The following is a 576,716-nucleotide window of genomic DNA, read 5'->3' on the forward strand; positions in this document are numbered from 1 at the left end:
CTAACATGATTTGTTGGGAACATTGCTTTAATGCAGCTACAGAGGCACGTGGTTCACAGCATAGGTGGAGAAAGCTTAAGTCTGTGTGCCAAGGCCATGTAGACCATATAGCTTCTTGAGAAGTGGCTTTTGTTCCCGAAAAGCTTTCACTTAACATTTTTGTTTACGTTTCTACTGCATAATTTTTAGAACATTCAGAAAAGAGAGGCAGAATTTTTTGTCAGAGAACCACAGGATGGCTGAGGTTGGAAGGGACCCCTAGAGACCACCTGGTCTGAGCCCCTGCTTAAAGCAGGGTCAGCTAGAGCAGGTTGCTCAGGGCCGTGTCTAGATAGTTTTTGAATATCTCCAGGGATGGAGAATCTTTGGAGTCATAACTCTCAACTTTCTAAGCTCAAAAAAAGGATTTGGTGACTGTCTGAAATACCTCTCTGACAAATAGTAGTAACATGGTTGTTTCCAGTCTTCCAAATTGTTCTGCAGGAATTGCTAGAGGCAGCCAAATCTGGTGGACTAGGAGGCCTGGGGAACCCTCCTGTCCCTGCTCAGTGCGTGAGAAGCTGCTGTGGCTCCCTGTCCCCAGCAGCGAGGTACTCCCAGTACGTGCACACAAGGCTAACGTGACTGTGGCCACACAGACCACCATGAGAATGGTGCCTGTACTGGCACCCAAAAGTGCACACAGCCCTCACATAAACATGAGTCTCACAAACAGTCTGAACCTGTTCCTCCCCTCCATGATCAGGACAGACAAACCTGCCGACCAGCTATCTGTTCACACGAAAATGGTGTTGTCATGTTTCCTCTGTATTTTCCCATGTGTGTTCCTCCCCAGTTCGCCTTGGTCACCTTCCTTCCCCATCTTCAGTCCTTCCCTTAAGCATCCCATAAAAAATTTTGAACATTCCCACAATTCACTTGAAACATCCCATAATAACTTTTACACAGTCCACAAATCCTCTCCCCTGCTCCCTCCTGTAATAAATCCTGTATCCTTGTAGGCAATAATCTCCTTTTAGTTCGAAGGCCTGTGAGAGAGAGAGTTTCTGCTGTTGACTCATCTCAGTGGTTTTCACACCAGGGACAATAATTTTCTCTTGATAGTCATAGGAGCAGTTGAATCAGTGTGCTTTAATTTTCACTGATTAAGTTTTCACTGATTATGTTACTACAGTTCCTCCACTCATCACTGTTCCTCAGATCCTTGCTGGGTCTTTCTGTTTAATTTTCTTATCCTTTCATCAGAGAGTCTACCAGGAAACTTGCTTTTAAAGGAAGCAAATGTGTAACTTTTAAAAGAACGGAAAGAAAATTTCAGGTTTTCCTTTCACCAGCCAGCTCTACCTATTTAAGCAAGAAGTTACCCATTTTGACAACTGACATAATAATGTATCCCCATCTTTTCATTCAGGAAGGATAGTGTGGGGAGTTCAGCTTCTTTCAGGTTTTCTCTAATCTGTACCAGAGAAGCAACGACTGCTATTAAATTCATGTCTTTATGTTCAGTGTCGCTGGATTTGTGCACTCAATTCCCTGACGGTCCCAAGTTGATCAGATATAACACCGTTGCATTTCTGTTCACAAAGACCAATACAGTTTTATGCAGGCTTTCTGCAAGCCGTGGAACGGGTGATATGTGATCTGGAATAATGTCTATATGGAAAAAAGTTTGCTCTTCAAAATTTTGGAATCCTTTTGAACTGACAAAGTGAATTTTTCAAGTTTTGTCTCGTACAACTGACTTATTTTACTTCCATCTTTGGTACCTTTCTACTTAATATCAGATTGACTGTTTCATGGAACCATAGTATGAGCTGTAGATCTGGAGAGTGAAAGTGGGTAGGAGGAATGGGTAGAAGAAGTAGCTGCTCTTAGGGAGTGGGAGAAACTATAAAAAAAGAATATTAAAAGCCAGTAATTTGTATTTAAAGAACAAATAAGTATACTTCATCTGCTTTCCATTGATATATAGCTCAATATTTAGTGCTATATAGTTTGCAGATAAATTAATTCCTCCACTTCAAAGTAATAGGATGTTAAGCAGGACTTAGAAAGGCAGTTTATGTTCCACTTTAACCATTGAGTTGCCACTTACACTTTTTGATTAAACACGTCTATGAATTTATCAAAGGTCACTCATTGACTGATCTCGTTAATTTGTAATGCTCTTCAGGAGCACGGCTCCTGGAATTTGATTTGTTTATTCATTATGGGTTGTGACTTTTGAAATGTCCCCTATTTGACCTTTATATTTGTCACTGGTAAAAAATGATACAAGTTTGCTACTTATCCTGGACCTGAAACCTTCTACTTGGAAAATAAAGGTCACCCTAGGGCATTAATTATAGTTGCTATATGTTAGTGAGGAAAATGTACATAAATAAGTTTCAATGGGTAAGTAGCTGAAATTAGCATCATTTTTTAAGTTAGAAGATGCTGATTAAGGGATTACAGGGTGCCTGTCATTTCTTGCTCTTTTGAAATTCATCTAATTTCACTGACTTCAGACCCTTTGTAATTTCTCATGGACAGTTTGATGTTTCATGAAGCTAGCAGTTAGATCACAGGACTGAAACAGAGAAAGGGAACTTCATCTTCTAGAAAACCATTGTGTCATCATTATTGGTGTTACACAGGCAGAAATATATTACTGTGATACTAATATATCTTACTCACCAGTTCTACATATTCTAAGGTATGGAAAAATTGCTTCATTTCACTCCTATTATATATTATAAACTATACACTATACTTCAAATATGGTGAAGTTTAAAGGATCTTGTTAGTGCTTCAAATCATTCTCTTTGTTATAATAGGACAAACAGCCAAAGGCAAGCAAGTACCTTGCAGATGCTATAAGTAAAATAACATTGACTAAAAAGATGGTCTGTAATAGCATATATGCTCCCAGTTAAAAAAAAGAAAAGTTGCTTCCTAGTTGATATAGCGCAATGCATTAAAAAGAGTCCATGTAAGTTAAAGGAAAGTGATTACGGTTTTAAAACCTAGACAACCTTAATTTGTTTCCTTATTATCACCAGTTAGTAGTGTGTTAGCATTATGTTTTATGGGAAGAAACAGAGCTGTGTTTTCTGTAAACCCTTTGCCGGCTCTGTTATACATAGCAGAAGACTGTCTATACTAATAATATTAGAAAGACAGAGAACTGCAGGAAAAGAGAGGCCAGTTTCCCAGTGCTGCTTTTTGGAAGTGAATTCTATCCTTCGTTCTGCTTCAGAGCTCCTACATGGTCCTGTAAAAAGTGTCTTCAAAGACTTATAACTTAGTTGTATATGAATGAGGTTCATGGGGGATTTGAAAGATGCATCCATGGCACGAAGACTTTTGGTTACCCGTTACCAGCATCACCAGTATGTTGATGCATTAGATGACAATATGGTCTCATTGTATCTACTGTGTGTGTATTGTGTGTGTTTCTGTTCTGCAACTAAAAGCTTTGCAATTCAAAGAAATCTTTTGAATTTTGTTTAACAGATTCTATCAATCATGATTACTCCTCTTGAATTGTACAGAGCATCCTTAAATGGAATTTACAGAGTATCGTTTGTCTTTATTGGAGACCTGATGTAGCTGGGAAACTGAAGCTCATGTCTCCTCTGTATCTCAACCTTTTGTGACACCTGGCAAATTAATACTTGATGGAAAGCTTCTGATTTAGCTGCCTGATTCTGTCCTTTTCCTGTGTTACCTTTGTGTGGCTTTGAGATCTTTTTACTGGCTAGGTGGAAATCCTTCACTTTGCTGGTAGTCAAAAATGGTCTGTTTACAGGGTGGCGCTTGCGCACAGCAGAAAAACAGGAAAACTTTAAAAGAGTCTTAAAAACAATTAGGAAAACTTGAAAGAGTCCTATGCTTTGAATCAGAGGGCCCATGAGTTGCCCAGTTTAGCAATGTGTTGTTTAGTAGATCTGAATGTCTATCTGGACTATATTAAAACATCATTCTGAAATGACACCTGATTTGCATATATTATGAAGATGTCCCCTACTAGTCCATGGTAAAAATTAATTGAGTTTTTCCAGGGCTTCACATTCTCTGCTATTTCATAAAAGAGGCCAGGCTAAAAGGAGCCCTGGTTGAGGAAATGGAGACTAAAGAGTCATAGTCAGCAAACATTTTGGAAATTTTCATTTTGATGAGTTAGTATGTGAAAAGGTTTTTAGAGTTATCAGACCAAAACTCCAGACAGTACAGAGACGGTTTTTCAGAAAACTCAAACTGAAATTTATGATATAACGTTGTACCAAACAAAGACTTGGTGAGATTTATAAGCACAACTCACTTACAGGAGTGAGTTACGGGATCACTTTTTCAATATAGCTAAACAATTAAATAAAGTAACCTGATATTAAAGGAATGATTATTTCTGAATTTAATTGTACATATTAAAATGAAAAAGAAGCATAATTCTTTTTGAGTGCAATACATAACTCTTAGTAAACCATTATTTTAAAAGGATTATAACATACGTTTTCTGTAGTCATTTCTGTGATGAAACTGTAGCTGATGACTGAAATGTTAAATTAGTTGTCATTGAGGGAAAATGATTTTCAAAGAAAATTTAATGTTGCTTTATAGGAAGCATGAACACTTCTAACTGCCTGTGTTACTATAACACAACTTTGTGAATTTTATGTGTGTGGAATTGATAAATAGATTTTTCATTTAAAATTTATCTCTACAGAAATGGTGGATTACCAAAGAAAAGTTTAACAGTTAAACAATTAGTACTGTTATAAAATTATTTATAATTATACTATCATCACACTTTCTTAAGAAACTAGGTACTTATTTACTATTGCTTATTTTTAAAATGACCATTATTAAAATTATCATTTTTTTTGTAAAATAACCTTCACCAAAATGTCTGTTACAATTTTAGCAGTAGCAGAAGCAAAGCTGAACTGTCCACCTTCAAATGGCTGGCAACTAAATTCTGCATTGATACATAAATACCTAAATGTTCCTCCCTAAAATATAATTTGAACATGTAAATACCAAAAATGAGTGACTGCAAATATTCAAGCTTATAGTTTGGGATAGTGCTGCACACAAGGCAAGTACTAAAGGCTGTTTATTGGAGTTTTCCTCCGATAACTGACCAATACCTCTCATATCAGTCTATACTGTAAAATTGTATTACTTTTTTATGATTGGTCTCTTTTCAATATGGACATTGCTAAAATTGTAGCTACAAGTTATTCTGGTAGGGTGATGGTCGCTCCTATCTGCCCTGGATACCAGAGGTGATAGCATTCTGCTATTTGACATCTGCATATTATATCAGTGGTTTACAGAACAGTGTTATTGCATGCTAGCATGCCAACAGAAGAAACACAGTAGTAAATAGTGCCTTTACACTATTGTATGCAGCACTGTAAAGCTTTCAGTGAGCTGTTTTCAGTCAGTGCAAAGGACAGCTACTGAAATTTGGAAGGGATGTTATTATATTGTATAGGCATTGTACTTTTTTCATTCCTCCTGCTATTTAGGAACAGTAGGAACTTTGGCTTGTAGCTACCAGTTCTCAGCTAGCTCCTCTCAGAGCAGGTATTTCAATGAGGTACTGGTTTTCTTCCTACCTAATTTTTGGATGTGTATATATATACATATAAAGAGCACATAAAAAAGGTTCTTAGGGTTCTGCTGGTGTTGCCTGGTCCCGTTTCAGGCTTTCAAATGCTTTTGCAACAGGGATATCCTGAAATACAGCAGCATAAACACGTAGATCTGTGAATCAGGCTCCCTCTCTGAAATGATGGGGTATGACAAAAAATACTGTAGGAAAGGATGTCGCCAGAGAAGGCTTGCTGATAAGATTTGTGGTAGTGCTGATACTGGCTATGTTTAACATAGCATGACAGACCTTCACAAGCTCTGTTGTAATAACACTGCAATTCAGTTTTAGACAGAAAACCATGAAAAGAAATAAAATAGCTGATCAGTCTATTTCTATATTTATAAGCTTCACCACTTACATTTAATGGCAAGAATACAAAAAACGTAAGAAAATGCTTTATCTAGGAAAGAGTTTAGACATCTCAAATCTTCTTAATTCCCATGTCAGGTCCTCAAATCCAAACTATAACCTAAAAAATTATTTTAGTTTCCATGTAACACACAAGCTATAGATTTCAAAGCTTACCACTGTTGCAAGCTGTGAAAGAGGCAAGTTTGCACTGAGAGTAAAAAATGTTCTACAGTGATGGTGGCCATGTCAGGACTGTAGCTTTTGGTCTCTTTGTTTGCCAAGAGCTTTCTCAATCTGATACCCTTGGTGGGCACCTATTTACCATTAAGTCCAAGTGATATTCAGGTGACAGACCAATGACGACCCCAGACCAAGGTGTGTTTGGAGCATGCTGAAACCATGAAAATGAGGTCTGCACAGAATATGGTGTTATGATAGCTGCTTTTTGGTGTCAGATATCCTTTTCTAAGTGTTAAGTTAGAAATCAAAATCCCCTAGATGCTCACTGATCTGAGTGTAAATGGATACTGAGTCCTTTAGGTTGCATACTCAAAGCAGCCAAATGTGGTACAAGCCGTATTATTCTCACAGTTCCAAAAATTACAGGAAATAGTGTGTTTCAGCTCCACATCTGAGGGATCCCTGTACTTGGTGAAGCCTTTATCTTGACCTATATGTCCAGCAAAGTAATGCATGAACTTCATGCACTATTAACTTACTGGGTTGTCAGATTCATATTTTTTGAAGAAAGATTACTGTCTCTTGCTTTCCAGCACTTTCCAGTAGAAGTGACTTTGCATAAATAAGATTAAAAAAAAATAGTCTTTCATTGCCTTGGTAGAAACAACCCTAAAATCCTCAAATTCTGGCTAACGACTTTTGTCAAGAGACTAGCAATAACACTCGCAATAACATTATTAAAATTTCACTGCTTATCACTTTAGTTTAAACTACCAACTCCACATACAACAAGTGCATTTGATGAGTAGTCAATTTTATTCCAAATAACTGGTCATAACTGTTGGCTTAAAAATAAATGAAACCCAACCCAAAGTTGTCTTGCCAGACTCAGCGGAGTAAGTATGATGAACAAAATCACTTCAAAATAAAAGACTTGGTTCCACAGGTCAAGACAGATCTAAAATGTGCAATACTGACTTTGGCAAAATAGCTAATTTTTAATCTCCATTATTTTGGCAGAATAATTAGCTGGGGTATAGAGTTTTAACCCCAATTCTTACTGCTCATGGTTTGAGGAGTAAGTACAGGCAAACTAACGTTACTGGAATCTTCAAATCTTACAAATAATAAAATATCACGAACACAGCATTCTGGGAAGGAAAGACCACCTTTTGTATTTATCTTTTCTTTGCCTTGTCCTAATTCACATACCATACTATTTACTGTTTACTGTGGCTTAATCTCAGGAAACATCAGTCTGAAAAAAAAAATGTTAATTTTGATATACTTTATGTCTACAGACATGTTAATTGGTAGTTGCAGATACTTTTTTTTTTTTTTCTTTGATACAGTAGTGCTTAACTTGCCTTACTTTCTGGAATGAAAGTTAATCTTTTGTGTGAAATAACAATAGCAAATAGAAAGACAGGTAATTATTTCCAAAAACATGAACTGATTTGTTTGAAACTGAACATCTATGGACTAAGCTATATGAAATTTAGAGACTGCTTCTGAAAATTATGGATGTACAGTAAATCAGTACCCCGAGGGCACGCAAAGCCCGAAAGACCAAAAGCGATGTCCCATTTTAACTGTAACAATCTGCTATAAACGATTTTGTAAAATGTAGCAGTATTTTCGAATGTGGGAAGAATAAGTAGTGCCTGGCATACCTTATGTGCAGTGCAGAATTCTTTATCAATTGCCTTAATAGGAAAGAAGGTAATTCTTTGTGAAAAGACTGTCATTTGTAAAAGTGAAATGGTTAAAATGTTACAAAGTGGATGATTATTCTTAATTTTTGGATTACTCTAATTTGGCGGCTCTTTTATCTAGCAAATCCATATGCAAAAGACAACTGACCAGAATATTAAATATAACCTCCACCTGGATAAGAGGAGCCCTCAGCTCCATAGATGGTTTTTTACGACTACTAGAGCTAAAATAAATCTCAATTAGTGAGCAAAAAGCTTTCTCAGGATTTTCAGATTCTGAATTGTAATAGAATGTGAATTCAGTGAGGATTAAGGCCAAGTTCTGCAAACGGCTTTAGGAGTAGGAACAACATATCCTGAAATCTCACTTTCTCCTGGATTTAACCGTCTGTGTGAAGTTGGAATTCACAGCTTCAAACCGGACTTAGGCATATTAATTGTTCTTCCAGGTGCCAAGAAACTATTGGCATTTTTCCTCTAACGCGTGGTGCAAAGCAGCAGGCTGTGGTCTGTGCAAAGAAAAGACCGGCTGCTGAGGGCAGAGGGCAGAGGTGGGGTGCACCCAGCTTGCAGAGAGCTTCCTCAAATGGGGGAGCCCTCACTGTGCTGCCTCCTTGCAAAGGGATGAACTAACGGGCGTAAAGCTATGGTGGTATCAGGTGGGCGACAGACTCTCCACCTAAATGCATTTGTGCATTAGTCACCAGATACAGTGGAGACACAGGATCTGAAGCAAAACTTGGAACCCAGTCCCCCTTATTGAGACCCGAAGGTTTTCCCTTCTGTGTTCACACAAATATAGAATCCTCTGCTGCATCACGACACAGCTTTAACACGAGGAGTGCAAAACGTACCTGCCAAATGTAGCCAACAGACTGGTGGGCTGAAACCCTTTCTCTTGGCTACAGAGAAGGGATTTAACTTAGACTCCATTAAGTGACTGTAGTTTGGAGGTATGAGTCTGGGCTGAAAGACTTTAAGTAGTTTTCAGGAGACCTTGTGGTAGTGATAAAACTAATATGTAGTAATTTCTATTCTAAGCTTTAAAACTGGAGACACGTTAAACGGTTATTGTATCACGAAGAAGAGAAAATGAATCTGTAGCTATTGACTAAAGTGTCTGTAGACACAAAAAAGAATTATAAAAGTAATTTTTTTTTTTTTTTTTATGAAACCTTTGTCCTGTTAAATGACAGGAATCTACATTCAGCTAGCATAGTGTGATTTATGCTTATGGTAACAAGAAAACTTGAGGCAGAAACTAATTTTCCGCATCCACTGAACTTGCATTCATGTGAAAAAATCTAATGATTGTAATAGAACTACCTGTGGAAGTAAAATTTACTGCACAGTATGAAATGTCCAAGAAGGTTTAACATATGCTATATAATATTATACAGGTGTTATGCAGGGTTCATCCTATGAGGTGCTGTCTCCTTTCTCGATAGCTCCCTGGCTCCTTAGTTCCATTGAAGCTTACAAAGTTTTCAAGCTTTTGTAGAGTTTTAACCTCTGTGTGCTCAGTTCAGAAAAGAATCAAAGGCTACAACTTTTTTCTTCTGTTAGTAGGTACATTCAGAGGTGCATTAAGGACATTTGAATGCAATTTTAAAAAAATATTGGCTTTACTTTTTAGTTAAAAAGAAGTGAGCTTGAATTCCTTTTTTTCCTAGGAGTCTAGCTCTAGCTATCTAGAACTTCTGTTATACTTCACATGAAGTTACTTAGTGCTTACATGATCCCTTCCAATAGCTCTGCTGTGACGGCAGTAATCTTCAGAAGGATGGAGGAGGTCTTTATTGCTGTTTCCAATGCATGTACATCTTAAAGCAGCCAGTTTATTGATTTAATCATCCTTAAATATTAACATCGACTGTAAGCCAAATCCTGTCTGTCTGACATGCATATGGAAGTTGCACTGTTCTAGAGAACTTTATGGAAGTAACAGGATTCAGCCCTTTCTAGTTTTAAAACATTTGAGCTTTTCTATGCTATACATCTATTTATCTATCCTTGTTATATTTTAAATATGTGTGAAATTGATTCAGTTGACTATAACAGCTACAATGCCACTGTTGTACAAATTAAATGGGGGTAACTCTATGAGCAGACTTCTCATTTGCAAGCCAGTCATTTTTGCCTTAGACATATAAGAACTTCTGATATGATATTTTGAAAATGTCACAGAATGGAATATGTAACTGGTATAATATTTAATGAGTATTTTTTTATCAAAATGTTTATGTATCTTTTATAATTATTTTTATATTATATATAAAAACAGTGTGTATGCTGCAGAAAAAGTTTCTGTTGAGCATATTCCTTGTCCGCCTACTGAAGCCAGGTATTGTTAGTGGTTGCTGAATCCAGTAGCCTGATAGAGGTGAGACTGCTGCAGCTTCTTTTCCCGAGGTTCATCTGGTAACGAGCATGCATTCCTAATAGGCACACATACTCACAAACCATGTATTTATATTTAGACACGTCCAGCCACACAGATCAAAACAAACAGAAACATTCAGCACTCATGCAAAAACAAACAGCACATGTGACCTCATCCTGTTACCCCCCGTGGCTGATCAGGATGAAGATCCATTAATGGGAATTGTATATACATCTGCACAAGGTGGATCCCTCCAGCAGCTGGGCTCAGACACTCAGTCTGCGCAGTAGCTACCACTGGATCCCAGTCTCCGCAGTTGCTGGCACCTGGGCGTGCAACCTCCAAGGTGGGTACAGATCCCCAGGTCCCCTTGTGCACACGCAGACACAGAGACACACAGACACCCACACTTGGATCCCCCCAGTTACCAGTCCTAGACACTCAGTCTACCCAGTGACCGGCTTGTGCATCTTTGCAGACGACACCAAGTTGGGCGGGAGTGTTGATCTGCTGGAGGGTAGGAAGGCTCTGCAGAGGGACCTGGACAGGCTGGATCGATGGGCTGAGGCCAACTGTATGAGGTTCAACAAGACCAAGTGCCGGGTCCTGCACTTCGGCCACAACAACCCCAGGCAACGCTACAGGCTTGGGGAAGAGTGGCTGGAAAGCTGCCCAGAGGAAAAGGACCTGGGGGTACTGGTTGACAGCCGGCTGAACATGAGCCGGCAGTGTGCTCAGGCGGCCAAGAAGGCCAAGGGCATCCTGGCCTGTATCAGAAATAGTGTGGCCAGCAGGAATAGGGAGGTGATCGTGCCCCTGTACTCGGCACTGGTGAGGCCGCACCTCGAATACTGTGTTCAGTTTTGGGCCCCTCACTACAAGAAAGACATGGAGGTGCTGGAGCGCGTCCAGAGGAGGGCAACGAAGCTGGTGAAGGGCCTGGAGCACAAGTCTTATGAGGAGCGGCTGAGGGAACTGGGGTTGTTTAGCCTGGAGAAGAGGAGGCTGAGGGGAGACCTCATCGCGCTCTACAACTACCTGAAAGGAGGTTGTAGCGAGGTGGGTGTTGGTCTCTTCTCCCAAGTAACTAGCGATAGGACAAGAGGAAATGGCTTCAAGTTGCGCCAAGGGAGGTTTAGATTGGACATTAGGAAAAATTTCTTTACTGAAAGAGTGGTTAGGCCTTGGAACAGGCTGCCCAGGGAAGTGGTGGAGTCACCATCCCTGGACGTATTTAAAAGACGTGTAGATGAGGCCCTTAGGGACATGGTGTAGTGGGCATGGTGGTGTTGGGTTGACGGTTGGACACGATGATCTTAGAGGTCTTTTCCAACCTGTATGATTCTATGATTCTATGATTCTATCTTGTCCCTGGCTGTCACACACACGCGCACACACACTCTCTCTCTCAGTCCGTCCCTGGTCTCTCTGGCAGTCGGCCTGGACCTCCAGGCCCCTTCAGTAGCCATCTCCCTCACAGAGGTGCACACACATATCCACCCCAGACTTATGGCCACTGCCGTACCTGGCTCCCAAGGCACGTATCCTACTCCCTGAGTAGTTCAGCTTGATATTTGCTGGTGATTACATGGTGACTCACATACAGTCGCAGTGTACACTCAGTCTGGTCTCTCCAGTTACTGGCACCACAGACGCACAGTCCCTCTGACCCATGGACTGACTCAGTGGCTGGCACTCAGATCCCCCCCGCCTCCCAAGCACACACGAGTCCCTCACTAAGATAAAGAGCTAGAAATGGAATTTAATAAGAAGACAGGACAGACTGCGGTGACGGGCACAGGGCATGGCCAGGCAAGCAGACTGACCAGCTGGAATATGGATACATAGATACCACTGTTTACATGTGACCATCCCCTTTTATCACCTTATTCGTCTATTTTCCCATGCTTGTTCCTCCCCAAAACACTTTGATCCCTCCTTTTGGCTCCTCCCTTAAACTTCTCATAATAACTCTTGTGCAATGTCAAGAAGGTCCTCCTCTGCATCCCATCACAAATCCTGCACCCCGCTCAGTCTGAGGGGTGTCACCCCCAGCCCACGGGGTTGAAGCTCCCCTGGGACACCCCAGGTTGAGGTGGGGAGCAGATGGGGGCTCGTGTCTCTGAGGGGGTTATTGAGGTTCCCCTCAATATTGAGGCCTGACCCTGTGTCTCACATATCTGTGTGTGGGGAGAGGAGCCTTTTTTTTCAGATAAACTAACAGATACGTAGAGGTGAACTTGCATCCTTCTCACATTGGTTCTGAATGTGACAACAGCTTATTTCAAATAGCAGAACAGCAAAGAGACAAATGAAAAAAACAGGGTAGAATCTGTATACTAAATTTTCCAGCAGCAATGCATGTCAGTGGCTGAGCTCTAACACCCCCACCTCCCCACGCCTCTTGGCAATAACAGCTCTCTTGGTGCAGCTGACAGACCTGTGGCCACAGCAGTGCTAATGGGGTACAACTATAATTCACAGGTAGTGTTCATGGGATATAATCTAGTGTGACACTATACTAAGTAGTGCATATTCCCCGCTCAGGAAAATGCCAGTTGCATCCCCTTCCACGTAGTAATTTCAGCATCTCTGTTTCTGAAGATAATTTGAAAAGTAGAAGGAATCATCTTTTTTTTATACATTAAAAACCGCTTATCTGTAGGAAGCTGAAAGTCAGTTTGCAGGACAAAGGTAGGAACGCATTACAAGGTTTCTTAACAGATTTCTATAGTCACAGTATTTGCTTAAAAATATCTGTGGTGAATCTGAAGGAGCTGTTTGAGAAAAAGCAAACATATTTTATGCTGTGCATCTGCTCAGCATTACACCTGGAACCTCCCAGTACCTAAAAATAGATAAACTTGGAACATTGTTATCTACATAATTAAAAAAAAATTCAGGATTATAAAATTATCAGCTAAGAGGATGAAAACGTTGTATAAGTTGCATTTTTTTTGCGCAGTCCCTTTGGAAAAGTTTTCAAACAGATTTTGATATAAATCCAGTTAGAGGACTTATGAGAAAGAACAAACAGAAATGAATACTGTTCAGACCTTTAAACTTAGTGATAATATTTTTCTGAAGAGTGGCAATAAAAACATGATGACATATCGTAAAAGGAATGAAAAGAAGCAGAAATATCTAGTGTTTTTAAGAATAGGTCTTTTGGCTCCAAAGGACTTGTGGATGAGGCAAAGACAATGGTGATGGCAAGAAGCAACTATAGACTATTTGATGTGAATTCTGGATCTTCTGGTGAATGTGATCACTATTCTGTCACCAAAATTTTAGGCCACCTTGTATGTTTTTAAATAGTAGTGTACTTCTGGATTTTCAGGGGATAATATTTACTTATGATACTTTTATATTGTTACTGTAAGTAGCTAATGAAAGGGCAATGGAAATGACTTAAACACTTTCAAATCATCTTGTTTAAGTCTTTGCGGTATGCTGTATCCAGGGTCATTAGAATATTTAGGTGCTTCATTGAGTGTAGAATACACTTGACTGCTGGTTTAATCAAAGGACTGATATTAGAGCATCTCATACAAGTTTAAGGGTGCAGTCTAAATCTTCTGAATTTAGGAGCTGGCTCCTTAAATGACAGCTGCTGAAATCAGGCTGAAACATTCATATAGATTCTTCCTGGATGTAATGGCTTGAGAAGTGAAGCCAGAAGAAATAGAAATTCAAACATATGTTGTGAAGTTACGGAATTTTCTCTTTCTGTGGTCTGTCAGAGCCTGAGCAGACAGCTTTAGAGGCTAGAATAAGACTCGTATTTTTGACCAGACTTTTTCTTTATGTAAACCTGAATCATAGAGTTGCGTCACATTTTAGTGGGTGGGATAATAAACGTGGGAGTAGTTCCCTCTTTCTGACCAGCTCTCACCTGATGTGGACAACTCTGGTTGACACTCCAGAAAGCACAGCAAATTATTAAATAATTATAGAACTCTTTCTTTAATTCATGTACCTCCCTGTTTTAGAGGCACTTAGTCCTTGATTAGATAGCTAAACTGCTGTTATTCCATGGGTGCACCCTCAGCATTTTGACTTGAAGCAGTAGATCTGTTGTGAAGTTAATCCTCCAATCAATTGCACTTATTACACATTGCTTTGGTTCAAAGGGAAATTTTGGTACATGCAAACCAGCTGTCTGTTAGAGGAAATTAAACTGGGAGCTCCACTCCAGCTGTGCACTTCATCACCATAAAAGTTCAAGCTAGTGATTGATCCTTCATAACATATATATGGTGATGATGTTTGGTCCAGGGGACCAGATTAAAGCCAGTCTGAAGTAAAATCACAGACCATGCAGGGTGTTGCTGCTGGGTCTCATCACCAGCTGTTTTGATCTACTGGTCTTCCTCTGTTTTGCTAAATGACTTACTGTTATAAACTATGTCAATCAATACCTTTAAATATATATAATAGAATAGAATAGAATATGCAGAAGCATTGTATTTGTCTAAAAAACAATGTTTGTTTTATAATATTACTTTTTGAAATGTTGTTTTTGTTCATAGAAGCCATGTAAAAAGCTATTTGGCAAGGTTTTTCTCCCAGCATATGAACATGGAGATGAAGATATTGAAAGCAAAGCCCTATGTGTTTGATCTTTCCTGACCTAATCTGTAGTTCTTTTGGCAGTTGTAGGGATGATGGGCAATCTTTGATGAATTTGTTCCTGTCTCACTGAGATAGAAAGTCAATCCAATTCTCCATTTCTCAAATCTATGTGATAACAATTAGTGCCAATGTTTTGTCAACAGTATTCTCATGCAGGTCTTTATATGGCAATCAGTATACATTGAATGGAAACCGTATACAAGAGGAAGGTAGATAACAATTGTGTCGATATTTTAGGATCAAGTGCATTAGGATTCAGTGTCAAACAAAGCACAAAAGTGAATATTAAGTAATTTTTTTCCTTAAGAATATAGAAGTGGTCTATTTGAATGCTATATGAAGGTCATGCTGATCTAGCAACATTTTAAATGATCATCATAAAATTATTCTTGGATATTAAAATGTAGGGTAGAGTACATGTTTTGAAGTTTTATCACTGGGTACATGTGACATACAGTTAACCTACTGAATATAATCTATAAGCACATTCACGAGGAAGATGCTACAGAATGCAAGCTCTTTAATTTAGCTGCAAAGGTATAATGAGATCCAGGGATGTTACTTCAAGGTGAAGCTAGATAAATTCAAGGTTGGAAAAGAAAGTACATATTTCTAAAAGTAAAAGTAATTAATCTTTATAAAATCTTGTCTAGGGAAGTGGTGGATTTTTCACTGCCTGAAAACTTTAAATAAATCCAGTGACTTACAAAAAGACGTTCTAGCTAAAAAAGGAGCTATGGGCTTATATGGCTTATAATGGAGAAATTATTGGGGAAATTTCTATAGTGTGTGAATGTATGAGGCTAGACTGGATGATTGTCATGGTTCCTAGGACTCAAAGGCTACCAGCTTGTCTGCTTGTAACTTAATCAAGGTTTGTGTTCTAAAAGGGAGAAAAAAAGAATTTATCACTTTGTGTCTTAATAGGCAAGGATTTAAAGTGATAGAAGCTCCCAGTTTCAAATCACAGTGCTTTTGTAGGCAAATGTTCTGAATTAGCAAAGCTGAGATAAGCAGTGACAGGTTGCTATAATACTTTGAATTCATGAACAAAGTGTCACCAAATATTTGGTGGATTTTTCTGATGTAGATAAAAGTATCAAGTTTCTATAATAGTTTGAATTAACGAACAAATGTGGTTTAACCCCAACTGGCAACTAAGCATCACACTCCCCCCCGCGGTGGGATGGGGGAGAGAATCAGAAGGGTAAAAGTGAGAAAACTCATGGGTTGAGACAAAGAGAGTTTAATAGGTAAAGCAAAAGCCGCGCACGCAATCAAAGCAAAACAAGGAATTCATTCACTACTTCCCATTGGCAGGCAGGTGTTCAGCCATCTCCAGGTAAGCAGGGCTTCATCACATGTAACAGTTACTTGGGAAGACAAACGCCATCACTCCGAACGTCCCCCACTTCCTTCTTCTTCCCCTAGCTTTATATGCTGAGCATGATGTCATATGGTATGGAATACCCAGTTGGCCAGCCAGGCCAGCTGTCCCAGCTATGCTCCCTCCCAGCCTCCCATGCTCAGTTGGTAGAGCATAGAAGTTGTCCTTTACTAGCTGGGTACTTAGAAACAACTGAAAACGTCAGTGTGTTATCAACATTCTTATACTAAATCCAAAACACAGCACTAGGTAGAAATTTAACTCTATCCCAGCCGAAATGAGGACAAAGATATTCTTTGCTAGTGGCTTTAGGCAGAGGCTAACATTGGAAAAAGTCGGATTTTAAACTGTATGAATATCTTTCACACAGATAGTGTGTGATATAGTCATATATAGTTTAACAGAACACCAGATATTACATCCAATAGTGGTCAATACTATACATTTGTACTAAGTATTGATTACAAGCATAGTTAAGCAATATAAAACATCAAATATGTCTCATTGGTTTTTAGACCTTTTTTACAAGATAAAAATGTATAAATTATTCTGGGATTTATAATTTTTTCACAATTATTTGATTACTTCAAAAAGATGTGATTGCTAGGCAAAGTCAAGGCAAATTTTGACAAAGTTGCCAAACGCGGGATCCTAGAAAGAATTTAAGTACTTGAAGTGGAAGAGCAGCATATTTTGAAGTCTTAGTCTAAACCTGTGAGGTCCAGAGCTCCCGCGGAGCTCTTTTTTATATTTGACAGGTCTGTAATCTGTAAGCACTTCAGTTCTTGACCTTAAAGTTGCCCAGATGCTTAAAACGCTGTTACTGCAGTTGTCAGAAGTGTCTCAATCCTGGTAGTTCAGCAATTCAGCCTTAACTCAGGGACCCAGAAATGAGTCACCTACTGCCTTCCTCCTTTGAGGGGTATGATCTGCTAAGCTTCCTCAGACTTACTGATTACTGAGCATGCAATGATAGCTGCTGCTTTCTTTTAAAGCATAGCTAAAGGATAAATGTCCCTTTTCACTTAGAGATTTGGTTATTTTAATATGACAGTGTGAACCTAGGTTCATTTCTGCCTTTCCTGAAAAAAAAAACCCAAAAAGTCTTATGTTTCTTATCTCTTTAGACTCACCAATTTGGTTTAGACTCCATGAACCTCAGTGCATATATTTGTGAGCACAAATGCTTTCCATCTTAAATACTAAACCATCATATGCCTCTATGATGAATTCCTGAATCAAAGGAGCTAGAAAAATGAAAAGCAAGGAGGGAAGTTTTGTACGTTTTATCCAATGATGATATGATGTCAAACAAATGTGGGTAAGTCACTAGGACCATATCGCACTCAGTGATGAGTTTTGAATGAACTCAGATAGGAAATTGCTGAATTTCTGGTGAACTTGTGTGAACTGTCTACTACAAACAGCCACTCTGCCAAAGGACTGCCAGGTTGCCAGCATAACTTCTACCTAAAAAAAAGGACTTTAAAGGAAATCCTGGGAACTACGAGATGACTCTGACTTCCATTCCTTGCAAAATGATGATCTACAATAAAGAAGGACATAACGAAGCACAGGTGTAATCTCATTGTGTTAGGAGCCAGGCAACATGGAGTTCGGTGAGAGTGTGAGTGAGCAGGTGGGTAAAGGAGAGGCAGAAGACATAATATGTATGAATTTGGAAAGTAAAATCCTTGAGCAGCTTCTATACCAAGGCTCTTAAAGAAATTAAGTTGCTATGGGTTTGGAGGAAAGGTGCTTTAATGGCTTTACAGGATAGGAAGATAAAGGATAGGCTACAACTTATTCTTCAGTAACTTACCTTTAGATCTGTTTTCAGGGGGAAGAAGAGTATGGATCCTCATGGATCAGCAATAGGTTCATTTTTATTCAGCATTTTCACAGATGACCTTGGAACAGGGAATGTGTAATCAAATATTCAAGTTTGCAGATGTTACTGAAGTCTTTCAGGCAGTTAAATGTGACACTGATGGTGAGAAATCCCAGGAGGACATCACAAAACTGAAGTATTGAGCAAAGAAATGCCAGATGATGCATTATGTGAGTGAATGGGAGGTAATGCAACGTAAATCATGCTTACATAGTGGTGAGCTTGGGAGTGGAAGTCACAATTCAGGAAGGAAATCTTGGACTCCTCACTGGCAGTTCTCTGAAATCATCACCTCAGTGTGCACTTTGTTCTCAAGAACAAACAAAATACTGGGCATCATCAGAAAAAATATTGAGACTAAACCAGAAACCAACTTTTTTTTTCTCTGAAAAACATTGATGCACTGGATTACTTGATACAATGCTTTTCCTTGCATCTCCAAAAAAGATATAATGTAGTTAAAAATGACGCAGAAGTGGCAACTGAAATAATTATGGGAATGAAATACTGTTTTAAAATAAAAGATTAAAATGCTTGAACGTTTCCATTTGGGGAAGAAAAGCCTGGAGAGAGAGAGGTGATAAATATTGGCAAAGTCATGAAGACAGTAGATAAGGCAAATACACTGTTATTATTCATCAAATCCTGCAGTACTAGAATAAGAAGACACTCACTGAAACTAGCAGGATGCGAGTTTAAGACAGATAAATGAAAGTACTGCCTTACACAGTGGTTAGTGAATTTTTGGCATGTGTTGCCACAGAAGTTTGTGGAGATAAATAATACCAAGCAGCTTCACAAATGGATTAATCAAGTTCCTGGGCAACAGGTTGATAAACAGATACTAGAATCAGGGATGTACTCCCTGCAATTCCTACTGTGATGTTGGGAGAAGGTGAGGAGAATGGACAGCAGATAGCGGAAGGGCTTGTGTGTGCTCCCTGAACAACATCTGCTGCTGCTGGAGAGAAAATACTGGGCTATGTTACTGTTTATTAAGCTTCCTTAGGATGACTATTGAAATGGTTATACCAGTGGCTCACCAAGGTTAATATGGTCGGCCCAGGGAAAATGTAATGAGGGATCACAGGAACCTGAAATGCCTTATTCTCCATGATCAATGAAGAATAATAGTGGAAGAACAGTTTGAGGTAACTTAATGATATAAAACTTGAGAGATTTTTATAAAAAAATAAGTAAGCAGGCTAAATTTAAGTTCTAGAGAGATACACTTTCCAGCTGATCTATACTCCAAATTTTACATATTAGAAGAAAATAATCTGAAGTAGATGGTTTAATTGATAATATATTTTTGTTATATATTTAATCAGTGGGGGAAAAACAGTCTTAATGAAGCTTCCTGTTATTTCTACTTATTTCTTGCATGGAGGATATATTTCAGTTAATTCTTAGGGAAAGATTCAGATTTGGAAGGATGACTCCAGCTGTCTTCTGAAGTCACACCTATTTTAACATCAGTAACTTAATAATCTCTCTAAAGTTTCCATGTTTTCTTCCTAATTATTTCCATATGAAACCCAGGTCTCTCGTTGATTTCATTCCTTCCTCTTCTCACCTTCATTTAAAGTTGTTTTTTTTTTTTGACAAACCCGTTCTCTTATGACTCATTAAATTTTAAAGCATTAAATTCAAACTGTATATGTATAAAACATTTGTCTCTGTAAATTTCTTCATATAGACTTCAAAATAAATGAATTGAAATTTACATTTTAGGTGCTAAAAAGCACAACTGGATAGGAGGAATGGAGGAATCCTAGCTTTTTTTTGACATAACAGTATAAAACAAATCCATTTTTATGCCAAAAAATCTAGTGTGCCTATGATTATTTGCTGCCTAGCTGCAGTCTGTTTTCAAAATGTCTTAACTTTATCTGGTCAAATCTAACGAAGAAGGCAAAGTTCTGAGTGCAGTCAACCATGCCAAAAAAGCTGAAGAAATATCATTTAATGTGGCATCTTTTTTCAGCAAACTTATTAACTTGACTTCATCTCTGGACCCACAGAATGAATCAGAGGTTTAAAACAAGCAGCCATGAAGAAATTTGTTTTGAGAACTCTTTTTAATATCAGTATGGTATTAGACCTTTTTAAAAATACAAAAATGATGTCTATGATACCGGTAAAGGTAGCATATAATTTCTTTCCTGTAAGTTACTGTGACCATATTGGGAAAAATTCATAGGTTAAATTGCTTGTTTTCACTGCAGAGGAAATATGCTCAGACTAAACATCACATATGAGAAATGATGAATCAGGAGCAACACATAATGAGAAGAAACACACACACACACTTCTGTAAGTAACATAAGGAGCAAAAGGAAGGCTAGGGAAAATGTGGGCCTGCTGCTGAATGGGGCAGGGGATCTGGTGATACAGGACACGGAAAAGCCAAGGTGAATACTGCCTTCAGAATACAAGCAGGACTGGCCTTCAGAAATCTAAGGGTCCAGACCAGGGGGAAAGGCTGGAGCAAGGAAGATGTACTCTTGGTGGAAGAGGATAAGGTCAGGGAATACTTAAGCGCACTGGACATACATAAATCCATGCACCCTGGTAGGATGCACCCATGAGGGAGCTCGCTCATGTCATTATGAGGCCACTCTCAATAATCTTTGAACAACCATGGTGATTGGAAGAGGTCCCTGAGGACTGTAGGAAAGCAAATGTCACTCCTATCTTCAAGAAGGGCAAGAAGGAGGACCCAGAGAACTATGATGAAATGACTCTCTTGGTAGATGAGGTGAGAGCAGTGGATATTGCCTACCTTGACATCAGCAAGGCTGTTGACACTGTCTCCCATAAGATCCTCGTAGAGAAACTGATGAAGTAGGGGCTGGAAGAGCAGACAGTGAGGTAGGTGGATTGAGAACTGGCTGAATGACCAGGCCCAGAGGGTGGTGATCAGTGGTACGAAGTCCGGCCGGAGGCCAGTAACTGGTAGTGTCACTGGTAGTGACCCTGGGGGTCAGTACTGGCTCTAATCTTGTTCAACATCTTTATTAATGATCTGGGTGATGGGGTAGAGTGTACCCTCAGCAAGTCTGCTGATGATACGAAAAGGGGATGAGTGGCTGATAGGCTAGAGGGTTGTGCTGCCATTCAGAGTGACCTTGACAGGCTGGAGAAATAGGCTGACAGAAATCTCATGAAATTCAGCAAAGGGAAAGGCCAAGTCCTGCACCTGGGGAGGCAGAACCCCAGGCACCAGTATACAATGGGGGCTGGAAAACATCTTTGCAGAGAAGGACCTGGGGGTCCTGGTGGACAGCAAGTTGAACATGAGCCAGCAATGTGACCTTGCAGCAAAGGCAGCTAATGGTATCCTGGGCTGAATTAAAGGAACTATTGCCAGCAGGTTGAGGGAGGTGATCCTTCCCCTTTATTCAGCACTGGTGAAACCACATGTGGAATTCTGTGTCCAGTTCTGGGCTCACCAGTACAACAGACAGATAGAATTACTGGAGAGAGCCCAGTGAAGGGCCACAAAGATGATTAAAGAGCTGGAGCATCTGTCATATGAGGAAAAGCTGAGAGAGCTGGGATTGTTTAGCCCGGAGAAAAGAAGGCTCAGGGGCAATCTTATCAACATATATGAATATCTGAAGGGAGGGTGTAAAGAAGACAGAGCCAGACTCTTTTCAGTGCGGTCCAACAAAGTTACAAGAGGCAATGGGCACAAACTGAAATACAGGAAATTCTGCTTAAACGTGAAGAAAAAAAATGTTACTGTGAGGGTGACTGACCTCTTGAACAGGTTGCCCAGGGAGGTTGTGGAGTCACCCTCCTTGAAGATATTCAAAAGCTGTCTGGAGATGGCCCTGATCAACTGGTTTTAGGTGACGTTGCTTGAGCAGGTGCATTAGCCAAGATAATCGTCAGAGGTCCCTTCCAGCCTCAACCATTCTGTGATTCTGTGATATATAAATATACATTTGCATCTGAGTTTTCTGCAGAGATACATTTAATTAATCTGAGTTTCAGAAATATCTTTGAACCAATCATCTGAACATTAGACTCCTTTGAATTTGGACACAAAATGCGGTCACTCAGTATTTTAAAAAGTGTCTTCCTCTTTCCTTAGTGCAGAGGATCCTGTAGGATTGATGTAGGATTACTGTAATAATTGATTACCTCTACCTCCATGAATTGTTTTCCAGTTCCTGATAATACAGTAGAGGTAGTAAAAAAAGGACCTCAAATTATTATTAATGATATCTCAGATATACAAATTCAGCCAGTTTGAGGAGGTGTTGGAGAAAATATGCTGTCATTCTTTTTACTTTGTGAGTTTTATAAAGATTCAAGCTCTGGATCTTCTTTCTTTTAGTTTCACTCAAGTAATCATTGGTTTTGTATCCCTACTGTGTACTGCACTAGGATCAATAGACCATTTGGAAAGTCTTTTGTAATTTATTCATTGAGTATTTCATGCATACTGAAGGCATATTATATACAAGAAAGGAAAGCCTGTATCAGTATTGATCCATATTTTGTAATGATATCCAGCCTATTAAGAAATCAAATAACACAGATTTTGTGAAACAGGGTTCATCACAGAAGAAATAGTGCAAAAATGAAATCCTAATGAAGCATAAATCCAAACATGCATGGTGTGAATTATTAAGAAAAATTACGTTTTTTACATGTATGAACAAAATTCCAAAATGCATTTTATCTCCCTCCAGCTTAGGAAGAGATTTCCTATTTTGATCCTGGATTAAACTGGTACAAAAGATTTAGTTATATGTCCAGAAGGGTTCCTTGTATCCTCCATGGTTAGGTCCACTATCCAGGGAGTGTTTTGTACTTGAAAATGAAGGGACATCCAGTGATAAAAGAATTAAGTTTATCCATAGAATATCTAAGTTTAGTTCTTGTCTCTATCACAGACTTTTTGTGCGACTTGGAGAAATGCAATTGTTCTGTGCTACAATACCTCATCTCTAGTCTTCAGAAGGAAGAATGTGTCTGCCTTGTCTGTAAAGGCTTTGAAGCAGTGACTGTCTCCTCGAAAGTATTTTCTAGCGTAAAGTACAATGGAACCCCTGATTTGTGTTAGGGCCTTTCAGTGTTACTGTGATACGAATAAATAATAATTAGTAACAGATGTTTTGTCTGCTTTCTTTATAAAGGATAAGTCCTTTATAAGAAAGCTAACTTTTCCCTGTAAGTTGAAAAGAACTTCAAAGGTCAAATTTTATCTATTATTCTAATGAAAAATGAGATGCTTCTAAAGGCGTTGATAAAGAGTATAGTTTCATAAACTTCTCCTATTTCCTTTAAGCTGTATTAGAGTTCTTACTGTGATTTTAAAGTTTGAGCACACCAAAATATTAAAAGACCCCACCGCTTGCATTTTTTTCCCTTTAGCTATACTGTGAAGGTGGCATCAAAACCTTTCCCAGAGCCTCCAACCACCCTTATTGTTATAATAAATCAAAAAAGAGGAAGATTTATGAAAATGTCAGTGAGATACTTATGCTGTGAGAAATATTAACTAGTATCTATCAAACATAATCTCTGTCAGCAACAGTGTTTTGCAGAAAGTCAGTCAAATTAAGGCATATTACATTTATTTTTATGTTGGCAATGCTCTAGTACATAGACCTCACTTTTTTTAAGCAAGAAGGAAACTTAGTTTGAATTAATTCCATGTCTCACCATATCTAAGGAATTCTTCCTGTGTGTAGATGGAATCAAGAATAGAAAAACCAAAATTATTAGGGTAGTGTTTTATTTACAGCTCAGTGAATTGAAGGAAGGAAACTTCTGTCTCCAGTGATATCACCTCTTGCCTTATCAAGTTTTTATTGTCTCTTGAAATTCTCAGCTCATCAAGAGAAATAAAGGGCTAAGGATTAAAATAAATATATGTTCAGATACTTTCTAAACTGCTTTATTATATATATGTTTTAGAGTTAGAAATAAAATTTAATATATTTAACAATGAAATAGAAATGAAGCTCAAGAGAAGAATTTTAGAGTAATTCATAAAGTAATTCTGATGGTTTGAGGTACACACAGACAGTTGAGAATTGTCAGGGAACTGCTTTAACATTTAACTGATTCTCATCTCCTCATTTGCTGTACTGCATAATGCCTCATATTAATAGTAACTTTGGAAATGAATGACAGGAGGGACTTAGAATCCTCTTCCCTAGGCCAGCAAACATACAGGCAGGAATAAGTTGTGTCCTTTGAATATATACAGCAGCTAAATTTATACTGAGTTAGAATTATTCCCTGAATTTCTCCTGCAGTTCTGTGATATCCCAGGACCCTTAACGGGAGAAGTAAAGCATTTGGCTATTTCCATGGGTGTTAAAGGAAAGGCAAATTAGAAATAAAGATTAAAACCAACAGCAGGTTATTAGATGAAATGGCTCTGACCCCTCCTATCATACTTCTTATGATTAAAGTCGTCTTATTTTGTCTTTTGGCTTCTTGCTTTCAGCATTCTGGCTGCTTCTCTGCTTCTCTGTTATCTACTTTAAAACCTTTAACATGTCTGCTAAATTAGTGAGTGTAGGATATCTCTACTTCACATCCTTCCACATGCTAATACTTTCCCCAACACTCCTTTATGTTTTCCCACCATTCCCATTAATGGTAATTGCTAGTTCACTTTTCCTTCCTTAAACTTGAATGCTTGCTGTGAGAAGCATGCTTTAAATGTCAGCACATTTCCTTGATTCAGCCTCATTTTCTTATGCTGTTTGCCAGTTACGCTTATATGAGAACTGTTGCATCTAATGCTCAAAAGCTCTCTTAGACAGATCCTCCTCAAATGTAAATTTACTTAACCTCGTTGGAAACGTTGGAGCTGAAAAGTTGTCTTTCCATGCCTTTCAGATTGTAATAGCTGCATAAAATGCAGAATCAGAGTGTTGCTGAGGTTGGAAGAGACCTCTGGAAATCATCTTGTGCAACCCACCTGCTCCAAGCAGGGTCAACTAGAGCTGATTGATCAAGGCCATGTCCAGACAGCTTTTGAATTTCTCCAGGGATGGGGACTGCACAGCCTCAGTGGGCAACCTGTTCTGATGTTCAACCATCCTCACAGTAAAAAACTTTTTTCTTATGCTTAAATAGAATTTCCTGTGTTTCAGTTGTGGCCATTTACTCTTGTCCATTCCCTGAGTAGCAAGGAGGAGAGCCCGGCTCCGTCTTCTTTACTCCCTCCTGTCAGCTACTGATACACGTTGATAAGATCCCCTGGGCCTTCTCCAGGCTGAACAGTCGCAGCTCTCTCACCTTTTCCTCATAGGACAGATAGTCCCTTAATCATCTTAGTGGCCTCTCGCTGGACTCTCCAGTAGCTCCATGTCTCCCTTATACTCGGGAGCCCAGAGCTGCATAGTACTCCGGGTATGTCCTCACCAGTGCTGAACAGAGGGGAAGAATCACCTCCTTCGATGTGCTGGCAACGCTCCTCCTAATGCAGTACAGGAAGCTGTCGGCTTTCTTTGCTTTAAGGGTACATGGCTGACTCATGTTCAACTTGCTGTCCACCAAGGCCCTGCTCCAGTCACTTGGTCCCTGTACTTGCCCATGGGGTTCTTCCCTCCCAAGTGTGGGACTTGGCCTTTCCCTTTGCTGAATTTCATAAGATGCTCATTGGCCCATTTCTCCAACTTCTCGAATTCCTCTGAATGACAGCATAACCTTTTGGTGTATCAGCTACTCTTCCCAGTCTTGTGTAATTTGCAGACTTGCTGAGGGTACACTCTGTCCCATCATCTATGTCATTAATAAAGATGTTACACAGTGTTGGCCCCAGTATTGACCCATTGGGTATATCATGAGTGGCTGGCCTCCAGCTGGACTTCATGCTCTGATGACAAGCCTTTGAACCTAGCAGATCAGCCAGTTTTCAGTTCATCTTACTGTTCATTTATCAAGCACATATTTCATCAGTTAGTCTATGAGAATATCTTAGGAGACTGAAGTCAAGATAAACAATATCTACTGCTCTGTCCTTGTCCACTGAGCTAGTAATTTCACAGTCATCAGGCCCCTTGTAAATCCATGCTGGCTGAACCCCAGTCACCTTTCTGTCCTCCATATGTCTGAAAATGGCTTCCAGATTTAACCCTTCATCTTCCTGGACCCCTCTTTTCTCCAGGACTGTTGCCCACAGTACTCTTTCAAGGAGATCCCTGAACTGTAAAATATTATCTCCCCTGCCTGGAGAAGCATATATTCTGTAGTTACTCCTGTAGGCTAGGCTTACAGACCCTATTTTATCAAGTCTATATTCAAATACTGTTCATCTTTTATACCAGTGCTGCTGATAATATTTTAATTGAGTCTTCATGTTAAAGAATATAAAGTCTAAAAATGCTCAAAATCTTACTATATCAAGTTTCTGCTCTGTAAAATAATTGAAAACAGTATTTATTATTTATTTTTCCATGCCGCAAAGAGGCACTGATTAAGATGAGATTGAAGCTGTGTTGTGTTGGGCATGGTATAAACACAAGTTAAAAGAGAACTTGCAGTCTAACCCTTAGAAAGTTCATAATCTAAGCCAATAAGACAGTCAGACGGCAGGAGAGCAAGAATAGTTAAAGCATCTTGTCTGCACTCACGCAAGATGACAGCAGCTTACATTTAGATTCGAATCCAGCTCTCCAGATTGCCAAATTCGCTCTGTATTCAGTAAATCATGTTTCCTCTATTAGGTATTTTCTGTGTTAATATATTTCCTGTTGAGTTCTAAATGCCACAAGTGCCAGAATTTATAGTTTCTATTGTTTCCTATTTGTTCTATTGCTTTGTAGAGCTCACTGCCAGCAAACTCTTTAGACATTCTTTTTGTTGTTGTTTTTTTTCTTACTTTCTTAAACAGATTCCATAGTGTTTCATTACATCCTCTTTGATCATTCTATATAATTCTTCCCTATCTTTTGCACCTTCTCGTACTCTAGTTGGTGCCTCCTTACACTGCTCAGACAAGTGAAGCATAAATAATATTTTTAAAATTAATTCTGTATTTGGTGTGGTCTACATATTCCGTGAATTGTGGAACAGCTTTTCTTTTAGGATACAAGAACTATTTTAAATTTGGGGTTTATAAAAGCATAACAACAGTTGAATTGGCTGTGGTGTTATGAATGAAAGTTATAAAGACCTCCTGTCTCATTAACTGATCTGACCCTAGTTAGAGTGTCCTCATGTTTTCTTCCAAATTTTAAGGCTTCTTCCTACTTCCCTCTGAGCTGCCAAAGTGACTGTAAGAAATCCATTATGTATACTATAGTGACAGATTCAAAAACCTATTGAGCTGTAAAAAAATACACATTGAAAGATAGTCCCTGCTTCAAAACCCTCCTTGTTTGTTATTGGTTCTCAAATGGTGTGGTACTAGCAGTAAAACCCATCATCCCTCCTTATCACATTTTCTGTCCTCACACAAAGGAGGCAGTGTAACATCCTGGTACTTTGATCAAGTTGCTTACTATGATACTATGACAGATTATGTCCCCTTCCACATATGGGTGTGCTTCTTAGTTGCTGGGTCCATTCCTCTTTGTCCATGGATGGACAATCAAGTCATAACAATCTCTAAACTAGCTTTTCTCATTACTACACTTTTCTATCTGTAGCTATATTTAGAACACATACATGTTCTGTGGTGTCTGATGACATCTACTTTTAGGGTCCTCAGATTGCAGTTTTGGTTTCTACCAATAATTTCATATGCTGTTATCTACTCAAGAAAAGAAACACATTTCTGCAGTACAAGTTTATAGCTCTCCTGGTTATATACAATAAGGTGGGTATTTTCACAATAATCAGATTAGACTATCATGCTCTTCTGTCCACATAATGTTTTTACATTGCAGAGTAGTTCACTGTTTTCCGGCAAAAGTTACCTAAAGTTGATTTGTGTGAACCTTCATGATGAAATGGGTTTCCTAAGCCTGTTTTCTAGCCTTGCTAATACCAGAGCATCCTTTTACTGTCACCTCATTATCCTTATCTTTTCCCTCAACAGAATTTAAAAACAAAAATGTGGCTTCAGCTCAACTTTAAGAACTAGCAGTGCTTATCTTCACATGATGATAGCAATATAATTTACTGATTATATATTACTGCATTTACTTAGTACTTAGAAATTTGGTTTTGTGGATCTGTAATCTCTTGTTATGCAATTGTAAATATATGACAAAAAAAATTATTCTGGTCCTAAGGACCTTTATTTAGTAACACTGTACTAAGCTTGCCATTTTATGTTTTCCCTAATGATTTATGTCACCTTTCATAACAAAAAGTTAGTTATTTTTCTTTATTTTTGATAGAAATCACATCTGAAGCCAACCTATTTCACATTGTTAGACATTCTTTCTCATTTTTTGGCCAAGGTAGTAGACATGAACATAATAAAGTGTATTTAGTATTAGTCTGACATATTGACTGTGCCATAAAATTAAATAATGCAGTTTGAGTAGATTGTTATATTCACAGATCTGTTAGAGATATTGTATACATAACTGGGGGAGAGGGAAGGATAAATAAAGTTGTGATGCATCTTTTATTGACTGACTATGAAATAGTGCATTCCAGGATGCCTACAGTAACATTAGCAAAGCTGAAGTAAAACATATCACTATATTATTGATTTAGACATTTAAGTTTTATTAGTAGGACAGAGTATATTTTTCAAGTGATAATGAGAATTGGCTCTGTACCGTTTTGATCCTAGTTACAATTATCATAACAATGCATTGTTATTGCACTACTCAGAAATTTAACTATTCTTTTCCATGAAAATAGATTTATTTGAAATCTCTGCCTTCAGTAATAAGAAAAAATATTTTAAAACCGTCCAATGTTTTATTTTTAATAATGCTTTATTTTTTCAAGTAAAAGAGTATTTCATCTGTTGTGATGGGAATCCAGTCAAATTTATACTAGCATTTTCAGATTAGGCTACTGCAAGTGTTGTGCCAGGAACTGAAGGTAAAAGCCATGACATGCTAGTGAATAGACCATGTTAGAGGCAAAAAAGGGTAAACTAAAGTGTCTCTCCTGGCTTTCTGTCCAGCCTTATCTTAAAATGAAACTAAACTTTAAAGTTATCATTGCCCTCTGACCATGCTAGAGCTGTTAGAATTCAGTGTAAAAATGCTCTCTGATGAGAGTCTTATAATTGTCTTTTTAGAGCAGTGAAGAAAGTGTTGAAGGAAAAAAAAAAAGGATTATTCTACAAAACACATCTGGGCGCTAGACCAAGGCCTGACAATGTAAGTTCTATTCCTGCCTCTGACCAGCTGACTGTGCTTAGTAAGTCATATAACCATTTTAATTATCAGCTATTATCTATTTTATTTACTTAAAGTGACAAATGATTGGATCAGGGACTGTTTTGTAATGTGTATGCTCAATGCCTTTGAAATAGGATCCCAGTTTTAGTCGAGGCTTCTCTCCCCTACTCCAAAGCAATAATCACAAGAACTGCCTATGAAGCATTTTGTGTTATATTTCACAGATGAAAACTAAAGCAGCGTTCATACCAACTTTGATTATGTGCTAAAGCAATTAATATATCATTCCAAATCCTGGGGAGAAAAAAAGGGAATTTTAAATACTTTCCTGTAGACTTTTTTTAATCTCTTCTAACAGTTACACTGAACATAACTGAGTTTGCTATTGACTGAGGTACCCTGGTGACATGGGTGACCACAGCTTCAGGTAACCCACAATTCCTTCTTGCTGTTTCCTATAAGAGATGAATAGAGAAACCTGACTCAATCTAATGAGCGATAATGAATGTTTAATTTCTGAGGGAAAGAAAAATAATGTAATCCTTATTTCCTTATACGTGCAGGGAAGATTGTAATTAATACAATTCTTGAAGGTGTAATTGTAGAATGGAAGTGTGTGCAGTTTGGATGTTTCCCGTGTTGGCTAGTTATTCCACTTTTTTCGTTATTTGTACTTGCTGAATTGGTTAAAAAAGAATGATCAGCAAACATAACTGAACAAATTGCACTTCCCTCAGCTGAACTGTATCAAAGACCCCAGAGACAAACCAAACAAGCCTAGCATGGTCCCACAGGAACCTAGAAATTCGGCTGGCCTTTTTAAGACTGTCTTCTCTGGGGAACAATCCCTGCAGCTGCTTTTAAAAGTTGAGGGTTAAAAGCATTTTTGTTGCTGAGAATGCACATTGGAGCATATGTAATGCTTTAATGTGCATTTTAAAGTGAAAATACAATACAGCTTTTCAGAACCTTTGGAAAGAATCATAGACTTGCTTCTGAGATTGAATGAATTCAGAAAGGTACTTTCAGGCAGAGCTGACAGACACTCTGAATTTCCCTTCTGGAAGAAATGTTGATATTTCAAGAAAGTTTTCATTTTGAATGAGAATGAATATAAGAACTTCTTCCATTTTCCCTTCACTGGAAAAATAACTGTGGAAAAATGGAAATGCTTTATTCTTGTTCTGTGGTTTTTGTTGGTTTTTTTTCTAAAGAAATTTGTTAATTTCTACACTTAAAAGACTCTTTCTTGCGTTGTTGCTTGCTATAAGAAGAACCCAAGCAATTCCCAGAATCCAAAGGAATCAATTATCATTGAGGAAAGACTCTGAAAAATGAAGAATTAGAAATGGATAAAGTTTTGATTTTGCATGATGTTACAGTGAAAAAGAAAAAAAATCAAAATCATGTTATCAGCACATTCCATGATATTAAACCTTTCAGAAAAAGGGTGATGGAGTTCTGGGAGACTATGGAGAGCAGGTAAGCTCTCTCTCTTCAGTGACGCATTTTCCCCACTCTACAATTGATCTTGCCTTGCTGAATGCCTAAAGGCAGTTTTTGATTGATTTCACGTCACAGGGAAGATTTCAGTAGAATGTGTTGCTGGAAGCTCTGGGACTGTCTTTTTATCACCCACCCTGAAACTCACATTCATGAACATCCTATACCAACCAACTTGTCTCCCTCAACCACTCCTCTCTTGGAGCCCACTGTCCCTGCAGTGAAGCTGCATGTATACAAGCTCTTTTTAGCTTTGATATTTTGCTGCAGACAGCAAGGAGAGCTGCTGACTGAGGTGCCAGTGAAGGCAAAAGAGAGCTCATTTCATACCTACTCCATAATACTCCTGCAACACAGCTCCAGATTGCTGCAGGCCTGGAATTGAGAAGTGGGAAGGGTGGAGGCAGAGTCTCAGGAGGTTTGGGCTGCTAGGGTAGGAGTGAAGTAGATAAAAGACTTGGGCCGCAGATACAGTGATATCGGAATAGAATTAGTACTGAGGAATATTAGTATCTGTTACCTGTAAAACTGTGAAACTACTATGGTACTGATATGTTGCCCATCACTATTTAGGATCAGTGAAGATCTTTCACATTCTTTCCTGCACTGTGGCTCACCTTCAGCAAGTGAGTGACACTTGTAATGAACAGTGCTAGGGAGCAGCTTAATTCTGAAAAGACTCTTCTGTGAAAGTGGAGCTGCACTCAGAAGAACCTTGGCATCTTATTTCCTGGCATGCGCTTCAGTGAATGAGCAGTGTTGAAAAATAGAGGTTGTTTGTCCTCCTTTACTTGTTGTGTATCTTAAAAAAGGGGCTAAAAATTTGTAATCCCATATGGATCAACTGTGTGTCCTGAGCCAAGTGCCCATCCAGACACTTGAACCTTATGTTTCTTATTTTCTTTCTCTAGACAGACCCTCACTAAGCATGGGAAAGTGATGAATTATCCCACAGAGGCACTTATATCCCTTTTGTGAGGTTACAGAAGAGACCTTCATTTAGGTTCTCTTGTATATGCCTCTTGAATAGTACCTGTCTTTGCATAGTGTAGCTTTATTGCAGGTGCTCTGAAATATTTTGCCTAATTTGTATTCCTACCACAGCTGGCCTGAATATAGATAAACAACCTGAAATACCCCATTCAATTCTGTAAAGTAGCAGTATTCTAGAAAAAATTCAAAATAATGTATTTTGGAACATATGAGAGTTTTAAATTCTGTTCTAAGAATGGGGAATATGAACATTATAAGTCTATTTTTGAAGCAGTAATCGTAGTTAATGATGCAAATCATAACTCATTTTCACCAAAATGGTAGGGGTAATCTGAGTAGGTATAATGTATCACTCCTCAGAGAGTGAAGTAATACTGAATATAGTGATCTATTCACTTAGCCGTATTCTCTGTATCGGAGGCATATCAAATTTCCAATATATTTCAGGCGGGATTTTGATGGTTGTTGTCCACAATAACCTGCTAACTTTAGCTGTCAAAAAAATAGGCATCAGGTCTAACCAAATAGTTATGCTCCCTGAGTATGGTTGTAGAAAGCCATCTACCAAACCTACAGACCCTTCCCCTAGGCCTTTGGAGTGGCTGTAGGGAGCCTATACAATGAATGTAGGTATCTGTATAATTTATATTAAATTAGATTAATTTATATGAAATTATATTATATTAAATATTAGGTAAAACCATTTCAGCTCTATGCTGTGATGATATAGACTTTCTCCTTTTCCATTTTTTGTGTATCTTATATACCAATGTCCCCGGGATTCAGAATTTTGCAACTCAACTATGTGCTATAAAGTGAAGGGTTTTCCTTCCAATTAGTAATAAATATGTTGCCCCTAAATTGTAATTTACTTTCATATTAAGTAGTATGATAATAAATAACATACATATAATCATTATTATATTACAATAATACCGGCTCCAGCATGGGTTCATCTGCAGGCCACAGTCCCTCTTGGGAAGTACCTGCTCTGATGTAGGACCTCTGTACCCTGTACTTCAAGGAGTGTACCTGCGCTGTCATGGGTCCTTCATGAGCTTCAGTCCCTTTGGGGGGAAGGGGTGGGGTGCATGTACTTGCTCCACCATGGAGCATCTCCCCCTCCTTTGACCTTGGTGTTCCCTCTCTTTGTTCCCTCCTCCTCTCTCTCACTTTCTGCCCTTACCTAAACATGTTTTCACAGAGCCACCACCAACCTGGCTGATGGGCTCAGCTTTGGCCTGCAGTGGATCTGTTGTGGAAGTGGCATGAACTGGCTATGTCTGGCACAGGGCAGCCCCTGATCTCTTCTCACAGAAGCCACCCTTGCAGCCCGCCTTGTATCAAGACCTTGCTGCCTACACCCAATACATTAAAAAAGGGCACAAATCAGTTGCCTGAGCGCTGGCCTCCGGTGTCATCTGACATATCCTAAGGTACCTTGTATGTACATATGGAGACAGCAAATACGGCACAGAACCTACAGGAGACCCACTAAAACAGCAGCTGAGGGTCAGGGCACATGTGTAGACAACTGAATTGCACTCCTGAAGTCCTTGACCAGATCATTTAAATATCCTTTTACTAATTTGCAGAAATCAGGTGTTCCAACATCTAATTCTGAATGCCTATAAATTTCCGATATTTCTAGCCTAGAAAGATGCAAAGTAACACAAGTTTTTGCACTGTGTAAGACCTTGGCTATAGAGAATAGAAAAATATCTTATGCTGAAAGGGAAAGTGTTGGGCTGTAAGTAGGTTACTAGTGGAGTTCCTCAAAGCTTGGTTCAGAATTGATGTCACTTAATATATTCATTTATGACCCTGGCACAAAAAGCAAAAATGTTTTAATGAATTTTGCTGATGGCATAAAGGTGAGAGGAACTATAAATACAAAGCAGCACTTGAATATTGTGCAGAGTTAAGAGACCTTGAGGACTAGAGTAATAGAATTGGAATAAGATTTAATAGTACAAAATAAAAGGTCACAGAATTTGGCCTTTTCATCTTACCCATCATTAACTGTCTAAAACTTAGAGGCTTACTTTAAACTGTTCACCTGAACTCCTTCAAATAATCATAGAGAAATGCCTCTACAAGGACACTTATCATATGCTAAAATAGTTATCTAAGATAGATAGGTTGTACTGGTTTTTAGAGGTGCTTTTCTCACTACATTGCTTTTGGAGGAGAGCTAGATGTCTGCTTAGACTAGATCCCCATGAATCCCAGCTTCAGGCTTAATGTGAATGCTTGCTATAAGCTTGTAACTCTTCAGGTGGAAAGAGAAAAATCCATTAACAACCGCCATATCATGAGAAGCCATCAACGTAATGCAGCTTTAGAGAATGCAAATATGGTCCTTGGATACATCAAGCTTAATATTTCTGGGAAACAAAAGGAAAGGATGAATATCCCCATACAAATTCCTTGTGGAATGTCTTCTAAGACCTTCACCATTAAACTTCAAGAAATAGAAATGAATTGAAAGAGATACAAAGAGTAATGAGGGAAAATAATTTTACAAGTCAAACCTACAGGAATATTTTTCATATAGCAGATTGGACATCAGAGATTCATGAATTTGTGCTGATTTGAACCAATATATGCACCAAACACAACTGTTACATGTGTCATAACACCGATAGAAAGTAGGGTTAAAAAGCATAAGAGCTATATTAATGCAAGACTGTGCCTCTTAGCAAGGCTTGGTTGGCTTGGACAAAACATGCCACTAGCTGAGGTGACTCTCTTGTTTCTAAAGTAGGCATGGCAGTAGCCAGTGGCAACATGTAGCCAGTAGCCAGTAGCAGCAATCTTAGTCTTCATCGTACAGTATAGGTTGAATCAAAATATGCTGGGTTAAATTAGCCTTGAGAAAAGCAGATTAAGCTTGTAAGTGATTTTAAAATTTATCAGACATTTTTCAAAAATATGCAAAGCTATTTTCAAAAATCTTCCTTCAGTGTCATGCCCACTATTTATGTATGTATTCCAGCACTTGCAGTAGACTAAAGGTGTTAATACAAGTATCAGTCCTTGACTAGTCCTGTTTAGAAGCAAAGCCACCCCCACAACATGAAGTTGGCTGGAGTGCTGTACTGGTATGGGTGTGGGCAGAAGTTACTGCTTTTCAAGCAGTTAGGTGTTTTGGGTAGCACAGCTTCTGTAGGTGTTCTTTAGAACATTATAATTGCCATAATTTCAAAGATTCCCATTTTCCTTCAAAAAATGTTATGCTTGCAGACACTTCTGATTATTCCAAAACCTTTCAGATTATTTCTGCCTGTCTAATTCACTATAATTTTCCAGCTTATGATTTCATTACAGTAACAGTATTAAAAATACAAGAAGTGTTACTTTGAATATTACCTGAGAAGGGAACAACAAAATACACAGTCTGAAAAAGTCCCAAGACGGTGTAAATCACTCCCTTAGCTGGGAATAGAACTAGCTAGGACTTGGAAGGGCTTTTCTGACTTACACTCGCCAAAGATCTGACCCATACTTATTATCAAAACACTGTGCTGTAATCTGCAAAAATATACGAGAGAGAACTTTGTCTGGCTGACAAAAGCATGTTTCTTTAGAAAAGCTGTTTAACTCATAAGTTCAGGTAACTTTGCATATTTCTAATAACCCATGGATGACATCTGAAAATTAAGTCTGACCTGAAAGTTGTGGGAGAAGTGCTCTTAAAATAGATTAGATTTATTGCAGAGGTGGGAAATGAACAGTGCTGCCAACTAAGACAAATATCTGTTTAACTCTGTCTTGTGTTAAGATGCTACCTTGAACTTGCAGATTGAGGAGAAATAATAATGTGTCTTGGAAATATACTATTTTGATGAATGCCATCTACTGGAAAAGAGCCAGTTGTATTTGCTTTCTTTCTGTTTGTTGTCAGCGTCTCAACACTCAACATGAACTCTACCATGGCAAACTGTTGGAATAAGTTATTTCTAGTCTGTAATGAATGCCTTTATCATATGTTATTATTGAAAATAACAGGTCTCAAATGTGTATGGTATACAATTAATTTTCTTTTTCACCGAAGTACAGACTTTTTTAAAGTTAGAATGAGCGGGAACACCTCTCTAGCACTACTTTTACCAAAAAAGACAGAAGATAAAAGTGTCTCTATAAGAACTAGACAAATTCTGTCCATATGTGTACATATGCTTTACAATTGATATTTTGAAAGAAGTGGGACACAATTTTCCAATAAATAATAAAGATAAATTTTACAGAGATTAAATTATCTGAAAATTTAGTCAAGTAAAATGAATAATATTGTCAAGAAAAAAAATTAGAGAAATATTTAGACAATTGAAATCTTATGCAACAGAAACTTTTAGAAAATAACATTTAATGAAAATAGAAAAATGTAAAACTTAGATTTAGTTAAGTACGTTTAATTGCCTAGACTAAAAAGAAAAAAAGAAAATGAGCTAAAAATTTGTACAAGCTTAAGCAAATAGATTGTGTGTGAGTTTGAATGAAACATTTTGTGTTCACACAATTTCTTTTTCATTTTCCCCCAGTTTTCCGAATATTTCTTTGCCAGCATGTTTTACCTTTTCTCCTTCAATTACTGTGCTTCCTTCTCCCTCTTTGTATACTGGATGGAACATTCCATATTTTGTAATTTTTTTTCTAAAGAAAATTAACTTTTTGAAAAAAATACTGTTTACCAGTATGAATAAACATTGTCTCTATTATTTTACAACTGATTTAACATTAATTAAAACATAAAAATGATTTAGTAATGAGGGGAGAGCTATTTGGATATTTGCTTTTTAAATTTGACTTTCTAGGTATTAGACAAGTAGGCTAGTTGATTGAACTTCCATAGTTTATACAGCAAGACATACATTCTAGTCTGTACCTCTCTGGTAGTTGTTTCACAGTAAGATGAATTTCTTTCTGAAAGTGGTTGTTTCTCTCCATGGAGAGGTACATTAGGACTGTTAGGTTCTCCTCAGTGCTAGTGTTTTCTTGAACATAGGTAAGGCTCTTGGAATTTTATTTGATTATGATGAAGTCATGACACCAGCTCATGGCAACCTGATAATCTCGGCAAGCACTGCAGATCTCATGCAGTATCTTCCCAGGCCAAGCCTGTCTCTTGGGCTTAGAGCCTCTGGCTGGACAAGGGCAAAGCAGGTGCAGCAACAAACTGTATAATGTAGATGTAGGGTCCTCAGCACCAATTTTTTTTCTCTCCTGATCTATTCCTATAATACTGAATTACTTACTAATGCAAGCACAGCCTAAGATGATCATATTATTCCACATATAAAGCTCCACAGTTTTGACTTGCTGTTTTATAAAACTGTCATAACTGCTAAAGCAACTAATCCCCAAATATGCTTGGCTTTTAATTTGTATTGATAATGAAAAGAAAAGACGTTTCAGACATTTATTAAAAAAATATCCTGAAGGAGTGAAAATGTGGATGCCATTTGCAGTAGAGTATTAAGACCTGTGTGTTGAAGAGACAGGGTGCTGCTGTATCTGAGAATCATTTACTCTAAGTGCATACATGTTCCTTAAGGCTTCACAAAGAAATAGTGCTCAAAGTAAAAAAAAAAGAAAAGTACAATATGACTCCGTTTTCTGTGGAATATCATAAAAAGGCAGGGAGAGGAGAGATCTATTTGGCAATGCACAATGTAAAGCAGTTTATCCAGCAATTTGTAAATATTCTGATGTATATTTTGTTAGTCCATGCTGTCTCACATCCAACCACTCAACACATGCAATCACATTCCGTTTGGTTTGCTCCATACATGAAAATCACCACAAAATATTAATTTTTAACTGTTCAAATTCTAAAACCAAGGCAGGATTTCTCTATAAAAGTTCTAGAGATAAGAGTTCAGAGATAAAGAACTAACTGAGTCATGACACCAGAGAAATAGAAATATTCACCAAGACTAATTCCTATTCCTCCTCTGTAGCAGATGATTGGAGATCAGAGCAGGTATAGACTAACATCGAAAATCCCACTACTGACTAGCAATGATGGCTAAAGACTGATGAAAACAGTAACATATCAACTTTTGAAACTGGAACATCACAGCGGATTGTTATCTTCAGTGAGCTTGAAAATTTACTTCAGCCTCTTGCTTGCAAAGTTAAGACATCAGAAAATAGATCCAGTTCAGGGAAGCTTGTCAATGGCAGAGAAGGTTTTGTCTCTCTCCGAAAATATGCCTGCAGATCTTTCCAGGTCTTGAGGGCTACTCTTTCTTCCTACAGATCTTCAAAAGTCAACACTGAGTGAAGAGACTGATACTTCTCATTTGCAGCTCCCCTACAGCATCTTTTGTTGCTATATCATGCCATCCTTCTAAACTGCATTCTCTAACTCACTGTTGTTTGACTGTGATACGAAATCACAGAAAATAGAAGCACCATGAGGGATTAAAAGGAACTATGAGGTGAAGAGTGAGAAGACTTGAAAAGGAATGGCTCCTCTGAACTCTAGTCCTTTGTTTTGCACCATTCCTCTCCACTAGTGTCCTCTGCCTTCAAAAGAAATATGTACCATCTGATCTTTTTTGAGTCTCTACCATACTCTAATAATTCCTTGACTTACTACATGATTCACCACATCCTCTCACTTTGGAGTCTACATAAAACCATTTGTACAGTACAAGTAACTTTGGAGATTATCTAGAAAGCTATATGACTATCTTTAGGATAGTCGTCTTCTAAAGCTTTGAAAGAGACTCACATTAATGATAGTTTCTGGAAGAATTTTTAGAGATTCATCCAGTGTCCTTGGAACTAGAAATATACACATTTCATAGGAAACCCTTCTGCCACTTGAACATGTTATACATGAGTATATAGCATGTAGTTTCTATGTACTGGCATCATACATTTGATTTCTTTTCTCGAGCAGATGGGTTACTGAGCTAAGCAGTCTAAATCCTAACAAAGTAACAACAAGTCATTGACTCAGTGTTATGCTGCCTATTTTGTGATTTTACTTTTGTATGTTAATGACATCATTTCAATCTTTTATTTTTCAGTGTAATACTAATTTTTAAGAACTAAATACAAGCTACAGAAAACCTGACATTAACAGAGCTAAGGGAGCTAATCCACAGCAGAATTTGATTATAATAATGGTTGTATCCCAAATAAGCAGTTTTGGAAACATGCTATCTGTACTTCATTTGCACTGCAGGTTATTTATTTGGCTTGAGGAATCCTAATACAATTTGCAAGATATGCAGTTTCCTGATTACAGGGGAAGCTTCAGACAACTACTTGTTTAATTCCAAATGTGAACATTAGATTGGGTATTTTCAAAGTTGTTTTCTCTCCATCATGTACCACTACTTCTACCTGCCAACATTTTATCAACATGTCTTCAATAGGAAATTCATTTCATACTTGCTGCTGGAGTTTATTCTAACAGCTGAATAGCCTGAACATCTTCAACATGAGAGGTCAGAAGGTGCCACTGTGTAGAGCTGTGATAAGGGAAAAAAGAAAACCTCCAAGAAAGTCAGTTTTGACTTGTTTCTTCTGGTATGTAACAGCCAGCACTTTTTCCTATCACTGTTTCCCAAGTGTTATAGTTGGAAATGTAACATTTAGCTTTATAAGGGTCTTCCTTATTTCAGTCAGAGATTCCTATTTCTGTTTAAGAGCATACTACTAATGTATTTAATTGGAGAAATATGAATAGTTGGCATTCTGCAAAGTAGTGAACTACTACAAAGTATTCTGGATTTTACAGCCTGTTAAGAACCGTGCCTATATAGAAGCCATATTGGCAAAGCATATTCATGTTGTTGGAATGTAAAATCAAGGAGCTAATCTTGCAGTCTTCACTTAGTCAAAAGTCTTACTGAAATGAGTAGAAATATTTCCTAAGAGATTGATGTGTTTTGTACCTTTGCATATTACAAAAACCCAAACAAAACCACAAATAAAAACCTGAAACTGTCATCTTAATTTAGAAATACTTAGAATAAGTCCATATATCCCTCTCATTACTTTGATTGTACTGGTGAAAAGCTAAGAAGACAGTAATGTGAGGCAAAGTTAGGCTTTAATAGGAAGGTAAATTGCATTATTATTCATTGCAGAGCATTATATTCCTTAGAATATCTTAAGGAATTTCTCCTTATTTTCTTTAGAATACAGAGATTTGAATGGGATAAAATATTTGAGCAATGATGTTCCCAAATTTTTATATCACTTATTAAATCTTCCTAGATCATAATTTATCATATGATACTGGTCACTTCAGTATTTATTTTAACTAGTGTCCATTTGTCCAAAATCACATTTCTTTTAGTGTTTGTAAATAGGAGTACATTCATTACAATAACTACTTTTAACCTTGAAGATAAACCAAATAAATAGAACACTAAGGTTTTATTATCATTGTCAAAGTAAAGAATTTTCCTATATTTGTTTAGTAAAAATGGAAACAGTTCACTTAGTTGGGCAAAAGTCTTTGGGTTATACTAAACCAATTGAAATTTTTCAGTTATTATTAACCTTATTCACAATAGAAAAAATTTTGATAGCCAGAATAAAATAATGTCAACATTTAAAACTTAAAAAACCCCCAAACTTCAACATTCGAACATATTTTGCAATTCTGAACTCTTCTTTAGGGATTTCCATTTTGGTGAAAATGTCATTTGATCAACATACACCACCATTTTATTTCTCTTCCTCCTTTGACTTCACAACTCCATTTTAATGAGAATAAAGCACTTCAAGAAGGAAGTCTTCCAGCTTCCTTTTAAATTTCCTGTGATTTGAAATAAATGTTTTTCCAATTTATCCCTGGAAATAATATGGAGAACAGTCTACAGATAGTAGGAAAAGAATGTTAACTTTAATTGACTAAAGGCCTGCATTTTTCTGAGGCCTGCATTTCCAGAGGCCTGCATTTTTCTGAAAATATAATTTTTCAGTATTACTGAAGTAACACCAGTTTGGAATTCCAGTTGGTAGAAATTTTTCAGATTTTTTGTTTAGGCTTCGCTCTGATGGAAATTTTGAGAAGAATGAATTTTTCTATGAACTGGAAACTCTAAAGTTTTTTCCAGCTATATTCTACAGAGGAGTGAGGGAAGTTAGTTTCAGTCTCATGCAGGAGAAAATTTAACCAGGATCTGCCATGGAGGAGATTTTCTGCATCACTGCATTTTGTGCCTAGACAGTTCTAGTAAATATAAGAAGATGAGGTTTCCTGCAGTGAAATCGAATGGAGATGTAGGTGATATAATGCACAGCTTCAGGATCAGGTAGGAAGTAGATGGTCAATGGCCCAGCTATCTCAAGACAGAGGTGTTCCTGAATATGACCAGAGAGCTACGTCTCTCAAATGACAGAGAAAACCAAGAAAGGATGCTTATTGATGGCATTCCTGGCTTCATATAGAAACTGGACTTGCTAAATAAGCTGCTTTTGATTACAGCTCAAATTCCAATGTGAATACAGTCCAGTTTTAAGTATTCAGGAAACAAGTTCATTAAGACTTTCAAGAGGCTTATTGTTGTGAGTCTCTCCCTGCTGAAAGTCTGTAGCCAAGGGGCAAGTTTGCAAGAGGAGATTGACTTCTCCAGCTAGCTTAAAAACAGAGGTAAAATGTCCCTAAGGCAAAGTGTTTTAGGAAGAAAGGCATCAGCTAATTAAACTTAATTGGGTTAGCCAGGGTAGTCTGATTAGCATAATTAATTTCGGCCTCTGAGTAGGCCTGAGGGGTGTGTGGTTTTTTTAGGGATCCTGTGAGGGAGGCGTTTGGGACTCTGAAGTGAGAAGAGTAGTTAATTCTCTAGGTCAAGGGAGAGGCACTATAGATGATTGGGAAAGACAACGTGCAGAAATGCAGAGGATTTAGCATCGTTGAAGGCTATGTACTCTTTTGAAACTGGTAATGGTTAAGGAAAAAAACAGATGGGTTGGTTATAAGATTTTCATCCACCTGGAAAGGATGGGGAGGCAGCCTAGTCAGCCTGTTACTCTAGTTCTTGACAATGCTGTGATATAAATAAAAATATGGAGTCCAGTGAATAGTGGATAGGATTAAAAACAGACTGTATAGCAAAGTGGTAGAATCCTCCAGTCTGGGGAAGTTGGAATGATTTGGGCTCAGCTGTAAGAAAAGTTGTTGTTGTAAAAAGTGAATGAAATACTGGTTTAAACTGTTTTCTGAGAGCTTTGTGTACTGTACCCTTAGCACATGGATAACAATCCTTAAGAAATAAAAGTCTGCCAACATAAAAGATTTTTCTCAAATGACAGAGAAAAACAAAAATTATGATCACTTAATGGCACTCTTGGTTTTACAAAGTAAGTGGACTTGCAAATATGCATATCCCATCTTTGATCGCAGCATTACTTCAGTGGGGTAGATTGTGTAGTTGTTTATTCCTATATGAAATTATTATGCCACAGTTTTATTGGGCCTAAAAAGTGGCTTATCTGAACAGTCTTCAGACTTCAAGGCTCAGTTTAAAAGTTTTGTGAATGTATTTATTTTTTGCTAAGCATTTAATTTTCAACATCACCGTGGGTGATGCAGTAGTCAAATGAACCTTTGTTGCCCTCTGTTTTTATCCAATAAATGTTCTGAGTGCCAGGCAGATACCTTACTTTCTCAGCCAAATAGGAAGAGGTTATCTCTATTGTTAAACTTACACCACCGCTGATTGGTAAGAAATGTAGTTGGGAATCCCCAAGGGGAAAAAAATTGTTCTGCAGTACATTATGCTTTGCCTACATACTCCTGTGGGTTCCTTTTATTACCCTCAGATCTACACTTCAAATCACTGCTGATTCAACTGCAAGATAAAAGTAAAAAGTAGGAATTTTACCCTGAAAAACCCTACAGTAAGTCCGTATACATATTTGCGACTATAGATTACTGTTAAAAAACAGATGTGAGGATTTTTCATTATTTACCTGAATGACCACTAATATATGAAGCTAATGAAGGGTATTTGGCATATGGTTTTGTGAGCAAAGATTCTCTTGAGACCTTATGATTTTTGACTGAATATGATAAGATGTTGTCTGCAATAAGGAAATATAGTGATAAAATGTTAAAAAGAAATATGTAATTTATCCAAATGAATTATGCAAATTGAAATATTGTTTTTTTTGTAACTAAAGTTTGAATTGCTTTTTACTTAAACTTAACTTCATTTAGATTTTTTTTAGCTTACTTTTCATATCCATCCAAACTATCAAGCATTCATCAAAGTAAAGTTTCATGTCCTAAATAATGATGGATGTTTTAGTTGATGGTTCAGAGGATAATCACAAAATGTGTGAAGGCAACTATAAATTAAGCTGGTTATATTGTAAGATCATGTTATGTGATAGCCTTTGGGAAACTTCTTGGTTTTGTTCTCACTTGAAATATTACGAAAACAGTTTTACAATGCATTATTTTTTTCTAGTGCTAGCTGGATCTGGATGACAGCAGAAGGCATGAAAATTAGAATCAAAGCAAAGTTGATGTATTAGAACCAAGACAAATAAATAAATCCCCAAGTTTTCCTTTTTTAATCGTTAAAAAGATTTATGTTTAGGTCAATTCTTGCCCAGTTCTGCTTCAGAGCCATTCAGATGAGATTTTACAATAGTAAGGAAGGAGAAACATTGCCAAATTGCTTTGAGAAAGGCTAGCCACTCAACATGAATAAACTATGGATTACTGCACGACATATATATATGACATGTTGAAAAATGTTTTAATGAAGTAGCGAAGGTCTGCTAGAGAGTGAGTTAAAAAGAAACATGTAGCAGTGTAGTACACTTTGAAAAGACAGATGGATTCTTTTCTTCTTTTATATTTAGAGAAGAATTGAAACCGTAGTGTTTCATGTCTTTGTTTTAAGCTCTGTGGCAACTCCATATTGTTCAAAATACATACTCCAAATTTCAGGTTTGGCACCTGTATTATGTGAGGTATAATTGCATTTACTCTATGCAATTAGAATTTAAATTTGTGCTTCTGAAGCAGGATAGTGTTGTTTTTTTTTTTCCTGGGAGGTAGTGTTAAGCAGTCTGTTTTGTGCTCGGAAAATTTGCCATGACAGTGCTTCATAAAAGAACCAATTATCAGGAATGCTGTTACACATAGCCTTCCAGACCCCAATTTAAACAGAAACGAGTGACAATTCCTTCTGTGAAACAGTTTCCATAAATCAGCCATATGTGAAGACCTACATGCTTATTGAGGATAAAACAAGAAATATGAAATTCTGTTAAATAAATATGTGTTTTGAAGGTGTTCTGATTAACTTTCAAACTAAAGGGAAGCAGCAGATATTAACAGCACCTTCCAAAACTGCTTTCCATGTGTCTTTAATAGGTATCAGAAGTATTTAATTCTTTCACATTTCATTTTTAAAAAGCAAAGATCCCACTTCCAAATGCTTTAAAATAGATACTGTCTACTTTCAGCACAATAGGGGACACTACAACTGATCCTGCTATGTTTAACATTCTTGTTTTGTATGAAATGACATAGCTGTTTGTTAATCTTTATTTTTAATGGGCACCCTCAATTAAAATACACAAAACTGAATGGCTAACCCCCCTTTTTGATGCAGAATTAATCTATCTTTTCTTTCCTGAGGCTTCACTTTGTTAAAATGATCCAAAAGAAAGCCAGCTCATCCTCAGATACACTTGGGAACTTTTAGGTGTAATGCTTAGGACAGCCTATTAGTTATGCAATGCTTACAAAAACCGTGCCCTTTAGCATTAAACTATCTAGCTTTGAACACAAATATCCAAATTCTGGCTTAGATGCCAAGTTTAGTCTTGCATACACTGGTTGTAAGTGTTTCTAAGGTATACAATGATACACGGGAACACAGAAACTTCAGTTTTCTGTTTCATTACTCCTGCTCTTTTATTTTGGATGTGTTTCTTTACACATGTGATTATGTGGGTGTTTTTATACTGTATTATAATTACATGCCACTTGAAGATTTTCTCAAAAGGCAGCCTATGCAATAAGCAATTAAGAATAGCAAGAATAGTGTTTTTCTAGAAAAAAATAGAAAATAACAGCAACTTGGGCAACAAAAAGCAAATTGAACAGTTGCAGACACTATTTTACTGCCTAAAATTTCAAAATATAGTAAAATTTTATTTAAATAATAATGCATTTTTATTTAAAGTAGAAATCTTGCTGAAGTTTTTGCTATGTTTTTAAGTTGCCCTGACTGGTTTGCCTACTGGAAATAGATGGGAACAGAGAGTTTGAAAATGTAGGAAACTATCTTGTCTGGAAACTTTCTTTTTCTAAATTTTCTTAGCCAAAAAACCCAAACACTGTAATTAAAATTAATAGTTTCCTAAAGAGAACATGCAGTTTTAAATAAACTAGATTTACTAATGGAAATTCCAAAATTATTTATTTTTAATTCACTCTGCCTTTGGTTTTATGTATGACCAGTCACTAGGTCAAAGTTACATTAAAAGTTCTGCAGAAGAGTTAGGACACCCCTGTCTTCAGTTCTCTGCTTTCTGTTCAGGGAATTCAATGAAAGGAATAAAGTCTTGGCCTTCTGACTCCCAATCTGTTTTCATACAGGGAACCATACCCCGCTGCTGCAGCGCTGGCAAGCATAACTCAGCATCACGCAATGCTCAGCAAGACTCAACATAATTCAAGATCATGCAAACACACTTGCAAGGTTTTCTCATGATACATTTGAAAGCAAAGGAACTATGAAATCAGCTGTGATTGAATGGGTGAAAAATAAGGAAAATGGACTGTTTCAACACTGTTTTTTTCACTATTATAAGAGGCAGCTTTGCAGCTAAGGACTTTGTTCTGCTTGTGAACTCCTTTTTCCATTCAGCCAATAAAGTAGTTGAGATTATCAGACTGGATCTTGGGCAATGCAAATAACAGATTCTTCGGTTTGCTAGAAGAAAAATAACTATATAAATCTCATTTTGGGTCTACCTTAAAAGAAAAAAAAAAAAAGAGAGAAGGTAATAAAAGTTAAAAACATTTTTAATCAAATCTTTCATTGACTTAAAATATTTCTCCCATTTCAAAATTTTCTTCTTCTTTTTTTTTTTTAAATATATGGGATATTTGGAAATAAAACACCATGAAAAATGAGTATTTTCACATTTTCTAGGTTTAGTTGGCTTTTAGTTCTTTTGCTCTTTGTTACAGAATAATTTACCAAAATATGTGTGTATTGCTTCTTTTACTCTAAAACTACCTTTTGTGTATGTGGTAGTGGTGGTGGTAAGTTCACTCCAAATGTTTGCTAGTCTACTAAGAAACTATGATGGTAGAAACAATGTGCATTTGTTTCTTTGCCACTGGTAAATTAAAGCCTTATGAAGACTTATTATTTATGTGCTTTAAATTTGAAATGTGGAATAAATATTAACTAGGTCTAGCTTTCCAAAACATATTAAGCATTGTGGTTGTTTAAAGCAGAGACACATGTCAGAAAACTCTGCATCTGCATCTCAGAGTATGCTGGTTTTTAGTTTATAAGTCTTAGTTTGTGCAAATGTATAGTTTTCCATCTATACAGAAACAATAATTTTATGTTTTTTCTGTTGTTCACCTACTTAAAAGGAGGTATTGCTGCTGTCTAACACTGCCTAACTGCAGAAATGTCTCAGTATTTTAACATAACATTTGCCAACTTAGAAAAGGGATGTCTTGGGTTATAATCATCAGATCAAGATTGCTGGAAGCTTAGATTCACACATTGTTGATTCAATAAATTCTTCTTCTGAAGCAGACACTTTTACTTCCAAGAAGCTCACTCTCTTTGTGGTTTTGTATTGTTATCATTCCAAGAAATATTGAGAATGAAGACTTTGCTTTCTATTACCATTTCCTTGTTGAGGGGGCACAGAGAGAAGGAATAAAATTTGCACGATTTTTCAGTTACCTAGAAATAAATTTTCTTTTCCATGTTTTTAGGCAACATGCTGCTGTGTGCAGGCTTCCCACTTAGCTTTTACTCTGTTTTACCTTGCATGTAGTTTCATTTTAGAAGTGTCATAAGTATATAATAATTTTTAAAATATTTTAAAGTATTTGGATGGAAAAGTGCTCGTACAACAAGGAGTGATCTGAAGCTCATTAAAATAAGAGGGAAACTTTTGATAGTCTACCATCTGGGCTTCTAACCAGATCCTGAAATTTTTCTTTTTTCTCCTTTAAAAAAATTCTCAATTCAGAAGCTGTTCTGGAGATAAAATAAAAGAATGATTAAAAAATTGTTTGGAATTTCATACTCCAAAATGATAGAGATATATGTTCTGCCTTTGAAATCATCACAAGTTCAAATGGATAGTGCCAGGTTTTCCTACTGACTGCTAAATAAATAGATAATTAAAATGTGTTTTGCTTTCTTGACAACCCCTCATGACATTGACCACATCATTCTCCCTCCCCATACATCTGACCTTTTTGCATTTATTACTTTTAAATGAATCTTACTAACAAACTGTGGTGGGTTGACCCCGGCTGGACACCAGGTGCCCATGAAAGCTGCTCTATCGCTACCCTCCTCAGCTGGACAGGGGAGAGAAAATATGATGAAAGGCTCGTGGGTCTGGATAAGGACAGGGAGATCACTCAACAATTACCATCACGGTCAAAACAGACTCAACTTGGGGAAATTAATTTAATTTTATTACTAATCAAAATCAGAGTAGGGTAATGAGAAATAAAAACTAAATCTTAAAACATCTTCCCCCCACCCCTCCTTTCTTCCCAGGCTCAACGTCACTCCCGAATTCTCTACCTCCTCCCTCTGCAGAGGCACAGGGGGACAGGGATGGGGATTGTGGTCAGTTCATCACACGTTGTCTCTGCTGTTCCTTCCTCCTCAGGGGAAGGACTCCTCGTCACACTCTTCCCCTGCTCCAGCGTGGGGGCCCTCCCATGGGAGACAGTTCTCCATGAACTTCTCCAACGTGAGTCCTTCCCATGGGCTGCAGTTCTTCACGAACTGCTCCAGCGTGAGTACCTTCCACAGGGTGCAGTCCTTCAGGAACAGACTGCTTCAACGTGAGTCCTCCACGGGTCACAAGTCCTGCCAGCAAACCTGCTCCAGCGTGGGCTCCTCACTCTCCGCAGGTCCTGCCAGGAGCCTGCTCCAACACGGGCTTACCACGGGGTCACAGCCTCCTTCAGGCATCCACCTGCTTTGGCATGGGGTCCTCCACAGGCTGCAGATGGGTATCTGCTCCACCATGGACCTCCATGGGCTGCAGTGGGACAGCTTGCCTCACCATGGTCTTTACCACAGGCTGCAGGGGAATCTCTTCTCCGGCGCCTGGAGCACCTCCTCCTCCTCCTTCTTCACTGACCTTGGTGTCTGCAGGGTTGTTTCTCTCACATATTCTCACTCTTCTCCCAGGCTGCAGTTGCTGCTGCACAGCAAGTTTTTCCCCTTCTTAACTATGTTATCGCAGAGGCGCTACCACCGTTGCTGATGGGCTCGGCCTTGGCCAGCGGCGGGTCCATCTTGGAGCTGGCTGGCACTGGCTCTGTCGGACACAGGGGAAGCCTCCAGCAGCTTCTCACAGAAGCCACCCCAGTAGCCCCCTGCAACCAAAACCTTGCCACGCAAACCCAATACACAACCCAAACATTTAATTTGAAGTTAGTAAACCGTTAGAACATTGTTGTATAATATGTTATCAATTTGGCAACAGGCAAAGCATTCAGTATTGATAGGATTCTTCAAAGGATCTAATCGTGCAGAAACTAATGTGGTGATCATTCTCTGGTGAGTATTGGAAAGGATGTGCTTTTCTTCTCCAATACATGGTCCACACAGGTCACTAGAGGCATGTTGCGCGCTGAATTCCTTCAATGCCTTGCCTTAGTGAGAGCATTTTTTTTCACATTAGCTGCTGGGCTTTTCCCAGCAGCTAGTTCTCTTATCCATACCTGCTTCTAATACCTTTGATGTCCTACTCGGTCTCTGAATGGCCTCCTGACTACTCTTCTTTCTTATTACTATTTGAACCATTGCTTCTCTTTTTATGCCTTCAAAATTTTATGATGTGAGGGACAAAAACTGTGCTCAGTGTGGTAGAAAGCTTTTGCCTTTACTGCCCTGAAGAGCAACAAATAACACCTAGGTATTTCATTTGTTAGCCTTTAAAATAGGGTCAAAAAGGAATAGACAAAGGCATCTTAGCTGGAGACTGGAAGAATGTTTGGAGGATATGACCTCTATGCTTGCCCTGCTCCTATGCTTCCCTGTGCCTCCACTCTGGCCACCACTGAGCTAGGTCACTGGGTTAGGTAGCCCTTGATATCAATCACTAAGCCTTTTCTGTGTGTTTGCAGGAACTATCTTTAAACTGGACCAGTGAATTTTACAAAAATGAGGGATGTATGTAGCATGAACCTTCTTTGCATTAGTTCTATCAGAATTCATTTAGTGGTGATTTCAGCCATACAGTCTTCTGTGGAGGAATTTTCTGCTTTCTCTCACCCTGTTGCTGGCACTTCTCCAAAGTGTTTGATTAGAGGTTATGTCTGCAGTCAGTGCCTAACAGAATGAAATACTGCTTTGCAGAGTGTTTCTTGTGTCCTCCGTTCATCAATTTGTATTGTGTGTTGTTCTTTTGATGGGGGTACTTAAAACTGGCGAGTAGTTTGCCTGCAGGTTTGCAGGATTTTACTCTTCTATACTATTTTCACTTCTCAATCCTAATTATAATTTTAAGCTACCTGTATTTGAAGATAATCATGTAGCAATCATATGCATTTATAGGAAGGATACAAACTGTTGATTACACCTTTCTATTATATTTTCACTTGCTTGTTTTTTTATTGTTAGGCAAGTAGGTACTGCATACAGGGATGCTTTCATTCAAAGCTTTTTTGTCTGATGAGTGAAAGAAACATCTAATATCTTGAAAACTCATTTTTCTTTTCCCCATAGTTTTTCTGCCTACACAACAAAACCAAATCCTGTAGCTGACGGAGCATTGTGCTGAGGAGACCATGACAACTTTTTTTGTATTTACACCAGCACCTCTGATCAAATCAAAACACCCGGAGTTATTAGACTTGTTTGAGCAGCCCCACATTGCATTCTCTAGGCAAGTTTCCTTCAAAAACTCATAAAAATAGAAATTCATAAGAGGAAGAACATTACACTAGTGATGCTGAATGGGAAAGAATCGCTTGGCCAGCAGTCCAAACATCGGAATGGGTATTTTTACAATATCTTATATGAAACTCATCAATTTACATTGAGTGCAGCTGGAAAATTGCAACTACAGCAAAGACAAGAAAGTCAACACATTACAATAATGCATTTCAGAACTCACTGTCAGTTTCTCAGCTAGACCTCAGATCCTGTTGTATGGATTGCCCATTCTCAAATATTGGCTCTACTTAATAATTATAGATGAGGTGAAATTTGGGAATAAATCTCCAAAGGACTTTTAGCTATAGGTGTGATTTTTCACAGGCAAGCAACAGTGTAATCTATTTCACAACTGATATAGCAAATGATGGTCATTTATGTAACATCCTTTTTAGAAAGAGAATATGTGATGTGGAGTAATTCAGAGTGTTAAATATCGAAATGCAGATAGTTTCTTAGAATATTATACAAATATATATGTTGTATTATACTACTGTAAAGGCATAATTATTTATGCTGAATTGATAGGAGTGTGTCCCGTTCTTCAAACATAGGCAGCCCTTTAATTTTAACAGTTCAAAAACACATCAGAAAGAATATAATTTTATTATTTTTGTTATAATGACCTTTTCTTTGATCTCAAGACTAAACAGAAATAATACAAAGAAAAGAATAACCAATAAATTTAGAAGAATATTATTGTTCTAGAGACACGATTTCTGAGACCAATAACAACATATTGTGCCAGTGTTAGGGTCCATATTGAAAAGTGATAATTAAAATTAGAAAAAAAAATTCTGGAAAGAAATGCAAGAATCTTTAAATTTTTGGAAATTTGTTTTAAAGTTATAAACTCAATATATTTAGCTTTCAAATAGAGCGACTGACCTGATAATGCTGTGTAAATGACCATATAGAGAGATTTCTGATGGTAAAGGAATGGTAAACATAGACCAAAAATCTTATACTTTTTAAAACAACAGTCCTGGAAACTTAGTAGGTGGTCTGCCATTTAAATCAGGAGGGGGTGCCTTTTTGAAACACATGTTGACTGACTTTACCAGCTGGACTTAGCAGAAAGGGAATCAGCTGGAGAATATGCATGAATTATGTCCATCAGGACTTTGATGGTTGTGAACACGATGATCAGGAATAGCTTAAAGCACTCAAAAATCTTTACCAGAAGAAATTTGAGTCGGTGGGGCCTCAAGCATTCATGTCATTATCAGGTAAATATATGCCTGAGCAGTATTCAGCATCCTATTGTAGATCCAGACCTCTGAGTGGAGGGCCCTACTAATGGAAATGTGAATCCCAAGCAGGACTTGTAACCAAACTGTATGGACAGTGGGGTTTGAAGGTATGCGCCCTTGCCAAGATAAAATATAGATACACTTAGAGCTAGTTCAGCTACTGGAATCATCTATAGTGCTTTAAATGTGTGTTTCATTAACTTGCCAAGTCAGGAATGAACTGAGAAATTATCTTTTAGATAGAAGGTTAGACTTCAAATCAAGAGATATCTGTTCATTTCCTGGAACCACTCTCTAGTGGCTTTGTCTGGGTAACTACATTTTCTGTATTTTTGTTTTCTGTGTGTGAAATGGGAGCAATAATTACTTCCTGAACTGGAAAGTTGTTGAGACGTTTCAAGGCACGCAATTCTGAATGAGGGGAAACAAAACTGAATGAATAGAAATGCGATTAGAAGGGGAATGAGAGCAGACCTTGATCTGCTTGCAGGGAAAAGGAAGAGAGGTGCAGAGTATTGAAGGTTTTTATGCAGGTAGTATAAAATAATTTATATTTGCACCTGAAATATTTTTGGTGTGCAACTGTCAGGTAATGCTGGAGGCCTCAAAAAGTACCTATCTGTATTTAAATTAGGAAAAAAAAAAGGAAAAGTATTCACTTTCAAACTATACTGTAAGAAGGATTTACGTTTTCTATTTTTAGATCAATACAGTTCCTAAATCTAAATGGAAACTTTATAGGAATCAGAGTGGAAAACTAGGGTTGCGCCATGTTGATGCATGTTAATGCACATGTATGCTACCATGTGAAGTTCCCTGAGAACCAGAATTCCCTATTCATAACACTTACCTTCTTTCTGTTAGTTTTTCTGTCCCATCCTTTATCACCAGAACAGAGTGTCAGACGAAGTTCGGACCTATCAAGATGGGGTACTGAAAAGTTTACATATGAGCATCTCATGAGCAATAAAAAGCTGGACTTGATCTTGCAGTGTTCTATGTACCTTTTCTGAGCTTTTAAGTATTCCTAATTTCTATAGAAGTCAAAGGGAACAGAGGATGTTATCAACATGAGGTAATTGAGATGCAGATTAGTAAGACATTCAGGGAACAAGCAGCTTATGCTGTAAAGTTCTTAAGTCTTATAGTGAAGACAGATATTTAAAAACATTGATTAATGAGAAATTAATAATTGCTCTAAGGAAAAACATGAAATATTTAACACCATCAAGGGCTGAGCACGGACCATAGTCAATGTATTTAGTGTAAACAAAACAATCAAATTGTAAAAGTAAATAAAAGCATTATCTCAGGCAAAGCTGTAAAAGTAACTGAATAAATACAGCATGAGAAGTAGGCAATTGATTTTTCAAATAATATTTTGTAACATTTCAGACCCATATTCCCTTAGTAGAATCATAAATACTTTTGGAAGGTAGTACAACATTACAGTTATAAAATATAACATCTTTTTACCCTTTGATTTTATTCCACAAAGAGCATCATACAAATATAGGGATAGAAATGACTGAAATACTTTTCTTTAAATAATTCTAATATTTCCTAGAACTGGATAGAAAATAATACTTTTCTTCTGTGGGAAATTCTGGTATTTAAAAGTGTGCTTTTGTTCTGTACTTTAATGAAAAATAGATTTTTGCAGTGTAAAATTCCAGAATACTTAAATGTGGAAATGTCAAAGTAAACTTTTAGAAAACATTGACATATTTCTTTTTGTGATAGTAAAAAATAAATTATAAAAGTCATTTTGTTCTGGTATTGAACAGAGTTTTCTTATTGCCTTTTTTTTTTTCTTTTTTTTTATGAAGGTAGTAAAGTGTAGAACCAGATGTTCCACTGCCATTTAGAAGCATAAAGATCAAACTTCTGGTTTTATAGCAAAACTTTAGGTTTTCTTGGAAATTCTACAAACACAGAAAGAAGTCTAGTCCAATCATTATGAAATGAGATCAATGATGTCTACGGAGAAAAACATGTATTTGTTGCTTTTGCAGCCTCTGTCAAGAAACTGGAGAAGATACATTGTAGATTTCCAGGACATGGATATATTTGGTCAGCAAATCCTAAACTTTGTTTCAGAAAAGATATATGTGGGTTTATAAAATGTACACAAATATACAATATAAACATTGAGCTTTCAAATAGTACAACACTACAAATAATACATTTCCAAATCCAATGAAGAATTTAAGTCTGATATTCAACATGATTAATGATTATGAATATTTAAAAAAGAAAGAATTCCTTGAAATCTTTATTAAAAAGTTGCTTAGAAGAGAACTTCGGCAATCTCAAGATGATGTTTGTAAGTAAATGCACACATCAGTGTTCTGCAAAAGCTGAGAAGAAGAAAAATAAAAATAAATCAAAATTATGTCAACTGTGAGTGAAAAGTAGCAACCAGATTGTGAGCTAACATTACAGACATATATGAAAAGGCTTAAATGTTCTGAATTTCTCTCCAGCTATGCCAGAACTGTACCAAGAGAGAGAAAAATACATGTTTTCTACACCCTGCCTTTCATTCTGAAGATTCTGCAATCTGAGTCACAGATAAGCAATATAAGTATATTAAACCTGAATGCTCAGTCCTCAAGTTGTGTTCACTTCTCTTTTTTTTTCATATCTGAATTATAAACAGAGTGACTTGCTGTGGTTGATGGAAGAAATGTGTATTAAAGTGTTGAACTAAGAGTAAGAAGACATTTGCATGAACAGCAGAAGGAGAAAAGGAGAAAAGGTGCTGAGATGACAAGTAGCTGTTCCATACGCATTAGGATTAGGCATAGTCAGTTCTATTTTGTCCACTGGTGAATGGTATTAAAACCAGAAGTGACAGAAGAGAGTGCTGGGCATAAATTGAAACAAACTGACATATCTGTATTACCTGTATTGTCTGATAAGGCGTGGAAAAACAAGATATGGCCATAAATCACTCCCGAGTCATAACAGAATATATCATTTAAAGTGTACAGGAACTAAAAATAGTGTACACTAGCACAAGAACATGTCATAGTGCATGAAAGGGACAAACGTAGACACCAGTCTTGTGAATAAAAACTAATCATATGGAAAGCAGATAAAAGAAATAATATCTATAAGTAATTATAACATGAGGAATGATCTTTCTACTTTATTTATCTGAATGCATAACTGCTTATTGACAGGTATGGTACAGTATATTTCTTGTGGTGCTTTTGTTGATGAGGAAGGCTCTTAACTACTTGATCTATATATGTTTTCCTTCATTTCTTGAAGGCTCTGTGTTAGCCATAGTGGCATTTTGCATAAATTTAGAAGACATAAACATTCCCAGGCTGTAATTAATGTTATGGGACAAAGCAGATGGCTCTAATAACACCAGTAAAGGGCCTGTGTGATGAGATCCTCCTAAAAAGAGATAATTATTGCAGAGTTTTAAAGCTATATTAACATTGTAATTAAATTTGTAAGTGGGGATGCTTTTCTAACAAATGACATAATTAAGAGAATTATATAGTAGTATCCCTTTAAACTTTTGAGAGTTTCCAAAAGCTAAGTGTGAGCAAGCCTCTATATGAGACAAGAATTTTTTCGTCATAGTATTTGGAATAGGTAGCAGCACTCACTGGGCAATGTGTAAAAGCAGTTATATTTTCCTTATTCTTGGCTGACAAGTGGTTGACTGAAGATGAACTTATTACCCTTGTATGGATGGATGCTATAGAAATGAATACTCTCGCATTCCTATTTCACTATTATTCCCCCTTGTATAAAAATGACTGTTTAAAACAACAGACAGAAAAAACTTGAGAAAGTAACACAAAGTTTGGCAAACGAGCCCAGTATTCAAGATCAATCTATCTTCTTGTGAAAAATATTGGGTAGGTCTTGATGGTTAGGAACTCAACTCTCAATCCAAAGTCATACATAACATGCCTGCTAACATGCAAAATGCATCCACATTTGATGTATTTGAACTGAAAAAGAATAACAACCTTTTTGTTGCCCCAGGCTGTAATTATTCTGTTTTCCCTTCCTTTATGTGCAGACTGTTGCGTGTTCTAGCTATGCCACTTAACTTTGCTGCGGTAGGGAACAGAAGAAAAAACAGTCACACCTTGTGCCGTGGTCTCAGCTGGAAAGCAGACACCAACAGCTGTGAGACTACTGTGAGACGTCCCCCTTGTCTGAGCAATGCCTGACTGTGAGAGAGCTTCTTCTTGACTTCATGTCAGTGCAACATTGAAGCCTCAGCTTCCAGCTGTTTTCTCTGAATGGAGGTGTGGAGAGCCTTATCTAAGCAGACTTCCTTGCTTATCTATTAAATTGCTCCCTTCTGTAATAAAGATGCCTGAAGAGTGAGTGTTTTCTTCCAGCAAAAGATATGAAAGGGCTAAATGAAGCTGTTCAACTTTACAGTAGAATGAAGCAGAAAAGAAGCAACTCTCACTTTTAGCATCAGTCTCAGCTTTAAGGTGATGACCAACATTTGAAAAGAGCATGATAAGTACCTACAGGCTCTCAGTAGAATTGGATACCTGTTTACATGATCTTCTTACCTGCTCCATCCCAGTGAAAACCATTGCAATTTAATGCTTTTATGGGCCATTTTATTGGTTTGGATTGGCAGAAAAGCAAAGTGGGAAATTAGACCATATGAGAGGAATAATTAATTATAAACTTTACCACATGATGTAATTACACAAATAGTCAATTAAGCTTTTTTTCTTTCTCTAACCCAGAAGAGGTTATAGTTTACTCAGACTAGAAAGAATGATATTTTTATGATAGAACATTCAGGCAAAAGTAAAAATTAAATTTTTAGTAGTTGCTTAAAATTTGCTTTAACAGAAACATTCAACATTTTAAAATGGATACAGTTTTCCAAAACAACTGTGAGGAATTCCTAATTGTGACTTTGAAAGTAGAAAATGCTGATTTATTTTCTGAAGTTGACGTTTTTCCTTTGGAAAATTCACAACTAACTCGTGTATGCATGTGGCTGTGTGTGGGCATACTCACATGTGCATATATGTCCTTACTCTTTGAATTATGAAATAAGAAGAAATGAGAAAAAGTCTTGACCTGAAAACACAGAACACAGAGTTACAAAACAAAGTAAGTAATTTTGTGAAAAAAGCTTTCTACACTCTTAGTATTCTGAAGTCTAGATATTGAATTCCCAGTTATATCCAAGATAGTTCTAGGGTAATTCCACTGACACTGGAGCTCTTCCATCTTTATACTAATGAGAAAGAGACAAATTCTGTCTCTAGACTCTTTCTCTGAAGTTACTAATTTCTAGAACTAAAATTATGTGACATTTACCCCTGCTCAGAAATTACCATGAGGTTGTTACCGAGCATCTTCATCATTATTCATTGGTGTTTGTCTTCTGCATTTTCTTGCATTCAACATGTTTTTGTGTTTTTTAGTTTCCTTACTACTTGTGAAATTTTTATTGAATCTATTATCCAGTATTCATCAATTTGTTAATCTCATGTCCTGTTGTTATAGGAAATGAGCAATCTCTAATGCCAACTTCTTACATATTCATATAGGTCATATTTGTAATCGAGGTCAGAATTTATACAAACAGCTATTGTCAGGAAGTAAATTTTGTAAATATTAATGAACGTAATATAGTCTGAATACTGATACCCTGGAACCAAACCGAGTGTCTTCTCCTCTGTAGTTTTCCTTCATTTCTCTAGTGTTAATACCATTAAATCCCTATCAGCTTGTTTTATGAAGGAATTGAAGTTAGAAAAAACAATAGCACATTAGCTAACTTTATTGCCTGGACATATGGTAAGCCATAGGATCATTAACAATAACACATTAGCCTCAATGATGTTTTTTGAAGGCTCACAGGGATTTCATCTGTTGTTCCATATTAAAGATACACATATTGTTTCCTGTCACCTTACAGATCATACTGAGTCTACAAAAATCACACTTACCCAAGTTTTATTCATCTGGAAACTTACATGGAACAGCTGCACATTATAAGCAGATAATTTCTGTCAAAATTTTCGTGATTTGTCCATTAGAAATATTCCTCCTTCCATAAGGTAAAGGCTGTTCATTCACTTTGAAACAAGAGAATGTGACTCTGCTCAGATCTAGCTATAGGGTGTTTCCATAATGAGATTTATTTGTATGAATAGATATCCATAAGGAATATTAGGTTATCGTATGGTAGTCATTCCAAAGAAACAATGTCAGGATTGATTCAGTGGTTTAACAGTATACGCTACTCTAACCATTAGATTGGGAAACAACTTTGCTGTTTGTCTGACTGACTGGTATTGCCAATGAGTTAGCTCAGCTCCTTGGCACTGTTTGGCCACGGTAGCACAGGCTAGATGAGTCCTGTATAGTTACTGCAGGTTGTTTATGGATAGCTCAAATATTTTTCTGCTACGTTGAGGTCTGCAGTGCCAACACATCCTAGGTATAATGGTTCAAACCCCCTAAAAATGGGTTAAATCTAAGGAGGAAATACGGGAAGTAATTAAACAAGAATGGAATTTATATAAAGAACCAATGTGGGAAAGGGAGAAAGACTGAAGACTGGGGAAAGATTAGAAAGGGCCAGTGAGTGACTGTTCCTGCTATAGAACATTCTTTCCCAGGGCTGGCCCCTAAATTTCTTCCTACATACTACTTAGTTGTCAAGTTATGTTTATCAACAGCAAGGTAATGTATGTGTATACAAGGTTTCACATACCTTTTCTTTCTGACAGACAATGTGAGACATTCTCTGATTTGGCTATTTATTCTACTCACATCCCTCTCCCCCTCCCTTCCTGTTTTGTTTTTTTTTTTTTTTAAACCAGGATCATGGCTTTGACTTTGTATACAATATATTTTTTCATATATACACATAAACACACACACACACAATATACTTATATACGTATTATATAAATAACATATAGACATGTATTTATAATATATAAATACTATCTATATATGTACAGTGGTAATGGGTAGAAATACTTGGAGAACTGAACTGGTGGCAAACTGTAATTGATGGGGGGAATGATTGCATTGCATCACGGACTTCTTAAATCAGCTTCACCACTAATAAAAGGTGAATAGAACTGCAGTCTGATTCCATGTATCTCATGAGCTGGTCCACAGAGCTAACTTATAGCACAGTGGTGGCAGACGAGGTCAAGTGAACAAGAGATATATAAGATGGAAAAAAGCTATTGTTTATAACTAGTAAAATTGATGAATATCTGTCAGTAGGTTTAAACACACAATAAAAATGTAATTCTCTCAAGGCATTTATGAATTTGAAATTGCAATTTTGGTTCAAATGCCAGTAAATCTAGCACTTTCCTTAGTAGCTTTAGTTTCTTCCATAGGGACTTGAAATTGGCTCTTACGATCATCAGGTATGAACTAGAGAGTGATATGTGGGGTACAAACTCTTCTGGCTAATGAAGCATATCAGATTGTTTCCATGCAATCTTGTCTTTATGAATTATTTACCAAAAGCTGAGAGTTGATACCTGGTACTGTCTCTGATAGCTGGTATCCCCTTTGAAAAGTTTTTTTCCAAAAAAAAATCCTTAATCATTTTTAGTGCATGTTGAAAGTAAGTATGCTGAAGTAATTGCAGCTAATAGGATTTAAGTAACATAATGAAACATTTTTATTTTAAGTTGAGCATGCAATTTAATTGTGTTTTTCTTTCCATTTAGAATTAACTAGACAAACTAATATGAGTATATAGGCACTAGTATCAATTATATCTAAAAACCTACATAAATGGATGTTGACTATAAAGATCAAAATACTTATGAGGCAGGACAGCACTCTTCAGTGATTCATTGCACTTCTGAAATATGTGGACAGCTTTCTATTAACTTTAATGGAACCTGAATCAGGCCCTTGTAGAGTTATATAAACAGCATAGTATTCATCATTTCCTAACTCCTGAGAAACCTATGTTCACCAGGTATTTCACTGCTAATTTGAATGCACAGAGATGCTTTCCCACTGCTTGTGAATTAAGAATCACAAAAACATGGAGGTGGTCATGATAAGAAAGTGAGGAATAAGAGTACAATATAATTTAACAGTTTTAGTCCATCCACAGAAATATAGCTACCAATGTTTTGTCATGGTTTAACCCTAGCCAGCACCTAAACACTACACAGCTGCTCGCTCACTCTCTGCCTCTGGTGGCATGGGGCACGGGATATGTTTCCAGCCATCCAGTGGTTGCTTCCACCGTGGTGAGCACATGGCGCTTGCCTTGGTGGGTTTGTGGGAGTGTGATATAATCAATCTGCCAGGCCTCCCCATATTTATATTTCAGCCATTGTCTCCCCTACCAAAGAGGCTTTACTCGCTTGGCTTGCTTGATTGCAGCACATGTTTCACATTCATGGATAACCTGTGCACTAGTGTCCATGGTCAAGTCCATCCCTCGATCATGAGCTCGTGTATATGTTGCATCTCTTCCTTGATGGCTTGAGGTGTCATGGGCCCACCGAGCTATAAACAGTTCACCCTTATGTTGCCAGTCCAGATCCACCTGAGCCACTTCAATCTTAGCAGCCTGGTCCACCTGCTGGTTGTTTTGGTGTTCTTCAGTGGCCCGACTCTTGGGTATGTGAGCGTCTACGTGACGTACTTTTACAACCAAGTTCTCTACCCAGGCAGCAATATCTTGCCACAGTGTGACAGCCCAGATGGGTTTACCTCTGTGCTGCCAGTTGTTCTGCTTCCATTGCTGCAACCACCCCCACAGGGCATTTGCCACCATCCATGAGTCAGTATAAAGATAAAGTATTGGCCATTTTTCTCGTTCAGCAATGTCCAAGGCCAGCTGGATGGCTTTCACCTCTGCAAACTGGCTCGACTCACCTTCTCCTTCAGCAGTTTCTGCGACTTGGCATATACGACTCCATACAGCAGTTTTCCACCTCCGATGCTTTCTCACAAGGCGATAGGACCCATCAGTGAACAGGGCATATTGCTTCTCGTTTTCTGGTAGTTTATTATACAGTGGGGCCTCTTCAGCATGCATCACCTCCTCCTCTAGGGATACTCCGAAATCTTTGCCTTCTGGCCAGTTCATGATCACTTCCAAGATTCCTGGGTGTGGTGGTGCATTCCCCCCCGCCCCTTCCTGGGCCGCGCCACGATCTCAGAAACTCCCGTTAAACCTTGGCCTTGGTGTAATGAGTCAGGCTATGAAGCGCCCCTTTACTGTATCAGGAACTCTTGTGTAGCTGAGGTTGGGGAATGTACCGGTCGTACCAGAAACTTCCGCTGCCTGGCCCAAGTGGAAGACGAGAGCGAGCATAATTGTCATCCCCTGATACCCTTATCTGAGTCATAGCTCAAGTGGAACGATACTATTGTTACTGAAATCTTGAGAGTTTTGACAGATGACTAAAGTAAATCATCTTGTGAATCTATAAATGGTGGTCCTAAGTGAGACCCTTTGAGCTCTCCTGGACCGCAGTGGGCTGCGCCCAGTATCTCCCTCTGAGTGGGACGCCTCTCAGAGCTCGTGACCTCTCGGGTCTGCGACATTTGGAGGACCGTCGCCGAAAGCTGATGACAGGACTTGGGCTGAACCTCTTCACACCTCGAAGTTCAACCCTCGCCTGTTGAGCGAAATGCTGAGACATTTTACGTGAATATTGCTTCACGGAACTTGAGGGGAATTTTTAACAAGTACCTTCTGTACATTTATATATATATTTCTGTCTGTGTGTGTGTGTGAACTAATATTAAGCATAATTTGTAATTATGTTGTGATTGTAGTAGACTCTACTAACTTACTTTGTAAATGATAAATTAGTTAATAATTAAGTGCTGCTAAAATATTGTGATTCACCTTAAACTATGAATGAACCCTAGACTGCTGCTAAACACATATAATCCCTAGACATAAATCGTTGTCCAAGTATGAGACTAGGGGTAGATCCAGCCGCACCTAGACTCCTCTCTGGGAAGGAGTTTGGAAAGCAAGGGGATCTACTCCGAACTTCGTGACTCAACAGGAGGGTCTCCTTGCCCTTTTGGTATTAAACGGTTGTCCAAGTCTCAGACTAAGGCTGCATCCAGCCGGGTCTTCTCTGAACCTCGTGACTCAACGGGAGGGTCTCCCTTAACCTTTTCGTCCTTGATCTCTGTACAAATCATTCTAGCCTGATTACAACACAATATTCCTTTGTATACTTCATCCATGTAGTAAGTGATAGAGTGAACCTTGCCATTGAACTCTGTTAATTCGTGCTTTTGTAAATCTCTATTAAAATCACTTTCTGCTAATACCTTTGATGGTGATTCTTTAAGCGGTCTCTAAACCACTCATTTGTGACACTGGGTGACTGGGGTTTCCTATTCGGGCCCGTTGTGTGATCAGTGCGACCCACTTACTCCACGTAGCATCGGTTGCATGATGTGTAGAGGGGACCCTCCCTTTGAACATCCAGCCCAGCACCTGCAGTCGGGGTGCCAGGAGGAGCTGTGCTTCAGTACCAACCACTTCCGAAGCAGCTTGAACCCCTTCATATGCTGCCAATATCTCCTTCTCAGTTGGAGTGTAGCGGGCCTGGGATCCTCTGTATCCCCGACTCCAGAACCCTAAGGGTCGACCTCAAGTCTCCCCTGGTGCTTTCTGCCAGAGGCTCCGGGTAGGGCCATTCTCCCCAGCTGCGGTGTAGAGCACATTCTTCACATCTTGTCCTTCCTGGACTGGCCCAAGGGCTGCTGCATGAACTATCTCCCGTTTAGTTTGCTCAAAGGCTTGTTGTTGCTCAGGGCCCCACTTGAAGTCATTCTTCCTGGTCACTTAATAGACAGGGCTTACAATCAGGCTGTAATCTGGAATATGCATTCTCCAAAAGCCCACAACACCTAAGAAAGCTTGTGTTTCCTTTTTGCTAACTGGTGGGGACATGGCTGTTATTTTGTTGATCACATCCATTGGGATCTGACGACGTCCATCTTTCCATTTTAGTCCTAAAAACTGGATCTCCTGTGCAGGTCCCTTGACCTTACTTTGTTTTATAGCAAAACCGGCCCTCAGAAGGATTTGGACTATTCTGTCCCCTTTCTCAAAAACTTCTTCTGCTGTGTTGATCCATACGATGATGTCATCAATGCATTGCAGGTGCTCTGGAGCCTCACCCTGTTCCAGTGCAGTGTGGATCAGTCCATGGGAAATGGCAGGGCTGTGTTTCCACCTCTGGGGCAGTCGATTCCAGGTGTACTGGACGCCCCTCCAAGTGAAAGCAAACTGTGGCCTGCACTCTGCTGCCAAAGGGATTGAGAAGAAAGCATTAGCGATATCAGTGGTGGCGTACCACTTGGCTGCCTTTGACTCCAGTTCGTATTGGAGTTCTAGCACGTCTGGCACGGCAGCACTCAGTGGTGGCGTGACTTCGTTCAGGCCACAATAGTCTGCTGTTAGTCTTCACTCTCCGTTAGACTTTCGTACTGGCCATATGGGACTGTTAAAGGATGAGCGAGTCTTGTTGATCACTCCTTGGCTCTCCAGTTGACGAATCAGCTTATGGATGGGAATGAGGTAATCTCGGTTGGTGCGATATTGCTGCCGGTGCCTGTTGTGGAAGTTGGAATAACTGCAGTGCCTGTCATTTTGTCATCAGATCCAGAGACCTTCCCTTCCCCTTGAGGGTTCTGAATAGTGTCAAACAGGGCTTGGTAGGCATGGGCCAGGCCCCAGCACATTGCAGTGATTTGTGTCTCCCTAGAATTGCCAGGGTGACAGCATACTTTTTCCAAATATTCTACTAATTTTTCAGGATTCTGCACTTGTTCAGGCATGAAGTTCCAAAACACTGGAGGTGGCCACCACCCTAGGCATTTGCCCATGCTATGCCACACACTCTGTCACTCATAACTATCCAGCCTTGGGCCAGAACTCTGGATGATATTCTTAAGTTGCTTATTAACCTTAGAGAGAACTGAAACAATATTCCCAAGAAATACCAATAGAATTATCTTAACTACCCAAGGATGCTCAAGATACTGAAAAGTTATTGTAATGAAGGAGGAAACATCATAGAAGAAGGTAGCGAAGATGCCATTCTCTATTTCCTCCATAAAAAACCTCTCAGAGGAAGAGGTATAATTGCTAATTGTCTCCATGAGGTGGTACCTAAAGTACAGTAATGGCTTCAGTACAAAACCCAAATTCCAGATAACACTCAGGGCCAGTGTTTTAATAACAAATCTCCCAGGCAAAACATCACTGATCACTGCAGAGCACAGCCGACTGCAAAAAGCAACACCAATCTTTAACATGTAGAGCAAAAACAAGAGCATGGTGCAGATCAGGTAAACTAATATCAAGAACAGATGAATCAATATTGTGACCGCAACTGTTAACAGATATAAATTCCTTAATACACTCTGGTTAGTCTGTTATTATCTCAAACCCTTCGAGCCCCATGTTGGGCACCAAAAAGGACTGTCATGGTTTACCTCTAGCCAGCAACTAACACCACACAGATGCACACCCACTCCCCCACTCTGGTGCAATGGGGGAGAGAATCGGGAGAGTAAAAGTGAGAAAACTTGTGGGTTGAGATAAAGACAGTTTAATAATTGAAATAAAATAAAATAAAATAGTACTACTACTACTACTACTACTGCTACTACTACACTACTACTACTAAAAGAATATACAAAGCAAGTGATGCACGATGTAATCGCTCACCACCCACTGACCAATGTCCAGCCAGTCCCCAAACAGCAATTGCCACCCCCTGGCCAACTCCCCCCAGTTTATATACTGAGCATGACATCATATGGTATGGAATACCCCAATGGCCAGTTTGGGTCAGCTGTCCGGCTATGCTCCCTCCCAGCTTCTTGTGCACCTGACAGAGCATGGGAAGCTGAAAAGTCATTGACTAGCTAAGTGGTACTTAGCAACAACTAAAACATCAGTGTGTTATCAACATTATTCTCATACTAAATTCAAAACACAGCACTCTACCTGATACTAGGAAGAAAATTAACTCTATCCCAGCTGAAACCAAGACATGTTTGTTCAAAACCACCTATATTTTGCATAATATCCTTTTGATTAGGGTGCTAACCTAGGAACCTGGCTTCTTAATCACTCCTTCAGCCTGAAAGGTTTTGGTTCATCATTCAATAAGACGGAGAGCCACAGCGTTTGTATGTGTGTACGACAGGGACAGTCTCTCATTTCTCTACCTGGACCGGAAGCTTACATCCTGATAATGGACATGGAGGGTCTTCTAGACTGTACAATACAAAATGAACACAGTTCTTAGCAGATTGTTTCCCTGAACAAGTGTAGGAGCAATTCCCAAGCTGAATACCTATTAATTTGCAGGATTTCCTGCTTTCTTGCTTGATGTTCTCTCCTATTGGCTTGATTATTATGACTTTTCACATGATATGTTCTGTCTCTGGATAGTTCTTCTTCTTCTTCTTCTTCTTCTTCTTCTTCTTCTTCTTCTTCTTCTTCCTCTTCTTCTTCTTCTTCCTCTTCCTCTTCTTCTTCCTCTTCCTCTTCCTCTTCTTCCTCTTCTTCCTTCTACTTCTTCTTCTTCTTCTTCTTCTTCTCCTCTCTCCTTTTGGTTCTCTTGCTCTTCTCTGACCTTATGGGAAGCCTAGACATCTACCTTAGGCAGCCTGGTCTGATGTTCTGGTGCTACATATCTGACCTCTAGGTGTTGTTATGACTAAAGTAAAAATTTGTAGTCTTGCTTTAGTTCATTTTAAGGCACTTCTCATTTTAGTGAGTATTAAGTTTTACAGCTCCTGGAGGTTGATATAAATATTGAATTAACCTCTTCTAACATCTGTTTCTTATGCCAATACATCTGAATAAAAATACACGGTCTGCCACAGGGTTTCTTTTTGCTTTTTCGTCTTCATTTGGACTATCAAATACTGACTGTTACCGTGTTAGTTTAGGCATGCTTACAGCTATTCGCATTTATGTAATGACAAATAAGTATGTATGCAATTGTGAACTATTTTGTATTTCTCTTTTAAATATAGATTAATGAACTAAACTTTGGTGCTTATATCAGTCACATTAGTTTGATCCACTTTTTCCAGGCCTGGCTCCAATTTCAAAGTTCATAGTGTAAAAAGAAATTACCCAGGGGAATGTTTCTTCCAGTTTGTGAGATAATAGTTATTCAGTAATTATGATAACTCGTTAACCTGTTTTGAAAGCATTTGGCCTCCTATTGCTCACTTGGTGTAAGTAGCTATAAAGACTTTTTCCAGTAACAACGTTTTGAGCTAGTAATTTTCATGGGTTCAGGAGAGGATTGTGTCAAAGCTTTCATAACAATTAGTGTCACATCCCAAGCTTATGCGTATACATGTATTGGGATTTTGGCATTGTTAATGGCTGCATTTCTTTCATGACAGTTGTAACTAATGGGTACAAACTAAATTTGCAAGAGAATGGAAGTTGAAACTACAGCTAAATGAGTTCTAATAGGCCTAAGCAGAACAACATGAAAAAAATCTACAATATAATTAAGAATTACAGTTGCTTGGCTGGTTCTAGGTGATTGTTTCTTCCCCAGGCAGAAGTATGCAAAGCTTTTGTATTTCCAAAGAAAATTACATTTACCACTTAACTTTTTATTTCAGGACATTAGTAATTTTTCCCAAATATCTGTTATAGCTTGCAGTTATCCATAAGACCCACATTTTGTAAGTATTTCAATTTCTTTTTCCAAAATGTTGTTGAATCAAAGGCGTTCTGAAATGCTTTGTACAACGTGAGAGGGAATATAGTTTTCCTAGTTGAAACATAGTAAGATTCATAATAAGATTCAGCAAATACTGTCTTGTAGTTCCTTAAAAACAAACCAAACTCTTTCATGGTGGAAGAGTATCTGAAATAGACTGCATGACGCTTGTTTTATTTGTTCGAATAGCTTTCTCTGTTATGATACAAGAAATGTTCTCCATCATTGAGTAGAATGATGGTGGAATATAACGTAAAATGCAAAAATGTAATATATAATATATGATATTACATTAGATGTGCTCCAGTGTGTGCATCACAGTGTTTTAGTCTTTTCAACTAATAAAACTTGACGTACACTACAAGTACATTACTTTCTGCAGCTCTTTATTTCATTCTCTAAAAGTCAGAGGAGTTAATTCTAAATGCACAGTGAATGAAAGTAAACCAAAGTATCTGCTCAAATGGTCACTGAAGTTAATTCTTGTCATTACTGACTGGTCATGAACCCAGTAATAAAATTTCAGTCTTAAGACCCAGTAGAATTGCCACTGACCTGTAACTTGTGAAACTATTTACAACTATGTGTACCAGTAAGTTGTTACATCTATACCGCAAATGTGTAAGTAACCATTTTGCAGAAATGCAGTAAAGACAGATTCCACTGGAATTTTTGGCATGTTCACAAGACCCCGAGTTTCTTCTGGTTACACAATACTTGTAATGATCCATTTAATTATAGCTTCTAAAATCTTGAAGTTTTTGGAAAAGTGGAATGTTATGAACCAGCTGAGTGTCAGTAGATCGGGCTTGCTGGAGGCATTTATGCTATGATTGCTTTTTTAGTGTGAAGGTTGTTAGGTTCTGGGATTAGTTTGTAAGTTTACCAGGTTATTCTTTGAAGCTCTTCACCACCCCACACTGCGTATTGCTTGCAGAATTCTGCAGCCTAATGTGCCATGCGCTTGTCAGATAAAGACTGGCTGATATCATATTCCTTCCTACTCTATAGTTTAGTAATACTTGTGCTTTATACTGTACAAACAGCTATACCTTTGTTGTAGCACAGACCCTTTCCATTACACAGTTTAAAGACTGGCTTGTTCATGTGCTCTAAAAGTATTCAGTTCCTTTGAGAGTTCACACACCCAATAGGGACATTTAGTGGGTTTTGTTTCTTTGAATTTGAGGTTATTTGACCTCAAACTGTGTATTGAGCATTATTAAGGTTCACCTTCCTGAAAACCCTTCTAGATTTCTTGAAGTAGACCGTTATACAACTGCATGGAGTTTAAACCATAAATCTGATTGTGTTCTGCACGTGTCCTGTGATTAACATTTGACCCTCGAGGGCAAGGCACTTAACAGCATTCTGGGTGACAGTGGTGTTCATGTAAGGGATGGGTTCTTACAGTTGAGCCTATCTGATGAACAATTTGGATGCCACACATGCATGTTATTTTCCCTGTATGCCAAAGTAAGAGGGCAGCTCAAGGAAATGGGTAGTTGCTATTGACCATGACCTACATTTAACCAATAACATAAATCCTGCTCTTGGCAGAAGATGAAGAAAGGTAGAGAAAATATGTTTCCCACAGTCAGAGATTTTTTTTTAATTTTTAAGTTTGGAAAGATATAACTTGAATACAGCATAAAATGTTCAACTTGTTTTCAGAATGAAAATGCAAATAGACATGCTTGCAGAGAACAGGAGGATTAGTGGGAGCAATATAGGAAGAGATATTTAGAGCTCTGATAAGGAATTTCGGTGTTTTAGGACAAATGTTGAAAGAAAGTATGAAAGGGAGAGGATTTAATTTCTGAGGAGAGACTAAGAAAACTGGTAATGAACGTGGGATGGTTTAAGTAGGATCCAGAATTATTCATGTATACTTTCCTCCTGGATGTTGTTCAGCATTGGTAGGAGTTCTAGGGTTGCCTGTGTTTCATTGTGTCTCTGCAATGTCTTTTGCCTTCTGTGTTGAGATATGGTGTGGTCCTGTGTGACCCCTACTCTTTGGGCATCACTTTTGTCTCTGCCCATGAACCCTTCTCTAGAGATTTCCGATTCCCCCTCTTTCCTCAGGGTAGCTGGTACCTGGAAGTCTCTTTTATTGTGTTAAAATAAAATTATTTCCTCTTCTCTTTCCTTTTAAGTGAATGAATTACTGGAGTTCTCGTCTTCCTCAATGTGTCTGACAGCCTCTCTATTGCAATTCCACCACTGTTTACATTAGTCAGAATCAGGGCTGCCATGACACTTCCTCCTGCTGTCTCCCTGCCAGACAATTCTTTCCTTTTTTTCTTTGAGGTCCCATAAGCTAGGGCTGATTTATGGGCTGGTTCAGGAAGTAACCTTACAGAAATATGGGGTTGGCAGGCTCCCTGAAATCTTCTTGCATGATTTTTTGAATCATATTTGAAAAGTCATGGAGATCAGGGGATATCCCTGATGACTGGAAGAGGGCAAATGTCATACCCTTTTACAAGAAGGGCCCAGAAGAGGACTGAGGAAACTACAGGCCCATTAGCCTTACTTCAGTCCCCCCTCCCTGCCCTTACTTCAGTAATAGAATGAGTCCTCCTGGAAACTATTACAAAACAAATGAAGCAGGTGATTGGGAAAAGCCAGCATGGATTTACCAAGGGCAAATAATGCCAAACTAACCTGATCACCTTCTACAACAAAATAACGTTTTCTGTCAGCATGGGGAGAGCTGTGAATGCTGTTTAGCTGGACTTCAGTGAAGCATTTGCCAGTGTTTCCCACAGCCTTCTCCTGGCAAAACTGGCAAGATACTGGAGAGCTAATCTGCAAGATGGGTAGGAAATTGGCTAACAGACTGCACTCAGAGGGTGGTGATCAATGGTCTTTACTCAGGCTGGCAGCCTGTCACAAGTGGGGTCCCAGGGATCAATACTGGGCCCCATGCTGTTCAACATCTTCATAAATGATCTGGATGATGGGATTGAAAGCACCCTCACCAAATTTGCTGGTTACACCAAACTAGGTGATGAGGTGGACACATCTGAAGGGACAGCCATCTTACAGAAAGACCTGGACAGGCTGGTAGAGAGGGCTAGCAATAGCAGCATGAAATATAACAAAAAGACAAGTGCACGGTCCTGCACTTGGGACAACATAACGAAAGAGCCCAGTACTGACTCGGATCTGTGTGGCTGGGGAGCAGCCTTGCTGAAGGGGACTATCCTGCTGATGGACAACAAGCTGAACAGGAGTCAGGAGTGTGCCACTGCAACAATGAAGGCAAATCGGAACCTGCTCTGTATATCCACAGAGGCATTACTAGCAGAGGTAGAGACGCAATCCTTCCACTCTACTCAGCACTTGTCAGGCTGCACCTGGAGTACTGTGGCAAGTTCTGGTCCCCACAATTCAAGAAAGATGCAGACAGACCAAAGAGGATCCAAAGGAGGGCCACGAAGATGATCAAAGATCTGGAGAACCTGCCCTATGAGGAAAGACTGAAGGATTTAGGTCTTTTCTGCCTGGAGAAGAGAAGGCTCAGGGGGGGACCTCATCACAGTATTCCAGGTCTTAAAGGGTGGCTACAAAGAGGATGGAGGCTCTCTTTTCACAAAGAGCCACATGGAGATGACAAGGGGCAACAGGTACAAGTTGCCCCAAGAGACGTTTCATCTTGACATAAGAAAGACATTTTTTACAGCGAGAACAAACGTTCACTGGAACAACCTCCCCAGGGATGTGGTAGAATCTCCATCACTGGAGGTTTTCCAGATGTGATTGGACAGGGTGCTAGATAATCTCATTTAGGCTCCCTTCCCCACAAAATGTTGAACCAGGTGATCTTTTGAGATCCCTTCCAACCTGGCCTGTTCTAGCATTACTTGGCCACCTAAAGCCAATTGTCAGCTCATTGGGTTGCGTTTGAATCAATATCTCATTTAGGCTGTTGTAGAAGGGTTTGGTAGCTTTGCATAACATAGACTTTTGATCAGAAGATAATTTTTTTCTGTCAATGTGAATCTAGACATCAGAAAAGGGCTTCAGATAATAAAGAGGAAGCCGATATACCAGTGCTCCCAGAGTGCTGATGAACTGATGGAGAAAACAGATGAAGATGAACTCAGGATGACTGGGGTAGATGCTTCATGTTGTGAAGCATGTCTGGCAATAGTAAAAAGGAGGAAGAACAGGAGAAAGACTGTTAGGCTTTTTGTTCATTTGATTTGCTTTCTGAAGTGACAGTGCCCTGTAGAGTACAACTGGAAAGATTTTGGGATATGCCTTTGCTTTCACTTATGGACATCTCTACAAGTTCATGGCCATAGTGACCATTCCAGCACAGTGAATCTGGGAAAAGCAAGGCATATTTCAATATAATTTAAGTAGTTGCAGGAACATCACAACAGGCTCATGTGTATGTGAGGACTTATCCTACAAGAAGCCATTCTCTTTCACTAGACAATTAAAAAAGAAAAAAAAAAGACACCTGAAAGCTTTAATAATTTGAAATTAAGCTCATCTGATTATAACTGGCCCCATTTCAAAACATGAAGTTCAGCAATACTCAGACTTACGAAAACCAGTAAATGAAGTATTAAGTGTCTGGTATCTGCATGTCCATGATCAATTACTGAAAAGTTATCACTTTTCATTAATACTAAATTGCTTTAATACTTTAAGCTAAAGCATGTATTACAAGATAGGTTATGATTTGTGTAGAATCTGACTGGGATAGAAGGGTTGGTGTTTGACTGGGACTAATTCGCATTGGTCATTTCTGCCTGCAGAGAAAGCTTAAATGAACTTGGCTAGACCTAAAGGATCTATTGACAGGTGATAAAAGCTGGTGATAAAAAGAGACAAAAAAAGACATCTGGGAGAAATAAAGGACTCAGAGTTTGGAAAGGTCCCCAGGGATGCATCACACCCAAGATTAATGCAAGACCTTGCTTATTACAATGAGTTTTGTGCACATCCAAATTTTCAGTACAATTTAAAGTTTCTCACTTCTGATAGGTTTCTTCAATCCTTATCCTTTCTTCAAGACATTTGTAAGAGGATGCCTGGAAAAGAGTACCTTCCTCCTATTTTTCGGTCTCCAATTTTCAACACAGGGGACTTTGAGATATTTATAATTTCTCAGTGTTTTTTTTTCCCATGATTTTTTCCCCTGGACCTCATATAGACTTCCAGCACTTATAACAACCTTTGCAACAAGTTTCCTAGGCTTCTTGTTCCATTAATTATTACTTTATTATTATTTTTGTTATTGTTATCATTTGTATCTGTTACCTTCATTCGATTCCTCATAGTTCTGTCCTTGTAAAAGATGGAGAACAACTAGTACCTATCCAGTCAGCCCATGGCACTCAGGTACCATATACTATATTCTAGATTCTATTCACTCTATATTGTAATTAACCTCTTTTCCAGACTGAAGAGTCCTGGTCTACTTAGTAGTTTCTTTTACAGAAGCTGAACTATACCTTTGACCTTTCTTGTCTGAACCTTTTACACATCTGCTGTCACTTCAAATGCCTTTGTCAATCGTATCTGAGGTATTTTAATCCATGCACTAATGCTGACAAACCTTTAATCAAAAAACATTTTTTATTGCTCAGCCAGTACTGTCCTAGTGATTCTTTGAAATATTTAAGGACTCTTCCTTCATGAGACCACATGGCATCATTTTGGGAATTTATTCTCTAAACCCATTAGAGACTACCTGAATGAAAATCCAACACTGTCAGAAGGGAAAATGCTTTCCCCTGCTCCAGATCCTGCTCACCTCACCAATTGTAGTCTTGCTTAAAACATTATCCTACAGTGATTTAAATTAGACATAATCCATTGAATTAAATGTATTGTAGTAGGCCCACCGATTTCAAATTGGACAAAGATCTGGACTTTTATTCATAATACATACCACAAATTTGGTATTTTAAAAGATATGGTATAAATGTTGTAATATTAATACATTTATGTTTGGCATTTGGAGCTATATAAATCAGTCAGTACTTGAGTAAGTGTTGTACCATTTTGTTCTAAGTTTTTTTGTGTGGATGTCCTTAAACTCAAGATTATGACTAGCTCATTTAAACTCTCAAGTCATAATGGTGATTTAATGTATGTGCTACACTGAAAATACCCAATATGAACAAATTAATGAATATTAAAAATGTAATCAATTACTGAAAGAGGAAAACTTTACCTTTTGTAGAGAATAAGTTTTAACACAGCAAAATACAATATGTGGAAAGGATAACTTAACGTTGGAGTATAGGAGAAAAGTTTTATTAAAGCCGTTAATGTTCCACCTCCTCTTACTGCAGTGAAAAGAATCAAAACCACAACCTGCTTTCGTCTAGGAAAAAAAAGAAAAAAAGACTGAAAACCATGCTTGGATCTATGGAGTAGAACATTGATGGACAGGTAAAAGAGGAGTTGGAAGCTAAAAGAAAAGAATATATTAAGTATCAAGAGACTGCAGGGGAGAGTGTGAAGGACATACTGAAAAGGAAATGTTCCTGTGCCAATACTTTGTGACTGTAAAAAAAAAAAAATCTGACTTTTAAGAATGGAAAGATCACATCAAAAATTAGTTTGTTTTGCTTCTATGTTTGAAAGATGTAATTATGTATTTCTGTTTCCTGAGTTGTTCTAGATTTGCCTGCCTGCCTGAGCAGGAAGAAGCCATTGTATAATCCAGAATGGCACACAATGAGTCATATAATCTTAGGAATTTGTAATCCTCAAATCACTAAAAGAAAGTGATTTAGAAAAGGTTTTAGAAATTATCATATGCCTGAATGAGAAGGAGAAGGAAAGAACATGCTCAATTTACAATTGTGGGATTTTTCACTCTCTTTCCCTGGAAGGTTGCTGTTCTATTGTATGCAGCGTGCTGAGGACCTCATTTCCTTCTATAGCCGCGCTACTTAACAACATTTTTTTAAAATCTGTGTCTTACACACCAGGTATTCTTACAAGTAAACCATTTTTAAATGATTTAACATCTGCAAAACAAAGTATATCAAATTTATTAAGCCCATGAAGGCAAACATGTGTAGGCATATTTTTCTAAATGTCACAAATAAGTTGATTGTTTGCCAGGTTTGGCTGAGGTACCAGTATAACCTGTGCTAGGGTACTCATTCTGGAGTAAAGTGAAGTGAACAGAAGGGGGAAATTTAAGATTTACATTGGTTTATATGAGGAAAAGGTAGGTCCCTTCTATCTCATAACATATTTTTGTATTTTTTAATTTCATCACAGTGGCTCTTTTCCTCAGCATGAGTTCATAAATGCCATGCACTATATAACCAAGGATGTGACAGGTCCTATTGAAACACATCTGAAAGCATGTTTCTTTTTTGGTTGGCCAAGCGTGATTCTGGAGTCAGAACAGTCACTGCAGCCATTGGTATTGTGCCAGGATGAATCTGAATAAACTGGTGAGATTTAGCTCATTGTAAAGCAGCAAGTCCAGTACAGTGTAACAAAAATCTGCAGAGAGATTTGCAGATTCATCTACCTTTGAATGGAGTGAAGAAAGGAAGGAGACAAAGGAGAAAGGTATATAGCTAAAATTAGGTATGATGACAGATAGCAAATCTGTAGCCTTTATCAAATGGGTTAAGCCTCTTTCCTGATGGTATTTAGGGCTATAAAGAGAACTCGCTGCCTTAGGAGCAAAATTATGAATGCATTGTGTGGGAGGACCGTTTTGAAAGCCTAGGATCTACTTGATAACCTGATGAGATTCTGGCAAGCCTTTCCTGATGAGACATGAGAGAGTACTATTGTTTCATTTGCAGGAATGGATTTTAGGGCCTTAGTTTATACTGAATTTAAAACTTTTTTTTCCTGTTCTTTCCCTTCTTCTCCTCCACCCTGACAGGTAAAAGCAAGAGAAACCGAAAATATGTTTTGACCTTAAGCATTTTCAAAACTTCTACAATTATTGAGTTCAACCAGTTGAAGTCTGTGGGATGATTTCTTCTGAAAAAGCAGTCACATTTCCAGAAACTTCTTCAGAAATGACAAATTAAGACCTTTTTTTGATAGGCCACATTGGAGCAATAAGTGCGAATAAAAAGAAAATCACAAGAATGACAGATGTAAGGAAAAAAAAAGTTGAAACTTGTGCTTGTTGTGGCAGACTGTTGTTATGCCAAGTTGCAGTAGATGGTGCTGATGGGCTGGAAGGCATAAATTCATTCTTTAGGGTCATACTCTGATGAGACTCTTTTATGGAAACATATAAATAAGGCACTATTTAGTGTAAGTAACAATAAACTCTTTACTATTCACACATTATCATTAGTACATTTGGTATTCATTGGATTTTAACTGATTCAACCGGTATTAATGAGGATGTCATACTACTCATCCTTCCCTAAGAGATAATTTTTTTCATAGGGGAACATATCGGTGGGAAAATTATTGTTATTACCTACAGTAACAACTGGAAACACAAAAAGACTCATTTATACATGGAAGAAGCAAGCTGTAGATTTGATGAGAAAATTGAAAAGCATGTTGATAGTAACATCAACTCTGTTGGTGCTCTGTGTATGCTTATTGCTGTTCTTTGGAGTATGCAGCTGATTTGGTCTGACAGAAAGGGATCTCTTCCATGTTTGCTGTACCATAAAAATGCTGAAAACATACTGCTGAGCTAGCCAGTTGGTAATAGCATTACTGGATATCTGCTATAGTCCCATCATATTAATTGCGTCTTCTATCCTCAGATGCGGAGGAGGGAAAAAAACTCCCCGAAATCTAGACCGTTTGGCTGGAGACTTATATTTACAGCTCAGTGAAACTACATCCAGTCTAAAGGCAGAAAGTGCTTCCTGAAACACACAACACAAAGAAAACAATTAGTAGCATGTGCAGTAGTAACTATGAATACAGACAGAATTTATGCTGGCAGATACTAGATCATTTACTTCCCAGACAAAATACAGCAATTACTGCATAATTAAGAAAAATACAACATCAGGTTTCAAACAATGTTAATATTTGTCATAGCTTTTATTCTTTTAGGTCACGGAGTTATTCCAAATAAGAAATTTAAAGAGCAGAAATTGATCAGCTGAGTGACTGAACTGAGTTTGCTAGACCGAATTTCCATGTTAGATCAAAAATTAAGTATTTTGTATTTCTGAGACCCATTTTAAGTAACAGCTAAGAGTTAGATTTTATAAGTGACTTTTTCATATCTCCTATCTACAGCTGATCAAGGCTAAACCCCTGACCAATTCATCAGAAGGATTTGAAGCCCCCTTAACCCATGAAAAAGGTGCTCTAAATATGGAGATAAAATGTACTCTAGGATGGGGCTTTCATCTGTGCAACATTTTGCACTTCGGATAAGGTGTTTATTCTACTATTCTTCATGAACTCTGACAGGTAATTGCCCAGGTTTTACCTCAGTAGGAATTGAAATGTACAAAAAATAACTCTTTTTCCATTGCTCATCAATCAGGTTTTGGTCAAAATGTGAATAAGTTTTTATTTCACGTCACTTAGCGTGTTACTTCAGCTTTCCTCTTTTTTTTTTTTTTCTTTTTCCCCCTTGAAGGAAGCAATGTGCAAGTAGGTGCACTAGTCTAGGACTCTGGAAACCTGTCCCCCACCTTCTGGGAGACTTCTGGTCTCTAAGATTCTAACTCCCAACCTCTCTGCACTTTGCCTTTGCTAGCTGTTATAGTTTTAATGACAGTCACTCAGTTGTTTTGTAAGGAATTTGAAATCTATGCATGAAAAGCACTAAGTAAATCTGTGATAATAGCAAAATACAATACGCTATTAGACTCACTGCTATTGCTTTAATAAGATACCTGTATGTCTTAAGTCCATGCATATTTGCAGAACAGTATCTTAACTATTAAGGACTATAAAGCTGAAAGCAGGTTGTATATTATATGAAGTAATACTTCCTCTACACTTTCCTTCTGAGAGTGATAAAAGCTATTAACTTTGTGTGTGAATGTCATTTAAATTTTGCATTCGTTTTTTCCCCCCAGTGATCAACAGTAAATTAAACCACTTCTCGGCTTGTTTTTACAGATGAAGAGAGAATTAAAAGTGGTGCATGAGGGAGCTTTTTACTCCTTAAGACCCCACAAAAGCCAATTTGCGTGGAATGAACCTTCTAAAAGAAAAGTAACAGAACATTTAAAATGTATTCCTCCACAATTCTATTTATAGTTTCTTAAGCTGTTTTTAGGAACATGTTATTACCTTTGTACACATATGAGAATAATTGGATTCAAAAATACTTAGATTTTGCTCTCTCCTCTCTCTGCTCATTTAGTTGTATTATATTTGAATTAATTAAATCCAGTGGCATCCACTGAGCCTGTCTGTGATATTGTGTCTTTGTCAGCAGTTTACTTATGGCTTTCCTATTTAATTAAATGGGAAACAGTGAGTGGCTGATGCACTGCTATGCATGGTATGTAGGACAAACCACACCTGCCACTGTGTATAAAATCTGCTTAATGTACATGATGAAAGCACACATGCATATAGCATATGCGTATGTGTGTAGATATTGTGAAGAGTTAATTCCTTGCCAAGGTATTTGTAGCTCTTCTTACTTTTTTGAACATTCTAACTCCTTATCTTGCATTTTCTTCAGTTTATTTACTGAATTTTTAGTCTGCTTGCTCTGGTTTAAGAATCTCCTGAGCAAGCAGACTGAAAATTCAGTAAACAAGCTGAAAAAAACTTGAGATAAGGTGCTGAAATATCCAGGAGAAAAAAGAGCTGAAGATCTCAGAAGGCAGAACTAAACTTTCAACATCATGGATTTCACACAGTGTGCGAGACATTTCTCCTTGTACTGTAAACAAGTTATACCACTCAGCTATTATTTTCTTAAGATGTATATTAAAAAAATAACAATACTAAAATATTGGTATCCACAAAAAGTTGACCTCCTCACTGGACATCACTCATCATCTGCTTTACGTCTTCACTTTATGTATTGTATTCTTTACCATTAAGCTTAACATTGTAAGCTACAATATTTTTCTATTTCCATTACATCTCTTGGCCCGCAGCCTAGTTTTTTTTGGCCTGAAAAACAAACAAAAGCGATAGCATAGTGCATTGGTATTTTGTGATTCAACCTCCGATTTCAGTTTTCTTTTCCCTCCTCTACCTGAAGGGAAGAAAAAGTGGTTTTTTCTCCCTTTTCCCCCAACATCCTTGCCCACCTTCACAAAAAAGGCTGAAGTACGTGATAGCTCCTATATCTCCTTTTCAAAAAATACCACTGAAATTAGCAATGTTGAAAAACCTCCCCACCCTCCATTAATGCATTCCGCAAAAGTAAGCAACTAACAATGAAATGGTTTCTTCTGTATGCATATTTCTATATACATCCTCAAGTCCAGCCTTGGCCAAGGCCTGAAATGGCTTCTGAATAATACATTTATCTCTCAGGGAAAACCATTCTACTTTTAGATCAGAAGCAGCAACATGAACTTAGCACACTGACCCTTCCTTCACATACCTTTTCTGCTTGACATGTCCCCCAGGCAGATTGTGTGAGATAGACCTTTCCTCTGTAAGATCCTGCCATTTTTGGCAGCCTTCTGACATACTGTCTCTTCATTGCCTCACTTACTCTGAATCTCAACTGAACCATTCCCAGCTGCCTGTATTTTGTTGTTACCTTCCTCATACTGCTCTCACCCAGCTATGTAACTCTATCTTCTGTAACAAAACATGCTCAGTTGTGAAAAAGGATGGTGTGAGAGGGAGTATAAATAGACTTTCCTTTAAATCTTTACATAACTCACTTGCGTAAGAGCCTGGGGGGAGGTAAGAGGTGTAAACATGTGCCCTGTGGGCGATATTCCAGCCTCCAGGCTGGAATTATGACAAGGACATTTAGACAGACTGCTTGACAAACTGGTTCAACAAGTCTGTTCAAACGTAAGTAAAGTTTTTGAATCATCCTACATAATTTTCTTTTTCTCCAGATTACCCACTATATTTAAATATTTAATGTTGACCGCTCTGTCCTGCATTCTTTCCCCAGGTCTTGTCTGAGCATCCTGTCCTTCGTCACTGAAAATGAACATGTGCAGCAAGCCTTGCATTGACCTTCTGGACAGTTCTTGTACTTTTAAATAAAAAAATGTCTTCATATTTAACATGTTGTGCACATTTATGTTGCCCTAGTGTTGAAATAGTAGAACTCATTATCCTGGGAGATTGTGAATGTCAAAAGGAAAGAAGACCCCCAAAACTTCCAGAGTTTAAAAAAGGATTAGACAAATTTAGGGAAGATGAGTACACAGGTAGCTAGTAAACAAAATGGTAGAGGTACAGCTTCTGGTTTAGAAAGTCCTCAAACCTTGAATGATTGCAAGAACCATGGTATTCCAAGGGACAGTTCACTCTGAGGTTTCCTCTGTTTCTTTTTTAATTTGATAGCTTAATAGAAAATTTTGCAATGTTTTGCATGATGAAATGTTTACTTAAACCTGTTCAGTTGAGGTTATCCTTGTCCTACAAAGAAAGCATGAAACTTAATTTTTAAAGATGATATTTTAATGTGACATTTAGTAATTTTAGGCCATATTTCAAGCATTTTACATTACTATAAAAACCATCAGTGACACTTATTTTGTTTAAATATAGAAACTTATTTGAATAGAAATTAAAACAGAACAGGCGCAGTATTCATAGATGCAGATATATATATTTGGGGCTGTAAAGGCTACATAAATGGATACATCATGCATAAAAAATGAGACTTGTTTTCCCATTACTCATTATAAGGCAGTGCTGTCTAATGGGAATAAACTGGGTTAGTAAACTGCATCTTCAGCAATTTACCTTCACAGTTGATTCCAGCTGCAACAATAAGATAAATCATAAACAAACATTTCCAGATAGCAAAATTACAGGAAAATTAGATTTTTCTCCTTTAAAATTGTACATCACATTTGTAAAATCCTTCTTCTACTTCACAGTGTCCTGTTGTGACTCCTTTTGGTACAAGTTATTGCAACCTAAGTGCCTTGCTAGCAAAAATTACACATGGAGGACATTTCTCCTCTGGAAAATGAGTTAGCATTTTGACCTTGTTTTATTTATCTAAGTCTTTTTATAAAATGTTTTCAGTATGGTCACCTAATTAAACCCAGGGATCATGACCTATATGATTACTTGTATTTTCAAAACAATAGCAGAAAAATTAAAACTCAACTTATTATTTGTATAAAGTGTATAAAAATGAAGTATAAAAATGTGCATACTAAGCAAACTTATAGGACATACTGTTTTAAAATATTTTGAAAATGAGGTAATAATTCATGAAAGCTTTCAAACCACGGACACTCCATAATATGGTGCATAAAAGTCTTCTCATTCCTGCTGAGGAAATTATATTAATTGTAGGCTTATAAGCTTTTAATATAAGTACCTTTTAGACAAAATGCTAAGTTATTTTTGAGACACAGACGCTTGCGTAACTGAAGGATAATTTATGGGAAAATTAGATGACTACATACATCACTGCTACTTCCACAACCTTGCTTATCCACTTAGACACGAAAAGTCATGAAACAGAGTTCCCTCTCCCTCCCTTAAAAGTCATATGGCTCAGGTTATTATAATTGAATAAATGCTGTCCCTTTTGCTCTCCAAAACAGGATCGCCATCATGCATACTGGGAAAATTCCCCCTACTAGGAACAGTCCACAGTCCATGCTATTCCCTGAGCCATTCCTTGACATATTTTTGAAGATTGATATTTGTCCATACAAGCAGTATGCATAGCCAGCCCTACAGCCTGTGTCCAAGTCCTTATCAGTTTGCTAATGCAGCTGTAGTCTAAGAAGGTTTGAGGGACCTACAACTACAAAAATGTAGTTGTAAGATTAGAAACTTCTACTCTAAGTGTTTGATAGTCCTGGAGGACAAAGAATCCTGAGTTCTGGACTACTTGTGCATTTTATCTACTGATTCTTAATGCAGAAGATAAATAAGCCGTCCCCAAAGTACACAACAGAACCTCATTCCCCCTTGCTGTCTGAGCATAGCTTAACGTCTGGCAACATTCAGTTTTCTCTTGTACATCTGATGACTGTTTAGACTGTCACTTATATATCCTTTCTACCTGGTGGTCCAGTCTCAGCTGTACAGATTGAGAAAGATCTCTCTGCCACATGAATTGCCTGCTGTTCAAACCGATCATAATTTTGCAGGACAAAACATCTTTCCTGAGATATTGGAGCTGATAATTTGAGACCCCTCTGAAACTGAGGAGGGCCTAGAATATACATTATTTATACCCTACAAGTACAGTATTTATACACCTAAAAGTACAATGAATTAATTGTACAAAAAAAGGGTTCTAGCCACCATCAGGATGGATTTGTAAATAATGGGAGCAATATTGGACTGGGAATACTGGTCTCATCTAATTTTAAGTCCAGACAGGGGCAGGGTATCAGCCATCCCCTTTTCTTCTATATATACTGAGGCCTGGCTTAGGAGTCCTCCTAAACATTGCACAGTGTTTCAGATGGTCTATTTAAACATGGACAATTCTTCCCGTTCAAGTGATTTAGGAATTTAGATGGCCATTTAGATCACCAAAACTTCCATTTCTGAAGGCTGGCATGTAACATTAGCCATGGGAATGTTTGGACCCTTTGCTAAATATTAAAGATGCATTCATATTTTAACAATTAAATTCTCTTTAATACTCTGCACAGAAATATTAAAATCTACCGTTCTACTTAATTCTCTCAGGCCTGAGTTATTCCTGTATAAGGAGCTAATGCACATTGGAACCAGCCACTGTCAGCAAAAACAATACCTCTGAAACTCTGCAAAGCTTCACGAGTCTTAACAGCTTAACAGACCACTACAGAACAAAGGTGTGTAGTTTACTGAAGTCCAATTGATTAAAGTCACATGCCAATCTGAGCTGAAAAGCAAAGAAAAGAGGTATTTATAAATATTTGGAAAGGTCTTTCAAACTAAGTTGGTCAGTACAGCTCCCTTGAAGATATCCCTGTCTTTGTCTTATTGGGATAGATCTGTAAGTAATTTAAGATAGCACAGATCCATCATTTTCAAAAGTACATCTGGGCTTACAGGAGTTGAAACTCTCACTCTGTAAATTTTAGAGCACAGCAGGGGCTTATTTCATATCCATAAAATACCTTGCAAAGTTAAAATTATTGCCTAACAATCATGCATTTTGTTTTACAAGAGTGGTATCAATCGTTTGGCTCAAGATAACAAATTTATCTGGAATACGTTTAGCAAAACCATAGGGAAGACTGACCAGTTGGGGAAGATATCTTTATTTAAGTAGAGCAATAGGCCTTTCCAGAGATGTGAAGTAGCAAAAGTCCAGACAAAATTAATAGCAGCCAGGGACTAGGATATAGCATAGGGACATTTTTCAAAACTCCCAGGTAACAAGGAAAATCCTCTGGTTGAAATGCAAGGATTTCTTTAATTTCAACCACTATTGAATCAGAAGTTACATTTATATATTTACACTAAGAGTTGGCATAGGTACCATTTCCTTTGTGGATGAAATGGTGCAAGCCTTCAGAAAAGAACCTTTCACAGTCACACTTGGTTCTTATCCAGCTCAAGACACCTAGCTGTGAGTAGGTGTGAGAGGTGCAACAGGAAGAAGAACTAGCAAATGAGACTTTACTTTAAAACTGTTAAAAAAGTATTACCTCATAGACAGGGAGATTTTAGATATGGGAATATAGGGCATAGGAACCCTAACAGATATTTTACAGCAATTTACAATATTGTTGCTGACCAATAAACTGCAAATGTAAGGGGAAAGCTTATTCCTTCTGAACCTTATAAAATCTTTCCTTTAATAGGCAAATTGCTTGAAAACCTGCAAAGATTTTGCCTGAGGAAGGCCCTGAATTTTCTTTTTTTTTCTTTTTTTTTTTTTCTTTGTGGAATCAGTTTTTAAAAGATTTCAAAACATTACCTATGCAATACTGGATATTCAAATAGTGAATGAATATAGTATCGAATCCTCTATATTTATTTGGATAAGCCTGAAACTAAAGAGGTAGCATGCGGAAATGTTGGTGACCATCTTTTCATACAAATAGTTTGGAATAAGGAAATAGATTAAAAGTTAAAAGAAAAATATTAATTCTCATTCCAATATTCAAGGATCCTATTGTGTTTGGATTTTAATTCTGTACTCTAAAAGCTTGGGTGAAAGGTATAGATTCTGAAATGAAAACAGTAAACAATGTCTACACAGTGATTTAGTTTGTTACATTGGGCTTTCTTTATGGAGGTTGAAATAGGAATAAAAACTGTCATGGGTGCCCACTTAAATCTTGCACAAAACCAAAATATGATGACTGCTCTGAACTTAAAGGCTTTAAGAGATGACCTCAGAGGTTTCTGCTGCAAATGGCAACCAATGCAAACACTAATCCTGTCCACTAATCCTGTCCTGGCCTGCTCAGGACACTGGTCAAGAGGGTCCCTTGGGAGACAGTCCTGAAGGGCAAAGGGGTCCAGGAAGGCTGGACATTCTTCAAGAAGGAAGTCTTAAAGGCGCAGGAGCGGGCTGTCCCCATGTGCCGTAAGAAGAATGGGCGGGGAAGACGACCGGCCTGGCTGAACGGGGAACTCTGGCTGGGACTCAGGAAAAAAAGGAGAGTTTATCACCTTTGGAAGAAGGGGCAGGCAACTCAAGAAGAGTACACGGATCTCGTTAGGTTGTGCAGAGAGGAAATTAGAAAGGCAAAAGCCCAGCTAGAAGTCAACCTGGCCACTGTCGTGAGAGACAACAAAAAATGCTTTTACGAGTATATTAATGACAAAAAGAGAACCAAGGAGAATCTCCATCCTCTATTGGATGCGGGGGGGAACGTTGCCACCAAGGACGAGGATAAGGCTGAGGTACTCAACGCCTTCTTTGCCTCAGTCTTTAATAGTCAGACCAGTTATCCTCAGGGTACTCAGCCCTCTGAGCTGGAAGACAGGGACTGCGAGCAGAATAAACCCCCCATAATCCAAGAGGAAGAAGTTAATGACCTGCTACGCCACCTGGACGTTCACAAGTCTATGGGGCCGGATGGGATCCACCCGAGGGTGCTGAGGGAGCTGGCGGAGGAGCTTGCCGAGCCGCTCTCCATCATTTATCAGCAGTCCTGGTTAACTGGGGAGGTCCCGGATGACTGGAGGCTTGCCAATGTGACGCCCATCTACAAGAAGGGCCGGAAGGAGGATCCAAGGAACTACAGCTGGTCAGCCTGACCTCGGTGCCGGGGAAGATCATGGAGCAGTTCGTTTTGAGGGCGCTCATGAGCCACGTGCGGGACAACCAGGGGATCAGGCCCAGCCAGCACGGGTTCATGGAAGGCAGGTCCTGCTTGACCAACCTGATCTCCTTCTATGACCAGATGACCCACCTCGTGGATGAGGGAAAGGCTGTGGATGTGGTCTACCTGGACTTCAGTAAAGCCTTTGACACTGTCTCCCACAGCATTCTCCTAGAGAAGCTGGCGGCTCATGGCCTAGACAGGTGCACTCTTCGCTGGGTAAAAAACTGGCTGGACGGCCAAGCCCAGAGAGTTGTGGTCAACGGAGTTAAATCCAGTTGGCGGCCGGTCACAAGCGGTGTTCCCCAGGGCTCAGTACTGGGGCCAGTCTTGTTCAATATCTTTATCAATGATCTGGACGAGGGGATCGAGTGCTCCCTCAGTAAGTTTGCAGACGACACCAAGCTGGGTGGGGGTGTTGATCTGCTGGAGGGTAGGAAGGCTCTGCAGAGGGACCTGGACAGGCTGGATCGATGGGCTGAGGCCAACTGTATGAGGTTCAACAAGGTCAAGTGCCGGGTCCTGCACTTCAGCCACAACAACCCCAGGCAACGCTACAGGCTTGGGGAAGAGTGGCTGGAAAGCTGCCCAGTGGAAAAGGACCTGGGGGTGCTGATTGACAGCTGGCTGAACATGAGCCGGCAGTGTGCCCAGATGGCCAAGAAGGCCAACGGCATCCTGGCCTGTATTAGAAATAGTGTGGCCAGCAGGAGCAGGGAGGTTATCGTGCCCCTGTACTCGGCAGTAGTGAGGCCGCACCTCGAATACTGTGTTCAGTTTTGGGCCCCTCACTACAAGAAGGACATGGAGGTGCTGGAGCATCTCCAGAGAAGGGCAACAAAGCTGGTGAAGGGCCTGGAGCACAAGTCTTATGAGGAGCGGCTGAGGGAACTAGGGTTGTTTAGTCTGGAGAAGAGGAGGCTGAGGGGAGACCTCATCGCGCTCTACAACTACCTGAGAGGAGGTTGTAGCGAGGTGGGTGTTGGTCTCTTCTCCCAAGTAACTAGCGATAGGACGAGAGGAAATGGCCTCAAGTTGCACCAAGGGAGGTTTAGATTGGACATTAGGAGAAATGATTCTATGATTCTAATCAGCTGTTTTTATTCTTTTTCCAAAAGTTCCTGGTTTTATGTCTCTTTTATAGGACTTAAACGGTGTTGTAAATACTATTGGTTAGTGTTAAACTTATCTGTGATTAATTCTGTTCATGTTAGGAAAATGCGTTTCTTTACCTGAGGGTTTGTCCTTAAACATTTGTGTTATTGTGCACAGTGCAAACTGACAAGAATAGTGCAAGTTCTAGGAAGCAAAATAACAACAACAAAGACTTGAGTTTATTCTGTAAAGAGCTTTATCCTTCTCTCCTTTAACAATTTTAAGAACATAAATTTAGTGTATCGTTTGATTTTGTTTTTAAATACATAGTTGGGTGGAGAACTCAACTAATTTTGGAAATACAGGAAATGAGGAAATTGTGATGTTCAGGTGTGTCTAAATTGTGCAGTGCATCCCTCTGTTGGAAAATAAATAGGTCCAAACAAGCCAGCTTTAGTAAATGGATGTAAGTGCTATACACAGATTTCAGCTCAGGTTGTAGAGGGAATATGCTGCATTAAGGTATAGCTGTAGAGCTAATCGGCCTATCAGAATTTAATGACAACTAAGTGTCTTAAATTCTAGATAATGGAGTCAGAGAACCTTTCATTTTTGTTTTAGTACTGTCTCCAGGATTCTTGTTTTCCTGGCTACACAATAATAATAATAATTTGATGAGGCAGCAACTGGAATTAGGAGCTATAGCTAAGTTCCCTCAGGCAGAGATAATAGATCTTCCAATTCCTGGCATCCTGACCTTACTATTAGTTGTTATTCAAAGGATAACCACCTTGCTCTTCTTCCATCGACACGTTTTTTTAAATAAAAGTGGTTATGACTGCTGAGCTTTGCATTGAATAACACCCTGTCACTATGAAAGAGGCAAGGGTATTTAGTATTCACACCATGCTGGACCCCCCAGATAAGGATGCAGGAGCCGGGGGCCTCCCTTTGCTGATGGAGCGTGATTTTGGGCATAGGCTAAAGCTCATGTTTAAAGATCATGTGAACTCACCGGCAGAGCAGCACCTAGCGAGGTGTCTCTGTGGTAAACAGCTCTGCAGAGCAGGCTTTCCAGATCATTTTCTTGGACATCTACAATCTGTCAGATTCCCACAGAGACAGAATGTGGGTGGTCTGGATCCTGCCATAGTTTCATTAGCAAAGAAATTATTCTGAAAGAATGAGATACGTAGAGTGAGAGCTACCTTGTTTGTCTAAAATTTAAAAATCTATGATTTGAACAAATTGTCATTTTATCTTCCAAAGAACACATTACCTCTGCTGTGTGAAATACCCATATGATCTGCACTGTCAGATTTTATTATTATTGTGACAGATACTGTAGCATATAAATTTTAAACTAATGAAAAAAATGTCATCTATCTTTTGGAGCTAAGTGTTCAAAGTGCATCAGCTATTCAATTTGATAGATCATTCTTCAGAGAGTTTGAGAAGAATTGCATATTAAAAATACAGTGAATGAGAGAAACCTTCACTTTTATCCAGCTCCACATTTCATAAACTAATTCTGGAGAACTCATGAGAGGTCTACTTCCAAAAATGTTTCTTTACAGAAAGTAGCTGGGAAAAAAAGTAAACAAAATATTTCTCTATTAAGATAAATTTGATTTGAATACAAAATAAAAGAGAGTATTAAAACTCACTAATGCTGATTTTCTGCTTATTATGGTCTTCTGGAAATAGCAAAAAAGGGAAAGAGTAGCTGCAGTTTGTTGCTTTCATATTATTCTGTAGGTGAATGGCACCAACATTTATGATTCTCTAATAAAAGAATGCACACTTGGGTTTTATAAGATAAAGCAGTTGATAATATTCCATCAAAATGTTTTAATGTAAACACCTTTTTTTTTTGGGGGGTGGGGGGGAGGGGGAATAAAAATCTTTGTAGATTCCAGGTACAATGAAATTTTGGATGTTTTTAAAACAAAGTTTTCTCCCTGAAGATAAAATCAACATTTTGAAATCTACAACCCAAGAAAATTCCAGTTTGAAGATACATGAATACAAGGGCAAACATGAATCTATGCATGAAATTCCCTAGACAGTTTTATTAACATGCTCATTAGCAAAATGAGTTTTTGAGTTTTTCTTATATTTCAAGCACTTCATTTTAACAGTCAACTCATTGCTTAAAATGTCAACAGGTGCCCATTATCATTGAAGGTAAAAGTATCACACTTCTGTTTTTACATATTTGTGTGACTTGTTACTCTCATCTTCCCTCTTCCGGAAGTTTGATACGTACTTGTTGGCAAACTATGAAGGATATAAAACAGGATGTAAAGAATTAATTCTCAAAGACACTGATGCTCAAATTGAAATTGCTTAAGTTATATTTTGAACAAAAGGTATATATGTTGTTATTATGATGAATTTTCAGGATCTCAGGAATGTATTAGCTGTTTATATATAAAGACTAACCCCTTCTTCAATTTCTGAGAGGCAAAATTTGAGAAATCCACCTTTTCATTTGGCTTCATTTGGCTAACAGATATTTGCCATCAAAAGAAAAAGATTGCTTCTTAGGAAGAAGAGGGAAAGAGAAACATTTACTCAGTAGTAAAATATCCATACTTACGGTAACCTGTAAGGCCCATCCCGTCAGTGGAAGTTTGGTTATTTTTTTAAAATGGGTTTCATTTCTACAGTCTCAATAGATGCAAGGGCTTTTCCTCCCATCTATAGGCTGTGTGGTTTTGATGCCTTGAGAGCCAATGTGCAAAGGAGAGGAAATTGGAACTTTTTGGGACCTATTCAGGCAATCCAGATGGGAAAAGCAATTCTCAACTTCCTTCCAAATAAAGCCCTCATACTGCTTTGGGAGCTAGTACTGAATAATAAGTAAAATTTATAGAAGAGAAGCTGCATGAGAGGAAAACACAAGATTTTCCACTCTAATAGAGAACACATTTTAATGTGAAGGAACTTGTCAGTCTGAAACATCCATGACATTTTAAAAATCATCCCTATAGTCTGATTAAATATGGAAATGATCTTTAGATGAAGTGAACATTTCACAGTTCTGAGCTGGTTAAGTTTTTCTTTATTTCCCGCAGATTCAAAGTATTCCAGGGGATGTAACTAAGTGACATGTGTCTTACCATTGTCTTTAACATAAATCAGAAAAATAATGAAAATTAAGGAAAAAGGTCAGTGAACATTATTTCACTTTTCCTACACTTACATCTTCTGTTATTTAAAATAAATTGTATTATTTTTGTACTACAATAACTTCTTGTTTTGGGGTGACAACAAATAACAGCTGGGATGTTATTTACTTTGATTCTATAATAGAGTTTAGTTCAATTTCTGGTATGAAAAAGCCTCAGAGGAACTCAGCAGGAACTCTAATATCAGATATTAAAACTGTTTTATTTTTTGGGATAGCAATAACAGAAGTTATTTACTTGATTCCAACCTCATTGCATAAGTAAATAGTACTTAACCCTTGCATTATATTGGAATAAAAAAAAGATCTAGTTTTTCTAGGACTACATTAGCAATGTAAAGCAGTAAGTGAAGTATTTTACTTTGTTTCTTCAAAAGAATTAATGGAGATATTTTAGAGCAGACTTAAGACCAGATACAGTATATTTTCTAACCGGTAAATGACAAAAAGTTGGACCCTTCTCCACTTACTCAAGGCTGTATCAGACTTTTGTACTTTTGTGACTTCATCCACTGTTCATCAATTTTTTTTTGTCCATCAAAGTGCAATCAGAGAATATTTTTTCTTTTTTGAAACATAAGAAGTACCCAATTCTTATGAATGCATTGGATTAAAAATCTTCAGTACAATATGTTTGATTTCTCCATAAATAATTTTACTGTATGAAGTCAAAGCTGCTTATTATATTTGGTCTTATTAATTTTGATGTGCCCTGATTTTTCTGCCTCATGCTGTAGGTCATGCTATGGGATTAGTAATACAGCCATTCTGCTACTGACTAGTAACTGACAGAAGCTGTTTTCATGACCTTTTTTGAAGATTGCTACATCTTTGTTTTTATTTCTCAGTTTTCCAGCTTGTCTTGACTTTTCAAAAAATTTGCAAGCTCCTTATCAGTAGTGTTTCAAAACATGTGCTACGGAATAAGTTCATTCTATAGCTAGCATGGTACAAGGTCAGGAAAATAACTTAAAAAACAGAAAAAAAAGAGTCTCAAAATGACCAAGACAATTATTCAGGACTTTAGAGATCATTATAAAAACTTATTTTACTTCAAAGTCAAGTTAGATGTACTAGATAAACATGACTTCTGGATAGGCTTCAGAAGATCCTTGAGAGCAAGATGCTTGGTAGTCTTAACCTTCAGCTGAAACACATGTATGTACATGTACACCCACCTTATCATGTGTTTGTGAGAAGAATATGTTTTTGTGTACAGCACTAGCATCCCAATCTATTTTTTTCCATAAATCAGAACATTGAACTTCAGATAGTAAAGTTGTCTTTACGCCTGAGCAAAACTAATATACAAAAAAATTGTAGATGATCTTATCTTGATGTGCACGGACAGCCTAGAGTCAGTATTATTGTGCATGTGCTTAAAGATGAGCCTTCCTATTCATCTTTGCAGGATGGAGAGACCAACACTGTGCCTAGGTTTAATGTTGCTGCTAAAATGCCAGTTAAACAGATTATTAAGAGCTATAGAAGCAGCTTAAATTCTCTAGCGAGGTAAGAAAACACAGTAGCAGTGATATTTTCTCTGGCCTTAGAAGTGATGAATCATTGTAGTAAGGAAAACAGCTCTTTCTGTACTCTTTCAGTTGTAGTATGAAGGTTTGCTCTGAAGTGTGAATTGGAAGTTTTTTTATGGATTTTAAAATGTATTTTATTTGAAGTTGTGAAAAAGATATTTGATGTTAATTTATGCTGTTTGGTAACTTTATAATTTAAGATTGACTTTAAATCAAATTAAGTTTATTTTTTCCTACTCCTGAACATTTTTATTTTACTTTGAAATTTGCTACAATTTGACATGGATATAATACATTAAACACAATGATAAGTACAGGAGTTTATGGAGATGTTTTTTGCAGTGACTACTTATAGCACTGTATTCTATTGTATTCTAACAAATGAGCAATATGTTCTCAATATACATCATTATAAGCCCTACAGCTACTTTAAAAGAAAAGCAAAGCTTAACGCAGATAATTCATTTTGTAGGATATCCAATTTGACTAATGCATGGTCCTATACATGAAATACACTAACCAATGTTCATTTTAACTAAACTTACACATAAAAATGAAAGTTAAATTGCTGAAGGTTCTTTTCTACTCTCTGTTTTAAGAAAGGAGGTAACTCAGAAAGGAGATGGGACCCCTCATGCAGTAAGGGAAGTGCAACTTGGAAGGGGCAGTTTACTGTGTTAGCAGGTCTTGCATCATTGTTTCCCTGACCTGAACAATCTTATTCAAATACTCAATGAGGGCAGGATGGGCTTTTGGGGAAATTTTGATAGAGCATGAATGCTTTCTAATAATTTTCTTTTCCAATGTTCAGTTGGAATACTTTGTTACTCATTTCTTTTTTCTCCTCCATCACTTTCTTGTTTGAAATGGTTTGCACCAAATTTTCATATTAAATGATCCCTTATCAGTCATAATACAGACTAATATTAGTGATTTCTACTCTATGTGAAATAGTTTAGAATCAGAAAAAGTAAGTCATAAACATGTATTAAGTAAATGGATTGTGTAGGAAAGAGAAGAAAGGATGTATGCAGGCCTCAAATTAAATGGTTGCAGCTTACCACCTGAAGACCCATTATTAGTTAACTGCAGTGTGGGAGGGATGAGTTATGAATCTCACAGATGCTGGCTTTATGTATTTTGTTTGTCTTTGGATATGTATGTCTCAGCAGGTAGCTAGTCACACATATTCTGCCATGCAGTGGGGTGGTAAGGATCATGGCAGGTAAAATTTTAACAGATTCATTAAAATCATGTTATTATTAATCTAAAACTCATATACATTTACAAATAATGAATGAGCTCTGCCAGCAACTCCAATTGAATGATGTCAAAATCTATGTAACAAATAACTCAGCTACGTGTATCTTCTATTTTACAGAAAATTTTAAAGTCTTTTGCAAAACATTTTTCTTAAAATAACAACACAATAACAAGCTTTTGGGGGTGAGGAAAATCTATCTCTCCAGCTGTAATGATAAGTTTCTTCTTATGCAGTGTGAAAAGGAAAACTACTTCCACTGTATCTTTCAGAATAGTTTACTTGGTCAGATAATGAGAAGCAAAGTTGAGAGCATAGCTATGATGCTGGGTCCTTTAACTGTTCTATTCTCAATAATACTTCTGCAGAACTAAGATATATACATGTCATTAAACATGTAATCTAAGACGCTGAGATGTAACATATATATTACAAACAGGCATATTATTTGTTATTTTTCACTTTTAAAAATGGGAAATAATAATGTCGTAGCTATGAACTAAATATATCCTTTGCATTCACATGGCTTTGAGCTTCCAATCAAAACAACAGTGTTAATGGAAGGTAGAGCATTTAGTTTCAAATTTAGAGTCTTTTGTTAGTTTGTGTCATAACCATAATGTTATTTAAACCCAGGAAGGTTATACTTAATTGTAGATAGCAGTATTTTTGACAGTTCAGCCTCTTTAAGTATACTCTTTCCTCATTTATATGTAAGCAGTAGGAATAATAATAACAAAAATGAATGTACAAATTTAACAAGATTCTTTTTATATTTATATGCTTAATAACTATCTTTGAAGAAGAATACACACCATGTTGAGCTTTAAAAAATTGACAATATTTATTAAGCCACAAAAGAGCTTATGTAGCTTTGTGATTATGGACAGGAAGGAATATTAAAAAAGGCAAAGTTAGTGAAAAAAAGCTTTAAAGTAAGCAGAAATTACATGTCAGTCATAGACATTAAAGCTGGCTGTTTTTAAACTCCAACTGCTAAGCCCTGGGCATGAAACAAGAAAGTGATGAGGTAGGCTGAATGAAATGCACACAAATGCTAATGTTTAGAGCCTTACCTAAAGTTAAAAATACAAATGCTTTCTTTAAGGAAAACGTTTCAAATAAAATAAAAGTATCCAAAATATGAGTCTGTATGAATATAAATATGCTGAAATCGACACATGCAGAATATGTGAAAGGTAGACTTTACCTTTCTGTTGAGAAATCTTCCTACTGTATGCTTTAAAGAAGACTGAAGTTTCATGTTTTCTGTTACAGGAATGCAGAAATAAGCTTTTTTTTATTGAATAAATCATATGGTTTGCTTGGGGGAGGAAGGAACCTGGCAATGTTCAGATGGAGTAAGATTGTCATCATTGAATGCAATACAATCAGTGTCGATTTATTTTCTGCTTTTTCTGAATGCTTGTTATGGTAAATCACAGCCTTTTCTGAACAGTTCTGCAGTAGTACATGGACTGAGAACGTTTCTTCGAATAATTATCAGATGTTGCATAATTAATTATTCCATTTAGGAAATCCCATCTGAATTTCCTTATCTATGGAATTAGATATATTTACATGTACCTATTCTTATAAATGCACACTTACATGAATGTGTGTGTTTGTGTGTGTACTATATTAGACTGTAATAACTCTGAAAAAAAATCAGTCTATTTCTACTGTGTTCATTTGCAAGATAAAGCAACATTTGTAAAAATTAGAAAACAGAACCCAAAAACTTCAAGTTACTTCTCTTTCTGGCCTACAGTCCTATCATGTACTTCCTTAGATTTCAGGAAAGAAGCACAGAGAAAGCAATGAAGGGTCAAGAGTTCCCCAAACTCACCATGTATTCCTCATTGCAATGAGAAGAAACAGAGGAATCAGCTCACATCTTTTCCAATGCATATGTATTCCTTCCTTGGACTCCTCTGCCCTCCAGACCTTTTCCCACCCTGACCTAACCCCCTTGTTGGTGCAGTTGAGTTGCAGCCAGTGGTCCTTGGCTCTTCCAAAAGGAGAATTTGTGGTTCACCACTTAAAGCAACCCTGCTTTAAAGGGGAGAGCTGATGAAACTGTCAAACTCTACCAATCTGAAAAGGGAAATCTGTGTTCTCTAGGTGATCTAGCTCTCTCCTTTTTGTCTGCATTTATGTTTCACCTTAAATGATTGTTAATTTCTTTATCTAGAGTCAACAAGAATAACAGTGATTCATAACCACCCTGTTATGCTATTGCATATGCTACTGCTTGGTTTTGTTACCACTACCATTTTGTTTCTGTTGCCTCATGGTATTTCTGATTTATGGCAAGGTCTTTCTTTTTTCCATGGATCTGGCATGCACAAAACAGTCAGGCTGAAGCACTGCATGGGATCTTTGCAACCTTCCTTCACAAACAGGGAGATAAACACTGTAGTTTTTGCAACGTGCAGTTCCATTTTTCAATTTCCTACCACACATGTTGAAATTAAATGTGTTTGAGGTAAAAGCCTTGGCAATCAAAACCATATTTCTTTTGAGATACAACTAGGAGTTGTATCATTTATACAGGACTCATCTATATTGGAACAGTTTATTATTCAAGACTGTCTTGAACATATTTGTCTCTGTTGTGTGTGTGTGCATGCTTGTGTGTGTGTGTTGTGAATGTGCATGTGCATTTGTCGTCAGAAAGTAACATAATTTAGAATATGGAAGCAATTAAGGATAATATCCTGTCCAAAATGCTTTCCCTACAACATCACAAGAAAACTCTTTTAACAGTAACAGCTGGCCAAATTATGAACTCTTTAGTCCACTATTTTACTCAGAAAACTTGAATAATCATAACTGAATTTGACCCAATAATAAGACAATAAACTATGTGACTGTTGCAGATAAAATGTAGCAGAGTATAAAGCCTTGATGTAATGGCAACTGCTCATCTCATACCTTTGAAGTGAGTAAGAGCAGTGCTAGCTCCTTGACTGAAATGTTGCAGGCAAGTGTAAATGACAAACAAAGCAGTTCCAAGAAAGTTGGAATAACAGAATAAGCTTTGTTCTTCTATATATAACCTGAAAAGAAATACCATTATAAGGTAATCAATATCTTTTTTGATAAAAGAGAGAGAAAGAGAACAAATACAGCCCCTAATGTTGTTGTCTATGTCAAAAAGAAGTACTTTTATCTTCATGAAAGAAGTAGAAAAGCAAAAGTGAAAATTCAAAGTTCCAGCATTCATGTGCTTTCATGATCTGACATGCACAATGTAATTCAAAGGCCATCAGAGGCGAATGGTCTAAGCACACTCCACAGCACTTCTACATCTAGAATTCATGCTGTCAGACCCGGCAAAGTGGTGTGCCCATTGTGTTTTAGCCTGTTCTCTTGCAACACCACTAGTTCTTTGCCATTAACATGAGAAACTGAAAGCGTCGATACACCTGCTATTAGAATAAAAAGCTAACTGCCTCTTTAAGGGGCACCGTGCCCTAAAATAAAATAAAAATTATTTGCTAGACATTGCCACAAAACAGCATCTGGAGGATTTCAGATTTCTTAAAGAAGCACAGAAAATCATGAGCTTAGATACCATACAGAAACTACAAGTAAATGTTTTTCAAATGACAAGTATGGTATCCAGACATTTTGCTCGTTCTGTGCTCTGGGCCCTTGTTTCCAGCAGCAAAAAAGCCAGTGCAGAGGTCTGGCATTTAATAGGCTCAGGGAAGGTACACGTATCACTGTACATTTCCTGTGTCACTGGAAATGGGCTGGGTACACTGGTGGAACTATGTAAACTTGAATTCAGACAGAAAGATTCACTCTTGCAGGTCATTTTTCACAAGCTTTCTGAAGGTGACATTTCATGTCATGAATTTTCATCAGAAAATACATTTCACTCAGTACAAGTGAAAACTATTGTCTTAAATACATGCAGTGAATATTCTTATCTGAAATTTGTAAACATTTATCAAGTAAAGGAATGGAAATAAAGCTGTGCACTCTATTGCATCAATAACAATTAACAGCTATAACTCAAACATCAAATATGTAGCCCTTGTGAAGGCTGCATATTACTTGTGAACAAGTCTACACAAATAAAACATGAAATATAGAAGAAAATTTAAAAAGAAAGGAAAAAAATCACATCAAAATGACCATATCTATTCATAGAGAGGTAACAGAGAAAATTATTAGCTGGACTCAAACACAAAGACTACTCCTGCACTAGTGAACTAATTAGTGCCAGAGGCTGTTTTTTTGGCCACAGTGTTAAAGACCTGTTGCCACATCCTTACCATTAAGCTCTCTTAGCCACCAAAAGCCTGTTCTTATACACCACATTTTGGATTTTTCAAGTGAACAGTAGGAGGCAAGAACAGAGCTGCGCCACGGACCTTTCTAACATTAGTGTAGATGATGGCTTTCTGGTGCTTGTCTCAATTCCTTAGCAATATTTAATTTGTTGTTATAGAATTAATGTGAAAGCCTAAATACGTTGGATGTTAGTTATTGCAAATGTTGCTTAATGGCAGTCAGTGGTATACTTTATTTTAATCTTCAGTGCAAACCCATTTTATTTTAAGAAGTGATCAATTCCTAGTTTCAAAAATGACCCTAAGGCACTGGGAAGCTTAGGTCTGAGTAATTGCAGGGTGCCTACATAATTTTTTATTCAAAAATGGGGTTTTCTTGAATTTTTTTCTTATTGTATTTGGAAACTCAACTTACTAGGTGTCCCACTGTGCTAGGTACATGACAAGCTTTATATAGAGATCACAGTCCCCAAACCAGTCACTTACAATCCAAAAAATAAATGTTATAATTGAAGGTTTAAGCAAACAGAGGCAAAGGAAAATAATAATAATTAAAAAAACCCAAACCAAAACAAAACACAAAACTTTGTCTGGACATTTTATAGTGGAAACATAAACTATGTAGGAACTAGATCACTGAATCTGAACAAAGCACAGAGCTTAGAGACAAAAAACTAGCAATCAATGTTTTTCAAGAGAAAAAAAAAATCCTATGTGTTCTATAAAAATATCTCTTCCTAATTACTTCATAGTAAACTACAATTAGCTACTGGAATACACAGAATATGAACAAAGAACCAATATTTTCTGAAAGTAGAGAGGAATCCTCTTTTAACATAAACTTTCTTGCTTTTCTCCTTTATGGCTTCTTTTTATAGGCCTGTCCTCTCTGAAAAAAAAATTACATTCTTTTGGAACACATTCACTTGAGTGTCAGCAGCAAGACACAGTGAAACAAAATTATCTGTTTGTCTGCCTTTTTCTTCATCTATCATGAACAAGACAAAACCATGTTGAAGAAGCAGGAAAAGGGAGGATATTTTATCACCTTAATATACTATAATACTCTCTGCCATTATGATAGTTGCTTATTTATGTAATTTTTTTATTCTCTTCCACTTTAATAGGAAGACAAGTTATAATATATCTTTCTTTGGAAAGATGTCCTTTTTCAGATAAATCTTTTCAGTCATCATTGTTGATTTATTTTCTTTCCCCTCGCTTAGCATCATCTGCAATTTCTCTCTCTGTTTCATTCATATTGGCTGGAAATTTGAAGTGCATAGCATTTTCCTTTCAGTAATTCTTTCAAAAATTATTTCTTATTAGCAGAGCGAGTGATTTTCTCCTTTACTATGAATCACAAAATCTTTTTTTTTCCAAATATAAAGATTTTGGATTCCAAATTTGGTGAATGACATAATGAGATTACATTTTTGTTATTATTATTATTTTTTCTTTTCCCTTTGCTTTAGGAATCAGGGAATGTTCTGCAGTTTAAAGCGTAAATAAGTCATACAGCTATTTAAAAAAGTAATCCTTTACAGATTTGACATGACTAATATCATCACACAAAATTGTGGTTTTGGATCACTGTCGTGGGGAGTCGTCTGCAATGTAGGTGAGCAATTTTAACAGTTAATGCAGTGGATCAGAATATTTTCTTCAGGATGAACAACGATAAAATCATTTGAGTCAGGCAGTCCCAAAGTTTAATGCATGTTCTTCCTAAAATCTACAAGGACTGAAGATAGTGGATATGTAAAACCCGCTTCTCAGTGGTTTCCCAGTTTCTTTTTGAAAATATTTTTGCAAATAAGTCCGTACCTTTTAGTTAAAAAGATTTTTTTTTATACTTGCTTCTGATTTGTGCTTATAAGATTACCTTAAATTAGGACATATGCTGGCACTATAAATGCATGTCTTTTATTGCAACTACACGCAACGTAAAAAAAAGGGGATGTATCTTATTAAAAAAGTAGGTTTACCAAAATAATTAGGTGTATAGCACAAATGTATTGGATTTTAACAGTATCTCAAGAGTGATTTAATTAATTTTTTTAATCAAACAAAGCTGAATTTTCAAAGCTCTAACAAACACAGGATATTCCTTTCACAGGAACAATTCCTTCTCCCTCTTCCTCAAATGAACAGTTTTGCTTAAGAAAACAAGAAGTTGGTAAGTCATAAGTGCAACTGTGTTCTCTCAGGGGTAATGAAAATGTGCAGATGGAGAATCAGTTCAGAGTGTGAGTTAACGCAGCCTCCTCAGTCTGTAAGAAGAACTGCAAATCCTATACAGAAGATTTGTGACCAAATGAAATGGATTTTGGCTATGCTTCTGCCCTAGATGGGTACTGTGAAGATATCCATGAACTTTCTATTACTCAATAGAAAATACACAGGAAGATGGAGACTCATCACCCTGCAAACTCTGTGGCATTTCACTGCCCCACTTTTGCTGGAGAGATAATAGTTATTTTGTACTGATTTTTGTCAAAGTGCCAATCGTTTTTTTAGTGGTAGTAATATACCATGGTCTCCAGTTCTGACCGTGGAAATACAGGCAACTGGAAAACATCCTACATATCTACATCCTTGGTTTGTCAAGAGATGATTTTGAGAGAGACTGAGCGAGCATAGTATTAAAAAATGCCATTCTGCTATCATAGCACAATAGGTAAATGATAGTGGCTCATATTATCAAGAATGTCATAAAAAACCTTTTATGGCTAAAACTACATCATTTCACAAAAAAATGAGGAAGATACAGCATTCTGTTTGTAGGTACTATTCTTTCCCCTTTCTTTAGCTTTTGAGAAAACCACCACCTTCATTAAAGGGGTCTCATTAATACCATATTCCTAGTCATAAATGCTTCCGTTTAGATTGAAATTCAGTTAGCAAACCTATTTTGGTCCATATGGAATTGGCTTAATTAAGACAGACTAGTATTTTGGACCAAGCTAATTAATAGCTTAGGAATGGATTCAGCTTTAAGGTTTTTAGTAGTCTCTTAAAAATACGGTCTCTTAGAGGGAGACAGCTGCTCACCGTTGACATGCAAGACTAACACATTCAACTTGAAAATGAACTTGAGTAGTTCCAGATCAGCTTTGCCACTGCATGTATTGGAAATCTTCTTGTCACTGATGTATTCCTAGTGCTTCTTCCTCCATCTAATTAGCTCCCAGATCCTAAAACAAAGTTACAGAAGAACTGGTGTGCTCGTTGCTGACTGAATTCATGGTGGAGTAGAAAAGGGCCAGGAGCAGATTGGGCAGAAAGCATTGTCCTGCCATCCCCCATGGCACTGCAGCACTGCCACCCACCTCCAGGGACTGAAGAGGTAAGGTGGATTCTGCTTCCTCCGGGAGGGAGGGAAAAATAAAAGAGGTAGCAATAATATGAATGGGACAACCATTACTTTCCTTCTTTTACTACTCTTCAGGTTACAAAACCCATCCGATCTCCTGATTATTACTTGATCATTGCTTCTCACATTCTCCTTCTAATTTATTGGTTCTGTCCTCCCTTTATTATATTGCATGTATGATCACAGGAACAGGATATGATGTTTATTTTATACTTATGCACTTCCAACAGCACACGCAAGTGAACTGAGGTCCCTGAACAGGATGTAGATTTCAAAAACTGTTGAACCTTGAATTTTTTTACTTCAGTTAAAGTCAGCCATTGCAGTATACTATTTGAGTTAGTTATCTAATCCTCTAGCTTGTGACTTCTGAAATTGTTCTGAGTCATTATTCTTTCAAACACAAGAGTTGTGCCTGACCTTGCAGCTTTTCAACGTCTCAACACCCTATTCCCTATTGGGAAAATTGCCTCCTCTCTAGTGGGAGTCAAAGGTCAAATCCTCAGTGGATCAAGCCCTTAGCCAGCAATTGTGGTGATATAAATTGCCTGCAATTATTGCCAAATATATATATTGCATATATTTTTCTTGCCTATATAGACAGTGAGTATTTAGAAACAAATAAATCAATCCTCAAAACTCACTACAGCATGTGAATGCTTCCGTGTCAAATAATTCTGTTCTGAGTGACATATGAATGCTTCATTAGAGTAGCCATATCATATTAATGAATCTTCTGAGGTTCGTCAATTATGCTAGCAATGATCTTTTCTACTAGTAAACATAAAATTCATTAATATGTTAACATTGTGGTTAATATAGAGAAGGTATTGCTAATATAGTACAGGTTTTCATTTCTTCCTTTTTTCTGTCATGTTATTTGTACCTCCCTTTGGATTATGCAGCACAAAAATTTTCTAATAATTTTTCTTACTGCAGTATATTTTTGTGGTGGCCCCTTTCATTTTAATCCAGGCTTCTTAATACAAGCAATGTTTCTGAAAATGTTATTCTTATAAGTTAATAAAGAAATTATTACCCTAATCTTATGTAGTTTCTTCTGTAAAATCAAAACTGAACAAAAATTTTTGAGGAGGTGACAGCTTTTGTATTTTGTATGTTACCTTGGTCAGAGCTCCTGCTGCTGCGTAGCTCTGTATGTAAACGGTTTGCTTGAAAAATAGTGGTGTTTTTTTTCTTGGTATTTTATTTCACTTGGAATTAATCACGCCTCCGCTTTCAGATTTACCAAGATTAAAAGTACATCTAAATTAATGTCAACTTTAGATACCTATTATAATGTCAGTAGCTTGCAATCTATTATATTAATGTCAAATATATCTAGTGAAGTAGGAAGATGAATCTAGGAATAGGGATTTTTGGTGATCTGACCTTTTTCTTTGCTATAACTTCCAGCATGACAATAAACAAGCGCTGCTTGTCCACATTCTCTGAAATATGTAAGTACCAAATTTCCATTGGAATCAGTTAGATATATATAGCTAAGCATATTTAAAAGATATCACCCTCAGTTTCCTATCTGTAAGATAGGTTATTCAGACAGGAGATATCTTTAGATATCTTAATCTATGTGTCCTTGCAGCAATGAAGGCCAACAGCCTCTGGGGCTGCACAGGTAGGAGCGCTACCAGCTGGTCAAGGGAAGCATCCTCCTCCTCTACTAAGCATTGCTGAGACACATTTGAAGTGCTGTCTCCATTTCCGTGCTCTCCTTTATAAGAAAGAAATGGACATCCTGAAGCAAGTCCAGCAAAGGGCCACAAAGATGATTAAGGAATGGGAGTCTCTGTTATATGAGGAAAGGCTGAGAGAGCTGGGACTGTTCAGCTGGGAGAAAAGAATGTCCAGGGGGGATATTATCAATATGTATATATACCTGTTTGGATGGTATAAATATGAGCTAGACTCTTCTCAGTGTAGTCAAGGAGAGGACAAGAGGCAATGGGCACAAACTAAGATACAGGAAATTTCATTTAAACATCAGAAAAACACTTTTACTGTGAGAGTGGTCAGACACTGGTACAGGTTGCCCAGAAAGGCTGTGAACTCTTCATTCTTGGAGATATTCAAAACCCAGCTCGACATAGTCCTGATCAACCTGCTGTAGCTGACCCTGCCCTAAGCTGGGAGCTGGACTAGACAATCCAGAGGTGCCTTCCCACCTCAGCCATTCTGTGATTTTGTGATTCTGTGGTGAAACTCTTCCCGTGTTTGGGTTAGTTGAGGAGAAAGGGAAGTGAAAAACAAAAAAATTCTATAAAAGCATACATCATAAGCACAATTAATTTTAAATAGGAGATATACACTTCTCTGAGTATGCAATTGAACTGTTCAACATGATTTGATACCTGGAAACAGGTGTAAGACTTTGACAATTCCTCATGATTCTTATTCATTAAAAAATCTGGGGATATCTTTTTGCTCATCCTCATTTCCTCTTGTTCTCTCAAAACGTTGTCATGCGTCATTCTGAAGAGGTTATACATATTGTATAAAACTTTCTGTCAAATTAATAAACTGGACTTAGATACGAAATAGAAACAGTGGAACAAGGAATTACATATGTATCTGAGAGAAGGCTGAGAATAACATGAAGATGGTCTAGGGCTCTTTAGATTTAGATGTTAGATCACATCTGGATGATTACATCTGAATCTGCTAGACTTAAAAATTATCTCCTTTGAAGTGAGAGAGGTTTGATATTCATGCAGAGGGAGTATAATGATTGATGTAACTTTAGAACAGATATTAGGCAGGACTGTGTATCATTATCAGCTCCTTTTACCTATTATCTGGAGAAAAAGAAAAAAAAAGATAATCTCTCCAAATACAAGAGTTATTGGTAGAAAATTAGAAAATATGTATGTTCAGAGACAAAAAAAATCAGTCAGCACAGCATTGCTTATGATGTAGAGCAATTGTGTAATTTCAGAAAGACTAAAAAAATTTAGAAGGAGTAGGAGGGGAAGCAGTACGTTTTCGCTGAGAGATAGCAAAAAGAATGATGGCACTTAAGTCTACTGAAATGATAAAATTATTGTTATGTAAATATGAAGATGAGTTGGAATGTATTGAATCCTTAAAGCAGGTGAATACTATCTTTTTAAGGGATTTTAAAGAGATCTCAGGGAGCCTATATAGACCTGGATTTACAACTGACACTTCTGGGAAGCTCAGTCACATTTCGAAAAGCAAAAAAAAAAAAAAAAAATTATGCTAATATGCATAAAATATGAAACAAAACAGCTGCAAGTATTGGTCTTCAGCGTCTTACTTTATGCTTTTGAGACATGAATGTCAAAGGAAACAGGACATTAAAAAGATTTTTGCCAAACTGAATTGTTACAGATGATTGCTGTGAGTCAGCTATGCCTTTTTTATGACTAAAAATAGCAGAAAGTTTTCCAGGGATATAAGACATCATTTGGGTTGATATTTTATACCACCAAGATCAGGGAAAGAAAATTCAGGTTTGCGAGACCTGTATAGGTAAGATACAATAACCATAGTTAATCTCATAGCAAGTGATGAGATCAATCTGGTTGTAAGGACATGGCAGATAGTACAGGTTTGGGAACATGATATGATAATATAAATGAAGTATATGCATTCAATAGAAAATGTTAATTGGCTAAGACAAAAAACTGTGCCAGGTACCATGCTAACAATTAGACAGCATTGCACAGTTTAATTTACTAACATACAGGCAGAGGTTCCAGCATCTGTTCTGGTGATAACTAAAGCTGTCCTGGCTTCGAAGCATTCTGGTCTGTGCTACGCATACATAGGTACAGTTAGCCCAGAGGTACAACTCTGGCTCTGCTCCGTATCTGCTAAAAAATGTTATCTTCTTTCTCTCTGGTATCATATAATCTCTTTTGTTTTCATCCCACAAAGGCCTAATTCTCAGGAGTCTAAAGTGTCGAGTGTTCTGTTGCTTGTTAGGCAGTATGCTTGTTGGATCCCTTCTTTTGGAGTCCAAAAAGAGCCTAAACTGCATAAGACAACGTAGGGATGTAGTACAGCCCTAGAGCTTTGTGAACACCTGCTTTTTCTTCTTTGCCTTCTTCTACTCCCCATTCACTACAGAACATAGCTAAAATGAACTTTTATTTAAAAAGATCTTATTTTTAGTATATCTTAGAGCTTCTGTCTCCTTTCTACACTAAACTACACCTCCACTGTATCAGGGAGCAGTATAAAATTGGGTGATCCAAGATCCAAGACGGAACTGGTGACCAATTACCATTCTTTTTCATCTCCTTCATCTCCTTCCACTCTTGGAAGATGGAGGTGTTGTCAAGAACAGTATTCATAGCCACTTTAGCAGCTTGCTATTCTTTCTTTATCCTTTCCTTGTGTCTGTGCAAGATATTTTGCCTGCTTCTCTCATCTTCATACAAGGCTTTTTCTAACTTCAGTACTTTGACCTAGTGGGGACTGGTCTTTAGTGACGTTATTAAACTTTTTTAGCATTGGAAATTTCAGTTTTAGCAGTTAAAGAAGTCTGAAACGCTATTTTTGGGAGGGGGGGAAGCGCAGGGAATTTTGTTCACTTTTTAAGTTAAAGAAAATAGTTCTGCTTTTTTTCTGCTTCTAGAGAAAAGCATATTGCTTTGCCTGCTATAAGCAATTCATATATTCTGTACATTTGGAATTTATAATACTCCCACAAGATATAATCCTGGAGTTAGCAGTGTGCCTTGCATTACACCCACGAAAATCTTGCCAAGCTAGACTGAGTTATCAATATAGGCATACTGCAGCTTAACTTTGCACAGTAGCCTGGACCAAGGATGCTAAAATGTGGCCACCAGCAGTCTCACAGAACTTGCTGCACTGAACTAAAGCACCGAACTAAAGCTGCAGTGAACCCTCCTGCTTCCAAAAAATGGAACAAATCAGTTTCTGAGCTGTACTCTCCCTTTAGTAAGCGGTATATAAAAATGGACTGAAGGAGAGGCTAGACAGGGAGATAGTAGTATTTCATGCAGTTACCATTTACCTAAGAATTACTACAGTCTATAGTTACTTCAGTTACTCCAGCCAGAATTTCTTCACTTCTTAATGCTTAAATTTTTAATATGTGTTTTGTATTTCTAATTTAGAAAGAGAAAGGCAAGAAAAGTTCCAACATTTTAATTAAAAAAAAAACCAAACAACCCACTGATTTTCTTCATCACCCACCATTTATGCCAAAATTAAGTCCCAAGTGAGTTTTTTATGGTAATATCATAAACGATATGCCAGGAAAGATTTGTCATGGACAAACTCACATGGGTTCAAAACCATAAAAAAACCCTAGGAACTCCCGCTATGACAGGGTCATTCTCTTAATGAAAGAGTAGACTATCCATGTTGAAGAAAAGAAAAAATGAAATGTCAATTTCTTAACGTTGTTATGTCATAACTAAGAATAGCAGGAGCAGCGGGATTTAACACTGATGGGATTTACTATTAATGGACTTCATCCATTAGAACTCATAGTGCTAAGAATTCTGCTAGCGTCGCTTGTGGTCCAGATTTTCACAGGTATTTGTGAGATCTCATTGTGAGATTTTGGGATACTTCTAATCTGTAACTTTTGGTGCCTCAAGTATTTTTGCAAATCCAATCTCTTTTGCTTTGGCTTTTCTTACAGAATCATCACATGGGCCTCAAATGTCTCCTCTAAATAAGTACATGGGCAAAGCAAGCTCTAGGCATGACGTTCGAGCTCACAGCAGTGATAGTTTAGCTGAGCCATTGGTACAGTGAACAGAAGCTATAGCCTAGCAGAGCTTTTAATTGTACAATGAGAAGTATATATCTTTGTTGCACTCCTATCTCCTAGGAGTGAATAACCTTCTAAGTTTTTTAACTGAAAACGCATTCTCTTTCCTTTGTTCACTTCTTAGTTAGTCTGTTTCTTCTAGATTTTGTTTATACTAATAAATTTTGCCCGACTCCTTTTTGCCCTACTTAGGCATAGTTGGTAACGTTCCTTTGTTTTTAATGTTAGACATAGATTTTTCTTTTCTCATCTTATTACTTATCATTCATATTTAATGCTGCACACAGAATTATCTTTTAGACTCTTTTTACCTTTTGATTTCTTATATTTAATGACACACCCAATTGTTTGATATCCTTTTTTTCCCTAGGAACCTGTCACTGCTCTCTATTTAGCTGCTTTGAACTAGCTTTCATCTTTTAGTATTTATATCATCTAAGTCCTTGTGTATCATAATGCATTGTTCCTCATTATTTACTCCTTCTGACTATAATGCCATTCTCTTCAAACTAATGCTATTTTTTTCTTTGTTTCCTGCTCTTTGTTTTTAATTTTCCAAGTCAGATTTACGCTTATTACATGACTCCCACACCTTAGGTATTGTCATTAACCTCAGATGTGAGACTTTATCAAAAGGGCTTTCAGAAGCTTGTCTGAAATGTCTTACCTACAGTAACTCGTTTGTCGTCTGCAACTGAGGAGAGTTATTGAATGACAGAAGGCTCCTCTCCCTGGAAGCTAAGTGCCCAACCCTCTGAGTCCTTTGTTTGAATGTAGGTCTCCAACATGGCAGCCTACAATAGGAGCACTTGACAAAAGGATTGATTTTACATCCAGCACTGGAAGAATGCATATAATTTCCATGTATTACATGGTGTATATACTACATAATTTGAAACATTTTTTTCTAGCTACATTCAATAGCTTGTTTGAAGCCTTTGCTGTCTTCATTGAATGTGATTTCTATTATAAAAAATGGCATTAACTTTAGAGTTAAACTCTCAACACTGGCAATCATTACTACAGAATTTTACCAGATATTATGAATTGTTTGCCTGCCAACCAAAATCCAAATCTGAGTGCAATGAAGTCTATGGAGAGATCCTTACTGTAAATGGATGAGTTTATCCTATAGATGCTTCAATAAAGGATTTTGCTTAATCTGCCTTTACATTTAAAAATACTTTAAATCCTGATGATTCATAAGGAAAAGACTCAGTACATAAGGAAACAATGTAATCCCTTCAAGAAAGTCAGTGCTATATTTTGATTCTGAATACTTTGGGAAACGCTGTTTATCCCATTTCAAGGAAAGTATTTCAACATTGATGAATGATGAAAGTGGAGTACAGGAAAATCTCTCATATGAGTAGGATGGGGAAAAACCTGGAACTTCTATGTTGGGAACGAGGTAAGTAGTAGCTGATATGGTAAAAACATAAACAAAACCCCAAGCAGTAAAAAGCAGGTGATCAGGAACACCTATTCTCCATGCCTTATCCTTCAGAAATAGGAGACATTTGTTTAAATTATAGGGCAGTAAATTCAAATTGGACTTTAAAACTCACTGTCACCACATCTCAGTGGCCAGAAAAATGCTGGAAAAAAAATCTCATACTTAGTACTTGAGGCTATATTGAACAACAGAGACCAAGTCAGGACTTCCAGGAAACAATGGTCAGAAGGCATTTATTCCACCTCTATCTTCAGCACCTTTCTCTAATGCATCTGTTGCTTGCTATTACCTGAGACTATGCGTATCACTGATAACCTGAATGACACCTTCTGTTGGTGCTCACTGCAAATTGTGTTAATAGGAAATAAATTAAATCCATTAGAACTACTGTCTTCACAGCTGACTTTAATTCAAAGACGCTTTGAATCAAGACATAATCAAACTTTTAGCCCTGAGGCTTCACAATCATGTTAGACTGATCAAAGGGGGAAGTTTTGTGTTATGTTTAATCTAATCTAATTGAGAACTGCTACTAACACAGGTGGTTTTGCTCTCCTTCCTGTCATCCCTCCTCATATGATCCTGCCCTTCTTAATTCTTTGTGCCTGTTTGTTTGGTTCACCTTTCTGATCTAGTTCATTCTGCAGCTACTTACGTGTTATATCTGGTACTAAGCAGGCACTGGGAAAAATATGAGTAGAAGATCATGATGGCCCACTTTTGGCCCACTGGATTATGCTTAATGAAAGATGTGCACTTAGGTCAATTTTTCTTCTCATACCTATATGCATGTTCCCCTTCCAGTTTTTGACAGCTAGAGTGGTCATATAGCCTAGCAGATTTTTTTTTTTTTTAATATATAATTCATACCATAGCTTAAAATAAGTAAAGCTAATGCAAGGGAATAGCAAGAAAGCCCTGGTCAGAACTTGAAGGTAATTATGGACAGAATTGTCCTTTCTAGTGGCTGCTTGGTTTAGGTTGATTTAAGCTGGCTGTGGAGCTATCAAAAAATGCCAGATTCAGGTTCCTGTAACGAGTGTATTTCACACAACCTTTCAAAACACAGTGAAATAGGTCGTATAGAAACCATAGTCTTGTACCGAAAAAATCTTTCTGTCCTAGAGAGTTCAATACGAGCTCTGTTTCTGATCTGAGAGTCTTAGATTACTTGAGGCTATATCCAGGATAAACAACATAGAGAATTGTACACAGAAATAAAAATGTAAGTGCTGCAGGGCAGACAGCAAGCATTAAATATGTTCCTCACAATGACTCATCAGACTCCAAAGATGAATTACTCCAGTTAGCACTAGATTAAGTTGCCCTTGCCAGGTGTTTGTCTAACATAGTAGGATAACCTGTTTGGGTAGTGTTTGGGCTGCACAGATGTTTGGGTCCCTGCTTTCAGCTCAACTTTAGAAAAGAATGCTTAAACTGTACATGGCAGTAAGACAGGGAGAGTGAGAGAGGGAGAGAGAAAAAGCATATATGGCATTCTGAGGTCTAAATATGTCTTGCAGAACTCTGTGACAGTGAGATGTATTGACAGAGGTCAGTTAAATTTACTCGGTAGAAAATGCATCACCAACAGAGTTATGCAGACTGTATCTTTGCTCATCAGTATAATTTCTGTCCTGTAGGTACTGAATAGAAGTCCGTTTTCTGGAAATCCCATCCCTGCCTTGCTAGAGTGAAATGGATCTTCTTTTTATACCCTTTTAGCCAAGGCACCAAAATTACTTTGAATATTGATGACACTACAAACTTAAATGTTGCTGCATTCTTGTTTTACTCTTAAAAAACAAAATAAAACAAAACAAACAAACAAAAAAACAAAACAGGAGAGAGGGAGGAAAACTGCAAAATAATTTGTTAATGGAACTCTTGGATAGGAAGAATAAAATGTGAGTCAGTCATTCTCCAAATTTAAAGGAGTAAATCTACCAAGGGATCATCCCAGCCAACTCCATAGAGAAATCACCAAAGCCAAAAGCGGTTTTAGCAATATTTACTGATGAACCAATTAAAGCATTTTATGAACTTTGTCTTTATCCTACATTCTCAGCAATTTCCCAGATTGTGTTGAAACTGAATGGTCTACTAAATAAAGATGTCTATAAAGTTTAAAAGAGTATGAAATTGCTTAAACAGGACCTCATTGGGCAAGGCAGGCTAGCATTTGAACATGAATTAATGTGAGTGTTAGTTTCTGCTTTAGTGGCCTCATCATTACTTGTTTAGAGGTGTTTAAAATCCACACTTCTGAAGAGCTACACCTATCTAAAAGTCTAACGGAGTTAGACTTTTATCATTGTTGGGTATACGCCTCAACTAGTTAGGTATAGCCAAGACTACTTAAAGGTGATATGAACATCAACACAGATTCTTTAGAGATCATTTCCACTGGTGTTGCTCAATGGCTACTTGGAAACAGATGCAGCAGTTCATTATTTTCTTCTCAGCTACCTACCAGCATATATGCCCACCCTCATGGAAAATTTTCTAAATAGGACCTTTTGTTCCTACTTATCAGTTTGCTGAAGGGTTGGATAAAATCTGCCTTAGCAATATCCAACCACATTACGTTAATAAAACCATGGCCCTATTAATAGTCATCTCATCTTTCTCCATCTGTTTTCTGCACATATATGTGTGTGTGTGTATTACCTGTGCCTATAAAAACACACACAAACCTATACATTCATGTGTTACATACGCTCCTGTCCACATAATAGGTATAAATATATTTAAATTATTTAATTTGATGATTTAGACATAACAGATATATACAAACATAAAACAGATTTATAATTGTAAATCACCAATGTACTTAATTCAGTAAGTTTTCATGACTTAAAGTTTACTAAAACCACCTTTCAATAGAGTTTTTAATCAAAAGGTTCTTTCCCAGATACTAGGCAGATGAGTTGCTTAATAATTCAGTGGACCCATAATAGATAGATTCAAATCCTACACTGTGGTAAAGTTTCATTAATTTGTTTCTGCTTATATTGAGCTCAAGTACCTGAAGTTCTTGTTGCATAACGGCACGCTGACAGGGAAGGGACGATGCAGGAAGAAAAGGAAATTACATGATTATTTTTAGGAAGTTTCATCATTCCCACTGGAGCTGAAGCACATTATAATTGTACTCAAATGCACATAACAATGTAATTCATTTTTCAGAGCATTAATAACTTGAAAATATCAATAAGCCTCACAGTAACAGGTTAAAATTCATTGCACTTCTTATGATAAAATGAAAATTGCATCAACTTTCAGCAGATATACTATTTCTTTGATGCTTCATGCCTATTACACTGTTCATATTGTGCTACATACTGTAACTTAACACAATATGGCTCTTCAAACTGGATATGGCTCACATTTGAAATACTGACTGGGGGAATAATACAGGGTGACATGGATGGAATGAAGGACTTTGATGCTGTTTGATTTTGAACTCCTTTACATTTTTGGCTATAAGTCAAATTCTAAAGATAAAATGGTATTTGCTCATCATCACTGGCTTGAATGTTTAAAGGAAATTTGTGCATGCATAAACTATTCATTTAATATGAAGGAATGGATTAATTGCATTTTGCATTTTTCAATTCAGCTGAAAATTGGTGCTATTAATGATGCTGACAGGCAGGGGCCAGGAACCTGAGTCTATAAAGCATTTTCATACTGTAGGCATTCTCTCCCTTGACGGTTTCTTTAGGAATCTTTTATAGGAGCTGATAAAGCACCAAATGTCTGAGGTGTTCAAATTCCATACTGAGAAGAACCGTATAATGCCCTGATAGACATTTTGAATTGTAAAACCTTGTATCGATATCTTTTACTGCTACTTATGACCATCTTAATTCCACAACATTTTATTACACTGTTCTGAAGGAGTAGAATCTAACTTTGATATTTGTATGTTTATAACTGTGATCAAATTGTTTTCTTGTATGATCAAATTGACACACAGAAGGGAAGAAAAACCCAGAAACAAAATAAAACAAATTTGAAAGCTATAATTGAATTTAAGTATACCATCTCTAAAACATTCTTGCTTTATTATGTTACCTCAGATATTAACTACATTATAACTTAAGTTAAAATTGAATCCATATTACATTGCTTTTGTTTTTTTTCTATATACATTTTTCCTGTATATAGTTATTGAATAAATTATTTCATAAAACTCTATTGCCTGTAAAACTTGGTGGGGAAGCAGAGGATGATCAACATACCTAGTGATTCCCTTTGGCTGGGTCTCAGAACATGAGTGGAATTTTTTTAGTGTCTAAATATTAAACATTGATTTCTTTCTCTCCTTTTGTTTAGTTTCCAGTAAATTGAAGTTTAATGTATAGTCCCTGACACTGGACTTCTACACTATCTGTTCTATAGTTTATAATCATGCTTCAAGCAGATGGACTGTCGCTAGCAGGACTTTTGAGTATGACACTTAGTTTTTAAAATGTATTTCATATGTCATTTTTTCTGAGAAGGAAGGTAAAACTATAGTGGTTGATAGTAAATCCAGAGCATACAAAAAATTTGTAAAACATGCAATCATGGCAAAGAATGTATCTTTTAAATGTTATATACATGAAACAATTAACATGACCAAATTGTATAAATAGACTTACTAAGATAGCATCAGAATCAGAACTACTAAATGTCATCTTTGAGAATTCAGGGAGTAGATTGGGTCATTTATAGAATTAGTTTTTACAAGTCCCTTAAGTAAGTACTAGGTATGAGATCAGAGAAATACTTCAATAAATCCTTTAGTACCTTGAGGAAAATTGCAGGCAGCAAAAGTTCATAAGCAAAAAATCATATTAAATTAACCTGCCAGCAGAGAAAATTCAACAATTTGCCACAGAAGGTAGGATTAATGCAGTGGAAAAAATAGGTACTGCTTAATTCCTCTGACTTCAGTAAAGTTCTAACATATTAAATCAAGGATGAATTTGAAATATTTTTAAAGAAATCACAAGAAATGTGGTATGTATAGCAATGTGTAGAATGAGAGCTTGAAATAAAAAAAATTAAGAATAATAAATAACAGCATTATCTTTGGTTAGGATTGATCTCTGATTAGATTTTTTTTACTTTGGACAATAGTGTTACTAATGATCTGCAAAACCCAATGCTGTTCAAGTCTTATTTAACATCTTCATGAACACATCAGAAGAAGATAACAAAGGTAGAGCTGAGTAAATTACGTAAGGTGAGTATCTTTCCTTTTGAGGAACATAACTTTGAATATCATCATCCAGATATCATACAGAACATTTTTTATTTGTTTCTGTCACACTGCAGGAAAGAGATTCTGCTGTCTGTTATACCAGATTTGAGCAGGGAAAGACGTGAAACAGCATTTTCACTCCAGGTAGTTTCTGACTAAATTTCTTGTCTGACTAAAAGGAAGGAGAGATTTACAATATGGTGAGGAAGGAGAGATTTACAATATGGTCATTGATTGGAGAACTTCAAGTACGGAGTTCTGAAAAAAAGATTAAAAGAATTAAATATACATCATCTTGGCCAAATAAAAGTTAGAAGCGGTTATAATGACAGGTCTATGAATATTTGAGGGAGTAATGCCAAGCAGGGTCATATAAAAAGGAGAAGGAGAAGGCTTATTGAAAATTACTGATCAAATCAATAAAATAATAAAATAATTTCCTTAGATAAGTTTGTCAAACTAAAGCCAAGTGTGGAGAAAAGATCGTGAATGTAATATGAAGACATATTCTGTGCTGGCAGAGAGTTGTACTTATGACACAGTATGTATTTCACAATTTTAGATTTTATGATTCTGTGATCCTTTATAGCCTAAGAGAGATTGGGCTAAATATCCTCCTCCTGAGACTACTTGAAAGATTAAAGTGGGGGTACTGGAAATTCCTAAAGAGTCTGAAAAACTTACTGCTATTGGTATAACTTCTCACAGTGAAACGACTAAACAGTGATTAGTAATGATTCTGGCTCATAAAGTTTATTTCACATATACATTTACATATGTACATTATTATTTCTACATCTTTCACTTCTTGTGTCTATAATCTCTATAATCAGAAAGATACTCCCAAACTGGAAGTTGGGAGGCATTTTAACTTCTTCTGTGATTGCCAAATTCTGAACAATTTTTGGAGATTTGGGATCTATGCCTCTGTTTCAGTTACAAAAGCTTTGGGATTATAGGAGTTGTATGCTAAACTCTTTCCTATTCCAGTTTATTTTTCTGAATAGGAGAATTCAAGAGGTTGACCTTATGTCTGTGTGTACCCATTCATTCATCATTTTACCAGATGTCTTACGAAGAACAAGTTATACTTGTTATCTTGCAGGTATCCTTATCAGAGAACTTTATCAGAGATGAGCTAAAAACCTAAAACAGTAGTAACAGTATCACAAGGCCAGTCAACAACGTCTGTTGTTATGTTCTTGGTGTGTGATCTTAGCTTCATTATTTCCACTGCTTTCAGATACGTCTATATTCTTCCACAAATACTCACCTCCTAACAAAAAGGGACAGAACTTTTCATCTATGAAGAAATAAATTTCTTCAGGAATCTGTTCAAAGAATTTGTGCATCTACTTCTAGTGGTCCAAAGTAATAAATAAATAAACAGGTGTGGCATTTCAATGCAAAGTAGTGTGTTTGAAATTAAAGCAGTCAAGGACCATCAGCTACCAGGCTAAATCTGTGCAAATATTCTGTTCTGTATTGAGGATGCACTCACAGAAACATCATCCCACTTAGTGCTTCATTACAGGCAAGAAGTAATATCACTGTCCACTGGTGGTAAGCTTTCAAAGTAACAAAGTATCACATTTGAAGAAAACTGATGTGAATAAGAGCACTCCACTGATCGGAAGACTGATGCAAGTGAGTTTCAATGTCTCCAGCTTCATCAGCAACACACTTATTAGCTGTGGCCAGAGAGGCTGATACTAGCATAATGAACTGGTCTTCAGCCATGAGCCTGCATGTTGGTGTCTGCTGACTAATCAGTACTCAGCAGAGGTCATCAGCAGTTCTGCCAGGGTCATCAACTACTCAGATTCATTTCCATAATTAGTAGCAGTCACACTGTTAACACAGCTCAACCAACACCCAAACGAGGCCAATTCATACAATTGTTTGCATGGCTTTAGTGGACTTTTGTCAGCTAGCAAAATGCCAGTGCCACAGCAACAGTTCACACTGCTCCCTGGAGTGACTTTCAGTGTTACTCATCACACATCCCCCTTCACTCTCTAAAAGTTAGGAATCTGGTTCAAATTAGTCTATCTAGGCTTCCTCTTGAATCATCAGAGAAAGAGTTTCTTCTCAGAAATAATGCATCAACAATAGTGTAAGAGCCTATGAAAAAATGAGTTGCCCCTTGGGAGATGCTTCTCTCTTTCTGTTGACTGAAGAGCAAGAAAGCCTAGATAACCTAGAGCTGAGGCTACTCACCCCAACTTTTAGAGGCCTGTGTTACTTGAGATACAACTGTAAGGTCAAGAGCAACAACATCAATATAAAACTGAACTAATAATAAAATTTGTAGGCTCTCATGACTTCTGGGTTGGCAAGTACCTGTCTGCAGTGCTTGTCATTGGAAATTTGTCAGGGCTTATGGAATGAGATGGCTATGCACCTTTTACAGGTTAAGGATCCCATCATTTCTGGTACAATGCTATTAATCAGGCATACTTTGCAGTTGCATAGGAATCTGTCGTGGTTTAATCTGGCAAGCAGCCAAAAACTGTGCAGCTGCTCGCTCACTCCCCCTGCCCCCCAGTGGGACGGGGAGAGAATCGGAAGGGTAAGAGTGAGAAAAACTCGTGGGTTGAGATGAAGACAGTTTAATAGAACAGAAAAAGGGAAAATAATAATGATAATGATAGAATATACAAAATGAGTGATGCACAATGCAATTGCTCACCACCCGCGCTGACCGATAACCAAGTAGTGATCGCTACTTCCTGGATCATGCCTACCCTTCATATACTGAGCATGACGTCACATGGTGCAGAATATCCTGTTGGCCAGCTGGGCTGGCTGTCCTGATTATGTTCCCTCCCATCCTGTGTACCTAGCTCAGTCAGTAGGCACGGGAGCTGTCCTTGGACTAGGAGGGCACTTAGCAACAGTGCATTATCAACATTCTTCTCATACTAAATCCAAAACAGAGCACTAAGAAGAAATTTAACCCTATCCCAGCCGAAACCAGGACAGAATCACTGGGAAGTTGTACAATAAACTGCTTGTTAGGCAACAAGCTCTGTGCTGTAAGAGTGTGACACCCTTTGGCTTTATTTTCCTATCCCAAACTAAATCTGTCTACCTGTTTAGATGCTTTTACACTGCTAACACACGTGAATAGAATATGTTAACTAGAGATAGTAAAAGAGTGATGGGTAGATCTATGTAAGAATCTTTTAATCACATTTCCTCGTACCTGACTCTATAAATGAGTCAAGTCATTGGGTCAAGTTCATAATTCTTATTAAGCCAAACATTTGATTTTTCCTTTAAGTGTGCAAACATAGGATTTCATCTACTGCACAACGCTGTGATAAAATCTTTGTACATTGGTTAAGGTCCTGGAGGCTGTATGAGTAACAGCATGAGAATAGAACTGCTGTTTAAGATATGTCTCACTAACTGGTAAAGGAAGAAAGAAGGATACTCATGTTCCCTTAGTACAGTGCCATTCTTTCAGCTTTCATGACCAAGGTGACATGATCCATGTGATTAAAGGGAATTTCTGTAACAAATCATCTTGTTTCTATAAAATAAAATAAAAGAGTAGGTGAAGAAGTAAGAATAATTATCAGAACTCAGGAAAACAAGGCTTGATCTGTTGGCACGATACATAAAGCTTAGGAAGAGAGCATACCCCAGTATAGACATTGAAATAAAAACGTTAAGTTACGGCCCCACTTCTTAGGAAAGCACAGGTCATTCTTCTCCAAAATAGCCCTAATAGTGTGCTCCAACAGAAAAGAGATATCTGCATTTTCAGTATAACTATAGAATCAGAAGAATTTGCTACCTCCAACTACACCATCATTTTTCTGTCTTTTCTAACCTTAGACTATAGGGAAGACCCCAATGCATCCTTCTATGATCAGGGTCTAAATACAACAAAATTGACCTTTGATCATGTTAAATGTGAAGTGTGAAAGAGCCTAATGTGTAACATGGAGAAAGACTAATTTGGAAATTTCCATGGCTACAGAGAAAGACCAGGCTCAGAGCAAACCATATACTCTGCAGAAGAATACAGAGTGATATGCTGCAAAACACCAAATAATATATTGAGCATGTACAGTATAATGAGAAGAATTAGGTCAGGAGAATGGGGGCAGGTAATTAATTTTTTATCTCAGTGCAGAATTGGTGAGACCGTATTTGAGTGCTTTACACTGTTTTGGGCTCCGTAATACAAAAAAATTTTTCTGAATTGGAAAGAATCCAAAAAAGAGGATAACAAAAATGATAAAAAAAGTTTATTAAGAAAAGAGAATTTGCAAAGCCTGGGGAAAGTAGGACTAAGGCACAACATGAAAGCTATTTCTAAATACCTGCAGGGGATTAACAAAAAAAGTGACTGGGGGTGGAGTAGGGAGAGAAAATGTATTTCAGCAATCAGTTCAGGTACAAGAAAAATAATTACCTCAAATTAGCTTTGCAAAAAGGAAAAAAAAAAAGGTGTCTGTGTGGAGCTTGCAGTCAGTCTCACACAAGTCAGTTCATTGACTTTCTGAGTAGGGAAACTGAGGTCTATATAGTATAAAAGGATGTGTTCAAATACCAGTTATTTGTCAATGGTAAGGAAATATTTGTCAGTGTGGGCATAATTTTCTTCCTTTTCTGGAACGCTGACTATGGGCTAAAAAAATCTGTTGCTTTTTCTTTCTTTCTTTTTTTTTTTCCCCTTAAAAAAACACCTAACTGTTAACACTGAAATGTTGATAGAATCTTTACTGAAAACCAAGATTTTCAAATATATGCTCAATATCTGAGCAGACAAATAAAATATGAATAAAAGTGTATGGAACTATATAACTAATTTGTTCCCACATGTTTGACCAGGAAGGCAAAAGGTTGATTTTAACTTACAGTCATCCCAAGTGTTCTTAAAGTTTCTGAATAGTATTTCAGTATCGGACAAGTTAATATCTAACTACTGAGTCGTCTTTTCCACTATTCAAAAAAAAAAAAAGCTAAATTCAGGTGGAAACATAGCCATGTCTGTACACTTAGGCTTATGCGTACTTCCTGAGTTATCATATGCCATGTATATTATATACATATGGGCAAAGACCTGTTAGGGAAAGAAAACTAGAAAACAGTGATAGGAGTCAATTTTTAGCTAGGTCCTGAATACATACTGCGTGTGTCCAAATGCAAAATTGTGAGAATAAAAAATGTTTCCCCTCCCCCCCCCATTTAAATTATAGTTACATTCTCTGCAGTGGAAATGTATAAGACTGCTCAACAAATGTCAAAGCAAGCTGAGTCTTCACGAAGCTCTAAGAATCCCTGAAATTCCCTACTCTTTGTGTTAACAAGAGTCTAAAACTAGAAAATCATCTTATTAGCTGCACTTGATAGCATACACATTAACGAAATACCCCAAGAGAGAATGTTTTCCTATACTAATAAAAGGATAATTTTTAAAAAATTCAGAACCATGGGATATTTGGTTTGGGGTTTTTGTCTGTTTGCCTGTTTTTCACTTTGCATTTATTCTAAAGTGAATTTTGATTTTTTTGCTGTTTATCAGTAAAGAGCTGTGATGAATCATCTCTTTAAGGTTGAACACCTGAAATCACAACAAATAACTTTTAATTTCTTAGAAAAACATACAAATTGAAGCACAAAAATACAAAATGAAAAGGCATTGATCCATATGTAATCAGAAAGTGCAAATTACTCTCCCATGAATAAGAATACTTTAGAAGCTTCCTCCTGATCTCCTAAGCAGTGAAAGAATTTTAGCTGTGTGATAGCTCTGGACTATAATGGGAACTGTTGCTTAATTAAAATAACTACAGAATTTTAAGAGCTAATTGTCAATTTCAGTTTTCTGCTTTACATGTTTAATTATATACAGCAGCTATATGAATGCATTGCAGATCTGACAAATGGTGAAAGCAATACACTTTTAGTGGCTGGAAATAAGCCGTTGGCACTAAGCAGATAACATTTACGACAATAAAATGAAATATACATTCCAGTTTTGAATTTAGCCATGTTTATTAAGGATGAAAGAATTTCTGTGAAATTCTGTGAAAAGGATGAAAGAACTCCCTGCTCTGGAGTGTACATTTAAATTTCACATCACGTCACCTCCAGCTAATTGTTAAACTGGGTCAGAGAATTCTGATCCATTATGTTAACTCTTCATTGAGGATTTGGTACCTTCCCGAGTCACATACCTAACCTCAGTTCAGGAATGAATGTACTAATTAATTTGACTAGTTCCAATTAAGTGATAATTATTTTGCAGCAAGATTATTTATGGTTGATATGGACTTTTCCTGGACCTTGTTGTATTTTCCTCTCTTTCCTTAATGAAAAGGAAAAAACGAAATCTTGTATCTTTCTAACATCTATTTCTAAGGAAGAACAATCAAATGTAATTTCTTAGGTTTCCTAGCACTTACAGAAAATTGTCTATGTGAAATGAGTCCAACGGCTTTAAGCCAACAAACACATCTGGATAAACCTTTTGTGTGGTAGCATAAGACTGCCACAGCACAGATACAAATCTCTGTTCACATAGAAAACCCTACAGAATTGCATGCTCTGTGCTGCAGTTGTTCTGTTACTTTCATTTATCATTTCAAGCTGTGTTATTTTGATGGCTTTTCAGTTGCAGGACTACCAGTGCTGATGCAGAGATAATGAAATACTGAAAGCATCAAACAACAGGGATGTCTGTAACTGGTAATGGGCATCCTTCCTCAGTTTATTAACTCCAGCTGTGCTGTTTGACAGTTTTTGTGAAGAAGTACAGCACAACGTGAGAATACTGAACAGAGAATGAAGAAGCTAGTGTCAAGAAGTAAACTGTGTCACACATAATCCCTACAAGTAGACTTGCAGAATGTGGAAATCATCATAATCTTTTCAAAATTACAATCTTCATCTTCAGCAGGACATAAAGTGACCGACATAGAGACCTTCAGTGCAAGTCTCATAGTACAGAACTTCTATCACAGTGCAGTTATTTTCTGACATGAACTGTGTTGCCAACACCTTACATACAGTCAGTAAAGAAGATACATGAAAGTATCTAGTCTTTGTTAATAATAAGATTAGGTGCGATTTAAGATTAGATATTTAAATGATAGCACCGCTTCCGAGGAACTCAACAAAATACTTGGGATTCATCGTTATCGTTAAAACTTTGTCCAGAATAACATGTGGAGGTTATTATATAGAGCACTGAGCACCGAGAAGGACTGTTGAGGAGGAAATAGACGCGACCTAATGTTGCAGATCTTGCTTCTTATTGGTGGTTATCCTTGGTTTTTAGGGTTTTTATAAGTGTCTGAAGGTGAACACGCCAGGGGACTTTGGAAAACCTGTGAAAGCTTTTTAATATGTACACTAAGTGGGAGTATTACACAGTGTGTTCTCAAAAGTGTATGTTGATTTAGACATGCCACAAAGGCCTGTTCTGTGTGAGCTGTTGTGAACGGGCCCCACAAGTAACTGTGGGTGTGGATGGAGAAGTACTTATCAGAAAATAGTAGGCCAAAGAGAGCAAAAGTGTCTGCTGGGAGATACTGCTTGAATGTCTCGCCAGAACTGATAAGCTCTGGAGCCTAGTGGCTCTGATGAATCTGCAAGAACTGTTAAACTCAGGACACTAAGTGTCTGTCCAAGGCCCCAGCACACAGTAACACCAACAACAGGTTGTATAGCTCAGGCCACACCCAATCCTACAGCATTATATATACATCTGAAACAAAGAACTTTTGAGGGACTTTATGACCACCTACCAAGGAGTCATTGGCAAGTCAGTAGGACCCTTGCCTTCTTGGTAAAGAGCTGAGTTTGGCCTTCCAGCTGTTCCTGCAGCTGCATACCTATGAGTTTGTGCGAGGAAATAATTGAATGAACCATGTCAATGCTTATCTGCTGTTAATAATAAAAACTTAATTATTAAATAAGTGTTCTAATAAATTGGTTGTGATCTGTGCCTCTCCTGAGTCAGTCTCCTACCACAAAGATTTACAGCATTCAAGCACTGTGGTAAGCAGCCAGTGCAGGTAGCCAAAGCCTCCCACCAGTTCCAGTGGGTGTAGCTAAAGCACACAGCAACCTTCAAGAAGTGTTCTTCTTTCCCAAGTCTGGTATTTATATCTAGTGCAAAGGCTCCAATCAACTGATAAAAATGTCCTGTTGTTAACAAAGGGCGCCACGTACCTGTTGTCTTCATGGGAAATTGGTGGTGGTGGTGGGGAGGGCAAGGGGAAGGAAGAAAGCAAAACTACTTTGAATGGATGAAGAAATGAATGTATCTTTTTTTTTTTTTTCAAATTGATCATTTATATAAACTGTTACAACAGCATCAAATGGGGTAAGATTGCTGCTGTTACCTACCTCTCTTACCTGAAGGTGCTTTGATGTTAAGGTCAATGTAATTGATGATAGGCTGGAATCCGCAGTTGTCAGAATACAAGGCTGTTTGCACTCATACCCTGGGGTTTTCTGTCACCAGCTCTCCCTACCATTAAGTCACAGGCTTGAAATTTTTTGCTATTACTGCGGCTTGTCAAAAAACAGGGCGGTACCCAGCAGCCTGGTTGTAAACCTAAGGAATGGGTACAGGTGAAGGTTACAAGAGAGGAAATAATGTTCAGAAAAGCATTCAAAAGGTGTTGCCAAGCCTGCTCGGAAGGTGTAAAATAACACAGATTAGTAAAATATGCAGGTTGGTTATGCCATAGCTGAAACGGAGGTTCAAAATAGGGTCTGTTGATTGTTTTTAGGTGGCTTTCAATTACAGGCTAATGAATGCCTCTGTAAAATGGTATGTGTGTGTATGTGTATATAAAATACCAGCGTGTCTAAATGATAAGAAAAGTATGTGGGGGGTGGTATTGGATATAGATAGAAGCAGAAGGCAGAACCATTAATGTATGCTTTTATCTCTTTGGAAAGCAGTAAGAGTGAGTGTGGCAGCATGCCAACTGCAAGACCGCAGGACACAGCAGCCCTGCCTACTTTCGGATGGTGACTGCTGCTGAATTGTATGCACTAGCTGCCAGGATCATTCTAGCTCAACCTGCAGACTATGTTTTCTTGGAAATGTCATACAGGTCCAGTATGTTAGCAAGTCATGTCTTTTATTCTTCTGGAAAGCTCATATTCTGCTGTTGAAGAAGGAAAAAAAAGGGAAATAAATTTTTTCCTGACATTAAACAAGATCACAAATTAGGGTTGATGAGCCTTTTATATCTTCCTTAATTGGCTGGAAGGCTTGAGGGAGCCATGAGTCAAAGTGCTGGTGAGCTGGATGTATGCCTACTGCCTAATGACAGTTCTACTTTGTTAAAAGGATGCTACTGACTAATCTCAGTACTCCTTTCCAATACCGGGACTGACATTTGGGAAAGATATTTTAAAAAAAAATCTACCTGCCTGTGGCATTGGTAACATCTGGGAGTAAACTGTCTGTAAGTGCCCCAACAAATACTATGACTATGTGACAAGGAGAATCATAAATGTGGTCACAATCTTTCTCTTGTGTTCCTTCCTGATAGATTGCCTTTATGACACTTCCTAAATTTCAGTGAAAGTAAGACAAGCAAAAGACTGGGCTTCAGTCTAACTCTCAGTTGGACCCTAATACTAAAAATGGGTGAAAAACAAATGCTTGGAAAATCACCCAGCACCAAAATATAATGTTGGGTATAATTTAGTTCAAGTCTGGCACGTGTATAAACATACCAGTTACAGCAGAACAGGCTTGTATCACAAAAGCCCAGTATCTAAAAGCTGAGAATTTTTCCATTTCTCCTCAAGGTTTGAGAAGCTTCAATTTTTTGGCTGTTTTGCTTTGGTCTTTGTAGTGTCAGAAGAGGTGTTTTCATTTTCACTGGTGTCACTGACACCTTAACAAGTCTGGAGCCACAAGGCAGAAATAGCAGTACAGTCCCTGATGCACCGCTCAGGAGACACACTTCTGAGCTGGCCTGGAAGGACACTTTATGCCATCCATCCGTTTGATGCACCAGGTAGCCCTAGGTGTTTCTCCTGAGGCTGGCAGCACAGAGGTAAATTCAGCCTACAATTTTTGAAAGACAGCCACCCATAGGTAACAGAGATGCTCCAGCTTACATCTGGACCTCAGTCAAATGGTCAATTAGTCACTTTGGTGGTTAAAAATCTGCTCAGTGGATTAAGTCTCTCTAGATTCCAGAAAAAAAAAAAAAAGGAAAAAAACAAAGTCAGTGGTGGGATTTTCAGAATCACTTAAAGTTGGCCTAACACTGCTCTGATATGAATGGTTTTGATCTTACCCTCGACCTAATGTCTGCTTTTCTTGTGCTCTGTTATCCCCTCTCTCAGTCATTTCTATAGGCTCTTTCCTCACATGTATATGCATGGGACATTTTTGCTAGAAGGTTTTAGTTTTCTCCCATGTTTCACCCAATATAAGTTTAATCTTTTTGATCCATATTATTACAATACTCTGCAAAAGAAATAACAATACACTGCCTATTTTGAAGCTGCCCACTTTGAACATAGAAAAACTAAATGCCTGAGTTTGAAAGAGAAGAGAAAAAAGTTCTACAGAAATGAAATGAAAAACTTTTCTTAACTACCCACACAATGGCTTACTCAAGCCAGTGATATCATGTTTCTTTCTTTCATCACCTCTAAATGCCTGCACAAAGGAGAAAAAAAGGAAAGCTAAAAAAATATATTACATTCTCCTGCTCCACTTGCAAAACACAAGTCTTCATTCAAAGCCTGGTAAACCTATTAAGGAATCTTTTGTTGTTTAAGACACTCATATATCATGCAGCGTATCACCTTATTCTTCAGCAATCACTTTCTCCACTCAAAGCTAGTATTTTGACTATGAAAAATGCAAAAGTTTTTCCTTGTCTTGGATTCGCACTTTTAAATGGTGCATGATAAAGAGTGGCAAATAGTCTTTTACCATTGTGAATCCACCAAACCAAAATATATTGCACTTGTCCTTGAGAAGTCAATGTATACAACTGGGTTCACTATAGTGGTAATGACCCACTCCAATTTTCAATATTCTTCTTAGCATTATATAAATCTTAGCAAAAGCTTACAGTGAATTACTTTGACTTTCAGTACTGTGGAGACTACGCATGCCAGGAACACACAGCAAAACACCTTACAGCAAATCAGAACTAATCCTTAACAAGAAAACAAGCAATTTTTTTCTTCTAAGTAGGAGATACTTTGAAAGGAATGTTAAACTTTATTTCCAGCATCTCTTTTCTGATTGTCAACTAAATGTACTTTAGTCCGTCAGGATGGAAATGAAGAAATAATTCACAAGAACAGTCCTGGAATTCAGGGAGCTAATCCAGCTTACACCATTTATGTCCTCATCTTATACATATGAGGATGTAAATGCAAAATCCTTTAAGTGATGTAGGATTTTGGCATACATTTTTCTGAAACATGCCATGTTGCTAAATAAAATATTTTTCATCATTCCTTTTATTTATGTTGACCCCGTTCTGGGTATTTAAGATGTTTGGTCTAAGCTCTTCCATTCCAGCTTTGCAAAAAGGATCTTTCCAGATAGCAAAGAAAATCAAGACTTTTCTCCATATTAACAGCTTAAACTTATTTTTTCCATACTAGTTCCAATTAGTTTTTTTCTTCTGATCAGTTGTTCTATTTATCAATGAATGCTCAAATAAAAAGAGGAAGAATTTGATAGACAATAGGCATGAAAATACAACCAAAGGAAGCTAAAATGTATGCTGTTTTCTCTTCAGGGAAAACAGGCATTTGCATTTCTCTAAATAGGAGACATGAATCCTGTGTTACCAACAAATACTTTTTGTATTGTAGACAGTGGTCAGCCCTGTCTTACATCCTTTTGTAATCAAAGGAAATCGGAACTGCAGTAAATGGCTGTATCAGTTGCCTAAAAATTATATCAATAGTTCTGTTCTAATTTAAACAAACCTTACTGACTGCACTGCCATTAGCAGTTATACATACTTGTGTGTGTGGAAGGATTATGAGTAGTTTATATTGGGTTGAATTATAGCTAGGTGCTTGTTGGATTAATTAATTAATTAATTTATTTACTGACCTGACAATTAATAGTTGAGTTTGATGTAAGCTTTCTGTTTCAAAGTTACCATTTTACAAATGGTAAGTATTTTCTGGCTTTTCATGAAACTAACTACTCTTTGTGAATCATTGAAAGCTATGCTGCTTCTGACTGACAAGATAGTGACTTGCTTAGAAATTTATTATAACTTTAATAGGGAAAACTGCTCATAGACTACACTTTTGGAGAGACCTGTGGAATTCTCAATACAAAAGTAAATAGCATTTGGAGACTATGAAAAAACTATCTAGCTGGAGTAACAATAATAATAAAAATATTCCGTATTCCTCTAACTGGAAAATAGACAGCTGAAACCAGAAAAATCTAGCCAGGCAGGGAAATGTATTAGAGGCATTCTCTATCTCCTCCTACCTGATTCTAATGGGCATACCCTAATTATCACTAATTATATTGAAAATATTTATCTATCTTCTAATTATCTAGGTCTCTAGGCAGTATGTATATGTAAAGGATGGATAAAGAATTTTAACGACTCAGTTTCTTTCTGCAAATGCTACTCATAACCATGAAGCTGAGCCCAATACTTATTTTTTGAAAGAATTATGTTAATGAAGAAGAAAAGATGAGACAGGCAGAATAGAAAGGACAAGAGAAAAAAGACGAATAAAAACCCAAACCAAACCGAAACCCCAAATGTTTGTCAGCCAAACCCCCCACACCTCAATCCAACAATTATGAAAAAGACAGGGAAAAGAAACAGCAAAAAAAAAAAAAAAAGTGAAATGAGAAAAATATGAGAAAAATGCACAAAGGCAGGTGTGAAAGAATTCAATGAAGAAATGTAAGTGACAAGGAAACGCAGTGTCTCTTGCAATTTTCCTTGAGAGAACTCTACAGGAACAAAACCCTCTTTCAGTAAAGTTGTTTCCTGAAATCGGGCTTTTGGCAGCTCATGTGGACTCTGGATTATGTAACTGGGTCTCCACCAGGTACGTCCTATGCTTTTGTGGAGCTCCTTGATTTCATACATTGTCTTCCTATACTCAACAGTAAGAGATTCTCTCTGCATACCAGATATCATATGAAATCTGTTTGCCCTCCACTGCTGGTCTTTCTAGAATTGTTGAAGGAAGTATTACGATTTTACATACCTCTTTTCACTTACATGTCCTTATTTTACTGCTGCTCAGATAACATTTACCACAAGACTTTTCCTGCTTCCTGGAAGCTAACTTTCATGTGGACTGATAATCCACAGGATGCAGGAGCACATATTTTATAACATCCTCGGTTGCCAGCATCCAAAATCGACATGAAGGTGTGTGTGGCAGCTGACCATAATAAATAAAATCCCTATGATGTTAGGAAAATCACCAGAACTAAGGAGTTGCATATATTTAAACAAAAATGAATGTAGGATATTTTCTCACTATACAAGTGACAGGAACTGGACTTGCAATTTATAACAAGATAGTTTTTTGTATATAGGGACAGTGAGGCTAGACTTAACAAACTGGCAAAATGGGTCTGAGTCTTTCTAATAAAAATGCCTTAGGGTTATTATTATCTCTCAGAAGAACATGCAAGAAGGCAAAGCAGCAGTAATCTGTGGTACGATGGTAATCTGCAATCAGCTCATGGGTTTGATTTAGAGCCCTTGTCCATGTTGTGCACAAATCCAGCTGAAGCAGCTACACCTGCAAACACCACTTCCTAGTCTTCCACACTAATATGATCTTTAGATTTTTGCTAGTAGTATAAAGCTCTTCTCTCATGATATAACATACTGTCAAAAATAAATAATATTTGGTTTTCAGTGGCTGCATTATTTGCACGGTTCCATAAAACTTCCTTAAAATTTAAGCTTTAATTTGACAATCAGAAAGTTTTTGAGGTTTTAATTGAGGATATTAGAAAGAAGAGAACAAGAATACCCAGAAAAAAAGGCAATGGTTTCTCTCTAAAAACATGTTTTGAGAACAAAAAATGTTTTGAGAAATTTGATACATAGTTTTTGACAGCTTCACAAAATCACAGAATGGTTGAGGTTGGAAGGGACTTCTGGAGGTCATCTTGTCCAACTTGCCCCTGCTCATGCAGGGCCACCTAAAGCCAGTTACCCAGGACCAGATGGCTTTCGAATATCTCCAAGGAGGGAGATTCCATGACATCTCTGGGCAACCTGTTCCAGTCCTCAGACCTCATAATGAAAAATGTGTTTCCTGACATTCAGAGGGAACGTCCTGTGTTTCCATTTGTGCCTATTGCCCTTTGCTGTGTCACTGGCCACCACTGAAAAGAGCCTGGCTCCATCTTCTTTGCACCTTTCCTTCAGGTATTTGTATACATTGATGAGATCCCCCTCAGCCTTCTCTTCTCCAGGCTGAACAGTCCCAGCTCTCTCAGCCTTTCCTCATAGGAGAGATGCTCCAGTCCCTTCATCATCTCAGTGGCCCTTTGCTGGACTCTCCCCAGCATGTCTGTGTCTCCCTTGTACTGAAGAGCCCGGAACTGGACACAGTACTCCAGGTGTGATCTCACACCTGAATAAAGGGGAAGGATTTAGGACAAGAGGAAATGGCCTCAAGTTGCGCCAGGGGAGGTTTAGATTGGACATTAGGAGAAATTTCTTTACTGAAAGAGTGGTCAGGCCTTGGAACAGGCTGCCCAGGGAAGTGGTGGAGTCACCATCCCTGGAGGTATTTAAAAGACGTGTAGATGAGGCCCTTAGGGACATGGTTTAGTGGACATGGTGTGTTGGGTTGACGGTTGGACACGATGATCTTAGAGGTCTTTTCCAACCTGTTTGATTCTATGATTCTATGATTCTATGATTACCTCCCTCAACCTGCTGGCAATACTTTGTCTAATGCAACTCGGGATGCCATTAGCTTTCTTTCCAGCAAGGCCTTGAAACTAAGGCTGCTGCTGTATCTCATCTGGACTGCATGGCTCTTTTGCACACTTTCTTTTGCCAAACAAGCTCAATAGAGGAGCTCCACATAGAAAGGAGATGACACAGAAGGGAGGAATGAGAAAGAGGAGTATTGCATTTTCACCAGAAAGCAGAAGAGAGGAAAGAACAAGAAAGCCAGATGACTCATAGGTAGCTCTATTTATGCTATTTTCACTCTGTTAACACATTGGCCCCTTTCCTCGACATGTTTCTGAGGTACTTTATGAGATCCTTGATGAAAACACTCCATCTTGTCCAAGGCTTTGTCCTCTTCTTGGAGTAAGATTTTACATGGGAATTTTACATGTCTGCTGTGCAGACAAACCCCTGAAAATTCATTATACTCAGATCATGCACCTCAAGCAGCTGTAAGGCCAACATGCTCCACTTCAGAAAATAGTAAGGGAGATTGGAGATCTGGGAGAGTTTTTTTAAGGTCTAAAACTGTTTCATTAATGTCGTGGTTTAACCTGGCAGGCAGCCAAGTACCACGCAGCCGCTTGCTCACTCCCCCAACCCCCACTGGGTCGGGGAGAGAATCGGAAGGGTAAGAGTGAGAAAAACTCGTGGGTTGAGATAAAGACAGTTTAATAGAACAGAAAAGGGAAAATAATAATGATAATGATAAAATATACAAAATGAGTGATGCACAATGCAATTGCTCATCACCCGCGCTGACCGATAACCAAGTAGCGATCGCTTCTTTCTGGAACACGCCTATCATTCATACACTGAACATGATGTCACATGGTATGGAATACCTCGTTGGCCAGCTGGGCTAACTGTCCTGGCTGTGCTCCCTCCTCCCAGTCTAGCTTGGTAGCAGAGGATAGTTATCCTTGACAAGGTACTTAGCAACATCTGAAAACATCAGTGTGTTATCAACATTCTTCTCATCTAAATCCAAAACACAGCACTAGGAAGAAATTTAACTCTATCCCAGCCGAAACCAGGACAATTAATTTCTTCCTTTTCATTTTCCTTGTCTATTCCTTTTTCTACATCTCTCAGCAGCGGTCCCTGTGATGGGTTTACCCTGGCTGCACGCCAGGTGCCCACCAAGGCTACTCTATCAGTCTGCCTCCTCAGCTGGACGGGGGAGAGAAAATATAATGAAAGGCTTGTGGATCAAGATAAGGACAGGGAGATTGCTCACCAATTACTATCACGGTCAAAATGAACTCGACTTGGGGAAAATTAATTTAATTTATTACCAATCAAATCAGAGTAGGGTAATAAGAAATAAAAACTAAATCTTAAAATACCTTCCCCCCACCCCTCCCTTCCTCCCAGGCTCAACTTCATTCCTGATTTTCTCTACATTCTCCTCGTAGCATCGAAGGGGGATGGGGAATGGGAGTTGTGGTCAGTTCCTCACATGTTGTCTCTGCTGCTCCTTCCTCCTCAGGGGGACGACTCCTCACACTCTTCCCCTGCTCCAGCGTGGGGTCCCTCCCATGGAAGACAGTCCTCCATGAAATTCTCCAATGTAAGTCTTTCCCACGGGCTGCAGTTCTTCACGAACTGCTCCAACATGGATGCCTTCCATGGGGTGCAGACCTTCAGGAACAGACTGCTCTAGTGTGGGTCGCCCACGGGGTCACAAGTCCTGCCAGCAAACCTGCTCCAGCGTGGGCTCCTCACTCTCCATGGGTCCACAGGTCCTGCCAGGAGCCTGCTCCAACACAGGCTTACCACGGGGTCACAGCCTCCTTCGGACTCATCCACTTGCTCCGGCGTGGGGTCCTCCACAGGCTGCGGATGGATATCTGCTCCACCATGGACCTCCATGGGCTGCAGGGGGACAGCTTGCCTCACCATGGTCTTTGCCACGGGCTGCAGGGGAATCTCTTCTCTGGCGCCTGGAGCACCTCCTCCCCCTCCTTCTTCACTGACCTTGGTGTCTGCAGAGTTGTTTCTCTCACATATTCTCACTCCTCTCTTCAGCTGCAGTTGCTGTTGCACAACAAGTTTTTCCCCTTCTTAACTATGTTATCCCAGAGGCGCTACCACCATCGCTGATGGGTTCGGCCTTGGCCAGCGGCGGGTCCATCTTGGAGCTGGCTGGCACTAGCTCTGTCGGACACAGGGGAAGCTTCTAGCAGCTTCTCACAGAAGCCACCCCTACAGTGCCCCCACTACCAAAATCTTGCCATGCAAACCCAATACAGTCCCATATTTTCATTAGTATATTTTTCCTGAATTTTTATTTTTCTCTTTTTAATAAGCTCAGAAGTGTAGCTGCTATTTCATAGACAGACTGCTGGAACAGAATTTCTGTCATCACAATCTGTTCACTGGAGCATCTCATTTGTAATAAGCATTGACATTCAACTGGGAGGTAGTCTTCTATATCGTTTACTTAACAACATTGTAATATATCTGGCCTGATGTGTTCAAATCTGAGACTTCTTCTTCCAGGAGCAAAAGATACTTAGATTAGTTTGCTCTGACTATCTCTGAAACTGCACTTATGAAAAGTAGATAGAATAATTCTCCTATACACAAAATATGCTTTTTTTGTTTTCTTTGGGTCTTGATTTAACAAATTAATTACAAAGGCTAAATAGATAACAACTGAGGAGAGGACTTTTTCTGTCATTCAGAAAGTTATTTGGCCCATATCAAAAGATCTGTATTTGTTAATATGAATCATATGTTTCACTGAACTGTACCTCAGAAATTCTTATCCATACCCTGAAATAGCTATATCTCCGCTAAAAATATTAATGGTTTTGGTTTTAGTCTTTATTTCATATGTTTTCATTTTATACAGAAGTCAGGAAAAATGAAGAACAACCCTGTAAAGTGAATTAATCTGTGTTGTAATGTTAAGTTGTAAGATCTGGAAATTCCACACTTGCTCACTCACCCTTAGTTCTTCTCCTTCGTGCATTGTCTTCAGCTCTGAAAAAACCCAGGCATTCCCGGAGAAAAAAAATGCCCCAAACCTGCATGTTACCCTGCATCATAAAGAACATGAACAAAGGTGACAAACAGAATATGCAAAGAAATTTGGTGCTTTGAGACTTTCTGACCTGAGAGAGTTTGCTCAGTTTTGTAACCTGAGTAGCAGTAATGTAAGATTTTTATTGCAAATTTTAAGAAATTTTTTGTCAAGTATTCCCATCCATCAGTGCAAGGGGTTGAACTCTGACTTTCAGAATTGTGGAATATTGCTAGAGTTTGTTATGCTAACAAAAGACAAGGTAGAACAAAAAAAAAGACATTACAGAGCCGTGATTCTCTTGGATCAGATGGAAGGTATTAAAGGATGCTAAGAAATTATCAACTAGGAATGAAGTGATGATCCACTACCAAAAATATGCTCTCTCACTGTTTGAAACACTGAATATATCTATCTTCATTTCAGTTTTCTAAGGCTTGAAGTTTTGATGGCATGTACATAATACCTATGTGAGAGAGAATTATGAAAAAGTATACTCCCTTCTTGTAATTTCTGAAGCTGTTGGCCAATTTCAACCAAATTTGTCAGAGGAAAGGCTTCAGTAACGTCACACTTTACTAGGCACCTGAGAATCCTAACAGAAGGTAGTGTCTGCACAGCAACTAGGCAGTGGGTTTCTGTATCCCAGTACCCCTATTTATATTTTCTTGCACAGAAGAGCAAAGGGTATCATTCTTTCTTGTACATGGTAGATCGGGTAATTCACAAATGAACTCAGAAAAAGCATTATCCCTCGTGCTCCAGTGAATAAGCCAACTAGTCTTATGAAGAGTGGCTGAGGGAACTGGGACTGTTTAATCTGCAGAACAGGGGGCTGAAGGGAGACCTCATCGTGCTTTACAACTACCTGAAAAGACATTGTAGTGAGGTGGGCGTTGGTCTCTTCTCCCAAGTAACTAGCGACAGGACGAGAGGAGATGGCCTCAAGTTGCGCCAGGGGAGGTTTAGATTGGACACTAGGAGAAATTTCCTTACTGAAAGAGTGGTCAGGCCTTGGAACAGGCTGTCCAGGGAAGTGGTGGAGTCACCATCCCTGGAAGTATTTAAAAGACGTGTAGATGAGGCACTTAGGGACATGGTTTAGTGGGCATGGTAGTGTTGAGTTGATGGTTGGACTCGATGACCTTAGAGTTTTTTTCCAACCTTAATGATTCTATGATTCTATGATTCTATGATTCTATGATTCTAGTCATTGCCACAGGTTAAGAATAAACATCTATTTTATTCTGTTGCTGTCTCAAGTCAACTGAGATGCTCAAGGCAATTTATTCCTTAGAGCTTAAACTCGCAAAGGTTAATATCAACATGACTTAGGCTTCCAAATGGCTTTGGCAATGTGGGCATAAATATGAGGTGCTTTTTTAATCATCTTTTGGAACATCTGGCATAGGCCACTATTAGAAATATGATACTGAAAGGGATGGGCCAGTGGTCTTGAAAGCAAGGTTATTTCCTTTGTGCCTTTCTTTCTGTTACTTTAGCATAGTCTGGAAATCTGACAAAACTACCAGTTGGAAGAAATTAAATAACAAATAGAGTGCCAGGAACTTTCAAAACCATCTGTTGGTGCTGTAAAACTACTAATAGCAGAGAGGACCTTTACTTCTAAGCATTTATTAGATTGTGGAACATTATTTTGAGTAATGAACTGTTTGAAATTAATTAGTCACCATATGAACCATTTAATACTTTTCAAGCCTGTTGATCAGCATTCTCACCCCTCTGAATTGCCCTTTTATTTCACAATACTGTTCTTAGTTATCTTTAAATAGTATTTTGTTTCAGTTGTACACATGGACTAAAGGAGACAGAAGAGATAATTTTATTACTGTCTTACTAAATACTAATCAGTAGGGTGTGCTAATCTTTGTACCAAACGAAATTTTATTGAAGTCAGGTGTAATTTAAGCTCTGTATTTTTCTGCTCTGATTTTTAACAAGTACCATGGAAAAGATAGAATGTCTCAAACTAAGAAAGCTACTGCTCATCTCAAAAGTAACAACAGAAATAACACTATCATATACAGAATGTGCATGCCCAGAAGAACATTAGGCATCATGAATAAGAAGCAATGATATGAGTAAAGCTGGGGTTAAAGGTGTGTTAACCTATTTCCCCCGTCCTTTACCAGATGCTGGCATCCAACATATTCCTAGCGTTGATGAGATTCCAACTCCATCTTCTCTCTAGCATTTTGATTCCATAGGAAAGATGTAAGGAACAGGAGAGAAGTTGTGGCACTCGACACTTATATCATTCTCTTTAGGTCTAATTTGGTGTCCATCACATTAGCAGACATTTGGCCACACACCCATTACATGACCCAAAGGACTGAGCTTCTTTACTCTCCTTCCCCAGTTCTGGCATTTCTTCTATTCACACTGGAGCTATGTTCACGTTTTTCAAGCTCTCTTGTATTTGTGGATCCAGCTAGGAAAGAAAAATTCGTGTGTGCAACATAAGTTGTTGGTTTCAAACTTGAATAAGGACCAACAAAATCTGGAACTGGACAAATCTCAGAGGCTCTCAAGGCTCTAAATATTTGCATGCGATACTGTCACACTGTCTGAATGATAAACATGCTCACAAAATCAGGGTTACTTCACAAATACTCTGTGAATCCAAAACAGCCAGTATAATTAAAAATATTGATATTTACACAGAATTATTCTACTACAGTCATAAACTTTATCTATAGCTCCTATCTTTTTTGAAAATTGCCTTTGAAAAGATTAAGCAAATATCTATGAATCAACTGTTAGTTAAACTGTCTAATACTTAGGGAGAACTAATCCCAGCCTATGGACTTTTCATGTTCAGAGCAAATATTTCTTTTGCACATGATTTTAGTTTCTGAAATCTTCTGTGTGGGCCTTTTACACAGGGACTCTGTCATTGCAATTTGCTTTGATTTTTTTAAGCCTCAGGTAAAAAATATTGGCTATCAAGAGTGCCAAGAAATAAATAGAGAGAGGAAGGGATTTTGTAAATAATTTTTTTCTCTCCTCTTATTACACTCGAGAAAGGGAATTATGGTTAGATACAGATATAAATACTTGAATTCATTCCTGAAAGCAGAAAATAAAAGGAATGTCATACCAAAATGAGGGCCACTTAACTTCATCCAGCCACTCCCCAATGACTGTATAAATTGGAGGGGTAGACAGAGAGTAGAGAAGAGGGTGTTTTCATGAAGCCATCCCCAGTTTTGTGAGAAAATTTGTTTTTTATCCCAAGAAAATGGTTGGCAATCTGCAAAGATTTTATGTAGTGTTTGGTCTTTAGTTTAAGTGTTTTTAATCTTACAGCCTTGCATATTCATAAGAAAACAAAAAAGCATACCTGTTCCTCTCCTTCTGAATTATCAGTGTCCATTCATTAATTCATTCTTGCAGATCCTTCAAGGCCCAGCTTTGAGCAGTAAACTAAGGGGAATGTAGGACGGATTTAGTACCAATAAAGTAGAAGGTCTGACAGGCAACCACCACCTCAGAGGAATATATGAGCAAAAAAATTTCCTTATGGCTTGGTACATGGACTTCAGATTCAAAATACAAAGGGCAAACAAAGCCAGCTCAGTGGTTCCTTACTCTTGCCTGAGCCAGACACAGACATCCAGTGGTAGCAAAGACCAACTGACACAATGCCCAAGTACCTTCAGCAGTGTTGCTATAGCTCAGAGTTGAGAGTAGAACAGGAATAGCAGTTCAGAGATGGAGAAGTCCCTGTGGGAAAACCCAAAGGATTTTAGCAGTGTCAAGATTTTTTTCTGGCTAGAGAAAGATTTATCCATAGAAGATTTATGCAGATAGTTACTGGATACCTTCAAATAACAGTGCTGCATCTGCAATACAAACACTTTGTGGTGCCTGTTAGAACAAATCTGTTTCATATAGTTGCATCTCATCTGCTTGCTGCTTACCACCCACTTCCTAATGCCACCCAGATTTATAGGTGACTATTGGGCTATTTGTCTCACCACAGGAAATGTGGACAGGCTGGTGTTTAGAAAAATAAACAAAAAACACTTCACATGGGAATATCAGCTTGGATTAGTTATGATACAAACAGCAGTGGACAAAGATACAATATAGAGAAGTTGGCAAACAATAAGGTTTTTAAGCACTAATAATAAATACATACTTCATAATCACTGCATGTAAATGTGAAATGCATCCAAAGATTTGTCTCACATACTGCTTTTTGTGTGTGAGTGCAGAGCACAGCTGTTAGTCACCTGTGCTTTAGATTCAGAGGATTACAATTTTCAGTGTGATCTGGGTGGAGATGTGTGTGCAGAAGAGAGTAAACAGTGGGAAAAACCAAAATGCACTGATGAAGAGAATTAAGACATCTGAGATAAATTTCATCTTACTGTGACTTTGGAAGTTTCACTTTTCAGATTCTTGACACGAATCCCTTATCCTAACACAAGTTATTTAGGGTTCAATTACTTTAAAAAACCCCAGCACAGCACCCAAAGGGTCAGATTCTCTAGTGAATCTTTTTTAGTTGACATTAACAACCTTATTTCCGTCATGGGCGAATTTTGTGCTGGAAGTAATTATCACATGTACAGGTTTGCATACCTGTTCCCCATCTTCAACTTCTGAGCCGGGTAATAGCATCTTGGAGAAAAGAAAACTACATGATGCGTCTATATCCTTAGCAGCTCACCCAAACATCTCTCCTAACACAAAATACATTCTTAAGAACTAAAGAACATTTTTAATATGACCTTTTGCTCCCCACAGTCAATAGAGATGCTTTGGATCCACAACTTTGCCATAGTGCTGCCTCCAACATTTATTTAAATTCAATCAACACTCATGGTTTACCATAACATAATACAGTCATTGTCACATTCTAGTTGGACATCAATAACAGATCCATGCATACTCTTTCAAGCTGTTGTAATTAGGAGGTAAAAGACGCTAACTTAAACTTCTTTCATAACTGTTTATGACACGGATCAGTTAAGGAATAGTAAGTTATGAAACCACATTAACTCAGTGCTGTGTTTGAGCCCTGAAAAAAAATCCCTTTTTGAATCTATTACTGTAGTTCACTATGTGCTAAACTTGAAGACCTCCTCAGAGGGTTTTGAGGAGTAGCTGAAACAAGATGCAGTTGTCACCTTAATGTTTCTTAGCAATAAGACCTCATCAGAACAGTATGTGATTCTATTTCTATTTGTTAAAAGTAAAAAAAAATTGGAGAATAGCAAAGGAATGCTGAGTCAGGGCCAAAGCTGAAAATCATTGCTTTCCCATGCTTAAGCATGAGTATAACCTTGGTAGGTTTAAGATCAAATTCAATGTGATTAAATGGAAAAAATATGAATCAAAAAGTATTGCGAAAGATCTGTTAATTACCTAAGCCAGAATTTTAATGTATTTGATGGAGGAAAGCTTCTCATCTGAACTCAGAATTCTGTTCAAAGGAAATTTTGAGTCCATCTAGTTACTCTGTTTTTCAGATTTTAATGTGACCTGTTTGTAATCAAACTGTAGAACAGAGAAAAACTGACAACTTCTTGGTATAGAGTCAAATGATGTTCAAATATTTACTGTTTGCAAGCAAAACATTAATGCAAATTAAATCATGTTCCTAAGATAAAGACAAATCCAAAAAAGGTTCTAATTGCTACAATTGCATGAAATGCTATTATTAAATATTTTATAATAAACAGAAAGCATTTCCAGTAAGCAGCAGGTAAATTTAAGCATTGTTTTTTCAGTTCATAGTATTGTTTGCAAGCGCATATGGCACATCTGTGTTCCATTAACTTTATTTACCAGGAAGAGCAAATATCGCTTCTTTTTCTTTTTCATTCCCCTTCTCCCCAGTTTGGAGATCACTTTTTTCCAAAGATGCTGAAGGTCAAAGGGCAGTGAAGGCTTCTCAGTACCTTGCCAGTACATTCACCTCCTATATTTCTTTTCTAGCTGTCACTACATTTGGCTAAGAGCTAATTTATCTAGGAAATCCAGTGTTAATGCCAGGGCTGATCCGTCAAAACAGGCATGTAAGTGAGCTGATTGCACAGGCCTTCTTGTGCCAGCTTCGCTCCTGAAGCCAGTTCTTCACTGTCTGCCTTGGAGTGTTGTGTGAAACACCGTCTGCATCTGTATGAGGAGTTCACTTAGGAAGGTCTCATACACCATGCACAAATCTGACATATAGGCCTGGGGGTCAGAGGGCATGTTACAAGGATTTCTGCAAGGTGTACAACTTGTCATATGAAATAAAACTTCCTGTTTGCTAACGTCTAGCAAAGTACTCCCAATAAACACAGGTAAAATAGCTAGGCCAGTATGAAAACAGTCTCTGCTGTCAAAAATTAACTTTTTGTTCCTTTTGTTATCTATTAAAAAAAAAAAGGAAAGAATTTCAGCTGTTTGAATAGTAGTCTTTAAACCAACAATAAAACAGAATATTCAGTAGGCTTGAAATGCAATTCTTTTGCAAACTTATTGGATTATATAAAGTCTCAAATTAAATCGTTTAGGGGTTCATCTCACAATCTTAAATAGTCTTATTGAAGTAATATCCAGAAGTTTTTGGAAAGAAGGGAGGAAAATAACCTTGGTTTAAAAAAAAAAACAACACTTGTTTTATTCATATATTCTGATTCCGGAGTTCAAAAATACCCCAACTGTAAATGATGATGGGGAAGAATGATGCATAAACACTTTGAAAAACAGGATTTTCAACCATTAGATAAAACTCTTACTACCTATTGTGCCTCAGCTTTTTTCCTACTTAATTTACTTTTTCCCTCCTGGCTGTAAGTGAAAAGTAAGTTGATGACCAAGTAACATTAGATATTCCTTACATTCAGTTATCATGGTGTGCTAAAATTTTGTCGCTCTGGTCCTCATTAGCAGAAGAGAGTAGGATCTCTGGACCATTCCATGCAAAGAGCTCTTTGTTTAGAGCCGCTTAAGCAAAGCTCTCTCCAGACGCTCTCAGCTAGGTTGCTTGCAAACTTAACCCAGCAAAACCTCAGGGCGGACCGTCTGCCCACGGAGTGAATGGTATATAGGTACTCTATCAGGAACCCAGCCATGAGCGCAACCTCCCAAAGAGTGCAGAAGCTACTTCCCGGTCTTTTTTCCCCCATGGCTGAACCCATTTTACCTCTGGCAGAATGCAGTCCTGTTTTGGATGTCTTTGGGCTTGTGGGATAGGTATGCCTTATAACTCTGTACCGAAAAAGGGAGTTGTGTCCATTCCTCTGAAACTGAAGCTTTAACTCTGTTTTATTCAGAACACTCTGACCAGCATATCAGTAAAATACAGCTAAAATCTGAATAAAAGGTGTTTTCTCTTTCAGTGTACTCCTTCCAAATTGAGAGGTAATGGCCTTTATTTCAGGGAGCAAGCGGAGTCTTCACAAGGGAAAGCAAGATGGGAGCCAAGGGAGACAGCAAGGCAGGGGCACAGTCCCACCCATGAACAGCAGAACAGGTCTGGTGGCAGTAACCTGGGTCAGCCAAAAGTCCACTGATTACCAGATGAGTCAGTAGTGCTGAGTCAGAAAGTCAAATTGTCAAGACAAGGTCAAGATGCTCAAGGTCAGACACAGCATACATACAGTGTAGCTCGACAAGGGTCATGGGCCAGGACCTGAGCTCAAATGCAGCGATGGGCCCAAAGGGAAGAGTGTGTGTGAGTGGGGGCCCCAAATGAGACTGAGGAGGGTGATACTGGTGCAGTCAGGGCCCTAACCTTTCCCTCCTGGAGAGCTCTGTAATTCTTGCATCAGTGTGTCACTTTTACCCTGTTCAATAGGTAGAGTCAACAGCAGACTTCCTCCTCTTGACCTTAGTTTCCACAGATTTATCTGTTTTAAGCAAATCTCATTCACAAAGAAATCTGTGGAGACATTCTAGTTCTGCACAGTCACAGTCAGGAGTTCCTGAATGTGTAACCAGATCTGACCTCATTTTTGGATTTAGTTTTCAGCAGTGCATTTCAGAGGAGTTTAAAACACATTGATCTTTTAGTTTTAGTATTTCAATTACACAAATGCAGTGTCTGGAAAGCTGATAAGAACTGAAATAGATCTATTTGAGTTCATGGAGCCATGCCAATTCATGCATGCAATTTTAACATTTTGCAACGGATGCTGCTGAGCACTTTAACTCGTCTGACAGTTTGAGAACTGTTTTAGAGCAGCGTATTAAATGAGGCATGTAAAATATACTATCTGGATAATCCATGGGACTGACTTTTCATATTGCAAACTTATACTTCTTCTGCAGGATTGTTCATCTTTTAGAGACCTAGAGTACTGTCTGTAAACCATATTTGAAGGGAATAAAAATAAAATTTACTCAAAATTTTCTCTTCTTTCTTGCGCTACTTATTTACTTCGACATTCTCAGTGTATTTCACTATCACTGTATATTGTCTGTGTCTTAATCTCACTTAACAAAATGATCATGATTATTTTCTTCAAGCCCTATCATGATGTCACCAGCATATCAGAGGAATTCATTTGGTTTTTTCCCAGTGCCTGTTTCTTTGTAGTCTTCTATCATTCATGGCAAGATTGTCATCTCATTTCCTGTTAATATTAAGGAAGGCTTATTACATCCATCAGTACCTATGAAGTTTACAGTTCTTCTGTAAAAACATTTATGCATCATTTCAGTCAAAAGAGTGGTTGTGAGTCCTAGTAGACATGATGATGGCTCCAGTTGAAAAGGAAAAATGGGTACTTACATAGGTAACCTTGTTTTAAAAGTTATTAAGAAACACTGTTGCTGAAGTCAGCAGGAGGAGCACATGCCATATTGCCTTTGAAATTTTGTTTATCTTTGGATTTTTGCATGTGAAAACTTCACTTTGGGCTGTCTGTCCACTATCTATCTGGCTATCTACAAGGCCAGAAAGTTATTTGAATTAAATGGTATCAAACTAAAGGGTAAGTGCCTCTGTTTGTCATTCTTCATGAGATGTTACTTGCAGCATTCCATTTTCAGAGTGCAATGGAAAAGAAAGGACTTTGGTTACTGCCTTACACTGGCCCAGATTAACATAATCTGCATAAACTGGAAATGGTCCCTAAAGGTGGAATTCTTATACTAAACGCAATTCTCTGTATCTGAGCTACTGACCCGAGGGCCAAGTGCATGTTTAGTCAAAAGAATCCCATCCTATATCGTATAAGTAGCTTAAGGTAGTTAGACCGTAGACATTTAAAGTTAGGGAAAATGAATCCTACCTAAAAGATTATTATGCCCATCTGGGTATGATTAGAGTGCAAGGCAAACTATAGTTTTTCCTTCCTCCTTACTGATGGTAAGTCCCTTGTCTAGGATTACAGGCATTACCCGTTCTAAGAGACTGAAGGCTTTAAACAGGAGCTGTGAACTGAACTGAAATTCCTGTTCTAGGGTAAATTTATTTTACTTTTTTCCCCCAAATCTTCACATATGTTTTTCATTAACTATCCAAACTTCCTACACAGGCACAAACAAAGTTTTCATTTATATTTCAGAAGGAATTTTGCCTGAGCAAATGTTGATGACAGGGGTTGACTAGAGAAGCATATATTTAAAGATACAGAAAACTAGAGATATTAAAAAGGTTTAATTATAAGTGTAATATTTATATAAGCAATAAGTCATGAGAAACAAGTTAATTTCAAGATCCATAGAACGACCAGCATCTCTATCTTTTTCTGCTATATTCGTGTACATAATAGAGGTCATAGTGTTTAGTCAGGATGTCGTGGTTTAACCTGGCAGGCAGCCAAATACTACGCAGCCGCTCACTCACTCCCCCCACCCCCCAGTGGGACGGGGAGAGAATCGGAAGGGTAAGAGTGAGAAAAACTCGTGGGTTGAGATAAAGACAGTTTAATAGAACAGAAAAGGGAGAATAATGATAATAAATAATGATAGAATATACAAAATGAGTGATGCACAATGCAGTTGCTCACCACCCGCGCTGACCGATAACCAAGTAGCGATCGGTACTTCCTGGATCACGCCTACCCTTCATATACTGAGCATGACGTCACATGGTATGGAATACCCCATTGGCCAGCTGGGCTGACTGTCCTGATTATGTTCCCTCCCATCTTGTGTACCTAGCTCAGTCAGTAGGCACGGGAGCTGTCCTTGGACTAGGAGGGCACTTGGCAACAACTGAAAACATCAGTGTGTTATCAAAATTCTCCTCATACTAAATCCAAAACACAGCACTAGGAAGAAATTTAACCCTATCCCAGCCGAAACTAGGACACAGGACTTAAAACTATGAACCTGACTCTCAGATTTATCAAATGTATGTACAAATTCAATAGTTAAAAAAAGAGTATCTAAGGCCTAACTTTTCTGGACGGTATATGGTATATCAAAAGTTCTTTGCTGGAAATAAGAGGGAACATAGTTTGGAAACTCTTATGCTTAAGCTTTGGAAGAAAAGTTGATCTGCCTTTCATCCAGCCTTCACTGGCATGTTTCTCATAGGTATTATTGTCAAGATTATAAATGCAATTCTTGATTTCAAACCAATTTGCCAGCAGGAAGCCTCCTCGGGAACGACATGCAGCAACACCTGCTGGGCCGATTGGCCCAGTAAGGTAATAAACCAGTCAAAAAAAATAAAATGAAAAAAGAGATCAACTAAAACTATTCACCGTTTCTTGCATCTGCTATTTTGAGGACCTCTGGTAATCAGTTTCCAACTAGGAGGGGTGCACTATGCTGGAAATTTCAAAGCTATTTGAAGGAAGAAGCAAACTACTTGCTTTTGCTGTTTCCACATTTTTAACTATAAATTAGAAACAAAATATTAAACAGAAAAAAAGATTAGGCTGAATGGATGATAAATCTTGGGGTTTTTTTTAAGTTTCCTGGAAGTCAGTATAAGCCCTGAAATAGTCTCTGCTCAATGGGGATTTGAATTTTGTCACATTTCTCCAACGCCTCCTGGAGTTATATCTAGATTAAGATATAATTTTAGACCACTCACTCAGGTGTCTAATTACCTTCCATAAACAAGAAAATATGAGCTACCCCGTTTTTTAAACAGCACTCTGGAGAAAAAATGTACTGTTTTAGACCTCTCCTGGGTACAAGCAGGATGAAGCAGTCTTCTGGACTGAATGTCAATTTAACAAATAGTGTGTTTTGCATAGGACATCACAGGCTGTGTTAGCATTGGCCTACCTAGAAAGCATTAATTTCCATTTAGCTGGACAAAAATATGTATAATCTAAAATGTGGAATACTCTGGAAAAAAAAAATATGAAATTAAAGCTGTAATTTTCAGGTTTTTGCTTTGTTTCCTATGCTAACCTTCAATGTTTATAGTGATTTGGTGTCTTTATGATCTGGGAAAAGAAAGTCTACTTGCTGATTGAATGTTCTCTATTGCACAGTAGATTTCTGGAAAGATAATCTTTAGGAAACAGAAATCCATGTTTTTATATCAGACTCAAAGAACCTATATAGTTTTGCCACCTTTATCTAGATGACCATTAATAAAGTATATTGCCATTTTAAGCCCTGGAATATTTTAAGTCATTCCAAAGTGTTAAAAAGGCTGTGCTGTTATAGCAAGTCCTTCCTTTATGACCAGAAAGCCATAGTCAATGTCTTAAGGACATTTTGCTTTTATTCTGGCTTTTTATCACCATCTTTGAGCTACCTGTTAGTGTCAGAACTTTTTGTATCTCTTTAAATGATTAGCCAGGCACCTCTGAAGTAAGCTTTTACACTTTGCTGTGATTTTTTGTGCATTCATAGACCTTAAGGCCAGAAGGGTCTAGCCTGACCCCACTGAATACCACAAGTTAGTGATTGGCTCAGTTGCTCCATAGCAAGGCCAGTGACTTGTACTTTTCTGAAACATGCTTTCCAGCAGGTGTCCTGTTGTAATTTAAAGACCGTGAACATCCATACATTCTCTTGATATTCTGTTCCGATAACAAATCACTTAAACATCACTTAAATCACTATCTCTTAAAGGTAGAAACCTTGTTTTCAATTACAATTTATCAGACTTCGGTTTACAGTCATAGGTTATTGATAGGTCTTTCTTAATGAAGAGATGAACAAATTAACTAGCAAGTTGCTGTTTTTCCCTTGTGAAAGTATTTATGTCAAATAAGCTCTCAATTTCCTTTTGATTGATTCTTTCTTTCCATCTCTCTATTAGTTTTTGTGACACTTCTCTACCTGATTCCAACCCCCCCAATATCCTTTAAAATATGTGCACAGCAGCAATGAGAGTCCAATATCAGTTTCTGTAATGGATGTTGAAGAGATAAAAGCTCTTAATAAGCACTATTTCATTTTTCACATTTATGGTCATCATTCATTCTTTTGCCACCACATTCTTATGAGTGATTAGGAGGTATTTCTTTATATTAATATTCTCTAAAGCCCAGACTTCCACTTTATAATTGTGGGCTCCATTCCATGGTCCTAGATGAAGAACTTTGTATTATTTGTGTTAAAACACATCTTATTTGAATACATTTCAGTTTACCAACCTAGCTAGTCATCATGAATTCCAACCATGCCCTGAAGATTCATCTGATTGTACATAGACATCTTTGTATTCAAGGGAGAGGTTCAGGCATTTTTAGGGAGTGATTGTCTGAAATCAGGTAAGTCACACCATAGAAATGCCTAACGCCTTTTACAGAATGTAAATGTGACTATGACTAACTCAGATGAATGCATGTAGACATGGTAGACATCTACCTGTTTTAAAATACACCCTTTACTCTATCAGTCTTTGTGCAGGAATGACTTTATGCTTGTGGCTATAACTTTCATGAAAAATATTGAGTACTGTAAGGGTACGTGGAAGAAGAGACCATCTGCTCCTTAAATGGCGTTTAGTCAAGGACCTTTACAGTGCAAAAAGGGGTAATGAGAAACGAAGGAATCCATGAGCAAGAACATACTGAGACACAAAAGTGACCAGCAAATGGTAAGGGAGACAGTAAGGAGAAAAAAACCTGGTCAGTCACATTAATTGGTAAGAGTATGTGGAATATGGGAATGCATATGTCAATGAGATTATTTTATCTAGGACTTTGTCAAATGCGATGAAAAGGAGAAGGGGGTGAGCAATAAACAAAACATACAGACATACAAACATGACAGACAAACCTAATGGGACAAAGACAAGAAACAAACCTCGCCACTCACACTAATAGATAGGCTATCAGGAAACTGCAGGCAAGTTGGGACTTTGCAACTGATAAGGTTGCAAACCTGAGGGTCCAGGATGCTGCAGGGGGTCAGTGGTTATGCTGATCTTGGTTGAGATAGAGTTAACTTTCTTTATAATAGCTAGTACGGGGCTATGTTTTGGATTTGTGCTGAAAACAATGTTGATAATACAGGGATTTTTTAGCTATTGCTGAGCAGTGCTAACACAGAGTCAAGGCCTTTTCTGCTTCTCACATCGCCCCACTAGCGAGTAGGCTGTGGGTGCACAAGAAGATGGAAGGGGACACAGCTGGGACAGCCGACCCCAACGGACCAAAGGAATATTCCATACCATATGACGTCATGCTCAACATATAAAGCTGGGGAAAGAAGAAGGAAGGGGAGGACGTTTGTCTTCCCAAGTAACCGTTACATGTGATGGAGCCCTGCTTTCCTGGAGATGGTTGAACACCTGCCTGTTGATGGGAAGTAGTGAATGAATTCCTTGTTTTGCTTTGCTTGTGTGCACAGCTTTTGCTTTACCTATTAAACTGTCTTTGTCTCAGCCCACGAGTTTTCTCACTTTTACTCTTCTGATTCTCTCCCCCATCCCACTGTGGGGGAGTGAGCGAGCGGCTGAGTGGGCCGGCTGGGGTTAAACCACAGTTGCCAACTGGGGTTAAACCACAACAGTGGTACTTCACAAACTGATGGGGGAATGTGCAGGGGAAGGGGATCAGGGAGGAACAAAGGGGGAATAGACAGAAAGGGGTACAAAAGGGGTCGGTCACATGTAAAACAGAGCTGGTCAGTATGCTTGTCTGACTGTGCACCACAGTCTGTCCAATCTTCTGATTAAATCCTTTCTTAACGACCTCTCTGTGTAAACTCGCTGTGTGTGAAGACTAGGTGCCAGCACCTGGGGTGGACCAGAGTGAGTGGATTTGGGGCCAGCAGCTGGAGTCAGACTGGGGTGTGGGCACCCGTAGAGCCAGCTACTGGAGCCAGTGGGGTCTCTGGGCCACCCACTGGTGTGAGTGGGGCTCTTGGTCCCAGCTACTGGGGCAGGAATGATGTCCCCTCTGAAAACCAGCTGCTGTTTGGTACTGGCTGCTGAGGGGGGGGTGTGTGTCTGTATCTCCCCTAAACTGTGTGTGGAGGGGTAGACGTTATTGACTAGCAAACCTCAAGCTGGACCAGTCGGCAAGTAGGAGGCCCTGAGTCTAGGCAGGGGTATCGGGCAGGGAGACAGCTCGGGCTGTCTCGGTATCTGGGGGAGCCACGAGAGTGAGTGCCTGTGGGATGAGCATAGAAGTGCATGTGCCTGTTTGCTAATGAGCACCAAACTGGACCAGCCAGTGAGTGGGAGACTTGTGGAACAGGTAAGAAGACTGAGGAGGCCTGGGCAGGGGTGTTGGATGGACACAGGGTCTATGCCAGTACTTGGGAATCCACAGACGTGCATTCTTGTGAACCTAGTGTGTCGAATGCGTGCCTTCACTAGTGACCTTCTGTCTCTATGAGCCAAAGAGGAGGGGGGTACTTGGCTGTCTGGGCTTGTGTTTTATGCAAGTCCTGTATGTAGGTGCTGTTGAAGGCAGCACCTTGTCTGTGGCAGCCTGTGCGACTGGCTGTGTCAGTGTCCTCCGTGTGTGTGTTTGTGTGCATGTGTGTCTCTGGGACACGTGCGCAGCTTTGCTACTGGTTGAATGTGCAAACGGGAAAGCAGCAGCCATGCCCTTCAGCCTGGACAGAGACCCCAGGTCCCTGAGCACCAGGCTGGGCTCCAATGGCCAGGCAAGAGGGTCCTGGGCTGGAAGTGGTGTCTGCTCCTAATGTCCCTTAATAAATACCATGAAGCTATATTCAAACAGAGTTACCAATGTTTTCTGTGGAACCATCTGAAGAACAATTCTGTTCTACAGTGAGGTCTTGCTCTCAATTTCTTTCTGAGATGTCATTTTGCCAGTGTTTGACAGCTTTGGTTTGCTTTCTACAGATATGTTTTTCCACTTCTGCTTTCCAGATTTCCTGTTCAAAACAGGAAATGGCTTATTCAGAGGAAAAGAAAACAAGAAAATGAAAGATGTGCATATTTAAATAAGATTTTAATTTTGAAGAAGGCTTGCCAAGGTGGGTCACATATTCAAATTTCCTAACATATTTGTCCCTGGATTTGCCTTGTGATCACAAGACAAAAAGGAAAAATAATCTCTATTTTACTGTTTTTGTGTATAATATAGCTATTCCAAAAGGAAGAAGGGCGGCATATGAAAAAATGAGTGACCCAGTGTACACACTCCCTGGGCATACTGGTGAGCTCTAGGGAAGACCCGCAGGATGCTGGTGACATTGTATAGCTGCCCTCTATATGAAAGTTTATGTAGGAGGCATGGTGTAAACCTCATTTACCGTTCAAACAAATGGATTACTTCAGCAGAAACATTTTCTTTCCAGATAATATGAGAGATAATATGCATCAGAGCACATTCTCATGACAAGTTAGCATAGAATGAAGATTTGGCATTAACAGAAGACGTCCTGCTTGAGGCAGGAGAAAGGCAAACAGTGTTTCCTGGGAGGTTTCTGCTCTGTGGTTCTCAAACTTTTTTATTTATCTTGGGAGAAGTTCTCTAACTTGTTGGTTCATCTTCCTGGAACAAGAAGCAATGGAGCTAATGCTGCCCCCAGCCTATCCAACACTGCTTCAAAGACTATTTTTGACCATGCCTATATGAGAAAGACTCAACCTATATGTGACAAAACATATAGTTTTTTTCCTCAAAAACCCCCTATTTTCTCAAAATGAATCTTTCTCACTGACTGAGAATCATTCCTTCTCACAACTCTCAAAGTGACAAAGATTACTCTTTCAGTATGCATCAGCCTATGATAGTACAGACTGGAATGATAATTTTCCAGAGACACCTCAGGTAGCGGGGCTTGGTTGCAGAGACAAAGATGAATCTTGAATCTGTTAACATCAACTAGAAAACTCAGATATGACCAAAAAAAAAAAAAAAAAAAAAAGAAAAGAAATGAAAGAAAAAAAAGGTGCTTTTACCATTGTAAAAGTAGCTGAAAAGGCAAGGAAAAGACTTTTTAATTTAGCTGGATTGTATCACAGTTGCTTTTCTTATAGCAGTAATTTGACAGAGAAATAAAATGAAATTAATTCTGAATTTGTATTGATTGAGATCCTCCACTTGTAGTATGAATATACATAAAATTTGCACATATAAATAAGATTGTAGCAGCCATTTCTTTTATGACCACAGCAGCAAACTAAACACCACTTCATAAGCTCAGATAACATTGAAAGTCATAATAGAAAGTGCTTGGCAAGAAAAAAAAAGAAAAGAAATACCCTGAGTATTTAAACCCTGTGTCACTTGCATAGTTTACACATTAGCAGAAAATTGTTCATCATTCGTTTGGGTTCAGAATTATGCTTCTGACATTTAAATATGTGGTGCAAATCTGCAGACCAATACCCTTATTCTAACAATTTAGGAAAGTTTTCAGAGCTAATTGAAGTGTCTGTGACATTTCTGTGTGTGTTTTTTAATATCAAGGGCTGTAACATGGCAAAAGAAATGCTTTTGTTGTATTAAGCAATTTTAAAGTGCTCTTAATTAATGTTCATGTCCAGGATGAGTTTGAGTGCTTAAAGACACTTTTGTTAAGCATCCCTGAAGATTCTGCAGTAACAGTCAAGTGACAAGTGGCTCTCACAAACGTAAACGAAGCTTTGGTAAAGGCAAAAACCCAATATCCTTTCACTGCTGACAAAATTCCTTGTTTTGTCTGATATTTGGCATATCCATTCTTTTCCATTTCCTTCATGGTCATCGTAAATAGTAGTTCTATGGTTTACACAAGCACAGAACATATCCTGGGGCTTGGAAGCAAGCCTGATGTAGAGATTAATGCAGTATTAGCAGAAGTGTTAAGAAAAAACCAAGCAAACAAGCACAGGTAGGTTGTGCCAGATGCCTTCCTGCTTGTGCACACATTGTGCATTTTGTAATTCCAGATTAAACTCATGTAAAGAGGATCAAAATTACTCTCCTGGGCCAGCCTAAAGATCCATATGGGTTAAATTTAGACTGTTAAATGTGTCCATGAGTGAAAGTGATCCCTACCCTCCAAGCCCAGTGGTCCAGTGTGGTTTACCTCCACACAACTCAGGGATAATTGTATCAGGAAGAGCATAGTGCATCCACATGGTCTAGCATTTCATCAGGTCTTCTCTGGGTCATGTGTAGTGGGTCTGTGGCCATAATATTCAGAATAATGTAATTATTCTTATATAATTATAATGTAATTATAGTTGATGTAATTAGCTAATTTGTAGCATGATGCTATAAATATGGGCTGCCTGACATAGGGTGCAGCATGTAAGGGTGTGGATTGTTTGAGAGTGAAGACTGAGCTGAAAGAGGAGTAGAAATTCTTCGAAAGGTAGGAAGAAAAAAAGAGTGTGATCCTGCTTGTTAGAGGCAATTCCAACCTTAGTAACTCCAAAATCCACACCTATTATTCCTCTTCCTGCAGGAAGGGTAATCAGCTCATTTATTCTGAAAGTGAGCCAAGGAATTAATTGAGAATGATCAGGTGATCAGTACCCAGTAGTGAAATGGAGAATTTAATGATTTCATAGTTATATGACTGTTTTGCTGTACCCCAACTCAATATCCTGTCTCCAACAGTCACAAATAATGGAAAATTAGGGAAGAGTACAAAAACAGAATAAACACACAATGACATTTTGCCTCCCTGAGCGTTCAATAGTCTGTGGTTTAGGCACAAACTACTTTAGAGATAATATCGTTGTGTAAAATAACCCTTGACAGATTTCCATAAATTGTCCAGTCTCTTTTTGTCTCATATACACTTTATATTCTGTGTCGAGAATATCAACAGCTTAAGTAAGTGTTAATGCTGTTTCTTATACTTTCTCAGTGACTCTAACAATATTTGGCAAGGAACCTTGATAAATACTTTTAGAAATTCAAATAAACTATTAGCTGCTTTTCCATTGTTTACATGCCAACTGCAGTTTATATTAATACGAATCATCAGGTAAGAATATGAGATATGAAGTTGGAAGAGAAATGAAAAAAGAGAGATTCAGATTGAATGCAAGGAAAGCCTTTTTCTCCCCAAGGAGGCAGTTAGCAGTGGAAGAGGCTTCCCAGAGAGGCTGTGCAGTCTCCATCCTTGGGGGTTCTCAAGACTCAACTGGATCAAGCCCTGAGCAACCTGGTCTGACCTCAGAACTTGACCTGCTCTGAGCAGGGGTTGGACTAGAGACCTCCTGTTCTGGTTTCAGCTGGGTTAGAGTTAATTTCCTTCCTAGTAGTTGGTATAGTGCTATGTTTTGGATTTAGTATGAGAATAATGTTGATAACACACCGATGTTTTAGTTGTTGCTAAGTAATGTTTATGCCAGTGAAGGACTTTTCAGCTTCCTGTGCTTGGCCAGATGCATAAGAAGCTGGGAGGGAGCATAGTCAGGACAGCTAACCCAACTGGCCAATGGGGTATTCCATACCATATGACGTCATGCTCAGTATGTAAAGCTGGGGGAAGAAGAAGGAAGGGGGGGATGTTTGGAGTGATGGCGTTTATCTTCCCAAGTAACCGTTATGCATGATGGAGCCCTGCTTTCCTGGAGATGGCTGAACACCTGCCTGCCGATGGGAAGTAGTGAATGAATTCCTTGTTTTGCTTTGCTTGCGTGCATGGCTTTTGCTTCACCTATTAAACTGTCTTTATCTTAACCCACGAGTTGTCTCACTTTTACCCTTCCGATTCTCTCCCCCATCCCACTATGGGGGAGTGAGCGAGCAGCTGCGTGGTGCTTAGTTGCCAGCTGGGTGTCCTGGTTTCGGCTGGGATAGGGTTAAATTTCTTCCCAGTGCTGTGTTTTGGATTTAGTATGAGGAGAATTTTGATAACACACTGATGTTTTCAGTTGTTGCTAAGTGCCCTCCTAGTCCAAGGACAGCTCCCGTGCCTACTGACTGAGCTAGGTACACAAGATGGGAGGGAACACAATCAGGACAGCCAGCCCAGCTGGCTAATGGGGTATTCCATACCATGTGACGTCATGCTCAGTATATGAACGGTAGGCGTGATCCAGGAAGTACCGATCGCTACTTGGTTATCGGTCAGCAGGGGTGGTGAGCAATTGCATTGTGCATCACTCATTTTGTATATTTTATCATTATCATTATTATTTTCCCTTTTCTCCCCTGTTCTATTAAACTGTCTTTATCTCAACCCACGAGTTTTTCTCACTCTTACCCTTCCAATTCTCTCCCCGTGCCGCTGGGGGTGGGGGGAGCGAGTGAACGGCTGCGTGGTATTTGGCTGCCTGCCAGGTTAAACCACGACAGTCCTTTTTGGCGCCCAACGTGGGGCACGAAGGGTTGAGATAACGACACATCTGACCCGAATGGGTTAAAACAAATTTGTTATAAGCATTCATTATATCAGTTTAGTACTCGATGTTCACAATGTTGATTTATTTGCTCTCAGAGTTTTTGGATCTGTTCTTGCAGTTGTGGTATGTAGCACCTTACTGGCTGTCTATACTGCTGATTATCAGTTTGTATGTGGGGTTGGTCATCTCTGGGAAATGGATTAAGGTCATTGCTTTGCTATACTGTGTGACCTGGCTTTATGTTATGATAAAATTATTGGTCACGAGCCTGTACTCAGCACTGCCATCATTCCTGTTCTTTGGGAGCTATCTTTTGGGAACTATTAATAATTACACTTCTTACGTCTTCACCTCAGAGGATGAATTTAGTGGGGAGACAGGATGGGACACTTTCTCCCACTTGTTCACCTTCCCCTCCATATCTTCAGAAACTCCTTTTTCTTCTATCCTCTTCATGAAGACGTCCACAATATTCCCTGAGAATTTTGAATATCCTTGGGATGTTCAAACAAGCATGATCATATTGCTATGTCTCCTGAATGTGGTTCAGGCCTTGTTTAGAGTTAAACAACTATTCAGGAATACTGTCCAGAGATCAACCCCAGCAACAGATACAGTGACTACTCAAACCCCCACGACAGGCACTGTAGCTACTTCAACCCGCACGACAACCACCGTGGCTACTTCAACCCCCACAACAACCACTATGGCTACTCAGACCCCGGCAACAGTCACTACAATTACTCCAACCCCCGCAACAGGCACTGCAGCTACTCAAACTCCGTCAACAGTCACTGCAGTTACTCCAACCAGTGCGACAAGTACTGCAGCCACTCAAACCCCGGCAACAGTCACTACAAATACTCCAACCCCCGCAACAGGCACTGCAGCTACCCAAACCCTCGCGACGGGTACTACAGCTGAACCAGAGGACCAACCGTCGCTGGTACCCGTCGCCCCTGTACAGAAGAAGAAATCTTTGAAGCGGAAGTCAGGTCGTGTAGAAAAGGATGATGGAAAACCAGGGACATCACGAGGAGGGGAGGAGGAAGAGGAAGAACTCATAAATGAGACGGAAACCACCCGATCCCTATCCCTGAGTGAGCTGCGAGATATGTGGAAAGATTTCGGCCGTCGTCCAGGCGAGCATATTGTTACCTGGCTGCTCCGATGCTGGGATAATGGGGCCAGTAGCCTGGAATTAGAGGGGAAGGAAGCCAAACAGCTGGGATCCCTTGCTAGGGAAGCGGGTATTGACAAAGCAATCGGAAAAGGGACACAGGTCCTCAGCCTCTGGAGGCGACTGCTGTCAGGCGTAAAGGAAAGGTATCCCTTCAAGGAAGATGTTATATATCGCCTAGGCAAATGGACCACTATGGAGAGAGGTATCCAGTACCTGAGAGAACTAGGCGTGCTGGAGGTGGTTTATAGTGACCTGGACAACGCCCGAACACCCAAAGATCCAGATGACGTCCAGTGCACCCGACCCATGTGGCGGAAGTTGGTACGGAGCGCACCAGCATCGTATGCCAGTTCGTTGGCAGTACTGTGCTGGAAAGAGGAAGAAGCACCAACGGTGGATGAGGTGGTTAGCAGACTTCGGGATTTTGAAGAAACTATCTCCTCCTCCCTTGTCTCGGCTGTGGAGAAACTGTCCCGGGAGGTCCAGCAACTCAAAGAGGATATGTCCTATTCTCCACCTGTACGGACCAGTATCTCAGCCATTAGGAGTCAGCGTTTTTCTCCTCAAGAGAGAGGATATAGAAAGTACACACCACAGGGCACCCTGTGGTTTTACCTGCGTGACCACGGAGAGGACATGAGGCAGTGGGATGGAAAACCTACCTTCATCCTAGAGGCACGTGTACGTGAGTTGCAAGGAAAAACAATGACACAAGGGGGTTCTCCCAGGAAAAATGCTGCTCCAGTTGTCAGGAAAAACCTGTCTCACGACGGTCCAGTTTCCAGTGAACAGCTCCCCAGACAGAGTAGAAGGGCTGATCTTACTTTGGATTGTAATTGCAATGAAGAAATTCTTGACTCACGTTTGCAAGAAGTGAGAGATGGATACTATGACCAGAACTAGAGGGGCCCTGCCTCCAGCCAGGTGGAGGAAAGGGACAACCGGGTTTACTGGACTGTGTGGATTCGATGGCCTGGCACATCAGATCCACAAAAGCATAAGGCTCTAGTAGACACCGGTGCACAGTGTACCCTAATGCCATCAAGCTATAGAGGGGCAGAACCCATCTGTATTTCTGGAGTGACAGGAGGATCCCAAGAGTTAACTGTATTGGAGGCCGAAGTGAGCCTGACCGGGAATGAGTGGCAGAAACACCCCATTGTGACTGGCCCAGAGACTATCTCAGGAGAGGATATTTCAAGGACCCAAAAGGGTACCGGTGGGCTTTTGGTATAGCTGCCCTGGAGACGGAGGAAATTAAACAGCTGTCCACCTTGCCTGGTCTCTCGAAGGACCCTTCTGTTGTGGGGTTGCTGAGGGTTGAAGAACAACAAGTACCAATCGCTACCACAACAGTGCACCAGCGGCAATACCTCACCAACCGAGACTCTCTGATCCCCATCCATGAGCTGATTCGTCGACTGGAGAGCCAAGGAGTGATGAGCAAGACTCGCTTACCCTTTAACAGTCCCATATGGCCAGTGCGTAAGTCTAATGGAGAGTGGAGACTAACAGTAGACTACCGTGGCCTGAACGAAGTCACGCCGCCACTGAGTGCTGCCGTGCCGGACATGCTAGAACTTCAATACGAACTGGAGTCAAAGGCAGCCAAGTGGTACGCCACCATTGACATTGCTAATGCCTTCTTCTCCATCCCTTTGGCAGCAGAGTGCAGGCCACAGTTTGCTTTCACTTGGAGGGGCGTCCAGTGCACCTGGAACCGACTGCCCCAGGGGTGGAAACATAGCCCTACCATTTGCCATGGACTGATCCACACCGCACTGGAACAGGGTGAGGCTCCAGAACACCTGCAGTACATTGATGACATCATCGTATGGGGCAACACAGCAGAAGAAGTTTTTGAGAAAGGGAAGAAAATAATTCAAATCCTTCTGAAATCTGGTTTTGCCATAAAACAAAGTAAGGTCAAGGGACCTGCACAGGAGATCCAGTTTTTAGGAATAAAATGGCAAGATGGACGTTGTCAGATCCCAACAGATGTGATCAACAAAATAACAGCCATGTCCCCACCAACTAGCAAAAAGGAAACACAAGCTTTCTTAGGCGTTGTGGGTTTTTGGAGAATGCATATTCCAAATTACAGTCAGATCGTAAGCCCTCTCTATCAAGTGACCAGGAAGAAGAACGACTTCAAATGGGGCCCTGAGCAACAACAAGCCTTTGAACAAATTAAACAGGAGATAGTTCATGCAGTAGCCCTTGGGCCAGTCCGGGCAGGACAAGATGTAAAGAATGTGCTCTACACCGCAGCTGGGGAGAATGGTCCTACCTGGAGCCTCTGGCAGAAAGCACCAGGGGAGACTTGAGGTCGACCCTTAGGGTTCTGGAGTCGGGGATACAGAGGATCCGAGGCCCGCTACACTCCAGCTGAGAAGGAGATATTGGCAACATATGAAGGGATTCGAGCTGCTTCGGAAGTGGTTGGTACTGAAGAACAGCTCCTCCTGGCACCCCGACTGCCGGTGCTGGGCTGGATGTTCAAGGGGAGGGTCCCCTCTACACATCATGCAACCGCTGCTACGTGGAGTAAGTGGGTCGCACTGATCACACAATGGGCCCGAATAGGAAACCCCAGTCGCCCAGGAATCTTGGAGGTGATCACGAACTGGCCAGAAGGCAAAGATTTTGGCCTATCCCCAGAGGAGGAGGTGACACGTGCTGAAGAAGCCCCACTGTATAATAAACTACCAGAAAACGAGAAGAAATATGCCCTATTCACTGATGGGTCCTGTCGCCTTGTGGGAAAACATCGGAGATGGAAAGCTGCTGTATGGAGTCCTATACGCCAAGTTGCAGAAACTGCTGAAGGAGAAGGTGAATCGAGCCAGTTTGCAGAGGTGAAAGCCATCCAGCTGGCCTTGGGCATTGCTGAACGAGAAAAATGGCCAGTACTTTATCTCTATACTGACTCATGGATGGTGGCAAATGCCCTGTGGGGGTGGTTGCAGCAGTGGAAGCAGAACAACTGGCAGCGCAGAGGTAAACCCATCTGGGCTGCCGCATTGTGGCAAGATATTGCTGCCTGGGTAGAGAACCTGACTGTAAAAGTACGTCATGTAGATGCTCACGTGCCGAAGAGTCGGGCCACTGAGGAACATCAAGATTGCTAAGATTGAAGTGGCCCAGGTGGATTTGGACTGGCAACATAAGGGTGAATTATTTATAGCTCGGTGGGCCCATGACGCGTCAGGCCATCAAGGAAGAGATGCAACATATAGATGGGCTCGTGATCGAGGGGTGGACCTAACCATGGACGCTATTGCACAGGTTATCCACGAATGTGAAACGTGCGCTGCAATCAAACAAGCCAAGCGAGTAAAGCCTCTTTGGTATGGAGAACGATGGTTGAAATATAAATATGGGGAGGCCTGGCAGATTGATTATATCACACTCCCACAAACCCGGCACGGCAAGCGCTATGTGCTCACCATGGTGGAAGCAACCACCGGATGGCTGGAAACATACCCTGTGCCCCATGCCACCACCAGGAACACCATTCTGGGCCTTGAAAAGCAAGTCCTGTGGCGACATGGCACCCCAGAAAGAATTGAGTCAGACAACGGGACTCATTTCTGAAACACCCTCATAGACACCTGGGCCAAAGAGCATGGCATTGAGTGGGTCTATCACATCCCCTATTATGCACCAGCCTCCGGGAAAATCGAACGATAGAATGGACTGCTAAAGACTACGCTGAGAGCAATGGGTGGTGGGACATTCAAACATTGGGACACACATTTAGCAAAGGCCACCTGGTTAGTCAATACCAGGGGATCTGCCAATCGAGCTGGCCCTGCCCAATCAAGACTAGCCTTCATGATTTTGTAAACTTTGAAACCTTGAGTACTGAAACGAGAAAGGGCTGAATTCAATCAGAAACCTATAATCAATATCTACAATCAATATCTACAATCAATAATCAATATCTACAATCAATATTCGAATTACTGAAACTGCTTTAAACAGTCAAAGTGATTTAAAGCCCACACAACAAGAGTAATGATACTGAGTTTTCCAGTGCTGGATTGATATTATTGAGTGTTGTATTTGGAAAGAAACACGGCTAAACAAAATGAAGGCACTGAAGGGATATCTAAGGCAATATGGAACATAGCAGCAGTAAGAAGGTGTTTTGAGAACAACCATAAAACCAGGGTAATGTCTTTTACCCATTTTTCCTGACTGAGAGGATCTATCTGCTTCCTTGTGTTTGATAGAGCTTGATAGACTTTTCACTAAATTACTTAATCACATATTGAACCTACTTACATTTTTGGTCTCCACAGCACTTGATAGTAATGAGATCCACGATTTAGTTTTACTCTGTGCACACTTCCCTTTGCCTGATAATTTCATTGGATGTTCCTATTTCCTGGACTCTGAAAGAGAGTGAATAGTTGTTCCCTAATCCATTTCTTCATACCCTTCACAATGCTGTGCAACTCTACCACATCTACCCCCCCGTCTGTTTTGCAGGCTGAAGAGTCCTAGTTTATTAAGTCTTTCCTCACATGAAAACTGTTTCATGTCTTTGATCATCCTTGTCATCTTTCTTTGTACTTTTGCAGGCTGTACCTTTAACTGAGATAGGATGATTAGAACAGCATGAAGCACTCAAGATGTGAATGTAGCATGTGTTTATGTAACAGTGTAATTAAATATTGTGGGGTTTCTAAATTTTTTTTGCTAATAATACTTTATATTCCTCCTCTCCTTGTCATTGCTATTGACATGAATATGTTATGTCTATACTCATATACTCATATACTAGCAGCTCATAATAATGTAAGATGTCTTTACTGAGTAGGGTCAGATAATTTACCTCACAGGGTAGGTGTAGCAGTTATCTTTTTGACTATGTCCGTTGTTTTCAATATATTTAAATTATTCACTTGCTGCCTTCCTGAATAACCATTCCTATAAAACAACTTTATGCAACTATTTGCAGCCAATGTTTTTTTTTTTTAATCTCAATTGTTTTGACTCACTAGCAAAATTTCGCATTTCACTATTTACTCCCTTCTTCAGTATGAATATGTTTGCATGGCAGAGCTCCCAAAAGAGACAATAATGTACCTTCACTGGTAACCTATGCTGAAAATGTCTTACCTCAATTCCTTATATTAAGAGAAACTCCATTTAAACATCTTTTGTACAGCAATCGGAAAAATGGTGGAAAGGGGTGAACAGATATTTGAAATATTAGTATGACATAATAAAATGAAATTAAGATTTGGTAATATGAGAGTTAACACAGGAGGAAAAAGGCGATCTAAAATACCTACATGCAATGAGAGGATGAGAAGACATTACATTTGCTTAAAAGAATTACCTAAAAGAGAAGAGAATGATCTACTGCTTACATACTCTATGGATTTGATAAAATAAAAAATTACATTTTGAATTGCACTAGCAGGTGCATCAAGTTGTGGAGCGGAAAAGGTGTAGTATACATGATTTCAAAAGGTCTCTTGGGAGGTCTCTAATCCAATCCCCTGCTCAAAGCAGCATCAAATGAGTTCAGCCTGGGTTTCCCACAGGTTTGTCCATTCCTTGAAAACCTCCAAAAAAAGAGATGCCAGCATTGGTTCGAAATCAGTTCCAATATTAAATATCCTCACAGCATTTTTTTTCTTATATCCTGTCTGAAGTACTCTAATTTTAACTTACACCTGTTGCCTCTTATCCACCTGTTATACACCACTGTGAAAAGCCTGTCTTTATATTCTTAACAACCTCCCCATAGGTGCTGGGGGGCTGCTCTTAGGTCCCTCCAAAGCTGTGTCTTCTCCAGGCTGAACAAACCTGGCTCCCTCAGCCTCTTCTCATGTGGCAAGTGGTCCAGCCCCCGTCTGGCTTGGTGGCTCTCTGCTGAACTAGGTCAAGTTTATCAAGTAGACAATTTCCCTCATTTTATGGATTTTTTAATACCTCAGACACTGTAGTTTGGTAACCTAATAATTATCATCATGAATCTAAGATTTATGTAGGAATAAAATTCTTTGTGGCTTATAAAAATGCTAGTTAAGCATTTCAGAGATACTGTGATTATTAATAACAATTTCTAACAAAAGGAAGCAAACTTCTAGGAAACTCTTCCTTAAAGATGAGAACTGTCATGAGTCTTCTTAAATGAATTCTTTGCTGCATTTGTTAATGTAATGAATTTTCACTGAATTTGCTAATGTGAATGAGCCTAACACCTTTAAAGTTCTTCATTAATTTCCACATAACATATCGGCAGCATTTGTTATGTGAATATACACAGACACACACATATATATGTGTATACACCAGTACATATGGCATCATTGGATATAGAGTCCTGACTAGTTACTTTGAATTAGTGTATGAAATCACACTCATTCACAATGTGCACCTCAAATATATAAAGCAGAATATTTTCAAACTTTCACAGGATATATAATTCAAAGAGTTAATTATTTTTCTTGCACAAACTATATTGCCAAGGTTTTCTCGTTTTCTGAAAATAAGATGCTTCAAATTTGATTTATTCAGATATAACTGCAGCCAGTCAGTAATTTGTGGTCAAAGTATAATTTTCATGAAACATAAGCTCCTCTTTAATGTAATTTTCTTGAAACGATCCTTCAGGATGTATGCAGCCTTCAGGTCAGTAAAACACAGATTGCAAAAGACCTTATTCTCTAAGGAAAAAATGTCTGTTTGTATTCCTATTTGAAAGCATACACACAAGTAGTCATCAAACCTACAGCTTCCTTAAATACATCATTTATTTGTGTAGGCTTGGAAACTGCAGTATGGGCCTCATTTAAATTTATGGTGTTCAGCAAAGTGTTTATTCTGATTGTCTAATTATTATTGTATCAAAGTGGTGAAATACATTGAAAGACACTCAGTGTATTTCAGATACTGAAATTAAGTTCCAGTTATCTACCATAGGTAAAACCTTCTAGAACACAGAAAAATGTTGAATCACCACTTTCTGAAAGCTTTTCTTTATGAAGGTATTTGCTTATTTATTCTTGTTTCCGACTTTGAGTCGTCACTGTTTCTTTTGTAGGTGCAAGTAATGACAACACTGAAACAGCTTTGAGAGACTATTCTCTGGTTCAGTGAACTGAAAATTACACAACCTCTCTTGAGGTTCTGTTTAAATTTTTGAAGTGGTTATACAAAGTCTTCGAAGATGTTTGCATTAAAATAAGTCAGAGAAGAAAATAAATCGGGGACAAATCTAGCTTACCTTACCCATTTAGGTTGTCCTATGGAAGTTAATGACACTACTTAACATGAAAAAGATGGGAAAATAATTTTTTATGATATTAAATTTATAGTCAGCAACACATAACATACTTTCAATCCATGAAAGAACCTTTTTTTTTTAAACAGGGTCATATTTAAATCTATTGTTCTACAGCAATTTCTGTGACAGTCTTTATTTTCTGTGGATCATTATTAGATTTCATAGTACTTTTCCATGTTGAGGAGGTGAATGTAAGTTTCCAAAGAGGTTTTCAGAGAAGAAAGTGGGGGAGGGAGTATGGGCTTCCAAAAGTTTATGACTATTTCCTCAGCAGTTCTTCAATGTTTTCTTGCGCTTTTGATATTTTGGCTAATCTCCAAGTGCATGTGAAAACATGTAAGAATGAAAGGTAAATCCCCTATTTCATGCTGACTATTCCTCCTTGCAAAGACAGTGGGAAAAGTGAACAAAAAGCAGGCTGAATGCTCTTTCCACCTGAACTACAAGGATTAGGAATGAGCTTGCTTCACCATACACATGCTTTTCTGGGTTTCTAAAGAGATAATGTGACATAGATTTTCTTAAAATGCCATTTCAGTGGATGAAAAATTAACTCCCCAAATTTTCAGGAGTTCCGAGAATTAAAATAAGAAACGTTACCTCAGAATTCAAGAAGCTTCCCAATAACACCTATCTTGATGGTTGAGCCACTGTCACATCTAATTTATTCACACATGTCTGCCTGGACAGTAACCTTATCTTCCCCTGCAGACCCTGTTTCTTCAGTGGTTGTGTTTTGTTAATTGTTTAGAACATAAGCCATCTGGGACAGCCTCTATCCTTGTGTTATTTCTTTTTGCTATATCCAGTACAGTGGGATTCTAATCCCTGACAGAAAACATTAAGCACTATGCAGTGGATGTAATTTTTGTTGTGCTTTTGCTTTATCCCATCTGCTTTATTTATTTTCTACTACTTTTGTTGATTATGTTTTATTTATTTAAAGATTTGGGGGGTTGGTATTTATCTAATTACTTTCTTTACTATGATGTGGTAATTTTTTAAGCTCTCTCCTGACTGTATATATATGTACTTATGATAACTAGATCATCTTGTCTGACCTTTAAATTCAGACAGGCCCTTGAATACTGAGACTAAAAGATTGTGTTGAACTTCAGGCTACATGATATAAAAATATATAGAAACTTCAAGTGACAGAAAATTCAGTACCTCTCTTAGTAAATTTTTCCAGAGATAAAATACTGTCAGTGTTAAAGAATTCTGCCAGGTTTCTTATTTGAATGCTTCTGCCTTTTATACTGAGTGTATTAATCTCTTAGGTTAAGAGTCCCTTACCAATTATTATTTTTCCCACATGGAAATGTTTATGCACCATAATGAAATGAATTCTCAGCCTTCTCTTTAATAAACAAAAATAAAAATATGGAGATATTTTGTTCTTATGTTATATTTTTTCCATGTTTTCATCATTTTTTTTTCTTCATCTTGCATGCTTCTCCCATATATTTTGGTTCACTGTATTGCTACGCTATACTAAGGTCTGAATTTCATTCATTTACACATTTATTTCCACTTCAATTTCTTTCTATATTTTTCAAGTATGTGTCTGGTTTTTTTCCTGTAATTTTATTTTTCTACTTGCACCTTTAGTGAGGATTAAGGATTCAGAAATGATTTGAGTAAAGCTATACATCTTACTTAAATGACCTATTTGGTGGGATGTCTGCCTAATGCATTTGTGGCTCAGCCCCTGAAGACCTTTTATGCTTTTGAACATTTACTTCAGCGTTTTATGTCTCTTAACTCAGGGCTTACTGACCTCAAAGAAAACTTCCCATTAACTGCACTTAATTTATCAATTTTATCCTCTTTTTACAAACTTTTTTTTCTATTGTCTTTTTAATGCTTGTTATTGTATGTTGAGAACAGGGTTGTTATTGTGAAAATAATAATATCAGATTGTTTCTGTTTTAAATGTGCTACCTCCTTGCCCCAGTGTAGTCAATTAAAATTGTCCAGATTTGATTTTGTCTCTGTGGCTTCATGTTGATTTCATCTACAGTCTTCATTATAATCCCTTAAATATCTGCAATATTTATTGCTCAGGGATTTCCTTTTTTCTCTGGACATATCCTAGTCAGAAAGAATATTAATTATACAATATTTTTAATAACGTTCTCAGTAAACTGGGTATTTCAAAAGCTCTTAAGTGGACTAAGCAAGAGCAGAAGAAAAAGTAGGAGGGGAAAATAGATATCTTTTTGAAGTGAAGGGTCTGGGTGAAACAACAGACATGAAGCCCACTTATCATTTAGACTAAAAGGCTACTTTATTTTCTTGTACCAATATAATTGGCCCTAAAATGTGTTTATTTTATGGTTCCTTTATACTGACAAGAATTTAACATAAATGAGAGCACAGATCTAAACAAAATGTGTTTGAACTTTTCCTCATTGAAAACAATGACAAATATCTAAAAGTAAGATCAAGAGCAATTGACAGTCCACAGAAAAAATATGAAGATATTCTCTTAATTTCTTTTATTTTTACTTTGACCCAAAAGTCAGAGTCAAATGTAATTCTTAAAAAAAAATATATTTTGTATTCTTTGCTATCTGAAAAATCATAATAATTAAAAAAAAGTGTATAGCGGAAAGGCTATTGAAATAAAAAGTAAAGATTTGATTTTTAAATAAAACTGAACATGAGCCAGCAGTGTGCCCAGGTGGCCAAGAAGGCCATGGCATCCTGGCCTGTATCAGAAATAGTGTGGCCAGCAGGAGTAGGGAAGTGATTGTGCCCCTGTACTCGGCACTGGTGAGGCCGCACCTCGAATACTGTGTTCAGTTTTGGGCCCCTCACTACAAGAAGGACATGGAGGTGCTGGAGCATGTCCAGAGGAGGGCAACGAAGCTGGTGAAGGGCCTGGAGCACAAGTCGCATGAGGAGCGGCTGAGGGAACTGGGACTGTTTAGTCTGGAGAAGAGGAGGTTGAGGGGAGACCTTATCATGCTCTACAACTACCTGAGAGGAGGTTGTAGTGAGGTGGGTGTTGGTCTCTTCTTCCAAGTAAATAGCGATAGGATGGGAGGAAATGGCCTCAAGTTGTGCCAGGGGAGGTTTGGATTGGACATTAGGAGAAATTTTTTTTTTTCTTTACTGAGAGGAAATTAGAAAGGCAAAAGCCCGGCTAGAACTCAACCTGGCCACTGTCGTGAGAGACAACAAAAAATGCTTTTTTAAGTATGTTAATGACAAAAAGAGAGCCAAGGAGAATCTCCATCCTCTATTGGATGCGGGGGGGAACGTTGCCACCAAGGATGAGGAAAAGGCTGAGGTACTCAACGCCTTCTTTGCCTCAGTCTTTAGTAGTCAGAATGGTTATCCTCAGGGTACTCAGCCCCCTGAGCTGGAAGACAGGGACGACAAGCAGGATAAACCCCCCATAATTCAAGAGGATGAAGTTCATGACCTGCTATGCCACCTGGATGTTCACAAGTCTATGGGGCCGGATGGGATCCACCCGAGGGTTCTAAGGGAGCTGGCGGAGGAGCTTGCCGAGCCGCTCTCCATCATTTACCAACAGTCCTGGTTAACTGGGGAAGTCCCGGACGACTGGAGGCTCGCCAATGTGACTCCCATCTACAAGAAGGGCCGGAAGGAGGATCCGGGGAACTACAGGCCGGTCAGCCTGACCTCGGTGCCGGGGAAGATCATGGAGCGGTTGGTTTTGAGGGTGCTCACGAGCCATGTCCGGGACAACCAGGGGATCAGGCCCAGCCAGCACGGGTTCATGGAAGGCAGGTCCTGCTTGACCAACCTGATCTCCTTCTATGACCAGGTGACCCGCCTAGTGGATGAGGGAAAGGCAGTGGATGTGGTCTACTTGGACTTCAGTAAGGCCTTTGACACTGTCTCCCACAGCATTCTCCTAGAGAAGCTGGCGGCTCACGGCCTAGACAGGTACACTCTTCGCTGGGTAAAAAACTGGCTGGACGGCCGAGCCCAGAGAGTTGTGGTGAACGGAGTTAAATCCAGTTGGCGGCCGGTCACGAGCGGTGTTCCCCAGGGCTCAGTTTTGGGGCCGGTCCTGTTCAATATCTTCATCAATGATCTGGACGAGGGGATCGAGTGCTCCCTCAGTAAGTTTGCAGACGACACCAAGTTGGGCGGGAGTGTTGATCTGCTGGAGGGTAGGAAGGCTCTGCAGAGGGACCTGGACAGGCTGGATCGATGGGCCGAGGCCAACTGTATGAGATTCAACAAGGCCAAGTGCCGGGTCCTGCACTTCGGCCACAACAACCCCAGGCAACGCTACAGGCTTGGGGAAGAGTGGCTGGAAAGCTGTCCAGAGGAAAAGGACCTGGGGGTACTGGTTGACAGCCGGCTGAACATGAGCCGGCAGTGTGCTCAGGTGGCCAAGAAGGCCAACGGCATCCTGGCCTGTATCAGAAATAGTGTGGCCAGCAGGAATAGGGAGGTGATCGTGCCCCTGTACTCGGCACTGGTGAGGCCGCACCTCGAATACTGTGTTCAGTTTTGGGCCCCTCACTACAAGAAGGACATGGAGGTGCTGGAGCGCGTCCAGAGGAGGGCAACGAAGCTGGTGAAGGGCCTGGAGCACAAGTCTTATGAGGAGCGGCTGAGGGAACTGGGGTTGTTTAGCCTGGAGAAGAGGAGGCTGAGGGGAGACCTCATCGCACTCTACAACTACCTGAAAGGAGGGTGTAGCGAGGTGGGTGTTGGTCTCTTCTCCCAAGTAACTAGCGATAGGACAAGAGGAAATGGCCTCAAGTTGTGCCAAGGGAGGTTTAGATTGAACATTAGGAAAAATTTTTTTACTGAAAGAGTGGTCAGGCCTTGGAACAGGCTGCCCAGGGAAGTGGTGGAGTCACCATCCCTGGAGGTATTTAAAAGACGTGTAGGTGAGGCCCTTAGGGACATGGTGTAGTGGGCATGGTGGTGTTGGGTTGACGGTTGGACACGATGATCTTAGAGGTCTTTTCCAACCTGTATGATTCTATGATTCTATGATTCTATGAAAGAGTGGTCAGGCCTTGGAACAGGCTGTCCAGGGAAGTGGTGGAGTCACCATCCCTGGAAGTATTTAAAAGACGTGTAGATGTGGCACTTAGGGACATGGTTTAGTGGGCATGGTGGTGTTGGGTTGATGGTTGGACTCGATGATCTTAGAGGTCTTTTCCAACCTTAATGGTTTTATGATTCTATGATTCTAAAATGTATAAGACAAGTTTCTGTAAATTTTGGTCTCCTAACCTCTTTTTGCCTTTAAAATATCCATTTTTCTAATGGTAGAAAGCATTATTTACATCATATTACATATTTATGCTCTGCTTTCTATGTGATAAGACAAGATATGTTTTCTACCCTGAAGAGCAGGTAAGTGGCAGGAAAGAAGCAACAAAGAGTGAATGACAAAAAAGTTCAGGGAATAAACAGCCTAGGAGTTCCTGATGATGACAGAAATGAAAATGAATATGCTGAACAGATATCCTGTGAAAAACTAATATAGCCTAGCAGCTAATATTAAGTATAAAAACCAATGAAATGCTACTGTAGTGTTAGGTTTTATTCATTAAATCAATCACAAGGAATCAACTCTTCTGCCAAGTAACTTGCGATAGGACGAGAAGAAATGGCCTCAAGTTGCATCAAGGGAGGTTTAGACTGGACATTAGGAGAAATTTCTTTACTAAAAGAGTGGTCAAGCCTTGGAACAGGCTGCCCAGGGAAGTGGTTGAGTCACCATCCCTGGAGGTATTTAAAAGACGTGTAGATGAGGCGCTTAGGGACATGGTGTAGTGGGCATGGTGGTGTTGGGTTGATGGTTGGACACGATGATCTTAGAGGTCTTTTCCAACCTGTATGATTCTATGATTCTATGATTCTATGATTCTCATGATTACTAAATAGCTTGCTTAGTTGTGCCTTATTCTCCCCTAATAGTTGTATTCTGAAAAAAAGGTATGTCAAACTGTTGGAAAAAGATGAGGTTAGCAGTTTGAAATACTGAACAGCAGTGCAGAATCGTGCGTTTCATACAAATTAATCCATCCCTTCGCAATAATCTAGCAGCCAATCAGAATTCTCCCTTAATCCAAATAGTTTTATAATGCACTTTAAATCATCAAAGTCCAGGTGCCTTACACTATTTAAATGAAAAGTAACAAGGAAACTTAGTCTTAAGATTATTAAGTATTTATATCAGTGGCTAGGGGGTATCACCTAGCAACAACATGGCCTGCAGAGTAAATCTAATAAACTGCAGCTCATCCTTTCTGTCATCAATGATCAAATAATCAAGACAGGACAAGCACAAGTAGTGATGACATTGAGAGAATCTAATGATAAAGTACAGGAGCATTTTAGGAGACAAAGAGTGTGTTTAGATAACGGAATATAGCCTGCACAATAATTAGGATAAGGGAAAGCTGGACTTCAGCCGCAGTAAGCTGAATGGAAAGAAAAGATTGAAGTGAGGGGGAGGGGGAGGAAAACTGGAGGAAGAAGATAAACGACTAAACATGGCAGAGATAGGGATTCGGGAAAAGTAAATAAAATAAGCTGCTGTCAAGGCATCTTTCCTGGGCAGATGTCTAAAAAAGAAGGGCAGAGAGATTAAAATTTTATCAGATAGCTTAAGAGATTATGGTAGTTGTACCTTAAAACATAAAAGCTACTTTGCAGGGCCTCATGCAATTCAGCAGGATGCTGTTGGGTGAGAATTGATATCAGCAAGGCACTGAGGATGTTTGAAGTTATCACACTGTAGAAAGGAGAAAAGTTCAGCCCAAGATTTACAATAAGTAAAAAAAAAAAAAAAAACTTCCACTAGGGTTTGCAGCAGATAAAAAATGCATTAGAAATGTATGTAATTACAGTTAAGCACTTGTCATCATTTTGGAAAGGTGGTATTTACTCAGGCTTACACTACACAGGACATCTTTGCTTTTTTCCTTCTGAGTCCACGGTGCTGAATTCCACATGCAGGTTCACTAAAAACAGGGGGACCTTTATGTCTGAGAGTATTTCATATTCCACACTAAAGATACCTACAAGACCTCAATTGATCAAATAATGGTAAAAGCACGTATTCATAATGACAGGAAACTGTATATGCTTCATAGCTCCCCAAAGCACTGAATTTCCTCTTTGTTATATTCAGCACAAACCAGTCAAATGAATGACAGACAGTAACTCTGGCTAATAATAACTTGAATCAATGGTCCCTGAGACTCCTATATTGTTAGGCTTGTCCTAAAACACTTTCTGCACAGATAGTGCTCCATGTTAGTGTCAATGCCATTGTTTGAGCTAGCTGGACAGAGGTTGCTGGAGAGCCTTGTGGAGAACACTTCTCTCCCTGTAGTCAAGGAAGAAGTGAATGTAAAAAATAAAAAATAAAATGAAGGCACCCATAGGTAGAAAGGAAGTGAGAAAGGAAGTGCCATCTTATCTTTAATCATACTTTCCTTGGCACAAGCATATAATGTAATTATTTAAAACACTGTCAGTTTATTTTAATTGATTTATCAGTCAGAAACAGTAAATAAGACTTTCAAGGCTCAACAGTTTTCACATATTCACCCAAGGTAATGGTATTTAAGACTGTAAGAAGAAAATATGTATTATACAGGGAATAGTTTATTCAGGTTATAACTTAGAACTAAAATAACAGCTGTTCACCATGAACTACATTCCTCCTTAAAGCAGAGATTTATTCTAAATTAGTTCTTTGGAATAATAGGAACTGTAAACAATTGTTTTGCGTAGGATAAAAGAGCATTAAAACATTATTTAACACTTAGGACTTGAGTCAATTTGTTATATATAGATGTCTAATACCATCTGACAGTATGAAAACTCTCTGGTCCCCAGATCCAACCTTAGAAGTGTGTAAGTTTCCTACAGGTTTTGTAATATCTGCCACCTCATGCAGATACCTCATGTATCTCAAAAAACATGTGGATAGATGAGTTAAGCCTCAGTTTCAGCAGATTCAAAATTAATATTTAATCCCCAAAACAGAGAGCAAGAATTTTTTAGAAGCTGACTTACCATACAGAAATGAAGCACAATATTACTTAGAGCCAGAAGTTATCTTTAATCATTAAAAATAAAGACTCATATTGCCCTGCACAGTATCAAACTTCCTCTCTGCAGGAGGGCACTTCAAGGAAAGAATTAGGTAACTAAAGGAATTCTATATATGTATAGTGATAACTGAGAAACCTGAATCTGAAGTAATGATTCAGTCTCCCCCATCATCCTCTTAGCTGCTGCGTAGACACATTAGGAACTTCAGTCTTTGATTGCAAAGATCTGTTGGTTTTTATAGCTCTTCTCCTGTGCAGACCCAGAACTGCTTTAGTCTGTTTAGCTCATTATCTCACTTTCACAAAAACACATAATGAAAGCTTTTTTTCTGCAAAAGTAGCCTATTGGAAGAAAAAGCTGGTGCATACCAAGAGGATCTGGACCCACCAAAAAATGCTTCCAAAGCTATATACAGTTGGAGGGTCAAAACATTTACAAAAGATAGCTTTATGAGGTACAGATGATCAAGAAGTAAGAAAATAAATTCAATTCCCTTCTCATCTGGAGTGCGGTAAACCCCATAATTTTGATTTCTGTGCGAATTTCTGGTAGATTCTAGAATGGGCATGCAGAGAGAAAAAACATTCGTAACCTCCAAAGCTGGCACAGGATATAGGAAGTTGGACTTGTTTCATGGGTCAAAGTCTAGGTACAAATAAAACAAAAGAAATAGCAAATCAGGTCTCAGAATAACTGTGGTCGTACTGATTGTACAAGATGAGACCAGGCAGAAAGTAATTAAGCTTACAACACTGTATGGCTAGGAGGGCACATTGCCATCTTCTGTTATCTGTTGAAGAGAAAGCTGTCAGTACAAAATGGGATTTTGTTCAAATATGCAAAGGTAGTAACATAAATGCTATATGAATAGGGCATGTCAGACAGCTCAGACATAGCTTCAGTTTCTAAAAACTGTTTTTGAACCAATCTTACTAATTCTGCATGCAATTTTGAGATATTAGACAAGACAGTAATAGATATTTTTCTGCCTCTTCTCTCCTCTCCCCTTTTCCCTGCTACTAGTAGCATGAAAAGTTTGTAGTGAATATAAGAAAATCAGAGAGAGGTAGAAGCATGTAAAATTCTATATAAAATACAAACCTAGTTGCTGATACTAATCTGGAACAACTGTGTTGGTTCTTTTGTATGAGTGTTTGTTCTTCATAGATAGATTTTATAAAGCTATTTATAGGACCTAAAGCTAATGGGACAGAGGTCTTGCATATGAAATCTCTATGTCTTGGGTATTTAAGGTTTTCTGAGAAAACAAAAAAGCACCGTGTGATTCATAACACTTAAGAAGCTGATATGGATGAAAAAGACAACAGTATAAATTATGCATAATTTACATCAATGTGCACTTTATATCAATCAAAAAGGAGTCTCTGTGCTGCTTATTTTAGGAGGATATCCACTAAGCTGCATTAAAAAAGTCTTTCACTTAAGCTCTATATTACTATAAGATTTCAATACCATACTTGATAAAACTAACCCAGGATAAGAAAAGCTCATTAATGCCTTTCTAAATGACAGTAAACTGGCGCTTGCATTTGGGGAAAAAATGCCTTCCCTCCCCCTAACAAAATAACTATAATGAATTCAGTCAAGTTTCAACGTCACAACTGTTTTTTACTCTGGATGTATATTTTTCTTTGCTTTTGAATATTCACTCCAGTTTCCTCTCTGGATAATCGACATCCAGATTAGGCACTTATCCAGACTGATCATGTTTGTAGAAAGTAGGTGCTTAAAATTGTGGTAAGCTGAATAGGGAACTACTAAAAAAGTAAATAAAAAAGAAAAAGGACAGAGCACTGCTTAAATTCTTCTTCCTCTTCAAGACTTGAATCCTGTATGCTTTGTGAAAAAACGGAACCTGCATCTCCCAAAGGAACACACTAATCTATAAATTTGAGTCATGCTCACTCTTGAATTTATTTCATCTTAGGTTTTACAGTTGGACATATTGAAAAACTGGACATATTTGTTTGAACCCCCTCAGACACAGAGACTGAAATCACGTCTTTTACACTCTACAGAAATATTCTGAAGCTAAAATACTGAGTAGAAACAGGAATCATCATATTTTTAAAGAAGGTGCTATATTTTTAGAAGCCTATGTTGAGATATTCTGAGCACTTTTATCAGATCAGACACTGTCAATAGAAGACAGGAAGAAAAAATGTCTTCTTTATGACTTCTGATGGTTCTCAGGGCAAATTAGATCCTAAACACCAGAATATATATAAAGAGGGCGAATTTTAGAGACCTAAGAACCTTCAGTGTCAGAAGCTAGGGCCGCTGTAGTGTTTAGGTGTTTCTGAGGTCAGCTGGCACATGAAGGATATGAGTCAATTCTGCATTCAGATATCTAATCCTTCTGAGGTACCATCACACATGAGTAAGTTATTAGATGGACCTGGACTAGTTAGCAATATAGAAGCAGTATCCCAAACCTGTGCAGATGCTATACAGATTTCCTAAAAGTCCTCTATAATTTTTCTTTCCTTGAAAGGAAAAATAAAAGTTTATCCATACTTTCTGCTTATGCTCAACCTTATGTATGCAAGGGCAGCGAAGAGCATGGAAGAATTCAGAATTTACCTTCCTATGAAGTCCTGACAATAAGCCTCTGCTAGAGAGAGTGTACAGAAAGGAGTGAGTTGATCTGTAAATCGTATTAAAATATGCGAGGTAGCCTGTTAGTGTATTGCAACAGTGTTAGTGCCCACAGTTAAACTGATCTCCAGATTTGGAGTTAAAGAGGGATTTTTCCTCGTCTTGCTGACAGGGACTTATATTTTATTGATATTGGATATTTTGCGTGTGCTTTCTTCTGTAGTATGGGAGATTAACTGCTTCCTTTATTTATCTCGTTGTCTTACTTATAAAATTCCTGCTAAAACAGGGACTTAGGATACCAGGAATGCTCCTCATCTCTCCTGCTGTTTTCAAATGGCAAATTAGAATTCTGAGCTTGTGCTTATAATTGTGGGACCTAAGTTTGCTACAGAGCATGGGGTGGTGGATGGTACGTGAGAGCATGTGGACTTGATGTTACAGACACAAGTCAAAACTAAAATGTGTTGTGAGGCCTATGATTGAGAAGAATTGGACTCAGATGATCTAGAAGATCCCTACCAGGCAAACATTCCTAAACTCCACTTTCTGGCCACTTCTGAATCCTTCCCAGGGACGCAAATATCTGGAAAAAAAAGAGAAAGAAAAATGTAAAAGTAGGTACAGCAAGGAAGTCACAGCCTTAAAACAGCTTCTTCTGCTCTATTTTCAAAGGCAGTAGCTTTTCCATCACTGGAAGAACAAAGGTCTTTCAAATGTTTCCATCTTCCTTTTTTACACATACTACTGTAATAAACATTTTTTAATAAGCAATAACTTCTTAAAAATAGAAATACAATTTAATGAAAGTGTCATGATTTACAGCAAATTCCAGAGGCGGTACAGAAATATATATATGAATCTAATGTCAGGATTTTGATGTGGAGCAGAATGTTAAAAGAAGTTTCAGCATATTGGGAAAACTGGCAATTTTTACCCCAAATAATTAGAATGGTATGCCAAAAAATCCCAATACTAATGAGAGAGTATTTCATGCCAAATTAACTGTGAATCTCTTTCTAACCGTTTCAGCTTCTGAAGAAGTCAGGAGTGTTTGGTTGATTAGTCATAAAGGAAACTTATGACAAATCTCAAACTGAATGTGTTTTGCATTTGAAACGTTGTTTTATGGAATGAAGAGATAGTGGGGGAAGAATGGATAGACATTTTTTCTTTGGCAGATATCAGAATTCAGTATCTCAGATAATAAACAGAATTTTACTTAGAACTTACAAGGCCATTTAAACTGATCAGTTTTCCAAAGAATATCATAGATTCATAGAATCGTAGAATGGTTTGGGTTGGAAAAGACCTTTAAAGGTCGTCTAGTCCAACCCCCCAACTGCAATAAGCATGAGGTTCACAAGGGCCCACTTCTTGAGCTTGTCCAGGTCCCTCTGGATGGCATCCCGTCCCTCAGGCGTGTCAACCGCACCACTCAGTGTGGTGTCATCTGTAAACTTGCTGACAATGCGCCTGATGCCACTATCTATGTCACTGATGAAGATATTAAACAGTACTTGTCCCAATACGGACCCCTGAGGGACACCACTCATCACCGATCTCCAGCTGGACATTGAGCCATTGACCACTACCGTCTGGATGCAACCATCCAGCCAATTCCTTATCCACCAAACAGTACACCCATCAAATCCATACCTCTCCAGTTTAGACAGATGGATATTGTGGGGGACCCTGTCGAAGGCTTTACAGAAATCCAGATAGACGACATCTGTAGCTCTTCCCATGTCCACTGATGTAGTCACTCCATCATAGAAGGCCACTAGGTTGGTCAGGCAGGACTTGCCTTGGTGAAGCCATGCTGGCTGTCTTGAATCCTCGATGTCCTCCATGTACCTTAGCATAACGTCTAGGAGGATCTGTTCCATGATCTTCCCAGGCACAGAGCTGAGGCTGACAGGTCAGTAGTTCCCAGGGTCCTCCTTTTAAAAATTGGGTGCAATGTTTTCCTTTTTCCAGTCACCAGAGACTTCATCTGACTGCCATGACTTTTCAAATATCATGGAGAGTGGCTTGAGAACTACATCAGCCAGTTCCCTCAGGACTCTGGGATGCATCTCGTCAGGTCCCATAGACTTATGTATGTTCAGATTCCTCAGGTGGTCTTGAATGTGATCTTCTCTTACAGTGGGACTTTGCTCCCCCAGTATCTGGAGGTCTTGAGGGTCCATCCACTCAAGAGGTGTGGGAAGAGAGATTGCCAGTGAAGACCGAGGCAAAAAAGTTGTTGAGTACCTCAGCCTTCTCCTTGTCTGTTGTTGCCAGTTTGCCAGTCTTGTTCATCAGTGGGGGTATGCTTTCTTTGACCTTCCTTTTCTGGCTGACATACCCGTAGAATCCCTTCTTATTATTCTTCGCATCCCTTTCCAAGTTCAGCTCCAGCTGCGCCTTGGCCTTCTTGACCCCATCCCTACACAATCAGGCAGCATCCCTATACTGTTCCCAGGATACGTGTCCCTGCTTCCACTGCCTGTGCATTTCCTTCTTGCCCTTTAGTTTGACCAGCAGGTCTCGACTCATCCATACCGGTCTCTTGCCTTCCTTTCCTCATTTCTTACACCTGGGGATTGAGAGCTCTTGCACTCTGTGAAAAGCACCCTCAAAGATCTGCCAGCTCTGTTCTGCTCCCTTGTCTCTGAGGGCAGTTTCCCAGGGGGTCCTATTGACTAACTCCTTGAACAGCTGGAAGTTTGCTTTCCTAAAATTCAGGGTCCTGACTTTACTCTTCGCCTGTCCCATATCGCTCAGGACTGTGAACTCCACCAGTCATGATCACTGCAGCCCAGGCTGCCTACAATCTTGACGTCACCCATTAGCTTCCTTGCGTTGGTGACCAACAGGTCCAGTAATGTACCCCCTCTTGTATTACCTGGCTTATGAAGTTACCCTCCATGCACTCCAGGAGTCTCCTGGATTGTCTACAACTCACCATGCTACTTTTCCAGCAGATGTCAGGGTGGTTGAAGTCCCCCAGCAGGACGAGGGCCTGCGGTGCGATGCCTCCTGTAGCTGGAGTAAGAAGGCTTCGCCAACAGGCTCCACTTGATCGGACAGCCTGTTGTAAACACCACCAACAACATACCCTTTGTTGCCTCAGTCTCTAAGTCTTACCCATAAGCTTTCTCGTGGCTATTCTTCAGAGACAGCTCTTCAAAATCTATTAATTTCTCGACATACAGGGCAACACCTCCACCTCTCCTTCCTCGCCTGTCCCTTCTGAACAGCTGCACTCCAGTCATAGGATTCGTCCCACCAAGTTTCAGTATTGGCAACTAGGTCGTAGCTTTCTAGCAGTGCGGTGGCTTCCAACTCCTTCTGTTTGTTGCCCATGCTGCGTGCATTGGTGTAGAGGCACTTCGGCTGGGCTGTTGGCCATGCCACCTTTTTAGAGGAACGCACCTTAATTCCTTTGAGATATTTCACTGGTGTTCCCCTGATGGCTCCTATTACCTTAGGACCCCCTGGTTCATCTCCATAAGACTTCAAGTGTGCTCCAGTGTACCCGGCAAGTCTCAGAGCAATAGGCTGAGGGCCCTTGCTAGCACCCCGTCCCTCTAACCTTGGTGTGTTATCCCACGGCTTGTCATGGACAAGACAGATATTATCCCCCTCCCCCTTCAAGTCTAGTTTAAAGCTCTGTCAATCAGCCCCGCTAGCTTGTGAACAAAGGCCTTCTTCCCCCTTTGAGAAAGATGAATCCCATCCGAAGCCAGCAGGCCTGGTGTTGTGTAGGCAATCCCATTATCGAAAAACCCAAAATTCTGATGGTGAAACAAGCCACGGAGCCATGCATTAATAGATTGGGTCTGTCTGTTTCGTCCAATATCACTGCCCACAACTGGAAGGCTAGAGGAAAAAATTACCTGTGCTCCAGATTCTCTTACCAACTGTCCCAAGGCCCTGAAGTCTCTTTTGATTGCCCTTGGACTATATGTTGCGGCCTCATTGTCACCCACATGGAAGAGCAATAATGTGTAATAGTCTGAGGTCCATACCAGGCTAGGAAGTTTCCTAATGATGTCCTTAACCCGGGCCCCAGGGAGACAGCAGACTTTGCTAAGAGGAGGGTCTGTCATGCATATTGGAACCTCTGTTCCCCTCAGAAGGGAGTCACCTACAGCTATAACCCATCTTTTCTTCCTTGTGGAGGTGGTCGTGATACAGGGAGTAGGCCTTTCTGACCATGGCAACACCTCTTGTGTAGATGGACCATCATCCACATCATCAACTGACTGACCTTCCACATCCAGAGCCTCATACCTGTTGTATAGAGGCACCTGGGAAGGTGAGGTAGGTAAGGAGGGGTTTCGCTTGCTGCCCTGAGTGTCGACTTGCCTCCATTGACTCCTTTCCTTTAAGCTACTGCCTTCTACCTGGTGGAGGGAAGATGCAGGATCCTCTTGATCTTGTGTTTTTTTTGGTGGATGTTCCTGTTTCTTTCTCAGGGAGGGCACAGCATGGTTCCATCAATCTATCAGCAGAAGGTCAGATTGTGATACTGCCAAAAAGGATGGGTTACTCAGATTTCTATCAGCAGTGAATTTTAGGTGCATTACTGAAGCAACTTGTGTTTATCTTCTGTGAAAAGGAAAATTATGGATCTGATAAAACTATAGGTAACTACAGTTTAAATCCAGAAATTTAGAGCAAGTATTCACATATACTGAAGACCATAGAAAAAAATTACATCCTTCCCCAAATCTTAGAAAATAATTAGAAAGCATATTGTTTGCCATTTCATATTCCATAGTGTAATTAAATCAAGTGAAACTGTCGAATTGTTTTTTGAAAAGTACATACAGAATAGTCTACATCAGAAGACCAAGGCCCGGAAATTCTTCACATCAGCAATATATCTTTATTTGAATATCTGTGTTTTCAGATCTAATTGATGGATTGAAATTTAGGGGTTTAAAGATAAAAGATCGGGAAGAAAAAAGATGAAGTCTGAAACAATTGTTTTCTTTCTTGAGTAAGGAATGTCTATCTATTACTCTTTAAAGCAAAAGGTAGGAACAGATGTTATGCTTTTTTGGACAACAGTAATGGTCTCAGGAGATGGTTGTTTGCTGAGAAAATCTGAGAGTCCTTATACAGTTATTGTATCTAAGAATTTATGTAACAATACAAGAATAGCTGCAAGAAACCATTGTTACAACTATTGAAATAGCTGGATTTTAGTGTGGGATGAACTTTTGGAACTGTAGAAAAAACTATTTCTGTAAGCATCAAATCTGTCACAAAAGAGTGCAATCTGCCACTCCATTCACCATCAAGTATCGTTCCTTCTTAAAAAGACAGTAGTACAATCAGCTAGGGAATTTGAGAAGAGTTAAACACACTTTTGTTTGTAGTTACAGTGCTGAAGTTTCTTTTGTATGAATTTACTATCTGTAACTTTTCCCTCATAGCTAAATGTACTTTAAATTCTCAATTTTGGAACAAAGATTACTTTTACCATCAAAATGATTATGTACGTACCATACCACGGAACGATTACTTTCAACTGAATGTAAGGTGTAGTTAAAATCTTAAAATATTTAGAACTATTGTCCCAGGAGCAGCAAATATTTTTACCCTGTCAAACAATATTCAGGGAGAAGATCAGGGTCTGTTATATACGAGGCCTATTATGGCTGCTGTAAAGTGTTTTTTTTGGCTTCCGATCTGCTAGTTCCTTCTCAGCCTTAAGTAGCAGAACAAGAAGTGTCCTGCCTGCATTGTAGAGAAACACCCACAGAACTCATTCTTTAAATGAAAGCACATTCTCTCATCCTCTCTTCTAAAAAGAATTATCTGTTTTTAAAAAAAATCCCTCACACTATAGTTGATATTAATGACAATTCAAAAATGTGTACAAATTAACTTATGTCCTTAATCTTAATTAATTAGTCTTTTCATTATTCATTATAGCTTTTTCAGCATTTCTGTTCAGCAGCAATTGACATTTTGTAAAGAAAGAAGTTGCACCAAGTTTTACTGATATTATTAAATTAATATCCAGGTAGAAATTTACCTACATAATGCTTTCTGACACACATGCCACTCTTTGTTTCTGTTATTTCTTCCTTTTCTTGTGCCTCTTGAGTGTCTGCTAAAAACTATAGAATATGTTGGAAGGTACTTGAGTAATAAGTATAATATCAAGAGAAACTATATAATACACATAATGTATATGATACACATAATTCAGCAATGGCATAAATTAATACATTCTCGAATCTTATTGCTTGTTGTGATTATTCAGTTACATATTAAACATTGAAATGTTATTTTTCTGTGTATCAGATCAGTGGATCTGTTGTAGATAATGCTGGGAATGCTCAGTGGTATTGTTTCTGTTTTATTCCAATGATCTCCGGGGTTTGTTCCCTGAATAATGCAGAAAATATGCAAATCACAGGGACCAAAAAATATTCAGCAGTTATCTACAATTAGGGAAACAAATTGCAAGCACTATAGCTAACATTTTTTTTTTCTTTCTTTCAGTATGCATCTGGTGTTGATCCTTCATTAAAGGAAAAGATAAAATCCTAATGAACGCTAATAAAAATAAATACAAGCAAATGCCAAAACATTTTTATATAGTTCAACTGAAAGCAAGTGTTTTTCTGTGTAATAAAACCAATAGTAATTAATCTTGTTTGCTGATTCAGATAGTTTAGATTGCCTCTAATAAAACAGCAATGTCCTTTTGCTGCATTTGCTGATAATTTATTACCAGTAAGTTACACTATGATTAATCAATGTAAGTGCAATACTGTAAGTTAGTTTTTCTGTCATGTTATTTGCATGCACTGTGACTTTCTGAGGTGTTCTATGTCAGACATAATCAGTAGGTGAAGAAAATTAGTCACATAATAGCAGCATTTATACCTCTAAATTAGACTGTCAAATACCTTTTGGATGTTGTATAGCTGTCTGTAAAAAGGTAATGAAAAAAATCCGTTGAGGGGTATCAGATAAGAAAATTTCCTGTGTTGAATTCTCAGAAGGAGTTTTCCTAAACCTCTGAACTACTCTTCTCAATATTAGCTACTGTTCTGAATGATTAAGGTCAAATTTCAACTGTTCTCTTTAATTCACTAGATCAAATCTAACTCCATTAGCATTTTCATAATGTAGATCACTGAGATTAAATTATTTTGTGTATGTTTGGAATTATTTTGTAAAAACAACTTATTCTATACATCCTCTCAGTCCCAAAAAAGACAAACAAGCAAGCAAGCAAACAAGCAAACAAACCAATCAACAGACCTAAGTATTAGATTTTATGCCTAGCAAGACAGTGTGGTACATTAAAGGACAAGGAATCATGGGCTAAAATTTCAAAGTGCTAACAGCTGAAATAAATATGGATGCACATAAGTAGCACATAGCAGTATAGCTGTTAACATCAGTTTCACATCAGATGCCCTTTGAAGTGCAGTAGATTTTGCAGGAAGTACCTTCCACAGGCTCATGTCCTTCCACTACAGAACGATTTTGGAGATAGGCAGGCATAGAAATTACTGAAGTCCTGCCTTGCAGCCTCAAATTCATGGACAGCACTCCTGCAGCAATGTGTCTCAACTTAGTAACTGGTAGATGGCTACCAATGTCATCCATTGGATCAGTATATTTCTCAGGGTGCTTTTGGGTGAGAAACAACAGACATGTTAGACCTATGTCTCATGGCAGAGACAAAGTCTAATGTATGGTCTTTGGTCGTTTAATAAAGAAATGTCTGCTCTGATAATATATGCAACTTCATATTGCAGTTCCTGTTTGGCTTTGTGTTCTTACTCCTGCCATTACCTTCTTCCTCTACATGTCGTACCTCCTGCCAGCTATATGCCAAATCCTTTTATAGTCAATTCACAGCAGTTTATATTATTTTGAGAACAAAACTTGAAAGCCAATCTAAGAGTAAATTATCTGCTCATTCAATATCAGTTTTCCTCAGAAAGGCTATTACTATGACTTTGTAATGGATCTCATTTGTACCAGAACAAGAAATCAAGTGAGCATGCAGGGATGGAACATACAGTTATTCACTGGCCAATCTTTGTAGATAGCAATTTCTGATGTAATTCACACAGGTCAAAAACCTGTTTTTTAGCATGCATGGCTTGGGAAATATGGAGAAAGAAGTCCTCTTAACCAGAATCAACCAAAAATTTCCTAGTCACCAAAAGAAAACATCAGCCATTTACTTTTCTTAAAACTCCATTGTCTTTTCTATTGGTTTTGATCACAGGTAACCTACATCCAAACATTGCTCAAAAGTCTGCTCTGAGATTATCAGAAAGGAACTGTATTTTTAAATGTAATTGTGAGGATTACACATATTCAGTATCAGACACATATCAAATGCTAAAAGTATCAACAGTACTTTGCAAGGAAGCATTGAGCTGCAGTGTCTAGATGATGTCTTGTAGCTGTGTACTATTGATTTTTTCACATATGCATATTTAAGGAAGAATAAAGAAAATGAAGGAGAAAAAAAGGAGTGAAGGAGTGAGTGGTGAGTGGACAAACTTTCAATATTTGGCAGAAGACTGAATCTTCACAAACATCTATTACTTACAATATTAGTTGGGTGATTACATTCCTTTTCTACAGTTGTCATGGGTCTGATTTATCCTAAAGGACCAAAATCTGTGATTATTCACATTTTACATTAATTAATGTAAATTAGTTATTAATTAATTATTAACTATTAATTAATTTAATAGGTAAAACATGAAGACTCTGCATTTGGCTGAGTAATTGTAAGTGATATTTCCATCTATGTAACAAGGCCATGCCAAAATGAGACATTAGAAAATTAGACTTTCCTTTCATAGCTCCAAGGCAAAATCTCGCTTGTAAATTAGCATGTTTACCTATGCCATCTTCTCATATGAAGTATATAAACAATATATATGTCTCTAATCAGAATCAACTTTTGTTAAAGGAGAGGGTCCCAATTGCTTGGGAATAGCTTGGGAAGCCTCAAAATCTGAACCTCTAGTTTTATAACTGGATAGAGAGAAACATAACTTACAAAAACGGAAAACCCTTGTAATATGGTCTTGTAATCATGGCACAAAGAAGTAGTAGGGAGCCCAGGGCAGAAGGGATATATTATGATGTATCAAGTCTAAGTTAGGAAGAAAAGCAGCCTAGGTGGTCTGAGCAGACCTGCCTAAAACCCATGCAATAAAACCTAGGAAAATGCAACAAGCTCCCTAAATGCCATAGCATGAATGATGCCCTAATTCCTATGTTGGATTAGTTGCTATAGCCATCACAGGGAAGTTCCGCTACAGCCCCCTACCCTAGCTTACTTTAAGGAGTGTCTGATTTTTATCTTTTCATCCCATTCACACATTTTCTCTCACACAATGATTACTTGGGCTCTCAGGGTAAAGTGAATTTTATCCTGTAAGAAATATTGTATTATATTGTATTGATGAAAAGACACCATTCTGTTCACAGTTGATTCTTCTCTTCTTTTGTCTCTCTATTGTGTGCATATATATTTAAATTACTCTTTAATTGATGTAGTCCTGGCGTCCTTCATTGAAAAAATGCCTAAAGTTGTGTGAAAGAGAATGGATCCTGAGAACCTGTGGATGTAAAATGAGGTTCAGGCTGTGCATTTTAAAGCAACCTATTTTCATAAATGAAGAAACTATTAGCCTCTTTGTGAAATTTAACAACGTGTATCTGATCTATAGGATTGTCATTAATTATATTTCAATAAGCAAAAAGGCCATGAATTTGCAGTATGAAATACTTCCCCAGCACTTGCAGTTTCTGAACTATCCAGACAATTTGCTGGTATGTCAAATATATTTGAAATGTAGGCTTATCTGGAACCATTACCTTCTGGCTTCTGCATTCCTTATCAAATTCATTTTGTACTTTAAAGACATATTTTTATCATATGTGACCTTAACAGTAATTCCAAGGAGAAGGTGCCTCACAATAATAATAATAAAAAAGTAATTTATTCCAAATGTTAATTTTTAGGACACGTAGATTGAAATTAGGGACGCTTTATGGTATTTGTGAAAGCTATTGACTATGACCAACTTAATAGGAGAATAAGGTTAATTTTCTACCTATCGTGTTCTGAATGTATTCCATTACCAGTTGCTCTCTTTTCTCAGTGCAAATTTATAATCTGTAGCATTATGATGAGTTCTGGAATCACAAATTCAAGATAAATCTTTTTAGCACATTATATGGAATATCTAATTCTTATAGTATGTGGGAAATGCTTTCTTTTTACTGCTGCATAATCCATTACTGCTAAGGGAATCATTCTGAGACACTAGCATTAATATACGGCTAAGACATTTCCTGGTGTGTATAAGTAGAGCATTTTGCCTTACAGAAAGAAATTCTCTCCAGAGCAATAGGACAGGAAAGGTAAAGCTGTGCTTTCTTTAAATTAGTGTTATGTTTTATTTGGCCATATTTAAAACAAAGCAAGACAAAAAGAAACCTCAAACCTGCACAAAGACCTGTTATTAATATTGTGTTGTCAAATTCCATTATAAATGCCATGGGTCACAGAAATCTGTACTTGATCAAGCGTTATTTGATATTTTCATGAAAGACTGAGATGACGGCATTGAGAATACAAGTATAAGCTATACGGGTGATAAAAAACCATGAGGTTTTCCAAACACTTGAGAAGACAGAATGATCTTCATAAATCAGAGAGACAGTCTGAAATAAAGACTATGAAATGCAATAAAGACAAAGTACACAGTCACACTTAGCTTGGAAAGACCACACGTACAAATATAAAATAAGAAGTATTTGTCAGTCATTAACATTCAAATGGAAAGATTTTAAAAAAGAATAACAAATTAGTGATGCTCTTGTAGAAACGAAAATGTAATTCTGGGATACTTTTCACAACACTGTCATGTAGCATACAGAGATTTATTATTGAGTCCTACCATATGGTACTATGATGACAGAGGGAATAATGCGTTTAGTTTTGACCAGCACACTACAGGAAGCATTAAGACAAACTAGACAAAAGACAAAGCACAGTTAATAGAAATGATTAAAGTTTTATAAATGTTACCTAGCCATGAAAATTTCAAGAACAAGGTTTTCTTAGTATAGAAGAAAGAATACTGAAAAGGAGAATTTCCAATACTTCTGTCATGGGGATAAAGGAACACCAGGACAGTGTGACACTATTAACTTCAATTTATGTGTAAGCTACAATTCCGTTACAGAACACTGGTTTTTGTTAATGGTTTCTTATAATTCTTTGTTTGTAGCTATGGATTTTTGTAATGGTTACTTTACATTATGCCTGCACATAAACTCATAGCATTTATTTCCTCTCTGAGCACACATTTAATGCCCATAATAAAGACCAATAAAATTCAAATGAAAAATTCCATACATATTACCAAGCATCTAATTACTCTAACATTTTGTCAGTTGCTCATTCATGCACACTTTGCTAATCTAACCATTTATCATGCTGATAACATCCAGGTTAGAAGACTGAAAAACTAAAAAACTTTAAAAAATCTAAGGATATTAGTAGAGGTTTTACAAATAAGTCTCTGTAGGACTACACTAAAGATACAAGTTCACCAAAAAAACCACCAAAAACTTCTCAGCAGTATTTGAAAAGATTTTCAAATGTAGAAAATCACACTGTTTGGGCCACTTAAGGTATGCCATGTTTTACGGATTGTTTTTTAGTGCATGTCATGATCTGTTTCAAACATGATATCATTCATTCTCCATGATCCACTCTTTTACTAGTTACACCTGAAATAACCCCTCTCTTTCTATTAACTTAAAAATGTTCCAGAAGGATTCGTTACAACTGTTTCTCTTGAATGATTGAAACATTTAGTGAGTTTTTTCAGCTAAGGTATGTAATATTTCTTACAGTTAATTTTTTTCCTCAAAATTTTATAACCGCAAGATTGTATGGAAAACAAAAACTGGGACAAATTTTAGAGAATATTTATTTCACTTCTCTTTATCATCACAACCCTTTCCTCTTTAATGATAATCCACGTCCACTCATTACTTTTTCAACCAGCCACCAGTTACCTTACCCACGGTGGTTTTGTCCATCAAGGAAAATTTCTCATATAAATGAAGAAATAAGAAAAGAGGGATAAAAAATGAGAAGAGTTAAAAATAATTTTTTTTATATGCTCCCATTTTCAGTTAGAAGATATACATGTAATTACTGTCAGCTGGCGTGTAATTACATCAAGCAGGCATAGTCCCCAGTCTATCTGAGGCTGAGTTGCAAGCAAGCTCTGTCAGAGGAAGCTCTCTCCTCTCTTCCGCAGGTAGGAATCAGCTGTTACAGAAGCAGGTGCTACTGCTTGTTTTGTTCTTTGATTTGGAGCAAAGCACTGCCTTCATGCACAGTTGGAGAAAATCAAAGGAACCAAAGACAATTTTGTAAAATTTAAAATAAACTGAAGACCAAATATCTCAAGATTAAAAAACTGAGTATTGCAAATTTGTATCATGACCGTCCGTTGTTTCTTCTCATATTAAGTATAACATCTTGGGATAAAATGCTAATTAGGGTCTTTTTGTATTTAAGATGATTAAGTTTTCCAGATCACAAAAGGATTTAGGGACTCTGGATAACAACCTGTATATCACTTGCACCATGCAAGGTTTCAGATGAAGCTACTGTCTGTAGAAAAGAAATGAGTACAGCTGATCTGTGCAGCATACCCTGAAGTTCAGCACCAGCCTGGCAATCCCCTGCCCATGGAGTCTGATTTTGGCTGAGGCAGTGGTGCTTGGCCCCCTTTGGAGCAACAGCCTCCCGTGTTGCAGCCTGGCCTGTGCTGGGCCATGGTCCCTGATCCAGGCCCAGACCTTGACCCACGGGCTGATGTCCAGGCCTGGCCTCGGTCCATCCCCCCCGCCATGGCCCTGTGCCTGACCCCAGTCCCCCCCACTGGGACTGATCCTGACACCCGCCCGCAGGCTGACATACTAGCCCAACCTCGGCCCATCCTCATCCCCAGGGAAATGCCTGATGCCCAGGGATGGAGCTGTCCCCAGCTGCCCCTCTGCCTGCCCTGCTCCCCAGTTAGGGTGATGGGACGGGCCTGGCTGGTGAGGCCCTGCCTCGCTGCCCCCAGGGAGCCCCTCACTCCAGGGAGTCCCGCTCCCAGCCCCAGGAGGCGGCTGGCCCCTGCTGCGTCGTGACGTGTGGAGAAGATATGAACTATCACAGTTCTCATGAGAACAATGTATCCAGAGTGTGGGATGACTGACCAAGAGCAGTATAAGTAAAGCTAAACTCATCTGTCTCTATTCTGGTGTGTTAGATATGAAATGCAGTTATTACACTTCACGTGTTTGTCAGAGATAACAAATTAGAGATCTGTTCTTGGGTGTCCATTTTTTTCTCTCTCAAAGGGCTCCAATGACATTATGTGGCAGCAGACTTCTCCTTTATCCTAATATTTCTTTATTGTCTCTGCCTCAATCTGTATTGATTTGAACCTGAGACAGTGGACTTCCTGGACTAAGGAATCTCTGGTGATAGAAAACACATATGAATTACTTCCCTCTAGTTTTTTTGTGTTGTGAAAAGGGATGATACAGGAATCTCTTAAAACGTTATGGTCTAAGGTGAAGGAACTCCAGCAGGATGCAAATGTTGGGGTGGGTTTTTAGAAACAGTTGGTTTTGATATCAAAGAAGGTCCCTGGGAATCAGTTAAAAAAATTATCTTGTGCAAAACAGAGACTCTCAAATCTGTCAAGGAGTTTGGGAAGATATTTTTTGATGATTTCAACTCAAAAATAGCCAGTGTGCTGCATATTGCTGAAGGTGCAGGTTATAATCTCTAAATTCTGTGACTCTACCACCAAGTAAAGAGAGCTCGTTTGGTTGCCCAATACATACATACATACATATAAATATATATATGTGTGTATGTGTACATGTGTGTGTGTGTGAGCATGTGTATCTACGAATATATATATTTATAAACATACATTTTTGATAAATACATATATATACTTATAAATGTAATGTTTTATGGTAAGTGATGCCAGTCTAGTTAAAACTTAAAATATGGATGACAATTTCATGTTTGACTTGGATCAGAACTTAATACCTTTGGCTGGAATAACAAAGAAGAAATGCTCTCAAGGATGTGACTGCAAGTAATTTTTGGGGTCAGGCTTTTTAAAAAAATATTTATTTATTTGTTTTAATATGCCTTCATCATCTCCTTTTCCTATGCTTGGTAAGAGAAGACAACTATTCTGTCATGTCTCTTTCTCTGGCATGCTTTCATTTGATATGTTAAGTTCTTCAGATACAAGCCTGTGAGATATATTTAGAGGGACAAAGAAATAAACATATCTTACAAAATTCCAAAAAGAACAGGACTTCTGGTTTTTAACATTCAAAGTTGCAGAAACTATAAACAATATGAGACAGGAGAACATAGATAACAGTCTTATGGGTAATTGTATCACTGGATGGACCATGAAAATGCACTTGGTATCTTTACAAAACGTGCTTTAGGCAACCCTGTACTGTTTATTTTTTAATTCTTTTTTCCAGATTTACACAAAATGTATATTTCTTGTATGTCTGAACATAAAATAAATAAATAAATAATACAGAGTTAAAATTACAGTTGCCGTTTAAGCTCACATGACAGCATTTTTGATAGCCTGAAGTCCCTTTAAAGTGCCAATTTGACAGAAATAAACTAAATAAAATTCTTCTAACTAATAGTTGGTTTAGATGTTACTTTAGCCTAATTGAATGAATTTAATTTAATTTTCAAGGACTTTTAACTTCTGTCCCAAATGAGAATTTAAAAAACAGCTGCTGTTGTCGATCAGCCTGGAAAGAGATGAGACATATATCAGTTTATCAGGAAAGCAGTACAAGTAGGGTATTTAAATATACACCTTATAACCCTACTGGAACTAATTGGCTATAATATTCCTTAGCTGTATTTGAAATGTAACAAATTGGTAAATTAGAGCTGCAAAGAGCCACACCCCAGAGATTTAAACTTCAGCACACGAGCTCCCTGTTCTTTATCCATTAGGTAAATAGCTCATTTGCCTCACTCATTTCTGCTGCTTGTGTTTATCTGTCTGTTTCCGTGAAGAACTGGAGGGAAGAAATGTTGCTGTTTGCTATCAAAATTAGACACTCTTCTGTATCCAAGCTGCAACAGTCAGTTGAATTTGACACAGAAGCAGCAGTGATGCACACTGAAAACTGGGCTTGTGACAAGAAATAGGTGTAAAATACGATCCAAGCTTAGAGATGCAGAATTAGGAACTTCCTGCAGTTTCACTGCAATATTTTAGGTTTTCATTTGCCATACATTTAAAAAATGTGTTTAAAATGAATGATTTTACTTGTTTTGTTTTCTTTCAGGCGCATGACTTGTTGATAGTGGGACATGTATTACCTAAAGAAGTCCAGTCATTCTGGTTATAGATTTTAGGTCAAAAAAGTTCTCAAGAATAACATGATTAACTTCTAATAGGCAAGTGAACTGCTGCCCTTACTGAAAGAGTCTGATTTAATTGTAAGACTTTAATGACTTTTACTGCTAATATTGTAAGGGGGGGGTTCTCCTTAAGTGTAAGTAACCTTACATGCCTGAAATCTCTGCCATAGATTTTTATGTCTTAAACCTAAGTGGCAATGGTTTCTGTCAAAGCGACAACCATTATGTTTCCTGATTACAGCAAAATTGTTATGAAAGGCTATTAAAGAACAGTCCCTCACTGTTAGGGGCAAAAGTACATGTCTTAATTTTCACCCTTAGATAAATGATTTTTTAATGTTTTTATATATTAATGTTTTGCCATTAATATTTCATTTTACAGAATTCAGAGAATTTGACTGCAGGATTCTGAAAACCTGGTTTTCCTTGTTTTCATCCTGATGTCGTTATCCAGAAAAAGGCAGAATTCCAGCAAATAATCTTGGTTTTTAGTCCCTTTTAGTCTCAGCTGTGATTTGTAATTTTCTTTGGACACCCTAACTTCATGTTTCTGTGTCCTCTTCTGGTGAGGTTTAGGGGAACTCAGTTCCTCCTACTCTAGAAACCCACTAAACTGAACACTACATCATCAGAAACTTCAGAAAAAGCAAAATCTTGTTGTCAAAAACATTTAAAAGAACTGTAAGAACTGACTTGGAGTGTTCACAGTGAAGCTGGCAACTTATGTAGAAAAGCAATAAAGTAAATCAATTCACTTGACAGACATATCAAATAACACTACAACAAGTTTTTTTTATAAGGATGGTAATTGGACAATACACAACCATATCTTAAATTCTACTGATCAAAGACAATCTATCAAATAAGAGACTCAGAGTTAACAGCACAAAGCAGTATTCTGACCACTCGTACAACTAATGATTAACAGCTGAAACAGCAGCACAAACAAATTAACGATCGATAACTGTAACTAATTCCTCAGTTGCACAGACATCCTGTAGAATACTACTCCACTGTTAGAAATCCATTAATGCTAGTGGAGTTATGCTAAGGATAGTAGAATCCTGAATATACTGTATTATCCTGTATTGATGGAGGACAGAGGGGAATTGGAGTATCTGTACCAATATTCTTCTGTAGGTTAAATGATTTCTCAGTGCTTTTCTGCTTTACTGTTTCATCATTAACCAAGTGGAAGTTGAATTTAACTACTAGCTTCCGTAAGAAGTTCCGAACTGTTTTGAAGCAGGTCATAGGACTTGTTTGAGGCTGTGTGCCTTCTAAGGTTGAATCCTAGAAGAAAACACTTTCGTAGCAACACCTAATAATACACATTGAATAAAAATAACCTAAAAATATTTTCATACAGTGTATTGTAAGTATGTCATATTTAAAATACAGGATGGTATAATCTGGAACTCTGCTTAAAAAAATACTAATGTTCATGCAGATGAGTTTAATTCATACTTAAAACATTAAATGAAGTGCTACTACATTGATTTTTTTCCTACAAACTCTGACTTTAAGATTAATTTAAGAAGCAATCACACAATCTGAATGCATTGCTTGTTAACCCATCCATTGAAACCTTTAAAGAGAGACTGCTGTCACAACTAACCCATTACACAAGTAAGTTTAGAAGCAAACAGTATCATGGATACTGAGTTTGGAGTAAAGATTTTGTCTTAGAACTAGTGTTATGTCTTGAGAACCATTTCAGCTTTGAAGACAGCATATTTACCTAGGATCAAGGTTGCAACTACATTTCAAGAAACAAGGAATCGTAGTACAAGGCTCAAAAGTGAAACCAGTGCAAATCTGTGCCTTAATGTCATTATTTAGCCCTGAAGAAATCACCACCAAAAAGTTGAATGAATGTGAAGCAAGGAATACGTCATGAAACCAATTTCAACATTTATGAACTTTACTGCTTATTCTACACTCTTAACTGTTAGAAACCATCCTTCTTGATTAAAGGGAACACACAGTATGAGTAAAGACACACATGTACTGGCTACACTAGAAAAGTAAACCGCATAGATTGGGACTTGAGGAAATGTAGCAACTGGGACTTGATGTATCAAAGGTAAATAAAAATGATAAAAATATTGAAAAGTATTCCTTATAATGTAGACTCTAAAACCTCACAGTATTTAGCTTGCCAAGAAAATACCATGACTTTGGAGTTTAAGGCATGATTTTATCACTATATACAAGGTCTCAACTCTTTCCTTGAGATATCTAAGGATGTCCAAGAGATCCACACAGTGCTGACAGATATGTCACAGGACCTGTGGGAGACTATGTCCTCTGAAATAACACTGTGTTGTGGACTGTAGTCCATAGGAAATACATAAAGCATCTTGAAGGTAAGTAGGTGGCTATATCTAGGCAACTGAATCATTTACTTACCATATTGGAAAAGAAATTGGAATGACAGGTTATTGAAAATCACTTACGATTGTACAGTGAGGTCCAATAGCTAGAAAAAATAGGAACAGGGCAGAGAACGTTCAGAGCTACCTTTAGAGCTAGCCAAGGGGTTGTGGGTTAATTTTATCATAAGAAATGTCTTAATATAATGTCTTTATAATTATATAAAAGATATAATTTTAGTTCAACCCCAGCAATTGGATTTGAAACAGTCCTATGATTCCAGAATAGAGGCTGTCAGATTATATGACAGTAATCCTTTTTGAATATGAAATCTACTGATTAGTCCAGTAAGGGCTGTGATTTTTGAGGCCTCCATTTTCGGTTCCTCCTAAAAAGCCAATATGTTTTAAGTGAACTGGCTCCATACTAATGGATAGCATGTATTTGATATAAAAGATAGACTATCTTGTCCCAAACCAGATGTGAAACTCTGAGCTGCTCAGAAAATAAAATTATGATGTTAAAAAAACACTGATTCTGATTTAAAATGAAGAATACGCATTATCATTTCTCCTATAAGATATGATTTTTTTTTTTTAAAGTTTTTTTATCTTCTAACAGTTACATATTCCTCATATTATCTTGAGTGGCATTTTCTATTAAATCAGAATCTTGAATATGGTATATACATTTAAAAAAATCATTAAGTATTACTGACTGTGTCTAACAGGATTTTTAATGCAAAACATTATGTTCCTGTGAAATTGTTTTGATCATTTTCAGACTTAAAATTGCAAAGGTTACAGCTAAAACCTGCAGCACTAAAACACTCTAGCTAATTCATTGCCAGTCCTAGAGCCCCAGGCTTCACATATTTCTGCCAGTAAAAGACAGAAGAGAGCTTGATATTTATCTGAAAATATTAGGCCTGAGTTTTAAGGATATCTAGGAATGGGAAAAAATAATGGTAAGGTTATTGCAATGGATAGTCTTGTCAAAATAATCAACAAGATAAGACAAATCATCATCTACGAAACTTGGCAGTTTTCAGGGCACAAACATACATTCTTGGCACATCATGTTTGCATATTCTCCTTCTGTTTGTTAAGAAATTGGTGTCTAAATAATATGGCATCTTGTCAGGAGATAATGGATTGAATTAAAATGAAAGTGAGAACTAAAGAATATGTTTGGTAAGTTGAGAATGAAGTTAAAACTGATTGGAAATCTCATGGGAGAGTTGAAGCTGATTATTCATCAGCAAGCAGAAAATGGCTAGGTAAAAAATTTATAATGTTTGGCAATTTTATAGGTAACCATTCTCTGCCAGTTCAGAAAAACATAAACTTCCTGTACAAGAACATCACATCAGGAAACACTGAAATGAGTTAAATTCAACAGGATTTTTGAATCAAACTGACTTGACATCAAAGTGAGTTTAAATCAAAATGCGTTATCATCAATGAGCTAAAATTGGGTCATACAAATAGAATGAAAACACTGAAGCAAACTGATGAAACTTGGCAAGTTTCATCAATAAAAACATTGTCTGCTAAGATCTATGCTAAATCTGACAATAAGTCTTTATATTGTTGGATTTCTGTTGTGAAAAGACAATCATACTATATGAGCAGAAATAGGAATGATGCCAATCCATTTTGATTGCAGTAGAAGTACAAAATGACTGGTATATATTTTGATTGATGTTTATTAGCAAATTAGTGTTCTTTCATTAACATATGATTTGGAGTATACAGGACAGCATTTATGTATACCAGAAAAGTGCAAAAATAGCATGTGTACATGCTTCTAAAAGGCAGGTATTGCTCAAGTATGCCCTTTAGGGTTTTCTCAGATCAAGTATAACCACATGGGTGAAAGTCCATATTTACTATCCTATGGAATGGAATTAGAATTAATGAAATAATGAATTGTTGAGTTAATCTTTTTCTGCTTGGAGAGGCAGGAGATACCACTGGTAGAAACTGAAACATGAGCGAAACTGATGAACCTTCTCAGTATCTCATATACTTGTGGATTTGCCCAGTAATGTAGGGATTGTCTGCACAATGAGAAAGCCAATTTGAGGTCCTCTAATTCAGTATAGAAATAGGTTTAAGTCAGAATCAAGTCCCAGCTGTGACAATGATATTTCATCACTCCCTAAGAAGAACACAATAATTCGTACAGAATGATGCTTTATTGTGCTCTGTGCAGCTTCCAATTCTATTTTAGATCTTGTAAATTCCTATCTATACAGTCTGTATCTCAGCTGGGGTAGGGTACAGAAATCTCCTACGCTTCCTCTAGACATCCATCACTAATTGGCTCCTGTTTTATTATGGTATACATGTACAAAAGAAATGCTGTTAGAAATATAAATCGATGCTTCTGGTAGGCCAAATTCAGCATTTATGCTAAAGCTGATTAGATCTTCTTTGGTGATGAAAAGCAGAACAATTTCCAGGGTAAGACACTAGTAGCATACTTGCTTCCTACAAACAAAAAAACAAAAAAGAAACTATGCACACTGAGCAATCCACTTCTATGTGTTTTCTACTTATTAGAGCTCTGGGTTGTAGTTAAAACCGAAGTAATAATGTAACAAGCATCTCAATACCTGAATTAGTACCTACAATTACGAGCATGATCCTGCATAACTCTGCACATATGCATGATCCTCATCTTTGGTGGATTAGCCACCAGAGATAGTTTTACAGAACCAGGACAATGGATTTCGCTGCAAGTTTTATATTGCAGCTTTAAGATATAGAAACTTGCTGAAACAGTTCACTGGAATATGGCTTAGAATTACTGTCAAAGCTGCAGTGTCTGCCAAGAACTAATTAAAAAGAAGCTGTCTTGAATAAACTGGATTTAAAAAGTTGTAGACATGGCAGTCAAGTTAATTATCTCATCTACTTGTGATTTTAAAGGTACAGTAATAGCTTATGTAGAATATTATTTTTCAAAAATTTTGATAAGTATAACTGTAGAGTGCATATCGTATCAAGACAGGCCAGAATGAGACGCAGTGTGCTGAATGCACAGTGAATGGGGGAAAACTCACAGAAATTTTGTTTATATCTAGTACAACTATTAAGTCTGCCTCTGTATTCAGCATAATGTATGGACTGTCCCTTTTCTGCCCCCTTATTCTTTCAGACAATATGGAAAACACCAGGGTGGAAATGGGGAGATGTGGAATATACAGAACAAGAAGCTTATATCTGAATCCAGTCTCAGATATGGTGACTTGTCTGCATTCCATAAAGGAGAAATCAGCATATATCTCTCTCTCTGCCTTAGGGTTTTGCATAGTGCAGTATGTAAGAAATTCTGCATTGGCCCCCAAAAGAGTTACTGAAAAATAATCTCCTGATTTTATCTATTATTCACTTGTTCATGCATCTACAATTTTAAGGTGCTTCTTTGTTCTTCGTCATTAGGCTGTATAGCAGTTGTCATTGGCAAAAGAAATGTTCTTCTAAGTACTTTGAGGAAAACTGTCCTCCTGGCTCAATTGGAAAATAAGAATACTCCAAAATGTAAGGAAATTTTGCTGCTTCACTCTGCAGGTCTGCTCCTTATGTGGAACACTACTTGATAATGTAGATATAGTCTCAGTTTCCTAAACACATATTGCTGTGTGTGATTAATTTTCCCCTTGAAAGCACAAATAGAGAAGAGAAGGAGTATGTGACTGTAGTGCCATTTTACAGTTATTAAACTACTTAGCAAAAATCAGTAGCAGAATGTAAATCTTCAAGGAGCCACGAAAACCAGACATGCCTTTGAACTCCAGCCTACATAGTGTGTATTGCCAAATCACTGTATAGATATCATACCTATTCATTGAATACTAAAGCTTTATAGCGAATTGTAGAGAGATCATTTTATCCTTCTAAAAGTTATTGCTTATTAATTTCAGTAAGCTGCGAATTATGTCATAGGAGAAGCAGAAACTTCCACCATCATAAAACTTCAGCAATTTTAATAACATAAATTCTATTAAAATTCAGTTCTACTTGTGAAATGTATGCATTATTTCAATTTTTGGAACATATAATTCTTACATTTTTATAGTAAGTGTTTCTTTTAATATTCCTTGAACAGACAAGATAATTAATTTTTTTCTCTCAGATCTTTGCAAATTTTGCGTAATGTTACTGAAGTCAAAACAACGTAAAATTATGGTGAGATCAGAATCAAAGTATAATGGTCAAATATAAGTCAGCAAATAACAAAGCCAATATGAGGGTCATGTGAACTTTTACACTTGCCTTAGGATATTTTTGATCATCTCATTGTCTTCCTCAAAAATATGAATGTGTACAACAATCATGGGAGTGGGCACACAACAAATAGACAAGTAATTATTAAAGAAGCAAATAAGCAAGCAAGCTGGCAAACAAACAAACAAACAAACAAAACCAGTGTCCAGCATTGTGTTTGAAACTTATTTTAAAAAGAGTCTGATCCCTTAAAAAAAGAGACTCTAAGTAGGTTTCTCTTCTTTCTGCACAGTGACATTTTATTAGAGGCACACTGCAGTAGAAAATGCAGCCTTTTCAGCAAAAGCTGGAACATTGTCAGCCACAGATATAAAACATAAAATTTGCTTTGACATCAGATAATGAGCTTCTGGCAAAATTGTGTCTTCTCCTTGTGGTTGTCTTTGCAAATCATTCACCTCAAAAAGAGCAATGTGCATTATATCCAGATTATGGATTAATAATGCAATTTTAAGTTTGTTGTGTTCTGTTTCCTGTCAGTAGTTAAGTGACTCGGAATTAAATTATACTGCCATGGATGGCATTGGAAGTTTGATTTTTCATGGGGACCAAAGTTTGTTCCTACATATGCAAGTGGTTTCACTTAATCTTTGAATTAATGTTCTCAGAAGATTGTTAAAATTTTCAAAGAATGGGAATATTAACCCCACCTTATATTTTCATTTATAACTGTCAAATCTGATCTAGGACAAATGCTTTGTCAAAGCACCGTTTTTATGAACCAAAGTAATAACTGACTGAAATGTCCATCTGGCCCAAATAAGATATTGTGCTCAAATGCTTAGCATTGAAAGAAAAAATGAAAGAAACAAATCTGGAGGAGACACGAATCTTCCTAAGTTTTCCTGTTAGTGCTGAGAGGTGTGTTACTGCAATGTACTACACCCCCACCCTTGACAAGTATAGAATACTCCTATCTAGACAACTTTTTTTATTGTGCACTTGCAGTAACTGTGCCTTTTTTTCCCACCTCAAGATTGTTAGTAGGTTTTGTCTAAGGAAAATACCTTACCAATAACAGTACCTTTGACCTAAATGAGACCTGCAGTTCTTGCCTTTTTTTACAGGGATTGAGCAAAATCTTGAGGAAAGAGTTCTTGCGCTGGGTTGATAAACAAAAGTGTTATTGAAACAAGTCGTATCTTCATATGAAGAACTCAAAAGCTGTAAGAACTTAAAGGAATGGTGCAATACGCTTTATATGGTTGTAAATTCCAGCTTGCTTGTGTTTATAGTTCCAAATTCCATCACAAATGATTGAATGTTCTGGTTCCAGTACAATCTATCTATCTATCCATCTGTCTATCTGTATCAAAATAAGATGTGCTCCACATCGTGGGCAGAATGCCTAATATTACCATAGTTATTTAAATTATTTCTCTAAAGTCATAAACATGACCTTAGGTATCTGTTCAACACAGTATGCAAGAATGGGTTTATCTTTAAAAAATGGGTAATCTTCTTGAATCATAAAGTAAATATACACATAATTATGGTTAGGTATGCTATTCCTTAATGAATTAGGATTTATAGGAGAAAAGGAACCAATTATTTTATTAGAAGATATAGGTATTTATGTTTCAGCCAAATCTTAAGGCTTCTGAAGCGGTAAAGACCTAGCCACACTAGGCTACTTTTTTTATTATCGATGCTTCTGCATGTACTCTTCATTTATGTCATTTCTACTTCATTATTTATGAAATTTGGTTCCAAATTGGTTGGTGAGAAAAAAAAAGAGTCTACATGAATGAGTTTGCCTGGTAATATGCCACAGAAAAATATGGCTTAGAATAAAACCACCTGCAGGAGAAGTTGGTTATGCAGTCATAAATTTTTGTGATGAAATTTTGGTCCCCATTACCTGAGGAGGTATATTGTAGCGAAAGTAACAGATATTTAACTATTTACCAGATACCTCTCAGGCCATAAAAGAAAACAGTCCTTTTCTTCTCCTGAGGAACAAAGTCTTAAAAATATACACAGTGACATAAATATGTGCAGTGACATTTTTAAAATATGTAGTCTGTTGTTAAGGATACAGATGCTGAACAAAGCATTACCAAATCCCTAATGCTTCTCTTCCACAATTAATATTAATGTTTGATTTTTTTGACACCTAAAGGGTTCATATTGTATTTGGAGAATGGGTTTAGGACATAAATAATCTTTTTCTCGGATATCTTAGCAAGGTGATTAGAATAAACTATTAAAAGTGTCTCTGAGATATAAAAACTTAAGTCATATTATAAAAATGTGCTGGTGTGATATAAAATGTAGAACCTTCCATGTGGGAATTAGGTATCCAGGTGCTCAAGATGCTTGTGAAATCCCGCTAAGTTACTATTTATACCCCTAGATGCCTAAATCCTTTTTTTCACTTCTGGTCCTATACACTTCTCAGGTTAAAACTCAGCCATAGTTTTAGGTCACATAGGCACGGATATTTTGCCTTAACTCTTAATAACTGGAACTGAGTCTCATCCAATCTTTTTCAGAGTTTGGGGTTTCCTTTCAAACCAGAGGCTCAGAAGCTTTTGACCTTTCCTCAGTGAGCCACAATCAGGATTTCAGCTGAGCGCGTGGGATAAAATCCCTGGTAAGCATCTAAAACTTTTTTCAATTCTTTACTTTTTTTAGTATTGAGTATGAGATATCTTCTCTGCCTGTTGGAAGCCTCATCTGAACCATCCCAAGGCTTGGGCACATTGGATTTTCCCATATATTTCTTTGTCAAACACTTATGCTATGCCACTGAACTTGTGTATTATTTTTGACCCTGATATATTATTATTATGCTCTAGCCAATAAGCCTCATGCTAGCAAAAAGAAACCAGTAGCCTTAAATTGTTTTAAGTATGGCTGTCACTTCACCAACCAGTCATGCAAATGAGGTGTCTTTAAAATGAAGTCTTCTGAAAGGTCACTGATATTTATATTTTAAGTGGAAACTCAGAGCAATATTAAAGTGTTTGGAGTTCTCAGAATGGTATGAACGGTTTTAATGTTCCTGCAATGCATGACAAAAATGCTGACAGGGAACCCCTCAGGCCACCTGCTAGGCATAGCAGCATTCACTATGTGCCATATTAAGGGCTGAATGGCAAGGTTGACACTGAATTGCTCAATAAAATAGATCTTTCACATCCTGCAAGAAATGAAACCCTAGTGTTTCAGGACAAGCATCTATAACCACCCAAGAGAGCACTGCAATATTTATATTTTTAAAATGGGATTTCAGTCTCTTATCTCCTTCAGCCCCAGCTGGGAATAAGAAAAGTAAGGAGAACTGAGAAGTGAAATTGAAGAATTCAAGAAGCATTGAGATATTTGGGTTTTTTACTCCACTTTTATAGTCATGTTACATGCCATAGATACAACATTTTGACATTATCTAAGCTCTGCATTTGAATGAAGCAGCGGCTGCTTGTTGGTTTACAAGATTTCTATTACAAAGAGCTGTTGCTTCATATTAGAAAAAAAAAAATCTGCAAGCACCCTTTGATTTTAATTTATTTTAAATTTAAAAAAAAAAAAAAAAAGAAACTCACAAGCCTGACCCTGCACTCTGATTTCTCAGCCTGACCTTGCAGAGAGTATGTTTTCATGAAGCTTAGGTTGCAGACTGCATTAAGAGTTAACCTTCATATTGAAGTTAATAGTGAGTAATTCAGAATCTAGCCAGAATTACACTAAGTAATATATGTAGATCCATGAAGTAATGCTGATGTAATCACTGATGTAATGTCAGAACTGAATGAAATTTTTAATATTTTCTTTGAAAACTGCAGCTACTATCCAAAGCCATTCAAATGAAAAGGAAATTGTACATGAGAAACAACTGCTTATTGACCCTAACACAAGTGGAAAATCATATAGCATGATGGGATTATAGGGACAGAAGGTGGTTACGGGAAAGAAGCTCTGAATCTTTAAGGCTCCTTTCTCCAGGGAAGATACTTAGCTAAATACTTACTATTTTCTTCTGTCATATTGTAATTTAACAAATTGGCAGAAGAGTATGGATCATTTTGCTACTTTATACCTTCATTTTCTGTTTAACCCAATCAATTTCTGGTGTGTCAACACATCAGATCTGAAATAAAATTTGCAGCTGGGAAAGAAGATGAAACGCCACATGGTGGTATCTGATGGACAATTGGAAAGCAAAACTATTGTGAGGGATAGACAATATATATACACACAGGGTCCACCTTTGCTGAAACAGGAACCTTTAACATTACTTGTCAACAGTATCCTCACCTCTGGGAGATAGCCCGAAGATCAAGCATATAAATTCTCATGGAACCAAAACATTTTCTATAGATAAAAGACAAAATGATAATGAAAAATGTTCTGTTTCCTCTAATGAATTCTAAATCAAACACTCTATAGTATGATATGTTTTAGGTTAATTAGTTTAATCCATTTTTAATTAAGCTGATGTTTCCATGCCAACAAATGGTTTTTAAATTGTGGAAATCTTGGTGATGTAGAGTGAGAGTAAGAAATTAATTGCCTAAAACATTATTTTGTTGTAATTCTTTTAACTAATATGTGAAAAGCCACATTTGTAGCTCAAGTTCAACTCCAGTTCTGTGAGGCAATCATTTAGCTAAACTGTGCTCATACATCAAGATTGATTGTACCACAGTAACAACTTTTCTGAAATTCCATCTTTAAATAGGCATATGCTGGAAATGAGATATTCACTAGCAACAGGTACTGCATATAGGTCTATAACACCTCAGACCACTTTTTTCTATTCAGATTGATTACCCAAGATTGTTTCATAGTTTAGGATCAAATGTGGCATCAGCAGTTATAAGCATAGCTGTAGTGTGGTGGAGAAGGTGGTCTTGGAGGACAATAAAGAAATCTTAAATAGATTATAGGGGTTTTCTTACAATTCAGACTAACTCAGTTGTAAACCATGGTATATGAACTGTGCAAACAGTATGTAACTAACATGGCCAATATGGAATAGATTTAAGACTATAAAAGTCGTTTATCAGTTGAAATAAAGGACCCTTATGATTTCTTTGGGGAAAAATATTTACTTCCAGGCAGGTAGAGGCTGCGGTACTGTTGGCTGCCACAGCAACTCTCCATCCTGCTGACAAGGCATATGTTTTCCTTCTCCCCTCCCCTCCCCTCCCCTCCCCTCCCCTCCCCTCCCCTCCCCTTCCCTTCCCTTCCCTTCCCTTCCCTTCCCTTCCCTTCCCTTCCCTTCCCTTCCCTTCCCTGCCCTTTCCTGCCCTTCCTTTCCCTTCCCTGCCCTTCTCTGCCCTTTCCTCCCCTTCCCTTCCCTGCCCTTCCCTGCCCTTCCCTGCCCTGCCCTTCCCTGCCCTTCCCTTCCCTGCCCTTCCCTCCCCTTCCCTTCCCTCCCCTCCCCTGCCCTTCCCTCTTTCCCGTCTTCTTTTTTTCCTTTTCTCTTTTCTGTGTTTATATTCACTACTTATATTCCTTATTGTTCCTGCTAAAAAATAAGGCTGATATTTTTTATCTGACTTCCAAGCACTGTGAAAACCCTGTTATGTTTGGAAACTATCCATGAGAACAGAAATTTCAGATAATGCAATTGACATTAAGCAGTTATTAAAGGAAATACGTAAAACAGCCTTGACAGAGCTGGAGCCAGAGGATCCGTTCTGCCAGGCCTGTGTCTCAGATCTCTAGGCATTTTCATCCCCATGGTTTTCTTCTCCTGATCCCTTGAGTCTTATATCCCAGGATGGCACAGTTCAGCAGCACAGGGGAGAAGGCACCATGAGTATACTAAATCCTCTTCAAGAATTTGATAACAATGGGTAAAAATTCGCTAAAGCTGATGGTTGTACAGAATCCAGGTTTCTTACTTCTTGGTTCACTGGTCTAATCTCTGAGCTGCTACATAAAAAGACAATGGCACAACCACCAACAGCATTAAAAGAAAACGAGAGACTCTTCTTACTTGACAAAAGGAAGAGGTTACACATCTAACCTGAGAAGAGGATCTCAGACTAGTAATCCAAGTCTGACAATAACCTCTTCTTACAGCTCAGAATTAAGTTTATAGACCATGAAAGGTATAGGGTTTCAGGTCCATTCTGCTTTCTCATTTTCTATAGACCAATTCAAGATGGAATCTGTTGTAAATCCCTGCTGTGCTGCTTAAAACTTCCATGTAATATATTGGGTCCTTCAGCATACAGGATGTCCTGCACAATTTCTAACACCACCATGTCAACACCTTTGTGGATCTACTTCTGAAATTTAAAATTTCTTAATACCAATACAGTCAACACATCTAAATCTGGCCTTATGAGTACAGAATAAGCACACCGAAAGTAACAGCTTTTCTATTTTCTGAATTAATTTATTAAAGCCTCTTAAATTATATATCACATTAAATCTTCAAGTTATAGAGACTGATGCCAGTTTTGGCCGCTTTTTTTTTTTTTGTCAAATTTTAATGAGCACTTCTCTTGATGTTTATGTCATGTTCTGTTTCTGGCTGCTTCAGTTAAGGAGATGATCATTACCATGTTTAAAGTCTAACTTCTCTAACAAATCTGATTAAATAGGTATGACACTGGATGTTTCTCTTTTGCCACTGATTTAAAAGATACAGCGATAATTACACCAGATTGCTAGAACTCTGTTTAGGAACAGAACATTGCTGATTACGGGGTGTGTGTCACAAATTTTTCACTAGATTTCTCCCATCAAACTACATTTTCCCAAGAGGATATAAAAATAGTCTCTTAAAAAAACAAATTAAAGAACTAAGGAATTCAAAATACTGACCCTTTCTATCAAGTAAACTCAAACTGCAAAATGATGAAAGGCTCCAAGAATATTCTATGGGATGACAACTAATCCATATTGTTGTTGTGGCAACCAGAATGAATGCAAACTTATTTTTATATTAGAAATTGAAAACATTACTGTCAGTTAGTAAAACTAATCATTTTTAATTATTAATATCTCTTGAAAAGTTGGAAATTTCCAAACATAAGAACTAACTATTAGATTTATACAAAAAATTAGAACAAGGAAAAATAATAAATATTAATTCTTTGTATTCATAACAAGAATTAAAATTATAAGCAACTTATTTTTCATTAGAAAGAAAAAGTATTCTGAGCTACCATTTTTGCTAGTTTAGAAAATATCACGCTAAAAGCAAAAGTCCAAAACTTGAACTAGTACTGCAGGAAGCTGGCATGAAAATAGTGGAGTTTTTTTGGGGGGGGTGTTGCAAAATTTATTAGAACTACTAGAAAAATCATAGCTTGTTGAGCAGATGAGATTAGGTGAAAAATCTGTAAAGATGACTAGCACACTAGATTTCTAAAGCAATACTTGCAGTTCTAAGTAGTAACAATTGACAGCTGAGCTATATAGCAGAGAAATGTTAAGATCTGTTTCAGTGGGAATTTCACAGGAAAACAATTTTCATAACATTTTGCAGAAAGAAAAGAAACTTGCAATATTTTTATTACAGAAAAACTAGTTTGCGATCAGACATCTTTTCTTCCATTCATGTTATACAAATTGCTAATGACAAAATTGGTTTAACATGAATTAAACAATTCTTAACAATTTTGTGTTCTCTACTAGGCAAGGTACATAGCATTGTTCTACAGCTAATTCACAAACATAGCCCTTGATAGCTTATTTTGAAGGCAGTGCCTGCAAAGCAGTCACACTTGAAGTCTTACTGAGATACTGATGTTTGAGAGAATGGTGTTGTAATCTGCTAAAGTGGAGATTTTGCAGTGAATTCCAGCACTATAGGGATTAATTACTGAAAGCAAGGGTCATCAGTGGTATTTTTCCCTTTTGATTATTTGGTGACACCAGTAAATCTTGTTGTATTTGCAAGATAGTGAATCCCATATTGCTAGTACATACGCTTTGTAAGCACATGGGTACAAGAACATCCACACACACAAATGTGTTTGAACAAACCCATAAATTTTCTGAGGGTGGAATAATGCAGGTTCTAAAGACTCAGTGGTCCCAGGTCACATAATATGTCCTTTTGCCTTCTGTACCAAGAGACATGAAAATCCAAAATGTAAAGTCTGTTTTTGTTCCAGGAATGATACTATTATGTCTTAGGGGCTCTATGTTTTTTGCTCTAAGACATTTCCAGTGACTCAGAACTTAAAACCTGATACATGCCTATCTCTTGCAAACTAGACATACAGTGCAATAGTCTACCTCAATTCTTGACCTACCTAGGCCTGTCAGACACTTTTCTTGCTATTAACTGTTACAGGATAATGAATTTTCACTAATAATGATGAAATTCAGACTATACTAACATAAAGTTAAGGGGATTTGATCCAATCTCTTCAAATTATGGCATCACTGGCAGATGTAAGAATGTCTCCTCTGTTTCCACATAGGCACAGTAAAGGGACTGAGGTACCAGATGGAATAAGTTCCAATACTAGCTCTTAGCTGGTTTGGTGTTGTAATTGAGACAATAAGCAATTAACTCTAATTATTGTCATGAAGATAAGCAAGCATGACCTTGATCTGATATGGCTAGGGAATTAGTGGGATATATCAGAATGTACAATCATTAAGTAGTGACTTTTCATGGTAAATCTACTCTTTAACATGTGAATTTTATTAGAAGAATATGTTAGTTGGTAATGAGATCCACGAGCTTGTAAGAAATAACAGCCATTTCAGGTGTCTTCTGAGTGCATTGAATGATCAGCTAGGGTTTTAATCGGACTTAGATTTGCAAAAGCTACTTCTGTATAGACATTAGCTTTAGGTGTTTTGAAAATTGATGTGCAGTGTATATCACAAACAATTAATTTAGTGTTCTGTTTTTTTCTTTCGCATTCTGAGAAGTTTAAAGATAAAGGGTAATCCAATAATAAGGGTTGGAGAGGGAAGATTAATGTAAGGACTTCATCAAGTGGCACTAAGATTGCTAATTTAACCTGCTATTTCAGCTTAGGAAAGTAAGATTAGGATTTATTTCTATCTGAAAGAAGCAGAATTTTAAAAATAGTATAAGATCGATTACAATGAAAAAGAAAAATTATAATAGTCTAATACGATGTTTTAATTAATACTGGGCTAACCCTGGGTGACTGGAAATGTTAACTGCAATTGGCCATGTCATGCCACAAATGTGTGCAGTCTAGTGACCAAAAAGATGATAATTTGAGGAAAGCAGAAAGGAAGAACTACAAAGCACCTCACATTAATGCACATGAAACTTAAAAGAAATGGAAACAGTGGAAACAGCAGTTGTTGTGCTGGACTGAGACAGCCACTGATACTGGCACTAAGCACTAGCTTCTCGCAGTGCCAAACTAGTTTAATCCAGGGTTTTCTGCAAAATATGATTGTGAAAGTAAAGCATATTTTTCAATGTGTAATTTTAATAACCTCGTCTTGGCTCCTCTTTGTCTGTTTTTCTGTGCATATAATGAAAATACATATTAAATATTTTCCCTTCACTCCCTTTTGTGGAGAAGATTGGTGTCTGAAATTCAGCTGCGGCAAGTTCATTTTCTGCAAGTAATACTATCACATGTGTACCATTCTTTAGCAGAAAAAATGCTATTCAAAGTTCTCTGCAGGTTTAAGAAACATTTTATTTATGCTGTAACATTACTGTTTCCACCATCTTCAGAGTACAATATAAGGAAGACAGCTGCTGAAAGCCAAAATGTTATCTTATAAATAAAGCATTTTATCTACCCCATCTTTTGAATACCATTTACTTGCAGAAAATGGAGTGTGCAGCAACTAAATAATATTACCTAGGAGTGTGCTAGATGATAGACTGTTTTCCTTAAATTTTTAAGTTCTTCACAAATACATGGCTCTATTGTGTCTCTCTAGGATAGACAAAGTCCTTTTGTACATTAAATATCAGTTTGAGTAGTTTGTAATTTGGTCAGAAATATAATTCTGACTCCAAGAGCACATCAGCTGCTATGTAAGAATTAACTAAAACCAAAACCCAAAGCTAGTGATAAGAAAATGTAAATGACTGTTTTCAGGCACCGCTTAAAGCATTGACTGAAATGTAATTCTAAATCTCCTGGAATACTATTGGAGAGATTATTTAGTAAAAGTTTCATAGGTGGGTGCAGAAAAGCAATGTAGTGTTGTGTAATTTGTTGTGAACATTTTTTTTTTTTACCCTGCTGTGGAATACTGCTGTGTACAGCTATGTAGCACTTGAACCAATACGACAACAAATACTCGGAATCTCTCAACCCAAATTAAGACGGAGATGGAAGTTTCCCATTAAGATAGATAGACAGACAGACAGAAAGACATATAGAATCTCTTGGACTTTATGAGTCACCCAAAGAATCATCTTCAGAATGAAATTTGCATTTAGTTTATTTGTTTTCTAGGTAGCCTATTCTACTATTAATCATGGCATGAAAATCTTCCAGTGAAATACTGAGCCAGATGACTAATATAATTTACCTGTTGCTTGTTTTCTCGTCTTAGCTTCTGGAGCACTATACGTAGTGGCTTGATTTGTTTTTAGGGTGTTTTTGTTACTATTAGTAGTTTAATAAGTATGCTAAAGGGGGGCAGATCAGAGGCACGCTCCTTTCACTTGGAATAAAAAATAGTGATGTCTCTGCTGGTGCTTAGTTTGTGGTCTTTCTTCTGCTGTGTTTTGCAGGAATTTGTCCTAGGAGTGTTTGGCAAGTTTTCTGATGTGTTTGGATGTGTAAATTAGGCATTTTACTGATACCTAAATCTTTTCTTCTTGAGTTCATCTATAGTGTTCTGCCCGGTGATGAACAGACCTCTTGTATTCCTTTTACATCTATGCTCAGTGAATATTTTGTGCAGATATTTCATTTACTGGGGTTTATCAAAATGGTTTATCCCAACTTCAGCTGCTGTTGTATTGAATACAGGTTATGGTTAACTGTGTAACTCTTTATTATTAAATGAAAATTCACTATATTGTACATTATTTTCAAAACTTGTTGAAGTACACATTCAACTGGAACAACAGTAATAGTAGTGCAACATAATGACCAGTTTTCTGCCTCACTCTTGTCCTACAGAGGTCAGGTATGCATCCGTTGTTTCTCAGACTTGGACATTGCCGGACATGCATTGCTACTGCACTTGATTTGCACTGCTGCAGTGGAATTACACTTTTCCACCCCATAGCCTAGAGATTTGGACAATTACTTTCATTGTTCATCCTAAAAGTTGTCTTTGGATAGATATGGAGTGATCCTTGCTGGATCACAAAACGCGTGTGTAGAAGCAGGTAGGAGGATGTGGCTGGAGCTGGCTCCATCTGATGTGTAAACCAAGAAGTTAAGTGAGCATAACCAAGCACTCTGTATTCTAGGAAGATTAATTATTTTCCTCTACTAGGAAGTAAGATGCCAAAAAAAAAATAGCTTGGATTTTCAAACTGGCCTCTGGAATGAACATGCAATCTAATGCCTGAATAAACTCACTTAACTCTCATGCAAGTGCAAGTTAGGTGACTGAGAAGACATTTATCTTGTGCTGTTTCTGAGAATCTAGACTTCTCAGTATTGTAGGCTTAAAGTTACAATCTAATTGTCTATTTTTGCTATATGATTTTAATGGTAATTTTGCCTGCACTTTAGGCTCACCACCACTATGTGTGCACAATGTGCAATAACTTTTAGCAAGGTAGCAAGTATGTTCTCATTCATAACCAATCCTCTGTACCTTCAAGTCAGTTTAAAATCAACATGTTTTAATTTTTTTTTCTCATTTTAGTTCAAACTGCTTTTCCATGCTGCATTAAGTGACCGGATTTTATATCACAGACCATGTTAGTTTGAATTGTAGATACTATATGAACGTATTTAAATGACAACTACTTAATGTTATGGTGATATTTTACACCAAGTAAAGTGTGTCTAAATTCATTAGATATAGAGGAAGTGTAAATCAGGCAACAATGGATAATCGCTTTATTACTGTAGTAGTTATTGCTTCAGGCAGATGGGATTAATGAGTCACCGATGGAATGCAGTAACAGAGGATCTTAGCAGTGTACTTGCAAAGTGTCTAAGTAAACTCAAGGTGTAAGTGAGGAAACTTGAAAGAAATACTATTCCAGCATACTCATAACAAAGGCACATTTTCTGTGATTTTTCTCTCATTTACAGAAAAAATAAACTAAATAAAACCTCTGGTCTGAATACTCAGAAGTTGTTAGTCATGCTTTCCTACAACTCATTTTTGGTTCAGCTTAGGACAGTTGCCAAGCACCAGCTTTTCAGACCATCTGAGTGTGGCAGTTAGCTGCCTAAGCACAGGTAACTAGTGCAACTTGAGATGTTCCAGATCCATTAGGCCTCCATCTGTTACCTTAGGAAGGTATGGTTATCCTGCAGGTCTTGTGTCATACCTACTAGTCTTATTTCAGATAGCCTAGCTCATCTCAGTTGAATTCCATAGTCAGTGTCCACCGGTTGAAAGCTAGTCTCTTTTACCATGTCCCAAATTGAGACTACAAAAATCAGGCCACAGAATACCTGTAGAAGTCCTTTCAAAATTACTTTTTTTTTTTTTTTTTTTTTTGTACTGGGGAACAAAGATTTACAGTCAAAGTACAGCCCAGGATAATGAGTAAACTGTGTTTGAAATGAGGAAAAAAAAATAGAACTGATTTGCCACCTAAAGAAACAGTGGGAATTGGGCAAGTTCTACTGTCAGCTAAAGCCATTGTATTCTATAAAAGTACCATCCAGAAACTATCACATGGGTAGTGGGATATCTTCAAGCTCAGAAAAAAATTGGTAAGGGTAACAATCCATGTTCTGATGACCCCTGAAGAAGAGAAAAGAAGGAACATCTGGTGTAAAGAGAAAGAAAAGGAAGTGTGAAAGAAAAGCGAGATATGCTTAATTTTGTTCTGCTACTGTAGATATTGTACTAATTTCCTGAGTAGGTCTTACATATTTCTAGTGTGTACTAAGATGAGAACCAAGGAAGGGATGGTAACTGACTTCCCACGAATTACTCACTCCTCAGAAAATCAGAACCTGAATACTTAGTACCTTTAGAATGTTATTAGTCAGATTTATACAATATTTTCATAGAATGTAATTAATAAGAAATATATTTTAAAGTATTATCTGCAGCTGGGAAAGCAATGTGGTTTTGTTTGTTTGTTTGTTTGTTTTTTTAATAGTGTTTCTGAACTGAAAAAATAGGAAAGATGGATTGGTCAAAATAAAATGGAAATGACGGTATTTTTAATTGCATGGAAATGAAAAACAGCTGACAACAGTACAACCCTAGCCTGGACAAATTCAAATATTGTGTCAAACCTTAGGTAAAATTTTCAGTTTTATTTTCAGATAGTTGTGGTGTGACAATGTGGCCCTGAAACAGCAGCCCTCATGCTCGAGTAGGACAAAATCATAGCAGTTTTCCTGGAAAGAGGAAGAGATTCATAGCTGTGTTAACTTTACAAATTCCTCTCTGCACGTGTATGAGATGATTTCTATTACAGAAAATATATAGATCAACTGTAGTATAAAGATGGGATCAGTTCCTTTCCATTTTTGATTATATCTTTGTTATATGGTTTGTTATGGACTAAAAACTTACTGAAAGCATGCAATAAAACGAGGTTAAGATCACATCTTCCCATTTCTAACTGTAAAGGCACACTATACTCTGGTATGAGCTGAGAAATCATAGAAACACAGGACTTAACATCTTTGTAGCATATTTGGGATAGGAAACCAGAAGGCGACAATAACTTGGAAAACAACCACCACTTGGCTTTAGATATAGGGAAAGCCAAAGAAATTGGCTTGGAGCTATAAGACTAGCAAGACCATTGGTGGCTTATGCTGACAACCTAGTTTTAAAAGAAATATATTTTTAAGACAATAGCCCCCAGGGGTGAGGGAAAAAGGGCTCTATGCATGGTCATCCAGCCCCAGTATGGGCAACACGTAGGGGCCAGGATAGTAGCCAGCACTCAAACATGTTGAGCAGTAAGACACTGTTTCCCTGGATCTACACTGGCTGTCTAAACTGGACTGGAGGGACATAAGCCTTGGCAAGTTGTGTGTGAGTGTCACAGAATAGAAATCTTAAATTAGAAACTTTATAATAGACATTGCTATCCACCCACTAAACCCATCCTGCTTAGTAAATAAATTTCAGATTATGTCACTGAGTGATGTGGTTCTTTTCTGTCACTGAGTGATGTGGTTCTTTTCTTGCTGTAACCCCATTCTAAGTCCACCTGTGACATATCTATACAGCACTCACAGCCATTTCACAGCTGTCTCATCTTCGTGCTAGTCTAATTTGCATGTCACAATACCTGAGCTAACTCAGCTGTGTCTATATTAGGTCTTGCTTTGCAGAATAGTGGCTGGTGCATCACTGTGAGCTGCATGGATCAAAGAAGTAAGAACAGTTTCATGATTTCAGCAGCAGCAGAGGATGCAAACAATCTTTTAGAATGTACTGAAAAAAAACACTGTAAATGGTAGACATAGATTAATAGATATCAATTCATAGCTAAAATGTAGTATAAAATATGTAGCACATTAAAAAAAGGAAAAAAGAGAACAAAAGTTTGAGAATTTGCTAATAGAGTGAAGAAAACCTTTGTGAGATCACAGTAGGTTTTTTTCAGGCCTAAGCAAAAATGCCACAGAGTTTTTAGAATAACTGTATAAGTTTTTTCAAAAATTCTCATTCCTGGCATTCTACTGTTTGCCCACCAGTGCCTTCTGAATTTAAAAACCTAGCCTCCTCCGTGCTTTCAGTTTTGTTACTGCCTTCTACCACAGCAGCTTATTTAGGATTTCAGTGAGGAAAACATTTACTGGCTTAATTTTACATACAAGCTTCCACACCTAAATATATACTTACATTTTTGCTGAAGTTTTTCTGCTCTGAAATAAATTAAGAAGATATGCAAAGCTACTTGCTTTTGGGTTTTGCTTGCATTTTCTGTCTCATTCTAGCCAAGGATGCAGCAAGTCTTCCTGCAACATAGTGTTGCCAGCAAGATTTATAACACGAAAGGACCACAATTTGGTCATGTCTGAAAAAAGCTGTTCATGAGTTTGGAAGCTGACTTAAAATATTCACATATAAAGTCTATTTATTTAAATCTTATGACTGTTAATAAAGACCAAATTATTTGCTTGTTGAATTAGTATGACACTAATAGGCATGCAAACAGCATCTGATGTGTTCAGATCGGGTTTGCGTTTAGTTCTAGAGGTAAAAGCTTAGATTGATGAACAATGTAAATGAATCACTTGGGCCTTGGCACTGGAGTATGTTATAATTGTAACATAATGAGATAATGAAGAGACTGTGACTTTTTTTTTTTTTTAATTTAGAGAGGCTTGGGGGTACAAATAGTTGAAAACAGAGAATACCAATTAGCTTCTCCATTTCCCTCCATGCTTCTACCCTCTCTTCTCCCATTATAGACCTATTTCAGAATTACAGTTAATATATTTTTGCAATAATAGGAGTCTTTGAATAAGAAACAAAATGTATCACATGTAGGACATTCACTTTGAGCATGCTATACACAAAGGTGGAATTGAAGAGACAAATTCATTCCAGATTTCAGCGTTTTAAAACTTTTGATTCTAAATTTCAAAAGCAGCAATTACATGATGATGTTTGGTGTACTCCAAAACTGATATTGCATATATAGCACATCTGATATTTATTGAAAATGCTAGAAAAAAACATTCTAACCATCATAATTTAAATATCATCTTATTCATAGTCTCTTCAGGATACTTTAAAACAGGCCTAGAAGGGTCTATTAACTTGTGTTTAAGCCCAGTACACTTTGCAGGTGTCCAGTATAATGAACACTTTAAATGGCTATGCTCTAAGGTTAATTTGTTCTGTAAAATTGCCCAGACCCCTCTAGAGTATTCATTAGCAGAATAAAACAGAGACCTAATCCAGATAGATGCTAAAGGATTATCATTATTGCTGTAAGGATGACTTTGATAAAATTCTAATTGGTATTGCTGCATGGGGACTGAACAAACGAAGCAGATTATGATAAATACTGGGTTTCAGACCTTTATAACTAAATTCTGAGACTGGGGTAAAATAAAGTGATCAAATTCATCTGAAAACAGATAGCTACCTCCATTTACTCTAGAATTTCTTTGAGTGGCATGAAAGATAAAATTATACTCAACTGCAGATAATTACACCAAATGTCAGCACAATACAATTAGAGCTAAAAGGCCATTGCAGCACTCATTTTGCTTTTAACAGCATCTTCATTGCAAACAATCTTTTGTCTCATTAGTGCAGGACTGACAGATTTAAACCTGTAGTTATACAGATTCATCCATAATAATATCACACATGATCATTATATTTTCTTTTCTCTCTGCATTATATAAAAAGGAGAAATTTTCTGCTGGGACACTTAAACACAAGATAGAATTTATATTATCTAAATAAAATTAAAATAAACCATCTATTTTGTATTTAGATCTATAACTGGTAAAATTCCTGTGTCGTGAAACCACAATTCCTACACTATTAAAACACATTGTGAGTTAAGTAGTTATTGTATAGGCCCATCAAATAGAAATTTTAATTCTTTGGTTGTCATTATGTTTTTTGCCCTTAGCAAAAATTATAAATCGGTATGTTTTTATGTGACTAAATATTAAATTATCATCCATATTTGATCTACTTTCAACTACACCACTCTTGGAAGAATAATTCCACTCAACATGAGTTATGGTAGCAGAACACAACCTTTATTTTTATTACTGCAGGTCAGCTGTCACTCTAAAACAATGCCTTCTTTCTATGCTGTGTCCACCTGTAGAATGCTATTATTCTGGATATTTTTATTTAACAACAATGTGCAAAGTCAGATTATTACTTAGATTGTTTATGATACCTTAAAGGCCTTTTTAATTATAAGAAGTACACATATTAGTATAGTCTACATAAAGTTAGATGTCACATATAGGTGGGCTGAATGTGTATCTATCTATGTTGTTATGTCCTTTTTTAATAATGACAGAAATTTGGAAGTAAGCAAATGACATATACCTGCACACACATTCGAAGTATTTGTGTTTATATCTGCAGCCACTTTTCCAAAGTTTCTGAGTAAAGACACAAATTTTAATTTACACTTAAAGAAATTTAGGACAACCCTGGTTAAGTATTTTAAAAAAAAGAAAACCAAAATCAATATTTTCTACTGAACTGGGGTTTTCTCAGTCTAAGGTTTAAGTTTGAATCCACCTATACCTACAAAAAAAAATCCAAAATGTCAATGGACTGTAGGAATAATATTCAGGAACTTACCATATGAATTATGTAGAATTCAAAGAGAAATAAAGAGCCTAAAATTAGGGGAAAACAAAGAATAGAAGGTCCATTTTTATATTATTTTTGAAAAAAATGTTGAGGAAGGTTAGTGAAAATATCTTTAAGTATATATTTTCAGCAGCCTTCAGGGAAATATCATATCTATATTCTTTCATTATACTGTTTACTTAGAATCACTAAAGGTTATAGCTGAGCATAGGCTGAATAAAAAGATGCCATATAATTCAGAAAGATCAAGATAACGTGATTTTGCTGTGGGTCTGATTTGTTTCTATAAACAAATTCTCAGATTTAATTATTTTAAAATAAGTATTCTTATGACTTCATTTTACTGCTGATAGTCATCTGTTCCTTTACACTTTATTGGAAAATCATAAAAGAAGATAATATGATCTATTCAAGAGTTTTTCCTCATCAGCACTTCCTAATGATGTCTTAAGGTTTTATCACCTATACTATATGTCATCAGCAGACAGCTCTGAGACCACAACCACTTCCACCACAGGCTGCTGTAATGTATGTTTATAAGAGACAGTCCTAGTATGCATTTTTAGTCAAAGATGAAATATTTAGGATTCAGGTATTACTCTATCACATTGTTAAATATAGACTTATGCAGCATGAACAATGTTTTTATCATAAGGTATATTGATCTGAGCTGCTGCAATTGTAATTTATCCATGTGTGTCACAAAAGCCATATTTCAAATGGCTCTATTATACCTGTCTGTTCAAGTGCGTACAATTAAAACGTTATGGCACCAGTTACAAACAAGACTGAGATGTTCTGTACCATCTATTCTCAGGTCAAAACCAAGTAATGAACAAAACCTCCACATATTCTCTGAAAGAAAATTTTTATGGAGAGTGGTAATATTTTAATTTTGTATAGCAGAAGTTTGTCTATTTTTTTCAACTATATCAATTGCTTAAATAAAAAAAATCCCCCTGCTCACCCCTCTCCCCATTATCTCTTTAGACTACTACCATTATATACATCACTATCCCTATTAATTTATCTAAATCTACTTTTATAATGTATCACAGACCTGTAGTTATCCACATTTCAAGAACGTGGAGGCCTCACAAACACACCATTTTCTGCTGTCAGTTCTGGAACAGAGATATTCAATTTTCCTCTCCCTATCAACCCTGCTCCATTGCAGCTTCTCATGCTCGATGCTTGCTTCTCTATCCTCCCAATTTCCTAAATGGGTTTCCTGTCTTGGCAATTGTTTCACCCAGAGAGACAGACAACTAGCAGAAAATAACTCCAGTTGTATCACCTACTCTCTTTGTGATTTTGTGTGATGCTGATGTGGGCTTACGTGCATTCTGTTTGAGGCTGGCCGTCTCTGTTCACACTTTGCTGTGTATCTAATCCCTCTAGCCAAATCCGAGAAACCTAAAGAATAGGCATGGCTATGCCCTTCCTGCAAAGCAGGAGCTATCAGACTGCTACTTGAATACCTCTGTCACAAATCCAGTCCTATGTTTTTGTTAAATGACTATAAAATCTGTTCCAAATTTTTCTACTTTATTCCAGAATGAACTACACATGCAGCGTATTATGTACATTGTCTTAGAATATGTGCAGTCAGTAGCACTGATTCCTCAGAGTTTGGGATGTTACATCTGGTAGTGATAGACATCTAGGTGTCATGAATGGGTGGTTTTAAGGCCGCATAAAGAATCACTGGCAAGGTATTGGGAAAAGGGTGATTTTAATAGAAATTTATAGAAACGTGACTTAACAGAATTCGATGGCAAGGTTCACTCTACTACTTATAACACGGATTAAGTATACACAGGGGAAAACTGTATCAGAATTGTGTTGGAATGATTTGTACAGAGATTGAGGATAAAAGGATAAGGGTAAAAAAGGGATCCTCCCGTTGAGTCACGAGGTTCAGAAGAGATCCTACCGGACACAATCTTAGTCTCAGACTTGGACAACGGTTTATGTCTAATACAGAAAGGGATAGGAAGGACCTCCCTTTGGGTTATGAGGTTCAGAGTACACCCCCTTGCTTTCTAAACACCTTCTCAGAGAGGAGCCTACGTGTGGCTGGATTTACCCTTAGTCTCAGACCTGGGCAATGGTTTATGACTAAAGGGTTAAGGGTTTTAACAGCAATTTAGAGTCTTACAATGCTTAAACATTAATCAATTTGACAGTTGCACAAAGAATTAGTCAAGTTGCTACAAATACTACAAAGATTAAAACAACTTAACTACAGATTATACTTGCTAGTAACTGTACAGATAAGCGCGCAAAAAGATCTAGGTCAATCAATACGTATACATATATGCATATGAATATGGTACCAAAGCTATATGCATATGAATATGGTACCAAAGCTAAATGAAAGGCCTAAGATTAGCTAATTTATGAAGGTATACCTGTTAAAAATTCCCCTTGAGTATCGTGAAATACTCACGTTAAATTGCTTTGGCATTTCCCAACAGGTGAAGAGTTGAGCCCCGAGGAGCATCTCAGCCCAAAATCTTGGTGATCCTCCAAATATCGCAAATTGGAGTTTGCAGACTCTGAGAAGCGTCCCGCTCAGAGGGAGATTCTGGCTGCCGCCTGCTGCGGTCTAGGAGGGTCTCACTCAGTACCGCTGTTTATAGGTTTGCAAGATGATTGGCTTTAGTCATCAGTAAATTTCCATTTTGGCTACTATCCGAGGCAGTCCAGGATAGTAATTATGGTATCGTTTCACGGTAAAAATGGTATTGTTCCACTTGAGCTATGATGCAGGTAGGGAATGCTTCAGAGCTGTCAGAGATGACAAATTATCTCTTATTTCTGTTCCCTATCTTGATCATGTAGCTAGTGTCCCTGGTACGATCAGTGTTGTTCCCCACCTTAGCCATGCAAGAGTGCTTGGTACGGCCAAGGGACGCTTAACCGCCCCACTCATACACAATGGCCAAAGCTTAACAGAAGGTTCTGAGATCGCGTCGTAGCCCAGAGGAAAAAAAGGGGGGAAGAATGCACCACCACACTAGGTAATATAAAAAAATCATTAAAAGGTTAAAGAAAATTAGATTTTAAAATAGTAAAAATCTATGTATTTATAACATCACATACTGGTGGATTTAACAGAATACATATCCGGTACACATTGAGGAACAAAGGAGAAAGCATTTCCAGCATTCTTGATTAAACAGGAATTTGTTCAGCTCAGCTGGAAGCTTTTCAAATTATTTTAGATTATATTTAACAGATTAATTGAAATGGACCCCAATGTATTAGCAAAAATTAGAAGCTAAACAACATTGTTACTGGAAAACAGATAAGTGAAAAACAGTATATAATTTGATTTCATCAGTTGTTTGAATGAGTTCAGTCAGTGTGTTGGTGATTCAAATTAATTCTTTTTGAACAGTCATGCAAATTTTTCTGTTGTAAAAAACTTTTAGTGAAAGAACAACATGACATAATGACATAGTGTAACTAAGACTGCTGAAATATATTTCTCATGCTGATTTCTGTCAGTTGAGGCAGATACAAAGAGTGAAAGACAGAGGAGGAGAGAAAAATGAAGGACTTCTGATTAAAACAAAAAGTAAATCTCTGCAATTTTGTGATTTATTTTCTTTCCTGGAAAAACATTCTTAAGACCTTATGGATAAGACATTTTGAATGCTCTGGTTATAGTGTTGTTACCTACTATGGAAGATCCATCTCAATTTGCTGTTACAGTCTCTCAAGTTTCTCTACTGTTAAGTGCTATTGATGTCTCTTGTTCCACATCCTTGCAATTCCATCCAGGCTACATTCCTGTAGCACAAGCATTCACTAGAAAATTGCTAGCTCCTGTTTTATCACACATTCAGATTTAAACTAGTGTCTACCTTTCTACTTCCTCTATTCACAAATCATCATAGATATACATAAACTATATCTTTTCAGCTCCCATATCCTTCCAAATCTTTTTCCTGTCCCATCCATCTACCTTCACACTTCTTATTGTCTTCTGTTGTCTCCTATACCCTGAGCTGTAATTGAGTTAGATGCTTAAATCAATGTACTAAATAATGCTTTTATCTAATTTAGGTTCAGCACGAAAGATATGATTAGGTCTGACTAGTCTAACTTTTTTTTCTGACAGATAGCTAATAGTAACTAAAAATTTTGTTCCTAAGAGAGGCTTTTAAATTACATCCCATTTAAGTCCATATCTGAATTACTAGACATTTAAAGTTTGTGGTTTTAAGATTAGTTATTTTGCACTCACAAACACTAAGAGCAAAGAAAATATAGGGAAAAGGAGAATAGCAAACTATTGGAAAAATACAGGAAAAAAATGTATCTTAATAAATGATAAGTATAACTTTCCCATTCAGCACCTTTATCAAATGTTTGTCAGCTCAGTTCTGTACAGGTAGTGTTTTCCTCGATCCCTTTAGTGGCAGGGAGGAATACTGAAGGGAACAGGAAAACTCATCGGATCAACACATGGCTCAGGGGCTGGTGCCATAAGCAGAATTTTGGCTTCTTTGACCACGGGGCAGTTTACACGGCACCGGGCCTGCTGGCGACGGACGGAGTTCAGCTGTCTCACAGGGGGAAAAGGATTCTTGCGTATGAGTTGGCCGGGCTCATCGAGAGGGCTTTAAACTAGGTTCAAAGGGGGAAGGGGATAAAACCAGGCTCACTAGAGAAGAGCCTAGGGGTGGCACGCCAATGTCGGGGGAGAAATCGGCAGCCCAGCTCAAATGCATCTACACCAATGCACGCAGCATGGGCGGCAAACAGGAGGAGCTGGAAGCCATTGTGCAGCGGCGTAGCTATGACTTAGTTGCCATCACGGAAACATGGTGGGATGAGTCTCACGACTGGAGTGCTGCAATGGATGGCTATAAGCTCTTCAGAAGGGACAGGCGAGGAAGGAGAGCCGGTGGGGTAGCTCTGTATGTTAGGGAGTGCTTTGACTGTCTAGAGCTCAATGGTAGTGATGACGAGGTCGAGTGCTTGTGGGTAAGGATGAGGGGGAAGGCCAACAAGGCAGATATCCTGCTGGGAGTCTGTTATAGACCACCTAACCAGGATGAGGAGGCAGACGAAATATTCTACCAGAGGCTGGCAGAAGTCTCCCAGTCACTAGCCCTTGTTCTCGTGGGGGACTTCAACTTTCCGGACGTCTGCTGGAAATACCACACGGCAGAGAGGAAACAGTCGAGGAGGTTCCTGGAGTGTGTGGAAGATAACTTCCTGACGCAGCTGGTAAGCGAGCCCACTAGGGGAGGTGCCTCATTTGACCTGCTGTTCACAAACAGAGAAGGACTGGTGGGAGATGTGGTGGTCGGAGGCCGGCTTGGGCTTAACGACCATGAAATGATAGAATACTCAATACTTTGTGAAGTAAAGAGGGGGGCCAGCAAAACCGCTACCATGGACTTCCGGAGGGCAGACTTTGGCCTGCTCAGGACACGGGTCGAGAGGGTCCCTTGGGAGACAGTCCTGAAGGGCAAAGGGGTCCAGGAAGGCTGGACGTTCTTCAAGAAGGAAGTCTTAAAGGCGCAGGAGCGGGCTGTCCCCATGTGCCGTAAGAAGAACGGGCGGGGAAGACGACCGGCCTGGCTGAACGGGGAGCTCTGGCTGGGACTCAGGAAAAAAAGGAGAATTTATCACCTTTGGAAGAAGGGGCAGGCAACTCAAGAAGAGTACACGGATCTCGTTAGGTCGTGCAGAGAGGAAATTAGAAAGGCAAAAGCCCAGCTAGAATTCAACCTGGCCACTGTCGTGAGAGACAACAAAAAATGCTTTTACAAGTATATTAATGACAAAAGGAGAGCCAAGGAGAATCTCCATCCTCTATTGGATGCGGGGGGGAACATTGCCACCAAGGACGAGGAAAAGGCTGAGGTACTCAACGCCTTCTTTGCCTAAGTCTTTAATAGTCAGAGCAGTTATTCTCAGGATACATAGCCCCCTGAGCTGGAAGACAGGGACGGCGAGCAGGATAAACCCCCCATAATCCAAGAGGAAGCAGTTAATGACCTGCTATGCCACCTGGACGTTCACAAGTCTATGGGGCCAGATGGGATCCACCCAAGGGTACTGAGAGAGCTGGCGGCGGAGCTTGCTGAGCCACTCTCCATCATTTACCAGCAGTCCTGGTTAACTGGGGAGGTCCCGGATGACTGGAGGCTTGCCAATGTGACGCCCATCTACAAGAAGGGCCGGAAGGAGGACCCAGGGAACTACAGCTGGTCAGCCTGACCTCGGTGCCAGGGAAGATCATGGAGCGGTTCGTTTTGAGGGCGCTCATGAGCCACGTGCAGGACAACCGGGGGATCAGGCCCAGCCAGCACGGGTTCATGGAAGGCAGGTCCTGCTTGACCAACCTGATCTCCTTCTATGACCAGGTGACCCGCCTAGTGGATGAGGGAAAGGCTGTGGATGTGGTCTACCTGGACTTCAGTAAAGCCTTTGACACTGTCTCCCATGGCATTCTCCTAGAGAAGTTGGCGGCTCATGGCCTAGACAGGTGCACTCTTCGCTGGGTAAAAATCTGGCTGGACGGCTGAGCCCAGAGAGTTGTAGTGAACGGAGTTAAATCCAGTTGGTGGCCGGTCACGAGCGGTGTTACTCAGGGCTCAGTACTGGGACTGGTCCTGTTCAGTATCTTTATCAATGATCTAGACGAGGGCATCGAGTGCTCCCTCAGTAAGTTTACAGACGACACCAAGCTGGGTGGGAGTGTTGATCTGCTCGAGGGTAGGAAGGCTCTGCAGAGGGACCTGGACAGGCTGGATCGATGGACTGAGGCCAATTGTATGAGGTTCAACAAGGCCAAGTGCCAGGTTCTGCAATTGTGTCACAACAACCCCATGCAACGCTACAGGCTTGGGGAAGAGTGGCTGGAAAGCTGTGCAGCAGAAAAGGACCTGGGGGTGCTGATTGACAGCCGGCTGTACATGAGCCAGCAATGTGCCCAGGTGGCCAAGAAGGCCAATGGCATCCTGGCCTGTATTAGAAATAGTGTGGCCAGCAGGAGGTTATCGTGCCCCTGTAGTTGGCACTGGTGAGGCCGCACCTCGAATACTGTGTTCAGTTTTGGGCCCCTCACTACAAGAAGGACATTGAGGTGCTGGAGCGTGTCCAGAGAAGGGCAACGAAGCTGGTGAAGGGTCTGGAGCACAAGTGTTATGAGGAGCGGCTGAGGGAACTAGGGTTGTTTAGGTTGGAGAAGAGGAGGTTGAGGGGAGACCTCATCGTGCTCTACAACTACCTGAAAGGAGGTTGTAGCGAGGTGGATGTTGGTCTCTTCTCCCAAGTAACTAGCGATAGGACGAGAGGAAATGGCTTCAAGTTGCACCAAGGGAGGTTTAGATTGGACATAAGGAGAAATTTCTTTACTGAAAGAGTGGTCAGGCGTTGGAACAGGCTGCCCAGGGAAGTGGTGGAGTCACCATCCCTGGAAGTCTTTAAAAGACGTGTAGATGAGGTGCTTAGGGACATGGTGTAATGGGTACGGTGGTGTTGGGTTGGTGGTTGGACTGGACGACCTTAGAAGTCTTTTCCAACCTGTATGATTCTATGATTCTATGATCTTCCTGATCATATATGTCTATGAAATATCACTTTGTAATTCCCTATACAATAAACTTCCAATAAGGTTCAGTATGAGAGGGTAGTAAAATAGCAAAGTCCTGAAATGATCTCAGAGAGACACTAGTAACCTTACTATTGCCTGAGAGAACATTTATGATTTTACCTTTATTTATTTGCTAAGTAAATTATTTTACAGATTGCCATTAAATCTAAAAATGTGCTGTCAGATCAAGAAAACACCCTTACATGTCCCTTGGCAAAATCATCATAGTGGCAAAGATCTCTAATAAACATAACATTCTTCATCACAGTACTTCAACAAGACAGGCATGTTTTTCTTTCTGTCTTTTTTGATTCTGATACCATACAATGAATGGTTGTACACTAATGGTGGTGCCTAAGAGTATCATCATACACATGTTGGACAGTAATCATATGTACACCAAGGCATGCTTGATATCCATCAGGTAACTGCAATTACACTTGCTGCATCATCATGCCTTATAAGTGAACTTTTTGCTCGGCACATTAGTACATTATATTGTTACAAAGCCATTTGCACTAGCTGAGTGTTTACTACAGGATGAAGTTCAAATAATTGGTTTTGACATAGACAGCACAAAGTGATCTGTGAACTTCAAGACTGAAACATTTTCCTTTCTGCTACATTTTGGTGACAGTGGATATCAGTCATGGATTTCCTTCTAGTTTGCTTGAAGATTTCTTTTTTGGATTATTCTATGTACTTAGTCTGGGAGTTCTTTTAAAGAAACTGCTAATCTATCCAGTTTTAATTGTTTAAAAGGTGCAACTTTTACGATTAAATAATTTCTGGAAACACCTGTGCTAAGAAAAATATATTCAAGGCCGGGTACAGCCCAAGTGTGATTTAGAGGGGAGCCTTCTCAATGCAAGGATTACTGTCTGTACTGCATGGCAAAACCAGACTTGGATGAAACGGAGGGCTGCTGAAACAGAGAGGCAACATGCCTGTTGAGCAGAGTTGCAGCCACACTCTCACTTCCATTCCTCACATAGTCCAAGCACAACAGCAAGAAAATGGGAGAGGGACTAACGGTGAACCTAAAGGCCTCTTAATTCTTTTCTCCTCTGAGTGTATCCAGATTATCCTAATTTAATTTGTTAAGCCTACACATCCAATATGAAACCTCTGAATTATCAGTCTTCAGAATATTCATTCATAAATACTGTGCATAAGAGGGAAATATACAAACACATATGGAATGCATGGATAGACAGTTAGATGAACAGAAGGAAAAATCTCAGTGAGTACCTATGGACAGATATCTAAATCTTAAGGTTTAGCATAAATGGTAATGAGGACATTGCATGCCAGGTCGTTCACTTCAGAACAGTTGGAAAGGAATGAGTTAAGAGAGGTAAAGAACAGAAAATATTAAACTGTACCTCAAGCTTTTCAGGACCACCAAGCAACTGAATTTTCAAGTGTCTCAGTGGAAGCAGGAAAATAGGTATCTTGACAAGACAATCTTTCTGAGGGTGCTCTTTTTGGGAAATTACTCTGCAGTGATATGCAGAGTTTACCCAATTATTTCTGGTCATGTCTGCACATAAAATTTTCCTGCTTCCTCTCCAGATGCCTAACACTTACTAAGTATTGCAAAGGTTTTAGGAAAAAAAAAAAAATCACGTGACAGAACAGTGGTCATAGCACCAGGAGCCATTTAGAATCTACAATAGGTCGCTCAAGTCCTACCAAAGTATAATGGTGAGACATAAAATTAATTAACATTCAATATAGTCTAAAATGTCTAGTATGAAACCTATTTGCAAATTCCCTTGTTTTTATTACATTTATTCATCTGAGGATTATCAGTGCAACACAGATCCTCTTAAAATTGTTTAGTAAACAGCTAATGTGTTCAGATGTTAATTGCTCTGTTTCTACTTGAGTTTAAGTCAAAAAAATTGACCATTAGCCACTGAAAACATTTGATTGGCAATTACTCCTTACTTTATGAAGGCTATTGCAGTGAACCAATGTGTGATTCACCAATGAAATGGTTATGAACTAAAGTCAAACTAGAAATCTTAAATGTAACTGCTGCCTTCGAAGGAGTAATAAACTGCATATGAAACCCAGGCATCCAACATGTATGGAAGAGTCTCTGAAAGGTCAGGTCAAAGCCTGCTCAATATCAAACTTAAAGGTTAATTTTCAAAATGCACAGTTAACAATTTTAATCATTCCCCCTTGCTCTTTCTTACACATGCTAGAAATATTGTTTCAGATAGATCTATTTGGGCAAATTTTAAAGAACATTAGTTTCTGGGGCAAATGAAAAAGTAGAAGCTGAGTTTGATCTCAGAGTCTATCTATTTGCACTATTTACATCTCAGTTTATTGTTCTCAGTCTAAGTCTCAGTTTAGCAACATTTGGTATGTGTTGTAAATACATAGTGTAATTTGCACTTGTCTGTTACACCATTGTGTAATGTGCCATAAAGAAACAAGAATGTACAATTAATGATTTAGTATCTATTTCAACATGATAAAATGCAGAAAATATCCACATCTTTTTTCATTGAAACAAAAGAACTATTGCTATTCCCTGATTTTTCTCCAGTCTTTTGCATTTTAGTTCGAGAAAGACATTTTTAGTCTGCATGGTATAAATAACTGTTATGTGTATGCAATCCAAATTAAGAGAAAGGGAGAAAGTTTGAAGAGGTTTTCCCTACTTTCTCTGAAAGAATAAAATTATCTATTTACAATAACTATAAGTTTAATGTGAACAAGTTAACCTGGAACTCGTTAGAATAATGTACTTAATAAAAGTGTACAAAAGGTTACCCTCTCAGTCGAAGTTCTGATAAATTTCAACACTTTTACTGTGTCAATAAGGAATGATTTCCTCTTCCCTTCCAAATAGTGAATCATATTCTCACCAAGGCTAGTGAGACACTCAAGTGTCAGCTCATCAACTCTAGGAAAAATTCTTCATTACTGAAAGGAGGGTAGAAGTTCTTAGTCCTTGTTTCCAATAGCATAAGAGGTATTTCTAAAACAATGATCTTAATGTTAATCTGATGATCTTTACACAGTTCCAATATAAAATATGGAAGCACTACACCATTTCTCTTATTTTTGAATGCTTTAGCTGTATCTACTAAACAAGAAAGGCTAATTTTGCTGTAGAATGTCCTAAACAACATTCCCAAACTTATGCCTCTTCTGAACCTCCTCCTTACACGACTGTCTGAAACAACATGTGCATTATTATCTAAACCAACAACTTCCAAAGAATCTCATTTTTCTCATGCAAGGAGTATCAGAAGGAGATAAATATTAAACAATTTGGGGGGCAGGGTTAGTTGAAGACAAAAGCAAATATAGGTTGTTGTTTGGGTTTTTTTTAAGTCCAAAAGTGAAATTTGTTGAGTGGGAAAAGGTTGTAAATCAGTTTCCTTTTATAAGCTGACAGGAAATATCAGAAGAAATAATGCCTAGACTGATTAGAGTGTTTGGGTGGTTCAGGAAGTAGGTTTCTTGCTTTCACCCAACCATCACCATAATCTAACCTTTTTCACAGGTGTGTTTCCTTTGAGTGGAAATTCTTATTTACATCACTTTAAGAGAAATAAAATTAGACCAGATTAAATGATAGCAAACATACTGTACTGAATAGTAAGTATAAACTCTCTTACACTGGAAGGAAAGTGAAGTATCTGGGTGGATGACCTCTCTTTCTCTTGAATTCATTCAATGGCTATCTTCCTGACTCTTCTTGCCCTTACAAAGTTTTAGTTCAACTAACTAATCTTGCAGTGGATATAATGTTGCCTATATGTTACAGTGCAAGTCACAACCCAGAATAATCATTATACAGGTTGACATTTCTTGGAGGTGAAATAATTAATAACAATGGCAATTAAAAGATCATAATAAATAAGAAATTAAGTTAAACTAAAAAAGGATAAGTTTCTGTTTCTAATAATTTCAGATAATAAATGCAATGAATGGGAAATTTTATTAGAATAATTTACTACTCATCTAGACTAATACATGGCATATAATAACATTATTCACCTCTTGTTCTTACACGAGTTCCAATGCAAATTTCATTTACTTTTCTTCTTCTTTGTTATTCTTCCCAATACTGTACCTGATATTTAAGAATGAAAACTGTACCAAGAAACAAACTTAAAATATATAAATATACACATGTATTAACACAATGTGATTGTAAACATGTATAAATTTAAATATTACTTAAATTATACATAACAATTTTTGTAGAACTAATCTTATGTATTCTAGGAATTATGTGCATAATAATTGCATGCATTTTCCACTGAAGCAAGTGAAACACCAGTTAGAGATATGAAAGTGTGACTATATAAATCAGTAATTAGTTTGATCCAGAAAACTGCCGCCTTAATTTTGGACTATCATTTTTCTGGGCTAAGGGGATTGACTATGCCTTCATCTGTATTTTTCTGTACTTCATTGAGCACCAACAAGTTAAATTATTATTATAAACTATTTTTATTATTTTTATTTATGTATGTTTGAAAAGTCTTACTTTATAAAGCATTAGGAAGAGTTATCTTTATTTATAAAATAGAATCATAGAATCATTAAGGTTGGAAAAGACCTCTAAGATCATCGAGTCCAACCGTCAACCCAACAATACCATGCCCACTAAACCATGTCCCTAAGCGCCACATCTACACGTCTTTTAAAGACTTCCAGGAATGGTGACTCCACCACTTCCCTGGGCAGCCTGTTCCAAGGCCTGACCACTCTTTCAGTGAATAAATTTTTCCTAATGTCCAATCCAAACCTCCCTTGGCGCAACTTGAGGCCGTTTCCTCTCATCCTATCGCTAGTTACTTGGGAGAAGAGACCAACACCCACCTCACTACAACCTCCTCTCAGGTAGTTGTAGAGCACGATGAGGTCTTCTCTCAGCCTCCTCTTCTCCAAACAGTCCCAGTTCCCTCAGCCGCTCTTTTAAGACTTGTTCTCCAGACCCTACCAGCTTCGTTGCCCTTCTCTGGACACGCTCCAGCACCTCAATGTCCTTCTTGTAGTGAGGGGCCCAAAACTGAACACAATGCTCGAGGTGCGGCCTCACCAGTGCCAAGTTCATAGTGTAGGTCATAGATGGTCAGTAAAAGCTTCAATTTATTGTTCAGTTGCATTCTTATTATGCAAATTGCACATCAGAATAACAAATGACAGTCTGAATGATAACATAGTACTGATGCTAATTGATCCTTTTTTTATTTACTTCCATATGTTATAGTTTTCCATGTTCATGTAATTAAAAAAAAAAAATCAATTTCATTTTGTAAATAAAAAAAATAAAAACTATCTGAACCAGGAACACACTAAAATATCCCCAAACTACTAATTAGGACTAAAAATTATAACAGGTTCCTTTCTCAGAGTTTGAAATTTTTAAGAGGAATATGATCTGGACAGATTTTATTCTTCAGGGAACCTGAAGGAAAATAATTAAGCTCTGTCCATATTTCTTAGCAAGAGCTTTAATGAGACTTAATCTCTGCTTTCCTATAGGCATCTATTGCACATACTGATTTATGGAAAAATAATGAGATTTTCTACTAGTGAAAAAGACTGTTCTAATTTATACACTGATACAGTTAGAGCCCAAACAAAATATGCGCTTTCTAATTAGTCAGTTATTTCAGTGAAAATTGTTTTATACACTGTTTGCAAATATATCATTGAAGCAAATTAACGTTTTAGATAAAACAGTTCTGTGGAAAACTGCATAGATGCAAATATAGAAACTGGATGGGAAATTATCTGTTAATGGCCTGAAACTACAGAAATAAGAGCTAGAAGTAAAACTGATTGGAGGACGGTGCATATTTGTTTGAAAAATTGTTCTTTGTCAACATTTCCTGATTAAGTCAATTGGGCATTTCAGAGAGAATACTGTGGAGGTTCTATTTAAAATTTGTGGATGACACTTAGCTACCTGTGTCTCCTCAGACATCAAGGAAAGAAGCAGGGCAGGATCAAAATGCACAATGACCATGACAAACTAAAAGGCTGGTCTAAAATTAAGACAAAATGTAATAACAGTACTAAAAAGCACAATATTTCAAGAGAAATAAAATCAAAAGTTTGAGCTGGACAATAAGAGGTCTGAAAAGGATCATGAGCCATCTATGAAACAGCAGTTCATACTGTGAGGGTGTCTGCACATCCTCCCCTCTTGGTAAAATGGTGTGGATAACAGCAGATGATACAATGGGAATACAAGTCTACACAGTGTGTTTGTATACAGCACCCAAACCTTTCTGTCCTGATGGTGTTTGCCAAAAGTGGAGGCTGCTAGAAAAGAAGCTACACATTACTACCATACAAGGATGCAGTAACAAGGGGTTAACAGGACACTTTTTAAACAAAGGAATCCACTCAAAAAAGCCCCCCCAAAAACCCGAGAAGCAGAAAAATGTTTAATAGTGTCGAGAGAGAAAGGGAAACAGACCAGCAGTGAGAACATATTTTGGTGCTGTCAGAGTTTCCCTGGGGCATCATGGCCTCTGTTCATATTCAGCTGGCTGTCGACCAACACCCCCAGCTCCTTTTCTACCGGGCAGCTTTCCAGCCACTCTTCCCCAAGCCTGTAGCATTGCATGGGGTTGTTGTGACTCAAGTGCAGGACCCGGAACTTAGCCTTGTTGAACCTCATACAATTTGCCTCAGCCCATCGATCCAGCCTGTCTAGATCCCTCTGCAGATCCTTCTTCTGTTGATCTCAAACAGATCAACACTCCCACCCAACTTGGTGTTGTCTGCAAACTTGCTGAGGGTGCAGTCGATACCCTCGTCCAGATCATTGATAAAGATATTAAACAGAACCGGCCCCAGTATCGAGCCCTGGAGAACACGAATTGTGACCGGCCGCCAACTGGATTTAACTCCATTCACCACAGCTTTTTGGGCCCTGCCATCCAGCCAGTTTTTTACTCAGTGAAGAGTACACCCATCCAAGCCATGAGCAGCCAGATTCTCCAGAAGAATGCTGTGGGAAACTGTGTCAAAGGCTTTACTAAAGTCCAAGTAAACAACATCCACAGCCTTTCCCTCATCCACTAAATGGATCATCTTGTCATAGAAGGAGATTAGATTAGTAAAGCAGGACCTGCCTTTTATAAACCCATGCTGACTGGGCCTGATCACTGGTTGTTCCGTACGTGCCACGTGATGGCACTCAAGATGATCTGCTCCATAACCTTCCCTGGCATCAACGTCAGACTGACAGGCCAGTAGTTCCCTGGACCCTCCTTCTGGCCCTTCTTGTAGATGGGTGTCACATTTACTAACCTCCAGTCAACTGGGACCTCCTCCGTTAGCCAGGACTGCTGATAAACGATTGAAAGTGGTTTGGTGAGCACTTCTGCCAGCTCCCTCGGTACTCTCAGATGGATCCCATCCAGCCCCATAGATCTGTGTGTGTCTAAGTGGTGTAGCAGGTTGCTAACCATTTCTCCTTGGATCATCGGGGCTTCATTCTGCTCCCCATCTCTGTCTTCCAGCTCAGGGGGTTGGATACCCCAAGAACAGCTGTTCTGACTATTAAAGACTGAGGCAACGAAGGCATTAAGTACCTCAGCCTTTTCTTTATCCTTTGTCCAGCTATTCACATTTTCCTCTTTAGACAAGCCATCAGGTGGTGTTACCATGGGATGAATACTGGTAAGGATACAACATATTCAAGGCAATCACTTCTCACCTGGTGTCACTTGCTTCTTTTTGCAGGCTTGCTATGATTATACCCTATCCTGATTTGCATTGGATTAGTGGAATTTCCCTCTCTCTTTAATGGCAGGGAACATATGGCACATAGCTTTAAAAGTGTGCTATCAAATATAATGAATGTTGGATTGACATTGTTACACCCATAGGCTTTGTTGATAAAAACAAATATTTATACACTAAGACATTCTTTCTGCAAATTGCTACCCCTACTCAATGTATGATTCATGAGAAAAAGGATCAGATAGAACAGACTTGGCAAATGGGTAGAAACAGAAATAAACAAGCAGAGAGTAGAACAAAATTCTGTATTACAGAATACAGGACCGTATTGCCATTTCTAGAAACAGACCATAAACTTTTTACTGATTTTTGAGGACCTCGGGACTGAGGCTTGTCAGGCTTGCTCTGTTTGAACTTTTCTTGACCTGCCTGTAGCTTTGTTGTACTTGATTTCTCTGTGAAAGCAATTTCTCTAATTGACAAGTTGTCACAGCTAATTTGTTTTACTTTTATTTCTCTTTGTATAGTCCAACCATAGTTTTATATAGATAAAGCAGTTATTCTATGTAGAATGAGATATTTATGACTGTAAAATAATGATGTAGCACAGAGAAATCCAGACCTGGTATGATAGCAGAAACCTTGAGAAGCAGAGACACAGCGTGAGGCGTAGAAGAGCACGGACCTGGAGTGATAAGGGATGAGTCTCAAGGAAATAAACAACAAGAATTCCAGTAGGTTTTAGTTAATCCTGTAACAAAGCTCTGACATCTTACCCTTCCCTGTCCTCCACTACACCTCAAGATCTCCTAACCTATGAAAGTCATGCCAGTTTCTTCACGGTGGCTCCTTATATTTTAAAGTTGGGACATGCTTATTAGTCTCTATAGTATATGAAATTGCACTTCTTAAACTACTAAAGTGAGTAAGAATTTGCTATGTTGCCACCATGCTAAGTGTAACTATCTTAGAACTTGATAGATTCCAAGTTGTGTTTTGACCCTGATTTATTTTAAAATTCAGGAATGCGACTATTTTGCAGTGAATGGAAAATACTCTGGATGTGGCAGACATACTGGAATCACTGTCTGTACGTTGCATGGCATAAAGAAATAACTTAGAAATTTCAGATAGAAATAATTTAATTCCCTTATTATTATTTCTTATTAAACTATAAGGTTCTAAAAATTTACCAGTTTAGGTATAAAAATGTATATATGAAGTATATGTGGATAACATATATGCATAGATTTCTCATATATGTTTATATGTATGTATTCATATATATATGTAAACATATATATGTATACATAGATATGAGTACCCAGAATTTCACAAAGGTTGATGTTTGTAATGAGAGTTCCACAGATAAACAATTTGGTCATAAAATTATTCAAGTGATTTTTGTACTCAGTACTGAGAAGTCCTGAGAAATCAGAGCTTATCTTTTACAAACAATAATTGCTGATATTTTTTTAACAGTCTTTTGCTAATCTATGTATTAAAACTGCAGAAGGAAAGGTTAGTCCCACATAAGAATTTCTTCCAAGGGAGAAACTATGCAATTGGCTCTGTGGCTATGCTTTATGCAATACATAGTAATGACTGAATTATTTCATGGATTTCTGCTATATTGTGGAATAATAACCACTTATATAATGCAAAGTGTGTAATTTTTATGGATTGCTATAAGAATATATGGCAATATATTGCCCTGTTACCAGGAGCCTTTCTTTTCCTGCCTCTTGAAAACTGAAGCACATTTTCTCTATTTTTCCTTATTATGTGCTTTTTTTGGTGACCATTTCATAAGCCAGTTGGACAACTTCATATGGTAATACTGATGTTGTGCCTCATACTGAATATAAATCATGTGTGTGGTGGCTCCTGGCACCCCACATTATACTGACTTCAGCTGTGTCTTCAGTTTAGCTTCAGCTCTGTTTTTAAACATCTGTAAATTTCCAGTTCAGCTAAGGCAATTTCTCACATTACAGATATTCTTGATCTCAAATGTCTGTTAAATAGAATATCAGTAGGTGTAAATCAGTGAGTCTTTGGTGCTCTTCCTGCAAAGTAATGACACTAAATACCTTACTACTTCACCCTGCAGGCTTTCAATATCTGTTTATTATATTGACACTGATTTCCAGTAGCCCATACTATGTAGGCTATATGTCTAAACTCAGACTTCATGGCATAATTTTTGAAGTCATGGTGAGTAATCTACAGCTTATTCTCAGACATTACTATATTAAACTTATCACATCCTGCAAAACCAGTTTTGACTTGCAGTCAGTCACCTTTTTTGCACATCTCCAAGTAACGCTAACTTAGGGGAATGTTAATAATAGAATTATAAAAAAGTAGAACTGGAGGGTACTTTAAAGGTTCATACAGTCCTACAGATTTCAAACTGTTGTTAAATGATTTAAATAATCCACAGACTATTTCTTAGGAACCTGTAGAATAAGAAAAATTTAGCTATCTGAAATTTGCTGAAATTGTACAATATGTTCTATAGTTCTGCTGTTCAATCACATCTCAAATTTGTGTGAATATCTCCTGCAATTTAAAAAATGATCCTTTATGTACCTCCAGTGTTCAGGAGACATGTTGTCCAAAAAGTTGCTTAATTGTTTTTGGTTTAAAAAATAGAAAACTGCTGGGATAAATGAGAGGAAGGCACAATCCAATGGAACAGCTCAATTCCAATAGTGATAATAAAATCAGTTCCTTCTTGTTTTGTCACACAGTTATCACAGCTTTGAGTTGAGACCATTATTTTGTTCCAGTTTTGAGGTACAGTTACAGAGTTGGTTAGAATCAAAGAGTCCGTAGCCATGGTTTTCTATGTCTTCAGCTATTTTTTTTTTCATTTTGCTGGCACCAATGACATCATGGCAGTAGACATAATTCCTTGTATTCAATAGTGATACTTATATATTTCCTATTATTAAAACAGGGCTGTCAACTTTGAGTCATGTCCAGTAGTTTAGCTACCAAAAACTGTGCTTGTGCATCTTGTGACTAACAGTGGGCCAGTGGCTAAAGAAAGTGACAGTGAAGAAAAAAAATTCACTTTTACTGTCTTTTAGCAATGAACACTTAGCAGTAAGTACTGTTCAGAAAAAAACCTGAAACAATCTCTCAACTTCTATTATCATTAAAAGCAAAAGGACAATTGATATGAGAACCCTAAAAGAAAACTAGCGCATATAGACCAAATTACGTTTAAATGGGCTTTACTTAACTATGTCAACTGATGAACAATAATTTCAAAGCTGTGTTACAAAGTATTTGTTAATGGAAAAATGAAACTCTTTGATCTTTGACACCACCTTGAAAGAAGGCACCTTCATTTCAAAGAAAATAGGGAGAATTCCTTCAAGCATAAATTGAATGAACTGGAAAAAAATGACAACAGGAAATAAAATTTTCTGTTCAGCTGTTCCTGTGAATACAGAAATGCTCAAATAATCTCTTTGTATGAGCCACAAAATTACGAATATTAGAAAAGATCACAAAGTCACAGGAGACCAGTAACTACCTTGCAGCAGAGAAGAGGAAATTCCTATGGTGGATGAAAAGTTGTATTCAAGCAAGCTAATTTAATAGCCTTGCAGATAATACCAATACACAATATTTTCAAGACATGGCCAAAAATATACTGTTTTCAGTTACTGTTAAAATAACCTCTACTCTGCAGCTAGAGGGTACTATAGAGGTTTTACTGTCAATAATTTTCTTTATTATTTTAAACAAGAATTAGAATGTGAACCATTGGAAGCTATGTTCATTTTGTCATCCTTTTCCTACCTGAGTGTAAGCAGATATGTGTGTATATATATATTTATATAGGTACAATGTGGATAATAGTTTTGTACAGGAAAATTATATGGACTAGGGCCAGCATATTAGAATTTCACAGATGGTGCATGTTCAGTGATGACAAGTCTTGCTGTGCTGGTCTTGCTGAATTCAAAAAATGGTCACTAATATTTCCTAAGAGCTTTGTACTATTCACAAAAAACCCCACCCATTAGCAGCAAGAAAATGCCAAGCTATATAAAAAGGGTTTTGAATGCTGCAATGAAAAGAATTGGCCTTATCAAAGCTTGACCGATGAAGTTACATGTATTTTCAACTTTCTATAATGATATGGATTGTAAACATGATGGTTTGCCTCGCATTCTGATATGAAGTACCTATCAAAAATACTTGCCGTTTCTTCAAAAGTGTTCAGAAATGCAAATCTTTTTTCCGGAACATTCATTTGAACTATCATATGAGCATGAAAGTGAAACCCTGCTTAACAGGTTTGGTTACATCTTTGGTGTTTTCTTGTGACTTAATGACCTGGATCTAGTAGAGCAAGAAAAAAGTATAATGGTTTATAATATAGCTGAAAAAAAATTAGGGTTTTATCCAGAAGCTTCAACTCCAGGTTGAAAGAGAAAACTGCTTTGAAACTGCTTTGACACATTTAAAACCTTTCACACATTGTGGCTGAAAAATGTTGGCACTCAATAATGATGTAAACAGCTGAATGAAATATTTCACTGGGACTTTCATTAGTGTAATGAATGAAAGAATAACTGGATATGAAAACCACTTGCAAAATCTTAGAATTTTGATTATGATTTAGCAGCCAAGGAAGAAGTTCAAGGGTATTGTGATGGGGAATAGAACTTGAATTTATATAGGAATCTCTTGATTTATTATGATAAAAATAAAGAAAAACACTCTTGCCATACGTTAGCAGATAAGACCAGAGTAGCTTTCATGCCAACATCACTGTATAGTCATAGAACATCACTATTTCAGCCTTACTAGTAATAGAAGTGAAATATTGATATAGCCTGGAGGGATGCTGTTGGAAATGGACATTGACCATTTTGAACCTTCACTCACTTTGAATTTCAACTCTCGCAGTAGGACTGATATGTATAATTGTAGACATGCAGAATCACAACTTTTTTATTGTCCTATCAAACATTTTGTCCATAGACCTAAACTTTTTTGACCCATGTGAAACCTTTCCCAGTCATATAGGAAAAACACCTTGTTGCCATTTAGGCATGCTATTCTCTGTGTACTCTCTGTGGACATAGAACATACTCTCTTTACAATATCTGAGGGCTGCTATCTGTTTTTTTCTCAGTCTTTTCAAGAGCAAATTAAGCCAGTTTTTTGGGGTCTATTTTTGCTTTGTGGGGAAATTTTCAAAGCTTCTAAACGTTTTTGTTACCATACTCTGGATTCCAATTTTGTCTACATCTTTCTTATAGTTCAGTAGCCAAAAAAACAGCATTCCAACTGAAACCTCACCAGTGCCAAGTAGAGCAGAATAATTACCATCTGTGTCTCACATTTTACACCTCTGTCAAATCCCACTAAAATGACTTTTGCTCTGAGTCACTATACAGTGACACAGATTCTAATAGCAATTTTCCACATCTTTCCACAGTCTTTTTTCAGTACATCTGCCAAGCAAAATATTTCACCTTTTCTATCTGTGTATGTGATTTTTCTCCTGAAGTGCGCTAATAGTTTTGCTTTTATCCTTATTTTGCTTCATTTTATTGATTTCTTGAGTTTCTAAAGAACATTTTAAATTCTATTTTGCTTAATATGAGAGAAAGGTAAAGACAGGCCATTAAATATATGCTTTTTAATTGGATTCAACCTTCTTAAAAGTCATATTAAAATTATTAAAGGAAACATTGCAAGCTTACACTGTAAAAACAACAAGATTGATGTTAAGCACTCTGTATTACTAACCTTCTGCAAGGATTCCTATGGAAATCTCTAACGATTTGTAAGCACATTCGCAGTCCCTTTGGCTTATGCTTGCTGAGTGCACTCAAAGCATAACCTATTTTCATAATCCCTGCTTCACACACTCTGAGGATTTGCAGACTCTTGCAAGATTATAGAATCCATTGCATTTCTTCCATCTTTTGTCGATATACTCTCTTGGCAATCGCTGTGAATACAAGCTTTCTTGCTGTTCTTTTTTAACTCTGACCTGTAATGCTGAAAGTCTTTTGTTTTAGGATGGCTTTTTCTTCACACTGTCAGACTCCTGTTCACTCTCCAGCCTGGCCTGATTCCAGACTTGCTGAGTCAGGGATACATTTTCACTGGTACTCTCCCTCTTCCTCACTCTCTTTTCTTGGCCTTTGCCCCAAGTTCGCTTAGTGACCTGGTATCTCAGTGAATTAGTTATTAGGTCCAGTGTTGTAAGATCTACAGATATATCAGTCTCTAGTTATTCAGAAGATGTTTTACATGTTATCTTTCCTTCTTCTGAACTGGTTAAACGTGTCCCTGTTTTATACTTATTTTTGGGTTGGATTACAGTTTAACTTCTGTCCCACGCTTTTGCCACTATTGTCGTCTGTGTAAGCTAGTTGAAAAGAAATAGAAAGACGGTGCTGCAGAAGCAACCATTCTCAAAAGTAAAGCTGTATATTTCACATTTTTCTTTTTACTGACATTTACTGCTTCTAGTTAGAGAATGAAACAGCACTAGAGATTGTTTCCTTTGTCTTTCATTTTTTCAGAGATTTAATTCCACAGAGTTCCATTATTTTACCCCACACTTTACATCTAATAATGAACCTAAAATAAATAATTTCCTTTGTTCCTGGCCATACAGAGTGTAGTGAATAGTCACTACCCTGGGGTATGGTGCTTGATAAAAATTTTTTTATTCAGTATATTATTTCCTACACTTAATATATGCCTTTTCCTAAGCTAACATGAGATTCCTAAAGATGTTATTTTAAAAAATGTTGATATTGGCTAGTAATTTTCTTTCTCTCTATGTATATATCTAGAGATCCAAACTATTTTGACTTTGTCACCTGTTTTTTATGCAGATAGCTTACTTTTTGGAATACATATAGACTCTGAATATTTGGAATAATACTTTGATGATATGATACTAACATAACACAGGATATAACCTATTTGAGTTAATGATTTGATTTTGTTTTGATGGTGTGACATTTTGCTTTAGTTTAGTGTAGCACTGTAAGTAATAGTTCCCTGTTTGGGGTATACTCTGGAGATTTTATTTTACAGTGGTTTATAAATGGATGTGGAATCACATATGTTTGAACAAGCAGCCTTTGAGAACTGGCATGGACAGCAGCAGGTAATCTACATGCCTGACCAGCTCCTCAATTAAACTTTGCCTAGTAAAACTAAATGTACATTGCTTCCTCCTCTACATAAACACACAAGAAGATGACAGTGAGTGTCTTAGAATGGAGATTTCCAGATCATTACGCTGATCGTAAAATTCTCTACTGTACAGAAGCACTACTCATGGATAAAAAGTCTGGTCCTCTTTCCATCTGGTTGTGGTATACAAACAAAGTCATACTAAGATGTTCAGGGTATTTCTTTGTACTGCAGGGAGCAAATATAATGCCTGTTCATGCTACATAGTCACCTTATGTGCTCCTTCATATCTTCCTTGCTGGGAGTCCACAACTTTTTCTTAAGTGCCTAGTTTCAAGGTAAGTGGACATAGTGATTCAGTTCTTGAAATGGAGGAGGAATTTTCTTTTATTGTACAACTGTGAAAAGCTTTTCGCAGTAAAATTGGAAATATTGTTGAGAGGTAGAAGGTTGCTATTCACAGACTGCCATTGCAGCTGTCACCATAATCCCCTGATGGGCCAAATAGTTCTTGAGTTAAACAAAGGGCTTGAGTTAAGCCAAAAATATCTTGATTTGTGTAGCTGGGTGCCAATTTCTTGACGATATCTTGACTTTTACTCTCAGCAGATGGAATGAATGGAAGGCTCCACATTGTTATGAGAAAATTATACTTTCCCTTTCTGTTGTCTTGGATTTAAATGGCCATATCTGGCACACTTCCTGCTAAATATTTTCTTCATGATGCTTTTTCCTGTAGCCTTCAAGGACATCTCCCACTTCTATGTTGAAACTATATTGTTACACACACTGTGTAGATCTAAGTCTTTCAGATAAGCAAAGATTTCCTTGAAGGCTGATGTCGCAGTTAATAAATTGCTATTCTCCACTTTAAGTAATACAGCTGTTTTATGTCTTCTTTGTCTGAGCTACCTTACTATTTACATAGTCAGATGACAACCAACATAAATGGTGAAGAAAATCAACCCTCCCTGGGCATTCAAAAACAAAACAAACAGTAAGTAACATAAAACTTGCTTTATTTTTTCTTTTCATATGTAAATTACACCATCTTTGGGATCATAGTAATAAAGCTTCTTTTTTCTGATACTGTATGTTTTATTCTGTCTTACACTGTACCTCTACCTACCTAGCAGATAGACTGGAGTCTGTGCTGATCAAAGATGAGAGGTGAAAACTCAGTAAAAGTTTGAATCGAAAAAAGATTTGAATGGTATTAGGTTAAAGACTTTCACATACTAAAATATTAAACCAAAGCAGAAGCAGATTGTATTTATTTTTGTTTTTATTAAATCTTCAACTTCTGGCTTCCTAAATGCAATTCAGAAATGGCTTTTTGACTTTTACAGTTTTCAGTTCACTTCACTCACATGTCTAAGCACAGCTGTAGCTGAAATACCCCTTTTCCTTTCCTTCACATGAATGAATTTAATACTTGTGTATTTTGGCTTTTGTTTCTACTGATTACTTTTTTGTAAATCTTGATTTTGATGAAATATAGTACAAACTAATCTTTAAGAGAATAATTTCAGGTCATGTAAGCACCTCAAAGTTGCCATGTGGCAGACTAAATGTTCTTGTGATATAACTCAACATTTCTAGGAGGATGCAGCTTTCAAGTGCCTGATGCTCATGAATATGCTTATCATGTGATGCCATGTGTCAAATCCCACTTTAGCACTTCCACTATGTGATATTCTGCAAGGAAGCTCATGTCAAGAATTTGGAAGTTGAAGAAATTGAAACATCAGAAAAAGAGAGAACAACAACATTGTCAAGAACATAGTTCTGTTGCATACAAGGATAAAAAGGAAGAATGTCACTGCAAGGGTATAGGACTCCTAAGAAAAAAGTACTTAAAACCTTTATTTTATGTTAAATGTTATGTAGTCTTTCTTTTAATGAGTATTATAATCACTGCTAATGCCAATAACAATTATGAATATACACAGTAAGCGGAACATATAGCAAAAGAGGTGAATATCTCAACTGTGCAGAGAAATAACATAAAAACCTTTTAAATGACACATAAAACTTAATTCAAGTGCATTATTCTTTTGCTGAGCCTTTTACATAGAGGTAAATTTGAACACTTGCAGAACTAAAATTATAGTACCATTAGCATGTTCTGGAGAAAAAGTGCATGTTACAAGGAGACAAAGCAAATTATCTCAAATTTATCACCTTGCACTAAAATGACCTCAAACTTAAATTAAGTTCCTAGCCATCTTTGGAGGCCATCTCAGCATGAATTTATGAGACAATTCCCTTGCAAAGGATAGGTTGCATATTCATGATATACTTGAATTTATCTTCTTTGCCAAAGTTATACATTTGGTTATGGTCTTGAGAGATGTAGGATGATGCACTGGACACGAGAGATACTTTTTCTCTTTCAAAAGATATTAATTGAAACAAATAGAAAATTAAAAATTCACCTATTTTATTTAAAAATCTATATTAACTGCAGATAGTTTTGAGTAAAATTCCTTTGTGTGTGTGTGTGTGTGTGTGTGTGTGTGTGTGTGTATTTCATCACAGTCCATGCTTTCACTGGAAGTCTGTAAGCACAGAAGTCCTTTGGGGAATTTTTCAGAGTTCTTCCTTGCAGCTAGGCCAGATGTTTTCACTGCATGGTTTTCTTATTTCATCTTTCTATAGCAGCTCGTTATAGTATTTGGAGAATCTCTGTGTTAGAAGCTCCTCTCCAAATATTTTCTAAACTCTTTGTGTATATTGCAACTTCTACAATCTCCTGATACCAGTGTAAATATATGAAAGCATTAAAGGAATTATTATTATCAAAAACATCCTTTCCGAGGAACTGTGCTGAAAAACAATAGTTGAGTGCCTTGCACATTTTTCTAATAATTTTTATAAATGAACTATAGTCATTTCTCATAAATTTGCTCAAATTTTGGAGTATATATATATATATAAATCTGTTAAAATATTGATTTATTTGTTAAAATAGGATGTAGTAGTCAATAATTACAGAACACAAAAGTATCTAGGTGCTAGTGTTTAATAGAAGTAATGAAAATCCCGCAGAAAAAGCATTGCGGGTTAGCTCAAAAGACCATTTGGCCCCAGGCCTATTTAACAGGGGCCAGAAGTGAAGTCTCAGAAAGAGGACGAGAACAGATTAAGCAATAGGTGTTTCTTTCCCAAATATTTTGCTAGCGTAAGGCCAAAAAATCAGAAGATTGTGCCTGAAATATTTAGTGACTCTGTCCTATTGAAATACATGGGACATCAACTCCTGAATTACTTTGTGAATGAATGTTTTAATTTCCATTTTAACAATGGATTTTCAAATTGAGAACGTAAAAACTCTTATTCAGATGCTGCCCTGCATTTGAAATGCATACAATTTCTGGAACTCGGTGTTCTCCAACATGTTCACTGAACACCTAAAGAGCCCATCAACAACAATAAGTGAGGTACCCCATGCAGTACTAGTTTCATTGGGAGCTGCAGATTAAGCATAGTCTTCTTTTTTACCTGTCCGGACTGTTCTGGTCAGCTTTCTTGGAAAGCATTTACAGGATCAGGCTACATGGAAAACAAAATAGAACATTGTTGTCACTCCAATCTTCCCATCTTTCCAGCTTCTCAGTGTTTAGGATGTTCACATTGGATATAGGAATCACAGATTCAACTCCAATTCAATATGTTCTAACCTCCATTTTTCAGTATTTTTGAGGATTGACTTCTTATTGAAGTCTTCCTAACAGTCTTTCTATTATACTAGCCCCTAATGGGACCTTCAGAATCAATTAGGTATACAAGATACATAAGTGCATAATTGCTTCTGAAGAACTATGAATAAAAACAAGGGTTTGCAAAAAATACTATTACTCTTGGAGATATGTAAAATATTTCTGATAGCACACCATGCTAACAAAGTACTTTAAGGCAAAATCCAAGTCACAGTCTTCATGTTTTCTACGACCTCTTTCTGAAGCTCAACCAAGAACCGCCATTTTTATAAACAACTGGAAATGTATGTATGTCTTCCTGTGATGTTGATACTTTTCTGCGGTGTGAATAACTACAGTTCAAAATGTGCTCTTTTGTATTTGAGTTGAATGTGTAAGTTACAGGTCACTTCCAGGATTGAGCTGTTGACAGGCAAGACAGTCAACCATTCTGAGGTTTAGGAAAACATTTTTCTTAGCTCTGATCTAGTGTGCCTGCTATAAAATGTTAGCTTTAAGCCAACTTGTAATTCACTCATGGCTTTCCTTTCATTTGATCAAGAATTAACATCTTGATGTTGGATTTATATTTTAGGAAGCTTTTCAATGTGGGTCAGAATATTACGCATTTGAAGTAGACAGAACTAGATAAAATAGTTTGTCTCGCTTGCTTGTTTGCCAAAGTTTCATGAAAGAAAGATTAACCTTATAATCTTGTGGAATATTTGTTAATTTGGTAGCATTCTACTAGAGACCCATCTGTGCAAGAGAACAGTTGAAATGTTCAATTTTAGGATGACTGGAATTAAATTACATGATTTCCATCTTTTTAAATAAACTTCTTTTCAATCTTGACTATCCTATAAGGAAAATCAATGAATTGCTTTTGTAGTCAAAAAAAAAATTATGATTTTGTGATCTTTTAAATATTGAGTAATAAAAATGTGTATCAAATTTTCTTTCTGATTTCTCTGCTAGTTCATTTTTTACTTTCAATTACTTTTTCATGGAACCCTACACTTCTTTCTTGCCTCCGTCCCTCACCCCTCTCTCCCAAAGTCCAGTACACCAATTATTTAAATTAATAGTCAATTCAGTGGATGAAGGTAGAAGATAATAAATAATAGTTTAGGAGGATAATAAAATGAGGATAGAACATAAATTAATTATGTTTTATAAGTCATATTATCAAACTTGTTAATGATCTAGTCCTGCATCCAAAATATGTGTTGTTATTATTGGATAAATTTATACATTTTTATCTATGGAACTTCTACCAATTAACTGAAAAAAATTGCAGTAAAAGTAGGTGCTGTTTTCACAGGAAGTTCCAGCATGATGTAGTTTAATTTTAGTTAGCTGGTTACAGCCATTGTATGTGACAAATTACAGCTCATCAGTCTGCTGCCTTATTTCTAATTTCAGGTTTTCAGTACTGTATTTTTTAAGTACTTTGTTTTTCTCCACATACATTTACATGACCTTTTCAGGACATCCTGGACCACTGATTACATGAAGTAAGTGCAAGTTCTGTATACTCTCTTAGATAATGCATACTGTGCAGTACATCAGACTGCTGTCCTGCCTGTCATCTTCACTTTTAGCATGCATGAATGCTCAGTTCCAAAAATGAAATACATTGTGTTGAAAACTGAAATGATCTGCTGGATTTTAGTAGAAAATTGTTTTCCTATACAAAATGATTGTTGTTTAAAAACCACTTTTCTAGGCCAGAATTCTTCCTAGTAGATATAGGTCATAAAAATACTTTGTATGAAACAGTGCTACTTTAGAAGCCATAGAAGAATTTTGCCTGCAAATCCTGTTTATCAGCTTCTTCCCTGTGTCAAAAGGCTCAGATCCATAACATTGTTTGAGTCGAACCATCTCGTTCCTTTTAGCTGCTCCATGTACAGGCATCCTGAACCCAGTAAGAAATTAACAGCTATGTGATTTTATGAGTTCACAGATAACACTTACTTCTCTCTATTGCCTCCCATATTAATATAAAAGCCAATTAAAATCATAACAAGAAAGACTAAATTCTTGGAGGAGTGTGATTCTCGGATGAGGTGGATTTCTAAATGTCCCTCTACATTTAAACAAATATTTAAACAAACGTCTATGTTCAAAACAAATATTATGTTTAAGCAAATATTTAAACACCACTGATACAAAAAAAAATCTTCCTAGTTGTTACCAAACTCTTTCAGTGCCTATAACCGTTCTGGGTTGTACACACAAAAATATCTAGGAATTGACTGTGCATGGTATTTCAGTGTCCAACATTCAACATATGAGAAAGATTCATAATGTAGGAGTTGCCCTAACTTTCTTAAATGGGACCAGGGACCATCCTTATGGCATACCTGTATCACCTGAATATTGAGATCAGTGTCTGTGACCTCTATACCAACCAGCCCAATGGGAGATACAATTTAAATATGTCATCCTCACTGACAAAACTCAGCTTTTCAGGCTTTAAATACAAATACCTCTTTTGTTCCTTTTCTTCACTTACCTAAGTCTTGGTTTATTGTTTATTCAGAGGTATAATCACTGTTTTGAATACAATCCTTAAATAGTAATTACTATGAAATTTGAACACATACCTTTCGGGTAAATTGAGAACTGACAAGCTGCAGAGTTATTTTAACATTCTGCCTTTAACCATTGGACATGGTGATAGCTTTATACTGAGTAGCTTAAATAAGTAACTCCTAACAACTGCAAAATAGAGTGCATACAACGTATGAAAAAGAAAATACTAACCTAGTGTGTGCAAGTAGTCATTCACAGCTGTAAATGCTGAATGAAGGGTGTCGTGGAAATACATGTCTCTTACTAAATAAGGACATATAAATCTGTTTCTTCTGTTCCTGGTCTCTATTTCCTACTCATCAGTTAGCAACATTCAGCACATCTCAGCTATTCACCAGGCTAACACTTCCAAGGCTTTTTTTGTCTTTCCTCCCCTTTCATCCCCAATACACTGAGTTGCCTTTTAATTTAAATAACGTGTACTGCACTTTGAGAACCTCCATTTTGGATGTCTAATATTTCTATGTATTGCATAAGTGTTCCTAAATGTGTAACTCAGAGTTGTGAGTTGTGCTAGGTGGCAAGGTGAGTAAAAGCCTAGATTTAAAAAGAGCAGAGGCATGATCAACTGCACATTGAATTATGGGAAATTCTTTTATTGATTTTAATAGGCTTTATATTAACACATTCTACTTTTCTAATATCAGCAAATAGAAAGTATCCTTTAATTCTTGGAAGGAAAGAATAATCTGTTCTTTTAGGCAGCAAGATTTTGAGATCTCAAAGTCAAATTTATATTGACTATGATACTTGTATAGAAATAATCAAATTAGAATTTTGGCCCTGAAACATATTGGTATTATATATTTTGTTAAGGGAACTACTGATGCTAAGAAGAAATGCTTTTAATGATTATTTTGTTGCAAGAGCTTTAACTTTATGAATAAAGTGAATTAAAATGTCATAACAACTATTGTCAACTTAGAATAAATATATGAAAATTATTATATTTTATCTACTTAAGAACAAATACTATGTTAGATATCAGAGAATGGCCATCACACCAAAGTTATTTCCTAGAAATAACTACATGTCTGGATGTACTACATGCCTAAACTCCACCACAAAAGAGAGAAATACTTGCTGAACAAAACAGTACTTGTTTAGTAGTTCTCATGCCACACCTACAGTTTCAGTGAAAATAGAACTGTCACCATGAAGCTTGTCTTCAACATGATTCAGGAATTTATGGAGCTGCTACTAAAGTTTACAAAGATTTGCAAGGATAAATATTTGTGAAATAATGTAAAACTAGGGTTAAAGGTATTATTGTTGATAAGAACTGGCTTTTGGTAACTGTCTTCCCTTTCACAGTATAATTATTTAATTAGTTTAAAAAAATGCCTACCTAGATGTTGAAATGTTCTATTAGCTGAAAATATGAGTGATAACTTCATAATAATTGGACATCTTGTAATTTTTTAATTACTTAAATGATGGCAACTACAGGTGTGAGTGATCTGTTACTGACGGATACTGTTACCACTGCTCTAAATGGGTTCAAGACCACAAGAGGAAATTATAACATCCTTTGTGAATGTTGTTCACAATAAAAGAATTGCTTTTGAGGAAAGTACTGTGGGGGTTTTTTGTTGTTGTTGTCTCTGTTTTTTTTCCCTGAAGAGAACAGATCTTTAATGGGTTCATGTTTTTAAATTAGGGGGAAGGAAGAAAAATCTATGTTGATGCTCTAGAAAACCAAATATTGCCCTAGGTTATGAATGAATAGGCAGCAACATTTCAGACAGAAATTAGGTGTCGTGGTTTGACCCCAGCTGGCCACTGAGCACCACGCAGCCGGTGGGATGGGGGAGAGAATCGGAAGGGTAAAAGTGAGAAAACTCGTGGGTTGAGATAAAGACAGTTTAATAGGGAAAGCAAAAGCCATGCACACAAGCAAAGCAAAGCAAGGAATTCATTCACTGCTTCCCATCGGCAGGCAGGTGTTCAGCCATTTCCAGGAAAGCAGGGCTCCATCACGCGTAACGGTTACTTGGGAAGACAAACACCATCACGCCAAACGTCCCCCCCGTCCTTCTTCTTCGCCCATCTTTATATGCTGAGCATGACGTCTTATGGTATGGAATAGCCCATTAGCCAGCTGGGCCAGCCGTCCTGGCCACGCTCCCTCCCAGCCCCCCGCGCACCTGGCAGGGCATGGGAAGATGAAAAGTCCTTTACTAGCGTAAACATTACCTAGCAACAACCAAAACATCAGTGTGTTATCAACATTATTCTCATACTACATCCAAAACACAGCACTATACCAGTTAATAGGAAGAAAATGAACTCCATCCCAGCTGAAACCAGGACATTAGGAATGGCCACATTAAAAGTATCTACTGTGTAGGAAAGTGTAACTTACTGAAAGCATTGACATTCTAATGAACAGCATCAATGCATGTTTGTGTGTGTATGTTTGTGTTTATATGGATAAAAAAATCACATTTTAATTGGTCATTTTCCTTGGGATACAGGACACACACAACTTGTGCAAAATTTCAGCTGCAATTTGCACATTAATGAAAAGAAATATTCATGCAATTTAAAACACTAAAGCATGAAGCATCTGTTCAATGCAGTTAGTATTGTCTCATGACCTTCACATGCATATTTCTCGCTTGTAGAACTGAAGAATGTCAAGATAAATTGATGTTTCTTTAAGAAAACAGGTGGCACACTTAAGAATACCAAGTAGCTATGAAAGAAAGAAGAGAGAGACAAAAGTTCTTGAAATAATGAATAAGATCTAATAAGGTAAGTATAGAAGATGACTTCTAGTCTGACAAAGAAGCATTTCCATGTTTCCATGAAAGGGGGAAAATTTTACTCTAAGAAGGTTGCCACTTGCGCAATTTAATGGAAAACATTATGGAAAAAAAATTCTCTCACATAACAGAATGAAACAATCTATGTAAAACTAGGATATCTCAAAGGCCAACTGATAATAAAGACTGAGTTTACCAAGATGAAGAACAGGCATTTGTAAGGCCTGAAATTCTTTCTGTTGTCTTCTTAACAGAGAAACAAATCAGCTGAAAAAGGGAGAGGCAGATTGTTCTGTAACCACTCAGTAAGATTAGAGGTAACTTTTCCTTCACTTCTATGCCTATTTTGTTTACAAGACTTTATAATAATATCTTTTATTTGGGGTATGATAACAACATGTTATAACTCAAAAAACAGTTACATAAAGTGTGATTTAAAGTAGTTGTATTCAACCTGGCATTTTAGTGTCTGGGTATGGCAAACTAAAGTCTTGAGAAACATTAAGCGGTGCCCTAGTACATCCTCTACTGAGTCTAAGGATAACAGGACTACCATTAGATAATCACAGCCCAGGTAAAGACTTCATACTACAAGAGAAATGTTTTACAGTATCTTCCGCTAGCAATGGTGAAAGCTCTCTAGAATTCAGAAAATAGCCCTCCAACCTTGAGGGCCATAGGAACAGTCAGAGTCAGACAGTAGGATTGGGTCACTGTTGTCCAATTAACTTAAATCAAAGTTTACCCATGATGAAAAAAGTAAAAGTCACAATTGTTATGAAGAGGTATTTGTTCTTGTAGTTTTGCGATGGAGTTTTTGGGGTGTGTCTGTACTTCTTAGGGAAAAGACAACATAAAATGTTCATAAGAAGTCCTGCTTGTTTATGTAAGAAAGCTACTGACGAGAGAGTTTCTTGGTTAAGGACTGCTTTGCCCAGTTAAACCTTGTATATGGTAACTGGCTGAACCATTCTTCTTGCCAGCAGGATGAAATAACTCAAAATTGTCAAGACCTTCACTTCCATACTCAAAGTTCCGCACAGAACATTGTGAAGAACGGGGGACCCTGACTGCCTTGACTGCAGTGATATCAAAGGCCACGAAATAGTGGTAAACCAGTACTATCAAAATCACATTGCTGAAGCAAGATTGTCCTCAAAGATCATACCACCTAAACCCTTAGGAGGAACCCTTCAACTAGCTAGATCATAGTACTAAATTCAATTGGTGTATTTTATGTAAATAAAACCAAACCTCCACATATTTAAAATAATCCAGCAAAATTTATCTGTAATAGAACTAGAAGTGGGTTGTTTCTGTAAGGCATAGTATAAAATAAAGTGCACATTTTGTACTAAGCAGTTACTTTCCAAACATGTTTAGGTACAGCTACTTCCTCACGGTAAAGTCAAGAAACTTAGTTTACCTATGTCCTTGAGAGAATGTTGATACCTACTTTAATAATGTGATATAAAATAAAGAGGAAATCTGTTAGAAAAAAGCTAAAGAGTTCCAAGGTTTCTCACAGCTTGAATAAAATTACATATTCTGCCTTATTTGCCTTCACTCATTTTGGCTTGGACATTTATTTAGCAGAAGGACCCAATTTGCCTGCAACTTAGGTGATTGCTAACATTACCTCACATAATACAAGCCTAATACAATTTTATTGTTAATCTGCTTATTCTAATTCAAATTGGTTGTGTAACGATGCAATTTAAAATGTTAATCTTGCAAATGCACAGATGCCTAGTATGCATGTAAGAATAATCCTGTGATATTAGTGATGCTTCTTACATCTTTTATTTCAGATATGCAGATATTTGCAGGATCTGGGCCTAGAAATAGTATGTTTTTTTCGTTGACAACACAAGTAAACTTAAATATTCTCACCATTGAATATTCAAATATTTACAATAAAAACATCTAAGTATTTTCTGTCCTTAGAACGCAAGTATATTTGGTCACTCACAGAGGCGATCAGCTCTGGTGCAGACACTTCCTGCAGCGGAGCGGTGGATCGTGGCGTACGATCAGGGGGGTTTCCTGAGCCGCAGAAATCCCAGGGGAGCGCAGAGACCCTCTGGGAGCCGGCAGCTCTCATGAGGGTGGCTGACGAGGCGTAGGGCCAGGAGTAACAGCGGTCGCCCCCCACTCCCACAAAAGGCAGCCCCGGGGAGCACTAACGACCAGAAATGCTGCGAACAAGACAGGCAAGCAGGGCGTGGCATGTCAGCTAGGGTATGGCATGGCAGTTTGCGCAGCAGTTCTCGTGGGAGGGCACCTCTTCGAAGGAGGGGCATTCCACGGACAAAGTGGGAGACTTGGCGTACACATAACCCAGCAACTGTGCACCGTTATGTGACCATCTGCACAGGCCAAGGGCACTCACCCTACCTGACCCTCAAGGCTGAATGGAGGGTACTCATCTGAGAGCAAAGGCTATGGCTCTGGCTGGGGGGTCTGCACCATCTACTTCAGCGGTGGCCAATGCCTCCATGCAGATGCTGCTGAAGGGAGAGGCTGCAGTGCAGACCTCAGACTGCAGGAAGTGCCTAGACCTCTCTCCTGGGGCAAGGACAGGCAGCAGACCTGCCTGTAAAAGGTGTGCCCAGGGGGAGGACCTCCTGCAGCAAGTGGCTGAGCTGCAGGAGGTGGTGAGAAAGCTGCGTAACATCAGGGAGGCTGAGAAGGAGTTAGACAGCTGGTTCCAAGCGCTGTCTGCAGTGGACCCACAGCCCACGACTAAACAGCCAAAAACTCCCCCACCGGTACATGCAGAAGGGAGGGGGGCCAATAATGCAGAAGAATGGAAGCTTGCAACGGCAAGGACCAGCAGGAGGAAGAGACTTCTGCCGAAGCCTGAGATGCCTTTGCAGAACCGCTTCACCTCTCTGCAGGCTGAAGAGGAAAGACCCACCACACCAGGAGAGATGCTGGAGCTGAGTAAGACAGCCCCATCTGCCCCCCGTATAACAACCAGTGCAACTAAGAAAAGGCGACAGGTGATAGTAGTAGATGACTCTCTTCTGAGAGGCATGGAGGCACCCATTTGCCGACCTGACATGCTCTCCAGAGAGGGTGCTGCTTACCAGGGATCAGGGTATCAGATAGTCACCAAGAGACTACCAAGCCTCGTAAACCACTGACTATTATCTGCTGCTGCTGTTTCATGTGGGCACCAGTGATACAACCAGGAGCAGTCTGAGGACTATCAAGAAGGATTACAGAGCCCTGGGAGCGGCGGTAAGGGACCCTGGAGCGCAGGTAGTTTTTTCATCAATCCTCCCAGTCAAAGGGAAGAGGTTTGAAAAGGCCAGTCGAAACTGGTGAATCAACAAATGGTTACGGGACTGGTGCCACAGCCAGGGGTTCGGCCGCTTAGACCATGGGACTTGCTTTGAGAAACCTGGTCTACTGGGGGCTGATGGGGTCCATCTGTCAGAGAAGGGGAAGAGCATCTTCAGTCATAGGCTTGCCAAGCTGGTGAAGAGGGTTTTAAACTAAAGTTGCCAGGGGAGGGGAACCTCAATCCATCCCACTCCTACCAGTTTGATGCCAGGGCCAGAAATAGATGCCCAGAGCCTGGAGAAGGATCATGAGTCAGCAGGAGAGTGCCTGAAGAGCAGCACAAACATACCCCAGTCAGTAAGACAGCTTCATCGGGAGCCCAACTTAAATGCCTATATGCAAACACATGTAGCATGGGGAATAAACAAGAGGAGTTAGAGACGTGCGCACGCCTGCAGGGCCACAATCTTATTGGCATCATGGTGACGTGGTGGGATGGCTCCTATGGTTGGAGGATGGGAGGGATACAGGCTCTTTAGGAAAGACAGGCAGTGGAGATGAGGAGGGGGTATTGTCCTCTATGTCAATGACTAGCTGGAGTGCATGGAGCTCTGCCCGGGGATGGATGAGGAGTCGACTGAGAGCTTATGGGTCAGGATTAAAAGGAGGGCAGGGACAGATGACATCATGGTGGGGATCTGCTACAGGCCACCTGACAAGGAAGACTGAGCAGATGAGGCCCTCTATAGGCAGATAGGAGCAGCCTCACATTCACAAACCCTGGTCCTCATGGGGGACTTCAACCACCCCGATATCTTTTGGAGGGACAACACGGCAGGGTGTAAGCAATCTGAGAGGTTCCCGTAATGCATCAATGATAACTTCCTTCTCCAAGTGGTAGAGCAGCCAATGAGGAGAGGTGCTATGCTGGACCTTGTTCTCACCAATAAGGAGGGGTTGGTGGGGAATGTGAAGCTCAAGGACAGCCTTGGCTGCAGTGACCACGAAATGGTGGAGTTCAAGATCCTTAGGGCACCGAGGAGCAAGCTCACTACCCTGATCTTCAGGAGAGCAGACTTTGGCCTCTTCAGGGATCTGTTTGGTAGAGTGCCATGGGATATAGCCCTGGAGGGAAGAGGGTCCCAAGAAAGCTGGTTAGTATTCAAGAATCACCTTCTCCAAGCTCAGGAGTGATGCATCCCAACAAAGAGGAAGCCAGGCAAAAATGCCAGGAGGCCTGCACAAGGAGCTCCTGGAAAAACTCAAACACAAAAAGGAAGCCTACAGAAGGTGGAAGCGAGGACAGGTAGCCTGGGAGGAATACAGAGAGATTGTCCGAGCAGCCAGGGATCAGGTTAGGAAAGCTAAAGCCCTGATAGAATTAAATTTGGCCAGGGACATCAAGGGCAAAAAGAAAAGCTTCTATAGGTACGTCAGTGATAAAAGGAAGACTAGGGAAAATATAGGCCCTCTCCAGAATGAAATGGGAGACCTGGTTACCTGGGATATGGAGAAGGCAGAGGTACTCAATGACTTTTTTGCCTCGGTCTTCACCAGCAAGTGCTCGAGCCTCACTGCCCAAGTTGCAGAAGGCAAAGACAGGGACTGGGAGAATGAAGAGCCGCCCACTTCATTCTCCTTCTTAGGAGAAGATAAGCTTCAAGATGATCTAAGGAACCTGAAGGTGCACAAGTCCATGGGACCCGATGAGATCCATCCGCGGGTCCTCAGGGAACTGGCAGATGAAGTTGCTAAGCCACTATCCCTCATATTTGAGAAGTCGTGGCAGTCTAGTGAAGTTCCTGCTGACTGGAAAAGGGGAAACATAACCCCCATTTTTAAAAAGGGAAAAAAAGAAGACCTGGGGAACTACAGGCCAGTCAGTCTCACCTCTGTGCCTGGGAAGATCATGGAACAGAGCCTCTTGGAAGCTATGCTAAGGTACATGGAGGACAGGGAGGTGATTCAAGACAGCCAGTATGGCTTCACCAAGGGCAAGTCCTGCCTAACCAACCTAGTGACCTTCTATGATGAAGTGACTACATCAGTGGACATGGGAAGGGCTACTGACATTGTCTACCTGGACCTCTGTAAGGCCTTTGACACGGTCCCCCACAACATCCTTCCCTCTAAACTGGAGAGGTATGGATTTGATGGGTGGATTGTCCGACGGGTGAGGAATTGGTTGGATGGTTGCATCCAGAGGGTAGTGGTCAACAGCTCAATGTCCAGATGGAGATTGGTGACAAGTGGTGTCCCGCAGGGGTCTGTACTGGGACTGGTACAGTTTAATATCTTCATCAGTGACATAGACAGTGGAATCGAGTGCACCCTCAGCAAGTTTGCAGATGACACCAAGCTGAGTGGTGTGGTCGACACACCTGAGGGATGGGATGCCATCCAGAAGGACATGGACAAGCTCAAGAAGTGAGCCCGTGAATACCTCATGAGGTTCAACAAGACCAAGTGCAAGATCCTGCACCTGGGTCGGGGCAACCCCTGGTATCAATACAGGCTGGGGGATGAAGTGATTAAGAGCAGCCCTGCCGAGAAGGACTTAGAGGTACTTGTGGACGAAAAGCTGGACATGAGCCAGCAATGTGCACTCACAGCCCAGAAGGCCAACCGTATCCTGGGCTGCATCAAAAGAATTGTGGCCAGCAGGTCAAGGGAGGTGATTCTGCCCCTCTGCTCTGGTGAGACCCTGCCTGGAGTACTGCGTTGAGCTCTGGAGTCCTCAGCACAAGAAAGACATGGACCTGTTGGAGCGGGTCCAGAGGAGGGCCACAAAAATGATCAGGGGGATGGAACGCCTGTCCTATGAAGAAAGGCTGAGAGAGTTGGGGTTATTCAGCCTGGAGAAGAGAAGGCTTTGGGGAGATCTTATTGCGGCCTTTCAGTACTTAAAGGGGGCTTATAAGAAAAATGGGGACAAACTTTTTAGTGGTGCCTGTTGCGACAGGACAAGGGGTAATGGTTTTAAACTAAAAGAGAGTAGATTCAGACTGGATATAAGGAAGAAAATTTTTACGATGAGGGTGGTGAAACACTGGAACAGGTTGACCCAGAGGGGTGGTAGATGCCCCATCCCTGGAAACATTCAAGGTCAGGTTGGACGGGGCTCTGAGCAACCTGATCTAGTTGAAGATGTCCCTGCCCACGGCAGGGACTAAATGACCTTTAAAGGCCCCTTCCAACCCAAACTATTCTATGATTCTATGATTATATGATCGTGGTGTGCCTATAATGTTGTAACCATTGCTTTTGCTTCAAGAAACATTACTGAACTTCCCTTCGTAATATACCTATAAAGCAGAGAGGTATTCTTTTAAAATATTTTCTTCATGTCATGAATGGGCAGCTGAGACCACAAGGTATTCACTGAAATATAAATTTGTGCTTGGCCTGAAGGTCATGTTTTAGGTTCATGGTAAGAAAATGGACACGTTGTGTTATAAAGAAAGCTAATTTATTTTGAAGTTTGATATTTATAGTCCCTAATTCAACCTCACATATCCTCTTTTTTGTAGGTGAAGTTTACACTGGGTGTACTTTATGTCCCAGCAACGGATGGGTGGAGTAGACCCACCCGTGGTTAAGCATTAGATGCAATGATAATAATGAATACCTTTTTATTGTTAAAAACAAAACAAAAAAAACCAAAACCAACTCTGTTCTTAGTGGAGGGGAATAGCACAGTCCCTAATCTGGCTACTTTGTTTTGTTCTTATGGTGCAAAGCATCCTGACACAAACATGTCATCAAGGAGGTGATGAGCTTCTAAGATAGTGACTATACATCCTCTTGGCCTGAGAGAAGAATAAAAACTAAATTAGACTAGACTAGAATACAAGTAGAACAGAGCAGAACAGGAGTTAGTTCACTCTTCCACTTTAGTGATCTCACATTAATAACAAAACTTACAGAAGCTATAGATAGGTCAAAATAGACTCAGAACTACTTACATATATAGTAAGCCCAAGTCTGGAACCCAAAATACTCTGGAAGTGAAGATCACTATAAGTGAATTACCACTTTGCTCAATTTTCTCTCATTTTGGAAAGCATAACACCTAGAGCAAAAAAAAAGAAACACATAAATAGAAGTGAATCCTTTATGCTTTCAGGTTGGGCAAAAGACAGAGGGACTTGTGTTTTGTGAAAAGCTTAATATGAATTCTGCTAAAAAAAGTTAGTTCTTATTTTAATTAAAAGTGTATTTCCTGAAGTAATTAGTTAATTTTTAAAAGAAAACAATGCTTAAACTGTTTTGACATGTTTTCATTATATATTCTTCAGTGGAATACTGAAATGTACACATAGCAAAAATAGCCACTGTGGCATGCAAGCATAAGGGTGATATTAAGGAATATCACTGACAGAAATAAAGAAGGGCATATCTCATGAAAGTTTCCAAAAGACCTTAAATTATATCAACGAATATGTTTGAGAATACAGATTCAATTAGTCAGTATCATCCTGGTATTGAAACACCCAGAAAAATACTGCATTCAGGGTTGTACGTGTGGTCTCAGCAGAGCCATATGGAGATAGATGATCACCTCCCTGCTCTGTTATACTACCATTTTGCTTTGCAAGCTGGTGTTTAATTTGCTGCCCACACACCACTCATTTGGGTGTCAGCACCAAATGTGTTTATGCCAACTGTGTTTCAGTTTATTATTCCTTAGAGGTATTTGCTTACATTTTCTATAGCGAGATATCAGGACTGAACGAATTCATGTTACAAAGATAAGACAATGAAAACTGCAAATCATAAAAGAATAAAGAAAAAATGGTTGAAACATATCTTCATTACAAAAATCTATCCTGAATAATTACAGGCACAGAAAACATTCTTTTGATGGATTCATGGTAAATTTCTTTTTGTAGCTCCCTATGTTTCTTTCAAATCATCTGAGACAGTACCTATGTATAGATTTATTGTTTTTCAAAAGATTTCTAGCTCTGTTTTTGTGGAATCTAATGAATATTAATTGTAAGATATTTTTTGTCATACTGCTGCTAAAACACAGATCATGGTCTACCAATCTTCATCAAGATTTATGATTATTTGGCATAGTATTCTCTAACCGGGGTTTATGGAGATTGCTGTCCTCAAAATTGCCAGTACATTATGCCAATGCATACTGAAACCATACTGTTCATGTTATGACATTAACAACTAATTCAGGTAATGCCATTGACAATAAACTGTCATCTGTTTCAGTAATCTGTACAAGAGCATCTGATGTTTTGTGTAAATATAAGTTACATTCTGTTATGTTTACTATTTTAATAGTAAAAATAACTAGTTTCATGTGTTACAGCATGTATCACAAGGGAAAAAATGGAAGGAAAAAATCTACTATGTTGTAATCAGCAAAAGTTAGTTTTCATTTTTTCTTATTACCTTAAAAAATTATCTAAAGAGCTATACCTTAGCAAACTATGTCAACTTAAACATGACAAGACTAATAACATTGTTTTTATTAAATTACATCATGGGGTGATAAAAAAACCAGTGGCAATTTATTATTCAGAGGCCCTCAGTCTGAACACAATAATTTAATTTGTCAGTTGATTACATACGAAGAGAAAAGCTCCACTAAGTACCATGAGGAATTCTGGACCAGATCTCAGTTGCTATATAATAACACAGTTATAATAACACTAATGGAGCTACAGTGACATGTGTAGATGTGGTTTATTGCATATATGACTAAAATCTTGTCCATGATAGTACATGGGGGTAAAATTTAGTCCGAGTATTTCCTTCATGATACTAAAGACATAGGAAAATGAGGAGAGAAAGTAGGAGAAAAAATGAAAAACTAAGAGAAAATGACAGAAAGAAAAAGGACAAAGGGGGAAAAGAGAAAAAGAAAAGAAAATGGAAATAAATAAAATGTAGTGTGTTGGATCAGTTCTTATCTGGTTTAAGATTACACATTTCCAGAAGGAGTGGTATTTCAATCCGTGTTTTTTTAGAGGTAGTGCAGGATAACCCTTGATTTTGAAGCTTGCAACTGAGAAGAAGTTTTAGAATAATTTCTTCTGCAGGGTGCAGAAAAAAGCTTATGCACATCTCGAACTGACATTATGTGGTCGGTTAGCCTTGGCTAACAGCCAAACTCCCACCCAGCTGCTCACTCACTCCTCCAGCCCCCCCAAGGAAGGCAGGAGTGGTGGAGAAAACAGGAAGAGCAGGAATGAAAAATCTCAAGGGTGGAGAAAAAGATGGGGAGATCACTTACCAATTACCATTGCAGGAAAAGGAGACTCGACTTTGGGAAAATTGACTATATTTATTGTCAATTAAAATAAATATTTAATTATTGACTCAGGTAGTGGGAAACAAAAAGACAAACGTTAAACCTGTACCTTTCCTGTCCCCTTTCCCAGGCTCAGCTTCACTCCTTCACTGCAGACTCCTGTCGTCCCTGCCTTACCGTCTCCACTGGCCACGCTTGGTCCCTTCAGCAAGGAATTGAGTGGCACAGGGAGAGGGGGTTACGGTCAGGTCAGCACATAGTGGTTTCTGTCACTCCTTCCTCCTCACACCTTTCCTCTGTGCCAGCGTGGGTCCTGTGGGAGAGGCAATATGCAAAGTAGATCCCAACTAACTGGAAGGAGGCAGACACATAAACAAAAAGGCAAAATGGGAAAAAATAAAGAGAATTTCAAAATAAAACATACTAAGAAGAAAAAAGAGAAGAACATCTTATGAAATGGAGATGTAGAGAAAGGAAGGGAACAGCAAAATGGAGACAAACAAATAGGAATTATAATGAAACAATGTACTAATCACATGTGTAATTAATAACTGTAATATAGGCACATGGCACAGGAGATATTTGAGGAAAAAATTACAATAATTTTAAAGCAGTGGTTGCTTTTGACTTGAGAATAACATCATTACAAACATGCTTTTTTTAACATGAAGTCTGTGAAGCTCTTACTGCATTCCTTAATAAGCTATACAGTTTTCCTAAGCCAGCTGGGGAAAACAAAATTAAAATCATAAATGCGTATAATTAGACAAGCACAGTGATTTGTCTGATGTAACCTACTCTAAACATTAGAAATACCATAAAATTGTGCCAAAAAGGCAAAGGAATAGAACGTTAACCTTTAGTTTCCACTTTGTCCTGATCCAATGTTGGAGGAGGTTTCGATATGATCCCAAGAGCGAGATTAAGACACAAACGAGGTCAAATGCCGCATATCCTAAACAACTTTTATTATCAAAAGTAAAGATTAGTAGCAATAGGATAGATCAGAACAAAGATAGAAATCAGGGAAGCATTCAGGATAGAGTTGCAATAATAGTCACCACCATGGATCCGCAGCATCTCGGGAGTCAAAGTCTTTCAGTATTTCAGTGGTGCGCGGTCGCTCCGGGATCAGCGGTGGGCGACGTGCCCTGGGCGAGTGTTGGCAGTCCCTTTTATTCCTGTTAAAGGGCTGTAGTTTCCATGGCAACGGCATATTGCTACATTCCTGTGCTCAACCAAGTCTTGCACACAGCGCGGCCCCTGCAAACCGGAGGTCTCCGTGGCCTTGCAGCCGCTCTTATCATATTCAGAGCAATCTTTGAGACAAGCGTTCTACAGTTCAGTCTTTCACATATATTCAGAGCATTCTTTGCTTAGATAAACAATCTTTGAGACAAAAGTTCTACAGTTCAGTCTCTTATACACTTTAGCACATTCAAACCTACAAGATATGATAAAAAATTAAATTACTGCACTAAAATTCTGAAGCTTCAAAGGATACAGCTGTGAGGTTGATCTAATGTAATTGAAAAAACTTATTTTATTGATCCTCCATTGACTCAGATTCTGATTACAATATCTGAAACTTATCTTACTGCAGAAATACAGTGTCCTCTCTATTTTATTCATTAGGAGAAACAAATAAAACCTGTTATGTAGGATACCATAGGACCACGTATCAGCAAAATTGTATTGAAACTCAGACAGCCAGATATAGTTTTAAAAACTACACGTTGTTCTACCATTGATTCACTTGGTAATGCTGGACTGTGATTTTAATTTTTAGGCTTCAGTTTTCCCATCTAAAACATTAAATTTCTACATAAATATAGAGCTCATCTAAAATGCTATTATTTTATTTTAACAAGAAGCTATTTCTGCAAGACCTTATCTTTTTGTTACCTAAGTAACATAGAAAAGCTAACCTTTCAGGGAGTCTAAAAATGCATTTTTTGTAAATTTTCTGTAGAGGAATATTTTCTCTCTTTTTCTTTTTTTTTTTTTTTCATTTTATTTGCTGTTTTAGTTTTCTCCCATGTTTCTGACTCATTAAGACTGGCCAGTGAAAACATCAACAAGTGCTCCTGGAAAGTCTTTCTGCAGAAAAAAGGAACAGGAGTTATTACTGCTGCTGTAAATCGAATATACTTAGGTCAGCAGGACACCAAGTATTTAGTCTTGCTTTTCAAGAGTAGAGCTTTACAAGGCTGCATTAGCCCAGTTAGAAATTCTGGGGCTATATCCCACCATCCTTACCGAAGATTATTGACATTTTCCCCGTTATAAAATGAGATCGACATCAGTACAGGAAGAAATAGTTCTTCAAAGACAAAGTGTGAATGAAACATATTGAAGGTTTTTTTAGTTTGGTTTGGGATTTTTTGCTAACATAGCAACCCTGCTCCAAAAACAGGACAGTAAAGCAACTGTTGTAATAAAAAAAAAAAGCAACAGAGAACAATACCCTACTGAGCAATTATAGCAAATGAGAGAACTTCTGAAACCAGAATACCTATCTACTTACTTATACTGGCATTTTGGAACAAACTATTTGTGAATAGTTTAATGCCCTGATTATTAGATCATACAATCTCATTTCTTACTTTTGAATGCTTTTGTTTTCTGTGTATGTTTTATTTCTGCACTGCAGATTTAGGAGAATAATGTTTGTTGTTTTTCCTGAAAAAGTGTCAAATGGATATTTTGGTGCTCATTTTATCAGTTGTATGAGGACAAATCAAAGGTTTGTCCAGACTATACCTTCCATATTCAGAAGTACCTTGAAGCTGTGTTTAACTTTGAACATTTATCTAAGTCCCACAGAAAAAAGGTTTGCTGGAGTGTTTGATTCTGCCTTGTAAATGAAGGTGTCTAGTGCCATCTGAGATGGCCTGAGACATTTAAATGGGGCTTGACATATCTGACAAAGAGCCTACAGGAGATATGTGCCATTCTGCATTCATAGATGGACATCAGGCAGGATATCGCAAAGCAATTCAAATGAATGTTGACTTCTTGTCAACAAGGAGCAAATGAATTGAACTCATTGTGTCAATACCTTCTTCAATGAAATTACACTTATGGAGAGGTTAGGCTCTCAGCACTTTCATATATATAGATAGTATAAAATGTGGAAATGTATGCTTCTGGAGGAGAATCTATTTTTGTGAAATATACAGGGTGACAGAATATGAAGGTGTAAAGGAGAGTAATTTAGAAACAGAAAGGCTAATTTGGTACAGCTGAAGTGTTTCAAAGGTTGGAAGATTTGGGATTAAAGGGAATTAACAACCAGTGGACAAAGGAAAAATAATCCCTAAAGCAGTTTTAAGGACTCAGTCCTTAAAAAATGACACGGACAGGATGTTAAAATGACTCTAAACTGCTGCTATTATCATCCTGATGGAATGAAAAAACTGAAACCCTAAATCCACCTCCCCAGGACAGACTGATGGAGTAGCCCTGACGAAAGGGTCTCAAACTTTATTTAGTACAGTTTCCTTAGAAACAAATTTGGCTGGGAATTTATGAGAACCAGTGCCTCATCACTGTTCCTTTTCTTCAACTGCTGTGGGGAGGATGAGGGGAAGACCTTCAGGCTTGAGGAGCATTTGACTGCAGGAAATATTACGTCATTCTTCCTTAACTGCATTAGGTAACATCAAGAAGTTAAGAACCAAAAGCCAGTCAATGAAGAAAAAGGATGTTTTAGGGTTTTTTTTCCCCATGGCAGTGGCAGCACATTTTTTAAATTAAACTCAAACTAGACAAAACCAAGGAGTTTGAAGAGGATTTTGCACAAACTGTATTTGTCTTCCTACATATGTCTAAACTTTATATCTCTGTGTGAGTTAGGTTTTCTAGTTTATTGATGAGTTCCTCTCAGAGATAGCAACTGCTCACACATTTTGCAAGAAATTGGTAATACACAATATTCTGGTATTTATTGATAACCATCAAAAATACAATATAACGCCACTTCACAATTTGATGGTATTCTATGTCAATGAGATGTATCTAGTTGTGCCGTGTATTGTCCAAAGCAAATGGTAAAATATGCGGTGTTTGTTACTTTCTTCCATGGCCAAGTTTAAAGAAGAAACAAAATGAACTTCAGATCTTACAGAGGAAATAGAAAAAGATATTTTGACTACTATCTTTGTCGTAATATCACCAGAGAAGTCAGAATTAATTCTTTACATTTCAAACTAATTTGCTAAATATTTTACCTGTTCAAGCTAGTAAGAGATTGTCCTGGTTTCGGCTGGGATAGGGTTAAATTTCTTCCTAGTGCTGTGTTTTGGATTTAGTACAAGGAGAATGTTGATAACACACTGATGTTTTCAGTTGTTGCTAAGTGCCCTCCTAGTGAAAGGACAGCTCCCGTGCCTACTGACTGAGCTAGGTACACAAGATGGGAGGGAACATAATCAGGACAGCCAGCCCAGCTGGCCAATGGGGTATTCCATACCATGTGACGTCATGCTCAGTATATGAAGGGTAGGCGTGATCCAGGAAGTACCGATCGCTACTTGGTTATCGGTCAGCGCGGGTGGTGAGCAATTGCATTGTGCATCACTCATTTTGTATATTCTATCATTATTTATTATCATTATTCTCCCTTTTCTGTTCTATTAAACTGTCTTTATCTCAACCCACGAGTTTTTCTCACTCTTACCCTTCCGATTCTCTCCCCGTCCCACTGGGGGGGCGGGGGGAGTGAGTGAGCGGCTGCGTGGTATTTGGCTGCCTGCCAGGTTAAACCACGACAGAGATAAAATGTTGAAAAAATTTCTGAGATAATGTACCTAAAATGAAATCTGCAACAGGATATAAAAAAGGACCTTTAAAACTGAAAAATCAATGAATTTTCTTGCAATGACTGGAAAGTTATATCCTTCAGAATTGCTTTGCACAGTTTCAAATTGTTTCAAGCCATAGACTGTTTAGAAATACATCAGTTTCCAAAGGAAACATTGGTTCTGAAATGAAAGCATTTGCAAAAGGCATACATAAATTTAAAAGGAATCAGTGAAGCACAAGGAACCTATAGACAAATTCTACTTATTATGCAGTAAAAAATGTGATATAAAATCAAAGTACATGAAGTGCGTTTGTAATATTTTTGATATTTGAATTAAAAAAAAAGTTCATGATTTACCTATTGCAGTGCATTGTTTACACATTCCTCATTCCAATTTTATCATTCTAATGGGCCCTGAGAGTAATAGACTGACCACTCCTAGGAAAGAGATCCTTTGTAATGTTTCAGTAGAAAAGAACTGGTTATTCTCTAGTTCTAGCCAGATCCCAATTTACACTTTCCCTTCGTATCCTACAAGTGCAAACTTTTGACCTTGCAAAAGAAGAAATATTTCTTCATTTCTTTCTGGGCAAACTGGTTTATAGGGCTATGACAGATCAGATGTCACATTTCACCTCACAAATACTAGGATTTCATTACTAGACAGAAGCACATAATATGTTTTGTGATACTTGGAAAGGAAATTACTACTTAACTATTAAGTGTTATTAAATTGTTCCTCATTTTAATTGTATATATTTTAATCCCCCTAAATTTTCCGGAATATGTAAACATAAGCTGAATTTCCTCTAACTTATTTGTACATGTTATCATTATTTCATAAGTGGCTTTGAGAACATGTACAAAATCTGTTATACATGGTTGATAATAGCTTGCAAACTTGGTACCCTGTGTTTAAAAGACAGACTCTGTAAGACTGTTATATCTACCTGAACCTGAGACATCTGCACTGGGCTGAAAACAACTTCTGTGGGCGTAAATGCAGACACATTGAGAATCCTCTCAAACAAGAAAAGGAAGTAGATGAGGAATTATTCCATGCAAGACCACTCTTCAGGGGCAGAAGTGTGCTGGTGCAGGATGGGCAGATGCTCACCTTACTGCCCCTTCTAAATGTTGGGGCTCTGAGGGAACCAATAAGGCTGTCTGGCCCTCCATTCCAGCCTATTGGGAGCCCCATTTCAGCCCCCAGCCTGGGGTCACCAGTCCCCGCCCCAGAGATGCAGTAGGGTACACGTTTCCAGATCCACCACCCTTCCCTGCCCGCCCCCAGGGGGACCCCGTTGGCACTACCAACCACTGATAGCTTCAAATATTATTACCTTAAATGTATTTCCATAGGAATCAGGAGCACCAAAGTACTCCTGTATATAATGTTTGCAATTCAATAGTTATAATGTGAATTTTACTATGCAATTAAACTGTAAATTCAAGGAGCTGAAATATAGCATTTTTAGAAATTGAAATAATTTCTGTAACCTGAATTCACCTGCTTGTACAGAATGACATTTAAGACCTGACCACACACTTAGGATCCCTGCTACAATCAGTGCTTGTGGTTGCAGAAATTATGTGTATTTATATTGAAAGCAAAGAGAAAATGAGATAAAGTTCTTATGATTAAGGTAAAAAACTACGGAGATGTGTATTCTTTTCCTGCCTTGTGATTCTGTTTCCAACAAAGTTCCGTCTGGCAATATTTGTAATGCCGTTTCTTTGCCTTACAGAAGCAACTTGAAGTCACATTTGCAGAATTTCTGGGTTCTTTCACTTCAATTTAAATGAATTGGACCTATGCTTTGCATGTATACAGCTGTATTCAAATGCTGAGAGTGCTAAAAAATCAAGTTCATACTTGACAAGCAAAACTAACACACTTTTTCCTTAATTTTGGTTTTCATCTCTACTTCTAAACACAGCAAATGGAAAACTAGTGCCACCTAATCTCAGGGTCATTGTGAAAATGCATTAATACATGTCTACAAAGTGTTTTGATGTTATGAAAGTAGTTTTAAAAAAGCACCACTACAGATTATTGATTTTGTATGAAGTGTAGGTTTGGATAATACATGATAAATTTTTCTGTGGGGAAAACCAATACAACTATATTCGGTTGATACAGGAGCGAAAAATTAAATTAAAGTTGTGTTATGAACTTTCCCTTTTTCGAGCTGTTTAGAGCTCAGCTTCAAGCTTAGTATTCTTACAATGTAGGACCAAGTAATTAAAATTAGTACATAAGTTAGAAGAAAGTAAATCATGCTTTTTAAAAAGGGGTTATTCAACTAAAATTATTATTTACTGAAATCTTTTTTCATAGTTTCTAAACCCAGCCATCTGGTAATACTAAAAGAAAAGAGAAGTTGACTCTCCCTTACAAGATACCAATTTGAATTTCAAAATCACAGGATTGCTTCATAATTGCTTGAAGTTTGAACATTATTTCAGTTACCAGCAATCAGCTGTTTAAAAATAGTGTCCTTAAATCCGAGATCCATATTTTTTTTTGGGCCATTTTCCCCTTAGAATTGACTTGACATTTAAAACATCAGCTATTTCACAGTGTGCATCCCATCTGCAATTTTGCTGCAGCCCACTCAGCCACTCAGCTCTGTCCTTGCTATAGCAATAAACCTGTTAAAAGAACACATGCTTATGGATAAAATGGATAGCAATCCAGCACACACACAAAAAAGAAAAAGAATGAAAGAGCAAAAGAAAAAAGATAAAACAGGAAGATTTGTTAAATAACTGGACCTCCTTAGAGACACCCATCACACCATAGGGTGTAGTATATAGTATTTGTACAGGAAAAGCATATTATATAATGGACTCTCTCCCCTGCTTGTGTAATTACAAGATCAACAGTAATCAACCTCTCTCTCATACAAGAATATTAACATAGTGGAAGCATTCACTTAATTTTATTTAATATATTTAATTTGTAATATGGAACAGCAAATTAGTAACATTGCGTGTGTCCTTTGTCATAACTTTATGTTACGGAATGATGATAAAAGGTCTGGGTTTCTCTGCTTGCAAATTTTATTTGGAGGCTAGCCATTGCAAAGACTCTAAATAAATGCTTCATGGATCATGGTACGTGTGTTTGACCAACCTGTTTACACACAAATTTTATAGTTGTTCAGTTTCTAGAGTAACTGCTAATTTACAATGGCATACAGAGGGAATCGAAACAAGTTAGCCTGTGGTGTGTTCTGTGATCATGTGTCTACACAACTTGTGGTACCTGGGCCAGCTAGTTTAAAGTTTGCTTAATTTTTTCTATTCTACTGAGCTGCCAGTTGTGTAACTGAGATGCAGACATAATCTCCACTTTGCTTGCTTGCTTCTGTATTGATTTGCAAATCTCATCATGCGATTCATACATTCATATAAACTGATATGGAAAAAACTGAAAATATAATTCCAAGTAAATTCACATACATACAAGTCTTTTCATGAACAATGCAAACTGTGGTCCTTTGTTTAATTGATTCTGTACTTTCTATTTGCATTCACTTATACCGAAGAAGCTTTAATATTTTCAGTTACTGTGCAATTTATAATATCTCTGTCTTTTGCAAATGCTCATGTATTTACAATAATAATAATACAGTACAAACATGCTGAAGCCTTTACCTCAAAGCAGATATTTCTCCTCCAGTCAGCATATAGCAATTTTCATGAAATCTGTAGGAATTTTGGCTGAAATGTGTTTGGAGTTGTCGTGGTTTAACCCAAGTGGGCAACTAAGCACCACACAGCTGCTCCCTTACCCTCTCCCCCTGGCGGGATGGGGCAGAGCATCAGAAGGGCAGAAGTAAGAAAACTCGTGGGTTGAGATAAGAACAGTTTAATACTTGAAATAAAATAATAATCATAATAACAACAACAGCAACAGCAACAACAACAACAATAATAAATTGTAATGAAGAAGAAAACAACGAGAGAGAGAGAGAGAGGAACAAAACCCAGGAAAAACAAGTGATGCAACCACTCACCACCCACTGACTGATGCCCAGCCAGTCCCCAAGCAGCGATTGCTGTCCCCCGGCCAACTCCCCCCAGTTTATATACTGAGCATGATGGAGTATGGAATACCCCTTTGGTTAGTTTGGGTCAGCTGTCTTGGCTGTGCCCCCTCCCAGCAACTGGCAGAGCATGGGATGCTGAAAAGTCCTTGACTAGTGTAAGCAACAACTAGAACATCAGTGTGTTATCAACATCATTCTCATACTAAATCCAAAACACAACACTATACCAGCTACTAGGAAGAAAATTAACTCTATCCCAGCAGAAACCAGGACAGGAGTTCACCTACATGTTCAAAACCTAAAAGGTAGAAACTGATAGACAAGAAGAGGTATGTAGGAAATAAGAAACTAGACTAAATTGAAAAGAAACCATACATCAATTTTGTTTTCTATTCAAAAGTTTCAAAACAACATCTGACTTTATTAACATCTTGAAGAAAACTCCCACTGCAAGCTAAAGTATTAAAGAAAGAACGTCCTTAAAATGTTGCCAAATAAGCATGAGTTTTATTGCTGTAAGAAGTTGCTTGCCTAATTCAGAAGTTGGTGGCAGACAGACAAACTTCCTTCCTAGATGTTAAGACTATACCATAAAATATCCCTAATGTAGTTTTCAACAGTTCTGTTTATCTCCCTGGGGATAAAAGAACCTGCTGTTTTGAAGTGTCAGATTTTGTACTGTGTTGTGGTGAGTTATTTTTATTTATCTTCCATTCTATGTTTTTCTGAGGCATATACAAAAGTAATCTTCAAAGAGCTATTTGTACTATTTCAATTTTTTTCATATTTAAGCCTTGGTTTGAAGAACAATCTGGAAAAAACAAATATAAGTTATGTCCTGGACATTATACTCAGACTGTACACATCTAATAGATTTTTCATTATTTTTCTTCACCTTTTGGAAGACAAAAGAAGCCTGTCATTCTAAATATAGATTTTAAATGGTACTGTAATGCTGTTTAAGAACAAAAGATGTTTGGGTCACGTTCAACTACAGCTTGCTTTCTACGTTGTGTAGATAAGAAATAACCAGGTTGTTTCCTGTTTAATAGTCTGCAAAGATTTGTGGATATTGAGATGGCCTAAGGCCAAGTCTCTCCCGTGCTTATGCTCAATCAGGAAAGCAGTTGTAGTGTCCTGAATGCATGCCACAAAACCTGGTGATGCACACAGTATCCAAGTGTCTTCAGTAAAATTTATGACTCTCATAATGTCCTTTTGGGATCCCCAGTCATTAAAAGTGACAGATATGTTGCACATAGGTAGGCAGTTCTAACGTCACGTCCGTGAGGAGTTGCTCTTTGGCAAGAGAATCCTCTGGCGACCTCTAGCCCAAACCATCAATAGTCATTTATTTCCCTTACTGAGCATGGGAGATTGGAAAATCAGACTTTTAAGTTGAAAAAAAACCTCAAACCCAAACCAATGAAAAAGTCCTTCCTGCTCCACTTAAATGAACAGAAAAAAAAAAAAATTCCTTAAAATTCATATTTCCTTGAGAGTCTTGAAGCTGAATTTCCATCATTAAAGTAGGAAGTGCCCAAATATAAATGCTCTTTTTCTGGTAAGTAGAACTTTTAGCTGCTTATACAGCAGATCCCTGCAAATCTCTTTAGCATATATTTAATTTGAAGAAGTAGAACTACTGAAAGCAAAAAGAATTCCTCTCAGAAGTGCTCATAGATGTATCTAAGAATCCACCACAAAGGGGTTTGTAGCATGAAGTCCTAGTCTTTGGCTAGCTGTCAAGGTAGCAAATCAGTACTTATATGATTCATCAGTGACTTTATTTGAAATCTGAATTAGCAGCATGGATATGACCCTTGAATAAGTAGATGTTTTCACTCCTTTATAGGCATATATTTAAGTGTGCATAGTAGAGCTGGAATAGAAACACTGATCTTGTACTTGCTTCTGTAAAGTTGTTTTGGGGAAAGAAATAGGACAAAGCAATCTTGGGAATTATTGTTAAAATGATAAAAGTCACTAAAGGTGGGAAAATACAGATTTTTTTCTGTAACAATTGTTAGGGACTATGATGCACTTCTAAGCTAGGATATAATACTATCTCTTCATATTTAACCTTGTATATAGGTATTTTCACAATTTAACTTTACTGTCCCTTAAGTGTGCACACATAGTAAAAAGCAGAATTATTCTAAGTGTTTTCTTTTTCTATTGTATAAACAATGTAATTAGAAAGAGATCTTACTAGAAGACTTTATATTAAATATGGAATTACAGCCATACCCTTGATCTTTGAATTTTGTGAAACACATTAGCACTCACTGCAGAGGAGACAAAGTAGCCGAACTGTGTTTTGTAATAATAAATTATTAAACTGTCCCTTTGCATCTCTTCCAAATATTGGTGGTAATGGTTATCAAGCTTTTCTGGGTCAATGTTATTTTCCTTTATGAAGATGGCTTATTTCTCCCTTGACTTTCAAGTAGTCTTATTTTTATGCATTTTGCTAGTACCATAATTTTTGAAAATTCTCCCCTCATTTGCTATTTTAATCTATGCTATTCCCCACTGTGTCATTGTACTTGTCTCTACTCCTGTGCTGTGCTGTCCTCAGGCTAACATGAATAGCATTATGTACATATCTGAGGTTAGATGCAAATCTAGACTAACATCTCTTTGTGAACATGGCCTGTAACATCTCTCTTATGTCTGTTCAAAATATTCAGATACTATAAACTGGGATAAACTTCATGCATTACCAGCTGCTATACTACAAGAAATAGCATGTATTCTCATACCAAAAGGTAGAGGATATACTTATATACGTGTCTGACAGACAGACAGACATACTGTACATTCTACAGGCAGTAAAGCTCCCACTATGAAGTAACTGAGGTCCAGATGCACAGACATTTAGGGACAAAACCCAAATTGGTGCTTAGATGCTGTGATAGAGAATGCAGCAATGGTTGTTGTTGTACGAAAAGGATTGAGAACCAGTCATTTCAAACACACTGAATCCACAAATGGGGAAAGCCAATGTCTGGTCTTAAGAAGTAGTGTTGAACTATTTACTTCTGTAGTTTCTATGAAATGTAATAGTTCACAGATCCATGTGGACTAAAAGATCCAAACACAATTCACAGTGAAACGTGCCATTGAATCACCAAAGGGAAGGGCATGGCAGGGAGTCCCAAGGGTGGGTTGTTGCAAAAAGGAAGGGGAGCTTGGAGCAAGGATGGCAGCAAGGCAACTGGAGCAGTGGAGGTATCAGGATGTTGAACCAGTAAAATCAGGGTCAGAATCATGTCTGGAAACAGGCTTCAGGGCCAGTCTCAGGCCAGTGATCACCCAGCAAGTCTATTGTGATGAGTCAAAGTCACACCGGAAAGTCATGTCTAGGTCTGGGTCAGGGAAGTAGAGGAGCAGGTACGGATGTAGCTGTCACAGCTGTGATGTAGCTCAGGTGGGGACCAAGGCAGAAAGCCTCTGACTAAAAACAGCTCCTAGGGAAAAAGAGGTTAAGACCTTCGCTTTTAGCTCACTTCCCAACATCTCTTGTCAGTGAAGGAGCTGACCTTGGTCTCAGCCAGCTGAAGTCCTTAATTTACCTTAACTAAACTCATGGAACAGGAGATACCCTCAGGACTCCGTCAGGAAGAGGTTTAACCTCTGTAGAGGCAAAGGATTGTTCAGTAAATCACAGGAGATCATACCAAGTCTAGAGAGTGTCATTTGTATATATGAAGAAGACCAATACTTATTTTAATTAAGAAGTGCAACCAGAGGAACTCCTGGATGAAAGTGAGTAAAATGAACTTTGGGATAAGACATTAAATCTGCTTGAACTCCCCAGAAGAACTGAAAGGAGAACAGGTTAAATGAGCTAACAAGCTCGTCCAAGATGAATATCTGAGGGTAGTCCCTGAGGGCAAAGTCCTGAAATGTGTTATGTGAGGGAAAGGACATTCTTTCTCACGGATGGGTGTTTTTATCAGAGTCTCCAATTAGAAATGCAGCATGAGCCACAAGACTGAAATTGTGACTGCCATCTTGTAAGAAGCAGGTGGCAAATCAACTGAGATGAAGGAGAGAGAGAGGGGGAGAGAGATTTTTGTGAGGTAATCTTGACATAATCAGATTAAATGTGATTTTTTTTTTTTGTTCATCTGTGTCTTTATAAAATTTGTTATTCTATCATCTCTTCTAACTGGTATGAAAAAATGTTCTTATTTACATTTTGTCTTAGCCTGGATGTCATCTAATGTTCTTCACCTTAGGGATGTGAGGACTAACTTGGGACACAACAGCAAGTAAACAAGCACTCAAGTAGCCACAGTATACCTTTCATTGTATCAAAGGCTAGGAGTGATCACCAATGCTAATTGCATGCACCAGACAATTGCCTTCACAGGGATAATGGATATATTTTTTTATCAGATTTTTTAATCACTAAGAAGGTTCTAGGGTTCACTCATGAAGAGTGCAAAGTACTTTTGGCTTTTTTCTTTTTTAAAATAGAAATAGAATTATTTTATTTTCACTAATAATTTCATTTTGATAGGGCATGCGTCTTCCTTGCACTGGGTTTTGAATCTTGTCTTTGCTCTTCATTCACATTGTAACAATTCCAGAGGGAAATTAAGTGCACATTCTCCTATTCTTTCTGAAGACCTAGGGATCACAGAGAAAAATCTGGTCCATCTTCAAAAGCAGACCTGCTTCTGCACCTGTAATTACTTTATCTCAACAAAAGTAATGCAGTTGGAGTATTTCAGTGGAATGCATGACTGCATAAGGCAGCAGGAGACTGAGGTTCTTAAAACCCCATTTTGAATCCTTTAGAACATATGAACTGTGTAATCTCAGTCTAAAAATTGTTCTAGCTCCATTCAAAATAATTAGGAAAACACTGCACGCAGAATGAGTTTAGATTCATATAATAAGAGTAAATAATTTCATGGTAAATCCTTCAAATTTTTTTTCCCAACAATTATCCCATATGAAAAATATGAGTATGTCAAAGGGTTAATTATTTTTTAAATTTATGAAATCCTATTCAGAGCCTAATCTTCAGTAATTCGATAATGGCACCACTGTTTTTTTTCAAGATTTCTCCCTGTTTGTGACATACAGCCATCCAGTTAGAAAACTGAAACAATACAATTTGAGTTATATGCTCAATTACAAGTAACCTCTGCAATTTCAGTACACAAAGTAAACTATTCACAATCAGTTTATGGAATTTCAGAATAATGTTAACAAAGAAAAAGAACCAAATGTATATTCTAGGCTCTAAAAAGAATTGCAGTGTGTCTGTGGACATGATACAAGCACTGTGTAAAACTTTTACTGGGAGTTCTTCACTTCAGTTTATATTAATATAAGCATAAAAGAATCCAAATTTCCAAATTTATGGCCTATACAGGGTTAAATTATAATGGACAATGAGGAAGAACAAACTTGTTCCAGCGAAAAAATAATATATTGTGATATACACTTCTATTGTGTTGGTTAGTACACACAGAAATGTAGCTAATGCTATACTCCTTGGCATCAGTGCCTCTTCAAGGCTGGAGCAGAGGCACTGAGGCACTGTAGCACATAGCCACATACTTGGCTCTTAGTCTTGTATGTGATTATTTACACTTGCTAATGCATTCTATAGAGTACTATTTTGAAACCGTTTATGTTGTGAATTGAAATCTTCATTGCATTAATGTTTATGCTGTCCAACAAAGCCAGTTCCTAGAAATATATTAGTTATTTGAATTTTTAAGCCACTTTGACAATTAGATTTCCTCCTATTGGTTAAATTCAAACTATTTGCCTTGACTAGACATCATTTATGTTGTGTGGCTAGACATGTAAATTGTTGTTTTTGTTCATCAATCTAAATGAAAAAGTAATTTTAAGCAAGAAAATAACAATAATGAACTTCAGTGACTTTTTAGATGAATAAACAATAGTGGTAAAATTCATGAAAATTTAATTTGAGAATCACAATTCTGAACACATGCAAACCACACTAAGTCTCAAGCACATACTAAGAGGTTATTTTAAATTTGGAAGATGATAGACAAGCAGATAGCTGCTATTTAAACATTCAAAACTATCAACAAGATAACATAATGTTCTGTATCTCATTTTCTATCTCAAAAAGACAATATACATCTTAAATGAAAATAAACAGAGAAACAATTGCAAAACAGGGGGAGAAAATATCTGGAACTCTACTGCCCTTTATTACCAGTGATGTCACTGGAAAACAGTTGGTTAATGGATCTGTCAGAATATGCGAGATTTAGGAAGAACGTATTCAGAAGAGCAGACAGTTATATGTACACAAGGTTATTCTCAGCTCAGTCGTTCTCATAATTCAGTTCCAAGAGAGGGGTACATATTCTGATCTCAGGGGCATCAGTATATATCCAAAGTAACTCTGCTTCGTTCGGTGCTTCTATGCCTGGTTTACGCTGGTATTACTGCAAGTCTTGGAGTGTGATTCTTATCTTACATGAAGTGTCAAACATAAAATTTGTAAAGCTGAATTGCAAGGCTATGAAGAAAGCCAAGCTGAGCTCAGAAATATGTGTTAAATGAACTCAGTAATCAAACTGTGAGACATATTTAACATATGTTGAATTCATCTTTTCTGAATTTTATTTCCCCATTCTGAAAGACAATTTTTCCATGAGCTCTGGTGCAATTGATTTACTATAGACTTATATAGATATATGTATAATGATGAGGTTTTTCTTCTTTTCCATGCTATGTTTACAATTTTAATAGAAACATATTATCATATACATGCCAGAAAGAAATCTAAGAAAGAGTAATGTGATGTATTGTGGTGGGATGTATCCACTCATATAACTTGAGCCCTGTGAGGGCAATAAACCGAGCTCTTCTATCACAAATGGCTCTAGGCCTAATTTTACCTCTATGCACAGCTGTAATGTGGTGATTCAAAAATGTTTCATTTTTGGATTTGGAGTAATTATCTTTTGATATCCTCATAGGCCTCACAGAATTTGGAAATGTAGCAAAACCTCCTTCTCCTGATGACTGGATCTTTATACCTAATCCTAATCTAGTCCAATAGTAACCCTATCCGTAGCCTCTCAAAATTAAGCTATTCTTTGTGACTTGAATATTCAGATAAGTCCTTACACAGCAGTAAATTGAAGTCTTTGTCTCCAAACTGTACGTTGTTTCCAACCTTTAACATATTCTTAATAGTAACCTACTGTCGTAGCTGCATCCTAAAACATAGCCCACAATAAAGCTTTTGCAATGTCAAACAGCTGTCCTTAATTTAGCCTTTGCTAACTTTGCAATAAACTTATTCTATCTCTCTTGCTCCCAAGACTAAATGTAATTGTACCCATAATACTAACTATAACCTCAGTGACTCATTCAGGAACAAATACTGAACCACTGCTTACCTTTCACTACCTGCGAAAGCCAGTTTTGTGATCTGACTACCGTATAATGATGAACTCAGATTTTCATGCAGTTGTGTATGTGTGTCTGTTCTTAAAACCAGTTCTGTCCCCATTCCTAACAGTCAACCACTGATAAACACCCAGTCAGGAAATGGCATTAAACAGTTCCCAGTGTCTGTCAGCCCATCCCAGCCTGGCTTTAGAGGTTTAGCAGGATGAAGACAACACTGCTGACTAAACCGTAATTTTAAATGCAAACATCACACTAGCCTCAATATTTACTCTGTGATTCATCCTGATCTAATATTAATATTAACATGTCCAATGAAAGACTCTGCATTCAGGCCTATCAAAACTGTGGAAGAAACCAAATTATTTGGCTTCTTCTGTCAAGTCTATGATACCAGCGGTTCTGGGGCCTACAAGTTGTTAACTGCGCTTGAGATGAGTATTAGAGCTGGCGTTTGAATTAGGACTTGAACAAGAGCCGTGTTTATTGCTAGCTCAGGGTTCATGGTGTTCAATTTAAACTCTGGAAACTATGCTAGCAAATCCAACGCATTAGGGCCTTCCCTTTTACTCACAGTTCTGCAGGCCCTAGCTACATATTGAATTGGGAATAATTTTTCACTTTTGCAGTTTAACCTTCAGTTGCCCCTTTTTTGCTAGTGATCAGCACCGTTGATGTTGCTGAATGCAGTTGCAATGACACATCTTCCCACATTGTCTTTAAGCTCTACTGAGTGGCTTGGCAGTTGATGTTGTAACGTTTTCTCTGCCATTTGGATATGCAAGAGTTCAACGTAGTTGCAGCTGACATGCTAATGCAGCTGTTTTCGGGGTCCGTAAGCCCTTGCTTCAGGAGCAGTTTTGGAATAGCAGATCGTAGACCCCAAATCCCAGTTTACTAGTATGGCAGTGTCATCAACTTCAGTACGTCCCTTTCTGGGAGAATAGAAGTTTACCTCACAGATTCTTGATAGTTTTCATCTGCAGCTATGAGATATATTTGAAAACTTAACTTTAAATTTTGAAACTTGGGGTTTTCTTCCCAAATTGGAAAGTGAAATGTTTGAAAAATACAATAGAACACAAGGAGTTTCTGAACTAATTTTCATCACTAGTTTCTTTTATACAAACGTCTAACATTTGAAGGACATGAAGACACCTTATAGAAATTTACTCTTTATTTGCTGTTTTCAAACAAATCACAAATACTGGGATTTTCATTTTGAAAGTTAAAGTTTTGAAAATATAAGGAGCACTTTGTGTATTTTGTGGAAACCTGGACTCACTTTCTTAGATTTTATAGATTTTATTTCACAAAAAATGGAGAGACAAGCCATTAGCTGTGTCTGGCATACAGTGATTCTCATAATGAAAGCTACTTTAGGAAAAAAAAAATCCATATAACTTTTTTATGAGAGACCGAGAAATTAGTGGCTCACATAGATTGCCCCACTTGTGGTTTTCTTACTACCAAGATTTTTTGGCCTGCTTTGTTCAAGTTTTTTTTTTACACCTGTAATTAACAGAAATCAAGCTCAGAAGGCCTCCTAAGGTCATGGTTTCATAACCTTTACCAAGTCCATAGTATTTTGCTCAATGGTTTATGAAAGGAAGCTGTCATTTTGGGATGACATGTAGTGTATATGTTAGAAAGGCATCTGAATATTTATATAAAGGAAGCAGGGATTGTGGGAAGATATAATAGTTTTTATTAAACCAGCAGATATACTTGAAAAAAACCATACACTCCTGGATTTACTGCCTCTTCATCAAGGCTTCAAAGAGAGGAAAAAAGGCTTTGAGCAAAATTGTTGCAATGATGTTGCTCACCTGATTTAAAGAAAATGTCTTACTTCCTGTCTGAATTTGATTGGCTTCAGTTTTCAGCTATTGCTTTTGTCAGTTAAACAAAATAACAAGCTACTCTCAGAGATGCTCTTTGTCAATTCTTACAGACTCAAATGAAGTCATTTCAAAACATCCTTTTGAAAAGCTACATAAATGAAGATATTGGATTTTATTTTTTACTGAAGTACTATTACAGAAAGTTTACAGATACTAGACCTCACTTCCTGGGTTTGTCTTTAATGCATAATTTCAAGGGTTTTTTTTTCCTACCAAAAAAAATAAAAAAAGATTTCTTATATTCCTAAGCACAATTCTCCTGCACATTGTGTATTCTGAGGAAGACATTACAACAGAGGATTTTAAATCCTTTCTTCTAAATAGAAGTGCATAGTTAACTGTGGTCAGTCTCAGAGAGCCTCTGTGACAGGACAACAGCAATTGGTGAGACAGATGTTTAGAAAAGACATTAAGAGGCATAAGCCACCCACAAATTGTTTTGTGACTGACCTTATAGAAAGAGAGTTCAATGCTGACTTCAGTGGGGCTAATATTTAGTTTCAAGATAAGAATAAGTAAAATCGAAATGAAAATTCTGAGTGGCATTTTGAGAGATCTGTTTGACAACCTGTGTCTTGTTTATTTTCTTTGATGAGAAAGAACATTATTGTGTAACAGGGAACAATTTCTAAATGTCAATGATTTTTCTCTTCTTTGGGAACACAGTCAATGTCAAACTAGGTTTTAAAAAAAATCCAGTAAATCAAACAATGTCAGAAATGTATTGGGCATAGCTAAACTGAGAAGTTGAATTTCCTATTGAACTTCCAGCAAGCAGAATGCATAGAAATAAGCAGACCCACACTTAGAAACAAGGAAAACAATTGCAATCTGATGTCCTGCAAGCTTAGGGAAAGGAACAGCAAGACCAGGCAGTCAAAAGCAGGCACGAGGCTAATACTATACGTGCAATAAAACTGTTGTAGTAGTCACAGTAGTCACAGTAGTCACTTTCATACCATGTACTTTCAGAATCAGAACTCTTCTGTTAGGCCTCTGCATTTCCCATCATTAGTCATTGGACCTGCCTACATAAGAAAAAGGCCCAGAATACTACTGTAGGTATACTTCTTTGTTATTTCTCTTTTCTGGCATATCTCACTAAGCTTTTTTTAATTCTCCTTTTGAAATGGATTAAACAAAAAAAAAAAACAACATACTTTTACTTCCAAGGAGGGCAGACCCTTAATGGAAACTCAGATGGAATAGTTACTGAGGTCAATGTTAAAATAGCTGTGATTTTGAAAAACAACCAACCAACCCACCCCTATAGATTTCCTCAGTAAGGAAGCTCTTACTCTGAAATCAATGTTTACCATTACCAAAACTTCATAAGGAAGTAAAAAAGGAGACTTGGGGGGCGGGAAGAAGAAAGAAAAAGGCAAACCCCTAATCAAAGCCTCCTGCTATTCTTTCTTAGATATATATCTAGTTAGTTCAGTTAAAAATCATAGGGATTTTACTGGTTTTAGGACGAATAACTGACCTAAAACCAAAAAGTGGATGGAGTGATCAAGGTCGAAATCCAAACTGATAAACTTTGAAAGTGAAAGCTAAAAAGGCTTAACAAGGGGCAAATCTGCTTTAAAAATGTTACCTATATTTGCAAACTCGTCCAAACAATTATTGCTATGAATTAAAAATTCAACGTCAATTTGCTTCAAACTTCATTTTTACTGAAAATTGGTAATTTAATTAAATACCTATATTTAATCATATTTTTAATTATTTTTGTTTGTATGGTTTAAATCAGTGTTCATAAAGTAATAGCTGAAGTTACAATCTCATTAACAATGGCATGTTAGTAATCACAAGGTTGGTCGTGGTTAATTACTACTCTTCATTAAACACATCAGGAAACTGTGGAGGGCTTCTGAAGAGCACATATCCCATCAATGCTACTCAGTGACCTAAATCAACCTTAATCCAAAGTCTGCTGTGATGGAGTTTCAGGTCTTCTGTATCTAAACAATTAGCACTGAAAGAAAAGGCACATGTGCGAAGCTGCATGCGTACAGACACAGCAAAAATGCTCTTGCAGCACTCATTTGGTGTGAAGGACCCATAGTGAGCTGGCAAGAATTGTGCATAGCTGTGCTAAGCAGAAAAGCTCTTCAGGGAAAGGAGAAAAGGTAGGACTGGGTGAAAGAGTGAAACTGGTAGGCATGACATGTTAATGAGCTGTGTCAGAGCCATCTGAGTTTTGGGGAAGATAATTGCTACTTGAGAGTAAAATCACCATTTTTTTCTGTTCAGGATAGTGTTCTTTGGAGCTGTGAGAGAACCCTTAGTAAAACAAAGCAGCCAACAAAGTATTGAACCAACTTTTTAGCATTGTGGAGATGAGCTTTATCAGTCCAACCACTCACTGATTGTAACCAGCTCTTTATCCTTAAACAAGCAAAACACTAGATTGGCTTCCAAAAGGAATTTTAACCTGTAAAAACCCAATTATTGTTACGTTGCTTCACTGCTGGTCATTTAGTTCTTGCCAGATAAGAAACCAGACTCCCCCTTTGCCTTCTAGCGTTCAAAGAAGCAAGATGGAAGAAAATTCTGAGATTCTCACTGCATTAAAGATCAATGAGAGGTTGTGTGTGTTTGTTTGTTTTCATTTCCCAGCCAAATGACGTACAAAGGTTCAAGTTTTTGAACGGCTAATGCCTCTGTTATCCTTTGATGCTTGTGACTAATTTTACATCTCTTCTTTACTATTTTTCTCTGTCCTCCTTTTCTTTTCTGCCTTTAAAGACAAAATAAAGAAAGAATTTCACCTGACTAGAGTATCAGCTGAACACAGGAACTGTCAGTTAATAACATTAGCAATTAAAGAAACATTGAATGACGAAAGAATAACCTGAAGACCCTAGGACAGGTGAAAGTGTTATACCTTTTTTTACTGTACCCCTACTGATAATTAGCATTTTCTACCTTCAGTGGCTTTCTGATCAGGTTACAGTTGTAACAATTGCATGGGGTTGTATTATTTTTGACAACTATTTTTATTTCTCTCCCTCTGTCTTGCTTTCTGTCTCTGTACACACACAAAAACATATATACATAGCATTGATAGTCTAATCCTGTTTCCTTCTATGAAGCATATAAAAACTGGTACAATCATAGTGGATTTGGCAGACTACTTAGAAACCTCTCCCAGGATTCAGCAGCACTGCAGGAGCACAAAATAAAGCTCTTTTACAAGCTGTCCTGTCTCTGGACCTACAATGGAAGGTGGGCAATACAGGTCCAGCACCTGTAAACCTTACAAGACAGTACAATCAAAGTGAAGAATCAGATGGAGAGCAACTTTGCTACCTATTTGTGAAGAAGAAAAACCCCATCATTTTCCTTCTTGCCTGCCTATAGCTTCATTATGTATACCACTGCTGTCTCTGTCAAAATCAAAAAGCATCTATTGGAAAGCTGATGATACTGTAAGGGGAAAATTTTCCTCACTGTTTCCTACAAGCCAGCCTCGCAGATTTTTCACATGGTGAATAATGACAAACGTGTCCAAAATATATACATATATAGAGAAATATGTAGGGGGCGGGGGGAAGACTGCGCTCTATTTCACTGATTAAAACACAGCTACAAAAAATGTAGGGGGAAAAAAAAATCTATCCTTGCCCTGAATGATTTGCAAAAATTCCCATTTGAGAACATGAATAGCAGTGAACAGTTCAGCGTATCTGTATACACAGTGCATCAGAGAGGAAATGTATAAGTTTAAAGAGTATTATACTTGGACATTATGAGGGCTGCATCTCTGTTTCTGCAAAGAGTGCAGAGTTGGCAGTAAGGATTTTCTTGTTCCTATGTGTATCGGCTAATACATTGAATAACCTTGTTTCTCCATAGTGTTAAGCTATTCCAGCAGTGGCAACAAGGACAAGGTGTTTGGGAGAGATCTGCTGTTTAATCCTGCAGGGTTTAGAATGCCACTTTTTGCTATGATAAAGACTGATTTATTGAAGCTGTTACAATTCTACAGCTAGATTTTACTGGACACTATTTTTTATGAACTAATGAACTTAAAATGTGAGAGTCTTGAAGTACAAGGCAGGGAGGATTACTTGTCCCTAGTCCTTGCTGCTGACTCTCAGCTGCATAGCATTCCCTTACACATGGCATTTCTGGGGAAAAAAATGTAGAAAAGAAGGTGATTTGTGGTGTTTTTTAGCAATAGAGAGAAGAAGAATCCAAAGAAATTGAGGGAGGAGGTGTGTGCTGTTTGTTTTTTCGCTTGTTTGACTTGCAAAACTTTTATACTTAGGAATGAAAGGTAAGTTTAATTCGACAAAAGGACTTGGGTATTGTAATAATGAATGTCAATATGCCAGACACTATGACTTTTCTTCCAGGTCTACAACTCATAGTCTTGCCCAGTTTTCCTAAATAAGGATAGAGGAAATCAGATACCTCAGAACAGAATCCAAAGCATCAAGAAAGGTAACAGATAATGAATAAACTGATGAAAAAGAAACACAGGGGGAAAAAAGGTGTTTCCACTGTTTCAGTGTCCATCTTTTAGCTATGATAGGTAGCTCTGTTTCCTTGGTTTTTAGCAGAGCAAGTTGTCCTGGTTCCGGCTGGGACAGAGTTAACTTTCTTCCCAGTAGCTTGGGAGGTGTGCTGTGTTTTGGGTTTGGTATGAGAGGAGCGTTGATGGCCCATTGATGCTTTGGTTGTTGCTGGATGGTGCTTGCACCGGGGAGTTTTTGTTTCTCTTTTCGGCCTCCCATGTCCTGCCACGTGCAGGGGAAGCTGTCGGGGGGGAGCCTAGCCGGGGTGGTGGACCCAGCTGGCCAATGGGGTATTCTATACCATGTGACATCATGCTCAGTATAAAAACCAGAGGTGTGTGGGGGCTCGCCCCCCGTTCATGACACGCAGTTGGTGAGCAGTTGCATTGTGCATTGCCTGCTTTGTATATTCTGTTATTGTTGTTGTTAACATGATTATTACTGTTCTACTTCATTTTATTTCAATTATTAAACTGTTTTTATCTCAACCCGTGAGTTTTCCTGCTTGTGCCCTCCCGATTCTCTCCCCCATCCCACCAGAGGGGGTGGGGGGTGAGCGAGCAGCTGCGTGGGGTTTATTTGCTGGCTGGGGTTAAACCACAACGCAAGTTTAACTTACTTTTTATATATAGGAGAAAAGGACGTCTTAATTTGACCTCTCAGTTAATTGAAAAGTAGTGAGAGTAGCCAGTCATGAGGCAGCAAATATGCTTATGTGCTCCTGCTCTAAAAAAAAGGCTACATGTTTCCTAATCTCTCAGAGACAATCTTTGATTAGATTTTTTTGAGGGGGTGAGTGAGCTTTTATATCTCTCTTATTGATGTTATCCCACCTTACAGAAGAATAATAGCAACCTGTCTATATCATTTTATGATTTAGATGCTCACCCAGAGAGAGAAAGGTATTAGTCCTAAACCAGTTTCTGTATTTCACATCAAATTATCAGTGCAAACATTCTTTGGCACAGGGATCATAATACAGTTCTTTCCCTCAAACATGCCTTTTTGCAGAACTGGAGATCTATATTCTAATATTCAATACAATACATTCATTGAATATATTTAATACAATTTGATTTTATATTAATCGCAGGATAGGTGAAGAGCAGCCCAAACCCTCATTGAAAGGCTGCATCTAGTCTCTCCTTGTAAAAGAGATTTAGTAAATTGATTAAATCTAGTAAAAGATTTGATAAAAAACCTCCATCCTAAAGGATGGGTAAGAAAAGACCACAGGTTTAAATATCTTCTCTGTTTTAACAACTTGACTGTTTTATTAAAAGCCACTCCAGTTATTTTGAATAAGAGAAGCCATGTTGTCAGTTTGTGAAATGGAAGTCACGTTGGTGGTGGAATCAGATCACACTGAGATTTTAGATCCAGGTAGGTGGATGAGCACTGGGGTTAAGGACCCTGCTAAGACAGGCATAACATTGGTTAGCACTCTAAACCAGTGTCATGGTTTAACCCCAGCTGGCAACTAAGCACCACACAGCCACTCGCTCACTCCCTCCCCGGTGGGATGGGGGAGAGAATTGGAAGAGTAAAAGTGAGAAAACTCGTGGGTTGAGATAAAGACAGTTTAAGAAATAAAGCAAAAGCCGCACATGCAAGCAAAGCAAAACAAAGAATTAATTCACTACTTCCCATCGGCAGGCAGGTGTTCGGCCATCTCCAGGAAAGCAGGGCTCCATCACTCTGAACGCCCCCCTCTTCCTTCTTTTTCCCTCAGCTTTATATATACTGAGCATGACATCATATGGTATGGAATATCCCTTTGGTCAGTTGGGGTCAGCTGTCCCAGCTGTGTCCCCTCCCAACTTCTTGTGCACCCCCAGCCTACTCACTGGTGGGGTGGGGTGAGAAGCAGAAAAGGCCTTGACTCTGTGTCAGCACTGCTCAGCAATAATGAAAACATCCCTGTATTATCAACACTGTTTCCAGCACAAATCCAAAACACAGCCCCATACAAGATACTATGAAGAAAATTAACTCTATCCCAGCCCAAACCAGCAAAACCAGATAATAAGTTTTGGCACCAACAGAAGGGAAAATATAGGTATAGAAAGAGTCAAACAGTTTTTTAAGGTTGCCCTCCAGGACTTGGAAGAAATTTAGGTTCCTAATTCTACATTTAAGAAGGTGTATTTGTAATTCTGATTCTTTTGGTGCTCTTATATCAGTGTTTTAGATAGAAGAGGAATTAATTTTTAAAGCAAAATTGTTGTCCCCATTTACCAAACATTTGTTTGCACTGCAGAGCAGTCTCAGAGCATGCAAGCTGAATTCCCTTCAGATGAAACTCAACTGGACTTCCAAGGAGAGCACACAGTGAGCCTGCAATTGCTAATAGGTGTTCAGGTCAGACCTGACTAGAGCTTGTATGAAATAAACCCTTTGAAACAAATTTAGTGTAGGTGTCATGTCCTCAGCTTCATTTGTTTTGTCCTTGAAACTTGGTTCTACTGTAGCACACTAGTTGCTAATGTAGACATAACCTTTCCAAATACCAGATCAGATTCTTTGAATCATTCATGACACTTCCAGTATTACCGTACTAAAGGCATTGTGGTAAAATCAACATAGAGCTTGTGGAGGTCTTCAAAAGAAGTTATGTTATCTACCTTTCTCCTCCCAAAAATGAGTGCTTCTCAGCATTAGCTGACTTGGTTTAGAGGGATCCAACATGTTGGTTTTTTTTTTTATTTTAATACTACCTTTCCTTAAGCATCTGAAACATTAGTCTAATTTTTACTTTCTTTTTTTCTATAGATTTTGCCAAATATCATGTGTTCCTAAATTTGGCATAAATTTTATCTGCTCGCTTCTGACCGAAGGTCAAATAGAAAGGAATATTGCTTTTTTTGGCTTACATAAGCATACCTTCATTTAGACTTTGTATTACTTCAATATACTGAGATAATTTGTATTCTCTGTATCACTTAGTCGTTAGAAATCACTTAGTAGAAATTATTCATCTCTAGGATTGCATAAACATGATCTAGTTGGACCTGTTTTGAGCAGGGGTTTGCACTAGATGACCTCCAGAGGTCCTTTCTACCTTAAATTATGCTATGATGCTATGATTTTGTGGCATAGCAACATCTATCTCAGTTGTATATAAGATTTAGAATAACAACCGTATCTATTGCATAATTTTCCTGTTATAAAGCACCGGAATATATACTAATATTTTTTTGCTTGTTTGCTTTCTTCTTAATGCAATTAGAATAATGGACATCTCATCATCAAACCTGAGCTGAACATATTAATCACTCATATTATATGAGGTAAAGAGCAACCTCTAAAGGAAGAATCTGCAAAGAAGCTGAAATGTAATTATTTGGCTTGCTGAAACAATTTTAGACAGACATTTTTACATATGTTAATATAGAAAGTGCAATATAAAATAACATATAAATGTAGGTAGCTTTGTTCAGAAATGTGTCACCAGTGAAGTTGTAATAATTCTGTATTGGACATTTCCTCTTTAGCACAGATTTAAAGTGTACTGAAATTGTTTAATAAGTTAGAAATAAAATAAATGTAGCCTTTCTAAGGCCTACTCATGAGGTAACATGTATGTGTTAAATTGATTCGTGCTGACTGCACTAACATTTTTGAACAGTTTCAAACTACCTCTAATTGTAAGGATACACTATTATTATGCCTTCAACAGTCAGCTGCATATTTTTTGGAATAAATATCTGATTTCATTCATGTAGGAAAAACTAATAAAGCACATTTTCAATAAAAATGTTAAAGAGCTACATATGCAATTCCTATTAACAGTGGTAGAGTTTTACAACTGCTTTCCTGCTCACCTTGCTGAAACATACATCTTCCAGTAAAAATTTAAATGAGGATGAAAATACACTTAGAAGAGATAAAGTGGGAGGGCAAATACATGCTTGCTTTCTGAAAGATTCTGACACAGGGTGCCCAGCTGGATAGTGATGACCACATCTGGGCACTCCAAGACTCACGGAACAATGGGCTGACATGGTATATCTGTTTGTCTGTTCTGGTAAAAGTGTAGAATGTGTTTAATTAAGAAAACAAGATTTGTAAGTACCAGTGACTCTCTGATGTTAGTGACTACATCAGACGACCAGATACATGAATAGTTTCTCTGCTTTCTTGTATGGTATTCCTGTAAAAAATGAAATAAATATAACTTGAAATCCTGCAAACCCTTGCATATGTACATACCAATGCCTGATTGCCATTTGTGTTCCTAACAAAGCACAAAACATCAAAACCCTGGAGAATTTGGTTACTAATGTTATTTCTAGGTCAACCACCTAACTGTTTAACTATTTAAAAACCTTTTCTCCGTGGTACTCTGTTCCCTTTGATAGGCCAATATTGTTTCTCCAGTTACAAAACTGGAGTGTCCAACAATATTAAGGTTCTTGTTTATTCCTTGGCAGGAGATTAGGTGGAAAAGGTCAGTCAATATGAAAGAGCAATGAGGCTATTTTCTTTGTTGACTACACCTTTAAGAGTGAAGTGAGCCCTGCTGGAAGGGCACTCCCCATGAGTTAGGAGCTAGTCTGAGACAGTCGGTGATATAAAACAAGCCGTACACTAGGTGTTCTTCCATATGTACTTTATATTGTACTTACTTTGTGTTTCCCTTTAATTTCCAAGAAAAGTTATCTAGCCTGAAAGATATTTGCTGTTCATCTGGGAGAAATCAGAACTGAACTCATTTAGAAAGTGATATCATCCTCTGAAGCTTGACAGCGTGACAGGGCAGGTGGGCACCCATAGTGTTTACACAACAAGAATCTAAAACAGGAGACTCTTCATTTTCTTTGAGCATGTTTCCCTTAGGGGGGCTGGGGAAAGAAAGGATTTTTTTTTTTTTTAAAAGGTTGCTTAGACTGGGATCTGGTTGCAGGTTTAGCAAGACAACTGCATCAAAATGTAACTTCAATGATCTGTAGATTTAGAATATATGCCATCTAAGCCCTATCTCTAGCATGAAAAACATTCAGCTACTATACTAAAATAAAATGTCCATAAGCTTCAAGAAAAATAGCTAGCCTATACATGTTTATACATTCTGTTTCAGCCCTAAGTAAACATAGTTTAGAGATGTACCAGGAACAGTTTAACAATGAAAAACAATTCCTTGTGGCTGTGTACATTCACTTTGAAGATTTCTAATTTGCTAAATATTTGCTTACACTTTTCTGTCCAATTTCATTATGTATAGCCGAGCTTTTAATTTGCATTTCTTTCTCATCATAGTTTACTCACACAGAATGATACTTTTAATTATTTTCCTTTGTATAGCTCTCTGAAATATAGTACTTGGAATAGAAAAGATTTCAGTTATTCAAATAGTTATTGTAAGGGCTAGTAAAATCTGGAAAAAAGCCACATCTTTTTCACTGTAGCTGACACACTACATTGATCTAGCAGGAAATCTGTCTATTACTGAGACAGATGGGGGAGCTCTGGGACTCGGTTTAACATGGTTGCAGCTACTGCGGATGCTGATACCGTACGCTGACAATAGCTGCAGTCTGAAAAGCAAAGTTTACATGACTGAAATAAATTGTTTTGATTAGAACCTTTAGGAAAGAAAGTCATAAGGTACAGTTTTATTGACTACTTGCCAAACAACACAGACCTGTGCTCTGTAAGCTTGTTTTGCTCTTGTAAGTCAAGCACCAACTGGGCTCTTATTTTCTAAGGTTATGGACTTACAGCATAATACATTATCATTTACTCTGAATTATTACACAGACAGAACAATGGGAAACAGAATGCACATTCAGTTCTAAGCATAGTTGACCTTAGGAAAAATATTTTTTAAGGAGACTATGCATTTGTCTATTTTCCATAGGTATATAAGAAATTTGCTATTGATAAAAATATTTTCAAAACAAAAAGGCACATATAAAACAAATATGTGAAAGTTGTGAGGGAAAACAGAATATTAACACTCTTAATTATTAGCAAAGGTTCACTATTTTATCATAGAACTTGTTTTTTAGGTGCCATTTCAGTTTTTTATTTTACTGAGAGTCAGAGACCATTGTATTCGTGGCATAATGCTATTGTGATCACCTAAATAGAATTGGAACAATTGTTGTGCAAAGCAAAGCTAGGATTTTCTTCCCCTAAGCAAGATCTATATAGTATATTATAACTAAAGACATGATTTGCGTTGTTCTTTTGGAAATTACTATGTACAGGTACCAGTATGTCCATTTATCATTGTCTGTTCTGGTTTAATGCATTTAAATATTTAATCAGATAGCTAAAACAGAGCACATCAAATTTTGCATTATGTGGTACTGCTCTAATGATAGAGTTCTGACTTGTTTATTGCCACTTTGCTTTTTTAAATCAGTATCTTCCTCTGAAGATGACTTTTATTTTAGATTTTTTATTTTTTTAAGGCATAGTAATTTGAATAATTAAAAAAAAAAGTGAGATCATTAACTGCATCCTCCATAAACAACAATGTAGCTTTATGAATTTCCAAACCTGATACAACATCAAGCTGCTGCCTCATGCCCAGCTACTTTAGCACATTGATTCTTATTATTATTGACTGTAAAGGCTAGATAGCTTTTAAACCTTCCCACAATGAACATTACCAGAGTTATTTTATATTTTATTTCCCACTTAGCTGAGACAACTGCTTATTTTCATGGCAGAACCTGAGAGTAACAAAGAATAGATTTCAGCATACTCATATCCCTTTTCTCGGCTATGAAGGAAGTTGATTGACAGTTACATGACAAAAGTAACAAATTGACACTGTGGTTCAGAGTGCGTTCAATCCAGCCGTGATGCAGAGCCCTCTGCAGAACAAAACTCCTGAATCACATCATCTGAAAAGTCCATTCCTCAGGCAGCCATGCTAATGGGAAAACTTCCTGTCCTTCATACACCAGTAAGTCTACATTGGAGTATTAGTAACAAAATCTAGACTAACACCTAAAAGCAGTTAATTATTTGTCTGGGGCTCCATTGCTTGTTCATTCAATAGGATTACATTTCAATAGGACTATATTTTGTAAATTATCACTCCTTAAAAATAAGACTGCCTCAGGCAGCCCCATTATTAAGCCAGCTTGTGTCTTAAGCAACCATATTGATAGGAAAACAGGCAACATATTCAGGCTCCTGATCCAAATCATCTCTGAAATAGCCTTTCTCCATTGACTGTGTGCAGGAACCTTAGTGAATTATCTATATTTAGTGTGTATGCATACTTTACCCCAAACTCTCAACCATAGCAAAACATATTCTAGTTTTTACCTAATTTGATGAACTCTGAACAGACTGTTACTTCTCAGGAGTGAAATCTTGGTGTTATGGTAGGTAGTACTGCAGAAGTCTTGCCTCAGTGCTCAACAGCAGTCAAAAAAAGAAAAACAAATTTTACAGTTTATTAGGAGTAGAATAGAAAATAAAATACAAAGTATCATTATGTCTCTGTGTAAACCTGATTATTGTGCAAAGTTCAAAAAAAAGCTAAAAAAGAACTAGAAAGAAATAGAAGGGCAATAAAAATAAAAGCATGGGACAGCTTCCATATAGGGAAAAAAACCCCACAAAAGAACTAAACTAAGAAAACCTGGGCTCTTAATGTTGCAATAGAGATAACAGAGAGTAGAAGGCACAGATTTCTGTAACTTTCTGAGTGGCAAAGAATAAGTAAATGGGACTAGCTGTTCACAGTCTCTTCTGAAACCAAAGGACATCAAACAGTCACCTAAAAGACAGAGTTAATGGGTTAAATGAATCCTTGGTCCGAGCCACTGAGGTCATTATGTTATGTTTTTGATCTACTGACAAATCAATCTATATTAAAAAAGAGTCAGAGTATTTTTTTCCCTTACGTACTATGTAAGATTGTGTTTTATGATCTGGTGCAATTGCCATTTTTCAGGGTGTAGACATAGTAATATGAAAGAGACACAGAGGGTTTTCTCAGAAAGACTATTTTAATTTTCTCCTTTGCACAAAAGTAAATCAAACTGAAACACAAAGATATGGACTGTTCAGTGTATCTGGCAAACGTAATACTCAGTGTCTTGTGTGGATTCAGCACATTGCTGAAAACATAGTGCGATTTATTAAAAGAGCTATTTTTATGTTTAAAAACATGGATAACCAGTGAACATGTCATCTGCTTATGCCAGACAGAGTTAATTCCCCTCCTTCCATGTCAAAGCCGACAACACACCAGTTAGTTGGCTGGTGCTGTCAGCTCCTGCCAGTTGTCCTAGTTGACCATTCCCAATCTTGTTTGTTGATTTAAAGCCAGAAGACTTGGTGCAACTTACTAAAGCCACAGTTCTAAAGATACTGGTTATTCTAGATTCCAGAGTGAAGGTATTGTTCCAAAGGATCCCATTGCTTTTGTAAATCTGGGGCTTGATGTACCATGTAGAATCCATATGAGCACACTTGAACTGAAAAACTAATTGCAATGCATTTAACTAGCTGTGTGTAGTTTTTCAATTCTATACAATAAACAGATGAAGAAAGCATAATACAGGATAACTACATTTTACAAACTTTGATCACATTGTAGTATTTCTCCGGAATATGTCATCTTGCCAAAAGGTAAAAGGCCCATATGATCATCTAGAAGGCAGCATATGCAAATAAATATGGTAGCAAGTACAAACATATGTTTAATCTTCCCACTTCATCAATATAGAAAGCACAAGAGTTTTTGTCCGCACAAGCCAACAAATCTTAAGGCTTACACTGTCTTTCTGCTACTCCTCTTCTCTTAGTTCCATAGTTACATACCTCACAAAAAGCTGTACAGCATTATTTATTTTTAAATATCTTATAGAAAAACTCCTACTGAGGGTAAAACTAGATATATCCAGCCAAACTAAAAATTGACTAAAAGTGCCTAAGAATGTACTGAATTTGTTCACTGGATTTTACACATCATGCAGGATCCATTTATACTGAAATGAGATAAAATCGGTCAGAGTTTTGACAAACTATGGGAAAGAGGCATCAATCATCTCAGTAGACTACATAGCGGAGCATTTAAAAGTTGTACTGGGACAGGGCTTCCTCCCCCTCCCCCCCAAACTGAAAACTTCTTAGAACTAAAGACCGTAAGAAACTGTTAATTCAGCCCAGTATAACTCTCTGTACATCACAGGTGTTTAAGTTTTACTCAATGACCCTATACTGTGTTCTTTAATTTGTATTTGGCTAATGCCTCCTGTTCAGGAAGTTGGTCAGCCTTTATTTAAAGATATAAAGAGACAGAAAATCTTCCATGCCTCTAATAATTTGTTCCAGTAGTTAATTAGACATACTGTTAAATCTGTGTGCTTTATTTCTGATCTGAATATAATTAAGTTCTTGCTTCAAGACATTATTTTTTAGTATGCCTTTCCCCTCTAGATTAAACAGCCCTTTAGTGGCATGTATTTTCTTCCTGTGAAGCTACTTACACAGTGTAACAAAATCAATTCTCAGTTGTTGTCTTTTTAAGAGCAAGACACATTAAGTGTTTTTATTTGCTCATGTTATAGCATTTTCTGCATTTTTTGAGTGTGTATGGCCCTTTTCTTAAATAGATTTTAATTTTCAGTTAAAAAAAAAAGTGACTTCTAATAAGGGTATTTCAAAATTCATGTTACCTACGCCATGTATAATGAATTTGGATCTTTGTTCATACGCCACTGTTTATCTTCTCAGGGATCATATTAGGCCTTTTTATTTGCTCTTTTTGAGGAATACTCATTCTGGAAACTCATGTTGACTTGTTTTTGTTCCATTATTTCCTTTCAGAAACAACCATTTCGAAGAGTGCCTTATATTTGTTTCCCTGAAGGAGAAAGAGTCAGCCTCTGGGTAGAGTTTCTCTATAACCTTTGTTTTGACGTCACTTGCATTTGCTCTCCTTCCACTTCATAAGAGCTCAAAGCCTGTGTTTACATTAGCAAATGGTGTGGCACAAGATGAACGGATCTTTAGGGTGAAAGAGTTGATGTTGAGTGTACAATACTTGCACTGGGGGTGTTTGCTTTACAGTATTTTGGTCTGTGGTTCAAATGCCTATTAGCTTTTGTGGTACATCAGGCACACTCCTAACGCCTGTCTTCTGGCTTAGAGTCAACAGAAGGAAATCCAGTGTGAATACCATGAGATCTCCTATATAATGTTAATCAGAGCATGGTATTGGGATGATAAGAAAGTTTGCTTTGAAAGTACACTGTTGATGTGAACTAAAACACAAATGTAGACATTCTTCTTTTTTTAAATAATATTTTGATAATTTAATCTTGGAAAAATTTGAAATGATACCTTATTTCAAAATCAAAATTTGAAATCTTTCAGTCGGGAAAAAATCATATGAAAGGATTAATTTTGTTCAGCTCTTCATTATAATTTTTTTTTCTTAAATCCACCTGTTAAATTTAAATGGAACAGATCTCGTGAATATTTTGTTTGACCACAAAATCATGTTGTTCAGTGAAAAAAGAAAAATTACACACAAAATATCACTTGAGCAACCCTCCCTTATTATAACTTTTTCCTCATTCACTACTACTTTAATATAAACTCATAACACAGACTTAAGGGAAGGAACAAAACCAGACTTATGCTAAAATCACCTGGGTCAAGATGTAACATAAACCCTACCCTTACCTTACTTAAGATAAGGAATCACAGGAAAAACAATTGGACCATGAAGAATAGAGCAAGGAAAAGCCTTCAGTGAGCAGATAAAGGGAATAGTATTTTAACTTAACAATTGTTAACAGTTGCCCAATTTGATAATGAACTATTGCTATTTTTTCATAGCTATTGCAATGCAACAATTTATTTGAAAAATATGTTTTACTGTATCCTGTGAGGGATATAATGTTTTGACTTACACAAACTGTTGTTTTAATCAATGTTAATTAAAATATGATACTAGTAAAGTGTCTAATATTTCTCTGGTGATCCTATTCATCTGTTCTCTGAGGGCATAGAGAGATATTAGATTTTTTAGTGCTGCTTATTATGTTTTTTTCACGAAAAGTGGAACGTTCTTATACAAAATCTTTTTTGTTTTTTTTTTTAATAGCACATTCTGACAAATAAGCAGTCTGAATCTATGAATTCTCTTTTTACATAGGATGTTTGCAACTGGGAGTAATACCGAGGCCATTGGAAGTAATTCTCTGGGCTAATCCTTTGGAAAAAAATGATTTGTAGTAGTGATCCACAGAATTATAGTCTGCACAATGAAAATCAATGAAAACAATTTGATTTAGTCTGCACTTTTAATCTGAAATATGGCAGACTAGGAAAATATGCAGAAAAAAGAAAAAAAAAGACCCCACATCCAGAAAATGGAAAGTTTTAGAACTGGATTCTCTTGTCTTCTTTGTCTATAATTGGAAGTGTATATGAACCATGAATCCACTAACATACTTTCTGGACATACAGTTTTAAAAAGTAGCAGGACATTCATATATTATAGAATGATTTGACAGATGAAAGTAATTGACAGATGAATCAGTTCTCCACCAGTGTTCTCCTCATCAATCAGTGACTCAGCGCTACTATCATTTCAGGATGCAGTGGAGATGGCTGAAGGGAACTTCTGAAAGGAGCTGACTAAAATTGTTGATTTATCAGTTTAATGGTTGAACTGAAGTATTAGAGTTAAAAAAAAAGCCAACCCAACAATGTACATCAAACAGCAACAGATTTTTTTAAAAATTGGGAAATAAGAAAATAAAATGTTAGAAGTATTTTAAAAAAATATTTTTGTTAACCATTGTTTCCTTTGAATGGAAAAAAAGAAAAGGGATCATAATGGATCCTGTTCTGATTGTAGATATAAGAGGGACCTCATTTGAATAGGACTGGAAAGTTATCTAAGTGGCAATCATAAATCTAACTTGGTACCATACAGTGTGAGCCATAGTTATGGCTCAGTTCATATTTGTGAAAACAATGCATGTTAATGTGTTTCACTCTAGAACAGAACTTGTTATGTACATATTTCATTTTTGTAGAAGTATTTTAATTACTTTTTTTCAGAACAAAAGCACTTTTTTTCTCAAGGTGCTTTATACAGTTTGACATAGTCTCACATTCCAGTAGAAAACTATTTCAGTGTTAGAAGCAGTCAAGTTTGGATAAGAATGGAAAGTAGATGCATTTTCTTTGTTGGCTGGTTAGTTTAAAAACAAAACACACAAAAAATGAGGTTGTTTTTCTGGTCTAATGAGGCTCAGTTACCATCCATGAGAAAAAAATCTGAGGAGAACATAGAAATTAATGATATTTTTTAGGAGTCAATGAATTTACACAATTTGTTTTGAACCTTACTCAGTATACAAGTCTACTCCCTTTTATTCTCAAGATTTCCACATAGTCGAGTTTTAGTTGCATCCACAAAGTAAAAAAAAAAAAAAAAAGAAAAAAAGAAAAAAGAAAAAAAAGAAAAAAAATAACACCCCCCCCCCAAACAAACAACCACTACCACCAAAAAAAATCCCGTGGAATATATCTTTCAACAGCATTTCTCAACTGTCAGTCAATTACATATGAATATTGTGTTCCCCTTTAGTGTCAGAATAAGGACCAGCTTTGTGCAAACACTGTAAGTAAAACATTAATATCAATATAAAGTTAATAATTTTATTTCTCCAGTCTTCAAGTATGCTCATTTCACACATAATACAATATTTCTTAATTATAAACCTCTGTTATTCAGCAGAGTCCGCTTTCTTCCTTCCAGATGGATTTTGTGAATCCAATCTATAAAAGGGGGTTTTTGGATATATTAATAGTATTGAGTCGTTTAAAACTAAACAGTTGCTTGCTTGTTCTTTAGAAATTATCTGGATCTTCTTTATTTTCAGAATTTACAGTGCCCTTACTGGAACATTATTAGATCATAAACTTCGATTTGATGTAATGAAAACCAGGAGCACTTAAAAAATGTTATGTGTCAGGTTTTACCTACCTGGCTTTATCACAGTGCATTAAGTGAAGATCTGACCTGCAGTCTTCCCTCTGAAGAGCTACCTTTTGATGTTGCAAACTGTATGTCTATTCTTTCTGCAAAAGAAATGAGATGGTTTCTTACCTGTTCCACCAAAAATCATTATTTTCTTGTAGAACACTGGAAAGAACAGGACAGTCAAACCACTAGTCAACTTCAGGGAATATCCAAATTAGGCTCTTAATTTTGCCTTCGGACATTTGCTTGCAATCCCCATTGTATCAGTTGAAACTGAATTTACTAGTCTCAGGGCAGCATTGGCCCTATGTGATTAATGTGTTCTGGCAAATCATATTAGCTGTAGAATCATTCAATTTATTTCCTTGTTTCTAGTGATCAGATTACTGAATATGTCACTCATCATCAGCACTTTTCTCCCAGTCCTTGTCCATAAGACTGGATTTGGTAACTTCTTAACATGGAATTTATTTTTTTGCCTGAATGTATATCATATTATTGACATTATAAAAGAGGCACAGTTTTGTTTCATTTAATTTTATAATGTGGGGAAGAAAACAAAGGCATCAAATCATGCAAATTAGTCTTAATAAGCCAAATGGATTTCAAGGTGTACTGTTCAACGATACTGCCGCCTACAATTACTGTGATAAAGACCAATAAAGAAGGTGTGTGTGTGGCCTCAGGGAGGCATTGTCTCTTCAGGGGGTGAGGAACATACTATCATTCATATACTCTCTTTAGATGGAACTTTAATCTATGTGGAGTTCCTGCCACCCTTAAAATATAGCAATAATTACTATGCGAGATATGTGCCGTAGCCTTGTCTAATTATTAAGGTCATTGCAAGCTTTATAACTGACTACACAGCTTGCAGAATTAGAGTCTTTTTTAAAATACCACTGAACGAAACTTACTATTAACATGACACAAGACACAGCTAGACTGGCTGTCTTAGGTCTTAAACAAGTCTCTGCTTAGTGGGAGACCAGGTACGTTCTCCAGGTAACATAGGGAGGGTCTGAAGCCAGCAGACATGAACACATGTGAGGAAGCTAGGCATATCCAGTATTCCAGGCATGCAGCTAAGGTAATTTATAAGAATAATGCTAAAGGAACATAAGAAGATTGAGCTAAGAGGGCTCCCTGGGCCACTGAATCCAGTTGCCTGTTACCATAGGCATCCATTCCACACCTCGTAACTTGCAGTTACAGGGAGTTTGGTGTCTTTTCCACCTTGGAAGGCTGCTGCAGAACCTGGAGCTGCAATGGTCAAGTCAATCTCTTCTCAAAAGTAGGCCTTGAACTTGATGATGTTTCTTTAGCACTTCTTTGATCTTGGTCACATTTTAAATTCATCCTTGTGTAACATGAACTCTTAGAACCATACACAGTATTCAGCTTATGATCTCTTCATAACTTTGCCCAGTCATACCATTATTAAATGTTATCGTATTTGCCTTTTCTATAATTATATCACATCGGCAGGTCATAGTGGTGCTATGAACAAGTGTTACAGCCACATCCTTCTTCCACTGAGTCTTTTCCAACTGTCGTGGTTTAACCTGGCAGGCAGCCAAATACCACACAGCCGTTCACTCACTCCCCCACCCCCTAGTGGGATGGGGAGAGAATCGGAATGGTAAGAGTGAGAAAAACTTGTGGGTTGAGGTAAAGACAGTTTAATGGAACAGAAAAGGGAAAAAAAAAAAAATAGAATATACAAAATGAGTAATGCAGAATGCAATTGTTCACCACCACCCGCGCTGAACGATAACCAAGCAGTGATCGCTACTTTCTGGAACACACCTACCATTCTCATACTGAGCATGATGTCACATGGTATGGAATACCCTCTTGGCCAGCTGGGCCAGCTGTCCCAGCTATGTTCCCTCCCAACGCTTGTTTTGTTTTGTTTTTGGCTTTTTTTTGTTGTTGTTGTTTTTTTTTGTTTTTTAAGCTGAATGTCCTTGACTAACAGGGTACTTAGCAACAGCTGAAAACGTCAGTGTGTTATCAACATTCTTCTCATATTAAATCCGAAACACAGCACTAGGAAGAAATTTAACACTATCCCAGCTGAAACCAGGACAGTATCCACCCCTTATTCTATACCATTTATGTCATACTTAGGTTTCACATTTTCTAATACATTCCAATTAATCATCACCACCTTTCTTGTCTTTATAGAGATAGATATATATATACACACAGATATCATTCCCTTAGTCTGTTGGCTATCCCTCTAAAATGTCCATTGAGTTCATTTAGTCCATGACTTTGGGCTCCATCTGTCATAACAGTCTTTCAGGCCTGGAGAGATTGTGTGTGGTGTTGGACTGTTGCATCCTGAAGTCAGTTCTGATTCCATTATTGCTGCACTCATCTGGTTCTATCATCATTGCACTTTCCTTAGTTCCATTGGAGTTCATTCTTCATTAACCTGGGTGTTTTTTACTGCTATACCATTGATAGCAACCATAGAAATAGTGATATACGATATCATATAACAATTGACATCATACGATTCAGTTTGTTGGCTATTTTCACCCAAAATGAAATCCCCTTGGGGTACACACTGGACTTCCCCATCCTTTTGCATTACCCACCAAGTGCACCCAGGTCCTTGAGCAGAAGCAATCCCACGAATGGGCTTTCCCTTGCCCAAGGCTGAAGTAACCCAGACTGTCTTCCCAGCATATTTCTGAAGTGTACTACAGGGACTTTATCTCCATCTACAGTATGTAAGAGTTTTGATTGGGCAGGGCCAGTTCGATTGGCAGATCCCCTGGTATTGACTAACCAGGTGGCTTTTGCTAAATGTGTCTCCCAATGCTTGAATGTCCCACCACCCATTGCTCTCAGTGTAGTCTTTAGCAGTCTGTTGTATTGTTCGATTTTCCCGGAGGCTGGTGCATGGTAGGGGATGTGATAGACCCACTCAATGCCATGCTCTTTGGCCCAGGTGTCTATAAGGGTATTTTGGAAATGAGTCCTGTTGTCTGACTCAATTCTTTCTGGGGTGCCCTGTCACCATAGGACTTGCTTTTCAAGGCCCAGGATGGTGTTCCTGGTGGTGGCATGGGGCACAGGGTATGTTTCTAGCCATCCGGTGAGCACATAGCGCTTGCCATGGTGGGTTTGTGGGAGTGTGATATAATCAATCTGCCAGGCCTCCCCATATTTATACTTCAACCATCGTCCTCCATACCAAAGAGGCTTTACTCGCTTGGCTTGTTTGATTGCAGCGCACATTTCACATTCATGGATAACCTGTGCAATAGCATCCATGGTTAAGTCCACCCCTCGATCACGAGCCCGTCTATATGTTGCATCTCTTCCTGGATGGCCTGAGATGTCATGGGCCCACCGAGCTATAAACAGTTCACCCTTATGTTGCCAGTCCAGATCCACCTGAGCCACTTCAATCTTAGCAGCCTGGTCCACCTGCTGGTTGTTTTGGTGTTCTTCAGTGGACCAACTCTTGGGTACGTGAGCATCTACGTGACATACTTTTACAACCAGGTTCTCTACCCGGGCAGCAATATCTTGCCACAGTGCGGCAGCCCAGATGGGTTTACCTCTGCGCTACCGGTTGTTCTGCTTCCATTGCTGCAACCACCCCCACAGCGCATTTGCCACCATCCATGAGTCAGTATAAAGATAAAGTACTGGCCATTTTTCTCGTTCAGCAATGTCCAAGGCCACCTGGATGGCTTTCACCTCTGCAAACTGGTTCAACTCACCTTCTCCTTAAGCAGTTTCTGTGACTTGGCGTATAGGACTCCATACAGCAGCTTTCCATCTCCGATGTTTTCCCACAAGGCGACAGGACCCATCAGTGAAGAGGGCATATTGCTTCTCGTTTTCTGGTAGTTTATTATACAGTGGGGCCTCTTCAGCACGTGTCACCTCCTCCTCTGGGGATATGCCAAAATCTTTGCCTTCTGGCCAGTTCGTGATCACCTCCAAGATTCCTGGGCGACTGGGGTTTCCTATTCGGGCCCGTTGTGTGATCAGTGCGACCCACTTACTCCACGTAGCAGCAGTTGCATGATGTGTAGAGGGGACCCTCCCCTTGAACATCCAGCCCAGCACCGGCAGTCGGGGTGCCAGGAGGAGCTGTGCTTCCGTACCAACCACTTCCGAAGCAGCTCGAATCCCTTCATATGCTGCCAATATCTCCTTCTCAGCTGGAGTGTAGCAGGCGTGGGATCCTCTGTATCCCCAACTCCAGAACCCTAAGGGTCGACCTCGAGTCTCTCCTGGTGCTTTCTGCCAGAGGCTCCAGGTACGGCCATTCTCCCCGGCTGCGGTGTAGAGCACATTCTTTACATCTTGTCCTGCCCGGACTGGCCTAAGGGCTACTGCACGAACTATCTCCCGTTTAATTTGTTCAAAGCCTTGTTGTTGTTCAGGGCCCCATTTGAAGTCATTCTTCTTCAGAGACACGTGATATAGAGGACTTATGATCTGACTGTAATTTGGAATATGCATTCTCCGAAAGCCCACACTGACTAAGAAAGCTTGTGTTTCCTTTTTGCTAGTTGGTGGAGACATGGCTGTTATTTTGTTGATCACATCCATTGGGATCTGATGGCGTCCATCTTGCCATTTTATTCCTAAAAACTGGATCTCCTGTGCAGGTCCCTTGACCTTACTTTGTTTTATGGCAAAACCGGCCTTCAGAAGGATTTGAATTATTTTCTTCCCTTTCTCAAAAACTTCTTCTGCTGTGTTGATCCATACAATGATGTCATCAATATATTGCAGGTGTTCTGGAGCCTCACCCTGTTCCAGTGCGGTGTGGATCAGTCCATGGCAAATGGTAGGGCTGTGTTTCCACCCCTGGGGCAGTCGGTTCCAGGTGTACTGGACGCCCCTCCAAGTGAAAGCAAACTGTGGCCTGCACTCTGCCTCCAAAGAGATTGAGAAGAACGCATTAGCTATATTAATCGCGGCGTACCACTTGGTCTGCCTTTGACTCCAGTTCGTATTGGAGTTCTAGCATGTCCGGCACGGCAGCACTCAGTGGCGGCGTGACTTCGTTCAGGCCACGGTAGTCTACTGTTAGTCTGCACTCCCCATTAGACTTTCGCACTGGCCATATGGGACTGTTAAAGGGTGAGCGAGTCTTGCTGATCACTCCTTGGCTCTCCAGTTGATGAATCAGCTCATGGATGTGAATCAGGGAATCTCGGTTGGTGCGATATTGCTGCCGGTGCACCGTTGTTGTAGCGATTGGTACCTGCTGCTCTTCAACCCTCAGCAACCCCAGACAGAAGGATCGTCTGAGAGACCGGGTAAGGTAGACAGTTGTTTAATTTCCTCCGTCTCCAGGGCAACTATACCAAAAGCTCACCGGTACCCTTTTGTCCTTGAAATACCCTCTCCTGAGGTAGTCTATGCCAAGGATGCACGGAGCCTCTGGGCCAGTCACAATGGGGTGCTTCTGCCACTCATTTCCGGTCAGGCTCACTTCGGCCTCCAATACAGTTAACTCTTGGGATTCCCCTGTCACTCCAGAAATACAGATGGGTTCTGCTCCTCTATAGCTTGATGGCATTAGGGTACACTGTGCACCGGTGTCTACTGGAGCCTTATACTTTTATGGATCTGATGTGCCAGGCCATGGAATCCACACAGTCCAGTAAACCCAATTGTCCCTTTTCTCCACCTGGCTGGAGGCAGGGCCCCTCTAGTTCTGGTCATAGTATCCGCTTCTCACTTCTTGCAAACGTGAGTCAAGAATTTCTTTGTTACAATCCAAAGTAAGATCAGCCCTTCTACTCTGTCTGGGGAACTGTTCACTGGAAACAGGACAGGTTTTTCCTGACAACTGGAGCAGCATTTTTCCTGGGAGAACCCCCTTGTGTGATTGTTTTTCCTTGCAAGTCACGTACACATGCCTCTAGGGTCAAGGTAGGTTTTCCATCCCACTGCCTCATGTCCTCTCCGTGGTCACGCAGGTAAAACCACAGGGTGCCCCGTGGTGTGTACTTTCTATATCCTCTCTCTTGAGGAGAAAAACGCTGACTCCTAATGGCTGAGATACTGGTCCGTACAGGTGGAGAATAGGAAATATTCTCTTTGAATTGCTGGGCCTCCCGGGATCGTTTCTCCACAGCTGAGACAACGGAGGATGTCGTGGTTTAACCCCAGCCAGCAAAAATAAACTCCAAGCAGCCGCTCAATCACCCCCCCCCGGTGGGATGGGGGAGAGAATCGGGAGGGCACAAGTAGGAAAGCTCCCGGGTTGAGATAAAAACAGTTTAATAATTGAAATAAAATTAAGTAGAACAATAATAATAACAATGAGAACAACAACAATAACAGAATACACAAAGCAGGCAATGCACAACGCAACTGCTCACCAACTGCCTGTCACGAACGGGGGATGAGCCCCCCCCCACACCTGGTTTTTATACTGAGCATGATGTCACATGGTATAGAATACCCCATTGGCCAGCTGGGTCCACTACCCTGGCTGTGCTCCCCCCTCCCGGTGCAAGCATCACCCAGCAACAGCCAAAGCATCAATGGGCCATCAGCGCTCCTTTCACACCAAACCCAAAACACAGCACACCCCCAAGCTACTGGGAAGAAAGTTAACCCTGTCCCAGCTGGAACCAGGACAGAGGAGGAGACAGTTTCTTTGAAATCCCGGAGTCTGCTAACCACGTCATCCACTGTTGGTGCTTCTTCCTCTGCCCAGGATAGTACTGCCAACGAACTGGCATACGATGCTGGTGCGCTCCGCACCAACTTCCGCCACATGGGTCGCGTGCACTGGATTTCATCTGGATCTTTGGGCGTTTGGTTGTTGTCCAGGTCACTATAAACCACCTCCAGCACGCCTAATTCCCTCAGGTACTGGATACCTCTCTCCGTAGTGGTCCATTTGCCTAGGCGATATATAACATCTTCCTTGAAGGGATACCTTTCCTTCATTCCTGACAGCAGTTGCCTCCAGAGGCTGAGGACCTGTGTCCTTTTTCCAATTTCTTTGTCAATACCCCCTTCCCTAACAAGGGATCGCAGCTGTTTGGCTTCCTTCCCCTCTAATTCCAGGCTACTGGCCCCATTATCCCAGCATCGGAGCAGCCAGGTAACAATATGCTCGCCTGGTCGACGGTTGAAATCTTTCCGCATATCTCGCAACTCATTCAAGAATACGGATTGGGTGGTTTCTGTCTCGTTTACGAGTTCTTCCTCTTCCTCCTCCTCTCCTCGTGATGGCCCTGCTTTTCTAAACGACCTGACTTTCGCTTCCAAGGTTTCCTCTTCTGTACAGGGGCAACGGATACCAGCAAGGGTTGGTCCTCTGGTTAGCCGCAGTGCTTGTCGCAGAGGTGGGAGTAGCCACAGTGCCCGTCGTTTTGTCATCAGATCTGGAGACCTTCTCTTCCCCTTGAGGGTTCTGAATAGTGTTGAACAGGGCTCGGTAGGCATGGGCCAGGCCCCAGCATATTGCCGTGATTTGTGTTTCTCTGGAATTGCCAGGGTGACAGCATGCTTTCTCCAAATATTTTACTAGTTTTTCAGGATTCTGCACTTGTTCAGGAGTGAATCTTCAAAACACTGGAGGTGACCATTGTCCTAGGCACTTGCCTATGCTATCCCACACAACCTGCCACTCATAACTATCCAGCCTCGGGGCAGATCTCTGGGTGGTATTCTTAAATAGTTGTTTAACCCTAAACAAGGCCTGAAACACATTCAGGAGACATAGCAATAGGAACACGCTGGTTTGAACATCCCAAGAATATTCAAAATCCTCAAGAGCCGTTGTAATCAGCCTGAAGGAGAAGGGGAAGGTGAAGGAAGCTCTCTCCCCCGTAAATTGGCTCTCTGAGGAGAAGAGGTAAAAAGTGTAATTATTAATAGTTTCCAAAAGATAGCTTCCAAAAAAACCAGGAATGATGGCAGTGCCGAGTACAGTCTCCTGACCAAAAATTTTATCATAACATAAACCAAGTATATATACATCACACAGTATAGCAAAGCGATGGCCTTAATCCATTTCCCAGAGATGACCAATCCCACATAAAAACTGATAATCAGCAGTATAGACAGCCAGTAAGGTGCTACATACCAGAACTCCAAGAACAGATCCAAAAACTCTGAGAGCAAATAAACCAACACTGTGACCAGCGACTACTGAACTGATATAATGAATGCTCATAACAAATTTATTTTAACCCGTTCGGGTCAGATGTGTCGTTATCTCAACCCTTCATGCCCCACGTTGGGCACCAAAAAAGACTGTCGTGGTTTAACCTGGCAGGCAGCCAAATACCACACAGCCGCTTGCTCACTCCCCCCCCCAGTGGGAGGGGGAGACAATTGGAAGGGTAAGAGTGAGAAAAACTTGTGGGTTGAGATAAAGACAGTTTAATAGAACAGAAAAGCGAAAATAATAATAATAATGATGATGATGATGATGATGATGATGATGATGATGATGATGATAGAATATACAAAATGAGTGATGCACAATGCAATTGCTCATCACCCGTGCTGACTGATAACCAAGTAGCAATCACTACTTCCTGGAACACGCTTACTATTCATATACTGAGCATGACATCACATGGTATGGAATACCCTGTTGGTCAGCTGGGCCAGCTGTCCCAGCTATGCTCCCTCCCAATGCTTGTTTGGGTTTTTTTGGTTTTTTTTGGGTGGTTTTTTTTGCTTTTTTTTTTTTTTTTTAAGCTGAATGTCCTTGATTAGCAGGGTACTTATCAACAACTGAAAACATCAGTGTGTTATCAACGTTCTTCTCATACTAAATCCAAAACACAGCACTAAGAAGAAATTTAACTCTATCCCAGCTGAAACCAGGACAAGATCTTGCTTATAGATGTTTTGTTCTTTGTGGGTTCTCTCATATCCATCCCCAAATACATGACACCATACTTTGTGTTATTGAATTTTATGTGACAAATAAGAGGTCAGAGAAGGCACTGGTCTACAGCTCCTAGTCCAAACTGATGGACTGGAGTCAAGGAGTACAAAAGTTTAATCTTCTATTCATAGGACAAAACATACTATGTACTCACAACTTTTAAAATGCCCATCACCATCTTGTCTCACCTGTAGATGGTAGGAAAGAAACTGTGGTTTATTCCTTTAAGTTTAAAGGTATGCAGAAAGAAGAGGATGTGAAAAATCACAGAAGTTTACAGATCACTGTCTTATAACTTTCCACTCTAAGAAAGCTATTTTCCAAAATGGAATATGCAGAAGTATGCTTTAAATGTATTAAGCTATGTTAAAATGTGGTGTTCGCTTTCAACATGAATAGATGTAAGTATTTTGCATGTATTTTATGATGTATGTATTTTGGAAGTAGGAAAGTTATTTGCTCTTTCAGCAGTAGGTGTCCTGTATAACAGCACATGTTAGGATTTGTTAGCCAATTTACCCATTTTTAAATGAGTCATTCATTACCTTTTTAAAAAAGAAATCATATAACAGAAAACATCTATAAAACTCTCAATTCATTTCCACTGATCAGATAGCTTTTACTGTGGAATTACAAAATGCTAAATGGCTCATGAGGGTGAACCATAGCAAATAGAATCCTGATGTTCACTTTCTTATTATGCAACATGACTGTGAAAACGTCCCAATAGGGGTAAGAGGGAAATGGAATGAGGTGATAAATAATTTATAACTAGAGAAAACTAATCAGAACTCCTCAATTCCCATTGTCCCCATACAGGTGCTCAATTACTTCCTTGAAGAGGCCAAGAGACCAATAACCTGACATCTGGGATATAAATGAATTTTATTATTAAGGAAGATATTAAAACTTATATAAGTACACTAAAGTAGCTAATCTAAATTCTGTACAGATTTTCTAACAACCTTTCATGTCCCCTTCCTGATGGGGCTTTTGCACAGTGGTGAGTCTTGCTAGAGCAATCTGCTGATCTTATGTAAAAATCAATGATTTCACCTTTACCACAGTCAATTTTCATGCAGTCTCTGGTTTTTGCAATTTTTTTTTTTCAAAATATGTTTACTCTGGTCCTTTAGAGAACAAAATTTTCTACACATACATAAAGAATATATATACATAAAGAAAAGCAAACAAAAAAGTATCAGTTTCATATAAGTCCATCTTCAGAGTTCACTATTCCAACTACATCTGCCTATGCAAGAATAACCGTGCACAATTTACAATGTGAAGAGTGCATTTAACATATGTATATCAGATGTAGAGTTGACTTATTTGTAAACGGACTAAATATGATTAAGGATGAGAAAGAAATGTTTGATTAAAGCCAGCAAAGCTGGTTAGTATCTTTTAATTAATTTTTTTCTAATTTTTTTTTTAACTTTAATAAAAAAATTAATAGTAACTGTCATTCTCATGTTTTGTCAAGTAGTTCTTTAGTCACGAATCTCCCTCTGGAAACAACAGCAGGTATACAATATACTGATATTCTTCAAGGTCAATTTTCTCACCAGAAAGCACAGTTTCCTAGTTGAATTGTGGCTGGTCATTTTCATTCTCCACAACCTTCCTTGCCCTTCTGCAATTCACTTAAAATGCTTTTGTATTGTATCTTTATAGTCAAACAAGTGGAAAAAATGCTAGATATTTATCTTATCGGGGTGCATGACAGAGTGAAGACAGGGCTAAAATAGCGTGTTGGTAAGTTGTATAGATATTGTGTCCTGGGTAATAATGCTTTAAGAGTGGAGATGAGAACTGTTTATAAATATGAGTAAAAAACCAACAACGTATAGTTGACTTCTTACAGACCCAAGCATGAACAAGCAGAAGTTGCTCCCCATTACATGGGTATAAAACTCAAATTGCCTATGTGATTCCCAAGATTTTGAAAGTAAAATGAACTTATAATGGTAAATCAAGCTTACCAATAAACATTGCTTTTTAGAAACCGCAACTGGAGTAGGTAATATTTGCTGAATATGGTCTCTGTTCTGTGATTGTCCACACTGGTTTCCCTAATGTAATACTATTTACTATGTTTCACTTCAAACACTGCAATATCTTCCCAAAACACTGCTCTCATAAAACCACTTAAGTTTACCCATATGAGTTTCCCAAAAAGGATATGAACAAAAGTTGGAAGTACTCTCACCAAATTCACACTCAGTGAAACTCAGTGGATCACTAAAGGTCTTGCAGATTCTACTCCCACCTCAATGTCTTCTACTATTTCTTCCTAATCCTTGTTCAGCTTTATCCAAGATACCTTTGTAGCTTATAACAATTCAATGACTCAATTTGTTTCCTCCTTTCAGTTCTGTCTTCCCTTTAAGAAGTCCTTGCTTTGATTTGATTCAGATACTTCACATCCAAAAGACTCAATTAATTTATTATTTTAGTGCTGATAACAATGACTCTGTACTCAGAAATTATACATGTAAAATAATAAAATGTATCTTGATTTCTTAAGATAGCACTTTCTATACTTTTAAATAAATGTGGAATGGCCCATCTGGCAGGCAGCAGAAGTCTTTCCTGGAGGCACTACATAAACTTTTTTTTATTACCTACTGATGATCAAATGCACACTGCTTTAAACAGTATTCATTTCCAGTAAAAAATCATTTGGGTGTGGCATACTAACGTATGGATCTTTTATGCTACATTCTTAGATAAGGACAAAATGATACAAAAACCTTAGCACTTTCAGAGATATGAACTTCCATTTTAAGTATTTGTATAGGTATAACACAGTTGTGTCCCATCCCAAACAGGTGCATTTCCATCTGTTATTTCTTACCAAGTTTGTGGGATCTACTCAACTCATCCAAATACTTTAACCAGGAGACATTTAGCCCGCCAAAAATTGCTCATTTCACCCATGACTGTTGAGCATGTACCATTTAAACAAAAGGAAAAAAAATACAGAACAATCCAGCAATTTAATGTAGAACAAATATATTTTACAAATTAATTAAAAGCTTCAATTTCTTTCCCTCTTCCATTTTTCAAATCAGCCTGTATTCCTTGCCTTTGAAGAGAAAAATATAAGCACGTATACCTCCAACAATGTTCCATGGCTTTGATGCTAACAATCAGCCTTGATCAAACTGTATAATCTTAAACTTCACTGTTAGTTTCACCCTGCTTTACAATACTCTTGGGACAAAAATATGGGTATATCTATGCCTATATACCTCTCTATATTTTTTTACCGTTTCATAGCTCTTAAAACCCAAACAGGCCTGGAAAGGCTCTGCTTTGTGTTCTGGAAAAAGCTATGAAGAACAGCACAACAAATCACTAATTGGTATCAGAATTCAAAACCTACTGTGAAGAAACTAAGGACATCCATATATTTGGGTGTGGATTTAGTTTTCTCGCTAGCATAACTACTAAAAGTTTCAGCTTTACTCTGAATTACTCTTTAATTGAATATGCTCCCAATCTCTTTCTTTCAAATATTTTGAGACTTTCTTCACACAAAGAAACTTTATGCTATGCTACAACATCTGCCTTGTCACACTGCAGACGATGCACGTGAAACAAATCAAACCACTAATATTCAGTTATGCGGGTTTTTACATTGCTTTTTGTTGTGCTTCTCTCACTCTTCACTGCAAATTTTCTGTGTGCCTCACAAATCCCTAGGGAGGGGGAACTGATTGCAAAGGTACTTATAGGCAAGTTCTTTGTTTTGGGTTTTGTTGTTTTGGTTTGGTTTGGTTTGGTTTTTAACCCAGAAAATGTCTGCTGTTTTTCACTAGTCTATAAGCATTCACACTTTTGAGATAATTTTAACATCATTTTCTAAAGGCTTGGATTTCTCAAACTATTATTAACTTTAGTAAATCTTTCTGGAGTGGGAGGAAACTTTCTGGTAACAGTCTCAAATGAGTAAACTAATAGTTGTGCTACTTTGATGAGCAAATGAACTCCAGCTGAAATCAGAATGTTCTCTTGTAAATGGGATGCATAAAGTCTTGCAAATTCAGGGTGTGTGACCACCAGTGACTGTAACAAGCCCAAGAGCAGCAGGAGATTCCCCAGTATCTCTTCACAAGTTGGAATAATCACACAGTGCTCATTTTTAGAAGCTGAATTTTCTAAATAGAAGCTGTTTTGGTGTCCTAGTTTCGGCAGGGATAGGGTTAAATTTCTTCCTAGTGCTGTGTTTTGGATTTAGTATGAGGAGAATGTTGATAACACACTGATGTTTTCAGTTGTTGCTAAGTACCCTCCTAGTCCAAGGACAGCTCCCGTGCCTACTGACTGAGCTAGGTACACAAGATGGGAGGGAACATAATCAGGACAGCCAGCCCAGCTGGCCAGTGGGGTATTCCATACCATGTGACGTCATGCTCAGTATATGAACGGTAGGCGTGATCCAGGAAGTGCCGATCGCTACTTGGTTATCGGTCAGCGCGGGTGGTGAGCAATTGCATTGTGCATCACTCATTTTGTATATTCTATCATTATTTATTATCATTATTCTCCCTTTTCTGTTCTATTAAACTGTCTTTATCTCAACCCACGAGTTTTTCTCACTCTTACCCTTCCGATTCTCTCCCCGTCCCACTGGGGGGGCGGGGGGAGTGAGTGAGCAGCTGCGTGGTATTTGGCTGCCTGCCAGGTTAAACCACGACAGTCCTTTTTGGCGCCCAACGTGGGGCACGAAGGGTTGAGATAACGATAGATCTGACCAAAGTGTGTTAAGGCAAAATTGTTATAAGCATCCATTATATTGATTGGTCACAATGTTGATGTATTGGCTGTCAAAGTTGTGGGGCTGGCTCTCAATGTTGGGTCATGTAATACCTTGCTTGCAGTATGTGTTCCCTTTTGTGCTGTTTATCATTATTCGGAACTGGGCCAAGATTATCATTTTGTTGCTGTTTTATGAGGTGATAAAATCATTGGTCGTAAGTCTAATCTGGTATCTGTACTCGGCCGTCATTTCTGTACCTCGGGAACCACCTCTTAGAAATTATTGGTAATTGCACTTGTTCCTCCTCGGAGAATGAATTTAAGGGATGGGACACTCTCTCCCACTTGTTCATCTTCCCTTCCATATCGTCAGAAACTCCTTTTTCTTCTATCCTCTTCACAAAGATGTCCACAATATTCCCTGAGAATTTTGAATATCCTTGGGATGTTCAAACAAGCATGTTCATATTGCTATGTCTCCTGAATGTGGTTCAGGCCTTGTTTAGGGTTAAACAACTATTCAGGAATACTGTCCAGAGATCAACCCTCAGGAACAAGAAAAGAGGGAGGGCAAGCAGCGGTGCCTCATCGGGGCGGGCGGAGCAGCGAGACTCGGGGGCGGCTACAGACACGGTGGCTACTCAAAACCCCACGACAGGCACTGCGGCTACTCCAACCCCCATGACAACCCCTGTGGCTACTCAAACCCCAGCAACAGTCACCGTAGCTTCTCCAACCCCTGCGACAAGCACTGCAGCCACTCAAGCTCCGGCAACAGGCACTACAATTACTCCAACCCCCATGACAAGCACTGCAGCTACCCAAACCCCAGCAACAGGCACTACAGCTGAACCAGAGGACCAACCCTTGCTGGTATCCGTTGCCCCTGTACAGAAGAGGAAATCTTGGAAGCGGAGATCAGGTCGTTTAGAAAGGGATGATGAAAGAGCAGGGACATCACGAGGAGAGGAGGAGGAAGAGGAAGAACTCATAAACGAGACGGAAACCACCCGATCCCTATCCCTGAGTGAGCTGCGAGATATGCAGAAAGATTTCGGCCGTCGTCCAGGCGAGCATATTGTTACCTGGCTGCTCCGATGCTGGGATAATGGGGCCAGTAGCCTGGAATTAGAGGGGAAGGAGGCCAAACAGCTGCGATCCCTTGCTAGGGAAGCGGGTATTGACAAAGCAATCGGAAAAGGGACACAGGTCCTCAGCCTCTGGAGGCGACTGCTGTCAGGCGTAAAGGAAAGGTATCCCTTCAAGGAAGATGTTATATATCGCCTAGGCAAATGGACCACTACGGAGAGAGGTATCCAGTACCTGAGAGAACTAGGCGTGCTGGAGGTGGTTTATAGTGACCTGGACAACGCCCGAACACCCAAAGATCCAGATGACGTCCAGTGCACCCGACCCATGTGGCGGAAGTTGGTACGGAGCGCACCAGCATCGTATGCCAGTTCGTTGGCAGTACTGTCCTGGAAAGAGGAAGAAGCACCAACGGTGGATGAGGTGGTTAACAGACTTCGGGATTTCAAAGAAACTATCTCCTCCTCCCTTGTCTCGGCTGTAGAGAAACTATCCCGAGAGGTCCAGCAACTCAAAGACGATAGGTCCTATTCTCCACCTGTACGGACCACTATCTCAGCCATTAGGAGTCAGCGTTTTTCTCCTCAAGAGAGAGGATATAGAAAGTACACACCACGGGGCACCCTGTGGTTTTACCTGCGTGACCACGGAGAGGACATGAGGCAGTGGGATGGAAAACCTACCTTGACCCTAGAGGCACGTGTACGTGACTTGCAAGGAAAAACAATCACACAAGGGGGTTCTCCCAGGAAAAATGCTGCTCCAGTTGTCAGGAAAAACCTGTCTCACGACGGTCCAGTTTCCAGTGAACAGTTCCCCAGACAGAGTAGAAGGGCTGATCTTACTTTGGACTGTAATGAAGGAATTCTTGACTCACGTTTGCAAGAAGTGAGAGATGGATACTATGACCAGAACTAGAGGGGCCCTGCCTCCAGCCAGGTGGAGGAAAGGGACAACCGGGTTTACTGGACTGTGTGGATTCGATGGCCTGGCACATCAGAGCCACAAGAGTATAAGGCTCTCGTAGACACTGGTGCACAGTGCACCCTAATGCCATCAAGGTATAAAGGGGCAGAACCCATCTGTATTTCTGGAGTGACAGGGGAATCCCAAGAGTTAACTGTATTGGAGGCCGAAGTGAGCCTAACCGGGAATGAGTGGCAGAAGCACCCCATTGTGACTGGCCCAGAGGCTCCGTGCATCCTTGGCATAGACTACCTCAGGAGAGGGTATTTTAAGGACCCAAAAGGGTATTGGTGGGCTTTGGTATAGCTGCCCTGGAGACGGAGGAAATTAAACAGCTGTCCACCTTGCCCGGTCTCTCAGAGGACCCTTCTGTTGTGGGGTTGTTGAGGGTTGAAGAACAACAAGTACCAATCGCTACCACAACAGTGCATCAGCGACAATACCGCACGAACCGAGATTCCCTGATCCCTATCCATGAGCTGATTCGTCGATTGGAGAGCCAAGGAGTGATCAGCAAGACTCGCTCACCCTTCAACAGTCCCATATGGCCAGTGCGAAAGTCCAATGGAGAGTGGAGGCTAACAGTAGACTACCGTGACCTGAACGAAGTCACGCCGCCACTGAGTGCTGCCGTGCCGGACATGCTAGAACTTCAATACGAGCTGGAGTCAAAGGCAGCCAAGTGGTACGCCACAATTGACATTGCTAATGCCTTCTTCTCCATCCCTTTGGCAGCAGAGTGCAGGCCACAGTTTGCTTTCACTTGGAGGGGCGTCCAGTACACCTGGAACCGACTGCCCCAGGGGTGGAAACACAGCCCTACCATTTGCCATGGACTGATCCACACCGCACTGGAACAGGGTGAGGCTCCCGAACACCTGCAGTACATTGATGACATCATCGTATGGGGCAACACAGCAGAAGAAGTTTTTGAGAAAGGGGAGAAAATAATTCAAATCCTTCTGAAATCTGGTTTTGCCATAAAAAAAAGTAAGGTCAAGGGACCTGCACAGGAGATCCAGTTTTTAGGAATAAAATGGCAAGGCGGACGTCGTCAGATCCCAATGGATGTGATCAACAAAATAACAGCCATGTCTCCACCAACTAGCAAAAGGGAAAAACAAGCTTTCTTAGGCGTTGTGGGCTTTTGGAGAATGCATATTCCAGATTACAGCCTGATTGTAAGCCCTCTCTATGAAGTGACCAGGAAGAAGAACGACTTCAGATGGGGCCCTGAGCAACAACAAGCCTTTGAACAAATTAAACAGGAGATAGTTCATGCAGTAGTGCTTGGGCCAGTCGGGGCAGGACAAGATGTAAAGAATGTGCTCTACACCGCAGCCGGGGAGAATGGTCCTACCTGGAGCCTCTGGCAGAAAGCACCAGGGGAGACTCGAGGTCGACCCTTAGGGTTCTGGAGTCAGGGATACAGACGATCAGAGGCCCGCTACACTCCAACTGAGAAGGAGATATTGGCAGCATATGAAGGGATTCGAGCTGCTTCGGAAGTGGTTGGTACTGAAGCACAGCTCCTCCTGGCACCCCGACTGCCGGTGCTGGGCTGGATGTTCAAAGGGAGGGTCCCCTCTACACATCATGCAACTGATGCTACGTGGAGTAAGTGGGTCGCACTGATCACACAACGGGCCCGAATAGGAAACCCCAGTCGCCCAGGAATCTTGGAGGTGATCACGAACTGGCCAGAAGGCAAAGATTTTGGCATATCCCCAGAGGAGGAGGTGACACGTGCTGAAGAAACCCCACTGTATAATAAACTACCAGAAAACGAGAAGCAATATGCCCTCTTCACTGATGGGTCCTGTCGCCTTGTGGGAAAGCATCGGAGGTGGAAAGCTGCTGTATGGAGTCCTATACGCCAAGTTGCAGAAACTGCTGAAGGAGAAGGTGAATCGAGCCAGTTTGCAGAGGTGAAAGCCATCCAGGTGGCCTTGGACATTGCTGAACGAGAAAAATGGCCAGTACTTTATCTCTATACTGACTCATGGATGGTGGCAAATGCCCTGTGGGGGTGGTTGCAGCAGTGGAAGCAGAACAACTGGCAGCGCAGAGGTAAACCCATCTGGGCTGCCGCATTGTGGCAAGATATTGCTGCCCGGGTAGAGAACCTGGTTGTAAAAGTACGTCACGTAGATGCTCACGTACCCAAGAGTCGGGCCACTGAAGAACATCAAAACAACCAGCAGGTGGACCAGGCTGCTAAGATTGAAGTGGCTTAGGTGGATCTGGACTGGCAACATAAGGGTGAATTATTTATAGCTCGGTGGGCCCATGATGCCTCAGGCCATCAAGGAAGAGATGCAACATATAGATGGGCTCGTGATCGAGGGGTGGACTTAACCATGGATGCTATTGCACAGGTTATCCATGAATGTGAAACGTGCGCTGCAATCAAACAAGCCACGCGAGTAAAGCCTCTTTGGTATGGACAACGATGGTTGAAATACAAGTATGGGGAGGCCTGGCAGATTGATTATATCACACTCCCACAAACCCGGCACGGCAAGCGCTATGTGCTCACCATGGTGGAAGGAACCACCGGCTGGCTAGAAACATACCCTGTGCCTCATGCCACTGCCCGGAACACCATCCTGGGCCTTGAAAAGCAAGTCCTGTGGCGACATGGCACCCCAGAAAGAATTGAGTCAGACAACGGGACTCATTTCCGAAACACCCTCATAGACACCTGGGCCAAAGAGCACGGCATTGAGTGGGTCTACCACATCCCCTACCACGCACCAGCCTCTGGGAAAATCGAACGATACAACGGGCTGCTAAAGACAACACTGAGGGCAATGGGTGGTGGGACATTCAAGCATTGGGATACACATTTAGCAAAAGCCACCTGGTTAGTCAACACTAGGGGGTCTGTTAATCGAGCTGGCCCTGCCCAATCAAGACTTTTATGTGCTGTAGATGGAGATAAAGTCCCTGTCGTGCACATAAGAAATATGCTGGGGAAGACAGTCTGGGTTACTCCTGCCTCTGGCAAGGGAAAACCCATCCATGGGATTGCTTTTGCTCAAGGACCTGGGTGCACTTAGTGGGTGATGTGAAAGGATGGGCAAGTCCGGTGTGTACCTCAAGGGGATTTGATTTTGGGTGAAAATAGCCAATGAACTGAATTTTATGATGTCAATTGTTATATGATATTGTATATCATTATTTCTATGGTTGCTATCAATGGTATAGCAGTGAAAATCACCCAGATTAATGAAGAATGAACTAACTCTGATGAAACCGAGCAAAGTGCAACGATGATAGAACTGGACGAGCGCAGCAGTACCGAAATGAGAACTGGCTTCAGGATGCAACAGCCCAACACCACACACCATCTTTCTGGCCCTGAAAGACTGTTATGACAGATGGAGCCCAAAGTTGTGGACTAAAAGAACTCAATGGACATTTATATATATTTTTATATATATATGTATGTATATGTATTATATGTATATATCTATGTATATGTATTATATATGTATATATATAAAAAAGATAGTGGTGATTAATTGAAAGGTATCGAAAAATGTGAGATCTAAGCATGACGTAAATGGTATGGAATAAGGGGTGGATACTGTCCTAGTTTCGGCTGGGATAGGGTTAAATTTCTTCCTAGTGCTGTGTTTTGGATTTAGTATGAGGAGAATGTTGATAACACACTGATGTTTTCAGTTGTTGCCAAGTGCCCTCCTAGTCCAAGGACAGCTCCCGTGCCTACTGACTGAGCTAGGTACACAAGATGGGAGGGAACATAATCAGGACAGCCAGCCCAGCTGGCCAGTGGGGTATTCCATACCATGTGACGTCATGCTCAGTATATGAACGGTAGGCGTGATCCAGGAAGTGCCGATCGCTACTTGGTTATCGGTCAGCGCGGGTGGTGAGCAATTGCATTGTGCATCACTCATTTTGTATATTCTATCATTATTTATTATCATTATTCTCCCTTTTCTGTTCTATTAAACTGTCTTTATCTCAACCCACGAGTTTTTCTCACTCTTACCCTTCCGATTCTCTCCCCGTCCCACTGGGGGGGCGGGGGGAGTGAATGAGCGGCTGCGTGGTATTTGGCTGCCTGCCAGGTTAAACCACGACATTTGGTCATTAGACCTTGTTTAAAGTACAGAGTCACCATAAGACCATCAGAAGCAGCTAAAAGTACTCTGCATGACCTAGAAATACATGTAAGATGAATTATCTAATATATCAGTGAAGAACCACCGTCACATATCAACTCAAAAAACACATTATAAGGGTAGATGTTCTACTTATATTGTGATCAGAGACTTAAACTGAATAAAATTATTATTCCTACTTGTCCTTCAATTGGCATTAACTTACAACAGTCCTTCTCTCCTGCTCCCTGTGAAAATGAAACAAAAGACACCCCTCCACCCCATGAACTTGTGTGCAGAACTACATCAATCAAATAATAAGTGAATTCTGCAGTCAAATCATAATTATATATGGCTAATCTTTCTGCTGCATACTATTGGCAACAATGGGGAACAAGCGTAAATATGCAGGTGATCTTTTTTCAGTGAACAAAACATCACAAGCTCATGCCCTGTTTTCCTTCTTGTTCCTTTACCTTCTTCCTTTCCAAACTCTTCCCAACCAGGAAACCTCCCCTCCCTTGTAGTCAACAGTCAGTCTTAACTAGTTCCACAAGAATATTCTGTGGATGTAAAACAAGAAAGAAAAAAAGAAAAAGCTATAAAAAGCCAAAAGGCATACATAATTGATTTGGGAAACAACAATAGTAAAACAGTAATATTTTTATATGGACAATAAGTAAAGCACCGTCTCCAGCACTGACTTGGTGTTCCCATCTTCCTAACAAACATCTCGTTGGCACTTTGTATCCCCCTCTTGTATATTGTACTTGTAGTTCAGTGTCCATCTTTTGATATGCTTTGAAAACCAATTCTGCAAACCTATTCCCAAGTAAAGATTACCATTGTTTAAATGAGGTGTTTCTGCATCCCACTGTTATTGGCCATCATTCAACGTTCACATCTTTGCTCTGAAACAGGTAAAGTGAACAAGAATCTCCCTTTTCCTCCATGAACTTTATTCCTTCTATGAGCATTAATTGTGAACATATGAATACACAGTCATACATACGCATGTTGTATGACAGTATGCATATGATTGTGTATGTGTGTACACCTATGTATACATACACATGTATGACAGCAGGTACAGTCATTATGCAGATGCTCAGGTTCTTCTGACACCCATTATGTTGGGGCAACAACTTGTTCATTTTTGTAGTGTCTCATTTGAGAACTTGAAGCCAAACCACAGTGATGGATCTGGGCTGATTCCCTAATTCAGCTGTGGCAAGTTCTGTTGGTTGGTGGAGACTCCCTTGCGCACATTAAGTGGAAGAGGAAACCCAAACTCAAATGCATTTGGCCTTACCTTTTCCCCATTTCTTCAGTACTGTCCAGTTTCACTTCTCAGTTAACGCACATGATTAGGTTATGATGGTGTATTTGGTCTGGCTGAGATGGAGTTAATTTTCCCCATAGCAGCCCTCATAGTGCTGTGCTTTGTACTGGTAGCTAGAAAGGTGTTGATAAAACACCAGTGTTTTGGCTACTGCTCAGCAGTGCTCACACAACATCAAGGCTGTCTCTCTCACATTCCCCCCTCACCAGTAGACTGCAGGGTGGGCTTAGGAGAAGACATAGCTAGGACAGACTGACCAAAGGGATGTTCCATACCATATGATGTCTGCTCAGCAATAAAAGCTAAAAGAAAGGAGGAAGAGGTGGGGTGGGGCATTCGTTATTATTTCTTCCGGAGCAACTGCTACGCCTACTGAAACCCTATTTCCTGGGAAGTGGCTGGACATCGCCTGCTGATGGGAAGTAGAGAATAAATCTTTTGTTTTCGTTTGCTTCCGCACACAGCCTTTGCTTTTGCTTTATTAAACTGACTTTGTCTTCACCCATGAGTTTTTTTCCATCTTTTCTCCCCCCACTCCTGCTGAAGAGGGGAGTGACAGAGCGGCTTGGTGGGCACCTGGCGTCCAGCTGAGGTCAACCCACCACAGATGGTTTGTTTTTTTCCCCTCAGATCATAGTGTTTAATCATAAAAAGAGAGAATTTTACCATGCCTCCTCCAACTTGATTTTAAAAGAATTTTAATTAAATAGAACAAAATTTCCCAGAGACAGCAAGAGAGAGAGGATATGAAGAATACACATTAAGGAAAGCTCCTTGCCTGTGTTGTGTTTCCATTAATTCACCAGTAGATGGAAGCAGAGAAGCTCTTCCCCTATGATCTGCAGATAACTGAGATGTTTAGTTTTCCTTTTAAGCTAATCCTCATCAAATGATCAAATGAGTGACTTGTATTGAGACACTATATTTTCTTTTTGATTCTTATCTGATACAAAGTTATATGGCATTACACAGAAGAAATGGTACTTGTCTATTTGAGTAGGAATATTTTCTTCTGGAGTGTATTCAGTATTTTAAAATCATTATTTCTTTCTATCCTGTTGAACAGTTTTAAAAAATTTAATATTCATCACTCCATGTACTTACATGTACTCCATGTTCTTACAGTACTAAGAATAAATCTTTACAATTAATCATAGTTATAAGTAAATCCCAAACCAGATATGAGCTATTGCTAGGATGGAGTTTCATTTCATGCACTGATGCAGTGATCCTATCAGTTATGTGGAGTAAAACCAAATTCTCCTTTGTAGGGCTGTCATGGCTTAACCTGGCAGGCCGCCCAACACCACGCAGCCGCTCACTCACTCCCCCCGACAGTGGGATGGGGAGAGAATCGGAGGGGTAAGAGTGAAAAAACCCCATGGGTTGAAATAAAGACAGTTTAATAGAACAGAAAAGGAAGGGAAAAAAAAATAGTAGTAGTAATAGTAATAATAATAATAGAATATACAAAATGAGTGATGCACATTGCAATTGCTCACCACACATGCTGACTGATAATCAAGTAGAGATCGCTACTTCCTGGAATGCCTACCATTCATATACTGAGCGTGATGTCACATGGTATGGAATACCCCGTTGGCCAGCTGGGCCAGCTCTCCTGGCTATGCTCCCTCCCTTGTGCACTTGGCAGAGCATGGAAGCTGAATGTCCTTGACTAGCAGGGTACTTAGCAACAACTAAAACCATTAGCGTGTTATCAACATTCTTCTCATACTAAATCCAAAACACAGCACTAGGAAGAAATTTAACTCTATCCCAGCTGAAACCAGGCCAAGGGCATTCAGTCAGCACACAAACACATACAAAATTTTCATGTCCAAACTGCAAAAAAATAACATACAAAATCAGAACAACCTTGCAGCACATCTGCAATATTAATAAAATCAATGCAGACTAAAGGCTTGACCTATAGTCTATTGAAATCCAGACAAAGCTTCTAGAGAATCTAAAGTTATCAAGTTCCTGTCAAGAAATAAATTCCACAGATAAGTTTTGTCATGCTCTATTGCTTTGAATGTTCAGGATATTATCTGCATTTACTGCAATTATGGTATTAAGGAATTTTTACGTACAGATGAACAGGTTGAACATGCTGGTATAATGCGAAACACTGATGAAATAATATTAGCCTCCTCCTTTCAGAAGAACATTATCCATTCAGTTTTCTGAAAGATACCATCTAAGGCAAAGTTGTTCTTTAAATGTGAACTATATTATAGGTTAAGAGCGTCCTCTGTTTTATTTTTCTTCCTCTATTTGGAAATATATGCTTGTAATGCTAGCTTTCAACTGCCTGATACTTGGCTTTGTTGTCAGTACAACATTAAGATGAATAAGTAAAGTCTTCACCCCCATTAGAGTTGTTATTCCTGCCCATCTGGGAACAGAGTAAACAATATATGTACACTGATTTATAGAAGTAAAGACCTTTTTGAAAGCAGAAGAGCTAGAGACTTTAGTTTGTTTAATGGAAGCTCACATTTTGCAGAACTCTGCATAATATGGAGAAAGAATCTCAGGGATCTCACGTTGCCTTAATGTGCAGTGAATCAGTGCTGTTACTCATACTAACTCTAATATATTGTCCATCACTGAGAGAACAGAGTCCTAAATTCTGGGGAGATGTGAATATTTTGTGCTGACCTTTCTCATATGTCAGGACACAGCATTATCCATTGGGCCAGGTCATAACTGCCTAATTCTCTAAGGCTTTATGCATTCATGTAGTATCTCAGCACCTTCTGCGTAAAATCAATTGCATTAATAATTGCATATATTTCCAGTGGGTAAAAATACTGCTTACTTTTTAAAAGACACTAGCAGTATGAACCTATGGAAGGGGGAAATAAATGGATAATTTAATATGAAAATTTTTAGTAGGCAGTAATTTACATGAGTTTTGGCAATTTTATTTGGATAACATGAAGCTAGTATAAATCTTTTATTTGAACTATATTAAACAAAATCCAGTATCTCCTTCCTTTTCTAAAACTGAGAGATTCACTCAGTTATAACAAGAGCAAAAGAACTGTAGGTTATTTTTATGTCTTCATGCTTGTGTCCATGCCAACAAGAGGTTTAAGTACTTGTTCTAAGTTTGCTGTCTTCTTACTGTTTAAGGAGTCAGGGTTGATACTTGAATTCAGACAACAATATAGCCTCCAACATGATGTATTTTCCATCCAAAGACTTCTGTTGGAACAACAGAAGAAGAGAAACATAAATTTTCCTTAATCATGCCGAGATATTAGTTTGCACCTCCTGCAACACAGATGATTTCTGAGCTGAGTGCAAAGTGAGGCTGCCTTCAGATTCTTCAGTACCTGGGCATAAAATCATAGATATTATTCACATATTTCCACTGAAATTGTGTTAAACACAGTAAATAAAGCCACATAGTCATTTCAAAAAGAGAATGTGAAATATAGAAACAAACTGTAAGAGGTTTTGTAATCGGCAATTTTTCCAAGCTTATTTTCAGAAATATAGTTCTCGAATCACAATGAATGGCCCTGATGCTTGTTGGAAATAAGTGGTTATTCTTCATGATTTTGTCCATCACTCCCTGAGCATGAATTAATACTGAGAACTTTGATTTATGGATAGACATGTTCTTCTGTACTTCTCTAGTTAAAAAGAATATTATTTAACACAATAATATCTTTCTGATGACTTTAGAACTTTCTGAAATGTATTTGGCCTCAAAATCTCTGCTAGCCACAGTTCTTCATATGGAAATTGAACAAATAGTAGGACTTTCAGTTCAGTGGCAGAGAAGGGAAGGGAAGGGAAGATTCTCATCCTAGTCTGTGAATTTTAGCTTCTACTCATTTGCATACCCAGTGATCAACAACTCTAATGAGAACTGAGTATTTAGATTCCCGTTACAAATTATAAAATCTTAAACTGAAGTTCCCCTTTAATCATATTAGCCTTGTTTGATACTTTGTCAAATGAGCTTAAGGTTCTTTAAATATCAGAATGCCAAAATATCAAGTACAGATATAAAGGAAACACATATGGCATGAAGTAGGAACTGGGCATATGGAAACCCTAATTATCCCAGGCAAGTGAAAAAGCAACAGCTGGAGAAACAGAAATAAGATCAGTACTGTTCCTTGGGAAACTGGGTTTCAACTCCAGTTGGATAAAGGAAGGACTGCACCTGGGGTTCCTGTTTCCCTTAAGACAGTCCTCAAAACTGCATCAGTAAGTAAAATGTGGCTGCCTCATCCTTATCTCTATGAAACAAGTGTGAAATTTTATTTTATGATTTCCATCAAAACTATTTTGCAGATTCAATCTGAATGCCTGGATAGTTACGTGATGACTAAAACATCCAGTTTTGATGCTGGGAAACAATAACAAAAAAGGGTCATATTGAACCACAATAAAGCCACAAATGTAGTCACTGCAAAAGAAAATGAAAGGTAACTCCAATGTATCGTTTCCAGTAACTATTCAAAATTTCAGAAACTTACCTAAATATGTCATCTACACATATTCATAAATCCTTTTTAAACATTTTTAATTTTGTAACAAACACATTACTTTGGTAGTAAATTAAAAATATTTAGGACTTTTTGTTCAGAACTTTTTGCTCTACAAAATCAGTAGTAAATTTGTCATCAGCCTGAAGTACTTAGATGTCAAGATCAAGTACTTTATTGATATTTTTAAAACACCTACTCATGTAATCTGTTGTTCCTTCCAGTTGCTTCTCACACATTTACAAACAAATGTATTTAATTTCTCATATCTATGTTATTGGGATACTGTAAATATTGTACATGTACACTTGACTAATCCTTTTTCATATATTTAAATGTACTCTAGAGGCTTCAGGGATTCAATTATCCTTTTATTATTTTTTAATTTTTAATATTATTGAATATTGATATCAAAGGAATGTAAGGAAAGATGTGTCACAGAGTGATTTAGTTACATAATCTAATAAAAACTCTCAACATTCACTTTCTCCAGTATTTCTTAAGGCATGCTACCAAACTGATGTGTACCTAAACATAAACCCCAGCCTTCTGATTTTCAGTTGTTTCATTTGATTATTAATTCCAATTACCAATAAAATATTCGAAAAATATGATAGCAAGTATTTTCAGTAGGTATTTCTTCATGGTTGAATATATTATCCTTCTTAGAAAAAAGTTGCCCTCTGAAACTACCTTAAGGAACGGTATTTATTTATTTATTTAATTTTCAAAGTGCTTTTTTCTTCCTTTGAAGGGTTTGGATTCTTGTACCCTATTCTTGTTTTTGAAAATATCCTCCTTCAGTATATAGATGCATATGATTTTTCAGTTCACTTTACTACAACACTGATTCTCAGTAATGTTTCTATTTGTGTAAAAAACTTTCTACTGTGACCATCTGAATTTGCTGCCTTTGTTCTTTCAAGTTCTTTCTTGTTTTAATTTGTTTTGTTTTCAAGGAGGTGTTTCTTGTCAAGGTAGGGGAAAAAAAAACCAGAAACAACTGCCAGAATTATTTCAGCATTATAATAAATTAAAAATAACAGAATAAAATGAACCATATTATATATTCAGTGCAACTAAGAAAATAATTTGCAAGTAGCCAAATAGGCAACTTTTGTTTTTTATGTTTTTTAAAATTATTAAAAATAATTTAAAATAAAAACTATAAATGTTGAAAAATAGAGTATTTTCTCTCTGATCCTTCTTCTTGCAGAGGGATACCACTAGAAAACTTCTCTCATAAACAAGCATGCAAAAAATATATTTACAGAATGCATTATATCCATTACATTTTTTTGGACTCTCTTGCTTTTTTCTTGCAATACAAGGAGCTCGATAAGGATCTTTTTCCCACTGATGCTTGACATAGAAATATAATGTAGGCTCTGGAATGTAAATCAAGTAAAATTGATGTGCTGTGGAAGGCCTGAGGCCTGACCAAATTAACAGCACAGCTGGATCTTTTACAAGTTCTAAGAAAGCTGGATGACACATTGCATATGCACCATATCTTGATTCCCCCCTGGTAGGGCACAAGTAAGCTCTGCAGCTCTTCGCTGGATGCCTTCCAAGTTCAGAAGTGTACTGGGGAGAGCCTAGTGGCACTGACAGAGGGAAGCATTTCTGAGTAGAAAAGCAATACAAGGTAAGGCTAAGAGGTTTTCAAAAAATCCAAATGATTGCTAAAGGATAGTATCACTGGGAAATGACAGCACTCCACCCCTAGCTCTCTCTGCTGAGAGTGCACCAATATATTTTCTGTTTCTGTTTTTGCTTTTTTAGAGCACATTTAATGATTAATTTGAATATTCAGAATAAATCACTGCTGAACCATTTGCAGAAAGGGATGGCGGAATGGTTTGAGCTTTTAGCTTGAAATATGCAGACTCTGCAAATCAGATGATCAGTTCAGTCTCCTAGGGTAAATAAAAGTTGCATTATGTAGTGATGTTAAGAAATTCTTTCATATAGGGTGGAGGTCCAAGAACTCTATACAGATTAGGGATTCTACAGGTGGTTTTTTTTTCTGACAGAATGATTTTTCTCTAAGTATTTGCTCTCTGAATTTCTGATACTTATCTGAAATCTTTACACATATTGAAAATATCAAATTATTTTGTAGAACAATATTAGTCCCTTTTATTTCAAGTTTTGGTTTTTTTTTCTATTTTCTATTTTACTAGAAATCTAAGACCAAGTCTTCACTTAAATAACACAGTAGCAGAGATTTTAAAATAAATATTTTCATAATTATTTTCTTGCCATAAGAGGGTCAACTCTGTATGTACTTTTCTATATACAAAGTTCTTGAAGTATATCAATGTGATACTGATTTCTAGGTGTTGTAGAAATGGCATGGATAAATAATTGGGACAAAATAATATAATTTTAAAATAATAACTGATTGAAGATAACATTCCTAATATACTCATTATTATTTAGTATAAGCTCAAAACACTATTCTTCATGTTCAGAAACAATAAGTATTTCCATATTAAGTATTCAAATACTTTCAACACCTTTCAATACCAGTTAGAATGAGGAGAAATAAGTGAGGGATTGTTTTCCTGATTTATGTTTTTGCTTTTGCTTTCTTTTCAGAAAACAGAAGAAATATTTTATAGTGCTGCTCCTTTTGATGCTTGTATTGAATTTTTAATGATACTTACAGCCTCGCAATTTTCCTTGACAATAAGGAAGAAACCAATGGGGCGGAAACTGGCTTTATTATAAACATGATGCTCTTGTAATAAAGCTAATTTGACAGAAAACAGATAATTCTTTCTCCATCAATATCAGTCTAATATCAATGGACACAACTATGTTTCTGATGTAACTATTGACTCCACCTAAAATCCAGAGAAGACAATAAACCTTTCTGCCATTCACTTGTGTTCCCCTAAAAGGGAGAACCTAAAGATAATAATCAGTGTCTGAAACTTATAGCACAGTATACACTTAAAACAGAATAATAAATAATACTAAAAAGAGAGCAATGCAAGCAAAGCCTTCAGCTTTTCAGAATCTCTGAAAGTTTCTAAGTACCTCTGGAAACTCAATAGACCCTTTTATACACCCTCAGTCTCCCACTGGTTTTCTCTCAAAACCTCTTGTTTAATATTCCTCTCTACCTTCTTCCCTTGCAGCCACAGAGTTCATCTTTGCCTACATTTTTGAGTGCCTGAAACAAATCTGACATTGTGAAATAAAAACTGAGGACTAATTAGACTTTATTACAGAGGTTATTACTGAGATAAAAAGCTTGATCAGAATCAGTCTTGAGGTGAAATAACCATTATGTTATATGGAATAAAGTGTGTAGCATCACTTAATAGCTATCTGAGAAGGATTTTTAAGAACGCCTTTATTTTTCTCTGACAGAGTGGTGTTATCATCTAACGCCAAGATACATTTAGCTATGTAGAATGTATCGGATTTTCTGCTGGAATAACATCTGTTAAGGGCTAAATTTATTATAACTTACATTGTCAGCTTAAATTAGGGTTCCGGGGGCGGGGGGGGGGGGGAAATCAAAGCTTTAGCTAGGCTTCATGTGTTAAAATGTATTGCTTTCCTTTAAGTTACATCAGGTATTAGTAAAACTAACCAGTTACATTCCAGTGAAAACCGCAAATTGAAAAAATATTTCCAGATATGTGAGACAATCAGAAGATAAGCATTTGCAAATTGGTATTTGCATTCATCTACTGTACACATGCACATATATGCAGAAACAAATATAGAAGCAGAACTTTCATGCTCTGACTTGCATAAACATACATAGTAGAATCTGTAAATGGTAACTGAGAGAAAGAAAGGGAAATTCAGTATGCCAAAATACAGCTCAGTCCTGCAAGTTATTAGGAACAGTAATAAATGTTATAATTCATTGGCAATAAAATGTAAGTATTGGTGATTTTGACATATACCAACAAACTTAAGATCAGATGAAATGAAATGACGTACAAGTTTCTCTAAAGTCCACCAAATTTCTAATTTAAGTTAGAAGATATGTCTATCACCTGTATTTGTTTCATTTAATGCTCATTTACAGTAGGAGTTTTATTCCATTTAGTAGTTGGGTATTTACTGAAGGTCAGTTACAATAGACTCAATCAAAGCATATAATTTACACTCATATTTATATTCCTAAAGACCTAACATTCTTAAAGATACTGATTCACGTGCTCAAAAATAAGGATGTAAATGTCAAGCACCATTTGAAACACTTTACAATATGTAAGACAGTACCATGAGGCTACCAGATACTACACAGGACTCGTAAGGGACCCATGTCCCTCTGGCTCAGCAGCTGGAGGATTGGTAACATGCCCTCATTGCTAACGTCCTCAAGAGACATTAGTGACCTATCTTAAAGCAACTGAATCAAGCCTACAGTGTCTGAATTTCTTTTATAATTAACAAAGACAGAAAAGTGCCTTTGAAGCTCTAAAGAGGAAATTTCTCCCCTTAATTTAGTTGCCAAATCTTAGCTACCAAATTTTCCTTTTGGGAGTATTCAAAGACACATATTTATATCCACTGACTGCACCAGAACTTAGAAAGTCTGTAGACATAAATTAAATGTCTAGGTAATGTAGAGTGGATCTCAACCTGTGCATTTCCAAAGGAAGACCGTAAACTTTATAACTTTTAATTTTTCTATTGTGCCATTATCATCTCCAATTGCAAAATAATTGGATGCACTTTTTTCTCTCTCAATAACTGTTTTCCTCAAATAAAAAAATATTTTATTAAGTTTTACTTTTGCTTTGAGCAGGAACTTTCTGCGGTCTCTTTGATATTGTATATGTGGGACAATCGGTAAAGAAAATGTCAACAATAAAGTAACAATAAATTTCCCCCCAAAAGTGCTAACTCTTCCAAATTGAAAAGGCTAGGTAATTTCTTTTGACAGATTTCAGAGCAGAACGTGACATGTAAGCTTTAGCATTTTGGGGGTAGCACCTGGAAAGAGTCTCAGAAACATCTGCTTGAGTAATAAATTAAGTTGTTCCAGAAAGGTGTCATTTTGGTATTGTAGTGGATTATGAATCTGTATTATTTGCTTCCCCAGATATCTGCTTCATAACTGAATTATTGAGGGCACTGATTGCCTTGTTTCTCTTATATATATATATATGATACACTAATGCAATTTTTCTTCATTTACTGCTTTCTATTTTTGCAATGTGCACTTTTAATTCTGAGTGCAATTTGTCCATCCTTACTAAACTCGAACAATTGCATAAAATATTTCTTTTATTTCAGTACAGTTACCTGTGGATTAAAGTTCTCCTCTGTGTGGATAAAAGAATGAGAGAATAACTTGACATTTTTTGCTAAGAAGTACAATATGATTATCAGCTTTGTATGCCTGTTTTTTCTAAGACCTGTGGGAAACAATTTCTGGTTTTTGAAGAGGGCAACATGCTACATAAAGGGTATTGTACTATGTGCTTCAAGATGGACAGTTATATATTATGCACTATAATTTGATGAAATAATGTCAATCTACAACTCAAGAAAAGCAAGTATTCAAAGTAGTTTGTTTTGGCTTAAGAATACTTGCAGGGTGTGTCTGTCCTTTAGTCAGCAATATGGTGTATAGACTCCTGTTCTGGCTCTAAATGAAGCAGATCAAATTCCAAAGTGCAAGGAACACAAATGTCCATATGGCTTGATTAACCCTTCCAAAAGGTAATTTGTTTCTTTATTTTATATTTCTTTTTTATCTAATTTGTTCTAAGAAACAGAGTTGTTTAGCTGATATGAATTTATTTCACCTAAACGAGCTAGCTTTTAACACATGAGGTAAAGTAAATAAAGTACCCATAAAAATTTAACATCTTGTTACAATCCAGCATTGCTGTATCCATGTATGGCCAAATTTAGGAGTCTAAATATGCAGCAAACCAGTCAAGTGCCATTCAAATACTTAATTCTCAGTAATATCTAGGAGGAACTAAGTACATACACATGAGTTAAGAGTTTAAAAGCCCTTGTGCTTCTGGGCCCGAGTAATTGCAAGGGTGAGGTTGTTAATCATTTATATACTTTTAAAAACTCACTAGAGGCCTATCTGCACCTGAATAAAGACCTTTGAAAACTATGCTCTTAGGAGGCCAAGTTAATGCCTGTATCTCTTAGAATAAGAATTATGCTCTGAATAAAGGTGAGATGCAATTCACCTAATTTAGTCCTCAAAGTTAGATGTCTAATCCAAGCGTGTCATTCATGCCAACTTTTTCTTCAAAGGGAAGAAACAGAAAGAGATGACTCCTGAGGGTGATTCATCCTATCTTAAGACCAACATTTAAGGAAGGTAGAATAAATTGTCCTCAAGAGAAGTCTATCTCCTTCCTTTCTAACACATGAAGGAATTTAGTCAAGCGCCTTAGACTACATGCTTAACTTCTGGACAGTGAAAGATTAGCTGAATCCTGCCCTTTATTCTCTAGGACACATATTCAGAAGTGTTTATTCCTTTTCTTGGTGTTCCTTTCCCAAACAAACTCCACTGTTACATCCATCATTATGTAAACACTAATTCTCTAAGGTACTGTAATTTGTTACTGTGATCTTAGAAATATTTTATATTATGTTTATCTGACTGCATAATAAACCATGCAAGATAACTTTGTCCCTTTTTTCCTTCTACCTCCTGTTGCTGTCTCTTGACTGGCATCATATTTTTCCAGAATTATATAAGAATCAGGGAAAGAAACTGCTTTTTTTTTCCTCAGTCATAACATAACGGGGGAATGAACAATACAGAAAAATGTCACAATGTGTTTACATTCAAAACTCCTTGCTTAAGACTTAAGTCTTAAAATTTTGGCAGTAAATCTGTATCAGAGAAAATGCCAGCCTTTCAGCTACAAAATTAGAGATAATGGTTTGCACATGAAGGCCAAAGGCAAGCAGGTATCCCAACAGAGGAACAATAGATTTCCATGAGGTGTAAAATATTTCTCTGTGATAATACACACTGTAAATCCCAGAATCCACCCCTTTACCATGGGGTTAATTCTGTATTCAAGTGAAGTTTAACAGCTGGAAATATTGAAACCTCCCCTTTTTTAGTCTCTAACTAAGCCAACTATACTATGAGTCTTTATTTTTATTCAAGATTTTTATTCAAGAAGAGGCAGTTCTTGCACTGGCAATGGCAGAATTTCTGGTCTGTAGACTGGACTTGAAAATTTTTTTGGATATACACAGAGTAAAGGTACACAAAAAATTCAATAAATGCTATTTATTATCCTTTTTTTTTTTTGTAACAGTGATACCAAACCCTGAAAATATTACACTCAAATGACCAGAAAGAAAGTTAAATTTTTTCATTTTGCTTTGTTGCCAACTTTAACAATGTAATTGCAAAGATTTTCTTGCATTCAACTGTTTCAGATTTTCACGGTCAATTTTGCTGCCTGCAACCAAAACATTACATCTGTTCTTAAATAACTTTATTGTTTTTTATGGGGTGAAGGGGAACAGATCTGAATCCAAACTCTTGGTAGCTAAAGGAAGAAGAGGAGATGGTAAAACTGACATCTGAACAAGTAACAGTGCAAGTAATGCATACCTGTAGTGTACAGATGACTGGGTTACATGCAAATCTGAATCATCAGTTGCATCTTTTCGACAACACAGAAGACAGTGGCAAGTTAACACAACCAAAGTCCCTGTTGAGAACATGTTCTCTCACATGTCAGTGTTTTTTCATAATGTAATTCTACATATATTAACATAATTGACAAAGTAAACGTCACGCAGGATAGGTGGACCTACAAAAACAAGTTTAAAATAAGCATGGTTAACACAGGCTAATGAATCTGACAATTCCAAAGAGTTAAGACTCTTCTTCTTGTCAGTTGTGACATGCAAGTACACATTATCTTTATTGAATAAGTAAAAGTGCCTCACAGCCAACAAAGGGAAAACTCAGATCATTCACTTCTGTCTGTAAGGTTTGGTCAACAATATTTCCTGCCTCATTTTGACCATAGGGAATCTGGCAGAGAACAGAATTCTGATTAATCAATCCCTATACTACTTTAAAGTTATATTATTCTTTCATTTCAGCAGGGAAAAAGTTCCAACAAGGTCCGGGATGTTATCAAAGGCATTCCGGAAGTTAAAGACAAATTCCGTGGCAGATAGCTGTATGTTGAGACTAGTTCTAGTCCTCACTTTTGGCTGAAAATTGTCAGTACTACATCATTAAAATAAAACAATTCAAGATTTTTCCTAATATTATAAATTAAAAAATCAAAATTATGCATATTGTTTTCCTTCTAATCTGAAAGTAGATGTAGCTACTTAACCAAAAGATGTAGCTTTTCAATTGCTTTGTCAACACCACAGATCTCTCTGCTACAACTTGCACTAAATGGAGAAGGGTTATTATGTAAGACAAGAGTGAAATAATTGGCTCAAAGTGCCTTTGTCCTTTTCTGAAATAGCTGCTATCTGATGAATGTGCAGTGATATTATATGTATAATTTAATTCTAATGACGGACATAAGCCCCTGCCACCTAGGCAGGTGATTTGTAGAAAAAATTTTCCAGCTTATTCAATTCACCATTGCATCAAGTAAATATTTTATATTAAAATGTATCCATATATATTTTTCAAGGGTATTAAACTAGCAAAACTTGGACTCTGAGATTTGTAAGAATAATGTATGTAAAGGGGTTTGAATAAGATTTTTGAGTCTCCACTCTTTTCAGATCTTGTGCTCTCATCCTTCAGACAGAAGGCCACTGCCAAGTCCTAAGAATGTGAAAAACCCCTAAATTACAAAACCCATTACAATTTCTATCTGGTTAGTAAGACTGGAAAGCTCTGCCATTTCCAAGACAGATTTAGATATGGGCAGAGTACTCAGCTTCTCCACTGCCTGGAAACATTAACTTGCTGCTGTTGAGGAAAGGTCAAAGTATATGGGTTGACAGCTACTGCTGAGAGGCTAGGTGCCACTATCCTTTCTCCTAGTACTGGCAAGAACAAAAGATCCGATTCTTCATGTCTCTCCTGCCCATAACAAGGGTTATGCAGGTCTTTTTGAGGAGTTCAAGTTCCATAACATCTTATGGAAGCATCACTGTTTTATATAAGTTTCTTTATATGTAGTACAGAATTTACTTTCAAAAGCAGTGAGGAAATGAAGCCTGATGAAAAAAATAGCACCAAGGAAGTAATGCAAATTAGGAAATAGTATAGAAAAAACTTACATTTTTATTCCAAATTAATTCCTCCATCCAATTTCTTTAATGGACATACAAATGCTTGTACTGGCACAAAAGTAAGAGCAAATGGTCAGAAACTGGTATGTGTGGGACCATTTATTTCAGCACTAATGATAACAAAATCATGGAACAACAGTCTGAGATCCCAACAGTAATTGCAGCATTACCATTAAATTCCTCCATCCCTACTGTCTCCTTTGCATCCTTTCCTTACTCATTCCTGAAGTAGTAGGTTCAAGATATTTTGGGCAGATGTGCATTGTTGTCCTGTGTCTCATGTACATCTTTATAGCTGAACAGAATGCATCAGAAGCAGAGAAGGTAAAGTTGTCAGGGCAGACTAATGTAACTGAGCAGCTACTGTGACCAGTTGTATTGGATGGAGATAAATACAGAGAGGAGGAGGAGATATTTAGGAGGCTTTCAAATGCCTCCTGATGCTTATAGGACAGAACAAACAGTACAATTGCAGTGCAAGGTGGGGAAGATGCAACGTTCCTCTTTCTCTTCTTTACTGTTCTTCTGCCCATATTTCAATTCCCATAATAAAATGTGGCATCCTTTTAGCTGGGAAAGAGTTGTATTGCCTGGCTTCTTCTACACCTTCTAAAAATTGTCCTTTTTCTCCCACTACGGTCAGCTTTCCGATTCAGAACAATTAGTATAATTATCTCAGTTCACACCTCAGTTCACAGTGCAGACACTCCAGTTTAATGGGCTGAGACATAGATGAACTCAGACACAGTTCAAATTATTGTTCTCATAGTCTCTGTTCTAAAGTCATTGTTCCATGAAAAAATATTAGAATAAAATTTCTAACTTATATTTACCCACTCAGTTCTCATGTTAGAACAGATTTTTTTTTGGTTTTTTTTGCCTTTTTTGTCTTTTTGTTTTTTTTCTTTTTCTGCCTACCATCTGATTGTCTCACTGTGTTGCTGGCTTCGCTCCCTCAGCCAAACTCTCAGATGATAATAATTTTAGAGATTGAAAAGCAATACCTCTGGGCTAAATTGTGCTCTGCTATGCAGATATGCCTGTGTTAGTTTAAAGTCACTTAATTGATTTTCTGGTTAGAGAGGCAGTGGAAATGGCTAAATAGGAGGCCAAGTCTCTTTCAGCCTTTGGCATCAGATACTGTTATTACTGATAAACCATTTCATAAGCTGCTTTCCTTTTCAGATATTTTGCTTGTAAACATGAATCTTGCCTTTAGAAAACTATAATCAAATAAGTGTTCTTGCTGTCTAATATAAAACAGTGATAGCTGCACAACATGGTTAGTGTAATCTATTTCACAGTATGTCCTCTTTTAATCTTTTATTTGGTTCATAGAAACTGCCAGGTCAGAACACACAACCACTTTCTCTGAAGCGTCTGCTAGAAGTTTCCAAAGATGACTTAAAAAAAATTCTGTTAATTATACTATACACACATTGTTTTTTTTCTTCCCACCTCTCTTCAGTGGAGATGAACTGTGAGTTTAAGAAAGAAATTTGAGACCATGAGACCCACTGTGTCTCTGAATTTCCTGATATAGTGGCTGGTGGGAAAAATAAATTTCATACGGGAAAAGAAATGCCTTTCCTCTTGTGTGCTTGCTCATCTGAAAGTAACAAGACTTATGTCTTTCCTACTTCTTATAATGGAAGATTTAGAAATATATTTTTAAAGACTCTGAAGCTGTTTCAGTCTATTGTGAATTCTGGAGTAAGAAAAGAGTTTGAAGCTATTTTCCCCTTAACCTCTCAGTTGTAAACAGCTGAAAGCAGAGCCCAGCTAAGCTGCACGTTGTGCAAGCCCATAAAAAGTGGGAACATTCTCATTGTACTGTCTTCCCCTGAGCCCCAATACCCTATAGTTCCCTAGGCGTCTAGGAACTGGGCTGTTTTGAAGTGAAACGTTTATTCCTAAGTATGACAACAGCTGGAACAGTCACAGGTGGCTAGAAGTCTGATTTACAGAAAGTTGCAGGGCACATTTCAACATGTTTGCATGAATAAAATTCCCATGAGAAGCCATGATACTTTAATATTTACCTATTCATATATCTTCTCCATATTATTGTAAACACACTTAAATTACATGACAAATAGACAGAGATATATAAGTGTAGATATATGGACAAAATAATAAGTGGTAAGAGAAAACCTAAGTATGTTTAAAGTTTCCGTGTATAAAAGCAGTTAAATTCAATATTGTATTTGGCAATGTGCAATGCTTGCGTTTTACGTTGACCTTTAATAGACAGCAATACTGATGAGTCTTGTTTTCTGCATTTGCTGTGCTGACTAGCAAATACGTAGAAATGCAAAAGGCACTACTTAGATTGGTTTTAGATTTGACATTCCATTCCACACAACTCAAGAATGTGAAGTGTTATTATCAGGTAGCACTAGCTGAATATGTAACAAAACAGACAGGAAAATTACTGAAGAAAAGTTATTTCACTTTAATTCAGTTTTTAAATGCTGGAAGATATACAATCTATATATCATAGCTGCCTGGAATCCACTAAACTCTCAAATATTTCAGTTTTCTTAAATAACTATTATTTAAAAATCAAACCCACAAAAAGTCATATTCTTGCCTGGTTTTAAAAATGAAAAATAACTCTGCCACCTTCAGCAAATGTAGAATAAAGTCCTCTTCCATCCAAATGAATGCAACTTTTTTGCACTTTAAGTTAAACATGGGCTAAAGTTGCTCTTCTTAGAGGTAAAGTGGCTAAGAGCAATGGTATCTGCCTGAAAATCATTTGTGCTAAAATGCCATTATTTGTTGAGCTTCAATCAATGGAACTGATGTCTTTTTTCTTTTTATTACAATGGCAATATAAATATAACCAATATTAATATCAATGTAACTGATGTCAGTATGAATGAAAATTGAGAGCTTGGCTGATTTGCAATAACTGAGATCCTCAGGTCTTCAAGCTGATATCTCCTGCGGAGATCAGAATTGAGAAAATCTTTTTACCTGCCTCTCCTGGTCAAGCTGATCTGACCATTGAAATGGATAACTTTCCCCCGCTTCCAGGAAGTAAGCACAAAGGACTGGGGAGTTGTTTTTGTCTTCTAGCTTCTTTATGGTTGACCTTAGTTTCTCCTTCCTTTGAACTTCGGGAGTTCAAAAACTCAAAGACAACTTTTAAATACTGGAAGAACAGCTTAGCAGGACTAATAATCTCATTATTCTTTTCCATCTCAAAACAAAGCCCTTATCTCTTCATATGCTATTGTATATACATCATCAAATTTATATAAAGAAGTCTTTTGATTTCAGCACTTCTAGGTGTAACCTGTCAGGCCCTGCGGACTTATGTATGTGCAGTTTGTTTAAGGGGTCCCTGTCTTGGTCCTCCTCCACTGGGGATAAATCTTCCTTGCTCTAGACTTTCCTTCTGGTCTCAAGTGCCTGGGATTCCCAAAGGCTGGTTTTACTGATAAAGACTGAGGCAAAGAAGGCATCAAGTACCCCAGCCTTTTCTATGTCCTTTACCACATGTCCTTTGCCTGGCCCTATTCAGCAGTGGGTCCTTATTTACTCTAGTTTCCCTTTTACTGTTTATGTATGTGTAGAATCCTTCCTTGTTTCTCTTTGCATCCCTTGCCCGATTCAACTCCAGGTGGACCTTGGCTTTCCTAACCCCATCCCTGCACAATCTGACTGCAGCTCTTATATTCCTCCTGGATCACCTGCCACTGCTTCCAGCTCTTGAACATTTTCTTTCAATGTCTGGGTTCAGTTAGAAGCTCCTTGCTTATCCATGCTGGCCACCTGCTGCCTTTGCTTGATTTTGTACTTGTTGGTAGTACACGAACAGGGAGGTGATCCTTGAATATCAATCAGCTCTCCTGGACTCCTCTTCTCCAAGCATATCTCTGAATAGGTTGAAGTCTACTCTTCTAAAATCCAGGGATCCTTTTGGTTCTTTGTCCAAAACTAAGATCCTCAAAAGAGGATCACTTTACAATTAGTGTGGTACTGTAGGAGTAGATCTGTATTGTGAAATGGTTGATGTTGAGGACATAATAACCAAAAACTACTTATTTTGTGGGCTATGCTTCAGACTACCACTAGTCATCAGCAGTTGGAATGAGTCTCCCAGCTATGCGTACTCCAATGTGATCAAACTTCTGCAGTCAGAATGTGAACCAAAGGATGGTAAGAGGGTATAATTGATAGATTCTCTTCAAAAACATACTCCCAATCTGAAATAAAACATTAACATGGATCCCCTGAAGTCCCTAATCTTAGGGGTTCCTAAGTTTCTTGGACACTTAAACCTTCATTAGTAAATTATTGCAATTCTCCCTATTTCTGCTTGTCACCACACAAATAATGAAGTTTGTTTAATTCTAGCAGGATGAAAAAAAACCTTCAAAACTTCAATATACATATGTTCTAGGAACACACATTTAACTAGACCATTCAAACCATAGCAAGGAGGAAATCCATTCTTCATAAGTCAGTTCCAGTAACTTAGCTGCTAGAACACTTATCTGAGTTTCAAGGGACTTTGTAATATTGCATTTGTGCAATTTAAGAGTAGATTGGAAGCTCTACCTTTCAGGATGCTTCCTAGCAATCAAGACTAGATTTCTTACACATTTACAAATGCACAGAATTGAAGTTATTATGTTTTGTATTGGAATACCATGAACCTAATTGCCCATCTAGTTCACAGGACTTTCAGGAGCTGAGTTTTCAAAAGATGAACTTGAAAGAACCTCACATAGGATATTAATCTATAATAATCTGGCAGCATCAGAAAGGATCAAATTGAATTCAAGTGCCTACATCTACAGTGGCTAAGGCAACAAAAACAAGATAGTTAATGCCTTTCATATTCCAAATGGCTTCCCATGCTACCCACCTGTCGATAAAAAGGAGAAACCAGCCTCAAGAAAATCATAGAAATGGCTTTAGTACTTTGGTAAGAATTCACCACTGAGATCCCACATCAAAAGAGATGCTTTCATGGTTTAGAGGGATGAATTTAAGACTTTTCTTCTCCCCTCCATGTTTTCCTACCAGTAGCTCAACATTTTGGGGACTGGATTTTTAAAGGATTCTGTATTTGCCTGTTAACACTCTGCTTTCATTAAAGTGCCTAGACGAATTTTGGTAATTTGCAGAGGATTAATTTATACTGGAACAGAACATTTGCCTGGAAATGCAACTGTTTTAATTAATTGGTTCAGCTTCCAAACATTATTTTTCATTTCATGGATGCATAAGGATGTCATATACACACACACAAAAATTTCAGCATTTATTCATCAGCAAGCAAATATCTAATTTAGATATCATTTATTACTGTTATTATAGGCTGAACTGTCAGAAAGTTATTAAGAAAGCTATTCAGAATGCAAAGAATAAGAGGTTCAAGTGACACCTACATTCACCCCTAAGGGCAGTGATGGCTCTAATTCTTGTTAGTGGAGATCTCCCCCACTAATGGTTACTATGCTTTTGCAGCATCCATCCTGTTCTGGTGTGCACCTCTAGGTCCAATTTCTACTTCTTGTTCCAGTGTGTCGTGGTGTTGGTTTTGGGGCTACAAGTGTACTGTAGGTGCTAAGGCCAGGGTGAACAAGACTTGGAAAGATCGTACCAAAGGTCAAAAATATCTGGTGGGTACTGACCTTGTTGTCTCTGGAGAAGGGCTCTACTGCATATAAGTATTCAAAGAGAGCGCTGTCAGAAATCCTGTGTAACAGAAGAAGAATCTGCACAATTTTCAGTTTGAAGCTATCCTAGGAAAACCATGAAATTTAGCAATAACTTTAAAGTAAACAACAAGCTCTCTACAGAAGATAGGTGAAAAAGTGTTTCTCTCACATTACTGTACATATCTTGAGTTTGGTATGGATAATAACATAACCTGAAAAATCTTTATTTCATTAGATAGATCTCTGACAAGAATTATAGTAGCCATAAATAGCTATGAAAATTGCTACAATACCTAGAATTGTTTGACATTCACTGCAGATAGAGAGAGGGAAAAATTGCTTTGACTTTAAAGTCAATTTTTATTTTTGCTTCCTATGACTATAAAATAGAATTCATGAATCTTTAAAATTAAGAAGGTTGGAAATTTGAAGATTAAGGAGCATATATATGTACGGGGGAAATAAAACTGCACAAAGCTGTTCACACCAGAGATTCAAAGTGTCTTTAAAAAACCCACAGATTTGCATGGGAAAACTCAGAAACATGGATGAGAACAGGAGGAGAGCTACAGATCAGATATGAGATAAATTACAGGAGCTGACAGGAAGAGGTAGAGGGCTTTCCATTGCTTGTAAATTTTTTCTTTTACATTATTCCAATTCTACCTTCACAAACATTGTTTTTGACCTAATACAGAATTGCTATAGAAAAATGAAATACTGACCTACAATTCTACTATATAATTGATATGCTTTTTGTTCTAACAATTCACAGAGGTGAGTAGGGACTTTGTACCTAAGAGATATTTTGCTTAAGTCAAATGCAAATAAAAATACAACATTTGAGGGATAAACCCAGGCTATTAACAACTGCGTGTGATTACATAAACATGATTCTATAATGAGTGTTGGTAACTTATGGATTTAAAAATAGTAATGCCCTAATATTAAAGCATCTATCTAATCTTCACTACTTTTGAATGCTGAAGTGTTATAACGGCTACACGCAGAAGGTGAATTAAAAAAATATAATAACTACAGAGCTTTTTAAAGCATGCCATGTTAAACAAAAGGAACAATCATAGAATCATAGAATCATAGAATCATACAGGTTGGAAAAGACCTCTAAGATCATCGTGTCCAACCGTCAACCCAACACCACCATGCCCACTACACCATGTCCCTAAAATCCTCTAATACTTTAATCTCTGCCACCGCCTCAAATAACTCCCAGTCCCATTGCAGGAGATGAAGGTTTCCTACGTGGAATTTGACTTTTGTATTTGGTAACGACAGGAAGGTGGAAGTAGAAGTAAAATCAGCAACGTGTCTTTATGTAATTTTTGAGCCTGTCATCATAAGTGAAGAGCAGAAAAAAGCCATGAGCAAAGGTTATCATGGATGTGACCATTGCCCAGAGCTGACCAGAAGCAAAAAATATGGATTAGAAATTTCCCTGACTGATAACCTAGGACTTATTAATTGGTATATATCCTGGAGAGGGATTTGTGAGCATAACGATTAGAGGCATCAGAAAGAAAAATGTTTGAGATCGAAGTGCGGTGAAACCATAGCTGTGGATTTTTGAGCAAGATAGCTCCACTGTTTGTTTTCACTGTATTCAAGGGGAATACTTTTTTTTTTAAATGCAAGATTACATCTCTGTATCTGATTTTTGTCATGGAATATTTTATTCATACAAAAATATCCTTGAAAGTTCTAAATGTTGACCGTAAAAAAGTCCACATAGGGCTAAGCCTTAAATGTTATGGGTTATCTGAAGTTATTATTCTAATATTCAGCTGTAAATGAACCTGAGATTTAAGATACTGTAGAGCATGTGGAATATCACTGAGATGCAGAGGAGATTACAGCTAACCATGATAAAGTGGCTCTCAAACAGAAGTTCAGAAACAGTGAATCACAAGGAGCAAGTAATCTGTAAGCAATTCATAGCAGATCGTATGCTGTTATATTGTTGACAACAAGATCATAATACAGTTAAAATAGTTTTGAAAAAAGAGTACTGATGCATTAGAATAAAAATATTAGCTACTCTAGAATAACTGTCTTAAGAAGTATGTCATAAATTTATGGCAAATTATTAAAATTTATTCACAGTTTCACCTGTTGGACTAAGACAGGAGTCCGGATAGTTGACAAACAGGTAACCCACCTATTTTGATAAGGATCTCACCTGTTTTGTCCAGTGCTTTCAGCTGAAATACTTTATCAGTTGATAGGCCCATGTTAGCAGCAGCAGGCAAAGGCAGTTCCTGATATCCCTTTGCAGCCCCTTGTAAAATTTACACTACTTAATTGTTTTCATTCATCTTCTTTCAGCACTTCTATATATGTAATAGCATACATTCCCATAAAGAATAAATCCTGTATTTTATTTATTTCAAGACATCTTGCATAAAAATTCCATAATTTTCCCTCACTCTTTAAAGGAGGTATGATTTGCTTTGTTAAAGCAATTGGAAATTAAATTGTGTTAGTCTTATTATCATGTTTATTTTTAGGTTGTATCTAAATGGGCCTCATTCTAGGGACCAAAAACTGATAAGGCTGACTAGTGATAACACAATACTGTACCTATCTATAACATTCTCTGTAGATGTATTTGAACCCCAGCAAAAAAAGTAGCTTGGAAACGCATTTCTGATTTTTCTCATGATTGAAGTCAAAGACTTCCTTTTGCTGTATGTGTGACTGATTTAAAATCTATGCTTAAATATTTTGTGAGCTATAATGTTATAATTATTGCCCATACAAAGCTCAGTCAAGAACAGAATTTCATTGTGCCTGTAGGAAAGATCCATCAATACTCCTATTTCATTTTCTAATATTCCATTTTTTTGGACCAAAGAAGCAAGAAGAGCTGGAGGGTCAGATAACATAGTTCCAACGTTGCCTATCTACAAGCTGTCAAACACTTATCGTTTTGAGGCTGAGTTTTTTTTTTTTTTGCAGCTGAGAATTCATTAATCCTAGCTTGCACTTAGTATGTGGGCACTGTAATGGGAATTGCTGAGACTAAGACTGTGTAAAAAACACTGAACAGTAACAAATCGTGTGTCTATACTGTAGTCGTCACCATGATTTGTGTAATGCAAATCTATCTGCACTAATTTTTAGCTAGATAACTTGAGTTCTCAAAACATCAAAGTCCAGTGAAAGCTAACTCAAGCATTGTATTTGACAGGTTTTCTTAGTTGCTAACTCAAATGTGTCTAGATCTCACTATAATTACAGCAGCTGTATTGCAGACGCTGGTGGCAAATGTTCATACATATCCTTCTTGCTGTCCAGGAAGATTTTGAGACTTCTCTGTGTGAATCCAGGATGTCTGGAAAAGCAGGTGCTCACTGTGTGTAGTGCATAGTATGTATGCAGAGAAATCCCAGGTGACAGTGTAGTAAGTTTGATGAAGGAATAAGCCACACTCTGCAGAGGAAGGTTGAAGTGATAATTTGCTTATATCGAATGAAGCAGTAGGTTTTGTCGTTAAAATAGGGAGTGAAAACTCATTTGTTTGTATCCCAGAAACCATTGTTTCTTCAAAATCACCAAGAATGGAATTATTTTATGAAAATTCTCATAGCAGAATATAAAACATACTTTTATTTGTAGCTTGGGTTTAGCATTATGTTCCAGCTTTGGCTTTTACTGCCTATGGTAAAATGTGAAATGCACTACAGAAACTTAGGCCATACAGGGGCAAGGAGACTATTCAGGATTAATAATTTGGCTATAAAAATGAAAAGAAAGAAAAAAGTTCTTCCAGCAAGGTATGGATGGAGCTGAACAGACTAGAATTAAGATTGTAATACAGTAAATGTTGTATTTTATTAAATACTCACAACATTCATAATGTTTACAGTTATTTGTTGGGCTAAAACTGAGTTAACTATTTTATATTTTTTCACCTCGGGTACTCTGACTGCATTTTCTGCTGCTGTTATGCTTCAAAGTCTACAGAAGCATTGAATTCCATGAGAAAATACAATTATAAAGTAAACACTGTGATAAATTTTATTCATCTTTGACATTTCTTTCAGATCTTGCTCAACAAATTTATTGACTCATTTTTTGGCACTCCAAGTAAATAAAGTTTTTTATTAGACATTGAAACTGATTCAAAGAGGTAAGAGAAAAACAAACAACATAACTAGAAGAGTGGGTTTGCCAGATGACAGTCAGGTATGACTTTAATATGACTTGCTTATCTACCCTTCCAGAGAAAAAATAAACAAACATATAATCTTATAAATGGATTATAATTGCTTACACATTCTTACAATGTCCAGAGAAACAAATATTTTATTTTTTTTCAGAAAAAGCAAGATTTTCTTATCCCCTCTCTTAAAAACAGATAAACAAACAAAAAAATGCCTAAAGCTTTCACCTCCTTGAGTGATATGTAATTTTTATGTTGAAGATTTTTTCACTCACATGGCTGAAATATTGATTTTTGGTCAAGCTCTTGAAAGTAAAATTTATATATTCAGTCATTAATTAATTAACATGAATTAATTAGTTATTCTCAATCACTTATTCAAAGACTGTACTGGTAGCAACCAAAAAAATCAAACACCTGGTCCCCCCCCTTTAAACCAAAATAGCAATGGTAACAAGACATAAAAAATCAAATGTAAAATATTCTTTAAAATAATAAGTCTGTAATGCATAGCACATGCACTTTAAACATACAGTGTGCCACCTTCCAGAGATGGACAGGAGTTCTGGTTTGCAGACTTCTAGTTCCTGGTTCACAGATTTCTACTGCCTTATTATAACACAGCTCAAAGCATCATGAGTTAGACTCTGACCTGCAAAGTTCCTCAGTAGGTTTTCTGATATATACACTGATATAACCATAGTACAATTGAGTGGAATGACGTCTCCTTCCTTCTTTCCTATATAACTTCTCCAAGACCCTACACGCACTTTGCAGGATTAGCTGCTGCGAAGGATGACACGGATTCCACAATGTGCTTTTTCCACCACTCAAAGGTCCTAAAAAGAGCAGAACAGGACAGACCTTTTTCATGACACTTTTTATAACCTGTCCTGGTTTTGGCTGGGATAGGTTTAAATAAATTTCTTCCTAGTGCTGTGTTTTGGATTTAGTATGAGGAGAATGTTGATAACACACTGATTCATGGACACTATTGCACAGGTTATCCATGGATGTGAAACATGCGCTGCAATCAAGCAAGCCAAGCAAGTAAGGCCTCTTTGAGATGGAGGACGATGGTTGAAATACAAATATGGGGAGGCCTGGCAGATTGATTATATCACACTCCCACAAACTCGCCACGGCAAGCGCTATGTGCTCACCATGGTGGAAGCAACCACCGGATGGCTAGAAACATACCCTGTGCCCCATGCCACTGCCCGGAACACCATCCTGGGCCTTGAAAAGCAAGTCTTATGGCGACACGGCACCCCAGAAAGAATTGAGTCAGACAACGGGACTCACTTCCGAAACGCCCTCATAGACACCTGGGCCAAAGAGCATGGCATTGAGTGGGTCTATCACATCCCCTACCATGCACCAGCCTCTGGGAAAATCGAACGATACAACGGGCTGCTAAAGACTACTCTGAGAGCAATGGGTGGTGGGACATTCAAGCATTGGGAGACACATTTAGCAAAAGCCATTGGGTTAGTCAATACCAGGGGATCTGCCAATCGAACTGGCCCTGCCCAATCAAAACTCTTACATACTGTAGATGGAGATAAAGTCCCTGTTGTGCACATAAGAATATGCTGGGGAAGACAATCTGGGTTACTCCTGCCTCTGGGATTGCTTTTGCTCAAGGACCTGAGTGCACTTGGTGGGTAATGCAAAAGGATGGGGAGATCCGGTGTGTACCCCAAGGGGATTTCATTTTGGGCGAAAATAGCCAATGAACTGAATTTTATGATGTCAATTGTTATATGATATTGTATATCATTATTTCTATGGTTGCTATCAATGGTATAGCAGTGAAAATCGCCCAGATTAGTGAAGAATGAACTAACTCTGATGAAACCGAGCAAAGTGCAACGATGATAGAACCAGATGAGTGCAGCAATAATGGAATCAGAACTGACTTCAGGATGCAACAGTCCAACACCACACACAATCTCTCCAGGCCTGAAAGGCTGTTATGAGAGATGGAGCCCAAAGTCGTGGACCAAATGAACTCAATGGACATTTTAAAGGGATAGTCCACAGACTAAGGGAATGATATCTGTGTGTGCATATATATATATATGTATATATATAAAAAGAAAGACAGTGGTGATAATTGAAATTGTCCTGGTTTTGGCTGGGATGGAGTTGATTTTCTTCCTATTAACTGGTATAGTGCTGTGTTTTGGATTTAGTGTGAGAATAATGTTGATGACACACTGATGTTTTGGTTGTTGCTAGGTATTGTTTACGCTAGTCAAGGACTTTTCATCTTCCCATGCCCTGCCAGGTGTACGGGGGGCTGGGAGGGAGCGTGGCCAGGACGGCTGGCCCAGCTGGCCAATGGGCTATTCCATACCATATGACGTCATGCTCAGCATATAAGGCTGGGTGAAGAAGAAGGAGAGGGGGCGTTCAGAGTGATGGCGTTTGTCTTCTCAGGTAACCATTACGCGTGATGGAGCCCTGCTTTCCTGGAAATGGCTGAACACCTGCCTGCCGATGGGAAGTAGTGAATGAATTCTTTGTTTTGCTTTGCTTGCGTGCGCGGCTTTTGCTTTCCCTATTAAACTGTCTTTATCTCAACCCATGAGTTTTTCTCACTTTTACCCTTCTGTTTTTCTCCCCCATCCCACCCGGCGGGGGGGTGAGTGAGCGGCTGTGTGGTGCTCAGTGGCCGGCTGGGGTTAAACCACAACAGAAATGTATCGAAAAATGAGAGACCTAAGCATGACGTAAATGGTATAGTATAGGGGGTGGATACTGTCCTGGTTTCGGCTGGGATAGGGTTAAATTTCTTCCTAGTGCTGTGTTTTGGATTTAGATTGAGGAGAATGTTGATAACACTGATGTTTTCAGTTGTTGCTAAGTACCCTCCTAGTCCAAGGACAGCTCCCGTGCCTACTGACTGAGCTAGATGCACAAGATGGGAGGGAACATAATCAGGACAGCCAGCCCAGCTGGCTAATGGGGTATTCCATACCGTGTGACGTCTTGCTCAGTATATGAACGGTAGGCGTGATCCAGGAAGTACCGATCGCTACTTGGTTATCGGTCAGTGCGAGTGGTGAGCAATTGCACTGTGCATCACTGATTTTGTGTATTCTATCATTATTTATTATTATTATTATTTTCCCTTTTCTGTTCTATTAAACTGTCTTTATCTCAACCCACGAGTTTTTCTCACTCTTACCCTTCCAATTCTCTCCCTGTCCCACTGGGGGGGCGGGGGGAATGAGGGAGCGACTGCGTGGTATTTGGCTGCCTGCCAGATTAAACTACGACAAACTGTATGCTTTTTGCTGATATTTCACTTTGAAGAAATAAAATTGTTTATATTATTGACTGTGAAACTACAGGACTGCTGTGAAATCGGTAGAGCAGGTTTAATACAAAAGTTTGTTATTTATAATCTACATACTGCATGAAAAACAGGACTTGAAGTTTCAACAAGAATTTTAATTCACCACATGTGGATTACATAGGAGTTCTCTCTGAAATTCATTCTTGACTCTATATTCTGCTAAAAAAAAAGAAAAGCAGATCTTCTATTTGCAGTAAATGAAGGTATTTCAAGAATGCGTATTTCCTGACTCAAGAATGTATAGAAATATTGTAGTTGTAAAAAAAAATAAATGTTGTAGTAGTAACAAGCTGGGATGTGTGGGTATGTGGACATGCATATAGATATATATGTCTATACATATAATAAGTATTATGCACACCCACATATAGATAGATAGATAGATAGATAGATAGATAGGTAGATTTGCACAACATCTATCTTACATATTTTTTATATAATATGTACAGGTAGCTTTGCTGGTCATGAGCAAGACGACTTCTTTAGCCATAAAAGAGCAAAAGGGCAAAAAATGATTTATTCCAATGGATTTTCCAGAGTGATTCATTGACTAAAGGCTGCTGGGGATCACAATGGTAGCTGAATAAACAAGCTCTTTGTAGAAACTGTAAAATTATTCTAAAACTATATACTTAGAAAGTTACCTCATCTTGCCATAAATTTACATTTTTTCCCTTACCATCCTTTGCAAGCTATTTCCATATTAATTATCATGATTATATTTTGTGTTGTTTAAGGTCAAAGTTGCTAAATCATACCCAAGGGACTTCGTTCCAGTAATGCCTGCCACAACATTGCTCTGAGAGCTCATGGTGAAGCAGCCTTAAAAGGTGACCTCCAAATCTTTTATGAGTAACTGCTTTCTAAGATAACAGTTCTTATCTGGTAGTATAACCTGTGGTTCTTTGTTGCAAAGTGCATTAATCTGTACCTGCATTTTGTGGGATTCTGACAATTTGACCAAGTGATTTAGATTAAATTCTAACAGTAAACTGCCCTCCTTTTTATTTACTATCCCATCAATCTTTGTGTCATATGCAAATTTAATCAGCTAAGATTTTATTTCATCATCTAGATTGTTTATAAGAATGTACTGAATACTGTTGGACCAGGAATCTCTCTCAGGGGACCTTGCCTGGAACAGCCCTGCTCATTGATATCTGCCAATAAGCCCGTTTTTAATTCATCTAATGTGTGCCCTCTTGATTAAAAATCTTCCATTATAGGAAATTAAAAATGCCGTGTGATACAATTGCAAAAGCCTTAGAGAAGTCCAAAGATGCTATATCAACACAGTTGCCAGTTTTGTTTGACAAAAGATACTTTTCCATGAGACTTGAGCAGTATTTGTGATATTTTCTGGTTTACGTTCTTCAATGAAAGAGCCCTGAAAAGGGGTATTATTTTGTAAGATCAAGGTGAAATATCTTTTTTTTTCCTCAGTCACTTCTTTTAGAGTCTTGAAAATATTTTTCATGGTCTCTTGTTTGTCTCTGAATATTCCCATGAGCTGGGAGAACCCAATGGCAACCACTGGTAATTAAAAGTTTCCTTTTAAAGTACAAAATATTGTACATACAATACACATGCATCTACGTGCGTGTACAAACACATGCGCTGTATGAGTAACAATCTGTATCTGTAACTATTATTTTCTTTAGACCCTGCCAAAATCAGTTTGCGCTTTTCAGTTTGTTTCAAGAAGAAAGACACATAACCTATGTGTTAAAATGTGATTTTATTACATGGAATATACCCATTCATTACAATGGAACAATGGGTGCTCTCTATGATTATTGTTCTGCCATATTGTGACAACATTTATGACAATCTACAGTTTTTTTTCTAAGTCTTTTTTTCTGCATTGGCCTGCAATATTTGTGCACGTTTTCTTCTATATCAAGGAAAGGAAGTGAAATTGAACATGTAATGCATTTTGTCCCTTTTTGATCATAGGAGAAAACTGGCCTTTGACATGCCCATTCATTATGTTTAGCATTTAATTTACTGGTAGGTTATGCAGTATTATGAGCAGTGAAGTCTCTGGTCCAAAGTGTCCTTACCTTTTGATCTTTACTGAAGTTTTACTTCTCTTCAAATGAAGATACAGTTATAGCTATTCACCTTCATCAATCCTTTGAATGCTGCTTTGGATCATAAAATAAAGACATGTTCTTATTTAAAGTTCATAAAAGACTTAAAAATCTTTGTAACTTTTAATAAGATGCATATTTTAATTAAGTTAAAGGGAAACCTACTAAATATATTTACTATTTGAACTGTTGATTCTCCAAATCAGAAAATCCTACTTTTCAGAAAAGTAGGAAATTGACAATTCCTACAAAAGTTAAAAGACTATTTTTATTTTTATGTTTAAAACCTATAGACTTTTTGTAATTGTTCATGGGACAAACTGTGCAGATATAATTCTCACGAAGATGTAAACTCTGCACAACTAATTAAATCTTAAAGTAAGATATATTAATAGAAAAAAGCTCAGAATAATACCAAAGCTAAGTAATATTTAAAGGGAAGGACAGATATGTGATAACAAATAAAAACAGAGACTAAAAAGTCAGTTTTCAGAGAATCAATGAAAAGTCTAATTTAATTAAGATGGTCACTTCTGATTGTCAGGCAAAGCTGATCTCCTAATAGTAGCAACACTGTGGTAATATTATATTTGTTTCTTTTAATTTTAATAAGCTGGTACCACTTTGAAAAACAAATGTAATAAAAGTCTGAGCAAATTGTCTGGAAATCTGTACCTGCCATATTAATGGGGTGATGAGGTATAGAGCTAAAGAAAGAAAACAGAAATCTCTCTCATTTGTTTTTCTTTCCTTTCATTCATACACAAACACACATTTAAATTAACATCTCCAAGGGGTAAAATAAGAACAGGGGCTCAAAGGAAAGAATGGCATAAAGAAGGAAACTTGTTCACTCACTGATCCCTCAAGCTCAATGGCAAGCTTCAACTTTTTAGTCTTAGGGAATTATAACACAAGAAAAGTTAAATTCAGTTTTTCTGAAGAAGAGGAATACATTTGCATCTCGATTTGGATTGACCAGTTGCTTTTGGTCTGGCTACTTTGGTAGATATTGTGTACCTCGGTGTGTGGCACAAGACCTTGAGGTGGGCAGATCATCCTTCCTCCTATACACATGGTATTTTCCAGAACATATCAAGCCTAGGTTAATATGTCCATTTTATACATACCGATGCTTGTACTTGGTGGTGGATCCAGAAAGATAGGGTAGGCTTCTGATTATAGGCTTCTTAGTAGAGTAAATGTTCTGATTTCCAATGAGTTAGTCTGCAATGCGCTTTGGACAACTGACACCTCTATCACACTCTGAATGGACATTGCTTAGTGCATCACTGGAAGTGTCTTATCAACAAACAACTTGCTCAGCTCACTTTTTTTCAAAGTGATATTAGCTTGTTTTAAATGAAGTCCAGCTGTTGGACAGCTATTGAGTGGGACAACTGTTCAAAGAGATTCTTTTGAATATTTTTGTGGTAGTACAGAAATTAAAGATTCTTGACATAGCAAGTAAAGAGAAAGTGTACAAAATAGAAGGGAAGTGTGCTGAATATTGCAAATGCAGTCTTATCACCAGTCACAGACTAGAAATTCTGGGATAATTATCAGAGACTTGTCCTGGTTTCGGCTGGGATAGAGTTAATTTTCTTCCTAGTAGCTCATATAGTGCTGTGTTTTGGATTTAGTATGAGAATAATGTGTATAACCCACTGATGTTTTAGTTGTTGCTAAGTAGTGCTTACCTAAGCCAGGACTTTTCAGCTTCCCATGCTCTGCCAGGTGCACAAGAAGCTGGGAGGGAGCTGGTTAGCCAGGACAGCTGACCCAACTGGCCATCAGGGTATTCCATACCATATGAGGTCATGCTCAGTATATAAACTAGGAGGCGTGGCCCAGGAAGCAGCGATCGCTGCTTAGAGATTGGCTGGGCATCGTTTGATGGGTGGCGAGTGATTGCATTGTGCATCACTCATTTTGTTATTCTGTCATTATTATTATTATTATTATTATTATTATTATTATTATTATTATTATTATCATTATTATTATTATTATCATTATTATTATTTTCCCTTTCCTTTCTGTTCTATTAAACTGTCTTTATCTCAAACCACAAATTTTAGGTTTTTTTTCGATTCTCTCCCCCATGCTACTGGGGGTGGGGTGGGGGAGTGAGCAAGCAGCTGTGTGGTGTTTGGCTGCCTGCCAGGTTAAACCAGAACAAGACTCCAGACTTCATGGGCTATGCAAAGTATTTCCTCTAACTGCCTGATGGCACCATTACACATTGGAAAGAACTTATAGTGATACAGGATCAAGCTGCTATTCCTATCTAGTCTGTTACAGGTCTAGTAACTACTCAGTTTTGTATTAGCAATGGTTGGGGTTGGTATTAATGAAGATGTGCAATGTTCTTATTGCAGCTATTTATTGCAGGTTATGAACATAAGATAAAACTTTGGAGAAGTTCCACTCCAGACAGCCGTGGTACCATGTCATTTTCCTTCAGCATGCTTTTCATTTTCCTGTCATGTACAATTGAAGCTGCTAGTGAAGTTGTTAATAGTTAAAAGTACTGTTGTTGGCCTTTGTTATGACAGCAAGTCCATGAAAACCACTGCAGGAAACACTGTCAAGAACCAAGACACCAAGATCCTGAGAAGATTTGAGAACTGGCCTTTACAAGCTTGGACAAACTGGTACAATATTCCTTCTCAATCATTCAGCCACCAGTAAGGTATCTCAGCTCCATCCAGCATTGCTGTAGCCCCAGAAGCCACAGGCAGAAACAGTAAAGGCAGAGCACATTGTATTCGGCATTTGCAGTAAGCCTTTGAAAGACAGACACCAAACAGTTCTGAAGGCTCCTGTCATTGCTGCGAGACCCCTAAGTATTTCACACAGTCCAGACTTTGTTCGCATTCTGCTCCCTACAAAACTGTTCTCATCTCTACTTTTGCAATGTACAATAATGGATGCTGTAACCAAGCCACCCAAGCAGAAATATTAACGATGTATTCGATTTGCTATGATAAAAAGACTGTATTAGATTAGTATTAGATATCATTAGACATTTTAGGGAAGATTAATTTCACAATAGGTAAATCACTACCATCATCAATTTGAATGAAACTCTCTAAAAGCATAGGGTACCATTTCATCAGCTGGTGGAGGCTGCTTGCTTGGTTTTATTTTAATGAATGTCGTTTGGTGTACCACAGAGGTTTTGCTATCTTACAGCACAATAGACAGCAGCCAGAACTGTAAACACAGAGTTTTATTCATCCTGGAAATTTATGCAAGAACCTACTCAGATCTGCCAAGAACTGAACAGAAATAAAATATGTGTTCTAAACTATGAATATAGAGATTTTCTGTTTGGATAATAACTTTGTATGGGCAACAACAGGAATCTGAATGCATTGATATTCTGATATGCCTTCTAGCACTTCCACCATTTTCCTCAGAGAAGAAAGCAACTGAAAAAAACCCTTTTGGTTCATTATAGCAAGAACGCTTCTGTACCTCTTCTATTTCCATACCCGCATAGGCAGATACATATACTTCATGGATTTAGAATCATTTACATTTGTCCCCAGTGATATCAAGTAAGTCTTTTTTGCAACAACATATGCAGTCTGGGAATATTAGGATTCTTTTTCTGCTATAAGAAAAGAAGTTTTAAAGTGGTTTCATTTTTTATTTAGAATTATTTAGTAGTATTTTCCTTGCAGAAAATAAATTTTTTAAATTGGCAATATTGCAAATTGCCCAGCATTACTAGAGTCTCTGACATAATCTGTGTCAAATCCTCTGGCATTCATTAAAAGACATTCAAATACTTGTGGGATTCAGGAAAGCTCGGCCTCTATTCTTCATTGAGAGCTCTACAGTTTCTTTTTACTTCTTAGTTTTTGGGTCACCTGATCTGTTTTTTCTGTTAGTAATTTTTAGGGTAGGTGGCAGAAAAATTTTTTATCTAGTCTATGGGGAAAGGTACTATATTAAAAAAATGTAAATTTATGTAAATGCATTCAATTTAAAACTTTTTTTGAAAAAAATTTTGTTTTAAAACAATGCTGAAATGACATGGTTATAATAACCAGGTAACCGCAGTAAAAGAGCACTGTTAGTGTCTGTCTCTGAGTACTGAAATAAAAAGATACTTTACCATTTGTGACTCTTATAAACCAGAGGGACAAAGAGTCTGACATGTGAAAGCAGCATACTCTTTAGTAATGGCAATTAGTTCAGTTATAAACTGTTATATCAGCATAAAAGATTCATTCTCCAGACTTGCATTATCTTTGAACTCTTTTGCGTAGCACCGTATCTGTGAACTCTTATGTGTATGTTGTTGTGGTTTAACCCCAGTAGGCAGCTAAGCACCACACAGCTGCTCGCTTACTCCTCTCCAGTAGGATATGGGAGACAATCAGAAGGCTAGAAGTGAGAAAAGTTGTGGGTTGAGATAAAGGCAGTTTAATAGGGAAAGCAAAAGCTGTGCACGCAAACAAAGCAAAACAAGGAATTCATTCACTACTTCCCATTGGCAGGCAGGTGTTCAGCCATCTCCAGAAAAGCATGCATGATGATTACTTGGGAAGACAAACGCCACCACTCTGAATGTCCCCCTCTTCCTCCTTCTTCCCCCAGTTTTACTGCTGAGCATGACGTCATATGATATGGAATATCCCTTTGGTCAGTTGGGGTCAGCTGCCCCAGCTGTGTCCCCTCCCAACTTCCTGTGCACCCCCAGCCTACTCGCTGGTGGGGTGGGGTGAGAAGCAAAAAAGGCCTTGATTCTGTGTAAGCACTGCTCAGCAATAACTAAAACATCCCTGTGTTATCAACACCGTTTTCATCACAAATCCAAAACACACCCCATACAAGATACTATGAAGAAATTTAACTCTATCCCAGCCAAAACCAGTACACAGGTATGTTAATGTGTGCCACCTTAGGGCCCACGATAGCTGATGCCATAAAAGTTCGTGAGCTGGCAATTCTTAACTTCTCCTGGCAAATGAAATCTGAAGATTTAAGAAAGATCATTAAACTTCTGTCTCACATACTTCTCCACTCTTTTCAGCTTAGATTCTCTCCTGTGGTGTAGTGCTCCTCTGGAGAGTATACTCATCATCCGAAGAAGTGATATCATCTCCTCCACTATTTCCACTACATGCCTTCTGCTCTGGGCTTGGCCTCAGGCTCCTTCATTCTAATGTATCTGGTGAGAGACCTTTTCTCCAGTCCCCTGAAACACGTGACTCACTACTCATCTGCATCACCTTGATTCAAAATGTATTCTTCCCTCTACAACGGATTGCGGGGAGTTAGATTTTTGAAGGTGGCCTGTTTTACCTCTGAACATTTTTAAAATACAGAAGTGATATTTTTGGAGCTGAAAGAATTTCTGCTTTAAATTTCTGTGGTATTGATATCATTGTAATTTGAAACAGTAGAAAAAGAAATTCCTACATTCAAAATGGAAACTGCAATCTCATGCAAGCACTCATAAAGAGTTCCCAGCCATCAACGAGAAATCATCAGCTGTTTTGAGACAATTTTTCCAAATTGTCACACAGGAACAAGCAATAAAAATGTTTTGTAAATATGAGAGAAAATGTCTGCAGTATATGATTTTTAACAACTGGTGAAATAATTTCTTTGCATTTCACTAATAATCAAATATCTATATGTGGAATTACGAGAGACTGAAATTTACACATTTATGAAAAATAAATCAATGATTAAAATAAAGCATCCTTTTATTTCTCAAAGGTTACTCTCTTGCAATAATGAAACTAAGTGAAGTCACAACATTAATGGGACGATCATCAATTCTGTTCCAGCTGCTTTGAGACATTCCAGCTGAAAAAGCAAAAGCAAAGTTTAATATTGTTCACTCTCTAACCCTTGCATCCAGGCTCTTCTGAGAGAAGTGGAGAGTGACCTTAGGCTCTGGTGCTTCTCAACTGCCAGAATAGCTCTTTGGGCAGCCGGGCTGCTGTAAATTGCAGTATGGATTAGATTGCCCCTGGCTGATTCTAAAGTCAGGGGAATAAAAATATGGCTTTGTTTCCATTTTCTCAGCTGTGCCAGCTGAGGAGCCAGCCTTAAAAGTTCACTTCTTGCTAAAGGCATGCAAGGGTGCCACAGACAGAGCTGATAGTCATATCTGCCTGAAGGACTGAAGGCTATCAGCCAGCCTGTGAACCGGCACATTCACTTGTATCCTTCTGTATATTTGTGCAGTGCTTTGTACAATGGATGTCTAACCCTTTTTGGTGCCTTTAGGTACCCTTCTACTGCAAATAAATAATGCTATGCTATATATATGTGAGCAAGAGAGAATATTCCTCAGCATTCATCCAATAAACTGTCTTATTTTACAAATATTGAATATTCTGAGAATTAGAAAACATTGATATGATGAGAATGTCTATGTAACTCAAGACAGAAAAGCTAAAAATATGCTTAAAAACCTAGAAAATTATAATGTTTAAAAATATTCTGAAAATGTATTGTTTTCTAGGAAGAAAAGTTTAAAATGATTAGATGATAATGTTTTTAAGAACTGCAAACTGATTCCTTTTTCAGTGATTTAATTTTAATAAAAAGAAGACTTCTCTAAGCTCTGGGATGTTCACTTTGATGGATTTCAGCTCAAACATGAGCTAGCCCACAAATTCAGCTATCTCCACCTCGCTTCTGTAAGCATTCAAAAACAGTAGTAGAATCCCTTGTGCGATTCAGCATGCTGTGTGAGCTCTGCTACACGATGACCCTTACCTCAGATGTCACAGGTCAACAGTGAAATCTATTAATAAACGTGTATCATGGATCTATCTCAGTAACCTTTCACCTTTGATTTTTACATATGTATACTCACACAGGAAGGAGTATTAAAAAGCTTTCTATTTAGAACTTACAGTGTATAGACTCTTTGAAAGTATATAAAAGCAAGATGCTGCAAAGTCAACAAAATGATACAAATACCCCCATGATACATCTATTATAGAAGAAGTAAAATATTATAAGAGGTAAATATCAATGTATGTCTTCCTATACCCTTAAGAATTTAGTCCCATAAAGAAACAGCTCAAGCCTTTTTCAAGTTTTATGAAGGCTTCTTTAAATATTTAGAGTTGGGAAAGCCACTTCTTTTCTACCTCAGGCCGATGAAAGAGGAACTTTCCTTTAGTCTTTTTAAAACATGAAAGGGGTAAGATCACTAACGTCAGAAGCCTCCTCCCTTTTCTCTAAGAATGATTCTTTCAAATCTTCAAACAAGAAAATACTTTGCTCTATAGTTTCCTGATCTTCCACAAGATGTTGAGCCACTTATAGTGCTTTAATCCCACCGGGCTTGGTGTGCGTGTGTGTGTGTGCTGGTGTGGCCATGTTCCGTGTGTATGTTAGGGGAAAAGACAACACTTTCATTTTCAAACACCATGAAGATTGTAAGAAAGGTTATTTTAGTTATATGCTATTACTTTAGCTAGTCTGCCTGCTTATGTAGTCAAGAATTAAGAACAATAAAATGTTATAATTTATTATATTAAAATAAAACAAGGAAAAGCTATACCATAAAAACTATACCATAAAAAGGGTAATGCAATTCTGTTCATTTTTCAGCAATTAATGTACCCAGACTCCCATCATTTTGCCAAATCTCACCTGTTTTTAAATACCTTGGGAAAACAATGTGTGATTATTGTTTAATATATAATGGCTACCATACATTAAGGAGGTTGGTACAACTGAAAAAGGGAGCACCCAGCTCTCATCCTCTCAACAGTCCCCAGCCTTTTACATTCTACCTTCACAGTAATCTACAGAATATGACGCATGTTAAAATGCAACGTGAGTATGCATAAATACGGTGACTGAAGGAGGAAAAAACATTCCTAGATCCATGCCCCTTCCCAGGCTGTGTACCCTCAAAATTCAAGCTGAAAGGAATCATGCTAAGCATCTCTGTGCAATCTAACAGTAACAGTATAGAAAAAGATGAGTTTGGACTCTCAGTCAGATCCCAGTAGTTCATGCCATAAAATCTTATATTAGATCTTAAATCAGACTTGAGCAGTAATTAGGTCCTCAGGCCTTACAATGGTCTTGCAAAGTTTCTCCTTCTATGTCCAGAGCAGTGTCTTGCTTACATAATTAAAATGAGTTACTTTCATACACTTTTTAAGCATGTTGAAAAATGCCTTACATACACTCTTCAAGGAAATAGTCCTGTGGTGACATAGGGTTAGCTGATTTACTTCAGTTACATGCACTTACTGAACTTTTCTAAGTGCTCAATGCTAAAAGCTACTTATACATAATTTATGTCATATTTGCTGGCTGAACTCTGTTCTCATACTTCATGCCTGCCATTCTCATGAGCATAATAACAATAATCCATCATGTATATGTATAGCATTCTGACGCTATTTGCAGGTTGATAAGGATAAAGATACTATGAAAAGATAAATAGATGGTGGCTGCACCAAAGCCCTGGGCTTATTAGAATTTAGGAGGGGACACTTTATTCTTTCATATTTACATTAACTCTTGTGTACCATGTTTTATACTGCACTACAATACTGTAGTGGTAAATATTAACCGTCGATGTTTCATAATTGTTATGGAGCTGGACTTTATATGTATACTTTATTCCCAGTAGCATCAGCGTAAATAAATAAAGGTTTGTATTTAAATATTACCATCTCAGAAGGATTTATTGAGAGTTAGCTGATCATGTGGAGTAAATTCCATGTTTGTAGTATATAGGACTGCAAATACTTTTTTTCTCAACATAATGATGAGGCCAAGATGTGTGATCCTTCTCAGTGAGTCTTCCAGAAAGCTGGACCTGTACAACGTGCCTTCTTAAGGCAGCATGTGGATGGCCTGAACTCCATCTTCTTTAATGTTTGCCTTTCTAACTCTTTCCGCAAAAAAAAGAGAAAAGCTAAGGATTAAAATAATCAAGCAGGAAAAGAAACTGGCCTGAACATATAAGCTAAAGCAGAGCTGACTATAAACTTCTAAATTTCAGTGAATGCATAGTCTCTTTCAATTGCCTCTATGTTTCTCAAACCTTTCCTTAATTCTTTCAAAAAGTGTACAAGATTGACAAAGATTTACAGGCCTCTAATATATATGGTTTTGTTGGTTCACTATGGACATCCTGAAAAGCAAAAGCTTTCATTTTATTTTTCAGTAGACAGGAGATTATATTAACAAAGCCTTCTTGGAAGCTCTATAGAAATCTTCAATAAAGTACCTACATTGTCCTCTGGGTAACTACTGTCACATGACCAATTGCATAAAGAGAAAGTAAAATGTAATGATTTAATCGGACTAACCTGCTGGCAGAAAATACTAAATAAAAATGTTTCTAGAACTTTGCAGCTTTGTGGTTCATAAGTACTGATCTTAATGTTTATATTGTCCAGTAAGAAATAAAAGGCTCATCTAAAAATAATATGCAGCAAAACATGACCGTAATTAATAATAGACAGTATTTATCGTATGTTTTTTTTTTTTAAGGTTATAAGTGATTATTTAGGATATAGTGAGGATACGCTACTCAGTGGCACTGCTTTCAGTGAATAAAGTTAGTTAGCTCTGAATAAATTGCTCTGAATAAACCAAAAAATTGTTGTGGGATAGAATAGCTCCATGCAGAGATACTGACAAAATATGAATCAGAGTTTCCCAGTGAGAGACAGGCCTAACTAGATAGGTGGAGTGCTGCACTAACATGACTATGCTGTCCTTCATTCTGGTGGTGGTTTGAGACTTTATGCATGGTACTGCTCTGCCTGGAGGGCCCTATTAAAACCTTCACATTTTAGGATGAAATCCCTACTCTATTCAATTCAATGGTGAGATTCCTGTTGCCTTTAACAGGACTGTCCTGGTTTCAGCTGAGATGGAGTTGATTTTCTTCCTATTAACTGGTATAGTGCTGTGTTTTGGATGTAGTATGAGAATAATGTTGATAACACGCTGATGTTTTGGTTGTTGCTAGGTAATGTTTACGTAGTCAAGGACTTTTCATCTTCCCATGCCCTGCCAGGTGTGCGGGGGGCTGGGAGGGAGCGTGGCCAGGACGGCTGGCCCAGCTGGCCAATGGGCTATTCCATACCATATGACGTCATGCTCAGTACATAAAGCTGGGTGAAGAAGAAGGAGGGGGGAATGTTCAGTGTGATGGCGTTTGTCTTCCCAAGTAACCGTTACGCGTGATGGAGCCCTGCTGTCCTGGAGATGGCTGAACACCTGCCTGCCGATGGGAAGCAGTGAATGAATTCCTTGTTTTGCTTTGTTTGCGTGCACAGCTTTTGCTTTCCCTATTAAACTGTCTTTATCTCAACCCACGAGTTTTTCTCACTTTTACCCTTCTGATTCTTTCCCCCATCCCACCGGGGGGAGTAAGCAAGCGGCTGTGTGGTGCTCAGTTGCCAGCTGGGGTTAAACCACGACAGTCCTTTTTGGCGCCCAACATGGGGCTTGAAGGGTTCGAGATAACGACAGGTTTGATTGGAATGTGCTAGATTGAATTTATAGCTGTTATTGCTGTTTAGCTATTAATTGGCAGGCTCCTGTGCTTGCCATGGGGCTTGCTTGCCTTACTGTGTACTAGAGTCTAGTGCTTGTTAGTGGCTGCTTTTTGCTTTCACTGTGTGCTGTGCTGCTGCACTGCTGATCATCTCACTGTGCTGTGCCTGGGAACATTTTGATACCAGCAATGGGGATGTGCCTGGGCTGGCAGATGGCCAGGGCATCGCTGCCGTTTCTGTGCTGCTGTACTGGGCAGGCTGGAACTCCAGTGTGAACTCGAGCCGAAGGGACTGTGACCTGTGGATGAGTCCACGCGGGAGCAGGACACCCGGAGGCATCTGTGACTGTGGATAAGCCCATGCCCAAGCAAGTACATCTCGAAGTGTCTGTGGCAGTGATTATGTCCGTGCCGCGGCAGGTATACCTCTGAAGGTATTGTGGCCTAAGAATAAGTCCACGCTGCAGCAGGTACACCTTGAAGCATCAGTGGCTGTGCATGAGGCCATGCTGGAGCATCTCAAAGCATGTGGCTGTAGATAAGCCCATGATGGGGGAGGTACACCCCTGGAGAGGTTGCAGCCATGGGTAAGGCCATGTTGGAACAGGTTTACTTCTGAAGGGACTGTGGCTGTGGGTAAAGGCCATGCTGGAACCGCTGCACCTCGAAACGACTGTGGCTGTGGATAAGTCTATGCCACAGCAGGTATACCCCTGGAGAGACTGTGGCTCATAGGTAAGGCTCCACTTGGAGGAGGTACACCCCAAAGGGACTGCAGTCTGTGGATAAGCCCAAGCCGGAGCAGGGGCAAGGGGAGGAGTTCATCGCAATGTTAAACCTGATGGTCTGGTCCAAAGGGACCAGGGGTGGAGATTGTAATGGATATACCTTTAAATTGTTGTAACCCGTGATTTGAGTTGCATGTTATAGGAATTACTATAGCAGGAACCACCTGAACCAATGGAGGACAAGCCTTACAAGAAGCAGTGCAAGTGCAGCAGAGACCCGACCTGAGCTGGCTTTGGTGCCCAGTAACCCCATGCAACACACCACCTCTCCTGACCTCAGTGACCACCATAACAGATGGAGCCCAAAGTCATGGACTAAATGAACTCAATGGACATTTGTGGACATTTTACAGACATTTCACAGGGGTGGTCCATAGACTAAGGGAATGATATCTGTGTATTGTATCAAAGGATGGGAAGGGGGGTGGTGGGTAATGAGAATGTATTGGATAGTGTGGGACCTGAGCATGATGTAAATGGTATGGAATAAGTGCTGGATACTGTCCTGGTTTCAGCTGGGATGGAGTTGATTTTCTTCCTATTAACTGGTATAGTGCTGTGTTTTGGATGTAGTGTGAGAATAATGTTGATGACACACTGATGTTTTGGTTGTTGCTAGATATTGTTTACGCTAGTCAAGGACTTTTCATCTTCCCATGCCCTGCCAGGTGTGCAGGGGGCTGGGAGGGAGCGTGGCCAGGACGGCTGGCCCAGCTGGCCAATGGGCTATTCCATACCATATGACATCACGCTCAGTATATAAAGCTGGGTGAATGGAGGCACCGCTGGGTTACGAACCCAGGATATCCTGTTTACCAAACAGTCATCTTATCTGTTTTAGAATCCACTCCATTAAATGGGTAGGTACTCTAACAATAAAGATGAAAGTGTGCATGAACAAACTTAGAAAGGCTGAGGAATAAAAATATACCACAAGAAACTTACATAAAAAGAAATATGAAAAAGTCCCAAAAATTCATTAAAATAAAGAAAAGATGAAAGAAAGAAAATGTCTGTTACTTTACAGAAAGGAGGACCAAATAATAGATGACATAACAAAGTGCAAAGTCTTCACTACAGTTTTTCTTCATTCTTCACCAAAAAGGTTAATTGTGACCAGAAGCTGAATATAATTAATATTAGCAACTAAGTGCTAGAACTATAAACCAGAATTGGTTAACAGAGAGAAAGGTTCTTAGATGAACCAGATCTCTTCAAATCACCATGACTTAACAACATTTTTCCCTAAAGTATTTATGAACTAAAATCCTCTCTGAACCATTAGCAGTCACCTTTGAGAACTCTCAGAACTGATGAAGGCTGGGGGGACATCTAATAGAAACACACAACTAGTAAACTAAAAAGGAAAAGAGTATTATGTATCATAAGCCTAGCTTACACATAGAATGATACTGCAATAAAAAATTAATCAGTAATTTTCTCTCTGAGTACCTAGAAAATCTGAGCTTGATTAAAAGTAACCACAATAGAGTTACTGAAATCACAAGAGTTACAAATCACAAGAGGCCACTGTGATATCCTTCCATAACACCACAAATAAGTGGGTAACAGGGAAGTATTTACATACTTTTTCTTTACTGACATGCGACGATTCTATATGACACTATCAGAAGTATGGAAATATGTTCTCACTGGAAATTACTGTAAAATCAGTTGAATCACTCAGCAGAGACATCTTAGCATCTGTTCACTGTCAGACTGAAAGAAATACTTGAGTGCAGCATTATGCAATGTTTGCATTTACAATTGAAAGACTAGTATTTGTGGATAACATTAACCAGGAAGGTTATAGACATTCTGGAAGGTGGATTTGTATTCAGCATGATTTTGATAAACTGGGGAAATGGTACAAAGCAGTAAAATAGAATATAACGAAGACAGATGCAAACTGCCTAGGAAGGAAAAGAAAATGTGAAATACAGAATGGCTCACTAGGCAGATATACTGCAGAAATGGGTCTAAGGATTACAATGGGTTGCAAATGGAACATCAGTCTATGTTGCAAAACCAGCAGAAAAAAGATGATTTAAAATATGTAAGTCCTGAGACATACGGCGTAACTATTTCACTCTAATCAGCATTTGTGAAGCCTTGACAGGATTACTAAATGCAGTTTTAAGTACTAAGGAAAGAAGGGGATGAGACAGAAGCAACAAAAGGTTAACAGATGTGGAAAATATGAACACTGAGCAAAGGCTGAATGAAGAAAATGAAAAGCCTTTCTTATTTAGTCTTGAAAAGAGAACCTTGGGGTGACATGATAAGTCTTCCAATATACAAATTGTTGTAAGGAGAACAAAAATTTTTTGTCAATGTTGCCACCAAAAGCAAAACAAAAATAATTGGTTGCAGTAGGAGAGATTTATGTTATATATCAGGAACACCTTTTTATTACAGTTAAGAACGGGTTACCTACATCGCTCGTGGAGTGTCTGTCATTAGAGATTTTAAAGAGTAGTTTTGATAGATTACTGTTAAGATTGGTCTAAATATACTTGTTCCAGCCTCAAAGCAAGATGATGTGATATTCTGAGTTCCTTTGCAGCTCCACATTTCTAGGATTCTACATTTCTTTGAAAAAAAATTTAATTTAAGCTTTTAAATTACAGTTACTCTCAAAATGTCTTTTGCATGTTTAACAAAATGCTAAGGATTTTTTGCTCCAGCAGAAAAAAAAACATTAAAAATATGATAGAGCCTTGAAATTGGAAGATTTAGGAGTTTTTCTACTTGTTTGTTTATTTATTGCAACATAGTATATAAGTGAGGGAATAATATTTTCTGTATACAATAAATAAAAAAAATGTTTCAGTAAAAGAGTTTAGTAAATCTTTTTCTAGCTCATTCTGCTGAATGAAAGGAGCAATGTTACGGCATAACAATTGTAGAAGTAACTGTTACTTCACTGTATCTTCTCTAATGTATGTATTTGTATTTCACCATAAAGATTTTTTTCTAAGTGACTTGGATCATGAAGTCTCTTGAAAAAATTCCACATTATCTGCATTTATAACTTCTCTTAGGTCTCTATACAAAATAAAGGTCACTGGGACAGGAATTGACTTTTACTAACTTGTGTGCAAATGGGAAGTAAATCTTTGTTCAAGACCTTTAGTCACCAAACAAATAAGGATTATGATAATGGATAAAATCTTGGCAAAACTTCCTTGAAGGTCAGCGCAACCCTGATTTGGTTGAGTGGATTTATCTATGCCTTTAAATGTGTATCTCTTTCACTAAAAGAATGAAATTTAATTTAAATGTGAAAAGGTAAAATGTACTGGCTTTTGTGTTGATGATTTAATCATGAACAGAAGGAGAGCTCTGATGTGTGAGGTGGTTCAGGATGAAAAAAGAAAATTACTGTTCCACCTTAACCATGGATCTGTTAGCATTTAAAAAAATACATTTCTTGGTTTGTACAGAAAATATCATAATGGCTCTTATATCAAATCATTCCTGTTAATGATACTGGAATATTCTTTACATTAAGTTGCCGTTAGCTAGGCTTTTCATTCCTTCCCTGGTATTTGTGGGGTGTTTAGAGTCAGACATAATTTCATTATTATTCTGATTTCTCACAAGTATTCATTGTTAAACTATGTGGGCATCTTACATTGACCTGTAATGTGACGCCTCCACCAGGATGAGATCTGTACTGGTCTAATTGTGAATTTCAAGTTGCTTACAATGAACGGAGAACACCATACACTTTTTAATGTACTCACAACTTGTTTCTGAGTTAAAACAAAATGAAAAGTTAATGCATTAAACTACCTCACTCTTTGAGTAGTCCCTTGAAAATACCTGTCATCTTAATAGGTTCAATCATTAATCAGACACTTAAGAGTGGCTGAGTAGTAGCAATGCAACTTATTTTTGGATTACCTTTTTATGAGTGTTACTTGAACTCAGTCTGGACAGCATATATCCAATGGATATAAAATACCTTCACTTACAACCCCTCAATTTCACCAACATTTTTTCAAAAATATCATTGAAATAAATGAAACCTGTCATAGCAGGACTCACCATTTTTCCTGTAATAATAATGCTAAAGATTAAACACAAAAGAAGCAAAAATAAGGATAATTTCAAAATTATGTTTTAAATACATTTTTCCAAGAATGTTTTTAGTGTTTACTTCTAAACACTTTGCCCTCTAAAAATAGATTCTGAAGGGAATAAAAGTTGCATTTTACCTCTTTTGATGTCAGAAATGAGATAGGTGGGCTTACCTTTCACTGAGTGTGACTTAAGTTATGGCCTAGGATCCAAATAATGACATTATTTGGCCCCTGTTCACATATGTAATAAGGAACATGGAGAGAATAATTTCAATAAGGCCTCAATACTTGTGGTTGCAACCACCTATATTGAAGCAAATACTACTTCTGTGCAAAACAAATCAGTCCTCAATTACTGTATCCGGCTTTCATATTTGTCTTTTTAAAGATGCTTTACATGGCTTGCAGAATTTTAACGTCCCTGATCAGGCACCAGCTGAATGGGTTTTTTTTTTTGGTGTACAGCCCTGTTCTAGTCACCTTCACTTCACCTCATTCTTTTGTTAGATATGGTATTAAGCCCAACCAGGGTATAAAGTTTTATCTCCCTCCCACAACAGAAGTTGTTTTAGAAACAGTGGATATTTTTCTTAGAATATTTTGGCCACAGAATGTATAAAAATGTCTGAAACTTATTAAAGAGGTTTGCCTGGAAAGTCTGTTTTCAAGCTTACTTATCACTAAGAATATTCTTTAAAATAATTTAAAATGTTTTCTAATTTATCTTGAAGTCATTTAACTGGGACAAAATCAAGATAAAAAAGGAGAAGAAAGTATAGACTTCTTTGATGATTTGTTGTACTGAAAAGTACCAAAACAATGTGTTAATAATTATTAGTCCTTAAGGTATGTGGTAATTCTGGTCTCTGTATTTGGATACCATCTATGAGTTTTGAATTTTGTTTGATATTGGAAATAATAATCTAACAGATTTGAAAAAAAAAATCACCTAAATCAAAGAAACTGTGAACACAAAGAAACTGTGTGTTTCTTTCTTTTTTATTAGATAATCTGATATTATTTATCTGAGTGATTATTCACAAAAGAAATCATATATTTATTGGAGGTGAAATGTTACATTACAACACAACTGAGGAACAGGACTTTCAAAACCTTCTAGCTGTCCTCTTACTGAGGCAATTAAATGAGACAGATAAGAGATCTGACCACATGGTCCGCTACTAAGACAATATATCCAAATGAAATTAATTACTCCACAGAAACATGACAAGAGCAATTAAATGTAAGTGTTGATTCTGGCCAGTGTATCTTGCCATAGCCTGTTCCAAGCCTCTGGGTTGTAAGATTAAAAGATTGAACAGATTTAAAGTTTGTTAAAATTACCTTCTCCTGTTTATCTACAGTGTATAAACAAGTATAAATTTAATTTTTTAAAAGTCTTAGTTAAAAGAGACCAGAATACAATATACATTTGGACCAATAATTATTAACCAATATATCTTGAATTTTTAGTAGTGAATATTGTCAAAAACATGTTATTGAATTCTCCTTTGTACACTCAACCCATTAAAATAATAATAGTTTAAAAAATTCTTGAAAATATCATTAAATAGTTTAGGTAATGAGTACATTCTATGAAATCTATTTGTAGTCATTTAATGGATAAAATGAAGAAAAAGTCATTGCCTGACCAACTTCCTTGTACTTTAAAAAGTCATTTCTAAAGACTTGGAAAGCACTTTGCGCAATTATAGATGCTGAAAAATAATAAATTTTAAAAATTAAAATTTTTGAAAGATTATATGGCGCTTTCCATTCATGATCCCAAATTGATTTTAGACAAAAATCAGTAGAATCATAAAGTTTGGAATTATTTGCAGCTGGCTGGCTCTTGGGTACCATAGATAATGCATTTTGGTTAATATCATGTTTCCTCTGAAGAATCTTTTAGAACAGAAACGACACATCAGACTTCCCTGTATGGATTTCTGTTTCATGTACACAGACACACTTTTCAATTATATTCAGTGGTACATTGAATACTACAATTATGTAGAGATTTGAAAAGAAACATGTCACAAAGCAATACAGAAATATACATTGCAGTACAAATGTAAAGTACGGCCAAAAAAAGTTGGAGTATTGAAGTATATTAAAGGATTATGTTTTAAGTTACAAAAAATATTTGCGTTTATAAGACACGATTTAATTATTAAGTAATGAATGATAGCTTTCTTCTAGATGATAAAATAGGAGTGTATACATTATAGAAAAAAAAGCAAAAGCAGAAAACCACTGACAAACACACTGGCAATTGTGTCAGTCTCTGGGAGGATGCACTGACTGTTTTTAAAAAGAGATGTAATGAAACCAATATGTAACATGGTGCAACACAGAGTGTTATTCTGATTCCAACAGTTATGCAGATGGTCTGTGCAGCGGCTCTGACTCCTCAGGAAGACACAGGAGAAGTGGCTCTAAGAGAGGGCAGTTCCACAGGGATCTCACAGACGTTTCCAGCCACCGTTCTAGGGCTGGCGGGTGCATCTATACCCTGTCATGGAGAATGGCATAGAGATGTTCAAGCTAATGTCAAGTCAGTCGGGATAGCCACCTGGCACAGAAAAGCACTGTGTAGGAATACCAATTCAGACACTAAAACCAGTGCAGATGGTTTAGCAATGCTAATTGACATAGACGGTGCCTCAATAAGGCACTTGTAGTGCTTTTGGTACTGGTGTTATTACCTCTGCCAAGCTTTGGTGATTGCTTGCGTCATGTGATACCCTGAGCACAGAGTTTTTGTTCACATGGAACTTCTTTTGAATCGACAAGAATGTCAAGTTTTTTCCTATCTTTCTTCAACTTTAAAACTCAATTTGTAGGGACAAAGAATATTAGAAATATCAAAATGAAACTGTTATCAGGGCATATATGACCAGACATTTTAACCAAAATTATGAAAATAAATTTAAAAAATTGGGGAAATAGGAAGAAAGTATTTTATGCATATTACCTAGATGAGAAATAGTATTTTCCCTATATCTTCTATTGTCTTAGAATTATTTTAATTTTTGAACTTCAATATAAATTTTATTCAGAAAAATATTTTGAGATATTGCCTTGATAAAGTGTAATTATAACATAGTCATATGGATTTTCTAAAACAATCATGCTGACCAGTCAGCAAAGTCAGAATTGCTATTGACTTTGTTTATGGCAAAGCCTGATAATTACTAAACCCTCCACAAAGTGTTATGAAACCAAATTTCTGAGAAATTTGTAAGGATGAGACTTTTAAATTTCTTTTAAATATATACTTCTGCTGAATTGTTGATTCTCTGATTGTGTTTACTAATAATTATTTATTGATCTCTATATACTGGTAATCTGTTATTCATGCTGTCTTTGAGATCTCTTTTTTAGTTTTAAACAAACTATTGCAATCTGTTTGCACACAGTCCCATGCCAAAAATATGCAACAAGCATGTGTTATCATGATATATTAGAATTCAAGCAATAGGTGTTTTTCACTTTTAATCACCAGAATTTGCATTTTATGAAATAGCAAAAATTTATCTTAATACATTTCCTGAGTATTATAATTGGAGTACAGCTACAAAAGTTGTGTCCATGCAGTAGAAAACACATAAAAGCTCCCTTTAAAAATGCTATGATAATTTTTTTAAAGCACTCTTATGTTGAAAGACTACAGGATGTTACAGTCTGCACTTCTTGTATTAGAGCTAGTTTTGTCAGATCAACAGAGCCTTGAATGTGCTTAGCACCAAGGGAGGCTGACGCAGGGTTCTGTTTCAGGGATCTGTGAGGCTCATTATCATACCGTATGAGTTATAATTACACTTCTTGAGAGTAGGAGGATGCTTCGTCAAAATCTCCAGGATGTATAAGATAACATTTCAAGACCTATTTATAGCTCTGGAACAACAGACAAAAGGATACATTAAAAATATAATATGTGTCTCTTTGCTGTACAGTTTTCATCATAGTATCTATCATAAAAACTCATAGTTTCTCAGGGTTCCTATGTCTCTGCTTCTGTTTAGAGAAGTATTTGTGATGTTCCGTGTCTCATAATGTTTTGCAGCCCAAGTAAAATTTGTGTTAAATATATTTGAAAATTAGATTCCCTCTAAAGTTATTTTAAGGCCTTTCTCCACGCTCTGATAATAGCCGGAGGAAAGAAAAAGGATATGATGAAGGAATTATTTTTTTCTGCTCTTGATTTAGCCTTGCTGCAGTCAGCGAGCATTCACCATTGAATTTCCTCTAAATTCAAGCTTTTGCACATATGTGACAGAACAAGATATGAAAGGCTACAGTTTGATAAACACTTTTTTCTGTGCCTGTGCTGACTCAGGCAGAACCTACATATCTGGCACTCCTTATCTTCATTTCCCTTGGTTAAAAATAACTGGGGAAAATAGCTTATTTTTACTCTGGATTAATTTTTCAGTCCCACAGCACAAACCTGCAAACAGTTGTACTAGCTTAACTGAGGAGATAACATAAAGGCTACAATGATTGATGAGAACTCCTTAAGACAATACAGATGCTGAAAGAAATGTTCTTCAAAATACACTGCAAAGACATACATGAAATGAAATTCCTTCTTCTGTTGTGTGCAAATGTGAATAAGAGAAAAAGAAGAGCTGTTTGGAACCCGCTATGCATTGATTTTTCTATTTTGCACTACTAATTTTTTGAAAATACTGATACTTGTAGTAGTATATAGCTTTTTTTTTTCCATCAACAAATGAATCAGATTTTATTTTTTTTAAAGTGCAAAACCCCAAGCATTTCAGAAATGAAATCTTATTTTAACCCCAATTACTCTTCCTATCCAGGAAAACCAGACTTTATTAAATTGCCTTTTCTATGTTTAAGTTTATTAAACTGGCTTCATTCCGGTTTTTTTTGGTGTTTTTTTTTTTGTGTCTTCTGAGTGCTTGTTACTCTTTTCATTTCTTGAATTCCTATAGCATAATTTAACGTGTTTCTTAATATGCTTAATAAATCTTGGATAGATTTTCCTAAGTATAAAAGTACTTCACAGATAACTTATCATTAACAGAACGTACCCAGGAAAATGCTGGATAATAGATACACCAGGAGCCTCTGTTCTCACAGAAAAATGAGACCTGAAGAATTCTTTTTACTAGAGGGTGTGCCCATCAGCTTCCAGAAGTCAATTCTCTACTACATTTTGGGTTATACTGCATTATTTTACTTCTAACGAGTTATGTTAGACTAATGCAGCATTGTATATGGGCAAAATAGATGGATACAGTTCTTTGTTTAAATTAAAGTCTAATCCAAGTTCTTCTAAGATCTTAGTTTTAAGGTCTTATCCTTTCCAAGGAAACACAGATAACAATGTTGTTGATTCTCTTAATTAAAGTCTCTGCCACTGAATACTTCTTTACAAGAGAAATACAATAACAATTATAGTTGTGCACAAAGGAGTACGCAGACTGTGAAGGGACTATTTCAAATATCTTCTTTTTTTAATCTCTGTAACAGAAGTAATATCTTTATTTTTGTTTAAGAGGTTCTTCAGCATTTCTAATCAATGTCAGATACATCTCTTTTTCAGTTATTTTTTCCCCAGTAGGTTGCCTTTCCTTCATCTGCACGCTATCTTGATTTTTTGCAAATATGATTGGACCAAACCTAAGTCTACTCTTCTTTATAGTGGTGTGCCAAGAGGATGCTTTATTGATTGTTTTGCCATTACTTCACAAGGACTTTTTTTAATGTAAGGTTCATTTTATATTAAAATATCAGAAAACAAACACATTCAATTTTGACCCTCAGTCTCCAAACCACTTAAGAAATATATTCATAGGGTCCCACTGTATAAAAATGAACATCAATAGGACCAGGGATGAATTCTGAAATAACACACATCCTTTGGTTGTTAAAGGCATTTGCCATTCACCTCCTTGTTTTTCTCTTCTAATTTGGAGAATTTTTCTAACCATTTTTAGCTTCAATAAATATGAATTTTCATTGTCACATGAGCAGAGTTAAGTCAAATTTCCTTGTAAAAGGACATTTATTCTTCTCTATATTATTTTAATTACTACTTTAAGGGACTATGTACATTCATCTCAAGTACTGAAAAAAAGGCTTCAGCATGACTTTGGAATAAAACTGCTCATACTGTTATTGCAATGCCAGGGTTACAAGTCCACTGCTGAGCTTTTTACTTCTTTTCGTTCCAGGAATCTATTTGACTTTAAATATTATTTTGAAAAAATTGTATGTGGCCCATTCCTTTTAGCACCTTGTCAAGATAGATTTGCCCCCTCTAATCTTAACCATTTACATTTTTATCCTGTCTGACTTAATTTTTCTGTGTATGACATTTGTTCCTGTCTTAGCTACAGTGTATGTGTTTTTAAATACCAAATTAAGAAATACTTAGCTAATATTCCATGTTGATGATCAAATGTACTATTAATTCATAGCTCATAATTTGAAAGATAGTCACTTGCAAGAAACAAGGAAGTGTTTAGAGGGCAAGAATAATGAGTCTGGATTTGGACTTAAACTAAGGTTTCTACAATGGATCACAGCTTAGGAGACTGATTCACAAGTATGATGGCGTACTTGAGTTGCTGCAGAAAGTCTTGACCCTACTGTGTGGCCTGCCTTTCTCTGCCTCCTTTATGCATAAACAGGTCAGCCAACACAAAATGCTGAAATATCTTCACTTCAGAGCTTGGTATGTTAAAGAAAAATAGCCCCAGTGAAAATTCCCTTCTTTCTATGACTCTCTAGTTTGCTTTCAGTGCAAAGGAGTGCAAACCTCCAAATTAGGAGCAGAATGTACAGCTGTGGATAATGTTTTCTCTAGCTGTTTATTAATCTGTTAATTCATATATACAAGGGCTAGTATAATTCACAGATCAAATATTTTTGAAGGTCACTTACAACATTCTTCACTGCAATGACTTTAAATTTGCTGTGGGGTTTGGCTGGACATTATCTCTTTCAAGAACAGTCTTTCAAATTTTGTAGAAAGCAGACTTAAAAAAAGTTTATTAGTAACTAACCTGATTATATTTTTGTCAAAAATAATAGCCTCTCCATATTGCTTGTTTTTGTTTTCTAGTTAGTCAAATATTTTAGTAGCTGTAGGGTATAAAATCTGTCATTTATTGCAAGAAATGGGGTGGAGTAGAGTTCTTCCCGTCACAGCTGATGACACCTAATTATATACCAGAATATAGAACTCCCTGGGGAACAAAAGAATTCAGATCATGCTCAAGTGCAATTGTTTAAGGCTATTTTGGATGGTGTGAGTATTTATGAGCTCTATTAATAATAAATGAGCTAATGTTGTAGCTCTACAATTTGCAGACAACCTCATCTGACCGTTGAGAAGATGTTGGCTTTCTGGCAATAATGAAAATACATAAATATTAATATCTTAAAAAAAAAACAACTCATCACTGTATAATGGTATGTATTATGAAAATACATAAAATGTAATAAAAATTATGAAAACTATTGGGCGTTGCAATTTGGGGTGGCTAACTATGTTTCTTCATTTATGGTTTAAAAGTCACATTAGATATTCTCTCAGTAACAAAAGCCATTACATTTTTACTCTTCAACCAGTTACTTAACCAAGAGTATTAATCACTTGTTGAATCACAATGTTGGAGAAATATATGGATGCACAGAAACTTTGTAAGCCTTTGCACATAATTTTTTGGTGTACTTTTTATACCTGTCCGAAAGCTAAATTAATGCTACATAATTACAGTTAAGTTAAAAAAAAATACTCTGTAATTTTATGTTGACAGACACACAGAAGCCCACATAAATGCCAGTAAATGCCTTCTAAGCACCTGTTCCCAGTTTGAAAGTGCAAAGGTTGTTAGCATTTTGTTTGGGGCTATTCTTACTTTGTTACATAAATAATTCCACAAAAATTGTACCATACCTAACAGGAAAATAATTCATTCATGGTTTCTATTGTTTATGATCATCATTATAATGTCTATGGAGCAGGACAAAATAGAAAACTAACATTTATCTTCATTTCTTAAAATCTGAGGACATGTTTTTACCCACTCTGATTGGGGTGGGTACCTACACTTGTAGCAGGAGAATAAGAATCACCTTCTGAATTGAGAGTCAGGATAGTTTTATTCCTTCCACTTAGTTTTACAGCAGAGAAAATTTCTGCTTGCTCAGGGAGTTCTATGCCAGTATGGGAGTTCTATGCATCCTGGGAGCCCTACACATCCTGGGAACTGGGGCAGGAGTAGAGAGAAGACACTGGGAAAGTGTTATAAAACTTTTACAACTGTGCAAGACACATATGCCTATTTTCCTGGTGTGTCCAGCAATACTCTGCAAGCTTTTTTCCTTTGATTTTCCTACAGCTAAGCTGTCAGTTGTACCAAACAGGGCCAGAATATGTTCATCTCTGAATTCAATCAGCATAACCAGGGACTGTAAAAGATTAAAAAAATGAAAAGACAAAATAATGGTGCAAGTTAATTGCTTTTATTTCCTGTCAGTGAACTTAATAATTCTTTTCAGTAGCATAAACATGTATCTTTATCACCACACAATTTCATATATAAGTATGACTACATATATATTTATATATCAGATCTAAGTGTAAAATAATGGAAGGATCCCCTGGCAGGACAGGAAGGACATAAAAGCATGAGGATATGAGCATTTGTAACCCTGAATCTGAAATGCAAAGCAATGCCAAGGGTACGGCTACGGTTGAGCTACACTTCAATCAAAAGATATAGCTCAGAGAAAGATAGTCTGATAAAATTCCTTTCTTCTTCTTCTCTCAGAAAATGTACATTGTCTATTTATTTGGATAATTAATCTGTTTTGCATATCACCTCTCCAACCTAGAGACTTCTCTTTCAGAGAGATTAAGAGAATCAAACACAAGACATGTACAAGAACTAAGAACGAATCTTTTCTCTCTGGTTCTCTTCCTATTGTAAAGGCCTATTGTGCAGGTGCTTTTGCAACAATCTGTGTAACTCAGTGCATAGGAAATATGACAAAACTTGCCTATATCATAGGCCTGAGTTGGGCTTTTGTTGGTTATCCCCAATCTCACAGAGCTGGGCATTTGTGAACTCAGGCAGAGTGTGAAAAGGGACAATAGGGAACAAGTTACAAGACCCTTCAGCAAGGAGGCCATTATTTCTTTTCCAACACATAACAAATAATTGTCTCTCTTAGTATTATCTTGATAATGAATAACCTGTTCTGATCTTGTTTTGTATGGTGTTGTTCTTTAAACCTCTGTTGTATTATATGCTCTGACATACCTGTGCATCCACTATTTCAAAATTTTCTATTTAGAACCCCACCAGTTAAAAAGCCCTAGCCTTAAGTGGTTCTAATTATTCTATAACACTTTTTGCCTAAGCACTCTTATGTAGCTGCTATAACAGAACTGTGTGATCCCCAAAATTCTAGACATCCATCTCATTTCTAACAAGGCATTAACAGGGTCAAAGATTCACCCTCATTCACTGAGCAACATTAAACACGAATAATTGGAAATACTCTTGTTATTTTTAAACAGCTAAGGGAATCTCTATACCAATAATTTATTTAAACCATTAGAAGTGAGATGGTAATATTGAATCCATTAATAATTTCCATTTCATGAATTTCTGTTTTACTTTTCTGAATCAGAAGTGTAAACCTATCCTACTTACAACAGTTTTCAGAAACCTGAGGGACTTGTCTTCTCTATTTTCTTTTAATTATGATAAAGCATGAGGTTCATTGCAGTTGACCAGTACATGTTGGAGAGGGCAATGCATACTTTTCTTTTCTTTGAGATATTTCTAATAGTAAGAGAAAGAAAATCATAGTCTGTAGGTCAGTGTTGGTATAACCAAGATCTACTAAACACACAATTCTTCACTGAAAAGAATATTCAGGACATCTTCAGGGCTAGATGCAGATATCCTTGTCCGTGAAGAACTGAGTCTTATTCCACAGGAGGTGTTATGATCCAGGTCTTCTCATAACAATTCCACGTTTCCCCAACTTGTGCAAAATCGTTTTCTCTTGGGATAGGGTGCTATTCCACACACAGAGGAATTAGAATCTGTCCAAGTGCTCTATCACCTTTATTAATATATGAGGAAATGTTTTCCTGATTTTAAAGAGTTGTATAAACTATAACACTTTTTTTCCCCTCATATCTTATCACCCATTTTGTTTCAAACCACTAGCTACTATAGCAAAGAATGTACTAAAGAGTGAATACAGATAGCATAACTGTCATCTAGATAGATAATGTCTACATGCAATATGTGACCAATGGCTTAGATTTCTGCTTTTAAACATATGGTGTTTTCATAAATCATTTGAAATCTTTCCTGTTTTCTAGCTGTATCTTATATCTGTAAAATGTTTCTGTTGTTGTTTAATCATTTACACTCTAAAAGTATGACAAAAAAAGGCATAATTTGAAGCAAGTAAGGTTCTGACTGAATATAAGGGAAAATTGTTTCACTATTTGAAGAGTTAAGCATTGGAGCAGGCTGCCCAGACAGGTTGTGAAATCTCCAGCCTTGAAGTTTTCCAGTCCCAACTGCATACAGACCTGGGCAACCTGGTCTGATCTATCAATTGATCCTGGTTTGAGCAGGAGGTTGGGCTAGAAAACTCCTCAGGTTCCTTCCAGACTGAATTATCCTATTAACCTATGCTGCTAATACAATTAATTATTGAATGCTAAGTGTATTAAACCTTCTAATTTCTTACTAACTCTCACTTAATCCTAATCTCTCCCCGCAGTTCCCCCTAGCCATACATAGAAACAGTACTGTTAAAGTCTACCAAGGACAGGGACTGTGGAGCTTAGCAATAGACTATTATCTTGGAGAACAGAAAATGCTTTCCTGCTGTCTTAGTGCCTAGAAGTTTTACATTTCAGGTGCCCTAGAAAAGAATTCTTTGTGTTTTCTATCACACCCCATCTCTCCCTCCAACATCCAGGCGGTTATAGACAGTTGCAGATTTAATCTTATTTTGGTCTGCCTTAGTTTATACTTTAAAAGAGACTTCACCATGGCGCTTTTGCTTCGTGGCCTAGGGATAAAATGGGGATGGACAATCACGCATAGCTTTATTTGCAGAACACTGGGCATTTCTGTTGTTGAAGCTGTACAGTATGTTTTATATGAGATGGAAAGCTACCTGTGAAAAAATAATCTCTCCGGCTTTTCATAGTTTTTGCACGGCTATCCTTTGTCTCCATGACCAATTAGTTGTTGAAACTCAAGGCTCATATTTAGTTTTCTTCTCACTCTGCCTGTTTCAATGTTAAATCCACACTTTTATTTCCGTTCTATTCTCCCATTTACCTTCTCTGGTCTGGACTGGATTTCACTTGAACTGGACAGTTTCTTTCTGCCAGAGCTCAGTATTAGGATCTCTAGAAGCACATCATCAACAATCTACATTTGCTGGTTAACAATGTCCTGGAGCTGCAAATTGAAAAGTCCTCCTTTATACTAGAATAGAGAATATTCTACATAAGCAAAGATGTCCGAGACAATAGTTGCTAATCATCTTTTTGTTGTATATTAACTTTAGTTTTTGAAAAGCTTCTAACAGATTAGAGTAAATTTTCGTATAGAAGACTAAATTAATATCTTTCAATCAAAGGCCACTCCCAACCAATTTCTAAATAACTGCTCCGAAGTGTGATGTTATTCTATGTCTTAAAAAAAGTCTGGCAATAATTTAACGTTGGAAAACAATATAGTCTTTTCTACTTTTATTATCAGAAATAAATGAACTGTTTTATATTAAAGTTAAAAAAAAAAAAGAAAAGCACAAAGAAAATCAATCTGAAGCAATCATTGGGAATGGAAAACATATACCCAAATAGATGAAGTTTATTGATATTCTGAGCAAATGAAAGCAGCATGTTATAATGAAAATAATCAGACTACCTTAAAAATAAGTGGTATTACCACCATCTAGCAAAATAGGTGTTCGGTTATGCTTGGAGAAATTAATGCTCACCAGAATTAAAGGCCAATGTGGTTGCAGAAGCAAAGCCAAATCAAGCAACTGTTCCCTCTGCATTTAAATACGACTGTGTTAGAATTATACAGTTTATGTATGACCTGGTATTGAAATCCTAGCATCATACAGTATCATACAGTAACCATCGCTGGAGTATTCTGTGCACATACACTACAGTCATTTTGCTTTCAGTGGCCCTCAGTCACTGTCAGCTATGGATCATTAAATGTTGAGCATAGTATATCACAAGAACAGATTCACTGTCTAAGTCTAGTTCTGGATGAAAATAGTTAGTATGCATTGATGAAACATAGTGGGACTTGAGATGGTGGGTAATAAGCAAAGCACTTTCAGCTTCACTGTATGCAAGGAAAATTCAAGTACATATATAAAAAACTGGCCCCTTTTCTAGATCTCAGTCTGTAATCTCTGAGTGAGACTCCTCTCATTCAGTGCTCAATGAGTTCAGTCTGATCAAAGTGTGTGTCACCCAAAGCATTATGGAAATCCACAAGGTCATTCAACATATAGTCTGTCCATAGCTCAAAACTGTCTATATTTTTACACAATGATTGCAGAGTTGAACTGAAGCTATTTTCATGACTTATTGGAGACATAAATGTGACTCACACTCATTCAGTGCACTCCTGCCTTATGCATCTAATTATTTGAATGAAAAAGACTATCACACTGCAAACGAGGAGGAATATTTGCCCATGCACAAATGTCAAACTCTATGGTCATGGGCATGAATCTTATATTCTCAGGAAATTTTTAATAGCATCTATGGTTTACTCATAAACCATTTTTTTTTTTTAAAAAAAAAAAAAAAGAAGTTCCACTCTCCCATCTAGTATGGGCAAATATTCACCTGTATCAATTGGACAATGTCTATCACTTACTTTCCTGGCACAATCTCTAGCCATTGGATGGCACAGTCTTGTACTGACTGCAAGACTGACTCATCGCCAGTGTGCCTTGAACAGTTAAAGCAGTATATCTAAGACCAGATGTGCAGTCGTTCTGCCACAGGGGATCTGGGGGGAGTATTCAAAAAAGCATTTTTCTTACTGGCACTGTGACTTTGGGAGTGGCCTCAGTAGCCTTACACTGAGAAGAAGAAGGGTTGATATGATGCCATGTCCACATTCAGTGCTGGTGGGGATCTTATACAAATTTGATAACTGAATATGGCTTGGGCTGGCATAATCTTGCTCATGCAATTTGGATTATAATTTCTATTCACTTTGCTTTCCCTCTTCTTCTATAGTGCACTGTTTGACATCTTTCTAAACTGACAGCAGAAACAGAGTTCTGTCTGAACGTTGGGGATTATATTTTACTGATTCTTTAACATGCAGATGCTTTCTAAAGAAATGTCCTACATTTGCTGTTTCTAATATCTCTTTCCCATAGGTTAGCCTCCTTACAGGGAATGCTGGCTTCCTCATTCCTTCACTATTGCTGTCCCTCTGACCAACTACAACAGAGAAAAATCCCTTGCCTGAACAAAGTAGCTAGAAAGGAACTCGGTCTTTTCACTGTATAACCTAACACCAGCTTGTATAGATGCCTGTGTCAAGATGGTTGGATTTCTACAGCTGAGTGGGTATCAGCTGAGTGGATATCAACTGATGGATGCGTATCAACTGATGGATGCGTATCAACTGATGGATGCGTATCAACTGAGAAAGCATTTAAACCTTTGCGGTATGAATTTGAATCAACCTCATTTGGCCAGGTCTTAGGCTTCTATATTTTCAGTTTCCCTATTGCCTTCTGAGACCTGGCAGGTAGGTGATTTTCAGCATAATCCTTGATCTGTTTTCCAGTCTGTAGATGTCAGTTAGTGATGTCTCAGTTGTGGTAGTATATGTATGCGACTGAAATAATTCCATAAAGATACAGAAGAAAAAGATTTTTCTAATCTTTTTTTTCTCTATCATCCAACACAAACAAAATGAATTTTTCAAGAGATTTAAGAATGGTACACATTTTCTTCTGCAAATATTAACTATAAAATGCAGACTCATAGAAAACCAAAACACTTTAAAATTACTACTATTTCAACTCAGTACAGTAGAATTAGACCTAAGTAAATTCTACCATTCTCCCAATAACTTCTTCAGCTGCAACTTAAAATGGCCTGATTAGATAGTGACTCATTCTATCTCACTAGAAGGAAATAACTTTTCCTTCTATCTCTTTTCTGAGCCTTCAGCTTCTGTTGCATACACATGAACTCCTAATACTGTTCTCCAGTAAACAGCCCCTTTAGAATGCAAATATCTCCCAAAATAATTCTGCCACACTGAATCTAGTTCCACTGAGCCCCACCCTGTAAGAGAGTTTATTTGTCACTTATTTGAAGTAGATAAGAAAAATACATTGCAAAAAACAGTTCTATTTTTGAATGCTATTAACTCATTACCTCCCACAACCAACTATAAAAAGGGTGTCTGCAAGGAATGCGTTGCATGGTTTGTCAATTCTTTGCTCAGTCATTTTTTGTGTTCAGTACTAACGTAAACTACAGTAATCATAGAGTAATCAGAGTCAATAGTGATGCTGGAAGGGACCTCTGGAAATCATCTGATTAAAACCCAAAATGTAATTCAGGTTGTTTAGGACCTTGACCAGTCAAAATATTTCCAACAACTGATATTTCAAAGTCTCTCTGGAATATCTGTTCTGGTGTTTAATCACCTTCATGGGGACTTCTTTTTTTTCTTATGCTTGGTGCAGCTTGTGCGTATCATCTCATGCATGTCACTGTGAAGAGTCTGGGTCCATCTTCTCTGTAACCCTCCTCCATGCAGTTGAAATTTTCAGCTACATCTCCACTTATCTTTCTGTTCTCCAGGCTAAACAACCCAGCTCTCTCAGTCTCTTCTTGTGCAACACGTGCTCTGGCCCCCCAACATTTTTAATGCTTCTTCACCGGACTTGCTCTAGTTCCTTCAACTCTAGCATTGATGACCTGAAAGCCAGACACAAAATTCTAGATGTGTCTTGATAAGTGCTAAGTACAGTAAATAATTGTCTCTGTCAACCTGAAAACTATGCTCTTGCTATTGCAGTTATTGCAATACACAGTTAGCCTTCAGCACTACAAGAGCACAAGCTGAGTCATTTTTTGCTTCATCTAAAAGAAGCCCCAGCTATCCACAAGCCTGTGCAATTGTATGGGATTATTCAGAAAGGGTTTGGTTTTTCTAATTCTATCCCTGTATGCCTGAACAATGCTTCTCTTGTCCTCCTTGGTAGCACATCCCTTCAACTCCTTTTTTAGTGTTCAAGCTCAGGGAAGAGTACTGTGTTCAGCCAAGGAGGCTTGTGCCTTATCCACTCATTTTCTTGCACGTTGGGCTAGAGTCTTGGGCTTTGAAGAGGTTGTCTTTAAAGATAAATCTTAATTTGTGCTCTTTTGCCCTTCAGGACAGTCCCCCTCAGGATCCAGCCTATTAGGAAAAGCCTATATACACTCTCCTGAGGTCCAAGGGTCTTAAACTATTCTGTCTTACGATCACTGCAGTCAAGGTTGTCATTAGCTGTCACACCACCAGTACACCCATCAGAACCTGTGTCAAAAAATTGCCCTCAACACACTGGAGAAATCAGTTGCCAGTTGTGGCTGCCCCACCAAATCTCTGCAGTCCCAGCGATGCCATACCTCTGCAGATCTCCCGGGGCTTCTTGTTCTTCCTCTTTGTCCCTCATGCTTCACAGGTCTGTGTAGAGAGGTGAGGCAGCAGTAAGCTGCCTGTCCCACTACCCCAGCCAGGGAGCAGGGCAGGTAGGGTGGAGGCAGGGGCAGCCCCAGCCCAGGGCATCGGATAACTCCCTGGTGATGGGCATGGGCCAAGGCCAGGCTGGGACATCAGCCCATAGGTGGGGGTCAAGATCAGGCTTAGCGAGGGGAACTGGGGTCAGACACAGACCTGGGATAGCTAGGTAGGGTCATGTGGATGGGGATGAAACAAGGCCAGTTGGGAATGTGTGCTGGTTTTTGTTGGGATAGAGTTAATTTTCTTCAGAGAAGCTATTATGAGGTTATGTTCTGGATTTGTGATGAAAACAGTGTTGATAATACAGGGATGTTTTAGTTATTGCTGAGCAGTGCTTACACAGAGTCAAGGCCTTTTCTGCTTCTCACCCCACCCCACCAGCGAGTAGGCTGTGGGTGCACAAGAAGTTGGGAGGGGACACAGCTGGGACAGCTGACCCCAAATGACCAAAGGATTATTCCATATCATATGATGTCATGTTCAGTATATAAAGCTGGGGGAAGAAAAAGGAAGGGGGGGTCGTTGGGAGTTACGATGTTTGTCTTCTCAACTAACCATTACGCGTGATGGAGCCCTGCTTTCCTGGAGATGGCTGAACACCTGCCTGCCGATGGGAAGTATTGAATTAATTCCTTGTTTTGCTTTGCTTTTGCTTTACCTATTAAACTGTCTTTATCTCAACCCATGAGTTTTCTCACTTTTACTCTTCTGATTCTCTCCCCATCCCACCGGGGTTTGAGATAACAACAGGTTTGATTGGAATGTGCTAGATCGAATTTATAGCTGTTACAGCTGTGTCTGCCATGGGGCTTGCTTGCCTTACTGTATACTAGAGTCTAGTGCTCGTCAGTGGCTGCTTTTTGCTTTCACTGCTTGCTGTGCTGCTGGACTGCTGATCATCTTACTGTGCTGTGCCTGGGAACATTTTGATACCAACAATGGGGATGCGCCTGGGCTGGCAGATGGCCAGGGCATCGCTGCTGTTTCTGTGCTGCTGTACTGGACAGGCTGGAACTCCAGTGTGAGTCCCCCCCCAAGTCGAAGGGACTGTGACCTGTGGATGAGTCCACGTGGGAGCAGGACACCCCGAAGCATCTGTGGCCATGGATAAGCCTATGCGAGAGCAGGTACATCTTAAAGTGTCTGTGGCCGTGGTTGTGTCTGTGGCCGTGGTTGTGTCTGTTCCACAGCAGGTATAACTCTGAAGGGATTGTGGCCCAAGGATAAGTCCACGCTGCAGCAGGTACGCCTTGAAGCATCAGTGGCTGTGGATAAGTCCATGCTGCAGCAGGTACACCTTGAAGCATCAGTGGCTGTGCATGAGCACATGTTGGAGCACCTCAAAGCGTGTGGCCATGGAAAAGCCCATGACAGGATGTCAGCCTGTGGATCAGGGACAGGCCCTCTGTGTTCCTGGGAAATTGCCTTACTTTGCATTACTTTGTCAAGGGGGATGTGAGAGCCTCCGCTGCAGTCGTCTCTGTCAACCAGTTTGCCCTCACTGCTGTAGCTCAGCGGTCAGGTCCTGGGGCGGGAGGTGAGACCGTGTCACCTGGGAGACTTTGGCTCCCAGGAAGGGAGAAATCTATAAAATTCACTCATCAGCACCAAGAGGCCCTAAAGCCTTGTTCACTTCAGTGGCCTACAAAAAGCGGAGAAGGGACAATAGAGGAAATTTTATATTCCCTTCTTATTCTGAATTCAACCAAAACTTGCTATACTGCTTTCTACTCCACAAGAAGGAGGAAAGAGGAACCCTAACAAACTTCTTTAACTCTGAATTTATAGTGACTTTTAGCATTATTCCCACTATAAAAAACAGAATCAAAAACTCTCAAGATATTATTATTGTTGCTATTATTATTATTATTATTATTATTATTATTATTATTATTATTATTAATTATTATTGTTTTTTAACTTATCCACTAAATTAGACTAATTCATGTCCACAATGACAAAAAATTCTGGAAAAACTTAAAATAAGTGTGCCGTATCAGTGCCTGTTTCAAAAATAGCAGTAATATTAAAGCTCAATGAATGCAAAAATACTGAAAGTGCTTAATATATTTTATTTGATTATTTATTATGGATTATGATAAAGAAAATGCACTTTATAATAGCAAGCCCAGAATGGAAATAGAAGGTTTTGAGATACAGATTCAATTCTTAATGTTTGTGAAAAGACTAGATTTGTTTTATTAAATTGGTCTCCTTTATCTTTGTCACCAATATAATATATTAAAATGTTTATGCTTAATATACTTTATAAGTTCTACTAATACATTGTTGTAACATAGCCCATTATTTTACCATCTCATTTCCATGATTGTTGTTGGTTTTTTTTTTAAGGTTTCAGTTACTTGCAAAGCACAAAAATGGAATGGTCTATTGAGAGAAGCATAATAATAATAACAACAACAAGAACAACAATAAACTAAATTACACAGGGAACCATAAGAAATGGAAGGCAGTAGATATTGCTGTCTTTTTCTGGATAATAAAAATGAAACCTGAAATGTCACATCATTAATCTATTTCTGTTAAAATTAAACATAGTGGAAATCCTCTGTAGTTTGCTATGATTGTGATATTACAACCCTGTTGTTCTTTCTAAACACTTTAATAGCTTCCACTTAAAAATTAACTCAATTATCTAATTAATTTAATTTAATGAATTTTAATTACATAGCTTTTTAACTACATAATTCATTGCTAAGGAGGACTAATACCCACAGTTATTCTCAGTTTATGAAGTCTTCCATATGTGACATTATTAAGATACTATTGCTAAGACATTTATCATCATAGAACACGATGACATAAAACCTTAAAAGCAGCAACACATTTCTTTGAGTTTTCAGTTAAAACTCAGCAGTAGAAAGCCAGTGCAGACTTACAGGTTTTCCAGCTGCAGTTCACAATTCTTATTTAAACAAAATACAAAGCTTGCAAAATTTCTTCTGCAAAAAGGAGTAAAAAAGTTCAGAGCCAAATTTTTATGAGTGCTAATAAAGACACAGTGTGGAGCCATGGCAGTTTACATCAGCCAACAATCTGGCCTCTGAGAGTAAAAAGAGTCAAAGAAGAGACTACAATGTTATTATATTCTATTTTAAGTCCACAAAATGATTTTCACGTCAGTGTATTAAATGGTATAAATGAGTCAACAGATAGGAATAAAGCAGATGAGAATCAAGACCACATCCCCCCTCAATGTAGCACAGAAAGAAGCATCTTCCTGGTCACCGGTCAGCACAACTAGTGTGTCCTGAAGACTTCCCTCACGTATTCCAAGCTGGGAAAGAAAACATGGCCATTGTGTTCAGAAACATCCTGGCTGATGCCTCCATTATTGTCAGGGAGAAAATTACCAGTGTCTGATAGAGATTTGAAGTTAGGAGAGGCAGAGGGGAAAGAGAGCAGTGTGTGTGAATCCCCCAAATGTATTTGAAGCTTGCTAGGAGGTTGAGGAAAGATGATTAATGGAGGTTACTTATCTTTGGTTGGTTGTTATGGTTTGTGTGACTTTCAGCTTCTGGTTAAATGTGACTCTCAACTATTTTTGAGTGGTTAGATAGGTGATACAGCCAGCATATTTTTTATCTCAATTTAGCTAGAATATTAAAATCTTATCTTTCAAATTGTCAAGGAAATGTGTCAAATTGTTCAAGGAAATATTTTTATCCTCTAGCCTTTAAATCAAGGTATGTTTCTTTCTGCTGACTTGCAGTATTTAAACTCACTCATTCCTACGTACAGAAAATCCACATTAATAATGTGTTAAAACTGTCACAGAGAAAGTCCCAAGCATCTCCTTCTTTCAAAGAATTGCAGAATCACAGAAGAGCAGAGGTGAAAAGTGATCTACATCATCTACCTCAATCCCCCTGCCCAAAGGAGTGTCTGCTAGAGCAGATTGATTAGGGCCATGTCCTGTCAGGTTTTGAATATCTCTGAGGATGGAGACTCCACAACCTCTCTAGGCAACCTGTCCCAGTGCTCAATCACCCTCACAGTAATTTTTAATTTTTTTTTTGGTACATTTAAACAGAATTCCTGTATTTCAGTTCGTGCCCATTGCCTCTTGTTCCTTCACTGGGCACCACTGACAAAAGTGTGGCCCTGTCTTCTTTGCCCCCTCTCATCAGGTATTTATACACACTGATAAGATCCCTCCTTGAGACTTCTCTTCTCCAGGCTGAACAGTCCCAGCTCTCTCAGCCTCTCCTCATGTGACACGTTTCAGTCCCTTACTCATCTTTCTGGCCCTACAGTGGACTTACTCCAGTAAGTTCAAGTCTCCCTTGCACTGGGAAGCTCAGAACTGGACACAGCACTTCAGTTGGGGGCTAAGCAGTGATGAATGAAGGGGAAGAATCACCTTGCTCAATCTGCTGTCAACACTCTGCCTAATGCAGCCCAGAATGCTGTTGGCCTTCTTTGCCATGAGGGTGTATCACTGGCTCACGTTCAAGTGGGTGTCCACCAGGACTTGTAGGTACTTCTCAGCAAAGCTGCTTTCCAGATGGTCAACCCCCAATATGCACTGGCACCTGGAATTATTCCTGCACAGGTAAAGGACTTTGCACTTCCCTGATGCTGAACATCATTAGATTCCTCTCAGCTCAATTCTTCAGCCTGTCAAGGTCTGCACAATCATCTGGTGTATCAGGCACTCCTCCCAGTTTTGTATCATCTGCAAACTTGCTGGGGTTGTCTTCTCTCCCATTGGCCAAGTCATTAATGAAGAGGCTGAACGGTATTGGACCCAGTGTTGACCCCTGGGGTACACCACTAGTAACTAGCTGCCAGCTGGACTTTGTGCCACAGATCACAATATTTTGAGTCTGGCATTTCAGCCAGTTTTTAGTCCACCTCACTGTTCACTCACTTAGTCTATATTTCATCGGTTAGTCTATGAGGACGTTACAGGGGATAGTGTTGAAAGTCTTGCTGAAATCGAGATAAACAACATCCACTGCTCTTCCCTCCTCCACTGAGTTCATCATTTTAGCATGGAAAGTGTTCAAGTTGTTCAGGCATAATTTTCTCTTTCTAAATCCACGCTGATGGCTTCCAGTCACCACTCTCTCCTTCTGAGTATTTCAGCCTTTTCTGTGTTTTTTTGTCATCTGGTCTCCTGCCCCACTCAGCAGTGGGCCCATGTTTTCTCTAGTCTTCCCTTTGCTGCCGATGTACCTGTAGAAGCCCTTCTTATTGCTCTTCATGTCTCTCACTAGATTCAACTACAGGTGGGTTCTGGGCTTGCCCAGGCCTACCCCTGCACAATTGGACAGTATCTCTATAGTTCTCTGAGTCACCTTACCTTGCTTCCACCTCAGGTATGCTTCTTTTACATGTTTGCGGAGCTCCCTGTTTATCCATGCAGGCCTCCTGCCACCTTTCTTTGACTTCCTGAACATTGGTATGGACAAGTCTTGCTTTTTGCCCTGTTCCCTCTTCTCAGGATCCTGAATTTCACGTTTCATGGCCACTGAAGCCAAGGTTGCCCCTGACCTTCACATTCTCAACTAGGTCTTCCTTGGTTTTAAGTGTCAGGTCCAGTACAGCACCTCCTGTCATTGGCTCCTTAGTCTTTGGTGTCAGGAAGTCATCATCAGTACATTCCCAAAACCTCCTTCCTTTCCTTCCTGGGCTATCCTTCATAAAGGGCTTATGTAGCCATGCAATACTGCAGTCATGTAGGCTATCCCACCATATGTCTGTGATCCCAATGAGATCAACCTCCATCCCCTGCAGCAGTTCACCTGCTGCTTCCTCCTGGAGCTGCTGCATGGCTCAGGCTCAGCCAGCTCAGATGCTTCACTGGATAGAGCTCCCAGCCCCTCCTCAGCTACCAGGGCACTGAACCTGTTAAGGATGTTAAGGGAAGCACCAAATCCAGGTGTCCAGGACTCCTGCTTCCCCCTTTGTATCCGAAACCCAGCCCATCCTGAGACCCTGGGGTTCTCTTCATCACTGTCTGATGGGCATGGCTGCTTATCCTATTTGCAATTTGGCCAGTAAAGAGGCTGAGTGTGTATCCCAGAGAAGCATACACACATACACACGCACACACCACTAACACATGGCTGGCCACCCAGTTGCCACAGACAGGCCACTGCTTTTAGCAGCACCAACATTTATGACTACCAAAGCCCACATGAAAGATAAGTACAGACAGTCAAGCCCTGTTCCTTCTTTCTGGTTGACCAGGACTGAAGCTCACTAGTGAAAACACACATGCCTGCACTCTCTCAATTTGCAAGCACACTCCTATTCACAGCTCCTTTGAATATCAGCATGGCCTCTACATCCTTATAACACCATTCTCAGAGCCTGGGCTCTTTACTCAGCCACTGGCTCATGCATGCAATTTTTCCAGGTGTGGGTTTCCTCCATCACACCTGCTAGTTTAGCTTGAAGTTTGCTAGTGAATTACACATGCACACATACATACACACATGTAGAGACACTGGAAACAGGTCAGAGCCAGGTCTTTCCAGTTGCTGGTACTTAGATCTCTCACACATACATATTCACCTTATAAACCAGTTCCTCTCTTTCATGTTCATTGCTGTCTACTGAATATGTTAAAATCAGATGTTTTGCACATTTTCTCTTTAATGAGTTAATGCTACTGAATAAGTAAAGGAATGAAATCGGATGAAAGCTCTTGTGATTCTGAAAACTAAAATAGCCTCTTACTGTCCAATGCTCTATAACAGTATAGTTAATTTTGACAAAAGAGCAGAGTTAGATTTTTACTCAAAAAATCAAACAAAAATTGCAGTCTTTTTAGTCTGTAAAGCCTATGTGGTCTGAAGCTGACTTTTTTCCTCACAACTTTTCTAAATTGACAAGAAGAAAATTCTCTGTTTTTGCTTGCAGTGCAACACTATTTTCACACTGCTAAACTACAGCCAACATACTATCAAAGCTTCAAGAGAAAGCCAGTATGCCAGGTCTTTTTTCTCAGTTTAATATCCCTGACAGCAGAGTGAATATCGACGACAGCATTAAATATCTTCTGGCAGGGCTTTGCTGAATCGGGGGCGGGGGGGAAGAAAATCTAACCATTCAGTAAAAGCATGCATGAATCTTTAAAGTCAGTACAAGAAAAAAATCTCCTTCTGTGCAAACGGAAACATGAAATAATTGAAAGCTCTGTACTTTTTTTTTTTTTTTTACTCTTTCTGGAATGGTTAACGACGAAGCAAAAGCTAACTGTGGCAGAATGGGTAAAACAGAAGGTGATATGCTAATTTTAGGACAGTTTTGAATTTTTAGTAGATACTTTTTGTAGTATTTAAGGGATACTGAATAGAATGACAGTAAGAAAGTGGCAGGTATTACTCTAATAACTCCCTTAACAGCTTTCTGAAGAGCACATTGAAAAACACATTAAATTTTGAACAAGACAATTAAAACTCCTTCTGCTGAAAAATTGGTAGTTATTTTATATACTGGTTAAATAAAGACAGCAGAATACCAAACATGAAAAAAATCATATACCCTGGTTACCATATCTGGTGTAAAGTTAATGATTTTTCCAGTACTGGCAATCTGGACAGGAATATAAAGATACTCGATACAACTGCTAGTGCCCTAGTAGGTCATAATGCAATGTGCAGAAAAGAAGTGCTCTATCCAGGACCATCCATTTTTTTTCTGTCTCTTCTTTTTATTCCTCAAATTCTCTGAGTAAGTCCAGGAATAAATTGTGTCCCAGACCCGAGAAATATATATATTTTGGTTTTGTATCAAAACTCAGTAGTTGGTTGCTTTTGTATTGTTGGAAGTCACCTAAATAATAATAATAATAATAATAGAACACTATGGAAAGATGCCCCTGCATGCATGCATCTTTAAATCAGAAAATGTAGTGAGTCTTGAGTACAAATGCTGTCAAGTATTTAAACTACCCTTTTCAAGTACTTATTCAGAGCTAATTTTCATAGAGCAGGTGATGATATAGTTACTAGACTATAGACAAAGCCAGGATACTAAGAACATTTTTATAGGTAAAGAGGAAGATTTTTTTAGTCTCAGAGTTGTTATTGTTGATAAGGCTGTTGCTGGTGATCCAGATTTATGATCAAGACACAGGTTATTTACAGTGTTATTGTAAAATAACACTGCAGTGTTACCATGATTTACCATGTAGTTTATGCAAAATACCAGGTGATATTTTACAGTAGCTGGGGGAATAATGTCACTCTTCACTGTAACCTTCTGCCAGTGACAATGATTTATGATGTCACCTGAAGATGAGAGGTTATGGAGTAAAAAGTAGGCCTTTGGTCATGTATCTTCCCCTGGCATCCCACTACCACTTATGGGTCTTGACATACTTAAAGTACAGAATAAAATGGCCTTGCATGGCACTGGCACCATTTTGCTATAAAACCAGTTATATTTTACCTATGGGGAAAATTTTAATAGAAGCAGATAATTAACTCATTAACATTATCCTTCATGATTTCTTAAAGGATTAATGACTATTGGCACATCCATTTTTAGATGCCTAACTTAGCACCCTGTTCAGAAAGTAGGTACTTTACAAAATGAGGCACATTTCAGGTGTTGTTCTTCAGCAGCCCAGTAGAAATATACATCTTTCCTACTAATACAAATTTTCAGATACTTGTTTAAAATATGCTAGGCTAGAAATAAAAGGGGAGTCAATAAGAAACTATGGACAAATACTATTAGAGGGATCTCTGCCAACAGTGTGAAGCAATAAATAATAAAGTAGCAGCAGGTAAAGGTGAAATTCTTCTGTGTTTTTAGGTATCTAAACAGATGGTGTTCAGAAAGACTGAATACCTAAACTCTCAGGAACTTCAGTAATAGTCCACAGAAATAAATATTCTGAAAATAAAGATAACAACCCAATATTTTCTTCAAATAGGAGAGCAATCCTTTGCTAAAAAGATGTGAGTGAAGCTAGCAGTGTTTAGGCCATATGTTTCTTATCTGACTACCTCCAGTAGGCTCACAAATCCTAATAGACCTGTTTGTTAATTTCAATAGAAACTTCAGGTGCAAACCATGTCTTTATGTACTAAAAACTTATTTTCTTGTATATGTACCTATGGATCACTCGCAAGCGAATCACCTGCAGCTCCCATTGACTTCAGAAGATAAGTTAAGGCTCAGTACTTCTGAAATCAAGTCATTAACCAAGCAACTTTGACCTAGTCTGCTCTTTTCTTTCTGCTAGGAGTTTTTCTTGAGTGTCTTCCCCAGTGATGAAAATATTGTGAGTTTGTCTACTGTGTGTGCACATAAACTCACAAGAAGGCGTTTGCACTCTCATCAGATTTTCTTTTTTCTGCCTCTTCCCCTCCTCTAGCTCCCCCCACAAACAAAAGAACAAATAAATGTTCTTCTTGAGGTAAAAAGTTCTTATTGTGTCACTTCCAAAAAAGGACAATGAGAGAAAAGATGAAGGAATGAAATAGGAAATTTCACAAACAAACAAACAATCTTGAAGCACAGAGACAAAAGAATAGTTTGAGAGTTTGATCAGTGTTGTCTGTGAGTGTTGTCCTCCTCACTGACATCTTGGTGCTTGCTGGTTTGAGTTTGCTTGTGAGAGTCATGTCTTTCACTTCCTTGGGACTTATTGTTTGGTTTGATCTAAGTGCAGAATTAGACTGTATGACATATACCTAGGTTCCTAAAAGTTAACTCGTAGGTCCAATATTCTGTGGCTTTGAGATTAAGAGAGTTCTGGTTACTGAGCTCCCTTTGAATACGCAATATAGAATTTGATGGTGTCCCGTCCTATATGAAAAAAGACTGATGGAGAATTGCAGAGGTGCTAATTCACAGCCAGATGTACCTGGGATGGCTAAAGTGGTAAGCAGTCCTAGCCCTTTATCTTGACCATCTGACAAAATTTATTTTTCCAAACATATGGATATCCTGAACCTATCCTGAATGGGATATTTATACCCTGAATGGGATATTTGTTCACTCCTAACATGTTTACAGCTTAGAATATTAATATAAGCTTAAAGAAGTTTAGGAAGCTGACACAAATCTGCTGGTGGACTAAGGAGGACCAATGTTACTTTAATATTTTCTCTGCAAACAGTTACAGCCCAAGAGCGAATACATATTCTGCTTAGCCATATCTGTTGCCAGGGTGGTGCTTTGTCAGATGGAGCAGGGCTTAGGGCAGTATTCACCTGAGCTGTGCCAATCAATATGTTACTAAGTATAAGTCAGTTCCCCTGGATTTCAAATGCATTCCAAGTAGTTTCATTAACAAATACACAGGGTTTACAGGAAAACACACAAATATTGAAATACTAACAGTCGTGCAACAGAAAGTGCTTAAAAAAGATTAAAATTGCATTTCATAAAAAAAGAAAAAAAAAGCCTCTTCTTTCCAGTACTGCTTTTAACAATAGAAACTATTTAAATATGTTTCTTCACAGTGCACTTAGTTGTATAAAGAACAAAAACTTTGTTCCAGAAATAGTAGTTTTTTCTTTTCTTTAAGAATATATATTAAGATTAGCCTGCTTTTCTTCAGTTATTCAGATAACTTAGCTGATAACAGACATCGCGATTTTATGGAAATTATTAATGCTATAATCTGAAGAATGGCTGTCAAGTGTAAAAAGGATATGGAGGAGCTATAGAGATGTCATTTCCCACTGAATAATCCTTCTGAAGAAAAGTAAAATTAATCTGATATCTTTATGTTGACGGCTCAGAGTGGATTAGAGATCTGAGATCTTTGAATTGGTAGATTACCGTTAGGACTGTAGGAATATGTGAATCCTCTATTATAGACCAGGCATTTGAATTACTAGAGGGTGTTTTACTTCCATTTAAAAATCAGGATATACTTCAGGATATACTCTAAAAAATAGGTTTAATAATGTGTTGATAATTTCTTTTTGTTGTCTCAATATTTTTTGGAATAAGACCATTATTCCACAATCCATCTCTCACATGTAAAACCTTGGTTTCGATCCAAACTGTGTAGACTTCATGCATGAGCAAAAGTCAACAAACTTGATTAATTTGTGATATAAGTTAATGCTTCTCATAAGTCAAAATATTTCTTATCTCTTTGAATCTGAGAAACAAATTCCATTGTATCCAGCTGAATTACCATCACCAGTATAACTGACCTAACTGTGTGTGAAGCTATTCATCTCTGAATAGGTTGAAAAGAGGATTTTGACTTAAGACATTTTAATTAAAATCACTTCAGTGATTAAGTAAGAGAGAGAAGAGAATCTATTTTCATTTTCTTATAACTTTATTACTTCTACAGTTCTAATAGAAATAAAAACAATGTAAATCTTATTACTAGTAGTAAAATGCAGAGATATGCCTCACAATTAGATCAGGATGAATATTGTTGAATTGTTAACTGAAAAATCTGCTGATGAATTTTGCTGAAATATCCCAAAATTCACCAAGTAATGTTTTCAGTTATATAAATATTTGTTATAATTGTTCCTCCAGAGTAAAGACAAATAACATACTGCAAGAATAAAATGCTGCCATTACACAATTCCACTACTAACTATACAAGTACATTAATATTTTATTACAGAACAAAGAAAAAATTACATTAAAGAAATGAACAGAGTATGGCAGGTGATTATTGATGGTGTTTGGTCTAATATGTGCACTGCTAAGCACAGAAATTGGTAAAATAGATTAATTACTTTTCATAATGGAAAAAATGAATAAGGACATCCTCTTTTTATTTCATACAGTGAAACTCTGATAATAACTTAATTATTAGTATGTTCTTGTCAATACAAATGTAGTTAATCATTACTGATTCTGGCTGAAGCATATGCTAATTTAGAATGATCTAAATTAGTTTTAGCAAAAGGCCTGTTAATCAGGAAATAGTGGTTTTCATCTTTTTTTTTTTAATTTTTTATCTGGCCTATATATATTTTAAGTCAATCTATTCAATGCTTTTTCACCTCATAATAGACAATACTATCAATAGATGATAGCATAAAAATGCATTCATGCATGTTATGCCAGAGAAACTGAAATTTCTTCCATTTTTTCATTTGCACTTCTCTCCATGTATTGCAATCCTTTGTTCCTGTGTCTCTATTTTAATGCAGGAGACAGATTTCTTACCTGATGAATCAGCACTGCCAAACTTCACATATTTTAATGCCTGAACAACTCTTGGAGTAGTAATGAAAACTGCCACTTCCTAACACGTGTTTTGCCAAGTCTAGTGAAAAAAGAAATTTTGCATGTGGATTTATAGACTGCTGAGACTTAGTTGCATCTTTTTCTTGTTCTTGTTGAAATGTATTAATAATAGCATCAATGCCAATTATGACTGAATAAATTAATTTTTTCCTTATTTTTGTATCTGTGCTTTGAATTATGGGGCAAAAGAACTAATCTTTAATTTCTAATGCCTCCAGGCATCTAAACCATTAACTGTGAGCAGTCAGCTAATCAAAACTTTTGGTGGTCCATAGATAACACGAGTAGTATAAGATTTTCTACCCTGAGACTAGTAGTCTATTCTCTTGCTCTTGTTCTTTCTTTCCCCCTCCCCCCCCCACCCCCATCAACTTATTCATTAATCCAGAGTTGATATTTTAATGGCACCACTAAGATGGAAGGATAACATGGTTATTTGTGGCACTGGAATACTTTGGACAAGGAAGACATTTACAGTCATGTTTCCAGATGTTTTAGAAATTATCTTCTTTTCCCTCTTCTAATTAGGAAGGGACAAGCTCTTACAAATTTGCATTGAATGATGGAAAACTCTGAAAGCCCTTATATATTTGCCTCTGGTTTCCACTGTAGTTCCACTTTACAGAGAACCATGAGATCCATAGACATGTCTATGATTGGCTTTACCTAACAAAAATCTACTATAATAGAGTATCCTTAAAGCTAGTATTCTGACTTGTTCAGCCAGACTGTTTGCCGAGTAAGCCCCAAACTGCAAGATTTACTGTGAAATGCTTTCTATTCCAATGTCAGGGGCTCTGTACTATGGGAAAACATTGGGAAAAATTAGCTAAAATGGGAGAGTAAAGGAGATTTTAAACAATCAGAGCAATTATAAATCACTGAATTCCAGGAAAAAAGGGGAAACAAAACCCAGGCAAACAACCAAACAGATGAGATAATGTTCTTGAAAATTCACTTTTCTGAGTTTATCTTAGGTGCAACATTAGATCACATCTACAATTATACCTGCTTATAAAATATAGAAAATTGTTTATGCTCTAGATGGGCACAAATTACAACTTTTTACTTCACAGAATTACTTTTCACTTTTGTATTTAGTACACATTGCACATAAAATTAAGAAGCAACGAGTAGGGTTCAAGGGAAAGTGTCGAGAAATACAGAGCCCCATTTGTTAATCAATACCAAGCAAATGAAAATGGTACTTCATACTTTTGATGTCCTGGGCCTTTCAAACATTTACATATGTAAAATTCTACTTCTGAGGATGTCATTGCCTCAAGAAAAGTTCAAGAGAAAGGGAGTATTAACATCTATAACTAACTTCCTAGTGCAAGAAGAATTTTTCATCTTCTGTAATATCTGTAAGTTTTATTAGGAACATATATGCAGGACCTCTTATATATTCTAGTGCTAAGTCAGCTGATTTGGAATGACCCTAAAATCACATAATCTTAGCACAAAAGTACATGTGAAATGCTTAACTGGGTCAGACCAAGAGTCTTCCATACAAGTTGTAGTCTGCATCTGTCTGACAGAACAGGAAAAGTTACTGTGAGATAATATGCAAGTTCTACTATTTTCTGCAACTCAACTTCCATTTTTCTTCACTAAGCACTGGATTAGTGATGGTAGAAAATACAACTCTACTTATATGCTTTAGTATCTGCTTTGTTCTCTTGCTTGTGAATTTTTTTAAACTCTATTTGAACATGTTGGTTTTGTCTGTTTCTGAAACCTCTGATGGCAACAGATTCTAAAGGTGTATAATTTGCTGTTTAAAACAAAACAAAACAAGACAAAACAAAACAAAACAAAACAAAACAGAAAACCTTTCTTTTCTGTTTGATCACTGAAACTCTTACTAGTTTCAATAAGTGTCCCCTAATTACAGAACTGCAGGACTTCCTGAATAACAAACCTATATTCACCCTATCATGATTTTGTAAGGCTTAGTCAGATCCCCATCCCTCTTATCCAAAAAAAGGAGTCCCAGCCTCATTAGCCTCCCCTCAGAAGACACTTGTTCTATACCTCCACCACTTTGGTTGCCTGCTCTTTACCCTTTCTAACTCTGTCTTTCTTGAGAAGTGAAGACTAGAACTGCAGACAGCACTCCCAATGTGGGCATGCTGTGTTTTTAGATAACAGTAAAATGACACCTTCTGTTTTCCTCTCAATATTGTTTCTGATGTTGCCCAAATGTTTTTTTTTTTTTGCCTATTTTGATTCCTCTGCACAGTGAGGTAATGATTACAAAGATGTGGCAGTGGTCATTCCAAGAACTCCCTCTTAAGTTTGAACTGCCTTCCTTGAGTTCAACATCACGTAAACACGGGTTAGAGTATTTTATATTCGCAGTCAGGTGTACTCCCCAGTGACTGGAGAAAAAGGAATATTGCACCCATTTTTAAAAAGGATAATAAGGGAACTACTGACCAGTCAGCCTCACCTCAATGCCTGGGAAGATCATGGAACAGGTCCTCCTGGAAGTTGTATCGAAACGTATGGAAGACACGTGATTAGAGACAGTCAACACAGTTTCACCAAGGGCAGATCATGCCTGGCAAATCTAGCGGCCTTCTGTGATGGAATGACTGCATCAGTGGACAAGGGAACAGCTATGATGTCATCTACCTAGACTTCTGTAAGTCCTTTGATACAGTCCCACACAACATTCTTGCTGTTAAATTGGAGAGATATGGGTTTGATGGATGGACTGTTAGATGGATAAGGAATTGGGTGGATGGCTGCCTCCAAAGACTTATAGTCAATGGCTCAATGTCCAAGTGGAAACCATTAATGAGTGGTGTACCTCAAGGGTCTGTACTGGGACCAATACTACTTAATATCTCCATCAGTGACATAGACAGTGGGATTGAGTGCACCCTCAGAAAGTTTGAGGATGACACCAAGCTAAGTGGTGCAGTTGATATTCTCGAGGGAAGGGATGCCATCTAGACAGGCATTGAGACAGGCTTGAGTCCATATGAACCTCATGAGGTTCAACAAGACCAAGTGCAAGGTCCTGCACCTGGGTTGCAGCAACCCCTGGTATCAATAAAGGCCGGGGAATGAAGGGATTGAGAGCAGTCCTGTGGAAAAGGACTTGGGGGTCCTGGTGGATGAAAAATTGGATATGAGCCAGCAATGTGCACTTGCAGCCCAGAAAGCCAATCGTATCCTGGGCTGCATCAAAAGAAGTGTGGCCAGCAGGTTGAAAGAGGTGATTCTTCCCCTCTACTTCACTCTTGTGAGACCCCACCTGGAGTACTGTGTCGAGCTCTGGGGCCCCCAGCACAAGAAAGACATGGACCTGTTAGAATAGGTCCGGAGGAGGGCCATGAAAATTATCAGAGAGCTGGAACACCTTTCCTATGAAGAAAGTTTGAGAAAGTTGGGGTTGTTCAGCCTGGAGAAGAGAAGACTTTGGGGAGACCTTATTGTGGCCTTTCAGTACCTAAAGAGGACTTATGAGACAGAGAGAGACTTTTTACTAGAACCTATAGAGACAGGACAAAGGACAATGGTTTTAAACTGAATGAGAGTAAATCTAGATTGGACTTAGAGAAGAAATTTTTTATCATGAGGTGTGATGAGATACTGGAACAGGTTGCCCAGAGAAGTTGTGGGTGCCCCATCCCTGGAAGTGTTCCAGATCAGGTTGGATGGGGCTTTGAGCAACCTAATCTAGTTGAAGATGTCTCTGCCCATGGCAGGGGTGTTGGACTAGATGATCTTTAAAGATGCCTTCCAACCCAATCCATTCTATGGTTCTATTTTTAATTCAGTACATTACTTCATACTTTTTTTTATTACTATGACTTTAACTTGAAACTCATCTGCTACCTTTCTAAGCTGTATTATAAGATCCTTCTGTGTCACCTTTCCATTTGCACAGCATTTAACTAACCAAAAGAAGCTGCTGCATAACTGAAATTCTATATAAATGAGATTTTGATTGATTTACTGTGTGTCTCTCTAGGTCATGTTACCTTGTGACTTGAACAATTTTTTTAACCTGAGACATAAATGCTCAGATGATTTAACCCAGAATATCTCCATGTAGTTGCTATTTGTTCTTGTTAGCATAGTTCTTGTTACACAGTTATGACTGTGTAACACTTTTTGAGTCCCTTGTAGCTAAAACTGCCTGTGGCAGAGTGATAATGGATATGATGCCTTGCTGTTTTATTCACAGTTCAGTGTCGCTCAGTACACAAACTGGTTTGTTGCTGTTGCTGTTTATGAGACTTTCCTCAAGTTCTGTCTGTGGCTTCCTTCAGCTCTGTCAGCCCATCGTCCAGTGTTTTTGGCCCAGTGTTGCTGGTATGGCTGCCCAGTGCTGTCTCCACACTTTCTAGCTCATTCTTTATTTAAACAAACTTAGCTCCGTTCCTATTTCCTGTATAGCTATTCAAACCATTCCTAGCTTTATTCCTACCTTAGTGCTAGAGTCCCCTCCTTGATCTGTTACTTTCTATCAGCTAGTCCATGCCAATTTGATCTAGACCTCCCATGGAAAAAGCCCTTTGCATTCTAAAAGAGCTTTTGCTAACTATTTGTTAACTCAATGGATCAGATAAGCTTGTGTGAGACCAATAGTTTTATAAATCTTGTGTGAACCTTTTAACTCTTGCAACAGCCTCAGTGCTAACCTATTAAGCTGGACCAGTAAGGGTCAGTCATGGCTTAAAACACAGCCAAACCCAGAATACTTTAAATATGGAGTTAGAATAATCATACAATAATCACAGGGAAAAAAAAAAGGTTAGAGGGGAACCCTGGGAAGTGATCTAGCCTTAAAGCAGAGCCAACTGCAAAGCCAGAGCAGGTTGTTCAGGGCTGAGTTCTGAACATCTCCAAGGATGGATATTCCTTAGTGTCTCTGGGCAACTTTGTTCCGTGTTTTATCACCTTCATCGTGATTTTTTTCCCCCCTTATATCTACTCAGAATTTCTTTTACTGCAACTGTTGTCTATTGCCCCATATCCTTTTTCTGTGCACTTCTGAGAAGGAGTTGACTCTATCTTCTCTGTAACCTCCCACTAGGTAGCCAAAGAGAACAATAAGATCCCCTCTTAGCCTTCTTTCCTTAACCCAGCTCTCCTAGCGTCTTCTTACTCTTTACGTAGTCCAGCTCCTTTTATAATCTTGCTGACCTTCTGAGGGACTCACTCCAGATGTCAATATCTTTTTTTATTGAGGAGCCAAAAACAAACACAGTGCTCCAGATGTGGCCTCCCAAGCAGCATGATAGAGAGGAATAACCACTCCCTTTGATGGGCTGGCTGCACTCTTGCTAATAGAGCCCCATATGGGGTCAGCCTCCATTGCTGCAAGGTTGCACTGCTAACTTGAAACCTCTTGAAAGTAAGCACTGCATTCCAGTACTAACGGGGAATAGGTGAGAGCCCTGGTTTCTTAAGTGACTTATGGTGTCCAAGCAGAGGAGAGTTACTTTAGACATCTAGGGATCTTTAGGTATCAAAATGCATAGCCCTACTAGGTTTCTTGATGCTGAATGTGTGTCAGGATCGTGACAGAGGAGGTAAGATAAATAACGAAGAGACACTAATCTAGGGTAAATCAGTCTCAGCTTCTGAGTAATTGTTAATAAATGTTACGTAACTAATCCTTTTTCACTTCTTCTCATATAAAGAAATCCTGTAACATTATTTGTCTTCTTTCAGCTCTCACTGTAGACACATCTTTGTGGTAATAATTTGGCTGTGAACAAAGCGTCTACATGAGGTTCATTGGCACCATACAGACAAAGGTTATTGCCTTTTGTTTGAAGGGAATAGTGACAATTGTGCTGCATTCCTGATTATACAGTATCTCACTTGCCACCCTGACAAAAGTTGTAGTTGTAGTACGTAATATTACATTTTCTAGCTCACAGATGGCTTATCTAATTGGAATAGCTTGCTGGAAGTTCCATGAAGAAAAAAGCCCAACAACCACTAACCCAAATATTTTAATCCCTGGTGTGTCATTGCTAAATTAGGTCAATATAATTATACTAGAAAGCAAGCATGGTCTTCGGTTTCTCCACTAAAAGAAGGAACCTAACTGTGGAAGGAGGATTTAGATGAACAGAATTTTAGACAGTATTTAATAATTTTCTTTCTAGGTCACTTGAAACACCTCTTTCTTGAAATTTCACTATAAAAACTTCATTTTTCTTTCAATGTCATACGAACACATTACACATAATATCTTTACCATCCCTCTTCTACTCGGTGCTCTCAACAAAACCAAACATAAAAACTCAGATAAACATTGGTGAGAAAGGAGAAACTTCTTCCTCACGGGGACAATCAGGCAGTGGAACAGGCTGCCCAGAGAGGTTGTGCAGTCTCCATCCTTGGAGGTTTTCAAAAGTGACTGCACAAAGACCCGAGCAACCTGGTCTGACCCTCTTTTGAGCTTAAGGCTTGACTGGATGACCTTCTGAGTTATCTTCCAATCTGTGTTACCCTCTGAGACTACAAGCAAGCTGAGAATGGTAAAATATGAAATGAATTAAATATGGGGATTAATCAAGTCTATTCCTTGACTCCTGAATTCAGTCAGACCATATATCAAGCCAACACCCATTGTTTTTATACTCCAAATAAAAATAGGTAGGAAAATTGAAGTTTCAAGTAGTCTAAGTTTGGGGATATTTATTTGGAGATTTTGATTCAGTTTACAGCTGTGTATGTCTTTGGACTTTTTTGGAATTATTTTCTAGTGTTGTTCTTTCAGCCTAGCTTCCCCCAAGTTAAAAAAATGGGCTTTCTTCTAAAATAGAAACAAAGAGAAACACTTGAAAACTACTTAGACATTTATGAGTCAATGTCTATTAAGTTGGAAGGATAGTAGTCTGAACATCTTAAACACATGGGACTTTTTAATTCAGTATAACCTAACAATAGATCAATTGAAAGATGATTCCTTCCTCTTGTACATGGCCAAGGACAGCAACTAATTAAAACTCATTTGTTATAAAAGATTTATAGTTATGGAAATTAAACTGACTATATCAAGATTTGTGAAGAGATTGAATTTTCCTTTTTGTAAGGGGGTTAATAATATAAGAAATTGAATTCACTATAAAATGCAGTGCTTTTGAATACATGCAACAGTATTGAAATAAAAGGGAAGTGTTTTAATGAGATAAATTAAATTTGACTGTAATAGCAGGAACAAATGTGTGTACGTTTCCTAATTATACTATTTTTGAGTACTTAATATGGTTCATTATGCAATACACACAAATATAGTTAATTCTTTCCATAATGTTAAAAAAATCATTTGTCAGGAAATATCCTATAAACCTTATAATTATATATCACAAACACATTTATGTTCTCAGTTCTGTCATTGATTCAGATTGTGTGCAATTGTTAAATTGATATGCTTTCCCCCATGACAGCGAGATATGTAATTTTCCAGCTGAAGGCTTGATTTATCTGAATATGACTATTTTTGAACTTATTTGTAATATTAGAGATGTTGGCTAAGACGGAATGCATCTTAAGGAAAGGTGTGTTCCCCAAAACACTCAGCAACTGGGACTGACAAATTATGGCAGGAGTAAAGAGAGTTAAGTAAAATGATTTTTTTCTTCTTCCCCCAAGAGCTAAACAGTAGCTTAGTACCATGGCTTGGATTAAAATCCTTTGCCCAGTGATTTTTCTGCTAACTCATTTCATTTAAATACATCTCTCATTTGGTTGGTTGGAAATCAGCAGCAAAAGCTAATAACACCAATGCCAAAACAACGCTCTGTAAAGAATAATAAAAAAAAAGCCATGTTTAATATATTCTGTTTCTAACAATGTTTGTTCAGAAACATATGCAACTTATAGGGTAGCTATGTCTTTCACATGGGTGCTTTGTGATTATACTGACATTTTTTCTTTCATCAGTGTTAGGCTGCCGACAGTGGCACTCCATACAATGCAGGGATAATCACTATTTTCATCACAGCCTTAGGTACCTTAAGAAAATACTCCTAAAGCAACACTCATTTTGTCAAAAATATTACTGAATATGTGAATAGTAATGAAATAGCAGAAATGAAAACAGAAATGGTGCTGGTTGGTTCTCTTCAGGAAGCTCATCTTTTTTTCTGCTATTAGAAGTTATCACAAATCTTGATGAGAAGCAAGACATAATATAAAGCACAAAACAAATCCTTATAAATATAAAACATGCTTGTAGCATAGTCATATACTAGAATCCTTCCTTCAATACCAAATCACAGGAGTGTAGAACATTTCTAATTAAAAATCACTGTAGTTAAAAATATTATCAGCATGTTTTCATATATTTTAAACAGGTCCAGTTCTTTTTTGAACATCAATAAAGTATAATAGAGATATAGCAAAAGCTAAGTAGAATCATTTCTTAATTACCTATTTTAACCAAGATATGAATGTCATCCTATGATAATTCTTGCATCTTAAAATAATTATGCTGAAATTGCCATCTTCACTTATTATCAATTCTACTGAAAATAAAGGCTTCTGGTTACCATAGGACAGAATGGCACAATGTGTTTAGCTACAACCACACTGTGCTAAAAAGAAAGAATGCAGCACCACTGTAGTTAAAAAATGAGATTTCCTCTGAGTTCACATACCCTTCAAGCTAAAATGTGGTTTGACATCTCATGGTCAACTCATGTACTGGGGATTAAGTTAATTAAGAGTTGCCCCAGTCTATTAAGGCTCCCCGTAGACTAATTATTGAAGTGCCTTGGACCATTACAAACCTACAGCAATACAAAGTCACAAAAAGGGTTGCTTGTATTATAAGCATCCGATACCCAGTAGATCATCTTTTGCACTAAAGAACTTCCACAATGAGAAGGAGATTGCCTTCTCCTGCTTTTCTGCCATCTAAGCAATAGAAAAACATACCAACAGGAAATCTGCATATTCATTAGTGTGTCTTTTTTATATATTCACATCCATATGCTTTTAGCACTTACCAAACTCCTTATAGGTGGAAAGGTCTTCTTTGCAATTTCCTATTTGTGTTTTCTTTTTCTAGCTTGAGTTAGCATATAGACAAGGCTTAGGCATTTTAAAAACCCTAATTATAAAATAAAAAATATATAAAATCATTAAACATAATTTCTTACAGAAGTGCTGAAGCTGTCGACAAGGTCACTGCTTAGAAATAATACAACTTTTTCCTATATAGCATGACTTTTCCCTATATTTTTTTCTGTCCTGTCTTTTAAGAAACCAGAAAAATATGAGGATTCTGGCCAAGTGATTCTATTATCTCACCCCAGTTTCACACAGATGTAGCTCTGCTCATTTCACAAAAGGTTATCTTAGTTTAAAACCATGTCACAGAGAGAGGAGTAAGACCAATGAAATTATAGAAGTGATCACATGGACAATATTCTTAAAATCTAATTTTGTTTACCATATCTACTTATTTCCTCTTAATTCTTAAGTGAGCTGAATATCTCCTAAGCATAGGTGCACTATGTCTCTGACAACTCATTTTCCCCAATAGGGCTGACTGTGCTTGCCTGCTAGCCGTATGAGTTTATCAGATATTTCAGTAGAAGCATCCAGGGCAACTCTGTGTGCTTTTCAAAATCCACCTTTCCATTTTGCCTAAAATTTCTAGCCATAAGAACAGCTGATGAGGCCACTCAGCAGGAAAACTGGTTGAGTGACTAATTATGTGGTCTTTCTTAAAGGGAACACTCATCTTCAAGTGTATTACTAGAACAGAGAAACAATCTTGCACAGTACACTAGAAGTAACGAGCTTTGAAAACACTGTTCAGTATAACTGACTTATTCTTGTGCTTTGCTATTGTACTGTGTGATTTAACAGTTCTGTTTACTTGATAAATATGGGCCATTTAAGATTGTACCAGATGGATGAGTCCTCTCCCTCACAGGCACACACAGTGAACAAAATGAAAATAATTTCTTTTCACGGCCTCACTATTTAATTGGAGACACATAGAAAAAAACTTCTGTATTTAAAGTACAAATTACTCTTCTGATCTTTCTATAATATCATCTTATCATTTAATTATTAATAGCCTTTGTTAATCATAAATTATGTATTATAAATCACGCTTTTACAGTTTTAAATAGATACAATATCTGATTTGACAAAAATAACTCTCTTATCTTTAATTGTGAATTTGCATAAGTTTGCACTGGAGAAATATTTTACAGTAGTTCATTAATCGATGGTGGAGCCAAAAGCTGCAATAATATAGCTGAATAACATAAGACTAAATTTAGTAAATTACAGCCATCTCTGTATGCAAAGGTGTATCCTATTAAAACTGTTTCCTTCAGATGTAGAATTGTTGAAAGACTCACCTAGGACAATTCATATGATAGGTCTGTGGAGTTTTATACATGCAGATCAACAGCTGACAAATCCAGTTCAAAACAGAAATTTAGAATCAGATTCAAAATAAAAAGTGGGACTTATAAACAATGCAGTTCTTCTAAGCCCAAAAGAGCAATTCTGAAGCCCTCTGTTGAGCTACTATATCACAGTAATTTAGGTCATTATATCACAATCACAGAATGGTTGAGGTAGGAAGGCAGCTCTTGATATCATCTAGTCCAAGCCCCCGGCTCAAGCAGGGTCAGCTAGAACAGATTGTCAAGGAACGCATCAAGTTGGGTTTTGAATATCTCCACCACAACATCTTTGTGCAACCTGTTACAGTGTTTGACCACTATCTTGTGTTCAGATGGAATTTCATGTGTTTTAATTTGTGCCCATTGCCTCTTGTCCTGTCAGTAGGTAGAACTGGACACAGCACTCCAGAGGGGGCTCACCAGTGATGGTGAATGGAGGGAAAGAATCACCTCTCTCAATCTGCTGTCAACACTCTGCCTAATGCAGCCCAGGATGCTGTTGGCCTTCTTTGTCACAAGGGACCATTGCTGGCATATGATCAGCTTGTTGTGCACCAGGACTTGTAGGTACTTCTCAGAAAAGCTGCTTTCCATCAGGTCAGCCCCAATATGCACTGGCATCTAGGCTTATTCCTCCACAGGTGAAGGACTTTACATTTCCCTTTCCTGAACTTCATCAGATTCCCCTCTACCCAATTTTCCAGCCTGTCAAGGTCCCTCTGAATGACATTGCAATCATTTGGTGTATCAGCTTTCCTCCCAGATTTGTATCATCTGCAAACTCGTTGAGGGTGTCCTCTGTCCCATTGGCCATGTCATTAATGAAGAGGATGAACACTATTGTCCCCAGTATCAACCCCTGAGGTACACAACTAACCTCCAACTGGACTTTGTGCCACTGATCACAACCCCTTGGGCAGGGCCATTCAGCCAGTTTTCAATTCACTTCACTTGTGGATTATCTAACCTACTTTGTCAGCTTGTCTATGATATTAAGGGAGACAGTGTCAAAAGCTTTACTGAAGTCAAGATAAACAACATCTACTGCTCTCCTTTTGTCCACCAAGATAGTTACCTCATTGTAAAAGGCTATCAGGTTGGTCAAGAATTATTTCCCCTTTGTAAATCCATGCTGACTAGTCCCGATCACTTTCTTGTCCTTCATGTGTTCATAAATGCTTTCCAGAAGGATTGTCTTCTTCATCACCTTCCTAGAGATTGAGTTGAGGCTGACTGACCTGTAGTTCCCCAGATCTTCCTTCTTTCCATTCCTACAGAAGGAGTGAAATTTTTTCTCTTCCAGGCTTCAGGAACCTCTCTTACTTGCCATGACCATTCATAGATAATCGAGAACATCCTGTCAATGACATCCGCCAGCTCATTCAACAATTGTAGGTGCAAACCATGAGGTGTTGTGGAATTATACGTATGTGCAGTTTGCTTAAGTGCTCCCTGTTCTAGTCCTCTTTCACTGAGGGTAAGTCTTACTTGCTCCAGACTTCCCCCCCTGGTTTCAGGGCCCTGGGATTCCTGAAGGCCAACCTTACCAGTAGAAATTGAAGGAAATAAGACATTGAGAATCTTGGCATTTTCTATGTCCTTTGTCACCAGATGCCCCTGTCCCATTCAACACCAGGACCAAGTTTTCCCTTGTCTTCCTTTTGCTTTTTATGTACTTGTAGAATCCTTTCTTATTGCCCTTCACAATGGTCTACCTTGACCATCCCTGCATGATGATGGTAGTGAAACACTGCAACAAGTTGCCCAGAGAGGTGGTAGATGCCTCATCCCTGGAAACATTCAAGGTCAGGTTGGACAGGGCTCTAAGCAACCTGACCTAGATGAAGATGTCCCTGCTCACTGCAGGGGGGTGGGACTAGATGACCTTTAAAACACCACCACCACCACCACTACCACCACTACCACCACCACTAATAGTAATAATAATAATAATAATAATAATAATAATAATAAAATTATATGGTAATGAATTGTCCCACTCTTTTTTTTTTTCTTTTCATGACAGACTAGCTATGGTTTTAATTTCTTGCACTAAAGTAAGCATACATTTGTCATTTGGGAGCATAAAACAGTGGACATGTGAAGTAAGAATTTGCACATTATTTATGGAAATATTACCACAGTTACCATTGTTAACATGTTTCTAAAGGTTGACAGAAAGATATAAACACCTACTTAATATTGTGGTTCAGAAACCATGTGGCATGTACTGTACAAACCTAAAAGTATATATTTCCTGCATAAAGAAAGATAGTGAAAATCCTATCTGTCCAGTTGCAGCATTCGTGAGAGCTACAGAATATCAAGAAGAGCAGACCATTGCCTGTTGTTGTCATGAAGGTGATAAAGTATTGTTTTGTTTACCTTTCTGGTCCACACTGATCACACAGTTGATCAAATTATTTTAAGTTCTGTGGGAAGATAAGGCTTCAGAGCAAGGAACAGAAAGTGTCCAAGGACAGGAGGAGCAAATCAGAATGTTAATGAGAGCCACAAAAGATCTAGATATCATTAATTCTATTAAATTGCAAGCGTTAATAAGGATGTATTGGGTTTACGTGGCAAGGTTTTGGTAGTGGGGGCACTACAGGGGTGGCTTCTGTGAGAAGATGCCAGAAGATTCCCCAAGGCCAACAGAGCCAGTCCCAGATGGCTCCAAGACAGACCCACTGCTGGCCAAGGCTGAGCCCATCAGCGGCGTTGGTAGTGATAACCACTAACCACTATCTCTGATAACATATTTAAGAAAGTGTAAAATTGCTGCACAGCAGCAGCTGGGAGAGAAACAACTCTGCAGACACCAAGGTCAGTGAAGAAGGAAGGGGGAGGAGTTGCTCCAGGTGCTGGAGCAGAGATTCCCCTGCAGCCCCTGGTGAAGACCATTGTGACACAAGTTGTCCTTCTGCAGCCCATGGAGATTCACAAAGGAGCAGATATCCACCCTGCAGCCTGTGGAGGATCCCGTGACAGAGCAGGTGGATGTGCCCCAAAGGAAGCTGTGACCCTGTGGAGAGCCCGCACTGGAGCAGGCTCCTGGCAGGAACTGCAGCCCATGGAGAAGAACCCATGCTGGAGCAGGTTTGCTGGCAGGACTTGTGACCCTGCAGGAAACCCACTCTGGAGCAGTAGTTCCTGAATGATTACACCCTGTGGAAAGGACCCACATTGGAGCAGTTTGTGAAAGACTGTCTCACATGAGTGGGACCCCACGCTGGAGCAGGGGAAGAATGTGAGGAGGAAAGAGCAGCGGAGACAACATGTAATGAATTGACTGCAACCCCCAACCCCTATCCCCCTGCACTGCTCTGGGGGAGGAGGTAGAGAAGTCAGGAGTAAAGTTGAGCCTGGGAAGAAGGAAGGGGTTGGGGGGAAGATGTTTTTAGATTTGTTCGTATTTCTCATTATCCTGCTCTGGTTAAATGGCAATAAATTAAATTAATTTCCCCAAGCTGAGTCTGTTTTGCCTGTGATGGTAATTGCTGGGTGATCTCCCTGTCCTTACCTCGACCCACAAGCTTTTTGCTGTATTTCCTCCCCCTGTCCTGTTGAGGAGAGGGAGTGATAGAGTGGCTTGGTGGGCAGCTGGCAGCTGCCACAAGGGATCACAAAGCTTAAATCTATTCTTTTTTTTGGACAGCACAAAGAAATCAACTATCCCTATTGAAGAGCTCTCAGCTCTCAAGAAAGTTGAGAGATTTATATATTTGAATAATTCTTAAAAGAAAAATAACAAAAAATCAGGCAATAACTCAATCCTGAAGACATTCTTTAAAGTCATCTCATCATAACATTATGTGTCCTGCAGATACACTGCTGTATCACAAGCAGCTCACACATGGCTGCTTGGTCAAATCACACAAAGCCACAACAATTCTAAAGGGAAAAAAACAAACCCAAAAGGAGAAGCAGAGGAAAGCAACAAAGAGGAGAGTACTTGTCTACTGTTAGTGACAGTCGTCTATTTCAGAATTTAAATGGGTATGGAGTCCCTGTTTTTAAAACTTTTTCTTTTCAGAATGTGCTGTACCTCTCAATCCAGTGATCCATTTGGTTACCATAGGAACAGCTGAAGGCTTTTAGGTTTTGAAGGTTGAATCTGTAATAGTTTCTATATATGGCTTCAGGAATAGGTCTAGCTTGATCCTGTAAAGGGACGTCTATGACTGTTAGACCCTTCTGACACCCTGTAAAACTACCTATATGCCTAATAATTAATAAAGAAAAAATTGTGAGAGAAAAACCTAGTGATCACAGGAGGAAGGCTATCTCCATAGTTAAATGAAAGGATATGGTGGATCAGCAAAGCAAATGAACCCAAAAAGAATGCCATAGGAAAGACTCAGAAGAACCAGCAACTTTCTAAGCATATTAATGGGAGATTCTTCTGTTTTCTTAATTTTTAATAAGGTCTCTATATTTTTTAGATCCTCTTAAGTTTTATTTCAGCAACACAGTATTCATAGTTGGATGTGTTTAATCGGTTGTACTCATTGGCAGCTGTCGTACTTTTTTACATTTAACACTTTTGAAAACTTGGGGAAAAAAGAAAATGTGAAGAATGGAAAAACACAAATGTGCATTCCTATTCCAAAAATGTATTTCAGCCTTTAGGGAGCTGTAAGGCTTAGGATTAATGGACTTATCACCCTGCTAAGGCACCCTAACAGTCTTTACTGCCCTGACTGGCATCAGTTGGGAAGAGAAGGATCAGCCTTTGCAGCCCCCTGGAATGAATCCTCAATGTTGCCCAGCTGGCATCATCCACTATCTCTATCGACACAGATAACTTGACCCAAGGATTCCTCACTAGCCGGACTACCCTTCCTTGCTTTAGCATTTTATACCCTCTGTATAAAATCCTTCTGCACCAAAGAATTCCATCTTAACAACTCCAGCTCTGTAATTTTGCCGTTCTTATCTCTCTACAGACTTTCTCACAGCTCTTTCTTAGCAGTGTGCATCAAGGATGGGCAGCTGTGTCTTATCAGAGTTGATCTTTGGAGTCTTGGATCCCCAACCACTAAAACAGGGAGGAAGGGAAAGCTTAGAATAGGTAGTTACAACACTCTTTCCCAAATTATTTATTAAGTAGATGATGGAAAGCACAAGTGAGGAAATAAAGGGGTGGTAATAGTTGCCTTGGAGTGGAGATATGAAAAAAAGTATACTGTCCACTGTTATCTTCAGAAGTGTTTGGTCCCTTAGGCCATCACCAAAATAAAATACTAAAAGGTATTGTTCTCAAAAGCAAGACGAGACAGAATGTTAGAAGAAAGTAAGGAGGCTGAAAATCACTAAGAGAGGAAAGCCAGTCTTTTTTTTTTTTTTTTTTAATTTGAATGTTATATGTAGATTTTAGAAATCTAAAATATTAAAGAAATAAACAAATAAGCCAAGCTTACAAAACAAAGTGCTAATGATTTATGTCAACAGATCCTGTGACAGACTAACATCATAGTTTTGTGTGACTGCTTATCTATTATTCTGTTTATTCTTATTAAAAACTGCTGCTTTATGTTTGTGTGTTTGTGCTCTATGTATGAATCCAGATGAAAACTAGGGAGAAGGATTTGAAAGGATGGAAAATATTGAAAGATTCTTTTATAACTGTTTTATTAAAATATTCAATGTGAACAATAAAACTATATGACCAGAGGTGTGAGCTATGATTAGTTAGTCAAAACTTGGATTTCCTGATTTTTAGCTCAAGATGCTGAGTATTCTGTTGCCGACATTGCCCTATGTTTCTGTGTTTCCTTGTTATGTTGTGTCTTACACAGTCTACAGAAATGGCATTTCACATCCATGGTCAAATCTTTATAAGCAACACCTTCTCACCTTATCAAAAAATCTTAATATTGCTGATTTTACTTGGACATATTGCACAACTTATTTTCAATTTCTAATTTTTTAAATTATGTCAGGGGACCTTCAGGCAATATAATCTTTCTAAAGATACAATAGAGCTTCACAGAGAAATTTCTGAATGCTAATGTTGACTCTTACATTGACAAGGGAACTCCTGAGGTCTAACGTCACCCATTTTGTTGTTAGATAGGTGTTTAAACCTTTCTGTGTGTTTTCTCTGTCTGTGAAAATGTAACTGATCTCCATCTGTGGAGAAATTTTAAAACTTTGAGGTTTAGTTCAGCTACATCAGAATTGTTCATCTGCTTTGAGACCCACAATTTGAGTTAGTGTAGGCAGTCATTATAGGGGTACAAGCATATTACTGTTCTTCTGGACAAGTAAGCATACAAGAAAAAGTAAGGGTACTTCTCAGGGTAATCATAATGGTGATAGAGAGCACCTGAACAATCACTAGGGTGTAATGGTTCTGCAGTCATACTCTTCATTTTTCAAGGATCAAAGCAGCAACTTTTAAAGCAGCTGTTGCTCTTTTATTCCTGTTATAAACTCCTACCTACTGCTGCTACCTCTCCAATCAGGTAATATAGTGAAAATCTCAACGAAAAACATGTCTTTCATGAGATTTTCTCACAGTGACTCTTTATGCAACTTTTGATAGAAGACAGAACCACTGTGGACTGTATAATATCAGCATGGTGATAACTTTGCAAGTCTCTTCATTGCTCTTCTCTTACAGTCTGATAGCTCTCAGCAGTAGCATCTAGTAACATTTGAAAATATGTAGGCAAAAAATTTCAAGCAAAGGCACAAAAGAGACAGTTTTCTGTACCATTTTAGCTAATACAAATTTAATTACAACAATTTCCCTTAAAGAGGGATTGAGCACTTAAGTCCAAAAATGAAATCATGCGATGGTATCTAAGAGAGGGACTGAATTTGTCCTATGTTGTTGACATTTTTCTTTTTTTTACATCAGTAAATCCACTAATTTTGTCCTTTCATAAATTCTTTCTAGGGAACAACTTTGATGCCGACTGCCAACTGCTTGCAACTAAATAAATTGCAAAGTAGGTGTGTCCTTGTTTAATGAAAACTGCAATTTTACTCTAATTTGAGTTCTCTGTCTATCACCTCAGTCTCTCAGTTTCTTCTCTTTGTCCCAAACCTACTGTGAGTTCCCCAGGACAGAAAATTTTTAAGTAAAAGATGTGGAAGTTTTTGCATTATTTTTATATTGCTGAACACAGTTCTGATTCATGGCTGAATCAATTTTTGTAGTACAACTGAATGCTAAAAACCCACCATCTTTTAATTTCTTTCTTTCTTAATTAGCCACTCATCCATCTTACTGCAATTGAATTCGGAACTTCTTGGAAGAAACATCTCCTGAGAATGGTCTTTTGTCCAGATCTGATCCTAATTCCTATTCAGCCACTCAGCAATTTTTTCAGTGTCAAAAATAATTAAGAATGAAAACAAAATCAACCTTCCTTAGGAAAATTCCTTTCTTCTGTTTCCTGAGACAATAGTGTAGGGAAGAAAATCAGATTTATCTCTTTTATAGATTGTTTCAAAAGGTGTCTGAAGCTCACCTACAGAAAGAGAAACTTTGACAGGACTTTTGAAAGGGGTGGAAAAATTTTTGTTAGAAAAAAAGGCCTACATCTTTCTCTAAAAGCTGTCAGCATGTCAATGGATTGAAGACCTCTCCTGCTGGGAAGAAGATGGGCAATGAGACTTGTCATTAAGTTTGTCATTGATGTAATTCATTGACTTGTTGTTGGTGTAGGCTGGGGAGAGAGGCAGCTGAGAAAGAGGTAAAAATAATAAAAAGGTAAACACTTATTAGCATTTTATAGATGATCTGAATTCAATATATTTCCCACATGTATATAGATATAACTACATGGAAATGTCTATATTGCTTATACATATTTATATGCAGAACCATCACCTGAAGCCAAATTCTGACAATCTCCTTTAAAGGAATGGCCGGTGAGAACTTTCCCTCACATAACTTTGTGTGTTGAGTGTCTAGTTTGAACTATACATCTGGGATCTCTCTCTAGACACTAAAGACAGAGTGGCACTTCTGGAAGGTTAGTTGTTCAATCTACCTTAACATCTGTCTTCATACAGAACTAAGTGCTAAGTACTTATCTGTCTCCACTGTCTGTCGAGGGAATCTTAATGATTAGCTTGCGCTAGTTACTTAACTTCTTGATAGCCACCTTTAAGTAAGATGAATCCTATTATCAGTATCAGTGTAGGAATTGTACATTCAGTGCATATATCTAAGGTAGATATGCTTTTGTCTGCCAGAAATACCTATCTTTCTCCATTAATGTTGAAAGAATCTATATAGTTAGCTTAGACTTTACTTTTAGGCACCTAAAGTACGAGTAGATGATGATTACTCTTAGGGGTAAACCACAAAAAAGCCCTCCAAAATCTGATTTTGTGGCTGACATAGCCCCTTTAACTAACTTTACTACAGTGTTGAGAATTCAAAGGAAACCATTATTTCATTACAGATATAAGCCCTAGTGTTTGATAGTTCATGCTGAGCCAGACAAGCCTGTATCTCGCTACTATTTCCTCATAAATTTATCAGAGTTTCTCTGCCTACTGTTTTTGCCAATGTTACCTGGGTTTTTTTTTTTTTTTTTTGCATTACAGTTAGGGTGGAATCAAGCCAGTTTTGAAAGACCAAGATAGCTTTGAATGTATAGGGTTGTCTGGCATCTCTTTTCATATCCAGACATTACCTGCTTTCTAGAAGTGGGTCAGAGATGCTGGTAACCACTTTCACAATAGCTGTGTTGTTATTAGTTGAAAGCTGAGTAATGTCTTTTGTCCATGGTGGATTTACTCAAATGAATTGAGTGCAGGATTACAAATACAGTCTTTATTCATGTCAAAAGACATTATGCTTTGATTCAAATGAAGCCTAATTCTCTGTAAAAGACTTTGATCTTGACATGAGATAAATTATTTTGTTCACTGTAAAATAAATTCTTTTCTAAAGCACTTTGAAATCTAAAATAAACAAAAATATCCAAATATTTTTTTCCCTATTACTATGGTTAAGTAATAATAGCTAAGTACATGTTTTGCCTATATGGACAAACCCTTCTTCTGATCATCACATTCTGTTAGCACATCATGCCATGGCTTAAACAAAGACTAGTCCCCACTCATGAAAGTTGGTAATGGGAAGTGGTGGTTACATCACTGGCATTACCAGTAAATCAATATCTAAGTACTTATATATACATGATAAAGCATTTTGTCCATGATACAAAGAAAATAAAACCTATACTTTTTATTTCTAAAGAAATAGCTCTGGCTCGTCAGCAATGAGGCATAAGAAAACATTCTGTGCTCATTGATTCTTGAATCAAGACTGTACTGTGTGTTTAAGTTTGGTTCTCTCTCTAAAACAATTCTGAACCTTGACTTAAAAAAATACTTCTTATTTTATCATTAATTATCATAACAGTAAAAAACCCTGTTTTACCTATAGCTTCTGGATTAGCCATTACATCATATCTTCTTTGCTAATACAGACTTCATCACTTCTTAGTCTGTTTTTTGATAAACTAATTAAATTTGGTTTAGTAATATCCTAAAGGGCAAGATGTACAATCACTAAACATTTTGAACACTTCACAAATTTTCAGTAAAACCTGAAATGTGGAAATAGGTTAGTAAATAGATACTATAAATGGTAGCTTTTGAGGATTCTAAAGTGGGGAACACAGATTCTGGAATATTAGACACTGCCACAATGCAAGTAAGGAATTATATAAATATGATACTTTAATAGTGACCACTGGTAGCACTACCTGCTATCAAAAGCCCAAACTTCTGGCATTCTGCCCAATGAAATCTGTTACTCAACAGTTAAAAAGCCTTCAGAAGTGATTAAAATTTGCATAAATGACTAAATCAGTTAATATACACTTACCTAAGTTATTTATGCAAACTTTTGTATAAAAAGTATATATGAGCTCAAGTATATAGTAGAAAATAAAATACTAGACTACCTTCAAGAACTGAAGATTGGAAATGCTGACAAGAGTGTTCACCTCTGCACGTTTTATGAAAGGAAATAAAATCTTATTAACTGTTATAGAAAAAGTAATGTGAAGTATCTTAGCTGTCCTCTTAAATATTAAAAACTAAATTGTTAATAGAATAATTTAAATATTGGTTAAAAATAATTTCAATCTTAACAGTTAGAATCCAGATATGTTATTTTGCTCCATTCCCCAACTAGCATGCAATCAGAGTGCTAAAACCTGATGGCTTCAATATCAAACCCATATCTTATGTTGAATCTTCAGTATACTTTTTGAAAGAAACCCAGTATTTGATTTAAATGTTTCATCATTAATTATCAGGACAGTTATAATATAGTATAAACCTCTCTTCCTTTTTTTCTGGAGATCACAACAAAATTAAATAACTCTTCAGCATATGATAACTCTGCCCAAACATTTAAACTCTCTCTACTTCTTGCAATCTTTTGCTTTTTTTAGGTCATCAATACCCCGAAAAGATTTCTGATATACTTGGGTAATCTAGAAAGATCATCTTTTCTTTTCTTTTTTCCTTTTTTTACCACAGTCCTTAGAAATACCAGAGAAATCTCCTGCAGGCAATGTCATAAGCCAATATTTAATATTCTGAAAAACATAAGATATACTTCTAAACTCATATATAGATGACTGAATTTCAGCAGTACTTTTTATACAAATGGTTGGAACAACGTAAATAAGAACTACTTGGCAAGGACTAGCTAAATTCCTCTAGTTGTCTGATGTTCATGCTGATTTTAAGCTAACAAAGACATCATAAAATAAGTGTAATGATGGCACTGGTGAAAGAAAAGAAACCTGGCAATTAATAGATAAAGTTTAGATAAAATTCAATTTATTCTGTTTCCATTCATCACCTGCTGACTTCTCCCACTTCATTTATGGTGCCATTTATTGGCAATAGGATTTTATGTTCCTTATCTCAGTGTCATCTTTGAATCTAACTTGTAGTTAAGATTTTACTGCTCCATTTCAGAAATTTAGAAAAATTATGGTCTTGGCTCTCCAGGTGAAGAGCTGAATCTTTGTTGATTTATGTAACATTCTAAACCTAAAACTGCATTTCTGTGGTGCCTCCTGTGCCAAGTTATCCATGAAGGACATTCAGTGGACAATGAGAGCCTGAAAACAGGTTTTCCCTTATATTAAAGCAGTTGAAAAATTACAGTCTTTGTTATTTCAAAATGGATTTTAAAATATATTTTTTCAGTTCCTTACCATTAAAGAGCAATTTTGTTGAATTTCACGTTATTGATGTGTGAACTCTTAAAGTAATATTAAATTCTTTGTGATGTCTTTGGTAGACAAAGGAAAAATAAATAATATTTTTAAAACAGGTATTCTCTCTGTTTCTCAGAAAGTCTTTAACAGGATAGAACTTTCTTACCTTGTATTAGATTTCAGCATTAGACTACATATCCAAAATGATGGAATTCAACATATTCTGAGATGAGAGATAATGGATGAAGACTAGCATACAGTATAAATCTACAATGCAAACATCATGCTGGACATATCAGAAAAAAAGACAGAATACTTGCATGTGGTCCACAGATTTATTGTTTCATATGGGATCTACTACCAGTAATTGATACAATCCATGTTATGATTTCTTCTTGAGCTATTTCCAGTTATGCATTTTTCTGGGTAGCTACTAAGTCTAACTGGAGAAATACCAATGATTTTGTTTTTTGTTAGAAAATGCTAATTTGACAAAACCAAAACTTTCATTAAAAAAGAATAACTTCTCTTCAAATGAAAATGTAAGACTTCAAAATTTTCTTTTTATCAGCTTTAACTGGAATTAATACCTGAACAAAAGGTATTAGTTGGTAGTGCCTGTAGATGAGAGTAGAAGCATACATAGAAATGTTCCCTCCACAGGTTTGTTTTGTTTTGTTTCGCTTATTTGTTTTTCTTCAATGCTTTTATTTCTTGCTGATCACTTCCCTCCCATCTCCCAGGACAAGGAAGTAAATGAACTAACACATGAATCTGTCGATCTCTACAGATAATTAAAAACAAATGCCAAATGAATTTTATAATAAAATACACATTTACGTTCCAACTTGTTAAAAAACAATAATTCTTTTTACTGTTGTTTTGTTTGTTTAATACAAAAGAACTTTAAAACTATTTGAACTGAATTTTCCAACTCATGAATATTGCAAAATACTGGCAATTTTGTACAATAATATTTTTCCTTCTCTTTTTTTCCTGAAGTAACTTATTTTAATACGAATTGACGGATTGATTGCTATCTAGTTTGAAGATTATTTTATAGAGCATATATGTACTTAACTGCAAGTGTTATGACTTCCCCAGAGAAGACATAAATCTCAAAATGGAGCAGTACAGAGCAAAACAGATTCTGAAGAAATATAAACCAATCCCTTCTCTGCCCTTAATATCCCCTCTGAGAGCCATTCTTTATATAGGGTTTAGCTCGCTCACACTGCAGCTGTATTATATTTCTGTTTAGTTAGTGCACAATATTTTCTTTTCCTAATACAGAAACTAATAAACAGCAATGGATGATAAACTTGGACATGTGCCAAAAAGAGGCTTAGGAGAAATAAAAGAAGTAAAATATCAGTGAAAAACTCGGTTAAATATCATAACACTATTCCACTCTATGTCCCTGTCCCCAGACGAACAGACTGATCTGAGCACCGTTTGTGTTTTACAGTCAGATGTAAAGGGTCATTCAACCTCAAATGTTCCTCTAGTTGGCTTATAGAAATATCATCAAGGCACTATTTCTAGAAATCTTGCTTCAATTACAGAAAAGTTAGTTGTTTCTTTTTTTGAGGTGGCTTCTGTACATTCCCACTAATGGGACCCACCACTGAAAATGTATATCTATACTGATTAGTATGTCTGGAGGCACAACTTACCTAAGGACATACAGAAGTTAATTAATCATTGAAACGGTAGACAAATCTTGGGTGTCCTCAGTGGCAAATGTGGATTTTAATTAGCATTTTATTGCATTGCTTGGAAAGGGATAGAGAATGCAAATACTAAATAATGCAAATTTAATATACCATAGAGCATATGGTATTGCTACAATTCAGTGAAGACTATTAAAAGTTAATGAATTTTTAAATATTATTTCTGTGTTTGTTAAACTGTCAGTTAAAAAGTATGATGGACTTGCTCCATAACTTCAACTGATCTTGGTAGGAATTCAAACTCCCTTCCTGTGTTTTGAAACCTACATAAGACAATAACCAGTCTGAAGAATTCATGTCATGTTACCATTCTGTGCATCATCTCAAAGGTACTCCTGAATATGTACTACTTCCTTCACAGTTGATAGCTCCAAAGGATGGGTGTCACAATCCCTAAACAATAATATCCCTAAATACATTTATGTCTTAGCCTTCCCCAAAAGATACACAAGTTCTTGTAACAAATGCTGCTAATAAACTCTGCAATGTTTCCATCAGTTATAAGCTGTGGTAAACCTAGATCTCTTTAACGGAATTTTAAATCATGATTAGGCAGAAACCTATGAAAGCTTCTAAGAAGCAAGTCCACAACTTCCATGAGAGCATAGGCAGAAAATATTTAATGTCATCCTAATTTGGATATCACTGAAATACGAAAAGATGCAATAGTGGTGGAGTGGCAATAGGTAATTATAAATCAGCCCTATATTAAAAAATAAATTATTGGAAACAAACTTTTGTATGTTAAAACTAAAGTGTTATGGTTAAACAGATGGCTATGACAAAGATTTAAGCTGTTGCCTTTTAGATGAGCTATAGGCCAGAAATGCCGAGATGTGAAATGTGTCATAATCTACCCCTGAAGTAACAAATCTGTTTACCAGTCTTTCCAAATCGTTCACGTTGAGTGAGGATCTCAACCTGGCAATATTTCCTAGGTAATGAGAATATTCCATAATATAAAATAATTATATTATGATAATATGACAATAAGAAATACTCCATTAACAGATTAAAAAACATGTCCATAGGCAAAGCAGAGCACAGTGTAGGTAGATCTTTTATTCAGTCAGCAAATGTTTAAAGGAAACAAACCCCAAAACTCTAGTTTAATTTAGGATGATTTTTGTGTAATTGTTAAATTTTCAATCAGTATCATATAAATAGTGACTGGAGTCTAGCTAAATGCCCTTGCACAAATAATAGACAAATAGACAAGGCAAATTAACAATAAATTACATTAGTACAGTCACAAAAAGCAAATAATACCATAAAAAAAAAACAGTGGCAGCACTTTAACAGGAAAGATCTGGGTTTTTTTTATCATTTCTCATTCCTATTCTGTTGATGTATTTTATCATGTGGGTTAAACTCTGTGGAAAGATTATTTTCTGTTTTAATGTACTTAACATTTTGAACTGTAAAAAAGGAATCCAAAATGGCTACAATTTCAAGATTTTTTAAATATCTTATTTTTTAAAATACCTATTAAAATGCACAGAAGTGTGCAACTTGTCCTGAGCATCAGGCATTAAATATACTTTAGGCCCATTAACATTTTACATTGTTCAGTATCTCTTTGGATTTCCCCTCAAAACTTCTATCAGTTTTGATGTTTAAATATATTATGAAATGCATTCATTATTTCAGGAGCAAGTCCACTTTCATTGGAGTTACATTAAGATGCTCAGCTGTGACAGTACTTTGACACTGAAGCTATATGCTGATACTTAGAAATGTAACATAGGAAAATATCAGAAAAATGTCTCAAGCTAGTAGTACTGAAGTCTTTGAGAAAGGTGGTATCTTATTTCCTTCACTTATACCAGTATCCCTACTTTTTGGGGGCTTTTTCTCCCTCTAATCCAGTTAACCAGTCTTTTGCTAAAGACAAAGGGAGTGCTGTCATTTCCAAGTTAGAATCCTTTCCATTAGAATTCATGTAAATCTTTTGAGAACTATATGTGACACAGGCATTTTAAGATGTGTGTTGATGAGAGAGTAAAAGACCACATAGGTGAAGGTCTATAGAAAATATTCCTATGAAGCCAGTATTGAATTGCATACAGAATTTAATTGTTTCTTTTCTATAGGTCATAGATTCAAATTAATATACTGAAGCTAAAAGAAACAAAATGTTTCAAGTACCAATATCCTACATGTAGCTAATGGTATCTGCCATACAGGCACACCAAGAATTAAATTAATAGCTGGAATTTTTCTGGTTTCATTTGTTTGAAAACTCATCTGCAGTATGTGGCACCTGGCAATCTGCCTCATTCCTTCAAACCAGTAGTCATTCATTACATATGGTTTGTTTCCTAATGGTGCCTATTCAATTAGAATCTGTATTTCTGAAATGTTTTACATTCTTCAATACAAATGGGATACAGTGCCTGTAATACATATTTCCTCACTCACTCTTAGTCAAAGCTGTCTTCTTTTACTTGGATACAATTTTGTGAAGGGCTCTTTCCTCCCCCTCCTTCCATCATATAGCCCTTGCCCTTAAGCAGTGAGGGTCCATCAACCTAATTCTTTTCTACAGCAGACCTCTGTTTTCTATTACTGCATATGTTCTTAATGATTTTCTTCTTACAGTCCAGCACATTCAAGATCTTCCTGCTGCTTGTTAAGTGAGAAATCCGTTTGTGTAATAACTAGTAAAATCAAATTAAGGAGATAGAAAACGGAATTACATTTCTATTTTATTTGACTGATATCAGAACGAATTACTTAGTGCACCTCTATGTCCATTTTTGCTATTCTGAGTTATACAGGGCAGTAGAAGTACCAACCACATTTCTAAGGTATATCTAAATGCATGCAAATATTATTCTCATTATTAAGGAATCTTAACAGTTTTATTTTTATCAATTATTATCAATTTTTATCAATTTATTTCTCAAAGGAATTAAAAGGAGTTGTTCCTTAGCTCAGAAAAATAAAGGTGTACTTTTAGTTCTTCAGGATCCAGTGGTGATGTTTAATGCCAAATTAACCAGAACAATGTCCAAAAGAAAGTATATGCATGTACATTTTTCACATATACTTCCATGATTGTATCTCACTGAAAGTTGCTGAGCAGCTTGTAAGGAACATGATGGACCTGCCACTTTGATGTTGATTACAGAATTATATTTATGTTGGAAGGTCTCTCTGGAGGTCATCTATTCCAACCTTTTGCTCAAAGCAGCGCTAATTTCAAAGTTAAATCAGGTTGCTCAGGGCCATATCCAGTTGACTTTTGAAAATCTCTAAAGATGAAGATTCCCCAACCTCTTTGAACAACCTGCTCCAGTACTTCATCACCATCACTATGAAGTGCTTTTTCCTTCAATCAGACTTTGCCTTGCTGCAGCTTGTTGCCATTGTCTCTTGTCCTTTTGCCGTGCACTTCAGTGTCTGGTTCCAGGTTTTTAATATGGTCCCCTGCCTCCTTTCTGGACCACTGTAATTAGTTTGCCCTCCCTTAGTTATCCCTGCGGGATAAATAAAGTCAGCTCTTTCAGCTTCTTCTTATATTACATGTGATCCAGGCTCCTGGCAAGCTTAGTGGCACTCTGCTGGACTAGAGTTTATGTGTCTCCTACTGTGAGCCCCAAATCTGGACAGTGTTTAAGATTTGCTGAGTAGAAGGAAATAAACATTTCCCTTCAGCTGTTGTTTATGCTCTTGTTAACACAACCCAGTAGGCAATTATCCTAAGCACGCATTGCTTACTTGTTCAGTTTCTTGTCCATCAAGACTCACAGGTCCTTTTCTGAAGAGCTGCTTTCTAGCCAGTCTGCAGCCTGCATTAATGCATAGAGTTGTTCTGTCCCAGATGAAAGACTTTGACATGTCTGCTGAATTTCTTGAGGATCCTGTTGGCTCATTCCTCCATCCTGCTGAGGTCCTTGTACATGGTAACCTTGCCCTCCCACATATTAATGGCTCACCTCAATTAGGTATCACATGCAAACATGCTAAGTGTGCATTCTGTCCCATGAACCAAGTGCTTAGTCAGACAGAAACAAGCATACACTTAGGGTACAATTTTCTATAGTTTTAGGTTTTAAAGAACAAGATCTTCATCTCTTATAGCTAGATCAACTTTATGTACATTTCTAACATTGCAAGCATACCCCCTGCAATCACCATTGAAGTCCTGGACAGGCATATACCTGATCATCACTTTGGTTCAACAGGACTTCCTAAATCCTAAGAGAGGATCCTGCTAGTAAGAACACTGTACTTTCTTTATCTAAGCAGTGATCCTTGTGGTGCTGTCAGAGATAATGCCTAATGAGAGAACATCTCTCACGCTGAACAAGTAACATCCAAGTGACCACCAGCCAACCTCTCTCTCTATTAGTTTTTGGTGCAACAGCTTAATCCTCCCAGCAACAAAAAAGTAACCAGCGAACATTCCCTTAATGTTTTGGATCAATTTCTATCTTGCCCATTCACTTTGTAGCTACCATCCTCTCAAAACACTATTGCCGTAAGTAGTTGGTCTTAGGAGTGTCGTGACCTTATCCATTCTTACTTAGTAATAAGTCTTGTGGAAATCTTGTGGATAGGGGTCTTATGTCACCATACATCAGTATTTTTCCTGGTTTTGTAAAAACTGTTTTCAATAGAGTTAACAAATATGCCAAGTTATTTCAGAACCACAATGCTCCCTTGACATTCCAAAATTAAACAATAGCTGTGTTTTTTAAAGAATGAAATGTGTCACCATAATTTATACAAAATCAAAGTCTAACTAACTTCTGAAACATGCACCTTTTACAACTATCATTCACTCTCTGGAATTAATAAGAATATTTTTTATTAGTGATGACAATGACAGATCTAAGGGTGCAAATTTTAATGAGAAAATAAAGTCATGTTTTGAATATAATAAAATATGTTATTAATATTTTTTCAAATTCTTTTTAATACTCCTTAAAATGTTTTATAATTTAAATTCTAGATTGCTGGAAGTTATAAATAAATGGGCGAATAATGCCCATTTATCCAAACAATGGTCAGACTCTTCAAGAACTGAAATTGAGAAGACCTTCTCTGGTTAACTCAGGATCAAGTTGGTAGTCCTAATCTAAGAGCAATATATTAAAATCTTCCTATTTTACATTTTATTTTTCTTACTGACTTATAATAAGTTCAGTACAACCCATCAGGTCAAAGGGGAAAGTGATTTTTAAATTAAAATGTTAAGAAACTACTGTAGTTGTCAGTGCACATATTATGGAAATATCTAAGCATTTTGGGGCAAAAACACTGTATCTGATGGAAAAGGGAGGGAGTCAAAAAGTCAAACCAAGCAGACACAAACAGATAAGCTTAATTTAACACCATACGTGAACTGAGAAACACTGACTAGCGTGTTATGAAAAGAAAATGCCTGAGGAAGTCTCTTTGAATAGAATTCACTTTACTTACCAGTAGTGACTCATTCACAAGTTTCATGAGGTTTTTACTTTGTTATGTCCACACTGAAGGATTTACAAAAAGATTGTTGGTCTTAATACTTAATATACTAGATATTCAATAGAATAGAATTTCTAATTTATGGCGATTCTAGATTCTGGATTCTTCAGTATATGACTCATCTCCCACCTAAAACCAAAGTCCAGTGAAATCCTCATCCTGCTTTTGTGTAGGTAAGATGAAATCTAAATATATTTTTTCAAGATAAATTTTTTCCCATAATTGTCATACTCTATGGGAAATTTTCTATGCTTTTTACTATTCTCTGCAACTCCCACATGAAAATGGGCATAAATGGTCAGCAAGACACCTTAGAGGAACATTACTACTACTACGGGCATACATAGTATAGCTAGTTCTTATGCCTCTCTTCCTAATAATTCTTTTGAGGAAGACATATCATAAGTATGTGGTTAAGATCCTTGTGCTGTGATTATTTCTGATTTGTATATTTACTGTAATTTTTCAAGTGCCCAAGTTCCCGACATTTCAATGTAGACTTTTACTATCTTCTCTATTATCAAGAGAGGAAAGTATCAAAATAAAGCATGCAATTGACTATTATCAATGTCTCCTCTTTCTTTCCTCTCTCCTTAGCAAGTATGATGTGTCCCCAAAATGACTAGTAAGCAGCTTGCTTCCAGAAGAGGTTCTGTGCATCTTCAGCTTGAAAAGACTGTTAGCTGCAGAATCTCCTGATGAGTATTCTGCTTTGAATATACCAGTTCTTTTCTATTCCACAGCATGAAAAAAACACTGGATCTTTGGTGCAATTCAGGCCACATATTCTCCATATTAAGAAACACTTTTTCTTGAGGATTATTTTTAAAAAATATCACAGATTAAAAGTTAGGTCCCCATATTAGACCATTAAAAAGATGTTCAAATATTCTGAGCAGACATTATCATGCAACTCTTCTTTGTCTGTAGTCTGCTATTTACATTCTAGTCACTAGATCACTGTTGTTTGTTTTATAGAAGTCAGATAACTATGTGATTAAAACTGGATATCCTATTCCAGTGTGAACTACAATAAATAATTTTGCTTGCCAATGGTTAACCAATGAATGGGACTTACAATCAGAATGTTTATCAGATATGCTGGGGGAAAAAAATAATTGTCTTTCTTAAAAGAAAGAGATTGTCAACGAAATAAAAAACTTGGAGAAATCAATGAAAATATCCTCATCAAATGATCCTTGAATTAAACCTTGTGAATATCATATAACTCTTTCTATAGTGTTGCTTTAAAATGCAAGAGGTGGAGTACTTTAGGGGACTAACCATTTGCATTCAAAATTTTAATAAACAGATTTTATTCTTTTCAAATTGGAAGGAAAGGAAAGTTAGCCCAATATACATGTAGTCTCATTGTTCTATTTCTGACATATAGGAAGTCTATCCAGCTAATATGCAACCCACAGGAATATTTACTGCTACATCTTTCTGAATTATTTCATCAGATAAAATGATAATAGAAGTTAAGCATACATATTTTCACAGTCTGTTGTGAAAACACTTTATTTTCTCTGCAGTTAATGATATACGTATTTCAGCAGACATTTGTCAATGGCCTAGATTTGGCAGCATCAGTATCACAGTTATTAATGATCTAGAATACTTTTGAAGTTAAACTATAGGTTTATGTTTACATTTAAAATGGTTATTTCTCTCAGTCACAGCTAACCAAAATATATTTCTAATAAACATGTAAATGTGTCACTACTTGTAAGGTGGGAGGCACCATAAAGGAAGTTGAAGTGCTGAGGAAAGTGAGAGAATGGAGAAAATATTTTTTAGGTCTTTTGTATCACACTTTATTTATAATTCTTCTTAAGGAGACTTCTAATAGAACTTCTTTTCTAGAGCTGTATCTTATGCGAAATCCTGATGTTTTTCCCAGGAGAGTGAAAATAACATTGGAAACAAAAATTGCCATTTCCTGCCACCACCACCATCAAGCATTTTCTTCACTGCTTGTGTTATTTCAGCAATGAACCATATCTAAGATCTCTTCATCAAACATTTTCATTTCATTGTGTGGAAGTCCATTTTGAGAAACAACTTTATTCTGTGAACAACAAATAAGATTTTTTAAAAAATCTTCTTGTTCTTATTTCTATGAAGGATTTGTCCTTTTAATTTTTTCAAACATTTTGTTTAACCTGCCAAAAAAATTTATTAATTATATTTTCTTTTCTTTCAGTATTATCCTTTTCAACTCATTTCTGCAAATACAATGTAATATTCTTCAACAATTTATTTAATGTTAGACTGTTTCACTTTATTTTTGGACATAGTTTAGAAATGGCATAATAGATGTAAAACACCTGAATTAAAAAAAAAAAAGGTACTTCATTCATAACTTACCTAAGGCATTCTATTAAACTTCTTTTGAGGAGGGAATCAGAACACAACAGTAGAGAAAAATCAACAGCATATTTTGAAATACTAATGAAAAAGTCTGTTGTCAAATAGTAGGTGGTTGTACAGATGATAACAATAGTGTTTCATCACGTAGTTGTAATCAGATTGATTATACAACACATGTTTTTGGTCTGCAGATGGCAGTCAAAATAAAAAGGAATTGCACATCACAAGATGAAAAATATACTTAATATCATAGAACTTCTGGATATATGAATTCTCTTGTGATCAAAAATGTGTACTATGAAAAATTACTATTAAAAATTCCACTTGTTTCTACATATTTTCTGCCACAGTGTCTCTAGTTATACCAGCTTTCTGATAAGACAAAACTAATTAATCTGATATTTATTAAGTTAAAATTTTGAGAAATAAATGTTATTAGAGTGATTTTTTTTTTGTCTTGGGACATTATTCACTACTTTATTACCAAAGTAATGCTTACCACAAGATTTTTCATCCTGACACACACATTTGTTCTTCCACCATGTTTGACTGTAAAACGTCCTCTGTTTCTAGTTTCCTCACATGTATAGCCAAACTTTATTTCTTTTTCAGTCCTACACATATTCAACATAAAATTTGCAGAAGATTCTACACAAAAGAAAAAAATACCCAGAATTATAATTTTAATATGCTAAAGTTACATGTATTCATTTCTGTTACAGTTTGTAGAGGATGGCAGGTGAACAGTAAAGCAGTAAAGCTTGGAGGGAAAAAACATGGGTATGTTGTTTCAGCTTTTGGTGTTCTAGAGCTACCACTAATCACATACCACCAAAAATATCCTGCAGTCACTACTAGAGAAAATAAATCTGAGCAACGGATATTGATATTTATTTATCTGCTGATATTCTACCATATTTGTAGAAAAGGAACTTCTGCTACATATCTTCTTGCCCCAATTTATAAAATTCAAAAAATTAGACTGTAAATTTTAAAGCACAAGCATGTGGTCTGATTCAGCTTCTACACCATCCAGAACATATATACAGAGAAAATAAATGTAACAGAGATTGTTTAAAGATCAGTATAGGACAGGTGGTTTTGGGTTGGTTTAGGGTTTTTCTGTTTGCTTTTTCCTAAAAATGGAGGTGCAGTATGAAGAATCAAAATCAAAATTTGAAATTTATATTTCATGTAAAAGGGGTTTGCTAGGTTTTTCATCACATTACATTACATTACAGTATGTACACTGGTTCCCCCATAATAGTGCAAAACAAATACTTGCTGTTGAAGGACAATGACAGAACTATTATTCTCATATTAATGCAAACTGACATATTAGCTTGCTTTCTTAACTGATTTTTAAGCATAGGTATGTAGTAGATATCTTTTTTTTCATTCAGTACCTGAAATGGTACTACACAAGAGAATATAATTAAAGTAACAGAGACTGGCCAAACATTTTTAATGTGGGAACTAGATAGAAGAGAAGCAGAAAGAGGTAGTGTGGAAAGAGGAACTTTCAGACTTAGATGAAATTACTGATGAAGTTCCTCAAAATTAGTCTTGGGACCAATCTTGGTTAATAAATTCATTAGTTATACTGAGATTAAAAAGTGTGAGTACAACCACGAAAGCTGATAATGACAAAGTTAAGTGATATTATTAATATAGAATATCAAGAAATAACTGGCTGACACAGAGAACTAAAATAATAAAAATGACCTGAAATTCAATTATAAATAAATGAAATAAAAATTCAACAAAATGAAACCTCCTTCATGATTAATAACAAGAGTTTTTACTGTGAGTGTGTAACTCACCTGCTTGGAAACAACAGACGAAAGGAAGATATAGGAGTATTATTTGATCACAGTTTCACTTTGCAAATCTTGTGGGATGCACCTGTTTGGCAGGAAAATGAAATTCTATGATGTAGGAGCTAAGTTTTACCCAGAGTAGGGCTGAATTATCTCCAGGATAGAGAGGAAAATATTTATGCCATTTTTTCAAAGTGTTTTTGAGACCTTTTCTGGTATTCTTCTTTGGAACAATCTGTAAAATTCCTATTTAATTTCCTAGGAAAATGAAGTTTTTAGGAACAAAGATAAGAAATTATGAAAAATTCTCAAACGTTCTGAAAAAACTTTCCAGTATGAGGATGAATTAATAAATGCATAAATAAATAAATACATAAATAAAACTAGGTCATCTTTAGTTTGAGCACCTTATGAAAATAATGTTATGTGGTAGTAGTACAAAATGATGAAAGGGCCAAATCAAATGACCCAGGATATATTTTACTTCTATAGTCCTATGTCTATAAAATTCTTTAGACTGTTTGAACTCCATTCTTACTGTCTTCAACTCTAACTGAATTTAAAAAAAAAAAAAAGGTAAACTGCAATTCTTTAAATGGCAAAAATCTTGCAAAAATCACATTCAGTAAATATATGAAATATTATTTTAGCAGCTTCCGCGATAACCCTGTTGACATCATTTTGTGAATTGTGGATATATGCAGTTCTACATCTTTTTTTCTGTCTACTTCCTTAACAGACAAAGGGGAAATTGGAATTCCTGTAAATTGATGCTGCATTCAACACAGATACAAAGAAAAGGGAACAATGAAGTAATATTTATACATCAGTAATTTCTGAATTAAAAGAAAGAAAACATATTATCCAGAGAGTGATGATCTATTTAGTCATTTCACTTCTAAGGACATGACTTAATCCATTTTCTATACAGTCATTAATGACAAAACTGTTATCTTATGTAATTTAAGCTAATATAAGTGGACACAAACAATGACATAAAATGTATATTAAACTAGGATACCATGTGTACATTAACAAATTTAGTAAAAGTGAAAGCTTTGAGGGGTTGCATTTGGTTCTTTTTGATTTTTACTGGCAGTTTCCATTTTCTGAAGAAGGTAAGACGTAGAGTCTGACTGTTGCTGAGAAATAGGGAAATGTTTGCATGGTAAGGCTAACTTTCAATGACGTTATTATTGCTGGTAATATAAGGCAAAGAATGCTAGAAAAGAAGACCATTTACCAGTATTTTTTTATGACTATTCTTGTGTATAATGGTATTGTGTTAAATGCCTAGTGTGTAGTACATAGAGGGACCCAAACAAAATCAGATTATATTAATAGGACAAAATCCTCAGATGACCCTAACTGTAAGAAATAAAGCTACACAGATTTACATGTATGGAAATCTATCAATAATCATATACATATCTACACAAGTATAATCATTTCACATCAAAATGAAACTTAATAATTCTTAAGAAAATTAATCTCATTGCTTTAAATACAAGCATTATCATAATAAGAAAAACAGAATTATCACAGTAAGTGAAGCATTTGCCTATACAGAATTTCCCATAGTTAGCTATTTCATATACATCACACTCTCCATATATGCACACACGTTAAGTATAAAACGTATACGAAATGATGTATTTATACCTCTTCTATAAATATGATGTATACATAAATATACAAGCACAGAGTAAATATACACACACACAAATAATGATATATCTACATATGTATCAAATACAGTTGCAACTATAGGTGCTTTTAACATGTTTTGCTGTTTCAGACAGTCTGATGAAAAGCTTTTCAAAGCAGCAAAGAATCTTGATTTACTATGAACTTGTTTCAGTTGAAAAAAATAGTGTCCGTGCACTTCTCCAAATCCTACTCATAGTCCTGTTAGTGAGGAACATTTTTTTTTAAAGTAACATCTCATACTGTTAGCCTTCTACTAAAAGAACCGTCCCACAAGAGTAAAAACAATGTTTTGTCACTGACTTCAATGGAAACAGAACCTACATATTTCATTCAGAGACAATCTAGGTGTTTTACCATCTGCTACATAGATCATTCACAAAAAAGTGTGTTCAAGAGGCCTTTCACATGTTCAAATATTTTAATGTTGCAATTTCAGCACTGAATAGAAACAAAAACATTCTTTTCTTTTGCAGAGAGCAGGAGGAATACATTCTTGTAGGAAAACATATCAAAATCTAATTTTTGCAATGTTCCCTGGTGTGCTTGTAGTTGATGATCTGTCAGTATTTTCATGTATCATATTAGTTTTATTTTTAGATATTTATAAATCAGGTCAAAATTTTTACTTCAGGCTGAAATTTAGAAAACAACGTTTTAGGCAAAAAAACACTTTATAGATCACATTCTGTTAAAAAATATGACTTAGACAATTTTGCATGAACATAGCACAACATACAGCTCCTCATACATCTGATACATAAAACAAAAGGAAAATACAATTCCCTAAATGTTCTCACTCCTTTTTTAAGCCCATTGATTGATACGTAAGCTTTAGTTGAACCCTTTCAGATCATAATGTAAGTACCATTACCCTCAATAAGAAAGAAAATCATTACTAATTATAACTATGGAGTGGTCTGTCAGAACAAAAATACGCTGTCTGAATAATATTCAAAATAATTGCAAATAATTAAAACTAGATTTTAAAGGAAACTACATGCCTAGAAGAACACTTAAAAGTTATGTGAATCAAAAACTGTTAGAAACAACAGTTCTGAGTCAGTAAAGCAAGCTAGATATCTAAAGAACGGGATTTGCACAATCCAGTAGTCAGAGGACTTTTCAGAGCTCCCATAATATCCAGAGGCACCTGAGTCACCTTCCACAGAGTGGATTCTCAGAAAGAACCTCAACTCTTGAAGCTGAATGCACAATCAAGGTTTTCATGTCCCACGAAAAAGTCCAACATAAACTTTCCCAAACTCTTTCATTTCTTCAAAGAAAAAGACTACATCATCATGAACATTTATGTTTTGTAAAAATTGGAGTAACTTCACAGGGGAGACTAAAAAAGACTCAATGCAGAGTATTCATGTGACTGACAATAAGTGCTGCTGTCACTGCTTATGAAAGGTATATCTGGTTGTCCTGGTTTCGGCTGGGATAGAGTTAAATTTCTTCCCAGTGCTGTGTTTTGGATTTAGTATGAGAAGAATGTTGATAACACACTGATGGTTTTAGTTGTTGCTAAGTACCCTGTCAAGGACAGCTTCCATGCTACCAGGCAAAGGCTGGGATGGAGCATAGCTGGGACCACTGGCTCAGCTGGCCAACAGGGTATTCCATACCATGTGATATCACGCTCAGTATATGAATGGTAAGTGTGTTCCAGGAAGTAGCGATCGCTACCTGGTTATCGGTCAGCACGGGTGGTGAGCAATTGCATTGTTCATCACTCATTTTGTATATTCTATCATTATCATTACCATTATTGTTGTTGTTGTTGTTATTATTATTATTAATTTTCCCTTTTTCTCTTCTATTAAACTGTCTTTATCTCAACCCATGAGTTTTTCTCACTCTTACCCTTCCAATTCTCTCCCTGTCCCACCGGGGAAGGGGAGTGAGTGAGCGGCTGAGTGGGGGTTTGGCTGCCTGCCAGGTTAAACCACGACACTGGTTCTTTTTAATTCCCAGGGAACAGTGCTGTATTTAACATAATTAGTACTACCTCTACTAAAATATCATTCCAATTTTTTTTCCATGCAGGCTGATTTATTGAAATGCACCCTAGATTTGGCAAAAAAATAAAGACAAAGTCTGAGGAACTCAGAAGGGCTTAGACAGGGGCTGAGCTAGGGCTCAGCAGTAAGAATCCTCAGGGACTAGATCCTCAGACATTTTAAACCTCCAGGTAGTCTTGCTAATCAAAATATTTGCAGTGATAGTCAGCTACTCAAAGATATTTATGCAATTGACTCTCAACAAAATTAATATCTTTGAGGTTCTGGATTAGGTCAAGCATCAAGAGGTCTGGATAGTTTTGAAGGTATTAAAAGGACAAAATGGCAGTTAGGCACTTATACAGAATGAGTCCTTAGCCTTTCCCATCAATAACAAAACCAAAGAACAAGGGCAAAATTCCTCCTTTCCATTTCTAGTAATATTTATTACATTGGTAGGAAGATTAATACAAAGTCTGTGAATGGAAACCGTCCAGAAGACAGGAATGGGAGGTGGAAGACAGCAGTGGATTGCAAAATACCCTGTATTATCTGTGAACTGCAAAATGCCCTTGTAGGAAAAACACTGCACTGGGGCTTCAGAGTGACAAGATGATACGAAAAGAGAAAGACTATAAAATGTGATAGGCAGGGCTGTCTGTAGGCACTTTTGGTTGCCAAGGAAGCTTGCAATGTTCAGAGTGTTCCCAAGGGAACATTTTAGTCACTCATTTAACATAAGCTGTGGATAGAGTGTGATGGGTAACAGGACAAAGCTGTGCTATCAGGGAGTTTGTTCTCTCACCTATAACAGCGTACCTCCTGCCTCTGCCGGTAGTCTGTCCTCCACAGTCTAATAAAACACTAAATGGAGCTTACTTAATGTCGTGTTCTTTTATGTTTATTTAAAATGGGCAACTTAGTATGCTTTAAAGTCAGACCAGTGTTTTCTTCACAGTACTCTTCTTGAATAATTTTGTATTGTTTTAAGAAAATACCTATATTTTAAAGAATACATTCTATCCTAGTCTATTAATGATTTCCAGTATGGTTTACTAGCAAATTGAAATAGTGTATACTCGTCAGAAGGGCGTGGCGCGGCAGTTTGCATGGCAGTTAGCGCCAGCAGGGCGTGCAAGCAGGGCGCAGCCCCCCTCCAGGCTCCAGAGGCTAGCTCAACTCGTGGTCGTCGCCCTCCCAGGACCTGGCCATGGTTTCCACTCGGCCGAAAGCCATCGCCAGGAGAAACGTGGCGACCCAGACAGAGCCCCTACGCAAACACACATCTGTCCAGGTCTCCGGCTGCAGGGAGTGCCTGAGGCTGTCCCTTGTACAGGAGGGCAGCAGAGACGACGCCTGTGTGCGCTGCGACCAGGTGGATGATCTGCTCAGCCTGGTGGCAGAGCTGAAAGAGGAAGTGGAGAGGCTAAGGAGTATCAGGGAGTGTGAGAGGGAGATAGATTGGTGCAGCCACACCCTGCCGTCCCTGAGGCAAGGGCAGCACACGGAGGCTCCGCAAGAAGCGGAGGAACCCCTGCCCTCTTGCCACCAGGCAGAAGGAGGAGACCCAGGCAACGGAGGGGAATGGTCACAGGTCCCTGCTCAGGGTGCCAGGCGAACCCCCGGCCGGCCTCCCTCACCTCAACCTTCCCAGCTGCCCCTACACAACAGATATGGGGCTCTGGAACTTGAGGGCCAGACGAACGAGGACGCAGATGAAGGCCCATCCAGGGGGTTGACCGAGGCGAGGCAGCCAGCCCCACAAATTACAACTGCCTCTGCTAAGAAAAAAAGGAGGGTAATTGTCATTAGTGGTTCCCTTCTGAGGGAGACGGAGGGCCCAATTTGTCGGCCAGACTCATCCCACAGGGAAGTCTGCTGCCTCCCTGGGGCCCAGGTGAAGGACATTGCTAGGAAGCTCCCTGGTCTCGTGCAGGCCTCCGATTACTACCCGTTACTGGTTATACAGGCTGGCAGTGAGGAGATTGCAGAGAGAAGTCCCGAAGGGATCAAAAGGGACTTCAAGGCGCTGGGGCGACTGGTGGGAGGATCGGGAGCACAGGTAGTGTTTTCCTCGATCCCTTTAGTGGCAGGGCGGAACACTGAAAGGAACAGGAAAACTCATCGGATCAACACGTGGCTCAGGGGCTGGTGCCATCAGCAGAATTTTGGCTTCTTTGACCACGGGGAGGTTTACACGGCACCGGGCCTGCTGGCGACGGACGGAGTTCAGCTGTCCCACAGGGGGAAAAGGATTCTCGCGTATGAGTTGGCAGGGCTCATCGAGAGGGCTTTAAACTAGGTTCGAAGGGGGAAGGGGGTAAAACCAGGCTCACTAGAGAAGAGCCTAGGGGTGGCACGCCAATGTCGGGGGAGAAATCGGCAGCCCAGCTCAAGTGCATCTACACCAATGCACGCAGCATGGGCGGCAAACAGGAGGAGCTGGAAGCCATTGTGCAGCGGGGTAGCTATGACTTAGTCTCCATCACGGAAACGTGGTGGGATGAGTCTCACGACTGGAGTGCTGCAATGGATGGCTATAAGCTCTTCAGAAGGGACAGGCGAGGAAGGAGAGCCGGTGGGGTAGCCCTGTATGTTAGGGAGTGCTTTGACTGTCTAGAGCTCAATGGTAGTGATGACGAGGTCAAGTGCTTGTGCGTAAGGATGAGGGGGAAGGCCAACAAGGCAGATATCCTGCTGGGAGTCTGTTATAGACCACCTAGCCAGGATGAGGAGGCAGACGAAATATTCTACCAGAGGCTGGCAGAAGTCTCCCAGTCGCTAGCCCTTGTTCTCGTGGGGGACTTCAACTTTCCGGACGTCTGCTGGAAATACCACACGGCAGAGAGGAAACAGTCGAGGAGGTTCCTGGAGTGTGTGGAGGATAACTTCCTGACGCAGCTGGTAAGCGAGCCCACCAGGGGAGATGCCTCGCTTGACCTGCTGTTCACGAACAGAGAAGGACTGGTGGGACATGTGGTGGTTGGAGGCCGGCTTGGGCTTAACGACCATGAAATGGTAGAATTCTCGATACTTGGTGAAGTAAGGAGTGGGGCCAGCAAAACCGCTACCATGGACTTCCAGAGAGCAGACTTTGGCCTGCTCAGGACACTGGTCGAGAGGGTCCCTTGGGAGACAGTCCTGAAGGGCAAAGGGGTCCAGGAAGGCTGGTCGTTCTTCAATAAGGAAGTCTTAAAGGCGCAGGAGTGGGCTGTCCCCATGTGCCGCAAGAAGAACAGGCGGGGAAGGCGACCGGCCTGGCTGAACGGGGAGCTCTGGCTGGGACTCAGGAAAAAAAGGAGAGTTTATCACTTGTGGAAGACGGGGCAGGCAACTCAAGAAGAGTACAGGGATCTCGTTAGGTCATGCAGAGAGGAAATTAGAAAGGCAAAAGCCTGGCTAGAACTAAACCTGGCCACTGTTGTGAGAGACAACAAAAAATGCTTTTATAAGTATATTAATGACAAAAGGAGAGCCAAGGAGAATCTCCATCCTCTATTGGATGCGGGGGGGTACGTTGCCACCAAGGATGAGGAAAAGGCTGAGGTGCTCAACACCTTCTTTGCCTCAGTCTTTAGTAGTCAGAGTGGTTATCCTCAGGGTACTCAGCCCCCTGAGCTGGAAGACAAGGACGACGAGCAGGATAAACCCCCCATAATTCAAGAGGAGAAGTTAATGACCTGCTACGCCACCTGGACGCTCACAAGTCTATGGGGCCGGATGGGATCCACCCGAGGGTACTGAAGGAGCTGGCGGAGGAGCTTGCCGAGCCGCTCTCCATCATTTACTGGCTAACTGGGGAAGTCCCGGACGACTGGAGGCTTGCCAATGTGACGCCGATCTATAAGAAGGGCCGGAAGGAGGATCCGGGGAACTACAGGCCAGTCAGCCTGACCTCGGTGCCGGGGAAGATCATGGAGCGATTGGTTTTGAGGGTGCTCACAAGCCATGTCCGGGACAACCAGGGGATCAGGCCCAGCCAGCATGGGTTCATGGAAGGCAGGTCCTGCTTGACCAACCTGATCTCCTTCTATGACCAGGTGACCCGCCTAGTGGATGAGGGAAAGGCTGTGGATGTGGTCTGCCTGGACTTCAGTAAAGCCTTTGACACTGTCTCCCACAGCACTCTCCTAGAGAAGCTGGCGGCTCATGGCTTAGACAGGTACACTCTTCGCTGGGTAAAAAACTGGCTGGACGGCCGAGCCCAGAGAGTTGTGGTCAACAGAGTTAAATCCAGTTGGCGGCCGGTCACGAGCCGTGTTCCCCAGGGCTCAGTACTGGGGCCGGTCTTGTTCAATATCTTTATCAACGATCTGGCTGAGGGGATCGAGTGCTCCCTCAGTAAGTTTGCAGAAGACACCAAGTTGGGTGGGAGTGTTGATCTGCTGGAGGGTAGGAAGTCTCTGCAGAGGGATCTGGACAGGCTGGATCAATGGGCTAAGGCCAACTGTATGAGGTTCAACAAGGCCAAGTGCCGGGTCCTGCACTTCGGCCACAACAACCCCAGGCAACGCTACAGGCTTGGGGAAGAGTGGCTGGAAAGCTGCCCAGAGGAAAAGGACCTGGGGGTGCTGGTTGACAGCCAGCTGAACATGAGCCGGCAGTGTGCTCAGGTGGCCAAGAAGGCCAATGGCATCCTGGCCTGTATTAGGAATAGTGTGGCCAGCAGAGGCAGGGAGGTGATCGTGCCCCTGTACTCGGCACTGGTGGGGTCGCACCTCAAATACTGTGTTCAGTTTTGGGCCCCTCACTCCAAGAAGGACATGGAGGTGCTGGAGCATGTCCAGGGAAGGGCAACAAAGCTGGTGAAGGGTCTGGAGCACAAGTGTTATGAGGAGCGGCTGAGGGAACTGGGGTTGTTTAGTCTGGAGAAGAGGAGGCTGAGGGGAGACCTCATCGCGCTCTACAACTACCGGAAAGGAGGTTGTAGTGAGGTGGGTGTTGGTCTCTTCTCCCAAGTAACTAGCGATAGGACGAGAGGAAATGGCCTCAAGTTGCACCAAGGGAGGTTTAGATTGGACATTAGGAGAAATTTCTTTACTGAAAGAGTGGTCAGGCCTTGGAACAGGCTGCCCAGGGAAGTGGTGGAGTCACCATCCCTGGAAGTATTTAAAAGACGTGTAGATGAGGCCCTTAGGGACATGGTTTAGTGGACATGGTGTGTTGGGTTGACGGTTGGACACGATGATCTTAGAGGTCCTTTCCAACTTTAATAATTCTATGATTCTATGATTCTCGTGAGGGTATTCTTTTTTAAATACTTTGCCTATTCACCAGTGTGTAGTTAATGCATCAAAAATAAACAAACTACAAATATTTTTGTGTCATTTACAGTAGGACATAGTAAAACTGTTGTGAAAGAAAATCTAATTATCTACAATATATGTAACAGGTAATTAGATTCCGTGTAACAAAATATGAATTTATTTTATTGAGATTAATTTTAAAACACAATTCAAAATTAAGATAGGAAATAATTGATGTAAATTGAAACTTTTGTTTTTCAAAATGATGAATGGTTGATTTAAATTGCAGGTTAAAATTTGTATTTATTATCTCTTCTCTTACTTTAGGTCAATTAATACTTTTTGACATTAACATATTTTTGCAAAACATATAGAAGTGCAAAAGGAAATTAGAGCTACATATTACAAAGCATAAAACAACATTTGGGGAGAAAAAATACTATTAACAATTAAAATATTGTAACATTTTCTATTTTTCACATAGGAGAATATTTCTGCAGGTGGATATAGTTATAAGTCCAATTAACACAAACTAAATCTCTCACAACAGGGATCCTGTTCTATTAGCTAATATCCCAGGTGTTATAAAATAACAAATAATAAATATAAGTTTATTATAGAATTAGAAGAAGATGCCCCTAGGGAGAGCCTCAAAAGACCATGTGGTCAATCCCTTTTCACTTAAGTAAGATTACTTATATTCAGAATCAAATTTGAAAGCATCCGACTAATTTTCCCTTAAAGCCCTTCAGTTTAAGGATATTTCTCTGCACTGCCATATAGCCTATTCCACTCTGCACCAACATTACAATTAGACCATTTTTTCTTACTATCAAACTGAAATATTTGTTGTCATTTAGTAAGCTGGTATCTTTTTCTTCTTCTGCTACGACAACCCCTTTGTAAGGACAACTTACATTTTGGAGGATTATTACTATGTCCCCATTTTTATCTCATTCTGTACATCACCCTTTTTTTCAGTGTTAACATCCAGTTCCTTCAACCTTTCTTCGTTGATTACATTTCTGAAAAAAGAAAGGGAAACTAAGGCACTTTTGATTTTTCTCATTAGTACTGTACTCTGTTTGTCTGGCATTTCCAAATCATGGAGGATCTTAATCACAGCAGTATGTGCAATGGCAATCTTTGATGTCAGACAGTCCCAGACACAAGGGTGCATGTCCCATTTGCTTATTCAAAAGACGTGGTATGGCCAACATAAATAATAATTCCTATTTAGACAGCGCCAGTGACCAAATGCAAACAGAAATGTTATCTTCCACATGTGATACAAAATACTTCTCAAGTGTAAGTGATTCTTGGAATGTAACTGCCTTTTTTGCCATAGCAACGCATAAAATCTTGTTTAATTTGTGGCCCCACTGCAGTTGTACGTTCTTTTTGGCAGCATTAAAGCCTAGACAGATAATTTCGTTTCATATTTGTACACATTTTATTTATGCCTCTTAATTGTGACATTTCATACTTTGTTTTTATTGACAACTTCAGATCAGTTTTCCATTTTCTCAAGATGATCTTCCAAAGCACTTATAACCCCTCCTATCTTGATGCCATCTGTACACATTATTGTATATCAACATCTAATTCCTGAATGAAAATATTAAACAGAATCAGTCATAGAACAAACCCTGGAAGGACCTCACTTGAAATCTTTCCAACAGACAGTGAATCAGTGATAAATATTGAGTGTAGGCTTTCATCCAACAGTACACCAATTTTATACCGATAAAATATGAACCATACTTCCTGAGGTTCCTCATGAGGGCATGCTATATAGAAGAGTCCGCAAATCCTTACTATGACCTTAGTAAATATCATAGTCTTTTCTTCCCCCTCATTCATTATCCTGTTAACATAACAGAAAGGAAACGGGGTTCATATGACATAATATGTTCTTGACCAATAGTAGGTGCTTTTTATCACTTATATATCTTCTAGTTATTTAATAACACTGCTCCACAGACCTTGTGAGAAAAGCAGTTGCGTTACTATTCTATTTTTTTTAATTACCTTCTCTTATTTTTATTTCCCTTTCCCTCCAATTTTAAGTGTCCTTTTCTTTCTTTCAGAGTTCTCAGGCATGACCACGCTTTTAATATAGTGTTGGTTTCTTTAGTTCCTCAGTTCACCAAGCACTGAAGACTTGAACTAATGTATTCCTCAATGTCTTCTTTCCATATTCTGGCCTACAGTTCTATTTCTGTGCTAAGATTAGTGTTGTTATGTGTTTGGACACAATTAATTTTGTAAAGACTGAAGCAATTTCTACTTAAGCCTCCTTTGTTTAAATCATATTTTGTTCTCTTTCCCATAAGTAATTAACCTATATATTTTACTTTGTTCTATAATACATCCATAAAAATTTCTTCTTATCTTTTCCTTCCATTACAAGGAACTCATTTTGTCTCTTAGTCATTCTAATTTTATCCCTTTTTTGAGGAGGTACATTACATGATGAAGACTATCCACTAAGGAACAATGAGTTATGAAGAGCCACATATTGTAAATGTAATGAAAGCCAAACTATTTAACTGGACTTTCCATTTGAGTAGGATGATGGAAGATGTGTCTGTGAGAACAAAGAATAGATTCAAAGAGAATGGAAAGAAAAAAAATTGCAGAAGAACCCACATTCAAGAAAATCTCTGTTACTTCTATGGCAAGCAGGATTCTGAAATCTTGTTACTCCTCTGCTGTGAGCAAGTATCTGTGAAATTTATGAGCAAATATCATCAAGTTCCCTCTTCATCTTCTCCATGTAACTGATAAACATGCACTACTACTACATTCTTTTAAGGAACAGATGTAGCAGTGGTAACTATGTTAAATTTCATAGGCAGACGTGATGTTGTTCAGCCCATGCTGAATACATGTGAAACCTTGTCAACACAGCACTTATTATTAACCTCTATGTGAGCAAACAGTGATAAGGTTGGGTATATTTGCTTCTGCTGAGCATTTTGTTAACTCTGCTCATTGTGCTTGAAAAGTAAACACACATGGAGCTCACACATGTATGTAAAGACATAGGCACAGTTAAAATAGTTAAGTAGTTTGTTTTTTCTTGTGACTTTTCATAGACATTTTCAATTACTAATCCCTTCATGCACACATGAAGTTTTAATAAAGGTTCTTAAATTTGAAAACAAAGCTTCATATGCTCTTGGAATGTCTGTGTGTCCTGGTTTCAGCTGTGATAGAGTTAAATTTCTTCCTAGTAGCTGGTATAGTCTGTGTTTTGGATTTAGTATGAGAAGAATGTTGATAACACACTGATGGTTTTAGTTGTTGCTCAGTACCCTATGGTCAAGGACTTTCGGCTTCCATGCTCTGCCAAGCACACGAGAGGCTGGGAGGGAGCATAGCCGGGACAGCTGGCTCAGCTGGCCAACAGGATATTCCATACCATGTGACGTCATGCTCAGTGTGTGAATGGTAGGCGTGTTCCAGGAAGTAGCGATCGCTACCTGGTTATCGGTCAGCGTGGGTGGTGAGCAATTGCATTGTGCATCACTCATTTTGTATTTTTTTTTTTTTTAATTATTATTCCTTCCTTTTCTGTTCTATAAAACTATCTCAACTATATCAACCCACGAATTTTTCTCATTCTTATGCTTCCAATTCTCTTCCCGTCCCACTGGTGGGGGGCGGGAGTGAGCGAGCAGCTGCATGGTGTTTCGCTGCCTGATGGATTAAACCATGACACCATGTTAATGTTTTCTGTAGAGTACATGCTCTGATGGATCAAGATCAAATAAACCAGCAACATAACCTGTACTCATAAATACTATATTTTAGTTTGGGTTTACACCTAATTGCACTTATCAATTTAATGTATGCTTTACATATGGGAATTCTTGAAACACAGTAAAAGTATGTTTGTTCTATTAGTGAAAAAAATCTGGTCTGAAAATTCATCCTTCCCGTTGTGTGGCTTGCAATTTCTCCTGCAAACAAGTAACTGCCAGACCAGTTCATCTTAGAACTTAGCAAAACTGAACTCATTATATTTTAATTTGCCTATGTCTGCTTAGATCTATTTTGTGGTTTTATTGTGGGACAAATGTGGGAGAAATATTCTTTGTGTATACTGGTATGTATAATGAAATATCCATATGTCATTTTTTGTCCCCTGTGAATCTCAATCTATACAACTTCAGAACATTGTCCTTCTCAAGGAAGAGTCAGTGTATCTTAGCAGCTTAACAATCCTCCCATTTGGGATATTTTAGGGTTTCAGAGAGCCAAACACATTATTCTGTCTAATACTTTATATGTTACATGACTTTATGACTATAGTTTTTCAGTAATGCCCTGGGAAAGAAAAAAAAAAACACCAAAACATTTCAAAGCTTTGAGAGTTTATAACTAAGTGTATTTTTCAATAAGAAAACAAAAAATTATGATTCCTTTCAAAGTTAGCCAGATGTATGAATGCAGATTTCAAATACAAGGTAGACAGAAATAACATTTTGATTTTACAGAATAGCTATTAGTCATAGAGTGGAAAATACACTTCATATCTTTTCCCTTAATCATCTTTGCTAGCACATAAATACCCGGACTAGTTTTGACTACATTGTGTTCTCTGAGAAAACTGCTTCAATTATCAACCGCTCTTGACATTGCTTTCCCTCATATTGTTGTTTACAACCATTGATATTTTCTACTACTGTTATGAGCACAGTCATTTAATGATGGTGTGCAATACAAAAAGTATTTTCCTTCCCCAATACTAAACAAACATGCAGGAGTTAGGCAATTCTGAATGTTCAAAGTTTCTATGGCTTTGCACAGATTTCAGTTTCAGTGAAGGGTGAATTCATTGTGAAAAGGAATGAAGAGGAAGGAAAGAACAAACAGATACTTTACAGGATCAGAGTTTTGCTTAGCATAGCTTGGGAAAAAAAAAAATGGGGAAGATTAAGTTATTTTATCCCAATGCATAACTTTTTTCATTTTAGTTAAAAAAACTCAAACCTTTAAAAATAAAAATCTAAGGTTATACGGTGTGGGTTTTTTGCAGACAGTTTTTGTTTGGTTTTTGTTTGTTTTTCACTACGGTTTTAGACTTCCCCTCAAGTTAACAAATGCTGTTTTTCTAATCATATAGTATAAAGCTGTAACACCTACAAATGTTCAGCCAGTCACAATGTATGGCCAGTTAAACTTTTTGATTATATTCTCCTGTTGCTTTAAGAATAGAAATGCTATTAAATTGCTATTTATTTTTAAATAATTCAAACACTTGGAAATAGGAAAAGAAAGGCTTCATGAAATATGAGGTTAGTCTCAACAAACATTAACATTGCATTTATACTGTACTTTTTACAATGAAGTTGTTCTGTTTCATGAAACCAGAGTCTGGCAAATGCTGCATCTAGATTGAAAAAAAGAAGCTATGAAACAGAGTCGCGTATCTGCTATTGTAATGTTATATCCAATTATTCACTGAAGCTTTTAAATAAATTACCTTGAGTGAGTTTTTTCAGCCTATAGTTTTTCCAACTCAGTTGTCCTAATGAATATGTTTGTTAAATTATTTTCTAGCAAAAGAACAAGTCTTAAAAAACAACTAGAGGACACTTCAAAATAGCTCTGAAAACCAGAAACCAGATAGTGTAAGACTTTTGCTAATCAAATCACACAATTCAATCAAAAGATCTATAATTTTATATCTAATTTCCCAGACTGGGAATATTATTTATTAAATATTATATATCATTAATAGTTTAAAATATACTGAAACAAAGCTTTCATCAAATTGCTTCAATACACATAAATACACATAGAAAAAATACAGGAAAAATAGCTCTCTCTAACGTTAATTCTTATGACTGGAAAGAGAGAGTAAACCAGAGGGTATTGTAAAATGTGTGCTGCCCTTTTTGTGACTTTACAAAGCTGCAGAAGTGCAACTACTCAATGACTAGATGATGTATTTTATGCATTGTTTCAGTCACAAAACTTCCTTTTTGTGCGTCTTGTTTTTTATAATTTCATATTCAAATACTTGTTTCAGGAAGCCAAAATCAGCCACAGTCAGTAGGTTTTACAGTTATGAAACCTGGTTGCATATTATATAACTTTGCTTCTTTAAATCAGTGTGTTCCTGTCTGTCATCTAGGAATATTCTTTGGAGGGTGAACTTCGGATAGAAGTTTAATGATAGGAAAAATGCACGGGAACTAAATGTCATGGTGGAATTTTCAATGGCAAAAGGGGCAGTTAAAGGTTTAGATGCCACAGGAATGTCAGCCTATGAATGTACATGTCCACCATTTCAGTATAAACTAAATTATATGAAAATATATGGTTGTATAATTATCTATACTAAGCCCTTTTTTTAATGAGCATACTTCCTCTTAAGGCATCAAAGAATTTCCTTAAAGGAAATATGACTAGTGGTACTGTAATAGTATATTAGATAATCCTTGAAGGTTATGCTAGATTAACTAAGCCTTCTTATCTTCCTTTTCTCTGTTTAGCTAGACTTTAAAACAAACAGGTCACATCATAGAATACATTTCAGAATTTTATTGAAATTTAAATTGTTGAACAAGAAATGAATTCTCGCACAAAAAAGTTTCTCCGATATGTATTCCTCCTTATTAATTGCTGAGATTAATTTTGTATGGTCAATAGAAAATCCTTATAGTTATAGATGCATTAAGCCATCCATATTCCAGGCATCAATATATTATTGAGTGAATGATTACAAAACAGTCAAAATCAGACCTAATAAGGTTTAAAAATATTCAGAGAGAGCTTTCTTTAATCATCATGAAATCCTGAAATAGAGAGCAGACAAAAGTAATGAAAAAAACCTTTGAAATATGACTACAGAACACAGAGCAAATAGTGAATTTCTTAATCCAGTGCAGAACATTTCTATGGGGAGAGAAAAGAAAAAATAAATGTTTTTAAGTTAAAGTCTTTCAGCTCTTTTCACTTTATAAAAGAAAATGTGAATATTTTTAAGCACTACTTTCAGTGAACCATGAATTTTCTAAATTCCTTGACTTGATGCATCTTTCTTGGGATGACCTGATGTTACACCCCATTAAAAAAGAACATTGTGTTTCCTTGCATAATGCAGCATGCTGACATAACAGTGAACAATATATCATTCTGATGACCCTTCAGGATTGAGAATTTTGAAAAGCTGTAGTTCACTGAAAACCAGGATTTAATCAAACTTTATTTATTTTATTAACCTTTGCAGTGCCACTGTTTTGTGATATTTAATATAGATTATACATGCTATACGAATTTCCCATATTTCTTCTCAGAAAGTTATTCTTTACTTCAGAATATAACTAATGAAACTGTATAATATATAATTCATACTTACTTTAACAGTTGTGCCAGCTTCAAAGAGGAAACCCTTTTCAGGATATATAAAATCTAAATGTTATTCAGTAGCATTAGTAGCTTCATTTTTGGCACAAAACATTGTTGTTGTTTCCTGTCCATTCTGTGACAGTCCAGGGTAATTGTGCTGCCAGACCTCTAAGTATGCAACATACTAACTCTTATGACACATAAAGCCAGCTTGCAACATACCAAGTTTTACTATTAGATTATGTTCCATAATGTCCGAACAGTCAGGTAGAACCACATGGATTGAAATTAATCTGTGATAATGTGTTAAATAAATCTTGTATTTGAAATGTCAATTTGCAAATTTAATCTTTTTGTACTTTGAACTTCTGTGCTTTGGATAAAGATGTACACATCTTTGCTATTGTGCCGGCCATCTACAAGAAGGGCCGGAAGGAGGATCCGGGGAACTACAGGCCAGTCAGCCTGACCTCGGTGCCAGGGAAGATTATGGAGCAGTTCGTCTTGAGGGCACTCACAAGGCATGTGCAGGACAACCAGGGGATCAGGCCCAGCCAGCACAGGTTCATGAAAAGCAGGTCCTGCTTGACCAACCTGATCTCCTTCTATGAACAGGTGACCTGCCTAGTGGATGAGAGAAAGGCTGTGGATGTGGTCTACCCGGACTTCAGTAAAGCCTTTGACACTGTCTCCCACAGCATTCTCCTAGAGAAGCTGGCGGCTCATGGCTTAGACAGGTGCACTCTTCGCTGGGTAAAAACTGGCTGGTGGGCCGGGCCCAGAGAGTTGTGGTGAACGGAGTTAAACCCATTTGGCGGCCGGTCACTGAGAGAAGGGATTAAGGAATTTTAGTAGTTGAATGATTAATAGTAGTTAGAAGATTGAATCAGTAAGTAGAGGCTTAATACTTTGCTCCTCACAAGGCCGGCTCAGCCTGATAAAGCTGACTTAGCTATGGTGTAAATTAACTGAGGCGCCTCACAAGGACAGCTCCTGATAAAGACTAAAAACTTGTCTCAAGAAGCCAGCTAAAACTGACCCTGCGGTATGGACAAAAGTAAAAAGACAACTGAGCCTGCGCAAGAACAAAAGGTTACTAGCAGTGACGAAGAGGAACTATCAGCCTTCATCCCCACGACCCCCGAAGACCACCACTAGGAGTCAATGTGCAAGCGCAGATGGGAGGGGTCTATGGAAATGACTTCTTGGAACTCATTTTAATACAAAGCGGGGACAGGTCATGCATATGTATAGGCGTATTACAAAACTTTATGAATATGTAATATTTTACTGTATATATTTATGGTGAGTGCCGCGTTGAGGCGCGCACGATTTTGGTGGGACTACCCCCCGTGCCTCCCAGCACTGAATAAACATACCTACTTTACAATCTCATAGATTGTGGAGTCCGGTTTCCGCAAGTCATCATCACGAGCGGTGTTCCCCAGGGCTCAGTACTGGGGCCGGTCCTGTTCAATATCTTTATCAACGATCTGGCTGAGGGGATCGAGTGCTCCCTCAGTAAGTTTGCAGAAGACACCAAGCTGGGTGAGAGTGTTGATCTGCTGGAGGGTAGGAAGGCTCTGCAGAGGGATCTGGACAGGCTGGATCGATGGGCTGAGGCCAACTGTATGAGATTCAACAAGGCCAAGTGCCGGGTCCTGCACTTCGGCCACCACAACCCCAGGCAACGCTACAGGCTTGGGGAAGAGTGGCTGGAAAGCTGCCCAGAGGAAAAGGACCTGGGGGTGCTGATTGACAGCCGGCTGAACATGAGCCGGCAGTGTGCCCAGGTGGCCAAGAAGGCCAACGGCATCCTGGCCTGTATCAGAAATAGTGTGGCCAGCAGGAGTAAGGAGGTGATCGTGCCCCTGTACTCGGCACTGGTGGGGTCGCACCTCAAATACTGTGTTCAGTTTTGGGCCCCTCACTCCAAGAAGGACATGGAGGTGCTGGAGCATGTCCAGGGAAGGGCAACAAAGCTGGTGAAGGGTCTGGAGCACAAGTGTTATGAGGAGCGGCTGAGGGAACTGGGACTGTTTAGTCTGGAGAAGAGGAGACTGAGGGGAGATCTCAACGCGCTCTACAACTACCTGAAAGGAGGTTGTAGTGAGGTGGGTGTTGGTCTCTTCTCCCAAGTAACTAGCGATAGGATGAGAGGAAATGGCCTCAAGTTGCACCAAGGGAGGTTTGGATTGGACGTTAGGAGAAATTTCTTTACTGAAAGAGTGGTCAGGCGTTGGAACAGGCTGCCCAGGGAAGTGGTTGAGTCACCACCATCCCTGGAAGTATTTAAAAGACATGTAGATGAGGCCCTTAGGGACATGGTTTAGTGGGCATGGTGGTGTTGGGTTGATGGTTGGACTTGATGATCTTAGAGGTCTTTTCCAACCTTAATGATTCTATGATTCTATGAGGGACTGGAGCACCTGTCACATGAGGAAAGGCTATGAGAGCTGCTCAGCCTGGAAAAGAGAAGGCTCAGGGGAATCCGATCAACATGTAAAAATATATGATGGGAGCGAGTAAGGACAACAGAACCAGGCCCTTCTCAGTGCTGCCCAGTGAAAGAAAAAGAACAAATGGGGACAAACTGAAATACAGGAAATTCCTTTTAAACATAAGGGGAAAAGCCCAACTTTTGTTTGGTGGTCAAACACTGGAACATGTTGCCCGGAGAATTTGTGAAGTCTCTGTCATCTGAGATATTAAAAATATGACTGGACATAGCCCTGAGCAACCTGCTGTAGCTGACCCTGTTTTGATCAAGTGGTTGGACTAGATGATCTCCAGAGGTGCCTTCCTGCCTCAGCCATCTTCTCATTCTGTGACCACTTTTATTTCCCGCTAGTGACAGGAAACATGATATTTTTATTAAACTCTAGAAAAGCCTCATCCATTTGTAAAAATGGATCCAGATCTTGCAGAATGAACTCAAAATATTATGCATATTGGAACTCTGTATCTAGTTTTTCTTTCCCAAGTCCAAAGTCACTGCAAAAAGCATGTTAGTCCATTTTTGCTGCTGCTGTTATTCACAAATACAGGCTGTAAATTACATCTGGCTAGAAAACAATAGCTTTGTTTCTGAATATGACACTAGGAATTGTCAAAGGGTTTTTCAAGGAAATCTTTTTCATGGATTTTCATGAGGAACAAATGAGATCTCATGGGTTGAAACCTTACATGGAGTATTGGTGACATTTCAATACTTTCTCTGTATTGTTTACAGACCAGAATCCAGATCCACTTCATGACACGAAAATTAGGGAGGATTTAGCTTTTTCCACATATGGAAAAGTCTTTCTCCTTCTTTTTTGTTCTCCTTTGTCACTGTATACAAAATATTAAGTGTTGAATTACTCTTTCGGTGAATTTTCTTCAATCTTTAGCAAGATTGATTGTCTTATTAAACTAAGTAGAAAGGTAAACTATCTGCATATTTGGCAAACAGCACAGATTTGTGTAAGAAGTACTTCTGCTTATGCATGCCATGTTCTTAGCTATTTCAGCAGTTTGTGAGCTTTGCAAGTGCTGGCTCTCAGACGCCTCAAGATTTCTAGCTCTCTGCATGGGGAAGGACACAAGGAGATGACATTAAAACCTCAATGTCTACTGCAGTGTAAGACCAGCCTCCTCAATGTATGTCCTAGTCCTCTCGTTCAGCTAATGCTTAACATTCTCAATCCTAACTCTCAGATATGTCCAGCCAGCCTTACTTGTTATCTCCTGATTTTTTTCTTCAAATTCACTGCTTTCTTACTGAGGTGTGCCAGACAATATTGAGAGCTTGTCTTGGAAAATTTATTACTATATTTTTCATATTTTCGTTAACTGTATTAGGTTTGTAATAATGAATAATATTATTTGAAGGGAAACAAAGCAACAACAGAAACCCTTTAGTAGACAGCAGAACAAAGTCTGAAGTGTTTATAAATATCTTTAGTGACTTGGAAAGACCTACATTTTGAAATTTGCAGGAAATATTAGAAGAATAGCTAATAACAAAGAAGACAGTTCACTAGCACTGAATGAAACAAAGTTCTAATTAGAAGTGTATGTTCCAATATGCCCAAATGTGAAGTCATATGTTTAGTGTTCACATAATTTTGCTGCTCTCCAATAATGATGCAAATCCAATTAAAAATCTGTCAGGAGAAAAGAGTGTTGAAGATCTAAGCATTATGCTTCTTAATGCCTTACTATCATTTCTTTTTATCCAAAATTATAACTTCTAATTTTATCATTTCTAGCCTGGAATTTTCTAGCAATATTTTTGTTTTGAAAACAATGAACACTTACTAATGCTGATTGACAGACAGTCCTACTGTTTTAGAATGTAATAATTTGATGCTGGGTGAAGATTTTTTGTTTGTTTTGGTTGGGTTTTTTTGGTGTTGGTTTGGTTTTTTTTTTAAGGCTGCTGAATTGTTTTACGTCTTGCTTTACACAGCTAAAAAATTGTGCTGCTAACAAATCTTAATGATGTAGGCTTTAGGCGTACTTGATAATATTGCAGGTTAACTTATTTCAGGCCTTGTTTACTAGAAAAAAACCACAGTAATGATACAGTAATGATATATTTTTTTGAAATCTCTCTTTTTGGCTACATTCCAAGGTGCGAAAATAAAGGATATTGAATAAACATGTTATACAAATGGTAGAAATGAAATACTTGGTACATGTAGGAAAAGTATTCTAAGAATTAAACTATAGCATTCTTGTCAGCCTTGTAAAAAGTACAGCACAATAATTGTACAATGAATCAGTGTCTTCAGAATCACAAGTCCAAGTTCTAATTGATCTTTGCTTTCTGTCACAAACTATGACTGGGTTTATTTTGGTTTTTTGTTGTGTTTTTTTCCCCCAAATATACTTTCCAAGACAATCTTAAGAACAAACAAAAACACTTAAGGAACATATTTTGAACAGACATTCTATTTTCCTATATATATATTTATATATATAGATAAACTGTCATAGGCAGAAAATTTGAAAAATCATATTTTTTTACAATATGAAGTTTAAATATTAATTCATAGGTTTGTTAGTAAAAACATCCAACATATTTAAAGATGTTTTTTATAAATCATCTGTTAATAAACATAAAGAGAAATGCTAGGAAAGAAGGAGATGGATTTATAAAATAGAGATTGTTAAGGAAAAATTAAACAGTCTTATAAGTATCAAAGGTAATAGTAACATTTCTGTAGCTGGAGTTGTCTGAGGATATATCAAATAAAAGATATAAATTTCAACAATTGGTAATACTTTTTCACAGGCAGTTTTTAAATGAAAAACTTCATAGAAGAACATAGAAGTACTCCAGGAACCAGTAGTAGCACAGTAAAAACAAAAGTATATGCCATTTAGAGTAAAAGTATGTAATTTAAATGCTTTTACATGATCTTTTTCTGCTCTAGATTTCAGACCATTTTAAAAAGGCAGTTGTTATCTTACATATAGAGAAGAGTAAAGTGTCACTATGAAGTGACTTCCCAAAGGGAAATAATATTCAAAAAACAGGTTTCCTTATCTTAGACTAAATTTTTTTTGTAGGGTTATCTAAAATAGGAACTGATGCAGAGCTTTCTCAAGGAGAAAGTCTCACTATCAGGAGACTTGTTGCCTCAGGAAGACAGAGCGTACTTAACCATCTATATTTTTCCAAGAATGTATAAATGGCAGGGAAGTATGGGCTTGCTTTAGAGCAATATAATATCACAGCAGTCAGTGAACAGATCATTTTAAATCAAGGAGTGTACCAAGATATGACAACAAGCCTCATTTGGTCCTGAGTTTGGGTTTTTAGGTGGGGTTTTTCCTTGTGAAGAATAGATGCAGTATGATTCTAAGCCAGTGTTGAATATGTGGAGCAGGACTACAACACGACACAATCTAGTCACTTGCACACAGCCCCTGTTTAGCGAAGAATTAGATTTTAATACTTTTTCCATTTAAAGATGTGCCTTTCTTTCAGAGTCAGGGCATTGCAGTGTTATACAGTACTAGCACAGAAACTAGATGTGGCTGGTAAAAATAAGTTATATAGCATATCTTACTTTGAAATAGACACCTTTCAGCATAGAATGGTACATAAGAACAAAATGATACATCTCTGCATAAGAAGCAGAATGAGTCAAACCTCACAGTCAGATTAAAGTCTTATTTGCTCATTTAATCTCTCTGGCAGTGGCCAGAAAAGACTGTTTTGGGAAAATGCATAAGAAATTAGTCAGGTACATATGGTTCTTTCCAACCTTACAACTTTCTCAAATGATAGATATCTTCATACTGAAGACATGAATGAGCTTGTGAAAAAATGATGGAGGAGATTCAGAGATAAGTAAAATTAAAGCTATATTAGGTTCATATTTGGTAAAGTAATATATTGAACAAGGACTGGTTAAATTAGCTATAAAAGAGACAGACTTGGTCTGTCTTGAAAACAGTAAAATTTCTGCAATTTATATTTTAATAGTTATGTGAAAGTATCTCAGAAAAGAATTAGTTTCACTATATTTTATTATAAAGGAATGAACCAATGTAATAAATTTTTTAATATAAATCCACATTTAGAGATATTTTGAATTAGCGTTAGAATGACAAATTCAGTCTCTCCCTACAAAATCTCCTTAAAAGGGAAAAGCAAACAAATATGTGTCAGCTGGCAGTACATAAGAAACTTAAAAATAAAATCTTGCATTAGCCTAAAAGATCTCTCTAATCAGAAATGTTTGCATTGAGGAATATTAGAGATTCAATTAAATACTTAATTTATTAACTAGAATTAGTAATACCAGTTAATCTATACACTTTAATGTATTTATTTTAGGACTAGAAAATATGAAATTGAAGCTTTAATCATCAATGCAAATTCAAGTGCTTTTTTTTAGAAAATTAATTACTAGTATTAATTACATGTATTTAGGAAGGTTTCTGGGGGAAAAAAAAAATCTTACAACCTAAAAGAGTTCCAATAACTTGATACTAAATGATAGAACAATTTATTGCATTGCAACCTTGCTCTCATTAAATTGTATGTTTTTGGTGTAAAAAACCCAGAATTTGATGCCAAGTGAACAGGCAAACCCAAATAATTTTTTACTGACATTTTTCTCACTTTGGCTAGTAAAGTCTTTATTTAATTAGTGCCACTGAGAGTGTCAGAGCCAGCAGTACGAGAAATTTGTCACCCATAGAAGAAAGGACTACAAAATCCAGATCACAAGTATTAAAAGTCACAACACGAATTTAATGTGTCTGAATTTAGAATTTTGGAGAGCAGGAATAACAGCTGATTTGGAAATTTTGTGTCAAATATCTGTTTTTGTTACAGGAATGGTTAAAGCTGTCATGACAGATTAAATATACATTTATATAATTATCTAAATAAAATTTATATAGTGCAGAATATTCAGAAGTTACAAATGAACTAGCAATCTCCTAAAATACCTGAAAATTCTGTATGGATTAATAAAGATATTAATATTGGCTGACACTAGTCTCGGAAATAGAACTACCTGTTTCCAAAGTATATTAAGTAATAAAGGAGAACACCACTATGGGTGAATCATATATATCTTCAGAATGAGTATTATTCAATTTTCCACCATTCATTTTTACCCAAAACAGGGGTAAACATTGATTTGATTTTACTAAAATTATGCTTAATTTCAGTCTTCACAGTCTAAATGGCCTCACTTCTTTTTCTCTTCTCTTTTTTATCTATATCACTGAAGAGTCTTTTGCTATTTGTTTTGACATACCTTGCAAGGACTAAATCAGCTTGCTATTTGGTGGTAGTTATTTTATCTATACTTATTGACCTGTCAGACATAGCTTTCTTCATGTACCAGTTTATTTATGCATTGGATGTTTAGTTCTGTTCACAATTTTTTCCACCATGTTTGGAATAGATGTTACTACTCTGACTTAAAGAAACTTCAAATTCCTACTGAATCACTATTTAGTTCCCTCAGTTCCTCAAAATTTGCTCGTTTGAAATACAGATCTATTTGTTTTCCTTATCACAGGATCACCCAGGCCAGAGACTATTTTCTAAATCTCTTTTCTTGCCAAATACACATCCAAAATGTACATCAATCTTAATAGCTTGTTGACAAAATGATGAAGAATCGAGGCAGTTATTAAGTACAGAAATATCTGACCCATATTACTGCTAATAGAATTTACTTTCTACTCCAAAATAACATACTTATCAATAATATTTATTTGTTATTCTTCATGCAAATCCACCCCAGAAAAGCTGCAAAAGACTATCAGAAATACCCCCCAAAACTCCATTCTGAGTTCCTGACTGTATCAGATCTGGCTGGGATGGAGTTAACTTTCCCCATAGCAGCCCTCATAGTGCTGTGCTTTGTATTTGTAGCTAGAAAGGTGTTGATATCACACGAGTGTTTTGGCTACTGCTAAGCAGTGCTTGCACAGCATCAAGGTTGTCTCCCCAAACCCCTCCCCTCCAAAGACCAGTAGGCTGGGGGTGGGTAAGAGGTTGGGAGGGGACCCAAGCTGATCAAAGAGATATTCCATACCATATGACACCATGGTCAGCAATAAAAGCTAAGATAAAGCAGGATGCAGGGAGACATTTGTTATTAAGGCGTCTGTCTTCTGGAGCAACTGCTATGCGTACTGAGGCCCTACTTCCCAGGAAGTGGCTAAACATCGCCTGCTGATGGGAAGTAGAGAATAAATCTTTTTGTTTTCCTTTGCTTCCGTTCGCGGCCTTTGTTTTTTTCGTTATTAAACTGCCTTTATCTCCACCCATGAGGGGTTTTTTCATCTTATTTTCTTCCTCCCTGTCCTACTGAGGAGGGGGAGTGAGAGAGGAGTTTGGCAGGCACCTGGTGGCCAGCCAAGGTCAACATACCACACTGACTCAGACCAATCCTGATTCAAATGTATTCTGTTTTATCTATGTTATCCATTTATATTTCATTACAGATTATAACACACTGTTGTGCTTACTTAGGTCTTTATTTCTGGACACAACATATATTTTAATATTGTTTTTCAGGCATGATATTTTGCTAACTGTGATGTTCATGTTTCTGTTAGCCCTACAATGACTGATTACATCAACTTCCTTCATTATGTTGTACTGCATCCTTGCAATTTAATACATGCTGTTATGAGTTGTTCTTCTCCCAGTAGTCTGTCTCATAGCTTGATTGGGCATAGTTTTTTAACTGTCACTATCTTACTCCAACTGCCACTAATATTAGCATTTTTTCTATTTTTTCCTCATTCATTTTGTTTTCTCTAAGTAAAAGCAAATCTATCCTGCTGAAGCTGTTTCATTTTTTATTTAAAATAGTTAAATATTCATTAGTTTGGGGACTCCTGGGGTCATTTCTGGTTTTGTTCAGTGACTATTAACATAAAATGCATGAACAGTCTTGGCAGCAAGACTGACTCCAGATTATTTCAGAACTGCAGGTAAGTAGACGCTGAAGATCTCAGTGATAATTAAAGAAACTCAAATTCAGCATTGGTTAGTGTTTTACACAAAACAGTGGAATTAAGGAACATACACCCTGTGCAAAATACCACGAAGCATCTAAATCCTTTAAATATGTGTAGCTTTTTAATCTAAGTAAAACTGTTATTATCTTACTCTTCTACAAGTTTTTTTACTTTACACTACTCAAGGTTATAGACTCACTAGGTCTAATAAATGATAAATGATTTAACAATTTGTTCTACATTTATCATTTAGTATCAGTATATATTAGCTACATAATAATTGTATGCAATTTAATAAATAAATAATGATTACATACTAGAATAAATAATAGCTTGAACCTTAAAAATACACAGTTGGTCTACAGATATACTATTTGGCTGATTAGGCTCATTACTCATGGAAAAATAAGTGTAACAATAAAATATCATGATACTTCTGAAATGAAAGAATTGACTATATTATCATAAAGAGATGGCAATACACAAGTTAATACTATAAAGAGAAAATTATTACAGTACTTAATCTGTGGTGGATCCATCTTTGAAAAATGGCCAATTTATAAAGTTTATCCATTCAGATTTTTTTCCTATTCTAGAGATCAACTTATTATCTCCCATTTAGCTACTCAATTTTTCAGCTAGATATTACTTCTTTGTGCTATCTGAACATAGCAGTTATGCTATAACTAAAGAAAACTGCAAGATGAAAGGAGACACTTTTGTCAAAAACATTTAAAAACGTATGTTTTATATTAAAATCTATTTATGGAGAACTAAGGGGGAAGGGAAAGGAAAACTTGTGTTGAAATGGGTTTAAACACTGACAACTATCACTTACAAACTTTTCTCCTGAGAACTTATATTTGTAGATAAATATTTGCCTGACTGTGACATGATAGTCTACTATAGTACTGCCAGGAGGATACTCCTTCAATTTTTTCAACTTCAATTAAAATCAATATGTGACAAATCTGTATTTACGACTCACTTTTAAATGTGTTCTTTGCATAAAGTGAAATGAATTTAGATAAAATGTTGTTCACACTGTTTAACACAATTTAAAAAAGATATATACATTGTATTTGTCTTACAGTTTAAAAGGGTCCTGAGTAATCATCCACTGGAATCAATCACTGAAGTCACTGACCTGAGTAGGACTGGAGCACAATTTCTTTGCTTGGAGAATGTTATACAGCAAGTGTCGTATGTTGGTCTCACAACACATAAGATAATAAACCTGTGCAGTAAATTCAGTGCGTCTGGAAACTTCTGCATTGGAGGTGGTTTTGTATCAAGGTGGAGTCTTGGCCTAAGCCAGTACATGTCTTGAGAAACCACACATCACACATAAATGCTCTCAAACCTAAAATAGAAACCTACAGAAAATACATAAGACCTGACAAATACAGAGCAACAAACAAAAAGACTCAATAACTGCAGATTTGCAGTAGTATTTTAAAGTAAGGCAGATGCCCCTCCAGTCTGACTAATGACAGTCACTAAAAAGAAAAAAACAAAAAATTAAACAGATTTTTTTTTTAAGATATGTTATGGATTTTTCCTTTGTTTGAATAAAAATTAAACATCATTATAATTTATTTTCCTAGTGATATCAGAAAAGGACATAAATATCATTTCTATGACAGATATTAAAATTTGCCTTACCTGTAAAGATCTCAAGTTACTTTTCATTGGATTAGTAGGCTTTCTATGAATCTTCTAATTGCATATTCTTTTATTAACTGTTTTGCTCTTACACATAAGTTCCACCAGTGCTAAGTGTACACAGCTGTGAAGTACTTAGACTGAAAAGGGTATTATACAAATGTTACACTAAATGTGATTATTTTTGTTTACTCACCTTTGAAATATTATATTTAGACATCAGATTTTACATATTTTCTGCACAATTTAAAAGTATATATACTTGACATTTTGTGTTCAAATTTACTGTTACAAGGAACTTAAAAGACATTTCATAAAATTTGCAAGAATAACCTTAGATGTCACCCAAGATTATACCATTGTTTGGGAAAGAAATATTGCATCAACTATCTCTTACCTTATTACTTTTCCTACTATATCACACCATTGCAATCTGGGGTGACATACTACATCAAACATGTCAGCTAAGAAATTAAAACTTGTAAATTTTAAGTTGAGATATTTAAAAAATTTACTGATTAAAAACCCAATCCAAAATATTTGGACTGCTTGTGTACATTTCCAGTGAATAAGTAGACAGGTGAATGTCAAGGGTGATGCATCCCAGCAGTGCAGTCCCTTAAGGACAGTGAAAAGCTCCTGTCACATGTACTACTCACAGTTTTGAACAAGTAACTGAAAATATCAATATTTAACATAAAAATCATCATTTATTTATGAAGTGTCATAAGTGGGAACCACACTTTATAGGTAAACAGAAAGAGAAGGTCCTAGCCTTTAGTTATTTACTGCTTTATTATTAGAGATATGAATGCTTATTTTCGTAACGGCATAATTTGAGTGGGTGCAAATATGTAAATAAAATACAGAAGATATGCTTTTCTTCTTCACAGTTTAACATATTAATCAATTATTAATTAATTAAAAGAAAGGAAATTCCAGGTTCTTTCTCTGTATTTAACAGGCCATTCTGCTTCAGACAACACATTCCTCAGCCAGATGTGCAAATCTTCTTTTTTCATCATATTGACTTCCTTCAAAGGTATGCTTAACGTTGTCATTTTTAAGGAATATTGGTGAGTGTTAAAGGTAGTTTGCACTGAATGAATGTCTCTATACTATTGCTCTCTATCACCAAAGGAAGACAGTAATTTTTAAAAGTAGGTTCATAAAATAATGGTTTAGGAACTTTTCATTTTTGCTATAATTTGGCAGCTACACATACTGTTTGGTTTTATGCCCGTTTACAGATAATGTCCTATTAACATTACACAAGAAAATTCAAAGTTGTCTCTAAAAAGAAAATCTAACAACCTATGTTTGATGGTTTCATTAAAAATAGATTATAAAACTAAATAACTTCTTGCATATTAAAAGTACAAACATTCCAAAATGTCTCTAAAAATTTACACAAATATTCACCTTGCACACCCATGGCCTGTTGTGACAAGGGTATTCTCCTGCAATAGAAACAAGTAAAATAAGTTCAATTCCTTTAGAATTCCAGAGATAAATTAAGCCTGCTTGTATCCTCACAGGGTCTCCACTCTTGGCAGTGCAGTGGCAAAAAAAAGTTTAAAGAGAAGCCCAGAGGACATGTCCATGTGTGTGGGCAGCCACAGCACTGTCCCAGATGGGCTAAGATGTAGGCTGCTGAGACACAGGAGCCAGATTTCCCCATTCCTACACAAGTCACTAATTCTTAGCTTAAATCCTATCATGCAGGTTTTTTTTGTTTGGTTGTTTTTTTTTTTTTAAGGAAATGAACTGAACCAACTTTTCATTTTCTGTGGAATAGTTAGGAAACTAAATCCCAGAGAGTGTTTTATACTTAGAGCTATAATCTCATGGGCCTATTTGGAGCTACAGGTAGGCGCTTACCTTTGGGAAACAAATGCTTTCTTTGACCCTGCTTTTTTGGTTAGCTCAAAAAGAGCTACTGCCTACTTAATCAGTCATAAACTACTTTGAAAATACTTTGTTTGCAGCATCAAAATACTTTCATCTATCATATGACAACTCAGTATTTTATTTTGGACATGAGGTACGCAGTAATGTGAATTCTTTTTTGGGGAAAGGGGAACTTGGAGTGGGATATGCTGAGCATCTCCTTGTTTTGATTTTGTCCCAAGCTGCTAGGGAGAAGATAATGGCAATCAGGGTCTCACTTCTGAGAAGTAAGAGTATAGCTATATCTCTTTTTAATGGGAAACTTCGAAGTATGAACATGTAAAAACACTTTTGTCTCTATGACTAAAATCACATACTACTTTACAAATAATTTATATCTTGAAATCTGACTATCTTACTCAAGAATTAACTTTTAAGTTTGAAACTAGTCTTTTAAATATTATTTTGTAGTTGAAATGTCTCTATACCTCATGCAGCGCTATGCAAGGTATGTTAGACGCACTTTTAAGATATTTCTCGATTAAAAGTTTACAGCTTTCCTTAAAAAATGTTACACATTCAGTTATTCCTATTCATGAGGCATCTGATTCAATTTCAGGAATGATATTCATATTTGCCTGATCTAAAGTAAGAAGGCTTATTGGCTACATGTGGCAAAGTGTTGGCAGTAGAGGGTTGCAGGGTGGCCTCTGAAAGAAGAGGCCAGGGCTGCCCCATGGCAGGCACAGCCGGTTCCAGCCGGTTCCAGCCAGTTCCAACAGACCCACCACAGGGCACAGCTGAGCGCCTCAGCCAAGCTGGTGGCACCTCAGTGAAAACACGTTTAAGAAAGGGCAGAAAATGCCTGACAGGTAGAAGCAGACAGAACAGCAGAGGGAACAGCAGAGGGAACACCCCGGTCAGAGAAGAAGGCGGGGGAGGAAGTGCTCCAGGCGCCCGAGCAGGTATTCTCCCTGCAGCCCATGGAGAGCCTGTGGTGGAGCAGAGGAAAAGAGTGAGAAGAATGGAGCAGCAGGGAGAAACCATTATGTACTGATCCTAACCTCCTCCACCCAACCTTCCTGAGCCACTCGGGGAGGGGTAGAGAAGTCAGAAGTGAAGGAGTGAAGTTCAGCATGGGAAAGGGGAGAGGAAAGGTGTTGTTTTAAAATTTGTCTTTTTGTTTCCCACTACCCAAATATTTTAATTGGCAATAAACTACGATGGTAATCAGTAAGAGATCTCCCTGTCTTTATCTCGAGCCAAGAGTTTTCTTGTTTCTGTTCTTCCTATTTTCTCCACCCATCTCACTGAGAAGGAGAGTGAGTGAGTGGCTGGGTGGGATTTTGGCTGTTAGCAAAGGTTACCCTCCCCAAACGCATACACACACAGAGTCCTTTTTCATGTCCAATGTGGGGCTCAAGAAATTCTAGAAAGAGACAGTAGTTCGTAAATGATCTCCCTGTCTTTATCTTGACCCATAAACTTTTTCTCTTCTTTTCTTCCTATTTCCCTCCCCTCACCCCACTGGGGCAGGGGAGGAATGAGTTTGGTGGGGGTTTGGTTGTTAGCCAGGCCTACGCCACCACAGAGTGCTTAACAATCCTGATTCTGTTTCTGAATACACTCGAAGAAAAAAACATATGTAAAAATATTTTAATAGGATTCTGGAGTTACTTATATTCTGAATGATGTTACATAATTATATCTTTTTATTATAGCAGGTGTATCATCAGATTTCTCTTGAAATTTCCATAAACAATCTGAAAAAAAGCACAAGTTTCTTGGACGTATAAAACAATGCTGTGAATAATGCTATCTAAGAACTTTCGTATTCAAAGTTTTCCCCCTAAATCCACCTATCTAGAATCCATGCCCAGTCCCTGTGTCCCTTTTATACAATCTCAAGTTCCGAGCTCAGGTCTGGTCTCCTACATACCAGCTAGTCCACCTTGAAGTTCACTAGTGAATCGCACATATACCCCCATACAGAATAGAGAGTTACATCACATAGAAAATAGGAATAGAGTTTAATAAGTTTTATAAAACTTACAAGTTTAATATCACTGTGGTGATAAGGGTTTGGTCACACAAATGTACTGATCAGCATCCTGCTTAAATGTGATGTTTTATTCCCGCCCCTTCTCCATTTTCCCATACTTGTTCCTCCCTGATCCAAATTTCTCCCTCCATTTTCCCACCTTTGGCTCTTCCCCTAAACACCCCACAGTAGTTTTGCACATTTCCACAATGCTGTTAAAACATCCCCTACCAAGTTTTTGATAATCCCACCAGGCCCCTCATATATCCCATAAAAAGTGTATTCATTCCCATGAGTCTCATGGGAATCTTTTTTTCCCTTTCCTATCAGTTACAAAGTTATGGTTGAGCTTCTTCAAGGTGATGCTTGGGTGACTCTGTCAGTGGCCCATCCATCAGTGGCCTGGGAGTTCTCATCTTTGTTATAGTCCCTGTTATCTCCTGAATGTTAGGATTTGTGTATTTCCTTATTACATTTCCTGTCTTTTGTTTCTCTTTACTGTTGAATAAACTACTCATCAAATACTCTCACAAACCAGATATCCTTACATTCCAGGTATTCACACATCCTTTAACTTCCACACATCTTTACAGAGCTGACCCCATGACTTTAATCTTACCAATACAAAATGACCAGGAGAAATAAAATGATAGCACATATAAAATAAAACATACAGTGAACATGAAGTACTATAATAATGAACTAAGCAACTGGCTAAATCCAAACTATGTAGAGGCTGTTCTATAGGACCATAGATTAAACATTTTTCCACTTATTTGTTTTAGTTTTTATTTACTTTACTCAGATTCAGCATAGGCTTTTCTCTTCAGTATGGACAAAAAATGAATAAAAATGGAAGTGAATTTTAGTCAGTTTACTGTGCTATAATTTTGATAGCAAAAAGAAGACTAATTATAAGCTTAACAAACATTGTATGTCAAACTAGAATAAAAAATAAAGTTAATATTAGAATATTTCATCCTTTAAAATGATAGAATGAGGAAGTAATAGACAAAAACCCTCTTCCAGAAACAAAGCATTTCTTAAAACTTGTATAACTTTTTTTTTCCTCAAGAGACCTATGCTTATATTCATGACATTTAATATCTTGCATGGTATGAACTATTCAGAGACTCATATTTCATAATTTGCATTGTTTGTTTTCTGTAACACAACATAAGTTATAGTAGAGGTATAGATATGAGGTGATATTCATTGAACATCTAAAAAATTTCTTTGTTCTTCTATTTCTTTCTGTGTAGCTTGCATCAAAAACTCACTATAGCTCCTTAAACTCAGTATGCGAGTCATGCACTACGTTAAAACCACTTTCAGTACATTTGTGGTGAAGACATTAAAAGTTGGAAGTTGTTTTATCTGCCTAGGTCCAAATGAATCTCTCTTCTCCTTAACTGAATAATAGTGCTAATCCTGTGGGGAGAAAGTCTTACTTCAGTCGTGAAGCACTCAGAATGTCTTGGATTTCTAATTAGCACATTACACAATTTTGTTCTTGGTATGCAGTGATTGCAGTTAGTATATTTACCAGAGCTAGTATATTTCTGAGATAAAAAAAAAAGAAATATGCAAATACTGGGGAAGGATATTTGTGGCAGAGGTTTTGTGGCAACAGAGAGGAGAGTTGGGAAAAGACATTATGCTTTGTTTGTGTGTCCCCCAAAAGACCACATTGGAAGTCCTCAGACAGAAGAAACTTCATAATGACAACCAAACTCTGCTGTCTCAGATAATTTACACTCCTATTCATCTTCCCTAGCTGCTCCTGTTTCAGAAGATCCAAACTCTTGCCAAACCACCAAGCACAGTCTCCAATGTTTTCTGTGTTGAGTTTTTAAACATCAAGTTTGCAATGCAGCTTGAATTTCTGCTTCTGACTTGATTTATGTGCAATTCATTCCTGTGAACTCATAGTTGATTGCATGTGCTCAGTGCCGAGGTTCCACCAAAACTCATGTGTTATACCTGTACATGTGTTAAAGCTGTGCTACATCTCTTTTCACACTCAGGGAGCCATCCTTATTGCAAACTCAAGAGAGGGAAAGTGATGAAGGTGTGGAGACCAGACTGAAGATTGAAATGAGCATACACTGAGACAAGGCTAGATGCACTGTATCTAATCTACCTATAAAATCAGAACTCTGAGATAAATGAACAAATGTAAGAAATTCCATCAGGATACAACTCTAAGTAGAAAACCCAAACATATGGCACTCCTAGCTTCTGGGTATGTAAATTTATTGCAATATGCCAAAATACACAGTATTTAGTTCTGGATAATTATGAAACAGATCATTAACTGTTCTAAACTGTCATATCTCTTGGGATACAGGATGGTGAAATCATGATAACATAGCAACGGATGTGGAAAAAAACCCCAACACACTAGTAAATAATACTACTGTATCAGGAAAAAACAATAGCAGGAAACTTTGCTGTACAAAGTCAGAATAACATATTTTGCGTGCTTCTTTATACATCAGTTGAAAAAGTTAACACAAACATTCAGGTAGTGAAAATATTTATTCAGATTGCGTATTTCTACATTTGTACAAAGGGTACACCTATTTTTTCTATCCTGTAGTTAATGAGGTTCAATATTGTGAGAAAACATCAAGGAAAGATGACTAATGCTCTCACTAACCTATTATGGAATGATAAAAAAGCTTCGTTTAGGAAGACTGATCAACAACTATGGAGTATGTTGAAGATGAATTCACACCACATGGGCAGTTAAAGATAAAATTTGGAAGAAATGCTCTGGTTAGAAAAGATGAGAATTGCTTTTCCAGATCAGCATCAACATGGAAGAAGGGTGAGTCAGTGCCACAGCATGATTCTCCATTAGCTGTTCATACCTGAGGTCTCTTTTCAGGGGCCATGCACTAAGAAAAATGGATGTAGATATAGAATTTTGGCACCATTCCTGAATTTTATCCCCAAGCAGACAAGCAAGTATAAATGAATGATGAACCAGTATTACTTTCCTTTTTTTTTTTTCCGAAGTAGCACATGATTCCTGGATTTAAGAGTTACATGTGTCACAGACAGCTTTTTGTCATTCTAGAACAAAAAGAAGCCAGGAAGCATATTTAATGCCTGTAACCTGTACCACAACTATCTTGATTTAGACACTAGCATGAATGAAATACACAAGACCACAGACTGAACTCTGCTAACAGAGTCGAGACAGCTTGGAATATGAGGAAGTAGTATTATAAATTTCATCTCATAGAGTAGCCAGTAGGGAAAAATCCCTTGCACCTTCTGTGAAAACCTCACAGTACCAATAGTTTCTGATGGAAACCTATAAAAACAAGTCCATTATTTTGACATGAGTATCAAAACCAAAGAAGGTCATAACTGGTAAATAGCATGTTTAAGCAGTTAGCTTTATACCTCTACTACTATGAAAAACACTGGGTCAAATTTGTTAAAAGTTGTCTTTTCCTATGAGGTAGTGAAATTAAAGCTTATGCTTGGGGGAAAGAAAAAATAGAGAAAGAAAGGAGATCCTGCACTGAGAAGGGTCATCAGAATAAAAATCCAATTCTTGCATATTTTTTATTCTACTTAAAAACAAGTGTGATGCTTAAAATAGATAGTGGCTGCTGTTTTGAAGGGATGAGTACACAGACTATATTATATACTCTTTAATTTAGACTCATAATGTTAGTATTGCTTCATTAATTCTTTGGAACCTGTAAAGTTATTTGTTCAGGTATAAAGGACATACAACAGATGGAACCCAAGGTGAAGCGGAAGCTGAGAGAAATTGTTTTAAAATAATTCAGTATCTCTTAGAAAGAAAAAAAAAGTTGTTATATGTAAAAGGAATACAGAAAATAATGTTTCCTCAGTGAATACTTCCAAGAATAATCAAGAAAAAATTGAAATGTTATGGGATACTACATACCAGTTTTGAACTTCGAAAAAATTCTGTTTCCAAGGTTTTATTACTTTAAAGGTGTGAGTATAATGACTGTTATGCTTGTAGCATAGGCAAAATATTGTTAATAATGTGACAAATTATTATGTTTATTACGCTATTTATGCAACATAGATGTGGTTTATTTGCTTAGCTCATTTTGTCAATCCCTTTTGATACTTAAAGTAACCAAGAAATAAATATTTACTTTAATTCATAAAAATCTTTATTTTTTCTATCAGTGCCTATAAGCATATGAGAAATATATATATTTCTTCAGTTATATTCTGTCTTCTGTTAAATAAACAGGATTTTGACAGTTACTTAAATGAACCTAAAATAGCACCCATTTTCTCCATTATACAGTTTAAAACAAAAAAGTGTTTTAAACAAAGGAAGTTAAAAGACAGAATCAGGTATAAGGAAGCTACAGTTCAAAATAAAAATATTTCAACAGAGAAATGCTTTATATACTTCTTTGTCTTAAAGTGTTTCTTTTTGTGACCTAGGTTTACTGTTTGTAATGGATTAGTTTTCACGTGAAAAAGAACTTTGCCAGGGTAAATGTATTGTTGTTGCATAACTGTATATATAGTATATTGTGCTCACAGATGATAAATGATATTCGTGACAATTGCTGCTATTGGTGTGGGTAAATCACATTGGTTTTCTTTCTCATTTACATTTAATTTGTAACACTCTTATCTGCTAAAGGCAATAAACATTTAATTTACAGCTTGAAAATATATTGGTTTAAATAAATAATACATTTTTGTTATAAATAATTGCATGGACTTTTTTTTTTATTTTATATATGTCTCCTTGGTTTAATTTTCTTGTCACGTATGGGTTTTCTTGGGAGTTAACTTTTCTTAGTTTAAAAATGGGAATAATAAAATAATTATCAGCTTTTCTGTCATCGACAATGTTTTAGCATTGCATTATGCTGTCTGACTGAAACACTGATTTGTGTATGAAAGATACAGAATTGACAGGTAAGTATATTCAGTAGATTTTGGATAATGTGTAAATAACAATGATTTTCTTGCTCCTCACTAGTTAGTAACACACAAGCCTATTCTATCATATATAATTGTGGCACAATAATATAATTTCAGAATACTGAATCAGTAGAAATATTAAATTTAAAGTAATTAGAGCAGTTTGGAATCAGGCCTTATGTATTTCTCCTGGCAAAACTGATATAGAGGACAAAACTAGTTCAGACAGGTCTTTCACAACAGTTTTGCATGAACAACTGAGTCCTAAATTACCCAAAGTAGCAAAATTGGAAAAAACAAGGTTTCAGAATTATCCTATGAATTACTACATGTGCTGGGAGTCTTTATGTCTGTCATTCACTATAATCTGCAAAATCCCATTACATACAGCCTCCTGCTGTTGATTTCATTCCTATACAGCAGATGTGGATTATCAGTTTAATAACAAGATGATATGCACAGTATAGCTACTCACTATCCCTCTTTTACCACCCAACTGGGAAAAATATCAAGCTTTTAACAGAGGGAAAAATAGATCAATTTTGTAACATCATCATTAAAAATAATCTTTTGTTCTTCTGTAATCATTCTAGAAGTGACTATAACTCTGGAAATTATAATCTAGGAGAAAATACCCCATGCAAATTGTAGGACAATTCTGCAAAATGTAATAGCATTGCAAACATCACCATTTCAAAGTTATTCAGCAGAAGTTTTATCTACTAGTTATTCTGCTCTTCTGGTTTTTGCTTTCTTATAACTACTTTTTTCCTTATAACATTCTTGTCCAGAGTTCTTGGAAGCATATAGGAAACTAATGCAAAATCATGACAATCTGTGTTAGGTAACAAAATGAATAATAATGAACTAGCTGTGAGGTAAAAACAACTTGTGGGAGAAATTCTGCTCCTGATGGAACCCTGCCCTGCTTACCACACTGACATTATCTTGCTTGTATGTTTGTTTTCAATTTAAAGGTTAATGTTTTGTGGGATATGTAACGAAGAAGGGACTTTAGAAACAGATTAGAAAAACAAGTTAATGTAAGTCATATAGCTAGCTAGCTATTTATACGAAATTTCACTAGAAGATGTGAAACTAGGAGTTTTTTGACTTATTCAAGAGGTGTGTGTCAGTGGAATAGCTCAGAGATGGACACGCAGTTGAAAGAACTGGAGACTTTGCAGACAGTGACACAGCAAATCTGGCAAAGTTCTAAATTAGATACTTTCCGATTTGTATCTCTGTGATAAAAGGATATAACTCTGTGGGTTCTTTTCTGTAATCTTCACTGTGCAATAGATTGCTGACAATATGAAAATTGATCAGTAGTCTAATACAACAGCTTATCTTAGCCTGGCTGAACAGTAAACTCTCTTATATATGTCACAAACTTTCTAGCATCAATCTTCACCCAGAAGTGAACCAACAAAAAAATCCACTGAACATGAACAATATTCATGCAGATTTTATCCTAATGAGGATGATGTTAAAAGCATGATCTCATTATTTAATATTTAGCATGTAATGAGAATGCTAAAATATAAAAGTGCTTATAGAAGTGTTTATTACACAACAATCCTAATGATTTTATTTACCCAACAACCCATTTTCTTTGTGCACAAGGTAACTGTCACCAGATAAATAAAAAACTGCATCCTAATCCTACCAAACGTCACTGTTTTTAATGTTACATGCACAAAAAAACTTAGTTTAGTATTTAAGTAAAATAATCTGAACAGGAAAATTCTTTCATTTGCCTGCCTGGATGAACTCCATTTCCTATAAATTTAGCTACATAATGGGATTCAAGTGCCTCCTAAACTACTACAGACAAATTGGATTCATTCCCCCAGTATTTTCTAAAAACCATTGTCTATTTTATCCACTCTTTCCAAAGTCATGTGCAAATAAGAGCAATTTTGATACATATTAAATGTTAACTATTATTACAGATAGAAGGTTTAAAACTGTTAATATTAATGGTTAATGTATGAGAAATATTGAAGATTTGTAAATAATTCTCTATCCACAGAGTCTGCCCTAAACGGCAGCATTACAGTATTACGTATTTAATCTTTGGTACATATCTGCAGTAGAACAAAAAGTTATCTACCGTCTCACTGCATACTCTACGTGGTGTCTCTAGTAACTTGCCTGTTATGCTCTCCTTGCCAAACAGGATATTTGCTAGGTCATGTTATCCCTTGTTTTACATTCATTTTCAGACAATTCAAACTGTGGCATCCTAAACATCAAGATCCATCATTCGAGATGATGATGATACTATTGTGAAATTTTCTAAGTGTGTGAGGAGGTTTATTTTTCCCCAGACTCGTTTAGCTCTGTAACAACCTAATGGATTAGTATGGGATCATTCATCAGTCTGGCAATACCCAAGACTGAAAGCATCCATAATCCTTTTTCACAAAGGCATTTTTTTCCCTTGATCTCTTTTTCTCCTTCCATTCAATATGATACTATCAAAATACCAGATCAAAACTACTAAGATATTTTGCTATTGCTGTTTCATCTGTGGTGTCAGTTATGCTAATAACTGTCTTGAACTATTACAGAATAGAGTGACATTCTGTGCTAATATAAACTAATATTCTCTCAATGTCTTCAACAGAAATATGATAAGTTAAAACTGTTGAGATATTTCCTTCTTGCTTTAGCAGATCAAAGACAGTTGTTACATTAGTCTCATCACTGGAATCACTCCTTTCCTTAAGGCTCCTAAGAAATCTCCATATGCATATGATAAACTGCTCTTTCTTTGCTTATTATTTATGAAAGCTTTTCAGCCATCATCCTATTATTATTACTATCATATTTTATTATTATTTATGATCCATATAGAACCACAGAATTAAGTTCCCAGCAAGTATAGCTTCTGTTACTGGGAACATTGACAGACAAAATCTACGTGTCCCCATTGCCCGTTTTTGAGTGATCTGTGATAGAATGTGTACTAATCCCACAGTTTGTTCCTACCTTGCTCTCTATTTTGTTTCCTAACCCCTTAAACAAGTTATTCATCTCCCAATGACATTTTTTAAATTTTGGTACGTGTATAAATCACCTTTGTCATCTTTTATCATCATCAGTCATACTCTTAATGCAAGAAGATATTGTTTCAGGCCTTAATCTCTTGCTGTGAGAGTAACAGAGCAACCTGAGATCAGATTCTACTATCAAAATTACCTAATAAAAATCCAGTGTATATTCTGTTACACTGATGTAATGACTTGGTAGTCAACTACCTTGTTATGCTGGAAGGCTGAAGCAAAAAGCGTACACAAGCATCTACGGCTCTTTAAAATTCTAGCTTACTTAACTCAATTATATTTAAAGTCATTTTAAATTTGACTACTGAGTCACAGTTGCAAAATGTAGTAAACCTCTCTCTCCCCCCACTGAATGAGAAAGAGGAGAAAGGGTAGCTTTGATCAAGTTCAGCATCCCTGCCCAGGGGACAGACTGCTGGTGTAATTCTTTTCTTTCTGTTCTTCCTTTGCTCACGATGGGGCTGTAACGGTCTTTTATCCTTTGAGGTTTCAGCACACATAGGATGATTTTTTCTGCTCTTTGCTATGGAATAGAGCTCTCAAGGCTGCATTCTTTCAGTGACCATTTGTGATTTGTGTTTATGTTCCTGAAGCCTCTGTTATCATCCTATCACTGTATTTTCACAGCCTTTGATATCATTCTATGTTTACACTTTCAGGAATCCTTGCCTCACACTAGTGCTTATTAGTATGAAACCTAACTGTGTACAAGAGGAAATTTTGAAGACTGTCTAATGTGTAAATTTGAAAAAAGCAAATTATACAAAAGAATTTTCAGCATAGTCAACTTTGTAAACTTTGTTCCTAAATTTATGTGGATAAATTGGTAAGCTAAAGATATTTTGAATGACTTGAAAATGCTCTAGGCTAGAATACACACCATCAGTGAAAATAATTTTTTTTTTGCTCTTTTACTATATAAAATCCTATGTTTATATAGTGGTGTCCAGCAAACTGAAAGAAAGCATTCAATGATGACTTATTCAAATCATCAATTTGTGCCCAAGTAATCCTTTGAAATATTTTTCGAGTTATTTCCATCTTGCTGAAGTTTGTAATACTTCAGGAACTTCCTTAGCCTGTAACATCACTAAGATTACATTCATATATAAATTTATAAAACAGATATGTACAACTTACAGATATATTCTATATTTCAAACAGATCTCTCTTCTTGTGTGTGTGTGTACATATACATATACATATTGGCTAGAGGCCTTCTGCTCCAGTTCCATGCCCAGGACAAGTGAAACTTAAATCTGCCTCTCTTTATTAGGCATAGAATTTCTAAATTGTGTTGCCTGTTAACTCATATTGACTGCAAGCACTGATACTCTCAGTAACTTTCTATTGTCACATAGTTTTTTCTACTGAGCCTTGGGGAGAGATGATTGTAACATGTTTTATGAACAAACAACACTATTTGGCATAAGAGAGGTTTGGAAACTAATCATCAAATGACAAGTTTTCCATGCCAAAGCTTTGGAATCAATCAGGCTGTAGCAAATTTCCCTCTAGGCTGCAAAGATCCATCTCTTCTGTCTCCCAATTCCCATGACCTAATTACTGGGAATATTGCAAACCTGCTGCAAGGCAACTCTGAACACTATTTTCTGTCTTAAACAATAACAAATATATGGCCCTTAGTAGAGTTGTAATAAGAGTGGGATAAGAAGGGCATAAAATGGAAAGAAAAAAAAAAAAGTCCAAAAAATATAGTTTGTACTGCTACCAGGGATAAGGCTTTTCAAGTCCACTGGGAGTAGGTTGCAAAGACATCTTGAAGGATCTCAGTTTGAGAATGGGAGATGGGCACCAGTTACCTTGTCTGAAGAGCAGAGGAAAAAGGGAGAGAGTTTTATTCTTTTCCATTATCAGTACTCAAATCTCAGTGAATATTCTATATAATTGTGTTTTAAATTCTTGCATGAAATTAAATGAAGAAGCACAAAGAAGAAAAAAACCCACACTGAGAAACTATCAAGCAGAAGAAACAATTCCAGAAATTGTGTTTTTACCTTAAAACAGAGAAGTTTTAACAGGCACATAAAACTACTCAGGTTTAAAACATATTGCAGAAATAAACAGAAATAACATCACTGTATAAAGGACTTGACAGATCTAGAATTTAAATGTGAATGTAGCACAGCTGGATTTCCATTTCTTGAAATTATACATGCATCCCATTTTTTTGATAAGCAAATTGCCAGATATGTGACGTGAATTGTCAGGAAATACTTTTATCATTCATGGACACGGAATTCTTGGGCATTTTTGCTACATGATATCTTCAAGTCAAATTACTTTAGTGTTATTTGGTTGAACACATTTTCATTGAGTAGAAAATGAATATAATTCAATTATCAGGCAATAAAAGGTTTTCAGGGTGATCTACAAAAGAGTCACATTGTGTACCTACAGTAATATAGTGCAGTACCATTAAGGAAGTTACTTGCAAGGTACGTTTAAGCTAATAATATTACACTGTGATGTGTGGACACTGCCAGGGGTCCAGTCCTGAAAATTAGTCGATGCTTTTGGTTGTTATATGGTTGTTTTCCTTCTATCCTATTATTCTGAATGTTCAACTAAAAGTAGAACATAATCCCTTAGCTTTTGAAACTTGTTCTCTTGAAAAGAAGGGAAAAAGAAGAAAAGAAAAAACAAATGAACAACCGCTGGAGTTTGCCATAATTTGCTAGTAAAATTATATATGAATGATGTCACAGATGCATATACACAATCAAGCAGTGCAAGGAATTTATTGACCATTGCTACCTATCCATTTATAAAATGAATTCCAGCCATCACTTCCTTAATGTGATACACAATGAGGCACAACAGAGAAGTTATGCATCTCAAGAGCTACCACATTGTAATGAAATCTCTAAGAATGTTATGATATTCATATTTTCCTTAATTTCTCCACATTGTCATTTCCTCACAAAAAAAATCCAGTTTCTATAATATTCAACAGTTATACTAAAATAGCACTTCTGAAGTTCTTAAACTTGATTTTTCTTGTATCTTCCAATCTTTAAAGTAACACCTTGATCATACATGATGTTTTTAATTGAATTTTAGTAATCAGTTGGAGTAAATGATAATTTTCAGCAGTGCAGCTCTACAGGACTATCACCACGATACCCTGCCTCATTCTGTTCACCCTGATGACTCTCCTTCTCCTTGTCTGCTAATTCTACCCTCCACTCTCATTCCCAATGGCCTGACTTTTTTCTTCTCATTCCTTAACTCTTTTGCCCAAATTGCATCAATATCTTCCTGTTTTGCAGTCAAAGTCTTTTTCTTTCTTTTATGTACCCATGCCACTCTAGCACTAATTCTTCACTCTGTTCACTATTCTAATGTCTTCGGTCCATGTTACCTCCCTTCATCCTAGTCTCTCAATGACCTTATCTAATATACCTTAATGTGACAGCTTCTTGGTTGTCCTAACTTTTTTTGGTTGTTTTTTTTTTTTTTTTGGTTTGTTTGTGGTTTTGTTTGTTTGGTTTTTTTTTCATTTGTGAGCTCTTCCTGCTGCTTTCAGTTCTCTCTTATGCTACCGTCTCTGTCTCATCTCAACTGCTTTCATACCATGTTCTTTCCCAGCCAAAAAAAATATTTTGGCGGGATGAGGGGAACAGCTGCCTGTCAAATTCTTGAGATAGATTTTATTTCTTGAGGACACATTGCACCGCCTGTAGATTCTCATGAATGTTCTATTTGGAGTCTTCCATCTGAGGGCAATTTCAGATGGCCCACAAAAACAGGATGATATGAGAAAACACTATAAGATTTTCCCTTTCAGTCAAATTCTTACTTGAAAGGTTCTGTTTAGGAGCTTTAATAGAAGGACCAAGTTTCCTGGGAAAGAACATTATCGATTTTATATTTTATTTCAGATTCACCATCCACTCCCCCTGCACATAGAGTTGTTTTTTATCCATAAAAAAAAAAAAACCCAAAATGTTAAATCATAGCTGTTATCAGAAAAAAAAGCATCTTTAAAATATGTCTAAACATGCCACATTTCTTTGTTATTTGTACTGGTGTATTACATGGGTGTGTTTTTTAAGCTCTGAGTAGATACAACAGCAAAAAGTGGTTGACTAAAATTACATACAGATGGTAGAAGTTCATAGATTATACACAATTTGCAACACTGCAGCTCAGAAACAATCCTGTTCTAGAAAATAAAACCCTGGCAGGTATACTTGGGAACCATTACGAACAGAAAAATATATAAATAAATTTATACTTTGGGCTATATTGAAAATGATGACTGTTCAGAGGATGGTTTTATGTAAGATTCCAAGTAGATATTTGAAAAACAAAACTAATTTAGAAGAGCTGGAAATTATCAGAGGATCACTTCTTCATATGCAGAGGAGAAGTACTAATGAATTAATTTTATGTGGACTTGGAGATACAACACTACACTGATCAGTGTTAGTTTTTTTTAAACTTACTAGAAACAGTCTTGTACTAGATTTTGAAATATGCTTGAAGAGAATAAGAATATGAATTAAGCACACAAGATGTCACATGCAAAACATAGGGATACACAAAATTTTCTATAGACAAAAGTAAAATGAAATTTCAGTTTGGAAGTGCGTAACAAGGAACATGGTACAACAACTATATAAATCAGTGGGAAGGAGGAAGGTACAAGAACCATATACCAATGGGAATTTTTAAAAAATTTACTGCAGAATTCCAACTGTTCTATTTCTGTTTTCCAGTGATATCAATAGTGATTCTAGCTTAGAAGATGATAGGAAGTAAATGTTATTTTATTTAAATTTAAAATGTGTTCATCTTGTTTTCAAAAGGCAAGCGGTAAATATCGCTTGATAAGGAACCTGGAAGTGTTTATGACGTTTGTAAGAGTTCGCTTGTTCCTGTGTTGCCTGGTTTCAGGCAAATAACTAGATATGATTATAAATGAGGCATATCTGCCTTTGTGGCAAGTAATATAAAAAATCAGGATGGCTGTACTAGGTTAGTTCAAAGGTACATCTAATTCTACCTTGTCTCTGATAATAGCCAAAAGCAGACACAGAGAAGAAAGCACAAGACTGAAAAAATACATAGTAATACTTCCCCTGAATACTTAGTCTCACTGAGTCACAGACTTCTGATCTGTAAATGCTCTATACATATTTAATAACTCTCTCTTGTCCATCCCCTTCTGAAGATAAAAACTTTTGAATCCACACGATACCAAGTTCTACTATTAAACATGTTATGAAGAACTACTACTTTTTACTTGTTTTCATATGCATGTGAATTACAAAGAGAAATATACTGATCTCAAATACCACATGGTATGAATCTTACAGTGTTGCCTACAGAAATGAGTACCTTCATGTTTTTAGGTAGGTTTGGATCCAATCACTGGCTTTAAAAGATTTGCCATCATTGTTTCAGCACAGTGACACAAATGTAGACAAATGTCCCAAACAGAATCACAAATGTAGACAAAGGCTTTATGGGTCCATGGATCCTTTATGGTTCAGTGTGATATTTATTAAAAGAAAATAAAGAAAAATAAAAAAGATCAGACAAATATCCTTCATGGATGGTATAAATGATAAACAATATTAATGGTTCATAAAAGTTCTAGATATAGCACAGAAATACTTCAAGAAAAACGGAATTTCCCTATTTCCAATATAGATAGACATATTATTGTATAATTAATCTTTATTTAACAAGATTAATAAATCATTTATCTTCTTCCGTATTGGTCCTGTTTTCAACAGGCTTACAAGAACAAACACTTCAAAAAAAGGAACATAGTCAACATGCGCTATTTACTGTTTAAGTTGTTACATTCACATTTACAGGTTCTGAGTTTAGATGATGTCATTGTACTAAGAAATGTCCTAGAAAATCAGCAATATGAAAACATGACATAGACTTTTTACTAACTTTGCAAAGCCTCAGGCTGGGCTGTGAGGCTTGCCTTTTTTGGACTCACTCTTGATTTGCTTGGAGCTTTGCTTTAATCTGTTAAACTGAGAGAGCAATTATCTAATGACCAAGTGGCTATTACTTAATTTGTTTTTGTTTTGTTTGGTTTTGCATAACACTGTGTTATAACATTGTTAACAATTTCTACACAGATTGGAGCACAGTTAGTTATACTGTGGAGAATGAGTGATCCATGGCCCTATGAGAATCATGAAGCATCTGGGAGTACAGGACTAGGGTGATAGCAGACGCCTTGAGGGTGTGGACATTGAATATCATTCTGGACTTACCAGGGATATCAAGAGCTCCTCAGTGGACGTTACTGTTAATAATGCAAACTTACAAGCTGGGCAAAACTGATTTTAGGGGAAACAGAAAGAACAAAGAAACAGTATCCAACGTATGCACAGCACACCATTTATGGTAAAGTCAAATGTAATAGTGAAGAAAGAGCAAAGCATAAAGTCTGTTAGAAAACACACAAAAATGGTCCCAACTAGACCCTAGAGCAAGGAGGAAAATGATCACTTTCAAGAACATGTTTTTCCTGGCAAAGAGGAGGAAGACGACCCCCTAATTAACATCCCACTCCTGGGGTGCTGAGAGAATGCCAACAACTCATCACAACATCCCCAGGACCCATGCTGAAAGCATTGGCTTGGAGTGTCTCAGAATAATGGGAGTGGCCCACAGCACATCCCCTCCTCCAGTGGATTTGGCTGCCGGGGCTCAGGGCAAACTTAGAGGTGGTGCAATAGTGTCTTTCAAAGAACAGTCTAGCAGAGGCCTCAGTGGAGGCTCCCAGGCACCCAGCAGGGAGGCTGTGGCTGACCTCCTGCCCGTGGGAACCGCTTTCAGCTGAGACTAACCCTGGGCCCCATCTCAGCTACATCGCAGCCCTGCCTGGCTGGGCCACTTATCTTGTTTATCCAGACAGGGACCCTGAGCTGCGGGCTGACTTCCTGGCCTGACCTCAGCCCTGCCTTGCTACCATCAACCTGGTGCAATCACTGGATTGTATCTGACCCTGGTCATTGTCTCTGAACCTGGCATGTGAGAAAAAGATTTAGATTTTATGAGGGTTTTTTTGCATATAACAGCTTCTAACTGTAGCTTTGCTAATGAGGTTTCTTTTGTACTAATTAGAAAATTTAAACTCTGAGTGTGTGTATCACTGTAAAAGAATTAACAGTAATAGCCATTTGTATTTTGTTCACACTGTTAAAATTCAAGTTGACTAATCTTTTTTTTTTTTTTTCACTTATAGGGCATTTTCTCTTTCTGCCTTTAGCTAGATTTTAAGCAAAACGTAGGTTGTCCTAGAACTGCCAGGCTTCTAGTTCATTCAAGCACCAGTTGTTCATCAGGAAGTTTTCAAGGGTAACACTCTGGTGGGCATGAGACTGCTTCTCAACTATTATCTTTAATAGCGACTAAAACTATTTACACTAATAATACTTGATTGTCTCAGGTTTTTAAGTAAACTTAGTTTCATGTGACCCACCTGAAACACATTCTTTCTTCTTCTGTCTTATTCCTGATTTTTCATGTCTAATGCAAAGAACTTAAGTATTCATTTTAAAAAAAAGCCATATCCTAAATATTGTTTGTTTGTTTTGTCGTTCCCTTTAACTACAAAAACCATAATGATTTAGAGACTGCATTCAGAGACTGCATTTAGAGCTTTGCCAATGCTTACACTTTTCAACTGTATAAGTGTTGTCTTTTACAATACTTCTAGAGAAACTCTTATACAAGAATTAATTACCATGGTTTCTAAACCTTAAAACAATGCTCATTTTGCCAGATTTCACCTATTAGCACATATACTGCTTGACTGAACTGCTGTTACCTCGATTATGTACTTATCAAAGCTTTAGCAAAACAAAGGTACATGTAACCATTTATAATATAAATAAAATAATCATATTATTTGTGACTGCATGTCACACTTCATCCTCATGGTTTTGCTGTTAGCAGTCATACTGAAGCATATACAGAAACACAGTTAACCCTTAGCTTTAAATTTTCAGGTGATTTTAAGAAAATCATGTCTTAAGAAAGAAAATCAGATGAAATTACAGTTTTCATCTATAGCAGTCTGTGTTTTAAGTACATACATTGAGTTTACCAGTTGCATACTGGTTGTTGTTTTTCCCTAGTTGAAATAAGGAACTCTTAGTCATCCTACTTAGTCACTCACCCTTCTTAGTTAGGTGAATCCCATTTCTTCCAATCAATCCTCAATCCCCAAGACAGGTATGCACCATAGTCATAAAAATTATTACATTTATTATTACTTTCAGAATAGCTTTAGAATTGCAGAACTTGTATCTAGAAATAAGTTATTAAATCTTTAAAATTTAAAGCACATAAATGTTTTTCATAATTTCACTGCATTTTTTTTGTAATGGAAATGCAAAAGAAAAATTTTTTTTTTTTTTCTGCTCAGAGGACACTGTTCTGGAAATGTAATTTTCCTAACTAAAAATATGTGGGGAAAGCACAAGTAAGATATTCATTATGAGCACATCTCCTCCTGCTGCAAATCAAACTGTAAAATCAGTTCATCTGTAGATGCAATTTAAACGTAATAAGCTGCATAAATTAATAAGGAAATGTAACGGTGAAATTAACAAGCATCATACATTTAGAAAACAATATTATATTGTTTCAATTTCAAACTAAATATGTGTTTTCCTCTTCTTTGCTTTATTACAAATAAATATATTTAAGCACAAGGTTTTTCTAATAAAAGAATTTTCAGTCCACATTAAAAATGTGATTGCATAGGTTTGTACTAAATACTGTCTTATCATTCCATTAAAGCAAACAGGGATAGCAATTAAAAACTTTCTGTAACTCCTGTTTTACATTTCCTGAGTGGCTAATGGATTTTCGTATGAAACATCCCAAGAAGAAATTATACAGGTTAAGAGATATTCAGTAAAATCCCAGCATTGTGGTTATGATACTTTGGCTTTCGTTTATTAGTTAGCATGAAAAACGACATTTTTTCCAGATCACCACAATGCATGAAAAAGCAAAGGTAGGTTGTGAAGTAATATCTATAAGTGAAATTACTGCCACTTGAGTTTAACTATATAAGATTGATGTCACCAGATTTTTTTATTACTGTCACCTGTGATATTCACTCATTTTGGGCCATTTTCCTAATTCCACTTCCAGCTCTGAGTTATCTACCCAACTCTTAATTTTCATGAAAAGATCATTTTGTATAACATTCAGTGTCTGTGAGCACTAAGAATGGTCGTAACAGCAGTTCCAACAGCAGTATCTGAAGATGTTATTTAAAATCCATTTGGCAAGGTGGTATAAAGCAAAAAGAAAAGGTAACACCTTTTCCAAGAGCTTGAATGGGTGGACATCTAAATGGATGGACATCTAAAATGCATGTCACTAGCTCACTCTGAAATAGTTGCTGGATTATTACTTTGCTGCTAGAAACCCTTACAGATGTGCAGGCCTCTCACAGTTAGGTATAATAACTTGGTACAATCTACACCGATGCTAACCTAAGAAAAGTTATCTGTTGCAAATTCTTCTGTGCTTGTGTTATCTGAATAAAATACCCCTTGGTTATTTTGGTTTCAAAGAGAAAAAAAAAAAAAAAAAACAAACCCAAAAAAGAAAACAGAAAAGGTTGTCTTTAAAAGTATAACTTTTCTCCCTTAGTCAGACTTAGCACCAATATTGCATGAGGGCTTTCTTCCTCTGAAAGCACTTTGTATATATTAAAAAGTCATTATGATTTCTTCACTAAACATGTCCTCGTACTTAACAGTGGAATTTGGGTAGGACTACTTTACTATACAGAATGGAAAAATGTAAAGAGCTTGATAGTTAAAGTGCTATATGTTAGAAAAGGACTATAAACCTACACAGAGCTTTACTCCCAATTCTGAATTTCCTGTAATATGATGTTTGAATTTAGCATGAAGCATTGGCTGAACTGTATAGATTGCAGCAGAGTTCTTCAGGATAAAAAAGAAAAAAAAAAAAAAGGCACATGAAAGAAAGATGGTCTTGTCTTGCACTCATATTGTATAATCTGAGAAAAAAAAAGAACAGTTAAGGTCTAGCCCTCTTTGGCTTGGAAAAAGGAAACAAAAAGACTTCAGTTAAAGTTTCCTAAAGTGTATAAAGACAGTTTTCATATCTCCATTTCAGCTGTCCAGAAGATTCAAGGAGACTTTAGGACTCCCAGGTAAACTTAGGATCTTCAGAGATCACTGCCTGCACTGAAAATTATACTCCCTCATGATTTATTTTCATTGTTGAAGCATTTAGAAGCTTGTGTAGAGATGAGTTACACTGTAATTTTTACTATCCAAATATATAGAAAGAGCGAGCCTGAATTTAACAAAAAATAAATACAGGTGGGTCTGACAAATAAAAAAATGATTACATCCATAATACAAATGAGGAGCTAAGTCAAACAGAGGATGAAGAAGGAACCCAAGATCTTGGAGAATATGCATAATAGAACAATAATCCAATATTTTCTTAATATCAGTTACTGCTAATTCACAAAACCTTTATAAGATAATTAATAAGCTACATATTTTAGATATTTTGGGTTTATGGTTATAAGTTCATGATACTGAAATGTAAAGAACTTCTATGATAAGACAGATTATATAATACTGCTTTTTAACAGCATGTATCATCTGTATTTTTGAGTCTTTATCCTCTTTGCATAACAAAATTAGAAGACAGCAACCTTATTATTAACCTCAAAATTTACGGCTTCCAGCAAGATGCACCTATTTCTATTTCATTAAGACGATTTATTTATTTATTTATTTTCTGTTGGAAATACTTTTAAGAAAATTTATGAGGCCATGAGTACAAAGAGAGCTAAAATTTCATTATCTTATAAAATCTAGTATAAATATATTTCTTTCAGGGTTTCCTAGTCTGGAATACTATTCCTTGGATTGTTTTAGTGTCAAATTTTAAAAAGCACTTTAATGTGCCTCTCATTGCAAGTTCATGAATTGATCATAGATGAAAAATATTGCATTCATTTTGCTAATGTATGTTTACAAATTGAGCAGTAAATATGTATATTTCATACATGGGAAAGCACAAATAACATTCATTTTTAATCACATAATTGTACTGTCACTTGTTTCCATGTATTTGAAGAATGATTACATCATTATTCATGCCATGGACTCAGATTCAGAATGAAGCAATTATAACATGAAAATCTCAGCAACATGTTTTGAATTACTGCTTTTAGGAAGAGCACATTTTATTTTATTTAGTCACGTGTAACAAATGTGTGGTTGGATAGGCTTACTGATTATGTTGAATTTACAGGAAGTGTATTTATCTCCAACTCTCCTCTAATGAATAAGAAACTGGACTTTCTGCCACACTCCAGAGTCTGGCCAGTGCCACCTAACTAGGAAAAAAAGAAATGTTATACTTATGCAACTGCCTTTCAATTATGCAATCTAAGAGTCATTATTTACTGTTTTATTATATCGTTGCCCTTTTGGAATGTTCAGAATTTATAGTGTGGCAATTATTCTCCAACATAGCATATTTCTATATTTTTCTTTCATTGTAAGAATTATGCCCGTTGAATAGTCTCAATGAAATCTCAAAGCAAGACAACAGAATAAAAGTAAATGTACTTCCTGAAGTTTAAAGAGGGAATATCCACAAAAAAAAAAAACACACCCAGACAAAAAAAACCACAATAAATGAGGTTGTATTCCCCACTCCTCCTCCAAAATGGTGTCAAAATGCCCAGTACTTGCCATTTTGAAGAAAATGGCTCAATTCCATTAACAAGGAAACATCCTAATTCACAAATATACACAGTGGGTAATGTGTTAATAGCACCATTATCAGCTGATGACATGGTGCAGTTAATGTATCTCAGCATGAGTTGACTTTACCACAAGCCATTGTTTCCTTTTAAAACAGCACGAGATCTTGAGAAAAATTTCTCAGTATCTCACTATGGGGAATTAATAAACATTAGTCACCATGGTGCAGAAACAGGGAGGAAAAAAAGGTACTTTAAATATCTTCTGTTCCATGCTGTTCTATTCAACCTTCTTTAATTAATTAGTTCCTTTAAGCAGTGTATCTGTTCCTGGGCTCACTGACTCTTACATTACTATGATGGCCAATTTTTTAAAAAAACCTGAAAACTCACCTCAGCAAATGTCAGAACTCCTTAAGTGATACAGTTCAAGACGTTTCAGATGCTTTATAGGCTTACTTGCTTTAAGTAAGAATTGAAAGCAGTAAGTACGTACCTCTATCTCAAAGGAATTTTCTAGTGGGTTAAGTTTACATGATACCTAGAGAATATTTATTAGCTTTAGAAGAAAAGTTATTTCAGTAAGAAAATGCCATTTACAAATTGTGACCATATGTGAACTTTTAACAGTTCCAAGGATAAGTCTGTTCATTTATATATGTGTAATGTAAGATGAGGGAAATGGAAAACAAATGGATCCTAAAAAGCAGACTGTGATGCCTAAAGTAAAATTTAGGTAGATTTTTTGATTGGGGGTTGAGGGGACCCAACAGTTTACATAATCTCTGCCCAACTACTTGGGCTTCTAAAAGATTAAACATCTAAGACATCCCAAATTAAAATGCTTACTCTCAAAAGCAACATTGTTTTTACAGGACTAAACTGAACATTTCAGCAACAACCTCATGCATTCAGCATTTCATTTGGGTTCACAAACTAACTATACGCAATCTGAGCATACCCTGGCTAAACTAAGAATATCAACAGCACCTTTATTCCAAAAAGAATCTTACTGGTATTGGCTTGTTTAACAAAGTTATTTTTCACAACTAGAAGTTTTTGTAAGCCACTGTAACTGCCTCCACACAGGGTAGGTCTACATGTTCAACTGGAGTCAGCTGTACCTACCTGCCATCTCAGTAGGCCAGATGTTAGCCAGCTCTGGCAGAAATGCTGTGGCTGGGTCGACATAACCCAGAGAGTACATTGTATATCCTGATGAGTTATAAGATACATTAATGTCTGTTTGGCATCATGATACATGTGTACAAATGTGATCTATCCTGGCTAAGACACACAAAAGGAATCTGAGCTGCATGACACTGTGCTGCTGTTTCAGAGTAGTAGCTTAGCTGGTCACTGGCAACAAATTCTCACTAAATCTACATGTTCTGGATAAAAGAATAATCATACAATACTCAGAAACTTGCCAATAATTTTACTGAGCCTCTGAATGTGAGGAGCTTGATCCCTGCATCTCTTTCAAAAGTAGCAAATTCAAATTTGATCATTGAACTTTCTATGTGTTTTTTCTTGTAGTTACAAACTACACATTATTTTCAAGGTTTTTTTGCTTTTCAAGAATAAAAGACATTCAAAGTAAGGAATTTTTTAAAATGAATCTTTCTTTCATTCTACCACAACTTAAAACAGTGAAAATAAAACAGAAAAGAAAACAAAGCTGTTTTTGAATGGTGAAAGCAATAAAAACTATGACTTCATGTATTTTGTCACCTAGCCAGCTCTTCTGTCAAATCCTCTTCCCTCCCTTTCCCCAAGTCTTCCCATATTTCTGCAATATTCATACTAGGCAAGCAACAGCAGCACCCATGCTAGTCTGCAGCCAAATACAAGCTAATCAGATGATGAGAAAGTGTGTGCTTTTGGACGGACAGCTGATACTAAAAGAAGTATGCAAACAGGTTTCTGTCCTCTGCCTTTCAGGGGATGCCTAACTTGGGTCTCTTCTCTATATGTAAGTGGTATTTTTCTTGCACCTTTTCTTGTAATTTTATTTAGAATTAGTCGAAATTAACCAATGGCTTCAGAAAGTTATTAGAAAAAGCCAGTCAGACAAATGGAATAAAATATTTTTCCTTAGTAAACAGGCTAAGGAGAAGCCTTCCGCTTTTCACGGGATGTCACAGCTCTTTGAATCTGGGAATGATTTTTTACAGGTGATATGCATAAGAATAACAATTTTTGGAGGATATAGGAAAACTGTGAAAGATGTTTAAGCATATTGACAGCAGCAGGTGTCATTATAACAAAGATTAAAGCCATATCTGGTTTCACAAAAAAAGTGAATTTTGAAATATTTTTCACTGCTGTCATTATTGTTGTTTTGAGATGCAAATAAATCATGCTTCATTACAGCAGTCTTTAGAATTAGGATTTTATTCACCTGGAAAGAATAAGTTGTTTGAATAAGTATAGTAGGTTTAATCATTTACAGTTGTGATATGGCTGTATTAGCTTAATATTTAATACAAGCTTCCAGAAAAATAGAAGCTCTAGACAGAATAAATTACATTTGCCACCAGTGAAAAGAGTAACTTACTAGAAAGGGTAACTTCTGGAGGATCTACAAGTTAAAAATTGCTCTACTTCTCCATGAGATTATAAACTACATTTTTCATTTCAGTCACTGTAGGAGAACATGTGAAACAGAGGGAAATTGTCTAAGATGAACATTAAACAGTTTCCCTTGCGAGAGGATGGGGGAGGAGAAAAATGTTCTCCAGCAGGAAAAGCCCACTGAAAAAATGTAGGTGGGGTCATTCTATATATTCACACACAGGTTGCTTAATCCATTGTGCTGTGTACGTTAAACTTCACTTTGCTTAGTATTACTCTGCCATTTCAATTGTATGTATATTTTCAACACTTGAAAACTAACCTTCAATACTAAATTCTGGGAATGCTACTATCACTTGTTCTATGATTCCACTTCAGAAGTAACTGTACACTTGTGTGACAAGCAGTTTCCCTAGATGGGGCAATGGACAGAACCTCATAGATTCTTCCATTGCAGAAAAAAGACTAATAATGTTGCTTTGAAACTTACATGTATAAATTGCTCTTGCTAGTAGGATATGTAATCTTAAGAAGTGCTATATCTAAAAAGAAGGTTATATATGAACTATGTAGAGTGTTTCTTCCAACTTCTCAGATTTTTGATAATAATCTGTTTCTTTAGTTTGAGCAGAAGGATTGTGATTTCATCCCCATTTTTGATTCCTCTTATGGTCTTCCACAGAACAGTTATGTACTATAAACTAGAATTTTGCCCAAGATTTATAAAATGTTTTGATTACATATTCCACATAAATAAATATAAAAATATAAACCATAATATATAGTTTTTGCCAAGAAGAATTTTAGGTTAATTGCTTTTCTAAATGCAAGGATATCTCTCAGATGAGTTGACAACATGTCGTGAACAGTAAGTACAGCTGTCACCTAAGCAATTGCTATTTGATACGAATGTGGCCTGACTGTGGCTCTTTGTTTTCTGTTCTGTCAAGAGATCAGGATAGAGATATAATGGTATCTTTTTAAAATGAATTAATATGTGTCATATATATGTCCTACAGAGACTCTTATTTTCCTTAATTATTTATAAAATATCTTTTTTTTTTCCTATGGTAAAATAATAATTCAGAACCTTTCAATTTACAATAGATTATCAACACAGCTAGGACCATAACCGAAAAGTAATGAATAATTTTTGAAAGAAAACCAGCAAAAATCTATACCAGCCAAGAAATACCAAGTACAAAGGAGCTGAGGCCTTTTTTTTGCCTTTTTTTGGCTATTTTTTTAATATATCTTTAAAGAATATCAAAACTGTGGAGAAGATACTCTCACAAGCCTAAGAATTATCTGAAGTAAATTCTACATCATTGCAGTTTATGAAATGAATGTGAAAGAGATACATTTAGGGTTTTTTGCTGTCTACAATTGCATAAATGGAGGATGTATGTTAATCGTGCATGGAGATCCTTAGAGCATTAGGATTAACTGATTTAATAGAAGAATACTTCAGTTGTAACCTCTTTTCTCAGATCTACTACAGTTTATAATCAATTTTAAATAGAAGAATAAAATTAGCACACATAGGAGAAACACAGTGCCATAACACAGACAGTTCATAAATGGACCACCAAGTTTTATGTTACTGGATTCCTAAGATGTCAAGATGGACTGCATGATTTTGATCCTGAAGTGTCTTGATCTATCAGAACTACCACACATACATACATTGATCTGTGCAGGTTGTGCATCATCTTGTTTGAACTAGTTTGGGTTTTTTTTTTGTTTTTTTTTTTTTTTTTTAATTTGAGGGGAAAATAATGAACACTTTTTAAAATTGATAGGAATACAAAAAAATCTAACTGCTCCAAATTTAGGGTTGAGCTCTACTGACTCACTAGTGAGCCTAGGATCATAACTCATACCTGATATCAGGTATAAACATCAATACTTCTCTATGTGTTGGATAGTTGATACTAGCCAAATATTGATACTACTGGTTGCACCGCATTGTAAGTAAGTAAAATGTCACTATGATCTTTTATTAAGTATGTAAGTTCTGCTTATATCTGTAAATATAAAACTGGAGTACAGGAGACTACTGCTGAGTCAGGTCACTTCAAGAACAAAGCAATTTAAAGTTTACTGCAAAAATCCACCAAGAAAATCATACCACATAAATGGGTGTTTTCTTTAAAATAGTTCTTCCTGAAATTATATACCTATTATGTATTCAGTTTGTTACAAAGACTTGCAGGGTTTAAGCATTATTGCAATAATCAGTGATGCTAGTTGAAAATCCCACTACTTTCCAAATCATCCAGGAGCACATCATCATTAACATGGTATTTTCTTCAGCCCGTTTCCCTCATGTTATAGATAATCAGATATGAAAAACCTGACACTTTCAATACATGTCTTTCCAAATTCGTCTTCATATTTACACATTACCTCTCATACTGATTACTTGAGCTGCCTCTGCAGAGTTAAATCCTGTTCCAAAAATTTTCTTCTTCCTAATCTTACCTGCCTCTTCTATTTTACCATGACTTCGTGTCTTATGTTGCCAGTATTCCTTAAAGCAATCATGATATTGCATTACATATCTTTTTCTTCATTTGTCTGCTTTTGACAGCTCACTTAAGGGTTGCCCAAAGTCTCTGAAAGCAATGACAAAAACCTCCATTGGACTTTATTTTAGATTTTTTATATCAATAAAAAACTAATAAAAAATGCAAAATGCTCGGCTACTACATACAAGTTACAAGCTACTACGTAAATTTACATTCAAAATATTATATATTGTTAAAGTCAGTGTTGCTGTTATCACTACTGAAACAGCATTTCACAACACACACATATAAATATACAGCATATCTAATGAGTGCATTACACAACTTTCATCTATGCCTTCTCACAAGAAATTGCACTTTTACATATGTCATACATTCCGATTACATTGTTTACTAATATCTCTTCTACATATGCTTGATGTACTTTCTAATATGTTTTAAGTTGATTTTACATACTGCACTGCTTGGGGTAGTACACTGGCCTTTTATTTTGTTTGAAGTGTCATGTGTAAAGTAGCTCAAAATGAATATGACCAACTCTACGAAAAAATCCATGCTAAACGTGATGAAAGTACTTTCTGTCCAAACATTCTCAGCACTTCCAGAAAATCCCTCCAATTGGCTTTTATGTGATCCCTCTTAGAACAAAGTCAGTCTCAAGGCTTAGGCTCTGTTTTTAACATTGTTGTGCCTGAAAAACATAATCATCAGGCTGTGATGACATATGACATATAAGTTAAGAGCAGACTAACCAAAATAATTCAGGAAATACCTGTCAATAAAAGGTGACAGTGAAATAGAGATGTTGCTAGTAACATTTTATCAGGATAGTTACTAAGCCTAACACATTTCAAAATTGTCATCAGCAGCCTGGGTAACCAAAAATTTATCTACAGAAAACCATATTGGTAATTTATGAGAAAATGGTAGCTACAGCAGTCATATGAAACAAGACTGTTTCTTTGATAAGATAGGTCTGTTAAAGCAAATGTAGTTATATGTCCAAAAGCAAAGAAGCCAGGCTGTATTTTCAGAATGGATGACTACAAACAATCTAGGAATGATAATAGGAGAACTGATATATAGCTCCCTTTTGCATTGCTGTATGAAAAGAAAGGGAGATCTGGTGGTTCGATATATAGATAAGAAAGTAGCAAATTCAATAAAGGGATACAGCTTTGTGTATGGCCCTGTGAGACTGAGTAGACTACTGCATAGAGTTCTCGTGTTGACATTTTCAAGAGGTAAGAAAAATTTGAACTAACAGGAAAGAATGAGAGAAATAACTGAAGACTAAATAAAGCGTCATGCAGTAATGGTGTAGCGTATACTTCTAGTGCAATTCATGCTAATCTAAGACTGAGCTGCTGCAGTTCTGCCTTTCCATTTGTCCCTGCTCTGTTACTGCCCTTCACTTTCTGCTAGCAGCAACATTCATGTGAGTGTGCACTAACCTGACTCGGGGAACTGCTCAGATTAAAAGTAATCACTTGTTTATGCTGGGTTATTTTTCAGCTCACCTCCCTTACCTGGCTCCCTGCAGGAGGTAAGGGAGGAATAGGATCACATGGCTGAAGAACATGGAAGTCCAGATTTAAATTGACGTGGGCTGGCATTAAGTTATTTTAAGGAATTTAAAGATTGCATTTCAATCTTCTTAAAGATTGTATCTCAATCTGTTTTCTTTTGTTTCAAAGTGAAGAAGTAGTCTGTTGCATACAAGTACAGAGTCAAATACTTAATCAGAAGGGAATAGCAGAAGGCTCTTTAATCCAGATATAATAAGGATCTACTGGAGGTGGAAGCCATATGAAACAAAAAATCAGGAAATAATTTTCAATATTAAAGATGTCAAATAGTTTGATATTGTGATCAATTTTCAGCTGATTAATACTGCATATTTTCTTGAAAATGTACATGAACTACAAATGAAATAGGTATCTAGACAGCAATAACTAGATGAAATTCAAATGGCATAATATGTAGCCACATGGTATTTTGACGTTTTCTGTATTCTTTTAACTCTGATTCAGTCAAGATTCAACTTTATATATGCTTTCCATAATATTCTCTTTAGCTATAAAACTCTTCCCAACTATGCAGAAAACACTTGCATTTTTTGACATGTTGATTCCCTGAACAACATGTAATGCAATTAAGAAACACAATTTATATTTATATTATTTAAATGCTGCCAGGGACAAGTTTCTATCCTAAAATATAGCATTACATATATCTATAATCATCAGTCATTAAAAAGAAAAGTCAATCTTTGCTGAATATTTCTGATTTAATAAAATGTTTTTATGTGAACAAACCTCTGTCCTATAATCTTAATTTGTACTAAAATCATAACAAGAAAAGCCTTTCAACTTAAATCAAATTTTTTTCTTCTGTTTTTCTAAAGTGATAAAAGGATACAGGTAAGAAAATGAAATATGAAAATCCTCTCAACATTTTTTGGATAAAGTTGTATTAAACCTCATTTGCATTTCTGCAATCTAATTAGCAGATTTTGAAGACAGGACTGAGCAAATCATAATACATGAACACTCTTCAATAGGAAATTTTTACTGTTTTTAGGAGCTTAGATCATATTTCTTTTGGAGAACAGGAGCTTGCCAGGTTTGGGTTTTTGGGTGGTTTGTTTTGTTTATTTGTTTTTTTTTATTTTAAAATGATGCATCAGAAATTAGCCTTTCTTGTTTAATTAAACAAATTTGTCTCCCTTTCCCTTTTCTTTCTTCTCACTGAAACAAAATGAAACAAATCATAAACCCTTTCTCACTGTAATTAATTCTGATACAAACCTGCCTCAAACCTTCAGCCATCCAGATGAGCAGATGGTTTCTCTGACCAGGCATGTTTGAGGAAGGGTGGCAGCAGCTGGGGACAAGAGACACAAAAAGGAGATATGTGAGAGGTGACACAGAAGGACACATAAAAGGGGACCTGCAAGGAGGTATGTGAAAAGGCGTCTTTGGAGAAAAAAGAGGAGGAATGTGGAAGAAGACATTGTTGGGGACACAGCTGGAGATGGTCTCTTGGAAGGAGACATTTCTGATGGAGGAAGGATGCCGCTGAGGGACTGTGGGCCATGGAGGACCCACAGTGGAGGAAGGACACCCCCAGAGGGACTGTGGACCACAGACAACCCATGTTGGAGCAGGGAAGCAGTAAGAAGCAAGGGACAGCAGAAAGAAACTGTTGCACACGGAGTCCTACCTCATGCATCTCCCATTGACTCACAGAAAGTATTGGGAGGGACCAAGTGTAATATGTGGTGAAAACAGGGGGAAATTGAGGCAAGGAAGGGGGAAGCTGAGCTTGGGGAAGGGGAAGGAATTGTTTTTCTGAAGTATTTAATTGTTTATAATCTTTTTTTTTTTTCAATACCTGAATTTGTAATTAAAAGTTCGATAACTGGCAATCAATTGAGTGAAATTCCCCAAGTTGAGCCTGTTTTGCCTGTGACAATGATTGTTTGGAAAACTGCTGGAATCACAAGTATATTTCTTCACAGTGGCATAGTATCACAATATTTTCTTAGGAACTTTATAAAACTGTAAAAATTTGATTAGCATCCCTTTTTATTTTCTGAAACAGGTATTTGCTGGTTTTGTTACTGTGATCATAAATATTCATTTTGGATCAGAAAAATTAAGTTCTATTTCACTTAGCATAACCAAAGCCTGAAATAGTACAAGTCTTTGGAAATCCCTAAACCTTCAGGAAAACCGCATAGTAATTTTAACACGTGGAGGTACCATTCTAATGCTATTTAAATGGCTTTGCTTCTTTTTGTCTATCTGCAGTATTACTACTTGCACGCTGCTTTCAAAGCTTAATAAATCACTTGCCATAAAGCAGCAATGTTTCCATTTTCCATGATATATTCACCCATGTATCTTATTCATGAATAAAACAAATTATCATCTTAATTAATAAACGTTACTTTTTCGCATCTTGTTGCCAGTTGCAGAGCAGGATTATGATAGTCAGAGGTTATTTGTGGCATGACTGGAGTGCAAAAAATACCACGTGTGACTGTAAATCATATCCCGAAATATGGGTTTGAACTTCAGCTTGCATTGCAATTGAAAATATGGATTCTGCAACAATATTATTCATATAACATTATTCTAGATTATATTACTATCTACAAGGTATCTGAAAAAGAAAAGAGACATCTTTGCCAGAGACTACAGTTTTGAAATTATTTTTTTTTTTTTAGTAGTTGAGGGACCTTTTCTGGGGGAAAATGAACAAACATATGTGCCTCACAATTAAAACACTGCAATACTATTTATGGAAAAGCTATACTGTGGATTAGCCTGTAAAAGGAAAAGAGGAAATTGGAGTTAAATTTTAACTTTTATAAAGATATTTTAAGAGCACCTTGTGGCAGACAATTAGGAAACAGCAACAAATGGATCCATTTGAAAAAATAGGCTTAACCTATTAAATAAATTTCTAAGCATCAGACAAATGATTATAATAGAGTATTATGTAGGAATAATTACAGAATAAGTAACTGAAATGTAATTCCATAAAATGGATGTCAGAGCATTTCTGTTAACAATAAAATATGAAAAAAAAAAGAAAAAGATGAATTGGTCATCAGACTGAACAAAAGGCAAACAAAGAAACTATATCAGACTATTCGAATTTCACAACTTGGCCATGTTTGTTTGTATCAAAAAATCTGCTGATCTCCCTGGTACAAAAAGAATACGGCAGAGTTAGCATAGGCACACAGAGGGACAAATAAGGATGATTAAACAAAGGAATAGATCAGCTTTGTGCAGAACATGATTAGGTGGAATAGCTCTAAGAAGACAAGAAAAGACAATCCAGGAGGAAGAAAAGGCCTATAAACTCAGGAGTTATGCAAATAACAAGGGTAAGAAATTACTATTAATCATCTCTTCTAACACAAGAACAAAAAATCAACAATTAAACTAACTACAGTTTCCAAACAAGAAAAGGGAATTACACAATGTAAAGTTAAGCTGCGACAGTCCTTCTCACAGGATGTTGCTAAAAACTCAGATGGGTTAAAAATTGAGTTTAGATAAAACAAATAACTCTCACTAGATTTATTATTATTTTTGCCATTTAACAAAGATACTGCTGCTGGTTCAGAAGTTCCTGAAATACACTTTACAGGAGACAGGGAAAACATACTGAGGAATTATTGCTAGAATCTTGCGCTGTCTTTATTCTTTTTTTCCCGAGCATCCACAGTATTCACCATCATCAGGCCACCTATTTAATTAGGAGGCCTTGGGTTTGTTCCAGTAGATTAATTTCTTTGCTTTATATATAAATCTCTCTTCTACAAATCTTTGCACACCTTCTGATACAGATCTATTTTATATTGCAGTTTGTTATGTTTTTCTGAATCAGATTTTTCTCAATATTTTAATAGCATTTGAAAATGCCTGCACAACATTCTACAGTTCACGTGATAGAATAGAATAGAACAGAACAGAACAGAACGTTTCAGTTGGAAGGGGCCTACAATGATCTAGTCCAACTGCCTGACCATACTGTAAAGAAAACCCTTCATGGAACACAGGTGAATGAATTGGCCTAACATACCTCTATCAGTAAAGTCAAGAATTTCTAGGAGTTTGTAGGAAAAATTTCCTTTTATGAAGAAACAAAGAGCAGAACTCCAGCCAACTCTCTTTTTCCTTGTAATCATAGAAAACCACTTATTTAGGCATATGCCCTTCAGACCCCAGTGGAGATGACCTCGATCTCTAGTGTACACTAAAAGGGAAATTTAAAAAACTCCTTTACCCTACCCAGGAAGTAATTTCTTATTTTTAGTAATTGTCTGTTTTCCCTTTTTGTTTGAAATAAACAATTGCTTGCTCACACAAAAAATAATCTATTGTATGTATTAACACTCAAGGAGAACAAAATAAGTTGTTATTATCAGTAGACAAGTTAATTATTTTGCTTTTACCTCCAGGTTTCTAGATGCTGATGGCTGTCTTATATTTGTATTTGTATTTGTGGCTGTGTGTGCCATTGTGCCTTCAGAGGTAATATACCCGAACTGTAAACATGTTTTTGTATCAGCTGATGCAATGTGAAATGTTACGAACCAGAAGTACTTCAATGAGAACATTTCCCTGTCTTTGAAGTACCTTTTGACAGTTCTTGTTTAAAGAGGTGTGAACACTTCAAAATAAAAACAACCTTGTGACCCCTAGTATTAAGATGAATCTCTTCTTATATGCTTGTGTTTCATTCAGTTAATTGTTTTCAGCTAACACGAGTGAGATCTAGTTACTTTAGCATTCCTCAAAATAAAGTGACTGCACATAAAGAGAAAACTTGCATGGTGGATGAAAGTTCTGTTAAATTTCTGTAGAATTACAAAGCTCAGCAGAAACTATTCACTGAGTTTGCAGAAAGAGAAAAAACATTCCTGCAGAAACAAGTTTCTGAAGTAGAAACTTCCCAGTAAATATACACAAACAAGCCTGCAGGAACAAACGAGCAGGCTCCTAAACTGGTATCCATGTTGTTTAATAAATCTCTTAAAGCAACTTGTTACTTCAGATAGATGGTTATGTGGAGTAGGATTGTATATGATGATGGGATTACACATGATTCACACTACCTAAAATCTACTTCAGAGTATAATATGATTGAGTCATTGTCCTGATTTCGGCTGGGATAGGGTTAAATTTCTTCCTAGTGCTGTGTTTTGGATTTAGTACGAGGAGAATGTTGATAACACACTGATGTTTTCAGTTGTTGCTAAGTGCCCTCCTAGTCCAAGGACAGCTCCCGTGCCTACTGACTGAGCTAGGTGCACAAGATGGGAGGGAACATAATCAGGACAGCCAGACCAGCTGGCCAGTGGGGTATTCCATACCATGTGACATCATGCTCAGTATATGAACGGTAGGCGTGATCCAGGAAGTACCGATCGCTACTTGGTTATCGGTCAGCGCGGGTGGTGAGCAATTGCATTGTGCATCACTCATTTTGTATATTCTATCATTATTATCACTATTATTTTCCCTCTTCTGTTCTATTAAACTGTCTTTATCTCAACCCACGAGTTTTTCTCACTCCTACCCTTCCGATTCTCTCCCCGTCCCACTGGGGGGCGGGGGGAGTGAGCGAGCGGCTGCGTGGTATTTGGCTGCCTGCCAGATTAAACCACGACAGTCCTTTTTGGTACCCAACGTGGGGCACGAAGGGTTGAGATAACGATAGATCTGACCAAAGTGTGTTAAGGCAAAATTGTTATAAGCATCCATTATATTGATTGGTCACAATGTTGATGTATTGGCTGTCAAAGTTGTGGGGCTGGCTCTCAATGTTGGGTCATGTAATACCTTGCTTGCAGTATATGTTCCCTTTTGTGCTGTTTATCATTATTCGGAACTGGGCCAAGATTATCATTTCGCTGCTGTTTTATGAGGTGATAAAATCATTGGTCGTAAGTCTAATCTGGTATCTGTACTCGGCACTGCCGTCATTTCTGTACATCGGGAACCACCTCTTAGAAATTATTGGCAATTGCACTTTTTTCTCCTCGGATAATGAATTTAAGGAGGAGACGGGATGGGACACTCTCTCCCACTTGTTCATCTTCCCTTCCATATCGCCAGAAACTCCTTTTTCTTCTATCCTCTTCACAAAGATGTCCACAATATTCCCTGAGAATTTTGAATATCCTTGGGATGTTCAAACAAGCATGTTCATATTGCTACTATGTGAGTAGTAGCTCACCACTACTCCTGAATGTGGTTCAGGCCTTGTTTAGGGTTAAACAACTATTCAGGAATACTGTCCAGAGATCAACCCTCAGGAACAAGAAAAGAGGGAGAGCAAGCAGCGGTGCCTCATCGGGGCGGGCGGAGCGGCGAGTCTCGGGGGCGGCTACAGACATGGCGGCTACTCAAAATCCCACGACAGGCACTGCGGCTATTCCAACCCCCACGACAACCCCTGTGGCTACTCAAACCCTGGCAACAGTCACTACAGTTACTCCAACCCCCATGACAAGCACTGCAGCTACCCAAACCCCAGCAATAGGCACTACAGCTGAACCAGAGGACCAACCCTTGCTGGTATCCGTTGCCCCTGTACAGAAGAGGAAATCTTGGAAGCGGAGGTCAGGTCGTTTAGAAAGAGATGGCGGAAGAGCAGGGCCATCACGAGGAGAGGAGGAAGAAGAGGAAGAACTCATAAACGAGATGGAAACCACCCGATCCCTATCCCTGAGTGAGCTGCGAGATATGCGGAAAGATTTCAGCCGACGTCCAGGCGAGTATATTGTTACCTGGCTGCTCCGATGCTGGGATAATGGGGCCAGTAGCCTGGAATTAGAGGGGAAAGAAGCCAAACAGCTGGGATCCCTTGCTAGGGAAGGAGGCATTGACAAAGCAATTGGAAGAGAGACACAGGCCCTCAGCCTCTGGAGGCGACTGCTGTCAGGCGTGAAGGAAAGGTATCCCTTCAAGGAAGATGTTATATATCGCCCAAGCAAATGGACCACTATGGAGAGAGGTATCCAGTACCTGAGAGAACTAGGTGTGCTGGAGGTAGTTTATAGTGACCTGGATGATGACCAAACACCCAAAGATCCAGATGACGTCCAGTGCACGCGACCCATGTGGCGGAAATTACTACGGAGCGCACCAGCGTCATATGCCAATGCGTTGGCACTACTGTGCTGGAAAGAGGAAGAAGCACCAAAGGTAGATGAGTTGGTTAGCAATCTCCGGGAATATGAAGAAACTGTCTCCTCCTCCCTTGTCTCAGCTGTGGAGAAACTGTCCCAGGTCCCAGGAGGTCCAGCAACTAAAAGACGATAGGTCCTATTCTCCACCTGTACGGACCAGTATCTCAGCCATTAAGGGTCAGCATTTTTCTCCTCAAGAGAGAGGATATCGAAAGTACACACCACGGGGCACCCTGTGATTTTACCTGCGTGACCACAGAGAGGACATGAGGCGGTGGGATGGAAAACCTACCTTGACCCTAGAGGCACGTGTACGTGAGTTGCAAGGAAAAAAAATCACACAAGGGGGTTCTCCCAGGAAAAATGCTGCTCCAGTTGTCAGGAAAAACCTGTCTCACGACGGTCCAGTTTCCAGTGAACAGTTCCCCAGACAGAGTAGAAGGGCTGATCTTACTTTGGATTGTAATGAAGGAATTCTTGACTCATGTTTGCAAGAAGTGAGAAACAGAAATTATGACCAGGACTAGAGGGGCCCTGCCTCCGGCCAGGTGGAGGAAAGGGACAACCGGGTTTACTGGACTGTGGATTCGATGGCCTGGCACATCAGAGCCACAGGAGTATAAGGCACTAGTAGACACTGGTGCACAGCGTACCCTGATGCCATCAAACTATAAAGGGGCAGAACCCATTTGTATTTCTGGAGTGACAGGGGGATCCCAAGAGTTAACTGTATTGGAGGCCGAAGTGAGCCCAACCGGGAATGAGTGGCAGAAGCACCCCATTGTGACTGGCCCAGAGGCTCCGTGCATCCTTGGCATAGACTACCTCAGGAGAGGGTATTTCAAGGACCCAAAAGGGTACCGGTGGGCTTTTGGTATAGCTGCCCTGGAGACAGAGGACATTAAACAGCTGTCCACCTTGCCCGGTCTCTCAGAGGATCCTTCTGTTGTGGGGTTGTTGAGGGTTGAAGAACAACAGGTACGAATCGCTACCACAACAGTGCACCGGCGACAATATCGCACCAACCGAGATTCCCTGATCCCTATCCATGAGCTGATTCGTCGATTGGAGAGCCAAGGAGTGATCAGCAAGACTCGCTCACCCTTCAACAGATCCACACTTCACTGGAACAGGGTGAGGCTCCAGAACACCTGCAATACATTGATGACATCATTGTATGGGGCAACACAGCAGAGGAAGTTTTTGAGAATGGGAAGGAAATAATTCAAATCCTTCTGAAGGCCGGTTTTGCCATAAAACAAAGCAAGGTCAAGGGACCTGCACAGGATATCCAGTTTTTAGGAATAAAATGGCAAGATGGACGTCGTCAGATCCCAATGGATGAGATCAACAAAATAACAGCCATGTCCCCACCAGTTAGCAAAAAGGAAACAGAAGTTTTCTTAGGCGTTGTGGGTTTTTGGAGAATGCATATTCCAAATTACAGTCAGATCGTAAGCCCTCTCTATCAAGTGACCAGGAAGAAGAACGACTTCAAATGGGGCCCTGAGCAACGACAAGCCTTTGAACAAATTAAACGGGAGATAGTTCAGGCAGTAGCCCTTGGGCCAGTCCGGGCAGGACAAGATGTGAAGAATGTGCTCTACACCGCAGCCGGAGAGAATGGTCCTACCTGGAGCCTCTGGCAGAAAGCACCAGGGGAGACTCGAGGTCGACCCTTAGGGTTCTGGAGTCGGGGATACAGAGGATCCGAGGCCCGCTACACTCCAACTGAGAAGGAGATATTGGCAGTATATGAAGGGATTTGAGCTGCTTCGGAAGTGGTTGGTACTGAAGCACAGCTCCTCCTGGCACCCCGACTGCCGGTGCTGGGCTGGATGTTCAAAGGGAGGGTCCCCTCTACACATCATGCAACCGATGCTACGTGGAGTAAGTGGGTCGCACTGATCACACAACGGGCCCGAATAGGAAACCCCAGTCACCCAGGAATCTTGGAGGTGATCACGAACTGGCCAGAAGGCAAAGATTTTGGAATATCCCCAGAGGAGGAGGTGACGCGTGCTGAAGAGGCTCCACTGTATAATAAACTACCAGAAAACGAGAAGCAATATGCCCTGTTCACTGATGGGTCCTGTCGCCTTGTGGGAAAGCACTGGAGGTGGAAAGCTGCTGTATGGAGTCCTATACGCCAAGTTGCAGAAACTGCTGAAGGAGAAGGTGAATCGAGCCAGTTTGCAGAGGTGAAAGCCATCCAGCTGGCCTTGGACATTGCTGAATGAGAAATAGGGCCAGTACTTTATCTCTATACTGACTCATGGATGGTGGCAAATGTCCTGTGGGGGTGGTTGCAGCAGTGGAAGCAGAACAACTGGCAGCGCAGAGGTAAACCCATCTGGGCTGCCGCGTTGTGGCAAGATATTGCTGCCCGAGTAGACAACCTGGTTGTAAAAGTACGTCACGTAGATGCTCACGTACCCAGGAGTCGGGCCACTGAAGAACATCAAAACAACCAGCAGGTGGACCAGGCTGCTAAGATTGAAGTGGCTTAGGTGGATCTGGACTGGCAACATAAGGGTGAATTATTTATAGCTCGGTGGGCCCATGATGCGTCAGGCCATCAAGGAAGAGATGCAACATATAGATGGGCTCGTGATCGAGGGGTGGACTTAACCATGGACGCTATTGCACAGGTTATCCATGAATGTGAAACATGTGCTGCAATCAAACAAGCCAAGTGAGTAAGGCCTCTTTGGTATGGAGGACGATGGTTGAAATATAAATATGGGGAGGCCTGGCAGATTGATTATATCACACTCCCACAAACCCGGCACGGCAAGCGCTATGTGCTCACCATGGTGGAAGCAACCACCGGCTGGCTAGAAACATACCCTGTGCCTCATGCCACTGCCCGGAACACCATCCTGGGCCTTGAAAAGCAAGTCCTATGGCGACATGGCACCCCAGAAAGAATTGAGTCAGACAACGGGACTCATTTCCGAAACACCCTCATAGACACCTGGGCCAAAGAGCATGGCATTGAGTGGGTCTATCACATCCCCTACCATGCACCAGCCTCCGGGAAAATCGAACGATACAATGGACTGCTAAAGACTACATTGAGAGCAATGTGTGGTGGGACATTCAAGCATTGGGATACACATTTAGCAAAAGCCACCTGGTTAGTCAACACTAGGGGGTCTGTTAATCGAGCTGGCCCTGCCCAATCAAGACTTTTATGTGCTGTAGATGGAGATAAAGTCCCTGTCGTGCACATAACAAATATGCTGGGGAAGACAGTCTGGGTTACTCCTGCCTCTGGCAAGGGAAAACCCATCCATGGGATTGCTTTTGCTCAAGGACCTGGGTGCACTTGGTGGGTGATGCGAAAGGATGGGGAAGTCCGGTGTGTACCTCAAGGGGATTTGATTTTGGGTGAAAATAGCCAATGAACTGAATTTTATGATGTCAATTGTTATATGATATTGTATATCATTATTTCTATGGTTGCTATCAATGGTATAGCAGTGAAAATCACCCAGATTAATGAAGAATGAACTAACTCCGATGAAACCGAGCAAAATGCAACGATGATAGAACTGGACGAGCGCAGCAGTACCGAAATGAGAACTGGCTTCAGGATGCAACCGCCCAACACCACACACCATCCTTCTGGCCCTGAAAGACTGTTATGACAGATGGAGCCCAAAGTTGTGGACTAAAAGAACTCAATGGACATTTGTATATATTTATGTATATATATGTATGTATATGTATTATATGTATATATGTATGTATATGTATTATATATGTGTATATATATATAAAAGATAGTGGTGATTAATTGAAATATATCGAAAAATGTGAGACCTAAGCATAACGTAAATGGTATGGAATAAGGGGTGGATACTGTCCTAGTTTCGGCTGGGATAGGGTTAAATTTCTTCCTAGTGCTGTGTTTTGGATTTAGTATGAGGAGAATGTTGATAACACACTGATGTTTTCAGTTGTTGCTAAGTGCCCTCCTAGTCCAAGGACAGCTCCCGTGCCTACTGACTGAGCTAGATACACAAGATGGGAGGGAACATAATCAGGACAGCCAGACCAGCTGGTTAATGGGGTATTCCATACCATGTGACGTCATGCTCAGTATATGAACGGTAGGCGTGATCCAGGAAGTACCGATCGCTACTTGGTTATTGATCAGCGCGGGTGGTGAGCAATTGCATTGTGTATCACTCATTTTGTATATTCTATCATTATTATCATTATTATTTTCCCTCTTCTGTTCTATTAAACTGTCTTTATCTCAACCCACGAGTTTTTCTCACTCCTACCCTTCCAATTCTCTCCCCGTCGCACTGGGGGGCGGGGGGAGTGAGCGAGCGGCTGCGTGGTATTTGGCTGCCTGCCAGATTAAACCACGACAGTCATCTAGCACTTTCACTCTTTTTTGAGGCTATATTTATCAAAGTTGTTCAGCTTTAGTAACTGAAAAAGCAGTGTGATCTAAGATAGCGTCACTATAATTCTGATATTTGGAACCACCTTACTATTTCACGTGCTCACTACCTCTCCTCAGACATGCTGGTTTATTCTTATCTGACATGCCATTCTAGGTGAAGGGTAAACTGATAAACTTCAGGAAGGACTATTTATCTTACAAAACAGTGCTGCCACAGTAGTATCCTGAAGCTTAATAAAACCCTATTGTTCCTCACTTATCCCAGAGTTGCTACCATATCCTCTTTCACACATTATTTATTAACTTAACAAAAAAATTTTTACTCTTCATTTGCATGATAAACTCTCCATTCTCCTGACCACCTTATTACTTTTCACAGCACACGATATGTAGTTTGATTTTGTCTGTCTTAAACATGTAAGAGTAGACTTCTGGCCAATGTTCCAAACCCTGTTCATTATATCTTCTCATCTGAGCAGCTTCAACTGCTTCAAGTTTTTCTTGGTTTTCAAAGCAAGAACAGTCAACTGCATGTTTTCCTTCTTTCTTCTACATGCATTGGGCTGGAAAGACAAATATAGGGAAATTCTAAATGCCATAACCGTATTAAACAATCAAGAAACGCAACACATATTCAACATTAAACCAGTTTTTTGTTTATTATTACCTCTATTTTGTTTAAGAAAAAAAAAACTAATCCTGGTCTTATGGAGTGATTCACCACCTACAGTTTTCAGGCCAAACATTCAACGAGCAAAAATTACAAGAAAAAAGAAAATGCAGTGTTATCTATGCCTCTGTATCTGTTAAAAGAATAAAATGGACAAATGTGAACTACAGGTAGGGCTGCATCTCTATGAAACAGTGTGCTTAAGTTGGCAATGATACCTTTACACACATACTTAAAGTGTAAAAATGTGTTTTTCCATATAATATCATGTAGGAAAGGAGCAACTGGCTTTATGATACTATTCTAGGATTGTATATAGAATTTACCTAATTAAATTTTACTAAAGAATCAATCCACCAAGTCTTGGTATCATAAATTATGCTGTCTGTATTTTAATTTCATTTTAGCTGATAGCCCATTTATTTGACCTATAGCTGCTAATAACTCCTGTATTTCTATTTGTATTTCTACAGTCACCCTATCTATATCTTTTTTTGCAAGATGCTTTGTGATAGTCTTTGACAATACTCTTGGCAGCTATAGCTCCCCATGTGATAAACACAACATGTTCTGAAGGTCTGATTGACTTATATTCGTAATTGGGTCTAAACAATTGAGAAGCCAGTCACTTATTCAGAGAAGAGGGCTTGTGTTTTATATTTCAGAATATCTAAATAAACATAATATGAATGTCTTATGAACGAAACAATCATAGTTTTTTTTAGCAACTCACTGATTTTATATACTAAATACTGTTTTTTTAAAAGCCTACCTATAATATGCCACTATTTTAAGGATGCAGAAAGTAAAAAAAAAAAATTGTCAGTTATACTTTCATTTTTCTCATGGGCTTGCAACACAAAGGGCACTTTTGGTTCTGTCCTGGTTTTGGCTGGGATAGAGTTAATTTTCTTCATAGTAGCTCGTATAGTGCTGTGTTTTGAATTTAGTATGAGAAGACTGTTGATAACACACTGATGTTTTAGTTGTTGCTAAGTAGTGCTTACCAGAAGTCAAGGACTTTTCAGCTTCCCATGCTCTGCCAGGTGCACAATAAGCTGGGAGGGAGCATAGCCAGGACAGCTAACCCGAACTGGCCAACAGGGTATTCCATACTATATGACGTCATGCTCAGTATATAAACTGGGGGGAGTTGGCTGGGGAGCAGTGACCACTGCTCAGGAACTGGCTGGGCATCGGTTGGCAGGTGGTGAGCAATTGCATTGTGCATCACTTATTTTGTATGTTCTATCATCATTATTATTAGTAGTAATATTTCCTTTCCTCTTCTATTCTATTAAACTGTCTTTATCTCAATCCACAATTTTCCTTTTTTTTTCCAGTTCTCTCCCCCATCCCACTGGGGGCGGGGGAAGCGAGTGAGTGGCTGTTTAGTTGCCAGCTGGGGTTAAACCATGACAGGTTCTAACAGAGTCTTTTGACATGACTTTTTCCTTAGATTAATTCCACCTTGTTTTTTTCATCCTTTGCAGTGAATATGCTAATAGAATTTACTGAATACAGCTCTTTTCATAAGTTTCTGCCTTTTTTCCTTTACTGTAAGCTGTAAATCAATAGTAACTGATTCCTGGGGCCAAATATGTTGACAGCAGCTTAATCAACTCGTGTCCATGTTACTTTCAATGTCATCTCTAGCCACAAGGCAGTAAATTCTTTCAGAGCATTTTTCTTTGAACCGTTCTGCTGTATTTTCTCTTTGTTTGTTTTGGAACGTATTTCTGTCCCTTTCCCTCAAGAAGTGCTTTTAGTCAGCAGTTTTAGAGAGTGTCTCTTTCCTCCCAGCCCTCCTTGTCTTCATGTAGTTCCTTTATACTTTCCCTCCTAAGAATTTGTACAATCTTTGGCAAGATTAGTATGCTTGATCTTAGTAGACATTTTATGCTTGTAATAACTGTACTATGATTGAGGCAATGTAATTCCTGTCTGTGCTATATATTCTTGTGCCACATATATGGCTAAACTGCACTCACAATTTCTCAAAAATATGAAATGAAGCAAATTTTGAAAAACCCTCAACTGGAAATATTATCTTGGAGGAGAAGTAATGAAAGGAGAGAAAGAAATAAATAGGAATATTCAGTATTTACAAAGATAAAGGAAAACTGGTATGTCTTTCCATTTGTTAAGTTATATTGCTGTTTGTAATGAATAGTCTAGTAATATGATGCATATCACTAGGTCATCAATAGCATCTTCTGAACATCTTAAGTTCAAAGCTTAATTGTAACAGGTTGATGAGCACAATTACTAAAAAAGTATTTCCTAAATATAAATACTTTAATCAGTCCTCTGGACAACTGGATGTAGCAAGGAAAAAGCCCCATCAATTCCTCTGCAGAAAGGAGTGCCACCATCTCAAATCTATAAGAATAATATTAATTGCAGAATAGGAAAGTGATACATTTATAACTGTTTCATAAAGCATTGCATGTATACCTGCCAGCCAAAAGTCAGCCTTACAGTCACTTTGTTAGGTGTAGTCTCTAGAACTCGCTATAAAAATATGTTTTCTCTCTCTGGCAATTCAACAGGAGTGGCTGTCTTAGAAAGGATCTTGTAAGCAGTAGCCAGGAACTTGTAAGCAGGAGCCATTCGTGCATCAAACAGTAAAGTTCACCTGTGATTTTATTGGTAAGAAAAATCCAGAATCTGTGGGTTGGACCTTTTTTTTTTTTCCTTTTTTCTTTTTAGAACAAAACTAAAAGCCCTGTCATAAGTGGGACAAAATAAACAACCTGTAGTGGATGTGGGTACTGGGTTAGTTTCAGAATTTACAAGATTAGATCCTTTACTAGGCTATACGCCTTCCTAGAGGGAATCTAGACCCATATTCCCTAGATCTAACCTTGCCTTCCCCATGGAAGGACACTGCTGTTGGTCAGGCAGAAAATCATGTTGGTTTCTGCTGTGCAGCTGCTTGCAGTTACTAGTCCCAGGTATTACTGGTTAAGGTCTTGGACATATCCAGGCATTTGTCTTCATACATCTCCCTGATTTCCAGGAACTTCCCCCACTTCCCAGATCTTTTCTTCAGCTAAGATCTTCACCTTCTTTTCAGGACTTTAAGACCAGAGTTTTCTCAGTCTAAATAGTATATGTGCAGAACATATGATCAGTCTTCTAATTGATAATTCTGTCTCATTTTTTATTATTTGGAGGATTCAGGACTCTTTTGTTTAGACCAGGTGTTACCAAAAATTTACAGCCAGCCCGTACCAGTTGTAGCTAGCAAGCAGCAAGCAGGCTTCTGCTCAAGAGATCAAAAATTCAATTTTGAACATTTACACACACAATGATCTGGTTCCTATCAGCGTTCACAATTTAAGTTATTTTTTTGCCTGCCACAACCCCCAAGAAATTTGTTCATTTTGAATGTGAGGTTCAGGTGTATTGCACTTACTAAAGCCACCTGACTTTTAGACAAAGATACAATTTTCTGATTTGACTTAAGGTGTCAAAAATTAAGAATTTAATTTCAGCTGGTAACCTACTTCTTTTTGATCACTCTAGCACACAATCCCAGCATTTAACATAAGGCATCCTAAAATAGAAGCTGAAAGCAAACAAGAGGAACTACTAGCTCAGGAATCAAGACCTTCTCCTGAAGTGTGCCCTTTTTCCAGTTCAGTCTATTTATTTAAATCTGTTTCTCCCACATCTAAAGCAAGTACAGGAGCCATATGTTCTATGCCAATATTTCCTGAAGATTGCTTTAAAGATCTTTTTCTGACTAGATTTCCATTTTAATGAACTGAGAAAACAAATATTTCTCAAGGTTTATTTTTTAAAATATCGCTCTCCTGACTATGGTTTAGAAAAGACTGCTGTAATACACAATATTTCTAGATATTGTGAACACAGGTGTTGTATTTGGGAAGACATGAAAGAATTGTGTGTATACAAAATAGTATGCAAAAAAACCCACATTCGCTTGCATAAGGGAAAGTCAAATCCATTTTGCTCAAGGAGGAAGTCTTTGAGGTCAGAGCCTTTGACTATTATTTCTGAAAGTTTTATCTTTTTTATCTTAAGCCACATAAAATTACTGTTTCAATTTCCTTCCACTGTACAGGAATACTTAAAATGCATTTTTAATGGCATCAATCTAGCAACTTTCCTAATACAAAGGTATAAAGATGTAAAAATTGAATGTATATTGGTCAGTTTTAATAAGGACCAGCAATAGCTTCATTGATATATCATGATAATATGGGCTTTTGGTTTTTTTGGAGAGAGTGGGAAGAGGGTTGTTTTGGGTTGTTGGTTTTGTTGGATTTTTTTTTTAAGGTTGAGAAGCAAAATAATTCTGGATTTTCTGATTATATTACAAAGGTGGTATTTTTATAGCTGCATCACAGTCATACCATGTTACAACTCTTTTACTACAACTAGTACTTTTATATGACACGTAACAGATTCCAAAACACATGCTGTATTATGTGATGAACTTCAGAACAGAATTTGGTCTCTTCAAGGATCTGCTTGAAAGAGTCCCATGGGATAGGGCCCTTAAGGGAAGATGGGCCCAAAATAGCTAGTTAATATTTAAGGATCACCTCCTCCAAGTTCAAGAGCAGTCTATCCCAACAAGTAGGAGGTCAAACAAGAATGCCAGAAGGCCTGCATGGATGAACAAAGAGCTCCTAGCAAAACTCAAACATAAAAAGGAAGTATGCAGAGGGTGGAAGCAGGAACAGGTGACCTGGGAGGAATATAGAGGCACTGTCAAAGCATACAGAGAAGCAGTTCAGAAAACCAAAGCTTACCTGGAATTGAAGGCAGCAAGAGATGTCAAAGGCAACAAGAAGAGCTTCTATAAGTATGTAAGTGGCAAGAGGAAAGCTAGGGAAAATGTGGGCCCCCTGCTGAATGGTGCAGGGGCCATGGTGATACAAGACATGGAAAAACCTGAGGTGCTGAATGCCTTCTTCACCTCGGTCTTCAGTAGCAAGACTGGCTTTCAGAAATCTGAGGCCCCAGAGACGAGGAGGAAAGATTGAATCAAGGAAGAGTGTCGTGGTTTAACCCCAGCCAGCAACTAAACACCACACAGCCACTCGCTCACCCCCCCACCTCCAGTAGGATGGGGGAGAGAATCGGGAGAGCACAAGTAGGAAAACTTGCGGGTTGAGGTAAAAACAGTTTAATAATGGAAATAAAACAAAGTAGAACAGAAATAATAACAATGATAACAAAAATAACAGAATATACAAAGCAGGCGATGCACAATGCAACTGCTCACCAACTGCTAACTGCGTGTTGCGAACGGCGAGAGAGTTCCCCCTCCACCCCCTAGTTTTTATACTGAGTATGACGTCATATGGTATAGAATACCCGACTGGCCAGCTGGGTCAACTGCCCCAGCTATGCTCCCCCCGCCAGCTTCCCCTGCACTTGGCAGAGCACGGGAGGCTGGAAAGTCCCCTGTGTAAGCACCACCCAGCAACAACCAAAGCATCAATGGGCCATCAATGTCCTGTCATACCAAACCCAAAACACAGCACCCCCGCCCCCCAGCTACTGGGAAGAAAACAGTTAACTCTGTCCCAGCTGGAACCGGGACAAAGATGTACCCTTGGTGGAAGAGGATGAGGTTAGAGAGTACTTAAAAAACCTAGACATACATAAGTCCACAGCCCTGATGGGATGCTAGTTGAGGGAGCTGACTGATCTCGTTACATGGCCACTTTCAATAATTGTACGATCATGGCAATTGGGAGAGTTGCTTGAGGACTGCAGGAAAGCAAATGTCACTCCTATCTTCAAGAAGGGCAAGAAGGAGGACCAGAGAAATAAAAATCAATCAGAAAACGCTGAAAGATCTGGATTATTCAGCCTGGAGAACAGAAAGCTCAGGGGGATCTCATCAATGTACACAAATGTCTGAAGGGAGGGTGTAAAGAAGTGCGGTGGGTGGCTGGCTACCAGACCCCAACCAGCTGCTCTCTCACACCACCTCCCTAACAGGACAGAGGGAGAAAATAAGATGGAAAAGCTTATGGATTGAGATAAAGACAGTTTAAAAAGAAAAGCAAAAGCCGCATGTGGAATCAAAACAAAAAGAGGAATTTATTCACTACTTCCTATCAACACACAGGTGTCCAACCACTTCCTAGAAAAGGAAGACCTCAGCATGGGTAACAGTTGCTTGGGAAGACAAACACCATAACCACAGAAGTCCCTGCATCCTCCCCCTTTTCCTCAGCATTTATGGTTGAGCGCTATGTTGTAGACGACACCAAGTTGGGTGGGAGTGTTGATCTGCTTAAGGGTAGGAAGGCTCTGCAGAGGGATCTAGACAGGCTGGATCCAATTGTATGAGGTTCAACAAGGCCAAGTGCCGGGTCCGGCACTTCAGCCACAACAACCCCAGGCAACGCTACAGGCTTGGGGAAGAGTGGCTGGAAAGCTGCCCAGAGGAAAAGGACCTGGGGGTGCTGGTTGACAGCCAGCTGAACATGAGCCGGCAGTGTGCCCAGGTGGCCAAGAAGGCCAAGGGCATCCTGGCCTGTACCAGAAATAGTGTGGCCAGCAGGAGTAGGGAAGTGATCGTGCCCCTATACTTGGCACTGGTGAGGCCGCACCTCAAATACTGTGTTCAGTTTTGGGCCCCTCACTCCAAGAAGGACATGGAGGTGCTGGAGCGTGTCCAGAGGAGGGCAACGAAGCTGGTGAAGGGCCTGGAGCACAAGCCTTATGAGGAGCGGCTGAGGGAACTGGGGTTGTTTAGTCTGGACAAGAGGAGGCTGAGAGGAGACCTCATCGCGCTCTACAACTACCTGAAAGGAGGTTGTAGCGAGGTGGGTGTTGGTCTCTTCTGCCAAGTAACTAGCGATAACACGAGAGGAAATGGCCTCAAGTTGCACCAAGGGAGGTTTAGATTGGACATTAGGAGAAATTTCTTTACTGAAAGAGTGGTCAGGCCTTGGAACAGGCTGCCCAGGGAAGTGGTTGAGTCACCATCCCTGGAAGTATTTAAAAGACGTGTAGATGAGGTGCTGTCCTGGTTTCGGCTGGGATAGGGTTAAATTTCTTCCTAGTGCTGTGTTTTGGATTTAGTATGAGGAGAATGTTGATAACACACTGATGTTTTCAGTTGTTGCTAAGTGCCCTCCTAGTCCAAGGACAGCTCCCATGCCTACTGACTGAGCTAGGCACACAAGATGGGAGGGAACATAATCAGGACAGCCAGCCCAGCTGGCTAATGGGGTATTCCATACCATGTGACGTCATGCTCAGTATATGAACGGTAGGCGTGATCCAGGAAGTACCGATCGCTACTTGGTTATCGGTCAGCGCGGGTGGTGAGCAATTGCATTGTGTATCACTCATTTTGTATATTCTATCATTATTATCATTATTATTTTCCCTCTTCTGTTCTATTAAACTGTCTTTATCTCAACCCACGAGTTTTTCTCACTCCTACCCTTCCAATTCTCTCCCCGTCGCACTGGGGGGGCTGGGGGAGTGAGCGAGCAGCTGCGTGGTATCTGGCTGCCTGCCAGGTTAAACCACGACAGGTGCTTAGGGACATGGTGTAGTGGGCATGGTGGTGTTGAGTTGATGGTTGGACTCGATGATCTTAGAGGTCTTTTCCAACCTTCATGATTCTATGATTCTATGTCGTTTGGTGTGGAATACCACTTTGGTCTGTTCGGGTCAGCTGTCCCAGCTATGTCCCCTCCCAGCCTCTTACCCACCCTCAACCTACTAGCCTTTGGGGGAGGGAGAGGTGGGACCGAGGCTGGAGAGAAAGTTTTGATGCTGCGCAAGCACTGTTCAACAATAGCCAAAACACTGGTATGTTATTAACACTGTTTTAACCACAAATGCAAAGCACAGAACCATAGAGGCTGCCATGACAAAAGTTAACTCCAACCCAGTCAGACCCACCACAAGAAGTCAGAGACAGCCTCTTTTCAGTGGTATCCAGTGACAAGACAAGAGGTATTGGGCAAAAAATGAAACAGCAGAGGTTCCATCTGAACATAAGGAAATACCTTTTAATGTGAGGGCAACTAAGCAAAGAAACAGGTGGCCCATACAGGTAATGGAGTCTCCATCCTTGGAGATATTCAAAAGCTGTCTAGACATGTTCCTGGGAAACCTGCTCTGGGTGGCCCTGCTTGAGCAGAGGAGTTGAACAAGATGACCTCTAAAGGGCCCTTCCAACCCCAGACATTCTGTGATTCTATGATAATTTACAAAGGTAACTTTCTTTTAGTAGGTGTTTCATTAATGTATTTAGAATCTTCAATACAACATACCAAAGAGGAATGCTATTGTCTATAACCTGTCATTAATTTATGTTACTTTGTCTTCAATTGCAAATAAAAGGAAACAAGATACAGGCCAAAGAATTACAATGACCAATCAATCTATCATTAATAATGAGACAAACAGGTACCTGCCTGTATTTCATAGATGTGTTGAATGGAATAAAAAGAACTTTTGTGGTTTTGCTAGAATATCAAGGTCACAATGATAAACTAAACTTCCCCCCCCCCCCCCAAAGATTTCTACAGGCAATAACAACTCACATGGAAATACATACAAGGACTTTATGGAGAGATGAAATGGAATTTTCACCCCACAGTGATGCACACATGAGACATTTCCAGCTTGTTTATATAGGATTTTCCCTAATGAAAGCAGAATGAGGTCTGTTCTTACTAATTATACTGACTTGATACATGTTAAAAGCAAAATGAATCTATTATCAGGTACCCCCTATGAACAATTATGGAAACACTATTGCTGGAATTCTGTACTTATGTTCAAAAGAAACCATACCAGATGTGAGCTAACATTATGATTAAAATCAAAGCAAAAAGTAATAAGCAAACATAGTAGGAAATACTTTTCAAAAACTTTCACAGATTCCTTAGCATAATGAAAAAAGCCATCTTTGAAAAAGTTGCTTCAAAAAAACCCTAAAAGATATCTTATCTACTTTGCATATGAATACTCTCACTCATTCACATACGCTCTATCGTCTCACCTAAACCGTTATCTATTTATGTTTCCACTACTTCTTCACTAATGTGCATATAGTCACTTTGTTATTATCCTCACCTTGTAGGTGTCTTACCATTATACTCAGTGTCAAAAAAGTCTGAGGCCTATATAACACAGCTTTCAATAAATTGTATTTTTCTTCTTTATTTTCATTAACTATAAACCTGCACTACTTTGTAGACAGAAGTCACAAAGTAAAATGGTCTTATCCGTAACTTATTGGTATATGCACAATAGAAATGTCACTATATAATTAGGCATTTCAGGACTTTCAACAACCTGTTTCCCTTTGGATGTGCCTACAGTAGTGTTTTAATTCAGGACAGGAGTGTGCTTTTGAGCAGGATTTCCTCATCACCCCTTTTACTTAATTTTGGTTTTCACTGTGGATTAACCTTGGATCCTGCAGACTTAATTCCTTTCAGACGAAACCAAATTCCCTTTCAGATGAAACCAAACTTGAAGAAGTGCTCTAGAAATGAATTTAATGTACAGCAACTGCTAAGGAGCTTTCACTCCATGGGACCACAGTGGAACAATCCAGGATAAAGCTGGATTGTACTTATATATAATAACACATATAATGTGATGGCTCCACAGACTTTTAAAGGTAGATGATTAATAATTTTGTTTTGCAAATCAAGGTTTTGAAACACAAGCTGCTTCATAAGAGTGCAATTGGATTCTGACAGTAAAGTATGTAAATTTTGCTTAACTTTGCTCCTTGACTTCTACTGAAATAAAGCTACAACTTTCTGTAGTGAATTTAATTTAATTGGTCATAATCAAGCAGAAAAAATATGAAAACTTTAAAAGGGGCCCTGCTAATTGCAACTCAGTGTAATGACTAAGGCCTTTATTTTGACTCATCTACAGTACATGTGATGGAATTTCCACAGTATCTATGTAGGAGGAACCATCTGGAGTATATGGTGTTCAGCTATTCTAACATTTTGTATTGCAGAATATATATGCCCAACATACTGAAGTTGTAACAAAAAATATTGTTTGGCAGAATTTATGATAACATAATAAGGTCATAGAAAAATTCCAATTTTGAATAACTCATCATTACAAACTGTCAGGAATAGGCAAAATTATGTGACATAGGTCACTGCAAGTAATTAACTACTTTTTAAAATGTAACTTCAGTTTTATGAGGATTCATTACTGTATTTATGTTAAATATTTGTGCAGCTCAAAAGAGTTGCTTCATGTTTGACCAGAGAAAGACCTGATGATGTCCAAAAGTACCAATGCTTTGAAGTTAAGGCTACTGTCTCTTTGCATTGTGTCCTCAGAAAACATCAAACAGTTGCAAAGACACCATGTAACCTCAATTTCATTCTGAAATTCTGTTACTTTCAGATACAGGTATTGCAGTGAATGTCACTGCAGGAGCAGAAGACTACTCCTTCTCTCAGGTGATTATTTTATAATGGAGATCATAATTTCTATCAGTTCTTCATTACATTTTAACTGTTCTGTCTTGCTTGGCTGCATGCAAACACTTAATGAAAGTTGCAGCTGTTTTAGTACAAAAGAGCCTCGCTACAAAGAGGGCTGGTTGCGTGTCAGAGTTCTATGTATTCCAGCCATTCACAGACTGAATTCAAAGTCTTAAGGCTAATCTAAAAATGCAGCTATGGTGTACTTCAATAGTCAATAAACAAACAGCAAAGACTTTTTTTTCTTTTTTTTTTCTGCTAATGATTATGCACATTAATAAGCAAGCCAGAGAAGACCTGGGAATGAAAAAAAAAGCCATTTCTTTCTAAGTTGCTAGGCTTCCTGTTTTGAAGTATCCCATTGACATTGCAATCAACCTGAATTCACAACCAACTCACACTGACATCTGGATCAGAGTCTCCTTAATGGTTTTTACCTCAAAACATGTTATTCATAGCAAGTGGGACAAAGGAGAGACAATACACATAAGCCAAAGGAAAAAGAATGAAAAAAAGAAAAGCTGAAAAACCTTGAAAATTTGAAAGAGAGAAGTGTGAGATTTTTTTTTCTAATACTGCTTACTTGCTCGATGTAAAAATGGGAGCCTAAAAGGTGGTGCATCATAGCTGCAAGAACTAGGTGGATTTATTTAGGTTTTTTGTTAAGGATCCTACTTACAATTTCCTTATTAAGTGACTTGTTTACAAACATATTCACAAACACAAAGATGTTGTGAAAATGTGATTTTTGAATAAGACCTATATTTGCACAAATTCCTAATGGTTTGACAAAAGTTCATTATGAAGTAATGCAATTGAAAAAAAATTGGAAACACAGTGAGTACAAAAGCATATATTGTTCCCCAAAATCAGTCTTAACTGATTTGTGCTTTTAATAAACTGTCATTTAAAAATTCCTATGCATAAAAGAGCGTTTTGTCTGTGTATAAGTATAATCATACATATGCATGAATCTCTCCTTGACCCAGAAAACATTTCAGGTTAATTTTCAGTACTCTTGAACTAGCTTCCTAAAATTATTTTTTGTTTCAGACTCACTTCAGGTGGGAAAGGATCCACATTATGTCCTCACCTGAAACTGAATTACAATTTTAGATAACAGTGTGTAGATTCTTCCACACAGATAATGCTGACAAAATTTAGGATATGCACACCTAAAGCTACCTGTACAGGCAAAATAAGTCCACCACTACCACATTACACACCTCTAAGGGGTGACCCAGTTCACTTGAAATCTGGCTGGTTTGTCGTCTGTAGACTGTATAAGGACTGAAGAACGCTTTGATATCTAAAATTGGGTGAGATGAATTCATGCCATGGTACTTAACACAGTGGGACGTATGGGTATATAGTGTACACGTGTACTTCAAAGTAAAGCAGTAAAGAGTATGATGTATCAACAGGAATACACTGATTTCCTTGCTGATTACAGCTGTACTAGGAGGCTAGTCACCCATTCCCTAGGTTTTGGACCAACAAGGACAGCCTATACATGTGTAGGTTATGAAACTTAACTGTCAAAACAGGGTGGCTGCATGTAAATGGAGAAGATTCTTCAGCCGTGCTAAACCTTTAATCCCGCCAGGGATTAATTTGAGAGCGAGCTCTGTGCCAAAGCCATACCAAGAACTATTGTAGTATTTTAACAAATAGAACATTTGAGTTTCAGTGTCTAGGACCATGCCTTGTCATGGTTTTTACTACTAATGGATGTAGACATTATGTCTTTTCCTTCAGTCAATACACACAAGCTCACTAGTTAAAACTGTGGCTATTAAAATTATCATCGTTACCTTCAACACAGGTATGGAGCTTGCTAGAGTTATTTTATCCTCCCCCAAATCTTACAATAATGCTGTATATTTGTCAATAATTAACTAATTCTTAAGTTTTTAGGTAGTCAACAAATCTCCAACTTACAAATTTCTGCCTTTCTTAAAATTAAAAAAGTCTTATGAGGAGCGGCTGAGGGAACTGGGGATGTTTAGCCTGAAGAAGAGGAGGCTGAAGGGAGACCTCATCGCACTCTACAACTACCTGAAAGGAGGTTGTAGTGAGGTGGGTGTTGGTCTCTTCTGCCAAGTAACTAGCGATAGGACGAGAGGAAATGGCCTCAAGTTGCACCAAGGGAGGTTTAGACTGGACATTAGGAAAAATTTCTTTACTGAAAGAGTGGTCAGGCTTTGGAACAGGCTGCCCAGGGAAGTGGTTGAGTCACCGTCCCTGGGAGTACTTAAAAGACATGTAGATGTGGTGCTGAGGGACACGGTTTAGTGAGCATGGTGGTGTTCGGTTGACGGTTGGACTCAATGATCTTAGAGGTCTTTTCCAATATTAATAATTCTATGATTCTATGATTCTATATAGAAAATATATCACCACCACTAAGAACTTTCATGTTATTGATTTGCATCTTTAACACCAGTAATTGCTGTCTTTCTGGCTATCAAACATTAAAGCCCTTTATATATCAAGAAAGAACACAATAGTAAATATTACAGTATACAATTTTGTCAACTATTCTGTTTTGGATCAAACATATAGTAATTTTAATGAAACAATATTTAAATGTGAATAAGTATTTGTAGTCCAGCCCGCTTTCCCCTTTTTTCTCCGATTAATATCTATTCATCCTACATGTACTAAAAAAAAAAGTAAAGAACTGCTGTGTGAACTCTAACATCATCACTATGACTGTCTTAATTTCATATTTTTTTTTTTATTATTCCCAGGTAAGACTAGGTTTTGTCTGTTACAGGTTTTTTATTTTCTCTAACAAGCAGATAATTTAATTATTTATCATCTCATTAACATGCTTGTTGATATTAAATACTAAATGTGCAAAGTTATTTTTGTTGCTTGATAGTGATTTTCATATCTTTTGATCTTTATTGTCCCCCTTTGGTCATTATCACAAGTTTATAGGGCCCCAATTATTTTTAATCAATGCCTCAGATACAGATCCTTTATTTCAATATTTTTAGAAGATGAAAAAGGCAAGACACAAGAAAGCAAAACAAATTAGCCTTTGCACATCTGCATGAGTAAAAAGAAAAAGGAAGAACACCACTTTGAAATGTTTTGTTTCAGTAAGCATGTTTTATCACCCACCAAGTACACTAGTTGTAATTTTTAATGTGTTGTGTTTTTTTTTTTAAAAAAACTCTGAAGAAGAGGCTTTCCAGAAATTTTGTTATATTATATAAATATAATAAAAAATACAGAAATATACAAATACATTTTAATAGCGATACTTAACAGATTCAAAATAGTGCATTTATTATTTAACTAAGTTTATTATTTAACTATTTAATTTTGTGTCGTGGTTTAACCCCAGCCAGCAAAAATAAACGCCACGCAGCCGGTCGATCACCCCCCCCCCCGGTGGGATGGGGGAGAGAATCGGGAGGGCACAAGTAGGAAAGCTCCCGGGTTGAGATAAAAACAGTTTAATAATTGAAATAAAACTAAGTAGAACAGTAATAATAACAATGAGAACAACAACAATAACAGAATACACAAAGCAGGCAATGCACAACACAACCGCTCACCGACCGCCGACCGCGTGTCACGAACGGGGGGGGCGAGGCCCCCCCCGCCCCCCTCCTTGGTTTTTATACTGAGCATGATGTCACATGGTATAGAATACCCCATTGGCCAGCTGGGTCCACCACCCCGGCTGTGCTCCCCCCTCCCGGTGCAAGCATCACCCAGCAACAGCCAAAGCATCAATGGGCCATCAACGCTCCTTTCACACCGAACCCAAAACACAGCACACCCCCCAAGCTACTGGGAAGAAAGTTAACTCTGTCCCAGCTGGAACCAGGACATTTTGTCACTTGTATTTATATGCAACTATTTCCATCTATGTCTCTATGGCTTTTCCAAAAATGCTGGAGGTTGCCTGAAGCTATTCCAATCTTCAGTATAAGATTTTGACATTTTTAGGATGTGCTTATTAGCCATTCAGGTGAGAGACTGCATTGCAACACATTTTGTCATTTCAGAAGTAGTTTATGAGCGCTCTTGTTATGCATCTTTTCTTTGCAGAATAAAAATTACCAAACTTGATAAGGCCACTGAAGACTTAAGCTGTCTCTGAAAGAAAGAACTGATAAAGAATTAAATCTTTCACAGGTCAATAAATCAACATTTGTATGTACAATATGTACAATATCCTTTAATAAAATAGGTATTATTAGTTATAAGGCTGGATTACTAAAGATTCCCTTCCACTTGGGTTAGTTTCCTTCCAGATTTAAAGTGACTCATCACATTATATGATCACTGATCCCAGTGAAATGGAAGCTGGTGGAGCTAGACCACCCTTCTCAGCAGTGTCTGGCTGTTAGATCAGTTGATTATACATCATATAATATATAACTGACAAAGTCTGATCTTGGAGGGAGGATGCAATCCAATGCTTTAAGGTGATATTTAGAGGAAGTGTATTTCAAAAATCAAAACTGTGAAGTTGCAATGCTAATGAAACTTCATTTACAGAAGTGACAGGGTAAAGCTGTCCAGAAACCTACGTTTCAGTAGGACAATACCAAATTGCTTTTCCTCCCACCCACCTCCTTGCTCCATAATAAAAGAATAAGCCAATATTTATCTCATGTTCAGTATTTATAGTCACTGGACGTTGGTGAATTACTATGCAGAATTCAAGTGAAATGCAAAGGTGTGACTTCAACACTCATTCAGTAACAAGTGCTGGTGCTTCCAAACATTCATGCTGCATCTGTGCAGTGGAGTATGATTCTGAGAAAACAGCTTATAAAGTAACAGCAGAATCAGAGAGTGGGCATTTCATTGGATTAATTTACTGTGTCTCCTAATAATTAGGTTGAACCTCACAATTCAGTAATATGGCTGTACTGCTTCTGGGAGATGGTGCTACATCTACAAATTTTATCAAAGAGTAGATGTCATATCATTTAAGCAAGCAAATTCATTTATTAAGCAATATTCTGAATAAAGATTAGAAAATGGATATTGTAACTTGCAAAGTGTTTTAATATGTGCAATGCCTTATAAGGCCTAACAAAGGTGGTTTTTATTTTCATTATATTGTTTAGCTATGAGTCCTTTCTCTTCCTGTATCGTATAGAACCCTCTAGTCCTTTTCTCATTCTGCTGCCAACCCATTCTTCTCAGAAGGAAAACAGTATTCAGCAGTTCTGCCAGTTACATATGAACACTGTTTTTCTCTTCTGTTTCATCTCAGTTGTCAGCTATGGCAAAACTCAGACAAAGCCTCTAAACTTTTCAAAATATCTAAAAATCTGAACAAAGCCAAGACTTTGGCATACAATGCAGAGGTGTAGCATTTAATGTAAATCTACTGTGGAATGAATATTATTCAGAAACCACTCATTTGTCTAAGTTGATACACATTCTCTTTCACAGCTTTCACTTTCTCTCCAGAATAAAGACTTGCAGATAGATGGTAATTTGTCACAATATATTTGTGTGCTAACTGTCCTTCCTGAAATGGATTTCTTCTTCTTTTTTTTTTTTTTTAAGAAATAATATCTCTGTGAAAAAAACATGGAAAACATTTTCTGAACATGTTAGATGTTGAAAGCTTTATCTTGCACCGTCTACACTTTAGAGTAACTTAAAGTTACTACTATATGGTAACATTTGTTTAAGTTTCTATGTCTTTTAAACAGCTATTAGAATTGCAAATATATATAGTCTGGTTTTTTATCTCCAAATATCCCATGTTAATTAAAAGCAGAATCTCTACAGATATCACTATCAGAGAAATTACTTGCCATTCTACCATAGCTATATGTGGTACAGACTTTATGAGGAAAATGGGATAATAATGGAAAGGTGTCAGCAGAACTAAATCTGGAATTGGTTACAGGAAAGAAATCTGAAATAAATAGTCGAAATCCCCTAAATAGTTCTGTCACCTGTATTTTCCCCTTTGTATCATTCTTCAACTCAGCTTTTGTACAACTTCATGTAACAGCAGGTAGTGCAACACATAGTTGTATCCAAACTACAACCAAACCACAATAAAATTTATGTGGGCTAAAGAAATATATACAAACCCAAGCATTTATTGATAGTGTAATCAAAGTATTAACAATCTAATCAAACAATTATTGTTAGTCCAGTTACAATGATAGTAACAATTATAGACCAGAGTATCCAATTATTGGTAATTCCCTTTCATGATACAGTCAAAATTGATCAAACTGTCTAGTTAATCTGCCTGTTATTCTCACCTTTCCATTTTTGTGAAACAAAAATAAAATTAAAAAAAACAGCCAAAAACCCTCACAAACAACCCCAAACAAAAAAAAACCCAACACACACACACACTAATGACAAGTCATTAGTATACTCATATTCTTCACTGGAAGGGGAATGATGTCACACTCACTCTATCATCTGTTTAGGGTCATATATGCTCTACACCTTCCTTTTTCTTTATTAGTCCACAATCTACAATGTTTATGTAAGTGCTGCATGTTATACATGTGTTGGACATTTGTTCTTTGTTCCCTTTGTTATCTCTAAAACTGGTTCTACCCAAGTTCTAAGGTAGCATTTCTTTAATGCCTAGTAGTTGAGCACTGATGATTTCTTTATAGCCCTAGGGACTCCACTCTTATCCTTTGCTCAGACTTTCAGGGTGTCTATCCTGTACATAATTACTCTAGAGTCATGGATAATTCACTTTACACAGAATAAGTGCTGGTTATTACTAGCTGTTAGTAATAGTATTAGTAGAATAGAATTAGTATCCTTTAGTTACAGAAATATATCAAAATTATTATAACAGTAGTAAAAATTATACTAAGCAAAAACTGAAATAAATTAAGTAATATATTGTTAGCTTTTTAGCAGTAATGGGGATTGCCATTGCTTCAGGTAGGCCAAGTTCAGACAAAGCAAGCCTGATCAGTTCAAATTCTGAGTCTTTGTGGAATTAATGCAAAGCTATGGCCTGTTACTAGAATGTAATATACTCACCGTGTACTGGAGTACAGCAATTTTACATTCGTGCAAGTGAACATGCAATGATAAAGAGCTCTATTTCTCCTTTAAGCAAAGGCTGAAGGTAGAGGGGAATTGTTCTTTCTGTTTTCAGAGAGAAGATCCCAAGATGCCTAATTGGTACCTAGATAGACTGAACTTAAATTGTTGACAGCAGAAGTCAGCTCCTAACACTGAAAACTCTGGAACAGTTCTAACAATATAAACCAGTCTCCTAATTGCTACAAATCAACACAGCTCCTCTGAAATCAGTTACATGCAATGTTTGGCAAGAACTGAGGATGTTACACCAAAAACCTTGTTATAGAAAACAGGAAACACACTTTTATATGCAAAGCCAAAATTTTTTGTTCATAGAATTGAAACCTTAAAAGTCTAATCATCGATTATTGTGCCAGATTTAGTTATTACAGAATGAGAAGAAAATAAAAAAATGAATACTATTAAAGGCTTTGCACTTTGCTTTTCTTCATTGAAATTCTACTTTACAGCCAAATCATCGGAGTATCTTACATATGTTGGATAAGCATCTTCATTTTTCTTTATTGACCTTAAAATTGCTCTTGCCCAGCAATCAAGTCCATATTTTCTTAACTGACCACTGGTGAGTTATTTACAGATATGGGATCTGCTATATCATCCTGTGCCTCCCCTTTCATATCATATGCCTATACTCTTCTACACTGCAGTGTCCCTTTCAAGGCTGTTGCTGTCATAAGATACCTGTTTTACTTTATACCACTACTACCATTAGTGTGATAAATATTTCCTTCTATACAGAATAATTACTTTCTACTACCATCTATAGAAAAATTATACCACATGTCTATATAAAGCTAAATTAAAACTAAGAAATTGGGTCATAATTACTGGTCATTAGAAAACTGATGACATGGTTAAACAAGTTATTTTTATTCAGATAGGCAAGATGAAACCAGACAAAACCTGCAAAGTCCTAAAGCCTTGAAAAGTTGTACAAAGCCTGTCACCTGTTGCTAGCAGTGGCAACTTCTTATTTACTCAGCTACAAGAATCCAGCCCAATATTTTATTCTTAATATTCAAAGATAGACTACAAAGTTCTTGTTAGTTCACAAGATTGTAGAACTCACTTCCCTAGGTTTAACCCATCACATCGGCTTGTGGATGTGATAGGCTAACTATTTAGCAGTTCTCCAAATGAAGGTTCAGCCCTTGTACCTCAGAACTGTTGCCTGTGCCTCACAGGCTCAAGCTCTGCATTAGTGAGAACTTCAATAATTACAGGTGAGTAATTATCATGCGATGTTCACAAAAAGGATTTTACCTAGTACTTCTGAGTATTGCAGAAGTTTGTAATTCACTCCCACTTCATGCTGGATTCACAAACTACAAACAGTATTTCAAAGCCTGTCAGACTTGCAGAAATAACTAGGTCCTGACCCACAATTGTTGAACAGAAGAGTAGTGATTTCATGAAGTGATTTTAAGAGCAATTACTGGAGGAAAGTTCCCTGGGTCATGCCTGTTCTATAAAATCTAAAGGAAACAAATAATAAGAATTCCCTCAAATCCTCTGTGCATTTCTGGCACAATGCCATAAATTCAGTGGCTGAGCTGCTGGCTTTTTCATGTATCACACAATTTCAACTTCTGTTTTATGTTAGGTTTACGGTCTTATTTAGCAGTCACCCATATCATCAGTGGTGATACACAGAAGTAAATACGTATCTTCCCTGAAAACTGGAATGATAAATTAACCATCCAAAAGAACCTGCAATCAAACATACCCAGCAAGCCAATATATTCAGGGCCAAATATGCAGGAACATCTTTAGTTTTAAATATCTGTTCTGGAAGAGTTCAAAGACCCTTGTCTGTATTCAATCTTTAATTGATATTATCTGATCTGAAACCAGGAACAAATCACAATTACTGTTGTGTGAAAACTATGTCAACTAAGTGGGACTAACACTACTTTAACACTGTTACTAAGGTAATATTGCTAACCTAGTGTATAGGGACTGGTATTGTAATGCTGACCACATTGCTTGTAATAGTAAAGCTACTACTGCTGGAAGTAGAAACAATGTCTTAATTTCTTCAAAAGAAGAGAGAGATAAGGAAATCTAAATTAGTCTAGAATTGAGTATCCGGCCTTAAAGTAGAGCCCAAGCCATGTTGGACATCTTGACTCTGTAAAAACTTCCTAAGAAGACAACTAAGAACAGAAACCCAAAGATGGATCTTAAGGAGATGCATTTCTACAAGAAGTTCCTCATGGAAGCAGATGACTACACAGGAATACTTCTAAAATATTTCCATAGTGACAGCCTTTTGTATAATTGCATTATACAAAATACAGATTAAAGCTTTTGTATCTGCTGAAGAGTATTCCAACACACAACTTCTACCTTTCTGGATAACAGCCAGAAATATTTTTTTTTTTTTTTTGAATGGGATAAGAGAAGGACATTCTCCATTTTCTTCCTGTAAAGCTTTGCAATGTTATATGAGGAAAAGAATCCAGATTCACAGAGCAAAAGAAAGAATAAATATGTGTAGCTGTACTCTTTTGGTTATGACACTCACCTATTTAAAATAATGTCTTTTAAAATGCACAGACAGTATTAGGATAGAATGGGAATGAATAGGACACTATCATTTCCATAAATAGAATGCAAATTTTCACCACCACAAAAGAATCTCTAAACGCTAGGTCATATGGTGCTGTTTCATTGGCACGCAGAGGAGACTTCCTTTTCTTCTGAATCCATTTCTCCTCTTCCAGATACAGGAAGATCATCTACATTTAACTTTCATCTGAATTTCTTTCTGAAGTCTATTCTCTAAGCAGTCCAGGTAATGGGACTTGTAAGCAACATGTTGACTGTGATTTTAAAATGATGACTGATCAGTTCCATTCAAGAGTGAAAGGAACCACATGGCCTACAACAACATGTGCCTAGCTCCTCATACGGTTAAGAAGGATGTCTACACACACTAAACCAAATTTCTTTAGGACCTTTGAGATAGTGGGGTACGAAGACAGATGTTTGCTAGGTTTAAATGCAAAAATAGGCATAAACAGCAACGAAGAAGAGGTTTTCCAGTAGGTCAGTAAATGTTCCACTGTAGCTATTTATAACCAACTTTATAGATAGTCGTCTTTTTTTTTTTTTTTTTTTTTTGTTTTCCCTCAGCTTGGTAAGGCTACTTTAAACTATATAAATAGTTTAAAGAACAAAAGAATTTAATCTCTGTAACCTTTTAGTTTTCTACCCACAATTCAACACCAGAATGAGTTTTCTACAAGTGATTATTCAAAGAATGAGAAGAATTCTAGTTTAGATGATTTCCCAGTATCTGAAATGTTCTTAGTAGATGACAAATTATTTGATATATTTTTGTAGCTCATAAAGTAGAAACAAACAAACAAGCAAAAACAACTAACAGACTTGCATAAAATTTTACAGGAGAACAATTTATCTATTTTCCTAAGAAAAAACCCCACCCTTTTAGTGAAGATTGCATTTTGTAATAAAAGTGAAACTAATAGCAAAAAAATGGTTGAAATTCATTCATTTTTCAACACATTTTTCTAAAGGAAAAACTAGGCTAAAAAGCATCACAATAGGAAATTTTCTGTAAAACAATGCATACAGTACTTGTGAAAAGAAGACAGACACAGTAGGTAAGTAGCTTTACAGGAATCTCTTTGGAAAATTAGTCTTGCTAAATTCAAAAATAACAATAAGTTAGGCTAATGGAACAACTTAAGGAAAATATTATTTTCCTAGAACTGCAATATAAATTAATCAACATACTAGAAATGTTGACTTCCTCATATGAAAGGAAGACTAAGCAGATAAACTACTCAAAAAGTTTATTACTTGTATAACACAGTACTTTGATTCCCTCCCATACTACCACTATGCTTCGCTCTCCAAAGTATCACAGAACAAGCATTTCTTCTATATCAAAGGCTTAAGAAAAAAAAAGACCCTGACAGTGGCATTATACTGGAAGTTGAAAGTGTTTCCTGATACCTTGAAACCTCTTTGCCTGTGAAACCTTTAAAAAAACAAACAAACGACAAAAAAAAATCCACAAAAAACACCCAACCCCCCTCATCCTTTCTTTTACCAAATACTGCCTAGTACAATCATCTTTTCTACATACTTGCTTTCAAAACACTTACCCATATGGGGGTGAATTTTTTTCAGTATTATGAATGAGTTATTAAACTGACTTTATTTGCCTCCCAAATGGAATAATCAAGCCGCACTTTATAAGTAAAAAATGTAAGAGATTGGATAATTGTTAGGTGTAAAGCATTTATAGTTTCTATAGGTCTAGAAATTATAGACTACGCTATTACAGGGTATCATTCTATCACTGTTTCATAATGAAACATGAGGAAATAAGCTAAAAGTCCATTTTGGGCAGACGAGTTATTTTATATCATTTTAGTTGTGTTCAGAAAGCATAGTAAAGACTGCTAGAAAGACATAGAGATAATAGTTTAAGCAACTAGAGTTCAAAACAAAATGTTAAGTTGCTTTAAAGTGTATTTGTAGGTCTCATGAATAAGGTACCAGCTCTAAAAAACAAAGCAAAAAACAGCAGGGCAAAAAGCAAGTGCTTGCTGGTGGAAAAAAATGGTATTTCCATCTGAACAGATGTTTCTTAGAAAGCTTGTTGCAAGTACAACATTTTGAGATTTTCAGTCAATGAAAATATGGGGTTTGCTTAATCAGGTAATGTTCTTCAGAGAAATATAAAATTAAGAAAACAGTCTTCAGCTGAATTATGTGTAACCAGATTTATAGAAAGGTTTGTGCATTACAAGGACAAGTGAAACCAAAAGTTTGAAACATGGGAAATGCTTTTAGGGCCAGTTTTACTTTCAAGCTATGCAATCAGCAGTTAAGAAGCTGAAGCCATAAAGAGGCCCACCTTAGACTAAACCAGGCAGAGAAACTTGTTCAAAAGAGAGCAGGAAATGTTCCTACCCAAGGATCTCTGATCAAGGATCTAAGTTTAAGATCACAGAACTCACAGAATCATAGAATAGTTGAGGCTAGAAGGGACCTCTGGACATTACCTTGCCTAGCCCCTCTGCTGAAGCAGGATCACCTAGAGCCGGTTGCCCAGGAACATGTCCAGATGGTTTCTGAATATCTCCAAGGAGGGAGACTCCACAACTTCCCTGGGCAACCTGTGCCAGTGCTTAGTCATCCCCACAATGAAAAAGTGTTTTCTGATGTTCAGACAGAACCTCCTGTGTTTCAGTTTGTGCCCATGGCCTCTTGTCTTGTCACGGTCCATCTCTGAAAAGAGCCTGGCTCTGTCTTTGCACCCTCCTTTCAGGTATTGATGTACATCGATGACATCCCCCCTGAGTCTTCTCCAGGCTAAACAGTCCCAACTCTCTCAGCCCTTCCTCAGAAGAGAGGCGCTGCAGTCCCTTCATCATTTTAGTGTCCCTGTGCTGGACTCTCTCTGCATGTCTGTCTTGTACTGGGGAGCCCAGACCTGGACCCAGCACGCCAGATGTGTCTCGCTAGTGCTGCGTAGAGGGGAAAGATCACCTCCCTTGACCTGCTGGCAACACTCCTCCTAATGCAGCCCAGGATACAGTTAGCCTTCTTTGCGACAAGGGCACATTGCTGCCTGTCCTGGTTTTGTCTGGGATGGAGTTGATTTTCTTCCTATTAACTGGTATAGTGCTGTGTTTTGGATGTAGTATGAGAATAATGTTGATGACACACTGATGTTTTAGTTGTTGCTAAGTAATGTTTACGCTAGTCAAGGACTTTTCATCTTCCCATGCCCTGCCAGGTGCGCGGAGGGCTGGGAGGGAGTGTGGCCAGGACAGCTGGCCCAGCTGGCCAATGGGCTATTCCATACCATATGACGTCATGCTCAGCATAAAAGGCTGGGCAAAGAAGAAGGAGGGGGGGACATTCCGAGTGATGGTGTTTGTCTTCCCAAGTAACCGTTACGCGTGATGGAGCCCTACTTTCCTAGAGATGTGTCTTGGTTTCATCTGAGATAAAGTTAAAATTTCTTCCTAGTGCTGTGTTTTGGATTTAGTATGAGAAGAATGTTGGTAACACACTGATGTTTTCAGTTGTTGCTAAGTATCTTGTCAAGGACAACTACCCTCCAGGAAACTACCAAGCTACTACACTCCCAAGACTGGGAGGAGGGAACACAGCCAGGACAGCTAGCCCAGCTGGCCAACGGGGTATTCCATACCATGTGACGTCATGCTCAGTATATGAATGGTAGGCGTGATCCAGGAAGTACCGATCACTACTTGGTTATCGGTCAGCGCGGGTGGTGAGCAATTGCATTGTGCATCACTCATTTTATATATATTATATATTATTATCATTATTATTATTATTATTTTCTCTTTTCTGTTCTATTAAACTATCTTTATCTCAACCCACGAGTTTTTTTCTCACTCTCACCCTTCTGATCCTCTCCCCGTCCCACTGGGGGGGCGGGGGGAGTGAGTGAGCGGCTGCATGGTCTTTGGCTGCCTGCCAGGTTAAACCACGACAAGATGGTTCCCTGCCTGCCGATGGGAAGTAGCGAATGAATTCCTTGTTTTGCTTTGCTTGCGCGCGTGGCTTTTGCTTTATCTATTAAACTGTCTTTATCTCAACCCATGAGTTTTCTCACTTTTACCCTTCTGATTCTCTTCCCCATCCCATTGTGGGGGGAGTGAGCGAGCGGCTGCATGGTGCTCAGTGGCTGGCTGGGGTTAAACCACTACACTGCCTTAACGTTCAACTTGGTGAAACTCATCCATTTATTTAAACTAAATAAAATCTAGACATATTTGCAGCAAAAGTTACTATTGGCAAACCTTTCCTGAAAATAACCTCTGAAAACTCTTACAGATTTATCATATAAGAAGAAGGACTTACTTTGACTGCTGGAAATATTCTAACTGATATACCTTAGGATAAATAGCTTTTTCTTTTTATAACTCTATCATATTGCTAGCCTATACTCTTGATGCAATTTACTAGATAGTTTGACTCTTCTGCTTCCAGCTGATGATTCCCAGTGCAAAGCAAACTTTTTTGAAGCTAATTTCTAAGTCTGTGGCCTTGTGGTTTGTGTATTATCTTCTTCTCACTGATAATTCTATCCCAGTAATACCTCTTCAAATTCTAGATGATAATTAGTACTTCCTGCTTCAAAATCTGTGTTTTTACAAACCTGGTTTCTTATTTGGCTAGATTATGAATCCAGTACTTTTGCTTGAACACTTGGAGTTCAAAGTTTATCCTCAGATTACATTTCCATCCCCTCCTTACAGGAGCCAAACTAGATCTTAGAATCTATTAATGAGATAAAATAGTACATATTGTTGGGATAAAGATTTTGGTTTAACTGTTCAACATGAAAGATATAGGGCCAAGTAATTTTTCATATCCAAATATTTCAGGATACAGGAAATCTGGGCTTTTCTTACCAGTCTCTAAAACTGGACATGTTATCAAAGATAGTTGTCTTTCTCCCTCAACAATCGATATAGGGGTGAGAAGAGAGAGAGGTCAGTCACTCAACTCTAGGGAGATTCATCCTTTCTTATGTTTCTGTGGAAAGTGAGATGAACTACCCCTGAAAGCGTCTTTCTGCAATTTAATTACTGAGAAAGCTTAAATTGGGGTTAGTTTAAATTAGATGCCTAGTTTGCAAACAACTAAGATGACATGAATCTTCTCCAGGTCAGATACAATTTATTAGATAAGAATTTCAGTTGCCAGTTGAGGTACATGTTCTCTACTTGTTGGAATTATTTGAGATATTTATATTAGAGTTCTTTGCAAGCATTCATATTTTTATGGTTTGTATGTGAGAAATACCATTCAAGATGGACGGAAGGTCAAAATTATAGGATGCTAGCAGTCTTATGAAGGGGCAAGAATCAATTTTCAGGACAAGACTTGTGCATTGTTTCTCTACTTTCCTATATCTGGAGCTATATTAAGTCTTATGCTATTCAAAAGATTTACATCTTAATATAGCAGAAGGACAAGAACAGTGATTAAGCTGAAGAGAGTATATGCCTGCTTTTAATAAATGAATCCCGATAATGACAAACCATTTACTTTTAAGTGCCAATATTTTCCATTTGTTGAAAGTTTGGTACTCCACGACTATATTGAAGACTACTTTTGGTGGAGTTTGACGTATATACTATTGGTCTGAACTAATTTCCACTGAAATGTTTAGGAGACTTTCTGAGAATTTTAATGGAAATTGCATAGAATAGTTTGGTTGGAAGATACCTTTAAAGGTCAACTAGTCCAACCCCCTGCAATGAGTAGGGACATCTTCAACTAGATCAGGTTGCTCAGAGCCCCATCCAACCTGACCTTGAATGTTTCCAGGGATGGGGCATTTTGTAAAAAATTTCTTCCTTATATCTAGGCTGAATCTACTCTCTTTTAGTTTAAAACCATTATCCCTTGTCCTATCGCAACAGGCCCTGCTAAAAAGTTTGTCCCCATCCCTTTGTATCTAGTATAACAACATACATACTGGTAGGTATTTAACAGTTAAAAATAGGATCATGAGCTGTGGGAAATAGTTTTCAATCCATCACCTCATCTCAGTGGTATTACCACAGGGATTCTAGGCCAACATTAAACCGGAGCCGGTTCTCTTGCTGTGATCTGAAATTCTCTTGGAAAAGGTTAACGGGGAGTAATAACTCTACTTGAGCCACAGTTCCCCCCATCTCTCTTTCTGTTCACATTTATACTAGGCTCATCACTGCCACAGAAAGGGGACAATGAAAAGGCTCAGATCTCTGAATCTCTGACTCAGGTATTGATCAAACCGCCTGCCAGTTGAATGAAACGGCACACATGTATGCAGACAGACAGGTTTATAGAAAACTCCAGGAGTTTCCAGTCTACTTTATGGGAGTATTTAGGCCAAAGGCTTTTGAGATACAGTGTTTCCAAAGACATTTTTGGCAGCAGCAGCTTCAAGTCATTTTTCAACACTCTATGTATATGTTAGATCTGTCTAGTCTACTCTTTTCCCTGAAGACTTTAGGTTTTAGGTTTGTTCTACAAGGAAGCTTAATCAATCAACTTCCCCTCCCCTCCAATGCTATGCTTGAGTTAAATCATTCCTTTTTGCACAGAGGATGTCCTGCACTTTTTCAGACTACATGTAGGTCAAAACAAATTTGGTACCAAAGATTTGACCAACTTGATTGATTTGGGAGAGAACACAGTAGAAAACAGTATGTTTATATTTTTGACTGGTTTAATGCATTGCTTATAGTTCTCCATTTTGTTGCAAATGATGATTTATAAATCTTGCAATTCTGTTTTTCTCATCTTAAAAACTTCCCTTGAGAAAACACTCACTCCTTTCTTTCAAAAACAAAGTGTTTACAAGTAGGGAATACAATACAGCTTCATTACCTTGAATACTAACTCCAGTAATATCCAAAATTTTTTTTTCCCTGAGAGAAAGTTTGCACAGCTCTAAATATGATAAGTAATTTACAATATTTCTGGATGATTGATCATGACTTTTTGCTTCAGAAACCCAATGAACTAGAATAAAAATATATGAATATTCATACCTCCAAAATCATGGTCTATAGCTTTGTTTAAAAGCTATTACCATTTGCATAATACCATAACATTTATAAAATGTTATAGAAGGCAGACATACAGGTAAACAGTCTGACCTAGTCAGTCATGTTGTACTTTTAGATCCTCATGCTTTCCTTTTAATTCCATATTGGTCTCAGAGACTTCGGAGAACAGAGGAAATAGGTTTTCAGTTGAACGTTTCATCACAATTATATATCATACAACAATTATTTGAGTAATTGCTTCTCGAGGTACTGTCAAAACTCTTGTGTAAACTGTGGGAAATGAATGAATATAGAATATGAAATAGAATATTTTTAAGATCGCTATGTCAAGCGAGAGATCAGCACTAGGCTGATTCTGAAAGAACTGTAGAATTGCAAATACTATTTCTAAGTTCGTGTTTAACATTTTGATTTCTTAAAAAGATTTAATTCAAAATAAAATAACAGAGAAAGGGGACATCTTATCACCCAACAGTCAACATTTCCACTCATACTCTTCTCTGTACACTGATTAAGACCTACTAACATGATCCTAATTCACCAGTGCAAGCTCTGGTTAACTAGTCCAGGTAACGAATGAAAAGCAATCAGGAGTATATTTGAGTGAAGCTAGGTTTCTATAGCAAGAAATGAGACAATAAAAGACTAGATCTTTCATTTGTTTCTTTTTTTTGGGTCGGTTCCCACCCACCACCCGTTTAATTCTGACAACTTCTTAGGTTTCCCTTGTGAAAAAGGACCAATTCTCTGAAGGTTTAAAAAAAAAAAAGAAAAAAAAAAGTCACTGTGCTATAGAGAGTCATTTCAATTTTGAGGATGGCAAAAAGTCACTCCTGTGAACCACAGCAAAAATGATATGGTTCACTGAAGCAGGCAGGAAGTTTGATGTCTTAATTCTCAACACAACAAATATCCTGACTTCTAGGAATATATGCTGCAGAACAGTGCAAGTGCCTAAAAGTCAACTCATTGTTACCACAGAGTCTAAATATTCTCTTTCAGAAGCACAGACAGCAGCAGTGCAATCTCAAACCTACTCAAAACATGAACTACATCTAGAGAATACAAGGCTAGACCTGTTTTCTGGCTGTGATATCCTGTGGACTGTTTGCCACGAGGCCTAAAACTCTCCAAAGATCTGTCTTCGTATTTCCCTGATACAAAGGCTAAGCCCAGGCTGCCAATCAGCAACATGTAGGTAAAAATTAAGGACATCAAAGGTGGAGCCAACTTAATCTTCTACTTTCAGGCCTGGAGACATCCAGGCCGGAAACAGGATCCCAGACCTTATTTTATTACAATCTAATCCTTAAACATTAATCTCCAGTGGGAAGTTAATCTGAAAATATTTCTGAAAGTTCACTTCATTGTCTTAATTTCCTCCCTATACTCAGTTGCAATAATTTTAAATAAATTGTTATTGTAATGGAACTATTTCCCCTCCTCCAAATCACACTGCTGGAATAATGTTATAGTTATTTATTATGTATAAACGTTACAAGTTAATAATATATAAATATATACAAATAATAAAGGAAAGCTTGAGAATTCCTCTGTCTATCCTCTTACTTCAATCCCATGAAATGCACAGCCTAAGAAAATTCAGGGTTACCTGAAATTTCATATGCTTATAATTTCCTAAGATGTGATTTGGAAATACAAATCAGTGTCTATTTAGCCTATGATAGATAGACGATTGTGTCACAGTAGTTAAAGAGAGAATAAGGATGGAGAGATTAAATAGCAAAAAAATACAAATTTTTATAAAGACAGCATGAACAAACTCAAATGAAAAAACTTTACAGTCATAGAACAAAGGCTATTAACAAAATTCATCTTGCTTCCGTGAGTTCTGTCCATCAGAAACATGGAATATTGTATAGGTAACCCATTAAGTGTCAGAAGATGAGGCAATTTCTATCTCACAATGAAAAAAGAAAAATAATTTAAAAACAGGCCAGACATCAGTCTTACTCAAAAGGGGGGAACTATATATGCACTACCTTCCAACTTGTCCATATTTTGGAAAAAAGTCTTAAGATCTAATTCTAATAGTCCTGTTCCTTTGTTACATGGCTTTCGGGAAATCATTTTAAGCTTTATTTAGAGGTTCTGAAACTGTAAGTTACCATTTGTCTGTAGCTTAACTCTCTCATTCAGTAATTGAACTTTGCCAATCTTTTCCCTTTGAGCAATCATTCAGATTATTATAGAAATTGACAAATATATTTGTCAATGTCTGGTATGCATATTAAATGCTATTTTAGCAAACAAAAGCAATAGTAGTTTTACCCAGTACACACTGAGTGGGTAAGACTAACACTTCTGTTTTACAGTTTCTAATTCCATGCTAAGGACTTAATTAATCCTTTCTATCGAGGTGAACCAAAAGGGGACAGCCAGAAACTAATAAAATTTGTCCTGGGAAAGAAACTGCTTCTTGAAAGTAACTTACTTCCTCCTTCCTAAAAACATTTGTTCATAAACATATTAAAATATACTATATCATAATTTAATTACCTTACAAAATAATTTATTTTTTTATCACTAAAATTAAAGTTCCTAAATGGCCCATTGTCAAAAACTGTTCTGTCAAGTTAGTGTTTTAACATATTTCCCTCATACATCATTTTAACCAAGAAACAAGGTCGGTGTATACCAGCTATGCCCACAATTTAACTGTCTGTGCCAAGCAACCACCTCATGCCAACAGAACTTGTAGTTAACTAAATCACACTGCCTGAATTTCCGCAAAGCTAAAAATAGCTTAATTTGTCAAAACACTGTGGTACTTTATTAGCACATTGCTTTGCTATATAACTAATTTCACTGACTTAAAGGCCATCTATCCTTTTAGATACACATATAATTAAGAAATATATGCAATAAGATAGATATATTTATATATTAATATCTATGCCTGCATTGTTAAAGATGCTTAGAGATGTCAGAAATTATCCTTAATTTTGTAAAAATACCTCTTCAGTTTCAGTTCTTGTAATCTAATTTTGATTGTAAAGAAGAGGAAACATGATTATAAAAGATTAAATGTGGTCCTCCGTTGGGTAGAAGTACCAACATCACTTTTCATTTTTCAATGGAGAAAGTCAGTGTGATTTTCAGACTTGTTCTCTACTACCTATTAGCATAAGCATAATCTAGTTACTAAATTTCATACATAAACAGCAACAATATCCATCAAAGTGCTTGAAATTTTATTCCTCTGCAGTCATCCTATGCTTTTTCAGCCTTTTCAGGAAATACATACTGCTGCTAAAAGGCCAAGGGAACACAATAAATGTTTCAGGACAGATTGATTCCAGCACAAGAGAAATTCAGAGGCTTGACAAAAGGAGTGTCTGGAAACATACTTAAGCCTTCCATAGGGAGAATACAGTCCCTTGGAACCCACTGACAATGAATATAAATTATCATAGAATAGTTTGGGTTGGAAGGGACCTTTAAAGGTCATCTAGTCCATGGGCAGGGACATCTTCAACCCGGTCATGAGTGGTGTTCCCCAGGGCTCAGTACTGGGACCGGTCCTGTTCAATATCTTTATCAATGATGTGGACGAGGGGATCGAGTGCTCCCTCAGTAAGTTTGCAGACGACACCAAGTTGGGTGGGAGTGTTGATCTGCTGGAGGGTAGGAAGGCTCTGCAGAGGGACCTGGACAGACTGGATCGATGGGCCGAGGCCAACTGTATGAGGTTCAACAAGGCCAAGTGCCGGGTCCTGCACTTCGGCCACAACAATCCCAGGCAACACTACAGGCTTGGGGAAGAGTGGCTGGAAAGCTGCCCAGAGGAAAAGGACCTGGGGGTGTTGGTTGACAGCCGGCTGAACATGAGCCGGCAGTGTGCTCAGGTGGCCAAGAAGGCCAACAGCATCCTGGCCTGTATCAGAAATAGTGTGGCCAGCAGGAGTAGGGAGGTGATCGTGCCCCTGTACTCGGCACTGGTGAGGCCGCACCTCGAATACTGTGTTCAGTTTTGGGCCCCTCACTCCAAGAAGGACATGGAGGTGCTGGAGCGTGTCCAGAGGAGGGCAACGAAGCTGGTGAAGGGCCTGGAGCACAAGCCTTATGAGGAGCGGCTGAGGGAACTGGGGTTGTTTAGTCTGGACAAGAGGAGGCTGAGAGGAGACCTCATTGCGCTCTACAACTAACTGAAAGGAGGTTGTAACGAGGTGGGTGTTGGTCTCTTCTCCCAAGTAACTAGCGGTAAGACGAGAGGAAATGGCCTCAAGTTGCGCCAAGGGAGGTTTAGATTGGACATTAGGAGAAATTTCTTTACTGAAAGAGTGGTCAGGCTTTGGAACAGGCTGCCCAGGGAAGTGGTTGAGTCACCATTCCTGGAAGTATTTAAAAGACGTGTAGATGAGGTGCTTAGGGACATGGTGTAGTGGGCATGGTGTGTTGGGTTGACGGTTGGACACGATGATCTTAGAGGTCTTTTCCAACCTTAATGATTCTATGATTCCGTAATTCTATGATTCTAGATCAGGTTGCTCAGCGCTCCGTCCAGCCTGACCTTGAATGTTGCCAGGGATGGGGCATCTACCACCTCTCTGGGCAACCTGTTCCAGTGTTTCACCACCCTCATTGTAAAAAATTTCTTCTTTATATCTAGTCTGAATCTACCTCTTTTAGTTTAAAACCATTACCCGTTACTAAAAAGTCCCTCTCCAGCTTTCTTGTAAGCCCCCTTTAGGTATTGGAAGGCTGCTATAATGTCTTCCTGGAGTCTTCTCTTCTCCAGGCTAAATAACCCCAACTCTCTCAGCCTTTCTTCATAGGAGAGGCGTTCCAGCACCCTGATCATTTTTGTGGCCCTCCTCTGGACCTGCTCAAACAGGTCCACGTCTTTCTTGTGCTGAGGACTCCAGAGCTCGACGCAGTACTCCAGGTGGGGTCTCACAAGAGCGCAGCAGAGGGGAAGAATTACCTCTTTCAACCTGCTGGCCACGCTTCTTTTGATGCAGCCCAGGATACAGTTGGCTTTCTGGGCTTTGAGCACACATTGGTGGCTCATGTCCAGCTTTTCATCCACCAGTACCCCCAAGTCCTTCTCCACAGGACTGCTCTCAATTCCTTCATCCCCCAGCCTGTATTGATACCGGGGGTTGCCCCAACCCAGGTGCAGGACCTTGCACTTGGCCTTGTTGAACCTCATGAGGTGCTCACGGGCCCACTTCTTGAGGTTCTCCAAGTCCCTCTGGATGGCATCCCATCTCTCAGGCATGTCAACCGCACCACTCAGCTTGATGTCATCTGCAAACTTGCTGAGGGTGCACTCGATCCCACTGCTACATCATTGATGAAGATACTAAAGAGTACTGGTCTGAATACGGACCCCTGAGGGACACCACTTGGCACCAATCTCCATCCGGACATTGAGCTGTTGATAACTACCCTCTGGATGCAGCCATCCAACCAATTCCTCATCTACTGAACATTTCATCCTCAAATCCATATCTCTCCAGTTTAAAGAGAAGGATGTTGTGGGGGACTGTGTCAAAGGCCTTACAGAGGTCCAGATAGATGACATCTGTAGCTCTTCCCATGTCTACTGATGTAGTCACTCCATCATAGAAGGCCACTAGGTTGGTCAGGCAGGACTTGCTCTTGGTGAAGCCATGCTGGCTGTCTCGAATCACCTCCCTGTCCTCTATGTGCCTTAGCACAGCTTCCAGGAGGATCTGTTCCATGATCTTCCCAGGCACAGAGCTGAGGCTGACCAGACTGTAGTTCCCAGGGTACTCCTTTCTACCCTTTTAAAAAGTGGGTGCAATGTTTCCCTTTTTCCAGTCACCAGAGACTTCACCTGACTGCCATGACTTTTCAAATATCATGGAGAGTGGCCTGGGAACTACATCAGCCATTTCCCTCGGGACTCTGGGATGCATCTCGTCAGATCCCATAGACTTATGTATGTTCAGGTTCCTCAGGTGGTCTTGAACCTGATCTTATCTTATAGTGGGAAGGACTTTGCTCCCCCAATACCTGTCTTGCAGTGGATCCACTCGAGAGGTATGGGAAGGGAGATTGCCAGTGAAGACTGAGGCAAAAACATTTGTTGAGTTCCTCAGCCTTCTCCTTGTCCTTTGTTACCAGTTTGCCAGTCTTGTTCATCGGGGGGGGGGATATGCTTCTTTGACCTTCCTTTTCTGGCTGACATACCTGTAGAAGCCCTTCTTATTATTCTTTGCATCGCTTGCCAAGTTCAGCTCCAGCTGCACCTTGGCCTTCCTGACCCCATCCCTACACAATCAGGCAGCATCCCTATACTCTTCCCAGGATACATGTCCCTGTTTCCACTGCCTGTGCATTTCCTTCTTGCTCTTTAGTTTGACCAGCAGGTCTCGACTCATCCATGCCAGTATCTTGCCTTCCTTAATTAGAGCTGCTCTGATCTGTTCTACTGCTAGGACAAAATATTAAAGAACTATTACAGCTTCTATTTTTCTCTTCTTTTTGGATTATTACTGTTGGCACTGGTAGGGATAGTGATCATCAACATATGAGACACTCTTTGAAATGCATGAAATAGCTGTCATCATCTTATTTTTACTCACCCTGGGAGTCCTACAGACTACCAAGTATACTAGCAACTACGTAATTAGAGTAACTCTATCCTGCTACTCCTTCCGCCAAGTATGATAACTCAGATACAGAGATAATAGCAACTGGTCAGTGAGTACCTCTGCTTGATGCCTTTTTCCCCGCCTCAGGATTGCAAACAAACAGTAGAATTATACAATTACTTATGTTTAAAAGACACCGCACAGTTCAAGCAAAATTTGCTTAAATTTGATTTTAAAAAATATTTTACAGATTTCAAATTTAAATAACCAATTTTTAAATGCCCACCCAGCCACTCACTCACCCCTCTTTCTCTCCCTTTCCCTCAGAACTTATTGCTGAGTATGACATCATCTGGTATAGAATGTCAATTTGGGTCAGCTGTCCCAGCTATGTCCCCTCTCGGTCCCTTGCCCAACCCCAGCTTACTTGCTTTGGTTGGGGGGTAGGGTAGAGTAGGAAGAAGAGAGAGCTTTGCAAGCACTATTCAGTGATAGCCAAAATATTGGAATATTACCAACACTTTTAGCCAGAAATCCAAAGCACAATATCACAGGGGCTGGTATGAAGAAAATTAACTTCATCCCAGCCAGACTGTGTACGTAAGGAAATGGTGGACATTACCGACCTAATATGCCAAAACCACAAAATCTCCTAGTAAAGATTTGAGGGTTTGTGTTTGTTTATCAATTCACTTTGTTCCATCATGAGGAAAACTTGGTGGACATTTCTCTCCATAAATGAATGCTTAGACTCATAACTTGAAGGCTTCAAAGACCCATAGGATGTAGACTGCAAAAGTATGTGTTTGATTGAAGTTTGGAAACAAAATGATGAGTAGAGACTTCTGCATCCAGAATTTCTTCATTGGCTTTAGAGGAAATGTGTATGAGTATAAAGATACACTCTGTACGGACTGATGAATTGGCTAGGGCTTAAGGGTGAAGAGTCTGAAGACAAAAACTGGAAAACACGCAGCAGGAGAAGGAGATATGAAATCTGGACCTTATCTGTTCATAAGACAAACGGGGGCAATAACTTCCACAACAGCTCTCATCACAGATATGTAGTATCATTAGCTCTACAATTCTTCTACAAAAGTTATAATGCTCATGCCAATGATGATCTTTACATTATCATGGCAAAATTAAAACACTGTATGTGTAATTTGATTATATTGTATGTTATTGTACGTTTTAACTACATCTTCAATATGTAATTTGGAAGGAACAAATCTTACCAAATAAATTTTTGCTTAACTCTGTGTCATTTTTAGTGATATATTTATTATTGACATTCATAGCACCTGATGCACAAATTGAAGCTGTTATCATATGATATGTAATCATGCACAAAAAATCCTTACTGTAAAGATTTCACATTTCTGCTGCTTTATACACCATTAAAAAAATCTAGTGAAACATTTATTATTTTTTGTTGTTATTCTTAACGGTATGTTGTGAATGGGTGGTTTAGAGGCCACTTAAAGAGTCACCGTCAAAATATCAGCAGAAAGTGATTTTAGTAGAAATTTATAAAAGTGTGACTTAACAGAGTTCGATGGCAAGGTTCACTCTATCACTTACTACATGGATGAAGCATACAAAGGAAAATCATGTTAGAATTGAGTTGGAATGATTTATACAGAGACTGAGGACAAAAAAGGTAAGGGAGACCTGGTTCAGAGAAGACCCAGCTGAATCCAGTCTTAGTCTCAGTCCTGGACAACAGTTTATGTCTAATACAAAAAGGGTAAGTGTAGTGGTTTAACCTGGCAGGCAGCCAAACACCACGCAGCTGCTCGCTCACTCCCCCTGCCCCGCAGTGGGATGGGGAGAGAATTGGAAGGGTAAGAGTGAGAAAAACTCGTGGGCTGAGATAAAGACAGTTTAATAGAACAGAAAAGGAAGGGAAAATAATAATAATAATAATTATAATAATAATAATAATGATAATGATAGAATATACAAAATGAGTGATACACAATGCAATTGCTCACCACCTACGCTGACCGATAACCAAGTAGCGATTGCTACTTCCTGGATCACGCCTACCATTCATATACTGAGCATGATGTCACATGGTATGGAATACCCCATTGGCCAGCTGGACCAGCTGTCCCAGCTATGCTCCCTCCCAGTCTCTTCCAGAGCATGGAAGCTGAATGTCCTTGACTAGCAGGGTACTTAGCAGCAACTGAAAACATCAGTGTGTTATCAACATTCTTCTCATACTAAATCCAAAACACAGCACTAGGAAGAAATTTAACTCTATCCCAGCTGAAACCAGGACAGTAAGGAAACCCTCCCGTTGAGTCATGAGGTTCAGAGTAGAACCCCTTTCTTTCTAAACTCCTTGTCAGAGAGAAGTCTAGGTGCGACTGGATCTACCCCTAGTCTCAGACTTCGTCAACACTTTATGTCTAAGGGATTATATGTATTTAGCAGCACTCTAAAGTTCATTCACAATTTTAAGGGTGGATCATAAGATTTTAGCAGCACCTAATCATTGACTACCTTAATATTTACAAAGTGAGTTAATAGAGTCTGCTACAATCACAACAGTGACTTACTTACAGATTATGCTTACTATTCGTTCGAAGCCACCGAGGGGAAGGGCTCCGGAGCGGAGGATCGCACTGGGGGACCCTTCCTAAAGTGGCAAAAACGCGGCAAAAACCGCGAAGGCAAAAGCGCAGGGAGCGAGAGGGTGCCCCAGCCCCCCTCCCCTGAGCCGGAGGTGCGAGCTCCTGACGAGCGGCAGCTCTGACTCAGCGTGGGCGGGGACAGGAGGGACGGCGGCCAAACCCCCTCGGATACAAGAGCAGCCCCCAGGGAGCGCGGGGAATAGGGCGGGGGAACAGGGCGTGGCGCGTCAGAAGGGCGCGGCGCGGCAGTTGGCGCCGGCAGGGCATGCGGGCAGGGCGCAGCCCCCCTCCAGGCTCCAGAGGCTGGCTCAACTCCTGGTCGTCGCCGTCCCAGAAGAGGACCTAGCCATGGCATCCACATGGCCGAAAGCCATCGCCAGAAGAAACGTGGCGACCCAGACCGAGCCCCCATGCAAACACACATCTGTCCAGGTGTCCGGCTGCAGGGAGTGCCTGAGGCTGTCCCTTGTACAGGAGGGCAGCAGAGACGATGCCTGTGTGCGCTGTGACCAGGTGGATGATCTGCTCAGCCTGGTGGCAGAGCTGAAGGAGGAAGTGGAGAGTTTCAGGAGTATCAGGAAGTGTGAGAGGGAGATAGATTGGTGGAGCCACATCCTACCATCCCTGAGGCAGGGACAGCACATGGAGGCTCCACAAGAAGCGGAGGATCCCCTGCCCTCTTGTCACCAGGCAGAAGGAGGGGACCCAGGAGATGGGGAGGAATGGACACAGGTCCCTGCTTGGGATGCCAGGCGAACCTGCGCCTGGCCTCCCTCACCTCAACCTTCCCAGTTGCCCTTACAGAACAGATACGGGGCTCTGGATCTTGAGGGCCAGACGAACGAGGACGCAGATGAAGGCCCATTCAGGGGGTTGCCCGAGGCGAGGCAGTCAGCCCCACGCATTACGACTGCCTCTGCTAAGAAAAAAAGGAGGGTAATTGTCATTGGTGACTCCTTTCTGAGGGGGACGGAGGGCCCAATTTGCTGGCCAGACCCATCCCACAGGGAAGTCTGCTGCCTCCCTGGGGCCCGGGTGAAGGACATTACTAGGAAACTCCCGAGTCTGGTACAGCTCGCCGATTACTACCCGTTACTGGTTATACAGGCTGGCAGTGAGAAGGTTGCAGAGAGAAGTCCCGAAAGGATCAAAAGGGACTTCAGGGCACTGGGGCAACTGGTGGAAGGATCGGGAGCACAGGTAGTGTTTTCCTTGATCCCTTCAGTGGCAGGGAGGAATACTGAAGGGAACAGGAAAACTCATCAGATCAACACGTGGCTCAGGGGCTGGTGCCATCGGCAGAATTTTGGCTTCTTTGAGCACGGGGAGGTTTACACGGCACCGGGCCTGCTGGCGATGGACGGAGTTCAGCTGTCTCACAGGGGGAAAAGGATTCTCGTGTATGAGTTGGCCGGGCTCATCGAGAGGGCTTTAAATTAGGTTCGAAGGGGGAAGGGGATAAAACCAGGCTCACTAGAGAAGAGCCTAGGGACCGCACGCCAATGTCGGGGGAGAAATCGGCAGCCCAGCTCAAGTGCACCTACACCAATGCACGCAGCATGGGCGGCAAACAGTAGGAGCTGGAAGCCATTGTGCAGCGGGGTAGCTATGACTTAGTCCCCATCATGGAAACATGGTAGGATGAGTCTCACGATTGGAGTGCTGCAATGGATGGCTATAAGCTCTTCAGAAGGGACAGGCGAGGAAGGAGAGCCGGTGGGGTAGCTCTGTATGTTAGGGAGTGCTTTGACTGTCTAGAGCTCAATGGTAGTGATGACGAGGTCGAGTGCTTGTGGGTAAGGATGAAGGGGAAGGCCAACAAGGCAGATATCCTGCTGGGAGTCTGTTATAGACCACCCAACCAGGATGAGGAGGCAGACGAAATATTCTACCAGAGGCTGGCAGAAGTCTCCCAGTCGCTAGCCCTTGTTCTCGTGGGGGACTTCAACTTTCCAGACGTCTGCTGGAAATACCACACGGCAGAGAGGAAACAGTCGAGGAGGTTCCTGGAGTGTGTGGAAGATAACTTCCTGACGCAGCCGGTAAGTCAGCCTACCAGGGGAGGTGCCTCGCTTGACCTGCTGTTCACAAACAGAGAAGGACTGGTGGGACATGTGGTGGTTGGAGGCCGGCTTGGGCTTAGCGACCATGAAATGGTAGAATTCTCGATACTTGGTGAAGTAAGGAGTGGGGCCAGCAAAACCGCTACCATGGACTTCCAGAGAGCAGACTTTGGCCTGCTCAGGACACTGGTCGAGAGGGTCCCTTGGGAGACAGTCCTGAAGGGCAAAGGGGTCCAGGAAGGCTGGTCGTTCTTCAACAAGGAAGTCTTAAAGGCGCAGGAGCGGGCTATCCCCATGTGCCGTAAGAAGAACGGGTGGGGAAGATGACCGGCCTGGCTGAACGGGGAGCTCTGGCTGGGACTCAGGAAAAAAAGGAGAGTTTACCACCTTTGGAAGAAGGGGCAGGCAACTCAAGAAGAGTACAGGGATCGCGTTAGGTTGTGCAGAGAGGAAATTAGAAAGGCAAAAGCCCAGCTAGAAGTCAACATGGCCACTGTTGTGAGAGACAACAAAAAATGCTTTTACAAGTATATTAATGACAAAAGGAGAGCCAAGGAGAATCTCCATCCTTTATTGGATGCGGGGGGGGGGGGAACGTTGCCACCAAGGACGAGGATAAGGCTGAGGTACTTAACGCCGCCTTTGCCGCAGTCTTTAATAGTCAGAGCAGTTATCCTCAGGGTACTCAGCCCCCTGAGCTGGAAGACAGGGACGGCGAGCAGGATAAACCCCCCATAATCCAAGAGGAAGCAATTAATGACCTGCTATGCCACCTGGACACTCATGAGTCTATGGGGCAGGACAGGATCCACCTGAGGGTACTGAGGGAGCTGGCGGAGGAGCTTGCCAAGCCACTCTCCATCATTTACCAGCAGTCCTGGTTAACAGGGGAGGTCCTGTATGACTGGAGGCTTGCCAATGTGTCACCCATCTACAAGAAGGGCCGGAAGGAGGATCTGGGGAACTACAGGCCGGTCAGCCTGACCTCGGTACAGGGGAAGATTATGGAGCGGTTCGTTTTGAGGGTGCTCACGAGCCATGTCCGGGACAACCAGGGGATCAGGCCCAGCCAGCATGTGTTCATGGAAGGCAGGTCCTGCTTGACCAACCTGATCTCCTTCTATGAGCAGGTGACCCGCCTAGTGGATGAGGGAAAGGCTGTGGATGTGGTCTACCTGGACTTCAGTAAAGTCTTTGACACTGTCTCCCACTGCATTCTCCTAGAGAAGCTGGCGGCTCATGGCTTAGACAGGTACACTCTTCGCTGGGTAAAAAACTGGCTGGACGGCCAGGCCCAGAGAGTTGTGGTCAACAGAGTTAAATCCAGTTGGAGGCCAGTCGCAAGCGGTGTTACCCAGGGCTCAGTACTGGGACTGGTCCTGTTCAATACCTTTATCAATGATCTGGATGAGGGGATTGAGTGCTCCCTCAGTAAGTTTGCAGAAGACACCAAGTTGGGTGGGAGTGTTGATCTGCTCGAGGGTAGGAAGGCTCTGCAGAGGGATCTGGACAGGCTGGATCGATGGGCTGAGGCCAACTGTATGAGCTTTAACAAGGCCAAGTGCCGGGTCCTGCACTTCGGCCACCACAACCCCAGGCAACGCTACAGGCTTGGGGAAGAGTGGCTGGAAAGCTGCCCAGAGGAAAAGGACCTGGGGGTGCTGATTGACAGCCGGCTGAACATGAGCCGGCAGTGTGCCCAGGTGGCCAAGAAGGCCAACGGCATCCTGGCCCGTATCAGAAATAGTGTGGCCAGCAGGAGTAGGGAAGTGATCGTGCCCCTGTACTCGGCACTGGTGAGGCCGCACCTCGAATACTGTGTTCAGTTTTGGGCCCCTCACTACATGAAGGACATTGAGGTGCTGGAGCGTGTCCGGAGGAGGGCAACGAAGCTGGTGAAGGGCCTGGAGCACAAGCCTTATGAGGAGCGGCTGAGGGAACTGGGGTTGTTTAGTCTGGACAAGAGGAGGCTGAGGGGAGACCTCATCGCGCTCTACAACTACCGGAAAGGAGGTTATAGTGAGGTGGGTGTTGGTCTCTTCTCCCAAGTAACTAGCGATAGGATGAGAGGAAATGGCCTCAAGTTGCACCAAGGGAAGTTTAGATTGGACATTAGGAGAAATTTCTTTACTGAAAGAGTGGTCAGGCCTTGGAACAGGCTGCCCAGGGAAGTGGTTGAGTCACCATTCCTGGAAGTATTTAAAAGACGTGTAGATGAGGTGCTTAGGGACATGGTGTAGTGGGCATGGTGGTGTTGGGTTGACGGTTGAACACGATGATCTTAGAGGTCTTTTCCAACCTTAATGATTCTATGATTCTATTGGTTATCTAAATCAATTCACACACACACACACAAGGGCCCAAAGCTAGATAAAGGTACCTGTTAAAAATTCCCCTCAAGTCTCCTGAAATACTCATGTTAAATGTCTTGGCATTTCTCAATGGGCGAAGGGTTGAGCCCTAAGGAGTGTTTCAGCCCAGGTCCCAATGGTCCTCCAAATACCGCAAACTTGAGAGTTTGCAAACTCTGAGAGGCATCCCACTCAAAGGGAAATTCTGGGTGCAGCCTGCTGTGGTCCAAGAGAGCTTAAAGGGTCTTGCTTGGGACCACTGTTTAAAGGTTAGCAAGATGATTGACTTTAGTCATCCGTGAAAATTCTCAAGATTTCCGTAACAATGTTGCTGTTCCACTCAAGTTACGATTCAGATAAGGGTGTCAGGGGAACAAATTATCCCTACTTTCATCCCCCACTTGGGCCAGGCAGCAGGAGTTCCCGATATGGTCAGTACCGTTCCCCCACCTCAGCCATGCAAGAGTTCTGGGTACAGTCAAGGGATGCTTCACCGCCCAACCCATTACACAAAGGCCAACGTTTATCGGGAGTTTCTGAGATCATAGAGTGGCCCAGGAGAGGGGTGGGGTGGGTGGGGGAGAAGTGCACCACCACACAGTAATAATAAACATTTATGCAGTCCTACAACTTGGAGTACTTGGAGTTTAAATAGAAATTTATAATACTTAGGAAATCATCATAATTGATGCAAATAGGGAAAAGAAGGAGAAAAGTTAAATAAGCTACATTAATATTAGCAAGTAAAAAAATCTATTTTTGATAAAGAAAATAGTCTGGGAAGGGAAAGTATACACACATAGAACCTCTTAGAAGAAAGTAAAATAAAGGCAACTGGGATATTGCTATGATACTATCCACCAGATCAGCCAACTGTAGTTACCTCTCAAAGAATTCTCTTTACAAAGAAACTTACAAGCCACTGAATTCTCTGGTTTTGGAGATCCTGCTACAATTCCAGATACCATAGCATATTTGACCAAATGCCAGAAAATTGGGAATATTTCCTGAGATTTCCATTCTACTAGCAAAAATAAGAATGTTTGCTTTAAGCACTTAAAATCAAATGCAACACTTTCTAGCAAGAAGGACCACAGAATAAAATCCATATGAACACAAGTTCTGAAAACATGCAATATTAACAATTCAGAAACAGATTCTAGATTTGAGCCATGTACTCATTACATGGTCACTGCAGACATTTAGCAGCTTTACTGATTTTCTTCTTTCAAGTCCAGTAACACAACAGCAGGCAACATCAGCTTTTCCCAGACAGGAAAACAGCATTAAGATAAATAATCTTTCAATATCTTGAATGTTTATTTCTAATAACATACATTTCAATAATAGCCTATTTTTGACTCTGTCTCAAATAACACAGAAATTGCTGGGGGGAAAACAGCCACTATACCATAGTCAACCTTTATATCCCTGCAAGTGGATGTATACCATATAGCACTGAGACACCAGCAGCACTTCAGGCACTGTCTGAATAAACAATGCATCTCACATCTTAGTCATAGAGGACAATTTGTGGCTAAAAGCAATTTAATAAACTCAGATAAATAAGAATGGAAGGAATACTTTTCAGAGCATTTGAAGAACCTGAACAACTTTTTCAGAAAACCTTTACCTAGTAATCAGATATCATTGTGTGCTTTCAAGAGCACTGAAGTAGGTTCATGGCTTTGTCTTTTAAGTGAATACAATGCATGAAAGCTTCTGGTCCTACAAAATATGCGCGAAACAGTTCCACCTTGGGGTCAGCCTTTGACACGGTGTCTGAGGTCCACATGTGGTGTACTGATCTCACCTCCCATTGAGCAACTGTCTTCTCTATTTATTGCATTATAAACTAGAACATCAGCACAAGCTGCTAATGGCCCTGCTAATCATGTAACCTGAGGCCAATCTCTTTGGCTTGCTCTATATCCAATGACAATAAACAGTTGTTACCATTTTCATCAGGCTTTCTCTCACCCACTGGTTTCCAGCCTCAAATATGTTACGAAAGTGTGAAGTCAGCGAACGTCACATAACATAACAAAGTTTGCCTATTGCTTCTTTGTTTTCCAGCTCATCCTAAGCTAACCTCGTCAGACTTCGTAAATTTAGCCAAGGTCCCATTTATTTGGGTAGTGATTTAGGGTTGACTTCACACCATGACAAAGTTTGAAATGAAATTTGCTACAACCTTTTTAATTGAAAATAAGCCAGCTAACTATTAGATCAAGTTTCCTGATATTCCCCAAAAATAAGCATAATAATATAAGATGCTGGTACTTTTGCACAGTCAGGACACTATACATACAGGTAGTTTAAGATTTTAACACAGCTAGTTTAATAAGAAACCTTTATAGCCTAGTCCAATTACATCATTGGAGATAAAATCAGGCAGAAGGGTTCACCCTGGCTTGTCTAAAAACTGTCAGCTATAACATAAAATAAGAAATTACATGTGTAAAGAAAATCAAGGTAGGCCAAGATAGCCTTTGTTTTTTTGTGATCAATTCTTCCATTTGGGATTGGAGCCTTCACCGCACCACTTCATGTCTATTTACCCTTAGTGATCTACTTTCATCATGGACTCTTCTGTCCTGTTACCTTAACATGACAAGTATGCAAAGCTACATTCCTAGGCTGCCAAAGTTTGAATATTTCCCAAGAGCAACTGCTTTAATGTTTAAAACCATTAAAAAAAAAAAAAAAGAAAAAATAGTTGGCATGATAGTTATGCATTGTTTAGCATATATATTATAGTAGCACAGGGAAACAATAGATATGTGGTGTGATAGAATCATAGAATCATTAAGGTTGGAAAAGACCTCTAAGATCATCGAGTCCAACCGTCAACCCAACACCACCATGCCCACTACACCATGTCCCTAAGCACCTCATCTACACGTCTTTTAAATACTTCCAGGAATGGTGACTCAACCACTTCCCTGGGCAGCCTGTTCCAAGGCCTGACCACTCTTTCAGTAAAGAAATTTCTCCTAATGTCCAATCTGAACCTCCCTTGGCACAACCTGAGGCCATTTCCTCTCATCCTATCGCTAGTTACTTGAGAGAAGAGACCAACACCCACCTCGCTACAACCTCCTTTCAGGTAGTTGTAGAGCGCAATAAGGTCTCCCCTCAGCCTCCTCTGCTCCAGGCTAAACAACCCCAGTTCCCTCAGCCGCTCCTCATAACACTTGTGCTCCAGACCCTTCACCAGCTTCGTTGCCTTTTTCTGGACATGCTCCAGCACCTCAATGTCCTTCATGTAGTGAGGGGCCCAAAACTGAACACGGTATTTGAGGTGCGGCCTCACCAGTGCCGAGTACAGGGGCACGATCACCTCCCTACTCCTGCTGGCCACACTATTTCTGATACAGGCCAGGATGCCATTGGCCTTCTTGGCCACCTGAGCACACTGCCGGCTCATGTTCAGCTGGCTGTCAATCAGCACCCCCAGGTCCTTTTCCTCTGGGCAGCTTTCCAGCCACTCTTCCCCAAGCCTGTAGCGTTGCCTGGGGTTGTGGTGGCCGAAGTGCAGGACCCGGCACTTGGCCTTGTTGAATCTCATACGGTTGGCCTCAGCCCATCGATCCAGCTCCATGCAACACTGAAGGAAGAAACAAGATCAGTTTTGTCAGTCTCAGCCTGAATGGAGGGGAGGTAAGAAAATACAGCACTATTGCTCAGCATGAAACAACAGATTTTGGCACAGATGTACCCCCAATATGGGCAAACTTTTGGTCTTGTTTGTTTTGATAGATATCACGGAAAACAACTTTTCAAATAAACAAGGACATGATAGCTTTAAAAGAGCAAAAGAGGAAGCTTAATCAGCAGAAATAGGCTGGCAAGAAGCATAAGAAATGATTTTAAAATATACAAAAGTTGAAGGTAGATTCTGGATGTGGGTGCAAGGTATTTTTTAGCACTGTGTTACATGATAGAATGGTATGAATGTGTTACACTGTTCTACTTATTCAGATAGTTTTCCAAATTCAAAGCAGCTTCATTTTCCAATAAATTATTTCAAAGTTCCATACATTGTAACTTAAAAACTGCTGACCTAGGTCAAATGCTGCAACAACTTTAGAGCTCACTGTGAAAGTTTTATCGACCAAAAAAATAAATCAGTTAACTACAACAGCCAGTAAGTAACTACACCTAAAATTAAAAATTTCAGTCATATTTATGACCCACCTATTTTAAGTTTTTACCCACAGAAGAGTTGACAGATCAGGGTTTTTTTTTTAATTTTCATAAGTCTACAGACTAATTGAGTTTTCTCTTAACTTTAAGTTTGTTAAACTAAACATGTAGTTTGACTTCCATATTAAAAGGCCCATTCTTATAGCTTATATTTCCATATATATTTGAATATTCACTCAGTTTAGTTACACCCTTCTATAATCTATATCAGAACTATTTCAACAATTTTTTTTAGCCTTAGTTTTCAAAATGTATTTAAGTTTGTTCCCAGCTCTTTGGTTCATAGTTATATCTAGTTACACTAAAAAAAATCCCTCTTCAAAAAAATCTGTTTACATTACTGATTTAACTATAATAGTTATTAAATTCTAAATAATCTATAACAACAATGTGTATGCTTTTGTGAGCAGAAATATACGTGATATTTAGTGCTATTATAAAATGCATTCTCATCTATATTAAATCTCATTTTAATACCTCATTATATTTAATATAGAAAATGTAATTTTAAATAAGTTCCAGGCATCTTTAATATTAGTGCAAGTGGACTTTACCCATGTAATGAGATTTGCTTGTTTCCTCTTTTTGAGAGAGGAAAGTTTTTCCTCCAATACTCAATAACATAAAAGAGATCCAGTCACCTTGTTGTCAAAATGCTCTATGGCCATTTTAGCAAATAACTTAGGCCTTCTACTGTCTCTCTTAAAATTTTGATCTAAGAATGATTAAAACATCATTTACCTCCACGATTATTAAGCATCTAGACTGTCAGAAATTCAAAAACAAACAAAAACCCCAGGTAATCCTACCTTTGGAAAGATGTAGCTCCAGCTCCTGTTCAACCCATGCAAGCTCCCTAAATAAGACAGGAAAGTAATTTTTACAACTTAAATATGCTAAATCTTCTCAAAAGCTTTCCAGTTCTCAGATTCTCCTTTTTATAATCCACACTTCTGGCAATGTGTAGATTTTAAATGATTTCGTGGTATTGCTTGTATTCCCAGTAATAACTCTTCACATTCGTTTTAAGTATTATAGGATTTCAGCACTCATTTATGTGTGACATCTCTTGCAAAAGAGAAAAAAAATAGAGCGCTCAGAAACTTTGTTCGTTACCTTGGAGTTCTCTCCCTGCTGGCTGTACATATTATCTGTTACCATGAACTATCTTAAAGTCATCCACTGTAAACTACAATCTGAAAAGAGTGAAATCTTTTTGCCAAGTAGCTTGAGACTTGTTATAACATGAAAGTAACTTCCTGGTAGTTTCTTTGTTGCAGACTGAATTCATTTAGGCTAATTGATTCTGGGTTTAGTTAAAGACATACCACAATCATAAGTATGTGCTCTACTGCATTTTTTTATTTAAATGAAGAAACCCATAGCATGTCAATTTATGTATTTATCTAGACACCTAGCTACTCTGATTGCTATAGCTTAAGTTCTCCTATTATGAAGAAAGAATTCAGCAATTGGAATTCACCAACGAGAAGCTGCAAACATGAAAGACACACAGTGAACAGGCCTTCACTTTCATTGGGAGAGACACTGATTTACTTCATCTGCATCAGAAGTGCCACTGAGATAAATATCAGAAGCAGAATGATTTGTACTTTCTTTTTAAAAATATGTATCTTCTTTTGCAAACATGTATGCAATCCGTCAAGGAACAGAAAAGACGTGATAGATTCCCATGACTATATTGATTTGTTTGGACTACAAATGTCAAAAAAATCACTGATGACATTAGTGAAATAAAATATCAAATGCTGTTTTTACTTATTTTTGTGTGTACAGTGTTTCTAGTCAAAGACACTATGTTATACACCAGTGAATGGAGAAACAAATACTTTCAGTGAATGCACATAGTGTCGAGAATGGACAGCTGCACAGAGAAGGCAGAGAGCTGCTTAATTACTAGAAATGAGTGTTAATTACTAGAAATGAGTGTTGAATCCCTATCAAGGCGTCTTGAAAGCAGAATAATATGCGTTTAAGTTCAAGGACAAGTAGTAACAAATTATGTCAATCCAAATACTGATCTACTTCAGCCCCTTAGCATCTTCTGTTTTACTTTGGTTTCCAAATGAAGACACAAACACCTGTTCTTGCAGCAGGTGGTATTTGTTTATTATAGCTCTTCCTGCTGAGTTTTAATCAGCCTGCAGCTGCAGAATCCAGGGTAAGTAACAATTTATAATACCAGATTTTCATATATCAGCAGTATTCGTCCAGAAAAAAATTTTCATACTTCATTTCCATCATATGTTACTAATCATGTAATTTCCTTCTCACACTCCAAGTTGCTAATTAAAGAGTGAATTCATTTATAATGCTAGTAAATGAAGTTTTGAACATTGTGCTCTGAGGGTGATATTCTATTATGTTCTCCTATTACAGAGTCTCCAATTTTTGGAAGAAGTTTCCCAAACCTCTGCCAATTTGAACTCTTGCCATTCTTTACTTTAGGAAGTATTGTTCAGGGAGAATCAAGAAGCTTAAAAAAAAGCCAACGAACAAATTAAACAATATGTTAATCCCTCTATTCAGATGCAATTGAAATAAGAAAAAGGTACGCATGGGACAGGTGAACTAGGGTAAAAACTTTCTGTACAGAACTATAAGGTAAGAACACTAAAGCAATTACATGGAAACATTGTTAAGAAAGTGTTCCTATATATTTAGATATGTTTTAGAGTTTTGATCCTTATTAAATAGTGTTTTCTATTCATGATCAGCATGCAATGTTACGTAGTTCTATTTATTGACTGTCATTAATAAAATGAAATCATGGGCTTCACAATGCTAGGTGCTGTGCAGAAATGTTATATTAATTTTGCTTAGTATTAAAGCAACTATTAAATAAGGCTTACAGAATACAATAATTTGCTTAAAGTACAGGAAGATAAGGGTTAAAAATAGTGAGATTTTACTCTGTGGAATGATGGATAGTTGCATCAGTGCATCAATTCAAATTTTAACTTTTAAGTTTCTGTATTTTTAATTGCAAGTGAAATTTTAAGGAAGGAGTTGGGAAAAAAAAAAAGCCAAAAAAAAAGCCTTAGTCTGGGTGTTTAAGAACCCTTTTAGGAGGAGAAAAGGAAGAAAGTACACCACTTCGAAACCAAATAGAATGAATACAAGAAAAATGTCATGCAGGTAGAATTGAATTCCTAGTTGAAGCTGGACTTCTGTGTTATCAAGCAAAGAAAGCTTTAACATCTTCTATCAAAGTGAGATATGATTATACCATGTCAGGAGTTTCTACTTCTGTAACTGGCATTTTACAGCTGTAAAGATTCATCTCTTCAAACAGATGACATAATCTCCTTGTAATCAAAGAAGTTAGACTGACCACAGAACATATGGTAAGTATAACATGAGAAAGGCAGGAAAATATCATGACATTGTAAGGTTTACATGCCATGTGTATGGCTGTCAGTTTTTAGCCATAAACTCAAGCCTTGTAAAATTGCCCAGATGAAGCTGAACGATGAAATATCATATAATCCCTTTTCATAGAGTGTGTTGTGTTTTGATATCATCTCGCAAGCTAATCCATGGTATGCTTAGAAAGGCAAACACTACCTTACGTCATATCACAGAAACATGAGATCCAAAACACATTGGAAAACAACCTATAAGCTGAGACTCACCCTCACAGTCAAGGTGTATCTATACAAGTTTTCTCAATTCAGATCAGAAATGTGTTTTTAAGCAAGTTTTCTCATCGTTCCTACTTGCTGGGTTTGGCTTTCAGTTTTAGAATAAACAAACTAGATTCCTTCCAGATGCAACTAAACTGATAGATATGCTCCAGAAGCACATCTAATGATCATAGATATTCAGCTACTTAAACTAGTCTGAAGTAAAATCCTCTGAATTACACCCAATGCAGGTGTTGGCTTTCAGCAGCAACAGAATCTCTCCTACTGCTGGAGTTGATGAAGCCAGCCGAACACTCTTGTTGATCACTGGACTTGATAGTGATAATCAAAGACCGTAATACCTGCTCTGTGTCATACTGATAATCCTCATCTCCAACAAGAAAGGGGATGTTATGGCTCTGTCCACTTCCCTTTGACCAGTATGAGGAACAGCTTCTAGAGTTGTTTTACCCGTCTCTCTCTTTGACTCTCACTTCATTCCAGGAGGAGTCCTACTCAAAGGAAATCACTATTTCTGCCACCGTCACATATGCAACTCTGCTAACTTGCTCAGCAGCAGCCAAGGAACTTGGGGGACCACAGTTGCATGGAACACCACCCCCAACTCCGCAGTTCATTATGGCCCATCCTTACGTAAAGAGATGCTCCAATTGTCCCCAAACTTTCTATTGCACTATTTCTGTTGCTATTTCTTAGTTTAAGTATATGAACAATTTTTCTGTTTGCAAGAGCCAGATTTTTCTCTTAGTGTGCTGAAAAATGTGATCAACGTGTCATCAAGACAGGAACCCCCCCTGCATCATTGTTAGTGACACAAAATGGATCCCACAGGGCTCTCTCAGAACACAGTCACCTATTATAACCAACCTATTCCAAGAAGCGAGTCCCACCTTGAACCCTGAAGTCCTCTCTTACCTGAAGTCCTCTTATCAGATCCTGCAAGCTTCCTCAGACATCTGCTTTTTACTGCCTCCACCAATCTACTTGCCACTCTAGTAAACTGCATGATATCTAGCCTGTCTGCCACAGAATCACCTCCAAGAAATATTTCTACACACTTTCACTCCACCTTTACTTGTCCTCTGGTTCAGCCCACATAAATAGTGAAAGGATCTCTTGCCATAAGACAAGGGCACAAAGCTCACATGTCCTCCAGGCTGGGCTCACTGGGGACATTACTTCAAAAATTCTCCATAGACCAGAAGTCATAGTTTTGTTCATGGCACATAGTAACTGTATTTCTCCACAGGGTACCCTGACACACAGTACTTTGGGGGAGAGGAGAGACATGATAGGCATGCACAAGGAGTAGGTTATTTTGCAATCCCTCTTCTGTCTTTTCCAGACCCTGTTTTTCAGGTGCCATCTGCACTTTTACATGGCCTCACAAAGTCATAAGACCTAGTGCATAATCTCTTCTGTCCAAACTTGCCTTTCATAGCAGCAGGAGAGGAAGTTTGACAGGGCGAGGGAGAGAAAAAGGAAGGTCTTGGAGATTTCCATCCCTGTGTCTTGTTATGCCTTGGGCAGTACCTATGAGCATAAGGCCATCTTTAACAGTGGGCAGAAAGAAAATAAGAAAGAAGGCAAGGATTTTCAGAAGTTATGATAATCTATGCTGCTTGGTTTAGGGATTCAGTGATTCCCCAGCTTGGTTTAGGGATTCAGTGATTCCCCAAGTTTAAATTTTCACTGAGGTGATTATAGTTATTAAGCACTGAGGCACTCCCAGAATTTTCAGCTCTATTTCTGAACCCATATACTACTTATGGCCTCTATTTAGTGAAAATAATGGTAATACAGCATGGTCAATGACAACGCTTTTGGATATTAGGAACATGTGATTGTCCCACTGACTGGTCTGATGGCACACAATTCGTGTACTGAGTAATGGTACAAGAATGCTAGTCATTCCTTATTACAGTCTACAGACCATTTTGTTTTGTATTACTACAGCTCTTTTCAGTCACCTACTTGGTCTTACTTTATGTAGCAGCCATTTTGTAGTTTTTGCCATGTATTTCTCAACCTTTTAAGTTCCACTACATCTTCTTTAGAAGAGTGCTGGCAAAGGCCCAGGAGAGGGGGTGTGTGCTTACGACCCACATGTCTCAAGTAAGGGTGTGTGTGTGGAAGGGTGTGTATGCACATGTGGACACATATAACTATGTGTGCAGATATCATTTGGGGGATTAGTTATGAAAAAGTATTTAGAAATGTGTAGGTGCTTATTAACATTTTGAAAGTGTCTAGTATTGCAGTTTCTGTTATACTGCATATCGATTCTGAAAGTGTAATTCACTGATTGATTTATGGACGATACATAGTTAACTAACAATAAACCACTTTGATTCTGATTTGATAAAAACTGTGAATTTTAAGCAGGTTTTTTTGCTGTAATACCTCATCAAATGAATAAATTTGATTAGAATCTTACATTGTTGATCATTGCAACAGGTTGAATACAGTGATCTAGAAACTTATAGTCATACATAACAAACACCTGTTTACATATTATTCCCCACTCAGACACCCATAGCGTATATTTTAATCAAAGTGGGGAAAAAAAACATCGGAGACCAACCATTTGTTCTTTTTCATCCCAAATCCTGAGACCTTGAAAGAATGCTAAGAACATACATTTACACTGAGTATGTTTTATAAAAAAATTATAAAACAAAAAATTTCTTCCTCCTCATGCTCTTCCCCTGCTCCAGCATGGGGTCCCTCCCATGGGAGACAGTCCTTCATGAACTTCTCAAACTTGGGTCCTTCCCACGGGCTGCAGTTCTTCAAGAACTGCTCCAGCATGGGTCCTTTCCACAGGGTTCAGTCAGTCAGGAACAGACTGCTCCAGTGTAGCCCCCCCAGTGGTGTCACAGGTCTTGCCAGGAGCCTGCTCCAGCGAGGACTCTCCATGAGGTAACAGCTTCCTTCGGGGCACATCCACCTGCTCCAGCATGGGGTCCTCTGTGGGCTTCAGTGTGGCTATCTGCTCCACTCTGGATCTCCATGGACTGCAGGAGGACAACCTGTGTCACCAGGCCTTCACCACAGGCTGTTGGGGAATCTCTGCTCCGGTGCCTGGAGCACCTCCTCCCGCTCCTTCATTACGGACGTTGGTGTCTGCACAGTTGGTTTTTTCACATATTCTCACTCCTCTCTGCCAGCTGCTGTTGTACAGTATTTTTTTACCCTTTCTTAAATATGTTTTCACAGAGGCATCACCAGCTTTACTGATTGGCTCAGCTTTGGCTAGTGGTGGGCCCATTTTGGAGAACGGGCTCTGTGCGACACAGGGACAGCTCCTGGTCTATTTTCACAGAAGTCACCCCTGCAGCCCCCCTGCCTGCTACCAAAACTTTGTCACTGAAAAACCAGTACAAGGGATGTGACAGTGTGTGTTAATATTTGACCTGAAACAAACTCTGAAAAGCCAACTTTCCAATGGATGTGCTTTTTTGTAGTTCCTGTTAATGCAGCATCATGAGCACAGTATCATGGTATATAACAATTTAACCATCTTCATTTATTTTGAAGTTCTGCTGTTTGCAGAGATTTCCACTCCTATTTTGTCAGTGAGGTTTCTCTGAAGTCAAGTGTTGGGCTTTTTGTTTTGTTTTGTTTTGTTTTTTAAAGCTTCATTGTTCTTCTTTATTATATTTCTAAGACATGAAGGACTTTACTATCCTAAGCCCTGACCATCAGAAGTATTATAAAGGAGAGCAAGTAAAGAATAGAATGTGGCTCTTAATTAGACACCAAATTAGGACAAGTGCTAACAAGGACACAATCATTTCAAGCATCTCTTGAGAGAAGAATGTCAATGATCAATACAGTTTTTCCTTTATGAAGGGAAGGGGGAGGGTAGAAAAGACAGAATTGAAGTCTTTTAGTCTTTCTTTTCTTTAGTCATTCTTTAGTCATTCTTTTGTACTTCCTGGTGGGAAAGACAGTAATTGTTCCAGTTTAAAGTATTAAAAATAGACATTTATAGTGTTTTCACTAATTATGAATTGCTAACAGCATTTCTTTAAAATCATGCTGTTATGTTTTTATTTTTATAAAAAATGTCACCCTTATCCAAGGTATCACCATGCTGAAAGGTTGGATCTGTACTAAGAATACTGCATAGAGACACAGAAAACATTGTAAATTGATTCATCGTTATTTAGCTATTGCTTCTGCTTTTCATCATAGATGAAACAGACATGGTGAACATTTTTATCCTTTCTGCTAGCTTTAAGGCATAACAAGAACCTCACACAATAAAGGGTCACATGAATGGGCATTAACAGAAACAATATTTGTCTGGTGAGTGCTTGCTTTCCCAAGCTGAAATTTATAGTTCATTTTGCTATTGAACTCCTAATATTAAAAACTGTATATCCCCCCAAAAAAAGTTAATGCTAGAGGTGGTCTAAAAGCCTGAGCCAGAAATTGTTAGAAACCAGGAAAAGATCACGGGAAAATATCACTGAATTCGTTCTGTCAAGATCTGTCCTAGACAGCTTCTGTTGATTGTTACTGAAAACATGGTACTGGGCCTCAAGGACTTCAGTCATTCTTAGAACTGGTTTCTTTGTTCCTCCAAAAAATCCAATAGCTTAAGAAGTTCCAGGCTGGGATGGATCTAAGACCTAATAAAATGTGCAGATATCTGCTTGTAACAGCAAAGCATACTAGAAGACTTGGAGGTCTAGCCTTGAAAGCATCTGGGAAAATTGAGTGGTTTTGACGAAAAGCTTGGATCAAGGTTCTCAGTCAACTGAATTCTGGCAATTACAACTCTTCCCAAGCACATAGAATACATGTGTGGCACACAGAAGACTAGGCAGCAGAGCTGCATATTAGCCATCTAACAGACAACAGTGGAGCTGCCTACTAGCAGACCCTTACAGATTGCTTTGTGGAAGTCTTGCTTCAGAAAGTTAATTGAAATGAAAATTCAATGTGTGTGTATATATATATGTATAAAATTATATAAATATGAAGATAAATACGTAAGATGTTATATAGAGAGAGGTGTATAAACACTGCAAGGATATTCTTATTGCAGTAAATACTTATCTAGTATTTGTTTTGTTTGAGTCACTGTCATGGTTTAACCCGGCAGGCAGCCGCTCACTCACTCCCCCCCCCCCCCCCCCCCGCAGTGGGACGGGGAGAGAATTGGAAGGGTAAGAGTGAGAAAACCTCATGGGTTGAGATAAAAACAGTTTAATAGAACAGAAAAGGAAGGGAAAATAATAATAATAATAATAATAATAATAATAATAATAATAATAATAATAATAATAATAATAATAATAATGATAGAATATACAAAATGAGTGATGCACAATGCAATTGCTCACCACCCACACTGACCGATAACCAAGTAGCGATCGCTACTTTCTGGAACGCGCCTACCATTCATATACTGAGCATGACGTCACATGGTATGGAATACCCCATTGGCCAGCTGGGCCAGCTGTCCCAGCTATGCTCCCTCCCAGTCTCTCATGCGCTTGGTAGGTCATGGAAGCTGAATGTCCTTGAGTAGCAGGGTACTTAGCAACAACTGAAAACATCAGTGTGTTATCAACATTCTTCTCATACTAAATCCAAAACACAGCACTAGGAAGAAATTTAACTCTGTCCCAGCTGAAACCAGAACAGTCACCTTGACCAGATTTACAACAACTTTTAAGACAAGGTCTTGAAGACATTGGCCACATATACTGCACAGCATGCATCATCCAAGCATGTCCTCTCCAGTAACCCAGTTCTTATAACACACTACTTACAAACCCACCAGACTGAACCAAATCCAGGTCATGATGCATTGTCTTTGCTATATTAATTAGCACCAGTTCAAAGTTCTAATTTAACTTCATTAGCTTAGGAAATAATGATTCCCTTGAAGGATAGTATGAGCTACTCATGATTAAATAAATCCTTAAGAAGTTGAGATCCTTTTGAAAGGGTTATAGACAGTCTGAGCCCTAGTTGTGCAAAAATATAAAATACTTGACTCTAAGTAAGTGATATTATCAAAATGGAATCTCAAGAATTCTTGCTGAAGTGATACCCAATCACTAGGTCTACACCACTGCCCCAATTTGAAGTCCCATGAGACATAGCAATATTCAAGGGAGTCTGAGGAAAGGTGGATTTTAAAAATCATGTAAAAATTGCTTAACTTGCACTTTAGAAAGCAGTCTGATCCATAGCACAGTTATTTTTCTTAAGCTGGATAACATTCCAACTAGCCTTGAATATCAGATAAAGATCCAAATTTTAAATTTGGGAAAAGTAAAGGATCTTCAGCACATTATAACAATCCAGTCTGTTCTCCTTTAGAAGCCATTGAACTTCATCTTGAATTGCTCAATTAAATCAGAATTTGCTTGAACAACAACCCATCTTAAAAAAATTAAGTGATAGATTTATAATTAAACTATCAAAGTAGCATGCAGCTAAGACCTAGATGGCAATTTTATGAATAGTACCATATTCCAAATCACCTTCCTCTCAAGCCCAAACAACCGTATATCATGGTCAGTTTTAGTTCAGTCTCAAGCGGGGTTTTAAATCAGTCATCCAGAGCTATCCTGTAATAATTCAGCTGTTTTATAACTGTGCACCTGAAAGGCTGCAATGCCTACAAACTGTATGCTTTCATGTTTTGTTTGAAAGTTAAATATTTCAGTGTCCTTTAAACTTCTTACTTTCAGCCCTGCAATCTCACTTTTGCATGTGCAAGGGAACTCGCTATGTTTTCTGTGCACACCCCAAAAATCAGCTTCACAGGTGTCTTCTGCATATAGATGGTAAATCACTGCATGGTAAGCTGAGAAATGAATAACAAAGGAAGTAATACTGCATAAAACTCTTTAAGTCTAAGATAACTATGCCATATGAGAATGAGAATTAAGCCCACTTAATGAGAAAGTGGGCTACAGTCCTTCACACTTCTTGCCCTGGGCTTATGCATCCACATTAAAATATAATTTCTACTTTCTTCATACCACACAAAGTTTAGAAACTTCCAGAAAGAAGGTTGGATGATTTATCTGTTTAATACCAACCAACAGAATTTCCTAAAAAGATAGGATGGGATCCCTGGTGAGATGTGGATTGGCACAGGATAGTTGATCTTTCCCTAATTTTTTAGACCTTTCTAAAGATTTTGGGTGCAAAATCTTTGGGGTGCCTCGTGGCACTCCAAGACAAACCTCACATATATTCTTGAAAAAGATTCTATATTCACATAGCATGAATGAGCAAAAGATTTGGACTTAAGAGCAAACCAGACCTCAATCCATGCTCAAAATAACAGAGATGTGACTACGGTGAGTTGGAAGTAGCTTGGGACCTCAAAAATCAGAGCAAGGAAAGAAAGGAGTGTTAAAACTATGCAACCAAAAAGTCACAGTTTTATTCTGAGTTCAGAAAAAGCACCATGTAGGTCCAGCATTTTAAGAAAACTTCTGGATTTAACGTAATTGTTCATTTCGATAACAGACGTGGGGCGACATTGTGCCCCCTCAAACCCATTCCACCTGTAAAATATCTCACTGCATTTAACAGAAGTCTAGACTTCATATTAAGAAAAAAAAACCTCTCCAGTTTACAAATCATTGTTTCCTTATTCCCAAGGAGTACATTGTAATCCATAGTCTACAGACACTTCAAAAATTAATATGTTTTAAGACTTAAAGAATATTACTTACAAAGTGCATAACAACATTTAATTCTGAAAATAGATTTCTTTAACCTAAACTATTTTTTTTTTTTAGAAGAAGCATATATACATCTCTATCTGATAAGAAGTTGGACATAAGGTTGTTAAGTGCTTTCTAAAGCTGTTTGATCTCTTAAGTGCCAAGATAATTGTAGTGAAAGTCTAAAATATACTGTCAATAGCATAGCGATTTTGTTAAGAAGGATAATAGTGATTCTCTAATAACTATGGCAATGTGCAACAAAGAAATATATATTGATTTCTCCTTACTCACTTGAGACTTCATCCTGAGGAGACTGGGATAGATTAATCCACTTAAAAAAAATATTAAAGTATTTTTAAAATAAAGACTGCAACTGGTTTTATATTCTTTATTTACTTTAAACACAACAAGCGTATGCAGCATCAGTTATCTTTCTGTGGATTTTTTCCATACTTGACATATAGGAAAGTAGTGTGTGTTGAAACCATGAATAAATTGTAATGGTTCTCCACATTGTTATATAACATTAAAGAGTCAGACACTTTCATATCTTTCTTTTTTTAATTAACTGAAATTAGCAGTTTAAATGCTTTCCATCAGGTCATTGCTGGGTCAACATATCTGAGGACACAGGTCTAAAGATAGTTGAGCAACTACATTAGTTTTCTTTAACCACAGCAGACATTTATATTAAGTGGTTTAAGTACTGTTAACTCAGCATGTTGTCTCAGCATTTCCATATGAAAATAAAAATACCACTTGACATTTCTAGAGCACTGCCTGGCTGTGGTTTTCAGAGTGATCCTGCAACAACAAATTTCTTTAGAATTTGAAGTTCCACAGTTGCTTAGTACAACAGGTCAAATTTCTCCTAGTTGTCACACTGAAAGCCACCATAGAATCATCTCAGGGAAATCAGAACCAGTTTTATCTTAAGAGGTCTCTAGCTAAGCAATACAGCAAAGATATATATAGACTGTTTTACATATCAGCTCTGCTCTGAGCCAGCACCAGTCCAAAAACCAGCTTGACCCCAATGAAACAATACCAAGCTGAACACTAGATGTAGGATGCATCAGCTCACCTATATATTTCCTTAAAACATTTTAGGTATCTTCCAGAAGAGAGCTGGATTGCATAACCCACTGAGAGTATACCAGGGAAAAAAACAATTGTTTGAAGCTATCTACATAGACATGCTTTCTGAGACAGCAGGAAACTCAAATGCATGCCACTAATTCTGGAGGACCTGCTGTCTACTCCTCCACTGCTCCCTGATCTGAGACCATTATAGCACTAAATTTTCCAACTTTTTACTTTGAAAGTGAAGGGAACCAGAGCCTGAGCTTCTCTATACCTGAATATACTCCCTCTTGCTTTTTTTCTTTTTTTTTTTAAATTTTCTTTTTTTTTTTTTTTTTTTTAACCTTACATCCGCTATTTCTCCTCACAAGGCTTTAACACAGTTTCTGCTAACCTTTATCTTGGAATAATCTTGCTTTTTTTCTTCCTCTATTTTAATAACATTCTTCCTGGACAACAGCAGTTTCTACTTGACTGATGAGTGACACATGAGGTTGATACTCAGTTCCTTTATCAGCTCCTTCCTGACTACTGTGTTTGAGGATGGTGTGATTTAATCACAGAATTATGATTTTATACTTCAATGTTATTTGAGCTTTGAGGACAGAGTGGTGTTGCAAAAAAAAAAAGGGAAAACTTCTTGATTGTTTTCCATGTGTGGAGACTTAAAGTGACTTCATCCGTTAATAAAGGAAATCAATTAAATGCTATGTAAAATTAGGTATAGAAACATATCACCATGATGAAGGTGATAGTTTACTTTTGAAATGCATCCAAACTGTCATTATAGACCAGTAAATTATGATCAATGTAACATGTTTTCTGGATGGGTCAGTATATAAAGAACTCAAAAAGCATTGAGCTATACATTGCAGTTAATAGGAAAACACAAAATGAGGTTAGTAGATTGAATTATATTCAGAGGAGCTATGTATAAATCCTAGGAGAAGACTACTTTATTTGTATTAGGTATCATATGATGTGGAATGACATGGCAAGCTTCAGAAAATCAAAGAACATAGGGTTGTGGGGTTTTGCTAATATGTAATTTTTTTTTTCCCCTTTTCAAAAGCACTAGAAAAACTAAAGTATTGTGGTACTGCAAAACTTGAAAACTGCTAGAAAATAAAATCCTTGCTTAGTGCACTGAAATTTTGTAAGGCAAAGTCCATTAAAGTACATGGATTACTGAAGTTTTCAAACAGTTAGAATTTCGAAGGCTAAAAAGACCTGTTTCGGTCACTGAATAGTGATGTTCTGAATAATGCAGATTGTTGACCCATGTCTAGTAATTTCTTCATCAAGCCCTTCTAATAATATCTGTCTCAGCTGCAGTATATCCTGATCTAAAGTCTTCAAATAATATATATTCTACTGCTTCCAACGTAAGCTGTTTCAGTGATTAGAATATTTGGTTTTATTAAGCTGACGTTATTGAAATTTGTTTATCTCCTAGAAATTGGGTTGTCATGTTCTATTCTTTTAAAGAACAGTATGCTGTCAGCAATCTTTGATTCTTGTGGGTTCTTGTAGACATTGATCAAGTCATCTCTACATAAAGTAAAACTCTTGGTTTCTTGCTATAAAACATGGTTTCCTTCACTTCAAATTATTACTATAATTCTTTTAGCTATAACCTCTCCAGTTTCTCAAGCTCTCATATCCCATACTGGTCTCATTAATTTAATGTACAGAAGTAATACAACCTCAGAATTCCTACTTTGCATTTTCGTGTGAGGGGATTTAAAGTATAATTCATGAATTGTGTTGGCCTCCACAGTTTGACAAAGATCAAATGGTCAACTGTTTATCAACCATGATCTTAAGTCCTTTTTCACAGTTTATATTTTGTAACTGTCACTTTAAAAATATCTTTAAGTAAAAACTAAACTTAAAAATTAGGCCACCTGCCAATATCAGTTTAATTCTAAGTAATGTGGTGATACTGCATACTTTTGTGATAATGTGTAACTCAAAATAGTAATCTAAGTAATCCAAGTGTTGTCCTTTTTCTTAAGAAAATCTTCATACCTCAAAAAAACAATAAAAATTTGAATTGTTAAACATACATAACAAAAAGTAATGTGAAGTTCTTAATTTGTAGGTTATGACTTATAGTTTTTACTGCATATAGGAAAAAAAAATGGCCCAATTCTGCAACACTTTGATGGAAGTACTTGTTTTCATGAGTTATCACTAATTTGCCCCAGCAAATAACTACACAAAGAAAATCAAAAGTCTTAGTTTTAGTTTGTTCTAAGTAATAATCTTTTTTTTTTTTTTCAGATTAGTCTAAACTGTAAGTTAGCTCTTGCAAGAAGATTTCTGTTTAGGTTCAGCTAGTACAAGTCTCTGGAGAATCACTTCTTCAATGTAACATGGACTATCCCTCAAGCAAAGTAGAGAGTACTGAGGGAGCATCACTGTAAATACAAGTTTCTGTATGGGAGAGCTGCAAAGAACATGCTTTCTTCTCAAGAATACAGCAATAATTTTGATTGTTTTTTTTTTTTTCACTCATAAATACTGGAGTAAAAATATCTTAGCACTTTTTGGAACTTCATTCCATGAAAAAAATTGAAAGCCAGCATTTTATTCCTGTATTTTATGAAAACAATTTTTCAAAATTTGGAAATTCTTTCCATGAATTTGGAAGATAGACAGAATTCCATTCAGATTTAATTTTTACTAAATGTATAGGTCTTACTGCAAGTGAGTAAGAAGCCTTAAGGATTATATAACCTAGCAAAACAAATTGTGTTACTGAAAATGTGCTAGAAGAAATGTTATAAAAGGATGAGTATATACATGATTGAAAAAATAACAAAAACCATAAAAAAACGGGAAAAGCTCAGATTTTTGTTCGTGCTGTCCTCGTTGTGTCTTTGATTTTTATTACTAACCTTATAAAGCATATTTGGGAAATTTACTTCTGTTACTATTTGCACCAATAAAGGTAAAGTCAAGCAAATTGACTGAAGACTTGACAAGTTTAGAGAGATTCCTTAGCTTTATTTTTTAACACCTAACACCTACAGAATTACTGTTTCAGGACTACCAGATTGCAAATGTTTACACATATATTTCAACAGAGTTTGACTCAGTACTTGGGATTGCTCATACAGTACTCATCCATAGGCTTCTGAAGATGTTAATATTTTTATTCCTCCTTAATAGTTGTATGTAAATTTAATGTTAATACTCCCATATATCTAAATTACTCAAAAAGAGAAGCACTTAACGACAAGTGCAAACTTTAGAAAAAGAGCTAGAGAACAGAGCAAACAAAGGAAAAACACTGAATAGCCCTTAGTCTACAACTGGAAATCTTAAAAAGGCAAGCTCCCTTTAATTTTGATGTTTCCATGTAGATTCTTCAGTGCTCTAAGTCTCTTTTCTCCTTCCTACTGATAAAGAGGAACACATATACATACATTATATGTACACAAGCATAAACATACACTGTATGTTCTCAGCTTGGAGGAAAAGCTCGTGAATGGGAAATATTATTTAAAACTTCAGGAACACTTGATTTAGCGTCCGTGTTTAAACACAAGCTCAGATCTTAAGTGTTTACTCAACATTTCTGTTAAGTTAATCTTGATTTTCTTTTGTTTTTTTTTTTTTTTTTCTTATTACATAAATATATATTCCGTAAATTTTACCCAAGATTTGCCTCATGTAAATCTTGGTTAGCATAACACTATAAAGTGTAAAAACATATGAACTCTCAGGCTGGAAAAAATCAGTGTTAGGTTACTCACAATTCTATTTTTAATAGCTTCTTTCCAGTCATGACCATTGTTAATATTCACCCAGTAATAGATTTACAGACGTCATTTATCTCAAAGATTGCTTCAGCTGCATTCTTTCGGTCCTTGTCAGTGTCTTTGTCTCCCTTGCTCTGTCTCACATTCTCATGAACATATTAATTCTCCCCTCTTCAGTTTCCTTGATGTTTTCCCATAGTTCTGCATTTAAATGTAAGAAAATTACAATATCAATTTATTTTCTATACAATCTCTACAAACATGCATTTCATGGAAGTATTTTTTATCTTTATTTCTCTCTCTGCTTTAGCCCAAGCACTTATAAAAAACTAGTAAGGGAAATGGAAGAGATTTCTTTCTTTTTTTTGTCTTCTTTTCTTAATTTAAATTAAACATACATAAGTGTATTAGATTCTTCCCTTCTGCAGTTCTCTGGTGTGGCTTGGTGCCATCTTCTTTGTTATTGACATCTCTGTTGTCTTGGCTTATAGCACATGAAGACTTCATCTGGGGGTATGAAGTTTTGGGTATGTTCTGAAATCCCTAATGAACTTCAACTTAGGAAAAGTGTGAATCATCACATTTGCTAGCATTTACAAAAAAAAATTGATCACTCTACCATCATTGTCACAAAACCAGTAATACTGTCTGCTATTTGCTACTAATATTTTATAAATCTATCTTGCTTAGCTGGACAAGATATAAAATAATCAGTACTTCTTTGAAAAAAAATGTTCCTTTGCTGAACATTTTCCCTGAAGAGCTTTTGTTGGTTTGTTTTTATTTGATTTGGGTTTTTTTCTTTTAAGTTATTTATTTCTTTATTGTCAGGAGTTCAAAGAATTAAATATGTCTTCTTATTAAACTTAACTATTGAAGAATAACCTTGGTTGCTTTTAATACATTTTAAAATATCTCATAGTGGCTGATTCTATCATTCTAAATGTAAGTATCTTGACTGGCTCATCACTTATTTTATTTTTACATGACACTCTAAGGATTATTTTTTTGGATGCGTATGCAGAATATCAAAGCACTTCTAGTCATGTATCTTATTGTTCAATGTACTGGATCTGGCTGGGATGAAGTTAAAAGTCTTCATAGAAGCCCCTATGGTGCTGTGCTTTGCATTTGTGGCTAATACAGTGTTGATAACACACCAGTTTTTTGGCTACTGCTGAACAGTGCTTGCACAGCATCAAGGTTTTCTCTCTCTTTCCCTCTGCCAAAGCTAGTAGACTGGGGATGGGCTAGAAGCCGGGATCGGACACAACTGGGACAGCTGACCCAAAGTGACCAAAAGGATTTGCCATAGGATATGATGTCATGCTTAGCAATAAAAGGTCTGTCAAAGAAAGAGGAAGGAGGGATGTTTTGCATTTGTCTTCCCAATCAACCGTTACACATGCTGAGACTCTGCATTCCAGGAAAGTGGTCTTCAAGATTGCTTTTCTTGTTAAAGAAATCTTCAAGATTGCTTTTCTTGCTAAACAATCATTATCTTGATCCACAAGTTTTTTTGCCTTCCTTCAATTTTTTTCCTCCCATCCCCTGGGAAAGGGCAGTGATTGAAAGGAAGGGTAGGTGTTTGGCTGTCTGTTGGGTTTATGTGGGGCAAGGTGGGGCTGCAGACGTGGCTTCTGTGAGAAGACACCAGAAGTTTCCCCCTGTCAGACAGAGCCTGTTCCAGCTGGCTCCAAGACGGACCCACTGCTGGCCAAAGCTGAGCCAATCAGTGATGTTGGTAGCACCTCAGTGATAACATATTTAAAAAAAAAGGATGAAAAAATACTGTGCAACAGCAGCTGGCAGAGAGGAGTGAGAATATGTGAAAAAACCAACTGTGCAGATACCAAGGTTAGTGATGAAGGAGGGGGAGAAGGTGCTCCAGGCACTGGAGCAGAGATTCCCCGACAGCCTGTGGTGAAGGCCTGGTGACACAGGTTGTCCTCCTGCAGTCAGTCCATGGAGATCCAGAGTGGAGCAAATAGCCACCTGCAGCCCACAGAGGACCCCATGCTAGAGCAGGTGGATGTGCCCCGAAGGAAGCTGTTACCTCATGGAGAGTCCTTGCTGGAGCAGGCTCCTGGCAGGAACCATGACTCCACTGGGGAGCCACGCTGGAGCAATCTGTTCCTGACTGACTGAATCCTGAGGAAAGGACCCATGCTGGAGCAGTTCTTGAAGAACTGCAGCCTGTGGGAAGGACCCAAGTTTGAGAAGTTCATGAAGGACTGTCTCCCATGGGAGGGACCCCATGCTGGAGCAGGGGAAGAGCATGAGGAGGAAGGAGCATCAGGGACAAAGCATTATGAACTGACTGCAACCCCCATCCCCAATCCCCTGCACCACTTGGGGGAAGGAGGTAGAGAAGTCAAGAGTGAAGCTGAGCCTGAGAAGATGGGAGGGGTGGGGGGAAAATGCTTTTAAGTTTGTCCTTACTTCTCTTTATTCTACTCTCTTATTAATTGGTAATAAATTAAATTATCTTTCCCCAAGTATAGTCTGTTTTGCCTGTGATGGTAATTGCTGAGTGATCTCCCTGTTGTCATCTCAACCCATGAGCTTTTCGTCATATTTTCTCTCCAGTCTTGTTGATGAAGAGGATTGATAGAGCAGCTTGGTCAGTTGTTAAAATCACATAGAAAGATAAAGACCTGTCACAGGATCCTGAACAGTTAAGTCACCTAAAATAGAACTTTTGCAATTTGTAACTATGTTACTATGTTTTTCTGGATGGATGGTTTATCCCATCTAAGAGAAATCTTCCTGAACAAGACACAGCAAACAAAACCAATGGGTAGAGCCGCTGATTTGCGCAACTGGTAGTTTGGAGAATAAATAAAGACATGGGAAAGAGACCGTCATGAAGACTAATCCTCACTGTCACAGTGATTTGGCAAAAGGGTTGTGCAGTTTCTGTATCTGCAGTAAGTATTTCACCTCTCGGGGAGGATACGGCAAAACCTCATATAGTATGACGCTGAAAGAGAACCTCATGAATAAAATAGTAATTCTGCATTCAGGGTAGACCTTTGACACTATGCAGAAACACATGTTAGAATTATGCATTGAATGGTGAAGATAATGAGAAACACCATACAGCTGCCTTGTTTTCTCAATATTTGTAACGTTTTATTATTCACACTGAAACCGTGTTTCCCTCACTTTAGATGTATTTATACACACAGGCGAATACCAATATATCTATACATGTGTCTACAGATCTTACATATATACATACATGTGTATATATGTATGTGTATGTACATGTCTGTATACATAAGCATATATACACACCCACAAATGTTCCCTTTTTCTTTGGCACACATAACATGGCTGTGAGTTCAGTATATCTTCCAGAGAAAAAGGTCTATCAGCTTTCCACCCCAAATCCAAAATAAATAATAACAAAATTTCTACTGAGGTCTAATCTCAAACAAATAAACAAACAAACAAAAAACCTGAAACTCTTGAAAAATTTATGTAAACCTGAAAGAAGCAGAGATTTTTGAACTGACTTTCTTCTTTTGGCTTGGTGCCTGGATTTGCCAGAGCATTCTGGTCCAAATTTTGCCAGCACCCATCTACTCTAGTCCTGCAAATATTACAAAGGAAGGATAGCATGACAGTAAACAACAATCCAGGTAAGATGGGCTTTTAATCTTTAAGCCTGAATGGTTTAAAATCAAACTCTCTGAGTTAAATCTGAACATCTGGATTATTGACCTATAATTATCTGATGGAAGCTCTCCCTGAGTAGGGAAACTGCTTTCCATCAATATGTTAGCATGTGAGGCAAGACTGCTTCAGTGTCCTGGCTTGTTTCAGCTTGTTACTTCTCATAACTCTACGGTTGTCATGCAAATGAAAAAAAAGGAAAAAGTATATGAGAAAGTCAAATTGGCTTTGGAATAATACTTTTTAACTTCTACAAAAGGGAATAGACTTGTTTTGAGAAAAATATCTGGAGACAAGAGTGCAAAAAAAAATAGATGCGATATTTTTTCTTAGTATGTACAGAAGGCCGATTATTTTTCTCCTTCTACATGAGTATAAATTATAGCTAATTACAAGCTTGAATCCCTTTCAGGAATAAAATGATATTTCTATTAACTTCTCTGGGACTTCTGTGGAATGTGAATCACTAATTCTCTTTAACCTCATGAGTAACAATGCCTTTTCTCTGGTTCTTTTTTTTCCATATTGTTGACTACATTATGACCTGTTGAAACAAAGACTATTTCTTAGTGTTTGTTTGGAGTTTACTTAGAATAGTAGGGTTGTGATCTAGATCAGAATTTTCAGAAAACAATAATAACAAAGTATATTTGCCATTTGTCTCATTTTTTCAACATATCCGCCTATGTAGGAATTTTCACTTAAAGAAAATAGAGTAACTTCTTGAGATATATCCCTTGATATATTCTAACTGGCATATTCAGCTCATCTTGTGAAATTTTAATCTGAAAACTGTTTTGCACTGACACATTTCTAATTATATTAAGGATTTACTTTTCAAATAAAGATCTAAATTAACAGACTTTAACACAGATGAGTTCAGATTTGGCTCAAGTGTATTCTTAACCTAGCATGTCAAACCTATCGCTATGGTGAGCTGTTCTGTTATGATTTTTTTGTTTGTTTTAATGGAAAGGATGACTTTTCTGTTACAAATAATAGGAACAAACTAAAAAAATTCTCTAAAGTGCAACCTGCAATAACAGATATACCATAGACTGGTTTATTATTATTACATGCCATCAAGATCTTTGACGTATTTATATAATACAAATATTTGTGTGTACTTTCTACTTTGGGAAGAATAGGTTATGTAAGCTGAGAAATATTCCAGATATGGCCTTATGTCTCATAAGTACATAATAAGCATTCTTGCACAATTATTTTGATAATTAAATATTCTGCCAAATTACATTCTAGAAACAGCTTTTGTTATTTTTTCTGTAAGCAACCCAATAAGTTGGAACAATTGGCATTGTCAGAGAAGATTACCAGACCTCATGTGTATTGCAAGAGAGCAGAATGTGGCTAAAAGAAACGAAACTGATACAGAAGCAGTTATACTGATTACTTCTTCCATTTCTATAGAAACTAGGAAGCTTTTCTACTTCATTCAACTGGCTTTGTTAGAGAATAGGAAAATTTGCAACTACCATCAAAGAAAGGCTTATGTTTAGAATTCTTTATATCTACAAAACTAACCAGTAGTCTTCACGGTATTGTAAACCATCCAGAGCTGACACCAAGCCTCCACACAGTTTAGCCTCAGATTTGACATATATTTGACCTACTATTTTATTTCTATATAATGGTTGAACGGAATAATGTCTGATGCTTGTACTATCAGCTAGAATGAGTAAAAACAATAGCATCAAGTTAGTATGGAAAGATAACAAACAGACAACTCTTTTGAGAGTCACAGAGCCTTAAGAGAAACAAAAGAGATTGGGATGATAAAATGGCACAAATAGGCATTTCCTAAGAAACTAGTTTTCAGGAAAGCTGTCAAATAGCTAGGAAGAAAACCAGACAGAACACATATTTCTAAAAATTTGTGAAGGATTTACAAAAACAAATTTCTTGTTGTTTTTTACCAGAGACCTAATAAAAAAAAAGGTGGTCCTGGGCTTCCTTAAATTTGACTTGGCTACTTCATATTCCTAGAAGATGAGTTTACCAAGGATTGTATTAGACTTCTAAATTGTATTTCAGCAGATGTGGGAACATGGCACGACAAAGCTTGAGAAGACCTAGGCTACAGAAACAATTTGGATGTGGTTTAGATCTGAATATTTCAAAATCAGAATTCTTCTCAAGGAAGGGGTCTAAAATTCTAAGTTCTAAACAAAGTCTTTATGTGCAATTCCTTAGTTTCATTGAAAAGCAAAATTCAAGGGTTTTTCATTACTTATTAAATCCAATTTTGTTTTTGTAGATAGGTTTGTTTTCTTATTTTGTTCATGCCTTAGAAATCTCTTGTTGATCATTTCCCTTCTCTGCATCCCAGAAATGCATTCTGTGTTCATTGCACTTTTGAAAACAGAGGAGGAACTTCTAATAACAGACAGACTATTTTGTTATGCTGTTCATTTATTTTTCTTTTTTATTACTTAATCTTTGCAAAAAATATGTATTGTATGACTCAGCAGAGAAAGTGAGGCTTTTATTAAACTTTCTGTGACTAAAATTAAAAAAAATGCAATTCAGTTAAGGTTGCTTCAGAAAATGGCAATGATCAGGATGGAAAACTAAAGCAATGTGTCATAGATTTACTGAGGAACAGAATTAACTAAAAAACTATCCCAAATGTGGAAATGTGGAAATGCATACTTAGGATCTATCTTAAGCTGTGTAGCATGATGCTCATTTATAAGTTACAGATAAACCAAAAGGAAGCCTTTATGCAAGTGAGTTAAGTTTCTAGTGCCAATAGTTATGCCACTAAATTCCTGCATGAATGAATTCCGGAACTCTAAAATAAGAGTCAAGAAATACCAAAACAATAAATGCTGCAGCCAGAATGTTAAGGGAAAAACAGTAACACCACTGATTTGTAACAATGTGCTAAAGCTTTCTATATAAATAACAAAGATAATTTGTCCTTTCAAGATTTGCAAGCAACAATCTCCAGCTTTTGACAAGACTGCAAACAAACTCTTAGTTGATAATAATATGAAGGTATTTTAAACAAACATAAGAAAAAATAATAACACATTGTGATCTGTGCAGGAAAATCAAAGCAACACTAAACTAGACCAAAAATTGTGGGAGGAATTTCTGGGAAAGGAAATACATATTTTCTTATTTTGTGGATATGAGGTTTGGATCTAGTGGGGTATGTCTGCAAACAAAGCTGAAATATATAGATATGGATGTGTGGATTGGTGTGTTACAGGAGGAACAGGATACAGATTCATATCTTTATAATAGCACTATTATCAAGGGTTCCAGCCTTAGACCTTGGGCTACAATTTATTTCCGTACCTCTAAGGATATAAATGCCTCTGTTCTGTACACATTTCTCTTTTTTCCTTTCTCTCCCAAATTTCCACTGTCTCCTTCCTTTTCTCCAAAGTTTATTTTCTTTGTAGCTTCCTCCACTAAAAGCATGTTCCTATAGTCTTCTATCAGCCTAAATACTAATTTTTCTCCTTAAAACCTATTTCATCCTCTCATTCTCCTTCAAGAGGCTTTCTGTGTTGTGTTGTTTGCCTTGAGCTCCTTTTTAATTTCTTGCAGACCAGGCATAGATGCTGGCCCAATGAGTGATAACTAATTAGAACAGAACAGAACAGAATAAGAGTAAAGTAGAGTAGAGTAGAGTAGCGTAGCATAGAATAGCATAGCATAGCATAGCATAGCATAGCATAGCATAGCATAGAACAGAACAGAACAGAACAGAACAGAATAGAATAGAATAGAATAGAATAGAATAGAATAGAATAGGTTTCGTTCATCTGGAAAGGACCTAAAATGATCACCTAGTCCAACGGCCTGACCATTTCAGGGCTGACCAAAAGTTAAAGCATGATATTAAGGGCATTGCCCAAATGCCTCGTAAACACTGGCAGGCATGGGGCATCAACCACCTCTCTAGGAAGTCTGTTCCAGTGTTTGACCACCCTCTCAGTAAAGAAATGCTTCCTAACATTCAGTATAAACCTCCCCTGATGCAGTTTTGAACCATTTCCATGCGTCCTATCACTGGATACCAGGGAGAAGAGATCAGCACCTCCATCTCCACTTCCCCTCCTCAGGAAGCTGTGGAGAGCAATGAGGTCACCCCTCAGCCTCCTTTTCTCCAAACTAGACACACCCAAAGTCCTTAGCCACTCCTCATAGGACATGCCTTCCAGCCCTTCCACCAGCTTTGTTGCCCTCCTCTGGATGCATTCAAGTACCTGAACATCCTTCTTCAATTGTGGGGCCCAGAACTGCAAGCAGTATTCAAGGTGAGGCTGCATCAACGCTAAATACAGAGGGATAATCACTTCTTTTGACTGGCTGGTCATGCTGCATTTGATGCACCCCAGGATGCAGTTTGCCCTCTTGGCTGCCAGGGCACATTGCTGACTTGTATTGAGCCTGCTGTCGAGCAGCACCTCCAGAACCCTTTCTGCAGGGCTGCTCTCCAGCCACCTTTCTCCCAATTTATCTTGTCCCCAGCATTACTCCATCCCAGGTGCAGAATCCAGCATTTGGACTTGTTAAATTTCATGCCATTAATGATTGCCCAATACTGCAATCTATCTAAATCCCTCTGCAAGGCCTCTTGTCCCTCAAAACAGTCAACAGTACCTCCCAGTTTGGTATCATCAGCAAACTTGCTGATGGTACATTCAACTCCTGCATCCAGATCATTGATAAAAATACTGAACAGAACTAGCCCTAGAACTGAACCCTGAGGAACACTGCTCATGACCGTTTGCCAGCCAGATGTAGCCCCATTCACTACAACACTTTGAGCCCTGCTGTTCAGCTAGTTCTTCACCCAGTAGGCCATGTACCAGTTCATCTCACAGTTGGACAATTTGTCCAGAAGGATGCTGTGAGGGACACTATCAAAAGCCTTACTAAAATACTTTTTGAAGTAAATCTTTCTGCTGTTTGGTAATTTTTAGTGCAGTCAGCTTAGTTCGTCACTCTTCTGTGATGTAGGCAGATAGAGGCAGTTAATCTGTTCCAAAAAAAGCACTTGTGATTCTGGTTAGCTGAGAAGCAGAAAAATTCGTTTGTGGCTTTATCTGTAGCTGCTTTTTCCTTAAGCTTGTATAGAGCTGTGCATCTACACTAATGTAATGCATCTACACTGATGTAATGCATCTACACAGCATCTGATCTGGCTCGGGTATACCAGCTCTGTACTACATTACAAACTGTGGATATTTACTAAGCAGCCTCAGGGCTCAGACAAATGGTCAAGTCATCTAAATCATCTGAGCTAATAAATTGGCTATGTTCTTAGTTTGCCTCTGACAAACATGAAGTGAAATGACATCTTAATGAAAGAAGGTTAAGACAGGCTATCTCAGTTTGGTACAGCCAGATACCAGATTTTTTAATTCAGGCTAGCTCAGCAGCCAAGATATAAACCAGATATTAACCTGAGTCTTCAGGCTACCCTTCATGTAGGTAGACCTACCCGTTGGGTGTAGTGGCAATGGTACAAATACCACTGCTCTTCTGCACGGGCTTAAATAGTCTTATGAAATGTCTGTGGGTTTGGATTAAAAATTATAATTTTAATATCTTCGTTTCATTTAAGTTGCTAGACATTATTGTTGCAGAGAAAAGCTGAAGTACAGAAGCCTGAAAAAACAAGACAAATAAGGCCAAGTAACATTTCCAAAATCAGTTTTTAAAGTGATCCCACAACTCTGATGACACTGATGTGATTTTGTGAGTTCTGGAAGTTTTTGCTGTCATTATCTATGTATCTAATTCATTCAAAAAATATCTCATTCTGGTACAGAAGAGCCTTCCCTAGCACAAAAGAAACTCATTAAAGAATGGAACAATTCATAGGGTACACAGATTTTCTGCTGGTGGACACAGTCAATATCCGCCATATTCAGGTTTGTAACATCATGATACCACTGAAAAAGTATTGTACGTATTCTTCTCTGTATGAACAAGTATAGCCTGGGCAAAATTTCTGCATAATTTCCAGAGGAAAAAATGAACACCACTAACTTCTTCAGCTTTCTTAGGTAAATATTTTGAAAAACATAAAAGAACTCTGTTGAGGTAGGTGATGATCAGATCTAAGGGAACAATTTCATCAAGCAACTCAGAATCCTCCTAAAGGAGTAGGGGCTAATAGACCTGCATACGTAAGGAAAGCTCTCTTTTCACATGGACCTATCTGTATCCCAAGACAGTAATTAAAAATAGAAGACATATTGCATATGAAATTAATATTAATTTTTCTCAATATTTTCTGTAAGGTAGGAAATGGCACTTGAAAGCATTTTTTCATTTTGCAGCATTGCCATAATCGTTTAATTGCATTGACTGCATTATTTAAATACTTCAGTCTTTCAGGTTAAAAAAAAATCATATTAAATCTGCTTTAGTGAATGTTTTATGAGCAGATAAAAACACAATGGGGATTTTTTGGAGAGGAAAAAAAAGGAGAATTTTTCATGTAACCTACAAAAGTATATGACCAGAGGTATATGTAGTTTGTGATATATCAGAAGCTCAATAAATTTTTTCTGTAGAAATTTTTAAACATTTTTAAGTAGCTACCAGTTTCAGGTTTGTAAACATCCATATATATCTGTAAATTGAATGATATAAAAGCTATGTGGAAATAAGATTCCACTGAAACCAGGAGTTTCCTCTAAAAAAGCACATTATAATAACTTATCACTTTTTCATTGCAACATATGTTTAGTGTATGAAATTACACTTTTTGTCATTCTTATTATTTATACAAAACAGTGTAGTACTTAGACATTTGGAAGCCTTATTTATTATCAAAAGTGCTAACTAGTTTCAAATTTAAATGCAATTATCCATATATGCTGCAATTCATTTTCACAGCACATAATTCAGAGTTAAATGTATAATTGTACATTTTGTCATTCAAAGTAAGGATTACTCATCTCCTTAGCTTACTAATATATTGAGTATATAGCATACACTTTTCTGTCATATAGTCACTTATTTGAATAATGTGTGCCAGAACTTCTTAGGTTTGTAATGTCAGGCTTTTAAGAGACATACTTTTACTGGTGGTACACATGTACCGTCTGTCAGAAGTATGAATGGTGAAATAAATTTATAGTAGGAGGAAGGGAGGCATTTACATATGAGTGTTAAAGCCCCCTACAAAGAAAAAAGGAGTTGTAACATATCAGTCATAGTGCCCGTTTTAGCAGTTGCATTCCAAGGGAAAGTTTTGCTGGGAGTGAAATCCATTAAAATGCCTGAAAGCCAAAGCTGACCTATGCCAAATGCTAAAGCAGTGTTAGGAGATGATCTATATGAAAGTCTCCTCAAAAATAAACACTTTCAGAGGTTGTAAAGCTTTCCACTAGACCTAGCACTTAGTTTATACCAGTCTTTTCTGCCTATAAGTACCAGAAAGGAGAAAACTTACCTCAGCCCCTGTGTAGGATAATGAAAATGTCCAGTTCCCTGGACAACTCCTTCATGATAAGTTAGCCTGCTCATACCTCTTACCAACCAAGCCTATGCATGCCAGAAAACTAGGTGAAAATTAAAAATGTTTAGTTTATTTCAATGAAAAGATTGGGACAAATGTTTACGGTTGATATTAATAAAAGGAAAAAAAAAAGAAAATCTTTCAAATCAATCTTGTATCCTTTCTGATATTCTCATGTGATCTTACTCTTTTCTGAGGTAGAATCTTTTTAACCTACTTGCTGGAAAACCGTCCCTTTGTTGATTTCTATTACCTGTGCCTATTAGCTTTAGTAAATAGGACCAGTTATCATTCTGGACACCCGAAGTGGCTCATCTATGTTGCTACAGACCGCTTCATATTATTTCCAGCATTGTGTTTCCTCTCCCTAGCCTTTCCTCTTTCATCTACCCTGGTAAATCAGTTAGATTTCCCAATTCTTGGGCTAGGTTTCACAGGGAGCTCCACAAGACCACCACCAGCAGCAACACCAGTCAGACATAACAACGACTCTTGGCAGCTCTGGCACATGCAGGATGTGCTTTCAGTACTTTCATTTCAGTACTTTCGCTGCTGTTCCTTGAGCAAGAAAGATGGGAAACTGCAGTTAGGTTCTTTTATGTAACACACCATAATCTTCCCTGAAACATGGGGAGATTATCAGATGTAATATTTGTTTCTGCCATTCTTTTTTTAAAAACAATTAAAAAATTTAACATTAAAAGAAAACATAAAGCAAAACTAGGAGGTGCTATCTACATATATTGTTATGTATCACTGCATAAATGACCTTTAAGGCTGTAAAATTAACAGTTTGTACTAAACAGTAATTCACATATAGATAACTATACTGTATTCTGACAACCCTGTATGCTTTTGTTCTTCAATTACATGTCCACATACTTCATTCTTTGTGTACTTTTTGTCTTAAAGAGATAACTACCTCTGTCATTGTCAGGTAGAAATCACTGAGAGGTTGCAGTAATATTGCATGAAGAAGTACAAATCTATTATCTCCTAATTTCTAAAAGTGCTTAATTTTGCAAATTTAAATATATTAATTTAACGTATTTTTTAAAATTTCAATTACAACCCTTTTTTTATAATTCTATTTCATATAGATATTCAATGCAGTTATGGTATTGATATTGTAATATTTATGTTTCTTTATTATTCTAGATAAAAGACTTATGTAAATATTATTTGTTTTCTGAAAGAAAATGATCTAAATATTTTAACCCTGTGAGGCAACAAATGATAACTTAAAACCCTTGAAGGCTATGCTACCACTGTTATAACAGGAAGAATTGTATTAATTTCCAAGGAATTTGGATTGTTTCCTATGAAGACAAGGCTTAGAAAACTGATAGTCTCTATGATTCCTAAGTTTCATATGTGTAATTATGTTAGTAATGGAAAGATAACTTGTAAGAACATACTTCGCAAAGCATAAATAATGTCATAAGTAATGGAAGGCAAGGAAGTGCACACAAGTGTTACAAGTTTCAAATTAAAGTTTAAGAAGGAATTAGAACAATGAATGTTTCTGAATATGTACCTAGCTGTGGTCAAAAGATGCTTTCAGATATAGTCCTTCTGTATAGTAACGTATACATATATGTTTATGAAGATATATCTGTTATAACCAATAGTAGACCATAACTTTTACAATGTTCTAGATATAACAGATATGCTTCTAAGTGGTGTCTGTGATATGTCACAAACATTTTATGTTACATTTTGTATTCTACTGCAAAGCTCTAGTGTTGTCATATTACATATTTAGCTTCTAAAATTGATTGATTGCTTCAGAGAAAAGTGTATATGGTATTCCACTTCTTATCTGAGTCAATGTTTTTCTCAATACTGTAAAGTAAATTAAAATAAAGTGTTTAAATCTACTGCTTATGATAAAGAAGACCAAATCTCATTCTAATAAATGTGAAATACAACTTGTCATGTTCCTTTCACTTTGTAGAAATGCTACCACAAGGCTTAGCCAGTTAAGTCTAATATGTTGACATTTATTTTTGCTGCAATAAATGTTAGGATTATATTTTTGCATTAAATTCTGGCATTTTTAAAGATCACAATGACAAGTAATTTATTCTTCAAATCACTCTGGTTTGGGTTTACTTTTTGAATATGGATTTTGCCATGTGTCTCCAAGGCACTGTACAAAGCGTATTTCATATGTTTTGCAACTTATTAGCTTGATTTAAATCCACTTTTTCTGTCAGGATTTATGAAAGCCTTTCTTGATGTTATTTGCTCTGAATTATTGCCCAGAAATAATCACACTGAATCCAATTTCACACAGGCTGTGTGGTCTATGAGGTCTGTCACTGTAAAGCTTTAAAGCTTTTAAAATTTTTTTCAATGGAAGTATTCTTCAAATTTGTCCAATATACAGCACTGTCATGTTTTATTTTCATATTTACCCCTTCCCCTCAAATTGTGATGAATTTGATTGTGTGCAGTAAGTACGTAGCAATCTGTAAGGAAGAAAGAGAAAATAAGATTTTTTTTTTACAGAACTATATTATTCTAAAATGCAAAATAAACAAAGGACCAATATACTGTTAAAAACTGCACCCTTTCAAATGTGTTTGCTCTTTCAGTACATGTGCAATCTTTCCACATATTTTTACATATTTGCATGTCATCTTTCAATGGTTTGAAATTGAAATGTGTTCTTTGGAAGGAAATATGAAAAAAAAAAAGGTTCTTCAGTTTTGGAAATGTACTAAACTTCTGTGCTCAAATGTCTCATTCAGAACTAACCCCTACAAAATGGTCCACAAGTTTTTATTTTCTAAAACACTTAACAAAAACCCTTGTAATGTTCTATTGTTTAATTTGCATATCTAAGCATGCCTAGAGGCAGACTTAATTTACATCCTGACTATTTCAGATTACTTCCTTTTACCTCATCTTCATTTAGTACAGGTACACATGCTGGCAGTACCTGCATTGCAGGAAAAGTTTATTTATCCCCAACATTAAAACAAACAAATTAACAACCCCCTGAAACAGCTAAAGCTAACAAAGTGGGTTCTTTTAGGGTTTTTCTTTCTTTTTCTGTGGGTTTTTTGTTGTTGTTGTTTGTTTGTTTTGTCTTTAGAAACCATTTAAATTTTTAACCAAATACCTACACATTGCTTAATTATATTTATTGTCATATTAAAGTCATCAATCAGCAGAGCACAAGAAGTATGAGGTAGTTCAAAGGATATGATGTTTCTCCAAGGGAACTACAGTACTTATTTATTCACTACAAAGGTAGCCTGATATCACAGTTTTTACATATTTCCCAAAGCCCTGATCTTAGAATCTGACTGCATGAAATCTAACCACCTTTAAAATAAACAAATAAGCAACCAAAACCACAAACTCAAACATCATTTATAACCTTCACAGGAGTAGATAGAAAAGCTAGAGAAAGAAAGAAAAGGACAGTTTAGAGACCTGGGAACTAGAAGATGAATATTAAGAGTTCCAGAATTAAATTAGTTGTCTAAGGCTATGTCTGCACTTGCAATCTGGATGGGAGCAGTAATGAGGTTTTGAAGAAAATCCCTTGATTGTCTCCACTTATTATGTGTTGGGTTAGTTCTCAAAGCACCTTCAGAACACACACACAGAGGAATTCTTCCAGAGGAAATGAAACCAACAAATGCCTCCACTCAGTGAATGTCAAAGTACTTCACATTTATCATGCAAGTGTGCTTGAATCTTCAAAAACTTCTCTAACACCACAAAATGCTTTTCTTGATATACAGAGACTAAATGCCGTTATATTTGCTATCAGCTACCAGCCCTCAACTCTTTGAGGTACCACTAATCCTTCCTCATCTACCTATTCTGTTCAGAGCTTATTTTTAGCCATCAGTCACAGGAGATGATCAGGGCAAAAATAGGTCTATGATCTGCAGAAACTGTGTTCTTCAGAAGCTGTGATCTGTGGGAAGGATGACATTAGGCAGAAAGCTAATGTGTTGTATCTTCACAGATACTTAAGGACGGGCAGACTTGTACTTCTGCTCTCCTCTGATGAAGAGGTTTTGCAGCATCCATGTTCTCCCTGCTGATTTGTCCCCATGTTGCCAGAGAAGAGGCAGTTTGCACCAGAAAAGCCATCCTCAATCAGATGTTGCAGTACTCCAGTGCCTAGGTGGTGATTTGGACACAGGAGAAGTCAGATAGGAGTGAGACCATTGAGCCTGTCATCACAAGTGTCATCCAGGTTGTTCAGCAGAATCTATAGTTTTGGGTCCACCTGGAGACCAGACAGAAACTCAGGAGCAGGATGTACTGGATAGGTGCCAATTGTGACTGCTCCAGAAGGAGGTCTTCCTGGCAGAGCTGCCAAACCATGCTTCCAGGTAACGATACAGGGCCAGGTATAGGAAGAAGTGGAGATCAATGTGATTAGCTAATATGCAGTCCCAGACTACAGAGCTGCTGTACCCAAGTGCTTTAGGTGTCCACATCTCCTGGGAGGACATGGGAGGCTGCTAGATCTGAAAATGTGGCAATTGCTGGGATCCTTTCATTCTTACCACGACTGCAAGTGTTGTGTTCGTCCCTTTAGTTAGACCATATTGGCCAGATTTTTTAGTGTTAAACTCTAGGGGATCATGTTGGCTAACAGGATGATGTTGATTTTGACCATGTAAACCCCACATCTTTCTCCCAGTTTTCTGCCTCTGTTCTTGGTTTTAGTAATTTTCCTAAATTACTTTTTCCTCTACCATTCATATATTTATCCGTGTTAGATGACAGTCTCATGACTCATTGGCACAGGGGCATGCAACATCGGCACCAGAATGTCACAGATGTTGTCCTAGTCGAGGAAGAAGGTGCCAGTTTCTCCTTTGAGTCTTAGTTCAGGAAGGTATTAATCCTTCCTTTGAAACCTGTCATGTTTTTATAGATATACCTCAGTCATACATAAGGGTTTGCAAAACAGTTGAGTGATAGCCCTTGCAATTTATGTATTCACATATACATTGGCTTCAACACCTTATGGAAATGTAGATTCCCTCAAAGCTCTCTACCATCCTATCCCCACAACAGAGAAACCCATGGAAAGCAAAGTCCTGAGTGACCTTATTTATATCACTCATCTGCTCTGTTCCAGGAAAGAGGGTGCCCTGAGACCTTGGAGTCACACTTTGCCTGTTCTTTTCCAGGCAAATATATTGACTGAGGGTTCAGGATTAAATCCCCCATATCCTGTCTAGGGTGCCTCACGCTGAACACTGCCAAACTCAGTGGGAAGATGGAAGAGGCAGCAAGCATGTGGAGCCACTTGAAAATTGCACAGGACCAGAATTAAAGTTTCTATACATTAATCTTTATATAGGCAATGGTGGTGGGGGTACCTGACATGTCTGTTGATCTGCTGCCATCATCTTCATGAGACGGAGAAAAAATAGTGTGATGCCTCCAGGAAGGTTCCCTAGAGAGCCCACACCCAAGAAAGCAAAGGTTTGTGAAGTGATAGTTCTTCTTCAGAAAGCTTTGAACTACATGTATAGTGGAGACTTTACAACCAGGAGACCAAATTAAGCCTAATCTGAAGTGAAATCTTCCAAACAGCATATGACGGAAATGAAATGAACCCTAGCATCAACTTTGATCTACCAATAGACTCCTTTTGTGCCAAAGTATTTATTAAAACAAATATAGCCTATACCAGTCATGGTTTCCTTCCACCAGTTCATTTGCATAATGATTACTATGATTTTGTTAGCACTCTTCAAGAGTCAATCTTCAGTTCTGTGCTTCTTTCTACAACCCTCTCTTAGTTTCTCATATCATTCTTGCATATTAGCTACAGGTAATCCATAACATTCAATGCTAGCAAATATGCAGATTATGTAATCACTGTACTGACATCCAGTATTGCCCTGTTTATACAATATATTAGCCCCTTTGATCAGTGTCACACTGGGAACTTTCTGTTCAGTTAACTTTTCCCCGTGACTTGCAAGTTCTTTTGAGAAACAATGTATGGTGTTTCCCATCGTGAATTACAGCTTACACATTACTAGACTGATGTTTAGTTATACCAGAAAACAATTTGCTTGCTTTCCTCATCCGGTCCAATCCACCAGCCCTCTTCATTTCTTCAGAATATCCTTTATCACTCAGTTAAAAGGCCAAGACTCATTCAGATTAGGAACTCACAAGAAATATTTCCACTGAAAGTCCTGTGTTTACTATTCTACTTTTGAGATGCCATATAGATGCAATTTGATTATTTTGATTTCGTACCGTAGTTCCACTGTAAATTTCTGAGCATGTTCCTCCTTGTGCATATGAATGTACATATATACACCTTCTTGCTACTGCTACAGATTTACTGACCATTCTATATATATAAATAATGAACTGACACTAAGATGGAATATATTTCCCTCCAGTTCCTTGTACACAGATTTCAGTGGTCTTTGAATCAGGCTGCTGGTGTTAGAGATTTACTGCAGGAGTTTGTATTTTAATATGAATTCCCCAAGCCCAGCTTAGGCCAATGTCTCCTCTAACAAGTGGTTGCAATGGATACGAGACATCAGTTGTGATCAATTCTGTAGAACCAAAAAAGGAACAAAAGCTTCAGGATATCATTGATTTATTTTGTCCAGAGCTAGTTCTGCTCCTGGAAGTTCCCTACAACTTTTTCCAGGAGGATTACACAAAGATTACTCCGTTGGTTGACATAATCTCTAAACTTCAAGGAACTGGAGACAGGGAGATTATAAGCGGGAATCATACCTAGATGCATGGTACATGGTTATTTAGCCAGTTGGTATTCTAACCTGTACTGATGCATAGTATTTATTTTGTCCAAAGTTCAGAAGTTTGACATTCTACTTGCTGAAATTCAATAGATTTTTGTTGGCTCCGTTGTCAGCTTTCTTCAGGTCCCTCTGAACTGTAGCTCTGACATTTGGTATATCAGCCACTCCCCTTATATAGTAATGTCCACACATTTGCTGAGGGTGATTCTATGTTATCATCCAGATCATTGATTAAGATATTGAACACTATTGGTCCCAGCATTGACCCTTGAGGTATTCTATTTGTTACAGGTCACTGATGATGTCAAGCCATTGATCATTACCCTCTGATTTTGGAGTCAATTTTTACATGATCATTTATCTTTACTTGTTAAATGAATTTGTCTTATTTTATGAATATATATTGTAGTTTATATAGATCCTGGGGTTATGGCAGATCAGTTCTGTGATAACTCCACACACCCACTGCTTTCTTGTCCTCAGTCACTTCTAAGCACCAATATTCTGTTGAAACACCACTGCCACTGCCTCTGCAATTGAAAGCCCACAAGGGGTTTCATTGTCGAGAGGTCTGGTGGAGAAATTTTTCTTTGGGGGGTAGCGTATGTACAAATAGGAGGACAGATATATTGCCTTTTAAATGGCTTGTGTACTGTTCATGTTAAATATGTGTGAAATGGACAATATCATGATATCCTGAGTAAAACTTACAAATTGAACCATGCAGTCTTGAGTGGAGTGCAACCCCTTTCTCCCCAAGCACCCTCCCCTGGCGAATTATCAGAGAAAGTGAGTTAGATGAGGTTAAAAAAGAATATGTCCTCTTGTCAAATGATGAAAATATGCACCTTCCTTCATGTTGTTACAGTTCTCTAAATCTGCATTCTTTCTCATCTCTGTACTGCTTTTCTTTTCTTCTTGTACAAAGCACATTCCCGTCATTATCAACACACTATCCAGCCTTAGGCAGTTATGATTACCATATACCCAAGAAGAAGAATCTTCACTAATTACCAATACATATGACTTTCTAACTGTTCATCAAGGGTAAATTGTGATACTATCCTTGAATATTTGTAAGACACATAATACGCACTTTATGTTGAGGTATTTATTAGAAGACTAGTTCTCCACGCCAGATATGTGAAAAAGGGGGCAGAGGAAAAGGGAAAAGATATAAATTGAATGGTATTCAAAAGATATAACTGCTGTGGGAAATACATTTTTTGATGAAACAAGAAAGTATTTGCTGTTTTGGAAATTATCAATAAATTTTCATTTTAAAATGGCAGAGTATATGAGTATATCCTTTTTCCTCCACTCTTACTTCCTTCCATTTTTGGACCCTAAAAACTAGGTCTCTCTAGCAGTCCTCAATCCTCAAAAAGGGTCGTGTGATATAAAACCCAAATCTCTGTCTGACACCAGCTGTGTAACCAGTTATTGATCTACAGTACCCATCTGCTCCTAACCAAGCCTTTCCCTTTTACCATCAGCATTGAGGAGAAATTGTGTGGGCTCTCATGGCCTTCACCTTCACACCCAGAGCTGTGAAGCCACTCTTGACGTGGTTGACATCTCCCCTCACAGTACCACTGGTGCCCACATGGATGAACAGCAGCAGATAATAGTCCAAGGGCTGGACAAGCCTCAGCAGTCTCTCCACATCATCTGGTATCTGAGCCTCTGGCAAGCAACAAGTCTTCTTAGACAGCAAGTGAGACTGGCAGATGGAGGCCTCCATTCCCTGCAGGAAGGAGTCTCCAACTACTACTACCTGCTGCTTTCTCTTGATGGTGACTTGTATTTCAGGCCTGGCTGGCTCTGACGCCACCCTAGATGGAGTCTTCTTCCCTCACCTTCTACCATGGCAATGAAGCTGTTCTGAAGCTGAAGATCTGTGCCTTCCTCCTCATCCTCTTTCTCAAGGATGGAAGTGTCATACATTCCCTCCTTGTCCCTTTCTGCTTATTTTGCTCACAGAAAAAAGAAAAAAAAAATCCAGGAAAAAGATTCTATAAAATGCCTCAGATCTCAGCTCTAGAGAAAAATCAGTCAACTCACGGGACTGCGGGTGGCTCTTCCTCCAGTTTACCTCTCTGCTTAGCTAAGTAAAACATATGCATATTCAAGCCTTATGTCCTTACAGCTAGGTAAAGCTAAACAAATAATGTTTTGGTGTAAAGATTGGTTTTGTAGGTCTCGTAGGTTATTTTACCTTTAAACCGTACCTTATGTAGGGTATTTTACCTTTAAACTGAGCAAGGTAAAATATGGAATCATTCTGAAGGATTGTTGAGTTTACAGAGTTCGCAAGTGACTAGGTTTTTTCCTCATCGGAATGAAAGAAACCAATAATACAAAATAGGTGAGCACCCAACATTCAGCTGGAAAGAGGAAAAAGGCTAAAGCTTTCCACTGGAAATTTTCATGAATGGAAATGGCATTCTATTAGAAAATAGAAAAAATACAAAGAAACTTAGGAGAAGTATATATATGAAGACTATACCTATTTTTTAAATAGTGTTAACTGCGTTCTCACAAGCCCACCATTTTCTCTCTTTTAAGAAATTTAGGATAGGGTAAAACAAGGTTGTTGACCATCGCAGTAATACACCCAGATGAGAGGACATTGTTTTGGTTTCCACATGTTTAAAAATGTGACAGTTACTACTTGGATTCCATAGATAGCCAGCATACTCTTAAGTTTTCCTTCCTGAATGTGGATGCATTTGTATACGAGGAGGATCAGGCAATTTCAAAGATGGTTTACATCTAAGCTTTCTACCGTACTTTTCCTCTAGCTCTTTGTAAAGTCCACATTAAATGCAAAGGAAACTACTAGAACAAATAAACCTATCACTGAAAAATTGTTTGGTCATAGCTTCCAGACAAGAGACAACAAAAAAATCCCATATGTGGGATGACCCATATGTGTTGTACCTCAATTTACAGAAAAAGGTCAAAGCTCTAGGAAGTTTGCACTGTAATAAACAAAACTAATCAGATGGTACACTGATTACAACACTGGTTACAACAACCTGTACACAGTAGAGATTTCAGATAGACTACCAAGATACAAGAAAAGAAAGAACAAGAAAAAGAAAGATGATTAATGTACCTAAATTAAACCGTGGACACAAAAAGAATGAAAAAAACAACTGAGAAAAGATCTGAAAAAAAAAGGAACGTATCTTTACAAGTATAATTCTGACATAGAAGGTATGAGAGTGGATACAATACAAATCTAGAGGCAGAATTAGACAAAAATCAATGTGCTTTGTATAGCAAGAATTCAAAAGATTCAGACGTTTTCTGCTAATACTATAATGTGATTCAAGCAACCCCATTTCAAAATTATTGAGATTTTTGTTTCACTATTGTATTTTCCAAGTTTTGCTTTTTCAGGTTTTTTTTTGAGTATTAAGCATTTATTAAGGGTGGAGGTTTAGGTGTTTTTTCCATGTTACTTCAGAGTTTATACTTGAGAATTTTTATGTCCCTGCAGGCAGGGAAAACATACTTTTCTCAACAGAGGAAAGCTTTTTGGGGGGACATATTAAACTTGGTGCAGGTATTGTAGATTTTCAGGAAAAAAAATTAGCTGATCTGGATTTTTTTTTCCTGGATGATTTTTTTTCTAATTTTAGCCTCACCAACACAGAAGCTTTTGAATTCACTCATAGCCAGAAAATGGAATACTGGGTTTCTTTGCAGAAATCCCAGGTAAATTAGAGTTATCAAGGACAGGAAACATTTTTGTTCTTTGGGGCTAATCTCATTCTTGCAATAGCAATATCGGGAAAAAATTTTTCACTAGAACTCCTTTATAATTATTGCTTTTACGTATTATTTTGCAGGAAGGGTTGTACTATACCATGTCATGTCCCATACTGAGGTTCTGGACAAAAAAAAACCCAATATGAATTTAGTAGTTTAACTTTTATTTGGCCTTTTCCAATGTCTGTAGGACACTACAGACTTCTGAAAAAGTGCTTCAGTATTTTATCTTTAACACCTAATAAAAAAGCTACTTTACTATTTCTTTTTAATTCCAGAACACTAAGTTTGGTGCTTTGGATTAAAGATTAATAAAAGTAAACTACAGTTCTTCTACAATTTGATGTTTATTCTGAAGTAAAATACTTTCCAACGTGTTAAACTGAGAAATTCCATTTTCATTTGAACTCACTGTCATCCATTAACACTTACGTCTTGTTCTGAAGTTTGTGTACTGGTGAACCCCAGAATTAACTTTACCTAGTTCTTCATCCATATTCTAACCACCCTGGCATCAGGAAAAAGACAGTATAAGGAAAGATATATTCAAACCTGCTGCTCTTCCTGTTCCTGACCTAAGAAACAGATTTAGTGTTCCTTGCTACTGGAACTTTTATCATGCCTTTAATTTCTTAGGAATCATAAGGCATACAGAAAGACTGAGTCTACAATAGCTTGATAATGAGCTACTAATGAAAGAAAGTTTATTCAAGAAAAAAATCAACACAACTTTGAGACTTCCGTAGTAAATATTACTAGCACTAACATAAAGCCAAAGAAATCAACACTTAACTGCTGTCAAAGACAAAAATAAGTGCTGTATATCATTAAAAATGGGACAGAGAAGTTTAACATTAAAAAAAGTCAATTTTGTCCTACATCCTTCCTCTTTAATATATGTTGATAAGTATTTGCTGTTCAAACTGGCAAACTAACTTTCAGACCATGCAAACACCCAGTGCTTCATAAACATGCAAGGTTTTAGAAGACCAGGGCTCAAGGAAAGGCAGTGGGTGAGAAGGATACATCTTTTTCTCAAGCACAAAAAACTCTTCTAATTCCCAACTGCAAAGGCTCTTCATATATTGAAAATTATGATGACTGGCTTGTGAAACTAATGACAGACTTTAAAATAAATTTCTTCAAGGTTAATGAATTTAAATTCCCATATCCAAAACCTTCCTGGCAGTAAAATACTCCCACTTTGGACCATTATTGGTATGATATTTCTAAATCTTCACCTCAGCACAAAATGTTGCATTATACATTTCCAAAAAATACATATTTTTCTGTGGTATGTAATACACAAAGAACAGTCTCCTCCACAGCAGCCTGCAGGCAAACTTTCAAGGTTTAAAAAGCAGCCTCTAGAGAAGCTTAAAAAGATGACAAAGTCAATTAAGTTATAAGAAAGCCTTTATTTTTATGAAGAGGGAACATACTAGGAATTTTATTATCAGTCAGTATTGTAGTGCATGTTTCTCCTTTGCAATTTAGAAATCCTGACTTCTGTTGCAAATTAACCACTACAGTTCAAACAACTGAGACGCTCTTAAGAGGAACACCATATAGGATTTTCAGTCTCTGTTGAAAAAAGGAATGTATCTTAATTTAGAGGCTGAAGCCTACTCCAAACTATTTTATTACTTAGACCTTGATAAATATCTTAGAAAAAGATTTTATTATTACCATGAAGCAAGACATTTCAGACAATGCATAAAATTACCTACTGAACTCAGAGTAGGCTGCATTTTTGAAACAATCAATTCAAAATGCAATACCAAGTGACAAATGAAGCAGTCAGAGACTGTTGCTAGCAGCTTTTACTGAATGACAAAGCACAAGAAACCTTCCACAGATGTTAAAATTATGAGGGAGCAAAGCAGGTGCTTAAATCCTATTTACTAAAAATAGAAACAATCATCAAGTTACAAAAGGAGACTACATTTCATGTGTCAAGCTCAACCTGTGCTGTGCAGTGTTTAGTACTCTACCACTTTATGATGAGCCTAATACTCCACAGTTTGGTCCATAATAATGCATCTGCTCTAGATTTTACAGGTAAGGTGAGATGAAGATTCAGGCTACATTAAATAAGGCTACATTGTCTAGTTTAAGTCTTGTCGAAAAATTAAGCGTCATATTAAATTATATTTAATATGCCTACCACAATATTAAGTTTGCCACCCTATTAACATTCCCACTGCTATTTGAGCTAAACATTAATAGTATCTGGGGATAAAACATTTCGCTAATTCTGAAATTTTAAAACAAGATAAAATCAGCTTTTAAATATAAACTGGGAAGACATTATAGTCACATGACATCAATAATGAAATTGTTGTACTTATCTATTAGTGGTATATCTAACTTGTTTTCACTGTGTTATGCAGTCCCACAGGGATCCTCTGCATCCTTTATGAAAAGCTCTTTTTTCTCTCTTTCTTACTTAAAATCACACTTCCAACAATTCAAGAAGATCTTTTCTTGTAGCTTCCATCCATCTAAACAAAAGAGCACCGTGAGCTCTATGATATATCTGGGAGATAAAGATCAGGACCATAATTTTGTGAGGTGTTTGGGTTGTTAATATGTCATGCTTTGTCACTTATCCAGTCTAGCCTACCCATACTGCAAATACATATATTAATAACAGCTGCTATCATACTTTCATCTTGATTTAATTATATAAGAAATTTTCTATATATTTTTATATATACATGTATATAAACAATTCCTTAGTACAGACAGTATTTGTTAATCTGTTTTTTGAATCTTACCCGTTTTGGGTCTTTTTGTCCTGATCATATGCAGCTGTAGTAGCATTACAGAAGGGTATAAACAAAGTAAATGCCACTAAATGGTTATGAACTTCCTTATTCAACATACTAGTCCTGGGATTGTCTTAATTGATTTAGCACAATCCTCAGCACAGGAAAGACATGGCCCTGTTGGAACAGGTCCAGAGGAGGGCACGAAAATGATCAGGGGGATGGAACACCTATCCTATGAAGCAAGGCTGAGAGAGTTGGGGTTATTCAGCCTGGAGAAGAGAAGGCTCCGGGGAGACCTTATTGCAGCCTACCGGTACTTAAAGAGGGCTTATAAGAAAGATGGGGACAAACTTTTTAGCAGGGCCTGTTGCGACAGGACAAGGGGGAACGGTTTTAAACTAAAAGAGGGTAGATTTAGATAAGGAAGAAATCTTTTACAATGAGGGTAGTGAAACACTGGAACAGGTTGCCCAGAGAGATGGTAGATGCCCCATCCCTGGCAACATTCAAGGTCAGGTTGGACGGGGCTCTGACCAACCTGATCTAGCTGAAGATGTCCCTGCCCATGGCAGGGGGGTTGCACTAGATGCCCTTTAAAGGTTCCTTCCAACCCAAACTATTCTATGATTCTATGATTCTATTATTTTTCACTTAATCATAATCTTTTCTGTGGGATTCTTGTAACTTTTAGTTCTGCTGCCCTTTTGGGAGGCTGGATCAAGGAAGGACATTTTATAACTTACCTGCCATATCAAATGCTCTTCTTAATTTTAGAGCTTTGGATAAAACATGTGCTGCACTTGGTAAATAACTTGGACTGAGGACAAATATTTTGGCAGAAACTGTTATTGCCTTTGGAAAGCAAAACCCCTGAGAACCAAATGATAAGGACGAAACTGCTTTGCAGGAATTTATCTTTATGTGGACATTTAATGCACTGGTTCATAGAATGATTCATGTTTAAATAGCTGAAAAGAGAAATAACTTCAAGCCTAGAGAGAGAAAAAGGAAACATGTTAAGAGAGAAAGATTTAAATCTGGCTAATGCTCTTGATATAGTTAAAAGAATTAAAGAAGCCATTAAAAATACAAAATCAGTACCTACTGTACAATCCAATGAGGTTTTACCAACAGTATCAACTATCACAGACAGTACCAATAGGACAGAAACAGAGAAGGAAAATAATAATTTGTTTTACAGTTTAGGACATTTAAAAAATTTTTCTATCTACTCCTTTCCCGGAAAAAATATTTTCTAAGAGCCTGCAACTGTTTTAATGCTGAATTACAGTACCATAAAAGTGATCTAAAATTAGGCTTATGAGATATTTGAATATTTAGTTAATTTATGATTGAGAAGAATATGTCAATCTTTTGTGTACTGAGATTAATGTATATGATACATGTAGCATGTAAAACAGTGGGAAAATTTATTTCTGAATTAGGTTGGCAAGAACTATTGAAGCAGTAAACATAAGAACATGAAAATGTTGCTATGGTTAGATAATTAAATAAATACATACTTATATTTCTTATTTTTAGCTTTAAAATTATATTAATTGTTTTAGAAGAAGTAAATTTACTAAGCCAGAAGTTAATTGGTCTTGTCTAAGAAATAAGCTAAACTCAGTGAATAGTTTCAGCTGACCTCCTGCAAAAATCAGAGGTAATATTTTGAAAATATCAAAATATTTTACTTTCTCAATAAAATTACTCCATTTGGAAATGCCAACATGTTTTATTTTCACATCCTGAGAATGAATCTTTTTATATTTTTACTTTATTCTTTACAGATATGGACCTAAATAAAACAAACAAAAAACCCAAAAACCTAGGAAGAAAAAAAATTGGCCTAAACAACTTCTGAACAATATGAAATATTTTGTTCTAAAGCAAATAAAGCTTTTTAGGTTTATAGAATACACAATTCTTGTTAAAAATAAATTCATTCAGACCAAAATGCAGAAGAGCATGGTTTGTGTTGAACTGAAACAACTAAGAGATTATATTGAAATATATTTTTTGTTAACAGGTTCTTAGAATTATCTTAGAATCATAGAATCTTGACTCGGACTATGATCAATAATGCCTTATACTTCACACAACAGCTGATCATAGGATTGGAAAGGTTTATCATGGTCATCTGAGCAAATATCACTGATGGAAACAGAAAAAAAAAAGACTTCTTAAAAGATCTTTGCTTCCTTATTATTTCATCAATAAACAAAAAAATGAGAGGGGATTTACATAACTTTAACCAAGGTTCAGCAGGTACTCACATTTGGTTTTATAAACTTCTTTATTATCTCTTCAGCTGCAACATGAAAACACACCGCTCAAATTCCCCAGTCAGTTGTTGCTTTGACAACACAAGGGCAATAGCCACAATCTGTAGAGGCCAAACACCAGTTTATTATTAACTTCAAGAATTCCCTCCCTACTCATGGAATAAATCCTCCTTTCTTGTGAATCCCTCCTCCTACTCTTCTATTAGAAATTTTCGACTGTCCCCCTCCCCCCATGAAGCAGACCTCTCTCCTGTCCTTAGACTGGAGGCAGAGTCTTGTTTGCCTTGCTCTTCCTTTGTGAAGATAATGGCTCAACAAAACCAACACTCAAACCAAAAGTGTACAGTTTTCATGGAACAAAACTACTGGACAGGCTTCAAAAAGGTCTACCAGACTACCTGCTCAGAAGCAAGAACAGTCTCTATAAAGCTCCTGAAAGTGTATAGGTCTCTTTATCTAGATTTACATGTCAGAAACTTGCAGTGATTGAGGACTTGGGCTTCATGCCCAGGAAGCTTAAGGAAATGGTGACTAAACTAAAAAGGTACTGACACCTCTGTTGGAGCTAGAATCTTTATAAGATCATATATTGCTAATGAAAGGTTATCTAATTGTCCACCTTTTTTATCAAACATACATACTTACAATTTACCATATTTTACACTTAAATAGAGCTAAAGAAATATTCAAGTGATATAGTTGTCTCTTCTTAAATGGGGACTACCTTTTGTAACATTAACACTATGCTATCTAAGTGTTAATCTTCATTAGTTGCTATGTGCATGTCGTTGGTTGACCCTGGCTGGACGTCAGGTGCCCACCAAAGCTGCTCTACCACTCCCCTCCTAGGGGGACAGGGGAGAGAAAATATAACGAAAGGTTCATAGGTCGAGATAAGGACAGGGAGAGATCACTCACTAGTTACTGTCACGGGCAAAACAGACTCGACTTGGTAAAAAAAAGAATTTAGTTTATTACCAATCAGATCAGAGTAGGATAATAAGAACTAAAACCAAATCCTAAAACACCTTCCCTCCACTCCTCCCTTCTTCCCAGGCTCAACTTCACTCCTGAATTCTCTACCTCCTCCCTCCACAGAGGCACACGGGGACGGGGAATGGGGGTTGTGGTCAGTTCATCACATGTTGTCTCTGCCGCTCCTTCCTCCTCAGGGGAAGGACTCCTCACACTCTTCCCCTGCTCCAGTGTGGGGTCCCTCCCATGGGAGACAGTTCGCCATGGACTTCTCCAAAATGAGTCCTTCCCACGGACTGCAGTTCTTCATGAACTGCTCCAACATGTGTCCCTTCCACAGGGTGCAGTCCTTCAGGAACAGACTGCTCCACAGGGTCCCCCATGGGGTCACAAGTCCTGCCAGAAAACCTGCTCCAGTGTGGGCTCCTTTCTCCACAGGTCCTGCCAGGAACCTGCTCCAGTGCAGGCTTCCCACGGGGTCACAGCCTGCTCCTGCGTGGGGTCCTCCACGGGCTGCAGGTGGATATCTGCTCCACTGTGGACCTCCATGGGCTGCAGGGGGACAACCTGCTTCACCATGGTCTTCACCATGGGCTGCACAGGAATCTCTGCTGCAGCGCTTGGAGCACCTCCTCTCCCTCCTTCTTCGCCGACCTTGGTGTCTGCAGAGTTGTTTCTCTCATATATCCTCACTCTTCTCTCCGGCTGCAGTTGCGCAGGTTTTTTTTTCCCCCTTCTTAAATATGTTATCCCAGAGGCACTACCACCATCGCTGATGGGCTCGGCCTTGGCCAGTGGCAGGTCCGTCTTGGAGCCAGCTGGCATTGGCTCTATCGGACATAGGGGAAGCTTCTAGCAGCTCCTCACAGTAGCCACCCCTGTAGCCCCCCACCTTGCCATGCAAACCCAATACAGTGCACATGGCCAAAACATGATAGGTCTTATCAGAACATGTCTTTGGCAAGGCATTAAAGCTACCCTGATACCAGATTACTCTGTGCTAGTTCTGTATTAAAGTTTTGCATACCAATGGTAGTGCAACATGCTAATAATATCCCCCTAAAAATCCCATCTAGCTGCAGAAAAAAGCTCTCAGAAAACACAAGTTTAAGATTTTACACTGCAGAAGAGTGAGTGACAAGGAAGTCTGTGTATTAGTCCACAATAAGGCATAGGTCTGGTTTTGCATAAATAGACCTATGTCAAAGTTTTGGCAGTATAATATCCAGTTTGAGAAGCATTTGGCATTGGGGTACTAATTACTGGGATGACGGAACCTCACTGCTACTTTTTTTTGAAGCACCTTAAGTAGTATTTCTTAGTTAAAAATATCTTAACATTTAATAAAATAATGTGAAAGTCTGATACTTCATTAGAAAGGTTATCTCACTACATACCACTATCTTAAATGCTTTACTCAGAAAGTTTCACCAAGTGCCATATTTAGAAATGTGTGGTTTCAACTAAGTACGTGTATTTTCCAGAAAAAAAAAACACCTTAGATTCTATGTATTTCACTGATAAATTCATGCCTTCTGTCACCCTCTTTTCTCACTTCTTCTCCACTTTTTCTTTTGTTGAAAGAGAACTGACCTAGAAGTATATTGGTTCTTCACATCTCTGCAAAGAGGAATGTAGAATCCAACAACTTTGGCAGTGATCTTAGTGCTGCAAGTTTTTCTCATGAGAAGTTCCACAGCTTCCAGCCATAAGCAACTGAAAATTTCTTTTTTTGTTTTCCACGTTTTAAAATATACTTTATATATTAGTTCCAATCTATGGCCAGAAATATCAAACTGCCAAATAATGCAACCTTCTTGCACTAAAACTTGAATATTTAGATATTTAGTTAACTTTACTTTGATTTTTTTTTAAGGGAAAAATTTCTCAGTACGTTAGTTTTATTTAGTAGCAGTGTTGTTAATTTTAGTTTCTTAAAAATACATCTTCCCTATGACATTGAAATTTTTTGTGTCCCTGACATCATTCCTTCTCTTTTCCTGTATTTTTAATGATACTAAATTCTGAGATTTGATATGTAAACAGCATACATAAACAAAACACATTAAGAAAATAAAGTGGTTGTCATAATGTACAGCTAGCCACGATGATGAAACAAAGCTACTTCTCTTCTCCGATCTTCTTCCTCTGTCACCAACAACTGCATCACTATGTTTCTTATCTTTTTTATGTTGTTTCTTTATTTGCTTTTTTTTCGTCTCCAATAAGTAGCAGGGAGTTTTACTAGGACTATAATAATGATGTTCAGTAAAAAATTATAAATCCTCTGATTCCAACAGCTCAGGCATTAATAATATAAGTGTCAAAATTAATCTGGTCCAGATATTTGTCCTTATTTTCATTCAATTAGAATGGGTAAGATATGAAAATAAAGTTCAAAATCTTGTGCAAGAATACATAATCCATCTGAGAAAGCGTACAGGGTAAAAAAAGGGGACTCTGGGAGACAAGACAACAACAAAAAATTTCCTTTTCATTATTTTCAAAGCTATACTTTAATTAGGCATTTTATAACAGTTAAATATAAAATGCTTTAACTGTTTAGATGAAGTTCCAGTAAGCAATGAAGCATAAAACTTTTGCATGTATAGTTACCATGTACAGTTTTTGACTGTATAGTTACCATATTTGTACAGCCAGTGACAAAGATCATATGCCCAATCCATATAAAAAAGCTGTATGAGTGTGCTGGTTTTGGCTGGGGTAGAGTTAATTTTCTTCATAGTAGCTAGAATGGGGCTATGTTTTGGATTTGTGCTGAAAACAGTGTTGATAAGACAGGGATGTTTCCATTATTGCTGAGCAGTGCTTACACAGAGTCAAGGCCTTCTCTGCTCCTCATGCCACCCCACCAGCGAGTAGGCTGGGGGCGCACAAGAAGTTGGGAGGGGACACAGCTGGGACAGCTGACCCAAACGGACCAAAGGGATATGACGTCATGCTCAGCATATAAATATGGGGGAAGAAGAAGGAAGGGGGAGACATTCGGAGTGATGGCTTTTGCCTCCCCAAGTAACCGTTACGCGTGATGGAGCCCTGCTTTACCGGAGATGGCTGAACACCTGCCTGCCGATGGGAAGTAGTGAATTAATTCCTCATTTTGCTTTGATTGCGTGCGCAGCTTTTGCTTTACCTATTAAACTGTCTTTGTCTCAACCCACGAGTTTTCTCACTTTTACTCTTCTGATTCTCTCCCCCATTCCACCGGGGGGGAGTGAGCGAGCGGGTGTGTGGTGCTTAGTTGTCGGCTGGGGTTAAACCACGACAGTCCTTTTTGGCGCCCAACGTGGGGCTCAAAAGGTTCGAGATAATGACAGGTTTGATTGGAATGTGCTAGATCGAATTTATAGCTGTTACTGCTGTTTAGCATTAATCGGCAGTGTCGTGGTTTAACCTGGCAGGCAGCCAAATACCACGCAGCCGCTCACTCACTCCCCCCACCCCCAGCGGGACGGGGAGAGAATCGGAAGGGTAAGAATGAGAAAAACTCGTGGGTTGAGATAAAGACAGTTTAATAGAACAGGGAAAAAGAAGGGAAAATAATAATGAAAATGATAATGATAAAATATACAAAATGAGTGATGCACAATGCAATTGCTCACCACCCGCGCTGACCGATAACCAAGTAGCGATCGGTACTTCCTGGATCACGCCTACCCTTCATATACTGAGCATGACGTCACATGGTATGGAATACCCCATTAGCCAGCTGGGCTGGCTGTCCTGATTATGTTCCCTCCCATCTTGTGTACCTAGCTCAGTCAGTAGGCACGGGAGCTGTCCTTGGACTAGGAGGGCACTTAGCAACAACTGAAAACATCAGTGTGTTATCAACATTCTTCTCATACTAAATCCAAAACACAGCACTAGGAAGAAATTTAACCCTATCCCAGCCGAAACCAGGACAGTATCCACCCCTTATTCCATACCATTTACGTCGTGCTTAGGTCTCACATCTTTTTTAATACATTTCAATTAACCACCACTATCTTTCTTTATATATACACATATATATATGCACGCACAGATATCATTCCCTCGGTCTATGGACTATCCCTCTAAAATGTCCACTGAGTTCATTTAGTCCCTGACTTTGGGCTCCATCTGTTATAACAGTCTTTCAGGGCCGAAGAAATGGTGTGCGGTGTTGGGCCGTTGCATCCTGAAGCCAGTTCTCATTTCGGTACTGCTGCGCTCGTCCAGTTCTATCATCGTTGCACTTCGCTCGGTTTCATTGGAGTTAGTTCATTCTTCACTAATCTGGGTGATTTTCACTGCTATACCACTGCTATATCATAGAAATAATGACATACAATATCATGTAACAGTTGACATCAAAATTCAGTTCATTGGCTATTTTCACCCAAAATCAAATCCCCTTGAGGTACACACCGGACCTCCCCATCCTTTCGCATCACCCACCAAGTGTACCCAGGTCCTTGAGCAAAAGCAATCCCACGGATGGGTTTTCCCTTGCCAGAGGCAGGAGTAACCCAGACTGTCTTCCCCAGCATATTTCTCATATGCACGACAGGGACTTTATCTCCATCTACAGTACGTAAGAGTCTTGATTGGGCAGGGCCAGCTCGATTGGCAGATCCCCTGGTATTGACTAACCAGGTGGCCTTTGCTAAATGTGTGTCCCAATGTTTGAATGTCCCACCACCCATTGCTCTCAGCGTAGTTTTTAGCAGTCCATTGTATCGTTTGATTTTCCCGGAGGCTGGTGCGTGGTAGGGGATATGATAGACCCACTCAATGCCATGCTCTTTGGCCCAGGTGTCTATGAGGGCGTTTCGGAAGTGAGTCCCGTTGTCTGACTCAATTCTTTCTGGGGTGCCATGTCGCCACAGGACTTGCTTTTCAAGGCCCAGGATGGTGTTCCGGGCAGTGGCATGGGGCACAGGGTATGTTTCTAGCCAGCCGGTGGTTGCTTCCACCATGGTGAGCACATAGCGCTTACCGTGTCGGGTTTGTGGGAGTGTGATATAATCAATCTGCCAGGCCTCCCCATATTTATATTTCAACCATCGTCCCCCATACCAAAGAGGCTTTACTCGCTTGGCTTGTTTGATTGCAGCGCACGTTTCACACTCATGGATAACCTGTGCAATAGCGTCCATGGTTAAGTCCACCTCTCGATCACGAGCCCATCTATATGTTGCATCTCTTCCTTGATGGCCTGAGGCGTCATGGGCCCACCGAGCTATAAATAGTTCACCCTTATGTTGCCAGTCCAAATCCACCTGAGCCACTTCAATCTTAGCAGCCTGGTCCACCTACTCGTTATTTTGATGTTCCTCAGTAGCCCGACTCTTGGGTACGTGAGCATCTACATGACGTACTTTTACAGTCAGGTTCTCTACCCGGGCAGCAATATCTTGCCACAACGCGGCAGCCCAGATGGGTTTACCTCTGCGCTGCCAGTTGTTCTGCTTCCACTGCTGCAACCACCCCCACAGGACATTTGCCACCATCCATGAGTCAGTATAGAGATAAAGTACTGGCCATTTTTCTCGTTCAGCAATGTCCAAGGCCAGCTGGATGGCTTTCACCTCTGCAAACTGGCTCGATTCACCTTCTCCTTCAGCAGTTTCTGCAACTTGGCGTATAGGACTCCATACAGCAGCTTTCCATCTCCGATGTTTTCCCACAAGGCGACAGGACCCATCAGTGAACAGGGCATATTGCTTCTCGTTTTCTGGTAGTTTATTATACAGTGGGGCTTCTTCAGCACGTATCACCTCCTCCTCTGTGGATATGTCAAAATCTTTGCCTTCTGGCCAGTTCGTGATCACCTCCAAGATTCCTGGGCGACTGGGGTTTCCTATTCGGGCCCGTTGTGTGATCAGTGCGACCCACTTACTCCACGTAGCATCGGTTGCATGATGTGTAGAGGGGACCCTCCCTTTGAACATCCAGCCCAGCACCGGCAGTCGGGGTGCCAGGAGGAGCTGTGCTTCACTACCAACCACTTCCGAAGCAGCTCGAACCCCTTCATATGCTGCCAATATCTCCTTCTCAGTTGGAGTGTAGCGGGCCTCGGATCCTCTGTATCCCCGACTCCAGAACCCTAAGGGTCGACCTCGAGTCTCCCCTGGTGCTTTCTGCCAGAGGCTCCAGGTAGGACCATTCTCCCCGGCTGCGGTGTAGAGCACATTCTTCACATCTTGTCCTGCCCGGACTGGCCCAAGGACTACTGCATGAACTATCTCCTGTTTAATTTGTTCAAAGGCTTGTCGTTGCTCAGGGCCCCATCTGAAGTCGTTCTTCTTCCTGGTCACTTGATAGAGAGGGCTTACGATCTGACTGTAATTTGGAATATGCATTCTCCAAAAACCCACAACGCCTAAGAAAGCTTGCGTTTCCTTTTTGTTAGTTGGTGGAGACATGGCTGTTATTTTATTGATCACATCTGTTGGAATCTGACGACGTCCATCTTGCCATTTTATTCCTAAAAACTGGATCTCCTATGCAGGTCCCTTGACCTTACTTTGTTTTATGGCAAAACCAGATTTCAGAAGGATTTGAATTATTTTCTTCCCTTTCTCAAAAACTTCTTCTGCTGTGTTGCCCCATACGATGATGTCGTCAATGTACTGCAGGTGTTCTGGAGCCTCACCCTGTTCCAGTGCGGTGTGGATCAGTCCATGGCAAATGGTAGGGCTGTGTTTCCACCCCTGGGGCAGTCGGTTCCAGGTGTACTGGACGCCCCTCCAAGT

This window comes from Calonectris borealis, chromosome 4 (assembly GCF_964195595.1).
Source record: "Calonectris borealis chromosome 4, bCalBor7.hap1.2, whole genome shotgun sequence".
NCBI classification, from domain to species: Eukaryota; Metazoa; Chordata; class Aves; order Procellariiformes; family Procellariidae; genus Calonectris; species Calonectris borealis.